The sequence below is a fragment of the Hirundo rustica genome, chromosome 1, assembly GCF_015227805.2.
Source record: "Hirundo rustica isolate bHirRus1 chromosome 1, bHirRus1.pri.v3, whole genome shotgun sequence".
Taxonomy (NCBI): Eukaryota; Metazoa; Chordata; class Aves; order Passeriformes; family Hirundinidae; genus Hirundo; species Hirundo rustica.
Window position 1 is genome coordinate 116,928,502 of NC_053450.1, and position 505,485 is coordinate 117,433,986.

At 39.8% G+C, this 505,485-nt stretch overlaps 2 protein-coding genes and 1 long non-coding RNA gene across 13 annotated transcripts; 2 read left to right on the forward strand and 1 right to left on the reverse strand.

Annotated features, from left to right (window-relative positions):
- Nucleotides 1-4,216: 4,216 nt before the first annotated feature.
- Nucleotides 4,217-12,955, forward strand: LOC120757023 (uncharacterized). The gene is made up of 3 exons (XR_005702331.2): nt 4,217-4,350; nt 9,204-9,611; nt 12,394-12,955. It is a non-coding gene; the product is annotated as an uncharacterized LOC120757023 (long non-coding RNA).
- A 3,850-nt stretch (nt 12,956-16,805) lies between these two features.
- On the forward strand, nt 16,806-77,388 carry TOP2B (DNA topoisomerase II beta). 2 transcript variants are annotated; one of them, XM_040073896.2, is made up of 36 exons: nt 16,806-16,994; nt 34,302-34,475; nt 35,128-35,218; nt 37,175-37,238; nt 38,466-38,611; nt 39,007-39,104; nt 40,521-40,733; nt 40,813-40,986; nt 45,489-45,590; nt 45,672-45,809; nt 47,393-47,531; nt 50,124-50,281; nt 50,969-51,094; nt 51,769-51,879; nt 51,961-52,066; nt 52,258-52,367; nt 56,827-56,919; nt 57,014-57,128; nt 59,899-60,020; nt 60,791-60,939; nt 61,519-61,750; nt 63,122-63,256; nt 63,711-63,911; nt 65,554-65,749; nt 65,904-65,995; nt 67,154-67,309; nt 67,439-67,522; nt 68,441-68,638; nt 68,978-69,122; nt 70,386-70,544; nt 71,332-71,539; nt 72,038-72,120; nt 72,435-72,545; nt 75,703-75,819; nt 76,599-76,696; nt 76,901-77,388. In XM_040073896.2, exons 1-36 carry the CDS (start codon nt 16,926-16,928, stop codon nt 77,060-77,062), a joined length of 4,875 nt encoding a protein of 1,624 aa, XP_039929830.1. In that variant the 5' UTR covers nt 16,806-16,925; the 3' UTR covers nt 77,063-77,388. The 2 variants fall into 2 exon arrangements, with proteins under 2 accessions (XP_039929830.1, XP_039929840.1); XM_040073906.2 differs by having other exon boundaries at nt 72,041-72,120.
- A 52-nt stretch (nt 77,389-77,440) lies between these two features.
- RARB (retinoic acid receptor beta) lies at nt 77,441-399,103 on the reverse strand. Of its 10 annotated transcripts, XM_040073930.2 has the most exons (11): nt 398,759-399,103; nt 389,722-389,820; nt 269,221-269,721; nt 144,099-144,247; nt 122,958-123,099; nt 97,654-97,814; nt 91,688-91,849; nt 90,775-90,951; nt 83,280-83,484; nt 81,845-82,003; nt 77,441-78,872 (listed from the first exon to the last, which is right to left on the reverse strand). In XM_040073930.2, the coding sequence occupies exons 3-11, from the start codon at nt 269,396-269,398 to the stop codon at nt 78,676-78,678; spliced, it is 1,530 nt and encodes a 509-aa protein (XP_039929864.1). In that variant the 5' UTR covers nt 269,399-269,721; nt 389,722-389,820; nt 398,759-399,103; the 3' UTR covers nt 77,441-78,675. The 10 variants fall into 10 exon arrangements, with proteins under 10 accessions (XP_039929864.1, XP_039929901.1, XP_039929892.1 ...); XM_040073967.2 differs by lacking the exon at nt 91,688-91,849 and having other exon boundaries at nt 398,759-399,089; XM_040073958.2 differs by lacking the exons at nt 269,221-269,721; nt 389,722-389,820; nt 398,759-399,103 and adding exons at nt 168,039-168,167; nt 168,395-168,776.
- Nucleotides 399,104-505,485: the final 106,382 nt, after the last annotated feature.

Consider the following 505,485-nt stretch of genomic DNA (forward strand, 5'->3'; position numbering starts at 1 on the left):
TTCAAGATCAGTGTTTTTAAAGATTTTCTTCCTTTTTCTGACCTTTCCAACCTCTGTATTGATTTGAAGTGTTTGTCAAAAATAATTTATGTTGAAATAAATGTTTGCTCACCTTTCAACAAATCTAAGCAAATACAAAACTATTCAGAATTTATTAGAAAACTGCATACGCACATTGAACACAGGCATCTTAAGAACTAGTAGATTATGGCAGCTCAGAAGTGACAGAACAATGTGTGATGAATTAACTACTTTACTTCAGAATGTAAATGGACAGTTTATGAGGGGAGTTAGAAGAGTCTCTCCCCTGTAATACAGAATAACAGTGACAGAGTACTGTACCGTACATACTGGTAAGAGTGCTCCATTTAAAACTGTTTCTGTATTTGGTTTCAGTTAAGCGCTTTTTCTGAGATTTTGAGTGGGAACCCAACAGAAAAGTATTTTAGGCTAATATAGGTACTACATTGGAAGAAAAAAAGGAAAAGGAAGATGACTCGGGTGCCACCAATCAACAAAAATGTTTCCACTTAATATTTTGCTAGCTGAAAAAGTTACTGCTTTAAGGCAGAAATTGTTTTTGCAGTGTCTTGTTTAGAGGACCTTGAGGAGTTGCAGAATTCCTTAACTACGTCTGATAATTTGAAATCAGACGGCAAAATAAATTTAAAAGTAGTAAAGTAATTTTATCATAATTTTGATCAGAATCTCTAGGGGAAGAGTAATAACTGCAGATAACTTAAAACAATAAAGTAATTGAAGTCCATTTTTTAAAAGTTTGAATTAATTAAAAAGATGGGAAAATGCCTTGCCAGTCTAATTAATCAAGAAGTACTTGTGGATGTATAAGATCACATGCAATGAGTAGAAGTGCTTATTTTAGGAAAAAATTAATAAGTAAAACACTCAGGCTGAATAGACCTAATATGAAAAATTTTAATGGAGCTCCTTCAGTTGTCTTTTGGAGTACCCTATAAACAGTGAACACTTTGGATCTCTTCATACATCATAAGCTGTTTTAAAGGCATGAATTTCCTCTGTTGACCTCCATTTCAGCCCAACTCTTAATACTTTTTATTTTTGTTTAACCAGGGGTAATTCCTCATCCACAGTTGTTTAATGTTAACTTACACTATCCTGAATTCGCAGTATTACGTGGTGGAAAGATCTGTGCTGCAATCTGCTCTAGAAGTATGGTTATGGTGCAGTGGAAATGGTGCAATACTGGGTGAGTGGCAGGTGTAGATAGAAGTCATTGCTTATTCAACTTTTTAGAAGTTCGAGGAGGTGGAGATTAAATGGGGAAATTAAAAATACTGTTGCCTAGAAATGAATGGCTTAATACAGGTAAAATCAGCAATGTTTTCTAGAACTCAGCTTAGTCAGGTACATTTTAAAGAATGACTGACTGTCCAGTGTGCCATCCGTGGGTGCCTTCCAAGGTTGCACTGAGGTGTAACAGTGAAATCTTTTCCATTAAAGTTTACATAAATGCTACCCAGTTAATGTTTGCAAACTGATTTTGGGTTGCATGGTTTCCAACAGAACTATGTGGGAGGGAGCCTGTGCACAGAATTCCTCCTTTCAAACAAGTATTTGTTGTACTGTTGTCTGTCTGGAGTTGGTCATCCAGCTGTTGATTTCTTCATGATCCTATTTTGACACTTAAAGCTTACTATTTCCTACACCCCAGGAAGTTGCTGGTAAGATGTATCCTTTAAATATATGAAGAAAGCTCCTTCTAGGCAGTTTAGGAAGAAAGAAGAGGTACAAAGCACAATTATTGCAGGAATCAAACAAACTTCAGTGTAAATTATATAACTTATGGTGAGAAGTAAGTAGTGAAAATTTTCTTGTCTGATCCTGTATGAAAATCTGTTTCCTTATCTCATCTGTTATCCTTGGAAGATTTTTCCCATATAGTGGGTTAGATTTAAGATATAATCCTTATTATGTGCAACATCAGGAAACATAGAACACTAAAAATAAAGTGTGTTTGTCTCCATAGTGCGATGGAATGAAAACAGATGGCAGGCAGCACATATGGCTGCCAGAAGCTGGGAACACCCATTTGCAGAGTTCTTGCAGCTCTAAACAAAACAAGCCAAAACAAAGGAGCTCCAAGAGGGGCAGAGATTGTTCCAGGCAGCCATCAGGATAACTGTCCTCTTCTCCTCGCGCACACTCCTCATTTCTTTACCTTTGGTTGTTCAAGCTAGAAATGGAAGTATACTACTAGTTAAGAATTTAATGGACCTCCTTAGTATTTGTCAAAACTTAGCATTTCTTAAGTATAGGCATTATTTAAAATAAATCTCTAATTTCCATTTTAAGTTCAAACTTCTGAGTTTGGACAAAATGAAGTTTTCCAGAGTTGTCCAAGAAGTTCAACAGCATTCAAAAATGTGTCAATGTTGAAGGGACTTCTGTATCTCAGCTTCATATCATATGGATGGTTGAGAAGGAAATTGCAGACAGGTGCCTTTTTTAAACAGAGTTGCTGGAATAGACTTAGATCCCTTCTATACTTTGAATATTTTGGGGGAACTTATTTAACATTATTGGCAGTAGTTCAGCTTACGTGGTGCTGGTTCTGAAGGTTCTTTATGGGCTACTGCTGTTGCAAGCAATGCTGAATGCCTTGTGCCTTATGGCCTCTCTTAACAGTAGCCAGTGATGCAATATTTATTTTGTGTACTTCTGTGATCGCTGGTCATATGGTTGTCAACATGAGCAGAAGGGAAGAGTAGTAGCAGTAATACCTGGGACAGTTTGGGGGGTTTTATGCTAACCTTGGATATTTAATCCAAGCAGGACAGTAGAGTAAAAAAAAGAAAATCTTTAGTAGATTGAAAACAGTTCCTTCTTTACCAAAGTTTTTAATTTCAAGGAGCAGAATTTTGAGACCTCCCTATATTATGGAACTTTGGAATGACCAATTAACAAGCCAAGGTCAAGTATATGTATTTTAAGTGTATAGGTATTATGAAATGTGTAAAGGTTTAAATGTGACTGTGAATAAGACAACAATTATTTTCTCCGTTGTTAAGATTTTTGTTCTTACTCTTGGGCTTGGGGGGACTTTTTTTATGGTAATCTTTGTAATTAGGCTTTAGCTTTGTTTTTGATTAGCTTGCTTCAGTTTCTGCAGCTTTATTTTTTTCATGTCTAATTTAAAATACATTTTAATTTGCTTTTATTTATGTACACAATTGCAGCCCTATAGTAAATCACTATGACAAAAAAAAAAAAAAAAAAAAAAAAAAAAAGTTGGTTTATTTGGTAAAAGGAGATGAAAGGGATAGATTTAAAAATATTCAAACTCAGCAGAAAGAAAAAAAGAATAGTAATTAAAATTGATGATACCCAGAAACCGACAAAGTTACCAGGACTTAATGCAAACTTATGGTGAAAGAAAATGTAATGGACTGCATAAACTGGTGCTGGCAAAAGTAGCTTCCAATGACTGACCCTGGTTTTAAAACATTTTAGTGTGTATTTATTTATATTTAGGTCCCTGAAGGTTTTCAGTAGAAGAAAATTGCTGAGACTAGTGAACAGCTTTTTTTTGAAAAGTGTCTGAGATTAAAGGAATATCTGGGTTTAAATATTTTCTATTTTTACTAGTTTAAGATAGAGAAATAATTTTAAAATTAAGATCAGCATCCCACTTGTTACAGATAATTCCTTCCTTTGTTCCAGAGAATAATCTGGATCTTTGATTTTTGAAAAAGTGTGTTTAGTGACATGTTGTAACCAAGAACTTTAGGTCCAATTAGCTGTAAGGATGTGAGATTTCAGTGTGGCCCTGAGCACCTGCTTAGACTTGAAGGACAGTCTCCCATTAGAGGTCTTATAAACTGAGGGAAAGATGATTTCACTAATGATTTTGATGGTGATGTTTCGGTGTATGCTCTGTTATGTTTCGGTGTATGCTCTGTTAACTTGATCCTTTTATTACATAACACTGAGCTATTTTATATTCTTGGAGCTTCAGTAATATAGGGTATTATCCCTGAAGTCCCAGGGGAACATATTTTTCCCACTGAAAATCATCAACTAGCAGCTTATCTCTGTTGCAATCAAGAGGAAATGCTGGACTTTAGACAAGCAGTTTGGATAACAATATACAGATTCCCCTGTGGAACAGTCATAAGGAAACCGGCTGACGTAAGAGAATGAAGACATCCCAGAGCACTGTTTAAGCAAACTCGAACTAAAGTAGGTGGAACAGTTGGTCACAGTCTCTTAGAGCAAATGGAAACAGCGAAGTACAAAGCAGGAGGAGAGAGCCTCGTTTCTCACCTCTGCATTATTACCACTGAAAAGAAGGATGGAAACCAGTGGAAGGTATGTGTGTCCATGCTTGAGTTACATCAGAAGTGAAAATAACATAGTTAGGCTGCAGCAGCTTTCACTTTTAGCCCAAGTGCCAGGGAAATGTATGGCATATTAAAAAGCAAAGTTCACTGCTGGCAAGCAGGATGTAAAACTTTACTGGCAAAAAAGGAAGGTGTCTGGTTTTGGACTGCCTTAAGAATTGTGGCGCTGGTCTGGTTTGGTTTTGTATGAAGCATGCCCAAAGCTGTTTCTGATTTGTGTTTTCTTTTGTTAGGTACAGTAGGTTAGAATTTCTGCCTGAGTATGCTAACTGATTTCCATGATGTTGGCAATAGTGGTTTGAAAGAAAATAGACCCGTTTCCCCATCCCCCCTCCCCCCAAAAACTAAAATAAAACATTTAGAGTGAAAAATACCCCCCCCCCCACCACTAAGGATATAGAAACACAAACCGGAAGTGTTAGAGGCTGCAGTTCAATTTTAACACTAGAGGATGGAAAAAAGTTAAGATCAATGCTAATTAATGAATGTCAAATTGGGAGGTTGTTTAGAAAAGCAAAAGGAATTTGTATCATCATGGAGCCTTTCAAAACAGAACTTTAGGAAGTTCTTGCCCAAGTGTCAGTACTATACTTGATTTGCCTTTATAACTTGTCTCAGCCCCTGACAACATTATTAGTCATGTCAATTCTTCCTCAGCACTTCAAAGTCTGTCTTTGATGATGGTATTTTAAAAATATAAATACTTTTTTTTTTTTTTAAATAAGGGTGAAACCCCAGAGTTCATATTCAGTAGAACCAACATTGAGATTTTTTTTGACTTTGCACTCTTAACTATATACTCTGCAACTTCATTTTGTAGTTTTATTTCACATTTTAAGGCTTGCTAGTAATTCATATTTGTACACCAGCTTATTGATGGAAAAAAAAAAGAAGTCACAGAAATATACGAAGAAATGGGCTTTCAACCAGACACAACGTAACTTTCTGGAGACACAGAGACTTACACGCATTTCTGGCCCACAGAAACAAAATCTGTGATAGGAAACAGACTAAGAAACACTTGCCAGAATACATTCACCTTTTCTACTTTTGATTTTATTTATTTCACATACAGAACTGATTGCCAATCATGAGGAAATTCAACCTTTTGTACATATTCAGTGGAAAATACAAAGTCCATCTGTGAAAGGAGCATGGAGGCAATATATATGCCAGTGAAAGAGTGGCTGTAAGATTTTGTTTGTGGAAAAAATAATGTAATTCATTTCCAATGATCATGAGATTTACTGGCTTGTGATCACCAATTCAGTGGAAATCAACTAGAACCTATTCTGTTCCAAGGATTGAATGTTAAATCCATAACTGGTGCATATTTTATTGAAAAAGTTGTATGGAAGGGACACTCCATCATGTAGTGTTACTTGTGAGTGGAGCAGGAGTAATTACAAGCAGAACTGGTCAGTGGATTTTGTGTTTAACACATTAGAATGAGAAAACCAGGACTAGCACTACAAATTGGCATTACTTATATTAGTGGTGAGATGGAGGATTCTACAGTGAAGCATAAGCAGCTGTTTTGTTCATCTTCTGGAAGATTCCTTTGTTTAACGTGTGATACAAGGTGTCTCCTGGGTTAGCCCTCACTGTTGTCTTCAGTCTTAAAAGCCCTTCCAAATTTCCCTCTTTCTAATCTAGTGGATTTCATCCTTTAAAGCAGTGTCTACAGTGGTGGTCAAGGCAACTTCCCAGTGACTCCTAGGTAAGAGCTGGAGGCTTCTGCACCATCCCTGGGTTCTGTCCTTTTCTCTCTTCCCTGGTGTATCACAGGCCGGTACCCCAACCCCATACAGCTTCCATGTTTATGACAACTGCTATTTCCTCTCTGGTGGGCAGTGGGAGGAGCCATGAGGATGACAGTAACATGGTGTGCTGAGGGAGTTCCTTGAATGTGGTCTTCTAAATATACCAGTGTTCATTGTTGGAAGATTTTGTTCATCTCTTGTAATTTTATTTCCTACCTGCTTTTTGTGTTGTGTCATTGTGTCATGTGTCACCCCACTCCCCATGGCATATTCATAGGACACCTGAAGCCTCAGCCCCTATCATTCCAGTAATGTGTACCTCACTGGTATCCTCCCATGTTCCCAGTATCGTTCTGGTTCAGAGCAAGTCTACTGACCACCAAGAGCAGCCTGCTGACATACGCCTTTCCTCATCATTTTGAAACCCAATTACATCCAGGAACCTGAGACATGATGGAGGTGTTGTAGGGCCAGCAAAGCAGGGGAAAGTGAAGCAGCAGCCATTTTAAGGGAAGGGGTTTAGGTTCAACATTACAACCTAATGTTTTGGGATGTTTGTGCATATAGTTCAAAAGGGCAATGAGGCTCCTGACCAAACTAAATAAGCAGATTTTACTTCATGGGAAAATTTTTCTCCACACCTCATAGAGACATTACAGAAGGACAACTGAAGGAATTACCATGGAAATTCAAAGAACTGAATGAATGACTATACATTAAGTTTGCATGCTGTGCTACAGGTATCTGTTGTAAGGTTATGAATGCTGTTATGTATTCAATTTAACTCCAGAGAATAACCCAAACAGATGCTGAATTGAGGACAATATTTTTATTTCATGTCATTTTGAAAGATTAACTATTGCTTTTTATAAATATGCAAAGACCGGTAGGAGTGGAAATGCAAAACACGGCATTCACCCTATTAACATGCTAATTCATTTGGAGGGAATTGAAAAAGTAGTTTCACCTCTTTTATTTGCATGTCTCTGCTAGTCTGTTACAGAACCTGTTAAGCTGCCATGCCTGTGGTGTAGTTAACAACTCTGGAGGAGCATCAGCCTTAGGGATCATGGGATGTCCTACCATGTACAGCATGGAAGTAGCATAGGTCAAGGGTGGGATGACAGGCACTGCAATCTTCCTGTTTGTGAAACACAGACAAGTGATCATAATGAGCAGGGTAGATTTAAGCTTTAAGCAGGTGATGGAGGGAGGTGTGGGAGTGCTGTGTTCTTCATGTACACTCTGTTGGGAGAATGTCTGTTGTGCTGGGCAGCTTGGGGGTGCTTTGTGCTGTGCCTGAGATGTTTGGCTTTGTGGCTAAAAGCAGTCATGCTGGTTTGGTGAAGCAAGTCCGAGCTGAAGCATGTGCCATGGATTATGTGTGAGTGCTGCAGCTTGTGCTATGTTCCCATGGGTTGGTTAATGTGCCTGCCTCTATGGTCTGTGACTGTGCTCTGTCTTTACTGTAATCAAAGAGCTGGTGTGGCTCTGGCTTTGCTGTACTTCAACAAAAACTATCAGGAAAGAAAGCATTGTTTGTTATGAATTCTCTTCAATTCTGCACAGCAACTCAAAGTTAGTACCTTTAATTGTTTGGGAGAATTAATTGTTTGATTAGAAAGCTGAGTAAAGATTTATGATTTGAGAATTAAATGTTGCAAAGAATCATAGATATGCAATTGATCTCTTAAACTTTAGCTATTCTATGACTTCAAGTAATTTCATTGTGTTTTCAGCCTTTATGCCAGTGTGCTCTTTCATCATCATTACTCATGTCCCAGAGAACGGAGTCCAACATATTTTTTGAGAAATTATAGAAAATAATGAGCAATTGAAAAAAAAACCAGGTTAGCAAACCAGTGAAATTCTCATGCATGAGAACTAAGAAGTGACTTTTCAATAAGCTAACGGTAAGATGTAAAGTAAAAAAGGAGCTTCCATGCTTCTTATCATGAGTCACAAGAGAAATGAACCCAGCAGAAAAATGCCAGGTTTCAGTAGCGTGTCCAACATGTCTCAAAGGGTGCAGGAACATAAAAGAATCTGTAATAATATATCTGTCTTTTCCCAAAGAACTAACATTAGTACTGGTTCCAAAGTAAATGGAATTCTGACATGGTTAGTGTCAAATAGTTTCAAAACCTGTTAGAAAATACATTGATACATATACCCCATTTTCTAAGACACATTAGAGGAAGGAAAATGTTGAATGGGATGGAATGTGGTACTACGTTGAAATTTCTGGGTAATGTGTATGGCCTTTTCATGAAAACCCAATGAATTATTGGGTTTTCATGCACTTATTACCTGGAAATAGAAGAATGTGAGCAGCAGTAAAAACCAAGGTAAAAGGAACCACACCACTTTGAGATAAATTTCAAGAGCTTCAGAGCTTCCCGCTCTTCAAAGGCTTTCTGCAATAAAAACTTCCAGCAGAAGAGCATATGTGGAATAACAAAGCTCAGTAAAAACCAACTAAATAAAAAGGAAGGTGAGTTGTTATTGCAGTTCTATAGCATGATGGTAAAAACTTTGGCATGAGCTTACTATGAGACACAGTACAGGAAATGTATTCTCTCCAGCTGTTATCTAGGAATGCGGGGTATCACTAAGTTGTTAATTGCAAAATCATTTTTAAAAATGGGGAATGTGATTATATTAGAACAGTTAACAGATTTGTTTCAAAAATAGATACTCTGCCTTTTTTGACACTTAAGTCTGTCAGTAATATGAAACGTACAGTACATTTTCTTCATAGTTTGCAAGAAATGAAGAAATATTGTAAAAGAACTGCACTGATGAAAAACATTTTTCTTTACTGTTCTTCAAGTTAAATCCACGGTAGATTTCAAAAAGAAATGTATAAAATAATGAGGACTACAGTGTCCATATTGTTTAGGTTAAAACCCGCCACAGGTATATGTGTATCAAAGCAAGTTACTTTTAACACATCCTCTAGATGAAAACCTTTTTTCTAGAACATTAAATTGAATTCACAAATTCCTAAAGTACATATATTCAAAATCATTCAAAAGACTGTTTTCCTTCTTCACAGGTGACAGCCAGGAATCCTAAATCAAAGAAAGAAGTGCTGTGATCAAGATGCAGCTTTCTGAGGCTCTTACAAATGGAAAGATACTTTTGGAAACCATACTGGACTGAGGACCTAGACTGAGACTCCCAGATTCTAATAAAAATATGGCACAGTGAAGTACCGGCTAAATCATGCCTAAGTCGTCAAACACATTGTCCTGGCCAGTACTGAAAGCTGTTGCTACTGCGAATTCTGCTACCTCTACCAGCAATGGCTAGAGTCATAGTGAGCTAGAGGCAATAAGAACCACTGATCCGGATGATTTTACTTCTTCTGAAAACTGGTAATGCGTTCTTACATTTCTCTAAGAAAAACAGGAGTGCACTAAAGAGCATGAAAAATCTACAGAGTTGATTGGAGCAATGTAAGGTACATAGTGGAAAGAGAACATACGCAGTGTTAGTTGGGTAAAAATAGAACAAGAGACCATAACCTAAACATAAAATCGTATTTAACATGTTACATTTGGTGCTTTATTTATCCATTCTCCTAATAAATACAGCAAGACTAAAATGCTAAGCAGAAACACCACTATTGAAAAAAAACATGGAGGATAGCTGCCTGGTATCTGAGAGAGAAACATTCAAGAACCAGAAATTCAAATGCATTAAAGTATCTAAAGGGATAACAAAGGATTTTTTAAAAAATTTCTGACCATCTTTGCTTAATAATAAAAATATCTGAGGAAAATAGAAAAGTGTGTGAAGCAGCTAGCAGTGACTGTTTTAGAATACTGCTTGCTCAATCACCCAAGATGTTGAATTACACAACTCCTATTGAAATAAATAGGAACTGCTGCTGCCAAGCCTTCTTATAAATGAGGCCACCTGAGAAATTGTTGAATAGCTGATCTATAACAAGTAACTGTTAAGGAGTTAGATAATGTTTATACGTAAGTGGATGGCTGAGTCTTGTGTACAGTTTACCTGTTTAGCTATACCCTTTGGTTTTTTTTAGTTGAAGTATGCATCTTTTTTTTGTAAATGCTTTCTCAAAGACTTCTGAAAAAATAATTCTCAAAAGCCTGTCAGTCTGCTGACATAGGTAATTTGAAACAATGCATTTAAGCAAAGAGAATTATTAGTAAAATGGTTACAGGAAAGAAAAACAACTTAAGCTCGCTAGAAAAGAATACTCCCAAAACAGTATTGTATAAACTTCCTTTTCTCAACTGCCTTATAGTTGTCAGAAGAGCATGGTGAGCATATTCCTTGTGCTGTGGGCTACAAAAGAGTAATTCAAATTTTAGGCCATCTAATACCAAATCAAAACCACCATGGTCTAGTAATGCAAAGCACTAAGTCAGTTTAAGCTTAAGGAGCCAGTACAAATTTACTCTAAGGGTTTCTCCATTAATTTGTTGGATAGGTATGTGCAAACTCTCTGTCTGTGGTTCTGATATTCTGTGCCTGACTGGGCCCTTCATATTAACCCTGAGTTTTCTTTTTGTTAATTATTACTTCTTGTCTTCCCTACTTTCTGTGCTCAGGTGTATTGTTAGCTGATGTCCTCATGTGCTCCTGCCCTAGTCCTCTTTCAGAAGGATGTTCACAGGTCTTTCTCCCGACTCTGTTGTTGCTCTTTGCCTCAAATATTTATTTGTTCAAGTATTCCAAAATTTGTGGCCTCCTTTTCTTTTTGTCTTTGACCTCAGCATAAACATTGTGGGTGCACTGGCCACACTTTAATGACATGCTCCATTCTGGTGGAGGTTGAGCCATCTGCCTCTCTTGGGTCTTTCCTGAGACTTTTCTTTTCTTGGGTTACCACAAGAACCACACAATTCCCTTCTGAGAAGGGGAATGAAAATGCTCACCCTGACCTAGTCATCATTGATTCCAGTCAAAACTGGTGATACAATGAAGCTGTGCAGAAAAACTTGCCCTTTCTATTTCCTCCTTGTAATAACTGACAACATAATGTGTCAGAGGTGATTGAATTTTAGCTCAAGAGAGCAAAGTACCATCTCTTTAGTCATTTCCCAGAATAGTGGGCTTCTCTGCTGTCTTACATCAGTCATCAGTTTTCCTCACAGATTCAACATATCCACACGTGCTTTGTATTGAAACAACTCCTTCACCTTGCTGTCATTCCAGGAATGAGTAGACATGACCTTCTGCTATTAGGAAACAGTCTTAATACTCACTTGAAATCTGTCATGGATTTCTGTCTGGGAGACTGGGGAAATACTCTGGTAATGGTACCTTCAATGAGCAAGGAAAGTCTTGCTGGGTAAAAATGAATTGCCACTCACATTTTCTTGCCCAAACAGACTTGGGCGAACTACTAGGATAAAAACCTGCGTGTTTTAGTCAAAAAGAAATTCCACTTTGGAAAGAGAAAGGGGCTGGGATAGAGGGACAGTAAGAAAGGGATATATTACTAATATCAGAAAAGCTTCTCAAGGAAAACCTAGCATGCTTTGCAGTGTTCATCACCCTGAGCTTGAGGGAGTACCTTTCTGAATGACATGACATGCCCAAACCTTGCTGGCTGTTTACGTTCTCTACACTGATTAACAATACCATAATGCAGCTGGTGATTCCCAGCCTCAAATCACAGCAATCTCCTCTCAGCTTAGTATAACTGCTGAGATGCCCACTGATATCTCATGTGCATCCAGCACAGACCTCAGAATACATCACCTTCTCCATTCTGTGTTTTTTTCCATTGTTTTTGTCCCTCCAGGCATTTGCATCTTTTCCGACTCAGATGCACCATCAACTCTTCTAGAAGACTCAGATGTTAGTAGCATGGATAGTAATTCTATTCATTTTGAGAATTCCTCCCAGTATGGGCAGCTCAGCTTCCCCTGCTTTACCTCTGCATGCAACTTCTCTTGCCGTGCGTGGTCACTGCACAAGGGAGTTTGTCCTATACAAGGAATTTTGATACAAATATATTTAATTTCTATGACCAGCCTCTGCCATAGCAACAACTTTGTTTATGTTGCTCAGTGAAAGTGTTGCAATTTAAAACTGAGCTGACAGTGAGGGTGGGCGTGGATACTAAAGCACTTCTAGTCACAGATAAATATTTAAAGTTTACAAGTGACACAGTTTTTCTGTTCTGTGTGAGAGATTGTGCAGTTTGGGCTAGAGGCCAAGCAAGTCACTGTGATGGTCTCTAACACAACCTGCCTCTCCTGCAGGATGGTGCCATCCAGGAGGAAGTCAGGTGGGTCAGAGCAGCAGTCCCAGCCATGTGATGGGCAGTCCAGGATGGAGCCCAGGGGACCCTGTAGCTAGCCCTGAGGATTCTGCTGGCTCTCTTCCTCAGCAACAAACTGGCAGTAGCACCCTGCTCCACTTCGGTTTTCCACACCTCTGCCAAGAGCACAGCACTTAACAGGTTAGTCACCGGGGAGGAATTGGAGGGTAAACAGGGTTTAAGCTGTCCAAACCCTCTGTCAAATTGTCACAAGTGGTACATTGTTCCTGGAGGATTAAGATGGAAATAACCTGGTGTTTTTCAAGAGACTGGTTGTGGAAAAGTCGGGCCCCAGGAACAGCTACTGACGAAAGTGCTGTGGATACATCAGGTATGTAAGTCCTGGGCACAGTTCAGCTGAGAGTGTCAGGCAGTGCATTGACAGTGCACACCCACAGAAAACCACTGCTGTGGCCTCTTGCTAATTCAATAAAGGTGTTTGAGATATAATTGTGTAAGAACACATGACCTGTCTAAATTTATATCATTAGGTGATCCATCCATTGGTAGGCTTCTCTTAAAATCTTTGGAACCGTGGCCTGAAGGTCACTCACAATCAATGCAGTACAAGTATGTTGTCACTCTCATATTGTACTGCGACAATTCTAGTCAATAATTTGATCAATTATTTCAAAATTATGTTAATGAATTACAATGAATTTTTAAAATGCAGTAGAATATGAAAATGGTTGCATGTTTAAATATTTAATATGAAAATATGCAATGTTTGTTTATGTCTCATTACAACTTCATACAATGTGGAATGTATAATGTAATGACGTCAACTTAATTTCATAAATATTTTAGCACAAAATTACACTTTTTCCCATGTAGTTTGCAGAAGAATGAGAGCTGTGATTGGTCATTCAAGTAAGTGGTTGTATCTTAGTATGTTCATGGAGCAGATAACCGTACATAGTTCCACAAATAGTCAAATTTTAGGCCCTTTAAATCTGAGTCCAGAAAAGCCACATAGAAAGAAAAGGTTTTATTAGATAGTAAGAAAACTAGAAGCAGCGAATAACTTAGAATAGTGGGAAGTTTGTACATACCAAGTATAGAAATACTTAAAGATCATACACACAAATGTCTTACTGCTAAAATGATTGAATACAAAGTAGTATTACAGTAAATATTTTGCTCACTAAAAGCAGTAGTGAAACTGGTTTAAATAAATCATTGTTTTGAAAGCCTGTAGGGTACTTCTGTTTATATTATGGTCTACAACTATAAGGACAAGTAAATCTCCAATGAATTGAAATAGGACTTTGTTTGTACTGTCTCAAGGGGTTTATTAATTTAAAATGTCACACAATAAGTGTGAAGTATTTGACATGAACGGGTAGTGCATTATTTGGGCAGGTTGCATCTAGTAAAGTAATTCCACTCCTATCAAAATGTTATGGCACTTGAATTTGATTCATGCTCAAATCTACTCCTATGTTTGTTTTTACAGGGATCTCTTTAAATGTGATGAGCAATCTCATTTCACTGCTTCACCTCTGCAGTCCACAGAAGCAGCTGCTTTAGGTCTGGTGAGAACTTTGTCCCACAATCCTACATGACTAACAAGGCAACCACTCAGCATACACATACAAACATTAGGGATAAACCCAACATCAACAGTAAGCCAGTAACATGCCATGCAGCTAGTGTAGTATAGGATGAGAATTAAATAAAATCCAACTTGGACAAAGTAATTTCAAAGACTAAAGAAAATGCTTAGGGGGATCATCAGCATTTCCTTATAAATCTGCTCCAGCGTGACACAGACTGAACATGTCTGACCATGCACGTTCCAAGATAAGTAACTGCCAAGAAGAAACTCCCTCTGTCTCTCTAATATATATGGAACTGGCTGCCTTCAAGTTAGATTGTTATCTTCTACTTGGCTCATGTTGCAAAAGGCATACTTCCCACACTAAGGACAGCCTATTTATTAAACAGCTAGAGCTGATGAGAACATACTACACTAATGTTTGGGACTTGCTCTGTTTCTGTTGAATAAGGCAATGGTCCTCTACCAATGAAAAACCTTTGAACAGATGCACTTCTGTTTCCTCTGAGCCTCACAATATTCATTGTAGTAGTTCACTGTACATTCACTTTAAGGGGTCCTGCATATAAATATGAGATTTTGAAAAAAAGAAAAAAAAAAAAAAAAAAAAAAAATTGACACAGTCCTAATCAGCAAGCCCAAAATTCTGAAGCACTAGGTATAACCCTGAAAGTGTTACCATCTGTTTCTGCAAGAAACACTCTTTATCTTGCTGAAAGTAGAAGAGAAAACAGCCTACAGCTCAGAGGTACATGCAGCTGCAGGAAAACTAGGCTGGAACACATAATTTACTGTCCCTTCTAGGTAGATGCCATAATTTTCCATAATCTTTGTGCAGCACTTAGATATTCATTTAATAGGTTCTTTAGAAACTGGCAGAGTAAAATTATGCTAAATAGGCAATATTTACTAGAAATTCTTCTGATCCTTTCCTTGAGGCATAATTGAATGTTACAATTGACTCCTCCAAAGTGGCTGTTCCGTTTCCAATCCCTTTACTCCTTAGGAAAAGCATTTTGCAAAAGGAAAAACCTTTAAGTTATTGCTCTTCCATTAAAATTATTCTCTGATTTGTCTGCTAGCTCAGATGCAGTGCTCCAACTATTCCCACCTTTTGTGACATTACATTCTTAATAATTCAAGGGGTGGAACAGGCTGGACTAGGTAGGTCCTTTGCATTTCACACAGCAGAATGAAAATTACTGATTGAGAAGCTGCATATGCTGCAGCATTTTTCTATGCTTGTCAAAAAAGCTGTTCATAATATTTACGGTTATATATATAAGTATATGTAACTTTTGGTGCAAAGTATCTAAAACTACACATTTTTTTGTGCTGACCCCTAAAATTGCATGGATTTGGGGCTTTGTGCACATGCCGATTAGACCTAGGAAGTAGATACTAAGTTCTTTGGCCACAGCATTTTTTTCAAAACGGTGAATAGGGTTGTAGTACACAGGGCTGAGTCCTGTGTACAGAGCGGGGTGCTGCGCTGTGTGATCCTGTATAAAGACTTCACGCGGTGATGCTCAAATGCAGGATGAAGATCTCTGAGCTGCCCGAGCTAAAGAATTCTTCGGGCCGATTCCCAGAGCCCAGAAGAGGGCAGTGAATTGGAAACACTCTTCTGCCTGGAGCCCCGGGACTTCCAACCTGCTAGTACCGCCGCAGGTCGCAGCCGTGGCGGAAAGGGGGCAGCTGCCCTCCGTACCTTCGGACACCTGTCCCACGGACCGCATCACCTCTACTCCGGCCGCGCATCGCAGCATCATCCACCTGGAACACCAGGGAAACGGGACAGCCGCGCTCTGCCGGTCCCCAAATCAATTCCCCTGCGCGATCACGGGAAAGCGAGGCGTCTCCCTGCCCTCCGTCGCAGAGTGCGAAGGTGGGCAGAGGAAGCCCGTCGCTGACCTGGCTTCGCCGCGATCCCTATCCCGGTCCCTATCCCGATCCCCATCCCGATCCAACCGCTCCGCCTCCCTTCGCTCCGCCCCGCGCGCGCGCGGCAGCGCCCCCATGCGGGCCGTTTCCGCCCTGTTGCCACCCTCGGCGACGTCACACGCGTCCGCTCCTTCTGGCTTCTCGGGTTGGCCGGCGCCCCCCTCAGCCTTCCCGCCTCCAGCGCGCGATTGGCGGGCCGGCCCGTGATTGGCGGGCAGACGGCGCGGGGGGAGAAGAGGCCCGGGCCGGCTGCGTGGGGAGAAGCGGCCGCGGCGCGGACGCCGAGCGGGGCCGGCGCGGTTATTTATTGTCTACGCGCGGTGTCCGGCGGCGGCAGCGGTTCGGGGGCTGTGCGCAGAGAGGAAGGGGAGGAGGCGACGGCGGGGGAGCTGCACCGGGACGCAGGGTGGAAAGAGGAGGGGAAGAAGGAGGGGGCCGGGCTAGCACCGGGTGTGCGTGTGTGCGGGGGGCGCGGAGCCGGTGCTGCGCGGGAACGCGCGCGCGCGCGAGGGGCGGGAAAGGAGGGAGGGAGGGGACGAGGGAGGAGGGAGGGAGGGAGGGGGAGATTTTTTTATTATTAATCTGTTTTCCGGGCCTTTGTGGCTGCGGGGGGGACGGCCCGGGGGTGAGGAGGAGGGCGGGAGGCAGCAGCGCTACCGCGGCGATAGCGGTGGCTGTTGTTGCCGCCGCTAGGCGAAGGGACCGGCCCGTCGTCCCTTTAAACTAGCGAAAGCCGCAGGCCCGGCCGGGCCCTCCCTCTCGCTGCCTCCCCCCCCTCTCGCTGCCTCCCCGCCGGCGGAAGGGGCGCTTTGTGCGGGCCCCTCGGCCGCCCTTCCTCGGTGCCGGGGCGCCGGTGAGGGCGGGAGAGGCGCGAAGGGCGGGCGCGGAGCGGCCCCAGGCGCGGTGTCGGTGCCGGCCCTCCCGGCCGCCTCCGAGCGCCCTCGCCTCGGCTGAGGAGAGACGGGCAGAAAATGGCAAAGTCTGGAGGAGGAGGAGGAGGAGGCGGCGGCGGCGGCGGCAGCGGGGGACTGACTTGGGTGGTAAGTTGTGGGGCTGCCTGTTGTTTGTGGGTTTTGCTACTCGTGTTTCGTTATTATCAATATTTCTGTTTGCGTCCCTTGCGTGTGTGTGAAGAGCGTGGGTTGGCTTTGAAAGGAGGGAAGAAGCTGAGGGCTGGCGTGGAAAGCGAAGCGCTGAAGAGCCGCCGCTCGGTGGAGGGCTCTGGGGTAGGAGGAGGAAGCCTGAGCTTGGAATTGGTGTTACGGGAGGGGAGCTTTTATCCCTGTGGGGGTCTTCTCGGGGTGCTGGGAGCCGTAGGGAAGACGTCATTCTGAGGGCAAACAGGTGGGAAGCTCCTGGGGGGAGCGAGTGGGCCATCAGGGCTGTCTTGAAGTCGCTGTCCTCCAAAGCGAGATACGGTCTGTCAGTCGTCCCGCTAGAGTTGTAGGTACTGCCCCTTGTTCCTAGAGCAAAGCCTTTGCGGGCTAGCAGAGGGTCTCTGTGTTGATCCCGTTTTCTTTTCCAACTGTGTGAAAGGACAATACTTGAAGTTCCCAAGTTTCTGAGACAGGAAGCAGGAGCTGTGTGCTCGCTATTCCATCTTGGCACTCGGCTTCTTCATCTTCCAAAAGTTGCAACTCTGCAACAGACCCAGGAAGGGGGTGTTTTACTGCCTTTCATGGATTGGTCGGAAGTGTTAAGATTGGAGAGGGTGCTGGTGATAACTGACTCAAGAATTGGGGAATCCTTTTGAGCCTCCTTATAGTCCTTTGAGAGTACATGCCCTGGCTCGCAGTGCAGAGGTGCTCCCCTCGTCAGTAGAAAGAGTGCATGCTCTCAGGTTTTGGTGAGACCTGAGGGGAAGGAGGAGCAAAGGTGACCTGAAGGGGTCTGGTTCAGCCAATCAGTAAGTCCCCTGCCTTTCTCTTGCTCTGCACAGAGCGGTAACTTCATCAGTGTTTAAGCAGAAGACACTGCATCTTGGTGGATCCGTGGTGAGGTATCTTTAATCAGACACGTGCTTTACCGCGGTGGGAACTTTGAACAAGTCTTGTGAAACAGAATAATAACAAACTTGTTCTTGTGTCCCTCTACATCTCGGAGGCGTTGAAAAAGAAGTATTATTGGAATGAACAAATCCTGTGTGGTGGACTATTTCCATGGCTCTAATTACTGCATTTTATGTTGATAATTCTCTTTAATTTTGAAAAGCTGGCAGCATGGAAAGGTGTGTGTGTGTATGTATATATATAAAATAAAAAAAAAGTGCAAAAAAATTGCTGGGTGTGGCACTTGAAATCAGACGGTTTAGACATGTGAACTTGTATAAGTTGAGAAGCTAAAATTGTTCTCCTTTCTTTCCACAATACTTTGCAATCTTTATCAGCTGTGGTCTTTGGATGGCTCTTGAGAATCAGGATTTTACCATCTAGGTTCGACCAAGTAATTGAAAGTTTTACAGCTCATACAGAAAACTGCAGAATGAAGTGTGAAAATTACTGAATAGGCATTTTTATTGAAACATGTTCTTAAATGTAATGGGGTTGAAATTATGGCGAGTCAAGAGTTTCCTACAACTGGAAATGATCAAACTTTTCATTCTCTAAAAGCAGTAAAAGTTAAAAGTGTTTTTGTCAACTCAGAGTAGTTTTAGGGAAATAATTGGATTTTAGTTAAAACTGTGTTCATTTATTTTTTCAGAAAACAGTGGGACATTCTTTCTTTCTCTTGTGTGCATTTTAAATGGTGAAGGTAGAATTTCTGAGCCAGCTCCTAAAACCAGACCTGTTCCGTATCAGCTGTAGAATACTGGCATGCAAAAGAACAATATTGTTGTAGCTCTGAATTGGATGGGGCCATGGCCAGTGTGCCAGGCTGAAAAAAAAATATTGGTTTAGGTTCATTTGTAGATGATCATATGCTGCCCTTGAGAAGGGCAAGAGGTACAGAGGTAAGGACAGAATAGTTCCAGCTGTCTGGCTTTAATCTGCTTGCCGTGTATCTGCTGCATATGCAACCACTTGCAGTTTAGTTATAGTTCATTTTGAAAACACCTTGATTCCTTTAGGATTCTTGCTAGTGCATTGAAACCACTAGGATGCTTCTCTGTCTGAGCAAGGTATTCTCTGTAGTTTGTGGTTTCTTAATAAGACCACGAGTTAAACAGTTGAAGGGTAACAGTTGAAGTTGGCCCTAAAGATGAGGAAACATTGAAAACTTTGTGGGGTGTTAATTTTGTTTCAAACTAGCAGATCCAGTGTACATGACCTAGTTGCTCACATTTTAGTGAAGAGTTGTGTGTGTAACTTCAGCTTTGGGTGTGATTCAAAGAGCATGCTTGTAGGTGGGGAAGAATTTCATGCAGTTGTGAAAAAGGAAAGGTACTTTCTAAAATAGAGAAATCACCCTAGAATGAATTTCATTATGAGGCAACATACAAACATCAGCTGATACCTAGTTTTGCTTTTAAAAGCAAGAGGAATTAAATGTTTATGGAAACAAACAGCAAGTCATCTGTGTTTTCAGCTGTAATGGGGCTTTAAGAAATATAACTAGTTAGGCACAATTACCAGTCATGGGAACACATGAAAGTATAATAACTGAAAATGTTTATTGGGAAAACAGTTTAGCATTATTTAACTGAACACAAACCAAGATAACCTCTGACTTATAAAATGTACTTGCTTGGTTTCTTAATAGTTTTTTTTTTTTTTTTTTTTCTTGGTCTGGTCGATGATTTTCTGAACTTGCAGCCCTGCACTCTAATAGTTGGTAAAAGGTGGAGTTTTGAGAGAGTGATATAAATTACTTTTGGTGCGGGATCTCCAAGTGTCACTCGCAAAAGTTGTATTAAGAGTTAGTTACAAAAGCCTGGATTTGTAACTAGAAGAGTTTTCATTGGTGGAACGTAATGGCATTTATTTTTCAGGCTCTGTGTGTGTTTAGGAACTATAGAAAATGAATTGTAATGGCACAGTAATAACACTTTTTTTTTTTAATAGATATGCCTTTTATAGCGAAGGCAAAGTCATTGCAGGTAACACTTTGAAGTGCATTGATTCCGATACAGTAGTAATGACCAGAAAACGGAGTATTTCAAACAAGCAGCATTTAATCACTTACTTCTGTCCGTGTTTTCAAGACTTTCTCCTGGATGCTAAGAGCTATAGTATATGAGCCTGATAAATGGAAGTTGAGAGTGCTGATAATCATTTAGGACTTTGAACACTACTTCCACTTTCCTGTCCTTGGTGAAAGGGACAGGTTTTGGCTCTAGGAAATGCTGGCTTAAAGTGAATATATACTGATGTGACTTCTGTTTTAAAAAATATCATTAATATCTGCTCCTTAGATGGAGTGGAATGGAAATAATGTATATTATTAGTGGATGGAAGTACTGCATCTATTTGGGTAATACTTGTTTGAATAAATACTGTAGCTGGATATTGGCAGGTGAAAAGAACCAGCCTTTCAGATAATCTAAATTCAGATATAAGCATCTTTCAGAAGATTCAGAATTTACCTTAAAAATAACTTTTAACTTAATACTGTAATTTTTTAAAAATATGAAGAGTGTATGTAATTGATAAGACAGTAGGCTCAATATGTTTTTTTTTTAAAGCCCACCCTAGTCCTATTAAGGGGACCTTGTCTTTCTTATATTGTTTTGTTAGAAATCAAAAACTTTTAACTTTCATAAAGGGATTACTTTCAGTTTCATTTGACTTTTAATATGTTCTGAGAGGATTAAAACAATTGTTCCTGTTGAATAATGTCCAATAACTTCTAGTGCTGTGCCATAGTTCACTTGTTATGGCTTCTGCACTGGGTGGTTTCTAACTTGGTGGGTAGGTATTTTGCATCTGAAATCTGAACTGGATCTCTGCTGCCCCAAGGATCTGCCTATCACTGAGCTTTGACCATTCCTCTGATTTGGGAGCAGGAGCTTTTGGATGGGAGCAACCCAGGCATTCACTTCTTCTGCCAATATCGCACTGGAGGGAGGGTGTTAGGCTATGACAGGGTACCCAGGGGTTGCACTGTTACTGCACTATCATGGGTCTGTTTCTATAAGCTATCAGGGTTCTGCCTGCCTGAATATGGTCAGTAATATGAACAAATCCTAATGAAGTCTTCTGTTTTTGGAAATAAGCACACTGTCCTAGAGGTAAACCAAGGGTAAATAGTCCTTTATCCTTTTTATTGCTGCTCATTACTATGCTGTTCATTTCAAAGGAGGAATAGGTGGTCAGAGTTCCTGCTCCTGAGTCCTTAAACCTCTTTCGTTGTCTCTCCAGACGCAGGTTAAAGCTCAGAATTAGCTTTCTGTTCTTTCCAATTCTTTATCTGGATCAGGCCTTCTGGTTCTCCCTTGGCTGCAGCTGGGCTAGGACGCAGTTGTCACATATGTAACACTTGTTACATGTGCTGTTAGTTTGTCTTATCTTTTCTCTGCTACACTGGGGTGTCTGCAGAGCAGGTGGAACTGGCGGGGCGTGGGGAAAAGTCTTGTGGTGTTGCCAAGCCTTGTTTTCAGGACTCTTTTCTTGCTTTATAGGAGTGTCTGTCTTTTGCTATTGTGGTGACCAGAGAACTGGGAAGGTTTTTCTCCTGCGTCCTTACCCTCCTTCCCCCTCCCTTTTCACAATTATACAAGGAAAAGAAGGTCAGACCTGAAACACTTGCCCCAATGTATTAATATTAATATTTACTTTTACTAAACAGAATGTGTTTTGTAGGCTTTGAGCTATATAGTTATATCCAACAGTTGAAGCAGCATTCCCTCCTGGTCTTGTATTTCTGATTCTGCTGCCCTTAAGGAAGCAGTGCCGTAAAGAGATGTCATGACTCTCCTGGATATTCTAGCACCAGAGGGAAGTATTTGTGGCTCAGTTGGGTGAGTCAGACACAATAGTTCTGAAGAGGGATTCCTCAGATGTTTTGGTTTGCCTGCTTAAAAAAAAAAAAAAAAAAAAAAAAGAAGTAGTTGCTTCTTATTCTCTACCCTCCACACCGCCATTCATTTAAATACGTTTGTTGTCCAGTCTTCTCCTTGCCGGAGTGCTGAATAATGCAGGATCAAAGAAGTGAGAGAGATGATATCAAGTGGAGGCTTGGTACTGGAACAGGATCGGGGCCACGTCTTTGACAGCAGCTGAGCCAGTCCCACAGCTCAGTGGGACCCATCTGCACCCTCTGTATTCTGGGCTGGGAGGAAATCTTGGTCTGGCATGGGTGAAAGAGTGATGAATGCATAGGAGTGGGCGCCTAAATTGTAACCAAGTCTAGGAAGGAATTCATGTCTCAGGGTTTGGGGAGGAATTGATTTGAGAAGCTTTGTGGGTGATTACTTTAGGCATTCGGTGAGGAAAGATGTACATTTGGGCATGTGCCCTCTGTTAATGTTTGACCTGTGAGATTTGTGTGTGTGGTACATTTAATTTCGAAGATGCCTGTGCTGTATTAAAGATGTAAGTAAGGAATTGCTTTATTTGGACAGATAAAGTAACCTTTCCAAATTAAGAGAACATATAAGTAGTCTAAGATAGACAGCTTAGGTCTGAAAAAATACTAATTAAATTTAGTATTTCATTTGCATTGACTTTATTTTTCTAGAAGTAGGTTTCTACTTGCATCTAAACTGTCTTGAGTGTCTATGTGCAAAGGCAGTCTGCAAATGCATGTTTATGTTTCAATTAATGAAAAGCAGCACATGTGATTCATAGCTGATGAATGGGAGCGATACCACCCCTGGGAGTGATATATATATTATAGATTATGTATAGAAAACTTAAGAATGAAAGCTGTTAGAGAAAACTTAATTTTCCTCATTTGAAACAGTAAATTTCTTGCAAGCCACCCACAGTGAAAATATTATTCTGCATTCAGTAGGTGCTTTGAATGTTTTCAAATGCAGATTGAGCAAAAAAATACATAGTTCAAAATGCGTATAACTGTGTGAAGACATCTCTTGAAAACTGCATGTTTGGAAATGTAGTGGTGTCTTCTCAAGTACTTTTACTGGAACACAGGTATTTTGGAAGAATGTATTTTAAGGCTAGTATTCCAAATTTGAAGTAAATTCTAAATCAAGGCATATAAAATACTAAAATTTGAAGTATGTTTTAAGTTCTAGCAATAAAAACAAGATGTGAAGATCAAACACCAAATATCTTGCAAATATAGAAGAAAACTGTTCCTCGTAAGTGAAGTGATAGACCAGCTCTTAGTAATTTTCATTCAAAAATGTTTCTTACCAGTTTTCTTCAGGTATAATAAGTACTCAAAAATTTGATGTGAAAAGCAGGAAAATATTCCTCCCCTCCTTGACAAATGAGCATTGGGTCTGTTTTTAAAACTTCATCGTGATTGTAAATGCTTTTCCTCTTATGACCTAAGTCCTTTTAAGTTGTGTTTTGAAGTGAGTTGTTAACTTATTCTATGATACCAGCTCATCTAGTTTCATTTAATAAAGCTATTTTAATATCCTGTCTGTGTCTCAATGCAATTCCAATTTACATAGAAATACAGTTTGCCACTGAAATTAAAGAACTAGTTCTATTTTTTTTTATTTTGTGACAGTGATAATTCTGTGTATTTGCTGCAGTTTTAGTAGTTTTTTTTCAGCAAGTAAGAAAAAAGTGTTAGCCAAGTTAGTGTAAAATCTACTTGAGCTAGAACATGTTTGAAAGGTTCAGATCTAAACATCAGATCTATATTTTCCTTTGGATGTAATTTTAAAAGCTACCATAAAAGAAAAAAAAAGTAAAAAAAAGATTAAAATGTTTAATCTACTATTTTCTGATTTGTGAATTAGAATTACAGTTGAGATATTAAACAGTCCTCCTGTCATGAACACGTCTTTATTTCTTTTGCTCTTTTTTAGTGAATGAGTGGGCCTAGTTAGTCTTGGGCTTCCTGTTCCTTCTTCAGTCATTAGAAACTTCTGAGAAGAGCAAATGTATGAAAAACTGGGCAAATGTCTACCTTAGTGAGGTGCCAGAAACTCAGACATCTTTCTCAATCTCTGAAGGAACCTTTAAGGAGAGAGTAAGAAATAATATTTTTACATCATGACAAGATACAGGAGCCATAAGATAACACGGAGGAGTTATTTACCTATAAATCCAAAGAAGCTGAGATAAATTAGGAGAAAAAAATAATTTTTAAAAAAAGCTCTTTCAGTCTGATAACTTGATATGTAATGTTCTCATAAGAGCAGTTAGAATTCTGGGGTTGTCCCCTAAGTAGGGCATCTTTACTGTTGAGACATGGATAGCGTGAGCTTCACTGGTTATTTCCAGCTGTGTAATCCATGGTAGCTCTGGGCTATTTGGAGTTTTTAGGGATGATAGTGTAGTAGTCTGTGAGCATTTCAGTCCTGTGTTTATTCCCCAGTTGTGTGCCATGATATAAAGGTACAAGAATGGCGAGGTGTCTGGGGAAGAATAACTTTCTGTATCAGCTGGACTGAGACAAAGTTCTGCTACCTGAAGTCATTCAGGCTGTTACTCCATGCATCAGCACAGAGCTTTTTGTTGGCTGAGGTAGTGTTTTTTTGCCAGACTATGTTTAGTGATCCTGACTTAGTGTTTTCCACCACTGTTGTGTTACAGCATCATCATGGAAACTTTGAGGTGTCTTGTCATAATCTCGGAGTAAAAGGGAGGCAATTTGCTTGAAGGAGAGCAGTTGCAAGAAGCGAGGCAGTTATTCTTTTTTGGTATTAGGTAGATCCAGAAGAGGATTTTTTCTTAAAGTCTCAAATAGGAGACTGTAAAAGCATATGAGGAATTGGCTGGGGGCAGAGGGAGAAGTTCCATACTGGTTTGCTGGTGAAGATGGAAGCAGATGGTCCAGAGGGAAAACAACCTAAGTTATATCATGTTAACCTGTCCTTCCTGATATCAGTTAAGTCTTTCAGAATATGCCATGTAGACTTTCTTCTTTGCCAGCTGAGTGATAAACATACATGCCAGGGAACAGAAAGGTGATGAAAATGCAGAACAATTAAAAAATTATTCTCAAAATGTATTTGAAGTTATTTTATGAGTCTTTTATATGGTGCCTTTTATCAAGAGGTTGATTCTTCAGCCTGCCAAGGCACAATTCTTAAATAGCAAATTAAAGGGTAGAGTTTTGATGGTCTTCAAGATTGTCAGCACTTTTAATGAACAGTCCTGAAAGGCTTTTCTGAATGACTTCTGTAGGAATGTTGCTGTGGGAGGTTGAGTGGCTGAGGAAGAGGGGAGTTTTGGAACAGTGTTAAGGCTTTGTTTGACTCATTGATGCATCTGTTTTCCTCCTCAGTTGCTGTCAATGTCTGGAACACCAACCCTCTGTTCCTTTCTCATGCAATTTACTACAGGATTGAGACTAGAATTTGTAGTATATTTATGAGGTTTATAAGACGTTTCAATGCTTGTAAAGTCTCCAGAGGAGGAGTAGATGTTGCATAGTAGGAGCTGAGCAATTAGACTCAAGTAACTTTTTTTTAAGGAACACTGGAATAATATTTATTTTAATATGGCAGGGAAAAAAAGATTTTTAAACTAGAGAATACCAGAAAATGTGACTATGTGACCGTAGGTGCTTCTAATTATTAAAAAGTTGTTTTTAGTGTGGAGCAAATGTAGCTTGGGGTATGAATGTGTAGAGTTTGTTCAATGTTTGGGGCAGTTTTTTTAAAGGAAAAGAGCTGATTCATTTTCATTTACGTATTGCCTTGTGTTAGGTAAATTGCTTGTTGCAATTAAAAATATTGCTATTGCTTTTCTGTGGGAGGTTCCAGGGAGCAAGACTTCCAGTAGTTTCTAATGATCATGTTGCATTCCTTTTTAGGGCACCATAAGTACGAAAACCCCATGTGTCACAGTCAAGGTGTCTTAGTATTTCAATGCAAGGTAGACAGGCAAATAACATAAAGGTATGTTATTATAAACAAACTTTAATATACTGATAGCTGTTATATTTGTGAGAGTTTAAGAATTTGCTTCTGTAATTCAGCAGAAAATTGCTTCCCTCTGAAGAGTGCAGTTGGATAAGTAACCTCTGAATGATATTTTAATGTCTGAATGATATTTGGGCTCTCCTCTATTACTAATGTAGTGTGGCTACTTAGTAGTAATTAGTAGTCCTGAACCTGACCAGGAAAGTCTGGGTTTGGGGTGCTCTGTAGAATAAAATCTTCATGTGTGCCAGTTACCACGAGCCAAAAACTACCCTGCTGGGTTTGTTCCCTCCATGTGCTGTCTGGCAGCATGAACGCCTTGAATGTTGCTTTAGTCCTGCTCAATGTTTTTTCTAAAGTTTCTTTGTTAATAATGAAGATAGGTCAGCAGTGAAAAAATACCCTACCTGATATGGGTTCAAGCTGGCCACAGAACTCAGAGTATCTGAAAGAAAATATCACTGTGCTGATGTGATACTTGACATACGGCCTGTATGGGTTTCAAAGATTCTGTTTTGCAGAAACAAATATATATCAGATTGTGGCAAGTAATCCTTGCAGTTGGGAAATGGAAATGTGCTGGGAGTCTAGAATACTTTCACAGTACTCAAACTAGTGATGCAACAAATCATCAGAAAAAGGTCAGGGATATGGGAAACAAAGAGATGCAGCCACATACTGCTAATCTGAAGTTCAGTTGTCAGAACCTCTAACTTTATGATTTCTTGGCTAGTATGTGAGCTGGCTGTTGAAACAGTGGACCAAACAGATTTGGTCATTCTATCATCAAACATCTTCAGCCAGTGGTTCCAAAGACCACTGTTACCAGAATCTGTAAGAAAACAGTCATAAGCTGTCTTAAAGTGTAACATGAATAAATTCCTCTTTATTTTAGGGTATTTTTTCCCTTGTTTGTTTCTGAATTTTAGCTGGAAATAAGAGATTCTTAGATTAATCTCTTGCCAGGTCATCCATGGATATACTTTTTGATGCTGTGTGAGCAGTAAAAAATTTAGTATTAGAATAGAACTTGTCAGTGGATAGACAACTAAAAAATTCCAGACCAACAGAGGAATTTAGCAATAAAATTCAGTTTAATTGTCATCATGCAAGGGCAGATGTTAGGCACCTATTCTTAAAGGACATAGTAAAGATCAGGATCTCAATGTGTTGCTGGTTGTTTACAAGCCTGTGCCAAATTAAGTGTTAACTGTTGCTGTACTAACTTAATATGACTGAAAGTGAATTAATATTAAAAAAATATACATAATTTTCTCATCAGAAGTAATTACTGTGAGTATACATATTTGCACAAAGGTGTTATTCTTCAATAAGAATGGAGAAAGCAAATCCCTATGGAGAAAGCAAATCCCTAAATTTTTATTTAAATCTGGTGTGCCTCTATGTTCTGTATTAATAATTCCAAAATAAAAATGATGCTACTTTTATGGTGTTTAGGTATTTACTAGAAAGATAAAGCTCTGTAATTCCAAGGGTGTTATTCCATCATGCAGCTAAGCAATCTAGCAATATCTGTTGAAAAGTGTGGGTTTTTTTTTTAACCATATTCTCCTAGCTGTATGTTTCTACTCTCCCTTGTACCACTAAGTTGTCTGATTCTTCAAGCTTGTTCAGAAAAGTGAGCTAGTGGACAACTGATTGCTTCTGGTAGATGAAGAATGGGGAAAAGATGTGTTTGCTCCCTGAACCAGATTGTTGTGAGGTGGACTTGATACCACTATAAGGAACAGAGGATGGAAGAAAGAAGGAATTTTGCCCTTTTGGCAACATTTAATAGTTTTGGTTTTCTTAAACAGGGAAATCTGACCCATTCTGAAGTTATTCCATAACTGGATCATCATCACTAAACTCTATGTAATGTGGTGCTTTCAGAGTCCAGAGCAAAGTGTCAGAATCAGAGGATTAAAAAAAAAAAAAAAAAAATTAGGAATTTAAAATGAACAGAAGGATTAGTCTTACTGGTGAGACTAGTTCTGGGTGAATTTTCCATTAACTCCTTTCCATGATCAGTTTTGGGAAGGATGTGATGGAGAGATTTAGTTCATGTCACTGATGGTATGTGACAGTCTATGGAAATTTGCTGTGGTAAAAGGGAACTGTTACTTTTGTGTGTTTTCATCTTGGCAGGAGAGCCCAACCATTTGTTAAACACAGCAGGAGAGTGGTTTATTTTGAAACTCCCTCCAGTTTTGTTTTCGTGGTGGGAGGTATTCTCAGCCAGAGTTGTCTTTGGAAAAATTGCAAAACGTTTAGGTAAAATTTTATTCCTTGTCTATTTTTCTAGGGCAAGAAGAGGCCATTATGATCTGACACACTACAGTCAGATGCATGTTATCTACAGAGTTCCCTAGAAATTATCATATGGCACCTATACACTTTTTCTTTTCGGAGGTATAGCATATCTCCCTCAGAAGAGGTAGTTTTGTTTTGAACTGTAATCTCTGGATTTCATTGCTTAATTAACCTCCCAAGGTTTTACAGCTTAATTACATTCAAAATTTACTGTTTTGTCCCACTAAATGTGCTTATCCTACACTTTATTTAAGGAAATGTAGGACACATGGCAGGTACTTTTCTAAGTTATGTCCCAGGGCTGCATTTGCCTATTCAGGAGTATATATCAGGAGTATTCATTATATGGAGTAGTTTTATGAGTTTAAGGCAGAAAAGACAAAGCCGAAGGGAAGGAAACTTCTTGTTCACCTACATATTCTTTTCTAGGCTCATTTATGCTTGTCTGGCAATGTAGGAAATGAGCTCTTTTCTTGCCATCTGATAAGGGTGAGAAGGAATGGGCAGAGGAAAGAAAAATGGTTTGTTAGTGTTGTTGTATGGAGATATTTTGCAGTGGAGGAGAATATGACAGTGATCAATACAGAATTAAGTTTGTGTAAGTGGGGAGAGACATTAATATTAACATTTTCCAGGTTTTTCAACTTTCTATTGTGTGGAATTCATCTACTTTAAGTAAAGTAAATTTACTTTAAGTAAAAGTAAAGCCTTCACTTAGAGTCAAGGAGTCAAACCAAGGATGTATATTCCAGCTATGGCAAGATTGAAACTGATGATGAAACTTGCCTTCTCTGTTGTAGCTTTACACCTTATTGTGTCTTTAGATAGGAATAGCTTTTCTCTGGTGCTGCCAAACTCTCTAGATCAAGTGTGTATCAAGATTTAGCTGTATTAAGTACAGCCATTTGCAGCATGAGTAACCAAACTCGTCACAGTGGCTCAAAAGGCAAAGAAAGATGACCTGACCCAGTTTTCATTACAAAAAGGCAATAAAAATCTCTAACTTAATATGGATCTCATACATGCCTTGTTGTACACAGAAATGTCAATGGATGAGAACACAGCATGAAAAAAAAGGCAAAATGTGAAGAAAGAGGATGCCAAAGTGAAATATGTGAGTTCACGGATAGAAGTTAGACAGTAAAAGCCTTGTTGCCAAACTGTTGTCTGTCAGCAGCTACTTGGGTTCTGGCTCTGGAGATCACCAAAGGAAAGAATGACTGCAGGTCTCACACAGTACTAGATAAATTCATGGCAAAAACAACTTCAGAAGGGAAGCTCTGCAGACATTGCAGTCGTCCTGGGGAAAGCAGTTGCCGTGATAAGACCTGGTTGTGACAGCATGCACAATAGTCGTGGTGTGGTAACCTGTGCAGCAATTGCTGTCAGCTGAGAACTGGGGTTTTTCTATCCAGTTGTCACTATGCTGTGTTTAAGATCAGGAAGGAAGGAAGCTGGCACCATCAGAGGTCACTGGATGAAGTATGACTGCATGTCTTTGAAGAAGGATGAAGAGTGCAATAGGTTGTAGCTTTCCAAACTACTTAAGCGTGGTTGTGGTGCTGACTTACCCGTATGTGTGCATTTGTCATCAGTCTGGAGGGTTAGAAAGTCCACAAGATTAGTAAGAATTTGTGAAGTCTTGAATGTCACAAGAGCATTGGGAAAGTCATACACTGTGTCTAAAAAGAAGAATAAAAAAGTAAAAAATTGGCAGCATTAAAATTGCAAAGCAGACCTTGAACATTGGGTAACCTGTAAACAAACAAGCAAAAAGCAGTCTTACTGTGAAGAAGAAGACTTCAGCCCTTTGTGACACTTGGTTAATTCTCTTTAGGGGTTTTCTCATGCAGCAACAGCTGGTGCTGTTTTGAGAAGTGTTATTGGAGCTTTAACAATATGAAGATCTTTCATACAGGACAGAATACAAAGGGCATTCTTGAGACAATTCCAAAATATACAGCAGAGTTTGTCAGTTAAACAGCACTGTGGTTAAGTGCTTGCCCAGTTAAAAAAAAAAAAAAAAGGGGGGGGGGGGGGGAGGACTTTCCTGTTGCATTTATTTGTATTTTAAGTAGTAGAAAATTCAGAAGTTGAAAACACTTAAATTTTATTTTGTTTTTTTTATCAAGGAACACAAAATGTGAAGACTCTGGAGGATGTTTGTGTCCATAGATCTCTATCCTGTGCTTAGTGATGAAAATTTTCTCTTTTTTGGAATGAGTTCTAAGCGTCATTTGAACTCTAAAAATACCCATTTGAGATGGAGATAAAGAGATTCAGAATTGGTTTTCTGGGTACAGCACAGCCTAAAATGCTTGGCCTGGGAAAGTACAGTTCTGTGGATTTCTGATCCTTGCATACCTGCATAATTACATTCATTTGTATATTTGAATATTTTTGGGCTTGTGTTTCAATAGCATGTTAAATAAGCTCTGAATTTTTATAACACAAAGGTTTTTTACATGCAGAATATGTATGATTCTTGAAGTATTGTATGAATAAAATCATACATCATGAATAAAATCTGTCCTTTATGGCAGTGAAATGAACATTTAAGTTTGGCATACTTTGTGATCTCTTAATAAAACTATAGCATTAAAGTAAATACATTATGATTGTTTATTTTTCTCTCTTCTTAAATCATACATTGTGTTCCAATGAATATGTTATAAACAATAATGTACATAGGTGTCCCAGGGAGTACGGTGGCAGAAATCCTTACTAAAACTGGCCTACAGCACACCTTAAGTGTCCTCAAGAAGGGACACTTCTGCAGGGCTAACTATAGTTAGGCAGCAGAGTTTGTTTATGTGTGACCTCCCTTGTCTGTCAGTGTGCTGACAATTTGAAAGCAGCACCTCAACAGAAGATAGAGTTTTGATACTCTACATTTATTACTGATAAATTGGATGGAAAATATAAACTCCTATAAGCTGTCAGTAAGACTTTCACTGGAAAGCAGAAATGCATTTCGTAGCATTGCATTAAAAGCAATAGCATGTAGAAATCCATCCCAATATTCTGTTCTCTAATACTTTTTCCCAACCTAGAGTTACTAGGTCACGATAAAATGGACTTTTGCTAATCTTCTGACTCTTACTCCACTTGTCCCACAGCATTTTTGGTATTGGAAGTAGTAAAATTGTAGCCTAAATTTTTAGGGTAAGGTTTAAGTTCTCACTTAGTGTTAATGTGTTTGCTGAGTTGTGATGTGTGGTTAGATCCCAGTCTTCACACACTGGATGAGTAGAAGCATTTTGGAGAGCTGTCTCAGGGCATTCCTGAGAATATAATACTGATATACATGTCAGCTGAAGAACTATCATTGTAACTACCTATCACAAACTTCCCTGACTGTATAAACTTCTAAAAACCTAAGAATTGGGAACAAATGAAACAATTCTGTTTGAACAAGATTTTGATGGTCTTTGCACCTGGAATTCTTTTGCATTCTATATCAATTGCTTACCCTCTTTTCCATCTTTTCCAACACTTACTTAATCTGAGAAGTATTATATTATTTTCCTGCTAGTCACTGGTCCCTTCAGAACAAGTGAACATAGTAAAACAGTGTTAACAGAGCTGTGGGACCAGTAACTGAGCTAAGGGTAATTCCTATGAGACATGATGTCAAAGATGGTAATAAAATAAAAAATATTTATATACATGTACAGTGAAACTCATTGGAAGCCTGCACATCATTCTCAGAACTACTTCAATGAAAAAAAAATACGTTGCAACTATTGGCAATGCTTCTTTAGTAACAATTGGTATTCCTCCTCTTCCATGTATCAGTTTAATGCATCTGTTTGCAAAGTTCTGTTCATTTTCTGCTTGCTTAGTTGATCCATAGCTAGTATTTTTAGGGTGATGGTGACAGGGTTATCACAGTTTAAAACCAAATAACTATGGGGGCTAAATAAACTTGGATACCAAAGCCCTCTAATCACCCATGTGATTTTGCAGCTTCTCTGTTTGGCAGAAAATGAGGTAGACTCCAGAAGAATAGTCATGAGAGCTAGTGTTGTGGTTCCAACTCTGCTGTGTGTAATCCTGACGCCTGGCTTCTTTCCCCTTTTCCTCTGGATGCTGTCAGATATAGGAGTAGGTAATAGAGAATTTTATTCTCATTTGGCATCTTCAGGTTTACTCGTGGCCAAATAATTGGCAGTTGTCATCACTGGGGCACACAATCTGCCTCTCTCAAAGTTCTGGAAATGTGTTTCCTAGAATTTCCATAAATAAACTAGAAATATGTGATCTCTAAATCTGGAGGAGAAAGGTAATTTCCCGTGTTATCAATAGAATTAAATGCTTTATTGCTGTGTCAGCTGGGCTGGGCAGGGGGTCTAGAGTCATCAAAGCCTGAGTGCTAGAAGCTGGAGAAGATAAATGAGATTAATATGTGGAGAATTGTGTGCTATTATGTTGGTGTTTGGCCTTTTTGATTCTGCTGAAGTTGTTTGTGTGAGTTCAGTATCCTCTGCTCCTTTTTTCCTATGTATTTATGTGCTTTCTCGCCCTTTGCTTTCAGTGCTATCTGAGGCTGCAACAAAAGCTACGTCTAAGGAGAAGTGATTACACTTCCTTTCAGCCACAAAATTTGCATGATGACTGGTTAATTGAGGGTTGGAGTTTAGTCTGTATTTACTTTATATAGACACATACTGGAAACAGCTAAATGAGAGAGAAAAAATTTGCATGAGTGGCAAGTGGGTTTTGTCCTAATTATTTGTCTGGCGGTGGTTTCTACTTGTCACGTAACACCTGCTTCAGAGTTGATAAAACCCCTCCGAGAGAAGGAGGCTGTTTCAGGTTCTAAGTGGGTGGGGGCAGAATTTCTTATGTCTTCTAGCCAGGCAAATAAATCATGTGAGTTAAAGTTACATTTATTGGCATTTTTAAGGCAATTTAGATAATACCAATTTATAGATAAGAATGGATACTGTAAAATGTCATTACTAGTCTCTTTGGATATGCTTTTGCTGTCTCAGAATCAGGCTAGTCTATTTTTGGTTGTTCTGAGATTAACCTTTTTTTAGTGTGGTTTTCATTCAATGGCAAGGAGGTATCTATCAAGAAAAAAATTGCTGAAAGTGCACCAAATCTCTGTATCCCACCTCCCTCCCCATCCCCAAGTGGGTTAGTTTACCATGAAACTGTTTTTCAAGGTATTTTTTATAAAATCCAGACATATTAGGCTTAAATTCTGTTTAAATTCCAACATTAGCCTATGTGACTGTCTCTTCTTGCAGTCCTTGGCTTATTTCATACAATCACAGAATGACCTGGGTTGGAAGGGGCCTTAAAGATCATTGAGTTCCAACCCCTCTGCCGTGGGCAGGGATGCCTTCCACTGGACCAGGTTGCTCAAAGTTCCATCCAACCTGGCCTTGGACACTCCCAGTGTTGGGGCATCCACAATCCCTGTGGGCAGTCTGTTCCAGTGCCTCACCAGCCTCACAGTAAAGAGTTTCTTCTAATACATAATCTAAACCTACTCTTTCAGTTTGAAGCCATTTCCCCTTGTCATTCCTCTATATGCTCTTGAAAATAGTGTCTCTCCTTTCATCATAAATAATTCTGGGACTGTATCAGGTTTGATCACTTCAATAGAGAATGTAAATTATAATAATCGAGAAGCCAATAGGAGAGGTGTTAAAGTGTTTCTTAAGTCCTGCTGAATGAATTGTCCAGACTATAATGTGAAAGTGTAGTATTGCTGTTACCATTTAGGACAGTATTCAGTGGTTTGGATTTAAATGCTTATGTACAAAATGGATGTTATAAATACTTGACCTGAAGAGTTGTGTGCCTTTTGTGCTGTTGTTTCCTTATTTTGGTTTATTGTGCTTAGTAAATTGCTAAAGTCTGAATATGCAACAATTTGTTATAGATCTGTCATGTAATCTGTTGATCTTTCTCTGTTGCAAGGATAGCTTTATCTTAATACATCTGAAAACGTAACATTTAAATTACATGACGAGTTTTGATTGTAATTTAAATCTTTGTCAGATTTTGTTTATATCTCAAGAGTGACAGATTGAATGAGGTTGATTGTTGGTTTGGTTTGCTTTTTTAGACATTATTTGATAATCAGATGAATGCCTCAAAAAAGGAAGACTCAGAAAGCATTAATAAAAATGACACTTCAAAGAAGATGTCTGTTGAGAGAGTTTATCAGAAAAAGACTCAGCTTGAGCACATCCTCCTCCGTCCAGATACCTACATTGGGTCAGTTGAACCCTTAACTCAGGTAAGTGTCACTAAATTTACAGTCTTGATGGCTTTTGTTGTTTTAATGAGGAACTGTCTAGATGCATCTGTTTTTCTCAGTATTCCAAATTAGAAAGTTAAAAAGAGTGGTCTTGTTTATGTACGCGTGTGTAGGAAAGGGATGAGGTAAGACTTGCTTTAAGGCATTGAGTGCTTGGTTCATCTGAAAAGATAGGATCAAAAATTGTTGAAATCCAGTCAAAACACAAACGCTCACCTATGTGAGAGCAAACAGACAGCTAGGTGTGTATAGGTCTGTGCCTTTGCGCACACACATATGTATGTGTGTTTATAAGGTCCAAAAATGCTTTGGTCTGTTTGTTTAGGTAGAGAACAGAGAATTTAAGCCTCCTGTGGGCACTTTCTTCAGTTGTTTTTGTGAAGTTGCAAATTGCTTTGAACTTCACTGTCTGTACTGTTGGGAGTTCCCCGCCAAGCAGAAAAAAAATGGGTTTTCATTATGGAACTCTTTGTGGATACAGCTATAACTTTTCTAGACTTCTGCTTTTGTCTTGTATGGCTGCAGTAATCAGACTGTAAGAGGAAGGTTCCTGAAGGAAGTAGATCTTAGAGAATCATAGACTGGCTTACCAAGACAGTAAATACTTTTATTTTATTTTGTTTCCATATAGTTAATGTGGGTTTATGATGAAGATGTAGGAATGAATTGCAGAGAAGTTACCTTTGTTCCAGGCTTGTACAAGATCTTTGATGAAATTCTTGGTAAGTATTTTTGACAATAATACTGCCTTAGCATTATGGGGTACACACTTTTCCGAGTGCTCTCAAAGTACATCAAGTTGTATCTAAATTTAAATCCCAGACTTGAGTCCTGCTAAACTATAGGGCATAAAAATTTAGTGCATTTTAGAACTATACAACAGTTTAAAAGGGAAGAGTTTTCAGCTGTACTTGTAAGGAAATGTAAATATTTGTTATTGAATGTCCAAACTAGATCATTCTTTATTGTCAATATTGTTACAATATTTTTAATCTGTGAAATATTATTAGGGATACAATTTAAGGTGACATTTGAAGGAAGATTATACCTCTGAAAGAATGCAACTTCTAAGTTGTCTGAGTGTTCACTTAGATCATCCTTTCATCAATCATTAAAACTTCCTCCTACTGTACAGAGAGATAGTGGTGGTAGTTTTCAGGATCATTTCTAGAGTTCAGACAGTTTTAAAATAAATAAGTATCATACTGCCATTAAAAAGCTCTATGGCTGAGGGACAAAAAATTATTTTTAGAAAATTTTGTCAAAATTCTCTGAGTTACTGTGACTTACTGGTTGATGATGTTCTGTTGGTGACAGGCACACACTAATCACCAGTAGAGATGTGGAATATCTGAATACTGTGCTGTCTGCTAAACTGATATTTTGGCCTAATTGACATGAAATCTTGGACTTGCCAGCTTTTATGAAGTTCCCTTTAAAGGATTGGTAGGATTACCTCATAAATTAAATTATGGTCTACTGAGGTCAGTTTTCTTGTGACCTTCATTAAGTTCACAACTTTTCTAAAATTGCTTTATAGCTTTGCTGTCTTTGAGGCAATAAGGAGTATATATTTACCAGATGGTAAAGAATGCTTAATTTTTTAAAAATTATTTTTAACTAATAACCTAATTTGATAAACATGGGAATGAAGACCTTTAAACACTTCTGTTTTGAGTGCTGCCTCATAGATCTAAGTTTTTTGGCTTTTCATGGTAGGGAGACCACCTCCATATTGTCCCATTCAGAAGGAAGATCAGTATTCTGTCATTACTGGAGTACTTCACGGCTTATTGCTGCTTTATGAAGCACTGATAAGTGCACCAGAGAGTGGTTTGAGAGCCAGGGGACAGTGCAATAATAATATGAAAATGGGACGTTTTAGCTCTGTGTGCTTTTGAATGAAACTGCACTTCACGATTTTAGCAAAAGCACCTTGAAATATCTGATCCTATACTGGGGTCCCTGTCAGCTGTTAAGATATTGTACTTTGGTGTTTTGGGGTTTTACCTTCATCTGTTTCATGGATGATGAGACAGGTGCTGCAAATGGCTGTAATATGTTTTCATGTTTAGTGGCCACATTTTTGCTTCCTGTAATTCATCTACATGGCAGTGCAATTTAATGAAATTCTGATCGAATGTTAGCTTCTAGTTATCCTTGTTTTGATCCTAAACCGAGTAGACTGTTAGTAACAAGCCTTAAAGGCACTTTAGAGAGAACTTTTGCTGCAGTCAAAACACTCCTTAATGGATGTGACTTTTTTGGTGGGTTTCAATGTGTAAACTGGTCTGGTGATGCATATAAGTTTATAGGGTTTTTCTCGTGCATGCTGCAATAAATATCCAAACAAAAAAAACAAGAGAAGAATGAAGTTCTCAGTAGTTTAAAAACAGTTATGAGCTCACAAAATACACTTCTGTGTTTATTTCTGAGAGAGTCTAACTGCTAGAAATAGAATCAGTAATTATAAGAAGGTTGAAAAATATCTTCTTGTAGATAATTGGTTATATTTATGGACTCCAGTGCTAAGACACATAATGTATACAAAGAGATGCTAGATTAAGAAATACCTTGACTATTGTAACTGGTGGTGGAATATGTATAAAATCAGTTTTGCAGACCAAGAGATTAATAATTGCCTATGAAGTGTTAATTTGTGCTACTTTGTTTCATAGTAAATGCTGCTGACAATAAGCAGAGGGACAAGAATATGACTTGTATTAAAATATCCATTGATCCGTAAGTAAAAGCATGTTTTCATTTGCTTGCCCTGCCAGTTCTCTTGCAGTTTAGATTTGTACAAATGATTTTACTAATGAAATTGGATTTCTTGAAAACAGAGCATTTTTGGAATTATTTCCATTAGCTTCATATTTTAAGATGAAGAAGTGAATTAAAAGGGGTTAACTGTAAGTGCTACCATTCTGAATTTATAATAATTGCTTTCCTAAACCATTTATTAATGTTTGAATGAAACTTAAAACCAGAAGTTCATAAAATCCATGATAAATTGAAAGCTTGGCAGTGCATAACTATAGCCAGCCAGGTTCTTTACAAATCTTAAATACCAGCTTTGAGATTTTGTAACACAATTTTGCCCCTCTTGAACTTCTGTGTTAACTCCTTTAGGATTAGGATAAGACTGTTTGGATTAATCATCTATATCATGCTGAAACTTCATATTGCAAATACATCATTATCATGGTTTTTGAAACTGAATACTTGAAGAGGTAATTTCTGGTGAGAAGTACTTTATTGAAATAGATGCTGATTGGGTTCCTTTAGTAGAATCTTTTCAGTGACATTTAAATGAATAATAAATTATTTAGAAAGCTAGTTTTCAGACCTAATCTTTAGGATAAATATGCTGAGAAGTGATTTTTCTACTTTCATCATGGAGTGGGAGGGAAATGGTAAATTGTGTAAATTTGCCTGACCTGTCCTGATTGTGAGCTCTCTGATACTCAAAAATGAAAATTCTGTGTAAGAGCTAGCAATAATAATGATGCCAGATATTGATGGGGTTTTGGCACTGATACTTAAAATAAGTCACAATGTTTATCATAACTCAGAAATAACAGTTTTAAGCAGATGATAACTTGTCTGGATGGTCTTCAATGAAAGCTTAAAAGCTACATCTCTAACTTGAGTGTAATTGTGTCACTAAGCATGAGGATCCTGTTGCGGTTCATGTTGACAGTGAAAACTCTTCAAACAGATTTTTGGGGGTATTTTTGTTGTATGAAATACTGTCATGTATGGACAATTAAGCTTCTTCTTCCAAGACATCTAATAAGCAGAAACAAGTGGAACTTTTTGTAATTAAAATTGTTAGAGCTATGTCGTAAGAATATGGTCTTCCTCAATATTTTTATGTAGCTATTTTATTTACTTTGTTTAAACAGGTATGCAGAAATCTGTTTTCAAGATTGCATTCATTTGCTTGATGTCTTCACTATTTTCTAGGGAATCGAACATTATCAGCATATGGAATAATGGAAAAGGGATACCAGTTGTGGAACACAAAGTAGAAAAAGTATATGTACCTGCTTTAATCTTTGGGCAGCTACTAACGTCCAGCAACTATGATGATGATGAGAAAAAAGTCACAGGCAAGGCTATTTAATGTGCTTTGTTTTATTCAGTTAAGCCGTTGTGTGCCTCTGCAGTGTGCTTCCCCTTCTTAATTTTTCTCTTTCTTATCTGTTTCATAACAGGTGATTACTCAGTCACCATTACTATAGCTCTTTATCAGAGTAAAAAGACTTAAAGGAAATATCTTACTTTTCCTTTTTATTACCAGTATTCACAGAGAATTTTACGCTTACATCTCTAACATCAGTACTCATTATTGAGTAACAAACAACAGACTTTAATATTTTAACTGTAATGTATATGAGTATTTACTGATATGAAATGCAGGAAAAAATAAAATTGATAAATTAGGATATGAATTATTGTTTTAAATTTAAACTGACCCTAGTTTACTATATGTTGTTTTTTTCAGGTGGACGCAATGGCTATGGTGCAAAACTTTGTAACATATTTAGTACAAAGTTTACTGTTGAAACTGCTTGCAAGGAGTACAAACACAGCTTTAAACAGGTATAGAAATGTTCAAAACTTCTTTCCTTTTTTTTTTTTTCCTGTAGCTACAGGTTTAAAATCTTAACATGTATTTAAGAAAATGGATAATTTCTCATTCAAAGGGATATGTAGAAGTTTGCAGACTAGGTTAGTTCAGTCTGTAAAAATTGGTATTTCTATGCGTTACACTTTTTTGGGTAAAATAATACTTTCTTTGGAGTGTTAGGTGATTAAAAAAACCCCAAATTTCCATTAAAAATAAAGTATATTCAGGAACATGTGAAAAGGAATATATTCAACTGAGACATTTTGAAATTGCTGTTGTATAATTTGTCGAAAAAGTCTTGTTACTTAGCTATGCAAACATGGAAACAATTATCTGTGTGATTTTGTATGGTATTAAGAAACAGACTTTTCAGTGTTTATGTCATGAATTTAACTAGCCCCACGTGGACTTGAGTGCAAACCCCCCGACTTGAACCCATTGCTCATTGTTAGCATAGAGAACAAGTGCTGAACGTAATCAGGTCTACGGTATATAGCTTTGGGATGGCCACCTCTCTAAAAGTTTAAAGTACTTTGGTGGAGTATTAGATACCAAAGTTCTTTGGCTTTACAGTCTTTCCCAGCTGGAGGCTTTCTTTTCTTACTTTCTGGACAATTAATTAATTTCTGGTCATGCTGTCAAATCACTACCTAAATAATACGCTTTATCTTGTTATGCCTGTCTCTTAAAAAATGTAATATTTTATACTGACTGCCAAAGGGCAAATTAAAATGGGTTTGAGTGCACTTTTTGAAAATGACTAAAATGCTTTATGACTTAAAGTGCTACATTTTCCAGTATTTTCAAAATCTGTGAAAATTTATTAGAGCTGAACTTTGATATATGCTGTGAGCAGACGTTCTGCTTGATATCATGCAGATGCTCCCACGCTCTTAAATAGGGAACAGTACAAGACTCCTGAGTCAAGTCTGAACCCCTTGAGGGCTTTTTTTTTTGGCACACTTCACAGCCACCAAGATGCTGTCTTGGAGACTACTAAGTCTCTGCACAGGGACTGAAAAGCCTCTCTGTAGAGGTGTGTAGTAGATTGAAAGCGTTAAATGGAGGGGTAGCAAGAACTGTAATCGCAGCTCCCTTGTATCTAATTTAGTGAGTTCTGTGGGAGGCCCCATTTGCATTAGAATCATGTCCATCAATGTAATAACACTTGCATGTTTACAGAAACCGAAAATGTGCTGCCACCTATGCTTGTGCTTACCTTTGGAAATCAGTTAACTCTGTGTAGTGTTTTACCAGAGGAAACTTCTAAAGGAAGTTTGTGAGCTTTTTGCTGTGTAACTGTTGCAATCCTATCACAGCTGAAAAAGGGAAAAAAGGAGGAGGATAATGTGTTGTAAACTAACGTCTAAAATGTTTTGTTTCCAAAGACTTGGATGAACAACATGATGAAGACCTCTGAGCCCAAGATTAAGCATTTTGAAGGTGATGACTACACATGCATTACATTCCAGCCAGATCTGTCTAAATTTAAAATGGAAAAGCTTGATAAGGATATTGTGGCCCTCATGACAAGACGAGCATATGATTTGGCTGGGTCGTGCAAAGGAGTGAAAGTCATGTTGAATGGGAAGAAGCTACCTGTAAGAACATCACTTGTTATATCTTGAGTGTACTGAGTATTTGGTGCAGAGAGTAGTGACTGTTACCTGTTACTTGTAGGTAAATGGATTTCGCAGCTACGTAGATCTTTACGTTAAGGACAAGCTGGATGAAACCGGAGTCGCGCTCAAAGTCATCCACGAAGTCGTGAATGAACGGTGGGATGTGTGCCTCACTCTGAGTGAAAAAGGGTTCCAGCAGATCAGCTTTGTAAATAGTATAGCTACCACAAAGGTGAGTGGTTAGATCAAATGGTACAAAATGGAAATGATAAAATGCATGCTGAGGCTATGCCTGGTCAGGTGTTTGATAAAAAAGTGAATCTGGGTTGGTATAAATAGAAAGGTGAGGTAATCCTCTGCATGAGAGGAACTGGCAGAGCAATTGAATGCAATCAAAATACATTCATAGCAGTATTTCTACATAAACACTAGTTTTGAAAACATTAGTAATCATTATTGGTGATACTGATGTCTTATGTGAGCATACATGGTGTTGAAGAAAATGGAACTAATTAATTTCTTCCTTTTTAACACATTAGAATAAGATAATTCTGAAAGTAAGGTAAAAGAGTATACAAATGCCTTTAAAGCTACCGGTAGCAAGTTTTGGAGGGCAAAAATGCCTTTTGGTGTCCTTGAGAAATGGCTGTCCATTTATTGCTTTATGATGTAAAACATTGGCCTGAAGTGTTGAGTTTAATATTCTTTTATTTGTGTATCGTCATAAGGATTTATTGGTTTTCTTTGCAACTATAGTAGTAGTGATAAAATGATATGTAATGATAGACAAAGAAAGATCTTAAGTTATGCTAAAGCAGCAGTGTGCTCAGCATACTAACTGAAGTACAGCTCAGTGCTTCTCAGCTTGTGGGGGTGGTAAGGCACAAAGGGAATCACCTGAAATCAACCTGCATAACTCTTATTTATGCTCTTTTGGCATGAACAGGGTTTAGGGATCTGTGGTCCACCACGGAGAAAAAAAAGTCTTTGTCACTTCTGCTCTTCACAAATTTCACTGGATGAGTGACCTAACAAGTAGGCAGTTAGGTTGTTAGACCTAATGAGTTATTAGAGGTAGCAGATATAACAAGCTAGATTTAACAAGACTAGAACAAGCAATCCTAGTAATTGGTGACACTGTTTCTAGAGAATCTTAACTGCGAGCTTTCCAAAAGATAAGAAAGATAAGAATTAGTAATCAGATACTTTGAAGCCTCTCCTTGCTCAGATCTCTGTTGAAAGAGTCAGAAGAAAATTCTAATGGTAGCACAAATGGTTCATAAGCACCAGTGGTTACACTTAGGCTAGCAGGTGCCCAGGAATGTCAGTGTTAATCTTTGGTGCTAGGTGATGTGTAGCCAGAGTTTGGTGGGACATAATTTTTATTACATAACTTCTTTCCAGTCACTCTCAGTGCAGCTGAATGAACGTTCTGTGGTAACAGGACAAGTTTATTTCATTGTAGAATATTTACTTTATAAGTGTGTGTTGCAATTAAAAACTGTCAAAACTAGGGATGACAAATTGGGTGTTGAAGGGTTATTTACAACTTTGTTTTAGTTCAGGTTTCTTTGCAAAACATTAAGAGCAATAACATGACCTTAAAGATGTGTACAATACTTTTATGAAGAAACTAGCTATGTTAAGAAACTTCATTATGCTTGATAACAGGCTAAAAAAAAAAAAAAGAAAAAACCTGAATACTTCCTGACTCCTAAGTAAAATAAATGGCTTACACTTACTCCAGAGATGTTGAATTTTACTCTTCTGGATCAATTTTCACCGTCATGCAGTTACACATACATTGTTATTATATATTCTTTTGGAATATGCTTAGGAAAAAGTTCTGTGTATTCTTTAGAAGTAAGTGTTGTAATTTCTAGCTTTCCCCACTCTCTCAATCCATGCCATATGTGTGTTACCGGGTGTGGGGTGTTCAGGCGGTGAACCCCCTCACCAGCAATTGTTGAGCAGCTACCCACTGATGGGACATAATGGGTAGTAATTAACTGCATCAGCTGCATGCCCCCTTATCTGCTAACAGGTGAGGAGCTCATTCTAGCTGTTAATTTTCAGTTTGCTGACAGCTTTTTCTTTCTGCATCTGGGTAAATTTCACCCAGCCATAACTTTCCCATACCTTTTTTAAACTTGCTATAAATTCTAAGTAGGTTTTTTTTTTAGATTGCTTAAGTGTTTTTTGGGGGGTTGTTTTTTTTTGGTTTTTTTTTTTTGAGGGGTGTTTGAGAGGTCAGGCAGTATGTTGAGGTGCAACTCCTTTGTTTAGTTGTAAATTTGTTACCTTTTTCAGTTCCCCATTTAATCAAAAATTTTCCATAGTAGACCACCATGAAATTTGACTTCAGGCTCTGATACATCATTTGAAAGAATGTTTGTAGCTATTAACAGTTAAAGATAACCTTCAGTGAGACTTGAAAACTGATTGAACATGGTTGTCTTAATTTCTGAATTTCAAAAGGTAGCTATGGTAGAAATTGTAGTAGAAACATCAGCTAGTAACATAGCAATCTAATGATAATTTTAATATGGTGACAATGCTAACTATAATACTACCAATCATTTTAGCAGAAATGTTCAGTCAATACCTTTGCAATGTCAGAAGTAGAGTTGCATAGAGAGAGAGACCCAACATGTTAAAATTTGCTGGAGTTCAGGAAGAAATTCAGGATTATTCTAGATTTCAGATTTATTTTCATAAAATAAATATAATTTTTAAAAATGCAAAAGAAAATGGGATTGACATGAAAACTTCAAATTTATTGTTAGCTTCTGATTTTTTCTGCCACGTGAACCATTCATCTGACCATGGAGTTTAAATGTAGCTTACCTCCAAATTGATGGAAACTGTTGGCTATGAGAAGAATAGAAGGTATACAGGAGGCAGTCAAAGCTTCATTTTTCAGATTTTTGCTACCACTTAATTAGATACCTTTGCATCCTGAGTTTTGCAAGACATGGATTCCATCATTACCTTCTGGAAAAAGAAGGTTATGCAGTTCTAGCTCTCTTTCCCCATAATTTGAAAGTTGTAGTAATCTTTGGCAGCCCTCTAGATTCAGAGGGTATTTTTGCCTTTGTTTCTTGTATGGAATTGTTCTGACAGCTGGGGCAGTTCCAGGCTGTTCTGGTCCCATAGTGGGTACATTTGTCACCTGCTGGTGAGATGGTTGAGATGGTCCCAACTGTGAGCTCTGAACATCCCTCTCTCACAGCTGCACACTTAAGAATGGACTCAGGAATGGGGAACTGCTGTAATAACCAGTATCTCCTAAGAACAGGAACTGCTATAATAACTAGTATCTCCTAAGAACAAGAATTACTGGTAAATTGCTGCTTTGCTTGATATATCAAATGCTACTTTTAGCAAAATTTAAAAATTCCTAAAGTTTAAAATGCACAAATATACTGAGATGTTCCCATAAGCATGAGTTTTCAGTAATGTGATGAGTAAAAGAAATGCATTTCAAGATTGCCATTCAAGTGTGGAATAATTTTGAAATGTGTAATTTGATATTTTCCTGTAATACCTTTTCTTTATCGTTTAGAAATGGATTTATTTTTCTTTAAAGTGGCAGGATATTGATAGATAGCTTTCAATTGAACTCTCCATCTGCTGAAACTCTGTCATCCATATGTGGATAAAAACAGTTGTGTTTTAATTTTGGAAGCTTTTGGGGTTTGGATGTGGGTTCTTTGGTTGGTTGCTTTTTTAGAATAAATGCCCTGAGAAAATACTTTGTATGGTGCTTCTAATGGTTTGTGTTGCTGTTTTAGTAGATGACTCTAGAAACTGAGAAAAACCATAAATGGTTTCTTTGAAGTGCAAGTACTGGTTTGGTTATGACTAATAATATTTACTAGTTTAACCATTTTGGTTTTATCTACTCTCTTTTTTCTTTTTTTAAATTTAAATCTGCTTTCTGCATGAAGCTGAGAACACAGCTGCTATACCATCAATTCAATTTCTCTACATCTTCAGTCTTTTCACGTGCATATTCTGCCTTAAAAAGTAGAATCCTAACTTTAGGGGTTTGATTGCTAGTTGTTTTCCTCTTTTTGGGTGCTATTTATTCTTGATTTTGTTTTTTCTTACTTATTTTTTACCTATCCTATACATCCTCACACCTGTCGAGCTTTTTTTCCTCCTCAGTTCTGTTTTAAATACAGCTTTAAAGAGTGAGGGTTTTTCTGTTTGTTACTTTGTGATAAACTTAGATATGTGTTCTTTATTTTGTCTGCCCTAATGTAGATTGGTCTGAACAGGAGCCAGTATTTAGTCTGTATTTTTGTAAGGTGCTAACTGATCTAAACAAAGGTGATCTGTGTAAAATGTGGAAAGTTGAGTTAGGTATGTTTTCATTTGATGGGATATGCCTGCATCACTCCACTTTTCATTAAAAGATTTTAGTCAAAGTGTTACAAATGTCCTATGACAGCCACTAGAATTTAACATTTTATTAATATTTTGGCATTTTTGTTTACGATATTAAAAGAAGGTGTTTGAGTAATCAATCGTTTAACTGCTGTCATCCTCATTTGAATGAAGACTGAATGACCTGAAAAAACCAGATTTTTCTATTTTATGCTGCAACTCAGTGTGCAGGATTTCTGTTCGAAAGTATGACTACAAGAATTTTGTTAATGCAGTTAAAAGCTATTCAGTGGTTATTTTGTTTATTATTTGTTTTTTTTTTTTCCCTCTTCTCTCATTCAGGGTGGTAGGCATGTTGATTATGTGGTGGATCAGGTTGTGGGCAAACTGATAGAAGTGGTGAAAAAGAAGAATAAAGCTGGAGTTTCAGTCAAACCATTTCAGGCAAGTAACGTAATGCAAAAATTTTGAAAAAGATGAATGTGAGAATTTTGTTGAGTAAATTGGTTTCTATGTTTTAAACAGGTGAAGAACCATATATGGGTTTTTGTTAATTGCTTGATTGAAAACCCATCATTTGATTCCCAGACAAAGGAAAACATGACATTGCAGCCTAAAAGTTTTGGGTCCAAGTGCCAGCTATCTGAGAAATTTTTTAAAGCAGTAAGTAAAGCTTTTTTGCATTTTTTTTCTCTGTGAATTGGAAATTGACACACCGGACCAAGTGTATGTATGTCCTGTAGCAGAAGGTTAGTTATAGTTCATTATGGTACTGCAGTGACATTTGCATACTCTGGGAGTGGGATGAAGGAATGTCTGTTCATTCTCTGGTCTTAATAATGGATGCAGTGACTGTGTTTTGATTGTTGCCCAGGATTTAAAAGTGAGCTTCATCTGATCAACTTGTTTGTTGGAGATTCTGGCATTTACATTGGTGAAATGAGTTCAACTCTTAAAATCTAAATGAGGTCCTTGATCAATGTTTTTTGTGTTAAAATATTTTTCTGAAGTTGAGAATATTGTCTACCTTACTCTTTGGTATCAGTCCTATTGTGTTTCACTGGAGTGAAAAGAGAGGGAGGGGATATTTCACATTTACTTGTTCGTCCAGTAATCAAGGAAATGTAAAAAAGTGCCTATAGTGTTCAAAGTGATCAAGTGATCATTATTGTCAGGCAGTAAGTTTAATTTTTTTTTCTGTAGATGGGCTAGGAATTGCTGTTCTAAATGAATGTATTTGTAGAAATACATCAGAGAGGTTTTTCCTCTACTACATTTTCATACAATGAAGAAAAAGTAGAATTCTGTTAGCCAGAACTCATTATGCTAAGTCCTATTTCATGCCAGTAACCTAAAATGAAACTCCAGTAGTGAAGATTGCTAATGCTCCTGGCATCAAAACTTTACTGATTGTATAGTGGTTTATTCTTCTAATTCTGTATTATGGGTGACATTCCTGTAGAATTTAGAGGGGGAACAAAGCCTCACAATAGTCTTGTATAATGAAAGCTGAGGAATGAATACATGTTGTGTTGCCACCAGCAGGTTTGATTTATAGTGTTTCTAATATTCCCAGAAGTAAACATTGATTTCCAGATGCATTAAATGTGCAGCACAATCTCAACAATGAATGCTGTATTATGGGGGATAATTAAAAGCCAAAGCTTATAGTACTTTGCTCCATCTGTGTTTTCTTTTGATGTGAAAGAAAACCTAAAGCAGTTTTAGTTCAGAAAATATACTATATGCTATTTTTGCTGCAGATGTGTTTCTAAAATTGGTATCAGATTCTCAAGTGGTTGGTAGAAAGCTGATTCTCAAATAGTTTTGATTGTCTTTCAGCCATATTCAGTCATTTCCAAAGAAACTTTAAATGGTCATAAATATCACATAAGGCTGCTTTTTGCTGTCAAAATCCAGGAAACAAGTGCTTAGTACCTAAAACGTCTCAGCACATCAACTACTCAGTGTAAGACAACCTCTTGTTAGGTCTCAGACCTCCTTTGCTCTTTCCATCTGTTATAGAAGTGGTGGAAAAGGAAGCTCCTTTTGTGTTGTGTTTTAGTTGGATGTGCAAAAAGTGCTAAACAGTAAGGTGTGTATTAATTCTTTGACCTTTCATATGTTGCAATTTTTAAAATTTAGAGGACCTCAGAAACAGTGTTTATGATTTAAAACTGAGATGTAAGAATCTGCTATCCAAAGCTTTGTTTTTCTCATCCACAATTCTGATTTGTTGCTTGTAGGCCTCTAACTGTGGCATCATAGAGAGTATTTTGAATTGGGTCAAATTTAAGGCACAAACTCAACTGAACAAAAAATGTTCATCAGTGAAACACAGTAAAATCAAGGGCATTCCGAAACTGGATGATGCTAATGATGCTGGTAAGAGCACTTGCTTTTAAGTTCTTTACTGTTTCATAAATTCTTCACAGACATGCTAATTTGAAGCCTGACTTTTATTTCTTGTCCTTATGTGTTTTTTAATAAAAATCTTACTGGTTTTCTAAATTTTCTAGAGCTAGAATTCAAACGTGATGGTGAGTTTGGTATCACACTCGGAAGAGTGTGTATCTTCTAAATACTGTAATATAGAAGATACACACTCTTCCAAATTCCAGTAATTTGAAGAGTCTGTATCTTCTAATTTTGGTTTCCTGCTAAATGGTGTTACCAATATTCCATTTTGGTAACATTTGGAGGTGACTGGTCTTCTTGACCTTTCTAATGTAGAGAGATCAGAATCTTTATAGGGTCAGAAGGTATAGGAAGTCAATCACGTAGTGTGCATGCCTGAGGGAATGGTTCAAGAGACTTTTTTCATTAGACTTTAAATGCCATTAGGTTCCTGTCTGGGAATATAGGGCAAGCTGGCAATCTCTGCTGGCTTGCTTCCTTAGCACAGATAAGGGATCAAGATCAGCTGGCAGTCTTTCTGCCAATAGCAATGGGATGGAAGTTGTTGTTGAACGATTTGAGGGGCACACGTGGCAAAAGAGCTGAAAATGTTGCCAATCTGTGTTAATGTTATTGTTGGTTTTTAATAACATCCTTACATTAAGGAAAGGTAGAGAAATTGCAGTGTAGTAAGTGAGTGGGCTGAGTAGGTAAAAGCATGTAAGTCTGAGAATGAGGGTTGGTTTTGGTTGGGTTTTTTGTTTGGTTGGTTTGGGGGTTTTTTGTGCTTCAACGATCAAGCCAAAGATGACTTGATGGTTCTGTTTAATTTTCTTCCCTTTCTTTTTGGTTCCTTGGTTATTAGTTTCTTAAACTGAGTTTTCTTCAGTGCTTAATTACTTTTTCGTTTATTCAGATGTCATATTTTGCCTCAAAAGTTGATAACCGCATCTACTCTAGTATTTTGCCTGTGGAATTTTCACTCCTCACTCAGATATCAGTTCCTAATACTTTTCTCGCCAAGAAGATTGTGTGCTTGAAGAAATTATATATTTTCATGGATATCAAGCCTAGTGCTCCTAACTCATATAATGAATGATTAATTAACTGTTATTAATGAATGCTGCAGATTTCCTCTCCCTCCTGTAAAGAAAGGGTCCTATGCCTGGTCATTCTTGCTTTCTTGTGATCTTGAACTACTGTGCGTAGTTCTGTGGCTTGTTGGAGGAGAACAGGTAGAAATCAAAGCAAAAATTAAGATTATAGGATTGTAAGGGAGCAGCTAGATTACTAAATCAGGTGAAGCATAAAAGCATTTTTTGAACGATTCGTTCATGTAGTTTTGTCTTTGAGTTCTTTAGAGCTGTGCTCAGGAAAATACCTGGTTTACTGTATTTCTGTGAAATTAATTGCTACTGTTTGCATCTGTTCCAGAAGAAAATGAACCTGGATGATATTAACATGTGTTTTCTGCAGTTCATTTATGAAAAATGTTGGCTTTTATAAATTCTAAAACAGCAGAGACCAGTGTTTTTCTAGCTATTTGGAGTCTACCTTGGTGCTAGGTAGTCACTGCCAGTGTGAATAACTGCCTTAGATTATATTAAGTCACACATCTTCACTCAGAAAACCAAAGGTACTGAATATAAGTTCTGTGTAGTAGGAACTATGGGGTGGTTTTTATCAGATGAAGGCAAATTACAGCACACATTTTAAATACCAGTGTATTCAAAACTACATTATTAGCAGGAGGTGAGACTCAACCAGTTTGAAGGTTTTTTTGGAGTCTTTCCTACCATAGGCCTTGATAAAATAGCAAAGCTACTTAATGAGCATTTGCACTGTTGCAGAAGGATGGGTTCTTTTTTTCAGACTGCTTGTTATTTAGAACATCTATTCTACTGGTACAGTTGCAGTAGGCAGAACATGAATGTGATTCCAGTTTTGAGCACACAGGCACTGAAATGCTGTGTGTCTTGTAGAATCAAAATTACACTGTTAGTAAAGATTTATTTTTCTGTTTGAGAAATTGGTGAGGTATAAGAAATGTGAATGTTCTCATTGTTTGAGCTTTTCTGACAAATTTTTCATACAGTTGTCTGGTTTTACCTGATAGACAATAAAAAGGGAAAACCACAGAGATGTGATTTAACAAATAACTTTTTAAAATTTACTGTGAGGAAAGTGAAAAAGCAGAATGGGGGAAAACTCCTGTATGTAGCTCAGACATGCATAAAGTATGTGTGTAAGAAATTTGCAGCTAGCAAAATGAACTGGTGAAAGTAGAGAAGCGACCTGTCTTTTTGTGCAGATGTGTGGGAACCATTATATAAGATGTGCCACTATTGCATCCCGTTTTGCCTATTTTGCTCCTTGTCCATAGCAAACCATAGTGTACTGCTAAGGGAAAGTAGCAGTATTCATTGCTGTATTCATTCTCTAAGAAGAGAAATTCAGCCTGCTTAAATTAACTGATGAGAGGAAATTACCTGTAGAGTAGAAATAATTCAACTGCATGTCTTTTATTTGACTTACGTTTTCTGGTTTTTTGCCTTCCCTCTACTTCTTCCTGGCCTGCAGGTGGCAAACATTCCTTGGACTGCACGTTGATATTAACAGAAGGAGACTCAGCCAAATCTTTAGCTGTCTCTGGCCTAGGTGTTATTGGTAGAGACAGATACGGCGTCTTCCCACTCAGGGGCAAAATTCTCAATGTCCGAGAAGCTTCTCACAAGCAGGTGTGTAGTTTTGTCCTTTGCTTTTTGCTGACAAATGGATGTCCTAGATTTGCATCTTCATATTTTAATTTTTTTTTTTTTCATGGAAATTTTGTGACTGAGATTTCATAAAGTACCAGCTATTTTGAAGCCTGGGATAAGCCTGTAAATATTATCTGTAGCAGTGCAGTACTGGGATGATGGAGTTCATTTCTTCACAAGTGAAAGGGAATCTTGCCATGACTCGTATTCGTGTTTCACATGAGTACTTAAAGCCCCTAAAGCTTTGTATTCTTTCCATTAGCATGTTATTTCATGAACTCAAAACATAAGTCAGCAGCCACCAGCATTACCCCATCATGTTGCTCCTGCTGCCATTCATAATTTGTTTGTAATAAGAGGTGTGCTGCAAATGCCCATAAAAACAGCGGAAAAGGAAGGCAGCTTTGTGAGATGACTTTTTGTTACACTTGTAGCTTTCTCCCAACTTTCCTCATCCAAAGTGTAGAGGAGAAAGAGAGTGGTGCAGTCTTGAGAATTTGCATATACAGAAGGTATTGTTACAAGTGCAAAGGCTTCAAGGGGTGGGAATAAAAAGCTTATGAAGTTGAGGTCAGGATGACTTGAAAAAATAGCTGTAAAGCAAGATTGGGATGTTTCTGAATCTCTGCTCTTTACACTGGCTGCAAAAATAACTTTCTTGTACAGATTATGGAAAATGCAGAAATCAACAACATCATCAAAATAGTTGGATTACAGTACAAAAAAAGCTATGAAGATCCAGAATCTCTGAAAAGTTTGAGATATGGAAAAATTATGATCATGACAGATCAGGTAAGTCTGAAATTCAGTTTTTAATTTACAGAGCCTCTTACAATGTGTTTTACTGCAGTTTCACAGGTTATGAGGTTTCTTTAAGGAGTAATTTATCTATATATATGGTTTTGGTTTCTCTAAAAGGAATGCTGAACTTAGCTGCACAAAATAGTCAGAAACCAAAATAATAATAAAAATATGCTATTGATAATTCAAAAATATGTTGAAAGTAAGGACAAGAGTAGACAATATATGAGGTGGTATTGCTAGTAAGTCAGGTAGAGACAAGAATGTAGGCAATTATTTTTGGATCATCTCATGATCGAGCTGTCAAGCATTTTGCCACCAATGAGAACTGTGGCTGGGTTTGGCTTTTTTCCACAAAAAATTCAACTCTGGGTGTCAGAGAACTGTCTGCCTCTCAGCAGAAACATGCCACAGGCAGAGAAACTTTGAACAGCAACCATGCACTTTGGCTTGGAAGAGCTTTTCAATAGCTCAGGGACAGTGACCTTCACAGGTGGTTATTTCATACCCAGATCCAGTTTGGAATCCAAATTAAAACCAACTGTTAGTTTCTGTGCTTTCTGTCATCAGACATTGTGTTGATGTATTCAGTGCAGTGAGCAGGTATTTTGGTGGCTTGGGGAATCTGATACAAGACTGCTTCTTGTTTTCATGTTCTGATTCAGGATCAGGATGGATCTCACATAAAGGGCTTGTTGATCAATTTTATACATCACAATTGGCCATCACTGTTGAAACATGGTTTTCTCGAGGAATTCATCACCCCTATTGTGAAGGTATGGGTTCTGTTATTGAGATTTTATGGATTACTCACACCACAACAGAAATGTTGATTTTGTTTGTTTGTTTTTTCAAAGGCAAGCAAAAATAAGCAAGAACTTTCATTCTATAGTATTCCTGAATTTGATGAGTGGAAAAAGCATATGGAAAATCATAAAGCATGGAAGATAAAATACTACAAAGGTTTGTTTAAAAACAAATATGTGAACCTTATGAATAAATAATAACAAATGGGTACTATGATGTTTTATTATAGCTGTTTTCATTATAGTATCTTACATAATTATTTTATAAAATTCCCAGGAAAATAAAAGGGATAAAATAATAAAACTCAGATTTTGAATATTGAGTAACCGTTTATTTTTATTGTACAGGATTGGGTACCAGCACTGCTAAAGAAGCAAAAGAATATTTTGCTGACATGGAAAGACATCGGATCTTGTTTCGATATGCTGGGCCTGAGGATGATGCTGCCATTACACTGGTAAGAACTCACAAAGATGCTTCTATATGATATGTTTTAGTTTACATTGTGTGCTGAAAATGACATGTGAGGAAGTCCTGACAGGGCTTGTTTTGTTTGGTTTTGTTTTGTTTTGAGTACCAGAAATACTTTGGGCAGAGAAAGAATCTTTTGGAAAATGTTTTAAATTTTGGAATAAGCTTAATCCACGCCACAAAACGAGCTGTACCTTCTGCTTTTAGCTTTGATAATTTTGTGTGGTGTGAATATCAAGAAATGCTACAGTCAGAATTTCTTTTAAAGACAAAACATAGAAAAAGTAGTCTGAGGGGTTTTTATTTGTTTGGGCAATAGAAGCCAAACAAATTACGTTTCACATCTACTTAGGAGTCTGTATTTTGTTTCTGAGCAAATAAGATCAGATAAATACTGTTTATTCATTGAAGATCTGCCAGTGTGTCATACATGTATTCACGCACGTGCTCTACATATTTGAATTTGAAGTTTTGTAAATGGTTGTGTGCAGGAAAATACTTATGTTTCAAAGAAAGCATGTTGAAGTGTCTGGAATGAAGCTGTTTTCTCAAGAAATATTTCAACTTTTATCTACTTTAATTTGCTATTTTAATTGCAGGTGACATTTGTGAGAAAAAAGGCATAGTGGTTTCACGTCCACTAAATTCTCGTTGCCAAATTTAGTGTAGTGGTCTTAATTTTTATTCTTTTTCTGTGGGAGAGAGATTAGGAGAAAAGTAAAGCAGGTTTAAGCTTAAAAATGAAGAAATAGTTTTATTAATACACACTAAAAGAATAGAAAAAGAAAGTTGGTGAAAAAACTAAAACAAACCAGAATGAAATTACAAAACCACTCTTCCCTCTCCTTACAGACTGTTAATTTTCTTACAAAACAACATAAAGAGACAAAACTCGTGATTTTCAGTCAATTTCACCATTTGAAAATAGTCTTTCACCAATCTTTTGGAGAGGAGTCTCTTTTAGAGTCATGGATCCCACTGACAACTTAGAACAGTTCTCTTGTGGGTTTTAAACTGTCACAAAAACAACCGCCCGGAGAAACCTGCCTTTGTGACCCTCCCAGGAGCAGGTCCCCAAGCTGCTTATGGGTCATGGGTCTTAGACTTTTCCATACTGGGGTGTCACCTTTTAAAGATGAATAACTCTAAAGGCAAAGGGTTCTTCATCTCAACGCACAGAGATATCTTCTCACTTCTTCACTGTCACAGAGGGCTTCTCATCTCTCTCTGTTCAAGCATCTTATAGGATTAGTATCACTTAGTCCATCACAAACACCTTTTCTCAAATCCACACACAAATCTAAACAATCATCTCCCCAAATGCATATCTTTGCCATGATTTAAAGGGATAATCTACATATAAAGTTCATTTCTATGGCTCAATAAGGATGGAATGACAAACTCCTCAACCCCCTGTCCCAATAGTCTTTTCACTCTCTCTCCACTGACTTAATGGTGTTAAGATTTTCAAGGCTGTGCTGGTGAGGGGGGGAAGAACTCACGCAGAAAGATCAGAGATCAGAGGACAAGGCAGACCGGAATCAAAAAACAGGCAGGATCACAAATACCTTTTTTGCTCACCCCTCAGTTTAAATCGGGGCAGGCCTAGGCCCAGCCAGGCCCGTAGCTGGTATCAGGGGCCCGGCCGGCAGAGCCCGCCCGTTCCCCTTGCCGGCAGAGCCCGCCCGTTCCCCCTTGCCGGCAGAGCCTGCCCGTTCCCCCTTGCCGGCAGAGCCTGCCCGTTCCCCCTTGCCGGCAGAGCCCGCCCGTTCCCCCTTGCCCGCAGAGCCCGCCCGTTCCCCCTTGCCGGCAGAGCCCGCCCGTTCCCCTTGCCGGCAGAGCCCGCCCGTTCCCCTTGCCGGCAGAGCCCGCCCGTTCCCCTTGCCGGCAGGGCCCGCCCGTTCCCCCTTGCCCGCAGGGCCCGCCCGTTCCCCCTTGCCGGCAGAGCCTGCCCGTTCCCCCTTGCCGGCAGAGCCTGCCCGTTCCCCCTTGCCGGCAGAGCCTGCCCGTTCCCCCTTGCCGGCAGAGCCTGCCCGTTCCCCCTTGCCGGCAGAGCCTGCCCGTTCCCCCTTGCCGGCAGAGCCCGCCCGTTCCCCCTTGCCCGCAGAGCCCGCCCGTTCCCCCTTGCCGGCAGAGCCCGCCCGTTCCCCTTGCCGGCAGAGCCCGCCCGTTCCCCTTGCCGGCAGAGCCCGCCCGTTCCCCTTGCCGGCAGGGCCCGCCCGTTCCCCCTTGCCCGCAGGGCCCGCCCGTTCCCCCTTGCCGGCAGAGCCCGCCCGTTTTCCCTTGCCGGCAGCAGCGGGGCCCGGAGGCACAGCCCGGCCAGGGCCGCTCCTCTGGGCCCGGCTCAGTCCAGCCCCGGCCGCCCAGCTGACCCTCGGCTACTGTATGATGTTACCTCTCTCTCTGACCAAAGGGAAAAGGGCTGACCTGCAGGAAATCAAGGGGTTTTTATATGGGTACTTCCCAAAGTCTCAACTGACATTTTTAGAGGTCAAAATAGATGCCAATATTCTAACTAACCCTCTGATAGGTCCCTGTCCTTTCTAAAGCAATTCCCACGTCCTGACCTGGAAATGCATTCTACATTTCTCCATAACTAGAAACAAAAATGTGCCAACCCATGACAAAAGGGTAGGAGAGAAAAAAAAAAGGGAAAATGGAAAAATAACTATCTTAGACAAAACTACTTTTTTCTTATCCTGTGGATACAGTAAAATATGTGGGTTTACTAACAGAATTCTGATCTCTATTTCTGCAAAGAGACCTCCATATACGGGCTGGTGTATCAGGCCATGTAACCAGTTATGGCTGATCCTCACTATTACTAAAATAGTATTCTGTCAGTCTGGGAGGAAGCTGTTCACCTCTGTTATACCTCAGCATCTCCCAGCTGGTGCTGGAGCTGTGTGCAGAAGCTTCACTTCCACCTGTATTTCCTCTGCTGGTCACTGGAATCCTGGCTCCAAGTTTAGCTCTGGGCGGTGTGTGATTACAGACCCCTCCAGACCTCATGGTAGCTGAAATCTAGGAAAGCAAAAAATACTTCACAAAGCAAATTCTTCAGCATTCTGAAGAACTCTTTTGCTAGTAAATGAAGTATTAGAATAGCAGTTTTAAGTGAAGGAAAAAAAACCCCACTCTTCTTATTCTATTGAGAGATAAATATTTGAGAACAGCTCTGAATTCCATTAAATTTGTTTTTATTCGATTGAAATAATTTTTATGCTGATCCAGCTCTTGCTTATTTGTCACTTCAGTGATCTACAGAAGGTATAGATAAACTGAAAGAAGCCAGAAGAAAATTGTAAAAATTTAGTCCTATTTTTTACAAAAGCTTAATCTTAAATTTTCAGATGTCTGGCACTGTGAATGATCAAGCTTTGTTCACGAGGGAAGACAGTCTGATGCAAAACAGGGTGATATGGCTTAGTCCCTTTCTCAAAAAATAAATTGCATTTAATATTTATTATGTAGCATTGTGGTCTCCAAGGAGTTGAAACTACTCATTGAGCTCTTTTGGAGTGCTCCAGTTGGAATCCTTTGAAAAAGGTAGTGCTGATCACTGTGTTCTTACGCAGGAGAGTGGTTGAAATCAGGACATGATGAAGTTTCTATTTGTTACTTCCTGAGGAAAAAAAAAAAGGCAATACCTTAGCAGCTCACAAAGTAGTCAAAATCTTGTTTAAACCACATATTCAGTTTTTATGTATTTTTGGCGGGGGTGAAAAAGAAACTCACTGGAGGGGAACTCTCTTTCTGTAACCCCATGAAGTCAGAACATTCCTGCATCCTTTTGTAGTGATAAGTGGTTGCTGGGAAGTGATGCCTTGTCATCACGAAGGCCAAGGCCGTCAGTCAGCTGGCCCAAACTCTGGCTTAGGCTTTTTCTGCAGTGTCAGTTTTGTCAGGTTGTCAATTTTCGTAAGAGGACTAGGCATGGCCAGTCAGGAACAGCTACAAGTTATTGACAGAGCAAAGAAGGCGTGGAAATGACAAGACTGGGATTTTTTTTTTCTAATTCCATCAATTGATTTTCTTGATGAGAGCTGGTTATAGCTCAGTCTGAATGATGAACCCAACCTTAAAGATGTGTAGCGAAAGACCTTCAAACCTGTGTGTCAAAGCACAACTCTGATGTGAAGAGGGGAAGAAGAATGATAAGATTTGTCTAAATGTGTGCAGATTTCGGGAAAGCAATATAAATTTGAATTGCAAACAGTGAGAGATCTGTCATTTCAAAATACCTCGTGCAAAAATGTCTGAAAAGTCATGTACTGGTACTGCTTCTTAAATGTAAATTTTAGTTATATGGATTAGCTTGTCCAAATAAGCCTTACTGAATAATTGATCAGAAAGTGCAATATACTTAAAATTCGGACTGAAGTAACATATATTTGCACAAACATATATATGCTGATACTTTAGTGTACTTGGAATCTTTCCAGGCCTTCAGTAAGAAGAAGATTGATGACCGGAAAGAATGGTTAACAAATTTCATGGAAGACAGGCGACAGCGTCGACTACACGGCCTTCCCGAGGTGAGTCCTAAATAATAGCAATAAATCTGCCAGCTGGGATTTAAATGTGATGTAGTTTTTGTATTGAATGAATAATGTATGTGGTTTTTTTCAGCAATTTTTATATGGTACAGCAACAAAACATTTGACTTACAATGATTTCATTAACAAGGAGTTGATCCTTTTCTCAAATTCAGACAACGAGAGATCTATCCCTTCCCTTGTTGATGGTAAGCTTATAATTCATTATGATTTTTTTGAATATTCCTGTTTATTGATGATTGTGGAGCTGTGATTTGCGTTGGAATCAATGCATTCAAGTCGAGAATATAAGCTTCCATGCGTGTGTTTGTTATCATTTTCTGTCACTGACATCCTGGGTGCATTGGGAAGAGCAGTGCCACAGGGTCGAGGGAGGTGATCCTCAGCCCTGGTGAGGCCACATCGGCTGTGTCCAGTTCTGGGCTCCTCAGTACTAGAGAGGCTTGGAGCTCCTGGAGAAGGTTGTGAAGGTGAATAAGGGACTGAAGCATCTCTCTCCTGAGGAAAGGCTGAGGGGGCTGGGCCTGTTCAGTCTAGAGATGATTGAAAGGGAACCTCATCAATGTGTATAAGTATATAAAGGGGAGGTGTTGACAGGATGGAGCCAGGCTCTTCTCAGTGGTGCCAAGCAATAGCACAAGAGGTGGTGGACAGGCACCGATGCAGCAGAAGTTCCACCCAGACATGAGGAAGAACTTCTTCAGTGCAGTGGCCACACACTGGAACAAATTGCCCAGAGAGGGTGTGGAGTGTCCCTCAGTGGAGATATTAGAGAGGGAGACCATGTCCTGTGCAATGTGCTCTAGGATGATCCTGCCTGGGGAGGTTGAACTGGATGAACTGCTGTGGTCCCTTCCAACCTGAACAGTTTCATGATTTATGTGCTAAGGATTTATGTGTTTCTTCTGTGAGGAAATTTAATCTGGTGTTGTGCAGGCTTTTTACTTACTCAGAGCTATTCCCTAGGCCCTACAAGCGCTTTGTTTCTGCTCATAACATCAGAGAAAGCAAGTCTCTTAAGTGCTTATAATAATTAACATTCAAGTCAGCAGCTGAGTGCAGATGAAGATGCAAATGTTTTCTCCCCTCAGTCTTGCACCACAGGCTGTGCTCTAGTGTTTACTGACCTGTAATCTTGCTAGGCTTCTGTCAGTCAGATTTACTAACCCTTCCCTTGCAAATAGCATGTACATTAAAAGGAGCAGTTTTTACTACACTGCTCATTTACTCATTTGTAAAACTGTCTGCAGACAGCGTGAACAGGAATTTCCACCCATGTCATTATCTGTGTGCATGAGCTTACTGTGATCAGAAAAAGTGCCTTGAGATTTCTGGGATGGGGGTAGTGCATTCCTCTCCAGTTGCCAGTACATTTTATAGTGGAGGTGGTCAGCTTTCTTGACACGACAGACTTACACCAAAATATTCATGCATCAAGAGCATTTTGTGCTTTGGATGAGAGAGAGGGATCGTTCAAGGGGTGGGGGCAGTAGCTTCCTGGTAGGATGGATCTCCAGCTTTGATGCAGAATGAAATTGAGTTAGGTGTGCAGATACACACCTAGGGAATGAAAGGATGTCAGTCTCTGGTTCAACTTCTCCAGACTTACTTCCTCCCCTACCCTTACTTACTGGGTACTTACACAGCTGTATTTCAAGAGTACTGTACCCAGACTGCCTTCTCAGAAACAGCAGAATGATTTTGCTGAAACTTAAAATAAAGAATGAACTGTTTCTACAGAAATGTAATAAAATAAGAAGGGAACATAGCTGTTCATGTATTTGTGTGTGTCTATGAATATATGTAACATAATGTAGGTGTATATATAATACTACAAATATTAAATATAATTCATATGAGTGTTTCTGCCAACTTTGGCTGTAATTCTGCATTCTGGGCATGGATATGTGAATTGTGCAGCAGGTGTAGTGCTCCAGCAATAGTTTTTGTCCTTTAGCATCATCAGGTGATATATGACAGGCTAGCCTGGTGGCAAATCTCAGAAAAAATAATGAAGAGGAAGAAAATTTTGACTATCCGTTCACAGCTGGTAGTTACAATTCTTACTACTAGGTGATTCTCCTTTGTGAAGGTAATCCTTTAAGTCTGTTGTATTCCATAGATTGCTCGTAGAAAAAAATTATGCAGATGTGTTGTAAAAAAAAATGGATATTACATATTTAAAATGGAAATTGAAGTCAGTCTTCTTCTTTCCCCCCCCCCCCCCCGCCCTTCCTTTTGCTCTTATGTTTGACCCACTGTAGTAATGGTAACATTTAACAATATTTTAGTGCATTTTAGAAATGTATGTGAATTAAAACACTGAATAGCTCAATAAACATGATCTAGAACTGGTTATCAAGTTCTGGATAACATGCAGGAAATAAGATGCAATCCCCTCTACACAGATATTGTTCCTAAAGCATGCCTAAGCAATGAAAATAAACCAGAAGATCAGAGACTGGCTTCTTTCTTAAAACTTTGAAAGATCTCAAGAGGATAATATTCTTGTTGCTGAATTTTAATGCTTATTTGAGAATTTCACACAAAAAGTAAAATTTCGGACTGCTGTGAAATACGTGTAAGCTACAGTTACAGCTGACATTTGTGCTGATATTATTAGGAAAAAGATTTTGCTGAATAGAATGGAAAGAATTCTTGGCTTGTGGAAGTTGCGCATTTAGGATCAAGGTGCAGTTTATTAGAATGATGTATTGGATGCTGTATAATTGGCTGAAAAGGTTGTTGTCCCACTTTTTTGGTAATTTTTTGAGTTGGTAAAATACTTCTAATTACTTTAAAAAAAAGATATATTTATTACTTTGTTACAGTGTGAATTTGCTTCTATTTAATGTTTATACTTCTTTTGAGAGATTAGAAATGATAATAAGGCAAAACAAGTTTGTCACTTGAAAACATTTTCTTGTGTATGTGTTGAAAATGGGATGTTCTTAACAGGTCTGAAACCAGGGCAACGCAAGGTTCTGTTCACTTGCTTTAAGAGAAACGATAAACGTGAAGTAAAGGTTGCTCAGCTGGCTGGTTCTGTGGCTGAAATGTCAGCTTATCACCATGGGGAGGTGAGTATGCAGGATGGTGAAGTTGTTAGGACCTTTAGCCTATGTAAAATATTAGGTAGATGTTTCTGCTGTTAAAATTGCAAACTATTGACTATAATTCTACTAATCACAGATGTACTTTTAAAGAAAATGAACCAAACTTGCAGCATATTAAGACAGCATATTTCCTTTCTTTCCAAGTGTTGGTGCACAGTGTTATCCCAAATACATTGTGGGTTTTGGCAAAATAGTAGATAACTAATTACCTAGACAGCTTCTAGATTCTGAAATCATAGAAATATAGGAACTATGTACCAGGACAATTTTTGTCTGAAACAAGAAATACAGTATTTTAAGGGAAGAAGCAGAGACTCTCTTCTTCAAAAACTTATTACAGTGTCAGAACAAAGATTATTTCTAGCTCCTCTTTTGTTTATATTTATCTGAAATATTAGCAAGAGTGGCCATGTTAACAACCCATCCATTCCTTCTCTTCTCCCTTTTGAAGCCATGAGTTGTTGTTTATGCATGCAGTGTTGTCAGTTCATGTCCCTTTAATTCCCCCAGAGAAGTGCTTTAGAAGAAATTGAGAACCTCAGGGGTTTTCATAAGCATAGACTATGTATTCCCAGCAACCCGTGTGATAGGTTACAACAGTCCTTTCTCAGGGAGACTGCTTTCTTAAAAACTTAATTCAAGTTAGTCACACAATTTTGGGCCATTAAAAATATATTTTACTGGCTGATTAGGATAGACTGTCTCATTACTATGAATGTGTATTTTTTTTGCAGCAAGCATTAATGATGACTATTGTCAACTTGGCTCAGAACTTTGTTGGAAGTAACAATGTGAATCTGCTGCAGCCTATTGGTCAGTTTGGCACCAGGCTGCATGGTGGAAAGGATGCTGCCAGCCCTCGTTACATTTTCACCATGTTAAGGTAAACTTAATGTCAAGCTAAATGCATACTTTTAAATAGCCTTGTTATGAAACTCATCCTTTCACAACACTCCTTTTTTTGGAGGGGTGGGGGAGAGAAATGGAGAGAGATTGAAATATTTTAGTAGAAGTTCATATTTTTCTTTGGATCTCTGTGGTTTTGAACATCCATAACATTTTTCTGCTCCTACAGTTAAGCAAGGAAATTTTGCAACTATTTGGATGCTGTGTTGCTTTATTACTGGGTGCCCCAGTGTCACACTGAGCTGTGTGTTCTGAAAGCTCCAAAGAATGGTATTTTTTCGATTCTAAATGTCAGCAGTTGCTAATGTACCAGATACGTGTGTTGCTGTGAAGGAAACAAACATCATCTATTGTGAACACACACTTCCATTGGGAAGAACTTTGTTATCTCAGGAGATGTGTACATTGGATTTTCAGCTTCAGAATGGCAAAGAGAAGGGAAGACGTGAGAAAAATCTGCAAACAGATCATATCTGGGCCCAAGGGCTGTTAAAGCAAAATGTTCTTTACTTACTGGACTGGAGGTTAAATGGTTTTGTATTTTTTCTTTTTAAAGCCCTTTAGCAAGGCTACTTTTTCCATCAGTGGATGACAACTTGCTTAAATTCCTGTATGATGACAACCAGCGTGTAGAGCCTGAATGGTACATTCCAATCATTCCCATGGTCTTAGTAAATGGAGCTGAAGGAATTGGTACTGGCTGGGCGTGCAAACTTCCAAACTATGATACCAGAGAGATTGTAAACAATGTCAGACGAATGCTGGATGGCCTAGATCCCCACCCAATGGTAAAATAATAGCATATATTGGTATTTTATAAGTGTGTACTTACAAAATGAATTCCTGTCTCTCTCGAACTTCTTAATTATTGGAGCATCAGAATTGGTTTGTCCCAGTAATTTTATGTAGAAGCTTTGCTTGACTGTTGGGATGAGGCTAGGGAAGTTCACCTTGAGGCAAAAACATTGCTATTTGTATTTTTAGCAATTATTTTAGAGGATTTTTTGTTTAGTTTGCTGGCTGTTACAAGTCTTACAGGGTAGTTGTGACATGACGGTAGAGTAAAACGCTGTATTACTCTCTCTTTTTGAAGGTGCTACTGAAGTATCTTAAGCCAAAGTTAACATTTCCTTTCTCTTGTCTGAATTGTTCTGTCTTTTATATATCTGTAGGCAGAGGAGAAGATATTGCTGCTGTTCAAGAAAATCAGCAGCTTCTGAACTGCATTTGGCTTCTGTTTATTCAAAATTTTAAAAGTCCCAGAAGTGGTGTGAAAAAATTGGGCAGGAAGAATACCTATGTGAACCTATAATATCTGTGACCAGGAGATGAAACACAGCTGATGTAACCTTAATTTTCCAACTGATCAATATTGCTGCTTGGCTGTGTTTACTAGGCCATAGAAACAGAAACATCTTTTCTTCTCTATTTAGATCGCAGCACACTGAGTGTGCAATATCAGTTTTCAAGACATAGTGGCTTTCCTTTTCCAAATTCTTGGGAACAATGAGATTTAAAAAAAAAAAAAAGTAACGCAATCCATTGCCCTTCCTTTAGGACTCCTAGGCTTTCTGTGTAGTCTCACAGTCAACTGAAGCTCACTGTGGTTGAAAGAGGCAGTTCTGCCTCCACCTAGCTCCTTTGTGTATGCTGGTATGCGTTTATGTCAAGCTGGATAAGGATAAAAAAAAATCCTCAGCCTGTTAGTTACAATTTAACCTGGATGGGTTCTGCTATCTTTGCCAAATAGCACAAAAATGAAAAAATGGTGAGGGCAGGTAGCACCACTTCTGTAAAGTTATTGTGGGGTGTTAATCTGCTTTCTGTCATGCCTTATTTGTGCTTAGAGTTTTCTTTAAGAAAGATGAAGAAAAAATCAAAACAAAACCCTACCACCTCACTGGGTTTAGCTGCATCTTCTTAACAATTTTTCTACTCTGTGGACAGTAGGATAATTGGTCCTGTCATTTGCATGTGTGTATTCTGGGTTTTTTTTCTGCAGTATTTTTCTTATGACTTCAGATTTTCACAGGCTTGAGAGGTTTGTTGACGGGTTAGTGCAATACACAGTGATAACTGTATGGAGTATGGAAAAGAAATACTTTTCTGATATTTTATTATAAAGATTATTGACACTTTGCTGGTTTTTCCAATTTCAGCTCCCAAACTACAAAAACTTCAAAGGAACCATTCAGGAACTTGGTCAAAATCAGTATGTAGTGAGTGGTGAGATATTTGTGGTGGACAGGAATACAGTAGAGATTACAGAGCTTCCTGTAAGGACATGGACCCAGGTAAGTAGTAGTGAAATACATTTTAATATAAACAAAAAACTGAAGAATTCCTCATTAAATTATTTAATCTTATGTCTGTATGTACTTCTTACATAATTTCTTACACAACTTCTTACATAATTATACATACACAGAAGGGAACGTGGTTTCATTCTCCTGTGTGCTTTTGTAGAAGATGGTTCTGTTTGTGCTGTCGGCTGTCCACACTGCAGAGAACTCCTGCTTCTCCTGCTGAATTCATAGAATCCACTTTACAGTAGCCTTTTCTTTCCTGGTTTCTGCCTTTTATGTTTGTGCTACTCTTGGCCTGCGTTTCGCAGGTTATGCTGGTTCTGTAAGTTATAACTGGTATCGGATATAATGGCACAGAGCTTTGAACGTTTATGTTGTTCATTTGGCTTGCAGTTTAAAGGATTTCAAGTGGTTCTGGTTTTTGCTGCCCTATTTTCGACAGGTGTATAAAGAACAGGTTCTAGAACCTATGTTGAATGGGACTGAAAAAACTCCAGCATTAATTTCTGACTACAAGGAATACCACACTGATACAACTGTGAAATTTGTTGTGAAGATGACCGAAGAAAAGCTTGCACAGGCAGAAGCTGCTGGATTGCACAAAGTCTTTAAGCTTCAAACAAGTCTTACTTGTAATTCTATGGTAACTTTTTCATGTTTGGCTATCAGAATCCCTACTGTTGCTTGCTGTAAAATCAAATGTTTTTGTAGTATACTTTGGTTCTTGGTACTGAACATTGCATTGTATATTTGAAATTGTTTCTATAGTAGAAAACTGTAATGATGACCAATACTAAGTCAATATGAATAAGCAAATCCATTTTAGTCCTGATGAGTTTTTCAGATAAGACAGGCCTGGGGTGATTCCTTCCTGTAATTGAAAATTTCCTGTGCAGTGAACCAAAAGTGGTTAATGTAAAGTAGATCATACAAATAACTTTCTGCCATATTATAATTAGATTTGAGTTTTAAACTTGAGACAAATTACATTTTCAGAACTGCACTTTCTGCAGGACGGTTACTCCTCTAATAGGAGTTAAATGATCCAGTGTTTCCACCGGCATAAATCCAAATTTAGGTGGTAAGGTATAGCAAACCCTGTTCTTCAGCTGCTGAAGACATAATATTGCTGTAAATTACTAAGAATATGAATAAATATAGATGTCTGTCTATTCTGAGAGGGATTTGAATGTAAGTTAATTTCTGCAAAGATTTCCAAACATCCTGTCTTTACAGATACTAAAAAAACAGTTCTATTTTTTTATGGTAGGTCCTACTTCAGATATTATCACAATCCACAAATATCATTATTGCTGCTATTGCTGTGTACATCAAAAGCTATGTGAAAATAGGTTAAAAATAAATTCAAGACCGGAGAACTGGAAAAGGAAACAGGCCTTGCTCAACTAAATTTGTAGATTGTACTTGAAAAGCAAATCTACCAAATCAGGGTGATGGTATTTCTCACATATTTAAACAACTGTGGGAACTACTCTGAGAATCTGTTGTCAGTTTTACATTTCACTGATTACAAAACAGCTTGCAGCCGAATTCCTGCATTCTCTGCCTGCCAAAATAAATAATAAATTGTAAGGACTGCTTTCTGTACCTGTGTAGGAATTAATCTGCCCTCGTGTAAGGACCTTAAAAAGTTATGTGAGCTTGGCTTTTGTCCCCCAGCTCCCAAACAGCTATTTTGGATAGATGAATTACCCCCTGGAGGGGTTTATTTCTTTCAGTTGACTATGGAGGGCACCAAGGGTGACTAGTTCACCTATAAATGTCTAAACTGGAGATGTCAGAAGCCAGGCAGGATTGATTCCACCTATCAAGTAAAAGTGATTTCTTACTTTGTGCTTGAACTTGAAGGATGGTAGCTTTCACAGCTGAAAAGTGACAGATTTCACAGCTGAATTGAAAGATTATTAAGGATTATTAAGCTTTTCAACTGTTACATTAAATAGTTGTGAATCATCAGTTGCTACTGAACTTGCGATTTAATACGTAGATAAAATTAGTCATTCAAGTGAATTCAGACATATTTCTATACATAGCCGTCTTTTTGTTTGATTGTGCTACCATAAATCTCATCCTTAAACTTGTGAATAAAAATAGTCCATCCAGCTCTGTGCCGTGTAGCTCCACGGTGAGGTTTGAGTTCACACTCCTTGTAATACCACTTTTTGCACAGTGCTTTTATATGTGCAGTAGAACTGAACATTTACACAAGGGCTAGCAGAATTCAAATCACACAGCCTCTCTCAAGCCTATCATGTATTTTCTAGGTGCTGTTTGATCACATGGGGTGCTTAAAGAAGTACGAAACTGTGCAGGACATCCTGAAGGAGTTCTTTGATCTCCGGTTGCATTATTACAGCCTGCGCAAGGAGTGGCTGGTGGGAATGCTGGGTGCAGAGTCCACCAAGCTGAACAACCAAGCTCGTTTCATCCTGGAGAAGATACAAGGGAAAATTACCATTGGTGAGTAAACAGAAGCTGGAGTTGTTAACAGTGAGGGGAGATCTGGAAATTATTTAAGTATCCTAGGAAATACCTGCACACAAGATTTTCAAGACACTGACTTGCTTTCTTTTTTTTTCCCTCCCCTCCTCTTGTGTTTGGGTGTGTCTTGTAGAGAACAGATCAAAAAGAGATTTGATTCAGATGTTGGTCCAGAGAGGTTATGAATCTGATCCAGTAAAAGCCTGGAAAGAAGCACAGGAAAAGGTAATAATCTAAATACAGTTGATGATGTTACTGTTTTAAATGATATTGCTTGTTTTCTAGTAGTCTGACTTAATTTATAACACACACATAGCACTTTAAAAACATTATTCACTACTCCTATTGGCTTCTATTAAAAAAAAGAACAACCCAAAACATTAAACTTACACAAAAATAATGTCACGTAGTATTGGTATCATATATGGATAATGCTTAGAAGAAAACTAGGTTGTACAAGTCTGAAAAATTAGATTGCAGAGGACTGATTTCTTAATGTACCCAAATCAAAACTGGCAACTTGATTTCTGACTGGCTGATACAGAAACTGCTGCATCAGTTCCCCCTAGTAATGTAATCATTTGTATATAACTTATTAATTGTTTTTCTCTAAGGAAACATAGATATTATAAAGCTATAACTTATGTATTGTAGTAAATTTGACCTGTATTTGTTTGTGCTTTTTTTAAAACCAATCAGTTTTTATTGCTCCAAAAGAGAGATGTGACGAGTTTAAATTCAAAGTTACATCCCCATTACTATGGTCTGATAGAACTGCTTTGGATTTCTGTCAGCAGCTCCTTTTTCTGTGTCTTTGCCACTGTTTTAGCCATTTGTTTTCATTTCATGTTTGTTTTGTGTTTTTAATTTTATTTTGTATTTCTGTATTTTTTTTTGGTATGTTTTTAATTTTATTTTGTATTATTTTTAATATGTATTTTAACTCTGTGGAATGATTTCTATTTTATAACAAAACAGTTATTTAGAGAAATTTTGATCTACTTTCAAACCTCAGTTTGAACATTTGGGGCTTTGATACCAGCTCTTATCCAAAGGACTGTGCTCATTTTCTAAAGAAAGAGATATCCAGGAATACCCAGAGGGCAAAGGTCTCAGCCTTGAGAGATGGGTGGCACCAGTATCTGCAGCCAGAAGCATACAAGGCTCTAGCACAAGTTCAATTTGTTTTCTTAAATCAAATTATTAAATAGTCAGCTTTGGAAGGTCACAGGAACACGGCCTTTTGAAAGGTCCAGAAAATGTTCAGGTTATTGAATCTGTGGGGGCACACCTTGCTACCCTGTCATGGCGCTTTGAAGCAGCGTGAGTTCATGCACAGAGCCGAGATCACTAATACTGGTAATTGTGAATGTTTCGCCTCAGGCAGCAGAAGAGGAGGACTCTCAGAATGCAAATGATGATGCTTCCTCTGCTTCTGGTGCAACCTCTGGCCCTGACTTCAACTACATTTTGAACATGTCCCTGTGGTCACTCACAAAAGAGAAGGTGGAAGAGTTGATTAAGCATAGAGATTCCAAGGTTGGTACACCTGGGAGGCTTGCTCTGAAATGACACAGTAATTGCTGATGTGCCTGTTGGGAATGTTCAGTCTTCAGTGGCATTTGCTTTAATTGTACTTACATTCTCTATACTGCTTTCATGTTTTAGGAGAGAGAACTAAATGATCTTAAAAGGAAATCTCCTTCAGATCTCTGGAAAGAAGATCTAGCAGCCTTTGTTGAAGAGCTTGAAGTAGGTTTTACCTTATATATATTTCTAAAACATGAAATTCACATTAATTTAATTAAAAACACTAACTAATAACAATTACTAAAATTTAAGAAAAATAATTTAAAAATACTATCTTTTGAATCAAAAGTAGATGCATTTCACAATATAGTCGCTACTGGGAATTCAATATTGGATATCTGTGTTCCTGGTAGTGTTTCTCAGGGATTGTTTCTTGCAGCTTTCCAGTTTAATGTTTTTTCCAAGTCAGTGATGTTAAAAGAACAATAACCAGGAGAAAGTTAGTTTTCAGATGACACAAAAACCTGTGAGTAGTAACTGATAATGGTAGTAATTACAGTAGTTCTACACGATTTAATTTGTGTGAGGCAGTAAGTATGACCATATTCAAAACTGCACATTCAGGAATGAAGTGTGTAGACTATAAATACTATATGAGGGGTCCTTAGTTTGCCTCATCAGTAATTCTGGAAAAAAACATAAAGTCCCTTTGGGGAATAACCTGCTGAACCTCAGTTTTCCATGTTGTCTGAAAAGGGCTGGTGCAATCTTTTGAAGTGACACACTTCAAAACTAAATGTTTAAGTTAAATGCTGAAATAATGGAAATTTGCAACAGTACCAGACACATACTTGCAGAATAGAAACTTGATAGAAGAAAGGTTTTTCAGTCTAACAGCGTCCAAAAGTTTGTATTTATCCTTGAGTAAAAGTGTAGCTTTTAACTCTACAGAGTGATGAATTTACCAAGATTAAGTGGTCACTGTTCCAGAACTGAAAATTGTGTTCCAATTCAATGAGAATTAAGGGGAGCCTTATGCTCCATGTAAAAAGGAGCTGAATCTTAAATAATCATCACATTCCACTTTGTCCTCATTAAAATATAATGTGTTTCCCCCTCCTGCCTCCCCTTGTTTGTTAGAAAGTAGAAGCACAGGAAAGAGAAGATGTTCTGGCTGGCATGGTTGGCAAACCAATAAAAGGCAAAGTTGGTAAACCTAAGATGAAGAAACTCCAGCTGGAAGAGACCATGCCATCGCCATTTGGCAGAAGAATAGTTCCACAGATTACATCTGCCATGAAAGCTGATGCCAGCAGGAAATTGCTGAAAAAGAAAAAGGTAAACCAAAAAGACTGCTGCAGTTAAATTATCTATTATTTAACTGGTGTATTTTTCTACTCAGGTGTAGCATAAATCCAAATCACCAGATCGTCACTGGTGCTGTATTTGTACTGTTTTGCTGACCTAATGCATAAGAAATTTGTACTGGATTTCTTTTACATTTGCAAATCTCTTTGGACTGCTTATTCTTCAGGTGTTTTTATTGGGATAACTCCTTTCCAAGACTATTCAACAATTGCCAGTATACTAGTCTACATTCTTTTATTAGCATCTGCAAAACTCTTCCAGTTCAATCTTGAAATATAAAGGTGCAAATTATTTATTTTGTAATTCTAGGGTGAAACTGATTCTCTAGCAATAAAAATGGAATTTGATGAAGAGTTTGGTGGTGTGCCAGCTGAGGGTGGTGGGGATGACTCACTGAATGCATCAGCTGCAGCAGCTAAAACCCCTAAACCCAAGAAAGAGAAGAAGGAGCCTGGTAAGACCCTGGCACAACCATAGTTAACCTTAGCTGTGTATTTACTGGGCGTGAAATGCATTTTTAACACAGCATGAGAAGAGAAATACAGCACAATAATCACTATTTCATGGTTTTCTTCCCTAAAATGAAATATCTGCTGAAATTTCTTCATGTAAGCTACTTTCCTGGGGGGTGATGGATCTTACATTTTGTACATCTGATCTTTTTTTTTTTTTTGGGGGGGGGGGGGGGGGGGGGTCGAGGGGGGTGTCTAAATCTTCAAATTTGTATATAGAAAAATAGATTATTTTTACATAATGAGGCTAATTCTTTGCAAACCAAAATGTATGGTTTGTGTGCTCTTTGATACTGAAGGACAGGGCAGTCACCTTCAGCCCCTCAGTCTGAGTAATGCTATAAGATTGTAGAACTTGATTAAATAAATGTATTTTTATATTGATATATTCAGTCAATCTGACTTTCAGAAAGTTATGGGTGCTATGGCTTGGCAGATGACCAACATTCACTTCCCCATTTCCTCTGCTAGTGGGAATTTATTATTGCTGTTTGAGAAATACACAGTAACAGGGAGGCAACAACAAAAAAAAAAAGCTGGGGAGAGAAGAGAAGGTTGAAGTATGAGGAGGGTATTTTTTCAGAAGAAAAGGAAAAGAAAGAAAAAATGTGATTGCACAAATAATTATTCTGAGATAAGATCTGGTTTTCATTATTCAGGGGATTATCCAAACTGAGTAGATTCACTGACTACAGTTATGACTGACTTGTCTATGTGCAGCTCAAATCTCTCACAGCCAGTGTTGAGCCAGGGCAAATTAGCCCAGCTTGACCTGAGCTTGCCCTGCAATTGACTGACCACATTTTTACCCCCCCTGTAAATGGGATACCCTCTGCTTCCCAGGTTTGTTGTATTTCTCCAATAACAGCTTCTGATCATGTCCCTGAATAATGGAAAAGTGCACATTCTTTTCCTGGAAAACTCTAGCAACCTTTTAAGAAACACAAGTTTGATGGCAAAGGAGATAAAACTTAAAATTAGAGCCTTTATGTTTTTCAGTCATAAAACAAATTTCTTTGCCAGCATCTGGTCAGGTTCTGTTTGAAATAATTTTGTGTTAAATCTTTCTTCGGGGAGAAGAAGAAAATTTACAATGTTTAAAGGAGAACTTTTTAAGATGAAAATTTATGCTAAATTAGTAAATAATTAGAAAAGATGAAAATATTTTTTAACCTGACTGTAGAAAATGCTTTCACTTTTGGCAGGTGCCAGGGTAAGAAGGACACCATCATCTACCAAATCCAGTGCAAAAAAAGTGAAGAAACGAAACCCATGGTCAGATGATGAATCCAAGTCTGAAAGTGATTTAGAAGAAAATGAGCCTGTGATTATTCCAAGAGACTCTCTGCTTAGGAGAGCTGCAGGTACCCAAGATTTTGTGAATTGTTGCTGAAAGCTTCAACTACAACCCCACACTTTCCTTTGACCATAACCTTCCTTTAGGACTTTATTTTCTACACATAGCTTGCATTACATTTTCTTCACTATGTGGAGAATACTATTAATGTCATGATTGGGAATTTGTTATGAAAGATTTTGTAACTTGGATCAGAAATGTTGTTCCCCTATTCTAAACACTAGAATAGAAATTACTCACAAAACAAGTGAATTATACAAGAAACAGACAAGACAATATTCTTACCAAAAAACCCCCAACTCTAATACAATTGTACTGCCAAATAAGGCCTAAAAGGCAAGTAAAACATTATCAAAACCTTCTGAACACTCCATGAAAAACAAGACTGAAAGTTTGGAAAATCTATAAGTATTTGATGATTTAAAAAACCCTCCCAAAGTTTTTTGAAAATTAGGAAGAATATTCAAATGGTGGGTTCAAGAAAAGTTCAATTGTAAGTGAAGGATTCTCATTCCTTGAAAGTACTGATGCACAATGTCTCCATAATGCCCTTAGCTGAAGGTGTCTGAGCAAGCCACAAGAGGTGGTGGATATTTGCTAACATCTAAATTATTCTTTACTCTTTTCAGCCCTTTATTCTTCCAGGCTGAAACAAATTTATTATCCACCACTATTTTGTCTTGTGTACTCTGAGGCAGGGATTCTTCCCTGACTTCTACTTTGATTTGTGTGTGTATCTGTGTTATATAACATAAACTACTCTTCTGAATTGTGTACACGTGTGATTTTCTCAGCTGAGAGGCCCAAGTACACTTTTGACTTCTCAGAAGAAGAAGACGATGCTGACGATGATGAGGATGCCAACAATAACAACGATTTGGATGAGCTCAAAGTAAAAGCCTCTCCAGTTACAAATGACAGAGAGGATGAGTTTGTTCCCTCAGACAGTTTAGAAAAAGATGAGTATGACTTCTCCCCAGCCAAATCAAAGCCATCTCCAGAGTAAGTGCTATAACTCAGCAGGATTTCTTTATTAATAATTTCTTTCAATGCAGAAGTGTCTGAACAAAACTGGGAAACATCAGCATGTTATTGCTCTACATGCACCATGAAAAACAAAATGTGGAGGAATTCCAAGTGTTTGTTATCTCAGCCTTGCAACTGACCTAAGCAGGGGTGACTCATGATTTAGAAGAATATATAAAAATAGTTATGATACACGGTGTGTAATATCTGTTAAACTATGTTTTTAAAGATTCTCTATTTTCTGTCTTGTGCCAGTCTGGTGTAGAGAACTGTTGAAAAAAATGTAATTCTGTTAATTTGAAATGCCTGGAGTTCTTGTCTGGTTGTCAGTTTGAGGTGTTTGCTGCAAGCAGATAGAAAAATGCCGGAAATGTTAAAACAGGATTTAAATTATACATGGATATTATGATGTTCATGTACTTCAAGATGTGCTTCATGTAATTCCTTTTTTTTTTTTTTTTTTTTGCTTTTAAGTAGAAAAACATCTCAAGCCAAGAAAAATCAAGATTTTGGGAACATCTTCTCTTTTCCATCTTACTCTCAGAAGACAGATGATGGTGAGCTCATTTTCACAATTCTGTTTAATTTTTCTAGCAACTATTAATGGGGCGTTTTGGGGAGTGGTACACATAAACTTCACACATTAGTTACAGGAGAAGGATGTCCACATCCTCTCCCTTTATAAAGTGGAAAAGTGAAGGAAGTTCTGATCTTTGGAGGAACAAAGCTTTTGTCATAGGTAAGGAAGTCACAGTGCATTCATAGCTGTAGCATCACAAACACTTGAGATTCACCTTTATGGTAATTAATATTGATGTAATTAATATATACTGTGAATGAATCTTATTCTAAACTTACTCTGTCATTGTAGATACAACAAAATTGGACAGTGATGATGAGGATTCTGCTCCTGTTTTCTCATCGTCTTTTGCCCCAAAACAAGCAGAGAAAATTCCAAGTAAAACAGTAGCTGCTAAAAAGGGTACGTATAGAATTGGCCTGGAAGCCAATTCTTTTATCTGAAAGACATCACCTTCACCTTTGGATTGTCTCTTCAGTCTGCGGGGTGGGAACTGCTTTCATTTTTTCTGAACTCGGTGAAATTCAGCAATAGGGTATGAGCTTTCTCCAACTCCTTAATAATATTCATTTGTTTCTTTCCACTGGTAACTTTGTAGTGTCAGAACTCGATATCTTCTAGGTCCAGAGGGGGTGTTCAGCCTTCAATTAGTTTAACTAATGGGAGGTTTTTAGCTTCAGGGGATAAGAAAAGTGGAGCATGACACCAGGAGGTGTGGAATATCCCTTGGGTCAGTGGGAGGTAGCTGTCCCCGCACAGCTCCTTGTGCACCCCCAGCGCCTTGCTGGCATGATGGTGTGAGAAGCAGAAAAGGCCTTGACTCTGTGTCAGCAGCAACAAAATATCCCTGCACTGTCAACATCATCTCCAGCCCAAATACAAAACATAGTCCCAATACCAGCTACGAGAAGCATAGAAGGCTGTCACTTTTTCCTCTTGAAATGGAGGATGAGAGACTCTCCTCAGACTTCAGAGATATAAATTCTTTCAGTTATTAGTCAGCTTTTAGAACTGTCGCCTTGCAGCATTTTTTTCCCTGTGATGCTGTGGCCTTTGTTTTTTAGAACTTTTGACCAACTTGCAGCTAAACTTAATACATTAATTCTTCTACAAAAAAAAAAAAAGGTACCTCAAGGAGATTGACAAGAAAGCAGCCAGTTACAGTAGTTAACTTACTCTCTTAAAAACAAGGAAAAAAATCTTGTTTTCTATATTAGGCACCAATAAACCGCAGCATCTTTTCACCTTTTCCCCCATTACCTCCCTATTTCTAATCTATTTCCTGGTGCATTGTGTCCACTCTAATGTGTTAATGCTTCAAATCAGTGAATGCTTTAATACTTCTCAAACACTTCCAGTTGTTGGTAGAGTTCTGTAGTACAGTAAATAAAGATTGTATACAGAAATAGCTGATCTCTAATAGAGTAATCTTTTACATTGAATTTCTGTACTGCAGCAAATGCAAGAGAAAACTCTGTATGCAGTAGCCAGGCATGGATGCAATTTAACATTCAATCTTTCTCCCTCTCTGTTTTTTGAGAGTCTGGATGTGGTGAGTTGTCATTAGTCTAACTAGAAACCTTTAAATAGAGCTGTTACCTGTTTCTGAGTTTCTGATTAACCTGTGCACACCAAAAAAATAGGTATAAACAGGCTCTCTTTCAAGCAAGAGTTAAATTTTTGCCTTCAGAGTAGCCTGAGGGGCACTCTGCTTCTCAGTGCATGGCAACATGAGAGGTTGCTTTCACCAGTTTTCATCTCTTCTCTTTTGCCCAGATCAGACATGACCACACTTTCATGATCACAACTTATCACTGGACAGTCCAGTGATAACCCAGCAGGTTTAGTTCATTGCTCATCTGGTACCTTTTCGTAGTCTCTTTGATTTGGAGTCCATCTTCATGGACTTGGCAGCAGCCTCCTCAGAACCCACTTTCTGGTGAAGTAATATTCCACCCACTCACCCTCACACTGGGAGTGCTTATTCTGTGTGGCTGAAACGATTGTTCCAGAGTTTGATTTTCTGTAACTTCAGACTCCGATCAGTTTGGGATGAAATCGCTTGACCTCTGCTGTTCACTACAGAGGCTCAAGAGACAGCTGAACTTTTCCATGACTATTTGAGCTGTCTGTGGTTTTAGGGCTTTATAGTAAAGCCTAAGGGAAGTTTGTAAAGCAGGCTTACTCTTGATAGGCAGCTGCTGAGCTTGAACAGCCTTGAGATTCTAGCAGTGAGATGGACTCTTTACATCACCTGTGGGACTGATACCATACCTGGAATTCCTGTCAAAGTCCTGGGTTTCTTGAGAGCCTGTGTACATTGATTGTGCTGCACACTCTGTTTCTTGTCATGCTACCTAGCAGAGAGCTTGGCTGAGCTGAAGAGAGCCTTCACAGTTGTGCAGCCATTAGGGGTGTAAATTAAAGTAGGGGATGAGAATCCCCCTGTATTTAGTACAGAGGGAAGTCTATTCTGGACACTATTCCTTTAGAGCACCAGATAACAGCTAAGAGGTTTGCTCTCCCTTGGACAGACTTCACAGGAGTTACCCAGTGTTAGCAGGCTCTGTTTCCAGGGAAGAACAAATCCAGTGTCTGTTGGCAGCGTGTCGTACCTCTCTTTCTACAGTTCAAGGCATCATAACCAAAACACTTGTGGAGACACTCTCTTGTTCTCCAAACACATTCCCCCTGTGATCCCATAAATGAAATTTGAGTTCTCACAAACATCCACATCCCTGGCCTCTGGAGTGTTTGCACATGTCTGAGCCATTTGTGGCTGATAGAGGGTAGGTCAGGTGTGTATCTGAGGTATCTGCAAGCATATAGAACACAGGATCTGGTGATCTTAAGGGTCTTTTCTGACCTAAAAGGTTCCATCATTCTATCCCTTGATACCTGCTGTGGAAACATTCCAATGACCATCTTTTAAAGACAGCCAGATTAGTTGTGTACCACTGATGGAAATTCTCCAGGAAATGCAGAATATTCCTTTCCTCTCCTTTCTGCATTTTCTGAAGTTCCTTTTCACTGAGATTGACAGAAGGCAATGTCACAGAGGCACTGCCTCCCAAACTCCTGCAGTACTCCTGGGGAAAGCTGTCCTGCCGTCATACCACCCTGAAGGCAACAATGTCACAAGGAGCTGCATTAGTAAGCACTGTAATGTATCCAGACACTGTCAAAGTATCCAACCTGGAGGCTGATGTAGCTACTTTTTGTTGCTGCTTTAGCTACTAGTAACCTGTTTTGTACTCAAGAAGATGAAACAGTATTCAGCCAAGGACACTGGAATTTACTGGCTGCACCAATCCTTCTCAGAGCACGACACGGGAAACCTCCTGTTTATTCCACACAGTTCTAGCATAAAAGCTGAAGTTTGTTTTCCCCAGATGCAGAATTCACTCCTTGTTTTAATGTTTGCCATTTGTGGAAATCAGAGTATCCAATACATTTAATTGGAGTACATTTATCTAGTACATATAATTGGAGTATCTAGTACAATTTAATATGTCCAACCAATACGTGAATTTATTTGGTATCTTTTAACTTCCAACAGCAAAACTAGATGCGCCCCCTAAGCCTAAAAGAGCTCCCAAGGCCAAGAAGGTGGAAACTGTGAACTCTGATTCCGATTCAGAATTTGGCATTCCAAAGAAGACGGCAGCACCCAAAGGTAGGAGTCACACCTGGGCTCTCTGGAGCACAGGGCTCACATTTATTGTCAGAACCAAGCTGAGTTATGAGTACATTGATCACTGGTAGATTACTCAGCCTTTCCTGTGACAAATACAGCGTCTTGACCTCTTGCTAAACAATGTGTGGACTTTTTATCTGACCTTCACTGTTGGGAATGCTGCACCCCCCACAAAGCCTCTTCCATTCTACTGGATACTACTCATTTTTTTCCATCCCAACTCTTTCCAAGCCAGTAAAATTGTGGTAGTAATTGCAGTAAGTAGCACTTTCTGGGTTTTTAAATCCATTTTTTGGTATCCCAGTTCTCTGAGTCCTCACAACGCAGCAGAGCAAGCAAGTGTAATTGGAGAAGTCTGTAAAGGATGCACCAGTGTTGATGGTTGAGGTTAAAAGCAAATTTACTAAATAGTAATGGTGAATTAATGTTGTGTAATCAGTGCAGAAGGTGACGAAGAACTTGTAGGTCTTCAGCAGTGTAGAAGTTATCTGATCTCATGAAGTTTGTCCTTGTCTTGAACTGACAGCTTGAGCTGTCAGGGTGAACAGTGACTGTGGAAGAAGCAGAAAAGATTTAAAACTGAGAAAATAAAAAATACTGCATCATACTGCTGTTGTGAAGAAGCTTGAGTAGTAAAATGGGATTGAATGTAACATGTAGCCATGCTAAAGTAACTTCACTAGGGGGATTTGATGAAGTCTGGAGTTTATTAAAAAAAACCAAAAACCAACAAAGTTAACTCATAATCTCTGACCTAGGGAAAGGCAGAGGGGCAAAGAAAAGGAAAGCATCTGGTTCAGAAAATGAAGGCGAATACAACCCTGGGAAGAAAACGCCCAAGTCCACACCAAGCAAGGTCAGTTCCATCTATGCTCTCTTCTTGTAAAAAGAACTTCTTGGAATACTTTACCTAAAAGTTCTTATTATAAGTTGCTGATATGGTAATGGGGGATGAGGTGTCATTAGCAATTGGAAGCTACAGAGGTTTTTTTTCAATTCTGAATATTAAAATGGAAAATGTACGTAGCAGCACAACTGATTTGTCTTTTCTCTTCTAAAGAAATCCAAGAAGGCTGCTTTTGACCAGGATTCTGATGTGGAAATCTTCCAGTCAGGCTTTGCCTCTGAAACTGCCCCAAAGCCACGGACGGGCCGGGCTAGAAAAGAAGTGAAATATTTTGCAGAGTCTGATGAAGATGATGATTTTGATATGTTTAATTAAGTGCCCAAAGAGCACAAAAATGTTTTCCAACAAGTATCTTGTGTTGTCCTTTTGTCCCCTCTGTCGCAAACTTTTGTACATTTGACTTATTTTATGTGATAATGTAATTGATGGTTTTTATTATTGTGTGTAGGCATTTTAACATTTTGTTCTTACACCTACAGTTTTATGCTCTTTTTTACTCATTGAAATGTCATGTATTTGTCTGACTGGCTTGTAGAGATGTTCTAGACAGCTGTGCTAAAGCACATTTTAATTGTCATGGTTGCAAACAGCAAACCTGCTTTTTGAAATGAAGTTTAAACATTAAAAAATGGAAAACTACCGTGTGTGTGTGTGTGTAAAATGTGGGCTAGAGGGACTACTACACAATTTTTAAAATAAATATATTTTATTCTTTGCCAGGAGACTCCATGGAAAAAGGTAAACAGTATATGAACATAGAAAGCATTGTTAAACAATCTCAATGTACAAACAGAGCCAGTGAAAGTACATCACAGACTTGCTAGAATATATAAAAAAAAAAAAAAAAAAAAATTCCACTAGTGCTTTAAATGAAACCTAAGAAACTGACACTTTAAATCTGTTAACCATTCTACCACAGTTTCCACTCTGCTTCATGGTGATTTAACAAGGCCAAGAAGGCAGATTCTCTCCTTGTGTTTCTGGAAGTCCTAGCTGTACTTCCTTAGCACCTGGAACGCTGGAAAGCCCAGCTGATTCCTGGCAGTTGATTCTTAAGGAAATACCCTGGACTCAGCTATTCAAAAGTTGTGAGTCTGCTGGTTATCATCCCATGAAGTTTCCCTAATGGCTTGTGAACAAGTAAACAAAAACATGGTAACACTGGAAAGTGTTTCTGCCTTGGCGGCTATAGCATTGCTGTCGAAATGGAGCAGGTAATTGTGGAGCTAGGTCACCAGCCAGCTAAGAAACCACTTCTTTAAACTTTAAAGTGACATTAACAGTGGAACAAATGACATCTGAATAACTGATCTGGCAGTTAATGCTGATACCAATACCTCTTCTGCTGGGGCAGTGACAGTTTGTATACTTTTTACAGGGAAGGAAATGCAAACTGAGGGCAGCAAGGACAAGTTTTCGTATTTCAACTAAATCAGATGGTCCTTTCCACTTCCTTCTCTGGATGTGTACAGTAGTCCATGTCCTGTGGTTGGTATCTTGATTGTTTTAGGTATGAGAGACAAAAGGAAAGCACCAAACATCCAGTATGGAGAGTACAGCCATACATTTGTATGTACAAAGTCATCAGAAATGCAACCAGAATTTGAAGACTGCGATCTGTCTTGTCACCATGCAATATTGAGTGTTCAGGGAAGAAAACAGAAGCTTAACTATTTTTTTTTTTTTTGCATAAAATGGCTGATTTAGAGTTTCAAAAGTTTGCATTTTCTAGTTTTAAGAGTTTAAACAGCAAGGAGTATATATCGATACATATGAAAATTTCTTGGTCCTTTTTGAGTTTATCTATATATATATACATATATAGATATACATTAAGTCCAGAAACTAAGCAGCAGTAAAAATGTTTTTCTTGCTTTTCATCCCTGTACATAAGGTATTAGGAATGTCTGAAGTAGCTGGAAAATGTCTTATTCCACCATAGGGGATTGACTGACACTGCTGTTATCCACTGAACTCGGCGAGATACTGGGACTGTGTTCTGCAGTATTTCCATTTGAGGTTGGTGTCAGTGGTTCATGTCCTTCAGAGTTCTCCAACATTTCCTGAATAAGAGGTGGCATGGATCCAGGAATTTCCATTTTCAATGTAATGACACGTTCTGCACCTTTAAAAAGAAAACACAAAATCCTTCCCATGAGCACGATTCATACAATTTCCTTTCTGTCAGTATTACAGAAGTAATTTCAGGGTGTATTTTATTAATAGATTTGGTGTCTCCTTCTAGACTTCTTGCACACAAAGGTGTGTGAGTGAACTGCTTCATGCAGTTCAAGAAGAAGGACTTAGGTGAGTGCTCCTTAACCAATTAATAATTCAAACCTATGACATAGCAACTGATATTTCAATACAGGTAAATTGGATGAGCTGCCTGTTTTTAAAGAAGGACCCAAAATAGCATTAAACTATACTGAAAAATTAAATTAGGCTATGATCATGTAGATGTCTTTATAAACTGGAATAATATTTAGTCTTTATTCTGTACTGGATCTGCAAAGAATGACAAAAATTCTGTCTATGTTAAGTAGGTGAGGTGAATCCTGCAAGAAAACGGCAGTGATCTAAGTCAGAATTCAACAAAATTACTGCATCGACCCTGACCACTCAGACTGGGAGCCGACAACAACTGGTTTAGGGAGGAAAAAAAATCCCAACACAAAGTCTTGGTGTGTGGGCAGCAGGCAGGGACAGAGCACAGCATGGACACAGCTGCCAAGGCCCTGCCAGACACTGGGCAGGCAGTGCTGAGAGAATTGCATCAAGCAATTTATAGCCATAAACCACAGCATTCCTGTTGGTCAGGACTCCTGATCATCCTAAAATTGGAGTCCAGTGGAAGAGGAACCTGTGTTTTTTAAACAAGAAGAACAATAATAACAACAACAACAACAACAACAAAAAAAAAAAAAAAAAAAAAAAAAAAAAAAAAAAAAACAAAAAAAAAAAAAAACAAAAAAAAACCCAAAAACACAACACCCTCAAAAAACCCCACCAAACCCCCAAAAAACAAACCCAAAAAACCAGAGAAAATAGTTTGGCTATTGAAGAACCATTCCAGAAGAGTGATCCTTTGGAAGGGCTCTGCTTATCCATGCTGCTGCAGTGGACATGCTGGAGAAAGCACCACTCACTCCAGGCTGGAAGGGAGCATTTAAGTGTTTATGTCTTACATGAGGAGCATCAAAAAAATTACCTACAAAGGCAATGATTGACTGTCCAAGTGAATGCTGATTTAAAAGTCTCTTAAATAACTAATGGGAGAAATATTAATACAGAATGATGATGAGAGCTTCTCTGAAACCCAGCTGTTGTCAGAACTGTGCTGATGAACTCAATTTGGCCATGTTAAAACACCTGCTTTCCACTGTAATGTCTGGTTCAGTGAAGTGTTTGTGTGGTCATTCAGTACAGAGCCTGAGAAATTTTTCAGGTTTTGCAAACTTCCAATTTAATCAGGGGATAAGAGAACTCCGAAGATGAGAAGAACTCAGAACTGTCTTGCTTCAGTCCCACAAACACTTCACCCTTTAGTCACAATACCTCTAATGCCAAAGGAGACACTCAGTGTTTCAGAGTCACGCTTTCTTTGGTGTTTGCTTTCAGAGATCAGGTACCAGCCAAAGTCATTATCGTCTAATGTACATCTTCTCAAATGAAACTCAAGACATCCCCACCCCTCCAGAACATCACCATCCTTTGGTATGATTTAGTTCTACTGTGAAACATTAATGATATAATTGAAGTTAAATACTTATGTCGGAATGGAAAGAAGCCTTTCTCGTGAATTGAATAAGAGGAGCTGTGTTCTTGAGGAGCAGAAGGCTCTGGTAAAGAAGGAGGGAAGTGCAAATGGATTTCCCACAAGTGCAAACAGTGGAACAAAAGGGCTCCCCTAAATGCTTTTATAGCTCAATGCTGCTCCAAGTTTATTTTATAGATTCAGTTGGATGGAGCTTGTTTTACTTGAGGGTAAACTGCAAGCTTTAGATTACCTGGTAAGTGGTTGCTTTTTAGGATTCTTTTGCTTCCAGCTCTGGTGTTTCCCTTCCAAGTTACTTCTTTTGGTTCTAATCAATCCAATTAAATTGCTCACTTCTTTTTACAAAGATAGCTATAATTTAATCTTTTAATTTGGATTTATATTGTTTGAAGTGAAGCATTTAAGGTTTAAATTTAAAACAAAGGTATTAGTTGAGTGAATTAACTACTGGGGTATTTTCCCCGAGTCTTTCCCCAAACTATGTCAAATTAAGTCAGCAATGTTCCTAAAAGCACAGATCCAACCTACACCAGTACCTGTACACACAAGCTCGTGTGCCTGCTTATCTATCAAGGGTACCAAATCTGTTGCTGAGTAAGAAGAGTAAGAAGGTGGAACTGCATCAGCCACTGTAAGAATAAGAATTGTTGCACTTTAGACTATTTTCAGACTGGTACATCAGAGAACCTGCTCTGATCAAATGAAAGCATTCAGCTGTGCCTGTGCTATAGAGAATGTGTGACACTGCTTAGACTATGAATTGCACAGGATCAATCCAGCACATACAAGACTGCATAAAAGACCGTTAAAATTGATCTGCGTTTAGGTATGGTTAGTTTGAATTAGAGGGGCTGAATCTCCAAAATGCTGGATCAAATTATTTTAAAATCTCCAATACCTCCAACCACAGTTTAGGGGAATTTTGGTTGCACTAGTGTTTTCTGCAATCTGTAACCAGACTGTTTTTCAAAAGCCATTGGTGATACAAAGCACATGTTTATCTGAACCCCCTTGTAAACATTAACAAAGGTTTTATCTTGTCCTAAAACGACTAACAAAGACTTCATGCTAATGATTTGCTAAGCCACTTGCACCTACAACATCTTTTTCACTATCAGCTGCATGGAGAATAGAGCACCATGCATGTTTAAAGCAAAACCAATTTCAATTTCAAGGCAGGAATTACGTGAAGAAGTTGGGAAGAATATAGTCACAAGGACCTTTCTTAGATGTCTTAAAAAAATAACAACCCAGGTGTCCAGGCCAGTTCCTCTGAAATGCAACTCTGCCACTCCTGCTGTTAGCAGGAGAAACTGTACCTTTTGCACTGATGCTACGAAGATCCGTGATTTTCATTAAGATCTTTGGGAACATATGAGGCTTGTTGGGTCGTCTCTTTCGGATATAAATTTTCAGCGCTTCAAGCAAGGGTTCCTGAAGCTTATCCACTTTCATTGGTTCTTCAAGGTCCTGGCGATCTGTAGAAAAGTATCATATCACTCATATGATTTTAAATATTTATTTTTTTAAATAAGCTCCAAAATGCAGAATCTCCTCCGTGTTCTTGATTAGAACACCATGAATTTCGTTCTCTGCTAAACAATGCACACTCTGTAGTGAGCGTTCCATAGAAGAGGATAAACAGCAGCTTTCTGAAACTTGGATTAATTTTTTTCCCTTGGTGACTGGAAAGGTTTGTCATGTGGGTGGTCAAGAATTACCGGTTTGCTCTTGTGCCTCCCTCTCCAAGGGGAAAACACCTTGCTGCAAACACCATTTGGGAATTAATTTTATATGTGTCACTGATAAGCTACCCATGTACATGGAGGTTACAGCTATTTTTTGTTACCACTACCACAGCCAAGTGAGTTACCATCAGGAATCAGCAGATGGCAGTGCTGGCTTGAGTGACAACAAATGCCACCCCTCTGCGCCAGGACACGCCAGGCATTCCAGTGACATCTAGGAGCCCATCAATGCTTTTAAAGTCTTAGGGTTAGAGACACATAAAATCGGAATGATTTTGTACTAAAGGGCCACTGCCAACAAAGACTGACTGTTGTGTTTTAAACGCTCACTGGTAGCATCCAGTTTGATAAACAAGGTATGTTTCTATTGCTAATCCAGATTTTGCCAAGGAAGAGACCAAGTGATTAAACCTACAGAAATTTACAGATGATTTTGGAAATTCTCTGAGACTTCGCTTTTTGTATTTTAAGCCTATGATTTTAATTGACAATCACCCTTTTGAGTTCCCTTCAGCCCCAGTTTGGAAGTATAACACATTTTTTTGCTAAAGAAAGTTATCACCAATCGTCCCATGTGCCTGAAACCAATGCAGATGCACACAATAATATCTGTGAGTAAAAGCTGTGTAATTGGGCATCTTGCTGTAAGAAAGCTCATTCATGCAGGCACCCATACACTGCTTAGCAAAAACACAGCAGAACCTGATCTCCAGAGGTCCCTTCCAACTCCAGGCGTTCTGTGAGGAATCTCAATGCCCTTTGTCAGGCAAACAATAGGACTGGTTGCTCGACAGAATGATTCCAGTGAGGTTATTTCAAATTATCAATAATAAAACCAGAAACTATCACCATTGGAAAACAAACCTTTGGCATTAAGTAGCTTATATAATACATATATTAATGTTACAAATAAATATAGATTTAAGTGAAGGAAAGCAAAGCAATAAATGAAGACATTATCGTGTCTGTCCTTTAGAAATACATTAGAGTTCATGCTGTACGATACCTCCACAGATTAGGCAGATGGCACTAAGGAGACCTGTTTCTGTATCATCCATTTCCAAAGGCAGGAGCTGGTTGGCAAATGTGAACACGAGATCAGTCAGCGGGCCAAATCCGGCGTTGTGCATCTGAGTTCGGTTTAGGGTAAGGCCATCTGAAAAGGTCATGGTGTCTTGTTCGGGTGTGTATCTTGTGCAAATTCTAAGGATCTGTGGAAAAAAAAGAAAAATGGAATCTGAAGAATTTATTCAATTTGTTGCATTTTCTTGGTGCAGCGAATGACTCCGTGGAACTTCAGTACTTGGCCACGTCAGAACAATCTGGAAGCAAACTCCAGTTTGTGCAGTTCTAGCAGCACAGAAACTTTCAGGTACAAAAATAAATATACCCTGTTGACTCTGAGTATTCCTTGTAACACAAACCTAAGAACAGAAATTTCCCCCTAGTTATGAAATAATCAAAGCTTTGGAGCAACTCTCACCACTCAGGTCACCAACATTACTGCCATATCCACAAAAACAGGTCTTTCATTAGTCTGCCACCTGCACCTAACTATAAAATGTGACTGATCTGATCCAACAAGACCCTGGAAGCATCTCACCTCTTCGATCAAAGGCACACCTCGCTGATTTTGGGCATCACTTTTGCACGGCAGCACTTCCCTGGGTTGTGTCTTTGACAAGGGCAATGTTGGTCTGCAGAGCCTTGCAGGAGTGAGTGTGGACAGCTGTGAGCTGCTGAAGAGACAGAATTTTGGGTTGCCTTCTCCTCTTCTGCGAGAACAGACAGGCAAACACTGCTATGGGGACAAAGTCCTCCATCTCCCCAGCAGCTGCAGGTAGGGTCTCCTTGGAGCACTGCTCGCTTTGCCAGCCTGGGAGTTCGCACCTATGGAATACCAAACTTTGCACCTCCAAACGGCAGCACACAAGACTACTGGCAGCCTGGCCAGTGGTCTGAGGAGTCGGCCCAGCTTTCCTTCTTTAATGGAGATCCTGTGTGCTGAAACACCAAACCTCCTCACCAGCCTGTTGGCTCCCAGCCTTGCTGCGGGCTCTGGCGCTTCCCCCTGCGGGGCCCCAGCGGCGGCAGACCCTGCCTGCCTGGTGCAAAGCTGCTGACAGTGCCGCCCATTCCTGTGCACGCCCAGGCAGCGTCGGCTTTGGCGAGTTCACCTCTCTGCCGACAGCCACCCAGTGCTGACCCCAGATGAAAGAGCCTTCGAGGGGAGGATGGAGGATGGGGATTCACACCTCTAACTGGACACAGAGGATTGCAAAACACATGAATAAAACACCGAGGACGCTCTGCATTTTGTTAGTAAATGCCTCTGGGGTAAGGGCAGCGTTAAGAGCGCTGTCACAGCGGAGGTGGCAGCACGGCCAGAGAGGGAGCGTGTGCGTGAACACCTCTTGGAGCACACCCAGGATGTGTCCCATGATAGACTCTCTGTGGCACATGATCATTTGCACAGCTGCAATTAATGAACATGGCCTTAAGGACCAAATAAAAGAGACGTCCACCATGTTGACTATTTCTGTTACATGTATCAATGCTTAATGTTTAAAATAATCAGAGGTGGGAGAGGGCTTATGCCTAAACTAAACTGAACTAAAACCCTGCTGAAGCCAGGCTGATTAGCTGAACTAAGACTACAGCTGTGTTTTTTCAGGGTTTGACTGTATTTACTTCCCATCCTACTTGGTTTTAAAGATACAACAAAAAAGATTTCCATGAATGTAAGAGCACATTGGGAGAATTTAATTACTCCTATAGCTGCTGAGGCTCCGAGTCAGAGGTCCCAGCACATGGCAGCTGACCAGTCTGGGCCTGGTTCTCCCACCTTCATCCCTGCCTGGAGCACTGCTCCAAACAAGCAGGGAGGAGAATGAGGAGAACACGGTCTGCAAGACATCTATAGGGAAGCTTTTATTTCTCCTCTTCAGTTCCTTGGTAAGAGAACAGGGTGTATTTCTGCAGATGGATCTTCAACTATTTTCTATCTCAGCAATAATCTTCTCTCACATTCTGGGTATACACTAAAGCACTGAAACTGTGTGGTTGGACAGGCATGTTTGACATCATTGCCTTACCCCCAAATTAAAGTTCTTGAAATTACTTAAATCAATGACTAAGAGAGGCACAAATACAAACACACAGCACACTAATTCCTCAGTGACTACAAATTCCCCATAATACATTTTAAAAGGCTGCTGGTTGCTAGGTTTTAGGTATTGTTCAGGATCATTACAAAAAATTAACATTATAAAGCACAGCAACCTGTCAGTAATGGGCAGCATCTTGGAACTGCCAGTAACCACTGGCCGTGCTCTCCCCTGAAGTTCAGAGGCTTGCTCTTTTAAATCATTAAAAGACTGTATAGAAAGGAGAAGAAACATGAAGAATATCTGGCATTCAAGAAAACAAAGTTTCGAAAGCTACATATCTACTTGTGACACCCAAGAGCTGCTTAGTTCACTTCCCTGATGGAATGCAAGAGGAACTGGAGTGCAGCTCTCCCCACCTGAGGCCTGCACAGACAGTAGCTGCCTTCCAATAAAGGTGCATGGCTGAAGAAGATCAGGTATCTGACTTTGGAAGGAACAAGGCTCCGAACTTCTTACCTGGTACTGCTTTTCCCTTAGCTCGGCCAGGGAGAAAGGCAGCCCCTTTGACTCCAGTGCTATTTCAACTGGAAAGCCTTAGCAAGGAGAGCTCCTCCATCCACAGCCTCAGGATTCCCTTCCCAACAAATGAGCAGAGCACGACTGGGAGCTTAATTGGGCAATGCCATGGCAGCTTCCCTGGCAGCTGCCCAAGCAGGGCTGGCAGATATGGATCTGCCAGATCCTCCCTCAGAGGCTAGGCCTGGGCACTGGCTGCCACTGAGATCCCTGCCCAGAGGGACTGGGGTGCCCTGGAGTGATCTTCCCCAAGGTGTGTGTGTGTTCAGTCCCGAGGCTGAACACACACACACCTGCCACCATACCCCAGGCTGCTGGCTGCCTCACAACAAAGCTCCCTGTGCTTGTTCCCCGGTGCCTCAAGCCCTGCTGTGTTTGGGGGTGCATGCTAGGAGTGCTCAGCAAGAGACCCCCGGGGCTAACCAGAGGAAGAACTTCCAGGCTTGGATCCTCATCGGGAACAAATTTGGGGTGAGGTTATTCAGCTTCAAGCCAGCCCCTGTGTGCATGCACAGAAAGAGACCTGCAGGGGGCCTGCAGAATTTATAATTAAAACGTGAAGAAGGATTTAGCTACTTCCAGGCTTAGGCAGCAAGTAGGACAGGTTTTTGTTAAAGGCAGCCTGCAGGCCTTTGTACCCCAGGTGCTGCAGCAGCCATCAGCTGGAGGAGCCTGCAGCGGCTCCGCTGCGCACTGGCACAGCTGAAGATCAACTATGTGTTTTCAGCAATGCACTTAGCTTGACTGCAGCAATCAGGTCTCAGGTTTCCTCTGCATTCCTTTGACATTATCCCACAACACGCTGTTATTAAACTCCAAGACAGATCATTTGAAATGGTGTTTTTATTTTTCTTTTCTTTTTTCTATTTTTTTCTTTCTTTTTAATTTCTGTCCTTCATCAAGATCTGTGAAACGCCATGGATATTGCTGATTGTTGCTAAACTGTTCTTGGGCAAATTTCCAGTGTCAAAGTAAAGCTGATTTCAACCTCATATTCACTGAAGAACATATGGGAAACATCAGCACTTCAAAATAAGAAATCATGGTATCTTTCTCCATTTTAAACTGAACTCCAAATGTCCTCAGCGTTGTTTAGATTTTGCAACCAAGCCAAGTACTTTACTTGTCACCCTGCTCTTAAATGCCACTTGCAGCCATAAATACGTTTTTTTCCCTCATTATTAAAGGGGCCTTTTGTTTTAAGGAGTATTTATACATAAAAGCATTAGGAATTCTTATGAGCCCGTCATAAAGTGCAAAGCAAAAACCCTACCAGAAGCACAAAACCAAAGTCAGCCAGAAAGCTGCGTTTATAACATTGTTGCTCCCCCAGAATTGTTAGTCATTTCCAACAGATTAGGCAGGGCAAGCTGGGCCTATTTTTTAAGAAATCCTGTTGTTAGACACTATCTGCCTCAGCTGGCTGGGACAGTTCCTTGAGAGGAGAAAGCCAGGCAGGTGACTCTGAAGCAATGATGCCCACGGCGCTGCCAAACCCCGTCAGCACAGGGTGCTCTGCACGCACAAATTCCTGCCTGGCATTAACGCACAGGGGCTTACAAGAGAAAGCAAAAATTACATCATTAAGGATTAGCATTCAAGGACTTCTCAGGTTTTTATCCACTGGATTTAAGACAGACTGGGCTTTGGATTCTTTCCACACTTGTCTTGCCAGAGCTCAGCAAGGCTGCTGCTGGGCCAGTGTACCAGCAGACAGAAGCACTCACTTTTACAAGAGTTATTGACTGAATTTTAGTAATAATTATCCCTAAAACTTTTGGCTCCAGACAAGATATAAATTCCACAATCCTCAGCTGGTGCCTCGAGCTGCCTCAGGAAACTAGATGTTTTTTCCCTTCCAGAGTTAGTGTTTGTTTGTATATAAAACAATTCTTTGGCCCGTACCCATTGGAGTTTACTGAGCTCCTGGCACCATTTCCTTTATCAGCCTGTTTAAGAGGGGCTTAAGCATCCACAGCCACAGGAACCAGTTGAGCAGAGACCTTGGCAGGGTCTATAAATGCTTAAGACTCTCCACAGCTGGTGCTGAAGGGCAGGCAGGCAGTGAAGCCGGGGTCCTGCTGGCAGGGAAGCCTGGCCACCCTACCTGGGAGCCCCACTCTGCTCCTCCCGCGTGCTGCGGCTCTGGGAACATGTCCAGGGCATGGCAGAGCAGCAGGATCATGAGGGCACACTGCTGAGGCTCATGGCCCTGCTCAGCAGAGCTCACACAGCAGCCACTGGGTGCTTGGTGCAGCAGGAGAGACAACAGGGCAACTCTGCATCTCAAGGCACAACAAAACGTTTGAAACACTCATAACTAGGACAACTGCCTTGTTGGAGATGGAGGAGAATACGTGCTATTAAAACTGCTCCAGTACTGATGTTCATCTTAAATAAAGATAGAGAGCGGCACTGCAATTCCGATTATGTGCAGGTGATGCGGGTTTAATGGATACAGCGTTTCACAGGTGGCGCGCACACCACGCATTACCGTGTCACGGTAATTATCCCATTTTCTTTTTAAGCAGCACATAAAATAGTCACATAAAGTTTGTGCAAATGTCACACAGGAAAGTTAGGACTATTTGCCATGCTGTATCTGTTCCTGGGTTTGGAAAAAACTCAGCTCCTCCCAGCTGTGGGCTCCTGTGCCCTGCTCACTTGGATGTGTTACCTTCTCTGGCTTTGTGAAAAATAAAAACCAGAGTGAGCAGGTGATCTGAAATGACAGGCCTCAATAAAGCTTATAATTAGAGCTTGAAGGTTGCCAATGGCCACAAAGAAAAAGTGTGAATCGTATTAAAGAATCAACTTTTCTATCCATTAATTAGTAGAAATAAAGTCACCATTTACCACCTGCTTCATTCTCTTTTTCTAATCTGGCAACTAGGCTTTTATTTAATTACTTTGATCAAAGTGCCATTATCAAGGCATTTCAGATAAAACCCCTATCAAAAAGGGTCCCCTCAATTTTTGAGCCAGTGTTGGCAATGGGTGACAAAAGCTGCTGCAGGGACCCTGTGCAACAGAGGCTGTGCACATTCCCAGGGCAAGCTCCCACTGCCCACCCTAACAAAGATCACCAGGAGCTCGCAGGATTACAGAATCAGGGTATTTGTTATCCAGCAGCTATGGAGCCAGGGCACGGCACAAACAAACAGGGTGGCAGCTTAAGGGCTGAAGTTTTAGGGGTAAAGAGTTTGGATGTGCAGATTCTTGCCATATCCTGGCTCCTCCCCACCTTTTTTGTGTAGTTTCGGTATTAACTATTTTTGTTACGAGTTACAGCAGCACAGCACAAAGCAGTTCCCATCCCCTACTGCTGGCAGAACACACTCGAGGCAACGCTGCAGTTTTTTGATCACCATCTGCCTCTCGTGTAAGGGGAACTTAACAGAATCTGATCAGGACAGAGCTGGTGATGACAGGCGTGCAATCGGTAACGAATGGCCCTGCCCCACGGAGGGACACCCTCAGTAACAATGAGATGGCTGAGTCTGAATGAGTGCCTGGATTAAGGGAACAACAAGAGGTGACTCTCAAGCACGGCAGGGCAACCTCAACCTTCCCTTTTTCTATAGGCTAAAGAATGATACCCCTTCCCCTCTCCTACCCCTCTTCCTCCTTCATCAATGTCCTCTTGATGCGATTCTTCCAAACAGCTTTTGACAAAACAAGAGGAAAAGGTCACAGCAGTTAACATCCTCACCAACATGATCCTGTTTGAAGCAATGCACTTTTAGAAATTCTGAGATTAATTACTTCAACTTCAGCTTCCCTAGTTTAAACTCCTGCGTCACGACAAAAAATATTATCTACAGTAGCATCCTACAATGCCCTTCTACACTGGCCATGCTTGGCTCAATGAGTACCTGAAGGTTTGTGCTCAGAATGAAACATTTAAAATATGTTTACATTGAAAATACTGTTTTACTGCAAGTTATTGCTACAACCAATAACACGAAGCATATTTGCCACTAAAAGCCTGAAGACCTCTAAGGTCTCGATAAAGAAATGCTGAGATTCCCCAAGGGCTCCTCTGAAGGTCAGCGTGACAGAAACAACCAGAGACACAGGGAGGGAAGACAGCTTGCCTTGACTTAGTGGCAAAGCAAGGTCTGGAGAAAAACTCCCAGCCCACCTGCACAGTTCCCTCCTGCAGGTTGTATGTTTGCCTATTTAAAATTAAATTACATTTAACTAAAATCTGTACTGAGTCCATTAGATCAGCCACTTCCACAGATACCGGCAGTACTGGAGAAAGCAGGGAGATATGGGTGCCAGAGGCTTGCATCTGACAGGCTCCAAACACCCCAGCTTCCCCTCTGAAACCTAAAAAACTCTAAATCTGAAGACTTGTGTCTTGTTCCTTAAATTCCATCATGACCACAGGTACAGCACGTTCCTAAACCGTTATACAGTGGACTATGTATTTCCAGGTATCCTTTATGCACAGGACTATGCAGAGGGAGGAGGATGGATGAAGGAGGAAGGAAGGAGAAACAGGTCTCTCTTCAGTGTTAACAGTAAAGAAAACTTTCCAAAGTTACACATGCCACAATACCAAAATGAGCCCTGTTTACTGAAACCCACAAAGAGTAAGGACTTCTTTTGAGAAGTATGCTCATCCCCCAAAACACACCTCTGTAGGTGTGCTGGAGTCATCTTCTGACCTCACCAGACTAGCCAGTAAGTTCAATTTTAAAACAATAAGGTCAGGGCCATATTTCACCCCCCTCTTCCTGTCAATTGCAGTAAAAAGAAGAATAGAAAATGCATTAGTAGGAGAACAATGATGTTAAAAATACATACCAGTATATCCAGGCAGGCTGCTTTGAGTAGAGTTATTTGGTCTGCAATGGTCAAACTTGTAAAGCCTGGCAATCGCTTTGCAAATTCCACTATTTTAATAATGCACTTCGTTGCAAGTTCACTGAATTTGTCCCAAAGCCCAAGGTCCAGTCGAACCCGATGATCTGCGCTGGAGTTCTAGAAAGACAGACAGAAGGCACCATAAATCAACAACGTCCCTTTCAGTAAACGGTTTTCAAGGGAAGGAAACAACAACCACGTTTTCCTTCCAGAAGTAGTTTCTATTAACATTCCAGGCATTTTCTGCAGCTTGCTGTTGGGATGATGCTGGTTTTAAACTTGGATTAATCGCCTGAAAATTCCTCGGATACTTCTCTGTTACTTATGATTGCAGAGGCCATCTGTACAAGGAATACAAATGAATTTAAACATTTCCAAATGCCACCCTCATTATTCTTTCTTGCCATTATATAATAAGTGCATTGAGAAAGACAATTTACAGTTGTACCCCCGAAAATATGAACAGTGGAACAAGAGTATTGGGTCCTCCTCTGGAAAAAAGCAGCACAATATTTGGAATGTTGTTTCACATACTTAAGGTCTTAGAAAATTAGTTCTGCTTAATTTCTCTGCTCTGTGGCTCTGCCACAGCTTTCCGAAGCTACAGTCTCCCATGACTTATGGAGCATTTATTTACATGATGTTAAGGAAAATCCCATGTGCCTTGATGAATGCTATGTGCTCATTTGATGAGTACATCCATCCATATACCCCCACTGCGGGAAGTGTAACAAGGACATTCTGGTGGCATCTTTCAGGGACTGTTTACAATGCATTCACCTGTCTCAATCCAAGTGTTCATCATTTTCTAGAGTGCATAGGAAACTCGTGTCAAGTCTGTGGTCAAACTCACATTTTCATACATTTGGAACAACCACTTAAACCTTAAAAAAGCTGAACATGTCAGCCAAGAACCATCTGATTCGAAATCTGCTGTGACACATTTGATGCCAGCCCACCAACACTGGGTGTCATGAGAAGACCTGGTGAGTCCATTCCAATCCACCCAGGATTCCTGCAGAGTGACAAGAAAAGAGTAATAACAGAGCTCTGAAATACTCAAGTCTCCTCTCCTTCTGCCCTCACATGCAGTGTATTGCCAGCATTTAATCCAATGCTATTTAGGATGCAGCCAGTGTGATGGTGTCCCCCAACCCCCTGTCTCATAAGCCACCAAGTTTAGTGTGCATTGCAGCTGCCTTCAGCATCTGGGGGATCTCCTCTTCAATGCAGGAGGAATTTTATCTATAAAAATATGCTCAGGCAGCGGTTTTCTCCCAGCTGTAGAGGAAGCCCATGTGATCAGCTGCCTCAGTCTCAGCTGGTTAAAGTTAAAATGTTAAATTAACTTTAAAATTAAAGTTAAATGAGCAAAGTCTCAACCTAAAAGTCTAACAGACACGGCAGATTAAATAGCCATCAAAAAGCATTCAAATTACACTGACCACACTTGGAGGAAACATTTCCAGTGAGCCTGCCACCACCACTGCTGATGGTGAGGACATCCACCTCCTAGAAAGCCAGTGAAGCCATTATCTTGTCAGCTTTCCTTGTTTCACAGGAAGGACACAGGGCTGGAAGAGGTTGGTGAGGGAATGTGGAGTGAACTCAGCTTGGCTGTGATGCTCTGGGCCCCATCCCAGTGCTGCCTTCACAAGGAACAACCATCACCATCAGTCACGAAGGAGAAAGTCCTGACGGGTCCCCAGGGCGCCGCCAGCCTGACATTCACCCTCACTTGGAACAGCATGGAGATTTGAGCCAGGAATATTTACATTAGGGCTCTAATTGCAGAAAAACAAATGCTAACCATGCTGAGCAGTTTGAAGGAGCATGCATGCTCTTTCCTGCTGCCCCTCTCTTTAGGGGATAATTAATTCATTTCATCATTTCTATTTGAATTTTTATTCTGGGAACTCCCTCTATTTTTTTTTTTTTTTTTTTTTTTAAATGACAGAAGAAAGATAGAAGAAAATGTCTTTATAATGCTAAACCTAAAGAATTGCCTTCAAAATGGTCCAAAACTAATGAGTTAACAGTCATTGTAATGCCCTTTGAAACATTTCTTTTGGCTACTGGAGTATGCATCCTTCAGATTTATTTTATTTCATCCTCAAGGACCTTGGTGAAATACAGTACATTGGAGGAAAAATAAGATCAAGATGTGCAGTCATTCAGGCTGTAATTAAATTTAATAGGCAGTTTATCCAGTTCATAGAAAGATGGCATAGCAGAGAGCTACACAAAGCAGAGCCTAAAGCAGGAAATCATTTTACAATAGGGTATCCATCTGGAATAAAAGACGTTGCGTGAAACCAGCAAGTGTGAACGAAATCTTCATCAGTATCATATGAGGTTACTTTATCATGCTGCAGTGCCAGCAATGGAAAGTTTGACGTGTCTTCTATCAGGAGTAATGCACGGCCGTTGTAACAAATGTAAATCTAACTCTCTATTATGCAAACTGAAGAGAAGGAGCAGTTAATAAAACACAAAATAACCAGGTGTTTTATTATGCCAGGCACCAGATCTCTCAGCATTGGAGCTAATGTAGCTTCGAGATGCTACATTCTATCAGTTTTAACATTCTATCTGTTAATGGATGTAAACACAAGTGCCGCAGGAAAAAGAGCTGGATTTTTAGCAGCATTTCTCAGTATTTAAAAACCAAAACTGACTCGATATCAATGTATAGGTTGAACAACAAAACATGGTGTTAAAACAATGTACAACAGAAACAAAAACTCTGATTAAATTTGCCTGGAGATCTCCTCTATCCATGCTGTGAAAAAGATGCAGACGCTCTGACTTTTCCTGAATATTTTAATGAAGAGGGTTTTTGGGTGTCTTTTCCAGGAGCAGCCTCACTTGTTTTTCAGGCCTATGCACCAGTGCACATATGGTGGAACAATACCGTAATACACCCTAGTGGCATCTTTATCAGTGGAAAAGCCCAACCTTGCGATGAAATCCAATTAAACAGCCATTTTTGCCACATAAATTGATCCCATTTTTTCCATCATTTTTGTTTTTTCATTGCAGGCTGTTCTGCCTCCACATTAACAATACGGGATGAGGTACTCATAGAAACATACACAGCAGCAGAATCCCTACTGTCTTTAAAATCCACTTTACAAAGGAAACAAGGCTCACAGGGGCACTCTGCCCTAATCAGGAACACTCCTGATGCCTCTTTAGTGAAAGCAGCAATGCACTCCAGCTCCAGCGAGTTCACTGAGGACCACAGCACACGTCCCTGCTCAGTCCCACTATCAGGAGATACACACATATTGTATATATACATATATATGTGTGTGTGTGTGTGTATTCCTCTGCAATGGCACAGAACAATAGCTGCGTAACTTCTAAGCCCAGCGTTTACAAAGAACAAAATGCTGCCAAGATGTGGAACCTCTTCACTTCTAGCTAGCCAAGAGCAACCCAGGAGAATCTGCAGCAAGGGTCTGCAAAGCCAAAATTATTTTCTGTTTTATCCTCCCTTTATCACAAGGCTGGATGCAACACAGCTGTAGACTTACAAATAATACCACTCTCAAGGGACAGGCAGTATAGTTACACTCAATTATACTATAAAGTATGACGTCTCCAGAGAAATTACTCAGGCACTCTCTCTTACCTGGATGACAGTAATAAAACAGATCTGTTTATGATGGACTTTTGGAATCCATTACATTTAAACAGCTGGCTGATTCCCATCATTGGTAGAACCGTACTTGTCACTGCCCACCAAATGTAACTGTTAAGTCAAATGACCCAGGGAATTTAATGCAAGTGCTATTCTCCCATTATTTTAAGCAGACTTCTATTAACTATGCAAAGTATGGGGCCACTTTTTAAAGAGCAAATGGATATAAAAGAAGGTAATAAAAAATGCTTCTCCAAAGCAGTTTTTAACAGGTGAAAACACACAATGGGGGCGGGTGGGGTGGGAAATCACCATGTAACGTTTCCCTCTGGGACATGCAGGCTGCAGTACTCAAGAGTGAGAGGAGCCAGATACACAAGCCAAATGCCTGAAGCAATTCATTTGTTTTTACTATATATCTGTAAGGTCTTTTTTACATTACACTCTTATACTTAAAATTCTTTGCTCTTTTTAGCAAGCAAAAAAAATCTTCCTTTAAAACACTCTGAATGGTCATGTAACCGAAGGAACTCAGGGGCTGTTCTGACAGAAGTCTTTTCTCTCCACCACCCCTGTCAGTACACAAGTGTAAGGCACACAAAATTCAAGGAAATCCACATTGGTTAAAAACACTCACTTCTCACCTCTCACTTAGAGAATTAAATCAAAAACTCTAAGGTTATAAAAGCAATCTGTGTGCTCCGTAGTCTGAGCACACCATGCTTCATGACTGACAGCACGCAGAACCAAGCATAAAAGCAGGACTGGGGGCAATCTTCTACCTGTACTAGATTGCTGCTATCAAGAAAAACAGAGTAGCATAGGCTTCTAGCTCCCCTTGGACACAGCACTTAGTAAAAGGGCTTTGTGCTCCTTTGTTTTTTGGTTCATACTTCAAGTGTCTCAGATTGTTGTTGGAGTCCTGCTGTTTGATCAGCAGCTGGTGACGGTGTCCAGGCACCAGAGCTGTGCTCCTGTGACCAGCACACACAGCTTTCACATCCCAGATCCTCCTGTATCCTCAGTGCTGCAGAAAGGATTCTCCCCCGCCCCTGGGCTGACAGGCAGCTTCAGGGTCAGATGACCCTTACTCCAGCCCCAGCACTACTCAGTCCTTCCCACATGAGCCCTTAACACTGAAGTCCTACATAAAATGCTGGAGTGGCTGCCAGACCTTACCTAGATGAGAGATTTAAACACTGCATTTCACACACAGACTCTGAGAATGCCGTAAGAAGACAGTATTTAGCACTGCTGCTATTAGTTCCAATGCAGCATTTGAAGGAAGCTGCACCACTCTCAAAGATTCAAGGCAAGCCAAAAGTACTCTTTCAGTATTATTTTGTTATTGCAACTAGTACAGTGACAAAGCAGGAGGGAGCTGAGCCCCATGCAGCAGTTCACTGCATTGGAGTTCCAACAGAACAATGCTAAAAACAAGAAATCTGCCCCAGGCTGTCCCATCACGCTTGAGATACGAACAATCAATATCCAGCCCTACAAAGAGTGTGGTCAAGTCGTGGCTACTCGTGTTTCATAGGCAGACCAGATTCATCTGCTCATTACTGAGGTCCAGGTGCTCTCAATAAGGGCTCTGAAATTCCAACAGCGACATAAACTCGCCATGGGGTTCAGACGGAACCTAAGGACGAAGGCATCAGCAGTGGGTGTGCTATGCAACAAGACCCTCTCCAATTTCATCCACTTGTATCATTTCAGGAGCTAAAAGATTAATGCTACTTCAGCATCCAATATCTAATGCAAGTGTAGAGGTGCCAAGGTTTATCTTTCAGCCCTTGAGGATCTTTGGCAATTACCAGGATATAGTACAGTACCATCCTCACCAGCTGCAGTGCACTCTGCTAACTTCAAGGTTTTTTTCAAAAATCACCAAAAACCATACGTGCTCACTTTTCTTGCACCAAGTCTTACACTTAGACCTCAGTTTTGAGCCTTGCACTTTGTTTTGTAACCAGATTAATGTGCCATAAAAGAGCACCCTGATCACTAAAACAGTGAATATTGATGGCACAAAGGGATTTGCCAACATCACTCTGAGAAATTTAATGTTTGTTTCAATAGCAGAAAATTTACTCAAGACAGAGATCAATCCAGCGATAGAAGTATTTCACCTGGCCTCTGGGGATTGATCCCAGATCTTCAGCTGAGGCTGGAGGGCAAGAACCATGGAGGCAGCTGTCTCCTTGCCCAAGCCATGTCACTCCTGAACTCCTGCTCTCAGCAATGAGAGCACATGCTTGACTACCTCAGGATGTTTTGCTCATCCCTCTGAAATAGCCAGTGCTGCTGCAAGCTCAGACCCAGCACCCATTTCTCTACTGATAAGGCTCTAAACATTACCTAATAGATATTTTTATCATCTCTTTTATTATTAGATTTGCAAACTTGACACTGAATTTTCTTTAATCAATTCCTATCACTGACTTTCCCTGCATTTAGCAACAAATATATGTATAGAAGAAAAATTATTTCCCTGACTCATCTCTGAAGAAATTCCCACAAGTACTGAGCTTCTTGATGGGGGGGCTGATTTTTCCTTTCTAAAAGCAGCAGAAGTTTTTGCTGTTATGGGATATTTTGGTAGACTGAGAAAGCATGTGTAATTTTTGGGGTTGTCATGTGCAGAGCCAGGAGTTGAACTCAACAATCCTTGTGGGTCCCTTCCAACTCAGGATATTCTATAATTCTAGGAATAAACTGCAAACGAGCATTTTGGAAACTGTTTTACTTAAACATTTCATATTTTCCTTGACCTTGGTAGCTTTGGGACTATCACCAGTAATCCAGCAGCATTTAAGAACTCCCTACACCTGCAAAGTTGTAATCCGCTGATGCACAAGCAGAGATCACGTCTTTGGAAGCCAACAAATTTCTGATGAATGATGGAATGTAACTGACTCATGGTCTCAGAGCTGGTCATTTGGCTGGATTAATCCTCCAGGAGTCTCTTGTGATACCGCTAAGTAGCGCTCACATCTAAGTGCAATTTCTCTCCCCAGCAGGCAGAGTTTGCACACACACCTCTGTATTTTCCTGGCTAAGGAGGTGTAAGGAGTGAATCTACTGTTCCATCTATTTAAAATGCCCAGAGCCTCCAAAACTCACATCATCCAGGCATATCCCGAACGCCCTGTGCCTCAAACCATACTCACCGTAGTGTATTTTCCCAGCTGGCAGAGTGAGGGGAAGGTTTCCTGGTGAGCTTTTCGGATCTTTTCAGTGAGATCATCTAATTCTGCTGTCATTTCGTAGTTTTCTGTGGACTCCTGCTTTGAAGGTTCCTTCTTCTTTTTGTTCCTATCATTTCTGACAGCTGTAAGAAAAGCAGAGATACAGATCACATGGGGTTACTCAGATCAACCTATGCTGCTCTTGCTGCTCTATTTCAAATCACTGTAAAATGCTGTTATTTTAAACACACATTATTTTAAGTGAATATAAAAATGTTATATGCACAGAGAACACTAATTCCAGCTTACTCATTTAAAAATAATTTAAGAACTAAATGTAGTGAGCAGTAACGAAACTAAATTTCCACAGGGGTTTGTTGCGGGTGTGCCATCACAATCCCATAATATCTACCTTCCAGAGAAGTCTATTGCACCTTCAGATGCACAGTGTCTTAGTAACTCTGTGAGCTGGGATTTTTTCACTGTAGAACTACAGCTGTGCATGGTGGATGGTGAAGTCCTCTGCAGTGACACAGTCGCTATTTTATGGGATGCGAACAACACTAAAAAAAGACAGCAAGTGTCTTTCTTCTTAAGTACCTCTGCACGGAAGAAAACAAAGCCCCATACTAATTCAAACTCCACCAAACAGAAGTTATTTAAAGGGAAAGTTAAATGTGAAAACAGTAAACTAAAGAAGATGAAACACGTTAAACTCAAGTTCCGAAGATCAAAGGAGAAGCACAAAGACTTGAAAGAGAAAAAATGGCACTGAAGCTATCTAAAGTTGCTTGCCATCTGCTTCTGCACTCAGATCAGCCTTCTACCTTCCCCCGGCCGTGGGGGATTACTGGAAATATGCATTGTGCGCACTCGTGCTGTAATTGATTTCCCACATATTTGTGTTTTGTAATAAAATATGACAGCTGCTCCATCACCATGCTGCTCTTTGTTCTTTTAATGAAAATAGCTTAATTTTACAAAACGTGCCCAGGAGATAAGTCCATGTCCGCAGTATTGCCAGTAATTGTGAATTTTATCAAGAGTCTTGCTGTTAGCTACAGCTAACGTCTTAAGTGTAACCAGATGCATCAGGCTTTACAACAAAGCCAAGCAAAATCAATCCCTCTCCCCAAAGACTCCATGCCAATATTAAACACCCTGAAGACTAAATCTTACTGGATAAATAAAACCAATCTTAACATTTTTAGTACTCAAAACCTCACAATATTTTTAAAAAAGCCCTAAACTCGGAGGGTGCAGCTGGTGGGTTTGTCACGTGTGAGCGTGGCCAGGGATTTTGGATGGCCAAAGATCTGCTGATTCTTATTTGTACTGTCCTGCCCAAGAAAGTGCATCTATGCGTGCTGTCGGGAGGGAAGCACAAAGCCACCCTGTGCCAGCTCTTTTTCCCTGTGGGTTCCCCAGGCCCATCTCCACATCTTCTGTGGTCGCTTCCTACATGCCAGTGAACCACAAATAATCATAAAGAGCAGAAAAAATAGTGGGCTGGGAAAGCATCAGAGTGAGAGGCATCTACAGAAATAACATGCTGTGTGTAATAGAAAACAAGGAGTAGAGATATGGGGAACATTGTTTCTCCTTCACAAGGCCATTAGGCACATACTCCAAGAAATGAATGGCTCTGGTTTTCTCACTGAAGGTCTGACTTTGCAACTGAGAGAATTCTGATGCCAAACATTCACATTTTAAGCATGAACTTGACTTAACTGTGTGACAGACCTGCACTGAAGTCAGTCATGTGCTTGGCTGGATCAGGGCTGGGTTGCTGAGCACCCCACTGGATTAAAGCCTAACCTTGAACACCATAAATTTTGGTGTTGGGAGAAGAGAGACCAGCAAGAGTGGACCAAAAATGTTATTCCTTGCAAAGGTACAATGTTACCAGCGTAGTCAGGTTTAGGGGGATGGACTGACTCCTCCCCGCTTCCTTTAACAGGTTTTCCCTTCAAGCAAATGCTCTGGTTTGTTTGCCAGACCCCAGAGCAGAGCACAAGCATCATGTTTTGCACTGAAAAAACACTCAGGAGCCAGAGGTACGTCTCGAGTGCTGCAAACTGCCACTGCACTTCAGAAACAAATCCTAATCACTGCTGTACTTGGGAGATAAAAGAGTTCCTTAGAAAATTCTGTAACCTCCTACACAACCACAAAGAGCAATAAACCTTTGTCACAAAGCCCCACTTACTTATAGCTCCACAAGCTGACTGACAAATTTGCCAAGCAGGAGGCCTCAACAGCTACTTCCCCTCATCTCCCACAAGGAGCTTTGAACTCCCCCTGGAAGATGAACACATTACTCAGGCCAGGCTTCGAAGCAGGTGCCAAGGGCTCCCAGCTACCAGGAAGTAACTCTGGCAGGAACCCTGCCATGCTCCTTTGCTACCCCAGCACTGCTCCTTCTGCAGCTGCACCTGAAGTCCCCTTCCCTCCAAAGGCCACCAGAGGGATAGTTGCTGATCAATCCTCATCACCAAACTGGCCCAGCTCTGTCATCTTTCTTTTTTTGGTGCAAATCAGAGGGTAGAAAGGGAAGAAGTAACACAGCCTGAAAACTAAGAACGTTTTTGTTCCTCATTAACTTCCTTATATGATTCTGATAGCTTTTATAATAATGACAAAATCAGAATAATATATATCTTCTTGCTTTTGTCAGTGTTTCTATATTCCCTTGCAAGATAATGGATTAAAGTGCTGACATATAACACCCAAGCTCCAAAAATATAAAGCATTTCAATAACACTGAACTATTAGGTGGATTTAACTACAGCTATAATTCGACGTGACAAAAAAAAAAAAAAAAAAAAAAAAAAAAAAAAAAAAAGAGAGAGAGAGAGAGAGAGAGAGAGAGAGAGAGAGAAAGACCTTAAGACAACACTATGTTTAAAAGAGTTAAATAAAAACATATAAACACACACACATATTTACACAGTAAATTTAAAAACCATCACTGCTCTGGGAACAGGAACTGTCACACTGCATGTGGGAAGGGTTTTGGATTACAGCTTATGCTTTTATTACATAAATCACACCTTTTGGTATCTTGATCTTTACACGCATATGATCACATCAATCCCCGATGCAATTCCACTGCCTTTTAATGATGATACGGCCAGTGATGAATCTGTGTCACGGTTAATGCTGCCGTAGAAAACTCAGGTTATGAATTTCATTACTTGTGCACTAAATTCTGACTTGATGGCTGCATTAATTAGGAGCTCCCAACAGGGGACAGTATGGAAGCTCTCTTGCCCTGGGAGAACTCTCGGAAGCTAAAGAAAAATAGATACGGTGGTAGTGTGGGGAAAGAGAATGTAAAAGGCGTATCTTGATACGCAGGCCTTGGTGCGTCTCAGAAGGCTGTGACACACGCCCACACCTGTGCACGTCTGCTCCAATCCATCTTCCTGTGACAGCTCCCCCGTCCCCTTGACATGCACGCCAGGACTTGCACTTCCCCACCCAGAAACCTCCAGGCAGCCACAGCAGGGTTCGCAAGCCGGCAAAGGTACTTTTCCCTTAAGAACTAGCCCCTATCTTCAGATGTTCAGCCTCCTGCCTGATGGTAGAGGGGTAGAACATCACCTCTTGTCCTGTTCAGCCTGTTCTCCTCACCCCAGGCTTGCCATTGCTTTTTTCTTAGCCTCAGATACACTTTCCCTCTTCTGCTCAAAGCGATGGACAGGGCACAAAAGTTGCATGAGGGTCAGATGTATTCTTCAAGGAATGCAGGGTCTGCTGTAGATGGATCTAAGTATAGAGAAGACACAAACAGCTTTTCTTTGGAGAACCCCGGTGCTCTCATTAGTAACCATGCAGCAATTCTCCTGCCTGAGTGGGGTCATTTCAAGCATGTCCTAACGCAGGGAATCATCCAGTCTTAAATGCGAGCCCCTCAGGTCCACCAAACCTAGCCACTGCCTAAGAATTGTTGGGGATCCAGCCCATGAGATTCAGACAGTTTCTAGACAATCAGGTAAAATCACGGAATAGTGAGTATTTGTACATCCATTTTTCAAAGGTGGCACAAATGTGTCCAAGGGAGAAGAACTTGCTGCTTGCAATGCAATTTTTCCTGTTACTTGCACAACCAGTGCTTTTCCAGATATCCAGAAAATACACAGACAGCTTATTTCAAGTATTATAATGATTAATCAGCTATAAACTCATGATTTGAAATGCTATCACTGCAGTTTTGCCTCTTGGAGATCCCCATGACCTTTGAAGAGCTCTGTGTACTAGTTAGCTAGTTTTGTTCCTGTAGCAACAACTACTAGTGCTTCCAGTCAGATTGCATTCCTGTAAAACCACACTTCTCTTGTCCCCAAATATTTTGGAAGTTACTTGTTAAGCTAACAAACCTCAAAAGCACCATAAAGCACACAGAGCAAGTCAGTAATTGCACAGTGCTGGGCACAAGGTCGGTCTGCAAAAAGACTCCTTTTGTTTGTAAAGTCCAATGAGAAGAGAAGCGGGAGGTGAACTGAGGTAGGAACACTGCAGACCTGCCAGTTCTCCTTTTGGGCAGAGGCTCACTGTCCCGCCTGTCCTCCTGCTCCTCGGGAAGCCACCTGTCCCTGTCTGGATGCCAGGCAGCCTGGGCAGGCCGATGGAGCCACATGCGGCCGTGGGGCTGATGCTCAGCACTGCAGCCAGGAAATCCAGGAGCACCAAGCTGTTTGTTAAGGTGGAAACTCACAAACCTTGCACAGCTCCTCCAACTCCAGAGACAGCTGCTAAAAAAATTCTAATTCTGGCAGAAGTTAGCTGCTGCGGCCAATTTCAGTCAAATATTTCAGTCAAATAAGCAAAACGCTTACCTACTGCCAATGCCAAGCGTGCTCCACCAGGTTTAAATGCCCTACATATACCACACCTTACTCTTCAACAAACTGTGCTAAATGGTATGGAAAGGCAGTCCATAAGGGTGTCTTTCCCAACAGTCACCTTGGAAAACCTCAAACCAGGGGAGCCTTAGCAGCCCTGCTGCTGCCGCTGAACCAGGCTCTCCCACCCTATGATGAGCAACACACAGATGCATATCCCAGGCAACTTGCAGGCCTGAGAATTGGTGGAAGAAAGAACAAAGATGAGGGAACTGAAGGTGTTTGAGCTTCCCATCTCCAACAAAAGTAAAGGAACAAAACAATAATCTCAAAAGCAGCAAAATCATGACAGACAAACTGACGAGCCATCAGTTTGGGACCGTAGGACTCCTGTTCACATTAACAGCAGTGCAATTGCAAGCCAGACATACTAAAATATGCAGAACACCAGGTAGTTATAAATAGATTGGTTTCCTAGGTTGTGATTTCCAGATGAAATGTTTTCTTTTAGGCAAAACAGCTCAGTCTTAAAAAAAGCCAGGAAACTATTTTAAAACTAATTTCCATGCCAAAACTTGGCTTTGACATATGGAGAATGATTGGAGACAAAGCCCATTTCAAACACAAAACTCTCATTTCTAATGGACAGAGCCAATAACAAGTACACAGTTGTGTAAGGGGCTTACAAAACCAAAACACATTGAAACCTGCATATTTTGTAGCTGATTCTGAGAAATCAACCATGTCAGCTGCTGGATAACAATCGCCAGAAGAAAACATCTCAAATTAAATGAGATAGTATCTCTCTACAGACACATATCAAAATTAACAGGGAGCACAGAGAAACAATCATGGAAGACATTTCATAAGCACCTGGCACGCTATCATTTTTCCCCAGGCACAGAGCAAGCACATACATAACAGAATTCGAGCCCGCCCAGGGTTTCCTATTGAGAAATAACATTCAGCTATGGCAAAGCCGCCCCAGCCAACGCGCCAGGAGCCTCAGTTCAACCACAGGGGAACACACCACAGATCCAGAAGACATCGTCCTGTTGCCTGCTTTCATGTACACTGGCCCTTCCAGCCACTTGTGGTATTTTTTTTATTTTTTCTTTTTTTGAGGAAGGTAAATTTGAACTCTGCCTTGCAGCTTTGTATTATTCACTTCAAAATTGCTATGTTTTATTAGAAATATGATCTATTATAACCTTGAATATGGTAACTTAAATGACATTGAAAATTAGATTATTCTGATTATTAGAGAAGTGAGAAAGGTACTAAACATTTGTAAGGCTGATAATCAATCAGTGTATCCATGTGAGTGCAATAAAAATCAATCAGGAGCTAGTGCATTTAAATCTAATTTTTTAAGCATGACATTTTCTTCTGAGTTTCTTTTTTAAATGTCACCCTCTTCTACAACAGTGATTGATTCTATCCCCAGGGATAGTTAACTCCAACTGTTTTATTCATTGCGCTGAGCTCTTGTATCCACAGTCTTTTCTAAATATCAGATTAATGACAACAATAATAATATTTTTATCAAAATGTGAAATTCAGCAATAGGCATTAATGGAATCAAAACAGCAAGAAGTGGGGCATTACATTTAAACTGCTTCAAATACCAGGGACCTATTAACTAGTGAGCACTCTACCTTATTTAACACAGAAAATGGTGGAATTTTGTGTCCCTCCCATTTTCTTTTTCCTCCCATAAAAGAGAAGGTCAAGGATTTGCTTGTTTAAAACATAATTCATTTAGAAATGTTTCAGTAGTGAACAATGAATCACTGGCTATAGGGAGTCTGTGAGTAATTACCTATGCCTTCAAAATAACCTTATTAGGCTATTGTAAGTATAGGGGAGACCTTTGATACCTATAGCCTAAGGGTCTCTATTTTTCCATTCATGCACAGGGGATTTATATGGTTATATCCTGACGAAAGAAACACATCTCCCATTTATGTGCGAGGATAACTGCAGGGTTAATATATCAAGAGCTAAGTTATAAGAACAGGTTTCATTACATGAATGAATGATAAAAATGGATGCTCTACAGCTTTATTTAACTAGCCTGAAACTTCACCTGTGGTTTCAAGGATTCGCATCAGTCTAAACAATTTTATTTTTGACATGAAATTTGGCACCTACTATTGTCACATCCCTGAAATATTAGTAAGTGGAATGAGCAAAATAAAAGGAGTTTGAAGTCCTTTGAAAAAAAAAATAGTATCTGAAATCAGATGTAGGACCAAAACTGAAAAGCCAATGCAAAACAACAGGCTGAGAAAAATAGCCCCTGAAATTAGCTGAAAACTATGCCTTTGGCATTCTTTTTTATTATTTATATTATTTCACTCTCTTTTTTTAAATTACTGGGGTTTTTTTCTCTTCTTTTCTTTCTTTTTTTTTTTTTTTTTTTTAAGACATCCAGAACCAAAATCAGCAGCTATCATACTTGGAATACTTAGAACTGCCACTCCAAGGCGCAAAACTACTGCTGAAGGAAAACAAATGCTACTACAGGCACATTTGTCTTGAATGTTGCAGGACAGGACAAAAAAACCCAAACCAACCAACCAACCAAAATCCCCTAAACCCCTACCCCCCGCGAAAAAAAAAGTCAAACCCACCAAAATTCCATAAGCTGTTTCCAAGTGTATGAATTTACCAACTTATGCCTACTTTTATATTACTATAGTATTTTGGGAGTAGTTCAAGTTCTGCAGAACATGAGAAATAGAGTACCAACTCTACTTAATACAGTATTTTAAAGAATATAAATTTTAAAGAATTTTAAAGTATTTTAAAGTATTTTAAAGAATAAAAATCAAGACTCCAGAAATGCAAATGGAATACTACCCACACTCCCCAAACAGGAGCTAAGAACAAATGAGAAATGAAGAATTTGCAAAAATAGAGAGACAGTAAACAAGTGGGAAAAAACAAAACAAAATAAAACACCAAACCAACCAACCAACCAGAACAAAAACAACAAAAAACCCGAACAATCAAATAAAAAAAAACACAAAAAAACCCAGAAGAAAATGTTTTACAGCATGTGGGTGTGGGCAGGTAGAGGATGAGGAGCAGCTGAGTTAGAGGCAGGACAGACAGGGCACAGCACCTATACCAGGGACTGAACTGAATGCAGACTCCTTGGTCTCCCTCACCATCTCCCTATATACTGCAATCAAAGTAGGTGGAGAGATGGGATTATACATCAAATGATAAACTGTTTAAATAGCATTTGCCCTGTGATTTTCATTTTCAAAGTGCTTTAATATCATCAACTAATTGCCAGTGTGAAATAGGATAATCCACACACTCTAAGCAGCCGATGCTTAAAGAGCTATTGAAGGTTGTTAGCATTAACAATTGCAGGCAGAATAAATCACTAATATTTCCCATGAAGACTCACCAACATATCTGGAATGGAAATAGCCTAGCCATACTCATTGGCTCAGACAAAATTTACTCACTGGTAAGTTCCCATCTGTATTTTACATAGGCATCACCTCAAATTATTTAATATAGCCAGAAATTCCCATATGTGAGATGGAGTATCTCCACATGCAGGTCTTACAATGTTCCTGTGCATCTTGTGCAGCTGTTAAATTAAACTATACGTGTCATTCCCTCCTCACTCAGGTCATGCCCCATCTCTCCCAGTATTCTGCATGAAATCTGTCACTTCCTTACTCTCAACACAAAACCTATGATTTTTATTAAGATCTACCATGCCACTTGCAACAGGTTTGCAAGTAATTGCATCACCCAGTGGGTATTGCCAGTTTTTTCCCTTCTCTGCACGGTGCAGGAATGGGAAGGGGCTTTGGGAATCAATCACTCCATCTGGGGAGATTTCCTAAATTTACAGGGCTTCTGCAGGTAACCCTGGCACTGAGAAGTATCAGACTGTGGCAGAATCCCCATGAAACTACTAAAACCCTCAGGGAAGCTTAGTGTCGTGCTTACTATCTACTGTTTCGGCTGCCAAGATCCCAGTGGATCTGCTAGTAACTTCTGTGGCAGTCTAGATAAAATTCTGCATGCAGCTGGTTAGACCAAAATACTCTGGGGAAATGGAGAACTGCTTTTCTGGAATTGCAGTGTCTTAACACATTAGCTAAAAATACACAAGACCACAAACACAAAGTGATTATTCTTTCTCATCCTTACAGCTGAAGTGACCAAATGTATACCCAGCAGTTGAAAAACTCTTCTAAATACTCAGCCTGAAAATTAATTTTTATTAGGCTATAGTGCATTTCTTTTACCATAGGCTGGGTTAAGAAATCCCTAAATTTCAAACTCTGAACTTTCAGTCAGAAATCACTGAGAGGCCATTAAATCTGTCTCATCTGATTTCAGCTGTTGAGGTGCCCTTTCAAGCTACCTTCTTAAAGCAGCTGCCCTTTCAAGCTACAGTCTTGAAGGCTGGTACACTAACTCTTTATGGATAACCGATTATGAGCCAAAATGTCCTGAATTTGACCTTTTTCTCCAGGGTCATCAAAAGGTAAATCAGTCTACTTATCTACAGATATTACAATAATTTCTCTTAGGAGACAGTCATGGTAGTACGATGCCTTGCAACTGAGAGATGTTGGGGTTATCCAAAGTCCTCATTTCAATTTGCTGGCATTATCCAGGACCAGTGATGGCCAAGGAAGAGCATGGCTGTAAGCTAAGACCAGACACTGCACCCTATGCCTGCCCACTGCCTGCCTGTAGCACTTCACACCTCAACCTGTCGCAACAGTTTTATTTCTTATCCTAACATACACTGAGGAAAAGAACATGACTTGCTTTTTACTTAACTAGCAAGCTACCTACCATGACAAATTGCAAACTCTTTCCTGACTCTTTCCACAAAACAACTTTCCATAATAAGCACATTTATTCAATGTAATGAGTGAGTCCAAGCTACAGGACAAAATCTGATCAAGCATGATAAAACTGACTTTATGGGACAACAAATGGAAAGGCTACCAAAAAAAGGAGGTGGGCTGGAAGACTCCTTCCCTTTGCTTGCACACGGACATTAGGACTCAGGGCAATGGCTCCCCAGAAGGGAGAGCAGAAGTTCAGGAGCAATACCAAGACAGCGTGTCACTGCATTTCTCCCTTTTATTATGGCTGGTTTCACGCAGTGAACACAGCCTGGCTTTCCCCAAACAGGGTTCACTCCTACATTATTTACCAGAATTAAAAATAACAGCCCAAACTTATCCCCACTGCTGTTTTTGTCTTGCAGTGGTGCTACTCCATGGATCGCAGCAGAGTCCTATTAGTGCAAAACTACAGTAGCGTAGTGGGAGATCAGATCTAATATCTGTATCTGCAGATGGATAACACGCATTCATACCTAAGTTTCATTTCTTTGTTTTGCCCCCAAGGCTGAATTTCACATTTGTACCTCCTGGTGGCTTGTGCAATTGTGTAAAGGTGCATCTAGCGAGAGAGCTGCCAACTGACAACACGTCTGAAGAGGCTTTGCGTGCGCGGGTGCTTCATCAGGCGCAGGGAACACATCGCCTCCCGCAACCGTAAATTGAGCTCATGAAGGCGCAGGAACAGTTGTTCCCGGCATGTTTTAAGAAAGAGAGCTGCAGTCTTGAATCGCAGCGCTACAGCCTCGGCAGCTTGCAGCCCTGGCCTCCCGCTAGGCCAGGGACAATAAAAGCAAAGAAATAGCTCAGAATCTATTTACCTATTCCTCCGAAGCAAATGTGGAAAACACGCCATTATGAACTTACACACATTCCTTCCTAAATGCAAAAGCTTGTTCATACTCTTACTACTAAAACAAAATAAAATAGAATTGCAATTGGGAGGTTATTTCCATCTCTCAAGATGCCAGGACTGGCACACAAGGTGGAAGGGCAGGGGGGACAGAATGCGCAATCCGCAACCACGCTCAGCCTCCCTGCTCAGGCTTACTCTCCTGGCTAGCTGAAGCAGCAGAAGAAGGGAAGAACAGTATCATTTATCCAGGTGGACTAGAAGCACTGCTAGATCAGACAGAAAAAATTGCCGGTTTAAGCCTCGCGTTGATGCACAGTCCAACACAGCTGGTCGGGACACATCTGCGCTGGCCAGGGGGCTTGGACGGCAGGTGGGTCTGATATTTTTAAAGAACGGTCTGTGTGGTTAAAACTGTTTTGCCATAATGGTACCAAAAAAAAGCTTCATCAAACAGGAAAATAACATGCCCAAACAATACTGTTGCATCTCACTGCATTTTAGTGTGTTGTTTACATCCTTTCCCTTCCCAAAAGCTGAGCAGTTGGAATAAACAATCTGCAGATTTGTTGTTGGGGCGGGGCATTTTTTTGAAGATTACATAGTCCTGTTTTCACCAACTGTAAACCAAGGAGAAAGCAAGGAGTGAGGTCAGGGGACATCTTTTTTCTTTCCATCTCAGGATTTCAAGAAAGCCATGCCAAGCCAGCCAGCAGGCTCCGAGAAAGCCCTGCTGAAGCTGGCTGCTGCCACAGGTAAACAAGTTTATTCACTTTCAGTGTCTCCCTGCCCACCCTGAAGCACTACACCCGCCAGCTGAGGCACTTAAAAGGCCTTTGCCTCCCAGGCTTTTCTTTGGATCCCTTTCTGCCCATGCATGGCATAACTCAGCTCTGAGCTCCAGCCAGGCTTAACAGGCAGCAGCTGAAGCCCCAGCTCTCTTCTGGGAACTCTGTGCCTGGGACAGCAGCAGGCTTTAATGCGACTCTTCAAAGCAAAAGGTGCCAGGGAGACAAAGGCTCTTGTTTTTGCCTTTAATAAATACTGCTCCACCCATAATTCACATGCAGAAATACTGCTTCTCATCTAATAACGCAGGCTCTCTGGACATCTGTACTCCTGCTTTATGTAGAGGCAAAAGCATCACGGCATTATGGGGTTGAATTCCCTTAACACACCTGCAGCAACCTCAGCTGTTTCAGCAGTCACGTTATGACATGAATCACTCCAGAAGCCTGCACCTAATTATCAGACTGTCTATTTTGATATATTTTATCTTTTATGTACAATGCCAAAGAAGTTCTTTAAAAATACATTCCAAATATTCTTTCATAAAAAAAAAAAAAAAAAAAAAGCGCTTGCTTGCCTAGGACTGAAGTTCTGAAAAAGCAGGAGTAAGTGGACCAGATTATTTTAGAAAGAAGGCATGCTAGTAACTACAGGACTGGCTTAAAGAGCTTAATTCTGTCAGTCAGGGTCAAGCAGAATCAAATCCCGATTTCTCCCAAAGATCTTTTAAATATCCCCAGTAAAGCCAGCACATAACCTTTTTATATTAAGTGCTTTCACAGCACACCAGACCAGCCTGATTTAGTGGTCACACAAGAAGCAAAGCAGACAGATGCTTGTTTCCAGGAAATAGAAAGATAGTAAGAAAAGCAGCCTTTTTATTTCTGATTTGAAATCAAAGTAATTACCGAGGGCTCTGCAACTTCCAGAGCAAGATTTAGTGCACACAAGGGAGTTCATTTTGAGAAGGCAAACAGGCAGCAGGTCAACACAGAGTTAACTCAATAAAATAATAATTTCTACTTGGATAAACTGACCTAGTTTTCCCAGAGTTCTCCATGAAAACAAAGGATGCAACTTGGACATGAGATGACGTCTGAAAGGGAAGCCAAAGGCTGGGCAAGGAGACTGAATTCAACACACAGCTGGTCCTTAACTAAATGAGGGTGGTGGTCCCCAGCTGGCACTAGAAGTGACTACCTAGCAAGGGTCATCTGGCATTACAGGTGGCTGCTAACCCCATCTTATCTCATTGATGCTGATGACAAATTGTTCATGTCTGTCACCAGTGTAGGATTGGGCCCTCAACTCATTGTACTGAGGTTGGGTGCCTGGTTCCAGCTAGGATGGTCTTCTCCAAGACTGTGGCAAGTGCAAGATAAAAGATGCACTAACAGAAGGGTTTCTATTGAGGTCCCCAGGATATTGTTCTAGGGCAACAACCCGCATGGGAAGCATGGCCAAATCCTCAAGATTTCCAAAAGCAGAGGTTTACTCAGATCTTAAAAGAGTTGATGAGCATCCACCTGCCCAGCCAGCTGCAAAACTACCCAGAGCACTAGGCTGCATGGCAGACACAGTGCAGCCAAGTCCCCCAGGGCCTGGGATGTACAACATGGAGGACAGGAACAGACAATGCTCCTTCCCCGCCCCCCTTGTAACTCATCCCAAGATTCGGCAAATCTGGACACAATAGACAACTCTTCATTTTGGGATTCAACCCAATGTTATTTTCAGCAAAGCTCTGTTGTGTTGGAACACCTCCAACCAGCTCAAGTTAAACAATTTGCCCAGAGAAAATGTTCAATGAAGGGGAAACATAAAAGTATGCACAGAAAGAGGCCTGAGTCCCCCTCTTTTCTAATCCATCACCCAGCATTAGGGATTAAATACTCATTAAATACATATATAATAAACTGTTAAGACAGGGTATCTAGTGATTCCTCTTAATTGCCTCATTTTTTCCCACACCCTGGTTTCTACAGAATATTTTTAAATATTCCTCCTCCATTAGTACAAGGCCCCTTTACCAGAGGGACCTCACTCCCCCAGCCAAGAAAGAAGACCCCAAACCTCATGGGTTTATACTACACACCCAATGAATGGCATCTGATATGTCTGTGCAGTTTATGTATGTTCACACCTTACAATGCCTAAATTCTAGTAGGAAGAATGTTCCTAATAAACATGTGAAATAGCTCTAGCTGACTCAGAAAACAACAGGAAAAGTTGCCAAGAAAAGGCTTTGACTTTCTTTTGAGGACAAACAGGATTTAAGCCTTCTTCAGAATTAAAGGAATAAAATATTTATACTTATTCTCCTCTAGCTCTGTTTACTTTTCCCGGTGTTATGAGAGAGGTTTGAACATAATAGGGTTTCTTTTTCTTAGTAACTATTCTCTTGCTTTTATTTATTGTCTTTTTATTATTTTCATTCCTTTTCCATTTAAAATTACTTTCTGGATGTTCTGGTTTAATAGCAGTGTTCACCCAAAGAGGCACGCAAAAAAGGGGCAGGGGGAAAAATATGCATTGAGCTTCTCTTCCAAATTACTTAAAGAGCAAATCAAACTTGTAAAAAAGTGCTGTCAAAAGGCTCTTATGAACTAATGGTCACTTGTTCCAAGGATCTGGATGACTTGGGTTTGATCCTGGAGCTACATGATGGGATGGCCAGATGGTGCAGCACAGTACAATGTGGACTAGAAGACCCAACACACACTGAGCTCTGGACTTCTTCACCAATCTTCACAAGACTCCTAATTGGAAACATGAGAGCTCCCTGCCCAAAAAAGGCAGCCTGATACTCTCAGAGAGCAACTCAAGCTCCCCTAAACCTAATGCTTCATCTTTCAGCATCAATAACTTTCCTATATCAGAAAAAAAAAACTCCTTTGATGAAATTTCAAATGTGACTCTTTTTTTGAGTGTCTTTTCCCAGTTACGTCTCCACTAGAATCAAAACATACCATGTCACAGGTCACTGAGAGGAAGTGCTACGGCAAGAAAAACATGGGAAAGAAAGCCCTTGAATGAAGCACAGCTATGGTGCAGTGAGGGATGCCGAACATGTGAGGTGCAGCAGTTCAGCAAATAAGGTTATTCACTTACTGCTGATTTGTCCTTCTGGGCTGATGTCTTCTCTACTGTGTCTCCAGATTACAAAATGGCTAAGACCTGTGCAATGCCACTATCAGCCTTCTTGAGATACAGAAAAAACTCTCATGCATTAGCCAACATCTTAGACTTAATTTTTAGAACTATAAAAAGTAGATCTCAATCTTTGCCATTGGAACATTCTCTAGAAGTACACAGTATACATAATTGCTGTACTTCCTAAGAGTATATGCAGCTTGTGGATTCTTTGAAATGTAAAACTCCCCATAAACTTCAGGACTCCCTGACAATTTCCATTTTTTCTGCCACTCTCTGCCAATGTATTGTCTCACTGTTTCCATGATGCAAACTGTAATCAGCTTGTTGGGAGTTAAAAACAAGGAGAGATGGGAGGAAGCAAAGGATTTACAGCAGCACCCATTGCACCAGGGCTGAGTGACAGGAGAAAACCTGTTAATGATGGAAACAGGAGGAGACAGAGCAGGTGAAAACAGTGTCCCTGGGTTGACCAGTGTGTCAAGGAATGATGTCCTCTCCTGCTCCTTCAGCCATGCAGTGATGTCTTCACCAAATCCACTGGCGAAGCGAATAGAGCTCAGCTCCCTGCCAGGGACCTGGCACCCCTCAGCCATCTGTCAAACTGCCTGTGTGCCCGCTGCTGAAGGAGTGAAGTTGTCTACAGCATTTCTAATACTTTCCTTTATCACCCAGTATCATTCAATTTAGTATCTCTGTGTTTTAATCCATCCTCTCTGCTAAGTTCTCCTATTTAATTTAAGGCTTTTTTTTCCCCCCCGCAAGCTCTCAAGTTTTACTGTAAAGAGTTTCCCAGGTTCAAATACATCAAGTTCTGCCTCCAAGAAAATACTGACAGTGGAGCATCAACCTCCTTAATACAGGAAAAAAAAAAAAAAAAAAAAGAAAAAAAGAAAAAAAGAAAGAAAAAAAAAAGCAAAGCAAAAAGCAGCTAAATGGCAAAATGCACAGTACTGCCAGTAATCCTTCTTCCCCTAAGTTTAAAGACAGAAAATGTTTAAAAATATAATGCATTGAAAATTATACAAATGTAATATGCTTTGTTAGTCTGTTATTTTCAATGGTTTGTAAAGTCCTCCCTCAGAGGATTAGACTTAAATCATTCATAAACTTGAAGCTGATGGCTTTGTCCTGCAAAGGGGGAAGAACATGGATTTCTCAGATGTAACCCAATTTCCTAACAGAAACAAAAACAACGTGATGAAATTCACTTACCAAAACAATCTATCATACCCTAAACAAAAGTGTAAATAAATTAAACTACAAAATGAGCTCCTTTACCAAAGTCTAACTTTATGGAGAGTTTTAAAATTATCATTTCATGCGCTTCAAGGTTTGAAGAAAGAAGAGAGGGATGGAGGGAGGAAGGGAGGGAGGAAGGGAGGAAGGAAGGGAGGGAGGAAGGAAAGAAGGAAGGAGAGAGAGAGAGAAAAGTAGGTCAGCATGTTTCTCCAGCATGTCTTTCTGACTCCATTAAAACTGTCTGTCAGATGACTAACCATGCCTGTAATCCAACTAAAAGCATGTTTGCTTTCTGTTGCACTTTTTGCCAGGGGAGAGGAAGAATTCCACTTAGCTTTAACTCTGAAATTCAGGTAAATGTCTCCAAAGTCAGACAATTTCCTCACATTTACTTACCAAATCTGTTTATATCAACAACAAGCAACTGGTTATGGATGCATGGCACTGAGAAATGATCCCACAGCTCATTAAATGCCAATCAGCCACAGGCACCGCCTGTAGGGCTTTAAGCTACAACTTGTAGAAGTTAGGTTTCAGAGCTGCTGTCTGATTGACAGACTTTTCATGAGACCTAGATTTAAATGTTTAAGAGTTTTCCAAAACAGACAAGCATGCAAACAAGTACTGGAGGAAAATAAGATGGGGCAAAACCACTTCTGTTCATTTTGGGCTAGAGAACATTAAAAATTCTAACGCCGTATGATCTTTCTTTTTCCTTTTATAGAACTGGCAGCTGAGTGTTATTTAAGTTTGGATAGAAAGGGTGTTATTTCTACTCTTGGTACACCATCTACTTTAAAAAATCCTTTACACTTTCCACATGAGCCCTGAAGAACTGGAAATTAACTGTTCTGATGTATTTTAAAATGAGCATGTGATACAAAGTCAAACTAAAAACAAATTGAGGCTATTTTTAGAGCGCAGTCCTAGGGCCAGCATCCCAGCAGGAGGAGCTGCAACGTGTCAGCCGGCTTATCACAGGCACGGCAATGGAAAACTCCCTCTGCTCTAACAATTCATCCAGCGGATGAAAGCAAGCCGTGAGAGCCCTGACAGCAGCAGAGGGAAATCCATGGCCTCATCTACTTATGGAGAGATCTTCCTAAAGCGTCTTTGAGTGCTTACAGGTTTCCGAGTGCCTGCTTTCCATCTTCCACACCATCAGCACGGGAGCTGCTCTCCGCAGAGACGCCAGCAAGACAGGAGCTTTGCTTCTTTGCCTTTTGCAGAGGCACCTATCTCATGCAAGACCATCTCCAGTAAAGTGATCACCAGGAAAACAGAAGATTGAACCAGCAGGAAGACATACACATTCTCACATTTGTTTCTTCTGAGGGGAAGAACCAAGTAAGCCTCTCCTTTGATAGAGAGTCCTTCAGGAACACTCGGGTTGCTGCAGTTCAGACTTCCCAGAACTCTTGGGAACAATTTATTGCATTTCTCATGAACCTTGGCTACTGTAGATAACATTTTCAGGTTGGCCTGACAACCAAATAAGCCATGTTTAGCTTCAAGGCCCAGAACACTGGCAATTTGCTCGTTCCCAGACTGATATTTATCTCATTGACATTTCTCCATCCTTTGGATTCAACATCCCAAAATAAAAAAAAACAGGGAAAAAAAAAATAAAAGAGCATTCAAAGGGAGAAAAGACACCAGAGAAACCACAAGGGCCAGTATAGAAAAGCACAAGCCACCTGGCACAATGGCAATTAGAAAGAGAGATGCAAAGATGCCCCACATCCCCAAACAACAAAACGATCCGAATGAGGCATAGGAAGCAGTGAACTGAGTGCATAAAGGAAGAATGGAAGCTCTGAAACAAAGCTTTTGAGGTCATGGGATTGGGGTCTCAGCAGTTATGTCCGCATGACAAAGCAAATGTGGCCTCAGCACCATTCTTAGGAGTGCAAAGACTGGGTAGAGACTGGCTACCTCCAGATTTCCCATCTGCTCTTACAGCAGCATTGCCTGGCACAGGACAAGGCAGAAAGGATAACCCAGGTATTTCCTTGCCATGAAATCAGCTGGGATACTAAACTGAAGAAGAGGCAAAGGTGACTTGCAGTGGCAACACTGCAAATGCACAGAGTCAGTATCTTTACATGTACAGTTTGGAATAATGCTAGAAAACAAAGTGGAGGATGAGAAATAACAGAAAAAGGCCAAGAAAAGAGCAAGATCTACGTTGAGAAGTGATTTTGTAAGAGATGACTGCCCAAAATGCCTTTTACTGGGAAACTGACAAAGAAGAAAGCATCTGGCAATTCCTGAAACACCCCGAAGGTGTAAAATGAAAAAATATGAAAAAAGATATGTGTCAATGCCAATTGTTCTCAAGAAAAAGCCCAATCTCCAGAGAAGGATCTCCACAGAAGGTGGCACATGGTAAGACTGCCACAGAAACCTGAGCTGCAAGCACCAACAGACACACCATGGGCTCCTTTGAAATAAGGATGGGTTCAGCAAGGTCTGAGGACTTTGTCAGAGTGCTGAACAGTAACAAGCACTTTGCTGGAGTGTGCTGCAGGTCTAAGCAGAAATTAGGCTGTGTGTGCATTATGCTTTTCCCTGGCTCTAATTATCTTAAGTTTTACCTCTAATGAAAGAAAAGTTGTACTTGTACAAAGACCCTGACACTCAGTTGAATATCTTCCACAGGACAAGACTGAGATCCATTGAGATTGAGAAAGTCCTTTGCTAAAGAACATCTCTTTTAGAGCATGGTTGGGTACTGCAGTACAAATGATAAGTGTAATAACTTTAGAAGTGCCACAAATTTAATAAAACACCTTGTTAAGCAAAAACATAAGAAAGGCACACATTTACAGTCGTCGAGGACTAGGATTGATGGATGCAGACAAAGGCTGCAGAGAGCACACGAGCCCTGGTAACTTCTGCCAGGATCTGTGTTGTCATAGAGACAGCAGAGAGCGTTGAAAAGTTCACCACGGTAGCTATACCTTAGTGAATAAGTCTTAATGTAACTTCCAGCTGAGGACATGTAATCAATCTCTGTATGAGCTTATTGAAGGAATTCCCTTTATGCTTACTAAGTCCTCAAGAGCCCCAAATGAGGGAAAATATTTTAAAATATATATTTTACTACTTTTGAAGACAAGCCAAGCGCTTCTTTTGGACTGGGAGAGTAGAGATGGTAGTGGCAGGAAGATAACTGTTTCTTTTGAAAAAGAAATGATGTAAAACATGACATATTTGATAAAGAAATTTAATTTAAAAAATCCCAAAACACTAGCAGCAACCAAAAGAAAAAGCATGGAAATAGTAATTCTAGAGGAGCCTGGCAAGTTTAGCCACATGCAGCAGTTTCTCCCTCTTTCCTCCCACACTTTCCCTGCAAAGGTGGTTGCAGCCCTGGCATCTCACTGCTGCTCTTCTCCTGTTGGGTTCAATCACTTCATCCCCATTTACACTGCAGAACACAGGACTTTCCCTGTTCTCTCTTCCCCCTCCATGCCTTTCTCCTGGCATTTCCCTCTGCAGTGGCATTTGACCCCTGGTTTACCTTCCTCAGGGCAGCAGCACCCCGTGACCTTTCTCGGGTCCCTGCTTCAGGCTCTGTCCCACCACTTGGGAGGTATGGGACACTGCAGCCCACAACAAGCAGTGCAGAAACGGTGCCAGGGGTTGTTTATTGGCTGAGGTCTTCAATTCTTAGCTTACACAGTTATGGGGTTTCTATGCAAGGAAGGGGGAGAAAAAAATTTTGCAGCACTAGCATGCCGCAGTTTAAAGTTATAGCTATTTGCATAATGCCTGAAAGGCAAGGAATAGAAGAAAAAGAGAACATTAGGATGCTATTCTTACTTTTCCCTAACATTTTAGGATATAAAGATCAGACTAATTACCAGACAGTCTTGAGTTGAGCAGGGTTCACTAATCACACTCTGCTTGAGGAATTAGGAGAGAATTTACTTAGCCGCATCATGAAAGGTGCCAATAAATTGTTCAGCTGGAGAGTTAACATAATAAAAAAAATCATTTTTTACGTTATTTTCTTTAGCAGTTTATTAATTGCTGCCTGAAATACTTTTCTGAAACACAACGAGCTGCAAATGAATTCATGGGCTATTAATCTGCTGTACATGGCACTGGAGGGAAAGCTCATTAGGTGAGTTGATGCAATTACTGCTATTACATAACCATCTTCACAGAACATAGAGTAAATTATGGATAATAACATTCAATCTAAGTTGCTCCTTTAAACATTAAAGCTGGCAAGTGAAAGCTATGCAAAATCAGGGGTAAAGGCTAAAACACAGAAGAGGCAGACCCCAACAGGAAAAAGGAAAAGCAGATCTGCTTCTTTGAAGACAAAAAAACTATGTGAAAAGCAAGAGATGTTTGTTTAACCATGATAAACAATGCACAAGTAGAACCCCGTTCTCTACAAGAGAATTTTAATTGTATGTAGATAATTTTCAGCCCCCCAGCATAACAAAGTGTGCATTATCCCTGGCAGAGCACAGGCTGACACTAGAGCATTGTGGTTTTTGTTGCAGGAAAATGCTTCCCTATTAGCTTTGCTTTCATCTTAAAAAAAAATCTCCCCATCAGTGATATTGAGAGTTTGGCATTAACTTTTAAAAGTTCCCAATTTGTCAGCCTGAAAAAAAAAAAAACAACCAAAAAACCCCCATGATCTTTCCTATCTGATCAGCAACTGAGAAAAATCTCCAAAACAATCCGTCCTTAAAAAAAGAAAAAAAAAAAAAGAAAAAGATGTGATCTCTATGGCTTGGGCATAGCTTCCCCACTATCTATATTCTCCAATTCTTAATTTAATTGGTATTTTCACAGTTTACATCTTTCTACTTTCAAAGCACTTACAATACAAGGCCTCCCAACCCCTGTGAAAAGACGTCATTTTCACATCTCAAGATAGGAAAGACAGACTAATCAGCTTGTAGGGTTTAGAGAGAGAAATTAGTCCCAGAGCAGAATTCAGGGGTTTGTGATTTCCACTCTGATATTTAGCTCCTGCCTCTCGAGAAAGCAAGTTAACAGGCACGGCAACTACTCTGGAATTTCTGAAAAACCCCCCAGCCACTGTGTGGTATTTAAGCATCCAGTTGAAAATCTAGCCTGTAGCAAAGCAGAAACAATTCTTAAATCCGGTGCTTCCTGCTGGCTAAAAAGAATAAAATAACCCCAGTTCAGTTCTGACTAACATCTAAATAAAGATTGCATGCATTCTAATTAATTCACTTTAAAATGACATCAGTGAAATCTGCATGAGCTTCTCAAATGAAACTATGCAGACTAGCCCTCCACTTAGCCAGTCACTGTGGGTGGAATCATGCTTCATTAAGGAGTCTGAACAAAATTAAAGAGAAATAAAAAATACAAACATGACAGTTCCTCAAGCTGATGTTTCCTGCTTTGCCAATTTCAACCAGAATGAAAATAAGTAAATCCATTCATTCTATTGTTCAGTAGCAGAATGTGATGCTACTTTCCAAGAAGCATGAACATTTAAATATTATAAGACTCAAGTCTGTGACAAAGAGTAACAGACATTTCTGGGCAACTTAAAAAAAACAAAAACAAAAAACAAACAAACCAAAAGCAACAAATACAGAGTATAGAAACCAGATTCTGTCCATGATAATTTCCCTGCATTCCCTCCCTCCCTCCAGAGAGGTTAATTGTAAGCAGATTTGCAAATCTGAACATTGCTTCAGTGCACTGAAGTAATCTGGAACAATTCTGTGCCTTTATAAACATAATTTCGCTCTATTAGAGCTCTCTGCAGACAAGGTTTATGCCAGTATAAAGAAGGCTTCTCTGCATTACACCCCGGTACGTGGGCTGGGTTGTGTCTGAGGGGACCCCAAAGATCATCAAGTACAGTGACATTCCCTGCAGCCTGCACAGTTTATGAAAAAGGATGGAAGTTGCAGTACCGCTGGGCTAAGGTGGGCAGTTGTGGCAGAAGGGAGCTCCATTTTCTTCCCCCTTATACCCTACGAAAAAATCCAGTTTAGGTTCTCTTAACGAGCAGGCTTCACCTTATGACTGTTGCAGCATCCTGCTCGAAAGAGTCCTTTCTGGCCGGGGAGCTCTGCCCCGGCTGCTGCGTGCTCCCTTGACTGCGGGAGGCAGAGCCGTGGGTGTGAGCCCCCGGCAGCACCGCGGGCCCGCAGCCGGGCGACAGCCAGCGGGCACCTGGGGGCACGCGCTCGCTCCAGCGGCAGCGTGGAGATCTCCTAATACAAGGGCAAAGGTTAGTTTCCTAAGGCTCTCCAGCACATAATGAGCCACTGTCAGCTTTAAGTAGCCTTCCTATTTTAGCAGCAGCAAAAAAAAAAAAAAAAAAAAAAAAAAATCCTGTGTGATCACCGTTTGTCTCTAGGTGGTAATTTAAAACAAACAAACAAAAACAAAACAGACTGAGAGGCTACGAAGGACAGGAGTCACTTGGAGTGGGGTCCAGAGCCTCGGCTGCACCTACACTGCCCTAAGCACTGCTACACGAGCTGAGGTGGGACAGCCATGTAACAATCCCCAAACCTGCTGCGGCGCTGGTAGAGGGACTGGCGCCAGGCCCTGAACCAGGAGCTGCAGCTCAACTTTCGGGGACAAAGCTCTGGACTTTCTGAAGGAAGGGTATCTGATTAAAGACAGCAGGGTTTTATTTCAAGCTGTGTTTTGTCCTGTTATAGGATGATAATGCAGTCATCACTAAGTCGTTTCCCCTCACACTCTCTGTCTTGACTATCTGGAGCAACAAACCTTTTGCAACAGGGACTACACAATGAAAGAAGGTCCCTACACTAGTGGGATCCAGTTTCAGCAGGACTTGTAGATATTATCACAAGGCAAATAGCTCCACTCCTGCCCTGGAGGTAGTGTAGTTATTGACCTCTCTTGATCAGATCTGGGGAGTAAAATGGGGTCCAAGATAGCTTTTTTCCCCACTACACAAACAAAACAACCTATAAAGAAATGCAAATTTGGTGAATGCCTTCATCATCTCACTTCATTCTCTGAAACAAGATAAAAGCACACAAGAAATGCTCAGTATCTCCTCTTTCAAACACTGTACCCTCATTCTTAAACCCCTACTTATCACACTGGCTTATGCACCCAGTTCCCATCTCCTCTGATGTTTGTGAGGAACACTCATTAAGCACAAAGGGAGCTGCATATGCAGGTACTTTTGCATGCCCTTTAAAGACAGAACAAACAAACACGGGACTGTAGCTTTTAAGCACAGATTACTCTGTATACTGAAAACCAGCATCTACTCCTCCTTAGCTCCTGGGAACAGACCTTGGGGTTCCTATTTGCAGGTGCCATCATGATTACTTTCCCCATTTGGGACTGGTTTCAGCATTCTAGGCTTGTTTCCTTGTGAGATTTCTCTGATACTTTTTTCTGTCCTTTGTTCATGGCTTTCACATTACAAGATAACAGAATTGTAAGAAGCCAAAAAAAAAAAAAAAAGTGAATAATGCACTGGGAGAAAAAGAAAAACCTCTATCTGGTAAGAAAAAGCCAAATTGACAGATGTGCCTTTGTTTACATAAACTTCTAAAGAAATGGAGTTGAAACCTAGAGATATGTATGAAAGAAGGTCAGATAAGAAAATAGTTTCTCAAATCTCTTAAGAGATAAAAAGCTCTTGTTTATGAAGGGATAATACAGAATCACTTCAGACTTAGTTCTTAAACCCAGAAGACAAGACACACTGCATTCAAACTGATGACATTTAAAATAATTTCTCTGTTCCCTTGCAAATGCTTTCTACAGAAATGCAGCCAGAGGACATCCCTCACTTTTCTCCAGGATCCTCTGTTCCCCCTCCAACCTGTTATCCCCCTTTCGGTGCCTGTAGAATTTTGAGATAAAGGCAACTGCCAAAGGGCAATTTCACTCAGTTCACCCCAGGAAATAGGCAGAGCAAAACCTTAATTCCTGCTGGCAAAGCTCCAGCTACCCTATGGGAGAAAACAATCCATCATCTAAAAGGCAGTAAGTCTTTATGCAAAGTAACTTTGGTTAACATGTTAGAAATAGCGCTCATAGCTCCAAAACCTACTCCGATGTGATGTTACAGCATTTAATAAGATTATTATTTCACGTCAGCAATAAAGTCCTTAGGAACTCAAGACCAACAAGCCCTCTGGTGAGGAAAGTGCTTTTTCTTCTCTTCCAAATGGCCTCATACTGTTTTCACATCAAAGGAAAAAAACTTCATGTGCACAGGTGCATATGCAGTGAAATAGCTATCAATAAAATTCTCCTCAATCTTAGATCTTCACATTTAGCCTACCTCCTCCTTTACTCCCATCATGGTCTCCACTCCAACAGATCTATACCTAAGCATAGATAAGTGCACTTCAGGCACACAAGAAAACCAGAAAACTTGACACACAGAGTGAAATTATGAAAATCCTATGACCTTCTCCCTCACTAGCTTGAAATTTTCCAATAATCACAACTTTACATTTCCATTAAAAGGAACAGGAAATGCAGCACGATGGTCCTAAGGATGTATCTGGTTCTTTCTCTACTTCTCAACACTCTTTCTCTGAGAGGAAAGAGAAGGTGAGAGAGAGAAATGGGATGCAGTGAGGCAGGACAAATGTAACTTTAGGACCTCTAGCTTCTGACCAAGTACAGAGAAGGGAACTACTGGGATGTCCCACACAATTCAGGGATGCAAAATTCTGAAGATGAGAACCGGTTTAAATCACAGTTCATAAATGCTTTATCATTGTCAGTTTTTCTTTTCCTGCGATCTTAAACTCTCTCCAAGAAATTCTTGTGGGTGTATTAAAGTTAAGAACTGGTGTTGGGCAATTTTCCCTCCTCTCTTATGCACACACTGCAAATTTCTGTAGTGGTTATTACTGGAATTGACCTACTGACACCAGGAACATCGCTGATAGAGGTAAAAACCCTCAACAATTGAACAGATCACTACACCAGAGACTTTTTTCCTACTGCAATCAATCCAATCAAAAGTGAGAAAGTTTAGGAAGCATTAACCCATGGGATGTGAGAAAGACTTTTTAAGCTATATTTTCAGTCTTGATGGGGATATCAATAAACTGGAAAAACATATTTCTACATAAATATTTAAAAATGTTAATTTAAAGGGCAAACCAGAGATTTCTAAAGAAGAAGGGAGAGGAAAATCCTTTGGGCTTTTGGTTATCCTTGGGGTTACTGGCTTTGCAGGTTTAGAGAAGAGCATTTGCCAGCTTGTTTCACCTTTCAGAGAGGGTCCAGGCAGTAAGTGCACACAGCTTTTAGGCTGCAGAATTAAGGACTCAGATGATTGTAAATGCAGGTCTAAAGTTGTGTACCTGTAAATACAGGTCTAAAGCTGTGTACACAAGCTGTGTACCTTCCCCTCCACATGAACGCAGATACTGGCTTCAATCGCATAATTGCATAATAATTTTTTTTCCTTAGGACTGCCACATATATGTAGGATATGACAAACAATAAATTGTTTCTGAGACAACTTACATTCTTTGGACATTCCCACTTCAAAGCACTTCTGTAGTCTGCAGTACTGGCAGCGATTTCTGGTAACTTTATTGATAACACAATTTTTATCTCTGTGACATGTGTAAACCATGTTCTTCTGGATACTCCTGCGGAAAAAGCCCTGGAATCAAGAAAAAAAGAAATCAAGTAAACTTCTGAGCTTTCCATAAACCTAAGAGACAAGCACAAATGTTGCTTTGAAATAACAAAATAAATTCAAAGTTATGGCTGGAGTATGGCATCTTTAAAGACTCAGTCTTACCATAATTTAGTACTGTTTGTTGCAACATAAGACTCATCTCTTAAATAAAAACTAATTATCTAATGCAACCTAAGGCCAAAATAAACAAAGCTAGAACTAATAAGAGCATTCAGGAAATGAAGTCCTAGATTTTACAAAAAAGCTCAACTAAAAATGGTTTGAGCTTATGAATGTAAGTAATGAGTTGGGTAAACAACAGCCTTCCTAACAGATCCACTTGGAAGTCAGACACTCATCCAATAACAAACAGACTCTCTCAGCCTGAAGGTGCCATCTATTTTTGTCACTGCAGAGATTCTCTAGTTTGAGGGCTGCACCTCAAAAGAGAAATAATTTGAAACCTAGGTCTCCTAACTGCTGAGACTCCTACAGCAATTAATAAGGCTTCTGCAGGTGGAAGAGTTCCAGTATCAGGTTTATTGAGTTGTGAACTTGTAAAAGTTGCCAATTACAGCACTTTTTTTTTCTTACTGAGATACAGCTGTGAAAATAATCAAGTAATTACAATGATCTTGAACAGAAATTTTAAAACCTAGAGGTCTGGCTTGTACTTAAGGAACACCATTTGACTGAACTCCTCCTTTGACATGTAAAAAAGAGAAAAATAGCCATACATGGTAAGACTAGGTGGCAGAGAAAAAAGGCAAAACCCAAGCTTATTTCTTTATCTGCACTAAACCCCAAGCTTTAGATAATATCATGTAATAATGAAGAAAAAAAAGAGGATTACTTTAAGCATTTTAGAGCTCAATCCACAGATATTCAGAGAAAGTATTTCTGCAACAGACATTTGGAAATTTGACAGCACTATTTAACCTTCTCACTCAGATTTTGAAAATCGTTTCAGCAAGCACCAGGGTCAAATTTCAGTCAACATCACAGCATTATGGAAGAATAGTTAGCAATTTAATATTTGTTGGAGGGCTTGAGAGGTTAAAACTCTTCAACCAGCCGCATGTTTACACCCTACAGGGAAGCTGTAAGCCTGATGCCGCAGACGATAGCTCTGTGCCCACAATGCATTTGTCTAAAGATACAATCACAGTAAGCTATAAACCTGGCTCTCCTCGAAGCGCTCACCGAGATACGTGAGCAGTTCAAAAGACAAAACTCCCGTCGTTCAGAGTGGACTGAGAGACTTTCTGGCTATATGATCAGGGAGTGGTAGGGCAGGCAGTAAGGGCTGGTCATAAATTCCTTGCACAACCAACGTGCTATAGATGCTAATGTTATGAAAATACCTCAGATTCACTCAGAACTGAAAAATGCCTCCTTCATCACGTAACCCCTGGCAAAAGTTTTCTGCAGTTCCTGCACAGGCAAGCCTCATCCTGAGGTTAGCTCCTCTGATATAGGAGATATTTAATACTACCATCAAACAGGTAAATAAAAACTCTCCACATCTTTTCCTTAAGCTACTGGACACAGAAGAATAATTTAAAGTTATTTGTCTGGGTAATTTAAACCTTTCAAGTTATCAATAAACACTGCTATTTTATATTCTACACTTCTGATCACTGCTTGAATTGTTGCAATTGCAAGTATGGCAAGTATATGTACATTTGTTTACTTGCCAGATAGAAAATTTATGGCAATATTCACTCCTTTCTTGCTTTGATGCCCGCCTCTGGGGTAATTGCTGATGTGGCTAACAACAACAGCGAAGCATCTATGGCACCTATTTTGGTTTAATTCAGGTATAAAATGCGAGCTCTACTGTTTCAAGGGTCTCTCTACAGCTTATTTGGTCATCATTTTCTAGCTGGAAAGATGCGAGACAAGCCAAAACTGGTAACTTCTGTGGCAGCCATGCCAGCCTAATCCAGTGCTGCTGCAGGTGATTTAACACCCACAGCCACCATTGACTTTATTCTCCTACCACCAGCCTGATAGGGCAAGAAACAAAATGGCCCACATGTACAAGTCATCCAATACCGGGAAAAGAAGAAACAGTCTTCTCCAAATATATCTGTACTTCACCAAAATATAACCAGTAGCTAATGGCACCTACTGGTCAGTTGTTCTGATACATAGCTGCAGGGTGTGCATCCTTATAAGCCAGGGTTTAATTACAGCCCATCAGGAAGTAAAGCAGAGGAGGCCACCTCAGTCCTTACCAGACAAAGCTGACCACACAACGCAACTGAAAAACGTGATCCGTCTACAGACAGCAAGTATAAAGCATTCATGAACTCATTACTAATAAAAAGGCTTAAGAAGAACAAATTTGGAAAAAGCAGATCTCCAGGTCAAAATGAAGACAGTTTCCTCATCAGCCTAACCTCCCCAGGCAATGTCCTCCACAGAGTGAAAGACAGAGGAGGATACTAACTGTGGAAGCTTTGACTGCTATTCGACAAATTACTTTTTTACACCTGTATTTTATTTTCTTCCAGGATTTACTCATGGAACATAAATAAAAATTAACTTGTTTACACAAAATATTCAGGTGAAAAAAAGGTGTAACGTGGTCCTGGTCAAAGCTAAGGACATGGTTCTTAACAGTGTTTTAGCGCCCACTCACAAGTATTCTTCAAGTCAGCATTGGGATACCATTCCTTGTAAGATTTGTGACAAACGCATTTTAAAAGCTCAGCAATATATCATCAAAAGATTTGATTTTTAAATTTTCCTCTGGACAGGCACAAAGATTATAATTATATTTGCACCCAAACCCCAAACCAAGCCATCCTAGGGGGAGGGACAGGAGTTTATACACTGGCAGGTGAAGTGCATCATTTGGTGGGCACTGGGGGCTGTTTCCCCACCTGCCTCAAGAAGCCTGGTGCTGTGCAGCCACAAGTTATGGATGGCACTGCAAGCAGGATCATGCTCAGAGATATTTCCTGAATCTAGGCTGAAAAAACAGTATCCTGTCTTTACCTCTGCAGGGGTTTGAACCCCAGCTGCAGCTCTGCAGTAAAAGAAAGCCGTGCAGGACGTGGAGATGGCAGTGTAGGTGCTTGTTGACCAGTTAAACAGAAAAGCACATTTAAACCCTTTCAAGGCTGGGTTCCAAATAGCACAGGTATAATAACAGTGACCTTTTCACTAAAACTACTGAAGTTAGAAGCAAGCCTAAGTTTTCCACCAAGTGATTGCTGTCAAATGACTCCCATCTGATATCACAGCTCCAACAGTTTCTTCAAAAACCAAGAAAATCCAAATGTGACCTGATGTTAAGAAGTTGTCAGAAACTTCAGAGACTGAAAATCACCACTGATTATAAGTTAATCAACTTCTAGTGCCTATTGGCTCTTGGAAAAATGTATTACCTACCATAATACAGTCACCTTGAAAGGAATCTGTTTGGCTGAATATTTACATGAGCCATTTTTTATGCAAATATTTTAGCATCCCATCCAAATTAACACCCTGTGATGGGAGATGAGACACTCCAGTGCCGAAAACAATCACAAACGATTCTTTCTTTGTAATTTAAAAAGCCTTATGAATATAAAAAAATCCCATTCTGCGAGACATAAAGCATTACTGTCATACATAATTGTTTTTGATAGCACCTACAAAGTACTTGAATTTAAAGTAGAGGAAGCTACTGAAGGCCTATCAGGAACAGTGATTTCCTCCGATATTCCTTTTATCCAACAACTTTTGAAAGGAACATGGATCTTGTGTTTTTATTTTAGAGAGGACAAAGCTTTGTGGAAATAACACTTATGAATTAATTCTGTTTTTCTGAGCTGCTTTTATCAGCATCCTTTACACAGAACATTTTGGACAAACATTTCAATTTTTAATCTCATCTTTTCTGTGTATCATGCCACGCTCCTCCCAGGCCCACCAATCTTGTTATCTTAATGGATGACAGATAGAGTATCACTCTGACCATGCCACATTAGGCATCCTCATTTACCGAGTGCAAGGAAAAAATGCTGAGTATAAATTATTCAGAAATCTATTGTATCAGCGTGTGTTCCCTGAGCATCCACCAGTGGCAGAGCAGACAGATTATTTTTCACTTTTAATTGTGTTGATATCTTATCTGCTGCACTGAAAGCAGAGAGTGATATGTGAAACCGTACATATCAAGCAGCAAACAAACGTGGCTTCTTAGCTCTATTGCATAGAAGTAAATAATCTATTTAGTCAATCCAGCCTCAACACAATGCCGAAGAAACCACCTCATCCCATTCATCACTTACTCTTGCGGCAGTTGCCTGTGAATGAGTTAAACTTTGAGAGTTTAGTACAGAGCAGAGTGTCCACCGAGAATATTAACTATTTCAGTAATATTTTGAATGTCGTTATACCACCGGCTATCTGAATACAAAGGACCTCACGAAGGAGAAGCCTTCCACATAGGGTTAACTTTTGAAGTCTTATGGATTTGTTAGCATGAACTGCTACCCTTACATATTTGATAGGGAATCTGTACAACTCCCTCTCCCTCACTGTCCAGTTGATTTTGGCAAGGCAGATGATTTAGACCTCAAGTTATGCACATGCATGAAGAGATGGATCATTTGATCACAACGTCTTAAAAATATTTTGCCAGCACAGGGCATGCCAAGTCTTATTTGTAGGCATAGTGGGCTTACAAGCTGAAAACTTGCACTGCAAGCCAGGGACAGGGTAATCAGTGGAGAAGGGCTATTGCAAGCTCAATCTGTTTGAACAGCGTGCTCGGTTCATCTGGTTCAGCTTTGATTACCCCCAAATACAGGCAGCCACCTATGACTCCTGCAGATTTTTGGAGCCATTCTTTGGTAAATTTGCAAAATAAGCTTCTGAGTGAATCATATTGCTACTTTATCGTAAAAGAAACAAAGGAGTAGGAAGGACTTTTCCATGATACAGTTTATCAGTAATTTATAAACTCTGACTGAGCTCTAAGAAGAAAGATAAGTCCTAGTAACAACTGAAAAGAAAATCCAGCCTACCACACACCTGAAATCTCCGCCCTTAGCTTAATTCTGAAACAGGGGCTGGGCAAGGATGTGCACTTTTTGCAAAAGAAATGTTCGTGGTGCATGGCCTCTTTTCAATCTCTTTATTTCAATCATTTAAGTTACCCTCTATCCTTGCTAACCCTGTAAGTTGTGTTTAGAGAAGGTAAAGCTCCCATTCCTGCTCTCTCTGGAGCATCAACAGATATTTAAGGTATCTCTCAGTGATGGGATCTGCACAAAACTGCTTTGTTCTGTGACCAGGAAAATGCCCAGATACTTGCATGAACTAAATGTAGTTTGCAGTATTTTTAATAACTAGTGGCAGCAGTCAGAGAAAAAAAACCCAAAAAAACAACCTGCCTCACCAAATCCTGGTAGGCTCAACAGTCAAGCCAGGGCAAGGACACACAACTTTTAGTTGTTAACCAGGAATATTTACTCTGGGAGGCCTTGGTAACATGCAAACCTGCAACTGGAGTTGCATAGAAAGGTTTACAAAAGGCCTACAGCCCAGTATATGCTGTTTGGTGATACCATACAGACAACACACACTGCGAAATGGATTCAGCCAGAACAGGAGACCCCACAAGTAATGAAAGCTACCAAAGCAGCTATCTAAAAGGAAGCTCAAATGAGCTTATTCCCAGCTGCACAGCACTTTTCCAGGATGTCTGCACTGTCTATCACACTTTGGAAGTCACGGCTTGCAGAATAAACAAATTAATCGTCTGACATCGTGGCTGGAAACCACCACTGGCACAAAATGGAAGCAGCTACAACAATAAGTAAAGGAAGGCTCACTGCCAGAAAGCAGGGAAATTGTGCTGATAATGTCAGGGCAGGACAGGAAGATCTTTGCAAAAACCAATTTTAAGAGCTGGTAGAGAGGCACCTAGAAATGCCAGCCAACTGGTGGTGGAGGAGGTCAGCACCAGCCCGCTCTGGGAAGGGCTCTGGCTTTGTCTGCCATTGCTGGTATTTCCAGCTTGCCATCCATACTTCTGCTTGTTAAGATTCTATGGCCAAAGAAGCCCAAATTTGCTCTTGAAAATGTGTGGCAGTGATTTTCCCTCTTTTTAATCAACATTACTCAAAATGCAATAAAAATAAGCAGCTGTCATCCCACATCTTGCATATGGAAATACAGACCTGTGGATTTAAAAGCAACCCACTATGGGGAAAAAAGGTCTATTATCTTTTCATTGTTGTTACACAAATGGAAAAGTTTGAAATATCTCAGGGTTTTCTCATTTCTTAAAAAGAGAAAAGGGCCCAAATGACACGGGTGAGCAGATGAGGAATATGTCACTCCTCTCTAAGCTACCACAGTGGGGATACCCATCTGCAACAAAAAACACAACAACACACCAGCAAAGACAGAGCAAGCCATGTTTGATAAACCTAATTGTTTCTAAGGTGAAAAAGGTCTTATGGGCTTCATAGTACAAAACCAAAAAATTCTGATGACAGAGCTTGAAGAAAATTGTTCATGGGACTAGCAATGCCAATTAGCCATTAGCCCCCGCTGAGGCTGGAAAAAAAACACCACTTTTTTTATTGTGCCCCTTGCCAAAACATCTTCTGATTCTACAAACCTCGGCCTAATGTAAAAAGATATTCTATAAAACATCAAAACCTTGACTACTTTTTTTCTGGGGAGCTTAAAACATTTCTGCTGGCCAGCTGGCAGGGAGGCAGCTACCAACAAAACAGGGGAGATGTGTTCCATCAGCTGCAACTCTGCAACAATCAGATTCTTCCAGCGAGGGTACCACGGCATCCCTAGGTCTACGCACGTATTTTTCCACAATTTTGATTTTCACTGAACTCCTGACCTTTTTAGCAAACATGTCAAAGTCTCCAGACAGAACAGTCATCACCTTGAAACAATATGTGCGGGGAAAGAACGGCTGAGATTTTCTGCTTCTCCACTTCAGTGATTTAAACAGAGAGGAAGGCACTGGTATGCACTTCCATCTGCTTTTTTCAGATTCAGAAAAAAAAGGAGATGGAATGTATATAATTAAAAAGTTACAGTTAACTTCCTTTTAGTCATGTCTGTAGGATGATATTTGGCCTGCTATGAAACTCCAGATGGGAAGAGTAATGAATATAATTTAATACAAATAACAGGAGATCAAAGAAGCGCTTTTCTGAGTTATTTCACACAGTTTAATGGAGAACCCAGGAATGAATTATTGCATTTTGCTGTTGTTTTCTATTTTTGTTTATGCAAATCAATTCCCTTTAACCTAATTTGTGAAGGATCAGACCTATAACCCAACAAAACCATAAAATGCCACTAGAATGGTTGTACAACTGGCTAGCACTTATCCAAAAGGCTGTATGTTGCTAACCACTCATCGGTTTTTTCCTCTCTTCCCCTCCAGTGCCTCAGGATTTATACCACCAATTAAGACAATAATGAGTGCCCCAGGTTGACCTCCCAGGAGCGAGAATTAATTAAGCGCAGTATTTCTTCGTAAAGAATGACACTTTTCCAAACCATTTATGTAGCTTCCCTCCTGCATGGAAGCACAGTATCACAGAAAACTTTCCAAATTGTTATCCCTCAGTTGTATCACTGATTTTGGTTTACGGTCATAATTCGTGTCTTTGTTTTTATCCACTGGGTTTTCGGATGGCTGGAGTAGGTGGAGCATCTTCCATGGACAATGTCACAATTTTACTGTGGGGGTTTTTTTTGTTTGCTTGTTTTTTTTTGCACTGAGCTACAGTGGAAAGACTCTAAACAACAGCTACTCTAACAAAGTAGTGGACCTCCTAGTAAAAACAAACAAAAAATATCTACCAAGCTATGCCCCTGCAGTGACATGCAGATTCATGCAGCAGGCAGGACAAGGAAAAGACTCACGTTAGCTATGCAATTACTGTGCTGCAATTACTTGTAGCAGTCTTTCAAATTAACCTCTCCATTTAGTTGCTTGGCAGGGATGGAAACATGTGAAGAGGAAAGGGCAAGCTCAAACACAAACCTACATGGGAGAAGGAAGGTGTGTGTGTGCTCCAAGGAAACTCCCCACTCAGGCAGGCTTCGTGTCCTCCTCCTTTTTCCCTCCCAGCCTTCCCCACAATGGCTTGTAGAGTTCCCGCACATATTTGGCAGCAGAGTTATTTATCAAAAGAGGCACAGGGACTTTATTTAATTGTCAGCCAGTACAAAAATCCCTGCATTTCTGCACCATCTGAAATTTATAGCGCCACTAGCTTCTTTCCCGCTATCAGCAACCGAATGTTTAGAGCTCAGCTGAAATAATAATGCAAACTATGCCACAAATATTTATATATGCCTGCAAGCTGGCTGAGGCACAATTCCCCTCACGCTAGCAGAGAGATCTGCAGTTTGCGTGCACAGCCAGCTGTTCCTTGCTCTTGCCCCAGCTGACATGGAGCCAATGCAGCAGCCCAGTCTGAGCCTGGCTGGCTGGGTGGGTGCCTGTGGGTGCTGGGAAAGAGCTGGCTTTGGCCATGCCACAGCATGATCCCTGCTTACCTTCAACACCCAGCATGTTTCTATTCTCTTTGTCTGACCTGGGAGGAGTTTTAAAACATGCCTGATCCACAGCAAAGAAATTTCTGAGGAGGGTTGAAGTGACGTATGAAAGCAATGCAGAAAGCAACTTAAAAATACTCAGAAGAAATAACATGGACATAAACATGCCAAAATAAACCAGATGTCTTGAGCATTATGCTTCCTGGTACAGTTTTCAGGCATCTATCTGAATGACTCATCAACACACGTTCACTATCTCCCCATAAATTTTTTTTTTGCTCTTAGTTTTGACAGTTGACATCTAAACAAATATGTTGTACCAGACCTCTTGAAATCTGGCAAGTAATATCTTGTACTTACTGCTTTATGCTTCACTCTTATTCCCCTGTGTTCGGCAGCAAAGAAACTCTGCTAATATAGAACTATCCACTAAAACCCTTTAAAGCCTAGAGTTTAGTGAAATTTGGATACCTGGAGACTAGAAAACAGAGTTCAAGTAAACACCCAGAAATATGCAAGTCTGGCTCTCTAGTACTGGCAGTAGTGAAGGAAAATTACCTTTCCACACTGCAGCTGAAACTCATTATCAAAGGCGACAGCAGAGGGATGAGTTGGAGCTGGACCAGCTTGGAAAACCCACCATGTTAAGAGTGAGATGGTGACCGTATCCCCCTGCCCAGTTTCTGCACACAGCCAGAGCACCCACAACCAAAACGGTCTGGACAACATGGGAAAGCAGGCTGAGAAAGTGGATGAAATGCAGTCTGTGCCAGTGCAAGGGATTAGCAGCTGCAGAAACAGAGCCAGAGGAATCAACTGACTAGTTCCTCCAAGCAATAAAGACTTTTAAGGGTAACACTAATCAGAGAGATGCATCTTCTTGCAAACTCCAACACAAATCACACTGAGATGCTGAAAAAGCATCACAGCTTTCAGGACAAATGCAGTGCAGCGTCCACCTTTACCCGGTGGATCATTCAGCCAAGCTGTATGGGAAGCAAGAGAGAGTCTCAGACTGGACAACTTTGACGACGAGAAAACATGACCTTTCAGAGATGAGTGAATGAACTGGAGCTGATTAATCTAACACCGGAAAATCTTAGCAAGATGTTTTCCCTTTTTCTCCCTCCCCTGCCAGACTTCAATCAATGGCCAGATTCAAGCACAGAGCTCATATAATCACAAGACGATCATTCTTTCAGTTTACGAAAATCACATGGACTTAGAGTAAGATGAAAGGTCTTTTTAGTTAGTTCATCCATTTGGTTCCTGGATACTGTGCTTGGATTTCTTCTGTTCACCTAACATTCCCTTTTCTTGCCTTTAAAAAAAAATGTAGTGTTCACTTTTGTTTCTGTACATGTAACAACCACTGTGCATTAATATCGACTAATGTGGATGGGGCAAGACCATTAGCAGCAGCATCTGAGAAATGCCTTGATCCCCTGATCCAAAAATACTCATAAAAAATGGTTGTGCTCATTCATTTAAAAAATGATGGGTTGCAGAGCTCTCTCTCCTACATGCTCTGCCTAAATATTGCTAAATCTGGAGCACTGCCACCCTTTTGGACCACCAGAAAGCATGTAAGGATCACAGCGCACACTGAACCGGGGACCTAATAATTTGTATAGATATTCATCAGAGGTGCACAGGGCTCCAAGCAAGGCAAGCACTCCAGAGACAGGGGAGACGTCTCTCCTGTTTGGAAGATTCATCTGGAGAGCAGCCAGCGAGGACATTCGCAGGAGGAGTGAACAGTAGCCCACTGGAGTGGTTACACCACAGCTATAAATCTCTGCTTTCCCTATTAAGCGCCTGGGAGGAGGGAAAAGGAACTGGCCACAGTTGACAGTAATGGGTCCCATTAAATTGTCGCTTTTAAAGAGACTCTAAAACAAGAACAAACTTGCTTCATAAGCATTTGATCAGTTTGCCTGACACCAGGCAATGGCAGACCCTGCTCACGTACAGTGGCTGGGGGTGCTGGCTCTCCCCTCCAGCACTGGGTTCTGAATAGCTGCATTGAAGTCACTGACTGCATTTACAGCCAAGCAAATCTACATTTTTGGCACTACTTGCAACTGTGTCTCACCTTATAATTCATGTATCCATTATTCTAGACAGGGGATCCAGAAACAATACATTTTTTCCCTCTAAAATATAAGTATTATGATCCAGTTTTTATTGCATAGTAACTTTTCCCACTGAAATATATTAAATGAGAAATTTTAAGCATGGCCACATGAAATCATAAGGGACTTTATATATATAACTGTTTTTCTACTTCTCAGCTGTCTCCTGAGTTGAGCTGTGGAAACCGTGGGGGCTCCTGCTTATTATCAAAAGGAAGAACAATTTATGAGTAGGGACTCTGAATATTTGGCAAACCAGCTGCAGCAGCACACCACTTAAACAGTTTCCATGCCAACACACCAAAAGTACCAATTACAGAATTGGGTGCATAATTTCTTTAACACTACAAGTTTTCATAACTGGAGTACTGAGATACAGAGGTGTCACATCTTGAGGTGTCCCCTGTCTATGGGAAGTTCCACTGAAATAATAAGAATAAAAAGAAGCAGGAAGAAGGACGCAACATGCATGTAATTTACCTGATTCTCAGGAGACAAGGTATCCAACAGTACAATCTAGATACAAAGAGGGAAAGATAGGCCCATGACTGGGGCCTCAATTTTGTCATTTTTCTGCTCTTTTGAATGGGTAATTCTTTCAAAAGTGAAAGATTTTTTTTTTAGTAAGGCATTTGTTTTGTTTTACAGGGTGAAGAAAAAGAAGAATGTATATAATAAAAACATTGGATAAAGAATCTCTAAAGCTGACCTCATTGGAAATATTGAATCTTGGAAAATTATATCCAGTTGTCCTTTCTGCTACAGCACAGACAAAGACCAGCTCCACAAATCTGAACAGCTCTGGGATCCATGGTGCAAATTCAATTGCACTCCATTTCCAGAAGAATCTAAAGCAAATACCCCTCTAGGAAATTTTCTCAAAGGAACACTTCATTCGGCATTATAAAGAACCTCTGTTTCCATTATCAGGTCAGTCGGTATGTGCAGATGGCAATGGAAGGCTACTTTCCAAGGCCTAAGTATTGGGAAGCTGACCATTTACAACTGGGTGAAGGTTTACAATAACCAGAAATGATAGATAGGTGTACTGGAGCAAATGAAGAACACCTGAATATCTACTTAATACATAAGTGTGAACAGAATTAGATAATGATTAATTTAATTTTCTCCCATTATGAAACCCCTTAATTTTGGATTTACTTCTCTAAGATGTGCCAATCAGAAAGTCTTTAAGTACTTGCTGAGAAAAACTCAAATTGCAATTTGAAAAGATGCCTAAAGCAAGTACAGCAGTGACTTCAACCATCTCACCAGCACCAAAATCACACGCAGCCAGAACTACTCTTGGCAAACTATTCTAATTTTTTTTTTCCAACAGGAAAAACAGTGCACTTTCTTATGGGGTGCAGCAAGCTATCCTAAATCTAAATTCAACAAATCAGTTATATATCCTTCTCTGTCAACTTCTCATTAACCAGACTTTTTTTTTTTTTTTAAGTTCCAGAATTAGAAAATGAAAGCTAGTTCATTGTAATTTTATGCATTTTTAATTGTGTAAATATGGCACAGTAAAAAAAAATAGGCTCATACTGTTATCAGAAAATCTCAGAGTATTTAATTTCTGAGATGTTTGCTCTAATATTCTTCTTTCCTTATTTGCTGGATTACATCTACAAACAGCACTTTTAACGATCATATTAAAAAATCTTGTGTTAAATATGGTGGAAAGCTGCATTTTTTCCAACACTTGTACAATTTGCAGAGTGTGCACAGAACAGCCTGTACTCTACAATTATAATTAAAGGCCACATGTGGTCCTTACACTAACAGAGAGGTATGAAATAGATTGACAAGATGAGACCGAAATAAAAGGTTTTTCCCTCTTTCTAGTGAAGAAAATTGAAGAAGTAAAACCCATCAGAACCTAGTGACAGGAAAATATAAACACGGTCCACATTCCCCGCATGCAAACCAGGGGACTTCTCAGCAGGCAAGTGTGCCAGCCTGAATTGCAGCACACCTGCTGCTGGCATCTCTGGTCTCTACCTCACGGCGTGATTTGCATAGACAGCACTTTTACACGTGGATATAATTTACTTAATTCCGCTGAAGGTGTTGTAATCCACACACACTTTACTGATCCAGTGTGAGCCTGAGCTCTCTCAGCCATTTGCTAATAAGCCACAACAGCTACGGGCACGTGAAAGCTAGATAGAAATGTGACAAATACATCTACAAGGACTCTTTATCATCCACTGTGGTGTGAGAAACCATGATTCAACTCCAGCAACAACATGTACAAACACATATAAATTTGAAGTTTCTTCTTTCTACAGTGCATATTCCCAGACAGGGAAAGCCATAGACACTGCCAAAAGAGTAAGACTCAACAATTTTAGTTTATTAATAATAACAACAACGAAAAATCTGTAATTGTTACGGACTGGTTAGTTGCCAAAGACCCTGAAAAGATATGCAAGGTCAGCAGGCATGAAAGCCACATTTATATTAGGAAATGCTCTTGCAAACAGTCATAGGCGCTGTGGCTCGCTGGCATACAATGGGATAACTCCTACCAGCCTCTGAAACAGGACAATTGTACCTGAACTGTCCACAGGAGATGCCTGCCTGCAAGAGGATCACCACTTCCTACCAGAAACCTTCCAGGTACACAGCACAGCAAAGCTGTACCCCAAAACTTAGCTGGTCACCAACACACCAGAGTTCAAGAGGCAGACATTGCTGTTCTTTTTTGAGAAAGCCTTCACTGATGGTATCAGGAACTTTACGAGAGAAGGGAGTGCAGGATTTAAGCCAAACAATTATACATTGTTATTTGACAGTTCATGGAAAATAAGAGAGTACTTTCCAGTTCCTGTTTTCACAGGACATTAGACCCAATGCTCACAAGTAAGAGGAGCAGTGGGGTTAGTACAGTTAGAAAGTTAATTTGGGATAATGTCTGTGCTTTTATAGCACCAGCATGGTTGCAAAAAAAAATCACAGCAATTAGTAAAAAACAACTATTCTCACAACTTAAGATGAACCCCTGGTCTATGACAAGGCAACAGGCAGGGCAAGAGGAAAATGCAGGGGAGCAGCTGAGCTATAACCCACAACCTGGGTCCAAAGCATAATTGGCACACAACATGATTTACATTTTTGCTATCTGTTACGGTGAGCAAGTAATTTTATTTCTTCATTTATGGCATTTACACAATGGAGAGAGATTTTTATAAACCTGGCAAGAAAAAAATTTTATTCCTGATCCCACCTATTTAATCATGTTTGCTTGCTCTCAGAGTGCTTCCAACTAATATATGACTCCCCATCTTACAATTTTTTAAACAAATTCAGGATCTGTCAGAAGTTTTATTTTCCAAATAAACAAACAAAAAGCATTAAGAACTTACTGAAATAGATACCACCTTTTTCACGGGGCACCTGACCTTCCTGGGCTTGTTATTTGAAAAGCTAAAATTGCAAGGATGGCAATAAGACAATCAGGTCTCCTTTGACAGCACAAAAGGAATAAAATTTCCAGGTTTTCAGTACTACATTTAAAGCAGTTGCAACTCATTTAGTGTCTTTCTGCATATGGCACTGCTTTCTGCAAATGAATGGCTTAGAATGTTGCTGCGCTGCAAAGTTTACAGTTTAAGATCAGATTATATTAACTGTATGCAGAAATGTATTTCGAAATACATTTTTCACCTTCTAAAAAGTATTGTTGATTTAACTGAAACTAGAAGCAATTTTCTGTGATTTGAGGAATTTTTCCTAGCTGTGCACGGATGACAGCATGCATCTCTACTGCTGGCACTCTCACTAATATAGCCTAAATGGAGACGAATACAGCTTGGTCATTCAAGCTGATCTATATTTTCCTTTGAACCCACAGAAGCTTTTCCCACTGCACTGCTGCAAACAATGTTACTTCTTGCCCTTTGTATGATACAAATCATACCGTGCACATATTTCCAAGTTTACATTTCTCACTTTCTGTTTCTGTTGAAGGTGATTAAAACATGCCGAGAAAACAAAGCCAAACAAATACATGGAATGTTAGTTGGCTATCTTTATGAAGTGTGCTTTTATTTTTTACTGCTAAATAGCTGAGAAAATTCTATGTCTGGATCCTTAATTCCCCATAAAGGGGCATAAATATAGGCTTAAACATAATTGCATTATAGCTAGAAGCTAACATGTGCAAGTGTGGTGTTTTCAAAAAGAACTGCTGCTTAAGATCCCTCCACAATCTCAGAACTGCCTAAGAAAATGCAAATCTGTTCTCACATGATGTAAGAGACATTATTAAAAGGAAAAGGCATTTGTCCCAAAGGACATTGTTCCATAAAGGGAACTTTTTTATAACAATTCATAAAATAGTTTAGGTCTCTCAGCAACATTTCTCGCAGACCAAAGCATAATATCATAGAGTCATGATATAATTTAGGGTGGAAATAACATTCTTGCCATCAAATTTCAAACAAACAAAATGAAAGCCAGTTCCTCTGTCTCTCTTCTCTGTCTCTCTCTCTGTGTAGCATTTTGTAAACTAGTTGTTGTACCAGTGCTGGTCAGGGATTCATGGCTTGCAACAGGGAAAGCCCAAGCCCCTCAGCATCCAGAGCAACATAATCATAGGAAACATCACACCAGAGAACATTAACACAGTTGTGCTTGGGCACCTAACCCAAAGGTTCACGGGGACAGGCTGGTCTAGAGCAGACCCGGAGCAGATCTGGTTTAAATGCTTTGAATCAGCAATCAGAAGAGCTTCTCTCTCCCATAACAGACTGCAGAAAGCCCAGTCTTCGAACTTAGGCAAGTGATTTTGGGCTTCAAATTGAGTGGGGGACTGCCTCATGCCGCATCTGTCAGTGATTAATTTAAAAGTGTAACAAAATGACAGATTTTCTCCTCAGCTTAACCTCTTAAGCTTAACAACAAATTTGAATGAAGAAAAAATGGTTTCATTTTGTCAGTTTTTTTCCCTGTGTGTATTTAATCTTTTCTGGGGAGTCAGTATAACAGTCTTACAAAATTACAGACCTAAATGTCAAGGTTTATATCAATGCCTATTTTTTCATCCTGCTTCAAGTCTTTTCCGTAATAAAAATATATATTTGAGTCAGGAATATGTCAAACAGATAGACATCTTTTCATAGCTGAAGACCCTTGAAAATGTATTAAACATGGCTACCCTTTTAATTTAATGATCCCACATTAGATGTGATTCTATATGAAAACTCTGATGGAAGGAAAGCTATCCTTATTTTATGATAAAAGCCAACTGGGGCTCATTCAGTACTGGAGCAGATTTATCTACATTTTTGTCTGTTAGCATCAATAACAGGCAGAGAGGCATCTTCATCATTCAGACAAAACTGCTGGACCGTAAACCTACCCTCTTATATGCTGCAATGTCTTCTCCCATGAAAGTGCTCTAGGCAACTAGGCCTACCGAATACAAGCCAGTAATCTGGGCAGGACTGTCAGCAGAGGAATGCTGTCTTTTAAATGCCCAGAACAAGAGACAAGGCTTTCAGAGACAGCTGAAGCTGCCAGAACACCAGCTTCTCCTCCTCACCCACACAATGATGGCATTGTGCGGGGAATCCAGACCACTGCTCTCAGTCCCCCCTTTCTGCAAAGCCAGCTACAACAACGACTCAAGTCGGGACCAAAGAGCTGAGCATTTGGTGAGTCAGCCCTATAACCACTTGCACCGGCTGGATAAATCCAAATTGCCCATTTTCGGTGGAATTTGTTTGCGTGCTATCTAGCAACACCCAGAGACTGGGGGGAGGAAAGAGAAATATCTCAGAAGTCGGTAACTGAGGTCATGAAACAACACAAGTAGATTTCAAAACCCACCTCTGAAATGCCATGCAGTTTACAAAATGGAAAAGTTGTAAAAAAGCTGAATATTGTTAATGTACTGTTTTACACATAAAAAGATGGACCATCTATGTAATTTTTCTTACAAAATACAAGTACACTGTGAAGATAGTTCGATTTTGAAACTCTTAATACATACAGAAAGCCAACGACCAGCTATGAGGCACATACATTTTTGTGTTTTGTGTAACATCCAGAAATAAACACAGAAGCACATTTTTGGGGTTTTGTTTTAACCACTTTGAAACTCTCACTGTGGTTCACAAGTGCCTATTATGAAATGCTCCATCCTCTAAAAACCTTAAATGATTAGTATATCAACACAGGCCACAGAAGAGTCTTCCTACTACAGCACAGTACTAAAGACTCCAGTAATGAAAAAGACAGCAAGGTCATTAAGTATGGCAAAGGAGGTTAGGAGGTTGTTCCCAGGTTATTTGAAAAAATAAGAACCAAGGACGACAGTGAGTGAGAAAAGAGGAAGGGAGGAGGAAAGGAGAAGGCACCGATCCCATGTGAGAAGACCACAGCGATGGTTTGGCAACAAAGGCAGTTGAAGCCAGATTCTCATATTCTGGAGGAAAAATGACAACAAATAGGGTAAAATAGAATACTGCAGATCAAGAATGATGTTATTATGACAGGATGTCTGAAAGAACTGACATAGTTGGTGATGACACAAAGAGAGGGTGGAAAGTTCTGTCTTCATGAACTCTGTGTCCAAGGTAGCAGTGAGGTGAGGAAGATGACACACCAGGGAAAGATGGGAGGGGAAAAGTCAGATAGGAGCACTTTGGAAAACATCCATGGGTTGGTGGCAGATGAGGGAAGATAAAATTTACAGTGCAGTGTTTCCCAAATTGAACATCACAAGGTCATAGTCACCATCCACAGCTCTCCAAGGGCTCCTGGCAGGAAGGGTCTCAATTAAAAATACACCTGTTATAAGCAGAATAGTGCCGTGACACCCCCCATAAAAAGAGGTCAGTAAACAATGCTTTTTTAAATAGAAAACCAACTGAACCTTGGGGAATGGCATCAGGAAGTGGATAAAGAGTGATTTTAGGAGAAATTGAAAAATCAGCAAGGAAAGAGTCCTGAAAGCCAGGAAAAAGAAAGCCTGATAAATCAAAGGCAGCCATCAACCCAAAACCTGGAGGAGAGAAAACTGTTCCTTGCATTAGATGATGACTAATAATGATCACTGTGGCAGCAGTGGAGATTCACTGGAGCTCAAAGGAGAAGGGCAAAAAAGAAGGAAACAGAGAGAAAACTAGAAGAAGACCAATGGAAAGCCAGCACAGAGGAAAAAAAAAAAAAAAAGATCAGTGTCCTAATTAGCTAAATATGATGTGAGCAGAGTTTTCCATTTGTGTTTCCCTTGGGAAACAATACTGCCAGGAGTTCAAAGTGAAAGGTAAATGAAGTCAGAAGGGAAAAAAAGACAAAACTTGAGAAAAGGACCTCAGAACTGAGGAAGGTGGAAATGCAGGAGAGAAAATGAGTGAATTTAAGATTTAACATCACATAATGGAGACTGCAAATTTGATGAAGAAAGAAGAGAAAACAGAAGTAAAAAAGGAGAAAACTGCAACACGGTCAGATGGAAAAAGAGAGGGATTGGCTGATATTTTAGTCTAGCTTCTTATGGAATGAGATTGCCTCTCCCCATCCCAACAGCTTCTAAATATACTGGTCAGCTTCAGTGACATATCTTGAAGAAAACGGAGCACTTTGAAATTGCATGGAAATGTGTCTTCAAGGTAAAGGGATAATGAATTTGAGTTTCCCAACTCCACAAGAGGCTGTAACATGAGTTCTTCCCTAATATTATTGTTCCTTTGAGTTACCAGAGAATCAGCATGAAGCTGCAGCTCCATACCAAGCAGAAGCAGAAGCAGAAGCCAAGCGAAACACAGGCTCTCTAATAAACTTAGGTTAATCAACTGAAAGGCAGAGATCCACAGGAGAGGATATTTCCTCGAGTAGCAGTGCTCCGTTCTCAGTATTTATTGAAACTTGCAAAGCAACTGGCCAATTTTTGTATGAAGACTGGAAGGAAAAGAGGTGCATGAAGAACTGATATTGAGAAGAGAGGGTGAAAGTAGACTTGAGAACAGGCAGAAGCCTGTATGGGTACAAATCAGAAGTTCAAGGTGGTATTTTTCTTGAGGTACAGGACCAACAGCTCATGACAGTATGAAAGCAAGTATAAAGATGAAGGAAAAGAAAAATAAACCCCACGAAAAAGGGCTCAGGAGAAAAGGGTAACATTCTCCAGAGAAAGAGTTGAAACTGGCAACACAGGTTTCTGAGGCGGCCTCTGGTGTTACAGTCTGCTGTCTGCTCTCTGCTGACATCCAGCTCACCATTTCTGTTGACCTGAAAGCTCAGACAACTTTTAACAGCAAATGCAGCACCTGACTGTCCACCAAAGGGAGCGGTGGTTGATTCAGCAGCCACATCGTGTTCTTGCAATTTTCTAGCATTTGCTAAGGAATTTGATTCAATCCATGGAAGAGATTCCATAAAACCTTAGTCCAACCTGTTACAGAGCTAGCATCAACAAACCCAAGTATTACTAGTCTCAAGCAGCCAAGTTACTACTTTGGAATCTTGCTATTTCTCACAGACTGACAGGTTTTGTGTGCAACTAAATCTCTTTTTATTCTTCTTTTAACATTGTTATGCACTGAATTACCCCATCTTGCAAATTAGTAAATAAGTGAAGATAAAGTATTTTTGTTCTTGTTTAGTAATAGCTAACACATTACAAGATGGATTTCCTCATGTATTTTGACAAGTGAGATCTCACTTTAATTATTTATGAAAATGCTTTGCAGTAGGCCAGTGAAAGTCGTACAGTTTATTTTTGCATATTTTTCAAAAAGAATGAACTCTTAGGGACACATGACCTTTCTGCCATGGTCTGCAATTATGTCTGCGCTTAGAGGTAAGGTGGGTGAGCAAGTTACACTACTAGCATTTGCATGTTAGCATCTGAGTATGATGAGATTTCCTGTCAGGGGCTTTCCCCATTTTTCAGGTGGTTTCAGGGTCCTTTGCTCCCCTGCACAGCTCTGAGCCCTGGACTCCAACAATTTCCTACTTAAGGAAATCAGCTACAGCATATTCTTTACATAGTTCTTAACAAACAGTTAAAATTTGTTAGTTTTGTGATATCTAAAAGGAAAAAGTACAGACAGGACATCCAAGAAAAACCTTAACACCAGAAAGAGGTTCTAAAACTGAGGTGAGATTAAGAAGTTACTTTCACTAATTCAGTGTCTACAGTTATAAAATAGGGGGGAAACCAAATTTCAATCCTTTAGTGTTTTGTCTAATGACACAAACCCAGGACTATAATATTTTATGTAAGTACAAAAGGCCACTAGCATGGAAGAAGTTGAAGTTTCAAAGGATAAAGTAAAAATGGCTAACTATCTGAAAAATAAATCATTTCACAAAAATAAACCAGCAAAATTCCTTTTGTTAATTTATTCTAAGAACTTTATTTATATGGCTATAGCACCTGTCACATTTTCAGCATGCATTAGTACTGCACTAAACACCACACATCTATTTTAAGCTAAAGGATGAAAATCATAGGTCTTTTCTTTAACAGTTAAGAAAGATCATAGCACGAGGGTATGCTAACAAATTTATCTATGACAGCACCTGCCCTGTGATATTTTTACCATTTTTCACTCTACCTTCTTCCTTGCATGCATGAAAGTGCGCACTGTGTGCACACCCTCAATTATTTCCACACAAACATGGTGTAGCTGGCGTTGCTTCTCTGCTGGGTGTCCTCAGACATTCTCTACTTTTGAGTGGTATGTTTTATTGCTGCATCCTATGGACAGTCATCAATTCATGCTCTGACAATCACAGCACTGGCAGCTGGCAGACGTGCCAGCAATGAAGTCTGACAGATTAAATTTTGCAAATACAAACCTGCTAATCTTCAAATTCCCAAATTGAGATTAGTTACATAGCTAGAGACTACACCAAAAATTTCCAGATGATCAGATCCTGGTCCCAAATTCCACCCCCTGAGTACAGAGAGGTAGAAGTACTCAGAAAAAGGGCAAGAGCAGCCATATGAGATCTCAGGGAATATCTGACCTACAGTGAAGAGTCTCAAAAAGTTTTCCATTTATTCTTTGATTATGTCTACATCTATGACCACATTCTCAAGCGAGTCAGTACTTAAGGAAGTCCCTGAAAGACATATTTGGCAGAAGTTATGAAAGGAATTAATTCCAAGACTGATAGTAATTTACTCGTCTTTAGTCATGTATCAGAAATAATTCACGCAAGAAAGTTACAGATGTCTTTGAAGACAATCAAGTCACATCAAACTGTATTGCTTTATCCCTCTCCTAAGATGAGTGCAGCCCTATAAAAGGAAAGGGAGATGATGGCACTCACCTTACATCCCTCACAAGCACTGACACCATAGTGATATCCGGATGACTTGTCTTGACAAACGAAACAGGGCTTGTAAACACGAGGGGGTGGAAGTGGTGAAGGAGGGCTTGGAACAAGTTCCTCAGAACTGGTGCTCTGAGTTTCAACTGCTGCAAAAGAAAAAAATAAATTGAGTGATTCATCATAATTTTAAATAAATTACTATATATAACCATATTGTAAGTATCAGACTGGCCCATACCTTTCTTTCCATAAAAAACATTAATTTGTCTTTCCTAGTAAAAATTAAAGGGAGCTAAGCAAGGCAGATAAGGGCAGGACTACATCCTACAGCCTCAAAACTGTATTTTAACGTACCCAATAATTTAGACGTAGGACATGAATCTTACCAGGCTCCCAAAAAGGACAACTTTGGGCTCATGTTCTGGTTTTAGCCTATTGATTTGTATAGCATCCATGTGTGCAGGTTGGCTATCAGCCTTTAAAGGGAAACTGTGATGAGTACCTAATCTTCAGAGAGTTTTTTATTCTCTTGCCTTTTTCTACAAAATGTAACATCTCCAGTATGCCATTCTGACCTAGCAGAATAGCAGCACATAGCAGGATATATGTAAAGAGTGTGAGACCTGAAGTGAAAATTACCTAAACATGTTGTCCTTTTTTTTTTTTTTTAAATCTGTAAAATTAGCACAACCCAGCAACATTTCATTATCTACCTTAGGACCTGTAACATCAGGAAACCTTGCTGAGAAAAAGCTACTTATATATTATGACCCCCACATCCCTTTATTGCCTTAATATTTCTAGATGGTCATTTGTTCTGAGCCTGTTGAAAAGCCAGTAACCCCTTTCAGGGAAAGGACGTGAAAGCTCTACGGTGCAAGATAAGACATGTGAACTACATCTTTCCAAAACATCTGCATTAGTTTTCTGTGATATGCTGTCATCATTCCTCACATTTATTATGGATGTGCAATACATTTTCATGTCTCACCTAGTCATCTGCTGCTTCTCAGATAAATCCCTCTAACTTTTCAACAGATATACAGGAATGACAGGATCTGTGAACTCAGATCTATCCAGAAATATTAGGCACTATCAGCAGAGCTATATCTCCAGAGTACTAACAGCAGGCCCTAAAGAATATTACTCAATGGAAAAATCTTAGACAAGATTTACTGTACATGATATTTTTCAGATTACAACGATGATACATCTGTATTAAACTCATGATTCATTGTCAATCCATGTGTTGCTGAATTTACAGTGGGCATCACAGAACATGAGGCAACCTCTGATTACTCGTGAGAGAAGGGCCCCTTTCCTGCCATTTTTCCTTGGCTTAAGCTAGTATCAACTTCAAGGACAGACACTTCTTGAGAAGAAAATAAATGCTAGAGTAAAGTATTAAAGGCTCTGATCTAAGCAAAGAAGTACCTTTGCAATTTATTTATATATCTAACAGTAAGGGGGCTGTGAAAAAACAGAAAACTAAAATAAGTAAAATAGCATGGCTCCATAAATTGTGACATTAAGACAACATCCAGAACTATACTCATCTTTTTCAGTATTAAATAAACTGAACTTGGCAAACATCTATGTGTTCTTACTGCACAAGAAAACTTTAATGGAGCTTTTTTTTTTAATGAATACTCGTATGAAAATGACCATTTCTTTTCAACAATAATTTTTGGTATTTAAGAGAGATAGAGAGTGCTCTGTTATTGATCTCTGCACAGCCACCCTGCTTGAATCAATAATCTATTAGTACTTCTAAATTGAAGTTAGATTCATCAAATGCCCCTGAGAAGCCCCAAACATTTCTTGCCTTATTTCATGCTTGTACATGAATTATGGTGGCTTCCAATGAGTCTAAGGAATGATAAAATTTTAGCTTTAAAACTCCAATACCAGCAGACAATGTGTTTTGTATTAGCTCATTCAACTCTCCCGGTCCACCTAAAAGGCAGTTTTTAATCTTCCCATGGGAAAACAAGGTTGTGTCATCCAATAAAACAACTGTGCTCCTGCAATCCTTCTGAGATTTCAGTTTGGGGAAAGCAGCCTTTCAGGAATAATACTGATACATTTCTGTTTATTCATCAATTCATCCTAAACAAGCACCAGCATCCAACAGTAGTGTTCCAAACAAACAGTACTGTACACCAGAGAGGTCTGTCAAGCACTGTAGAAACAATGGGAACTTGTGATACCCAGAAGAGATTATGCAAGCAACTCAGTTGATAAATAAATAAATACACAACAGAGTCATCAAGTGAAATGTTGAAGGTACTGCTAGAGAATATTTTTCAGGAGAATTTGAAAAGGTATACAATAAGGAAGGAGCCAATGGAAATCAGAAGATCCTCCCTAAAACACCCATATACATGTGCCACTAAAAGGACTTAAATCTACCAAAACCAATACTTGCATTAGCTGAACAACTTTCTAGAGAGTTTGGGGTTTTGGTTGTGGGGGTTTTCTTGTTTGGTTTTTTTTGGTTGGGAGGTTTGGGGGGTTTTATCTGTTTTGTTGTTGTTTGTTTGTTTGGTGGGTTTTTGTTTTATTTTGTTTTGCTTTGTTGCGGGGGGAGTGTTGCTGTTTTTTTCTGGAGAAGGTTTGAACCCAGGTTCAAGCCGTGCTTGACTTTTCAGTTTCTTACTAGTCTTCCTTGGATTTAGTTTTTGTAACTCTTTATTTGAAAAAGTATGCAGTGCCTGTGCAGAAGTCCTGTGCAAGCATCTGTAGCAACTCATGCTCAGCAGGTATAAAGTGTTATTTTTGCAGCATGTTGACAGCTAATGGATACATGACAGCAGAAACTGCTTTCTTTATGCACGTCCACACAAGCAACAAGAAAAAAACCAGATAGGATGGGGGGTGAACAGTTGACTTTTCCAGAAGCATTTTTAAAGCAGTCCTACAATTTTACGAATAATTCAAGAGGGGGAAAAAGAGAATTAAAAAAATGCAACTTCTTTCCACGCCCTGCTTTCTTGTCCTGTGGGATGTGACACTTCAGGATCCCTACTCACCTGAGACAACAGATCCTCGGCGCTGTCACCCAACACCTGAATGCTGCTTAAGCACACAGGGACTCTCAAACAATCGGTCACTTCACAATTCCTAAGATGTCTGAAATTTTTCTAAAGGTTAGATAAAGTAGCAGATAAGATCTTTAAAAGCACAGCGTGCTTTCTGAGAGCTAATTTACTGCCAGCTAAACCGTGTTGACAGATGGAGAAGGTATTTTATTTTGAGACCAACTAGAAGCAGGCAGGCACTGCAAAATGCTTCATGTTCTCCTAGAAGCTTAGATTATTAAGCTTGCATGTTAATGCACACTTTGGACAGTTGAGTTTTAAAAGAATAAGAAGTTGTAAAGCAAATGGCATTTCCTGGATAGCCTCAAGGGAATTTTGAATACTGAGCTCAGGGTCCCTGGTGGGAAGCAGCAATTTCAGCTAATTAGGGTGAATAGCAAAGTGTTGCATTTGGTCAAAACATTCTGTTAACCCTCATTTTTGTTGGCACCAACAAGAGTCTGGATTTTTTGCCTTTTTTTTTTTTTTTTTTTTATTTATTTTTTTTTTTTTTTTTTTTTTTTTTTTGTGAATTCACTGCAGGAGTGCAAGACACTCAGCTCACATACATTAGGCAGAAAGTCAAAGGAAACGCCAAAGTTCAACTAAAGTACAAGTAATTAGAACCAGATTCTCTGCTGCTTGTATGTGTGCATTTGATTGTAGAAGTTATTTATAAGCCTCCAAACATTTGAAAAAATAACTATATACTGTAGATCATTTAATTTTTATGTCTCGTCTGGAAAAAAAAGTCTGCTTTTAATCATCTTCCAGGAAAGAGCCAGGAACTGGGAAAGTGGGTCTCAATTGTTTCAATACAAATTTCTCTCTTTCATGTGCCACATAAAACCATACTATAAAATTAAATCCAAAATATCATTGACTTTGCCTCTCTCCCCCTCCAATTTTTTTTTTAATAAAAAACTTCTTTGAATTTGTCATGCTTAAATAGTTTGCATTGTTATGAGGGTTTGGGGGTTTTTTTAACTCTTGTTTGGAAGACAGACAAGGAGAGAAGGAAAAAAAAAAGAGTGAGAGAGAAAGAAAACATTATCGTGGAGACTTGCCAGCCTTGACTTAGTAACCTGGCCATGACCCTCCAGCGAGTGTGTGTTTGACCCGGTCACACATGACTCTAGCTGCGTACTGTTGCTGGGTTATAAGTCCCAGATATTTTTACCATATATACAACAGGTGGGGATCACAGACAACAGAAACAGGAAAACAAACTCTCCCCTTGTGGGAAGACTCCCATTTTCTCCCTTGCAAAGAAAAAAGCACAAAGCAAAGAAGTTGCGCTACTGCTTCAGTACTGGCACTTGCTGTGCTGGATCGTTGTTTTTCCCGGGGGGTGCACGCACAGAGATGGTGTGGGCTGAGGGCAGGAGGACTGAGGAAAAGCTGAGGGGAAGCCATATGCAAACGTTAATCAACAAAGAACAAATTACCACCGTCAAAAATCTTTCCTTGTAGAGCTGGGTATGTATCGAAGTTCAGGAAGGAAAGCTTTTTATTACAAGTGAACACAACGTACCTGTATTCAAACCTACAAAAACTTTAGACTGAGATATCACCAGGATTTTCAGAAGTACCTAAGAAAGTTTGTTTTCCACACTTGAGAGATACTTTTTTATTTCTGTCTTCATAGCTGCGCACATCGGCCTTAAAGCTATGATGTTAAATATATTTATTATATATTAATTCTTGGTTACAATTTCTCCAGCATTAATTTTAATGAAGTCATGAAGTCATGAATCTCTACCAGACTATCCTTAAAAAAAAGGGTAGTACTCTGGATGAAAGTCAAAGAAGCCCTCTAACGCCTACTGGTTTGCATTAAGTCTGAAAAGGGGCATTCTACATTCAACAGGGACATCAGAAGATGAAACTCCATTACCTTGTTTCTTTTTGAGGGTTCCCAATCAAAAATGAACCTTTTCTGTTATTTTAAAAGCTAATATAGTATCTAACAGGTTTCCACTATGTGCTGCCCAGGATTCATACAGTATGTTTAAAATAACAACAGAACTAGAAAGAGGCAAAGGTTACAGAGCTTAGAAGCCCAGTCTGCAAGGACTAGACTAATGGACAAAACTGCACGCAAGGTCACCTAAAAAGAGTCTCAGATCCAGGGCACTTTAAGGGCCATGCAAAGGGCACAGGCTGCTGCTGCCAAAACTATCTCAGACAAGGTGCAATTCCCGATAGGCGCAGCTGAGTTGGCAGGAGTTCTCTAAAGCTGAAGTACTTTTGCTGCTACAACTCTCGTCAGCTAAAGAGTGATAGGGACAGCTGGCTTCTGTCCTGAAGCATCTGGGAGAAGAGGGGTCCTGCTGAACTCTGCCCTCCGTCTCAGAGTACAAGAAACAGTGAAGCACACTCGTTGCTCCGATATCCTCACCCTAATGAAGTTCCAAGTACAAATTTGGCCATTGCTCCACTGCAGCCAGACATACCATCAGGGCAGTATTTTCTTCCCCCACCCTTCTGCATCTCATGCATTTAGACAGTGCACTATTTTGGGCAGGGCCTCAGAATGTGCTGTACAGTAACTGGCGCTGCAGGACCTTCCAGTGATACTCCAATTCAAATAATGGTAATAATCATGATCCTGCCAAGTTAAAAGATATTTGAAAGAATGAACCCTGAAAAGCCTCCACAGCCTTGAGGGAAGACATTACTTGCAAAGCAGGTCCTTAGAGTGCTTTCATTTTACCTATTGTAGCATTTCAGTGCTAAAACACAGACTAAATTTAAGGTATGATTTTAAAAAAAATTAAAAAAAAATTTTCAACAAATGTCTTTCCTGTGTATACACCAAGTTGTATTTGTCAACTGACAGAAAAAAGTGTTTACACTTGTCTGTTGCATCATGCCCGGTTTAGAACTGGGAGAGAGAGAGCTGCATCATATTCTTTCATGCCTTTCATCAATAAAATTGCCAAGTTTCAATTGCAAATCTGTAACATTAACCAGCAGAGTCATGTAACATAAGTCAGCGGAGTCAGCGGATACTGATCTTGGCCATACAACAGGAGTATAGCTCTTTGAAACCTGTATTCATAACAGGTGATTAGGGCCAAGAAATAGTTTAGTATCCTACTATCAGCATAGCAAAGCTATCCAGATTTTTTTGCTCTAAGTCAGATGACAACAGCATCTATCTTCTGGTTATTTTTCTATTCTACTCACATAATATATTTTCTGTTACTTAGCAGCTAACTTCTTCACGGATTTTATTATTCCCCCAAATAATCTCTATCCGCTGCCCACTGAAGAGTAGAGATTCTCTTGTAACATACTTTTCTCTTATGACACAATTTAGTATCTTTATCAATCCACTAGTTAAACATGGCTATTTGGTCACCTGACTTTATGCTGGCATTTAATAAGGCACTCCAGGAGCCCCACCTGCCAGCACATCTTCTGGAGTGACATTCCTGCGCAGATTCGCTGAGTGACTCTCCTCAGGCCCTGCTGTCCCTGGCCACACAGCAACACCAGCACCACTTGGTTCTGCCATATTTAGCAGTGTGAAAGTTCTCTTCTGCTTATCTGATCTACAAGCACAGTCCCTGCCATTCCACTATGAGAATAACCCATGAGCATTCATATTTTTACCTCTGTAGCACCTAAGTGAGATAAGGGAAGAGCTATTCTTACTTTACAGATAGGAAACAGAAGTACTGACAGTGAAAGAGCTTTATTTGCTTGCATCGTAAATTCCTAGAAAAATGCAAGCAGTACCCAGCTGGGATTTTCAACAGCAACTGAGAACCTAGCTGTCTACAGCACTAAGCAGTGCCCTCAAAATACAGCCTTACATGTCTTATCCTAGGTTTCACAAGGGATACATGACAAAGCAGGGAACTGTGTTAAGTCTGTGCTCAGTCCCCCTCTGCAGGGGCTCTGAAGCACCCCTATACCTCTGCATGTGCACCCCACTCACCTGCCCACTGTGAGACAGGACAGGGCTCCTGCCTCCAAGAGCCACTGCTGCTGCCAGCAGGGAACTCGGGAGAGATGATGAAACCTCACCTTCATTTTCTGGTCTCCGCAGCCAGCTGAGAATCAGCTTTCTATAAGACTACCATCATATATACAATTACACAGGAATGCCCTGGCAGGAAACTGACTTGCCTGAGAGAAATCCAGAGTCCTCTCCTGAAGGCAGCACAGCAGCAACTGGGCATGTGGACCGCTGTGTATCACATAGGCATAAACAACAATAGAAACTGCTACAAAATCCTCCGCTCTTGACTGTACTGTCCAAGACTCACATACCACCAAGATGTTAAGTCTGAATCTAGCAGGCTAGTCTTATAAATTCAGTACGTATGACCTGAAAATCACCAACGCACAATCAGGTATTTCTGAAAGAAAACACCCTGAAAAACCTTTCTCTGAAACTGCTGCATCTTTTTGTTGTGCCCCACAGGTACACAGAGGGACCTGTCTCTGCAACCACTTTTGGTGCTTCTCCCAGCAGAGCCACAACTTTTGGCAAGTACATTCTCTTTTACGAGTGCACGTATTTACTACAGTTAGCAGTAAAGGACAACGAGGAAGCTGCAGCTGCTCTGTAGGTTTGCGATTTCTGGTTCTCAAGCACCAGCTCCACTAAACCCTGAGGTAGTATGTATAACTAACATCACCTTTTCAAAGAAAATTATACTGCTTTTCAGGCTGATTTTTTTTTTTTTTTTTTTTAACAGTTATGTCAGCAAAGCAGTTCTACATTTGGGTTTATGTGTCCATATAGCCAGAGAGATGTATTTACACCTGAGCAAACGTGGAAAGCAGAAAGCTTGTCAGGATTAATTATATCAGGGCCAAGAACTGCATCTGGTTATACCTGTGTTACTCTCAAGACAGCAAGACTTAATGACGTGCTAGTAACTGAGAACAGGAGCGTCTTTCACTAAATAAATGGCCAGGCAGACACCATGAGTGAGCCAGGGTAAAAGTAAGAGTAGAGACATGATGGCCGCAGGGTTTGGCAGGCAGAGTTTACAGGGCAGCAGCTCATCACTTTGTATTAGGAGCCTACCTTCGAAATGAAAAAGAAAACATGCTAAATGAAAAAAATAAATCGTATGGAAAACTGAAGAAAAACATCCGAAAGATGCTAGCTCTGTAGTTTTTTCAGGTCGGTGATTTTCTGCCTGTCCGTTACCATGAAAAACCACATCAGTCTCAAGTGAAAATTCTGCATTACTGCAAAACTGAAAAATAGGATCTTCCTTAAAAAAAATACAAAATTGTGCCACCATCTGCATGAAGTTAGATTTTCCTTTGAAAATGAAATTTTCTTACGATTCAGGCCCTGACTGCTTAACCTGTGAATTCCTATGGTCACATCCTTATGTGGAATAAAGTGGCATAGGCAAAAAAGAGACACAAACATAGAGAGGATGAGAAGTCTGACCCCTTTATTCTTTATTTGTGAAAAAGAAGCCTATTTCTGTGGCCTATTGATACAAATGTGGTGTAACAAATTCAGTGCTTTCCCTACACGATCAAAAATTTTAAGAAAAGGCCCACAGTAAAGAAAGAAACACCTAAAAATAAAAGGGGTCTGATTCTTTTTTTCAGTTATATTGTATGGTGTTGCTACTCCATTTATTTCAAAAAAAGGCTCTTGTAAACATAAATGGGAGAAAACCCAGATCCAGAATCATCAGTAAGAAATGAAAATTGCAAGGGCAGTGAAATAGTTGCTATAATCTCTACGAACATCCAGATACTTTACTAAATCATAAAATCTCCATTTATAGTTATTAAATGTTTTATAGTGTTTTGAGGACTTTTATTTTTATGTCTTTTCAAGCATTGAAACAGAATAATTCAGAGTATTATTTTAAAGGAATTATTTTATTCTTCGAAACTCACCTCCTATCCAAGTTGGTATTAGTTTTTGGTATTACTATGTCTGCCAAATATTTTTTTTTCTATATATTCAACATATGACACTGTATCATGACTTCTTAGCTGTGCCTTGAATCTAGCAAGAAAAGGAGTATTTTAATATCTTTAATCATGTAATACTATTACACAGTTGTTTAGTACCACATGGACAAAATAAAACTATTGTGCTCTCTTTGGAAATGCCATAAAACTGACTTGCAGTGTAATATTTTACATATCATTTCATTTCTCAAATTTTAGGACCATTAGTTCAGAACATTTTGATCTTTAAGTGTTTTCAAACCTTAAAATTAATAGAGTGACTCAACAAGAGCCAATTCAGTGATCAAAACTACTTCAAGTTAGTAGAGCGGCAGTTAAAATGCTTATCATTACAATTAATTTGTATTACAGCCACACTGCTGGATATCACTAATTGATTTATATACTCTCCTTTCTATACCCATTTACAAGAGCAATTATGAACTCCATCACATATGTTTAAATGGGTTACATTAGAACATTATCTAGAAACTAGACTGCTGAGCTTAAAATCCTTAAGAACAGGTAAATTCTTCATTAATGGGTATGTTATCAACTCGCTACAAATGGCCTATAACCTTTTAAGGCAGCACACGGTGCTAATATTTTACTTTTCATGGGTAGTCAGAGGTTGCTCCAATGATGAGCTCCACCGCTATCTTTAATTGTTTTTAAAATTGCATATTATAGGCAGCAATAAACACAAATTAGTATTATACCATCCACAGCTTTCTGCAAGGCATGGTTTCTATAAACAAGTTAAAACGCATACATCTGTAAATAATAAGTGTAAGTATGCTGAATTTAATGAATAAGGGCACTAAAAGAAATTGAACAGTAGGGGTTCAGCAATTAGAGTAACTGCCCATTTTATTAAAAATGTATTGTTTCCAGCTTTCACTTTAGAAGGCTTTTATTGCTTTGCTAATTCTAAGTTTTGATTTCCTTTGAAAAGGATGTCTAATTCCTTATTTTTCTTTGACAGCCGTGTCACACAGCACTTGCTTTTTTTACAAGGCAGTGGACAACTGTGAAGCTTTCTATCTGCCTGCTCAGGAGCTCACTCTCGGGCCCTGGCTGCAGACCTTTGTTTAGCATTATGCCACCCAGAGGTATGATTCTTTATCAAGTAAGTTTTCATGCCACAGCAAAGCTGGGATGAAACCTGCTGAACCAGCACACCCCAGGCAGCCACCCTTCGGCTCTTTCCCAGAGATTACCAACACTGGCAGAGCGGGGAGGGAGCCGCATACTTTCAGCTTCCCAGCCATGCCCCTGCAACCCAGGGCCATTTGCTGAAGCTGGCAAGGCTTGGGCCATAAAATGGAGGAGTTTCCTGCTGCTGCAAGAGGACAGGGCAGTGTGTAGACTGGGAGAAGCAAAGGTAGCTTCTCAAAGCAGGTAGATTTCCCAGTAGACATCTCCCACGCTCCTGGGCTATCCTTGCTTGTATGTGTATGTTTTACATCCATGTAGCTCACCTTCCAAGTAAGTGTTAAGATTGTTCCTTATACTAGCCTAATTGCACCCACGTCGCTGCTCTGTGGGGGTTGTAATTAAAACAATCCATTATTTCCATTTAGACATGACACAATAACAGGAAAAATATGGATGGCTTTCATCACTTGAGCTTATCTGCAAATAGAAGGATAGTCAGACCAAAACTTGACCTAACATCCTATAGCACATGTACATTTGCAACATCTGAGACCAAAATAGGGACATACCCTCTCCTCCTTCATACCCTCAGCCTGCCAGACTAGGACAGTGGAGTACTAAGAGCAGCTCACCCCAACATTTCTGATGCTAAGGTAATTCCAGTTTATGGCAAATTTAAGAACTTTGTCACTATCTTTTGACAAATGAAATATAGAGTTTACCAAGCTGTAATGCTCACCTGAGTGGAATTTCAGTATTTTTTAATTGAATACCTGCCAGACTAAAAATGGTAACACAGTGGGGAAGGTAACATGAAAATTAAGACACTAACAATTTTCTTTTCCTTGTAATTCACAGCACCTTGACATTGAGTTTATAAAATATTTTGTTTCTTTCTTTCCTTACAACTTTCCATCAGTGCAGTTAACATGGCAAACAGCCCTCTGCCCCTCTCACAGTAAGTCCAGCAAAAGCTGAAATCTGGGAAGGAGCGTGGTGTCCCAGAGCCACTTGGTAGCAGTTCTCTGGACTGTGGCTCAGAGCACACTTGCACACTGCCTAGAAGATCTAAGATCAATAAAATAAGACATTCACGAGAGCCTGGAGATGAGTACTGTGACTGGAGGGCACATTTCCCAATATTCTGTTTCCCTATTCTCTACCTGCAGTAGATCTTCCTATTAAACCATTGGAATGAGGAATGCTAATAATTTTACCTGTATGGTGTCTGTCACTACCATTCTCACTCAGAAGTGAAAAAATACGCACAAACCGTACTTCAGGAAAACACATATACGCTAACAGTATTTCTTAGTCACCTGGTCTTTCTTATTCAATACCTATCTTCAGCAGTGATTTTTTTTTTCCCCCCAGATAAGCTACTCACAACTGACTGCAATATCCCTGCCTTGCAAACAGGAAAAACGTCATCCATACTTTATATAGAATATGACAAAAGGAAAGTAACCTGTTTCCAAAGAACTGAAAAAGCAACATTCAGTCCTGGTAGCTGATGTACCAAAAATCTGCAGGCAAAACATACTCTGAAAAGTTACATTTCCCCTATGGGGTTAGAATTCAGAAGATCTCTGGTTACTGCGCTCTAATAATTTTAAAATGTCTATATTATGAATATGCCCTATTACACTAAGCTTATAATTATGTTTCATAAAACAAAACTTCTTTTTTTTTTTTTCAGTGGGGAAAAAACCTTTTCCTGCTATGTTTGAGAGATTTGGGCCATTGTTTTCTGAGGAATTAGGCTAATATTTATAAATACTTGTCCAGTTGTTGCAGTTCATTCAATGCAATCTTCCCAAACTTTCTGAAGGACTGCTTTAGTGCCTCTGCCAATACCCAAAGGATTCCGAAGACATAGCAAAGTATTATTGTCAACACACAAAGGCTATTAAAAAATGTAGATAGCTGTGAAACTACCCATTTCACTTGAAGGTCCAGAAAACCTTCAACCTGTGGCACTACTGTTTCACTGAGTCACTGTGACCAGGCAGAGCAGCCATCTTATGGAATTAGTAAAATCAGCAGCGGAGGGTTGCCGATTAGAAATCATTGTTTTTAATTTCTTAGTACTTGCACAAGTTTGACAACTGCACAACTGCACAGAGTTGCCCCAAACTGTAACATAAACTAGGCAGGCTTTCCACAGAGTAAGTTCAATATGCTTTCCATTATTTCCTATTCTAAGGTCTGATCCTGTTTTGTTTTCATTACATGGACTTGTCATAAATTTTGGAGAATCTTCTTAGTTCTTTTCCCACACTTTACCCACCAGACACAAGTTTGTCATCCAAAGATGACAACCTTTAAAAACAGTAATTTAAAAAAAAAGTGTAACCTGTGAGCTTAAGGGATGCTCTCCGAGATAACTCACCTCTGACCACCCTGCCCTGGGACCAGACAATCCCAGTGGGATGGGGGCACATTTTGGAAAGATCTCATACCACCCAGGAACAGGGAGACCCTGCTGTTTCATGGCACCCCAGGCACTTGCAAACCAGTTTGCCTGATCACTGCCTTCTATTGTTTCCTGAGATAAGCAGGGCCCCAGTGAACAATTAGAGCTTTCAATAAATAATCTGTAAGCACATTCATTTGATTTACTGTTATTTGATACAGCAGTTAGTTTCAATGGGGCAGTTACTATTGATCACTTAAAGTACTACAGACAAACATGAAACACTTCCAGAACTCCATGGATTATTACTCTTTATCTGCCACTCATCTGGGTTACTTGTAATGGTTGTGAAATTTAAAATCAATAACAACAATTAGCGTTTGTTATACTCTGAGGAATGAATCATGTGAAATATGTTTTGTTACTAAAATTAAATGCTGGAGAGCTTGCAAATGGGGAAGACTCTTGTAAATAGCAAAACTCTAAAATAATTTCTCTTGGTATTAGAGTGTCCAATAAAGGGAGTAAAGAAAATTAAATACAGGTATTTTAAATGCACACAAAAGTATACACAGAATTATAAAAAGGTATCGGTAGGATTTTCAAAGGAATAAAACTTCTAACTAAACTGGTGAGAAACATGCACCCAAATTTTCCTTAAAAAAATCCACTTCAAGTCCTACAATTTCATACTGCTTGACTTCTACAGGAGTTTTGGTTCGTTAATCATGGTAGGATTTGCTCCCATGCAGATATAGGAAAAGCTCTGACTCCTCTTCCAACTAGCTTTTACTAGAGATTATCACCAAAACCAAAAAAGTATCTAAGAAATGAATTCAAAATGAAATTAATGAAAGCTGGAAACTGATTTTCAGGTATATATGTTGAAAACACCTTCTCTCTTCAGATTCATATAAATAAGTCGTGAATCTAATTAAATGGATGGAAATAACAGTATTTTGATATCTCTGATAAAGTAGTAATGCTACATAATTAAAATGCAAAACAATAAGAGAAATATTTTATCATTAAACAGTAACCAGAGCTGTGTGAAATCATCCATTCAGAAGACTTGTTTTTCATCAATTATTTGTTATTTATCTGATGTAAATATAAGAAGGCCTAATTAAAATGTATGACTCCTTATGCAGTTTCTCGTCATTAAGACCAATGAAAGCATTCTGAAGACCATAATGAAATAATTATGTTTGCCTTTAAGAATCCTCTTCAACGACACATGGTAGTACCACACTAAATTAAAACATCAGGAACTAAATTTCTCTTGCATCCATTTCCATTTTCACTAATTATACCCTCAAGCTTTCCAATAGACCAGGCCCTAAAATTCTTTTGAAGCAGAAACAGCCTAAGGAACAGCAACCTTTTCATAGTAATGGACTTTGAAGAAGAAACAAAGGTAACACAGCCCTGGAAGGATTAATATTTCAAATAGAGTTATCATGTGAAAATATGTGTTTATTTGAAAAATGGGGAAAAGATTGTTGATAAAAAGCCAAATATGTGTTCCAAGGAAACCAATACTCTGATTTAATCTCATTTAATTGCGTCATTCCTTCCTAACCTCTTTTTGTCAGGGTATTTTCTTGGTCTACACAAAAATTTGTTAGCAAAAGTATAACAAACACAGTACTGCTGGGCAGTGCCAGTGTACCATGCTGAAACTGAGCTCTACTTTCATGTTTTGGTGAAGGTGAAAACAGCCCCTGTGAACAGTTGCAGTGTTTATAATGGACTCCATTTCAGGGAGAAGGGAACAGCTATTTACCCAAACTGCCTCCAGACATGCAGTGCATCCTAACACACAGCTCATGCTTTAACCACAGAAGTCTTGCAGGATCTCACCAAAACAGAGAAAGGAAAGGATTCAGATAAGGAAGAGAAAAAAATCCAAAAAACACAGAAGGATATGAGTCAGCTCTGACTTCTTGCAGGCAGCTAAAGGCTTCTTTTCAAAACTTCAGGGAGATAATGGATCCTTCTTGGTGTGGTGTCAGTGAAGTGAATGGGGCAATACACACAAAGCATAGAAAGATGAGCAGTTCACATACCTAACTTACATAGCCTGTGACTACGTGTGCAACTAGAAAAACACAGCTGGAATGTGCTCTCCAAACGGAGAGAGGAAGGCAGAAGTTCACTAGGGGATGAAGACTTGGGAAAAGTAGCTTGCCCTGTTAGCCCCTCTGATCAAAGACACTGAAAGACCTAGGTGATTTGCCATTTGTTCTGCACTTTACACCTTATCATTCAAAGTGTGGAGTGAAATCAGAAAGATCTTTAGAAAGTCCAAGACTTTCCAGCTAATCTCTAAGGAGGATTTGACATATACTCTCACCCAGTAACTAATAAAATCTCTTTCCCAGCTGAATAAAAAGAGGAAACTCAAACAACAAAGCAATGTTAAGGATTACTCTGCAAGATGAGGGGTAAAAGGAAAAATCTCCTCAGACCAAAGTTGAAAGGCAGTAGTATGAACAATGGCTTAAAACCAAAGAAAGAACCCCTAAGCTCAGGACCCGATCTTAATAATAAAAAAGTTCACCCAGGCATGGAATTTTAGCCAGTCCTTTCACTTGTGCCCCAAGCCAAAACCCAAAGGCTGGTGGATCAGCAAGGGTAGATCGCTATGAAGGAGGGAATGTTTGTAGAGAAGTAAGGATCTTTGACTAGAGCAACCCAGAGAGGAGTACAAAATCCCAAGAGAGCATCAAGCTTGGGGGGGGGCACAGGCGTTTCCTGAGCCTAAACCAAGGTCCTGAGGGAAGCATCTGTCTTGCAGATCCATAGCCCTTGCCCAAGGGGAGGTCTGGGTCTCAGGTATCGCCAGATGGCACTGTGACACAGATTTCTAACTCCTTTTTCTTCGTGTGCAAGTGAATGTTCAGTCTTGGAAAGACAGGCAACCCTGGTCTTGTGAGCTTTTGAGTAGAAGATGAGGAATTAAAGTGGCAGAGGAGCCTGTTTCCGCCCCGGGCTCTGCCCACAGCCAGTCCCTGAGCAAAACTGCTGGAGGCTCTGAAACCCCCAAAAGACAGGACACAGCTGTGCCATGCCTGAACACCTCTGTCCCAAACTGGTATTTGTGAACAAGTGAAATACTTAAACCAACTCAGATGCTGTTACATTCACTTATCATGGAAGAACCTAGAAATCTTCTAGGTATAAGTCACCAGCTGGCAGAGGAGTGATTCTGCTACGGGACTGGAAGACAAAGGAACTCTCATAGGAGATAAGATACACGCCTCCACATGATGTGCTGCTGTGTCATCAGCCAGCCTGACAGAGAAGGCCAGCAGAGTTGGTTTAATGGTCACTTCAGGAATTACCTCAAGCTCCATTCAAGATCAAAAATAAAAATAATGCAAGATTCAAGAGACTTTTTGTCTTCTTTAACTGTTTTTGTGGGGTGGATTTTTTTCTGGTTTTTTTTTTTTTTTTTTTTTTTTTTTTTTTTTGTGTGTGTGTGTGTGTGTGTGTGTGTGTGCGGGGTTTTTGTGTTTTGGTTTGGGGGAAGCAGTAATTGAACCATTACTTCCACTGTTTCTATCTTACAGGCACAAATGGCTTTCTCTAATCAAAGCACTCACTGAAGGAAATCTGTGTGACATCAAACTGTGTTTTTTTGTCTCCAGCTTGTGCAACACTGGTCAACCTGTTTAATTGCTCCACACCTCTGCTACGCATCTTTAAAAGAAGAATGATCCTTCTTTCTTTTTAAGAAGAGATGCTGGATGTTCATTGTACTGAACATCCAGCACAGTGACGTGAATTTTTACTGGTATTTCCTAAAAGTACCAGTACATAAATACACCAAAGGCTCACTCATACAACCACTCTGTCTCTGAAACTCTTATTAAAATTGAGGGTGGAGGGTTGAGTGCATTTAAGTACTTCACTAGATAAGGCTGTAAAAGACAAAGACATCCTTAGCTTGTCATTTTATTGTTCAAAGATCCTAGCTAAAAATACAATGTGAGCCTAGAGAAAAATATTATGCTTCAATGAAAAGAGATCCTCCAAACCATTAAAAGAAACTAAGCGGTGCTAAAAAAATCTCTTTGTTGTGAGACATTTCTCTGCTTTTTTTCTTAGGGGATGCACTTAGAGGGTAAAATGTAAGTCACTGAAAGTGCATAAAACGGAAATCCTTCCAAACTATGGATGGACTCTAACATCATGTCCTTAGCGGTGAAGATCCAGAGCACTCTGAGAATTTATAAATACCCATTCAAGCTTTAACCTATTAAACCTATACAACTGTCACCCACATGTGTATATTTAACTTCCACAGTTTTATAATATTCAGTTTATATATGGTATAAGCAGGGGAAAGAAAAATCACCTTGTCCAAGGGGAACAGAAGGTATATTATATACTTTGTGTCTAGGATTCTTTAACACAGACTTGCTGGATTATATTTCCATCTCTCTTAACAAAAGTATTTGAAGAAGCTGCAAGGCTCAAACAGAACACTAAAAGAAAGTGGGGTCAGTTGTATAAGGGCGAGCACTAGTTCATTAAAAGTTTTTTCCTACCCACTCCCAAATAAAGGGACAAAGAAGTGAACATTGTGGGAATGTGTTTCTAAACCACATGATATCCTTATCAGATTGTCATGTACAAGGGAGGTTCTCACACAGGGACCCCATGCTGGTGAGCTGCCCTGTCACATGATGCAAGTTCTACGCTCCTATTCAGATTACTAAAATGAGCTGAAGAAAGCTAGATTTCCCCTCCTCCCTCCCCCCGCAAATAAGCAAAATGCACAGTGACCAAAGTCATATTAATTCGCTGCCACTGGGAAAGCAATCCTGAGCAGCTGCAAATGATAAGTGAGTATATGAAGGAGATAATCTAGCTATTAAAATCTATACTGCAATTAATATCTGCTGAGCAGACTTTATTGCAGAGAAGCAAACAGAATCAGAAAAACCTGTGAGTCAGACAAAATTCAAGGAAAAAGACTCAGTTGATTTGTAAATTTAGGGAAAGAGAGTAATATATTTTTATAAGCAAGTCCTACTTTCTCATATAAGTGTCTCTATTTTCACTGTTGATGTTGTGAACACTGTCATTGAATTACTTTTTCATGTAGTTTGGGGAAAATGGAACAGTCCTGTAAACATTTTTAATATTAAATGAAGGTTTTAAATAGTATTTGATCATTTAAATATATGGCCTGTTTTTAAAAGTGCTGAGGGAGCTCCTAGATGCTCGGCATATTTGGAAATGAAGCCATGAAATGTGGATTTAGGATGCTAACTTTAGGCTACCGTTCCTGACATTCTTAACTTTTGAAACACGTTTGCTCGTGCAACGACAAATTAATAAAATCTCAGACCTTTGATTATTTTTAAAAAGACACTTTAAAATGCTTGGTTTTGGATGCAAGTTGTTACAGATTACAAATAGGAGAAACAGCTAGGATTACTGTGACTAAAAAACGGCACAGAATATTTCCACATGATATCAGTTTGTCTCTTTCATACCTGGAATATGGTTCTCATAAAAAGGTGGCAGCAGTAAGACATTACTCCGGGTTTGCCTGCTAGAAAATCCAGTTTTGTTACCCTCCTGTCTATACTTTTCCTGAAGCATAGAGAAAATGATTATTCTGTTACTTTAGAATAGTTTTGTGCATTTTGCGGCTTGTATTTTCTTGGTTCCATTTGGTTTGAAAGGGCTTGGATTTCAGCAAGAAGTGGCATGGGTCACAGTGCATGGGGACAGACTTCATGCACATGAGCAAAGGTCAAAATCAATCATAGCTTTGTATTTCCAGGCCTATTACTTTTGGCAGTTTACCCTGCCAGAAGGGGCTAAAATATTTGCCTCCCAAAAGGAGTAAACATCAATAGGGGGCAGGAATATAATCAGCTTCTCAACCAAATATAATCAGCTTCTCAACCACTCAGCAATGAGAAATGAGGGTAAAGGATCCCCTCCTCGCTTGCAGCCACTAAGCCATCTAAACGTTAGATGCAACATTTTCAGCAAAAAGTTGAAAGATTTCACAGCACAGTGACTTGAAAAGGACAATAGGCCTATTTAGTCAATTATATTATGCAGGCTTTGTTATTAGGCAGCCCTGCTCAGCCCCAGAAAGTCTGGATAATCAAAAGTGTCCAAGTACAGGAAGGGGAAAAGTACAACCCCACCCTCCTGCACAGCCGCTGCCAGGACCTCTGGATTTGAAGGGTAAAGTCTATTTACCGAAGTTCCTTGGCCATTTTATACATCAACTGATATCCTTCCTCATGGGGCTGCGTGCTACAGCCTAGCAAAGTTCTGGACAGCCCTCTGAAACCACAACTAATTTGGCCCCGGCCGCCCGCCCCTGTAAATCCACTGCTCAGAAGCTGCTGCCAGCCCCCCAGGCAGAAACTGTGAGGGGAGAGGGATGTTCCCCCCCGGCTCGCACGCATACCAGGGCCGGTCCCCACGGCCAAACAGATCTGGAAACTCATCACAGCTGTGCTCTGCTTTTGAGGTCTCAATAGGACGGCGCATAGCGTGGCCGACCGCGGCAGACAGCAGTCCTTCGGAGCACAATGTCCCTTTCACTACCCCGCTCCCAAATCTAAAAGCTGGCTGTGTAACACAGCCGCACTTCATCGGCTGCGTAAAGGGCGGTATATAAATTAGACCTGAGCAAAACCAGTCACTTGGCGTGTTTCGGGGAGGTGGGACCGTAATCCGCCGGGCAGGGCGCCTCGCTCCCCCGAGCAAAGCCCCTCGGCTTGGCCGCGCTGCGGGGCTGGCGTGACGCACGCACGGCTAACAAAAACCGCTCAGCAGTAAGTAGGGATTTAACTGGATGTGAGGATGACTAACTTCGCTGTCAGAAACACTATCTCCCTCTTTCAACTCCTTAACTTCACCGTAACCCTCTTCAAGGCATCGCCTCAGAAGCCTGGCTTTGTTCTGACAAGTTGCACCTTTGCTGCACAGACTCATTAGGCAAGCAGGGAGTCACCCAAAGATACATTGCTTTTCCTCCAAGCTTATCCCACCCTGACTTCATCAGCAAAAGCCTCTCATCATTTTTGTCTGCAGGAGTTTTTGACAGTGGTGCGTGTCCATTAGAGTTTTCCTGCGCCAGCAGCCAAATCAGACTAACTCCATCACAGTCTACATAGAGAGCAGTTTTCCCCTTTCAGTTATTTTGGAAGAAAAATATCCCCACACAATTTTTTTTTTAATGAAGTGGATCAGAAACAAACATTTTTTTCATCGCATATTTCAGAGCATTAAGCTAGACGTATAAAAATTTAAACAAAGACTCTATCCCTAAGCAAATCAGTCCTAGCCATTTAGCTGTAAAGTTTATAGATGAACTTCAAAGAAAATAACCTGGTTCAAACAGATCTTGCCTTCTGGGCACTAGCAAACACACCTGCAGCAATTTGATACTTGGGAATGCAGATTACAAGTCCTTCACTTCAAAATGTTTGTTTTTTAATACAGAAAGATGAAAGAAAATAAAGTAGTGAGCCTTTTTCTTTTTTCTTTCTTTCTTTTTTTTTTTCTTTTTCTTTTTTTGTGGAACACAGATGTTTCCAGTGCTGGCAGGGAATGGGAACCTGACCCAAACATCGCCATAATCCAGAATTTTGAAGGAAAACGCATGCTTTCGGGAGTTCCATCTGCATGAACTTTCTGGAAGTTAATACCCGCTAGCTCCTCTCTAGGCAAGCACTTCCTACCAAACTGAAATAAGAACTGGATACTATGCAAGCCTCAACATCCCAGTGTGTTCTGCTGCCATGTCCATAACTTTTGACTTCATCAAATTTTTTATGCTTCAAACTCTCTAAGGAAATGCAGTAGGCAGTAGTCATCTATTTGATATAATTAGCTGAAACACTACATAACGCCAAACAAACTTACTCTTGTTTTGGGCCTGCTCATTTGTTTTTTGCCTGTTTAATTAATGAGGACTAATGAAGACTTTTTTGTAATAGGCATTTCCAAGGTCAGATCTCCATTCTTTGCAGCTCCTCTCCCAGGACCTGTCCTGTTCCCGCTTCCGCAGTATTTAGTCAGCTCGTGTTTCACCAAAAGTTACTGTATACTCAAATACTCAGTATTTGTTGCCACTGCACCGAGAGGGAGCAGAATATTCTAACTTACTTAAGAAACTATAAATTACTCATTCTTGCAATCTTAACTCTTTTGTTCTCTTAAGAAATATCCTTGTCTAATTTAATTATGACAACCTGATTTTTATCTTACGACAAAAGGTGTGAGAGCAAATTACGATTAGAAGTAGAGTTGGTTCTAGTCCCATTTCTGAGTCCAGAATTTTATTTGCAAACAAATCTCATTTTAAATCTACAACAAAATAACTAGAATCACATAAAACATAAACTGAGTGCAAAACCAGGGGTTTTGGGGGGTTCTTGTAACACACTGTGCAATATGCAGTGGCCAACAGTTGCGTTGCAAACCCAGGGCAGGTTTTTCCTCCCACATGAGAGAGGAAAAAAATACCAAACAAGTTAAGGTCATGTTTGGGTTGCATCTTATCCTCTATTTTTACTTTGCAGACCCTCATGGACTAGAAAACTCATGATGCTTCAGGAGTGCACTAGCTCAGTGAATTGTAACAGGATTAACGTATGGAAGATGTGCTGAAGTTGAAGACCTACAGCATTCTATCCTAAACCCTGCAATGGTCAATTTTGAAAGCATTTCAGTTGAAACCCTGATACTGTCTGGGATTGTTACTGGCCTGCTCTGAGTTTGCACTATCCATGTACTATTCCCTCAACAACCATTTACCTTTTACTCTACAATCACATCCCTAGCAAAGCGATATTTCTAAGGCCTAAGGCAATGGCTGCAGGTGTACTGCTTTTTTTTTTTTTTTTTTTTGCAGAGCAAAAAATTGAACAACAAATTAGACCAAAAAACCCTATCACACTTCTAACAATTACAAAATTTGATTTGATTATTATCACATTGCATCAAATCACTGAGGTCTTCTTAAAACTGGAGAATCAGAAAATGCTAGAGTTAGAATTAAACATTTCTATCCTTGTATTTATAAGCACTAGAGCAACCTTTAAACTGTTATAAGCTTTCTGGATCACATAAATTCTAGTTCTGTCATATTTTCACGAGATGTAAGATAAAAATCTTTGAAAGAATTTTAGTATTTCGTAATCCGTTTATATATTTATTCATGCACAAACTGCTTATGCTGTCTTCAAAACTGAAACAAAATTTGCTCTAAGATTTCAAACAGAAATCTTAATTTGGACTCTAAGTAAATTCTTTTTCCACATTTCTATACCATTAACTTTCACAGTTCAAATTACAGCCACTGTATGATTCAGGTTTCGGCCTGATTTTAAATTCCCATGCAGTGAAGATTAATCCTACTGCTTACAAAGTTACAAGATTGGATTCCTGAACGAATTTTCCCTGTATTTTTTATTTACTCTTGTTAATATGAGTTTCTTTGATTAGCTAAACTTTCCTGTTATCAACACTTGTCTCTTATCACAGGCTCTAGGCAAATGACATATTTACCACTCATTCCATTCTGATAAGGGTAATCCTGTGTTTAACTTGCCCAAGAACAAACATCATATATTTTGTTTTTAAGAATCCTGCTCCTAGGTATTAACAATATACAAGAGAAAGAGCTGGGCATTTTAAAGCCAGGAGGTATTTAAAGAATATTTTGCAAGCGTAAGCTTTTAACGACAGTATATATACCTCCTGCTCCAGGAAAGTTTATTTAATTTCAAGTTTCCGCAATATCTCCACTGAAGTTATACTAAAGTTTAAACCATGAAAGGACAAAAACGCATTTTTAGTAAAACATCTGGTTTGGATTTCTGTTTTTGCTAGCTGAAGTTCTCCCATAGCTAGTAACACTATTTTGAAGTAAAAGCTTTGTTTCATATTTTGTTTGAAGCATTTTGAAAACAGCGCGAAGAAATATCCCATGCTGAACTTCACAGACTCCTTTTAATTGTAAAGACATCAAAACATTTGCAGTGTTGTAGGCTGCTAGTCACTGATTTTTACAATTCTGTTTTCATTACTCAACCCACACAAATGTCATATGGTGTCTGAAAACTCCTGAGCCGAGTGAAACACTATTTCACCAAACACTCTTAAATTTATTTTTCAATTACTTACTCCACCCCTTTGAAATGTTGAAGGGAGAACTCTTCTAATTCCTAGTTAACTTTTTAACGTACCGCCAAACAGAAATTTCCAACAGCATTATACAGTTAATGGTGTATTGAAGTGTCCGAGAGCGTGCTAAAAACATTTTGATAGATGGCCAAGTCATTTATCTAAATCACCGTCAGAGCAGTGAAGCATCCTGCAAGCTTTTAAGCATAGTATAAGGTGATGTTTTCTGGCACTTTTTGTCATTTCTCAAACTTTAAACTGGAGTATTAAAATACTGCTGTTGTTTATCATCTATATATTTCAACAACAAATCAAGACCCTATAACATAGTAACACATTTTCAGAAGTGTCCTACCACTAACTCTCACTTCTCTGTTAACAGTGCATCGCTGTCTGAATTTCAAGGTATGGAAATAATTGATGGTTAAACTCAAAGGGTGTTCACAGTAAGTAGTTTTCTAGCAAAACAGCAACTTCTTAGAGCAACAAAGTGAAGAAGAAAGGTGGCAGCAAGGTCAGTACAAAGAAATATTGCCTTTTCTTCGGAAACTTACAACTACTGTCTGATTTTTGGAATGGCACCTACCCACTGCAATTTCACATCTTTACAAGAACTGTAGAGATCAACATTTTAATTACCTGGCTGCTCTGCTAAAATGCACTTCAAGACAACATGCATCCTGATTAGCAAATGTGCTACAAAATTAGATTAAGCAAGGGGGGGGGGGGGTGGGGGGGTGGGAGGTGGGAAGCTACCACAGAGATGTTATGTAAATTTGTCTTTCACTGGTCGGAGTTTTGCAAGTATTTGCTGTATTACATTACAATTTTATGTGTTCCTGTTTGGCTCCACAACTGTTGTTAGGATCAATATGCCACATGAGAAGGGATAAACAGAAAGAAGTCCGGTGCTTCTTTCCTTTTTCCTTTCTTGCCAAAAAAAAAAAAAAAAAAAAAAAAAAAAAAAAAAAAAAAAAAGCTTGCAAACCACATTTTGCACAAAAACTCACCCCACCCCTCATTACCTCAGCGCTTAATTACCAGTCTTTCTTTTTTAAATACATGCAAGTAAATAAATAAAATAAATAACAACAGCAACAACAATTATAATAATAATAGTAATTGCTTTAAAGTGGAAAAATAACAGTTGGGACCTACATTGAGCACTGTGCCGGTGTTGCCACTCTGTTTGTGCCAATCCACTGAAGCATGCTTTGAGAGCCTTCTCCTGGAGCATGCAGGAAGACGGACTCGCAGTGTAGAAATCCAGCATCTGAGCAGGGCTCACTGCTAGAACGTCCATACAGTCAAACATGATTCCCCCTGCACAGAATGCCTGCAAAAGTGCTTTCCTCTAGGTGTGGAGGAAAATGGCACATAAAAGTACACCCAACTCCATCAAACTCTGCCCCTTTTTTGGCACGTAGGCTGTTGGTCTTTTTCCCAGACCAGAATCATGAATTATGACAGACAACACGGCTAAAAGCCTGTAATTGATCCAAATGATCATTTACCATTTTCCAGGCTGCCCAGCCAATCCAGCAAGATGGGGGGATGCGAGCCACATTCCAAGTTTTAGCTACCATCAATTTCCCCCAAAAATTTCTTGAGAGTCAGTCCAGGTCCTGGGGCGATCGCCGGGTGTGTGCCGCGTCCCACGCCGTGCCAATCGCCCACCTCCCCGGGATAAAACAGCTCCGGTGGAGGCTCGGGATCCCCCTCGGCCGTGAATAGATGCTTCTGCCTCTGAACAGCTCACTTCCTACTACTTGTGTCACAGGGAATGAAAGATTGAATTGCCTAATATATGCGAGTGAACTTTCCGTGAACCCTTCCCAGGCTGCTAACCTTCAAATGACCCAAGCGGTCTGACATCACCAGCTCCCAGGATTCTCACACGCCTTCACAACTCCCAGCAGCCCTGCAAAAAAGCCAGGCAGGCGGGCGGGCAGGCAAAGGCGAGCCCCAGCCCTGCCGGAGTCGTCCTGCGGCCGCCGAGCGGGCGGGTGCGGACGGCGAGCGCAACTTACAAAAAGAACCAAAATAATAAAGTGACTAAAAAAAAAAAAAAAAAAAAAAAAAAAAAAAAAAAAAAAAAAAAAAAAGGGCCAAACACAACAACGAGGAGGAGGAGGGGAAGGGGGTGGGAAGTAAAACAGCGGTTGCAGGGAACGGAGAATTTGAAAATTCCAGCTCAATTTGCTGAAAGTTCCGTGCCCCCCTCCCTCCCTCACACACACACACATTCCTTTCCTCCCCGGAGAGGCCACGAGAGAGGCGCAGGCGCTGCCGCTGTTCCACAGTCAGGGACACGGGCTTCGCCCCAGCTGCTGGGCTGCCGGGCTGCGCTTGGGAGCAGCCTCATCCCGGCGCTGGTCCGGCACACACCAGCGGGGACCCCGCTCAATGCCACCCGCGGGGACCCCGCTCAATACCACTCGCAGAGACTGTGGCCGGTGCCAGCCCCACTCCCAGCGGGGAATCGCAGGAGCCCGTCCCTCCTGGCCGGGCGGGGGGGGCCCGGTCGGGCCCCATCTCTCCGCGCCATCCATCCCTCGCCCCGGCTCCTAAGTCACCCAGCGCTCCCTGGCTTCCCCGATGGGTGAGATTTGGCACTGCCCGGGAGGATCTGTCCCCATCACTGAGCCCAGGGCAGGAAGCAGCCACGCATCTCCTCTTCTCCCTCCGCAGCCCCGCCGCCGCCGGGTCCTGCCTGTCTCTGATTAGCGGAGAGGGGCTGGGGCCGCTCGGTGCGGCCCCGGAGGGGCTGTATCAGCTTTCAGAGGGCTAATGAGCCCCAGCTCCCCGGGAGGGGAGAAAGGCCACGAGCTAATCCATGGGGAGCAGGGCCCAGCCCACGGTGCTGAGCGCGGAGACCTCCCGGGGGCAGGCGGCCCGGGCCAAGCTCCCACAGCCACTCTGAAGGCAAGGGGCTGCTCCCACCCACTAAGGTCTGCGCTAAACCACACTGCCGACAGCCCTCTCTCACGGCCGGTCTAGATGCCAAAGGCTTCCCAAGTCTGTGGCCACGACGCCACAGCCAGCCCTGTGCAGGCCCACCACTTGCATGAAGCCAGCGGAGAGCTCGATGATTTTTAGGTGGGTAACCACCTTCTCCAAAATCTTGCTCACCAAGAAAGACTGCACGGAGGCTTCCACTCCATAGAGGCTTTAAATTGTCCATGGGAATAAGAACTTCACCAGTTCTTATTCCCATGGACAATTTAAAAATTAAAAACAACAACCTGGAAACACTCCCTCTGCCCTGGTGGGAAGGACATGAGCTCAATAACCACATACATGCTTTAATTTTAAATAAATAAGCCAAGCCACCTCAGCCCCAGCAGCGAGCGTCATCCAGGAGAAAGGCACACAGGAGCCTTGCTTCCCTGCTCCAAGGCAAGCTCAGGTGCAGAAACTAGAAAAGGGAACACTTGATGATTGCCATTTCTTGCAAAGCCCAAGATAGGAGTCGGGCAGAGAGAGGCACACTCTCATGCAGCAGGCATGGCACACCACTGCGACCGTAAAGAAATGCTGGAGAGAGACTCACCCTGGGACCTGCGCAGCCACTTTAATGGATGTGGTGTCCCCTCTCCACAAAAAGTCCTTTGATGAACCGAAAGCTCTCTGACAATGCCTGCAGATTGTATTAACAAAACTTTTCACACAGATTCAAGAATTAAAAAAAAAAAAAAAAAAAAACCAAAAAAAAACCACCAAAAAAACCCCCCCAAAAAAAATAAAACACACAGCCCACGCAGTTGTTCCCTGAAACTGATATACCCACATTGAAAATCAGCGGCCAGCAAAAAGACCTGCTGCAATCTGGAAGCGAATCCTTTTGAAGAGATTAAAACAAAAGCTTTTCTTAGCCTCCTTCCCCCCTCAATGGGAGAGCTGTAGTTGTCCCTGCAGCAGGCAGCCTCTCTTTCCCTCTGCCCTTCAGGCAGAGAGTTACAAATGCTGGAGTTTAACAGCGTCTTTTAAAAGGACTTTTTAAGGACTTTCTCAGCCCTTTGGGGTGTCCTCCCCCAGCCCGAACTCCTGCAGTTGAAGAAGCCCCTGACACTCTCTAATCTAAAATTTATGCACAGCGTACACACACTAAAAAAGCCATCCTTCAGGGAAGGCTTGTTTAAACTATTTCAGCGCAGCAAAACTGTTTGTTGCATTAAAATAGCCAAATGGAAAAGTGGCTAAACTTTTTTTTTTTTTTTTTTTTTTTTTTTTTTTTTTTTTTTTTAAATCTTGGCTGGCTACATTGCTACAGTTTTGTTTGGAATAGTAAAGCTAAATTAACAGACAGTTATTTTCTAACCAGACAACACAGGATGCACAAGAAATTTGGAATACGTAATATATCACCACAAAAATAACTGGAAAGGATGACACAAAACACAGTATGGTTTTTTTCAGTCTCCAATTTAGGGAGAAAACAGCTTTTTGTGGGGACCAGGGTTCTTGGAACAGTTCAAGCATATGCCAAGAAAAACATGTTGCCTATGTGAGTTAAAAGTAAACAGAATCAGACAAACAGAAATGCAGTTATGTTTATCCCATTAGCAGTCTTATAATACCATATTCAAAAATAATACCTGTCAGTTGTACCTCAAAATGTAGAGTGGCGACTTCTGAAAGTAAATGTCGGGAAATGACACTTAAGTGTATATAAACTGGAAAAAATACTGCTTTTTCTCACTGTATCAAAATGAGCCAGGTAGCTCATCATGCTTTGTTACAAAGAATAGTTGCACTAATATATTTATTACTAAATGCACATGTAATTTAAAAATCCCTCAAATAGCTCAATGGTTTGCTCACACACTATTTCTACAATACAGTAACTTATGCATCTCTTATTTCACTTTGAAATAGCACAATACTTGGGTTTTTTTCAACAGAGTATCAGGAAAAACTACATTCATAAAATGGGGAGTATTTTCTAATTTGGATCAGGACTAACTGTAATTATTGTGCTAAGTATCAGTCCTCTAGTTCAAATGTAATGAAACCTTAAGTTACTGCCACATATTTTAAATGCCTACCCAGCACCCACAGAGGTGCGAGGAGGCAACAACACTCCAATATCTTTAACTTTGTCCATGCAAAGAAATTGTGGTTTCACATCAGTGCTTTGATCTGTTTTCTCTCAGACTGTGATAGCAGAAACTTTACAATAAACATATTCTTAGCTATAAGTGAAATAAAAAGCACAAGTTCAAGTCAGAAATCTATTTCCTCTGGTGTTACTGTATATTTGTCAGTGTGACATAGCACATTTGAAACCCATAATCATAAAACAAAAATTTACAGCCAAGGTTTAGGGTCTACATCTGTTTCTCTGGTTTTTGTACTGCAATTACCCACTGGACAATTCAGAAAGCAGCACTATGAATCATGTACTGCACACATGGTTGTGCTGGTCACTTTTTTGTTAGTACAAGAGGCTGAGGATGCCATAATGTGCTTCACTGAGAGAGAGAGAGCATTAACTAGAATTAGGATGAGTGCACCAGGCTCTCTAATAAAAATGACTTTACTAGAAGCAGCAGAGCACTTCTGGAACATTACAGGCATATTTATAGGATGGAAAAATTAAGAAGTGCATGCAGAAATTCTCCCCAACTAAGTACCTCAGGGGAAGCAGCCTTTTTTTTTTTTTCCTTTTGCATGCATTTTACTATTAATCAAATGTAGCACTCTCTTGAAACAGTTTTGACAGCAGAGTAAATGGTTACTAGTGAATGATGTGTGTGTTTAAGCAGTGAAAGCAGAGACAAAGTGATGTTTTCTTCTACTCCCTAGGCAAGAGCTGACACTAAGCTTGCTGCCTCAGCTTTGATACTCACAGATTCCTTTGTGTCAGTTGCTGGGAGAATCACTGGCAGTTCACTAACCCTGCCTCACACACAGGGGCTTTGATTTTTACCTCTTCATTGACAATAGATGTTAATATGAAGCAGTACTTGCCTGCCTTGGCAATGTTTTTTTTCCCTCCCTCCAACTGGTGATACAAATCTGAAAAATCTGAAAACCTGAATTCCCCCTTCACTACATGCAGTTTTTAGTGTTGAAGGGTGCTTTCTTCATGTCTCAAGCACATGAATGATGTCAAAAGATTATGTGGAAGAAAATCACTAGGTCACGAGAGAATGGCTGAATATTTAAAACTCTAAGGAAGTCCAAGGAAATGCGTATCAATTCTGAGCAAGAATTGCCCTGAAGAAAGTAAAACAGTAAAATTACTGGCATGGAATGGCACAAATGAAGTGGAAAAAACCCATGAAATACAGTGAAATTAAGTAAAAAAGGGCTTTCTTCAGTCTACTGTACAAGACTATGCACAGCTTGCAATGACCAAAAACAGGAATTTACACTAACAGGAAGAATTATCTCAGGCCTGAAATATAACAACAACTGGCAAAAGACAATTCATTGCAGAGCAGTATTTTATTTTAGATGGGAAAAGCAGAGTTAGTCATCTCCAGACCCAGAACTCAGGCATGCAACCAGTCTGCGAATCACTTACTGATAAAGGCTTTGTCTGTTTTAATCAGTGGATATGTATTTGTAAAAATACCTTTAAAGCTGATTGCTTAACTTACAGGGTATAAAAATAATTCATCTCCACAAACTTGAGCATACAAACATGCTTCTTAGAATCCATGCAATCCTTCGGCCTGGAGCCAGGGGAAGAGAACTGCCCTATATGATAAAACTGGAAGTGTATCTGGCTCAGCAATCCATTTCTAAAAGTGACTGCTACTAGATCTTTCTCAGGAAAATACAGGAATCCCTAGTGATTGGCGAAGTGTAACTCACCCATAGGTCCCCTAATACCCTATCCTCTCAACAGCAAATCACTTAAGCATTAAAGCATAAGAATTAAAATCGCTTCCAATTTTTTTTTTTTTTTTTTTTGTAATGGCCCTTATATTCTAGATAGTCATATATAGCCAATGTCTTTTTGGGTTTGTAGCTCTGTGACACATAAGTAGACCAAACTGCAGCTTTTTGAGGCCCCAAAGGCTGATGGCTGCAGGCTCCTGAAAGGTTGGCAAAGAGGCCATTGACATCATATGCATGAAGAGAGGATGACATGCATTTTTGAAAGATACAAAAATTAAAGAACATTATTAGATTTAACACTGGCTACATACTGAATCCACACTTGCTGTTTATTAGGATCCTGCAGTGCAAACACCACTGCTAAATGGGTGCCAGAAAAAAATAGAAGTAAGGGGAAAAAAAGGTTTGTTTCATTTTGTTTTCTTTTAAAATGACTAGAAACTGCTGTTTCAAGGTTTAGCCAAGAAAGAGAATTTTACTGCTAGCCTATAAATCCCTCAAAACATAGAATTATAATGGAAATGCTGAGGTAACTGGTGTGCCATGCATGGCACTGACACATCGCATTATATAATCCAGGGAGAATGAAGGTTGGGAGATCTATAAAACCTAAGTAGAATCAAGATGCACGAAAGAGCAGAAGAGCAAGTAGAAATGTTGAATATTAAACTGTGGAGAATACTACTACTACTAACAATAAAGTTTCCTATCTGCAGAATAAGCTTATGGTTGGCTGAAGGTGAAAGAGCACAGAGCTCCATTAAAACAAAAACAGAGATTCAAAAGGCTGATCAAGTAACTACTTTGTTTCTGCCTTTTTTAAGGAGGTAGAAAAAAGAAAGTTACCTAATAAAAAGATAGTATTTCCTGATGTTATGATATCCCGAAAGGTGTCTCAGAATGTGTAAATAAATAATCCAAGAACATGCAGAATACATGGGAGTTCCAAACATAGGCATCTTACCACCATAGCTGTAATCAGAATCAGAATTTGGACAACTGTACTTCTTCTACAGGTTCACTAATTGCAGCTTAAACTCTTGATGAAAAGTTAGTCCTGATGGCTTTCTTCCAGAAAAAGGCCAAAGTTACCAAGCAGTGACTGGAATGCCAGTTCAATACATACACATATCCTAACAAAGAATAAACCTTACCCAAGCCCTATTTCAGCAGGATTCAAGGCTTGTGCTCCTGCACTGCTGACCGATATAGAGGGATGGCAGAGGCCTGAGATGGCTGAAACACACTTGACCAGAGCTATGGTCACATAAAGCCCAACGCAGATTGGACTGGATTATGCCATGAATGTAAACTACAATAGATCCATGCTCAGCAGCTTGGCATACATATTCGTGACAATCCAGTTCCCACTTAGCTAGTTCCCAAACCTACATCAAACACGGAAAGAACAGCCCAGCATCCTATCTCCAGGTATTTTAGAAAGAAGAATGAAGGGATGACTGGAAAATGTGTTGGCATAGTTACCTGGCTAGCAGGGGTAATCACGGCAATGACAATGTGGTGACATTGCCTGAAATCTGCTGGTAATGATGGTCATCATGCCAACACCTCCACTCTGCCTGTTGCCCTAACACACTGTGCTTTTCACACCTTTGTTTCTGTCATGCAGATGTGATTTCTTTTTGGGAACAGCCTGTGTAAATTTTTGTAAATGAGGTAGAATTACCCAGAAACTGAGGGTAAAATAGATGTCTGGTTTCTTTGTTCAGAACATGTGTCATCAATAATGTGTGAATTAATTGAGGGCACATGTCCTCTGAGGGACACTGTTATCACTGTAACTTTATTGATGTAGCCTGAAAAGTAAACCTTACTAACCGGGGTCAGTTTTACAAGCATACAGGTTATCATAGTGTAACTACTGTTGAGCAAGTAAGGGATTCTGCATATTCCCTTTTTACTACAGTAACTGGGCTGTGACATGTAATACTCTTTCAAAAAGGGATAACTGCTTTCTCACCCTACATTATTATACCAATGTAACATTCAAACATAGATGAGATCTCAGGAAAAGTCAGGCTGGGCTGCACCTCACTTGCATTCAGAACGAGCAATGGCACCATCAATGACGTCCAGTCTGAAATGTTCACAAGATGTTTCCTGGTTTTCAAACTCTCTACCAGAGTATACTTATCAAATTGTTCTTTGGTGCATTCCTAAAATTCTACCTGACTTGTGCAATTTAAGCCAACAAAGAAAAATTTGCATGGTCCCAAGCTGCTTCAATAAGCTATGCTCACAGGATTAAATAGACCTGCAAATTCCCATACCCTTAGATTGCAAGACTCCCATATTGGACCACAGAAGGGATTGAATGTCCATACATATTATATCCATGTTCAGGGAATCACAACTGACACAAATGCTTTAATAAAAGACAACTTGCAGAGTTGCAGTGTAGTTAAATATTGTGGTGGTGAACATCATACTCCCCGGGGCTTTGTGCAGTATCATGGATTTTTTTCCCTTTTGGGGCTTTTAGTCCAAATATAGTGGTGGACATGCAAGGTGGTCTCTAAGCATGTGGTGGTCCCCCAGCATATCAGGCTTGACAGATCTATAAAACTATCAAACTGGTTTTGCATAAACTAGATCAAAACCTCTTCATTTGGGTATCTTGACCCTTCTGGCTGAACAGTTAATTCTGCACAGACCTGTAATCACACTGAAAAAAACCAAACCCATTTCTTTCAATCCAATCACAGTTTTGAGCAAGCATGCTCAAGGACAGGCTTCTCATTGATAGGACACTGATCTTCCATGTATTGTTATCAGACTATTAGAAAAACAGGCTTACTCGACTTCATATGTGGGAAGAAGAATGTGTGTTCTGTCCTTTGTCAAATGGCTTTGAGATCTCACCCCTACTGCATCCATTCATCCATTCTATCTTTGGCATGAAATATGCCAAAGGGGACACCAAAGACAGGGCTGTGGCCAAGCTCTTTCAAGGAATTACTAAGATTGTTGGATGGGTAAAGTAAGCCTGAATCTATAGGAGCTTTAGTTACAAGAAAACACATGTGCACATTCCCAATCCTGAGAAATGTGTTGTAATTCTCCTTAAGAAGTACAGCAAGTTCTTATCCCCAGTCAGATCTTAAATGACAAGTTGGTGCATATATGCTAATTAAAACCTTTAAAAAGTTAAAGGTCCACCTGTTGTATTCTTAAATTTGTCTAAAAATTGTCAGGGTGGTGTTTTGGGGTGTGTTTGTTTGTTTTAACAGATTTACTAAGAGCAGAAGAGCACACCACTGATACTGAAACTTATTCTGTTAGATGAACAATGCAGGAACATTATGTCACTCGGAGGTAGAACTTCACAAACATGCAAGAAAGACTAAGAGCTTTGCCGACACAAATTATCAGACAGAACCTCACTGGAAAAAATGAGACACAAAGATCTAAGTGAAGTGTAAAACTTACTGAGACTTGAATGACATGTTGACAGATACCACTCCACTCTCTTGCTTTCTATCAGAACCCAACAGCCAAAGCAGAGATTCCTAAGCAGTGTTTTTACAGGCTAGGCTTAGTCTCTCCCTCATCTTATCAGTAGCCTTCAAAGGGAGTGTGTGTGGATCTCCTCCAGGGAAAAAAAAAAAAAAAACAACAAAAAAACCCAACCAAAAAACCCCCAACCACCAAAAAACAAAAATAACAAACCAACAACAACAAAAACCCTCAGAAGTGCCACCTCTTCCATACAAATATATTGGCACAACCACAGAGGCTTTGCTTGAGCTGAGAAAACACACCTGGCTCTTCTAAATGAGAAATTAAAGAATTTGTGCTTCAGCTCTCAAGCCTTGAGTGGCCTTAGAGAAGAGGAATAGCTAAGGAGAGTCTAATCAGGTTGCAGGGAAAATCAATACTCGCTTCTTGATACGCCTTAGGCAGGAAGGAACAGTTTAAGGTTCAGACATTTTTCTGCTCTTTCTGCACAAGAAAATGTGCTGAAGACTGAGTGCACAGGTGAGAACACAAAGGCGGGAGAAGGCTTTCAGGAAGACTAAAAGCAATCCAAACCATGTTATACCCTAAAATTCTTTGGGAAATCTTATCTTCTAAAAGTTTCCTAGTTTTGCTGCATGAGAGATCTTTCTATACACCACTCAAAGTTGTCCAAGGTAACATTTTCAGGGATAAAAGCACACCATTGTACTGTTATTTTCTGACTTTGGTGTGGAATACAATTATTTAAAACTCAGTGGGAGAGTATGAAAGGAGCAGGAGTATAATTCCAGTTCAGGAAAAACTCCAATAACTGACAACAAGTAAGAAACACAAGATAGATGCATTGTATTGTAGGGGTGAGTCCCATTGGCTGGAAACCCTGACTCTCCCAGCAGGACTCAGTTACATAGCAACTTCTGAAGGCAGATTAACCCTTTCCCAGTTAACATATCTGGAATGATTTAAGAGACCTTTTCCCTCTCCTGCTACAGAATAATTTCATAGGATCCCAAAAATGGTTTGAAAAAAAAAAAGAGTTGAATGCTACCAGGGTAAAAGCAAAGCTATCTGACTCACCCCAGGATACTGATGGTACAATGAACAGAGAATGCAGGGAGTTCACATTGGTCTAAATGATATTTTATATCATCAGGTTTTGTGACATATGCAAAACGCAAAATGTATTTCTCATCGAATAGTTCATGCTTAGTCTGTAGGGACCCTATGCAGACAACACTTATCAAGTGCCAATGGTCTTTCTCACCCAGATTCTGCCCACTCATTGACTTCTGTCTAGATAATTACTTAAGAATTAAAGAGTCCTCAGCTGGCATAGATAGCATTTAATTAATCTAAAAGAGAATTTTTTCACCATCAGAGCATGTGTTGCTTTCATTCAGAATGATACAGGTTGATTATTGTAAACTCTGAAATAACTCCTGCAAATCTTATAATACTAGTTGCTTTTCTTCTAATAGTCCTTTCTAATTACTGACATCAAGTAATTTGATGAATTTGGGAATCTCTATTTCATCACAGCATTTTCCCTACTTTGTTTTTAGAATTGCATTACACTTTGTGTAATATGTATCAAATATAAGCATAAATACTTAGCATTGCACTATTCATGCTCTGGTTATCAGAAAAAATGAAGTTTGAATCTAAAAAATAAAAATCTAAGACAAAGATTCCTAAAGCTCTCTATTTTTAAAAGGTTTGAATTTAGCTACATTAGTTTCCACCCTTGCAAGAGAGCTAGACAATCCCTGGGGGCCAGGAAGGGCACATGCCCTCGCTCAGGGCACCCCTGGTGTGGTCACACTTCACTGCTTTGAGCCACAGCTGCACACTGTTAGGAAAAAGGAGCTACTACGTTTCCAGTGGGGAAAAAAAAGAGATCAGGCTGATCTGATATTACACTTACTTTTGGCTGTCTTCTGGTCACAGTAAGTGAGCTCAATTTCCTCTTTTCTTTCTTTTTACAGGCAGTATTGGACTCATGGTAGAACAATGCTTGGAACATTAAACAATGCTTGGAAAGGCAGGCACCAGTGACACTGGCTTGATTCAGACAAGCAGGTAAGACTATATCTTTCCTTTACTCTGGAAGACCCAAGGACACTCTTACCTGAAGGTTAGAGGAGAAAACCTTGAACGAGGTCATCTGCTCCCCTTCCCCCACCCACCATTCTCACACATGGACACAGCAGGTCCTGTAACACACATCTCCCACCAACACCTCTTCATGGAGTAAAATCACTGCTCAGCGGCAGCTCCTCTGTTCCCATTCAGACCAGTCAGAAGAAACCACAGTCCTGTTAAAGTTTCTTTTTTGTTTAGTTGCTTTAAAAAACATGTAACCTTTGTGTGTTACTGAAAAGACTATCTACGTGGTTAAGATATGCCTTGCTTTTCTAAACATTTCACATTCTAAAAGTCCATCTGCATTTTCTTTCTATGGCTATCATACATCACTTGCAAATCCAGATGGGATAGAAAGATACAATTTAAAATTCTATTTATTATTTAATTTGGCTTCTTGTATTATATATTGAAAACCCATCTTGAGTTACTTAGCTGCTGACTTTCATAAAACTAGGAGTACCAGTATAGTGGGTTGGAGATTAGTACAAACAGAGCTACTTCAGAAATATTTTGTGATCTGAAAATTGATTAGGAAGGATCAATTTAATTTTGTATTATGGAGGTTTTTTAAAAGTGTTGCTATTTTTAGCAAATGGTTTTTTTTAAATATTTTACTATCATTATTCACCTAAAACTATCACTGACACCACTGGAAAGATAGCCCTTAAAAGGGCAAAACCTAAAGGACCAAGTTCAACATGGTTATGGTCTGTTGAAAGTACCTTTTCATATAAATGCTAACACAGACCTATCAAATAATGTTCTTCATTAAACTAATGCCTCCCTGCACCATAAACAAGATGGTGCAAAATATAGGTGTATTCCCATGTCCTCCTACTGAGGTAGGCGATATCAAAATAAATTTGCAACCATATCATTATATCAATCTCCAGTATTACTGCATCACTCCTATAACCATAATTAACTAGCTGCAGGTCAAATTTCTAATAAATCTTTAGAAATTAAATGTATAATTTGTCAAAACCACATGTCCTCATAAATTGATTATTCAGAATTTAGAAGCTTTTTAATTAGGAAGAAATTTATGCAATACCATGTGTAATAAGTACGAATCAGCTCTTCTGTGATATTTTTGTACATCAGCAAAAATTAAAACATTGGAAAACATTACCAGGTCATTGCAGTATTTCAATGTCAAAAGAAACACATAGTTTAAATGTAGAGGTTAAAGATATTTTCCCGTATCTTTTACATCTTATATAGCTTTATGATCTCAGAACTGGAATCATTAACCAAATACAAAATCAATGAGAAAAAGATCTAATCTGACCGTTTTCAAGTGCAGAGTCACTAAAAATGATTTATGCCACTGAAACACTTTTTTTCCATGGTTCTATAGTTTTACTAAACAGCACATATTCTAAATCAAACTTCCATTTTATGCTACACTAAACAATATTTTGCCTCTCTCATCCCTTCCAGCTAAAATTCTGAAAGAGTTTAAAACTTTAAAAACATCACCTTTGTAACAAGCGTCAAGATGAGGGGTACGACTCTGGCTGCCAAATAGTAAACTAGAGAAAAAGAACAGTTAAGTGAAATTCGTTCACGGCACACAAGGAGCAAAAATTGTACCCCAGTTACCCTGCTCTCCCCTCCCATGCTTTCACCACGGGCCTATTCAAACTCTGCACCCCCACAAGGGCTCTGGGTACTTCTATCAACATTTCATAGGAGAAGATTTTTTTTGACAGAGAACACAAAAGCTGCTTTGTGTGAAGTCTGGACACTTTTTTTCTACCTAATAAAAACATGAATAGAAGTAGGACCTCAGCAAGCATATGGCAGAAAGTCTGGACCAACTGAAAAAAGGGGGCCTAGAAGAGTTTGCTCTCTGTCATTCCCCACCGTGTTTACTGGTGAATGTATATGGTGTAAATAAGGAGTGTGCAGAGGGGCCCATAATGGAACATTGTTTATGTGCACATCCTGGCAAATGCATATACAGCATGGAGACTATTTCCAAGCAGAACATCAACACAAAAGGGGAGTGATGACAAACAAGTATTCCAAGGCAAGAAAAATGTTATTCCATATACAAACCAAACAAACTAAAGTGGTTTCTCCCCTGCTAGGATCCAACTGGCAGATCTCAGCTGCACACACTATGTAGCTGTTAAAGAAATGAGAGACATTCCAGGCTTACTGGTTGGCTTTCTTTTTCTTAAGAGACCTTATTATGCTCCCGATATTAAAAAGAAAAACACAGTTAATATTTTATTTTACTCTCTTGCAAAAACACAACAAAACAAAACAGCCCTTTCTTTCAGCCTGAATAAGAGCTGGGGAGATAGAGCTGATGCCAAGAAAACACCGTAAGGAATTGAGTCACAGCTTTTCTATTTCAAGTTCCCACTGAAAGACAGAGATGGTTCTTTCTTCTGCAGGTCTCTCTCACAAACCTATTACACGGCTTTAACAAGTGACACCAGTGTGACAATAACTTAGAGGTTTTATGCTCCTGGCAGAATTTTTTCTTTTAATCATTACTCATATAAAAGACAAGGATTTAGAAAACCCAAGTCCCTGCAATTTCAAGATAACAAACCAGGGGGATGAACCTTCTTTTTTTGTGTGTGCTTACTTCTGGAGAACAGAGTATCATGCTTTGACAACTCTATGTAAATAAATGGGTGTAATTTTATTCCTTTAAAACTAATTTCAAACACCCAACTAAAGGAGGAAGAAAAGATGACCAGTAGGAGAACAGACAGTAGAGTGACAACACGAACCACAAAAAGTCAACTGACAATGCAGAGTTTTTTAAATAATTAAAGGGCTTTTTTAGGATATTAGACACTAGAAGCTAGCAGCTTTAGTAGGAGATCATAGGATGTCCAGAACAAAAATACTTTGTGATGTCCTACACAAAAACGCAGAGCCAGCCTGTGATTTCAGCCTATTTTAAGATACTCAGAAGGTGCCTCACTTTCTCCAAAGCTCTAGACATAGACCCAACAAAATTGAAATGCAAGTGCAGAACTAGGGTCTGCACTTATAAGTAAGATTTCTGCTAGTCTGTCAAAATATGGATGCAAATGTCCGATGCTCAGCCTTTATGAGCTCTTGGAACTTGGGTGCATCACTCATTGGGAAGTGATAGAGCCTACACTGGGAATATTGATAGTACCTTTACAATATATAGACAGTCCTTTATGAAATCACATTATGTTTTGATTTTCCTTTTTTCATGTATCACTTCCATTATACAAGACCAAAAGAACCCTCACAAAGCCTCTTGGTGGCGACTGGTTTAACATTAATACTTTTCAATTAAAATCACACTTTAGAATCCAAAGGAGGCTTATTTAATTTTTATTTTTAATTACTCCTGAATGCACACCTACGTCATGCCAGCATGACCTTAGGCCCATGGCCTACTGCTTGGGTTTCTCTTCAGCTGCTTGCAGACTTGTACAGAGCCTTCACTGTGCTTCACAAAACAACACATTTCTCGTAATTACTCTTGGCTGCATGGACCACTTACAGCACAGTGACAGGGAGGGTGCACACCAATGCCAAGTACAAGCTCCCATGCTCTTTCCTCATTACAGAAGGTATTTCTGGTGGCTGAATACCTTCTGCATATTAGAGATGCTGGCTGTAAGAAGGGAAGTTTTTTGTGATGTGTGCTACACTGGGCAACCGTAAGGCGAAGAGGAGGATCTGTGATGGCTCTTGCAAAGCCAAGTCACAGCGTGTGCTCTAAAGATTTTAAATAAAAAGGGGTTTAGTAAGACTCCACATCTTACCACTTAGTTCTTAAAGAAAGCTACTAAACTATGGGAAGAATCTTTAAAAAATTGCCAAATGTATAAAATTCATTGTGAGATTTAAAGAATCTTTTTATTCTCCTCTCTTAAGTTTCACCAGTCAAGAAATCCACTCAAGTGTTCATCTGAGAAATTTTCAGCCTTAAGGACTCAGAAGAATGGCCTACAAACCTGACCAGACTGGCATGTTGAAAAGCTAGGAAACAGAGGGATAAGGAAGAAGTACTCTAAATTACTAGCATTAAGCCTTTTAATTTGTATGCCAGCATTAAGATTTATTTTACATTTGAGGCTGACAACACTGAGTAATTCAGACATGCTAAAGTGAATTCAGGATCTGCAAAAGAGGCAACAAAGGTACTGGAAAGGTACTGTGAAAACACTCTGAGACCAGCTTTGTATTCCTTACTAACTGTTGTCCAAGCTGTGCTATCTTATACATTGTTGTTTACTAGACAACTACATAAAAACGACTATTCTTGATATACTACTCCCATCCCCCTTTTAAATTAAAATTGACTTGTTATTTTAACCCTACTCAAGTATGTAGTACAGTGATGATTGTAAATCTTTATGATCACAAAATCCCTTTGATTTATCCCTCAGTTTACTAGCTTTAACAAACATAATCCTAAAAACAATACAGAGGAAGATCTTACAGACCTTCAAATGATGGAGAGAGAGGCAGGGAATGACTGTATAAGTAAAGCTACAGCTTCAGGGCTCAAGACTTTCCTGTTGGGAGGCTTTCTGAATGCTGCTAATAAGGTCCTGCCAGTGGAACCAGAAGAGTGTCTTCATAAAAAAAAAGGCCTTCAGTGTGGGAAGATACACTTTTCTAGAATTTTTTTAATAAAAAGCTAATAGATGTGGGACCTGAATCTAACAATAGACATAAGTATGTCTAAATACGTAGGAAAACATTAATATTATTAAAGGTGGCAAGTCCAAGCTTCCTACCCCCCACCTCCAGATCTGTAGTCACGAACATGAGGATGTTCAAAGCTTTTGTGAAGATACCAGACCCAGCTCTCTACTATTACTGACCATATGGAAACAGCCAGTTAAACACACAAAAAGAATTATCTCCTTTTCTGCTTCGTATTTCATGCTGTGACAGCCAGAAGAAAATGCATGGAAATTTATGTCAGCAAAGCAAAGTATACCTGCCTTGTCTATCAGCCTTGGCCTTAGATGTCTATCATCTTGGCCCTAGCCAAGATGCAGTCACCACCCTGCATCACAACTGACCCTCTGAACATTTTGAGAATCTGTATTAAACCAACATTTTAGCACTAACTCTCCCATACGAATTCCAGACGGTCTATGTAGAGGCATGGCAATTCCTTTTGACTGTACCTACATAAATACAATGGGCCAGAGCTCAGTTCCAGGCCTGAGGCTCAGCCTGCATTCAAAGCATCTCCCGCTCCATTACAACATTGACTTGGGAATAACTACAGAGACAGGTCATCTCTCAGCTGCCCCTGATCCACGCCTGGCATTGCTGGGGAGAGGAGGCCTGCGTGCTACCTGTCAGTATGGACAGCTCACAGGCCATGACCTCAGCCCATTCCCTGAGCCTGATTGTTTTTCTCATAGCCTTTGAACCCCTTCAATTCACTCTATCCACCAATATAGGTAGGAACTAAGCAAGTCTAAGAGTTTCCTATGGCTTTTGCTGTCTCTCAGTACAGTTCACCACACTAGTGGAGAAAGAGCCCATATGAGTCCATGTGAGACTTCAAGCCCACAAGAAGCTCCTGAAAACAAAAACTGCAACAGCCACTGTCTTTTCAAGCATCACTGCTAGCAGAGGGCTGGAGTCCTTCCATGAGTGCTCTTTGCTGTCTCTGGAGCTGCGTGGTTTGGGGAAGAGCTGCCTCCACTTGGCTAGCAATACTTAAGCAACATTTTTATATGCTCACTGGATCCACACAAGAAATCTGATCAAATACCTTCAGGAACCATCCAAAAACTTTGGAAGCTTCCAGCTGGCTCACTTGTTTGCCTGTCTTGGGTAGGCACATATCTTATATAACATTCCCTTATTAAAAAACACAGACTTTTTATGGGTTTTTTACTGCCTAATATTTATGTACATATAAAATAAGTCAGTGCCTTCAGTGACATCACCCTCCTCTTGATCTGAGATATGGAGAGGTATCTGATGAAAGAGTGAAAAGGGTTTTTTTTTAATTTTTCTCTCCTGCATGCATCTCCCAAATGGGCTTGGATTAGGTAGGAGTGATGTAATGCCTCTTTTTAAGGCATTCTTAGAGGGTCAGAAAGTAGGAAAATATCCCTTGAACACAGCAAGAGGACAGTTTATCACATTCTGGATATCTGGGAATTCTGGTCACCTATTTGGAGTTTAACTGCAACCACAACACATCACTTAGTGCTGGCACTGGCGCATGAAACTGGAGGTGAGCTTGCTGGTCACTTAGATTTCATTAGTGCAATGAAGCTTTTACTGGTTTCTTATTAGTGAGAAGAAAAATGCCACTCTGGTTAGTAAAAATTACCATGCTTCCCATGAGTGTAAAATTTGGTATTGAGATAACCCAGGTGCCTAACCTTATCACACCCCCAACAAATACCCTTCTGGGAGGAACCTACCCTATCTTCTCTCACTAGCTTGGTCCCAATTCTGTCTATTTATTAGCTAGTCATCATAGCCATCATACCCTTGCCCCTGTCTCTCTAAAAGAACTTTGGCCAAAAAGGCAATAATTTAATGTGTCTAGTAAGCTCTCCATGCCAACCCAGGATATCCACTGTCAATATGGAGACAGGACTGGTTCCAGCATGATGGTGTTGGTCACCTCGATGCCAGGAGGGAAGGGATACACTCCTTAGCAGCTATCATGAAGGCAAATCTCCCAGCCAAGGAGCCAAGACCAGCCAGTCTTTGCTCTGTAACCCCCAGGGACAAGGCAGGCTGCAGCGCCACACAATGGACTGGGGTAGAGCTGAACGCTGTGGCCAAGGAACAGAAAACCTTTCAGTGACCCCTCCCAAAAGCAGGAACCACTGGAAAGCCACTTGCAGTGCACACCTGCTAGTCAGAGAGGAAGAAGCTGGCACGAGACATGACTGTGTAGCTTTCTGTGAAGGGCACTTCTAACAGCAAAATCTCTAGACCTTAATCTGTCAGAAGCAGTGCAGCTTCCTTATCTTCGACAGGGTTTGTTCATGTTCAGCACATTAGAATGAGACCACTTCTTAGTGAACAGGGCCGACGGCAAATACCTTATCGCTAAACAGAACCATTTAAAATCAGGCAGTAGTGGAGGTTGACAGTCTAGGCCTAAACACCCTCCTGAGCTGCTCCTAGGGCAAAAACTATGAAAGAAATATGACGCTTAAGCACAAAATTGACGTATTTTGCAGACGAATAAAATGGAGTTATTGAGCAGAACATTTTTTTAAGCATTTCTGTGAACTCAATTCTGATCTCAAAATATATAATTTGTTGGGTTTACATAACGTTTCCATTGCTGATAAACTATGTTTAAATATATCAGGCAGAGGACGGCCTACTTACTTAAAATTCTAATTGTCAATTTTAATAGATGGCTAGTAATAAAATTTGCAACCCTGTGTTAGGGGAAGAGTCTAGACAGAATTATATGAGCAAAAAGAAAAAGAAAAAAAAAAAAAAAGTAAAGCATTTCCCATAACTTTTTATGTTTTAAATTCATGCCTTCAAAGCCAAGTGCATGCTGCTGAAGTGAGGGATTTAACAGTTGTGGGGTTCTGTTGTTGTTTTTAAGAATTAGGGATACTGAGACTGCTTAGTTTATAGAGAAGTCAGTGTAGTTGGAAAAGTGGGTGAACAAACATCTTTACTGCCACAGCAAACAAAACCTGATACTGATTTTTATTATCCATACCACAAAACGCCACAAAAAGCTACATAGCTGTAAATCCACTGGAAATAATAGTTACTCCGCATTGTTGCTGGTCCAATATAGCAGAATTTGACCTGACATGAAGGCAGAAGAACAACTCTGCAACTGCACTTATGCAAGAAAATAGTAACATAATATATTCTTTACTTAAGAACCCTACGAAATATTTAAACACTGACATAAACTAGTTTTCCTATTAAAAATTCATTGCTGGATTTTTCAGGGCTACAGTAGTCTTTCAGATAGTAGGATGTAGCATTAATATGAATTTGGGCCAGCATTTTCAAACCAAACATTTAAAGCTAAGATAAATATCTTTTTATGCGCTAAGTATTTATGGTTCACAGACACACTGATTATGACTGAGTCGGGCAGGACAGATCCACTCCAGCAGTGAATTTTAGGGATGCAGCCCCTGCTTGCATCAAATTAAGGTAACTATGCTGCTGATCCACAATCACAACACAAAAAGCCAAAGGTCACTAAAAATACTCAGTCTCATATGGGTGGAAACAGAGTAGCAAAGTTTGGTCAGTAACTTGGGGGCTACTCTGATCCTATCATTAGCACAGTTTTTTTAATGAGACCTTAACTATTAAAAAAAGCCCTATCAACTCACGAAATACACGTCAGCCTTAGATGTTAAGAAAAAGGGCATAAATCACATTTGAGCCAGAGGAAAGTACATAAGTACCATGAAAAGTAGCACTTTTTGTTGTTTTAGTTTTTGTTTTTGGACTGCTTTATTTATACACAGGATGAAAAAACACTGCAGAAAGTTTTAGGTCAAGCAGGTTTTTAAGGTGATCTCTATCTACTACAAAAGTAATTTACATTTCCATTATCAGTCTTAAATCTTTCCTGAGAGTCTGAAAGCCAAAGCAAGTTCCTAATCTCGGCCACTGTCTACATGACCCATTCAAAAAGGAACCTCAAAGCTCAGGCTCCTTAAATCAACTCCATTTGGTGCAAGGCTGGGTTTCCTGCTTGTTTGCTTTTGGCCTTCCTGCATATTGGTTCAGGACTTAGGGCCGAGCTCAGCTGCAGAGATAATGCAAAACCAGAACGATTCTTTTCCTCTGGCTGCCGAGGAAATCCCTGCTTTAGATTAGAAAATAACTAATGATTGTGTGTCCCTGTATGCTTTGGAGTAGGGCCCCTTATTTTATCTACATGGCAGCTACCTGTCAACGTGTGGTGCTTGGAGTAGCGCACTGGGAGTTCATACACACCAAGACTATCTAAACAGACCATTAAGTGCTAGTAAAGTAACACATGTGAACGACAGGTCAATAAATTTTAAACAACTTATGTTCACTGCAAAGACCTGGCTGTTTAAGAACAAGCTGTGTTTACATAAAATCAATTTTTACAAGCATCTAAATAATTAGGGAATATATTGCAATAATAATTATATTCTAAATTCAATATAATAGTTCCAAACAAATTCAATGTATCACTTGCTTGTTTACACAATTCCTCCCCCTTCCCTTTCCAGGTCTTGCTTCTTAAATAACTCCTCCTCTTTACAGAGGATGTTCAAATTCCAACTTGTGTCCAAATGAGAAGGAGCTGTTACTCTTTATACAAATGTTTCCTGATGCTCATCCAACTGCATATGTATGTGCAAAATGACTGAGAGGTGAGTAAATCACAATTCTGACCTACGTTGTTATTTTACCCCTTCTAACAATATTTGCCAATATTTATTTAAAATCAGATTATTTACCCAGAGCAATCTATGCATTAACAGAAAATTAGAATTATTCGGATTCAATTTTGGATCAAAAAATTCAAAAGCTTTGGATTAAATGACGGTTGAAATCTCAACTTCCTGTTCTTTAGTATTGGTATATTAACTTAAAAGCTGCATATGCATACTCAAATAAACATACACACATGCAACATGCGCTTACACCCAACTGCAAGTAGATGGCAAATAAAAGAGCCCAAATTTCACAATAGAGACTAAAATAAATGCTATCCCTAGCTACAATGGCGAAGACACTGGCAAACTGATTTACAGGGCTGAGTTTCCACCTCATTTTTGTTGCTTTTCAGCTACAGGCAAAAGAATTTAACATGTTGTGAGCGCTATAAATTCACATTTGCCACAAGAACCCATGATGCCATCTGTTCCCCGGAGCGTTTACATAAAGTATGCCAATGCAAACCATCTGCAAACTGTTCTTGCATGCGAATTCTTGTGATAATGCAATGTGGTACATTTGCAATTTCAAGCAAAGACCACTTGAGCTTCTTTGTAATTGCCATGCTTAACTCAGATTTCTATAGAAACCTCTTTAGAGCAGGATTGTGGGCTATTTTGTCGGTGGTTTTGCTGAAGTCCTTGATGTTAACTCTTTACCATTGTTTTCAGGTTTCATTACTGCAAGATAATGGTGCACCTTAAGGTATGGGTGAAAGGAGGAAACAGAGAAGTGGGGCATCCTCCATTCCCTTGAGCTAAGGACTTTTAAACAAACTTTCAGCCTTCTGGAAACAAGAGCAAGACCTTTGCTACTAACACTGGATTGTATGAACTGTGGGCTTGCAAAGCACTGCAGTTCTTTCTATCCACTGAAGAATTATATCTCAGTTTCTCTTTTTCACAACTCACATTTTTTTTTTTCTTGCTATTTTAAAAAATTGATGGGAAACAAAATGCTTATGAATGACATGCTAATATTCACTGATATTGTGAACAGCAGTGGAAATTTTCTGAAATTGTAAGGGTGGAAAAGGTACACACTCTACACTCCCCCCAACAGCAGAAATCCCTGCAGATCCCTCAGCAGTTGGGGCCCTGCTTAACTCTTTGCTAAACGGATTAATTTCTCAGCCTCTAAACAATTTTCTAGGTTTTCTCCAGGTGATATTTAAATTTTAAATAATCATTTCTTTCACCACACAGTGAATTCAAGTGCAGAATTCCCTATCTTGGATCAGACAACTACTATGAGTAATCTGTGTGCATGTGTGTTCTGTTTCCTTCTCTGATTTGCCATAAAAAGGAGTGGCCAGTATCACCACTTAGTCATACTCCTTTAGGTAGCACAATTTCACACTTCTGCTCCTACCATATATAACTTCGCTCTTCCCTACTACTCAAACATGCCTTTAGTAAAAGCCACTGAGGAAAACAAAGATCTGGCGGAGCGCTTGGGTGACACCCCTCAATTAGCCAGCCTGACACATGTGACACACCCGTGCTGCCGCCACTCTCCAGCTAAGAGCCCAGCTGACTGCTCCGCATTAGCTGATGGTGGAAGAGTGTATCAAAGACTGACTGTAGAAACGATTAGCAATACTTAAAAGATTCAATCAGCTTGTAATTTGGCTCAGTATGCACTTGTGCTCTAGGAAAATGAGAGTCCTGAATATTCCCCACTCTGTGAGTGTTACTACTGGGAAGTTTCTCTTGACAGCTATCCCCATACACCAGCCTTAAACTAAATCCTAGTAAAACTTAGTTCTGAGATTTTAATTTCCATCACTCATTCACTCCAGACAATGTTAAAAATTGTGAAGGGTGACATATATAATATGAAACTTTGACAGAGAGTTTTTATTTGTTTACATGCAGAGGCTTTATTTTCCATTATCTTGTTTTTAGTAAAGGAAGAAGCAAGCAAGCACTGACATATATGGTGCACATCACATCCCTCCCAACATTTCTACAGCCAGTGAATGCCAATTTTTAGTGCCAAATCTGCCTTTCTTCAGCAAACCTGATTCCTAGCTCCCTTCTGAGCCTCTGGGACTAGTACTCACCCCAGGCTGTTTTCCAGAGTGGGTTATGTCATGCTTTGTTGGGAGTTTTCAGCACACTCAAAATTTATGCAAAAGAAAAAAAGAGATGATCAAAGTAGCAGGAATACCTGAGCTTCTCTGCCTGTGGTAGCTCACTTTCACTGAGCAAGCCCCAACAGCATCTGTCACTAAAGCAATGGATTGTTTTGCTCAGACATCTGTGGGTCACATTATTTCACAAGGCTGCAGCAAGAGGGGAAAGTAAAACTGAGGCAGGTTATTAATCACTTACCGTTTCCTGTACGACATAGAGGAAATAATCAAGCAGTATAGTGGGTTATAAAGGGAGATTCCTGAGAAACAAAAATATGCACTTCATTTAAGGCATTGCAGGAGGCCGTGTGATAGAGGCGGATTCAGTTTGTGGAAATTTGGCTTTATTTTATTTATGAGATTAAGTAACTGACAACAGCTGCCACATCTAAATGAGGGTATGATGGCATTCACCCAGCAACTGAGAAGAGCAGCGCTTCGGATTTACAAGTCCTCTCCATTCATATCCAAAAAGCACAGGGCTTGCAGGGTGGAACAAGCCCAAACTACTCTCAGTCATGATATTACACGGCCAGATCTGGAGGGAGCTTGCCCCATATAAATTAATGCCAGCCTTAACAAGACTAACTTTGATTCATCGATATATGCAGCTGTGTCCTCACTAGGGAGTTTTCTGGCTACATAGGATTTTATACATCTGTCAGCTTTAAATCAGGGATCCAAATATAGACTGCAGCATGCCAGAACACTCCATCAATTTGTCCCTTTCCCTTGGGCCTATAAAGCACTAAATGGGCAGAGACTCATCAGTGAGAGATCAAGTCCTGATCCTACTCACACCCCACAGTCCTGTTAAGCTCAGCAGTGCAAAATGGGAGGCAAAGGAAGTGAAGCTGCACCCAATTTTTAAATATCTCCTCCCCTCCCAAATTTTCAATGCACAGTAGATTGATTTTTTTTTTCATTTTTCCTCCTGCCATGCAAATGTGCAGGCAGTTTCCAGCAGCTAGCAGTGTGAAAAGTCAAAGGGTACACAGCATCAGCAACGATGAACACCAAACAGAATTAGACCATCTTCTGAATCATCATTTCTGTGATGAATAAGGGAGATAAAACTTCCTTTGAAGAATTTTTCAAAGCTGCACTGAAGCAATCACCCAAAACACAACAGAAGTAGCTCACACAGAAGGAAGGATATGGGGGCAGTGTTCTGTGGTTTTGTGTGAATTTTAGCTAGATTCAGAGCAGAAGACTTAGGGCTGCTGCCTTTGGTAATTTATACAAGGCATTTCTAATACCTATTCTTCTGTTACGCTTGCAGGTCAACAAAGTCTGGTCCCTGTTTCTGCTTTTCCCATGAATTTCCAAAGGAAAAAGACAGTATTCAAAATCAGGACTGCCCATGCTGGCAGATGGAGATGATGCTATGGCAGCTTGGTAGTTCAATGCCAAGTGAGTTAAATAAAAATAAAATTAAAATTTAGCCCATTTAAGCAGTATCAACAGTGATATTCACAGTAAAAAAAGCCTCACATTTCACTAATATTATTGTAATTAGTGTTGATGGACCAAACTTCTAGTAAATGCAAAAATCTCTAACACGGAACACTGGAACACTGGAACACTGCAATGCACAGTAAGCAACCCCCACACCATTGGTTGTGGGTGGGTGGTGTGTTTTGGTTTTTTTTTTTTTTGTTGTTTTTTTTTTTTTATTTTTATTTTTTATTTTATTTTTTAAATTTTATTATTATTACTAAGCTTTATATTTCAGTCTTTAGAAATAGCTCAGTCATCAAAGACTGTGACCCCCATGAGGTCACTAATTGAGGAGTGGATAGAGTTTCCCAGAGACTAACAGCTCAGAATAGTGAGGCTGTGCTGCCCTGCCACGGCACTGCTGCGGGGAATACATATGTGACAAGACCTTTGGTCAGTAACTGTGATGGATACCAAGTTGCTACAGCAAATATTGCCCTGGATGACTGCCAAGGATTAATCTTTTGACAATTAGGAACTTGTTTCATTTTGCAGCATAAGTGAGGGTATGCCTTCGCTAACCTAATCTCAGTTTGAGAGATGTCAAGCATATTCTTCAATATGAAATTAAAAGACAGGCTGTTTTATCTTCAAAAGAAGTGACTGGAACATAGAAAATCACTCTTAAATCTATCACTGGACATAGGATTAGAAGAAGACTCACTGTGTTTCACTGATACATACAGCTTTCATTACCCTCTTAAAAATCACAGTTCTAAAAAAAAAAAATCAAATGACAGAATTTGGTAGGAATTGTATTACTTTGTAGTGATCAAATTCTGTCCTTAGATGTACATGCATGGGGCTTCAATTTGACAGCAAGCCTGCAAAACCAGAAAGCCTTCATCTGAGCACAGAATCTGACCCACAGATGCAGGAAAACATCTATGTTTGATGTAGCAGATTTCTATCCTTTTAGAAGAGTAGCATCTGGACCTGAAAGTATTTTAACACACTGAGGCCGATGCATTTGACATATTGTATCTTGCTGAGTTCCTTCCTTTATTTGGAGATGATGAACTTGATAGCAGTCCGCATTACCAAGTGATTAATCAGTCACTTTTGTAAAGGTTATCTGTTAAAAATACATCTGATTAATTTGGTCCAATGACAGAAGAGGAGCTATAGATCCCTTACGGCTGACCCAGAGGCCACCACTGTATAATAATGGACAGGTTTCATTTATAACATGGTGAACACACATGGAAATCTGCTTGTAATTAGAAAGTGATAATGAATCCATCTATCAAAAGGAACCTGGTTTGTCAGCAGTTCTGGATGCAAACCCTGATATTTACTGTAAATCCCTCCAGCCTTCCCTGGGGAGTCTAATTGTAAATATAAGTCTTCAGTGCCTCAAATAAAAGTCTTTTCAGGTCCTGGTTTTAAGAAGGAGATTTTTCTTTTTGTTCAATTCATGTTCTTGTTTTAACAGTGAATAAAAGTGGCAAGTGATGAGTTACAGACATCAATCTTTTTCTTCAAACATTATTGTGTCTGTTTCAGCGGAGGAGAAAGATGCTTAGAGACTCTGATGATCTGAAAGACAAATGAGATCTGTACAAACAGAAAATGCTTGAGTGAAGCAGAAGTACGACTGCCTGCAGGTAACAGAGGATAATTCAAGAGAGTTGTGTACCTAGTGTAAGATCCTGACAAAGGGTACAGGTCATTCAATACTTATAAAGATTACTGGGGTGATACTAAGGCTGTTTCACAAATAATCTGATTAACACGAGCTTCTGAAGAAGGCTCAGACTGAAAAAGGACTTTGAGATTATGAGCTTTGGAAACTGGAAAAAGAGAATTACCATCAAAGGAAATTATCAGGAAGGATGAAAGGGAATGGAAGGCACTTGGAAGAGGCCTGACAACAGCTGCTATCCTTTTTATATCAGCATTCAGGTGGAAATATCTGCAGACATCAGAACTCCAGTTCCAAACAGCAACAGTAACAGGAACAGAGCCATTACTCAAGGTACCTGAACACCTCCATCACCCTGGGCAACTGATAATCAAATGTAAGCAACGTCCCTGAAGAAAAGCCACAGTAAAAGAGTTCAATACATTTCTGAATATCGATTCCTTCCAGAAACCAGAGCAATCCAGATAGGACTAAAAGAAAACGGGACATCAGTCTTTAGTGTAAAATCAGTTACAATCCAATTAAGCATCTACCAGAAAGCCAACATAAACACTCACATGCAGCAAGAAAAAGAAAAATCAAGTTGTAATAGTCCTCTAAAATCTAACACCAGAAGATGAAGAGACCTGGCCTGTTTCACAGCCACAGACAGATGATTAAAACATAAAACACACATGTCAGAATAAAACTGTTAAATAAATCATTTTACAAGGAGGAATTCTAAGGTTTATTTCCACTATTTTCTTGGCAACTAGCTAATTACCTGCTTATATCTTCTTAAGATAAGGAGGAAGCTGAAAAGAGGCCATTAATAAATCAGATGTTCCCCAGCAGACCCAAGCCTTTAAACACAGTGGACAGCAGTTTTTACTATGGGAGAGTATAGCCAAGCTCATAACAACATTACTCAAAAAGTCCAAACAGCCCTTCAGCCGCCAGTCTTCTCAAGTGTTTGTGGGGAAAAAGTCCATTAAGAAAACTCTAGAATATACACACATGGAAGAAAGTGAAGAAATAAAGCACAGCAGAGCACAAAGACTAATGTCAGGAAACCACAGCAGGGATTCTGCAGCAGAGGCACAGCATCAGAGCAGCAGGACCATCCAAAATAGTTCATGATTGCAGAGAGAAAGAAAGTGTTCCCTATGGCCTCATGGATACCACTGAGAATTCCTAGGGGCACGATCACAGCTTTGCCATGAGCAGTGAATACCTACAGGATACAGCCAGGCTGGGGTGGGTGGAGTCAAAGCATTTTGAGATCTTCCCAGGAACCTTCCCATGGCTGGACACAGTAACATGGAGAAAGACTAGCATAGCAAGGAGAGGAAATGACCAAGAACACTCTTCAAACAATACTCTAAAATATGAAACTCATGACCTCACCGGACAGAATCACCTGGTCAAAGCAAAAAGATCTAAAGTAAAAATTTAGCTTTCAACCATAATATCTAATTGAAATTTAAATAACATGAAGAAAAAAATCCAGACACAAGCACAGCACTTCCACAAACGTAATGGGAATGAGCAAGAACCTTCATTAACATCAAATCCAGAAAGAATGTGGAGTGTCACTCTGCCATAGGTAAATGAACCAGTTCAGAAAATTTGATTAATTTTAATGCCATTGATAAATGTTCAGGAGAGTATTTCCAGAAAACCATGACCAGAGAAAAGAAAGTGGCTGAACAAACACACTGCCTCCTCCAGCCAAGGCAGGGGACAATCACCACCACACCCTTCTCAGCACTCCAGAGAAATTATCCAGAACATCTGTGGCTGGAAGGAGAGACAAGTGCCCTAACAGCCATCTCATGACTCATATGCCCACAGCCCTTGGGATACCACCAGCAAGGTTTCAAAAGGGGTTTATTTATGGGAGACAACCATTCAGACCATAAGCTCTCATACAGCTGCAGTCCCAACAGGGCCAGGCAGAAGCAGAGCATTACAAGACACTGCTTGTCCTCTGTAATTCTAGCTGTTACTATGGAAAGAGAAGGAATTTTTCTGGAACTTGCCAAATGCAACCGAGAGCTGTTGCAGCTATAGTGACCTAAGGTGGACAGACCCAACCACCTGTGCCAGTGGAGCTGTTACTGGGAGGGAAGAGACCCTGGAAAAATAAGACTACTGAAGGCATTGCAGCAGGAAAGATCAGGCAACAGAAAGGCTCAAATGCGTAGAAGGATCACAGAGTGGAGAAGCATGGAGAAGGGCAGTGGAAACCATGAGAGGAGAAGAGATCAAAGAGAAGGATGATGCAAGAAGAGGCACAGCACATGTCACTGAAAAAGGTCCAGAATTCCATGACTGTCACAGAAAATGCTACCCAACCAGTAACACCAGTGCCTCCCAGCACACCATCCAGCAACCTGCAGAAGGCAGCCTTCATCTTAGTGCTTTGGTGCCAAGGAGTTGAGTGCAACACAGTTACTTGGCAAGCACTGAGCCTTCAAATTCTACATGATTGAATGTGTTTCCCCTAATAAAACAGATTTATTAATACACTTCTATTTTTAAATGTGATTTTTAGAAAATGTGTCATCCAAGAGGTACATTGCAGGGTGGAAGGATGGAGAGGCAGAGAGGGGGAATAGATGCATTCTGAGTCTTGCTCACTGAGACGAAGTTATTGGGAAAGCAGCACTAGGAGAACAGCAGATATGGAGCAGACACCAAAATTGTGAGTGGTGATGTCAGTGAGGATGCTGGTAACACAGGCATGTGCAACAGGGACACATGGTTCTATTAGATACCCAGAGGTTCTGAAACACAGCTGAATCGAGCCTGAGTTATGTGCCAGGTGAAGGCAAAAGCCAACATTAAAATTCCTGCAAAGCTGGGCATGGTCAGTGTTAACATTTGTGAAGTGCCACAGAAGCTCTACATTTTTCAGACACCTAATGATACTGAGGCACAGAAAGAAAGCTAAACAAAGAGCTTCATTCACTCCAGCTCCATTAAAAACACAGAGAACAAAATCAGTTCCAGACATGTGGGAAAGAACCAACAATTGCTAGCAAAAACACTAATACCAGCATTAGTGTTCCAAGAGAAAGAAAAAAAACCCACGATGGAATAAAAAATATAATCACATGAATCACAGAGGATGTTTTCAACAATCTGAGTACAATTTAAAAATAATTACTAAAAAAAAAATCAAAACTAGCTTACAGAATTCAAAATGTACATGTCTGAAAGATTAACACCGCTTCAAAGATATTCTTGTATAAATGGTCAGTAATAACAGCCTATATAATGAGTACATGGTAATTAAGAAATATAGATAGCAATAACTTAATGTGGACATCATATTTTCCCCTGAGGAAGGACATGAGCACTGATACATCCATCTGTTCTCTTCATGCCTAGAGTCTTGTCCTGGTGGCACAGTCCTCACGTACTTCAGCCCGTACTATTTTGTGAAAAGCATTGGCCAATGCAGTAAATGTCCTTACACTTTTTTGTTGGCTTACAAATAATAAAAGAGTAGCTCACTGATGTTTGATCTAGTAAAAAGAGGTTTGTACCTAGCTATACTACTTATTTCATCCTTGTCTGGCAAAGCTGAGAATCTCTACTGTTAAGTGATCTTACTGCCCTGTCAAACTGCTCACTCCCCACTCTCCCCCACACTCGGGAAAAGTCTTGCTCATAGCCAGAAAAAGCAGTAATAATCCATCATCATAAACACAGAGCAGCTCCTCAATTCCCTATTTTCTTTTCTTTTGCCTTCTCAACAACCACTCACTTTTCCTTCTCAGAGAAACCTGTCTCTCATTACTCTTGCTGAAGTGGCACCCCTAAACTTGAACACAGCTGCCTATACTGCCAATGTTTTTGTTTGTTTGTTTGTTTTTGTGTTTTTTGTTTTGTTGTTGTTGTTGTTTTTTGTTGTTTTGTTTTGTTTTGTTTTGTTTTGTTTTACTCTGGCATCTCCTAAAGCGACCGGGGCTTTTGAGGGCACAGCACTTCCCAAGACAGCCTCTTGAACAGATTAAATGGATCAAGTATGCCCAGTATTTGTTCCTGTCAAATGTATCATACAAATACTGCTCTGACAGTGTTTTTATGAGTAGCACAGGAACATATTTGGAAACAAACAAATCTTATCCTTGAGACCAGAGACAAGGATATTAAGGAAAGAACATTTTGGTGTATGTGAGTTTATGTTTTCCTACTTACTGCCCAGTAGGGAGGAAGGTGAATTGCTACTTACATTCACAGACTGTGGTAAGATTTCCGATTCACCCTGCCAGGCTCAGACAGTATTATCGCCTGCATCAATTAAGGCACCTTAGCAAGGGGTTTTGCAAAAAAATTACAGTAACAGCTTTATCAAAGCGTGAAAACATAAATGTGCCTTCATTTATGAAGATGAAACAAATGATTAGAGTATGAATGCATCATTTAGGGTAATTTGCAAAATAGGAGGATGTGCTGTAGGCACTTTTGCTGGTAGGTAAAAAATAGTCTCGAGAGAAAAAAAAATGTCCCACTGAATTTCATCCCTACTGACCATTGTCCTCCTTCTTGTTTCTTATTTGGCATTTAACTGATACTTTTTTTTTTTTCCCCAATAAAAATCTGGACACTATTTCTATGAACCTTTGTATAAGGTTCCTTATAGCAGCTGCAATGTCAATCTGCGTTCTCCCAGCCTGCCCTCTAAATCACTTCAAACCAGCTCCACAAAGACTGTCACCAAAGTCTCTCAAGCAAGCACAACTGCAACAAGGATTTTCTTGATAAGAGCAGCCCTTTCCCTAGGTATCTCTCTCTGTGGTGGTGCAGTTTTGCCCATGAGCCACCCAGCTGAATGCCAGAGTCAGGACAATACAACCTCCATAAATACACCTGGTCGGTCTGCCTTTTCCTGCTAATAGAGAAATAATAAGTTGCATACTTTTGTAATGGTCTTTTTAAGTTTTTCACCCGTTTCTACTTTTCCAGGTGTCTTAGGCCAACCATCCTCTGCAACTTCTACCCCTGGCCTTTATTCTTCATTACTGGAGACCTTAAAAACCCACACTGTCCTCTCCAACTGCAAAGCAAAGGGAGCAAAATCTGACTGAGTTTCTAGCCAAGGATACTGCTTGATAGGGACCATGTCCTCAGAAAGCAAGACATAGAGACTGTGTTAGAGGCTATTTTCAGGGAATAGTATACAAAGTGGTTTCAGAGGGAGGTAGGATACTACAGAATGTAGTTCCATGCCCTGTAGGAGAGATACCATGCACTAGTCAAGCCTCTTCAGAATGGAAAAACACTGAGAAGCAGAAGCTTCACTACAAACTGAGTCTGACCACCAAAGTCTTCACTGAAAGTAATTTTTGACAAGGTTTCAGGAAAATGACTGGTTATAATATAAGTGGATACACTGACCACGGTGATTGTCCATTTGGTTTGATGTCAAAGTAAACCTCATCCCAGAGGAGAAAGTAAGGAATTCTGTAATAATTCCTGCCTACAGAATCAAGGTCTCACAGAGTTCACATGGCGCAGAATCATAAACTCACAGAATGGTTTTGGGTTGAAAGGGATTGTAAAGGTCATCTGCTTCCAACTCTTCTGTCATGGGCAGAGAACCTTCCACTAGACCAGAGCCTCATCAAGCCCAGTCTTGAATGAGAATTGTAAAACTGTTTCAAATCATTTACTGGTGGTTCTCATGCTGAAAATAATTCATAGTTCAAAGAGAATTGAAAGAAATCTTTAGCATCATACCCTTTGTACAAAGGATTTGCATAGTTCTTGATTTTTCTACTTTCAGTTGTCCAAGTGAAGAACTAGGTGGATAGGGGAAGTGTTTATGGTAGACACTTGTTTCCTGCAGCATGTGAATGTCTTCACCTCTGGAAGAAGGACCACAGTGGCATCCACTGTGGGTGACTCCTGTGTTGCTCAGTCAACCTGACAAAACTTGGCAGTGAAAATTAAACTCTGTGGAAGTTCAAGGGTTTCTCAGTTGCATCATTAACAGGTCTCAGAGGCAACAGAGAAAACGTGATATATGAAGAGCATAAATGAGAGCAGACAACTTCCAGCAATAGGTTTAAAGCATAATGCTTTAAACCTAAATGCTTTCAGCAGTGAGGTTGGACTGCTACTGGGAAGCACCTGGTTCTGTCCAGGTCTCTTCTCTCAAGACAAGCACCAATGCCAATAGTCACTGGAAGTGTTTAAGCCAGAAGAGTGTGACACAGTCTATTTGCAGGTCTTTGTGACTGACGCATGGAAACTATCAAGCTGTTTTCTTAATATATGCCTGAGCCTCACTAGAACCTTTACAGGAAGACTTATTTTGTGCTAAGATTGTTTCAGGAGTCACGTTCCTGTTTCTTTACTTTGCACATGGAAAGACATTAAGAAATTATTTCCATTTTGGTACCCCCTAATTGACAGTCCCAAAAAACTGCTGAGTATCTAACTGGGATTTTCTGAAGCAGAGGAGACATACACTCTTTTTGCCCTTTTTGGGGCAGTTACCACACGGCAGGATGAGTGGGGCTTGAAACAGAGTATTTTGTGTGCCCATTTCATAAGGGTGCTTTGCCAGTCTGTCCAGCAGTTTGTTACTTCACAGTTATTGGCGTTCAAAACAGAGGTGAGGACTGTAAATTAACCTATGTATTGTACAGTCCTTGAAGATTTCAAAGGAGTTCAGCGTGAGCTAAAAGCTGGCAAGTTGGAAACCATTTAGACATCTTACTGCGATGGTCAGTAAGAGGAAACCGAGTTTCAGACTACCTCCTGCCTTAAGTAAACAAGATACATGTGTAGTCCTGTCAGAATCAACTAGTCAAGAACAAGGTTCAAGCACATTTAAAACTGAATCTATGTTGACCCTGACTTAAAAGAGAAGCATATTGTTGGTAAGCATATATAAAATTCATTTCTCATTTACAGAAAGGAAAAAGAAAGACCAATTCTGATACAAGCTTGCGGGTCATCTCAGTACTTGAGCTTTCTAGATGTAGAAGAGGGTTTGCTAAGAAAGAAAAACATGCTGGGGATTTGATCTATATTTCAAGAGGTCTTTGCAGTCATATAAAATGACCCAGACTTATTACAATTTCAAAAGACACACATAGTTAATACTGATTTTATCAAATATCATAACGCTATACAGGCTAGCATTGCTTTTGAAAGTATTTGCATAATGAATAACATATCAAGCTGTGTAAACCTTCACATTTTTGTTTTCTCATCTAGATAGCTTTTAAACAAGGTCAGAAGCAATGTTACATGTTTATTTGGCCTTTTTTGTTTGTTTGTTTGTTTGTTTTACTTTTAAGCAGAAATAAGATTTGCTATTTTTCAAGTATTTGTTGTCCCTCCTTCATTTTGAGCAAGGAGAAATGGTCCTGACATATTACATATGACATATGACATAATGGATTTTTGGAGGAATCTTTTGCTGATTAACCATGCAGTGAAATGAAATGCTTAATAGAAAACACTTGGCACAAGCTCCCTGATCAAAATGTCACCTTGGAAATGGCTCATAAGTCATTTGTCACTGTAGATTTTACCCACATTGCACAATACTGGCATCCCATACTAACGCACTGCAACTGTGAGTAGACAGCCTGGGGTGATAAGGAAATTACAGGTATTACCTTTCTGGTTATCCACAGATAATTAGCAGCTCCCATAGGTTGCAATGATCTAGGAAATACCATGTCAAAGGCAATCCTTGTGCAAGTACTGACTCTGACAGAGCTTTACTATCTTTGGCCAAGGTTAAATTTGGGTCACCGTACATGTGAATGTATGGAATCACGCATATGATGCCAAACAGGCTTCATCCAGTGTTTGACCTTTACAGAGAATGTTTTTCTTGTAGTATCTAGAAATTATTTGTAAAAACTGGCATCTAAAGTGTGAATATGGTTGCGAAGTTACAAACAGAAGTAGGTATTTTCATTTGCTCTGCTGCTATAAAGTTGCCTGGGCCCTGATATTTTAGACAGAACCGGCTTCAGCTGAGAAATGACATCAACATTAGTCCACACAGTGCCCCTTCTGATTGCAGGCAAAATGAAGATTCCTCAGACAGGCGACCCAATGCTCTTGTAAAGGGTAAAAGTCAAATTCTGCCCTTTTGAAGAAAAATGTTGGTAGCTGTCTGCCTGCTTTGAAAATTGCCATACACTCTCTGCAGATATGGCTGAGAACAAATATGGCTAGTCTTTCACCCCTACAGATCTTTGCTTATTATTTTTATACTTTTCAGATTATCTCAGAATCACCGTGCATTTGGGAACCTCTTTATTTCCCCTGCTTTTTATGAAATAATGTAAATAACTGGTACTCAAGAAACATTTGGGTAGAAATGTCACAGTCTCATTTTTAATCCAGTATTTGTGGCATATGCAATTGATAACAATCCATCACAATGCTCCCTAATTCCTGTATTTTCATCCCATATGCAGTAAAAGCAGCCCCCATCATAAAACAGTGCCCTGCAAGTGGCATGGTACCTGGCATGTTGTATCCTTCCTGTGCTGCAGAATTTCACACCTCCTTTCATTCTGCCTGTGCTCTTTGTAGTCCATCTCTAGATGTCCACCTTATGTCTTTATGATGTAGCTTCAGTTGACTCTAAAAACTCAGTGTTATTTGTCCAGTCAAGGGAACAGAGACAATTCTTAGCCCATGGTGACACAGTCAAATGTTACGCAGCACTTTCTGATGACAGAAATGTGCACCGAGCCCAGGATTCACTGTAGCCTGAACAGTACACCACATTGCACCACTGAAGGATCCCTGGACAGTTTCTAGTAGTAAAAATAAAGCTCTTATTTCTATTTGTATGAATGGCCTAGTTCCCTAACCAAAAATACTGAACATACCTTTTATTTTTCAAAGTGAGATTTTTATCCCTAAAAACTGAGAACCTCTATCGCTACCACATCTGTCAAAATGCTTCTTTACTCTTCCATTCATACCCACATTTGCAGTTTTAGGCAGACCATTTGGATGTTACTTACGGTGCTTTCCTCTGTCTGCAGCCCTGGGAACACTACAACACACAGGGGTGACACATGCTAACACCAGGTCTATGAGTGATTTAATAAGGCCTGAGTGTTTTTTTCTCTCTCCCTGAACAGGCTGTAGTACAGAAGGGAAAAAACAAAATACTTCCATCATCACAGCACTAACATTAACCTTTAGGTAACGAATACCATAATTCAGGCCATTCAGTTTAGTTCAGAAAAATGACATGGAAACATGAAGAAAAAGATATTAATGAGTAAGCCTGGATGTATCTACATGTCCCTGGAAAACACGGGCACGTTGTGGTGGACCAGTCATACCTTCATGAAGGGCACTTGTGCTACACAAATGGTTAGGAGAATCCTTCAGTCTTACCAGCCTTCTGTGTTGTGTGTAGCCCACCAAAGAACAAGCCAATCCCAAGCCATGAAGGGGCACAGTCTCCCAGAAGAAACATGGCAGCAACAGGAAATGTCCATCACTGGCACATAAATGTGGATATGACACACAGGTGCCCCCACCTACGCTGCCTTGTTAGTGGCAGTGAGCAGAAGGCACCTCCCCCCACCATCTGTGCCTCCTCCTCCTCCTATTTGTGGAGGAAAGACTAGCATATTCCTCAAAAATAGTACATATCAATGACTTTGCTTCTTTCAGTGAACTTTAAGTCTTAACTGAAAAAAACTTACACGTTTGCGTGTGCCATAATCAAGTGAATCTTCAAAGGACTCACGGATTTGCAGGAAGGTAAGAGAACATGCCAGATTATAGGCTCCAATCAGCATCTCTCCCCAAAACTGTGTCATTGAAGTTCATTCACGAAACACAAGGGACATCACCTTATGTCCCTACAGATGATTTCAGCATGCTGCTCTGGAACCTCCCTCCTCTGCTGGCCAGCAAAGCCTCCTTTCCTCTACAAACTGCATTCATTTTCAGACCTGTGCATTCCCAGAATACTCTTGTGCACACTGTCCTCTAGGTGTAACTAATCACCTTCTCCTGTAGCAGCCTTCCTCTCTGGGTACTCAGCATACACCCTGTCACTGCCCAGCCTGCACTCTGCTAGACTAAACACACAGGGCTCTTTCAGCCTCCCCTCTCCATGTCTTCTTCCAGCTGACACTCGTTCTCCTGTTGCACAACATGTTTCCAGTCCTCTACTGCATAAAATTTCAATTGTTCCAGTTTTAACGTGTGGGAAGTGCTGAGCCCACTTCTTGGTTTTGCTTTAAAAAAAAAAAAAAAAAATCACTACCTCTAGACAGTGCATTTACGAAACAGGCTGTTATCAAGTTATGCATATAAAATAACCTAACCTTCTGAAAATACAGCATATTAAAAAAAATAGCTTCTATGGATCATTTGATTCTATGATGAAATGTAAAGCATTTGCTACTCTGGAATAGAAGCTAATATTCACCATAAGCTTTTTGATTAAAGTTTCTGATTAGGACCGTGTTTTAATGCCTAATATAACAAAATCCAATGTTCATATTATGTTGCCTCTGTAGGCCAAAGCTTGTCTCCCAAAACCTGTGCAATTCATTAATTTTATTTTTTTTGTATCTAGGATAGGTCATGTCACATTCTGGATGTAAAACCTAAAAAAAAAGACAGGGGGTAGCTTACAACTCCACTTTTTCTGCCATTGCCTTGAAATACATATTAGGTTTAATGTGGAAGAGATGATGATGCAGAATATATCTCACTTTTTCTGTCAATGTAAGCAGTATATTGGTCTGGTTAAAAAGACAGCACAGGAAATCCTTCACTGCAGCACAGCAGTGAAATACACAGGATAATGCCACATGTGATACACAAATCCCTAAAAAAGGACTTCCTGAATTCCTTTTAAAGTTTATTTAAGCTTATTTCCTTTAAAATTTTTTCCCCTTTCAGAAGAAGTCAAGACAGCTTTCTTGTACTTCTCCCTGAGCAGAAAAGGAGATGTAACATCTACAAAGTGCCTGTATTGCTTAGATAAGCTCAAAAACTTGTTCTGTGGCCCAGAGCTGTTGTCACCTTTGCTAACCCTGGCAGAGGACAGCACACCATTTCTTACACAAGTTCAGAGTAGGCCCTGGCTCCCACGTGTTGCTGCTGTTTCTTTGTCCTGTCCTACTCTTCTTATCTCCCAGTAGTCTGGCAACCATGCCTGAAAGGAGAAAGTCCTCCTGTGGGTGATCCAAGGCAGCTGAACTGGAGCTGGTGCCACTAACTGGTTTCCAGCTTCTTAGACCAAGGGAATTGAAGTCTTTCTGAGCGACCACTCATCCCCAAGACATCAGTGTAATCATGTATTAGATTAATAACATTTCTGAGGATGTGTCAACCCAAACAGAATTTCAGCATAACCACATGAACCTTTTAACTGAGACAAAAGGCTATTTCTTATCAGCTGCTTTTTGGCATCCATCTGTGTGTACCCTGTCGTAGAGATGAGGCTGATTAATTCCTCTGTGAAAGATGCTGTGAGATAAGGCCAGTCCCCACAGCTCAAGTGAGGGACCTCATAGGAGCATGTCTGTGTGTGGAAACTCCAAAGCTGTAAGTGATTTCTGCCCGTGGATGACCATACAAACCTCCCACTGAGACCCACAGGGAGCCTAGAGAACTTGTCTAAGGGCAAAACTCAATCCTACCCTTATAGCTCAAATTAAAAGATAATAAAAATTCCTTTCACACATAGTCACATGACATGCAGCTAATGTTGCATGATGGAATAGTACAACTCCCTCTGTTTCCTTGGCCTTCCTGCCAGAAAAGCAACAAGATTAATATTTAGCTTCATGCAGTGCTTCTTGTCCTGTTTCTAAACCCAAAGTAAACCCTGCTTAGAAAAAGCATTTCAGGAACCTCGGTGACACAGGATCTCTTCACTGGCAGAGTGTCAGTAATAGGCTTGTTTGGTCAGAGATGTGCCCCATGCAGCATCATCGTGCCCCACGCCCCAGGAAACACCGATAGGAAATGCCTGGAAGCAACCAATGCACAGCACAACTGTGTGAGCTTACCACAGCTTACTCTGCACAGAGAAATGAGGAGAAAATACTGCAACAGGTTTCTTCCTGTCCCTCCTCAATAGCACATGGACTTTTTTATCCAAATTTTCACAATCAAGCCTTAATAACAATACCATTAGTTACTACAGTAGATATTTTCCTAGCATATCATCTCCCCTTTAAAAAAACAAGCAAACAAAAAGAAACTGTCCAAGGAGTTCATCCTGAAAAAATAAACTCCTGTAATTCACACAGAGCAAATTCCACTGTGAAAACATTCTTGTTCTCTTCAGGAATGCGAAACTGTTTAACTCCATCTACAAACTGGGCTCCACAGCCTGGAAAAGACCCGGCTGCATTTTCTATTTGTAAACCAAGTTGAACGTTCTACCAACCTCAAATAAAGCCATATAGAAGAGAAAAGCACTGTGGAGAGATGAAGCTCTCCTCTGCCCTCTGAACCTGTGAGGGATTTTTAACCATGCATGCTGCATTATGCAGGTTTTACTTGCCTGGTCTGAGCATTGCGGGAAATGAGCGGTTCTAAAAAGAAACCTCCGCAAATGCAAAGGCAAAACGTGCAGCAAATACTGAGTGGGAGAATCTGGGAAATTGCTGTGTGTAACTTTACAGAATCCAGTTGATATTGTGAAGTTGTCATTTAAATAATTAAAAAACAAGCCAGTGCCTCCACTGATAGCAGAAAACAGGGTGGGCAAGCTGAGCTCAGACCAACAACACTCCCTGCCACTCTCTCCCTCCGTGGCCGACGTGTGCTGGAGCAGGAGCACTGCCAGGTCAAGGTACAAGAAAAGGTGTGACCCCTTTTCACAGAAATTAGAGAGGCAAGGTAGGTCTTGTCAGCATGTGGCCAGTGCAGTCCCCACTCAGTGACAATATTTCATGTCACAAAAAAGAGCTGGTTCCTACATGTTGAGAGGAACAAAACTGGAAATAAAACAAAGAATTCACCTTTCTATATGCTGTGCACACACAGACAGATAGGTGTGGACATGTGTGTGTGTGTGTGTATGTGTGTATACACAAATATATACACGTGGTTTTAAATAATAAAGAACGCTTAACTTACACATATCATTGCACATACGCACACAAACCATGCAAGTATGTGAAGAAAAACCTGAGCACTTGGCAGGAATATTCTATATCATCAGAGACAGTCAAATGCATGTTTTGTAACAAAAAGTTTCTGTAAAACACCATAGAAATCCATGCATAAATCTTACTCAGTTTCAAAAAGGCTAGGTGTACACACCACAAAAATTATCTCATGTTTAATGCAAACAATAAGTCACTAAATTTATTTTAATTTTTTACACTGATTCTATAGGGTATAAAAGTCTTTCCGCTACGAGAAATCCTTCATCTAGGTACTGTATCCATGTGCAGATAGAGGAGAATGTTCCTCATCCTTTGACAAACCTTTGGGTGCTAAAGTTTCTCCTGCATCAGAAAATGTCTATTTTATTTCTTTATGTCTATTTTTTTTTTGTACTCATTCAGAAGAATAAATGTAGAATGCATTCAGCAAATCATGTTAACAGGAAAATTTTCGTACAAAAATATAAAGACATGGGGCTTTTTATAGATAGATAGATAGATAGATCTGCATATATAAGTATCTGGAGACATATGTGTTTAGCCTGTCACTGATCTTCACTAAACAGGGACTTAACAAAATTTTCCTACGGCAGGACCTTGTTACTATTTTAAAATAATGTCTCGTTCTCAGTTAGTTATTCAAGGGTCTTTCTACATTTAGTAGGTATTTTTAAGCATACCTCAGTATCATACTGTCTAGACAGTCACTCTGGAAGTGCTTGTTCACTGCCTGTAAGGGGGCTTACAGTAATGAGTTAGTGGATAAGTTTTGGAGATGTCTAAAACTGGGTGAGATAAATCCAGACATTCACATATGCCTTTTGCAGAGGTGCAGGAAAGCCTCTTTTTAACCCACAAGAACTCCCTGCCATGCCTGAGGGCCACCGCCACCTTCCTGCGATGTGATGCCCACAGCTCCGGGGCCATCGCTTGGCCCATCTCCTGCTCCTGAAATGCTACAGCCAAGGCCTGAATGCACATCAGATGTGCACCATTAGCAATGATGTTTCCTGCATTTGCGGCGCATAAACTTGTTCCTATAACAGTTCTCGCTATTTTCCACCATTTGGCTGGCGCTCAGTGATGTAACCCAGTGTGAATGAAAGAACCCCCTTTTTCTCCAGTCTCAACAATGTGCCTATTTGTGAGCAAAGCCACTGCTTTCCCCCACGGATCTGGTTAGTAGCGATATTTTATTTAAAATTCTTGTGGAAGCTTATGGGCTGAAGTAACTGTGATGTGAAAACCAGATGTCCATGGCAAAGGAAAGACTCAAAGGGGTTTCAGAAACAGGGAGAGTCAAAATTCGACTTCAGAGATGGAGTTATTCTTCTCCATGATGGGTCCTGGTGATGGGCACGGGGTTGCATGCAGGGATAGGTGATAAAACACATCTGCACTCTCACTGTGGGATGGGCTTGTGCTCAAACACAGGGGGAAATGGGGTGAGCTGGGGCCCTACTCTCCCTCAACAGCCATATCTCAGTAGTGCCACCTCACTCACCTCCCAGGAATATATAGGGTCACAGCCAGCATGGCAGCAGCTCTGGGCATCATCCTGCATCAGCTTGTGTGGCCTTAGTCACCACGTTGCAGATGTTCCTGTGTGGTGACAGCAGCAGTAGCAGGTCACAAGGCCAGCAAGAGGCTTCATCACCCCACTGGGTATGTGTACCGCGACACAACCACGCACGAGAAGCAGCGGGATGCTGCTGCAACCTGCTTAGTCTTAGGAGCTCTTCAGGAACTTTTCTCAAGCCTACCCAGGCCACTAAAACAGAGGCTCACACGCTATCATACTGCAATTATACTGAGAAGAAACTTGAGCTTGGAGTCAACGAAGAGCCAACATGTTCTCCAACTACTTTCCTCATTCAAAACATTACCATCTGGAAGTTTAAGGCAGCAGGGAAATTTTGATGGCAGGCTTCACCAAAGTAGTATCATTAACTTCTTACCACCAAAACTATATATGTGTGTGTGTGTGTGCGTGTGTATATATATGTATATATGTAGAATAATTAAGACTAGAAGAAGCCTGATCAGCCCACCATAGCTATCGGTGCAATTTGTGTCTGCATTAGAAGCACAGCTGCAGCTAGTTTAGGATTTTCTGAGTGTGCCTGATGACTGATCTACTTAAAACACTAAGATGTAAGAAATTAAAAACTTGAAATGGCTCAAGTATAAAACAAGATCCAATTACATGTCAAAGCCAGCCTGAATGGGTTTGGATGCATGAAAATTTTGAAGATGTGTTTTTGCAACTGTAGGTGCTTTGGTTTTTGCCAAAATGATTTTGAATAATTTTAAAACTCTCCATTCATGTCTGCCAAAGGATGTGCTCACTGACAAGAAAAGCTAGTAATAGATGACAAAGCAGCAACAAAATCCTTCCCACTCAAAATGCTGGTGAGGTCTTGTTTAAACGGGGAGATGTCTGCAAGTGCTCTAACAAAACTACTGTACTTTGATCATGTTTATTTTAAAATTTAAGCTGTAATTATATCAAGAGGAGTTCTTTATTCATTTTTACAATGGGTATAATGAATGCAAATATGCTTTTTTAATAGTTTGCATCTTTCAGCTTTATCCAAGCTCTATTAAGAAAATGGATGTGGAGTTATTCCAAGGTAACATCCCAAAACATATTATTTTTTTCTCTCTCTATTACATAACAAAATGTGACTTTTACTACAAATTATTATAGGCACACTCCTGGAAGCGAGTCTTTTACAACCAGATATCCTATTCTGATTGTAGGAAAATGTGAAAATACACAATCATCTACATTCCTCTAACAGTTACCTTTGAATATGTATTTTAAAACAACATCTCTGTTCTCTGTATTTTTTCATAAATTTAGCTTTGTTTCCTTATTTTTAAAGACATGCTTTAATAGATAAAATTTCAAGTATTCTGTCTGTGTTATGACTCCTATTAATTTTCCCTCCTACTAATAAAAAACTTCTTCCTTTTTGAGGTCAAAGAGTGAAAGACTTGTAGCTAAACCCCAGGAAGTCAAGGGTTTAAGTTGGGACATTGCTGGCTGTGATTGTCCAAAAGCAAGCATTGCTGGTGGCACAGAGGCAAGCTGTCCCAGCAATAGTCCCAGTGGTATTGCCTTTTGTGACATTTATCAATTTCCTGACATTTAGTAGGAGACAATACTGCCAAAGCTCGATGTAAACAGAAGTAAGGTGCCTGCAAAGGTGTAATTTCTACTGGCCTTCAAGTGAGAGAAAAAAAATGAAAAGCTGAAAAATGCAACTTTATAGGTACAACCTGCAAACATGCACCTCAGCATCAGCCCATGCAAACCAGAGCCTACTGTCATCGCTTTCCGCCTTTAAAAGCATCTTATAACTCTCACCCCAAACCTGAAATTTTTAAATTCAACAACACTAAAGACTGCTTTAACCACTCTAACAAAATCAGAAACATACAGACACACAACACAGCTTCCCACAGGCAGGGAAGTGCTCTGTATTACCCTGTAAGGAGGGCACTTCTTTAATAAGAGCTTCATCCGATCACTGTCATTGTTCTGGATAATGGATTACCTACACATACATTTTCAAGTGTAATGACACTCTTGCTTATTAAAGACCTCTCAGCTGAAGGGCCAGAATATTATGAACTGGCCAATCCATTCATTTCGTTGAATATGTTATTCAGTATTTTATGCTAAACCAGCAATACACCATCCATTTTAGTACAATGATCCTTATGTTCAATAAAACTGAAGTGCTGGATCATAAATCATTATAGTCATTTATTTTACATTAGACACATTAGCCACTATATTCCATAATCTATTACAATAAGGTGGATTTAAATGTACCCCAAGGAACTACAATAATAACTTGAGAACCAAATATAGCAATTATGGATAAAATATGCTTAACCTAAAACTGCACTAGCTGCATAGACTGCTGTGAACTTTAAATAAAATTTAGGGAGGATGATAACTGTCCTGGAATAAACAAGGTAACAGAGGAAAATCAGAACCTCTTCTCCATACTTCAGAGAGTTTAACATGCCCTATCTATGGAGAAGGGGATATTATGCTTATAAACCAGTGTCTACTATAACATTATTATTCCATTATTACTGATTATGTTATCTTTCCATCATGTGAATATTTTCCTGCTGTCTTACATTCTACTAAGCTTTTTAAATAGTGCTCTTCCTTTCCAGCTCTCTAACTAATCTGTTTGGATTCCTTTTATGTTCTTCAGACTCCCTCCAACCATTTTTAACAGTTTTGGTAAAATTTCCATAACATGTCCAGACCTTACTAGTGCTTTCAGCTTTGGGTTGAGTGACAACAAAGGGCAAAGTCTGTTTGTCTCCTCCAGACGCAATGTCTCTGTGCAGTCCCACAAAAGGGGCCATTGGCAACTTTCTGGCCCCAGACCAGGAAGCAAACTCAAATGCTTGTGAACACAGTTTAGCATTTTTCAGAATTACTGCTCTGCCAAGTATTAAAAACAACTACATGCTAAAGAAAGCGATTGTTTTTTTACAGGAAGGTTCCACACTTCAGATCACTGGGATTCCCAAAGATGCCTGCCACCAGCCTGGTGCAGAGGAGAAAGAAGATTGAGGGCTGTCAGGCATCATCTGTACAAAGAACCAATGTATGTCATGCTCAAATTTCACATGTGCTGCTTTGGATTTCTAAAACCATATTGCTTTCTGCATAAATTCCATTATCCTTTTTCTGTGTTTATTGACAGGATTTTTTTCTTCCTAGGAACAGAAATTACATTTAAGAACTCAATGCTCACTGCTACCAGAGTAGCTAATCTTATCTATTACTATTAGTTCTCTATTATTTTCTGTGATTTTTCCAAAATAACTACTATTAACTTAATCATTTCCTAAGGGGCTTATTAGCTAGGTATGCAAACATGTACACTGGAAATTCCCTTTTCCAGTTGTTCTAGAGCTTTTTGTAGAGGCCTATTTACATCACTTTACTTACTTGTTTGTTGGTGGTTTTGTTTGTTTGTTTGGGGTGGGTTATTTTTTTGTTTCCCCCCCCCCCCCCCCCCCCCCCCCCAATCCACCATGGAGGCCAAATATTAAGACAGGATATTGAGTGTAGCTCTTTGTGTAGTTTCTAGAAGTAATCAAGTAAGTCCAGCTGGAGGCTCATAGGTAAACCACTGCTGCCCTAGGTGCACTTCTACTGCTTGCCCTGCACCTACACAGACTTCAGTCTTTAGTTGCCATGCCAACATGAGACTTCACATAAGTAAGAGAAAATGTACACATTATTCACTAAAAATTCAAAATAAAATTTTGCTTTGGCTCCAAATCATTAAATATATTCAGGCAAATAAGGACATCCTAGCCAAGGTAAGGCAGAAGCTTGCTTTTCCAACCCTGTGTTCATATTTTACTTCAGAGCACAAGAGCTGTGGTAGTGAAAGGTGTGCTGAATGCATGAAATCTCAGCTCTGGTTTAAATGTTCTTCCTGATTCCTACTGATTGTGAGCTGACCTATTTGTTTTTATTCCACAGTTTCTAACTGAGGGGAGCTGCTGTGGTGCCACTAAGAAGGGAACAATGCACCCACCTCTGTGTGTTTTGGGAGAGAAAGTAAATATTTTGTACAACATCCATTGTTGAATAAATAGCTTTCTTTCTGATAAACAAGCTCCAAAAATCTGTATATATCATGAGAAGAATTCAAACCTCTGTGATAACCTTACACCACAGGCATCCAGCAGAGCTCTGTAACAAGCAGCTGAGAAAAGCAGTACTTTCCCATCCCATTTTGGCCTCGCACTGCTCCCTACGACTCTCACGTTCACCTACACATGTGATACGGGAACAGAAAGGAGACATGAGGAGTGTGTATCTAACTAAGTTACTGTAAAATTTTTTCTGAAGCAGGACACGGCCTCAGAGGCAAGATGCAGATAAACCTCAAGTCCTGCTTGCTTTAGGTCCTGGGCTGTGCTCTGCCCCTCCGCCAGCGCTACATCCAGTAAGCTACCTCTATCTGACATCTCCAAAGGGGAAACTATTTTCCAAAGTACAATGCCAAAATAGAAAGTGGTGCACAGCAAGGACATCTGATAACTCAAGAGTTATGGAAGCCACTGGAGTCCTCCCAAGGAAAACCTTGCTGTGTTACTGGGTGTATGCAAAGAGCATAAACTGATCAAGTGGAACTCTCCTTCCTTCTTGGTCCTCCCCAAGAGAACAAATGGAAGAGGGAGATGAAAGCAACAGTGACAAAGCCAGGTAGCATGGCACACTTTGACTGAAGGCAGAGAAAGCATGGGCTGTACTCAGGGCTGAGGGCTGCCCATGCGGACTGGGGCTAGGACAGCTCAGAGACCTGGTGGCCGCCACGGCTTTCTAGATCAGAATGTGCCACCCAGTAGAGGCCAGTCCCACGTCCCGCCAGCCACACCTCATGCCAGGCAGGCGCCGTCCCGCTGCTGCCATGGAACTTCAGCACAATGCTGTTGGCAAACAGGAGAGGAGCCTGCCCACAGTGAGGCGTGCCAAGGCAGCCACGCTCTCCCTGAGGCAGGATGGCACAGGCGGTACCAGGAAAGAGCTCACAGTTTCAACTACATCAAGACAGTTACGTATGTTTAGTGACACAGAGTGCTCGCAAAGGGCCACATACTGATCTTGCCTAGGCATAAGACGTATATTTTAAAAGAGAGGCAGAAGCCCTTAAGGTATTAAGTTCTTTCCAAATTCAGCCCTGGAATTTGTGGCGCCCAAAGAGCCCTGCCCACTCCCAGGGCACTGGGTGGTGCCCCTTCCCTGCACAGGGATAAAGTCTCCCTGCTAGAGTGAGGGACCCACAGCCAAGAGGCCGGTTTCCCGGTCCCCAGCAGGGCCCTCTCTCCACAGGCTGCGCTGGAGGCTGGAGCGAGGCGTCTCTCCCAGAGGACATCCCTGCCAGGGCCTGGGGCGCCGAGGCCCTTCCCCTGCCTCCCCAGCAAAGCAGCTGGCCGCCTGAATTCCAACAGCCGCTTCCTGCCAGCGCCGCTGGCAAACAAACCTGTGGAAAAGTAAATACATTTATCACGCAGATTTCCTCTGCCCCTTTTTAAATAAGGAAGGGCTTGATTGCTTTCCTGAGTCAGACCCATGCCACGCTGAAGCCATATCATCTATAAATATGCGCTCCCATGCTTATTCCAATGACTACAGCCACGGGTGATATGGGGTTGTGTCATTTTAGGATAAAATGCAAAAGAGTCCCTCTGTGAAGGCACATTCCCACCCAGTAGCCAGCATTAAGTACAATGTGGACCAGCCTGCATGAGCCAAAATGCCAGGGCAGCATGGTGAGATGAACGTGTCCCTCACCCACTCGTGCTGAAGCCAGCAGATTTGCAGCAGCTTCCTAATGCAATGCCTTCTCTTCACAAATAGGAAGGCCTCTTGAAAGAAATTGTAAGTGAAATTCAGCCCTGTTAACAGCAGGAAATAGCCAGCAGTTTGAAATCACCTGGGCCAGGGATTTGGCCTTAAATTTTCCAATCTGACGCTAGCAAGGCATCAGTACCTTTAAAGTCTCTATTAAGAAGGGGTAAAAACAGTTGGAGAAGTCAGGGTCATCTCTGGGAATTTATACGAGAAATGTTTGCTGTACTGCAGATCAAAATAGCATTTTGACTCATTGATCCCCTGAATGCCATAAAATCTGAAGCAAGATCCTAGTGCTTAACAGTGGGAAAAAATGAGTTTCTTTGGCCTCCTATCATAATATAAAGAATGAGCAAAATAAAGGAAAACAAAGGTAAAGAAATGAGATATAAAGCTCAAGATGAGGGCAAAGACAAGCAAGCAATTAAAAAAGACATATGGACTTCAATTTACAAAAAAACACCCTAACCTCCGCCTAAGTAGCATGTTTAGCTCTTAATCAAGTCTTATTACAATCGCATGCAAATGCCGGGATGGCAGGACATTCCTTCAAACTATGTTTTCATTAAAGATTCTGCTTTTTCCAGAATAATAGTAAATGACACGTGAACTTCATATGAACTATAGGTCATGAAAGGATTTAGTATTGGCATTTTTAATCTAAAAAGTCTGTGCCAGAAAATCAATATGTTTCAGTCGCAGCATTCGAATGCAATTTTCTTCACGTAACAGGGTTCTTTCTTTCACTCCTCCTTCCTCTCCCTCTCTCTTTTTCTCTCCCTCTTCTTTAAAAATAATGAATAATTCCCAGTTTTTCTATGAAACAAGCAGGCACATTAGAAGGCAACGACATCAATAACGCGTTACATGTAAACAGAAAATGAACAAAAAAATCATTCAAGGCCCCTTTCAAACTGGCGTGCTTTTCATCAGCACTATTACAGGTTCCATTCACATTATCGGATTGAACCACGCTGCATAACCAAGGTGCTGACAAGCCTTGATTACCCAATAACTCCTGTATTCCTTTCAGGCAGGTTCACCGAGAGGACAGGAATGCGCGGCCTTCCTGTGGGGCAGGCTGCTTTCCAGCCAGACCAAGTCAATGAAACCCAACGCCCTCTCGCTCCTGCGCGCCGAAACAGCCCCTGCATTTCCTGAGAGGCAATTATGACTTTTCCCTTCTTTATTCTCAATTGTTTCGGATAACAATTTATTGTACATCGGAGGGGCCAATATAAACATTTTAAACTCTTTTCATAACACTTAGAGGGGGCTGCTAAGTCATCTCTGTAGTAAATCTGTTGTCGGCTCTTTCCCATGCTGCAGAGTCAACAAATCTGTCTCTCACCCAGGGCAGGGCCAGCCCAGCGCTGCAAAAACAGGGGAAAATGAACACAGCGTCGTGTCTCTACTTGCTCTGACTTTCCCTGCACGCTTGTTAGCCACCCACCTCTTGGTTTTCCCTTTGCACAACACACCTCTCGAAAGACAGATTGCTCAAAAAAGGAAGAAGAGGAAAAAAAAAAAGCAGTTTCAGGCCATAAACGTTTTTCACGTTTGGATTAAACCCTGCTCCGTCCCGAGGAGAGGCAGAGGATGCATTACACACTCGCTCTTTCTAGTGACTTAGGCTGGAGCACTAATGAAAAGCAGGAGATGGAGTTGGCAGCCAGATGTGGGGCGAGGGCTTCTACCAAGAGGGAGCTGGAGCCATTAGGGCTGGGATTTAACAGAGGCTAATTCCCTCACTATGTCACTTGCCTAATTCCTTGCAGACAACTCCTTCTCCATTCCCTAAAAAGTATGCATCTATCAAAGGCAATCAAGCAAAATAAACATTTGTAATAAATTTATTTTTGGTAGCAATTTATATTGAACTTACTGTTATTTCTCCCTAACTAAGCAGTTCTTAGTCCTCGTCTATGTGTCCCCTGAGTGAAGCAGCTGCTTTAGTAGCATTTCGCATCCAGAGCTGTGGGTGTAATATTACTCACATTTCTCTAATTAACTTCTAATGACATGAGTTATCTGCATGTTTTTCTTATTATTTTTTACTGTTTTCAAGTCGAGCAGAATTCAGCCTTTACCTGGTGCTTGCTGCACATGCAGCAAGACTTGTAGTGCTGTGTACAAAGCTCCTGTCCGGCTCACCTACCAGCTATAGGGCCACTGGGATCTCCTGCTCCCTGGCTGCTTCAGCTCTCTTACCAATGCCTGTGGGATCAAAGGAAGGACTGTGTGTGTTCCTCCCACCTTTGCCCAATGCACCAAGGACGTTCCCTCCTCCCAACAGGGACTTCAGGGAGAGAAGAAGGAAGATTCGGTTTTTGCAAGCCCTGGAGATTCTCGAGCAGTGGGCGAAGGAGGGGAAAGCTGTGGGATAGGATCAGGGGAGCAAATTATTGCTGCTGGTGCAAGGCTTGACCAAGTCAGCTCCCGGCACAGACCTCTGACAAGGCACTGCCACACAGGCCACACACATTATATTCTTCTTTCACACACATATTATGTTCTTCTTTAAGGCCTCAGTATTCTGTTCCCAGAATGGTAAGACAATGGTAAATGCAAAAGCATGGGTGCATGGAGCCCACAAATTCAGCATTTGTGTCTCAATACAGGGTCTCTGAAGCGGCTGTCGCTGAAACCATCTTGCACAGGCATGCGGAAACGTACACAAAAGTCTGCAAATACACGCAAGGATATTTCCCTGCTGCAAATATGCACTGCCTAGTTCTCAGCTTCTTAATTTTGTCTGTTTTTCCATTCTCCACACATGGCTGTTACACTCAGCTCATCACTATGGTCTATCTGTTGTCACAGGCCTTTTAAATGGCAAATATTTTGAGCTATCTGTGGTTCTGTCAGTTTACTTTTCAACGCAGCAAACTAAGGGCTTTTTACTTGGTATCTCCTAGAGCTGGAACAAAAAGCAATTTCCTACGAAAGTACAAACAAAAAAAAGCTAGACCATTTTCCTTCCAAGCAGTGGAGTTAGTCTTGCCCAAAGAACTGTGCTTGGTATCTTTCAGCAACAAACACACTGCACTGGGGATTTTCTCACACACAATATCAAGCTTTAAACTTTTCTGCATCCACCATCAAGGAAACAGCATCAGACAGGATGAATTAAAAAACCACAAATCTGACCTCAGCTTTTACCTTGGCTGACCATGGCTCTAACAGTGCAACCTCTAGAAATACCAAAGTATTTTTAAAGCCAGTATTAGAGTAACATAGATTATAGAAACACATTAAAATAGGATGAACAGGATGGATACAATAACCTTCAAAGAAAATTCTTATAAGGTATTTTCCAAGATACCGCATTTACAAAATGGTTTCTATTTTACCTGTATCTACAAGAATTTGCTACATTAAAAGAAAAAGAAAGGGAATTAACTGAATTCCAGGAAACCATAATAGCAATGGCAATGGATTACTTGACTACTGAGTACAAAATAGACTTGAAATCTGCGTTATAGATTTTCTGATATTTGGCTGAATGAATAACCTATAGGAATCTTACAACAAAAATACAGAAGTCATTGCTTCCTTATTAATTTAATAATGAATTTTTTATTTTATTTACTCCTAGTTTATATGAAGAAATCAAATTTTCACCTTGTATTTCTCTGGTACCTCTCTCCCAGCTTAAGGACAACTGTTAGCCAGCAAACGCTCCAAGGAATATTTGCTAAACATGCCTCTAAAGTGCAGCCTGTCTCCAAATAAAATCACAGCTGTGAACTGCAGCTTTACAAAATCTCAACATATGACAAAAAGACCAAAGACCAAAACTGGACTGCTGGATTTTTGCAGTTTAGTCTCAGTTTTCTTAGGCTGGGACATAAATACCATGTCTTCGACTCACATACATTTTAGGATCTTCCCTTCAAAATTATCTGCATTCTTCAGCTTTTATTCCAATGCCTACCAGAATGGAGACACCATATAGAAATTTGGTTCAATAAATCTAAAAGAAAAGACATGTCATCATCCCTCTCCATCCATTGCATTGTTTGTTGCATGTTAAATTGTGACTGCTGTGGCCTTACAGGATTTTTTTTTTTTTTAATTTTCTGAGAAAGCTTCTTCCTTAATCGTGCTGAACAAATCATAATGATGTTTTTAATAGATGCTTGGGGACAGTTCATAAAAACTCTATGCACCATTCAAATAAAGGTTTTATAGAGCTTAACCAGATAAAGGTGAAATTAATCTATTTTCAAGAAACTATTATTCTATACACTGAGATATCCTTTCTGCAGTCTGGCTAACCATCCCTAATCTGTTATATCACCTCCTGGGACAATAAATCACAGGAAAAGGAGAAAAAGCAGGCTGGAGTGTGAAGACAGTGCTGTACCACATAAGCATAAATCATCATCAACCCATATTTAAACTTCAGAATAAAGTCCATGAACACTGCAATCCCAGGAACTTTAATGGGACAGGTTGTGGTGCTGACTTTGTTTTCCAATTTATGTGTTATTTTTATTGTCACTGTATGATAATAAGTCCTTTCATTGGGAAAGTCTTTAATCAGATGATTTTATTATGAAGTTTTGCTGCTCTGTTAGATCTTGAGTGGCCTTTCAGTCAATGCAATGCCTTTATCACTCTCTGCTATACAAGCAATACATGTAACATGAGCCAACCGCCTCTCTTCTCAGTAAATATTGTATTATATTATAATATAATAAATAAAATACAAATAAATAAATAAATAGAAATATCAGACATCAGTGATACCAATCACTGGATGGCACAACATCCCTCTGAATCCCAGGTCATAATGCAACACCCTGAAAAAGCTGTTCTGACACATGAGCTCAAGCCCATTGAATCCCTGTTACTCAAAAAACCCAACCCCAAACCATCAAACCGTATGCAGTAACCCACCCCAAAACAAATTTTGGAGGAAAAAGTTCAGAATCAGCCCAAGATAGAAAGAACTGCTTTGGTCTGAGCCACCAAAAAGACTCCACATTAAGTTAACATCTGGCAACTCTTGCCAACGTGGCAGGTGACAGCTCTCTCTCACCTCTCTCCCATCCATCCATCCATCTGGATTCAGATCAGTTTTGCTATGGAACTGTTTCTAAATCTGTATCTCTTTCTCAAGTGCCACTGCAGGTTCAGTGAGCCACACTACCAGCTAGACAGGCAGCCTGTCCCCAAATGCAAGCAGCAGCCATCAGGCCAACACTGCTTTCTGAAGTAACAGCGATGTGTACAACACAGCTGTCTGCAGGACCAAAAAGGGCTGCAAAAGGAGCTTTTTTCATAAATTAGTCCCTTAGGAAAGCGTTTGCCCCAAAGTAAACTGCTGGCAGCAGGAGATGGATGAAACCTATAATATTCTCCATGCAACAGCACATGGAGGGCAGCAACACTGGAACTGTGTGCTGAAATTCTTTGTCATTGCACAGCAAACTTTTCCTTTTAAACACAGGAATAAAAGATTTAGTAGACTGTGTGACAAACAAAATCAAGTGACTGTTTACATAGGAAAACCAGCCCTCTTGTAGCTGCACAAATAAATAATATTCTTTTTTCTTTGAAGAAAGAGCATATGCTCAACATTCCTTTGTCCTGTATCACAATAGAAAAACCCTTTGCACTGGAATATCTGAATCACTTCTTGGCAGTCCCTCAAGGTAAACAGAGTAAATTAAAAATGAATGTTTATTGTAGACGCACACATACACACACACACTGCAAAGTGGAGTGCTGTATTTGCCTATCAAACATAAGAAGCGATTGAGTCCATCAGTCATTCAAACAAGCAACTGAAAAGTGGAAATAATGGGATGACAACATCAGAAAACAACCTCCCAGAAAGAGATGACTTTCCTCATAGCCATTTGTCTTGTCTAATTAATCCCACATGTGGGACTAGGCTGGAACATTAAAAAAAATTAGGTACAAAATATTACTTTCAGTGGAAGCTTCAGAAGTACAAAAGAAAAAGAAATGCTTTATGGTCACACTTTGCTTTCAAACCCCCTTTTTCATATTATCTTCTTAATGTGGCTAAGATGAGACTAAGATAGTGTTAACAGCACAGAAGAAAGCAGTTGGAAAAGCTGGGGAAAATTATGTCGTTGCCACTAATAAAACAACTTGTCAGTTCCTAATAGATTTAAAACCTGTGTATTAGGTTGCAGACTATTCCTGGGCACCCATGGAGCGGTCATGCCCAAGAGCACTTCCCTCTGCTCAAGACCGGTGAAAAGGGCATGACCTATTCCCTTCCACGCAAACCTTGTCACAGTTTATCCGTATTTTTGTCAACTTGGAATTGGACTGCTGTAACACACTCTCCACAGGGCAAAACAAAATGCAGAAACAAATGCAGAATGTGTCAACTGCTGACTTAATGGAGTTTCATGCCAGAAGCTTGTTGCCCTGATTTGCGCGGGTCTGTGATATCTGTCCTCAAAAGAGAGCGTGTAGGTAGAGCGAGGTGGTGGGTTTCATCTGTAAGCCCAAGAACTTTTCAAAGGTATTTCTGATCCTGAGTATGGAGACAGACACACCTGCCAAGGTTCTGAAAATTGTGGCCACTTCTGAAAGATGTGTTGGGGTTTTGTTTTGTTTGTTCTTTTTTTGTTTGCTTTGGGTGTTTGTTAGTTTTGTGGGGTTTTGCAGGGTTTTTAAAGTATACAGCAGACACCTCCTCCACCACCATGTGTATCAGGCAGGCTACCAGAGCTGAAATGAAAGCAGAACAGAACTGAAAGCCCCCTCAATGTGCCAAGAAACACCCTTCATATGCCTACTGCTCTGAAGAAGTCTACCTATCTCTCCATTATGAATGTGAAATAATGGGAGCAGTGTTAACCTATTTCCACAGGCTTTTGGAAGGAGAAGGTTGCAGCATTTCACCCACTGCAGTCTGAGGGGTGACAAATATCTAACAAATATTTGCTACAATATTACTGATGCAGTAAATAACATCAGGACATAAACGGTATACCACAGTTTATGTCCTGATGGAGAGATGGGTACAGAAGAATGGTCTGAAATTCAACAATGGCAAATGCATGGTCTTGCCCTGAGGGAAGAATAACCCCACGCACCAGTACAGGCTGGGGGCTGACCTCCTGGAAAGCAGCTCTGCAAAGATGGACCTGGGGCTCCTGGTGTACAAAAAGCTGTCCATGAGCCAACCGTGTGTCCTGGGGGCCAAGGAGGCCAACGGTGTCCTAGGGCACGTTACGAAGAGTATTGCCAGCAGAGCAAGGGAGGTGATCCTGCCCCTCTGCTCAGCCTTGGTGAGGCCTCCTCTGGAGTGCTGTGTCCAGTTCTGGGCTCCCCAGACAAAGGGGACATGGAGCTCCTGGAGAAGGTCCAACAGAAGGCTACAAAGAGCAACAGGGGACGGGAGCATCTCTCTTATCAGGAAAGGCTGAAGGAGCTGGACATTTTCAGCCACAAGATGAAACAAAATTATAAGGAACTTCATCAATTTCTACAAGTATCTGCACGGAAGGTGTCAAGAAGAAGGAGCCAGGCTCTTCTCAGTTGTGCCAAACAATAGGATAAGAGGCAATGGGAAGAAACTGATGCACAGGAAGTTCCACTTGAATACGAGGAAGAACTTTACTGTGTGAGTGACAATGTGCTGGAACAGGTTGCCCAGAAAGGGTGTGGAATCTCTATCACTGGAGATACTCCAGAAACACCTGGACACAAATCTGTTCCATGTGCTCTAGCATGGCCCTGCTTGAGCAGGGAGGTTGGACCAGATGACCCACTGTGGTCTCTTCCAAACTGACCCATCCTGTAATTCTGTGATTTTTTTAATGCAATGAAGAAACATATACTAACTAGCCTTTTGCACATGAACAAAAGGGGGGAAAACTCCTCTGGTACTTGGCATGGTGATGACACTGTGCCTGCTGGCACCATTTGCCAAAGAATCCCCCCAGGTAACATCCCACATTAACACCAAAAGCGAAAGCGGCAGAGAATGAAGCACTAACAAGGTAACATCTTCATACACAACTTTGCACACTTTGGCAATTTTTTAACAGAAAAGTAAAATGAGGATTCAAATGATGTGCTGTGCCTCCATCTGAAGCAGGCAGCAGGGAGCCTACTTGAGGCACACAAACACTAATGTGTGCTGTGCGTGTGCATACCCATCTGTATCTGTACATGCATATGTATGTACACAGATCTCCTGGCACCCATATGTGGATCACTGGAACACTTCCGAGGCAAAGAATATTTTTACATCTTTTTGTTTCTCAGGAGAACCATAAGGGGTATTTTCATGATTTGGCTAAAGACAGTCCCTAGTTTGCTCTTGCAGAGAACTTCTTTCCCCTCACCCCACCTCCCAAACTCTCTTCAGTTTGCTTTCAGAGTAAGGTGGTGCCAGTTAATCCCTCCCACTCTGGCCAGGAATAAGGTGCCTGAAGTGCTCTGTTCCATTCCTCTCTCTGCCTCCGTTCAGGGAAGATGCCCCCCATGCTCAGAGACATGCAATAGCCCATGCCATGTTAAATACATTTAATTTATCGGCTCCCTGAAAACCACTTCTCCCATGTTTCCTGCCTTAGTTGAAAGTAAGTGGTTTAATTCCTATTGCAATATATTTGAACCAGATGTACTTTTATTTTTCCCCCACAGCCAGAAAGAAATGGGGAATTGCAAAGTTTTCCTTCTCTTTTGAAGGAAAATCTACAATCTGGTTATTGAGTCAGCTCCAGATCTCACTTAAAAACACCTTGGCATCCAATTCCTCCTCTACTGTATTACACTTGCGTGTTTTCCTTTGGCATCTATGGGGGCCTGAACACAATATATCTGTTAGAAATATTCCCAGTGCATAACTCTCTAAATAAAGTAGGAAGAAGATTACACCCTGGTTAGCACACCAGAATCTTACGTCAGGAACACTAGTAGCCAAAATGCCTGCCTTTGCCATTGGAAACCTCTTCAGGAGAAGAGTCAGCTCACACTACTAGTGGAAAAGTCTGAGCAATGTATCAATACACATCAAGATTTAGGAAAAACAAGAGCAGAGAGATCTGTTCTGCTAGCACTGCTAATAAATAAGGTATTAAATCGTTAAGATTTCAATTACAAGGGAAGAATGTGGCTAACCAAATAAAAGCAGGAGGAATGGAAATAAGAAGTAGGTTAAAGATTAATATTCTGGGTTCAGAACAAAAGGATGCTCTTTTGTGGCACTGTGCTTATGCCTCTGAATGTAAACATTGTTCCGAGAACCATTTTTTCTTTGCCCAATCTTTAAAGGGTAATAAATTAGACCTTGGACAGCCATACAAGCTGCTACTAGATGTGAATGTGAATGTGTCTGTAGAAAAGGCTGACTTTCAATCAAAGTCTATTGAAAGAATAGTTGGATTTTCTAAAGAAGCATGTTGTGCCTATTAACCAACTTACAAAAGGGGCCATTTTCTTGATTTATGTTTGGTTGCTATAGAGATCTTGCAGTACAGACTGGCAGGTGAAGCTCCCATTTAACAATCTCACAGGTTTTTCTTAGCTTTACTCAGAGGACACAGAGCTACAGTAGGTAAAAACTGCCACACAAATATAGCATATCTGTCAAACTTAAAGATCAGATTTAAGGCTTTTCAAGAATTTATCAGGAATACAGTAGAGTTATAACACAGCCTTTGCCCACAAATGGTTTACAGTCTGAAAAATCTTATTGCAGCAAGCTGCTTCAGCTCTGTTGGGTTTTGTCACTGATCCGCGTCTTATTCAGCAGGTAATTACAGGTGAGCAGGATTCCAGCACATGGCAGGATTGTCACTTATTTGTGGGGCTTTTTGCAAAACATACAACACATTCACAAGGAAGAACCTTTGCTGTACAAAAACTGATGCCAATGTGTGCAGGGAGGTGTCAACTAAAATGGCAATAATAATAATAATAATAATAATAATAATAATAGTAATAATCCCCTTGTCATGAAACTCAAAACACCCAGAGAACTTGCTACTGAGAAACAACATATCATGTTGAAGTCACATGAAATACTTCTGTGTGTCAATAGGTCACAGGCAATTCAAGACCTGGACTTTAAAATGTTAGTTTATAAGACCAGGTCTTCTGCCTAAATTTTGACAATAGGTAGCTATGCAGAAGCGAGTCCTGGAAGAGGAAATTATCAACGTATGCAATGCTCTAAACAGCAATCCCAGAGGAAAAATTGCAATTCTGCATGGCAGTATATGTTTCAAGTCAAAACCAAAAAAACCCAATGAAATGAATATTTAGGATGACAGTCTTTCCTTAGTTGCATCTTGGCATTGACAGATACAGTATCAAAAGTACAGAACCGAAAAAAATTTTTTTGGGGGGGAAAGAAAGTTAGAAATATTATTCTTACTGTGTTTAACACAAGAAAAAAAATTCCATAACAATTATTTCTATGTGACTCTTTGATTCAACAAGGAATTTCCATTGGCCGTCCTTATCAAAAAGGAATCCGTAATTCATAAACCAGTGATTTAATCAAATTAACAAATTTTTTAAAAGGCAGTGCCTCAAAGCTTCCTTACTTATCAGTACCCTACTATTTAATAGTACCCTACTATTAAATTTTTTAAAGAAATAGAGAGGAACAATGAAAATTAGAAATTAAATCATTATGGCTCCCCATAATTTTACGGAAGTAGTACGAGCATCTGATAGGGGTGCTTTGGCAGAGCCGAAGTCCCACAGTTCTCCTTACCATGATCTCTCTAGTAACAGCCCACACTCCTTAACTGGCAACTCCCATCTCTTGCCAGGATAACCAACCAGTTTTGCTTCTCTACCCTGCACAAACCCATCATGTTCACTAGGCTCACCGAGACAGAATCAAACTGCATTCATCACCAATAAAAAAATACCAAAACCACCCTGTTTTTTAGTTATTGCTAGAAGTTGCTCCGGAGGAGGCCTGATTTCAGTTCCTGAGGTGTTTTTAGTGTCTGCAGAACAAGGATGATATTGGGGGGCACCAATAGCTCAGAAGGCAGAAGCAGCCCAGCATGGGATGGATGTAGGTGGAGTAACTTCCATGTGCAAAGGCAGCTTAATCCAAAGCTGATCAACACAGAGAGGAGAGAGTCATAGATGGCACTAAAAGATGTAAAAGAATAAATGGTTACCTCTTGCTAAGGCCAATACAAATGTCTCTCCAGAGGCAGATGCCTTGGGGGTTGAGGCTGGTCTGACCTCGTACAGCTGAAGTTAATGAAAAGGAGCTTTGCCACCAAGTTCAAGAGGGCAGGATGGAGGCATGGTCAGGAGGAGTTCTGACGTCAGGCACCCAGAATTCAGCCTCCCCAGAAATGAATTTCCCTTTCTAACCCCCTGTCAGAGCAGAAAGCTGCAAAAGCTTGCTTACAGTTAAAAGGGGCAGGGGAGGATAATTGCGGTAATCTTCAAAGGATTTGTTTTAATTTTTGCTGAAAGGACGGCAAGTCTTTCGTTGTTTGAACATATGGCTTTTGGGAAGAGGGCTCAGAGTTATTTCATTACTGCTCTTTTGAAATTTTGCTGATTATCAGGAACAAATATGGCCTTAACACCAGAGCTGTGATAAAGAGAGATGACTTCCTTGTAAACCTCCTCGTTGTTTGCATCCTAGTAATTATTCAGCAAATATATTCCACCTGCTGTACTTCACACAACACATACAGATGGGACTGAAATATATCCTGGATTTATATTTTATTTGTACTAACAAAGCCAGGATTTGAATTCAAGGAGCAGTGAAGGAACTAAGAATGTTCTGCATCAGAGACTTGGAAAAAGAAATACAGGGCTTTGGCTGTGGCCCTTCTGCTCAGATTATCTCCAAACACTTCACACAGTGACTCCTCCTAAGGAAAGCAGGAGTGATCAAATCCATTACACTCTGCTGCTGAACCCTCAGGTCTCCTTCTTGACACATTTCTTAAACTTCCTGTAATTTATTTTTACATTAAAATCACTGGCAATATTTTGACCATCTCCTGCTTTAACTCCAAACCATGAGGAAGGCACATTTGACTGCTAAAACAGTATTACACAATATCTGTCATCCAGATTGGACAGGAACTTATTAGACCCTGGTTTATTGAGAGTCTGCATGTCGGCATTTTGTTTTTATACCTTGCATGTGTTTTTAGTGTTGAACTTGGCTTTTCCCGAATCTTATAAACATAAAAAGCACAAAGACTGAAATCCAGTCCCTGCTGAAGTAATAGGATTTTTGTCACTGATGTCCACAGGGTAGGATTTCAACACAGATTACAAACAGATTTGGGTTTTTAACAAAAATTTCAATTTGTGTCTCTACAATGTACACCTTTTGACTGGAGAGGTCGATAGGGAGGAAAAAAAAAATCGGAAAGAAATACTACTATTAAAATCACAGTCTAGACAACATCCCTGTGCATGTGCGTGCACACCCACATCTGGAATAGGGCATATGGAGTCACACAAGGTCTGACACCCCAACTAAGAGAGCAGCAGTTTTAGACCTGGGATCTCCAAATCCCTGAGGATACATCCAATATTTTAGAGGTCCTAAACAGTGCAGACAAAGAATACTTAATGTTGATCCCCTAACCATATTACAAAAAAAATACATTTGCTACCTTCTGTCACTCTACAAGATACAGCATTCTACGTTTTGGTCTTCAATATACATATGCAAGGTATATACAAGCAAACATATGAGGGAGGCAATACCCATGTGGAAAGGTGCTGCATCATATAGTAAATTAATTTACTGAACACATCCCTTCCCTTTTGCCTGGTAACTTTTAGTCCTTTTCAGTTTCAATGCAGTTAATGTCCTTTCTAAAGCTGTGCATGGTAATTCCATGAAGAGCAATGAGGGTAGGGAAAGAGGCCGTCTTTTCCCTGCTCTATGCAGGAAGGAACAACTCTGGGAATCTAGCTTCTTTGTTGTTGTGAAAGTTTAACAACGACCTTCAGCTCCACCAGTGAGCACTAAAGGTTTGGTGTGCCCACCAGTTAAAACTTGAAGGTTGTAACATCAACCCTCATAAGAGAAAAGTTCTTAGGTCATTTTTAAAGGTGTTTTGCTGTTTAATAAGCATACCTCCTCACTCTGCAGGAGCAAGATTTTAGAAAAAAATTCACAATAAAACTTAAAGCCCTCCATAAGATTCTTAAATAGCTTTTCTATAACCCATATGGCATATAAATGAATATAAGATAGTGTTGTGTAACAAGTTTATTGGCATACAGTTGGTATGGCCAGATTACTTGCCCTTTTAGCGTGTAACCTTAGACTGCAACCATCTTAAATGCTCGCTGATAAATCTTAAATGTACCAGTCCACGGTGTGTCATTTGTTCTTCATACATACACTTCTCTAGGAGTATGTAAGTAGATATTTACATATAAAATTCTGATGGGGCACAAAGGATTCGATTAATGCATTCCTGTGTAAACCCACCAAACCCACTATGTTTTCTATCACTGATAAAACCTCTAAGCTTTTAAACTCACAAATGTATTTTAACAATTGTTAAGCTGCTGTTATGGCCTGTGAAAGTTCCTGGTCTGGTAACAATGGAAACTGGAGTCTTATGTTTATCTTCAGGCCAGGACGGATGGAGGCAGCAACAGTATATGCTTTCCTAAACTGACCTGCTAATGACCTGAATCCTGCCCTGAGGGGTTAGTATCCCTTGGAGTAAGAGGATATTTAGCTCTGATGCCTGTTCAACCTACTCATTTAAAAGAAATTGCCTCATCCAAGCTAAGGGGTTTAGAACCTCTTCTCCAAAATTAATCATTCATGCATGTTATTTCAGAAACGTAGATGTTTGTTATGAAAAATATATCATTAAAACCTGAGCAGTCTTGTACCGCAAAAATTAATGTGGCCAGTGCCAAATGTTGAAGAAAACTTCAGTACCACAAAGACTTGATAAAAGGGTTTGACTGCTTATTCCTTTCAATAGTCCAACTTCAGTGTGTCTGTTTTTTACATTAGTCATTCTTGTGTCTCTGCTGAACCAAGTCCATCCAGGGATACCTGTAAGTTCTTCACTGACTACCTTCCTCCCTTAGAACAAGGGAGCAAGCAGTTTGGATTAAACAGAGTGACTTCATTCTCTCTTTGGATAAAGCTGATCAGTCCTGAAGTCATAATAAATACAACTACACTAAATAACTATTTTGCTTTATCATATGCATGTGCATTTTACATGTTTCTGATCAAGATCAGAGACAGAAAAGGGAACAGTATGGCTATTTCCATTATATCCTCTCACACATCTGGAGATTACTGACACAGCATTCCAGAACAATTGTATAATTTGGGAAACCCCAAGATGTTTTGAGCACTTACTCACAAACACAAACACGCAGCCTCACCAAGCACTACCAAAATACCACACTCCCTAATTTTCTTCATTATCACAGAGTAATGATATGACCAGGAATCCTACTTCCTGGAGTCCATGCTCTATTCTTTATCTCTGTGTACATCTGCCACTCAGTGTTGTCCAAATTAAGAGCAGTACTTGCTATTATTCTATTACTGTCTTCCTTGAATGCTAATCCCCTGGGAATCTGGCATCCCAGTTCAGAGCAAATCCTGTTCATGCACACGCTCAAAACAAGAACCCAGTTTACCATTTTGCAAAAACATCAACAACAAGAATTAAAGTTACAATAAAATTGTATGTTTATTTAAGTTTTTCGGCATAATTCCCATCCAGATAAAATCGCCAAATCACCAAAAAAAGTTTGCTGAAATTTTGCAGCTAAATAATTTCAATGTCTTGGAAAAAAATTATCCCTCTCCAATTCCCTTTCCACTCCCTCAAACCCCTCCAATGGAAGAAAATAGGTTTGTATTTTAAACGTTAACTTTCAGGTAAATTCTGCTCTCCAGGTCTAATTATTACTTCCTTGGGATATTCCACACCTCCAGAGGCAACATTTGCATTCTTCAGCACGTAGCAAACTTTAAAAAAGTAGTACCACACACATGCTTATGTGTAAATCTACCTGCCACCACATTCATCATATATATAAGTATAGAAAACTATTTAGCAGTAAAGACTTTCTTGAAGATTTTACAGCAATTTCCCTGCTCCTAGACAACTTTTCAAACTTACAGTCTCAACCGCCTCTAAAACCAAATTCAGTGACTCCTAGCAAGTTCATTTAAAGCAATGATTTGCTACTGCACACAAAAAGCACGATACCTACCTAACTGCTCTATGCCTGTATGGACAAGTACTAATAAATCATGGTATTTGAGGAGATCAAAGCTTGTTCTTTACCACTTTGCTCACTTGAACTTTTACCAGTCATGGAGCTAGGTTACCCCAACAGCTGGGATGAGGGTCAAACCAGAGCACCTGAGGCTTTCCAGCAGGAAGTACCTAATGCTCCTGGCACCAGTGGGGGAAGCAACCTCCTCATCTCCTAACAGATAGACAATGTTTCTGCCTTGCTCACTTCTACCAGCCACCACCTACTCCTACCTCTCTACTCCAGTCCTATCTGCTCTGACTGATCCAGAAACGGGCGCAGCTTGGGCCCACCAGCGCTGCTTAGAGCCATGACCTGGAGCCTGGGGTGCTGAGCAGAAATGGGAACATACCTGGGCACCCCTACAGCACTGCAGACAACAAAAACTGGCTAGCTGTTGCTCAAAGCCCCCACTAGGCAAAGGCCTGCAGGCGGCACTTCTGGAAATACGCCCAGGCAGGCTGCCTGCACCTCTTGGAGGCTGGAGATCCCAAGGCAGTCAGTGACCTTTCTCCTGGCAGCTCCAGCCCAGGGATGTTGCAGGGCATGATTGGTGCCGGCATGTACCCACCTCTGGATCCAGGTGCACTGCTACCAAAACTGTCTTTCCCACAGAGCCTGCAGAACAATACATTTTATATTCTAATGAAGTAATTATTAAAATAGGTAATTATTGAAATAACCGCATCAACTCCCAGTCATTAAAATCCTCCTAAACAGAACTGCATGATGGCTTAGGCTATTAGAAAGCTTGGCAGCCACCCAACGCCTACAATAGCTTCTAATTAATTGATCTCACCTCTAATCTGCTATTGTTAGCCTAGTGCTGATCATTTGTTTGGCCTACAGATCCTATTGCCCCTTTCATTTGATTGTATTTGTTACTGTACCCTCTCTATCTCTTTCAATTAAGCACAGGTTAAGTGGTTCAACCGCAAGAGAATAGGAGATAATGGCACCAATCAAAGTAATCTCTTTAATTTGCTAAATGGATTACAGGGAAACCCCAGCCAAAGTGAAGTCATAGCTGGTGGCCTTCACTTGAACTATACACAAAGAGTATCTAATTATTAACCCACCACATGCCAAACTTTACAGATATCCAATAAAACAACACAGCGGTCCCGTGCTAGTGGGGTTGCTCTCATTACAGGGTTTTCCACTGTAAAATTACTTTGTCTGCAAAATCCTTGTTTCAGTGTCTTTCCAAGCACACATATGCTGCACTTTCAAGTGCAACATACCTAGATATAACAATCAAAACAGTGCACTGCATACCAGTCAAGGGAGTGGATTTATAATCTCTTTGAGGACATGCTCCTGGTAGAGTTAATTTTTCATATTTGTACTATAAATGCAAATGCAGCTTTGCAGCTAGTATTGCTTCTGCTGACTAGAGAAGTTTTAATAGTAAATAAGCTTTGTCCTTAAACTGGCAAGTGGGTTTCTTCTCTCTCTCCTCTTTCCTCTGAAGTGTTTTTGATCAAGCTCTCCGGCAACAGAGATTCACACCCAGTACTTTGGCTGTGCGTGTCCTTGGCTAATCAGTCAGGCAGTGAATTCAAGAATGTGAGCTGCATGAGGCAGAGGGTCATTTCCTTGCAATGACAAGGAGACTGGGGCATCAAAAAGAAAAAAATGTAGGAGGGGACAACAAGATTTCATGCCGAAGGAAACTCAGCTTGTTGGAGAAGCAGAATTTCTTAGGAGCAGTTGTACCTCTGCCTTTCCGTAATAAAATGTTTTTAATAGTGACAAAACAGAGATTACCAAGTACAAATCTACTGCTCCTGGCAGAATTCAACTTGCATCAGATGATGGGCCAGTGAAACAGAATATGGTATCATTTTGCACTCCCATTTTGCCTGTGGTTGGTTGCTTTCAAATAGAATGATTATGTTAGCCTCAAGTAGAACGTCTAAGTGTAATCTCCATATTAACTTAAAGGTAAGTGAGCTATATGGAGAAATAATAACCTATATTCCAGGCTGGATGACTTCAGCTCCTACAAAAAGTCCATTAAAGGAACAGAACTTGTACTTTCCAAACCTGACACCTGGCCCACGAGAGAGCACTTATTTCTGACATTCACTGCAGTTGTCTTGTAAAGTCAAGCGCTGCAGTTTTGATTTCTGACTTAGCTTTTCGCATCCTCACTTGTTTGGGCACCACAGCTTCTGTACTGGGACCGTCAACTTCACACAGTGGTTCCAGGTCGTTTCCATGCAATACAGGCACGGACAAAGAAATTATATATGTACCTCTCCAAATTTCCAGCAACACTCCCAACACAGCATGCCTCTGTTCCAACGAGATGTCATATTTCATAACATGTTTTTGTTTGCATGGTAACTAGCCAGTAACTTGGCATTCCTCTGCCGTTCTGTGTTTCGACACCAGTTCAAGCACTAACTGCTTAAAGCTGAGCACATACTTCCTGCATTATTGAATTAGCAACCACATACACACGCTATAAACTTCAGCAAAGTCCTTGCAGCACTGCTTGTATAGCAGGTATGGCTCCACAGGACTTCAGGTTTGTCACCCACAGTCACCTAAAGTTACGCACACAAGGAACCTGCTTGCTCTGAACATGTTGAGCATTTTCAAAAAAAGAAGTTCTTTCTGAACAAAAAGAAGTTTGGGGAACAGGGTGAGATGCTCTTCTTTTTCCACTCGCCAGACCTTAGCCTCACTGTACACTGCCCTACTTACTACGTCCTGGCCTGAGGCACTCAGGACATCTCCAAAGGCTGACTCCACTCATCCAGCCAGCAAAATCAGGGGCTGTTCTCCATAGGATGTGGGACCTGGGACTCCTTGGCTCACTGGAGAAGCACTGCAGCACCAGCAGCTGCAACTAGCAGGGACTGAGAATCAGCCTGGGGGACAGGATGCCTCAGCCACCCTGTAATCTGCCAGATTACACTTCTCCTCCTCCTTTTACAAGCAGCATGCAAACAGATCAAAAAGATCTGGAGCATGACTTGCAGCTCATTTCCATTTTTACCTCTAACAAGTCCTTATGGAGATACACTTTCTGCCCACAGTGATCCATTGTGCCTGCATATGCACACCTGACCTAAAAATACATGGCTGACACCTTCAAGCATGAAGGAAATCAAATGCCTAAATTTCCAAATGCCTTTGCCATCTGAGAGCACGCATAAGGCTATATTCTGCTTTCCAGCTGTCGCAGCTCAAACAACCTTAATGGATTTAACAGCAGAGATAAAAACAGCCTTCCAGACTTTACCCAAGAAAGAATATTTTGCTATTTTAAATTATCCTATTTTTCAGGTAATTCATAAAGATTAAACTGGGCAAAAGGGAAGGTGGAAGCTTACCCAGTAGTATTGTTGGGTTGGATGATATTCAGAAAGCTCAAGCTTTAGGGATCTGTGGTGCTGATTCAGCCCATTCACAGAGCCAGGGGTCAACCCACAGCTCTGCTTCTCTGGAATGCAGAAATATTTATCCACATCTGGAAACAGCCCATCTGCACTGGAAACTTTTCTAGCATTTTCTCCTCTATTATGATACAAAAGGTACCTAGCAATCTTTTTTTTTTTTTTTTTTTAATTTATTTTTTATTTTTTATTGTTCTATTTATCCAGCAGTCTTCCCTTCCATTTATATACCTACATTAAATAAGCAAGTCATGCCTGTTAGGAAGTAAATCAAAATGCTTTGAAATCTGCCAGAGTGGGTACCAATAACACAAATTGGTACATAAATATTGAGGGCCTAGTAATCCTCCCTCAACAAGTGAGCCAAATAAGAAACCAGGTGAAGCCCTCCCTTTTTAATTCCGCTGAACTCCTGCTAATAGCACGGAGGCACCCCAGCGCACAAAAGTCCCTGGCTCGAGTGACGGTTTTCAACACCACCTTAATTAAACCTGCCCCAAGCAAATTTAATCAGCATGGTGAACAAAATGGCTTCTGAAAGCAGGGAGCGCTTTACATCAGGGTTTGCAGCACAACTGTCAACAGTGCTGCGAAAACATTTTACTAAGCATCGGTGGCAACTTCTGGTTACAAAGAAAATAATTCCTACTGCGACTCTTTGAGCAAACCACTTTAGCAAGATCCTGAGGAAAGTGAACACAGTGAAGACACTTTCCCACCTGCATCCCATCCCCTTCAGTTTCAAGAGGAACTTCTCTGAGCGTCTGAAATCGGCCCCTATGTTTAATGTCAGTGGTAATATTCCAGGACTTAAATTCAGATCACAGACAAATCTATTCCTCTTTTTCCTGTTCTTTCTTAAGTGTCTGCTTACGGTCAGGGCAGAAGACAGACTGCTGGGCCAGACAGACTCTGGGTCTGAGCCGGCACAGCCTTTCTTACACTCATTGCAGTATGTTTCCTACACTATCCTGTCACAGGCAGTGCAGAAACTATTTGCTCTTTCTTTCTTCTGGCTATTATTTAGGTAATTAGACTAGGAACTGTACCAAGCAAATGGTTTCCTCCCCTATTGATGCAAGACAAGTCTCAAGACTGACGATAATTCCATTACCTTGCTATGCAAATAACATAAATCTCACAGATGGATATTTTGCATGATCTCTGATTGAAAACAGCCTTGAAGAAATACAACTGTCTTTAAGTCCTTTCTTCCCTAAACCCAAACTACTGTGGAAGCAAACAAAAAGCAACTCTTTTGTTGAGCAAACTACAACATAACTGTTAAGCGAAGCCCCAAGGTAGATATTTCTATTAATTTCTGTACCCAGCAGCACAGGCAGATCTACTGAAGAGCTGCCTTCCCTCCCCCATGCCGCCAGCCAAAGGTGTGCTGGGCAAAAGGCACAGGACTCCCCTTGAATGCCATTTGCTGCAAAAAATAGCTGGTATTGGCAACGAGGGCAGGCAAATAAAGAGAAGAGGTAAGGCAGTGCTACAAACTCTGATCTCCTACTCCCAGGGACCATAAGGAGAATGGGGACAGCAACCTCTGGCAGGGCTGGGGTCAAAGCCCTCTCTTCCTGCAATTGCTGGAGCCAATTGACATTCCCATGGTTTTGCTGCTGTGTACCCCATTAAAATGGATGTTCTTGGGGACTAGAGCCCTGTTGCCTCGCCCCAGAAGGGACACGTCTTCTGCGCTGGCTACAGACACAGATTCCTAAACACACAGTGTTAGAGATAACATCTAAAGGCACAGTTTACATCCAGACAATAAAGTTTTATCTCAAAAAGTTTTGGTTAAATGCAAAGATGAATGTTACAAAGATGAACATACACACAGTTTATCAAAAGAAAGGCCCTTTGCAAGGACTGCTTTTAGCAGCCAAGTGTAAAACCCAAGAAATTTGCAAAAAAAGCCACCAAACAACCAAACTGGTTCAAACAAAAAGTAGTTTAAAAAAAAAAAAAAAAAAAGTTGTCTTTAAATTACTATTGATAAGTCAAATACCCACTTCTCTGTCAATAAGTGTAGACTTCTTTACAGGTCCTATACAAATTCCTATGCTTTTCAGGCAACGAATACGTAAAAAATTTAATACTACTTCAGTAGGAGTTAAACACAAATGAAAATACCTTATGTCTAGAGCACTCTGCCAGAAACCATCTGCTAAAAATCTCCAATTTAAACTTAGGCTTATGACATGCCTGGTTACTACTGCAACCGCAAAGTAATGGGAAACGCAGGAGAAAATGCAAGCTTTGGTGCCTTTCCTACTAAACCTCAAAAAAATCTGTGAAAAATATCTTCTTCTTGAGGGGTGTAGCCTTCCCTCCCAATATTCAGTTTTAATCTGGAGAAGAAAAATGCTTTCTTAGCTCAGGACCACCAGATTTTTTTTTCTTTCCCTGAGTAAAAGTGTTCTCTAAATAAGGCCCAAATTATCAGGTAAAATTTTGCTTCAACCTAAACTGAATTGTTTCAACGAATCAACCCTTTGTAATTTGCAGTCATTTTAATGCCACCACGCTGTCCGAAGGAGCCGGTTTGCATGTATTTTTTACACAGTAGCAAATACAATGCAGTCAGAATCTGCTCAGAGTTTTTATACTGAGGATACACAGAAAAGCTGCACAGTCCCACAGGGCTCTCCAGGCTGCCTGGTTTGGCTGGAAGTGAAGCAGCATCTAGTGCTGGCCAAGGAAATACAATCACTCAAAGACACCGAAATAGCCACAGAAAGAAGACACCATGCAACAACGCAGCACTCCTATACCTCTACTGTAGAAAAGTACCTCTCTTTAAAACTCTTACAGAAAAATCAGAATTGCTCAGTAAAATATTTTGGGTTACTAATCAGACTGGAAAATAAACAAAAACCAAACCTTTTACAATGTCAGCAGAGCGTGTAATATAACTTAAAAAAAAAAAAAAAAAAAAAAAAAAAGCTAAGCACTTTCAATCCTCAGGCTTTAAATACACTATTCATATGATTTCCTAAACAAAATTTAAATCCACCAGTATTTCAACAGGTCCCTAAATTAATAAGCTATACTATTTTATAAAAACCTGTTCAAACAATAGAAAAACAGAAAGTGAATGGTGTCAATTAGACATTAGCTGAAAGTCCTGATGTTTATTAAAATCTAAGACATATCTAGAAGTTAAGACTTTAGAAAAATATTAATATGAAATACTTATGAGTACAATCTTTGAGGAAAAATAATGTGTTAAGCCAAGTACATATGGAAGCATCTAAAATTACAAGCTCTTATTCCAACTCCTGGTTATTCAGTAGCTAATATGCACTGGAAGAAGGTAACTAAATACAAATGAATTGTTAAGAAAAACACCCAGTATTTGCTTGAATATTTAACAGCTGGAACAGCTGGACTGGATTACTGAACAATGAAATTCAGTGTGCAGTCAGGTAGCGAGGCAAGAAAGCTCCCTGAACAAAGCCACAGCAGAAGGAAATAAAATAATAAGCATTTATAACAATCATTTTTTTCTTCTTCTTCTTAACCAGCTATTGAATCTCACACTGAATATCCTCTTTCATAAATACATGTGAATCAAATCAACATATCTAGAAGCCAGTTTTAAAGGTTTTTAAAGGCTTCTTAATTTCATTTTATAGTGACAAGATAAAATGAGATTTCTTTTTTCTTTAATTGAACATGTTGGATCCCAGGGCTGGAAAGACGCTACATTTCAGCTATTATTTATTTATTTATTTATTTGAAAGTGTACAAAATCTCTGGAAATTTTTCAATCACCCCTTATCTACACTGGCTGGCATTGCTGAAAGCGAGAGGCTTATCTCAGATATTGACCCAGCACAGTTTTATTGAAATTGTGTGAACTTGCTCTGATGCTCTCTGAAATATATGAAAGTGCAGTATAAGCACGGAGGCCTGGAACAATTCTCGAGGGATGTGGGACTGCAATATGCAAAGGTGTCTCTGGATGAGGAGTTGTAGCTCAGTCATGGAGAGCAGTGGGGATAAACGAAACCACTTTTCATCTTTCCGGTTCTGGTCCCCACAAGCTCAAGGATCATCTCCTCATCAGATGACAGCAAATGAGATCCACTCCACCTAATTCAGATGGACTCTCTTGTATATTACACGCAAGTACTATTCTTTAAATCTTGCTTAAATGCTAGCTGTCTAATGGCAATTCCATTTACAAACTTTCAAAAGCATCTTTTTCCTTCCAGCTCAAGGAAGCTGAAAGCTTGAAAGATTTTACAAGGACTGCAGTCCTGGTATCTAAAACCTGTATTCTCTTTTGATCTGCAGTGCTGTTTTGATTTGAACCTTCTTCTCCCAGGCGATGGACTCAATGATCCTTGCACTGCCAACTTCTGCCTCCAGCTGCCTCATTTTCCCAATTCAGTGAAACATCTGCTGTCAAGTGGCCCTTCTGGTATCGATATCACCGCAATAGTCAGGCAGTCCAACACCAGGGCCATGAGTACAGGGTAGATATCCCAACAGACTGATCACCAATCAAACAATACCAGTGACCAAGTTCGATCTTGACAAACTTTTCTTTAGAGGGAGCCAACACTTCATAAGGATGACCAAAGCCTCGGAAAACACAGCAGTATGGAAGACACGGTCAAGTTCAGGCAGTTGATGCTGTGCCAAAAGGCCCATCAGAGCTGCTTCAGATCCTCAAGTGGAATTCCTTTATGTTCAGGCACTGACTTGTCTTGCCAAATATTTCTAATGCGATTTGCATACCTCAGAAAAGATCCCAAACTTTGCAAGTTAAGCCAAAACACAAGCCCAGCCAAAGCCTCCACCTGCGCAAAATGTTTATTTTTAGCAGCTGCAGACTTAGGGGAGCCTGGCAATAAATGTGACCTGCAGCTGCTCATCATGCCAACGCTGTGTCAACAAATGGCAAGCTGGCAACCAACACATTAAGCACAGCACTAACCGATTTATTCAGTGCATTCCTAATCAGAGGGGAGACAAATGCTGGTACATGCAGGAGACCCAGATTTAGAGGAGGCTCCTGTTAATCCATTTGAGAAAGCCCTGGCTTGAACGGCCTTATTTTCTTGTTGGCCAGTTCCATCCATGCCCATTCATGGATTATTTGTTTACTATTTTGCAAAGGAAGCAGGTGCTTAACAACAGATGTTTGATCACGAATTTTTCATTGGACTTCACTGTGAGCAGGGGAAAATGAAGCAAAACACTGCAAAAGTGTAGATGCAGCTCACATCCACAGACCTCTCCCCTTACTCCAGTCTCTGTGGGAGGGAATTACCCTGGGTGCACTGGTGGGATGCTGCATCCAGGCAGCATGTGCAGCTGAACAGCTGTGCAATGCCTTCTGCTCCCACCAGAAATGGCCAAGCACGTTGGGGAACTGAGAAGCCTACAGCATTCCTCTGTGCCTTCCTTGGTCATGCAATGGCCTGGAAAGGGACTGGGAGGGCTCTGGTGCAGTGGGACAAAGCAGGAGGGAGAGGACAGTGTTTCTCAGCGGGAATGTAGCAGTGACAAGCAAGGAGGGAAAAGACAGGGAGTAGGACAGTCTTCGTGCTCAGGTCTGGGGCAAAGGGAAGACAAAAGCCCGTGGCTGTGATCCATTCAGTTTCTGTACAGCTGAGACACCCTGAGGCAGCACCACTTTTGCCTTTTCTCAGGCCAAAGGGAAACACAAATACATGTGGAAACAAGACCTCGGGTCAGGCCTATCACGTATGCAGGACCTGGCAGTGCCCACTGGCTAACCCTCACAGCTTCACTGACACTGCCCAAACCCCAGCAGGGTCTGGAGAGCACCACTGATCCCACGGGCTGAGTCAGCCAGCGCCGCACTGCCCAAAGGAAGGCTCAGGGACCGTCATCTCCTGTTCCCAAGAGCGAGAGTGTGAGGGAGAGGTGAAATATTCGATTGCAGGTAATGGAGAGTTGTCAGCTGCTCTCTTTTTTTCCCCAACGTCCTTGCCAGATAATTCACAGCTAAATTTAAATGCAGAACAGTTTCACAGGTGAAACAAATACAAGGCCAGGCTGCTGCCTTGGCTAAGTGAGGCAGTTTTTTAAATTCTGCTGTGCTAAGTGATGATCAATGTGCAGCCCTGGCAGAGTTTGACTGGTGGGGAGGCACCACTCATGGCACCTCTGTTGGGCACGGGCTTGCCCAAAGGCCAAGGGGACTTGTGGTCTGAGGGTTAAATGCCAGCTTTTCTCCCAGCTGAGAAAAACTTCCCTGCACAGACAGCAGGAATGACAGACAACCTTCACATAATCTGACCCCTCTGGGCACATACCTTCAACAGACAGCTAAAAAAAAATAATAATTTTAAAGCTCTTTATATGATAGACAAGTTATTATTATACCGAAGGAAGAGAAATATCAGAGACAAAATCCCGAACAGTGCTGACTACCCACAAATCCCATTAAATGAATTTTAAAAAAAGGCCAAGACAACAATGAAACTCTTCACCCTTAATCCTGGATTTATACATGTGTTGTAATTAAATATAAATTGAATTTCAAAGCCATTTCAAATAAAAGGGCAGCTCAAGAAGGAGAGCAATAGAGAGATCTATATATAAACATCAGTTATATGAATACCTACTCAATGCCAACATAACCACCAACAGCTGAATAGCCTGTTATATAACACTGGACAAGTTTTTGTAAATTTGGTGATGAAATGGTACTTCAGAGTAAACATAAAAAAACAATGGCCTGGCAGTGGGGAAGCACATTCATATTACAACTGTTAACTCAAAAAAAGAAATTGGGAAGAGCTGTCTCTCTTTGAAATCTACTGTTGTGTTCTGTTTTCCAAATACCCGCTGAAGGTGTTTTCGGCCCCCAGACCACAGGTTTGGTTTTGGCCATCCACTGTTAGCCAGTGAAATAATTGGTATGTTTTATCATCCTTTCCTTGCAAATGAGAGGAGGGGAAAGTGGCAAGAAGAGATGCCTCTGGCTGAACACAAGGGAGGATACTTTCCACAAGAAGCCACCAGGTCTCCAGACGGAGGCTAAGCAGACCATCCCCCAGTCAGATCCAAACTGGAAAAAGCTGGGAGTGGGCTGAGCTAATCTCAGAGCTGGCCCTCCTTCCAGCAAAGAACCTAATTGGAGCTCTCATAGGGTTCTGTCCCACCTGAGATATAGGAGATGCCACATCCTCCATGGGGTTGGCAGCCTCAGACCAGAGCCCGGAACACCCAGGTTCAATTCCCAGCTCTGCCACAAATTCCACATGTTACCCTGGGCAGAGAAACCTAATCCTCATGCTTCCCTTCTCCATTACCTCAGCTATTCCTATTTGTCCGTCTCCTCCGATTAAATGTTGAACTCTAAAAGCAGGGGCTGTGTGTTCATATGGTGTTTCAAGCTGTGTGGCTTGATAGGATTTGGCACATTCATGTGCAGTGAAATGAATCAATCAATAGTCAGAAGAGTTGCATTACAGCATAGCATGGGCATAGACGTCTACTATAGGGTCTACCTTTAGTTTCTTGATTTGTTTCCAAGAATCTTAAGGATAATTTTGTTTAAGTATGTAATGAAAGATTAGGGCTAAATCTGTAATACACATGAAAATGGAGTTATGCCATGCAATGAATAGTTATTGTCCTCCTCCTAGTAAAAGTTTATTACACGCAAAATCATTCTGGAGGCATGGGTAGCTATTAAAATGCCTGCACATCTAATTCTGCTTTCATGGCTGCACAAAGCAGTGACTTCCTGCATCCCTCTGCAAGATCCCAAAAATAAATGGCAGTCACCTTCTTAAAAAAAAAAAACCAAAAAACACAAAACAAAAAACAACCACAACTGTACAGCAAGAATGAACTGTGCCTGCTGCCTCTTCCAGCTATCAGTGGCTCACCAACACCACACTGCCTGCCTGCCTGCTGCCCAACCCGACCTCTTGGGTCCATCTAAGTAACCACTGGCATCGTTTTAGTGCAAACCCTCTGCCACCCCATTGGCAGAGGACACCTGCATGGTAGGAAACCTGCTGGAAATGACAGTGACAAATGTTCCAGCACTGAGCAGCATAGCCATAGACGCTCTTAAACCAGCCGTTACAGAGCCTATATTTTAATTTTAATGGCGAATCTTACGGAACAGACACGTTGGAAGAGCAATAAATAATAAGTTATTGTACCCGGTCTTTCATTTTTGAATAGTTAAGGAGATTAATGTACTTGTCTGCATTACTACTCTGAGCTATTCTGAAACGAAACCCCAGGCGGAGCAACTTCTCCACGGCCATGGACGTACCAAAACTTGGGCAGGTTTTGCCTCCACATCTTGTTTGGATTGTCTTCTCTAAATAAAAGGTGGATCAATAAATAAATTTAATTAGCACATTAGAATAGCCATTATTTGTTCTGACACATAATGACAGAAATGAAACGACTTCAAAAGAGATTTGCTCAATTAACACAAGACTTTATAATGGCACAAGAATAAGATCTTATCGCGGATCTAAATAGCCTGGATTGCAATTTCTCTCTGACACATACTGGCATGCTCCTGTCAGTCATACTATCATTAGAGGGATCTGTCTGCATTTCCATGATATCTGTAATCCCCTGGTTTGAATATTTAATAACTACAGCAAATGGAAATCAGCACACCATACTTGAGAGAAAATTCCCATAAGAAGGACGGAGGTCTGTATTGTTGCAGCCTGTTCTTCTTGTTGTTCCCACTCAAACTTCTCAGTATTTCCCTGTTGAAAAGTCAAAAGACCTGGCTTTGTTGTGGGTAGATCTGGCACTGTCATGCAGGTATCCATAGCTGCAGACCCTGAAATGCAATTCATCAACACAGAGCAAACATAATGCTGGATTATGCAGTTCTTCTTCGTGCCTACAGCTGACTCAGCAGCCCTGTTTGGCCACATGGTGCATACAGGTACAGCATGGAGAACAACTCTAAAATTAAGTAAACTTAGCACAAAAAAGATTAATCTCTTCAGTATATTTTTGTCGCTGTTAAAATCTGTAGTAGAATATTTTACAAGGGAAAATCACAAAAGTTGTTCTTCAAAGCAGTCACCTCCACTGGGTCTCAAACCAAATTGCAGAATAATTTTTCAATGAAACCATGAACCAGCATTATTACTTCAGGCAAAAGCACTGAGATTTTCCTTAAAAGACAAGCAAAATTACATACATACGATCAAGATGCTGCAAGCATTTTTTGTTAGGATACTAGCTGAAAAGCAGTCAATAAAGATTTCTCACATCTTCAATTTGTCTTGTCTCTTTTCTTTTAAGAAAGAAAACCTTCCTTGCAAAAAGGAGGAAATATCCCTCATAATAACATTTTCCCAGGCTTGCAAAAAAGTATAATTCTAAAACAGCTGGGTTAAAAAAAAAATAAAAAAATCTTTATGGCAGCACCTATGACCTCACCCATAGGCAACAGCAGAAGGCTGCAAAGACAGCAATTCTGTGCAACACAGGTTCTTCTTTTAATGTACAAATCAAATGGCTCATGCCAGTGCTCATTAGGGGCTGTGTTCAGCAAAATTCCCAGGCAGCTCTACTAGCTGCCACTTTTCAACATCCATAGATAACTATGAAAAAAATGGTGTAACTGCAAGAAAAGCAACAGGCATCTTTCATCTTAACTTACTGTTAATTAACCCGCTCTTATAATTTATTTCTTGGTAATTTTACAAAGAACCTAAGCAACTGTGAACTCAGTTCAAAAGTGGAAAAAAAAAACCCCTTTCTTTGAAGGTTTCTGTGAAATTCTACTGCATGTGCAAGGAAAAAATAACCTTGTCAGTTACAAAATGCCTTAAAGGAATCTCCCATCAAAACCCCAGCGAGGATGTAGACTCTTGACTGAAAAGAAGAGATCAGTGCAGTCTCTGGAGACAGTATCAAAGGCAGAGATGCTAAGCAACAGCAGATTTAGCAGATCTCTCACTTCCAGCTCTTCACTCCGGGATGCCAGCCACCTCAAGAGACAAGCTCACATCAAACAGAGAAAACGATCAGCTGTAGGCTCGAAATTAAGCTTACATGGTTTCACAAAAGACTTGAGTGTTTCTGAAAGATAAATACACAGCTGAATTTCGAACAAGGAGCATGCTGACCGCTGATGGCATCCTGCTCATCTCCATCAGCAGCTCTGATGGGAGCCATGGCAGAATTCCATGTGTGCAGTACTGAGGGTGCTCCTGGCATTGACAGACTCCCACTCACACAAACACCCCTGCCTTCTAATTCCCCAGGTAAATATGCAAGCCACAAGGGTTTGACATTATTTATATACAGAATGGTTAAAACAAAAGTTCAGGAGACACTGCTGAGAAAACCCTGGATGGCTGGACAGAAAACACTACGTTTGGCACAGCGAAGGAAGAGATACCAAGAGATCATATAAATGTTAAAATAGGTAGCTGTAGTTCGTTACAAGTACGGATCATGCCATAACAGCAACACATAACATTTGATAACATTAAAGAAAATATCCTGCTTCTAAAAGCCAGCCTACATGCCATCACTTGGCAGACGTTTAAACTGAAAATCTTTACAGTTACAAATTAGTGGGTTTAAACACTTACTCAAAATACCCTTGTTTTAAGGCAAAATCTGCTCTGACACAACACAGAGGTAATGGTGCTCCAGCAACTGAAAATCTGTTGCATTTTAGGATTCTGTTTGGGTTTCTTTTTTGGTAGGACAAGCAGCCTTGTCCTAGCTCTGGGTCACAACCAGCACTACATATTTTCTAAGATAAAAAAGCTAGCTTTCCTCTTCCATGCTTGCATGATGCAGACTAATTAAACATTTGTCCTCTAAAACTGGAAATGTTGTTTCACATCAGGAAATCATAGAGGTTTTCATTTGTTTTGGCTTTCATTTGCAGTTTGCGTCTCTGAAAAATGATACAGGAAGTACCAAAACATACTGTACTTGCACTCTACATAAAGATAAGGTCTATCAAAAATCTCTTCACTTGTGATGGATAACTTTTGCAGGAACAAATACATAAATAGCTATACTCTGAAACTGCCTTCTATTCACGTATTCAAATCATTGCAAATTAGACATGCTTATGATGTCTGGAACAGCACAGAATGAAAATGGCAACAGATCCCACCCCAATCTCCCTGGGAAATTCTGTGTCAGCTGCTGGAGAAGTGTCCTGTACCATGGGGCAGTGGTTGGCAATGTTTCCTCCCACACAGGAGCGCTAGCTTATCAGCTGGCAGGTGGAGCAATTATCAGCTGGGGGGTGGAGCAAGAAGAGAAAAAGAAAGCAAGAAGAGGGGGGAAAAAAAGGAGAGAGTCTATTTCTTCACAAGACTTTAAATCTCGAAATTGTTGGCAGACCCTCATGAAGCTCCCAACTTCTCTCCTGGTGAGAAATCCCACACAAGCAGGAATGACTTCCAAATGCAACTTGAATGGCAAAGTTTCTAAAATATAAGCTTCTCCATGCCTCAGTTACCCAGCTGTAACACGAACACAATTATATGCCTTGCCACACTGAAGTTTTCTGAAAATAATAACATCTGTATTCGAGGCAACCAGACAAGATATGGTAGAATTGATTGCCCCACAAAGGTCTCAAAAAAATTAGTATTATCTCAGAGAAAATTTTCAATTACATGCAATAAATACTCTCCAGCCATGACACAGTGAGTTAATTGCTAATTATCCGCTGTGCTTGGATATATTTTTTATCACTTCTTTGATTCCTAGCTTTTCAAATATGCCTTTTTTCTCAGTCATTTCCTCCAGGCAAAAATACTCCCCAGGTAAAGTGAAAACATGACATCAAATAGAAACCAAAATAGCAGGGAATGCTGGTGTACAGAGTGGTTATTGTGCTAGCTGTAATAGCCTCATGCAAGAGCCGCACAAAAGTCCTGTGATAATACAAATATAAAATCCTTCCACAGACAAAGATACATGCCGAGGCATGAAATAAATGAATGTCTACTACTGAGTTACATCAAGGCTGAATTTTCCCCTGGAGTCCGTGATTGATTAATTCCTGTAACTTTGGTACCTGAAAGACAGGAGATTTTTCTTGGTAGTAAAGAGCCTTATAAGATATACTTAAACGGATTATGTTGATACCTTTCATGATGTAACCCTAATGATAATTTAATTGAAAAAGTGCTTTAAACCATAATAGCAGAGAAGACAGGATTTCCTTTTTTCACTTTGACAATTATGGGCCAGTTCAGAACTGCTCTCAAAACAGGGAGGAAGACAAATTTCCAATCAACTTAAAAGAATGCGTAAAAATTCTGCAATGGTTTTCCTCAAGCCAAATACAGAAGAGTACTGGCATCAAAGCCCAAAGGATTTTCTCATCACTAGTCCAGATCTTTCCTCTTCCACCATGGAAATCACTCTATTTTTATCCATGTGGAAGTGTGCTCATTACCGTACCACCTTGTACATACATAGCATTTTTGCTATCTGCTCCTCAGCGAAGAGCTGCCCACTGATTGAGGAGCCAGTGAGCAAGGCCACCCAACTTCTTCCTGTTGTCCTCCTGTATACTATCTTAAATCTTACATCTTTCAGTGCTTTATATGCATTGGTTTATAAGACTGAGAGCATCAAGCCACGCATGAGTGTATGATCATTATCATCACATGCATTGTTAACACCACCTCACAGACATACGGATAGTAGAGACAGAGTAAAATATTTTCTTTTATTTTTATATAATTATTTTCCTTTCCATAGGTTACTGCTGATTTATATATGTCTTGCAGCCAGCCTGTGGGGTGCACAGGAACCAGGACTCATGCTGAAACTTCGTTCACAGGACAGTGCAGCAGGACATGGGAGGCGTTTGTCCATGATCCCATCTCCTAGGCTAGTGGAGAGATGTTGCAGCCAGCTGAAAAAGCCGAATTTCTGCCAGTATTTTAAGAGGGCAATCAGGATGAGCTAGGTATTTACAGATCAGCTAACCTGGTATTGATTTCACGCAAAATAACATAAGAGCTGTTACAAATGCAATCAGCAAAGAATTAAGGGTTGGTAGGATAACTAATGAAAATCAACAAAGTATTATGGAAAGGCAGTCTTATTGCATAAGCTTGGTATCATCACACATATAGTTGGAAATACTGTTGGAGAAATAACACCCTAAAAACTACCGTCAGGCATCTGGATTAGTTTTACATGACATTCCAATTAAAAATTATCAGTGGACGTAATCAATAGAGAAGAAAATAGATTAAAAAGCTGTCTGAGCTGTCCTAAAATGTAATTGTAGATGGGAAGCTATCAGCAATTACAGATATTTCTATGGAAATTTTACATGGATTTGGTCTCAATTCAATGTTGTTCAAATTCTGTCAGTAACTGGGCGATAAAGTGAGTAATAGTAACAATATCCCTGACAAAGGTTTTTGGAAGAACAGTACTAGGTAAGAGAACATCAGATCAGTTTCAGAAAGTGAAGCACAGTAATTGATAGAGGAGACTCAGCCTCAAATAACCAGCTTCCCAGTATTGTCTCATTTCAAGTTCACATATGTGCAAATAAAAAATATATTCTGCCCACAAAGAGCACAGGCTGCACTTGAAAAGCTGTGACAAAGGCATTTATCACCACTGTGGCTGACCAGTTAAATACACAATTACCACACAAAGCAGTCACAGAGAAAACCATCTCTTACATATGGAAAATGGAGAAGGAAGTCAGTATTTGCAACTGTAAACAATGCTAATAAAGCATTTATGGCACACCAAAACTTCTGGCACCCACTTTTCCGTAAGGAGGCTGGCAAACTGAAAATTACTCAGAAAAGGGCAAACAAAAAGGCAAGTCCTCTGGGTACTTTGCCATATTCTGAAAACAGGAAACAAAAAAGAAAACACACACATACAGCCAACCGAAAGAACAAAAGAAAAAAAGGCCTGAGACTCAAGTCCAGGTCTCAATTTGTCAAGGAGAAGGAGAAATTGGAAACACTTCGCATCATCTGTAGAAAGAATCCCAGATGTGCACAGCAATAAAAACTAGAGTGGATGAACTCACAATGAAGGAAAAGGAAACACAAATAGATAAACTGTACTTCTCACCCCTGCTCCTCTAATATCAGCCTTATTATCCAGCTACACTCCATGGCCCAGAACCTGAAAGAAAGAAGGAATAAAGAGGAGGAGGCAGCAGCATTGAGAAGTACAAAGCAATGTGCACTAAGATATGAAGCAGCTAACCAGGCATAAGTGCTGATGCTACAAACAGCAGGGCATTGACGGTGTCCCTCCAATAAGTGGGAAAGCTTGCTTTCCCAGCTATTCAGCAATCCTCTGCCTAAGGCATAAACATACTCTTCAGCCGTAGAATTCCATCCCTATCTATAATGAAGACAAGAACTATGTATGCACGTGCACTGACTGGTGAGGAAGCTCAGAGCAGCTTCTACCCTCAGCTTGTTTTTCCAGAAAATTTATTTGTATCATTGAGCAATCATTTTGATGAAAACCTTGCAATTTATTTTGCCTTCCAAAGCAGTGACATCAGCACTCCCTAGGCAGGAAGAATCCAGAGATTCAGAAGAGTTATCACCTAGCCACTGACACAGTCAGGTTTTGGTCACCCAGTGGGCTTTTCACACCTGATTCAACCAAAAGGACCCTGGCCATCTTTCATGATGTTGCTCAAATCTATATCTAATCTCTTACTACCCTCAACCACCACAGTAGTAGCGCTTCTCCTGTCATTTCACAAATTTTCTGAGAAACAAAATACATAGCAAAAATAAGACAAAATATTATTTAGATAGCTCCGAAAGACATCCAAAAGGATAGATATCCTTTTTGTCTAAACGTTAATGGGTACCATTGACTTGCTTAGATAACTGTTCAGTTTTTCTTTGTGGTGTTGCAGGTGTTCTACTTTTGGTTTTGTGAGATGAAGGAGGAAAGGATTAGCTAAGCCCAAGAGAGTCAGAACTGGCATTACAAAGCCATAATATGAATGGGCTGGCCCAGTTTCAGCTTTTCAAACAGCCCTGCCTTCCTAGGGACATCCTAAGGTCGTGAGCATTATACAAGACTTCTGTTTGTTGTAGACACGCAGAACAGTTTCATATGGCAGGAATTTAATGCTTGCATTCTCAGGCATTTCCATTCACTGGTGCTTCATGCATCCCTCCTATATTTTATCACTTTTCATTGCTGCACATCCCCTTCGTGGATATGAACCACTCTTCCACAAATATGTAAAAACAAGTTATTTCATCTCTAACATACTGCTGATCTGCTTATCACCCACACTTCTGACAGGGAAATCATGGAGGCACAGAAATCAGCATAAAGACTAGCACATTAAGGGATGAAAGAAGCATTTAGAAAAACTTAACACAAGAAAAGGGGACAGAAAAAGACAAGGTTAGATCTAGACATGATGTGAACAGAATGAATATGCCCACAGGGCACAGAGGATGCAAGCAGTAGGTGGTCTTTAAAGCTCTCATCTTCATTCCCTATAAACTCGAGGTGGCAGCTGGAGAATGCAGAAAGCCCACGGATAACCTCACCACCATTACCTTCACTGTTAGCGTGTCCCACCATCATACTCTGGAATTCAGCTTGCACATCTACTGGCCATTTACTACTGAACAGCCTGTCCCACCTTCCTCCTCCTTGAGCTCACAGCTACGAGATCCCAATGCCTTCGTGCCAGCCTCGGTGTTCATGTGACCTGGACCATTGATACGGCAATTTAGGGATTTAAAGTTCCCTGAACTGGCTCCCCAAGGATGAGAGGGGCACTCAAGAAAAGGAGGCTGCAGCCACCATGGTGCAGGAGGCTGGAGCAGCACCAGCATTCCCAGCAGCCACCAGCCTGGCCACGAGCTCAGCACGAAACTGCACCCTTGCTTAGCACGAGATCCTGTTTTCTAACAGTATCACATTCATTACCTTAGAGAGCACCTTCTGAATGAGGATACGCTACATTTTTGAGTGATCAGTCAAACCCAAACAATCAATTACACCTTTTGTCAAAACTGTTTACGCTTTCACACTGTGCTGGAGTAATTAAGAACGAACACTGAGCAGGACTGGTTATTTATCCTCCTCCTCTTGCCCTGAAAGGGAATTAATCTTAAACTTTCCATTTAATGATCTCAATACAGGCTCACTGTAAATGACAGCAGGCTGCACTGAGAAATATTTAAAAACAGAAGGGCCTCTGAATGACAGAGTTTAGCAACACACAACTGTTCCTCCACATGCACGCCAAGGGAAGCCAAACCTCTGTGGAAGGCGAGGTTAAAAATGTGCTGCGTGCCACTCCAGTGTTACAGAAAACATGCTGTAATTAGCAACCTCTAGAGATTTATTCAAGCTGAGAAAGATAAAAGTGAAAGGAGTGATTCAAAAGCAATTCTTAAAACTGTCGGCTGATCCACTTAACATTCTCTCAGCGTCTACACAGAAAATGCAATTCTTCTGTCAAAGAAAAGTAATTAACAAACCTGCCCTACCCATCCATCGCCCCTCTATGGGTTCTGGCCACCAGCATGCTCCAGCCCGCACAGCGAGGTGGGTGACAGCCCCACATGGGTGTTAGTCACACACAGCACCCTCACCTCAAAAATGCTTCAGCAGAGCAACTCAGACTTATTGTTATATGTGGTCCAGGGTGGGACACATCCCTTGGCTTGGCCTGGCTGTGGTCCTCAGCAAATCCCTCCCTCCCACTGCCCTGTACCACCGCGACCTTTCCATATCCACCAAACCACCAATACGTGTTGTCAGAGCTGAGTAAACCAACATGTTTCAAATTCTGGTCTGGGTGATTCTCACCGATGTGCAGGGGGGACATGGGGCTGCATCACATGGCGATCTCCTCCCCACTGCCATATTTAGCAGACTTAATCTCCGATGCTTGTCTAGGTGGGGTGTTTATCTTATTCCCTTCCCCTCTAGAGGAAAAAGAGAGTCTGCTTTTACATATTTTAAGAATTTTTAAATCCAATTATAAAAATTATTTCATTTTTATCATTAGTTTCCCATCATTCTCACTGCTCCCCTCCATGGATCGCCTTCCACCCGAGCAAAGCTGACAATTCCCCACAGCAGCAAGCCACATTGGCAGCCATCATCTCATTCATATGCACACTCAGAGAACTATAAATCTGCTCAAATATCATTCCTCCCCCGGGGCAATGTTTTTTTTTCCCCAGAATATCTACATTGCTAGCTGCAGAAATTTCTCCTTCTAATTAACTTACATGTTCCAAATATCACCAGCTGGAACCACAGCACAAAGCCTGGGCACTGAGCACAGGGGAACCCAGCTGAAGCATAAGGGTCTTCGCTTTCCTTTCTTTGCTTAGGTGCTTTTTTTTTTTCTGTTTCCCCTTTCATTTAAGAGCCAGCAAGTTGAAAACTACTGAACCCTTTATCAACACATGAATGGACAACGAATAACCCATGAAGTGAATGAATTGAAACTATCCACAGAACCCTTAACTGATATTTTTGTTGGCCGTGTCAGACCACGTTATATTTCTGACGTGTCACGTTTATGCCTGAGTCATGGTGCAGTCTGATGGAAGAACAAAGCACAGTACAATGCAACAGGACGTACTGGTGAGGTCAAAAGCCCCATCTGACTGCTGATTGACTGCCCACCGCTAATTTGGATTTAGTTAATTCCTTCTAAAAGACAAGAACAAAAGTTCAGAGAAGGTTAAAGGGCACATGCAGAGTTTAATAATCTATTAACACAATAACCTGCCATATATGACTATGCAATAAGCTGAGGGAATCTGCCAGAAACACTTCACTCTGAAAACATCATTTACAGCAAATCTTGATGCATTACACTTTCTATATACACAGAGAAGGGCAGTTTTTCTCTAACAAGAAGGCTCCAAGACATGAGCTGAGTGGTTATAAAGTAAAAAACAAACCCTAAGCAGCAGCCAAATCAGAAAATTAAGTTCATCATATTTTTAATTTTTGTTGATGAAAACTTTTTACTGTTGGGGCTGAATTCAGGCAGGCTGGGAAAGAAAACCTGACTTCAAACAACAGCAGAAACAAAGAAGCCATTCTAATCTTAAAACCTTAAAACCATAAAGATCAACTCATTAATTGATCTCTGCCTTTCAACTCCTGCTTTTTTCAATGGACAGTTTTTACTTTTATTGGATTTTCTTTATTTAATGTAGCCAACAAGCCTGATCTCCATTTTTATTTAAAACCAAAGGCAGTTATCAGACGTGGTGCTGGCCCTGAGAAGAGAGTCCCGAGAATTCAACTCTTCTGCCTATGCCTGATGTACCAAAAAAGGTTTATTCCTTCCACTGCATCTGTATCACCACAAAAGAGTTTTGCTGCACTGGCAGCTCCACCATCCTCCTGGAGAGGAACTGGGACATCTGGGTTTCTGAACCAGTCTCAAGCAGGAGCTTGAAAAGCACAGGTTTGCATTCCTTACAGCAGTGAGGGAGATTCTGATGCTAAGGGCTGTGTGATTTGTGATGATGATCTTAACCTACCACCACTTCAAGAAATAAACTAGTTACTGTCTTTTAAGACCATTCATACTTTGCCCAAATAAGGCTTCAAGAAAGTTACAACTGAAGTTTTTTTGGCTTGGAATACTGCTTTTGCTATCCGAATAAGCCCACAGAACACTTATCCAGTAAAAGAAAGACCAGTAAAGTTCTCCTTGTGTTATACCAATATATGCATACTTTGGACCAGGACAGCAACATCATGACGGAATGAAACAAGGTACAGCATTAAAAAAAATCCCCATTTTCCTACAGTAACAGAAAGCTCAGAAGGTACTCCTGCAAAAACAGTCATGCTGTCATAATCTTACTGACTGGAGTATGCAGAGAGAAGCAGTTGGCAAAGAGCTTATGGAAGCATGACAGGAAAAAAAAGGGGGTGACTGACAAATCCCAAGAAAGCCACAGTCATGCTCCTCAGACCAATTATATGATAATACAAGAAAATCAGAAGCAAAGGGAAACCAAATTTTGCTCAATCTACTCTAGAACCACCCCTTGGGTTTGATGAAATTTTTCTGTGACTGGGAAGATTTTTTTAAAAAACAACCTGTGTGCAGCATTTCAGTATCAAAAATACACAATGCAGCCTCAAAAGCACACTAAAGTCCAGAATCCCTTTAGGTTTCCTTTTCTTGCACCCATTATCCTGATGCATCCAAAAATCATTCTAGAAAACATTGGCTGTGTATAAAAGCACATTCCAGAACTGTCTATTTTGTAGTTAACATTCCCTTCAGTCGTACTACAGATTTTTCATCTGGAGTAGTGCAATCCCTGTATAATATTAGGTGGACCACTGGCAACTGTGTTCCTCCATCTGGCAGTCCCTGGGACTGCTGCAATCCCATGGAGCACATCACAGCATCACAAGCGTGACTCAAAAACATGAAGCAAAACCACCTGATTGCCTCTCCTCCTGAACTACAACTTGCCCTTGAGACAACTCCCATGGGAAGGATTGCTTTGCTGTAGGATCTTTCAGACCAAAGAAAATCAGTGGGTTGACACATGAAATTGAGGGGTTTAATTTTTTCGAGACGCGCTTTTTAAATGTATTTACTTTAGTCCATGTGACTGAAACAGGAAGACTTGTCAGGGTGACACTAGAAAAATCCTTAAAACTGCAAATTTTGGCACCAAGTTTCCATAAACCTTCTCCCCATCCTCAGGAACTATATAACAGGCACTCGGGCAGAAGATTTACAGCTTCCTATTGAAGCCCTTCAGTCATCCATCTAAAGAATCAATTCCTGCTCCTTCCAAAGAGCAATGCAACAAAGACAGCTCAAACACACCTCTTTGAAAACACAATCACAAACTCACAGCATACAGAAGGTACCTCCACCATTAGCATAGTTATGAAATTGGGAAGCGGCATCAGTCTTAAGCAGCATTATTTTGCCCTCCATTCATGCTGTTCTGAAACAACACAAGGACTGTGAGATGATTTTCTTACTGAGTAGCACCATACTTGGAGTAATACATTACTGGTGGGACTCCCCTGATGATGTATTACACTAATGCATCATTAGGATGATGTTTCACACTGATGATATATTGCAGTGCAGCATAATGAGAGCAATAGCTCACTGGGTGCATAATCCTGCCAGGAGCTGTGTGCCTGCAGCTCTCTGACTTCATTTGTAGTTCAGGGTGTCCAGAAGCTTAGATGAATTAGATCTCAGATACACACATCTTAAAGGATGGCAAGAGTCAGAAAAATGCCAGCATACAGGTGGGTGCAGTTAATTACAGGCTTCAATGTACAGTATGCTAATATCAAGATGTACTTTGGCATCGCATTTTAACACCTGCGCAAAACATCTTCTTCAAACGAAGAAGTGGCTGTAACAGAGCTGCTGCAGCTCCTTATTCTTTTGCTTCCCTGCAGTAGCCATTATAGCAGACCCTGGGTGCTTACCGCCTTGATAAAAATACCTTGCTTACATTTTCCATGTCAGATGTCTGTTAGGAGGAGGAGGAAGGCTGGGGAAAGGGGGTGGCTGCTTGTTTTTAATCAATAAATTCAGTGGAAGCAGTTCTGTTCAGCTATTTTTATGACCCAGACTAAGAAAAAATATAGATAGTTTTGCCAACAATGAAAGATTCTGGTGACCTTTTTTCTGACATTTTTAAACAAACAGAGCTATTTGATCTGTATGAAATTCTAAAAAGACCTTTGCAGTATGATCAGTGTCACTGACAAGAAGGCAACATTTTAAGATTTGTGAACTCTTAACCATGAAATCATATATAATATTCAAAAAGAGGGCAAACTGGTAAATAAACAAGGAAAGAACAAGCCAATTTGAATTATAATAGAACTTCTTCAGTCTCTCACTGAAACATTAACATTTACAATTGAACAACTTCATTTTTTATTTAGTTTTTGCTTCAATACCTTTGGGGTTCTCAAATAAGTCTAAATGAGCATGCAGACACACATTCACAAATACAACATGGATCCTGTATGCAATTTCCATCTTTTTGTATCTATTTAGTTCTGAAAAACTTAACAGTATTTTAAACAACCAACTAATGTGCTCTGCATCTTTATCTTCAGGTTCTCCAAAATGAACAGACCAGACTCCTCTCCAGGGAACAGAAGGCTCTCTGGTCACAGATTTAAAAAACGTAGCTTTCATACCTTTGTTCTGACATCTGTAATTGAGAAACCACAGGGTAACTCATGAACTGGAAAAGAGTATAGACACCTCAGCTAGCTAAATGATGAGTTAGTAACTCCTCCTTTCTCTTTTTTTACCCTCTCGTGTAGAATTTCAGATTGCCTGAGGTATAGGTCTCCGCCTTGTAGATGCTATCTCCAGCCAGTAGAGCACAGGTTGGAAATACACAATAAAGAGCTAATCTTTCCAAGATATGTGAGCACCAGAAAAAAGGAAAAAAAAAATCAACAAAAAACCCACAAACAAAAAATACCAAACACCCCAAAACACTCAAACAAAAACCAAACAAAGCAACCCTCTTAAGCCCCCCTCACTTTTAGAGGATCACTTCTGATCAGCCCTCCAGCATATCCTGCAATGAATTCTAAGAAGACAGTGCCAGCTGAGCATCACTCTGACCTACAGCAGCCTGAATCCACCTGTCAGCATACTGCGTGTTTTCCGCACAGGGCTGCTCCCTCCCTGGGAAACAGGGAGAGAACAAAGTCCAAAGCACAGAGAAGAGGACGGCACAAGACCCACCTTGTAGTTTGCAGCATGCTGTCCCCAGGATTGGGGATGGCAGTGAAAACTCACCTCCTCTTTAACAGGCTACAAGATAACAAAAAAAACCCAAACAAACAAACAAACAACAAAAAAACCAAAACACCCCCAAAAACCCCACCCCCTCCCCCTTTCCCTCCCTCAAACAGAATTACTCCGTGTATTTCCCCCACCAGTCACCCATGCAAGGGCCAACCAAGTCCCGGTCATAAATCCTCTGGCACAAGAGCATTATACCAAAGGAAAGGAATGCCTTTCCATCTGTGTATTCCCCCTCAGGCACTCACTTGATAATGAAACCAGTTAAGGTCTTTGGGTTCACAATGTTATTATAGTTGGATAATATTTTGTTTGCAGCCAAGCCTGAAGAACTCCTAAGTAGTGAAGTACAGGCACCATACACCTGTTAAGTCACAGCATTTCTTCTCTAAGTGGACAAATCTGTTTTAGCCATCTCCTGAGATTTTTTCCTCACAGTTAATTACAAAGCGATGACTGTACTCATTTCCTGATCTTAGAGGGAATCTATAACAAATGTCTGCCACGGGTGAAGGCTGTTCCCTCTGTCCCTCAGAAACACCAGCAATCCTTCTAGCAGCCCTGGCTGCCCTCCTTCAACCTTTTCTCCCAGTCGTCCCAAACCTTCTGCTGCAATGCAAACACTGCACAGAAAATAATAACCTTTCACTAGGAAAGAAACAACATGGGCTAACTGAGACTAACATTTTCTAAAATAATTGAACAGTGCACCTCCGGAACACAAAATCACTGGCCCAGGCATCCAGACCAAGGTCATTCTGCAAAGACCTACACTGAGATGGACAGACACAACCTGTCAGCGATGTTCATGCAAAGAGCCACCCAGTAAGGCAGCAGGATTTTATCCACCTCCTGCACAGGCATGCATGACTACAGAGGTGAACATGTGATTCCCAACGACTTGGGGAGCAATTTTGTTTAAAGTGATTAACAGGCTCACAAAGAAATTTGCCCCTTGTTGGATCTGAGATTCATTGGAGCCACTCTCACCCTGTGACATCTATTCTAGTACACAATTTTGATCTAAAGTATTGTTGTGTCTTGTAAAATACAAGATATTCTGAAACCAGGTCAGGCACAATAAACATTCTGGGAAAAGAAATAAGGGGAAAGTAGTCCATCCTAAGAAGAAGTGATACTTCATTGTGACAGCAACCTTTCTTCATGCTGCTCCTAGCAGGTAGATGTCTGATCCTGGGCACAAATCAGTCTCCATGACCTTAGAGACATACGTTAGGTCAATGGTTCCCAACTTTCCAGACCAATAGCCAATTGAAAAGGTTCAGCATTTTTTGCAAATTGTCACACACGCTTACCATCAACCTCGCGACTGGAAGCTCAAAGGTGATGTGACTCAGCAGCATGGCTCCAACACCTTTTTCATTACCCCTGTGGGATGACCAGTGCTCAGCAGACACAGGTGAAGAGCATCCCTGGCTGGAGACATCTCAGAGAAACTTTGAATTTGTTCACTGGCTCACATGTTTCCCCATGTTGTTTCACATCATATCCCAGGAGCTCCTGTGTTATCACACCCAGGCATGAACCCTGTCACAGACTGTGCTCCCCCTTTTCTTGGCTACCAAGAATCAGCCTAACCTTCTAAAAAACCTCTTCTGAATCCATCTCACTATTGTGTGCAAACACAACATCTCACTGAAGATCCCACCCTTCCACTTTGAGGATAAATACAAAGCACTTCCTGCAGCAAGGAAGGAGGGAGCAGAAACATTTTCTGTAATTAAATGTATGGAATTAAAAGCACAGAAGCACACAAACACCACATAAATCAATAAAATAAAGCCAGACACATTCGGACAACTTGCAGAGACAAGAAAGTAAAGAAAAAGGTTAAAAGGAGAGCTCCTGGGTGATGAGGAGATGTGACTTGAAGCTCAGGTAAGGAAAGGGACTTCGGGCATTGGATTCCTTCTGTGATATAGTTCCACTTTGCCAGCCTCAAGCAACAGATCTGACCCCAAAACTACTCTTTTCTTCCAATGACAAGAAATCTGCTAGAACCAAAATATGCTCAGTACCTCTGATGACAAAGGAGAGTGTCCTGGCAGCTGTTAGAGAGCAGCTTTAAAAATTTAATTAGCAACCTCTGAAACATTTTTTTTTCCCCCTCAAAAAGAGACACAGATTCTCAAACAGGGCCACATATTCCTTATCATTTCATTGCTTTCTTATTAGAACTATCATTGTGGAGTCTTCTGGGCAGTCAAAGAAGTTTCGTGGGTTCAGAACTGATTAAAAAAAACAGATTACCAAACAGTATCTCAGGAGAAAAAAATTGCACATATCTCACTCTAGGTTTAGTGTTAATGCTCTTCCTTTGCACATTTCATTAGGCTTTTAAATTCCAGGCTGTCCATTGTATAAAATCTCAGCACTATTAGAAACCCCTGGCACTCACACAGAGTGCTTCAGAACAATGACAAAGGTTTGGCAGAAACCCCATTTGAACTGCCCACGTCAGTGACTCTCCATATCCTTGCACTAGTGTTGGACTGCCTCAGTTAGGCTTTGCTTTGGCTATGAAAGGTTCCAGCTTCATCTTGGACAACAAGGTAAAAAATCCTTCGATTATTAAAAAAAATTAAATTGGGAATTTATCTGAAACAATATTTTGATACTCACAGAATAAAACTGGGCATTTTCTGTGACTTGTGCTATATGCTTTAATTCACTTTCTCAAATAATTTATAACAATTCTTATTTTTTACTACAAGTAAATACCATTACCTATTTAAAAAACAGAGTTATTGCAACATGTTTTCATCAAGTTTTTGTGAGTAATTACATATTAAAATGGCAAACATCCCTTCCAATAACACCCTGGCAGAGTTCGCTTCTTCTGCAAGTAATAAAAGTGAAAGAGAGCAAACTGTGCTTCAAGATATTTGGCTGCTGCGCCATGAGGCAGCTGATGCATTCCAAATGTCTGTCAGGTCACTTTACAACACCAACCACTGCTAATCAATAGTGAAATCTTTCTCTCTGTGGCTTAAATATATTTCTGGTTCCGTTAAACAGAAGAAAATTGCAAATTAGTTGGACTCTTGACGGACCACACAGCTTGGAGAAACACGCTGTCATCCTGACTGGGTAAGAGTTAAGACGATGCAGTTAAATTACGATATTTAATCGACTGTCGACCATGCACACGGGTTTTGTGAAATGCACCGCAGTATCTTAATGCTGGTCTTCACAAGAGGTGGGTCAGTCTCCACAGGCTGTTTTGCCTCTAAGCATCCGAGCATTTTTCTTAAAGCCCCAAACTCAGCTTCCCCTTTCTAGGATGAGCCTTTCTTCACCCCCTTTACTCGGCCCAGAAGTCATGTCCTATTTTCTTACTCTTCATATATCTTCCTTTTCTTGATTCCAAGCTACTTGGAACAGAGATCATATCCGTCTTTGTTTGAAGACTCTATAGCAGTCTGCATGTTGCAGTGGTATCATAAATAAAAAGTAATAAAAATGTTAGGAAAGCCTTTTGAAAAGTCCGTGTTATTTTTACTATTACTCATGCTGTCGCTATTTAAGAAACAATGCCAGGAAGATCTAGGACTTGAAGGGGACTTACAACAGTTTTTGTAAGAATACACTATTGAAACTATGATGTTACTGACAGCAAAGCGTTTTGCAAGGTGTACAGGTTCTCCTGCTGCTTTTTTGACTGCTTCTAACAGATGTTCAGTTTCAAGTGGTCTGCAGATACCAATAGGCTGATGCTTCTGCAGGAATCGGAGCAGCAGATGTGCCCTGCATTATGTTTTGCTATTCCCTTTATGAATCTGCATGTCACCCTGTGGGTTTATAGCCAGTCAATTTTGTAATGACATCACTATTTCTGTACTTTTAATGATTCTCGCAGGATTTAATTTCTCAACTAACAGAACTCTTGATCCTGGAATGGCTGTGCAAAAGTAGTATATAATAAACAGATTTCTTTACTTGATACAGTTCCACTTCCCATCAAATGCCTTTGCTGATAGCTTTAAGGCAGTGCTGGTATGCACGTGGATTCTCCCAAAGACTGCAGATTTACAACGTGGCCTCGTTTCAGGGCTCGAAATGAACGTCTGTGCATCTCTCTCCAGGATCATTACCCTCGAACAAGTATCACTCGGTGGCTGGAAGGGATGAGGATAGGAAGGGAATAAGGACAGAAAGAACAGGGATTTCCACTGGCTCTGCAGTAGAAGGGGAGGTATTGACCCCGTCAGATGCTGCATTCCACAGTGGCCATGGTACCCAGCTGAAATCAGAGCGAACAGGAAATTGCGCCGCACTTTCCACTGACAGGGACCTGATTGTGAGGACAGGACTCCGGCTGTTGGCTTGGATGCTTTCAATCTTAAAAGGGAGCCAAGTTTTTTCTCCCTGAAATACAGTTGCAGAGTTTGTTAGAGCTCAGAGGTTTTTGGGCAGAACCTCTGGTAACAGCTGCAGGCTGCACAGAGCAGCCATAGGACACCACCTTTCTTCCCTGGAGTATTCAGTACTTATGAAGAATGTCTTTCTTCTTATTTTTACATACAGAGAGGAAAAAGTGATGCTACTACAGCTGTATTTAAAGGACTTTTGGCATTTCCTTCATTTAAACTAACTATTAGGTATTTAAAAAATTGACCGGGAAAAACATCACGGGTTGTAAAAGATCCTAGTTAGGTATGTTGTGTTATGAAGCCTTGAAATACACCTGAAAACTTTTAACTTTGAGGAATGACAACTGCATAAGTCCACATTTTGCCAACCTCCCCATTATCTCAGTAATTATATTCCCCACATTACTGAAAATATCAAAATACATTTTTAGTAAAAGCCAGGTTTTGAAAAGCATCTTAGGTCTTAAATTTAAGAAGTGAATGCTACCCGCTCTTACTGATCTAGCTGAGAGATCAAGATTATTTTTTTAGAACCAATTTAATTTCTAAGAACCAACTACATGATTTCTACACACATACAGTAAAAAATTATCTCCAGTTGTGACCACAGGCAGAGTCTTCACAGCACTTGCAGGAGTTATGTGGTCATGCTGGGGTCTGAATCCACCCATAGAAAGGATGAGGAAATCCATCCTAAAAGGATTTTTTCTGAGTTTTCCACAATATTTCTGGGTTTTTTTTTCTGCCCATCTTAGTTTCTTGCAGGTCACATTTCTTAAAAAAAAAGTTATCAGCCTTAGTACAAGTGTTGGATTGAAACATATGAAAGTCAGGAAAGATAATACTGAAGTTAAATCAAATTTGACTGGCCTTCGGCAACTGAAAAATATCAAAGACAAAACTCTACCTGGAAGTCCACACCTATTAAATGCATGAATTACCTGACTTCCATCTTTAACTGAAGCTGTAAGCGTGTTATCTAACGGCACGCCGAGCCCATGGATATCTCAGAGTATTCCAAAAGCAGAAGCTCATTCCACAGAGACATGGCACATCACAAGCCTCCAGCCTAGGCTCCTGCTCTAGCCTCCCAAGAAATGCTGAACCAAATTGTTCCATCACCTGAACTCAGCATTTGTGCCCCAGATGGTCCCAGCTGCCAGTCGTGACTTTCAGCCCCTCTCCCAAACACCTTGAACTACGGGATGAAATTCATGCTCAAAAACCTTTTGCTCCTCTGGCATAACTGAAGTACTTCTGCCTGTGAAGTTTGTTTTTGCAGGCACCTAAGCACCCTTGTGGGCTTTCCTGAAAAGTAAAGACCACCATAAAATTGTGGAGCTAAGCCAAGGGCGCATTGTCTCTGTCCAGCCTTTCCCAGTACGGAGGCATGGCCACACAGGGACTTCCAGTGCCTCTCCAGCACTTACCCTCCTTCAAAACACGAACTCCCGGCCAAAACACACACCTTGCTACCAACACACTTTTCCTGACTCAGACCATGAAGAATCAAACACCCAGGGAAGATGCTGGGCATGCTGCTCACTGCACAACCTCAGGGTACTCAGATACAGCCATCAGGGGCTCAGCAGCCCGACCCCGGTGAGTCCCACTATATTTAGGGTATGACTGCTTTCTAAAAATGCATTATCTAGACAAAACAGTTGAGTATCTTAGGGATGCAGGTTCTGGTTTTCTGAATATTTCTGGTATTTACTCTGACATTTCCTCTGAGTGTGCATGGTATTTGGAAAGGAAAAGAGTTTTCTGTTGCTTAAGGCCAGTCCTTCCTGTTTGTTAGTTTATACCAAACCTAAGTTTTGACATGAGTGAAATTGTTGCTTTAAGTCTGATTTCAAACATGTGGTAAAGGCAAATCTAACAATTTTATGAGATATAGTTACTTTTGTAGAGGGTGAGCCTGCCCTGGGGAATTTTCCCTGACTAGATTTATCACAAGTTTTTTGAACCAGATAATTTTGTTTGATAGCACATCTGGCAGCATCATAAAATCTTGACGTCCCAAGCTATTACACAGGAATTACTTTTGTAAATCATTTATGAATATTACTGATGTAGGCCTATTCTGGGCAGTAAGAAAGGAAACGGAGCGCTGAAGGACAAAGGAAGGGAAAAAGGATTCCCTGCCCTTTCAGGGCTCATCAGATAGGGTGAGTATTTATCATTTTAAATGGGAAACATGTTGTCATTGATACAGCTGAAAAGTCCACACAACACAATTTGTTCCCCATAATCCCTAAATAGACAAAAGGGGAAGATGCGCAACCTGAGGAAAACCATAAATTGGTCTCTCCTGAAGAAAAATTTGTCCCTGACCGAATCTTAAATAAGACTTCCCAATTAAACACTGCATATTGCTAAAAACACAGTAAACACAAACTCACAATTCAGTTAAACTAAAGGAGGAAAGTCTTACCAAGGCCAGCACCGAGGCAAAATAAAAGGCCCATTTTAGCTCACAGCTAAAAAAAAAAGGTATTTACAAAATCCACTCCCAATCCACACAGTGACCTGCCTTTCGAACACGGCGACATGACTGAATGGAAACTCTCCACATAGCTAAAATGAGATGATTAGCTGCTAAACATACACCTTCAGACAGAAAGCTGGCAAATCAAAAGCTTATGTTGACTTTTATTATCATGAGCTATCACACTATTAGCAATTTCAGAAGATTGCACCTATCGCTTAGGATTTGGAAATACATCAGACATTTAAATAACTCTGGGTGCTGCCACCTTGCCAAGACCAAAGCCTGGCATTACATTCCTTTTGAACATGTAGTGGGATGGAGGAACTGACCCCAAACACACCATCGCTGGGTGGAGGTACAGCAGAGGAGTCACCCCAATTGAACCAACAATGGGGGACTACATCAAGCCCTTCACTCTTCATTCCTGATGTCCCCAATACTGGGAGATAAAAGGGGTTATTCTTGTTGAGCCAGAGCAGAGGAGGTCATTTGCAATACTCCACAGAAACATACTTCCAGCCTTAGGTAAGAAGGCATTTTGCTGGGGAATTTCCCTGCTTTGGGGCCCATAAGGAGGGAAGGAGCAATTCTCTGTCAGCTCCTATTTGACTTCCAAATGCCAGGCTCCTTCAGACCATGGCACGTCTATGAGGGATGCAGAGAGCCAATATGGAGCACATGCCAGTATTCCACCACACGCTTTCCCTGCCAGAGCAGAGAATTTCTAATTCTGGTTCCCCCCAGGAAGCAAATTCCAGTCCATACACACCCAGATTGATTTCTCACAGATAAGCACGCTGTCCACTAAAATCTGAAGTGGGCTGCATCCACAGGGTGCTGAGGACCCACCCCAGCAGGGCAGTGGTGTGGCAGGAGTCATCAGCTGCCCAGAAGTAGAGAGGAGCTCCTGGTTTATTTGAGAGTGGCAATACTTAAAAAGAATCTCTAACATGAAAAAGCAAGTTTAAATTTTTCATCATTTCAGACCAACTAAAATCCAAAAATGACAATGTAACATAGTTTAATAATCAAAGCATGGATGTTTTCAAGCTGCACAAAGAGCTCCACCAGGAAAAGAATCCACAGCATGACATAAAGGAGAAACTGATAAGAAATGGTGGTTTCCAGGGTCATGAGTGGTATCTGCAGGGTATCATATGGACATTGCTCCTCAGACTTGACAGCATGAGGCAACGTTGGCTGTGGCTAAGAAATCTGAGCTTCATGTTCTGTTTACCGCCCTCTCTCTGAATACAAACACATGTTCTGTCTTTTCAATAAAGATGGACAACACATGCACTGAGTAGGTACACTGAAAGTAATATGTTAATTGCAGATACATGTAAATGACCACACAGCAAGCTTTCCCAGGGAGACAGGACTGGAAAAAAAGGAGAGAGCTACACTAAGATTGGATGCTGTGAAAAAACTCAAACAACATAATCAAACAAGGTTGATTCATGTATTTTTTTCGTAATTCAATATAATTGTTATAATAATACTTTAGATCATTCCAGAATGCCAAAGAGCGATGAGGAGTCTTTTTTTTTTCATCCATTACAGATAGCACTTGCCTCAGTAACTACGCCAATGGAAGAAAATTCATCATGTACTAACCATACTCCAATCTCCAACAAGAATATTCCCCATTTTGCGAAGTAAAGTGAGATGTGGGAGTCCTTGACCTTCTGAGTAATTAAGGGAAACAGAGACATTCTTGTTTTTATTAGAGACACACTAAACTATTTGAAAATAATTTGAATAGCTGGAGAATTAGTGTATTTGCCTGCTCATGAGTAGTGCAGATAGTTTAGAGTTCTCTTGGGGGCAACACATCGTAATGAATATCTGCTATTCATATTTAATGCAATCTGCCAAACAGTGCTTTTGGGAGGACTTTCTGTGTCAATATAATGATTAACAACAGGACTGGAAAAGTAAATGAATTCCTGCAACGGGTGGGGCTGGCAAAAATATCTTGCAGTACTATACCAGTTACCCTGGATTTAACTGTACTTTTTTAATGACACCAGTGGAAAATCTATTTCCCAGGGAGGGGGGAAAAGAAAAAAAGAAACAGATCTTTAAGATGAAGTTCAAGTAGTAAATAATTGCGTTAATGGAAGGAAAAACAATTCCAGCAGAAAACAATGCCCAAAACAACAATCTGCCTGTCCTGAGCATGTCTGAAAAGCCTGATATGCAATACTGACTACTAAATAAAATCATTAGCATTTACACAGTACAACCCAGAAATAATGTTGTAGGTACTTCCTTGTCTACCTCTTCCTCAGCTTACCTTACATTTTCTCATATTTTGAAGACTTACGTAAAGTCCTTTATTCTTTACAATAGCCTTTTAAAACACCCCAGACAGAAAAGAATGGAAAAGCTTGGCTAAAATACAGTGAGTGACCTTAATATGTAATTTTCTCCATGGCATCCCAACAGTCCTCTAAATAACACATTCAGATTACTTTTTTCCAAGCTATCTGGATGATGCAACCTTACTAAGTTTATATAAATTCCGGGACATTCTTGTATCAGACTGACTGCTCTTCCCTGCCCCTCTTCAAGTTACTCCTATTCCTCCCTTGCAATAAATGGAAGGGGGGATATCAAGGATTTGAAGGCTCACGTTGGCAGCCCGAGGACCAAAATGTGGGGCAGGGGTCAGAGGTAGAATATGGGGGTGCTCCCACCAAATGCCATGGACTACAAAAATCACCTCGTTCAAGCAGATGCTCAATCGAAGCAGAAAGGGAACAACTGCCAAACAAAGTGTTTTATTATTTAGTGGCTCCCACTGTGGTTATTGTCCAGACCCTTTTTTAATTTGATCTAAGATACACTCAGGGATTCCTTTCATCACAGCATTAGCCCAGATTAAGCTTTTTCCTCCAGCTCACACCAACTGGCTTAGTTATGTAGTGGTATCTAGTCATGTTAAACTAATGCTGTAAAACTCATTCTGGTGAAGTTATGTAACAGGAACCAGTCTTGCAAAGATACTCTACAAACAATCAGGGCTAATGAAGCAGGGCTTCATCTTCCTCATTCTGATATTTGCTTGTGAAACTGCAGCGTTGCTGTGCCTTGCAGTTCCATCAGCCATAACATAAAGGCAGCACTTTTTTCACCAGTTTTCAACTCCATGGATATACTGCAATGATCTGTGTAGATCTCTTACATACCTTCCTTCTCAAATTTCAGTGATTCTCCTGCTTAGCGGTGTTTTCTTGGAGTTTGGGGGTTTTTGTATGACTAATTTTTATAAATAATCTTTTTCCAGAAATCAAAATGTGCTGTTACAGCCACAAAACAAATGTTATATAAAGAAGGTAAACTCTTCTAAAGCCAGTATCCTCACATTGTGTCAGTGGCCTTAGTGACCCCTGGCAGCAGCGTTAGGTCTCATGATGGCTGGATGGGCCCTGACCCTTCTCCCAGGACTGATGGAGAGTGATGCAACTCAGATACAAGAATTGTCTGTGTGACTGCTACTCACCTGAGCCTAAGTTTTTTTTTACTTTAATAAAATGTCAACTAACAATATTTGCCCCTATTTATTTATTCCTCCCCAAAATATTTCACAAATCTTCTATGACTTTCCTACTGCAAATGAGTCAGGCTCTGCAGGACTTTTGCCCATTTCCCATAGCTGCTCCCAGTCTGGCAAAGAACTAAAACCTCTTGGGCTACAGCAGGCTGGTGTGTGACCCAAAAAGCACAGGATTGCCCCCAGTTCTGCTTTCTCTCACCATTTCTAAATGAGCTAAACAATAACCTCCTGAAACTATCTGTGCCGTGTAGAAGAAACTCCTCATTCATTAATGTGGCCAGGGAAGCCTGCATGCCAGCTGATGTCAGGAGTGAAGATGTCTGCTCTGCGCTCCACAGGGTAACACAGTGGTAGGTAAATCAATTGGACTTCACAGAAGTAATGATCTTCTTGACCGTGGGCCTGTTCGGTGCTAATGCATCGCTCACGTACCCGTAAAAGTGAGTTTTTTCATCCTCTGACCTCTCTAGCACTGCGACCAGACCTCCAATTATTAAGTATTTTGCACTATGTATCTCAGTACAAAAACAGAAGCTGAGTCACAGGTCACAGAGGTAGCAGCATTATTAACATCAATGAAACTAAATCACTCCATCCTGAGCATTTATGGCAAGCCCCGTGTGCTCACACAATTCACGTGTCTATGATGTACTGCTGTCTGTTTAATGGGACTGGAGATACCTGCCCCAGCTGTAGATTAAGATAACTTAATGCAGCTTGATAAAAGGTTATTCTGCCATCATTAAAAGTCTAAAATCAAGACAGAACAAAATAAAAGACACTAATGTGAAAGGTCAAGTGGCGCTAATTTTGAACAAAAGCTGTTGAACCGCATTGTTTTAAAAAGATTAAACAGAGCTTTATAACATTCCTGCTACGTAAAATAATTTCTATTGGATTTTATATGAATGAAAAGAATCTGGAAGATACATAGCACAATAGCTTCAAGCATGTGAAGAGCACTGGTTGGGCCAATCTTTATTTTTTCAGGTCTTTGTAAGAACATTCCCTATTAGTCCACCACACAGTATAAATTCTAACTTTAATGGACACCATCAATCATAGTGAGTTTGACCTATGGGTGACTTCATTGGGAAAACAAACAAATAAAAAAACAAAATCTACAGTGGACAACAGAACCCTGACATACAACCCAAAGCTCAACCTGCATGCTTCCAAGAACTTGTCTCTGTAAATCCAGTGGTATAAACCTCAAGCTCCAGAATCAGAAGTCTACAGAGTGTTGACACTTCAGATATGAAAACAGACCGGTACAAACCAGAAGAATCATCCTGCAGTCCACTGTGTCTCAAAAAAAATTCTCATTCAAGTCATCCTCCTTCCTATCTTGCCAATTTTAGCTGATATTTGCAAACACAATTGCCTTCAGCTATGCACAGCAGCTGCCATGCTTATGTGCTCAGTTACAGAGAGAAAGTGCTGCAAAGCACCTCCACAAAAATACTGACCTGAAAATTCTGGGACCAGGACATAAAGATACAAACCCTGAGATTCAGAAGTAGGCACTTATTTTGTACATTGATAGAAATTCATACTAAGCACTACTATTCTGAGAGGCTGAGCACTGACTGGTTTATTAGTTGTTAATAATGCATCAGCAACACAGTCTTAATTCCACAGGAATAATTCACAGAAAACAAAAGCTCTACATTGCTGATCATGTATTTTTTGTATTCACCAATCTATGCCTCATAAAAAGCTCCTATTTGCTAATAAAGCTATTTCTTCAACAGGTGAGTATTCCTGAAGCAGTGAAGGATAAATTCAGGATGGTAATCTGATAATCAATCAGGATATTTTCTGATAGGATTGAAAAATTGAAGTTACTTGTAGACCTTCTGGATGTTTTATTTTTCATCTCCAATAAAGACAAACACACTGCAATAGAACAGGGCAAATAAAAATCTGAGCCAATGATGCTTCTTTGTATATGTGACAGGATGAAAACTGTCCACTCAAATGGAAACAAAACAAAACAACAACAACAAAAAAGCCAAACAAAAAAACTCCCCACTAATTTACTTCAAGATTGCCCAGCATTCCAGTATGTGTATGTGAGATGTGAAGCCAGAATTAGTATCAAGCAGCACAAACCCTACAACCTTACTCTTCAGAAGTACTGTCTTCACTGTGATTTCCCATTTAAGTTTGGAGCTGAAACTTTGCGAGATTTCTGTAAAGAGCTCTCTGAAAGATGTACCAGGGACACTGCCATAACAAGTCTCCTTTTCCTTTAATAGAAAGTGGACTGCTCTGCACATGTGCTGTTGAGTCAAGACTTCTCATATCCAGCAGTTGCAGTAATGTGTTTAGACAAGCACCTCCAACAACAAACTGATTTGCAAAGCTGTATACATCTGGATTTCTTGGGTAATAAATAGGTCAGTCACCCACTGCAAAGGCCTCCAGAGCTGTATCTTGTCTAAGTGATACTACTTAAAAAGTTTATACCTGGGACAGCTTTGTTTGGAGCCACTTAACGACACATAAAACTAAAACCAAGCAGAAAGTATGCTTGTCATAAGGCAAAGAAAAAGCCTTGCCCAGCTGATACACTCAGCAGGGCTGAACGTTGAATTGTCCTGGTTTTGGCTGGGAGAGTTGATTTCCTTCCTAGAAACAGGTAGAGTGCTGTGGTTTTGGGACTGAGTATGAGAATAATGTTGATAGCAACAACTAAAGCGTCACTGAGTTAAGTAGTGTTTACTTTAAGTCAAGGGCTTTTCAGTTTTCCACGCTCTTACAGTGAGGAGGTGCACAATGAGCTGGGAGGGAGCACAGCCAGGACAGCTGACCCAAAGAGGCTCAAGGGATATTCCATGAGATAAAATCCCATCCCCACTATATAAAGTGGGGGGAGTTAGCCAGGAGTTGCCAATGGCTGGACATCTGTCAGGAGGTGGTGAGCCACTGTAGTGGACATCTCTTGTCTCTCCTGGGTTTCACTCCTCTCTCTCTTTTTGTTGCCCCTCTTTTGATTACAACTATTCTTATATCTTATCTCAATATTAACTTGTTCTTATCTCAGACTGTGGGGTTTACCTTTTTTGCCCTTGATACTCTTCCTCACTCCACTATGGGGGAAAGGAGATATGAGACAGCAGCTGTGCAATAGCTGGTTGCTATCTGGGATATAACCACAACAGAAATTCAACCACAGACTCAAAGGCTGATTCTGCAGCCACAGGCAGCTCACAGCTACCAGCTGTCCACTGGGCTGCTCTTCAGAAGCTGCTTATGAAGAAAACAGTTACTTAAGGAAGAAAACTAAAGCAGTTTTAACAACTGTGCAACTTCAGAGAATTCTATACTGAGGAATCACTACCATTCATTATTACAAAAAGGTCAATTTTTCTTTAAAAGCAACACTGGATTCTGCAGCTAATATAATAATGCAGGATATACCAAAATGCATAGCAAGTTTTGTCATTCTTGGCTTCCATAGCTTTGGCAGGCCATACAGTTGCCTGTTTATTTTTATAAAAACAAGAGGAAGTGAAAATGGTATTTCAAAACAAATGCATACTCTATGCCAAAGTAAAATACATCATAGATAAACAACTGCAATCACTCTTGATATAATTTCAGAATGAACGCAATCAGTCTTTATTAGACGAGAGCTGGTCTATAAAAAGTATTAATACCAAGCACTTACTTGCAGGTGATGGGGTGCTGCATCCACTAGTTGGTGGGTGACTCCGGAGTCCATGGAGGGAAGGCAGTGACAGTCCACCAATGACTGGAGGAAAAAGTAAGGGATATGGTGCTGCTGGATAGTGAGTCATATGTCCATTCACGGCCGGTACTGGACATGTGCGGCTACTGGTTGTCATGTTAACACCTCACAGTGGACAAATAATATGTTGCATCACTCCAGGCCAGCAAATTAGATACCCCAAATTATGAATGATGAGGGCTGTCAAGCCTGAAGGTACAGTTTAAGCTGGATTGCGTGGTGATGAAAAGGTATTTCACTAGATCAGGTCCATCCTGTATTTTATCACTGCTTCCTACTGTTCTCTCTTCTAGGACATCCTTGCTCTGCAGATGGTGGATAGAAAGTCTTCTCACTCTTGTATCAGGGTGCAGTTCAGTTGCTTACGCAAACGTTTCTCTGGGAGCACAGTTGCTCTCTACAGATGCATACTGACACAATCTGCGGGAAGAAAACAATATATTAATTAAAACGTACATATTTTTAAAATACACACATAGAAGAACTTTTTTCTCTCATTGTTATTTTGTTAAGCTACAATTGATTTATCAGTATCCCATGAGGTCAGCTTGATATTTACCTAGAGGTAAAACTCTCAGCCCATTACTGAAGCTAACAGCAGAACACTTATTAAGTGGATTTCCGTGCACGACGTGGAGCACCAAAAGCTATTTCTGGTGTGACGCAGTCTTGCGAAAACTGCCAGATTTAAAACCAAGGCATCAATTATTACCTGAAATATTGATGCAGTGGGAGAAAAAATTTCTGAAAATTTTCCCCTGTGAATGAAAGCTTTCAGGGTCCCCCTAAAAGCTACAGAAGGACTGGCATTGGGAGGCTCTCAGCTCCCTTCAGTGCCATGGCTCAGGCAGGGCACTGAGGCATGAGTCTGAGGGTGATTTTGGATTGGGCTGCTATAGCAGTAATTGCTTTAATAATGGCTTTTTTCACAAAGAGCGGTTAGTTTATTATCCCTTAGGAGGCACCTCACAAATGTTTTGTTTGGTTGGTTGTTTTTTGTTTTGTTTGTTTGTTTTTTTGAGGGGTAGGGGGAGCTGCCCAAACAAACAAGCAACCATTATTTCATAATCTGGATGAGTGAGTGATGTGAGTCAATACACTACAACACACTGCTCCTGTGTTCTGCTAGGGAACTTGCTTGCTCTCATGACCACCATCTTCAAAGTCATCCAGAGGTCCACACACCTTCCTCAGTATTTTACCCAAACGGCTGCCACCATTCAAGGAGTCCTCCTTTTTTCAGGTTCTGCCTCATGATGAGAACAAGACACTTGTGATATTCCCATGAAATTTGTTCCCACCATAGCAGTTCAAGTCTATGTACAGCAAATGGCTGGTGGTCTCTGAATCAGCCTGCTGGTGCATCACCAGTAAGTGCTACTGGTGTCCTGAGAAATACAGTACTGGGAAGGCTGCAACCACAAACACTGCTCCTGTAGCTACCCATGCAGTGCTCCAGCCAAAAACCAGTGAGTGCTGTGGCCAGGTCCTGAGCTCACCCTGCACGAGGAGTTTACTCATCTCCTCCACACATATTGTAGAAGGAAGACAGTAGGAGCCACAGAGCAAACTCAGCCACCCAAAAGTAAGGCAGTCCATGGCTGCCTAAAGCTTTTTTTCCTGAGACAGTGACAGGAAAGATGTAAGACTATACTCTTGCATCTTCCACAGTCAGTGATCAGTAACCACATCCACCACTATATAGCACTTTTATCTGTAATTCTTTGAAATTATAGCCTGAAACCAAAGGCAAGAGGATTTTGGGGTGGGAAAATAAAGGAGCGGTGAAACGATGTGTCAAGGTCACAAAGCAAAACTGACGCCAGAGGAGGAAAACTGTGACAACGCAATACTGATTATCACTACTGCTACTCAGCGCACCAGTTGTCGGTAAGAATTCAAATGAGCAAGGAGAAAAAAGAAAAAAACCCAACTCGGACGCATATGTTTGCCTGTCAGAGAGCAGCAGAGTGTTTCTGCTCTGTGTAGAATACCAGCAAAGGTTACCAGCTGTGCATGTTGTCAGACAGCAGCTTCTGCTGAGAGCAGCCTGCTTGGGGATAACTGAAATGTAGCTTGTAAGTATTTGATAACTGTGTAAATTATGCACAAAACGCCTTTAATGCTAATGGAGGCAAACGTATGCAGAGATGAGGCTGTAAGAAGGGGATACAGCAAGCGAAGGCACAGCTGCTGGCCAAGCTGAGCTCGAGGACCAAACGCCTGGAGAGCAGTGAAACCAGGCAGATCTTTTGAGGGAGCCCCAGCAGCTAAAATACATTGACTCACTAACAACACAAAAATGAGATGAACCATCGCTGGTGCCTGTTTCACCTAGCTAAGGCTTTATAAAGCTTAAGAGACAAGGGAAGTCAAGTATCAAAGGAACACACAAAGTTTTATAAAGCAATTCCACAAAAGCCGGCAAAAATACCACACTTCTAAGTGTTTGCAAAAGAATGAACAGGAGAGGGATGCTGATGAATACCAGCCCTAAAAATGTGTGTGGTAAATTAAACACAGAACAAGGTCATCTATTTTTAAAAGATGTAAGGCTTTGGGAAAAAAATTCATCTTATAAAACTATCTAATACCTTCAATTATATTTCTATTAGCCAGAGAAATGCAAAGCTCATCATAACCTAAAAACGTTCCCAGAAGCACATCAGATATATTTGCATATTTAAGTGAAAAGCATTCAGAAAAAAGCAACTGCTTCAGGACCGAGGGGAAAAAAGGGACTCAGTAAAACCCTTTGGTTACTTCTTTATTACTGAAGGAACACAATCTGTGATGGAGCTAGTGATGACAGAACACACCAGTGTTATATGTCCTCAGTATACAAAGACATATTTAACAGTATCAAAACTAGGTTATAATCCTATAGTTTCGTGTGCTTATAATTTTACATGAGATAGAATAAACTGAAATTACTACATGAAAGTATGTTTTTCTTGTCTTACTCAAAAATCACCTTCCTTTCACCACTCATGGCCAGAAATTTCCTGCAGATAGCTGCGCTGGAGCTAAGTCTTCAGAACTTGTTCCTCTTCAGAGTTCTTCAGAAATTTACCTTCCATAGGCAGAGACAGAAGACAGTGAAAAAGTCATGATACTCTAAAGAGTGCCTCAGTTGACTCCAAGCTGTGTTCCTTGGGAGTACCCTTTAGTTCACATGGCTAAACACATCTAAACACATATGTGATAGTCAAGGAGCAAATTCCAGGCAGATAGCTACATATCAGCAGTTCCAGAAGCGAATGCCACTCGTGTTCTGTGGTTACCAAGGAACTTCAATTCACCAGCTCTACTAACAGAGATTACAGACCCATCACCTTCATCACTGGACAGCAGAGGACATCCCAAAGTAGAAACGGCTGCAGAGCAGGAAACTCAACAATCAGTTTTCCCATTCACACCAGTTCCATGGCACAACTCCCATGACACATTTCACTAATGTATCGCCAGACAGACACATTCACATCCCTGAACTCACTGATGAGGGCCTAGCACTGGACATCAGCCACAGATGTCTAGGCTGCATGTGATTCCAAGGCAAAAACACATCTTTAGCCTAACTAAACCTGTATCATAGCTCAAAACACTGTACAGGTGTCAGCTTTGTGAAGGAGATTTTCCTTTGGTGCCACTTGCTATAGTAAATACCCCACAGCTGATGAGCTTACCCTAAATGGGTCAGGAGGAGCCAGCTACCACAGCTGAGGACTAACTAAGAAGGAGCAAGCCAAACTGATTGCAGAGTCACCTTGATGGTGGATGACCACGGTTCATGTGATGCAACAGCATGGATTTCTGCTCTGCAGGCAGAAGACAAAATTTTCAGAAAATGACTGTCACCAAGGCACTTCAGAGGATCTCCTCAGCATACAATGAAAATCCTCTTCTATACACTTCTCCTTAGTGACTGTTCGTGAGTACAAGGCCCTTAGTAAAAGCAGTATGGAAAAGGATCATACAGAAAAGTTCCTTTGAAGGTTCACCATGAGATGATCACAGTGTGCACTACTATGCATTGAACAGTGGCCAATGACTCCTCATTGACAGAAGATATGCCTCCCCCTTTTTGGTTTTTACAGGTCTTTTATTGACTTGACTTCAGTGATAAAGCAGATGGCCACAGGGGAAGGAGGCTACAGTAGCTCTAGTGCAGAGCAAAGTATTTATCAGCTGCAGTTAATGCAGCAGGTGTAACAGTCTCTTCCACATTTCTTCTCAGTGTTTGTGCAGCTGAGCAGAAATTTAAAACTACAAATTTTCACATTTAAGCTTCAAATTTTACTCCATAAACAGTAACCCAACTTTTCTTATTGTCTCTTAATTTCCCATGCTACAGAAAACAGCTTTGCTCTTCAGATATCTGTCAGTTCTCCTAAAACACATTAAATGTATTGAGCCTCATTCATTATATTGTTATTTAGCTTCCATTTGGTAACAATATTTGGTATTACTGTAACGTAACTCATCCTTCTGAATTTTTCACTTGTGTAAGATTTATTTGAATTCCTAAAATCCCTTTGCTGTTACAGGTGACTTTGATGCACATCAACAGCTGGACAGGCAAGAAGCCAAGGCAGGAGGCTTGGCCAATTGTTCTGTGTCAGTAAGAAGGTTACAGTCTGTCCTCCCTTTTGCCAACAACACCCCAATTCCACATTCCTCTTCCTCCCCTTTCACTAGCCATAGCAGGGAATTAAGTTGTCAGCATTGCAAGTAAAGCGGGATTTTTGCCTTTTTTCCCTTCCCTTCTGAAAAGGTCAGTGGGGAGTTCTGCCCTACCTACAGTAATGTTTGAAATTCAGCAGTCATTTTAAGATATCCAGGGTGTAGCATCCAGAAAACTTTCAAGCTAAATCTGTCATCCCTATACCCTTCTGCCATAGCAAATTGCTGTTTGCTTTTCCTTTACAACTGGGGGACAAAACCAGGAATGCAGAAGAGGCACCCCAACACAAGGACGTGTTCTGCACAGAGCCGGGTGCTTGGGAATTTGTTTCTCCAAGCCCTCAGTCTGCAGCATTGCTGTCCCAGAAGTTTCCAGGGTCACAGAGGAAGTCTCTTCTAAGTTCATTTCCCATTTTCCTGCCAACGCCAAACCCCTCACCCCTCCCTTAAATCTTAGGCTAAAACAGGAACCTCTGGACTGGGAGGGCAGCCTGGGTAGTAAGACAGGAGAGGCAAGTTGCTCTTCTCAGAGCAACAAAACAATTTCAGAGAAATTTTGCATATAAAACCTTTCAACAATATATTACCTGTTTTTCCCAAGGGACAGAGTTGGTGGAATTCTTATTTATTAGCAGGTTTCAAGACATATTCTAAAGCTGCTTTCAAAACAAGTCAAGTTTTGAGAACGCTTACTGTATTTAATGTATAGTTTGTATTGAAATCCCTGATTATGCATATGCTTTCTATTATGCTGGCTGATGGTGTTGCATTCAGCAGTACTGAATAATTCAGCAGATTTAGCATGACTCAAGTGTAAATCAGTCAGATCCAGTAACACAATAACCACACTGCCTTTAAACTCTTAAAAATGCATGGAAACTTTTATTTCATAAAGAGGCTGTACTCTGTTCTGCACCAGTTCTCACTGACTGTGAGATGTTGCATTTTTGTTTTCATGGCTATCCAACGAGATTTAATTAAACAATAAACTAGTTACCGTGGCAGAAGTAAAAAAAAAAAAAAAAAAAAAAAAAAAAAGGCAGCCTTTGGAGTGTTATGTTTCCTTTATTAGCATAGTGATGTGAAACTAAACAGAAAAAGCAATCTAATAACAAACATTCCTTTGAGAAGGGCTCTGGGAGCAAAAGGACATCCACTTATTGTTCAGCCCATCCCATTGGTCCATATACGGCAATAAAGGTACAATAGAAGGAAACAGGAAACAGACTGGCACATCTGCATTATCTTATTAGAGGCTAATGGATATCTGAGAGGAACATGCATCTGATGCTGAATAGTCTGTACCAATCTCCGAAGCAATTACTCTTAATTAGTGGATTCTGTTTATAGATGGAACTTAGTGTACCCTTTTGTATCAAAGAGATGCAGGCATCTGGAGAGAGATATGGTTTTCTTAAAGGGAAAGCACTGCAGCACAATGTGAGGGTTGGGCTGGTTTTTGGTTGGGGTTTTTTGTTGGTTTTTGGGGTTTTTTTTGGGGGGGGGGATGTTTTTTCTTTGCAAATAAAAGCTCTTTGAAGCATAACATATTCTACTGCATTATTAATCAAAAGAGCATGCTGGTTTAAAAAAAGTAAAGGGGAAAAAAAGGACCATGCTCTTAATCTCAAACTCTGAAAGTAAACACAGAAAGCTAATACTCATATATGAATTATATGACAAAAACCACTTTGATGATAAGCAAATAAACAACTGAACCTAAAATTTCCAACTGCTGGCCAAAAAGCTTAAAATAGCAGCTTAAGTCAGAAGAACAACATCTGCATTTTGTATCTGCCAAGTCTGCAGCCAAAAAAAGTAAACCACTCTATATGACCAGATGCATGAATAAAAAAGAAAACGCAAGAAACAGAACTTCAAAGTCAGTTTACTGAAAAGCAGATCTGTAGCTCTTACATCCCATAACCACAATTGTCACATATTTTCAAATATAGGTGCGAGACTTATGGAAAGAGGGAAGATAAATTGTTGTAACAGAATTGAGACACTCTTACTATGACACTTTTCCTGCATCTTGGTATGCAAGATAGCTGTCTGCTGGGGGACTGTGAATTCCTTTTTGTCATAAAGCTGACACTTGCAAAATGGGTTTCTGTTTTATTTGGGGTTTTTTCCCCCGACATTGTTAAGAGATAATTAATATAATTAATGCAATTGCTGTTTATTTTATAATCCTATTGGGAAGTATAAAAAGGAGGGGGAAAAGCTGCTTTCTCCCCAAGCAGTTATGCTTCGAATTGCCTGCATTGCAAACACACACTGATGTATGCCTGCAAAAGAGCAAATCTAAATCTGAAAGGGGAAAAGGGGAAAAAGAAGTGAGACACAATGACACCCATTTATTTACACACCATACAACAGTACCCTGCTGTGCCAACTATTGATTTTAGAGGAACTGAGAGTCCATGTTGGAGAGCAGCAGCTGTGAGTACATAGCTTGAATCCTCATATGGGAACAATACTCCATAAGCAGAATAACCTATTTCAGCCAACCTTCATGTATAACAACTAACATTAAAAACACACAGAGCTTACATTTCAAACCCTGAAAGGCATCATGGTTATTTGTTCTTCAAAGGTTCAGGGGAGTTATTAATTTATTTGCGCTAGCACAACCAAGAGGTGTGAAGGATTGAAAATCCATGCTTCACATGTCTGTTATTCTGTAGAGATGCTAATTCTGTTCTATACTAACCCTATTTAAGATCCTGCCACTGTATCAGGCAATTTCGCATCTTGTCCTGTTGTTTCCTGCTTTAAAGAGCTGTTTGAAACTGAGGTGTGGGGTGGCTGGGCTTCTGGTTTTTTGTTTTTATTTTTTTTAATGGGGGTGGGCAGGGGGTTGATTGTTGCGCCTTTTTTTTGTTGGTTTGGTTTTTTTTTTCCCCTACAGCTATGCATTCCATGTTTTTTTCTTCCATTACTCAGCAGTTGCCAAAACTATACTGAGAAGTAAAGATAAATGGTTAGGTCAGGTGATGGGGTTAAAAATTTACTGTGTGTACTGCTCCAAGAGCCAGAAATAGTAGAATTGGCTCATGTTTATGTACAGGATGAGAAGTTGATTTCCTGCGCAGCGGCTTTCAATCACCTCTGTAAGGGACTCTCTTGCAGTTTTCTGAAGAGGATTCAAAGGGCTCTGAATACATTTTTTACTGGTACATAGGACATTCTGCTTTGTAACTAAATGCATTCCTTACTTATGCTGTCACATTCAAAAAATCCTGCAGGACAGTCAAGGAAAAACGTTCTCTTTCATCTATGGAAACCAAAGGAAAGGTACCTGGGCTTCCTGCTCCCCGAGTTTAAGTGAACTTGTACACTCATTATGCTCCCCAAATTTAAAACCTATTTCTTAATTCTTAAAATTGCTCTTTCAATGGAATCAACACTTCTGTTCTTGCATAGTCATCTCTGTTGTTCCTTATTAGCGTTTCTAAGGATGTAAAACAGTAGCTCCATACTGAGAACACCCTTCATGATAGACTGTCCCATGTGCTACAGAGGTTTAGGAAATCAGAGATTTGCCAGACCAAAGCTGCAGGGCTTTTCTGCGGACCAAATCTGTTTCCTTGTTTCTGCCCATTCACGAAATTCAAAAGGAAAAACAAATCCCTTCCCTCAAATACAATTCAGATGAGCCACAATTTAAACAACACAGGGTAGTTAGCTCTTAAAAAACAGGTTGGTCCCTCAAGTTACACAGAACCAGAAACTCCAGTACAAAGCTTTTCCTGCTCAAGGTGCTGTGCATATTGCTTTAGTTCTCTGACCACATTTTTTCAGCAGGTGTGTTGTGTTCCTGGATAGTTTCTCCCCACAGCTTAGAAAAACAAGACTGGATTTAGCAGTGTAAATTATTCTTTACTGTCCTATGTGTCCAATCAGATTGTTTTGTTTGTAGCTGCTCCTGTGTGAGACGGCAACCACGAAGATGAGATATGATCACCGACAGGGCTAATGAACCTATCCTTTGGGCTCCCCCCTCATCATCCAGTCAAAGAAGGGAAAAAGAATCACAGGTAACAAAGGTAAGCTGCAAGCAGCACCAACACGCTTCTAGGATTTGGGAAGATTTACACAGGCCAAAAGGCAGTACCTTCAACTGACAGCAGACTCAATTATCTGTGATCCTTATCCATGAAGGAAAGGAAGCATCTCTGATTGAGTTCAGAATGGAATGTGCTCCCTGTCCAGCAAAAACAACAACAACAACAAAAACATAAAAACAACCTTCCACAAAAGTCTTCTCCTCAACTGGCAATTAATTGGTCTTTACCCTTGTCTACCAGGCACCACAGGATAGCATCACACGGATTCCCAGCCAAAGCGAGCTTTTGTGAGAAGAGCTCTTGGAAAGAGACTGGAGGCCAAGGGAAGGGAGTCTGAGTAAGCAAGAAAAACCACATCCTGCTGCCTATGTTCAGTAATGTCATCCAATATTATGGGATGTGCAGACATTTACAAGTATGCCAATCGCTTCCCAAGTGGCGTTACAGCGAGGAGTGAGGAATCTATCTGAAGCCTCCCCAGCAAGCTCTCAGAATGCTCATCTTTAAGCTTCTAGCCGAAGAGAAACATGTCATGGTGACCAACAGCAAATACAGCACTTGCCGTCACTGCATCTACTAAAAAGGTCTTATACTGGCTGTTTATAACTTTTAAGAGGCCTCCGAGATCAGTAAGAGGGGGTCAAGTGATGTTATTGTTTTGGTGACAGACGGAAGATCCCTAGTAAATGATCCCAGTGGCCTGGGAGTTATTAAAAGAATGGAGTACTTCATGGCTCAGAAGCTGAAGAGGAAAGCAGCTTTGGAGGGCGGTTCCTTGACAGAGGACTGCATTTCTTCGGGAGGCCAACACTCTACAGTCACAACATGCACTGCAGAAACAGGATGACAAGAGATACTTCCTTAAAGGAGAGCACAAAGATGCAACACCAGTGACACCCTTTACTGGTACTGGTCTCAAAACGCCAGTCAATGAAGCCAGGAGTCAAGGAAATTATTAATCAAATGCTCTGTGAGTGGTGGGTGCAGAAAACATTAGTTTTGATGGCTATGCTTTATCTGAACATCCACATAGGTGATGTTGATTTATCCACAGCCCTATGTTGGGAAAGATCAGGGCAATTTAGACCTGAAGCCTTTGCTGCTAGTTTTTTGAATTGCTGGAGATGACTGTCCCAGCACAGTCTCATCTCTCTGTTCAGCCTTAGAGATATATTCCTGAGAAGTTCTAGTCCTAGCAGAACCACCACAATAAAGCAAAACACCACATCCTCTCCCTGCCTGAGGTCATTTGGGTAGTTTTCCTCAGCATGGGCAGGATATCTTTAGTGCCACTAAGGATGGAACTAAGCAGTCAGATTCATCCTGCCTGGATGTCTAGCCACAACTGCAAATATTGTCATTATACTTACTTTCACCACCAAATTAAGGCAGAAAATGCTCTACATCTTTAATTTCTACTTTGTTCAGTATCTGGACAACCAGTAAATACCAGTAGATCCTTTTGTGCCCCACTATGACACAAATGTGCTGCCCGGAAATGGACTGATGGGTCAGTGCAGTGTGTGATTTTCACACACTGTGAGAAGAAGAAAACAAACTTCAACAGTCACGGAGATAAAAAAAGATGAGAATAAAATTTTGTTTAATTTGAAAAACATGCACTACAGCAGAAGGTTCTGCCTCAGCTCACCACACTTCACTTTATAAGCCATACAAAGAAGGATCCTGCAAGAGTCCACTTAACTGTAAAGAAAAATTTTGCTATCTGGAGTAATCTAAACTCGTTGTTAGGATAAGCATGTGGATTCACTCAAAAAATGGATAATGTTTATTTGGGAGGCTCTCTGAGAAACCTGAAAGAGGATTTTGTAGAGGTTGCGCCTGAATTGTGAAATAGCATAGAGTTCCCAGTCCCCAAGAGATCTCCCCACCCCAGGGACGCACAGCATTATGCTCAGAAGGTAGGCTCAATCTGTTAGCAGTCCAGTTTTTTGCACTACAAGGCTGGAAGTTCTACTTGCTCGGAGCTAGAGGAGTTTGCATCCCTGCTGCACCCATTTATCACGTGAGGATGGTGATCCAAGTGGAACAGGGGGAAAAAGAGGGTTCAAGCACTGGTTGTGAACTTTCTTTCTGAAGACCAGTCTGTTGGACTAGAGGTGCATCTATCATCTTAATACCGTGGAGGTGTGGACGCTGTGCTAACACAAAATAACTTAACACACATAATTTATCACCTTTTGTTATACACATCAAGTCTAGTAGTCTGTTTGCTGAAAGATTCTGCAATTCCTCTGAGTTATTAGAGTCTTCTGTCCTACTTTACCCAGAAGACGACATTTTTGCTGTCTACGTCAGGCTCCTGAACCTTCACTTATTAGATATCACAAGTTTCAATATATTCCCAGTAAGACTCCCTGAGGGTCAGCAGAATATGCCAGAGGGCTGGTGGAGATTATGAACATCTATTTTAAAACCTCTGTTCTCTGTAGCCCCCTGTCACAGGAACAATAGGGTAGCAAAATTAGGAACAAGCACAGCCATTAACTAGGAGGGGACAAAGCCATAGCCTGGATCACAGAACAGAAATAGCATTTTTATTGTCAATATTTTGCTTAACAGGGAGCCAATAAAGCAATTGTAAAATGCTAATAATGCTGAGATAACAGTGCACATGTAAGCAGCCTCAGAGCCATCCTCTGAATCATCTGAAAATGTTGCAAAAACCTTATCAGTCAGGTCATAAGGACAGAGATGCAATAATCAATCACGGTAGCCAGAAACCCAGCACATCTTTTCCACATTCTAACATTCAGAAGATCTATATCCCAGAATTGTCTGCTAGAGGCACTGGACAGATGGATTACATTGTCAGAAAGACTAACATGAACTATGACCTTACATTTCATGTCCAAAATCAAGTAAGAGGAGCCTAAGAACTGACAAAATTCAAGGAGACTTTTGTCATGCCCACCAGTCTGCAAAGGAGGACTTTTGATACAACACAAAGGTATTCTTGCAGAGTAAGCAAGTGTGTGAATTAACTGCACAGCAATCATTCCCAACGAGCCCCTTTCTGAATGGGTCTTTCCACTGGTAAATGCAAGAGAACTTTCCCACTTCTCTGAGCAGAGAAACCAGCCTGAATAACTTCATGTTCATGGTGCAGAAAGAAGTTGCATGCAGACTCTTAGGAATGGGGACAGGTAATACACCACCATGCAGCACTTAGACCTGCCCAAACCTGCCACCATATTTAAGCATTTCAGCCATAACCCAGATGAAACACTTATCAAAGCAGCATTCATCTTCTGAAGGCATTGGGATTACTAATCTTCCAGCTTCGCTGGCAAAGTAATGTATTAAAATAATGAGTTTTGAAAAGATTCAAGGAAGCAACAGTAAGCATATTCATAATTAGCTCATGAGACATGGGTTAAGAGCAAAGCTCTCAAGAACATTTGTGATCCCTCAGGAGATGCTAAACTTGGCTAACATTGCCAAAGATGACTCTTCCTATGGAAAGACAGTGCGGTTCAGGCAGGGCTTCTTCCAACAAGCCTCCAACCAACTCTGAACTACCACAAGAGGTAAAAGAGCAAGGATACTCAGCCTTGGCAACAAGATGCTTATTTCTGCAACCTCTGACCCACACACATCAATAAATGTAAGCCAGTAAAAGAATCAATGCTCTCAAAGCTCCCAGCAGCACCTTTACACCAATGAAAACAGTCAAGCCCAATGTGCTGCTGACTATAATCCAGCACAGACCCATCTCCTGGTACCGACAGCACCATCTCTGCTGCAGAAACCTATCCTTCATCTCTGCTTACCAGGCTGTGCTGAGTAACTTTGACAGGTTCTCTGCATTTACTGTCTAAAAAAAAAAAATTCTAGTCATACAGCTGGGCAGGTATGTGTTCCATACCACCTGTTATGTGTCTGGTAAATGCTCTTCCCCACTGTAAGAATGATCTTACCCAGGCTCCTCTTGCATGATTTTCAGGATGGTAGAACTTCACAAGTGCAGGATCCATCAGACCAATGCACTACAAAGAACACAGAGGAGCGAGAGGCCTGAAAGCCCAGCTGGATGCCCAAGGCTGATAATCTGATTTAACCATGCAAATACCATCAGCCAAGGGGAGCATATCTTGGAACTGAGAACGTCAAACCAGACATGTCACTACAGAGAGCACGTTTCTAACAGCACCTGAAGCTCCTTCAACAGATGCACATTAGGTGAGCAAATTAATTAACCCACAGAAAAAAAACAAGGGAAAAAATCCTGAAACACAACAATGGTCTAGTAACTGAGATAAAGCAATTCAAAATCCACTCCTGTCTTTTGTGATTATAATCAGGTCAAAAAAATCTCTTAAGTGGAGTAGTCCACTCAGAGATGGCTGAAAGATACATGTGTTCAAGCACATCACTCAGTATCACCCCAACTGCATCCTCTTCCCAGCTAATGGTGTCTATGACAACGGAGGGTCAGACACCTGCCCATTATATGGGGTCTCACAGAGCATATGCTAAAGCAAATCCAAAGTAAGCAGAAAAAAACCCCAATTTGTTTCCTCAAAATGATGCATAAGCAAGAGAATGCAATAGAGATTCAGCTAATGGAAATAATCTCTCAAAATAAGTGACATCTCTAAAGGCTGCCGCTTCCTTTATGTAAGCCACAGCTCTTGAAGGTATTCCACCCATACAGCTCTCCAGTTCCCAATGTGGAGTCCAGCACTGTGAAATGAAGGGAATCATGTTGCTCCACACTGCATATCCAAGTTTATGAGGGAGAGGGGAAAGAGCCAGAAATGGAAAGAAAAGTGACCATGTTGGGTACAGTCACTGCTGCTTAATTTGATGACAGATGTGAAGAACCTTCTTTCAAGAATGCCAAGCCTGTGTGCACTGTCAGAGTTCCACAGCAACAACAGGCTGGAAAAAAACCCCCTCAGCCTATACAAATGATTATTTAAAGTGAAAAGTGACTAAATTGTGTGGGATACTTAGATATTCAAGGACATATTACAAGCAACATACCTGACGGAATGACACACGAAAGAATACACCAAGCAAAATAATGCAGAGTTCTAATACAGCAAGAGATGGAAGAGATACTGCAGATCATCAAGAAAAAACACCCTGTGGACCATTACTTTGTATAAGCAGCTGCATTTACAACGTGGGCCAGGTCTCTTATTCACATAACCACTCTGCCCCTGTTTTTGCCAGACAAAAACATGTCAGGATTTTTTAATAATATACATCAGAAATCAGGAGATACACTCCACAGTAATAATGGACGTTCAGGTGTTAAAGCAAACCATAAGATCTCCTCCCCCCTAACACACTCTGTAATCACAGTAATACACCTAGACCACAGTTTTACCATGTGTGAGCTATGACAACTTTTTCCTGCATGTGTTTGAAGAATAATAACGGGTCTTAATAATAATAGAAAAAGAATCATGTGTATTGTCTTTATTATGAGAGTATAAGGGGTTTGAAATATCTATTCTCTTGCACAAGGAGGAATGTAAAAATGTAGCTTCTGCATGTGAGATCTAAGCATCAAAGACTAAATACTTAGAAGTAGAATAATATGAACATTTGAGAAATGCTATAGTGAGAACATAAATTCCACCCTAGCATTTGATTTAGTGATAATCCTCCAAAACCAGTTCTGCATCTGATAAATACAGGTTTAAGATCCAGTTGTTGACACATGGTAAGGAAATGAAACACATTCTCCCTATATGAAGTTCACATTTTTCTGGGTGAAACAAAGCACAGTTGTAGCTCATGTCTCCAAGGCACGTTTTAAAGCAATAAGGAGAACTGAAAGGCATCTACATGAAGCAGTTTTATCTGACGTGCTAAAAGGACCTGAGTTAAACAGCCTGACTGTCACATCCACTCTTAAGCCTTTGAAAAATAAGGAAATCCAATTTAAGATTTACGTAACAAACCCAAGGCGCACAGTTCCTTGGCATTACAATTCTGCTTCATGTACCTCACCGCAGAGGTAGGTTGGTTGCTCACTGAACCCCTTCAGCTCAAGCAAAATAAAAAGACCTTCAACAAAAATGAGTGAAATTTTGCTTTACTAGAACATCACCAACTCTGATTAATAACAACCACAATAATACCATATACTCCTTTAAGAAATTCTCCACTTTTAAAGAATAAACAGAAACATTAACAGGTCTGGCCAGTGGCAGTAAAGACACCCAGCTCATATTCTTCTGAATAGAACCCATCATTTAGCCTTGTACCAGCCAACCAAGACTTTGTCCCTCAATTTTTAAAAGCACATAATTCTAAATAATTACATTGCTCAATGGTCCTGAGTACTACTGAACAGAAAATGCATCAAATGGGAAGCTAAATTTTATCATTTAAAACATTCATACACATAAAAGGGGTGAGGGAGAAAAAAAAAAAAAAAAAAAAAAAAAGACACAGTTTTTCGAAACAACATACAAAATTACATAGCAACAGTGTAAAAGCTTCTGAACAATTTCCTTTCCCCTGCCTCCAATGGAGGGTTTATTCCAGAGGGACAACCCTCAGCACACAAAGCCTGCTTTTAAACATAGAAACACAGGAATTGCTATACTGGGTCAGATTAATAGTACATTTAGTTCAGTAACCTCTTATTTGACAGCAGCCAGAATCAGATGCTTTAGGGAAAGGATGAAGAAATCTCTAGGAGAGCAATTACAGAAAAAAACTTTCCCATAAAATTTCTTTCCAACTCACATCATCTACTGGATGGCTTATGCCCTGTAATAGGAGATTTTCTTCTCGTCTTTTTGTTTGTTTTTGCTAGCCTGAATAATACAAATAGCACTAAATAGTACCCCAAGCACTGTGGATATCTTCTCTATCTATGGCCCATATGTTTTTAATCCTCACAATTGTTGGCCCAAGCAGAACTGAGAGTCACAGAGTTTCAACATCACCAGTTTGTTGTTTAAAATAATATTCTGCTCTGCTTTTAAATAACTCTCACATTTTGCCTGGATGATCCGGTGTATCTATACCACAGTAAAAGAAAAGTTAAGTGGATCTAACTCACCTTCTTCAAGAGTCCCTTCTGCTCTGCTTTCCCCAACACAGTTTACTGCAGTGACTCTGAAGAAAGCAGCCTGAAGGAGCCAGAAATGCCTCCAAAATTCCTTCCCCCCCACACCAAATGTTTCAGGTTTCCTTCAGGACAAATATTAGTTCCTTTGTCAAATTTACTTGTTCACCTTAATTGCTAGTGTACACTCCTTCAAATGTCACCCCTCCTAGTTAACAACTTCCTTAGATTTCAGGGCAAACACTTTTCAGGGCAGGGAAAAAAAATCAATTATTGAATAAGTCAAGACTAGCAAGTAGTTTTTCTAATTAAGGCATTGACTTTCTACTCAGATTGTACTAGAATTATCTGTAGAGTCACTTCCATGTTAAAACTCTATGTAAATATTAGTAAAGAAACAATTACATCAATTAATAGTAGCAGCTGACAGATGAACGCTACCAAGGGGACTCCACTCTATACTGAGGCAAACACAATGCCAGATTCCAAAAGAAAGCAGAAGGGGAATAACACGGACCCAAGCTGTCCAAAACCTTTATTTGCATCTGCAAGTAAACACTTAAACTCTGTAAACACCAAGCCATTACCAGCCTGCTTGCCATGCTCTCAACTGGGCCACAGCAACCAGCTGATGTGGAAGCTCCAGAGGAGCAGGGACACTCTGGCTCTTTGCCCCATCCACTGACCTCGGCTGGCTTTAGGGTCGCTTGGGATTCGGCCACGCTGGCTGAAGTCTGCCAGCTGTCTCCAGGATTTCTGGAGAAGGTTGAACATTTGCAATTTTTCCTAATATATTCACATTGTCCATGTCCATATGTCTTCATCTGCAAGTCAGCTCAAGCATGGAAATGATCAGAGCATGAGCAAGTATTAGACTAAATTGTTTCAGCAATCACATTACTGTCGGTAGGCTGCTTTTTGCCAAAGCATCTGCAGCTCAGAAATGTAACTTCTAAATTTAAAAACTTTGCAAAAAAGTGCATCACTTCACACAGATCTGGACAGAGACAACCTTCCAAAAGTTACTGCTGTGAATAACACTACTATAAGCAAATCAGCCCTCTGAAATCAGTTCTGACAGAATACCTGCACAAGGAAAGGCTACATGGGGTTATTTTTCTTAATTTTCATTTCTGAACAAGTTTTTAAACATTCATTTCAATAAAAATGAAAAGAAACAAAACATTCATAAGCAAAAATTCACACACCGTGTGAGTATCATACTTCAAGGCTACTCAGCCTCATTTAAAATTACATTCTCCTGTTCAGTTCCACCTATCTCTAGTCAAAGGACACAGCAGAAACAATAAGAGTCTGGTCACTGCTTGAGACTCGGGCTGAAAGAGGAATTGAATGCACAGAAACAGCCACAGAAACAGATGGAGAGCTGGGAAGTCTCTCAGCCGTATCCCCCCCACCTCTTACTGCAGACCTTCCAAACAAATTCACTGAAATGAAGCCATTGCATGGGCAGATAAAAAACGGAATCAGATTTGTATCCAGGGACCAGCTCATACTCTCATGTGATCTGCCCCTCACAACTCCTCATGGGTGTAAAAAACATACCATCACCTATCAGATAGAACAGGGGGAAAAATGCTCCTGATCTCAACACAGCCGCTCAAAGTGCCTTAAATACGAAGCAAGACGGAATAACATGGGTAAGCAAGATGGAATAACATGGGCGCACCCAGGATTTTACAACTGCCAGTGTAATGTTTCTCTTTACCATTCACCAGGCTTAGAGATGCTTACCTACCATCAAGGAGAGTCAGGGGCTCAAAATAACAGTCTTGCACTATCATCAAAGTACAAAAAAGAAACTGTGTATCAACCAGCTTAACGGGTACGTCTCTAAAAGGGACAACATGTAAGAAGTAAGTTCAAAAATATTAGAAACCACTTCTGAGCACTGTCAAGCTGACTGAAATCTTAAGAGTTTGGGGGGGGCGGGGAGGGGGGAAAGGAAAGTGTTGTGACAAGTAATCTAAACAAATGTTAAAAGTGAAGTTTGACAAAGATGAAATATCTGCCAAACACCCAAAACATAAATGAAACTGCCATTCAGCCAGGGCCAAATAAAACAAGACGTAGCCAGGCAATTTCTGACAGAACAGTAAGGGCATTGTTAGGTCTTCTTATAGACCTCCTTTCTTTATGCAAAAAAAAAAAAAAAAAAAAAATCACACCACTATGTGGCAAAGTGTGCCTCCACTTCAGTGCACACCTCAGACTCTCTGTTTATCAGTGAAAGAAAGGGGATGGGGGGTTCTGCTGAGCACCGAGGTGCTGCACATGCTGGAGGTTTCCAAGGACCAGAGCAGGAGGAGATGTTGAAAGACAACAGGGAAAATCCAGCAGGAGGAAGGACAGAGTCTGGGGGAGTGGTAAACTCATCTGAAACATTTAGCAGGATTTTATGCCTATTTAGTTTCAAAGGCTAATTAGCATTTTGAATAAAGGGCCTCTTCACTAAACGTGTAAACACCTCACCCTTACAGTGACTGCCAAATATCAAAGGTTACCAAATGAACATATATAAGGTCTTTAAACTTTTAACGAACAATAAAACTATTTTCCCTATAAATTTCCAAATAAAGAAGCGTAATACAGCACAGAGATTACAATGCCAAAAAACCCAAACTCAGAAAAACCCCACTCATAAACTCTTCAGGTTTTCTGAACAGTATTTTGATCTTTCCAGAAAGGAACAGTAAAAGCAGAGTATTCCCCACTACAAGCTTCACTTTAGGATCAAAAGGATAGCGAAGTTTATACACTCAATTAGCAGGGAGAATACAAAAGCCCATTAATGGAAAACAAAACACATTCTGGAAACAAAAATACACTATAAATGTTACAGACAGACACTGGTGTGCATTCCTCTGCATGGCAACCGTTCAGGAGGGGTAACTTCTGAAAGCAGCGCACTGACTTCCAGCTCACGGCTTTTCAGGATATTCACCCTTCTGTGACTGCTTAACATGATCTCCTCTATTTATAGTGACTTTTTTTGCAACTGTTATCATATGGTTATTAAAATGAACAGGCAGAGTCACAGAAACACCGCAGCAACCAACGCCAGCGACTGAATAAAAGACACTGCTTCAGCACACGCTTTTGCTCGTAACTTGGGCAGCTTTGAGATTCTTGCTGGCAGCATCCACTGTGCAGGTCAGGAGAGCCCAGGAGCTATGGTGGAAGTGTGGGCTGTGGCTGACCCAGGGCTGTAAGACATAGTATGACCCCTGCATAAAGCAGCAGAGGTGATGGTGCAGAGCACACACATCTGGCTCCCTGACCACCCAAACCAGCGCAGTCACAGCATGGTGAGGGCTCACACCAACCCAGGGCTGCTCCTGGGAACAATGGCAATTGTGCCCTAGTCCAGCTGCAGCCCTCAAGCAGCAGGGTCCCTGGGATACACTGGAGCCTCCCTCCCCTAAAGCACCCACCCAGTCTGCTGAGAAGCAGATCTCTCGTGGCCACCTCCTGTGCGAGCAGCCCTGCGAACCCATTCCGACTGGCCACACTAACTACAGCCGAGACACAGCACCCAGACTTCCAAGATTATCTCTGAATGCACTTATACACACAGTCATGCTGTTTTGTGAGAGGGTTTATGTCCTCAGACACGAAGAATTCATCACTTAACCTCAGCCTGCGCTATAGCTATTCCCTCACAAGTGTCCCACGTGTTTCTATTGGGCTGGTTGTAGTTTCAATACATTTGAATTAATTGTATACATTAGAACTGGATTTTATACAAATTCATTTTTGCCGTTTCCAGTTCAGAACAGCCTTTAGATGAAGTTCAGCTCTCTCCTATTATAAATACAGGTCACAATAAACTGAGGAAAGCCGAAGTGTTTTCTGCTTTGTTTGCAGGAAGGAAATCCTTTTTACATTTCATTATGATAAAGATAATTTTACGTAAGAAAGATTATTTATTTTTAAATTTGTTGATTTAAGCTTTATTTTAAACCTTCTAACAAAAAAAAAAAAAAAAAAAAAAAACCAAAAAAAAAACCACCCACCACCAGAAAAACCAACTTTATTTGACTTCATTAATTACAAAATTAACCTTTAAAACCATCATATATCATCTATCACTAGTTTTACTACTTCTAAAACATGAATACATTGGGACTGCCAAGGTCTGGTGTTTCAGACAGGAGGGGATGGCCAGTGGGGTGAGCATATGTTCCTGCTGCTGCCAACCCGTTCTGGTCCCAGGCAGCTGGTATGAAGCTGGTATGAGCCAAGGCTGTAAACATCAAGTGAAGTAAGCCCTGCAATGGCAGCTTCTAAAAGCCCAAGAAAGGAATCCCAAGAAAAACTGAAATAAAAAAACTGTGTGTACACTTCCCAATTGTATGTACACTTGGGTTTTCCCCACCTCTCCCCACTGAGACCAGATGATTACCTATATTCCACTTGCATCTCTCAGCATCCAAGGTTCAAGGGACAGAAATCCCAGCTGCAGAGACAATGACATTTTTCACGCAGCTCTTTTCTTACCCTTGTAGCCAGAAAATGCCAACCACAAGAGGTTCACACAGGGCTGGAAGCAAGCTTCCCTAGGCACTGAGGCACCATCCAGAGGGAGAGACCTGCATGCAACAAGACCACCACAGCTCATGGGGTCAGTCACATGGAAATCCACAGAGAGAGAAATGGGAAGGTCACAAACCATAACTCCTTCAGGAAAGAACATTTCAGAAGCACTAGAAAACAACTCTAGGGTTTTTTGGTTTTTTCAGGTGTTAGTGAGGAAGGAGATGAGTATACCACCTAAGGGGTCCCCAAACAGCATCTCACCTCAATGAGACTTGAAAGGAAATGCTGGTAAGCCAACAAACTTCAAGGCTTACTATTCCCATTAGGATTTAAGGGCTTCCCGAGGGAGGAATTCCCACCTAGGGTTAGGCAAACATATGCCTCTCAGTATCTTAAAGCTGAGACTGGGTTACATCCATCTCAGAGAAGAAGCAGCTCAAAGGTCCAGATAAAAAGGTGCAAGTATACCTTTTTTGTTCTGCAATCTCAGCTTATTGCTTCTAGTCTACATGGGAAAAATAAATCCAGAGACCATATTGCCTGTTTTGTATTTTAATTAAGTAAGTGCCTGGAAATAAGTTATAGGTTTTTTTCCACTGCTTTCTCTTGCTAGCTGCCCAAACACAAGCTTTTCCATAACCTTGTCATGGATCAAGTTATTAATAAAATACAAACAAAAACCGTACTGGCACATAAGCTAATTAAAATGTCTCTACCAATTTCACCTTTGCCTCTCTTCTCAGAAACAAATACATCCTCCTCTGACACAAGCCCCCGGATTCTGTAATCCCATGTCTCTCCAGTTATCCGTGGTTATTTTGCTGTTACAGCATATGGTGTTTCAGAGATGCTTTGACAGTGCCATTTCCTTACCCCACTCCCAAAGATGCACAGACTGAGTTCCATTCATTGTGGGAAAGTTTTTCATGTCCAATTTGTCCAGATGATGCTCTCTGCAACAATTTCTTGTTATGAATGGCTATTGTTAGCCTGCTGCTGTTCACTCCTTAGAAAAGGGGGTTTGGGGGGTTTTGTTTTTTGTTGGTTGGTTTTTCTGGCTTTTTTTTTTCAATAGTCTGCCAAAGTAAAATACTTTTTCAACCCTTCAGTGTTGTAAATCCATGTTTAGTTGCTGTATTGGTCTTGCTGGCATATCAGTCCATACAGTTGAATCTTTGGCTATCAGAGTTTGTTTATCAGAGTTGATAACCCACTGATGTTCTTGTTATTGCTGAGAGCAATAACAAGAGGGTTTACACAACAGCAAGACCTCCTCTTGTGCCCACTCTGCCCTGCACCATCCCACCCCAGTGTATAGGCTGGAAGAGAGCATGGGGCTGGGAGGGGACACAGCTGGGACAGCCGACCTGCACTCACCAAAGGGATACTTCAGACCACACCATGTTGTGCTCGGCAGTGGATGCTCAAGGAATAGAGGAGAAATAGGGAATGTTCATGGTCATGGTGTTTGCCTTCCCAAGCAACTGCCATGTGTGCTGAGGCCATGCTTCCCAGGAAGCAGCTGGATGTCTGCCTGCTGATTTGAAGTAGTGAATGAATTACTCTTTTTGCTTTGCTTCCGTGTACAGCTCTTGCTGTCATGATTAAAATGTTATTATCTTGAGCCACAAATCTTCTCACTTTCCTTCTATTTTCTCTGCATCTCATGGGAGAAGGCAGGAGTGAGCAGCCGTGTGGGTAACTGGCTGTCAGCCAAGGCTAACCCAACATGAGGCTACAACTGCCAATAATTTTCTTCTTGACCTCCTTCTTCATTTCTAGTTATCTTCTGTTTAATTAATCTAATTAAACCATATTAATTTAGCAGATCAAAGAAATTCTTGACAAAACAGCTGACTCAGTTAGCATCACCGCATACTTGGAATCACAACAGATTTACACAAAGTCACTGGCTGAAGTTGATGTCCTCCTTAGGCCAGCCTCACTCTCTAATCCACAAAATAAAAGTAATGTTTCAATTTCTAATAATTATTTCAGGCAGTCATAAGGACATGACAACAAAAAGAATACCAGAACTGCAAGATCCCAATTGATCCAGGTGGTAGTAACTCAATCAAGTTGTGTTGGATGTGTGTGATGGACAGGGAGGTCACTGGCAGATGCCAGAGGAATGACCCTGAAAAGCTGTAAATTGCTCATATCTTTGTCAAATGAGCATAAGGGCATTAATGAACCAAAATTACTTACTCAGGCACTTCAGAGTTGTACGTAACCACATAGGGCACAGGGGAGAGGGCAGCTGGATTGTATCTCCAGATCTGACAGTGATTTGCTAGTGACTTCAAGAAAGTCATTTGAACTCCATTTGACTCAATTTTTCCATTTGTGGAATGGAAATCAACATGCACTTCCATTTTAAGATAAGTGAAATACTCAAGGCTGGCAACATCATTAACTCTAAGTAACTAATAGCTATTAGTACCTGGCATACACAATTGCCCCTCGAAGCGGCTTTCCTGGGAGTACGGGGGAACATGACTTACAGCTCAGCACAGATAACAACTTCATTTCAATAGCCATTCTGAAAAGGGCAATGTACATGCTCCTAAATGAATTCCACACCCCAAATCAATTCAGTGCCTAAGAAGAAAAAAAGTATCCACTGGAAAATAAGACAACATATTCCAAGAAGGCCGTTTTATCTATCTGATATGTTTCCTGCATCTTGTGGTGATTTACCGTAATAGGTAATAACTAGTGTACATTATATCTAGTTTTTAATAACCATACTTCCATTATATTTCATTTCCCAAAGGGACTATTTGTGTTTTTTCATATCTTTTAACTGTAAAACTGTAAACTGCTGTAATCAAGTGCTGCTTTCTCTTGTATTCTGGACATCCTCAGTTGATTATAATCACTGCCTGCTGAACTTACCTTCAAAATGTTAATCGGGAATTGAAATAAAAACTGATATTATTACATTATGTACCGCCACATTTATTCACTCTTCTTAACACAGAAAACCCAGAATACGAAGAAATATAAAACAAAAAAGGAAAAAAAGCCCAGAAAAGTTAAAAAATAAAACCAAAACAAACAAAAAAGTATGAAAAAGGCAGAGGGAAAAAAAGAAAAAAGAAACCCAACTCCAAAAGCTGGCTTTACAGAAGATGGGAATTAGAGAAGACCATTAAAAAAAGTGGAAATCTATGCTGTTGAACCTGTAAAAGAGTGATAAAAACCTGATAAAAATCTATGCAGATGTCTGTAAAAGAGACGTAGGCTCTGAAAGTATGTTTTGAAGGACTTGTACAACATCCCCTGTAACTCTGGATATAATACATTAAAAACTAATTTTAAAGTATATTTTAAAATAGCACTTCTGTATATGGTACGCTATTTTTTTGGGAACTAGTGACTTGGTCCCACAACCAACTACCAGCAAGACCACATGAGGAGAATGTATTTCAGAAGGTGTCAACAAAACCAAGCATGTAAGTGTGTAAATGAAGCTGTAAAGTCAGCTGGATTTTCCAAAATGAATCCACATTTAGGGGAACTGATAGGTTCAGAAGGTTGCCATGACTGAAAGGGTCACTGGGTACTACCTGATAATATCCACAGTGACAATTTCAGCAGCCTCATATGCAGCATGTCAGAGATTTCCAGGCTTCCAGCACCAAAAAAAAGCTGGGTTGGGAAGATCTAAAATCCTTGGTTTAACTTAGACCCAGCACAAAGGATGCATGCTTGCACACTCACAGCCACGGTGTTTGCGTTTTCTCTGCTCTAACAAACAAACCTAATACTAAAAACTAACAAAACAAACTCCAGTGTGCTCCATTACTTCATCTTGATCAGTACAACCTAAAGGCTGGCTGTAACTCTATCCAGAAGAGCAAGACACAAGCATGGCCTTCATGAAAGTAAAGACTTCCTGAGGAAAGAGTTTTAGTGGAACATGCAAAACTTAACTCTCTCAAAAAGCTCTCTTTCCTTTAACTGGACACTGTCACCAGAAGTAACCAACATTTCTTAGCTTCCTTCCGAAGAAGAAAGGGATGAGCATTTGCAAGTAAGGTCTGGGAAAACTATACAAATGGAAAGTTGGACAGATAAATTCAGCCAGCTGGAAAATAAAATCAATGAGCTAAAAGCATTATTAATTGAGACAAGTGAATATGGGCAGAGTCAAAGCTACTGACAGAGCACAGGAGATAAAGCAGACCAACCATTATCACCAAAAGTAAATAACATTGAATCAACCAGATATGATCAAAGGAGCATGTTCATAAGTATTGGTGATATTACTTCTGAATTTGATTTATTTTATCTTAAGTCACAGTGTGTATCACTCAAGCAAGCCAGTTCCTTCCAGGTATCTTGCTAATATCCCTTAACAGAAACAAGACCAAGTCTGGATACCCAGACAGTAACAGATTCAATGAAAACGCAACCCCCTCCCCTAACTAGATAGAAAGGCATTATTAACTCAGTACAGCTAACAAATCTCCTATATACAGAAAAGGAAGAAGTCAATATCATCATATAATCTGGCCAATCACAAACACAGGGCATGTATTTACCACCAAAACATGGATTAGGGCCATTCCCTACTTATATAAAAGAAAATACTTCAAATGTGGCACATTCCTCACTCTCCCTTTAAACTCTCTTCTCGTGTCCTCTCCCATTTATGGTTACAGCATCCTTACTGAAGGAACAGCTGTAGGACTGATGCCCATGGAGCAGGGACCAGCCCCCAGGAAGTGCCTGCCGGTGTAGCAGCATGGACTTTCTCCTGGTCTGATGTGTCCAATACACCTGGTTTAGATGCCTCCTTCAAAAAGAGGGGTCTGTATGAAAATTTTATCTATTGGAAACAACAATGTGGTGTGTAGTATTCCTCACTTTAAGTAAGTATTAATCCAGATACCTCTGAGAAGTATCCACCGTTCTGATTCCAGGCTGAATTCCCAAAAGCTGTTGAGGATTTATACTCAATACTATTTATCATCTGCAAATGGGTTATCATACACAACACTCCCAATCTGCACACTTGCATAATACTCTTGGGTTACCACTGTATTATAAAGTCAGTTGTGACACTTTTACCAAAGCTGACCAAAAGTGACTGCAAGAAACTCATTCACTGTCATCTTAATAGTTCTGAACAACCTACAAGACCAATGTCAGTGTGCTCCCCACGTGGGAGGCAGAAGCACTCTACTGTAATGCGATCATTCATCTTTTATTTCTATGATTATTTATATATATATATATATATATATTTAGAACTCCCCATAAAGTACCCTACAGAAGCAAAGGCACTGATAAAAAGGTATTTATTGAATATGGTCAATTATCTCATTTTATTTTTACTACTCAATAATGTTTTCAGGGAAATTAGAAAGACTACGAATTTCTATAAGGCCTGAAATGATTTGTAAAAAGGAACAATATTCCACTAACATTTTGGAAAGTCCGAGACTACAGCTGGAAAACAACCTGCCCTGGCTTTGTGACTTTCCTAACAAAAAAAGACCATTAAAAAATGAGTGCTGCGAACTTCATAACTATGTTGTGTTTCTTGTCATGCTGGGATTAGTAATAGCAGTGCTATCAAATATTACTGTGCAATAAAACCTGTGGTTTGCATTTAGATTACATTTGATTTCTTCATGTGGAAAATGCATGCTCTAATTTTCCTCTTACAGTAAAATTGATAATACATAGAATACAACATCACAGCAGATGACACAGTGTACAAGGTAGGCATGACTTGTTTTATAGTCATAAAGCTTGTACGTCTGGCTGTGATTTTATGAGCCAGGCATACAAAAAAAAGAGCACAAAAAAGATATTTATAAATAAAGGCATACAACAGTAAATAGGAAAGGGGGCAAAGTTACAGAACAGATTGAACTGGATATAATCAGAACCAAACAGCTTTCAAAAACTGCAAACTTAGCACTTGGATACCTCACCAGTCAATAACATAGGTACAGCAGCCTCCTATAACAAAAGAAAGCAATTCTAGGCAGGAAGAAAAGGAATGCAAATAGGACAGGCAGCATCCTCACCAGGCCAAAAGAAAAAATTCTTTGAATATATTCTTTTAAAGTTAACAATATCATAAATTAGCCCTTTACCTCCTCCCAGCTCCCACAAAGTTGTTATCATCTATCACTATTTTCTTTGTAATAAGTAATCTTTCAAAATATTAATTTCAGTAGTATCTTTCACAGTATATTTCAGAGAAGCTTCTATACGCATCCAAGAACTTATTAGATAAAAAAAAGGGAGGTGTACGCTGCACACGGTCTCCATGGGGACATTGCACATGGCAGAAGCTGTGAACAGAGCACTTCCATCACAGAAAGGCAACGGGGAAGAATTATACAATAACGAACAGAGAGCTCATTAGCATGTAAAAGCCATAGCCCTATATCTACTGCCATATTTTTGTACGTCACCGCATTAACAAATTGCTGTTTATTAGCTATGATTTACTGAGTCGAGCACAACAGAACTGGGCACTAGCTGAGGCAAAGCAGCTGGATGCAAAACTAATGCAAACAGCTAGGAGGAGAGTGATGTCTCAACTGCTTCTCTGCATAGCTTGATCCACCAGCCAACAGATGAACGGATTACACACTGCAGCAAAAATTTCACCTTTTGCTACAGTGTAATAATTCCTGAAATAAATACAAAACATGGTCAATCTCGACACACTGAAATATGAAGAGCTGCAAAATGATTCCTCACCTCCACCGAAGATGGTGCTGTCAGTATTTAGAGAAATTACCTTTTTACAATGCATTAGTGTTCTTGTATTCAGACCAACCATGAAAAATCACCATCTGCAAACATATTCTTTTTAAAATGTTTGCACCCCCTACAAAGTATACATTTTTCTTACTACTACCACCACGCTCTCACCGCATTTACCTTACTCTTCTGAACTCACAGCCCTTTCCACTGCAGTCTCACTGTGGATGCACACATCAATACAAAGAAACAAAATCCAGACTGAACAAAGCCAATGATAACACCATGCTCAAATCTCAGGAATTCAGCAGAAGCATAAATTCCCAACAGAGACCATCACCAGTTAGTCTCCCCATGGTGCTCAAGCCCAGACTCGCATCCCCTTGCTTGTTTAGGCTTTGCATCCGGCTTTAGAAGTGCCAGTACCAGTACACTTTAACTACATGTCATAAAAAACATGTTTTAATGGCTTATGGACTGTGACACTTCTTTGTTTTTTTCCTTTTTATATTAAAGAGATTTTTCTCAGGGAGAAAAGAAAAAGAGGAATCAAAGCTTTGGACTAATTTTTTTTTTTTCTTGGAAGAACCAAAACCCCCACAAATCTACAGAAGAAACGTGTAAAATGCAGCAGTTCATAGAGACAGCAGCAGGTTAAATTTCTTTGCTGTTTTAGTAAGTTCTGAGCCCCTAAATATCAAGTTCACATCAACCAAAATTAAAACTCACTGCAGATTATCAAGTTTCATGTATTTTTTTCACTACCCTTATGCAAAATTTACTTTGGCACAGTACAGGAGTGCATTATTAATCAGCATAGGTTTGTTTGAAAAAGCAGAGTCTGTTTATTCAGAGGTAGGACTGACTCCAAATCCAAGCTTTCTTTTCCACATGGAATGCAAGTGTATCAGATTTGGTATTTGATTTTTCAGCTCAGCTGTGAGGGACGAGCTGAACTTTGGAAAAAACCAGAAGTACAGTCCACATGGTAACAGAAAAAGAAACGACAGTATTTTACTTTTTTTTTTTTTTTTTGGGGGGGGGGGGCGGGGGGTGGTTTCAGGTATCAAAGTGAAAATGTCAAATGTCTCTCACCACACCCATGACAGCAAAATCTCAGACCAGTTTAAGACAATGACGCTTTGCTATTGGCATTAAATGAATCCAGTCTCACCCACCCATGACCAAAAAAGACACAGCGTCATTTCAAAATCACAGTCACTTTCCTATCAACTTTTTGCAGTGTTTTCAGATTCATACATCCTCTTCTTATTCTCATATTGCAGTCAATTAGCAGCTATAACTAAGCAGATCTGTGCAGTTTTAGCATGAATTCTTTAAAATCTTTACAAGCTACTTGGATGAAAAGAGAATATTTACCAGCAACTATTAAGCACGAAGTTTGAGGAAACAGAAGAAGCTTGTAGGAGGATTTGCTAATGTGGTTTATTGCTGTTACTTTTCATATCTGAAAAGATACTGCCTCTGAAGTCTCTGACGAAAACGCAAATAGATATTCTTGGGAGACAGTACAAGCCAAATGCAAGTTACAAAATCAGATAACTCTGTCTTAAGGATTTCATCGCATAAATCCACTGATATCTCAACAGTGTCACACTAATATACATGTAAAACCAGAATCTAAGCATCCGGTGCTGCTGAGAAAAGAGATGGTGGCGACACACAAGGATTTTCTCCACAGAAGTCTTCCCCACAAACGTGTGCAGGAAACCTAGAGACGAAATCCCCCACAAGAAGACACAGTACTACCTACCAGGCAGTGATAATCTCTCAGTGGTCACAATAGGCATGTTGTTGAAACAACTTGATGGAAAAAAAAGGCATCCGTGCTTGAGTGATTCTGCAGAGCAATGTGCCTACACCTAACACAATGGAAAAACTATTCAAGAATAGCTAATCTTGTGAGACTACAACTGTAGAATGCTGTTAGAAGCGGTGAAAACTGAAAATCCTCTGAATTAAGTGTTCACTGAGCAAATTAAAGCTTTAGGTAGGTATTTCTCAACCCATCCACCCGCAAACCTGAGGGTGGCATCCATGTGATAAATTGCATTTACCATGCACCTGCACTCTATCTAGTAATCCATCCTCACCTTGGCTACTTCTAGCATTACAAATCTCCAAGGTATTTTGAACAACTGCCTTCTGCAAGGAAGAGCTGCCCTGCAAAAGTGTATTGTCAAGAAGCCGGGAAAGATTTAGGTACAAGTATATTGGTGTTTAACGTGAATAGAAACATGATCTTTAAATTCTTCGGAAGCAAGGTTTCTATGGGTTTTCAGGACCATTGCTATTTCTAGGAGATAGAAACACAGGATTTCTAGAAGGAAAACTCATAGTTCGGTCACTAAGCGGTAATCAGCTTGGAGATGCATATCCACAGCTGAGGATGGGGTCAAGTGGTGAAGCCCTCTAGATACTGACAGAGGAATAACATGCACAGCTACTCTTGGATCACCTGCAGGCAAATCCATCATTCCCTAAGCCAGACAGACCCATCACACTCCTGCTTCCCTGAGAGCTGAGTCCGTACAATGCCAAACGGAGGCCTCGATGAGGGGAACAGATTCTTCCATTGTTGAACTTCAAGAAAATCTACAGTGTTTTGACGGTGCAAATTAAATTAAATGCATTGGGGCAATGCTCAGTTTTTCCTCAAAATAGTGCAGTCACTCTCATGGCATGGCAATTTAGGGAGAAGCAAATACTCACTTCTTGTCTCCAAACTGTGTGCCCTGTAGCAGCTTGAAGGTGTGCCTGGAGTGGTACCAGAGGTCCACAGAAACATCTGTCCATGACCACAGAATTAAGAGTGCACCTCCTTCAGCAAACAGGAGAAATCTCTGCCTCAAGATGAGAGAAAGAAGGATGGAAGTGCAAAGGCCAGTTTATTATTATTTCAAAACTGGATGGGCACCAGGACTGCACCCTAAATAAATTACGCCAGGATATATGCTCAGAGTTAGCTTCCCTTGCAGTTCTGCACAAACAGAAATCAGCAGGAGTCCAGCATGTAGAACGGCTCCCGAATCGGGTCATTAATCTGTACAAGCAGAAAAACCTACCCAAAAAACACATTAGCAGCCACTGCACTCCAGGTTACAAGGCTGAACTATCATGCAAATTGATACGCATCTCTTGACTCCTCGAGCCACAGAGGAGGGCACAAGCAACCTACAGGGGAGAGAGCACAGAAATCTACAGATGTGCACTCCTGGTGAGGAGCAATGGAACAGGACAGATTTATTCAGTGATTATGACATTTTTTTCTGCAACAGCAATGCAAATTATTCAAAGATGGTCACATCCTGAAATGGCTTGTCTCTAGAAATGCATTTATTGCCACGAAAATCTTGCCAACTTAAGAGAGCCCACAAAACCACAAGGGCAGAAGACAATTTCAAGGTTTAAAGTAGATAGAGGCACGCAGATTAGTCACAAACATTTTTTTCCATCTATTTGTTTGATGATTTATCAATAAGCTAAGCAATCTCCACCGGCTGTCCAGTCAATAGCTGATTAGTTAGACGATTCCCTCCAAGTCCTTCAGGAGGACAGAGTCTTGAGGTCTGGCTTTCAAGGACAGACCTGTAGTTTTTTTATCATTTTACAGCATGCTATTCCTTAATAACAATGTAAATAAAGCAGAGTGAAGAGATCTTTCCATTTCAAAACTACTGTAAAATGTAGAAGGGACTTTACGTTGGGCTCAAACCAAAATTCTTTTTTTTTCTTCTTCTTTTTCTGTAAATACCTATAATATTTAAACGCACAAGAAGAGTTCACTCTTCTAGTCCCTAGACAAACCGTAACACTCACTCTCTTTAATATAACAGCAAGCAGGATTAAGTGGGACAGAAAGGCATATCTCTCAGACACTGTTTCTATCACAAAAACACCCATTATTTACATTAGCCCAGGAAAGAACCACATATGAGGCAAGTCATGAAACAAGAACAGAGTTAATCATCTAAATTCATGACTGTATAACCCACAAACAACATCTGAGTTCACACTGGCTGGTAGCTCTTCAGGAGGCTGCAGGAAGCAATAGGGATTAAGGAAAGTTAGAGGAAAAAAGGGCTGGATGAGCAATGCACCTGCTCCCTTGCTTCCCCTTCCCATTTTGCACAGAAAAATTTGCACAGTTACAACTCTTAAGTGCACATTAAACTTATGCCCTTTTACATTGACATGACTGTGAAGACATTATGGTGAGTGTAAAATACTACACTACTATTCAGAAGCATTTCTGCACTACCAGCTGGTGTAAAAGAGCCATTGTGCAGTTAGGAATTTTTGTTTTCCTATGTATGATAAAAACACAACGATGAGTCTTGTTCAGAAAGCATGTTTAAGTAAAGAGAAAAACACCTACTAACTTCTGTCTATATGTACATAAAAAATACACAAATTACATAATCTTATAAATGCACATACTTGTAAATATATGTGGATACACATATAATTGGTACACACAGAGATATAAACAGTATATATGGATAGATAGATAGATAGATAGATAGATAGATAGATAGATAGATAGATAGATAGAAAAAAACCCTCTTGAGAACACATTTGCCAAGCATGTGAAACAAGACAACTCCTCTCGTACTCTCAACAGAACCCCAGAATCAATTCTTGAAGTAATAGCAGCATAAGTTCTGCTTCACAACAGAGAAGAGTCAGTGAACAAAAGTTTGAACTGTTTCAAGTGAGCCTGAAAGATGCTTATTCACCAGAGTTTGAATCTGTTGCAAACGGCTCATTTAATTCAACCTCAGAGGCATTTGCTCTCCACTTTTCAACCTCAGAAAGCAGTAACCTAGCTAAGGAGGTTAGATGCAGTATCACCAGTTCAGATCAAAAAGATGCCAATGAACAGCTGAGACTTAAATTTATATCCAGCACGGTTACGTGGACATGGAAACGAACAGTAGATGTAATCGGTTTCAGCTATATCATGCATTTTTGCCTGTTCTTAAAGAATTTCAGGATGAAAAATATTAAAACAAAATCCTGAAGTTAAAATTAACCAGGGAAAAATTAGTCTTGCTGTAAGAAGAACTTACTAAGGCTCCATGACAAGCACAGATACATATTCAAAATTAACTTTAAAAAAGCTTCTAAACTAAACTAATGCGCTATAAAATGACAAACACACGTATTATATGAACCAATTATAAAACATTGCAGCAAGCATTAAATACATGCACAGATCTTATGAGCACCCTAGGAGCAGGACAGTGGACTAAATAAAGTCAAGCAATCTTGAAATCCACAGACTTTACATTTTCCCTGTATCAAAAGGGTGAGAGAAGTGTTCAGAAGGTTCTGACTTTCAGTTCTGAATGAGAGAGGAGAAAATACAGCAGATAACTGGAGTATCTGAAGATTTAGTCTAGATGCAGAATATTTACCTGAACAATAACACTACTGAAATCCTGCAATATCTGCTTTTATCAGAGACTCACCTATTTCCAGAAAGATGACAACCATTTATAAATCCATTTCTGCAGAAAAACTATAAAAATCCCTTGGATATGCAATGTTCAGTATTCAGTATTTGCCACCAGCAGACACTGCTGTTAAACAAAATGGGAAGCAGCCCTCAAAGCATCCAGATAGAAAAGCGAATCGTAGCCTCCCTGTAAATCCTGCAAAAATATATCTCATTCACTTGTGTGGATCTCTTTATTGCAGTTGACATGGGCTTGCCCAGGGGACTAACTTGTTGTTCCATAAAGATCCTTAAATAGGCACTACTGATGAAACATTTAATCCAAGCCCTGGTATCAAATGGCTGCTATTGCCAGTGACAGTGATAGAAAAATCTATTTGCCAATTAAATAACTGCATGCAAAGCTATGACTGTTTATTATACCTTTTAACATAGTTCAGCTGGTTTGGATCATATCCAGTGAGCTTCATATTTTACAAAAACTGCATTCCGTATAACTCATAAGTAACATGCTTTAAGCCTTCGTTTTTTAAATACACCCTTTCACTCATGTTGTTATGAAGTGTTTACTTGGGCAAGGGAATACATTTTACACAGAAATGCCACTTATATCATTCAACTATACACATATATTGCCTTGGACTTCTCTCTGTTGATAATGAAATTATGATTTATGCTTAGAATAGATGACCATATTTTAGTTGTTGGAAAAAAAAGAGCACTTTAAAAACTCCCTGTGTTTACTTTAAATGCTAAGAATGTACAAAAGCTATTCTTTTTTTGTAAAACTAAGGGAATACATTTTGATCCCATGAGTCTAATAAAGCTCTACATAAACATAACAATAGAGAAAGCTAAGATGAATAGTTGAGATGAACACTTAAGCCTGGACTTCATTCCGGTTGGACTTCCACTGTGCCAGGAAACAAGAAAACAAGTGAAGGGGCAGTAATTAAAAGGGATTTAAGATTAGTGGCAGCGTTACACCCACGTGGGGAGCACCACTAAAATAGGACACGGCACTCAGTTTGACAAGGCTGTAATTTAATGAAGTACATAAGGGTGCAACTTGCTACTCAGAGAAGTCACCTTTGCTGAGAGCAGCTTAAGCATTTGCTTAACTTGAAATAACCAGAGCTTAACATGTGCTTTGTGTCAAGCACGAATATACATCCTTGGGACATAAACTGCATTGTCATTTCAACTTAGTATGAGAAAAAAGAAATTAAGTCATGCTAATGTATAAAGCAGTATTGAAAAAAAATGGGACACAAATACTGGAAATGGCAAAACATATATCTGAAATGAATCCCTCTCCACAAACAGGAAAAACGACAGACTAAGGTGAGTTTTTATTTCTCTTAGTCCCAGGAACGTTCGATTTTTTTTTCCTTGATCTTAAAAAAAATTACCAGATGTAAGTTAGGATCTTACTCCTATTCCCCAATACCATAAATTTAGTATAAACTAAGAAAAAAATACTTAGTGCTTCAGGATGAACACTGTTTCTTCCACATATTGTATTAAGATTTAATTTACTGCTTGATATGCCATTTTTAACTTTGTACTATTTTGTCAGGAACAGTTGTAGCTTTTAATGAACCATTTCTGGAGAAAATGTTTCCACCTTACTTTATCAGATTATTGAAACAATGTATTATAATTTTTGGAAAGCACTATTTCCATTTTTACATTTAAGCCTTATTCAAGGAAATAGTTTCTGAATGTTAGTAACTCTTTAAAAGTACATAGGCTGAAATTGTTAGGCATCAGTAGGAAGGTTCATTGAAGACTTCTGTGAGGTAAATAAACTGATTTAAGTGTGCTGCTCAACCACAGCTTCATGAGAACACAAACTGTTGCATTATCTTTGACTGCATCAAATTTAGCCTCTAAAGTAAAAAAAAACCCAACTGTTTATCTAGTAAATATAGCCAATGTTGTTCTGTCATATTACAAAGGCTCTCTTCCTATAGTTTATGGCTATTTATGTGGGGAAAGGTCCAGACTGTCAGTGCTTAAAAACTGGATTTGAGCCTCTTTACTTCCTTGATTTCTCCCTGCTGGGCAGAAATTTTTAATCACAAAAATACCTCCTGTAACTCCATCTCATATCCAACTTGGATATATTCAAGTTCAAGCACAATCACTCTGTTGTACAAATATCTTTGGAGAAGCCACAACTGGAACCCATTAGGTCTGCATCTGAGCAGCACATCTTTGTCAATGCTACAAGAAGACAGCAGGACCTGCAGAAGCACTGAGACCTCAGTCCTGATGACGTGGGGGTTTGGGCTTCACAGAGTGCAGGTGAGTGCCACCTCTGAGAGCTTGCAGTTGCTCTCAGGTGCTTCTTCACCTGCACTGGACCACAGCCAGAATGCACAAGTTGCAGGAAAAATAAAAAATATTCCTAAAAAACTGTAACTTTTTTTTTTTTTTTTTTTTTTTAGTTATGAACAAGACATTTTTGAGACAAATATTCATCAAAATATCACCTGACATTTTAGACTTTTTAGTACATTTCTTTTACCAGCTCAGATTTGACGCACATTCAGCAAATGTTTTGGGCGTTTCTTATCTGCTGCTTTCAAAGTTTCTCTCAGATCCACAGTAGCAATCATCAAAACTTTTATTTCATTTTCCTAGTTATTAATGCATAAAAATCTTTAAATATGCCAAATCTATCTGAATAAATATACTTCAAAGCGTAAACTATTATCTTTCTTTTTTTTTTTTTTTTTTTTTTTTTTTTTTTTTTTTTTTTTAATGTATCACAATGAATACATTGGCTTTAACATCTATTCTCTTGATCAGTCATTTTGAGGTGGTCCACTTTTGTTTTCCTGACTTTCACAAACATGCTTGCAGCCAGTAAGAGACTCTTCACTATGATTAATGGCCTCCCATTGGGTATACACAGAATTTCCCAGCCTGGTTCCCTTGAGAATGCTCCACTACATGGATTTCTACGCAAAGCTAGATTAAAAGAGGAGGAGCAACAGCTATAGTCCACCTACCCCACAGCCATCAATTATATACAGTTATAAATCAAAGTTTTCAGCCAGAACAAAGCCTAGTGTGGCAAACAAACAAGGGCGTTCACAGCAAATTGTTTTGAAGCAGAATAAAACTCTTGATAGAAACAATGGGGCAAGCAAAGCCACTGTCAATATCACTATAAAGTTCCGTTGATTTATTAAGAATTAGACACAGTGTATCCAATTACTGCTGAATTAACTTAAACAGAAAGTAGCAAGTGGAAAAATAAGCAAGGAGATGGATTTCTCTTTTGAAAGGAAAAAAATCGCGCAATTCTATATCATAGTTAATTGAAGACAGTAACGTGAATCATAAAGTATCTGTACTTCAACTCCCTGTATTTGTGTTTCTTGGCTTTTGGTTTTAAGCTCTCTCTTTCATGAAACACTGGTATGTCTATCTCATCCATATTTCATCTCCGGTCTGTTTGTTTTCCCGGCTATTTCTGCCTCCATGCCATAGATGATTTTGATCAGTTTGGATATTTTTAAATACCCTTCACGCACAATCTGCTTTCAAACAAGACAGTAGAAAAAAACACTAGGGGACGTGGAGACAAAAGGCTGTTAGCATCGCTCCTCACATGTCTCTTCCTTTCTGGACAACGTGAATTATCTGCAGGGGGTTGGGCCCCTCTTTTTTCAGACATTTAAAATTCCATTTTTTGATATGCAGCAGCTTTAGGAAAGCCAAAGAATATAGTCAAAGCCAGTCAAAATGAAAGCAATCTCCAGCCAAAAAAGTTGATTAATATTTGCTATTGCACCTAGTCCTCACTGCAGAACACTTTTCACATAGACCTTGTCTCTCTCTGAAGAAACAGAGGCTTGTAAAGAGTTCTCAGTAATTTTCAGCAAGCGAAAAATTAATTTTTTACAACTCTGACTAAAGCTGTGCAGCCACGTGCAGGAACTTTAGGATAACTTCACGTGCCTCAGTGAGACAAACCTTGTCTGTCCCACACCACATTTTCCCCAGTCCTTCCTTGCACTACAGTCCTCCAGCTTGCAGCAGGCATCAGCACCCCAATTTTGGAGTAAGATGGAGTTTTTGCACCTCTGATGGGGTAGGGTCACACATGAAATACAGACTCATAAAAAGGACTCATGTAGGTTGGCAAAGACCTTTAATATCATGGGGTCCAGCACTGCCCAGCACTGCCAAGCCCGCCACTAAAATTACGTCTCCAAATGCCACTAATGCACAAGGTGTCCAGATCTACATTAATTCACACACAAGCTCCTGCCTTCTCTGCAAAGATCTCTTCAAAGAGTCCCCACGCATCCAGAGTGTACAGCCACCATCCACTTCCTGCCCAAGTAAAGTTATAATGAGGAACGTGGACCATTACCTCAAGGGCTGGTGAGAAATTCCCAGGAAAAATCCAGAACAGTCGAGTGTGTTTAGCATCTTGCAATAACATACATATCAAGAGTATTGGTTATTGACTAATTTTGTCTTTTTTTTTCTTTTCTTTCTTTTTTTTTTTTCCCCCTTCTTCTTTAAGGAGATAAATGACTGGTAAATAGAGTGCAGAATTGACATGATGTCTGGAGTTCTAACCCCAGCTCTTCTGCTAGCTCTATATCACCTAATTCAAAACGCCTAATAATGAAAGTCTTCATATTCAGCAACCAAATAAAACTGCAGAAGATCAGTTTCTACAAAAACAGGACCAATTAGTGCATACTTGAATTTCTTTTTCTGTCTCCTAAGGGTGTTTGTTCTGGATAGACCACCTCAGTTTTCTTATCTGACCATACTTTTTCTGTCAGATTCCCATGTTTGCAGCCAAGCACTGCTTAGCACTTGTGAGCTTAACGCTTGTAAAAAAACCCCAACTTTCATCCTTAGATTTTCTTCCAAATTTCTGAATCTGCAGAAGGGGAAAAAGATGCTCATACAAGATATTTTTTTAAAGGTACTCTTCTAGTGTTAACATGAATTGTCCTTCTGGAACTGTCCTACATTATTTACCTGACAAGATTATCTTCAAGTAAGAATAACAAAATTTGGTATTCACAGGTTCATGATCTCTCTTCCTATGTATTTCCACGCTAATAAAAGAGACATTTGCAAAAATACATAAAAGCACACAAGAATTCCATTAAGGAATTCCACAATCAAGAGTCTCAGTCACTCACAAAAAACCCCTACAATGACAACTAAAGAGGTGCACAAGTACATATTCCATTTAGGTTAAAAATGTCCAGTAAGCAGTTTTCAAATTTTCAAGGAATTGTGAGATAGAAAGTGAAAAATACGAACAAAAATCCTAATGTATCAACTTTTAAGATGATATGCTATGCATACACAACTCCCTTTAAATCAATTTTATGCCTGAATTACACAAAGCTGTTGGTAGAGGAAAAATCTGTTTTGAGGAAGACATCAGTAACAGGTATGTTTTAACACACTTAAAAAGAAGCTTAAGAACTACATGTACTACTGCTGAATTTCTCCCTTTCTCCCAATTTTCTCTATCCCTGTATCATCTGACACACACACACACACACTTATTATATCTTGTACATTGGAAAATACGTTCCTTAAGGGCAGTATGGAATTTTGCATGTAGAGAATCTAGTCCAACCCAGACCAGGTCCAAGCTGGCAGAAGCTTGTAGCTGCTTCTGATATGTGCTGAATACTAAGAATAGAAATCAACACAGCGTTCACAGCTCCGTGATGGCATTTGTGTGTCTAAAATTAAACACGAGGTCTATTGATCCACAGCTAGTTTTCAGGGTTGGGAAAATTCAAAGGAGAAAGAAGAGAATGATGACCTTGACACTAACATCGATTGGAAAAACTGGGTGGGAGGAAAATTTGTGTTTTTCAAAAAAGCTGAATGTGTAATCCTCCAAACAGACTTGTGGCTAGGTGCAAGAACATCAGCTGAAGTGTGACATCAGCCAAATCCCTTGTTTCTTTAACATTCATCCTACAGTCCCTCCAATAGGAGGGAAACCCTTCAACATCCTGGTTAGATGTTCAGTGCAGGAGCTCCAAGAAGGAGCCTGATACAGCAGATACAGAAAGCTTAAGTTCACTCCTTTCATTGAGTAGATACAAGAACAGGATTTGACTTGTAAGGACAGCAAGTGGACAGACACACATAATTTGTTACTGACAATTACAGTCATATTTTGATTACTTTTATTTGCAAATTATTCTGGAAAAGAAACTAAAGCACATACCTAATTTGAATAACAACAGGCTCAAGGTCATGCAGAAGAATATAATTATCTTCATAAAAAATGGGGGCAATATTAAAGACACAGTTCTCTGTATGAACTTTGTGAATGGATGAGTACATCTTAAAACAGCAGATAGAGAGAAACCTTCCTTTCACTCACTATATGATGTTATGCCTGAACCATATAATATTAAGGTGAACACTATTTGTAGATGCAAAATTACTTTTTGAAGGGGTCACAAATTCAAACACAGCACCTCAGCCTAGCCCAAAAGCATTCCCTTTTTTATTACTCCTTTTTAAATGTTTATTTCATACACATTTACCACAGCTCATTTCAGCTGAACAGAACCCCCATGTTTGTGATTTTTGCCTACAAGAATATTAAATTTCTGCACATCTGTCTTCTCTCTAGGGGTTTCTCTAGGGAATATAATAGTCTATTTGCTTTTCTATTGATCTTGTATCTAAATACTGTTTTCTCCTTTCAGAAAAAAAGAGAGCTGCCAAAGAATCAGTAGTGTCACTGTGAAAATGTTTTTCTTAGCTGGATGAAATGATGGCAGAGCAAGATTGGGAAAAAATATTTTTCAAATCTGTTTTAATAAGCGTACTTCCAGATAGGGATATGCTAGATATTGGTCTAGGCATGCCCCAGGCCTATGATCCATCTTTCATCCTTTTTACCAATTTCAGACTGACAGCTAAATTAGCTCATGGAAAAGGCTCCCGTAGGCAGTAACCAATAACCTGCCATCCAAGGTAAGCTGCGACAGTGAGAAGCATAGGAAAAAAAATGGACATAGAAAGCTGAATTTACATCAGTCAATAAGAAAAAAAAATGAGGATACAAAAAGGATCAAATTCTTAAAAAAAAAAAAATAAAAAATTAAATAAATCATGCTGGAAAGAGAATTAAAAATTGTGATTTTATGTTATGTTAAGCAATAGGCATAGACTGACCTCTTAAGACAAGACTAGCCAGTCTTTGAGTTTCTCTAGTTAGTAAAACGAGTAAGTTTACAAATATACAACTGCAAATGGAAGGCTTTCTCTTCCTATAATATTTAGGTTTACCACCACCTAGTTACTGAGACGTGTTCATCGGGTGACAATAGCTGGCCATAAAAGGCAAGACATCAACAACCTTTGGAAAGACAAAGCTCATTTTCTTCTCAGGCAAAATAAAATCCTCAGCATGGGAGAGTTCACATTACAGTGCTAATAGTGCACATGTGTTGAATTATTTAAAAAATAATAAAGATAGGAGGAATGACACATCCGCCGGTTCACTGACAAAGCAGGCAGTTTAATATTTGCACAGTATCTGTCTGACCAAGTAACTTGAGCTTATTGAAGCTGACGCTTAACATAGATTTCAGCATGAAAAATAACTGCTGCAAACACTTAGAATAAACTCTTTCTGAAATGGGCTTAGTTATACCTGAACTTGCATTTTTGTCATCTTTTTCCACTAGACTCTATGATAGGCAAATCACAGTTTAAAAACCAATGACTTCGGTACGTTTAGTGGTTTTCTTTATGGTAGCAATTTCCCCTAACGTTATTTATGCTACAATACAACATTAGAAATTATAATTAAAATTATGGTTTCAAAATAGGGTACAGTACTCCGTTAAGCACTGTTAACAAAGTTTCTTCTGTTTCATTCATATAGATAGATAGATAGATTAGAATTTCAACAGACAATCCCAAATTGTTAACATAGATACTGGCAAAAAAATCCCTTTTTCTTTAGTGGGATGCCACAAAACATGACAAACCTATTTTGTTGCTCACTGCAGCTGTGTGTCTGCATTTGAAAAGCATGCTTAAATTAAAGATACAAAGAAATGCCTGGGGTTTCATTGCATTGCAAATGTAAAGAAAGACTGATTTTCTTCAAAGGAGGTTGATAATAACCTACAAACAGCAGGTATTTTCTGCTACCAGCATGTAGCTGGCATGTCATGGCTAGTACATCTTTAATCATAATAATGAGTTCTGTGGTAATAGTGATAAAATATGTTTTAACTGACAATGTTTTTACCTGCCATTGCTACCTTCTACTGAGAATTAGCCAGCTTCTTTTCTTTTTGAGTTTCTCTAGCTTTAGCAGCACATCTCATTGAGGCAGCAGTACCATTAACTGGGTTACTACTCTAAAAGGTCTGTTAGTTGTCAACATTTAACTCTTAAATATCAGTTTAAATACTGCGAAATTCAACTGACTGCTCAGAACAAGGAATACACATAAAAATAGCGGAATGGTCTGGAAAAATATGGAAAATTGACATTTCTTTTCCTGCAACAGTCAAGCAGGTTTTTAAACTTCTTTCTCTAAGCAATTTTTTTTTTTTTTTCCTGCCACAGTTAATTCAACGAATCATGTAATGATCAGGATTGGAAGGGACCTTAAGGACCATCTATTTCCAGTAGCCCTGCCACAGGCAGGGACACCTTCACTAGACCAAGCTGCTCAAAGTCCCATCCAACCTGGCCTTGGACACTTCCAGGCAACCACAGCTTTTCTGGGCAACCTGTTCCAGAGCCTCACGACCCTCACAGTATATAATTTCTTCCTAATATCTAATTTAAACCTTTTCAGTTTCAAGTCACTGCTCTTTGTCTTGTCACCACATGTCCTTGTAAAAAATCCCTCGCCAGATCTCTTGTAGTTCCTTTTAAATACTGAAAGGTAACAAGGTCATCCCAGAAATTCTCCTGTAAGTTCCCATTTTCTCTTATGTGAATTTTCTCTAAGGTGTTTCCCATTTAAAACTAGCATATTTCTCTTGTCTGTTGGGAAAAAAAAATAATAATCAGACCCATAGGAAGACTCTCTCTTGTCCTAGACCATCAATACCAAAAAAGGGCCATCCCTCCAGCAAGCATCCCATCCCTCTCAACCCAGTTATTGAGAGCACTCAAATTTTGCAGCTCCTAATCGTAGGTAGGAACACAGCAGTTTACTATGAGGGGACACTAGCTTCCAGCCTACTCCAGAAAACTGGATTCTCCTTGAAATGTTGTGGATGCCCTATCCCTTCCAGGCAAGGTTGGATTAGGCCCTGAGCAACCTGATTTAGTGAGTGAAATCCCTACCCATGGGGGGGTTGGAACTAGATCATCTTTAAGGTTCCTTCCAACCCAACGATTCTATGAAGTATCACCTTCTTCTTTTAAGACAAAAATGAACACATTAAAGAAACCTTCTGCCTTTTTTAATTAAAGAAAAAATTAATAGCATAATTAGACAAGCATCACTGAAATTCCACAAAAAAATACAGAAGGGAAGCCAGAGAGAAGTGATTAAACCTTTTTTTAAAGCACAACAAAAGCTGCCCAGTGAAACATCCTGAACAGCAGAACATCCAGCGTTAAAAGCTAAAACCAAAAATAAACTTAATGTCTAATAAGTCTAATAAACTTCTCGCTGGTCCACAATAAACAAACAAACAGGTGGCTATGAATAAATGCAACATCTTCCAGGAGGCTTGTAGAGGATTATTCGGAAGGGAAATCAGTAGAGCTCTTACGTGAAAACCTAAAATGGCTTTGAGTGCTGGGGATGAACCCAGCATGGGCACTGAGCCTCATGCAGCACAAATATCTGCTCCACAGCCTGTTTCAAAAGCCTGTGCCAGACCTCAGGTACTGGCTTTGGCCAGGACGGAGTAAATTTTCTGGGACAGAGTTAATTTTTTAAACCACAACAGATCATCACAGAAGAGCCCCCGATGTGTGGTTTCATTTTTCCTTCTGCCACTGTTCTCACAGTGGTGCCAGCAAGACTGATCCTACCACTGTCCAAAAAAAATTTATCTGACAGCTGCACCTTGGTCACAGCACTTCCAGGGATCTGGGCTTCCATCCCAAACCTTTTCGTAGATGGGAACCAACTCAGGCAGTAATGGTGAAAGATGAGGTGGGAGCAGACTATCAGAGGTTGTAGCTCGGGCTGAGTCTCCTCCATCATCAGTCAGCCCTTTACCTGAGCTTTCACAAGCTGCAGTGTGCTGCACAACATTAAAAAAACTTTCCACTGCACAGTGGCAATATGATCAGGGCTAGAGACAACACTCTCGAGTTATTCAGATATGGTGGGAGCACAGCTTTATTCAATACCTTCGGTATTTATTTTGCACAATGCAGGAAATATAAATGCATCATAGCAGCTAAGACTTCTGCAGGAAAAAAAGTACTTAAAGACTGAACTATGAAGAAATAAGCATTCTAAATGAGCGCCCATTTCAAAAGCATTTTTCTTTCGCCACTTATTAAGGTTTGCAGAAACCTGCTGAAAGGATGTTTCTCTGTTACAACCTTTAACTCCGAGTTCTTAACCATACCATAGATCATAATATTGTCATTCTTCACTGTCACCACTGCGTCAGCAGCTGTTTTTGGTCTCACAAAAAAAGGATTTGACCTTTGAAATGGACAGGAAGCTGAAGGAGCAACTTTCTGAAAAAATAGCCTCCTGTTTACATTTGCCTTGTTTAGCGAACAATTATCTTGGGAGACATAAGTAATAAGCATGTAAGTTTACATAAGCAGAAGTGTCATTTTGATAGCACTAAATATGAATGCATGTCAAGCTGTCGGTAACGGTTCTAACTGTAAAATGCTGATCTGTATTTTACCAATAAAACCCAGGAACATGCAAATGACAAGACCAACAGCGCAGTCTGTCAGATTCTAACCCCCATCTATCACAATGAGGCTCATCGGTAACCACAGAGAGAACAGCAGCTGCCATTATTTTATGACACAATTTTTAGTGGTATTTGTTTACAATTGTATCTTTAATGCTGGTAAATTCAGACCACCTATTCTATTATTCTATGATCTATGTCAAAAGCACCTGCAAGCCTCAAACTATTCCTTATATATGTCCTAAATAGTCTCAAGTACGTTAGTTCTACTATAGTCAGCATTAAGTTTTCTATATATATTTGTGTGCTGAAAATAAATGTTTCATATGAATATGAGAAGCAGTAGGGTGAATTATATACAGTATAACATCTTATGGGTGTTAAGTGTTATGTTACAGATTACTCATAATGACAGAGACAAAGCAATTCGGTTCTTTAAAATCTTGTATTCTGCTAAAGTTATAATGCTGCTTAAGGATATTGCAAGTATTTACATTCATTGTCTAGATAATCTTAGTTTTAATGAAGCATCACTTCATTTTCTGAAGTTTGAAAATATGCAAAAATCAAACATAAAGTAAAATCGTTTTTTCCAACTTTCTATTTTACACTGTCTTCAAAAAGATATTTGCTTTAAATATTTTAAAGGGTTGTAAAGGTGGAATGTACAATATCCAATCAGGAAACCAACCTCAAGAGCACCCCTGAGAGTGAACTTTAATAGTACAACAGAATACCATTTTATCTGCTTGGAAGAAAATACTACTGTTCAGAGTCCTTATATTCACAGTTTTATATGAGATCTAGAGAAAAACTACATACATTACAGAACAGATTTACTGCTATATGCGTGCATACCTCTTACATTTGCATGTATTTAATATTCAGCAGGTTCTGTAGACCACCTCTACGCTGCGACTCAGTTCACTACAGGATAGTAATGACACTGACAACAAATTCATCCCCTGAGAGTACTCAGGCAACTTTTCTCAGTTACAGTAAAAGTCTCTTGAAATACCATCCTAGCTCAAGGGGAAATTTAGCTTTTTATTTACTTAAATTTTAACAAACAGCTGGAACAAAGAGCACAATGCCAAATACCCATGACTGTCACCACAGCTCAGTGTGTTCTCCTCTATGTCATCTCTTAACATTACCAAATGTAAGTGAAAGAAAACACCCAAATCCTCACTGGATTATTTCATGATCCTGAAATGCAAGAAGAACAATTCTTGGCTTGCCGTCTAAGGTGGGGAGAATGCCTCATCAACCAACACACCCAAGGTGCTACGGAGCAAGATCATATGCAATGTTCAGAAGTACCACAATGAGAAAAGTACACACACCTACCTGCTTTTAAACAGCTACTAATGACTCAAATTACAGAAAGCTGTCAGAAGATAGACATGCAAGTCATCTGCCATAGCTCAGCAAAGTCATCTGCCATAGCTCAGCAAAATCCAGTGTGCAGACTCTGTGGTCAGCTTTTTTTTTTTATTCATTTCCAGAAAAAGATGGATTATGAAACATAACCCCTACATTTAAAAGTCCAATGGGATACCTGTGATAACACTACCTGTCTTACTGCTTAACACCGACCATTGTGTTCTGGTTTCCCCTGCCTGGGCTTCTTTTTGCAGCACCGATGTCAGGAATATTTCTATTTAATATTTGGCACACCTTTTTTCACTGAGGAAAATTAAAGACCTCCACAGAGTTAACCAATGTACGCTTTCTTACTTAGAGAACTTGACTTCAACTTTCCATCTGTCTCAAGTTCATCCCCAATCGGTGTGCTGAGACAGCAAAAGACTATGGATTAACCATCCGTCTGAAGAAAGCTGAGATAATGTGCCGTCCTGCACTTGGGAGAGGATAAAGATCCAGCATGACAATCAATGCAGATGTACTCTCGTAATGGATTTCACTTACTGGGATGACTTTTGTTTAAGCACTAGCCTTAGCGATCACTAAATCATTACTTAAAAGTAAAAAGTTGTACCTTGCCTTCAGTGAAGCACCCCACTGATCCTGACACCAGCACAGCGTGAGATCTAACAGTCCATCTCCACACCACTTCTACTCAAGACTTAAGTCAACTCTCTTTTTCTTTTCCTTCTGCTCCCCAGTGGCCCTCAAGACCATCTCCTCTGAACTCAGTTTTGTCCTCTTGTCATATAACTGACTCTCTTTCATCACAAAATGGACAAAACCCCTCCCAAACAAGCAAAGCAATAAATAACCCTGTTCCTGGCAAGGTACTTGCTGCCATCCTGTGTTTATTTGATCTGAGCTCCTTCTCCCCATGCAGGCCTTGTCTACTGACACCACAGTCCCTTTGAGCACAAGGACTATTTGCTGTGGGGTATTTGCACACTGCCTAGCACAGAAAGGTCTTCCAGTAACAGTATGATTTCCTCACTCCAAAGAGCCAGTGTCAGGACACTATTTTTAATGCAGTTCATCCAAGGGGAACCTACTTTTTTTTCTTTTTTTTTTTTTTTAATATGCTTTCTAAACAACAAAACAAATTGTTGTAACTGTTTGTAGGCACAACTGAGCCTGCAAGGACATATAACATCCACAGAACTGTTGGACACGGGGAGTATTATTTAGCACATCAACAGGCTAGTGGAGTGGAGGCATCTTGTACCATTCCCAACATCATTCCAAGACAGGTGAAGTGGAAAGACAGCTTGTGTTTTCAGCCTTAGGTAACAGACATCCAAGACATTTAACTGCCAATCACAAGTCTGTTTGTCTGATCCTACAAAAATACAAGCCCAATTTATTCCAGATGGGTGCATACCCAGGTGCCCAAATTTACATATGCAAGCACACAAACAACCTCCTGCACAGACCCACGCTGCCCACCCAGCGAGAAGCAAAGCACACCCTTAAAGTATCTTTTCCACTTCTATCCCACACCACACACCATTGAAAACTGTAACCTAATTTTAATTCATTGCATATTGTTCTGCAGAATAGTTCGTGGCAAATGACAACTGCTAGATAAAAGCATTTCTCCTGCATTACTTTTCAACAGGTTCCCATTTGTATTCATCTCCTCTGTCCAGATGAAGTGACACTGCAAGTCAGCCACACCTGTTTGACAAGAAGTGAGGTCATCTGGGACACAAATTTGTCTTCTTACTCAAGAAAAGGCCTAGTAACAGAATAAATAAGAAAATAAAAATAATAATACACATCCACAAAGCAGTATGATAGTAGAATTTTGCAAGAGTGGTGGTTACTTGTCCCCTATAGAAAATACAGTATAGTCAATGTTTCAAGAAAATATTTTAAAAATATAATTTTAAAAAGTAAAAAAAAAAGTAAAAGCTTGAACTGCAAAGCTGCCGGGAGACTGACAGATGAAGGAAAGAAAACATCCTGGCCACTATGACACCAGCCTCAACATCTGCAGTTGGTGAGGAACAGAATTTATTAAGGCAAAGTGACTCCTCAGGGTGAAAACAAGTTTGAAACGTACTTCAACCTAAAGCAAACAGGATGCTTCTCAAGCAAGGAAAGCAGTTTATACTTCAGAGAACAAAAACAACTGTATTATTCATTTGCCTTAGTTGGCAAGTGTCATAAATTGAGCCCCTCCAACTTTAATTATCAGTTAAAAATATTCACTTTTAAATAGTTTTATCTCTACTTAATTAATTGTCACCCTTTGTTTTCTCCCTTATGAACCTGAAAAAAGCACCAGTATGTTCCTCTTTGCTTAACAGAGTGTAAGGAGAAATAGATGCTCAGAGGGTAGGTGTTTCCCCATCCTCTCAGGCTTCTTATTCAGACACACTGAAAAGAATTTTCTGCTATGGCTGAGCCCTTGGCTTAAAAGACCTGTACTGTCACATCTTTAAAAAATACATGTACTGTAACTATCAAGTTAGCAGAAAAGTCATGGTAGTACTTCTAACAGGCACACACCATGTGCATCTGAGACTGGCTGAAGACAGATTTGGACCAAGACAGAGTCAAATATTGGCTGGGGAGAAGAATCTCTCTAGCACCACCACTCTGCAGCCGCTTTGTACATGACTAGAACATTCAGGTGGGATGTCACTTCTCCAGTGTGTGCAAGAAGCACCTCCACCACATTTTTAACGTGCGACCATCTCTGCAATGCCCTTTCCCACGTAAACGCTGCTGGGGCTGTTCCTCACCAACAAGGTGCCAGATTGCTGCAACACACCTGCACAGAGACAGCAGCCTCAAGAGCAGATGGCTTCTGCTTGCAGAGTGGGTGGCTTTGGCAAACTCCAGCGGTGCTGATGATCAAGCTCTGCTGGCTGCCAGAGAATTTCCAAACAAAATGTCACACTTTTGGTCTACCTTGCCTGGTGCTCAACATCTGCAGCACTATTTCTCTTTATTTCCTTTTCTTCTTTTCCCCTTCACAGTCTTACCACCTCTCCTGCCCTCCCCTGCAATCAATCAGTAGTCCCAACCTGGAAACTCCTTCTTGTGAATTGGATGGAGATGTTGGCGGGATGTGATTCCATCTAGAGTCTCAGCTTTGTGATTCCTTGGATGCTTTGACTACTAAATTCTCCATTTGTGACCACTCAAAACATGCTGCAAAGCTAGTTTCACATTCTGCCCTGAAGACTGGGGATGTTTCAAGCTCATTTTGTTGCCAGTGAGTATCTGTCATGGAGATGAGCAATCCTTTCTATTTCACTGTTCTCTGTACTATGTATTAATTACAAGAAGGGCATCCAGAACATAGCTTAGGTCCCCTTAATGGCTTTGAAAAATCTAAACACATGAAAACAAACATTGGATTTTGTTCTGTACATAATCCTTACCAGCTGTGACTGAGCTCTATATAAACCAGGCTATTTGATAGACTTCCTTAATGAGAATTGCCTTGTATTGTAAATCATCTGAGGAAATAGGACAAAAAGCAAATTTTACTCAGCCCGGTGCTGTAGTGTCATCACTTAGAAAAGGAATCAACACAGCAATTAATTATTTTTACACACACACTCTCATCTGAAGGACTTACATGATCTAGTACCAGACAGGTAACAGTACAAGTCTGGTAATTCACAGATGTGCAGCATATTTATGGAAACAATCCAAAGACATTTGGCTTGGGGGAGGTGGGAGAGGGAAGACCACCAAAACACTTTGGTCTTCTTTCTGAAGATTTGCTATGTGCCCACCAGACCACATGTTAAAGCAGCATTTCCTTAATGAGAACAGAATCTTAACCCTGGAAAATTACAAGATTTGATACAGAAAGCGTCAGCTACAGAAGTTGCAGCTGTGGACACAAAAAGCAAACTATAAATCAAAAGTAAAACACTCGTTATGCCAGGAAACAAGCTATCTGTGTGAGATGTACAAAGACTAAAAGGCAGATGCTTTCTCATTAATATCAAAGCTGCATTTACCACATCCTGATCCAACTCCAAAAGCAAACACGAGATGCCACACTCTGGACACACACCGGAGTTCCATTCTCCAAACATGAAGAGTATCACCCATATCACTTCACTGACAAAGTCAGGAATGTTCTCCTGACTGAGTGGGTGGCAAGAGGTGCGGGCCATGGACAGTGTACATTGACTGGAGCACTATCTGCTCCCTGAGCAAGGAAGAACATGGCTCTACCTTCAGCCACTTCAGGGTGGATATTATCGATGTCACATGTGAGACTGAGCAAGCCTCCAGAGGGTTGGATCTGGAAGCAATGGTGGCTGGATGGAAGCACAGTGAGAGAAATACAGAGTTGTACCAGACAAAACGACCAGCAAACCAGGGGGCAGTGTTGACTTTGAATGAGGAGTGATGGAGCTTCATTTCCTTAACTCTGTCTAGAGGAAAAAACAAAACAAAACAAAACAAAAAACAAACAAACAAACAAAAAAAACCCCCACACTTTCCATATAGCTTCCAGTCATAAAAAGCCAGGAGAAAAGGAAGTTGATTTTAGTTTCTTTTAGAAAATTCAGATATCTCTTTTCATGATAACCAAATGTGGAATAGTAGAAACCTTGGAAGATAATTTGGTTCTCTCACCTACAGTTCTACTAGTGGAAGATGGCAGGGGGGTTGGAATTAGATCTTCTTTAAGGTCCCTTTCAAACCAAACCTATGGTTCTATGATTCTATTTGACAAAGAAACAGGTGTTTTTAAAGTTATATTTTACTTTAACTTATTTAAAACAGGGATCTAGAATCCCCAAATTAAAAGAAATCACTTTACTAGCAGTAGCATCAGGTGACTCCTTCTTCCATTACTAATGCCAACTACAACATGGAGGGCAAAAATGGCCAAGCTGTGAAAAACAGCTTATTTTTCCAGCCTACCAATGGCTTTTGTGCCTTTTTCGACAGTACAGAGACTTGAACAGACAAGACTCATTCTCAAAGTCCTTCTCAGCCATGTTACAGATGAAAAAAGATTTTCCAGTATGTTATTTAATCCATGGCCCACCTATAATTACTCATGCACAGGAAGAGAAATTTCTAGTTTCAGACTTCTGAAAGCAGATTAATGAAAGTGCCTTTGTTTGTGGGGGAAGAGGGAGCAGGGTAGCTTGCTTAAAATGGTACATTTTTGCCATATGTAGGTAGAAAATAAACCCATCCATCAAGGATATATTAAAAATAGATGAAAACTGGCTCCAGACATAAGATTACTTGGTGAAAATGCCAGAATAATGGACACGGAATTTTTATTCTATCAACTCTGAACAACAAGGGTGATTAGTTTATGCAAACTCCTCAGAACAAGGCTTTATTTCAGAAAGTAATCCTTCAATTTAGCCAAGATTTTGTTTGCCCAGAGATACAACGGAACAGAAAAAAAAAAAAAAAAAAGCAATATCTGGTATACAGAAATACAATGCTGTGTACTGCACTTAGAAACAATTAAAGATGTGCTTTGCACCAGAGTAAAGCTTTTAACTATTGGAATAGGCAGAGCCAAATCTCCTATTTTGTGCATACAGTTTAAACTGCCAAACAGGGTTTATAGACCGATTAGCGGAGATTATGTAGAGGGGTACAGCCATTTTTAAAAAATACAATATTATTACAAAGAACCCCCAGAGGTTCATATGAAGATGGTCTCTATTTCATAGACAGTAAAATCACTGAGGCATATCATCACTGCAATGACTTACTACTCCTGAAGGAGCCAAGGGAGTCAAGCTCAGGGCTGTTAATGCAGCCCTCCCCTGCAACTGAACATGCAAAAACCAGTTTACAGCTCATACCAGGTTTTTACTGGACTTTGACCGAGTCTTAACATGTCTGCATTGCCTGTCAGCTTCACCCAGGTTTTCTAAGGAATTAGGACAAATTAAAGACACCTAAAATATTCAATTTAGGAAGTCTCTATATCTTGTCACTCTATTAACACCACCAGTGGATGTAAATCTTCACCAGGCTTTTGGGAAAAGTCATTTTCACAAACCTACCATGTGTATGGGACAATATTACACACAGGATCATGCCGTTCTGACATTCAAGCTGGGATGTCTCAGACCTTACTTCAGCATTCTGATCAATGTGAGGCTATTTATCTTCACTACAAACACAAATACTAACATTACTTAACAGCTCTAAAAATGTTTCTTTGGATAATCTTAGTTTTGTAAAACACATTTAACATGATTAAAAGTCAACAGCAGCACACGAGCACTAGAATATAAATAGAAATAGAAATAGAAATGGATTTTAGCAGTACTTCCAAAGTGAATAACACAGCGTGCCCACGAGAAAACAAACACATTTTTCAGTAACAACCCTTCTCTACCAGACTGGAAAACGGAGGTGTTTATTGTGGACATCAACAGCAATACCAGCGTTACCCATTACTTTGCCAAATACCGTCATACTTGGATGTTACCTGGATCATGTCCCACTTCCCCTAAACCAGGCAGTCCACTGCTGTGTGTACTCTAAGTGTCCTTGGTACATCACTCTGTGCAGTATAGAAGCACAGGTACTAGCAATGACCGTGTGCTGTGCGTGCAGCATACTCAACATTGCCATGTTCTCTCCCATCCCTCCATGCACTCCAGGAATATCCTGCTCTCCTGCTTCTCACATCATCTTACCACCATCCACTAACCACCCAGGCAAATCTGCAAGGGAAGCAAGACCAAACTGCATTTTATGAAAATATGCACCGAAGGCAGCTGCCCATCACCACTTCATACCTACTTTTGGGTGCAAACACAGAGGGCATCTTGGCCCCCAAGAATTGATACCCTCAGCTTAGCACAGAAGATGCAGGTAAGGCTTGCATTTGGCACAACAGCTTAACTACACTATGTTTAAGTATGTACAAAACATACCTGTGTCTCTGAGTTCTACCCCTAAGCTGAAGAAGACATTTTTCTTCAAGGAAAGCACATGGTTTATGTAGCTGATGGTACAATGTACACCAAAGTCTTCAGGAACATTATCAAGGCAAGCACCTTCTTTGACCAGGAGACTGCACAGCTTACAAATTAAAAACACAACTGCAGTTCTACCATTGCTCCTACCACCTTGCTCCCAAAGCAGAAAAGAAAAGGTTCTTTTGGGGAGTGTACAACATGCTGACAGGACAAATCTAGACCTCTGGATCATCCCATAGAGGACCATCGATAGATTGAAGAAATTTCTCTGGACTACTGACTGAGAAAGCCTCCTTGAGTGAAGCCGCCCTGGGGGAAAAAACACCCCTGAGCTAAGGGACAACAGGGAGAAGTGAAAGATGCAACAAGCCTACAATAAAGATAAAACTAAGAAATGTTTCCCACTTATCACTCTTTTTTTTAGAGCTGCAAAGAAAAGTGGCCCAAGCCAACCACACTGTCTTGGAAGAGATCTCTTTCCAGCCTATGTAACAAGCTGTAACACAATTTTCAGTAACTCCTTATCTCCTTGGTGCATCCAAAGGAGGACTAACAGGAAAATGTGCTTTTTGTTTTGACCTCTCTTCTTCTCCAGATTATTAATATTATTCTTTGCTAGAGACTTTACATCACTTTCAAAGAGAAAAATTCAATTATGTCTATCACTCTTGTGACAGGAAAATACCGTGCTGAGGTTGCCAAGAAATAAAGCGTATGGTAAAATCATCCTGAAGATAAACAAATGCTTAAGCCCTGCCCTGTCCCAGAAGGAACAAGCAGGACACCTCTGGAGAGCTGCTGTCACCTTCCCTCTCCTGGCTGGCACGGCCACTGTCCAGGTGCCTGCAGCACTTTGTACCAAGAAAGCTGACCCTCCTCTAGCCACAAACAGCTCAAGATGCAGAAATCATTTCAAGCAAGATTTTCGCTACTCACAATTTTAGAAAAGCGATTCCCAAATCTGAAGGAGTTCTCCATTTGAAACACACCTTTAGGTCCATACTTTTTCAATAATAATGAGTTCAAAGAGAATTAGAGCTCAAGCAACAAAACACTGGAGCACTTTAGGCAGCGGAAAACAAAGAAAAATAGACATCACACAAAATAAACTGCTGGGCTCTGTGTTGTAGTGGACTACAAGTCAAGGGAGAGAAATGCTGTCAAACTTGAAAGGAAAAGGGCATCAGGCAGGTAATAGCAGTATTTACTGAAAAACTCCATTTATGGTGATGCAAAAAAAGGGAGCGAGTGCCTAAAACAAACAGTCCTTTATTGGCCCAAAGAAAAGCACACTCACATCAACGTCAGCCACCAAACAACCTGCAAGGACTTTGTGTCAGGGCAATTGAAGGCTCCAGCATAGAAGAAACAAGGAAAGGGGTTGCTCTTCCACTTCAGCTGAAGTCTTTTCTCTCATCATAGCAACACCCAGTTTTATCCAGTCTGCAGATCAAATGTTTGCTAAATAAAGTTAATTGGAAAACTAAAATATACAAATATATAGCCTGAAAAACTTATGGGACAAATACTGGGGTAATTGAACACACGAATAACAAATTTCCATAAAAACACATGAAGAACAGAAGATTCAGTTTTAAATTTCCAGGAGTTCTTGATATGTGTATAAGAAAGTGCACAGACAATAAAATGTAAATATTTTATGTATGACTGGCACTACAACTGCTTAGCTTCTTATCCTGCAAAATATCTGAAATATTGCTTACTATCAAGTCACTGACCTTTGAAAATATCAGAAGAAAGAAAAGGCATTGTTTTCAACTACAATTCAGAATTTGGATAATGAAATTAGGAACAGGCAATATGCCTTTTAAAAGTGAATTATATGGACTTATAGCTATTTCATAAGCCTGTTCAGAATTCTTCAAGTTTGTCTCCTAGTGCTTCTCTTCCTTGATGCTGAAATAAACTTTTTTTTTTTTTCCTTTCTATTCTGATTTCCAGCAATTGCATCTGCTTCACACATCAATGTTAGCATTCCTGTGAACATTTTTCCTGACTGACAAACCTGCTATAGGTAAAAACAGTGATCAGAAAAATCCAGATTTCCCGCTGAGTAAAAAAGTTTCAGGGCAACATTCCCATAAATGATGATAAATTATAGTGAAACATTGTGTGTGAATGCTGGGATGAATATGAAATGAGATCAGCTTTGTTAAAGTCACCACAATAAGTATAAGATAAATCAATGAATATCAGGCAATTACTGCTGTGTCTTTTAAAGCTGTCCTACCTCAAAAGCACTGCAGGCACTAGAAAGACACCCAGACTTGCTATAGCTGCAAACACTGCAAACAGGCAGTGCCAATACTGACTGTAGAGAAAAATGCTCCACAAATCACAACTTGGAAAGGGAAACCAGTGGTGGCCACAAAAATGCTTAGGATAATGAAAACACAGCCACCACTCTATCACAGCAGTCATCCATGCAGGCAGTGGAAATGACATGGAGCTCGATCTCCTCAAAATGGGAACTTGAAGACAATTTACTACTGAACTTATTGCTTAGGCTTGAGCCTATGCACAGGTTAAAACCAGAGAGACTGAGCCCTGGAGAGCACACTCATCACTAAAAAGAACATAAACCATGATTAACCATGAAACTATGAACCATCTTTCTTGAAGCTCAACCATGGAGGGAACCACCTTTCCTGCTCTCACCCCAAGAGCGTACCCTGCTCTGTTCAACATTTTGGTACGGCCAAAATGGGTTTCCTTTACGCCCAAACACCCCTCTTGCCATGTAAGTAGCTCACCACATTTGACTCTGCAAAGAAGTTTTTCAGGTGATCATGATCCCCTTAAAACTGTGCAGCGGAGCAATTCAGTGCCATACTACAGCACGTGAGGCTGTAGTTCATTCTGCTGAAACTACTGCTGTAAGATGACAACCAGGCAGCAACAGAGAATAGCAAAATACCTAAGCAATAGTAGGCTGCTAGCAGAAAGAGAAAGGGAAAAAAAAAAAAAAAAGGGCTGTGTAAAACCAGATGAAAATCAATACAGCTTGAAAATAAACCAGCTTTCCACCCGCCAGCAGCAGCAGCGTACTTGCAAGTCACCGAGATCTCACTAAGGCTGAAGATTTGTTCCTTGCGGTGCTATGACCCATCATCCCATAGTTCACCGAGGAACCAAGGAGCTGGGTCATGCGATGGGCAGATGCACGTGGGAGAGAAACCCTCCGGCTGCCGGAGCTGCTCTGGCTCCCGGAGTCCCCTCTGTGACCAGTGAAGCACATCAGCTCTCCCGCCCCGAGCTCCTGCAGCCCGGGGAGCAGGGACAGGCTGAATTGAAACCTGGGCTTCTAACCTCGTTTGGATGGATACTTGACACACTGAAAAAGTCAGGTTCTCCTTCTTCTTTAAAAAAAAAAAACAACAACAAAACCACCCCTTTAAAATGTTACATTTACATGCACGCCACACAAGAAATGCAGAGAGACAGAACAACATTCTTCCTTCTTTCAAACTAAACATCACATAACTTGTTTTCTTAAAGCCGTGCCCTAATTTGATAAATGTGGAAACTGACTCCCTCTGTCCTGTAAAAAAAAAAAAAAGAAAAAGACAAAAAAGAAAAAGAAATTAATACTAATAATCCAGAGGATTAGGGCTCAGAGGTCAGTGCATAACCTTTTAATGAGCGAGGTATTTAAAGACTGATGACACAGTATATTTTTATTCTTCAGTAATTCAGTACAGAAGTTTACATTGATTGCTTAAAAAGCCATTCGATTTTATTTCCCATATTTAATTGTTCTTAGTGCCCAATAAATGGGTGACTGAAGAAAGTAAAGGATCATTTTATTCTTCTTGTATCATTAAAAATACTGTCAGCCCAACTCACCCATTCACACGCCCTCTACATGCCCTTCATGTTTGCACAAAACCATGCGGATTATCTGTTTTTCATTACCACCAAACCTGAAACCCCCACAGTGCTCAGGCTCTCTAACCTGTATTAAACCTCTCACAGGTGCATGAACAAAAAAGGAGGTATTTTACCATTCCGAAGCAGAACTTTATTAATATGACAAAGAAAAACCATAAGGCTTGCACAATGGAATTTTGTTTTACCTTAGAGTTTATATCTTCAATGGAAAAGGGCTGCCTGCGAAGTCCCTATGTCTTATCATAGCTTGGACCTCTTTAGATCCTGCCTGTTGAGCAAGAGTTGCAGGTTCTCAGACCAGGAAAACATGCATTTAAACACATGGCTTAGTTACATGCCTAAAGTTCAGCATGTGCTTAAATTAGCTCATCATCTGCTCACCTTTCTCCTTGTCAACAGGGAACAAACGTGAAAGACATAGGAAGGATTCTCTCGCCTATCCAGTATTTGTTGTATCTCACAACACAGTTAAACTATGCCGCTCGATGAAAATCATGACAACTTCCTAGGTACAAAGTTATTTTTGTGCTTTCCATGAGTTATGGATTTATCTGGATGATACACACAATTTCTAGGTTGCTATTTACGCAACACCCAGACATTGTGGGTACTTGTTCAATCCACCTACATACTTGCACAATTCCAACTCACAAGACCCGCCCCCTGCCCCCCTCCAAAAAAACACCCCACAACCACCTGTCTTTTTTTAGTTTCTCTCTTTGGCATTTCTATGATGTAAGAAATTATTATCACCATTTTCCATCCAGGCAGCTGAGGTACAAAGAAATATGGTTTGGATTTGTAGGAGGTTCTGAGGAAGTTTAAAGCCCAGATCACCTTATCTTAATTCCTAACATGTTAGCCTTACTTTCAGCAAACTCAGAAGGTGAAACTGTTAATGCCATTGAACTCAACAGGATATTTTACAATGATTTCAACAGTGTCAGGATTTTATTTTCTAATACCAGAATGATTTTTATCTAAATAAAATCTGTGACTTTTTCTTTATAGCAATTCACAATATTTTACCACACATCACTGAATTATCAAAAAGTTAACTTGATTCACTACTGCATTTAAAGCAAATCTCCCTCAGTGGAAAATACAGAGTCCTAACAAAAAAAAAAGAAGTACATAACATAAAACAAGTTTCACCAAAATACATACATGGATATAAAAGCCAATTTTTAAAACTCATCTTCATGTACCATTCAATATCGATAATCTCAATCACAGTAGAAAGGAATATTAAAACAAACAAAAAAAGAAGTGGTGCAAAATATCTTTTGAAAGATAACCATGTAGAGTTTTTGAAATGAAATCACATAGTTGAACTAGTACAATTTATATTGGATCTGTAATCTACTTAAGTATTTATTGATTGACACCCATGACAAAATAACTGTTGCCCTAATAAGATTCACATCCAACATTTTTTAGGTTTTCCAAATAGTTCACATAGTACATTTACATATAAATCAATTCATATTGACTGATTGTTCAATATACGCACAGTATGAAAAAGAGTTTTGGCGGCTTTATGTTCTTTGCAGAGCAGCTTTACCTACTGATGATTAATTTTAATTTACTTTAAAGGATTCTATTGCACTGAAACTTTAATTAAAAACGAAATGAGAAAGTCCATAAAGTCTGCATAGCATCAATTACCTAGACTTGATATCCTGCACTTCGCCTACCCTCTGTACATATGGTTTCTGTTAAAATAATTGGAAAGCACTTCTGAACAATGTCACCCACACATCTATTCTAAGAGTGAGAGAATATATTACCATTAAATGTCACTAATATTAATAAAGAAACAATTAATTCTTCATTATCCATTTCTAAAATACACCATCAGACTCCTTCAGTTCAAACACAAATAAAATGTTACACATGCCTGTCAGTGAAATGGGTAATCATCATCGTTGTTGTAATTTATACTGCTTTATGTTGTAAGTCTAATGCCTCATTTATTTATAAAGCTTTTTGGCTGACATTATAAATAGCCTCTTTGAAATATTAAAAGAAAAAAAATCTAGCTCTTATTAAGCGAACTCCTGTCAACTCTCTCCTTGTAAAATGTTGATTTTAATTTACATTACACCTTTTTTGGTGAACAGGCAACATTCATGTTTATAAATGTTACTGTTTCATTAAAACACACAAAATAATACTTTCCATTGATTCATGTACGTATACAAAAAATATGTGTTTAGCAGATGAATCTCAATCCCAAACTAAGAAAATCCCTACAAAAAATTATTTGAAAACTGCTGGTGAGCTTACACAAGGAGTAAGTCCACTCAGCAGCTAGTCTGATTTAAAGATGAACCCTACCAACGCTGTTTTGGATCAGGGACAAGAACTGTTCAGTGTTTTAATTATTAAAAAAGCATGGAATTGTCACATTCCTACTCTACTGCAGCCAGCATCAGGTTTCAAGCATCCATGGTGTCCCTGGCACACTGCCTGGACTATTTACTGCTATTTGTAAATTAGACACTTGTGTAGGAATGTCAGTTTTAAATTTCTTTGTTTAAATGAGCCTGATAAGAGATGACCAGATATACATTTTATGTGACCACTAAATAATTGCATCACACGCAGGCATTGTGAATTGTGAATTTTAAAGGACAGCTAATAACTACCTACAAGGTAGCTTGTGAATTCAACATTAAAAAGAATAAAGACATCAAAAACAATAAAAAGCATACTCTATAAAGCTGTAACAACACAACCACCATACAAGTCAACTACCATCCATAACAAGAGTAATCTCGGAGCTCTCCATTTCTGAGAGTAATGGAGAGCCTAAGGTGCCCCTATCAATCCTGCTAAAACAGCACCAGCAATTATTTTCCATACTCTACATCAGTAAGTTAAAATATGTTTCCAATGCCTAACACAGCAGTCATTAAAGTTTCCCCTGGTTCAATCAGCATAACTAATGAGGGTACATAACAGAATGCAATCTCTAGTGAAAAGCCCAACAAAGTCTCCCTGCTACAATACTGCTCATGATTTAGTATTCACAACTTGTCCATCCTCCATCTTTTACTCTGTGGATATTATCACCACTCAGAAAATTACATTTCAATGAACTTGTCAGGAAATAAGTAATAAATTAATCAGGCAGCATAAACCAATTACACTCATTTTCTGTGTGTTTTCTTCCAAGGCCCACGCACGAATGCAGTACTGGCTGCACTGGTTACTCCTGCTGACTGCTCAGAAAGGCTCCAGGCTGTGGGCAGGAACGCTGCTGGAAGGAGGGGGAAAGGCATCTTTGCTCTGCTGAAGCCCTCACAAGTACTAAAGTACTGTCGATGCCAGAGAACATCCAGCACCAAAACACTGCTATTTTTTAATTTCTCTCTCTCTCTCTCCTTTTTTAAAAATTTTTTTAAGTATATCGAAATCTCTATACAAAACAGAACCAGTTCAGGAACTCTGAAAAGCATCACAAAATACCCAATGTGAAAACTTTGGTATTTACACTCAGCAGGTTTGCAAGCGTAGCCCTGTCTATTTCCAGTTGTCAGTAGTGACAAAGAAGGGTGCCTACAAGATTTAAGTTGTTGTTATGAGTATTTCAGTGTCACAATTTGGAGTACCCAAAGCAATTTATGCCAATGGCTATCACTTAACTGAGGGAACTGAGAAAGTATTCAATGGATCCCAACACTGTTTACGCAGCACCCAGCTGTAAGGCAATTCCACTCCTTCCTCCAACTGGTAGAAAACCCTTTAATATTGATGATGTTACTTCTAAACATGAGAAATGGGCAACAGTACCATGTGAAGCAGCAGTCAAGAGCTCCCATGCTAACAGGGACTGAACGATTCAAATTGGATGCCTCTTGCTCCAGGCTGTGTGAAAATTCAGGAAGAGCAGCGTGCTGGATTAGCACCTCTTGTTTAAGGCATGATGTCCATCTTCACAAGCAAGGGAACCAGAAAGATTTTTTTTTTTTTTAACAAATAAAGCTCAGATGTTGAAGCACACTCTGTCATGGTACAAAATTTCACAGCAAATTATTCAGATGCAAAATCTGAACAACACAGACTTCTGGTCCTATAAAAGTGAACCAAGATGACACAAAACGGCACAGAAACTCCTTGCTTAACAAGGAATGCCAGTCCACACACTTACTGCCTTCAAAAGGATTTAGCCAGACTCAAAATAGATGTACTTTCAAATAAAAACTTTCTACCGACTGCTTTTGTTGATATATAATGAAGATTTTATGCATGCAAACACACTCTTTCCACGTATGAAGTATTTCAATGAACTCTTAAACTTAGTCCTCCAAGAGTAATTATACAATCATCATGCACTGCCAGACTCTAGAACCTCATTGAGCACCGACATCCTTTCTGTGAATATTGCCTGTGTTCTGTCTTGGCTGGGAAAAGATCCAAGTGGGTTAAGCTCCAGGAGGCTCATTGTCATTGCCACTCCTTGAAGGCTGAATATTGTTTAACCTTTCCCCTGCAGTCTGCATAAAATTCCTAGAGGGCAGTTTGAGACTCATAAGGACAAATTAAAAGTGGGATTTATTAAGGCTAGGATAAAATAAATTGAAATAAAATAAAATATGTCATGATACATGTAACCTCAAATTTGGCATGAGGTAGGCCAGAAGCGCAGTTAAAAATTAAGTTACAGTATTTTAAAAAAAATTATCTACCAAGCACTTTTGCCACCAAGCTAGCTGCCAAAGTAATATCCCCCCTTCATGACTTGTACAATTCTTTTCTTTTCTTCATTTATCCTCCCAGCAGACAGCTCCTACCAAGAAGCCATGTGCTCTCATACTCTTCCCTATATTAATTTCAAAGTGCATTTATCTACCTTAATAGTTTCAGATCCTATTTTTTTTTCTTGATTGCCTATTTTATGTTATCATCCTAAACACTTTTTTAAAGTTAGAACCAAAGACGCTCATAATTTCACAGCATTGGTCAAGGACATGAGAAACTGAACCAGATGTTGTACTTTTCACCTCCACTTCCAACAACACGGAATAATGCTTCAAAACAGGATTATTTGAGCTTGTTCAGGTACTGATAGCAGTAAAAATGGAGCAACACAGTCACTGGCTGGCTTGGAGATAGGCTGGCATGTGTATGCCCAAGGCACACTTTCTCCGTGGCTCAGGCAAACCAAACAAGCTAAAGGCTGTCCTTTGCCCACTTTTGTTGAAGCCACGTCTCTGACCACAGTACAGGTACCTCTGCAGACAGCACATTTGACATGTGTATTGTGCTGCCAGAAAAACACCATGAAAAAAATGGAACAGGTAGTCCCCTTCTGCTAAATAGAAACAAAAATTGATCAACAACACCCACACATCCCTACAAAGCCTGCAAGAGACAACCTCAACAGTCAAACCCAATGCACTGTGGTGACAGTGGCATGGGCAGCATTTTCAGCTTTTTGCTGCTTTGCAGTAGGTTTTTCCCAACATGTTCCAACAGCAGCCAGCCCCAGAGCCCCAGCAGGATTTAGAGAAACTGTGCAGCCCAAACCTTTAACCCAGTTCGCTGCAACCACAAGCAGGGAAGATTTAGCAAGCCAATGGGTCTATGGCAGAGATAAAAAGCGCTCACAAACCACTACACTCTGCAACACAAGTTCATTTTGCTATCCCTGGTTCATCTCCATGCCACAGTGCAACAGCTCTTTTAAGTGAACTCCTTCTCCAGCCAGCTTCCATTTTCATGTGTTTAATTTCCTCATATTATCCCAACTACATTCACAGGGTGTCATGCTAAATGATTTCTCTTTTTCTTTTTTTGGCTCTGTACATTTTCATATGCTTTAAAAAGAGTGAGGTGGTTCTTGTGCCCCAATCCTTTTAGCCTCCATTTAGCAAACATTTAAGTCTTTCAAATTTGTGCTTTGAGTCCATACTCCCAGCACCTGAAGTTTGTTTAGTTCACCGGTGTTCTGAGTGTAAGCATCCTGGTGTCAAATGCTGTATCTTACCTTGCAAAGGAGAACATAACTCCAATTACACTCACTTCAGGGTTTTTCTATTCTGGGAAACAAAACAAAACAAATAAAAACAAACAAATGCACCATTTTCCCCAGTTGCCCTTAATTTGACTTCACTATGGTCCACATTAACAGAAACAGCAGCTAAACAGTCTTTGAAACTTTATTCACCATAGCCAGAAAAAAAGAAGGAAAAAAGACTGATGAAATGCCTTTAAAACATGCTTTAATCTAGCTGGAATGCCATAAATTGCTTCCAGATGTGCTCCATACAAAAGTCAATCATAGCTATTTATACTGACACTCTACAGTCCAAACAATCTGAATCCAAATGCCATGTCTCTGCTACAATAAAGCTATAAATGTCAGTCTTGTTGAATCTGGAGAGGTGTTGAAGAGTTCATGCTAGTTTGCTTTCTGGGATATTTGTTAGCCAGCAATTATTTAAAAAAAAAAAAAAAAAAAAAAAAGCGGGGTAAAAAAAAAAAAAAAAAAGGAAACAAAAAGAAACTTTTAAAATAGGTCCTTTCCTTGCTGAGCTGTTCTTAAAGCACACCTGACACCTTCCAATCATGACCTTGAAAGTGCCACAGGTTACAAGTTGAAATTCATTTCATAAGTTAGAAAAATGTAGTGCTTAGGCTCTGAGCCAAGAATAACTGAAGGGCTTGGCAAGGCTCCCATGCCCTCCCCTAGAACGAACACACACGTAGTACACCTGGGACTAAATGAACTGAAGTACAGTAAAATGACACACTGACTGCAATAATACTTCTATTCAAAAATCTTCCAGGGTATTGGGGGAAAAAAAAATAATTCCTGCTGTAGGGGGAAAAAAAAAAGTTTGGAAACTGTACCCTTATCTGTTGTTTTGCATGCAACACACAGCCATTGGAATCAAAGTAGTCTTCACCTGGGAAAGCTGAATAACCAACATTTAGATGAAGAGATGACCTATGGAGTTATTCCACATTGTTTCAGGAAAATATATTATTTTTGTGTAGTCTCCACAGAATTTTCTTGTTCATTTTTATAGACTTCATTAAGGTCCTTTCCCCTTCCCTGCAAAAGCGCACCTGCAGTTCAATTTATGTATAAATGTTCAGAGTTTTAATTCTGGATTTTTGAAAGTTAAAGACAACAGGGAATTTTCTTATCACTGCTTGCAGTTTGGGGAATTAAAGCATTTCAGAAAATCACAACATGTAATGATTTTAGTCTTCAGTTCCCTGCCTTTTTATTTCCCTTGATGTTTGCCTCCTACTCCAAAGATTTCCTCTGCTTTCCCTCTGTTCCTTATCTTTTTCCAAGTCCAGAAGACAATCCCTAAAAATGGAGCTGAAGAACTTTCCTTCATCCCAGCTTAAGCTGCAGCATAGACTGTCATTTTTAACCACACAAGTTGAGAGAAGGAGGCAGAAAATGCACATTGAAATGATTAAATTTTGGTCTAAAACTTTCAGAGAAGGGAAGTGAATTGTACAAGACACAGTATTTCAAGATTCAAACTATATTTATATATATATATAATTTAATACTTTAGAACAAGATTTGTGCTCTTAGTTCAACTTACTGGAAAACTTCAGTCTTTAATAAATCTCTTCAGTCAGAGGTTATACAGATGACTACAGAAGCAGCAAACATAATACCTGTATTTAAGAATGGGGGAGGAACCTGTCTTGTGAACTACTGAGCCATAAGTCTGGCCCAAACATTAAGCAAGGTTTTGTAACCTATTTTGAAGGAATGTAATTTCTGTGTAATTGCGGGGGGTTGGAGGAGAGATAAGCAACAGAGAGGCAAAGAAGCTATTCAAGTTAAAAGACAATTTTGGCATTAGAAGGAATGATTAAGACTTGGCCGAGAATCCACTAAGAATGGAATTCACAAGCACGTGCCTAACCATGAGGAGGGTTGAGATGCTCCAGCTACTGTCCCGCCGGAATGAGATGGAGGAAAACCCTACGGCACGGGACGCTGAGAAATGTACATGACTTCAGTATTCTGCAAGAGCAAGGGATAAAACTCAGTGACGCACAAGCTGCCTTCCTCTCCTGTATCAGCCTACATTCGTGCATCTATCTTTATTCCTAGCTCCTATCAGACAGTGAGGAGTTTTCATCGCATTGGTTCTCTAGATAATGACATTTAAGTCTTCCAAGAAAAGCTTGGGGGCTGCTAAGGCCATAAATAGAGAGCACCAACACCATTTTTCAGTGACATCTCTCTATTTCTTCCACCCCAGAGGTGATACCAACCTTCAAAAACCTCCCTCCATGAACTTTACTATGCAAGACACCAGGTTATTGTACATTTCATACTATCAAAATTCATATAGAAAGCCCTTCTCACATCCTACCTCACTGTAAAGGCCTGCCACACTGCCTCTGAACACACCACAGCCTCCCTGAAAAGCCTGTCCACACGTTTTTAACATTTAAAGACAAATGCACACCCAAAGGAAACAACTAATTTACTCTGTGTCCTTAATCCTCACCGTATTCTCTCCACCAAAGCACAGTGCTCTCCCCTCAAATGTGCATTAAGCTTTCCATTTAGATGCGGAACGACCTGAATCCAGGACTTAGAGTCTTCTCATGGTGCACCAGCCCCACTCTGGGATACAACAAAGTAAAGAAACTATGAAAATGATAATAACTAACACTAATCACTACCACTGGTTTTAAACTCTATCAATCTGTTCTGCTTTTTCAGCTGTGCTGTTTCTTCTGAGGCACCAGTGGTGCTGCCAGCAGCCTAAATGTTAGTATTAATTCAACCCATCCTCCCCATCCAACAAAAAGTACCATATCTCCAGATCTGCATAGCTTCTGCATTTGTGATGGCTGACCCCCAAAAAGAGATAGAAGGAGAACAAAAGTCACTAAAGTTACCAAAATATACAATATAGCTACTGTTTCAAACAAACAGGTTTGCAGCCAATATCATTTCTAAGAATATCATCCAATGTGTTTTATTTGCTTTAAATTTGTCAACTTTTATTGGAAACAATAAGCATTCCAAAACAAAACAAAACAAAACAAAACAAAAAAAAAGTGAGAAAAAATCCCTCACTTAGTGTTTAAAATTATTTACTATAGCTTTAAAAGTAACAAATGAAGCACTTGAGTCTCAGATGTGTAACCAGTAGGGAGTTGGCTCGATGCATCAGTTTTTACACCTCTCGCAGTTAAATCAGAGATCCAAATGCAAAATCTAGCACTCAGTGGTGAACTTATAACACTCCCTGGAGGAGTGTGTCCATAAACCATTCACTGGATTACACTCATCCATACAATACTTTATTTTATAAATCCACTCCCCACCAAAAAAAAAGTAAAAAGGGAAAAAAGAAAAAAGAAAAAAAAAAAAAACCAACCAGCTTAACTAAGGTGAAGTTAAGGTTGCATAAACTATAGATCATTTTTGTCATCACATGTCTAAATCTCTGCTTTCCTTTTTGAGATTTCATTAGTACAACTTTCCGGTGTTTTTATCTCAAATGGATTTGTTTCTCTAAATTTGTGTCTTAGCCAGAAAGGGGATCCAAAAACACCCGATGACATATGTGGCATAGCCATGCGTGGTGCAGGAGCACTCCCAGGCCTTTGGAGTATGCTCAGCAGAGCTCAAACACTTTCAAAAACTGCTGCGCTGACTTTTCTGTGGAATGTCCTTAGTGACAGTTTTTTGGGAGTTTCACATTACGCCTCATGTTCTTATGAGTCTTCCAGACATTAAGCCTTTCGCAATGTATTTCATAGAGTCATGGAATCCTGAAGGTTGGAAAAGACCTTTAAGATCATCAAGTCCAACTATTAACCCAGCACTGCCAAGCCCACCACTAAATCGTGTCCCTTAGTGCCATATCCAGGCATCTCTTAAATACTTCCATGCTTGGTGATTCAGCCAGCACACTAGGCAGCTTGTTCCAATGTTTGACAACCCTTTCTGTAAGGAAGGGTTAATATCCAATCTAAACCTCCCCTGGTGCAAATTGAGGCCATTTCCTGTTGTCCTATTGCTTGTTACTTGGGTGAACAGACCAACCCCTACCTGGTTACAACCTCCTTTTTCAGGTAGTTATAGAGAATGGTAAGGTCTCTCCTGAGCTGCCTCTTCTCCAGGCAAAACAACCCCGGTGCTCTTTCAGCTGCTCCTCATAGGACTTATGCTCTAGAGCCTTCATCAGCTTCCTTCTCTTCTCTCAACATGGTCCAGCTCCTGGAGCATGTATGTAAACATGTGCACACACTGTGTATGCATGCTCCCATGAATTTATCAAGCTCCAGGAAAACTTCCTGATTCTCTACCAGTTGTACACCACAGTCTAAAAGCAATCTTAAACACGTTCTCAAAACGTGCGTTAAGTTCTTGGGAATTTTTTCTAGTTGTCTTATAAAGTAATATTATTGAAAGAAATATTTCAAACTCCCAAATTTTGAAAACTTGCCATAATGCTCACCTCCCCCAATTCAACTCAAACATAAAATGGAGTTCCTCTTCCACTGGTTCAAGTTCATGAAAAATTAAAAAAAACAAACAACTCAGTTCCTCTATGGGTTCATTAAACTTTGATCAAGGCAGAGATCATTTTTCACACTATTATCTAACACTGCACTCGCAGTTTACCCTCAAGCCCCTTGCCTGCAGCCATGAAGATACACACTTAGAACACACTGGATTTGCCATTGGAATGTTCAGCTATGACAGATCCATTTCTTGATGCAATGGGAATGGGACCAGCAGCAAGACCAGCTCACCTGCAGTTTCGACTTCTGCTCCAGCCTTGGCCAACTCCTGACAGTATGATCAAACCAACAGCACCGTCAATGTCAAGTTGATCCATTGCACGACCCCACACCAAGGAAAGATGTGCTCTGAGAATATGCAAAACTAGCTAACTACTCAGTTAGTCACTACATGTAATTATGCCCTCAGGCGTTAAGAAACTGAAAAGATTTTTTGGTTATATAATACATCGAGAATCTTAATGCGATGGTCAGTAAGACCAGGGAGTATTACTTATGCTGTGTTTTATCTAGTCCTTGAATGCAGCTCCCCCCATTCCTGATGTAAGATTTTCATTAGCCATTATATAGCTGAACGTGAAAACCAAGCCAGAGAACGAAACCCACTCAAAAACAGCCACGTTAATAAGTTGACAGCACATGCTATAAAACGCAACTGTGGGCCTCTTACGTGAGTCACAATCAATAACTCTTACAGCAGGACAGTCAATAAAGAATAACCACCATCCCAAAAAATTAAGAGTGTCTTGGTGAGCAATAACAGGTAATGGTTTGTTCGTCTATTTACCGGCCAAACTCTAGAGAATAATCTTCTCCAATTACACCCTTCTCATGCATCGTGCCATACTTCAGTGACCACATCTCCATGTCAATGTTTTTTAATTCTTTTATCTCCCCTAATCTTCTGCTTTAAAGAGCTACCCTAAGTTTTTGCTGAATTTCCATTACCACGGAAAAACATCTGCCCCGATAATTTTTTCAGTGCATTTTGTGGTATGTTTTTGCTTTTTTTAAAATCAACTAATAAAATCATATCAGAGTTTTTTGGTGCAGCCTAAGCAAACACTGGCGTGTGAGTACAATGAGGTATAGTACAGCATGCAAGAGAAGTCAGAGGCTGAGATGAGAATACAATTTCCCATGAGAGAGTTCTACGTTCGAACCATTTAACTTTAAAACTAGTTCAATATTTGAACAAGACACTATTTTATTCCCATTCAAAGTTTAAACACAGATCACTTCGAAATCAATCATAAATTCAAACCTCTTTATTTTAGAAACTGTTTCAATATTTAAAAGCTTTTTTTCTCTCTTTAATGTAACTGCACCTTCAAGGCTGCAGAAGCAGAACTGACTTTGAGATCCTTAAGAGCAATGCTATTTTCCTGCCAATACATACAAAAGGCAGTTCTAGGAAAAAGAAAAAACCCACAAAGGCGAGGCTGTGCTTTGCTTCAGAGTTTAAGAACAAAGTCTGGACAAAGAACACACAGCTTAGTCTTCAGCCCAAACTAAAGTAAATGAACTTGGTGTGGGTGCTTTTCAGGGCACACCACCATAATTCCTGGTTACTGCACTGCTTTTGTCCTCACCTGGGCGTAAGGAAAAACCAGATGGGTGGGATCAGCATAGACAAAAAACAACCCTCCTTTAGGATAGTACAGAGTGAGAAATCTGCAATTAAGAAGGAGGATGCAGAGCCTATTCCTGGCCCACACGTACTTGTGTCCTGGCCCCTCCCAGCACAGTGGTGCTTGTCCTGCTGCCTCAGAAGCCTCACAGCCCTGCTGCCTCAGAAGCCTCACAGCCCTGCTGACGGTGCAGAAACGGACGGCTCCAGCTCTGCGACACAGAAAAAATATTTCAGCCTGGTGAAATAGCAACATTTCACACCCATATATCATTTCAATGTGATGATCTTAAGAGTTCTAGGGAATGGATGTTACATTTGCTTGTTCTGAAACCTTAAAACTCATTCTTCAGATGGGCAACTTTTCACAGAGAGTCAGTGATGGAGAGGTGAAACCAGGCGAGCTGTGTCAGTGCCAGCTCTTTGGCACATGCCACTCTCATCCAACTCATTTCAGTACCAATTTGTTTCTAAAAATTATCTTTTGTGCCCTCATCTTTGTACAAAGCTCTTTTTCACAAGTCCAGAGCATGCATAGAGCTCAACGCAAATGTAACACTACAAAAATACTCACATCAAGTAGAAAAGACAAACTGATTGTTCTAAAGCAAACAGTCTTATTAACCTCAGGGCTGCCCTGTTCTGGTTTCTGGTCAACTCCAGTCTTCACAATCAAGTTAAAAGATCCCCTTAAATAGGATTAAGCATCTGTACTATTAAGAGACCACAGAATAGGAGCAAGAATTAGGCTGTGTCTCTGTGGTATCAATGCACTTAACCACCTATGGCTTCGTATGAACCCAGGAAGTATTATTTGGCTCTCTACATAGGAACATGATAAACCTGGCTGCATGGGTAGCCATGCTTCTGCACTAGAATTTGAATGTCACCTTTCCCAAGGGAGGGCAGCTGTCATTCATAACCATCTCTCTCCTTAATAGAAAAATGAGGAGTCCCTATTTCCAGGAAGCCATAGGCCAAGAGCATTAAGCAATAAATGAGCTTTACTTCTTACGTACCTCCAAATAAAAAGAAATCAGTTGTAATCAACACAGCATTAACATACTGTCTTGTAATATTTCACATAAAACATGTCACTGAAAACTCAGTATTGAGCAGGAAGGAATTTGATGAATCAAGTAGATGAAGCCAAGATGTAGTTATTAGATGCATTACATCTTTAGCACATCATCTGTAAAAATGTCCAGGGTAAACTAACGCTCCAGGGGAAACCTGACCTTTAAGAGGCTCCCTAATACTACATCTAAATTAATGTCAGTGACAGGCACTTCAATCTAAAATAGCAGGGTTCTTTCGTTCTATCTACACTATCTATTCATCCATTTATTTGTGTGTAAATGTGTGTGTGCATAAATGGATTTGTGTCATTCTGGCACTGGGGGGAGTGGGTGGGGGACAAAAAGACCTCATAGATTTTTGCTGGTTTTGTTTTGGCTTATTTTTTTAATTTGTATTCCTTACTACTCCTATGCATATTGTTAGTTTTGCAGGATTCATTCAGAATACCTTTAGCACAAAAAAAGGGTCGGAAAATTATTTTTTATGTAAGTAAATATATAATTATTTTTAGTAACTAAATATACCTTTCCAAGGAGGTATCAACCTTGCAAAATAAACATGCTTGAACTAGAATAGGATGGAACTCTCGCAGAAATCAATATAACAAGAAATTCTGATTTTTTTTTAAAGAGCTGGGCTGGACTCTGACATAACTGGTGGTCAAGATAAAATTGTAACTGAGATCAGTTTTGCTGTTTCAAAACAAAACACTGAAAAGAAATTCAGTAGAAGATGCATTTCTGCCTTGGAGGAAATGAAACAAATGAACAATACACTAAAAAATACTGATCATAGAATAATTTCATGGCTGTTAGTCAAGTCAGTGCTAACTGTGGTGGCCAAACCTTCCTTCACTTCTGTTTTTCATTCCATTTTGGAGGTTTTATGATCAAGGGATGAGGCCACTGCAAAACAGCCACCCTGATGACTTTCTTTCAGGCTTCTTACGGTGCTCTTCCTCCCTTGCCATCACCTCAGAGAAGACCAAATTCACCTAGACTTGTGGTCCTCTGTCCTTCCACTTTTCAGAGACAACTGCATAATGGTGTTTTCAAGAGACATGTCTTCATGCAATAGAACTTGAAATCTGTTCCTTGATGCAAAGGATTTACATCTTGCTCTGAAATGAGGACAATCCCATTAGCTAAATCCTAGTGAAGTAAAATTGTTAAGTCCTTTCACATTTTGTTGATCAAGAAACCTTTTATTGAACATTTTTCTTTTCAAGCCTCAGTTCAGTAATAAACTATCCTCTAATTGGTCTTTATGCTATGAAGAGCTACCTTGCATTTTAGTTGCTTTATGTGTGGTTATATTTTCTTACAAAGACACAATTGATCAGGAATTACCATAATCCCACACAGAAAAGTACTCCTAGGAGCACTGAGTGCATAAAACATTAATGTCAGTAATGCAGACATGACAAGTTTCAACTCTCTTTTCAGCTAAACAATCTGCCTCTTTCATACTAACATCACCGTTCAGCCATGGGCTACATAAACAATGTCAAACCTGGTTTCAATATAAAGTGAGCACATGAATGTTCCCACTAATATACATTTCCCAGTAACCACTCCATTAGATTGCTTAGTTCAAACTGCATGACATAGCCCGTAACATATCAGCCAGTTCAGATTCACAAGCTCAGAATATACAGATATTCTAAGTATTAAAAAAAAAAAAAAAATCTTGTGTGTGTACTTAAGAGCCCTGCTAACACAAAAACTCCCATGAGGCCCTCAAGAAAACATGCCTGTGTGGAACACAGCTCTCCTCTGTTCAGTGAGAGCTTTCTTTTTGTTTTTGTTTTTTTTTTTAATTTTTGGATGATGGTCTTTCATTTACTTCCTCACAGAGTAAATGGACACAAAAATAGAGAGGTGCTGTTCAGAGCAGATAATCCTTTGTGCAATCTCAGATAATGTATCTAAGACCAGTGGATCCAGTGAAGTCTCTCTTTAACCTATCCCAAAAGCAGCCCAGTTGAGTGGATAAAAAGATTAATGCACATGATGTAAAAATCCCCTAATTTAAGTTCACTACAGATCCTCTGATTATAAAGCAAGACCCTATTCCAGACACGTGAACTTTGTCTTTTCCTTCACACTCAGTAACAGCACAGCAGCATCAGTGTCAGGGTAGATGGACATGAGAAGCCCCCCCACCACAAGGTGACCTCATGTGAGCCCCCTAAACAAGCCCATGGTCCCACAAAGCACAGTGCATGTGCTGTACAAGCAGCGTGCTACGGACAACACCACTGTGGCCTCCCATGCCACTCCGGGTTATAGGGTGGTTTATTATGGGCTGGGGACCAATATCCTAGGAGCTCACACTTCCAATTTTCACATTCAGCAGCTGGAAAGGCAAATATCCTCAGCCAGAAAGTTCATTAACCCACAGATTTTCCATGGCCAGACATCTTTAGTATTGCAGTAAGATGCAATTTTACATTTGGGTTATGGTGTTTTGAAATATTTAATGTAGCTGGAAGCCAACAAATACCTTATCCCTGAGCTTGATAGTGTGTTGTGCAAAATATAGCCACTTTGAAATAACATGACTTTAAAACTGTTTATGCTTAACACGGTGAAATTAAACACACTGAGTCAGACATGCTAACTTTTCTATGTTGTTGAGTAACACTTAATACCTTAAAGAAGTGAGAAACAGGAAAGAGACTCAGGGATTTAGAGAGCAGCAGGGAATTTCCATAAAGCCATCTGATTTCTCAGAAGGAAAAGAATGAAAGTTTAAAGTGAAATTGAATTAATCCCAGAAATAGGTAACGCATGCCCCCCACTAATCAGACTATGGGGAGCACTCAGCATAGATAGAGAAAGTCCAATCAATCTTTAAATGAAACAACACCCACTCTGAAGTCCTCTGACTCTTCCAGGTTCACTAAACTTGCCCCAGAGTGCGTAAGTCTGGACTGGCACTGATCTCATAGGCCACATCCTCAGAAGGTGTAAATCTGAGCAACTCCACTGACTTCAAAAGTCTGCTGAGTCTCTAGCTCCAGATGTCTGTGGGCTGTCAAGAATTCCTGATTTCAGAATTCTTTAACACACCAAAAAGGACAGCAAAGGCTAAAGTTTTTGCACTTGTTGTTAAGTAAACAATTACTTAATAAGTTAAAATTAATAGCTGAAAACATTCTACATATTCTGATCAGCAGTTGAGATTTACTCCAGACATTCAGGTTCAAAGCAATTTTGCTTTGGGCTTCAAAGCTCACTTTTAACTTCAGCCAGCTTCCACTGCTGAGTTTCCAGGATAAAGTTCAATAAGGTTTACTTTCTAGTAAGAGTTAAGCCATTAACCTATACCAAACACTTTTTCATGCACAGTGTGTCTACTGTATTATGTCAGTCAAAAGAAGGTCTGGCACAAAAACCCCAGTCAAGGCTATTTCAACCATTCAACAGTCCAATTACTTATACTATGTTAGACCTTTCATCTCCATGAATGTAAAGCTGTTTACACTCAGGCAGTCAGAGTTGCACTGATAGGGTTGTACATCGTGAATTATTTTGTCAAAATACAGTGTTTCAAATATAATTGCCAGAAGAGATGTAACATGTACGCTTGCAGCCTCACGTGCAATTTCCTGGCAACTACAATGGTGCAGGCTTATGGATTAACACATGAGCAATTCCAATTAAAAGTGATGCAAGTCCATTAAGAATAGGTCTGAGTAATATCCCCTCATACACAGGATTCCCTGAAACTGGAAATAGAATAAATTAACATGGAATAAATTCACTTGCAACTTTTAGCATACAAGTGAAGATGCTACCAATTAGCTGCCAGTGTAACTCACTTTGGAAGATGGTATCTACTTTTTATTTCCTTCTAAGATAAGATAAATGAGCATGTCCTGCAAGGCCTTCTAAATATGCTGGAAAAGTATATATTCTAAAAGATACCCAGAAATAGAATTCAAAGGTCCTTACCATGCTCCAACTCTCTTTCTGCAGAGTTATGAAAAGAGAACACTAATCCAAAAGAGAGGTTTTAGGAATTGTTCTTCCTACAAATTCCTCCATCTCAAAAGAAGCAGCAATTTAGGTGTTTTCTGCCTGTACAATGAAGAATGAATTTTCCATTGCCACCATCAATTGATTTTTCTGACATATGGGTTCAATTCACCTTGCATCACACACTCCTATCCTTTCAAGAATTACAGCAGCATCCTATGATAAAAATACAGAAAGAATTACAAATGCATGCCCAAACAACAGCCCAGCATATCTTATGTTCTAGCTGGTGACTCACACCAGGTTCTCACATAATCACCTCCAAGGTTGCGGCTCTCCCACCAACCACGCGCACAGTAAGCTGGTAGGGCTTCCAATCATCATAGACTTTGATGAAAAGACAAAGCCAGGTGCTGGATATACTACTATTCTCAAAGTCAGGAAATAAGATTTGTGCAAGAGGAGGAAAAATAAGATACTACATCTTGACACATCGCTGAGTGGGACACAGGTTCAAATGCTGGGGAAGATGGGAGGTCTTGACAAAGAACTGTGTGAATCAGGAATCTGATTCTCCCAGAAAGGTACAGAAAGAAACTGAAATGCGCAAGTGTAAACAGGTATAAGGATTCAAAACCTGCTCCTTAGCTGTGATCCACTAACGACTGAGCAATGCTACGGCCTTACTCTTGATATTTTATTGAAGACCATTTCCTTGAAATGGCATGTTTACAGCACAGCAATTCATTATTTCAACAGCCGATTTTTAAAAGACACCTACTGTCATCATCTTTTCTCTGGTTTTGGCCATTTAAATCTAGCATTGTGGGCTTCCCTCCCACACATACCATTCTAAGCAGCATCATACAATCTTTTTTCTGCCACACCGCTTGGAGATTTAGGGGATCCACAGGAAGGAATAATCTGGTTTACCTAATCCATAGTGCAATTGATTCCACTTGGGTGGCTGACAGAGAGCTCACTTTCAATTTGCATGATTTCTTCCCTGCCAAAATGCCACTGCTGAGGTGCCACCGGCAGCGCGTGTTGTGTAATCGGGACCACCATGCTCGGGGCAGGCTGAAAACTGAAGGCTCCTCTGTGCCATGCAGACATGCCTACACCTGGAGAGGCAAAGCTGACTGTAAGCCGCTTGAGCCCCTTCCCTGTGAATTATTTTTACTTCTGCGGCTTGACTTCTTAATTTCCTCTCCCTCTCTTTTCAAGTTGATGCTGTAATACGGTCACACTGTAGAAATCTCAGTCGGTGCAATATTCTGTGGAGCCGCACAGCCCTCCAATATTTAGGAGACTGCTCCTGATTCATCAAGGCTTCCTCGATGCCTTACAATGTCTTGGCGAGGTCACAGGGTGCAGGCTGCAATTTCCTTCGCTTTTTTATTTGTATTAATCAGGAGTTTGGGGACCGTGTATCCCTGAGTTTCCTGGCTGGCTCCAGGCATCACTGCATCACAGCGGCACCTGGTGGGACAGGGCAGGGCTGGAACACGCCGCTGCCCACCCTGCAGCCCCGGCAGCGCCCAGACATCCACAACAAAACCAAAATTAGCCTTGTTTTGCTCTGGCACGTCTTTCTAACATCTGTTGCTGTGAAAAGTTCAAAATTAATATCACTGAACCATACCCTAGTACTTGCTAAAGAGATGCAAAATGCTGGATGGGGAACAGACTGAACCGTAAGCCACATCTTAGAAAGAGCCTGCAACCCGAGGGATCCGGGAGATGCTGCACACAGCACCAAAAGGAAAAAATAATCTGATAAATAACTCATCTCCAAGGCCTCGCAGCTTTTGATTCATTAGCCGTCATTAAAAATTTATAAAAGTATATTAGAAGTAAAGCTCGGTTCAACTACCCACATGTATTCTAGCAACAGTGTGACACATTGAGCCCTTTTCTTTTGATTACTGCCTTCAATCTCATCATTTTTATTTTATGGGACGCAAAGCATCAAATTCAGCTTCAGAAATACAATGTTCAAAATATAGTGGCCAATAAATGTTTCATCTTTTTCACAAACTAGACCTTAAAGAGCTTCAGTTATTTATTTTTATAGCAGCAGCATACATAAGTGTATGACACAGTAAAGGATACTGATCTCTCAAGACCTCTGATTATCTTAAACTCCAGAAAATCAATATCAAATCCTGTGTTTACGGTACTTTTCATTATTTATTTTAGAGCCTAAGGAAGTGGACAGTGGAGACTGCCAGTTTTGTAGCAAAAGAACCTAGCAAAGTTGCAGCCAGATTTATAGGTCAAACACTACATTACGATAGAAACCATTTACTCCCAAGAGCTGAAATCACTGCTGTTCACCATAAGCAGAACACTTTTATCGAAAGTCTGCAGACTGTTGCTACACCTCCATCTGATTTACTTCAGCCCTTACACCCTGGCCAACACAGAGCCTGTGCAAGGTGTGTAAGGGCTCCCACACAGGTAGAGCTGCCTTTGAGAAGCACTGGAATTTGCAGAGTGCAGCTGGAGCTGAGGGAGTTGCAGCCATCTCCAGATGCTCACACACCTCAGCATTGATGCAAATGAACACCAGGCATGTCAGACTGTGCCCACTGCTTTCAAGACTACCAGTTGTTGATCAGCTTTTCAAAAGTGCAAGTCCATGACACATATGAGAAGGGAGGGGGTGGGGGGCGGGGGGGGGAAGGAAGGAAAAGGAATGAAAAAGGAAGTTTAGGTTAATCCTTAAAAACACTTGGATGGAGGGAACATCCAAAGACAGAAATAGGGATTTTTATCTCTTAAAAAAATCCACTCTTTATTGTTGCTAAGCTAAATGAAGAAGAAAGCTACTAAGTTAGATCTACATTAAGTATAACTTTAAATCCCAAATTAACGTAAGTAGGTTGATTAAGAACAAGAACAAATAAAGTCTTAAGGAGTGCACAAATTAACCCACAGAAGTGCGGGTTTAAAATGCAAAAAAAGCTGTTAAAGTGAAAGGGGTTCTTACTATCTCTGACTGTGCTCAACATACACTTAAAACAAATCTCTCACTGCTGTAATGATTCTAACACCATTCTCCTCTATCTGAAATAAAAAATGTAAGAGATAATTCTGATTGTAAGCATCTCTCTTTTCCTCTTGATTCTTCATACCAACATCAAAATGTTACAGAAAAAATAGTGTTGCTACTATATAAAATAGCTGCATACTCTTTACATTAAATACTGTGATCTGTTCTTGTGATAAGCAGAAGGTATAGATATGAAGAATTGTTAGAATAATTACAGGCACTGGAAGAGTTCTGCAGGGTAGGGACTAGAAACACTGACGGGAATCCTTTTAGCTTCAAGATGAGATAACTAATAGAAGGCATGTTTGAGGTTTACATGAGATATTAGACATTCCTATTTACAACATACAATTAATTTGGGGAATGCACTGCTACCACAGCACACTGACATCAAAAGCACAGCAAAATTCAGATAAGGTTTAGATAGATAACATGAAAATGAAGTGTTACACCAGAGCAGATTTAGGAAACATGAAGGATTTAAGCCTTTTTGCTACACAGCACGAAACAAAATCTACTGACAGGATTTTTTTAAAAACCGACAACATAATGTGAAAGACATTCAAAAGTTTATTGTAGGGTTTTATACACTTTTGTCTGAAATACCCAGCTCCAGCCTGCCTCAAGAGAAAGGACAGCTTCTTAGATGGACCACTGGTTTGATCTGGTATAGCAAGTCCTAAATTCCTATGTTCCTACCAGATAATCTGCAGTAATTTGAGTGACAATGGATGGGTACCCATACTAGGGAAAAAAAAATTTCTATCATTCTATTTCTCAGTGCACTGAACTGAATTATGTTAGGTTAAGTGTTGTCACACTGAATAATCTCAGGCTCTATCACATGTCCAAAGACACAACTCAGTGTAATGTGTAGGACAGAGCACTCAAATTTGCTACAGATGTGAACTGAGGGGGAGGGAGAGGGAAATATAAGCTTGAAGTCTAGTGAAACTTATTGCTCCTACAACAGTAGTAAAAACCATGTTAAAATATTTTAATTCAAAATGTTGTCCAACTCTAAAAAGAGAAATTGCTTGAAGATATAAAACACTTGTCTTTCCTCTTTCCACCTCTCCTCAGCCTAACTTCATATAATCACAAACTGTGTTTAATGTCAAAGAAATTCAAAGGCATCTCTCATTAAAACAGTTGAAAGAGTACAAGTAAACTGAAGACAGCTTCTAGGAAAAACATGATCATAATAGGTCAATGTTACAAATTCATTACACTGAATAAAAGCATTTTATTTTATCTATTAAACACAAGAAGAAGCTCCCAAAAGAATCAGGAGTGAGAGTCTCAAGATTTCTCCATTCCTTGGAAGCTTAGGCTAGATTTCTCTAACTTGGTTCTTTCCACAGAAAAGATGGGACAATCAGCCTCATCCGTTTCTGAGATTACCATAAGTTTTCATTGAATACAAAACAGCTAGGAAAAGAGAAGACCCATGTGCCTACAACCCACATCACGATGTTCAAATATTCACTCTTCTGCATGAATGATCGTTTGCTATTCTTGCTCCTTCTTGTTGCTTATGGCTACTAATTACAATTTTGCATAATTTTGTAAAGCACCTTTATGCAGAACAGTCACCTCTGCAGATCTTTCAATTTAAGGCAAAAATCCTCCACCAAGACCCCCCCAAAGCCCTATCCTCCATTTAGACAATGTAACATGTTTAGATGAGCTCTTTCATGCCTAACCACCCAAAGCCCTTGGATATCCTTAGTGGTTTTAATTGCACATATTTCCAAACATAAGCAGAGCAGGAGATGAGCAGAGGACACCTCTTGAAAACTACCAAACACAGACATCCCAGGCACTGTCCCCCAGACAGGAAAGCCCACAACAGGCTGTCCCCAACATGATGAGTAAGTGGCCATGGAGGCCAGAGAGGAGAAGCACTGTGTAAGCCACAGCCTGTCTTCCACCTCCCTGGTTCCAGGGGATTATGTGCAGACAGCTACTCACATCTGGGAGCTTGCAGACCTCAGACCCAGGTCTGTATTCTAGTGTTTGCCTTTCAAATCATGCATTTGAAACAAGAATTTGAGGACTCCATAAAATAAAGGCTTTTTGCCAGTTCCTACAGTCCCATAGCTACCAAGTCTCAGCAATGAAATTTCTCATTTGGCTTTTCACATGTTTACACAGAGATTCTCCAAAAAACATCTTGAGATTTGATGTCTCACAACTCCACTTACTTTGAGAATCCTCATATCATGCACAAGAGGGTTTGATTTTAAAATAAGAGTTCCTTATTATTATCGCATTCTGGAAGATTTTATTGAAGAATTAATGGTGTTTCTGCAGCTCTTTCATTACCTTCTAAGAACAGCAGGTCAATGCTACTTCATACAGGGAATGACAGGAATTCCTTTCAAGGTGTAATTCAGCAGCCACCACGGCCCATCCCATTTTCTGCCATGGCAGTACTGCCATTTTGACCAGCTCTACATTGCCTTTGCTCTGCAATGCTCCGTGTAGTTCACAAACAAACAACAAAATGTTGCTGGCACCATCTGCTCCTTGGAAACCTGCCAACCAGCAGCCAAACCACGGAGAGGAGCTTCTGTTGGGATTTACTTTCTATCTATCCTTTCTGGAGGTTTGGCTTTCGCTGCTGTTCCCAGTAGTCCTACCAGCAGCTAAAGAGAGAGCTTTGATCCATTTATGGGGAAAAAATCTGCAATAAAGTAACAATTTCCATCATACTCAGTGAGATGACCTTGTCTCCTCAGTTTATAGCACATGTACATCGCTGGGTCTGCAATGACCCAAAGCCATGGAACATTTTGTCCTCAGTATTTTTAGCTACCCTGAACATGGTGAAGACAAGGAATAGATATAAAAGGTGTATTTTGCCAGTAACTGAAATTCAGCCACTTTTGAAAAGGGCAGAGTGGATCTGAAACACACAGCACCCTTCATTAATGTTTCAGAGATGAAGTGGGTGCTACGGTATATGACTTTCATAGCTGAGGGTAAATAGACAGGAAGCTCACAAAGGACAATGTCACCAAATTTGGTCCACGCCCTAAAGGTAACAAACCTCCTTATAAAAATGTTACAGGATTCACATATTAAGTTATCTCAATATTGGAGGGGTGGAAAAAAAAGAAGGTAAAGAAAAATGCGGCAGTGTGCCATAATGCTACTAGGAAAGAAAATCCTACATAAATTCCATAGAGACATTGCTAACATTTACCTGAAATGCAGTTTATTAATTCATCATAATCAATAATAACTGGTTTATGATATCACAAATGCACAGTTCTCCTCATTTCTACTTGTTGGTAATTTATGCACACAAAGCATCATTTTTTTCTACTATTTTTCATACTACAGCTTGTTTGGGTTTTTTTACTACAACTGATATTGCATTGCTAATGCTTCTGTGAGTCTCTATTTACTGTAGCTCTTGGCTGCCTGTGTACAATGGCAGCAGGCACTGGCTTCAGTGCTGTGACATATCTATTTAATTAACCCAGCTGTTCTCTCTACGGTGTGAAGTACCAAGCAACAGTGCCATACTGGAAAGCAGGACCCATAAAACCAAAAAAAATTACAGTGCCACTTGGAAAATGAAACACAAATAAAGTCTGCTTGGAAAAAAAAAAATACAGATAAACTCATCCCTGTCTGCCTTGACAGACCTCTGCTATTCAGTTAGATACTGCACACTATTGCTGAAAACATTTAGAAGTTCCATTTATTTTAAGTCCACCTCCTTCGCCTTGAATAAAACTAGCAATTTATCTGCATGTGAACAAAAATGGACCATTTTCTTAAAATAAAAAAAATCAACAGCAGGCCTTTCCTGGTGGCAGTGTTCTTTTACCAATGCCTCTACAGTGTCCATTCTGAAAAGTGCTTCTACATAAGATATAAAATAGGAACATCTCCCAATGCAGGCTGATACTGCCTTTTCCTTGAAAGCTCATAATATCAAAATCAAACAAATTAGACTGTTTATCAAGCTGTCACTTTGAAGCACGCTGAAGGGAAGGAGGAAAAATAAAGCATTCACTGAAGCTGAAGATTATGCAGCCATTGCCCATGAACACTACAATAAATATAATCTCGAAAACATCTCCTGTCTATCATGAGCTGGGCCTCAAAATGAGTCAGTTGTGCCAATAAAAAAAAAAAAATACTAAAAGAACTGCACCATACCCAGTTTCTTTGAGATGTGCTGTCTACACAGGCACGCTGAATGTGAAAATTAGTTAATTGCTTTGGAAGAACAGCATCCACTGGAGCTATATCCATATTCAAGGATGCCTCCTGACCATGGCAGCTGGGACAAATGAGACACGGCAGCTTCAGCCGGTCTCTCCAGTCCTTCAGCAACCTAGAGAACCTCAGCTCATACCCAGATGGAAATTAACTCAGTTACATCAAGTGAGAGACTGCTTGCTCTCCTTAAGTGCTGTCAGACCCCTTCTGCATTTCCAGCTGAGAACTGAGGACGCTGTCAGTGGTTCCTGGAATGAGGGCATTTGTGTCATCTGTGCCAAGGTGTTCAGCACACACCATGCAGGATTTTCTTCACCCCAGTGCTGAGGAGTGCAGAGAACAGCCCTTTTTAGGAATGTGCCTATTTTGCGGGCACAGCACTATCATGGGATGAAACCTGGACGGTTCATTTCAAAAGTACTTCTAGTACTTCTGATTCAGGGTAAAGCTACTATGAAAAAAATTTCCAAATGCTCTAAAATACAACCAAATGAAACAGATACGGGTACATTAATACAGCCTGAATATAATTTATTGAAGTTTTAAAAAAATATATATTTTCTTTGTTGATGAAAATATCTGAACCTTACAGAGGTGCTGTTCTCACAGCAATGACCAGTAATGAGAAGAAAAAGCTCTCACATCATCTCATACTCTTGGCTGTTGCAGCTACAAGAGTTCCCAGGATTGTAAGTACAGCCCTGGTGTCTCCTATCCTTAAAGATATGTAATACAAGTATATATCTAGTGTAGTGCTATGGCAAATTTCTACCTATCACGCAATCTTGTTTCACCTGCTAAAATCAGGATCCAGGTGAAGAAGTCCTATGCTAGTATTTTATTTTCAGAAGTATCTGAACAACAAAAGTTTCTTAAAATACTTCACCCAGGGTACCTATCCAGAAACCTGCAAATTAAGAGAGATGCACCTAAATCTATTTCTGGTGTAAGGTGGAACACGAACCTGGAAGCTAATTAACTGAAAGGAAAAACATTTCGATTGATGTCGACATTCAAGGCACTCAAGGGACTGCATTCCCTGCAAGTTGAGAGCAGAGAGAAAGAAACAAGCAGAATTCTCTATTAGAGGACCATCCTGCAAATGTAGACCTAGAAATGTACTGACCTTTCCTGTGACCCTTTTAGAAAAGTGATTTTTGTGAAGTCTTTGGTTTTGTAAGCACAGCATTTTATTGCATTTCCCAAACCCACAGGACACTTAGTAGCTCTTCCCTGAAACAAACCAAATTACACAAATATTACAAGCTTATTTTTTAAATTCTCACAGTTGTTCATCACTACAGTTCACCTTTAGCAGTACCTTCTTGTAAGATAATGCTGCATGTCCTGATGTCCCTCTCAACTTCTTTGGGTCTACCACCACACAAGTCAGTCCACTAAATAATGCAATTCTGAATCTGCAGGAAAAGGCATATACAACTTTTCTTTTAACCAGACTGATCAACTGGAGCAAAATCTCACTCAGCTATTCAGATTGGCACAGCTGCTAACAATGGATTTCCCAACTGTTAAGTCCTCAAGCTGATCCAGCAGGAAAAATTCTACTTCACCGGTGGGTTGAAGTAGGATCATGCTCAACAACACTACTAATTGGTTGACGTATTCCTACTGTTTTGTGGGAGGATATAATGGTGAAACCCCAAACCAAGAAACCGGGCAAAGAACAGCTCCTCAGAGCTTTCTCCTTTGCCTCTACCAACTATTGTTTACCATGTTTCAGGACTTGAGAACTTTCTCTTCACAATGGCAAAAATAGTACTTCGCCCAAGAATCCCACCTGGCTGCAAATAATTAGTTTAGATAAAGAAACTGGAACGCTCAATTTATGTCAGCAACCAAAACCTACAGTTAAACCAAACCTCTGATTTGTGTCTCCAATATCTGTCTGCCATTGCAGGGCTGAAAAAAAAAAACTGAAAAAACTTTGAGAAATTACATAACAATAGATTCTATACAGGAGAGCTTGTGACACATACTTCAGCATGAATCATGAGAAACAAAGAGGAAAACAAAAATGAAAGCCAGGTTAACAAAACATTTTCATTATTATGACTAAAAATCTGAATCACTACTTATTTTTTTCCTAAAGAAGTTCACCTACTTTAGCTGAAAATGGAAGAATCGAAAGGGAGAAAAAAAAAACCCAACAAAAAAAACAAACAACAACAAAAAAAAACCACAACAAAACACCTACTGCTGTAAATGCCAGAAAAAAATTAATGGAGAAAATATTCAAAAGCAAATAAATCAGAAAAGGAATACTGAAGATTCTTGCATGCATTCAGATATCTGCAAGGACAAGCAAAACACTAGCACTGAACTAAAGTACTCTAACTTTTTCATTAAGGCATCCTTGACAGGGTGGCAACTAGTTAAAGATCAGTTGTTCATTCAAGATAAGCAACAACACTGTCTCCAACTTAATTTCAGGTTTTCATCTCACCATTTCCTTGCCTAGGTATTTCAAACATGTTTACCTTCTGCAGCGTTGCAGGGAGGTAAAGCTTCCCTTTCTGGTTATTTTTTTTAGTTGTCCTATTTAGCTGCAAACCAAGCAAACTCGTGTTACTATTAGCTCCCTGACCCCCCATTCAAGCTGAGCCTACAGGAGTATCCTGAATTTTTCTGCTGATGGAAGATTTCATCAGTGAAGAGCCAGGCACCATAGACCATCACTCTTCCTCATGTGCTCCATATTTCAGCACCCTGATGGAATCAGTAGCAAAAGGGAACTACCAGTGATCACAGTAATTCCTAAGTAGGTCATAGCCGCATTTCAGAGGCGAGAGCAGTTTTACGGAACATAACTCCTTTGCATTCTGTAGTGGTAGCAAAACGTACTTCCCTGAGCCCCAAGCCGGGCCAACTGGTTCATCCCATAATTACCGTATTGTTATGCAATAACCTACCCCAATTTCACTAGGGTGCCATAAATCAGGCCTCACATTCAGGGAGGCTGTAAAACCATCAGTGGCGGATAGCCTGTGTCCAGCTATGGTCTAGTGAGAGTGGTCAGAAAAAACTGACAGTAGGAAACTTTACCGCTGTCATCTGCTGCACAAGGCGAGCACAATGTTTGTGATACAAGGGGCTGATGTCTACCAGACACCCAGGAGGAAGCTGAGGTGCAACCTTTTGCTGCAGAGGTCTCTCTCGGCATTCACTTTTATCAGCTCCAGCACAATATTTTCAAAAGCTCCCCAAGGGTGATGTCCTTCAAGCCTTTTCTAGGTATCCAGTCTCAAATTTGATTTTCCTTCTTTTATTCTCCCGATTCTTCAAAGATCATTCCAGAAACCTGATTTGATTAGAAGTCTCTTTTAACGTAAGCAATTCATCCTCACACACGCGGAGCTGTTGATTCACCTTTTCTTTAATTTCATTTTGCCTGACTTTCATTTGAGCTATCTCAATTTTAACCTCTGTAAAAGCTCCATCTACCTTGTTTACTGTTTCTTTGATTTGAAAGATCTCCTCCATTAAGTCCTTAAGCGACAACTCCGTGGCCATTTTTGGCTCCAGCTGTTTGTCAGGAGAGGTCAGCCACTGCCTCGGTCTTTTATTTGTCTGGAGCAACATTCAAATTGTTTTCAGAGCAATTGTTTCCTTCTCATTTCCTGCCATCTCTGTTTGAAAATAATAACGAATTGCCTCAATTCTAAGGAAGGTTTCATCCCCTTTACTTCATTATCAAGAGCAGGGAGAAAGACTGTTTCAGAGGCTGGCACCCTGCACAAATTTCCTCAAGTCTTGCTTGAGGAATAACAGTGCAGGAGCAGTTAAAAGTTATCTTGTACACGTATACAGGATCCTGCAAGAAAGCACTTGAGGCTGTAGAAAATTCACCTTCTTAAAATCCTTAAAAGGCAGAGAAGCATTAGATTTTCTGAACAGGAGGGCCAGTAGCAAAAATATTTCATTTTAAACTTGCATACTAAAACAAAGTTCCTGGGGGGTTTCCTTTTTTTTTTTTTTTTTTTTTTTTTTTTTTTTTTTCCCAGCTCTGGTTAGCAGGATCAGTTCCTTAGCCTGACAGGAAGCCTGGGGCAGCTCTGGAAATAGGTTTCCTGCCTCGATACAGAGTTGCCAGACTATCTTTTCTCCTCTAAACACATACAAAATGTGTTCAAAGGAACGCATCCAACACACAGAACTGGTGAAAGAGTAGCTTTAGATCAGAAAATGGCCTTTCTCAAACAAACCTTTATACTTTGGTCTATTATTTCATGTCAATAACGAAGATACAGACACTTAAGATGTGTATTTAAGGGAGGGGGTTGTTTGTTTTTACAAGTATCTTTACTTTAAATCATATCCCAGCTGTTACTAAGCCCATCTGAGAATTAGCATGCTGTAGATTAATATTTTGCCTTAAAAATCTAGATTTTTTTCATTTTGAGCACATTGTTCCTTTCCCCCTCACGTACACAAAAAAATGTCACACTGAGATTCATGCACTGCCCTAAAGACACAAAAACATATTTTTTGCATTCCCTCCCGGAAGAAACATATCCCACATCAACTGGACACTTCTCTTTAAATGATATGATTCCTTATCTATAGGAACCTGTCCCTTCCATGACTGAGCTGAAAGGCTGGATAACTAGCTTATATGTGATGCCCTACTCTTTAAGGTGGCTAATCTGAAGTGAAAAATGAATCTCACACCTGCATACTTTTTTCCCAGGTGCATCCATTTCTAGTTTTAACATTAAATTTCAGCTCCATCAAGGAGTGAAGCTGTGCTTTTATTAGAAGCTGGTTTTTTAAGCACTACAGAATCTTTACCGTATCAAAGAAATGTTTCAGTATTACCTATAAATTATTTCTGCAATAATTTTATTACCGTAGTGTGACTTACACAGGTTTGTAAACCTGTGTTTCTTACAAAACAGAAATGCAAAGTTAGATTCTTAACCTACTAAAGAACACAGACTTAAAAATACTTAGGTGATTTACAAAACTCCACAGAATTAACCTGACAGGCAGTTCAGATTTTTTGACCTCTGACTTAATGGAGGCAAACATTTGCAGAGAGAAGATGGGTTATCAGATTGTTGCATATGCAAACTCAGGCCAGTTTCTTTATAAGAATGAAACTCCAAATTTGTCTTTTTCCATCCCAAATGAGCATTTTAACACCTCCTACCAGAAAGAGTACCTTGATGTAAAGTCTTAATACATACTCTTAACCAGAATACCATAAAATTTTTCAATAGTAATTACAAATCTCTAGAGCGAGAATGGAGTGGGAGGGAAAAAAAGGAACAACAGCGTACATAAAGAAGACTCACCACTTTTGCCTTAATCTATAACTAAAGAAACAAACAAGGACATTTCAATACTTTCTTCTTGCATTAAAGAATGAACACACAAATGTTCTCTCTCCTGGTGCAATCTATTTGGTATGTCATAAAACAGAAGACAAGCCAGCTGGGTCTTGAGCCCCATTCTCACTGGGGCCCCTTTTCATTGCCAGAGCAGTGTGAAGCAGCCCGTGTGTCAAAGAAACGGAGCCCAGACGAGTGCACGGCCGAGCACTCCGACTCTGTAGCTGTGGCTATTAGGAGAAATCCAGAACAGGATGTAGGAAAACTGTACAAGCTGAGTCTAAGGAGACAGAGGCCACATCTGGATAAAAGATTAAATGTAAGTGTGTTATACACATAGAGGACAGAAAAATAAAATTACTGGGACCTAAACTGAGACACATTACAGTGATGACACAAAGGATAAACAGCACCACTATGAGCTATGTTTGCTTACCAAGCAAGGAATGAAACTTCATGAAAAATGATCATTTTAAATGATCATAATACTGGGATACAAAACCAGCACATTTGCAGACTGATATTTCTAATCTTTACTTAATGTCCATAGTGGCGATTGTATGAAATAAACCACTAAAAATTCCTAGCCAAGCAAAAAGCCTGATAATTTAACTTCCTGGCTTGGCTTCCAAAGACTAATGCAAAGTTTAGTAGCTGCACAGTCAAATAAATCTTTCAACTACAGCTTTTTTTTTTTTTTTTTTTTTTTTTTTTTTTTTTTAGAAAATGGTAAATATGGTATTTTCCATATTATATACCAGAACTACAGTCACAACCCAAGAATGTAGATCTTTCAACCATTCATTACAGAAAATATTGCTTGAGGGAAACTGCTTTAAACTGATTTATGTGGTAGACACCCCAGTCAAATTGGACAATGTGGCAGATGGTAATGGATTTATGCATATTTATGTAGCATGTATTTACTTGTCGACTTTGTTATCCATCTTTTGCCCCTTCCAAAAGTAGATAGCAATTTATAACTGTGATGCTGTGACTGGCTGACACTCCCCTTGCAGCCCTTTCCTCTGGACAGGCTAAAATGCAGCATCCTTTGTGCAGCTATTTTAATTGTTTTACAGTTTTATTACAAAACATCCTGTCTGTTACACTTGCTTCCTGAGGCTATCATAACAATGTTAGTTGCCACTGCTTAAATCTGCCTCAGGGTATCTGTTTTTACAGTTACAATTAAAGTCAGTAAGTAGTTCACCAACATGTTAACATTAATTTGTCTTTTAATTTATTTGACCTTTTAAACTAAGCAAGTAACTCTCTGAGGTAAGGGATGCACAAAGTCTAGCTGCCATTTTTGCAATAAGATGGTTTTAGGTTCTTTTCCACCTAAACATTCAAGTGTTCAGTTGCAAGTGATTTTATTTATTCTAAATCTCTTCAGAAAAGGCAAAATATATCCACATTGCATTTAATATGCATGTGGTTTACATAACACTAATGCATATATCATCAGTATAATCTTTAAAATTCATAACAGAGCAACTGAGAAGAGTTTCTAAAACCTTGATGCACTAAAACTGCTACAACTCTTACAAATCCTTATATTACCAAGGATTGTTTACAGAACACATCAGAACTGATGCCAAAACAAAGAACACAAGGAACCAAATTATCAGAAAGGAACAAGCTGCTTTGGTTTTGGAACCATTTTCTCCTGTGGACATGGCAAATGTAAAAAAAAAAAAAAATATATATATATATATATATATATATATATATATATGCTATCAGTAACTTCTGATGCCCTTTGCTCTCATTGAAAAATGCAGCCCTGTATCTGCATGGCTTATACTAGTCCCTAGAATTTGATGCAAAAACACCCAGGGACACATTTCAATATTAAGATAACTCGTATATGCAAACACCTTGTAAAAAAGTTGTTATAAATAAATGCAGTTTTAGCTATAGTTCAATAGATCACCTACTAATCTAAAGTATATTTAAGTAAGTCTCTCAAGTGGCAGGAAGAACTCCCAGACAAAATTTCAGGACCACTTTAAGCGAAGTCTAAGCTATGCTGGCACAGCTTCCCCACGTTTTTGGTAACGTGCCCTTTGCCTATGGGCATCATTGTGAGCTGCTGAGTCTATCTAAAACCCTGATAAGATGAGAGGGGTACCACCCACATCAAGAGCACTCCCTGGTAAATTAGATATGGGGGGATGGTGAGGAAAGACTCATCAAATGGTCATTTAGTGTCAGAACCATTCAAGCTCAAGCAAGAGGCAGTAGAGGGGAAGGGAAGCTTGGAGGAAAAAAAAAAAAAAAAAAGCTAAAAAGGGGAAAAGACCAAATGAAAAGAGCCACTACCATCTAATAAAAAATTAATCCTCATAAAAAATATGAGAATTCATTCACTCCCTGCCGGTTGATTGAAGCATTTGACTCCTTTTCTCACAAACCTCCCCCATGACAACCAAAGCTTTAAACTGTTATTGCCATCTTCCTCCTAAGTTCCCAAACGCCTCTCAGCTGTAAAAGACCTTACTCAGCTGTGCTCCTGAGCATCTACAACCTCCAGCCTCCATTTTTTCTGCAGCCCAGGCATCACCAATTAACACAAACATTTGCACCAAAATGACAACAACAACAACAACCAAACACAACAATAACAACAACAAAGGTTTTATTGCATGAGGGGGGGGGAAAAGGATGTATTAAAATACAAGGGAATTTAAGAATATTTAATTTTGGCATCAACAAGAGAAATCCATTTTGCATCTATTTGATTCAATTTTAGCATCTGAATAGGGCATACAATTCTTAGAGGTGCACAATGCAACTAAAACAAGAGCCCAAATTTAAAAAACAGCCAACCAACCAAACCAACCTGGGCCAGTTATACATCTTTCTGCTTCCCCTGTGCTGCTGCCAGCAGAAGCACCAAGCTGACATGGGATTTAGTGCAGCGAGCTGTGGAAATAAGAAATCAGGCTGTGCCTCACCTCAGCACTGAGGCCACACAATATGAAGAAAAATGCTATGGCTGGAAGTGGTTGTCGGTCAATTACTCACCCTTTAAAATCCTATTATCTCCCAATTCTGCCGAGGAAAAAAAGGCACTGCTGAACACAGAAAGGCAGAACAAACACTATCTTTTTAACCAAATGTGTCCAAAAGAGTTTGTCTCTCCATATGCTGCCAGTCACCCAGCTGAAAATCTTAGTTCTGACTGGGTGGCTCACAGCACCAAGCAAAGTTAATGGCATTGTAAGAAGAGAGGTGTATGTGGCAATATTTGACTTAAGGCTGTTTAGCACACCGTGGAGTAAGCAACAGAGATGAGTTCTAGATAAAGCAGATAAAAGGAATGCAAAACCTAGCCAAAAGAAAGAATAATGCCTCCCAGGTAAAACGCACAACTATGTGTCAAGAAGAATATTCAGTAATGAGGCAGCAAGACAGATTCAAAATGTATTTCTAGCAGCGTGGAGGATCAGCACTCCTGCCATTACAGAAACCCGCCTGAGTGCCCCCACATGGGTGTACCCCTATCACACTGCTAAAGGCATAAATTACAATACAGTGAGATCTATCAGATGCCATTCTCTGCCGGACAAAAAGAATAAAGCTTTGCTCTGGTTTAAAGAATAAAGCTTTGATCTGACTTAAAATGTGATAGGCTCTTCTATAAACTGACCGCCAACAGGAAATTTATCCCACAGTCTGAACTCCAAAAATCTTCATAGCGTCCCTCTCCATCTTCATACTTGTATCTCAACAACAAAAACATTTAACATAATTAAAATGGGGCCACTGCAGAGGGACTGAGTTTTCCCCTGCTCTATGGAGATGAGACCGCATCGCGCACAACCCGAAGGGAGGCAAAGGAGACTACAGGATCCTGCACAGCTCTCCACAGCTGGCTGGTCCACAGGACCACGAGAGAAGGAAAACCACCGTGGAAAAGTGGGAGCTTAAAGCTCCTCTTCCCTGGCAATAACGGCGTGAGGGATTATTTCCCAGGGACAGAAGCCCTCTGCTGGTCAACGCTTTTTGTAAGATGATTTACAGCAACTAAATGCACGCAGGTTTTAATTGATCCCTGGTTTTCCTACAAAAGTAGAGCCGTGAATTAGAAACATAGATTTCACTTTCCTTTTGAGGAAAAATTGACTAACCAGAGTTCAGCAATCAAATCTTTTTTTATTCTTATTAACTGGGTAACTTCTGTTTTGTTATTTCAAAAAATGCTGTTCACCCCATAGTTAAATGTGTAATCAGTTTCAAAAAGTCATCACGACTTAAGCAGTGCTGACGTCACATACACACTCAACACCTCTTTCACTGTTCACACGAAAATGACAAGAACTATTCAAATAAAACATGTTACTGATTTAAGTACTCAGCCCTGCAATTTGTTCTGCAGCACATGTATTTAATATTTAAATATATTAAATTTTTCAAAATTTTAAATATTTAATATTGCTATTACACATCTGAATTGTGCTTTAGGTTTTCAAAATTATGTATAAGCATAAAAAAAGGCATTACCTCACCTTCCCATGAAACAAGAACTCCGGTCCTTAAAGTAAATCAAATCTAGTTTTGGTTTTAACTGTGAGCAGGCCTCCTAGCCAGTATTGAAATTGGTTAATTTTAATTTTAGGGCTAAGTGTACTTTTGGTACCTGTTCAAAAGTGGAATTATTTCCCTGGGTGGGATAGGTAAGTAATGTTTTTAGATGGAGCCCTCAAAATTCAAGAGAAAGAATTAATTCTTGATTTCTTCAAAATATCAAAGGCTTGTTCCAGCCAAAAAAAGAACCTCTCTAGACAAGTCAGTCTCCGAATACACAGATTTTGTCATGCAAACAAACACACAAACTCACACAGGACTCCTTGTCTCAACACCATTCTACAGCTCTTATTATTTATTTATTGTTATTACTGATTCAGTCAAGAATCAGACTTTACAGTCTAGTGCTTTACTCATCCACCAAGAGCAAAGGTTGATCCTAAACCTGAACCATTTTCATTCTAAGTTCAACACCTAGCATGTAACAAAACTCTGAAAAAAAAAAAAAAAATTAATTATCAACTTCATATTCCTTAGTCCAAAGCTATTAGTCCACAATTTTGCAGTTCAGTGCATTTATGCTTGACAACTTTAAATCTATCCAGAATAAAGAAATCAAGGAAAATAAAATACCTCAAATCAGATGCAGTCCTACAGATGCAAATTTCATTATGTGGTTGAAGCAGTATATTTCTAAGTCTATACCAACAACCAAACAGTAAATCAAAGCAATGCAGATCATCTACAAAGAGACGCCTGCTACTAAGAGATCCTTAAAAATTATTTTAAAATCCAGTACAGCAGGATTCTTAAAAATTAAGCTAATGCCATTATAAACTAATTACAGAAGAATCCTTCTGTCAAAAAAGGTAGTGACCAGCATGGCACGGCGCACCGCTTCTGCACTTGTGTAACCCTAATCAGGTTGGTCAATACCAGACAAATCACTGCTTGGCTGCCAATGTATACTTTGTATGTCACTCAAAAACTCACATTTATCTACTGTGAGTCAGCAAAATGGAATGTTTATCCAACCAGCTCAAAAATTCTGGCTCACAGGTACCGAAAGTTGCCCATGTATCCAAGTTTAGCTAGCAGCTGTATCCTTTTTCCACAGAAAAAAGAGGTGAATGAAAACACAACAGGCTTCTCCTAGAGATGCAGTAGTCTGCCCTCAAGGTCTGAATGACCTACAATAAAACACCCAGTTCATCACTCTTGTTAACAAATTATTATAGCTGGAGCCAACAGTCTCATTCACGTGCACTGAATTCAAGTTGCTGATACCTTAAATCTGTTATTTTCTTATTTCTTAGCATCTAACTCTATAACCCCAGGCAACAATGCTCTCCCCTATGTGTTTCCGGAGTGATTTTCTAGAATTTTTTTTCAATGACAGAGAGAATTTCTATTAAATTATATTATACTGACAACTACTCACGTCAAGAGGAGGGCTGATTCTTCAGGCTCTCAACACCCAGCCCTCTTTGAGGTGATCACAGGGGGCAACCAGAATGCTGCTGTCCTCCAGACCTCAACCAGATAAGAAGGAAAATGCTCTGTCTCCTCGCAAGACAGGAACAGAAGTTATGGGCGCCAGCCGAAGATCCAGGCAGGAATTTGCTCCAGTAGACACAAATTCTTTCTGCCTGTTCAGTCCGAGCTTCCCGCTCCTCCTTTCCCTCAATGCCCCTGGGTGCTCCTGTCCTCCACGTTCCAGAGAAGGAAATGGACAAAAAAGGCCTGTTAAATAAAAGCATCACACCCACACAGGGTGTGGCTTTTACAGAAAAAGACATTCTCAGACAGTCTGCAAAAGGACATCATTTCAAAACATCATTTTTGAAGAGAAAAAAAATAATAATCATAGGACAAAGCATGTCCTGTGGAAAGCAACTTGTACCACGTCATATTCTCTCAAGAATACTCTACATAGCTAACAAAGGAGCTTAAAACTGTAACTGCCATTACAACAGCATGTTAATACTTAAAACTCTTAACATAGGTCATCATTTGATATTTCTGACAAAGTACTTTCTGGATGTATTACAAACATCTTGTGCTGGCTTACAAAAAGCCTTATCTCAAAGATTCAAGTTTATGAAAACCAGCAGATAACATTTATACTTAATTTTGAAGATTTAAGACAAGACTGATGTTTCCACTTACATTAAAACCACTGTTATGGGAACAAAAATGTAGATTTTAAAGCCTGGAGAAGACTGGACATCAGTAAGCCAAGCTCTTGGCAGGGCAGTTACAAAGGGTGGAAGCTATTAAAAATAAATTGCTGTAAGCCTTAGTCCTAAATGCATTATGAAGCAAGTGTACAGTTTAACCCATATTACAGCAAAGCAAGTGTCCCTGAACAACGGAAGCTGAGAGCAGCATGTCAAACCTACAGCATTAAGCCAGCCAACCTAGGGGAGGTTCTTCAGCCCAACTTGCTCCTCATGAAGTTGCATTACCTTCAGGAAGACTTTTAAAGGAGTGAGATGTCCTTAAAGCCAGTATGAGTGGCACAATCTGTCCTTGCAAAGCACCGACCAAGAGCCCCGTGGTGTTAAAGGATGTGTGATGTATTAACAGTGTTAAATTGTTATGGTATTAACATTTAATTATGTTTAAGCACTAGATGTCAAAGGGAATGCATCAGTGCTGTGGAAGCTGGAGCAAGGCGTGATTTGTGGTGACCCTGTAGAGCTGCAGTGAGAGCTCTAAACCACAGGCAGCAGGAGCAACCTCAGTGAGCTTCACAACAGGCACTGAGGGTAAGGCCAAGGAAAGCTGACACATTTACAGACACAGAAGGAAATAAAAGATTTCACTAAGTGGAGTGACTCACATTGAACAGATTAAATACAGAAGGACAAATTATGTCTAGATCCATTCTGAAACACTCAATTGAACAGAACACTATCCTCCATAATGTAGAATACGTGCCACCTGAATAAAACAAAGTATAAATACTTGTTAATAAAAAAAGAAGTTCAGTCAAAAAGAAAATCATGCCAAGTACCAGAAACAAATCAGTGCAATTGACAGCATAAGACAGTACCTCTAATTGCAGTAAATCATAATTGTGGGAGCCCAGGTAGACCACAGCACCTGTGGCACAGGTCAGGCAGGGTGTCCCACTAGGGGCTGTGCCAAAACACAGCTGAGCTTTGTCCTGCACACCGGCACCAACGCCACCCTTTGAGAGGTGGGCACCTCTCAAACAGACCTCGGGTTCAGGTTACTACTGCTCCTAGCTCATTCATGCTGCCAAGAAATATATAGAGTCCTCATGTCTAACAGGAATAAAATTCACAACTATTAATGAGGCTAGCAGGGCTTAACAGTGCCACAGCAACATAGGTTTCCTACTGTTCCTCCAAAATCATTAAGTAATGAGAATTTCTGATAACTTTAAGGCTCCCTTATATCGGATAGAATATTATACAGTCTGAGAGTACCTTGAAATCCACACTACTGCACCCAGAGTAACTGAAGGGCAAGTCACATGGATCAAAAAAGAGAAACTAACTGCAATTCTAAAATTAACAAATGATACCTTGGAGATACCTTGTATCTCCAATGCAGCACTGGGAAATTGTGTTTTTATTTGTAGCAAAACTAATGAAAAAAACCCACGTGAACACTGATAATATTGAAATACGCATTTTTTTGAGCTACAACTTAGCAATGTGCTGCTCTGTATTTATCCCTCTGGAGTCTGCCTCTGTCCCTACAAATTTCAGTTTCGCTCAGGTGGCAAAGGTTGATGTTTGCTTGTGACAATATTTCAAAGCCTGACATTGATTCCACGGGAACGGTGAAGAGGTTTTTTTAAAAAGTTGAAGTAAGGATCCTGTGTGGCAACCCAATTATCATACATCAGGTTTCTCTATTTTCACACAGATATTTGATGCAGGTAAAAAAAAGGAGGCATGCTCTTTTGAGGCTCCAGTGATGCTTTAACTTAGCATCAACTTGAAAGATAGCAATGAAATAATTAAATCTATGTGAGCACATCTCCTTAGTAACTTAAGTAGATGCATATAAGTGAGTCGACTTGAAGCTGCTGAGTCTTCTCTGAGCTGCACCACACAGTCCTCTGTCACGGTCTCACTCTAGCAAACTGTTTCCAGCACAGGTGAAGGGAGAAGAGGGGAAAAGGAGAAGGAAAAAAGTGAAGACAAGCAGGCCAGTGTTAAGAGAGCAATATGTTTAGGTACCCGATTTGACAGTTCACAACTCATTTTGCTTTGTATTCTTATAATTCTCCTTTCTTTGTTTCCTTCAATCTTCTTTAAATCACATGAATTCATTTTCTCCCCCTACTTCCTCAATTCCTTTGCCTGCATATTCATCAATATCTCTTTTACTTCTCCACTTAGGTTTCTCTCCTATTCCCTCTCCCTTTGTGAATTTTTCCAAGTCAGTAGCCTTTTTAAATTTTTCTTTTAAAAATTAGAACCATGGTTGCTCTCTCCACTCCCCCCCAAAAACACCCCATCAGAATATGTTCACTATTTGCTAAATCAAATATTTCCTTCATGCAAGAAACAGCTTTGAGGGAGACAGGACAGCAGTATCACAGCACAGCTAATTAAGTACCTTTTCCTTCAAATTCCATATGGCCTCTGCTTTTGCCATGATTAAGTAAGACTCATCATGGCAATTATCTTCCGGGCTATGAACAATATTGAAGAATAGCACATAATATTTATATAAAAGCACATTACAAATTGATCCTGAGGGCGGGTGCAGTCATTTTGCTGTCTACACAAACTATCTTTAAGTGCAGTTAAGAAATCATTTCACAGGCTCAAACTATATAATAAGATGAAGGTAATAAGCATGACTGAGACACAGAGGGAAGAAATTATCTTCTGGCAATATATCCTACAATTGTGACTGGATAAAACTGTTAATCTGCAGCTGAGCAGAAAATGTATAATCTGAAGGGATTTCTTCATTTAAAATAAAACAATCTGCTGTCCTTTGATAAAACAGTAAGAACTTTCAGTATTACACAGGTTACAGTAAGCAGCACAATAGGACACATAGCCAAGAGAAAAAGAAGTTTAAAAAGTTACTCAGTATCTCCAGCATTAAAAAGTTCCTTCAGTTGACTAGAGAATACAAGCTAATAAACATCTGGTATCATGAAGATTCCTCCTCTGCTCACACATACCTTTCTGCTGATTCTGACAATCCAGAGCTTTTTTCCTATTGCTCCCTCCTGTCTTACTTGTACTAACCATCTGAGCTGTTACATTGAATTAATGTAAAACCAAAAAAAAATTTCATATGAAACAGCTACTCAAATTCACTTACAAACCATGGGTGCTTTTCCATACGAAATTAAATGATACTCATCTTTCACAGACAAAGCATCAGAGATTTTACTATGCAGAGTAATTTCAACACAATTATTACTAATTGCTTCTTGTGATTCCATTTTCCAAACATGTTCCGACAAGAAGTACGTAAAGTAGTGTAGGTGAGGTCTTAAAAGTGAAAGCCAAAAGTAATATTACAATTTAAAAACCAATTCAAGACATTAAATTAGGAAAACCTTTCTGTACTTAAGCAGACAAGCAACATAAAACAATTTAGATCATGCTGAAGAAAGTCTCTACACACAAGAGGAAAACTGAGTATATTATTCCAGCCTAGAAACTACAGACACAGCTATTAAAACTGTAAATTTCTCCATTTGCAGTCCCACAGGGAAGCCCTCCACAGCAACACCCCTCTAAGAGCAGAGGGGAGTTTTTGCTTTTCCCCCGGACTACATCAACCTGCTGCTCGCAGATGCGGACACTGCACTTCGCAAGCAGAAGTACAAACATCAAACAGGGCTGCTGCACGCTTCAGGAGCTGACTTCAGTGGAAGACAGCCACATCTTGCTGTGGGGAAAACAGGCCAAGCAATTAAATATGCATCAACATTAAAGCTAAATATACAGAAATAGCTTACAGACATAATTCTGGCTTACCAGCTCGGCATGCGTAACCTGCATACATATTTCATTTTTAACTATGAAGACAAAACTTTTGCACAGTATACTTTCTGTGACACTATCTTTACCATTCTGTGCATCACTGAGACTTGGAACAATAACAAATAATATGACAGCATTAGTAGAAACTAGTTGTTTGGGGGTTTTTACTAGAAACTTATTCAAGGTATAATTGACTTTAGAGAAAATATCTGTTCAATTAACATTAATAACAAGTATCTCATAAAATTCTTTCCTTGGTGCTCAAGCCTCCAATGTACAGCTCTGACCTTCCAACTTTTTCTTTTTTTCCTTCACAGTTAATTCCCAATAATATAATCCATAATAACATGAATTCATAATAAAAGGCAGGCCTGTGAGCCATTCTGCCTCAGAGCAACATTCACAGCCCAGGAAAAAAAAAAAAAAAAAAGAAAAGAAAAAAAGCAGAAACATTCAGCCACAGCCACACATTTAGTGCTTACTTCCAACAGTAAAATGAGACTATCTGCATCCCACATTCCATATATACTTAATATATAATGAATCTCTGGCACATCCATAGGTACAAAAAGGAAATTCTTTCTTTCCTGCACTGTGGCAGCTCAGAATAGCCTGCCAAACCCTTCAAAGCGTCAGCAACCTCTTATAGAGAGATAAAGACAATGGATAGCCCTACCAAGCTGCTAACATCTGCTCAAAACCTGCAGCTTCTCTTTTCTTCTTCCAGCGCTTACCCAAGCTAGCACGCACTTGCATAAGTCTTTAAAGCACTGAACATTTAAGCATGTCACAATTCTATGATGTCTCATTTATATAATTAGTTCTAACATATGGCCCACAATCAGTGTGGGAAATCTAAAATATTCTTTGGAAGCTGTCAAACCTAAAGGGATATATTTTTCACTAAGTGAAAAGAATTAAATATGCAAATTCAGCTTACAATAGGGATAGGGAGGAAATAGAAATCTAGCCCAAAAGGCATGCTTGCTCATTGCATCAAACACGGGTTATTGTGCTCTGTACCTGTCAGTGCCAGTTCAAATCAGAATATACAGTGACAGGCAGAGAAGCTCTGCAGCCACCAGGATTTTAGCAGGGCTGTGGAAAACCGTACAGTAGATAAAAGCAAACCCCACTGAAAATGCCAGCTATAATTAACACACTGGGCTGAATATGGATCCAAGGCAGATTGTATTAATCCATATCCTTTTCAGAGCTATTGGTCCTTATTACCCCTGGTGGGGGCACCTCTGTAACATCTGTAGCAAGTAACACACCATGTGCCAGCAGGGACCACTTTCATGCAGGCTCACCCCAAATCCCCCTTCAGAGACAAAAGCCCAACAACTCTAAAAACCTTGGGACTAACTCCTTCATGTGTTTCTGGCTAGGAAAGCTGCATCTGTTTCAACTGTGGCACCACCGTGAGCGGGGGCTGTAGGCATCCCCCTCTCACCACTGGGAATGACCAACTTGGAGAGAATCAAAGCCAGCATCCACGTCCTGGCAATAAGTTATCTCACTTCCCTGAGATCCCTTCAGGATCAACAGTTGCACCTGTTATTTGTCAATGAACTGTTAATTAAGCAGTTGTACAGATTTAGGTGCAACACTCCTGGAAATGCATAGAAGAACTCCCAGTGTCAACAACAGAGCACCAGCAGAGTATCCACAGGATCCAACTTCTCTGGGTAGTTTAACTGGCTTTCCCACAAATCAAAGGAAGTGGAATAAACTTAAGTGAAAACACACAGCCTATATGTGCAATTAATAACTTTGGTCTCCAGTACAGCATTATTTAGCATGGAAAAATAAAAATCCAAAATCATCAATGATCCCACAGTAAGGAAATAACACGCTCCAAAATAATCCCATCATTCACTTTCAGAATAAGCACTGAAATATGGAACCAGCTATACATTTCTCAAAACAGTTGGTAGGAAAGTCAAATCTCTTCAGTAAAATGGTTTCCTAAAGGCAACTTGAGCAATGTAAAAGCTCAGTAATTTGTCTGAATAAAATCCTGCACCCTGTGGTTAAGAACCTGCCAAGCAAGCCAAATACACTAAAGAAGCAGAGCTGGCATTTGACATGTCTCTTAAGAGTGAGCTGTGACAAGTTACTAATGATCTCAGTTAGAAGGCAGCTAATAGTGTGCTGTTAAAGGTATAAAGACATGCAGAAACCTGGTAATAAGGACCAAATGCTGACTTGAGATAAACAGCTGAAACCATTTTCAGCAAATGACACTGCTCAATTCAGCTCCAAACCCCTCCCTCCGAACGTTCTGCACCTTTTCTTGTTAGGTGGATTCATCATCCCTAACAACACTGTAGGCCTAAAATGTGCTGTATATGTGTGAACAGCAGTATGTTGACATAAAATTTGTTTTACATCTTAGAGTAAGCCCCAAACGTGCCACATTTGCCTACAGTAAGAGGTTCACAAAGCTGGAAAACTGGCAGTTGTGAAAAGGAATTAGAAGTGTTAACTGTAGAAGTGTTAACTGGTACAGAAGAAAAAACTTACACCATTGCGCTCCATGTAATGCCAAAAAAAAACCCAAAACCAAAACAAAACAAAAAAGCCTGTGAGAAGGGAGATCACCAAGAGAGGAACCACTTGGACTAGAGACAAATTTGTAAAGTCATCATTAGTGAGTTTCATTAGTGAGTGGAGGCGTTTCCACTGTCTGGAGGAAAAAAAACCCAACCCAAACAAACAGAAAGAAGCCATCTAGAGATGAGGAAAAAAAGACCCATGCAATGTAAGAAAGCATATGAGGCCTTCCTTATTATTTTAACTGTATTCAAGTTACTATCTTGATTTGAATTTTACTTGCAACGCATTGAAATTGCTGTCTGAACCATCTCTCCCAGTTTTCATAGGTGGAAGGAGAAATGTACTAAGCTGATGCCTTGTTCAGATAACTCAGTTTTTCTAAAATTACTACCACTTTTAGTTATCTAAGCGATACACAACAACCAAAGCTGGAAGCTGGTTTGTTGTGACAGGAAATGAAACCGACCCAAAGTGTTCGTATTTGCACTCAATTACTGAATGAGAGCAATGCACAATAAGGTGATGCAACTTGACACAGTACTTTCAACCTTGCATTATCCTGGTGTGTGTCTGTCAAAAAGGCTTCTTTTCCTTTCCTTCCCAGTCCCTTCCCTCTCCCCAGTTTCAGTTCTTGACTTATATGTCTTAGGTTGCTTGGCATTAATTAGCATTATTAAAAGGAAGAGTACATAAGGAGCCAAAGATATAAGGTATCATATTTTTGATACCTATTTCAGTTCTTTCAGGCATTATTCCCAGTATCCGTGCAGCACGGATTGCCTCTGCTAGAAGATGAGAGTTAATGGACAATCAGGAAGGCATGGCGAACAAGGTCACAGAATTAAATATTATTTAAGAGCACAATATGCAGTGACACAAATTACATTTTTTGCAGGGAAGCAGCAATATTAGCCTCAGAGCAAATGAATGATGTTCATCCTTCCTACTGTTAAACTGTTCTTTAATAGAGACAAAGCATGAAAAAGGATGCAAATACTTTTAAACACAAAGGAGATTACAACCTAAAACCTTAAGCCAAAACTTTACTTGTATTTATAAGGCTGCTTTACATCACTGCAGTAAAAGAAAGGGATCCTTAAGACCTTTACACTGTCAAGGTATCAAGAGTAGAAAAAAATACCTTTAATATAAATGAGACAATCTGACCTAGAAAGATTCAAATCTAGGGAAGATAACATACATTGTTTACACAGTACTATATCACATATTACTATATTATACATGTTATGGATATTTTATTTAGAAGTAGGGAACTCAGGTAATTATTCTATTTGTTCCTCCCCTAACACATAAAGAGGAAATATTTTTTTCAGATATGTCTTAAAACTTGAAGGTCAGAACTATCAGTAGTCAGGGATTCTGATGCCTTAAGCTATTTAAGAGAAACACAAAATTAAGTTCCTGTGCTTCCAAATATAGCACTAAAAGCTAAAGGAACTTGTTCAGCTGAGTTTGGTTGCTCCTTCCAATGTTAGCAGCCTTTCAATTCCTTGTATTGATCATTTTTTTTCCGCCTGAATACTATTCACATATTTGACAGGCAAGTTTCAAGTTGTTTTGGCATGGCCCAGATAATACTTAGTACACAGATAATACTTAATCGGCTGTGTTACTGCTTATTTCAAAATGCACGAGGTAACTCCTCCAATCACATAAATCATTGCGCAAATTCTTCCCTTTTAGAGAAGCACAAACCATCCCCAAAAAGGTCTTAAGATTTCACTTAAAGAAACTGCAGTAATTATCACAAAAATGTGTTTTCATTAATAGTTACAAAGGAATACTGAAGATAAATGTAGTGAGATTATGATAATTCAAAGATACCAGTCAGTGTAATAAAAGCATAGTTTTAATATTAGCAACTGCAACAAAAGAAGAAACAAGCATTTTTCAATGACAAACATTAACGTTGACATTCTCAGGAAACTTGGGGTATTTTTGTAACTGAAAATCATTTTGGACCCCCATTTCCAGAAGTTTACTTCACTCCTACAGCATTACAAAGGCCTACAAAACTTCATCTTACATTGATGACTTCTGATATCTGGACAAGAAACTAAAACCAGCTGAAAATGTGCCTGAAAATAACCAAATGGCTTTGTGGCCAAAGTCTAATTACTTTTTGTAAGGTCTGCCATTTTCAGTCAGGTATGTCGTTACTAACAAGAAAGAAAGAAAATTCCACGTACATTTTATGCAACACAAAATTTGCAAGGAGTGGAAGCACATCTTCAAGCATAATGTCAGTAAAATAATATGAAACTTAAATATTCATGGGCTGTCGCCCCCCAAAAAAACCCAACCCAAAAAAACAACACAAAAAAACCCCCAAACCTCCTACAGCTATCACTTTTTCTTCAGAGGGGCACTTTCCTCCTCTTCTTCATGCTTCCATTGTGCTCTAGTCAAAGAAGTTGTATTGAGGAGGCTTTTTAGTCTTGGAGTACTCTATCACGAAAAATCACTTTAATATGGCCAGAACCAGTAGAACACTTAAACAGTCTTAGCTAAATCCTTGATTACTTCTGTTAAAACCAATGAGGAACGCATGAGCTTCAAATTAGTTTCCTGTGTAAATGCTCTGGAACACAGTTGCAATTTCATTTCTTTCCAGTTTATCAGGCAATTCCTGTTTCTGGCATAAGATATCCGATACCTTCACCAAACAGTGTAAGTAGTAATGTCTTTTACTACAAATTCCTCAAAAAAGAGGGAAAAACTGCTCTCCCCCACATCCTCAGTAATTTTATCTTTGAGAAAAATTTAAATTGTTGAAGGGGGAATTCTCAGCAATTTGACTGACTTTGTTTTAAAAAATTATGCGCCGATAAAATTTATTAAATTTAAATGGTTTATTAAAATTTAAAATTAATTATTGTCTAGTCACAGAAGGAAGTACTTTCAAAGAACATTAAATACCTGGAGCTTTTTTAAACAGTTTTGTAGAAAAAAATAAAATCTCATTAAAATTCAAAGATAAGACAGAATCTTACAGATCTGCCACAGCACTTTCAGTAAATGCACAGTATGCAAAAGTGATTATAATCCTCACATATAGTCTGAAGATAAGGAATTACAGCACTTATCAGGGAAGATGTATCAATTACTTCTTCATGTCCTGCTCTATTTGCAATACCTCTGAAGCCCAACCCTTGCTACTCTTCCAATTTGGCAGATGGAAGGGCAGGTCAGAGTAACATACACTGGAGAACTACCCAGCTAGACCATCCAATGCTTGAGCCTATAAAGAACCAGCCCAGCACATCTTCTTTCCCAGAATTACTGGCCCATCTAATCAAACCCAGCTGAATTTCACAAGTCTCACTGAATGCAGCGCTACAAAACAGTATCCCTTGGAAATATAATGATCAAAGAAGATTATTTATCATTGTACTTTACAAAGGGAAGTTTTTTGGGAAGCAGCAGGAGGCTTTCTATATTAAAAAACTCTTTCTTGATTGGCTCTTTGATATTAACAAAGGACTCTATTTCATCCTCAGCGTGAGCACATAGCTTCCCGTTAAGCCAAGAGAAGTTACACATGCACACGGGAGAATTTACAGCATCACCTCTTGCAATAGCCTCCTTCAGTTTTCACAGCACTCCACCTATGGTCACATTCTGAAGGGAAAAACACCTGACATTTTGAAGTTAAAGGCAGACACTGGATCTGAGGGATGGAAAATCATGAAGCTGCTAAAACTGATCAGCCCCAGAGCCTAGGTCTAGCCAAACCCTCTCTGCAGTAAGGTACATTCTCTATTTATTCGTAAGCACGTGCAAAGGAAACAGAAGCTTGTAACCGGAGTCAGACTTTGATTTCATACATGAGCTGAAAACCCAGTCCTTGTGCTGAATAAGCAGAGCTGTTCAGTATCAGCTAATTTCTACTGATTTTCAAGATGAAAACAGTACGTGTGTTTAATCAGGGCTGGCCGTGCAGCAAGAGTTTCACCTTGTACAAATGTGAGATCCTCCAACACTAAAAAAGCTACAACCATGCTACAGTGATAAAAAAGCTACTAAGGAATCATGGGGAACATTATGCTCAGGGAAGCCATACACCTCCACTTCCATCCTGCACAAATTTCCAAACCAGTTTTAATATAATAATGTGCTTGTGACTCCACTGCTTTTCCCTCACAAAAAAAAAGAAAAAAAAAAATCACATGTTTCTGTACTAGGATTGCATTTTCCAGATAAAGTCAGTTGTGGCTGAAATGCTGATTACCCAGAAGAAATCCTAACAAAAGCAAATGTCATAAACTATAACTATATACTACAAAATATATGCAGTTTCTCTGCAAATGCAGCACTGGCCACGAAAACAGGAATGTCTTTGGAGTCCCATTACATATAGGAAGAATAAGATATTTATGAATGGGCAGTAGCTGCTTGTGCTCACCGTCCTAAGAGAAGCATATATATTCATAACAGCTAGTGGACTCGAATAAGTTCCACATATTTACTTTTTTCCAGAAGGCTACATAAGCTACAACACAATCCAGGATTTAAGGCTCATCCAAACCACTGTCAGTTTTCATGCGAAGGAAAAAAATAGTCCACAGTCGGTTAATACGTAAAAGTACACGCTCCATCCTGGAACACACTTTTCACAACCGTGAAGTGAATCCTTGATTGAACATACTATTTGGTATGACTCAAAATTTGTTTTTCTTGAGGGCACTTCCATGAATACACTCTCAATTACATAAATAATGTATCACTAGATATTTGAGAGACTTGTTATTCAGAAATAAGTCTTCTTCTGTGAATAAGCACTTCAAAAAAATATTTTTTTTTCCACTTCTTCCCTGCTGAATTACTAGAAGCTTGAGACTTCAGTATTCACAGAAGAGTTACATACTTTCTCGGCACTGCAGTTGCTAAAAACTAAGAATTCTAAAAAAGAAAGAAAGAAAGAAAGGAAAAAACAACTGAAAACAATCAAAATAGAAAGTCAAGACACAGGAGAGCTGTGGTCTATCAACAAAACCTTTGGCCCTAACAGTGCCTACAGGACCAAAGAAAAGAAGGGTATAGTATAAGGCACAAGTGGAGAATAACTTGCCCATAGTACATTTGAGCTTTTTTTCCATATAAGTATGCCTTAAGCCACTGTGGTGGAATATTCACTCTAACTTCTGTTACTGTATCTATTCTAATTATCCATGTAAATGTCAGTTTTCCCTTTTGAATTTATGCATTTAGACCAACATATCTAGTTTGGCACAACTTCCCAAAATTATTTATGCATTGTATAAAAAATGCCCACCCCGTTTAAATCTGTTATCTCCATTTACTGTCTTTCAATGTAGTTCTTTGTTCTTGCACTAAGTTCAAGTGCATGATTTATTTATACACCCACCCCACACTGACTGCTCATCCTCTAACTTAACTACACTGGTTTTATTTCTTTTAGTACCTTGACACAAGAAATTCCTTCCAGTGCCACAAAGCACTTCTGCCCATCCTGCAGTCCTTCTCTATTTTTATTATATTTTCTTAAGAATGATTCATAACAAAACAAGTAATTCCTGTCATAAAGCAACATAATATAAACAAGCAGTGACCACTAACTAGAAAATATTGTCTTCCTTTTTTTTTTTTTGTCAATTTCGCTTTCTTTTTGTTTGTTTTTTTTTTCTAGAGAGGCAAAAGCCCAACTTGCCAGCTTTCCAGTTGCAGCAAATGTAGTTAATTTAATATTCAGCAACATGCAATTAGGTCAAATTATGTATTCAGAAGATTTTACTTGGATTTGTTAGCTGCAAAATTTCATCGGCCACCACAGTGCCTGTTCCCTAAGATCTGCTAGATATCCCCTAGTGTTTCTCAGCCTTCTTCCAACTAATTTTCTACCACTCACAAATTATAGCATCACTTTATTAGTTTTTTGAATTGCTACATAAAAGTAACATTAGTAACATTCACCCTACTACTTATATTTCTACATCTTCCCACTAACCTTCTATGATGTCCAAGTGTCCATGTGGCTCTGAGCATGGCACACACCCTAGAAGAAAGTAAAACTTCTGAATTGCACTGTGCCCACAACTCCTGCAGAAGGAAGACTTCCATTAAGTCTGCCTCATGCTTCTCCATTCCATATTCTGTAATGCTTCTTACAGGAGAGCAGTTTTGGGTGAGAAATTTTTCAAAGTGTAGAGGAAAGAAAAAAATTTATAACCTTTAATGTCTTCTAACACAAAACAGTAGTCTGGGTTAGCTTCAGCTGTACCTGTACCTACTTATTAGACCAATTTGCAGAAACACTCATAACAATCTATTATATTCTATCATGTTACGTACCTTTCTTTGCCACTCTTCCCAGGAGAATCCTACTCTGAACTGAGAAAAGGGTCACAAATATCCTGTGATCCAACAAACCCTTTCAATAGGCAACAATACAGCCAAGGAGAGGAGAGGTTACGCTTTGATATGCAACATCAAATTCTTATAGTATCTCACTAAGCCTGTCTGGATGCTGCTTCCACCACCAACTGATACATCTTCTTTCTTCTCAGACCTTAGTTGGGCAATCCAAAAGTGGGGCAACAAGACAGCTTGAAATACTACATACAAATGAAGTTCACTCCTTTTGTTGAAAAGCCATTTGTCCCAAAAGGCACTCTTCTAACCTCAAAAGCCTGCAAACAGAAATGCTTCTGAGAGCTCACACACATCCTGCACAAACACATATCCGTTTAAATGTCAGCTCACAAGTGCACCTAAGATGTATAAAGAAAGCACTTCCACTCCCAGGATTTCAGCAGGTTCTTCAGGACAACTTCAGCTAAGTTGTAGTCAGCCTACAGTCTGATATTGCTCCACAATTTTATAGCAGCAAGCGCTACATTTAGACTCCACTCTCATTGCTTTTCTTTGTCTCTTTTCGAGGAGGGAACTTCTTCCATGTTTTCACAAAGAGCTTGCCCTTGGTTATTTTAGCTACTGTGTTTCCATCTAAAATCATCATAATCAATGATTCAGAAATACTCCATAGGAATCTTTTTCTTCTAAAAGCACAGTATCATTCATTCATTTCTTACAGCCTTCTAAATCTAAAATAGCTTTAAGCTGTAAGGCCAGCACCTGAATACATCCAAGGAAGTAATACATTTCACATTTCTAGTACTTATTATCAGCAAGAGCTTTAAAGCATCACAAGTGTAGGTAGCAAACCACAAACATTACTGAAACTTGGAAGCAGAGCCATCCAGTAACTTAAAATTGCAGACTGTGCAATCATAAAATGCTTAAGAGAAGCAATCCTGAATTGAATATTTTAGAAAAAGAATGGTACATTATTTCATTTCTAGAGCGGATCAATATAGCAAAAACTGGATGTAAAAGTCAGACTGGCTGCAAATATGTAGCTTCCTTTCTTCCTTGACATGTCACTCTGCAAGCATAGATCGGTCCTTCAGAATTCATCTAGTGAAATGCCAACTCCCTGCCAACTTCAGTCTACAGTTTTTATTGTGCTGCTACAACTTAACACTCATCCTTAAATATTAAGTTTCTCATCCCTGTGACTGCAAAGTAAAAATCTTAAAATGCATGACCCTTATGAACTAATAAAAATCGGAAAACAAATAACAGAACAAATAGAGCCTTTTAATTTAATCTCAACTTAAAAGTACTTGGAGACCAAAAGAACTGAATTTTTAATACTCTGGAGAGAATAAGGAAGTCTTTGTGCATTTGATTCTTGAACATCTTCATTAGAATTTCTACAGAAAAAAAAATGGTTCCCTTCTCCCGATATCTGCTGAATACAACATGTGAATTACCTAAGCACATGTGAATCTTCTGAATGATAGACCTGAACCAAAAGTCTCCCCAAGTCTTCTTAGTAACACTTAATAACAAACTGCACACAGGGATGTGGATCAGGCTTTCCAGCTGCCCTCCCAGGAAGCTGTCATATCACGGGTTTGTCACATTGCCCAGGACAGAGATACTGACTCCTCACAGTCTGTTTTCTGAGAACCTACTGCAATATTCTTCTGATCAGACTGAGACAAGAAAACAGTTCCCTTTCCTTCAGCAGTAACAGAGGTTTAAAACTTATCCCCAAATTCTCTGAAGAGCATAGTGTTGAACAGATCATTTCATTCTTACTACTCAGAGGCATTTCAGTAGGAACCCGTTCCTACTCATGGAAGGCTTCAACTAAATACACATTCAGTCCCACTGACATGAGCTGAGACTTGGATCTCATCACCAACAACACACTTTAAGTTCCCCCACTGAACATATGCTTTCTGAATGGGGCTTCAGTCAATTCATACATAAAGATGTATGGAAACAAAAGGGCACAGTTGCTACAGGAATGATGAGATAATGAAGATGCTGAAGCATTACAAAATTACCATAAGCAGAGTTTATGTCCTGGAGCAGGTGATGGTCAGTGTCCCAGCACAGGTTCTGCTGCACACTTCCCTTATGACTCCTCCAGGTAAATCCACTTTCTGTAAGACCAAGCTCTTGGCTGGGTAGAAGTCTTACTTCTCTGCAATCAATACTAACTACAGAATAATAATTTATACTGCCAGTAAACTATATTGAAAAATAGTGATCAAGTTTTCAACCATCCAGACCACAATTTCCCAGATAATAAAAATGGCAACTTCTTAGCATAAGTTTTCTTCTTACACTTAAAAGACAAAACACTCCCACCACCTCCAATTTTCACCTAAAGCCTAATATTACAGACAAACTTCCTATCACAGTGAAACATCCTGACCTCTTACTACAGGATCCTTTAATGAAACAAACAACAACAAAAGGACATAGTGTTGCAAGTTTTCCATTAAAAAAGGGAAAAGCTCATTTCTCCTGCAGGGATTCAGCTACACTAATTCAAAGTACCTAATAACTAACTAGGTCCACAGTCCTACATATCAGGTTTAAGGAAAAGAGACCATTTAAGGAAAAGGGACTTTTTAAGTGAAAAAGCAACCACTGAATTGTTTGCAAAAAAATTTGGATCATGCCACTCAGGAACATCAGTTTCACCAAAAGTGAAAGATGATTTGAAAATGACAGTTTTTGTTAACTTAGAAGGAAAAAACACTTTTGCATATGTAATACACAAATTTTTAATACGCCTAGTGGGATCCAAAACTTAAGGGTTTCCTCTGTATAATGTTTTATAAAATTAAGGTTAGTTTTACTTATTTCTTGTCTCTGGTGCAGAGCAACAGCTCACAACCAAAACAGGTCTGTTGGTCGAGGCCATTTTCACACCTTAGGACAATGACTTTGGTCTAATCAAAAGGAAATGCCACTTCCTAACATGATGATTTTTTTTTTTTTTGACATAACAGACAGGACTGTTGCTTCTCTCTGAGTTCAATCTTTATTTCATTGTCACTTTTATCAGATCAGTGCTGGCGGCGATACATCAAATGCTTAGAATTTCAATGAAATTGTCATTACAAAGGCTTTCAGGGGGCTGCAAATGTTCTCTGGGTGCAGAGCGATACTGGTCCATGCAGCAATCTGTCCCACATTCCCTGCTCTCCTGATTTGCCAGTGGTGATCAGAGCAGGCTCTATGCTTGCCATCTCATCCTGGGTACCACCCAGGGTATTTGGTGACTGTCACCCAGTGGGTGGCTTCATATCTTGTAGCAACTTGGAAAGGTTGACAGCCAGTTAGCAGCTATGAGTTGATAACAAAACTATACATACACACATAGATGTTTCAACAACCTATGGAGTGTTTCCATGTTACTCATGGTTATATATAATACACATTAGTTAGTTATATAAACACATTTATACTAAAAGTACATCCAAAAATACACATAAAGATGCACAAACAAAGCACACAATATAATTAAGAGTATTTTCTTACTATGTGTAATCACATCAATACTCAAAAGAGGACTAAAATTGAAAAGTCACATACCAGGTGTTCGATCCTTTAAAAATTACATCTTGATGGTGCCTCCAGTAATTCTCTACATCACTTTATACAGTTTTCTTCTTCTCAAAAAGCCCTTCCTCCCTTCCTTTAACATATTTTAGTTTGTCCAATTTCAGTGTCTGGTACCAGCGAGCTGGCTTTGCAGGAGTACCTTACTGATAGCTCATCTCTTACACATATGCACTGTTCTGCAAAGAAATAGAGCCAGAGGATACTGAACCAGTTTTCTGAAGCTATCGTTTTAGAAACACTACGAACAACTAAGAAAAATATGGCTGCATAATTTTAAACAAAACAATATGGAACCTGATCCGGTGCATTAACGGTCCATAATGTTATTGAACAAGACTACAAGAGAGACACTTTGCTTGCAGTTGCTTGTCAGACAATTACTCTCTGCTACTGTAATACTTCATGTGCATACTTCCAAGGAAGACTCATGAACGCACAGGTTCATTAAGGGAATGAGAGAATCGATTGTAAAATGGAAAAGGCCGAGTGAGGTCATATTTCAAAGAGATGAATATGGTACACTCCATTATGTTGTAATCAGCCTCTCTCTTTCATCCTAAGAACTGTAATAGTCTATCCTAATTTTCAAGGAAAAAAAAAAAATTCTCACTGCCTGCATCATACCTTCATCCCAAATACAGTGAAGAATTCAAATGTGCTGCAGGCAGTTTCCATTTACCATGGTCTTTGGAGCAGACGGTATTGATGTTGCTGACCATTTTTCTCCTTAATAAGAAAAACATTCAAATGCTACTAATATTGCTGCCTTGGCAAACCACATTTTATAGATGGGACTTGCCCTGTACATGACACGTAGAACATCAATCTAGGCTGAATTTTATTTCAATTTATTATGGTTGCTGTCTAAATGAAAAAATGCTTATATCGTTAAAATGTCTTACAATATAAATGTGCAAATGATGTAATCACCCATTTTGTGAGAAAATTCTGATTTTGATTAAAAATATCTACAGTTGAACTCCTAAATATTTAATAAATGTGAAACAAAAAGAACACAAGCACATTAAGAAACCACAGTAATTGGTATCTGGTGTAACATCATGGTTTTATGCTTGATAGCTTTTATCTTTTAGAAGATGAGTTTATAAGGTATTCTTTTAAAATGGTAAGAGTTGCCTTTTTGTTCAAATCATCGAGAATAAATTACTTCAGTCTTGACTTCATTCAAGACCTCACGTGTGTGGTTTTTTCAAGACATCTTTTATCACTGTTCTTTGCTTGCTATAGCCAGCTGTCTCCAGACTGAGTCTGGTGGCCTGCAGAAGCCCTGCAAGCCTTCCCAAACACACAACTACGGGCACCACACAATTACCAAGGGGCAGAAAGCAGCACCTTATAAGAAAAGAGAGAATACTCAATTTTGTAGTTGACTGGAATTCACAAACCTGCCCCAGCTATTGAGACAGAATTTAACGCTTGGCAGAGTCCCACTGCCACGCACCACATCCAATGTCCCAGGAGCTGGCTTGGGATGCTGGCTCTCCCAGCTGCTGCCTCCAGCATGGCACAAAGCAACACATCATGTCCCTGCTGCAGAGAGCACTGCAGACCATCAGGTCAACCCAATGGCACTGAAAACGCATTAAACTCTAATATCCTCTCTGTATCATTAGCAGTGGTTATCATATAAATACAATACTTCCCCACTCATGAACAGTCAGCTCTTTCTACTGTGTTTATCTGACAATACTCTCAAGTCCAGAGACTAGACACGCTGCAACGCATCAAAGAATGATAAATTGTTACAGAAATTCACAAGCACAGAGCAGACCAGAAACAAAATCCAGTTTCTACTAGAAAATGAGAATTAGCATAGATTGGCAGTCAACTGACTACTCTGACCCCGCCGGGAGTACTGTGGGCAGCTCCAGGGGCCCCAACAGAAGGAGGAGGATAAGAGGGCTGGAGCACCTCTCCTGTAATGACAGGCTGAGACAGCGGAGGTTGTTCAGCCTGCAGAAGGTGAAGCTCCACAGAGACCTTCGAGCACCTTCCAGTACATAAAGGTGGCCTATAAGACAGATGGAGAGGAACTCTTTACAGAGACATGTGGTGACAGGACAAAGAGTGGTGACTTTAAACTGAAAGAAGGCAGATTTAGATTAGAGGAAGAAATTCTTTACTGTGAGGGTGATAAGGCACTGGACAAGGTCGCCCAGAGAGGCTGTGGGTGCCCCAGCCCTGGCAGTGTTCAAGGCCAGGCTGGACAGGGCTTTGAGCAGTGTGATCTAGTGGAAGGCACCTCTGCCCTTGGCAGGGGAGCTGGGAACAAATGATCTTCTGGGTCCCCTCTAATCCAAACCATTCTATGAGTCCATGTTTTCCTAACTTGCACAAAAAGCATCTAAACCCGAGTTTGGGTCCAACGAGCAAAAGACTGAGCTGCAAAAGCGGTGGTTTAGCACGTAGTGAAGATGTGGTGAACAAATGGGTAATACAGCTACACCCCGCTGCCCTTTGTCTGGTAACCACTGCTCATGCACAAGTCCCAGCATCTTCCACAAGAGGGAAACTTCTAGAAGGTTTTTGCTGTGCACTGACTTTTGCCATGGCCAAGAACTGAGGAGCAATTTCAACTTGGCCTTTAAAGTAAAAAAAAAAAAAAAAAAAAAGAATAAATAACTGTAAATGAAGGAAGTGTATGATAGCTACATGACAGATAAGTGGACTTTTATAACATTGCATATTGTAAAGTTTGCCAGAATGTATTGAAAGAAGAGTCAGTATCCTGGTTAAATCACATCCTGCCACAGCTGTCCAACTTTATAGCTAAAATACTCATATTAATTCCATTAAACACTTACAGAAGGAAATCCAAAATATTATTAAAAGTATTTTGGCTTTGTGCTATCTTTTTTTCAGATTTAGTAGTAGATAAAATAGTCTCAACTTCAAAGAGTGATTCTTTTTGTATGTATTCACACCCTGGAGGCCACAAAGCAGTTGTCCTATGGAAATCCTACAAAACCCTAAACTTTACTATACATTTCTGACAGACATTTTAGACAAGAAAGGAAGGATATTTTAGCATTTATGGAGCTGGCCTGACATTTAGGGGAATCTCAATTTAATTTCCTTGTCTGCCAGACTTCCTTCATAATCCCAGACAAAGTAAATAATTTTCTTTTCCCTAGTTTCTCATCTTCAGAATGAAGAAGACCATTAAAGTACTTGAATCATGCAAGTTTTGAAAGACAAAAAAAGATACCTTTTTCTCCTCCCTTTTTATTTTTCTCATGGTCAGAAATTTACCTGAAAGCTCAATCTTGCAAAGGCTTCAACTGTATGCTGTTTTGTTCTCAAAATCAGCAAAACACACTATTTATAAGTAGCAGACTTTGTTGCAGACCTTTGTCACTGGAGAGCCTTCCATTTTAAAATGCCTGCTCTGTGATAAGAAAAGATGTTGAAGAATGAGCACAGGGAAAGTTAATAAACAAAATGTATTCATGGCCCATTACTTCAAATAACTTTACCATATAAATAGTCCACTCATCAAATAATGGCCTCAATTAACATTTAATTCTCAGACAAGGCATTTGTAATGTACTGCAGGGATTAAAAGTTCTGCATGAATATCACTATCCTGGAAGTGCCACTACTTACAAGAGAAGTACTGCCATATTTTCCACTTGATTAAAAACAGTTCCTAGTCTTTCCTCACCCCCCTTCTCTCCTAGGCCTCCTTGTCCTAGAAGGATCAAAAGAAAAGATATACTCTACGCAGGCTGGCTGATGATGACCTTGCTTTTAAAATCCATAAGCAGACAAGTGCAGCATTACTACAGAGGATAAAACAAAGCAGTCCCTGTGATTTTGTTAAGAAAGCAAGTGATGAGAATTCCCTCATGCAAGTGCATGCTTCAATCCTTTTTACAACAAGGTAGAACTAAGCAGGTTTTTCACAGAATACTCTCTGTTGGAAGGGACCCACAAGGATCATGGACTCCATGTCAAGGTTCTGACTCTGCGCAGGACAGCCCAAGCATCACACCATGTGCCTGAGAGCATTGTCCAAACACTTCTTGAACTCTGTCAGGCTTGGTGCTGTGACCTGGGGAGCCTGTTCCAGTGCCCAACCACCCACTCAGCAAAAAATCTTTTTCTAATATCCAACCTAAACCTCCCCTGATACAACCCCAGGACATTCCCACAGGTCCAGTCACTGATCACCACAGAGAAGAGATCAGCCTCAACCTGGCACACATAAGAAAATACACCACAACCAAAAATCAAAAACAAAAACCAAAAACAGTTGGCACTGCCAGGAGCAAACACGAGGATAAGACCAAGGCCTGACATTATGTGGACACTGCAACAGTGACAAGCACTACAAGAATTGCTGAGATGCTTGGATGCTTGCTACTTGGTATATCTAAATGTGAAAGACCTCTCCTCACTCAGCCATTTTGCTGCTAATAGTGAAAGGGGGTATATTCTAATATGTGGTTGCTTTTATCCTGCAACATAATGACTGAGTATTGATGAGATGATAACTGAGTCAATTACTCAAACACCAACAAAACACATTCTAACAATGACCACTCCATTCATGGTGTCATTTTAGAAACTGGCTCCAGTACATTCAGATTTTTTTTTGTCTTTGTGTCCCGTGGGTTTGACCTGAATCTTAATGAAATTAACTGTTAGAAGAAACTAAGCCAGTAAAAGCTACCAGATTTTAAGGCATGATGCAATATCCACTGAAAAGTCAACAGATGCTTCTCCTAGAAGCCAGAAAGGAGGAAGGCCAGAAAGCTCCTGGAAATCTAAAATGGACCTCATGCTTTGATGGTGAAGTGACAGAATAAATTAAAAAAAATTAAGAGTTAACCTATGACAGAGATCTAAATATAAAATCCTGCCAAGACCCATTATTCTCAAAACATGTTATAAGTCATGTTAGGACTTCTACCTGTGGGTTCCTATAAGGCATGAAAAAAAAAAAAAATACAATTCAGTGAAAATTAAATATTAAAAAAAAAAAAAAAAAAAAGCTTCTCAGCCATTATTTTCCTCACAAGTACCATCTTATTTTAAATTTATTGCTAATACAGTATGTTAGCAGTTGTCCTTAATAAGCTCTGTATACATCCAAGAAAAGTGCATACACTGACAAAGACGCTTCTAGTTTTGCACAACACATGGCTTTTTTTTATACGGTATGTTCTTGAAAACTACTCCTTCACAAAATGAAAATTCAGCAGAAACTCTAATAGCTTTCATATTTCAGTCTAATAGGTAGCAAGGCATTGCACTGCCACCCACCTTTGCTACAATATTGCACAGCACATTTAACAGACTTCCTTCACTCAGTCCTTACGTGCAGCTTCTGCAGGACCTAAGTATTAACATTTAACAGAGTCTATGAGCATAAAGCACATTTATGAACACCTGCTAGAACATTTTATTTGCCTTAAGAGTTTTATTATAACTGTTAAATTTTCTTGCTATGCTTTATGGGCCAAATCCTGGTCCAGTTTTAGCTTCAACTCCCGTTGACTTCAATAGCAAGAAGATTTGATTGTATGTGGGTTTCCATACCAATTCAATACAGCTTTAAAGAAAATGGGATCACTGGTAAGCACAATACTGGATAGAAAAAGCCAGCACTTAGCATCTCTAAATATTCACTGAACACAGTCTTCAAATGCAACTAAAACCAATAAACAAATAAACCCCACATTCAAGAGGCTGTAACCTCCACACTGCATTACAAAACCCAACCAGCCCGGAGGCTAGAAGGATAAGGTATGCAGGTATCCCATCCACAAACGGCTGGTGGGAAGGATGTACTACCACCAACTACTCCCTCTCAGATCACTCACTGAGGCTCCTGTCACCAAAATTTGGTTCTCTGTATTAAAGCCACCAAAGGCCAGAATCCAGCCACGTCAGCGTTGGTCACCTCCTCTGACACATCCAGTCACTGCCCTCTTCAACAACACAAGACGGGCTGGAACAATCCATGCAGAGCCAGAAGCTGGAGCTGATGAACAAGAGTCTGAGGAAGATGTTGCAGAAGAAACCATGCCAGAAGTCTGACTGTTCCAAAGATGCTCTCTACAGTTGTTCTTCTCTGACAGAGTTTTACCATCTTATTGTAGATGTTCGTAACACCTCTGTGAGACTGAACGTGACTATACAGAAGCAGCACAGCTCCTCAGAGCTTGGAGAAAGAGAATAACAGAGGACTCCAGGAAGTCCACATGGAACTCCTCTAAGAAAATTTAACCTCATTTGAAATTACATAAGAGTTTACTTTGTCTATTGCTATTAAAAGACCAAAAATAGAAAGACAGCTAACAAAGAGTAGACAATATGGCAATGCCACATGTTTCACAAAAGCTTGACAGTAAATGCTTGATTCAAAGCACACTATTAAGCCCCCCAAAATTCAAGCAATTATAAAAATGAAATTATAGACACAATGATGAATGACGACAAATGAAATGTTAATAGATCTAGCACCATACAAAAAAAATATTGATTTTCTCTGATTATTACTTAGGTGATCAGAGTGTATGAGGTCCTAGTTGCCTGCTTGCTCTAGATTTTATTAATGCTCCAATATCAGACACCCAATTTGGAAATCAATGCTTACTTCATCATTTTTCTCTGAAGGATCCTATTATTCACAATTGATTTAACAGAAATGAAAGGCTTACCATTAACAAGATCCAGCTGCTGACACTTCTTAGATGAATTATTGAACTTCTAAGAGTGAATTAACTTAACCATCACCAAGACTTATCGTCTGATGTTTCTCATACCAATGTTTCTCATTCTCAGTGTATTTATAATTACAGAACCAAGTAGTAGAAAGTAACTCCTTTGCTGCCTCCTCCAACACCATATACACCAAAAAAATTAAGTTTTGTAAAGATAAAAATATGAGTTCTGCACCAAATTCAGTCAACTGGAGCTTAGTCTCTGCTTTTTGACACCCTGAATCTTCATTTATTTCTAAAACTCCTAGGTCATTTCAAGGTTCAGAAAGAGGAAATCCAATTTATGGCAAGTTACATCTTCTGTCAATGAGATTACTACAGTTGAAGATCCCTAGGGCTAACCATGCTCTGCCAGAAAGCCTACAGAAGATTATTAATTCCCTTTAGGTACAAAATGAAGAACTACCTTATGAATTGAGATAAAAGTAACAAATATTATGCTACTGCAAGTAGAAGAAGTACTACCAGTCCATCGCAAAAGCAGTGTAAATGTAAAAAGCCAAAGGCCTGTGTTTAAAACTTGCCATCTGAGCCAAGGGGATATCTCTGCTCAGAATGTAAATTCATCATGCCCATTTTCCAGTCTAAGAAGGACTATGCATCACCCAAGGTGAATTCAGTTCCTCAAATAAGAGCTCTGGCTCTGCAGAATGAAAAGTTCAGTACCAAAAAAAAGCAGCTTTGGAAGGGCAGATGATCACACCAGCCTCTATTGTAATCCTATCAATGACTATGTAATCCTAAGCAATTCCCAAGCAGGTACACCGCTAATAATGCTCTTCATGAGTCGTCCTTGAGAAGTGGCAGTAAAAACCCCGAGTGCCAGTACACTGCCCAGCTGCCCTGATCTACAAGCACATTTGTGTCAAGAGCACAGAGCTGCGCTAGGCAATAAGCTATCCTTCAGCCACAGACAGCAGGACCACAGCCGCCTGGTGACGTAGCCAGAACAACTGCTCAGCTGTCAAAACCGGTGAACGTTTCAAGTCTTAGTAGACTTTTGGCCAAACTGTACTACCCAGCTGAATATGCCTTCAAACTGCTAGAATGGCAACTGCTTTCTCCTTTAGCATTCATCGTACTTGCAGAGGTCATCCTGGTTACACTTACCTCTGCAACTGCTCTGAAGGCTTCAGCACGAGACCAAGTTCAGGCTCCAGATGCAACACATTCGGGAAGTCTTCTGGATTAATAACACAATTTTTTGCTTCCTTTTTATTCCACAGAATGGTGAGATAACAGACCTGTTCTATCCTTTTCACACAAGCTGAAAGTCAACAACTGTCCAAAATCACTAGGGCCTCTTTTCAAAGTCCTCAATGGATTTGAGTGCTTTCACACTGCTGGAGGCAAAACACCTGGGCCTTTTTTACCAGGGTTAGCATCTGAGGAAGAGACACTTGGAGCAAACCAATCATTTTTTGAATACTGTATTTCCCTTTCCCAACCCCCTCCATCTGTTTTAACTCCTATCTTACTGAAAGTAACCTTAAAATTCTGCTTTGGACATTGGACAAACATTTTAAAAACTAAGAAATATAGGAAGGAAGCCTGACAGAGCCTCCAAGCTCATAGGTCTAACTACATTAGGAAAACAGGCCAAAATAATGAAATTATCATTAATTTTAAAATATTTAAGTATCAAAATTTTTCAATCTGCCTCTTCTCTACAGAACAACACTTCTGAAATGGAGCGTGGCTGGCCGTAACTGAAATCTACTTTAATTTGATATCTGCATAAAACACATCTCAGCAAGTAGGTTGTAACAACTTTTTAAAAAAAGACATGGACCTTGGCAGATTTCCTGCTTTTCTTACACTCATTTCTTCCAGTACTTCCCACATTGCGAAATAACTCTTAATGCTATAAAGACAGTGCAGACTGCAAAAATTGGTTCCAATGGGAGTAATGTGGTCAGAATTTGGCATTCAGCGAAGTTTCCATTTCTACATAGGTTTCATTTATTTTTCAGTTTAAAAATAAGACCATATTTTGGCATGTAACTAGAGCTGCTCCTGCAACTCAAAAGAAATAACACTGCTGGCAAGCCTCAAATCTGTTCCAAGACAAAAAACTGTGTTGGCAGAACTTTTTCTAAAAGTTCTTTTTGACTAGAGGCAGAATTCAACACCAGCATAAATGGGGAAACTTCAGTGAAAACAGTTATGTTACACATTACGTTTATATAATGCAAATATATTTAGCTGACATAGAATTTAAATTCTGTTGAACCAATTCTGCTTATCTTCCACATGTACATAATAACTAAGCACCAAATTCTATAATCATTCTTCTGTGAATACTCTTTTCCCTCCTACATAAATGGTACTGTGCTATTTACGAAGTCCCACAACCATGCCACACGGTTTTTTAACGTAAGAGTTATCCAATCAGGATGTGGTGAAATTAAAGCTGCAAGATCTATATTCCTGCATCAATTACAGGCACAGAAGAAAATAACATAAATCTGACATTTCACAACTGCTGAGGGTTTGATTTTGCAACCTACTTTCTAAAATACCTTTTTTGCACGTCATACCCAAGGGTTTTTTTAGTGCATGAATACAGTTAACCAATGTGCAGAGGTGCTTCATCAACACAGATCACAGCAAAATCTGACTCCCAACTCCACTATGGCACAGACAACAATGAAAGCATTCAAGTACATAGGCAAAGATGCCCATACCCCTCGGAAATTCAAGGTAGAGGTGGTCGATGGATGGGACAAAGTACTTACAAGGAAACCTGTACTATTTTAGATTAACTGTTGAAAAAAATGGAATTGAGTCCTTCTTGCCAGAGAGAGGGAGAAAGTTACGTGACAGTGGTATCAGGATGCTTCAATCCTCTTGAAGGAAAAACAATACAAAGCGTAAATATATACGTGTTTCTAAAGCCAAGTTCTAAGCACAACTTGCATGCTTTACCCTAAATACAGTTGACTTAACACTAAATACAGTTGTTTGAGTATGGCATTGAACATCTTTGGTGTTATGCTTTTTTGTCAAGCTATGCTTTTTTTTTACATTTTGTTGTACTGTCACTGAAGAAAAAAAATGACAAAGAAATGTAGACTAAATTTATTTGTCTTCAGATTCTTAAGAATTTGTATCCAATGCACCACAACTCATGAACTGCTTCAAATAATTCAACTAAGCACATGGAGTAGAGGACCTTTAAAAGTTCCCTTCCAACCCAAACTATCGTATGATTTGCAATACTGGATTTTAAAAGTCAGTCTGCCTACATGTAAGGTATCTTTTCAATAAAATATACCACTTTAGATGTTCACTGACTTAATTCAATAAATAAAAAGAAAGGTAAGAGGTGAAGCTTATGTTCAGACCACAAATTATAATGCAGTTAATTTGACTGCCAATATAATTAATACAATGACCAGATAAGTACAGTTAGAACTCCAAATAAACTTAATATGCTTTATACATAATTAAAAACTAAGCAGAATATGAACTAAACTTTAGGTCTGATATTCCAACTCATTGAGAATAGCAGTATCATTGAGAATAAATTACACAAAATTTTCAGTGTAGTATACTTAAGAATTGATGTCACAAAAATCATCAAATCTTCAGAAATTTAAGGCAAATTTGCCAGCAAGTATAGGAAAACACATGAATCATCTTTTTATTTTCACTGTAAAAATAATATACTACAGGTGTTTTAGAAAGACTTTGATTTTCAAAAATAGGTGGTCTCTTTTTTTCCATACATTACCAAGTCTAACAGAGGCACATTTTTATTTAGGCTAAATCGTGCCTTATGGGACACACTTAGGAGGAGGAAAGAGGGACATGAAACTGGCATTTGAGACATATTGCTAGTGTAAAGCTGCCAAAAGCACACAGCAGGGAGCATGTTTTGGCTATCCATGAGCAGAATAAGCATGCACTTCTTACCCACTGCCAGCTGGCATTTGTTTCCCAATACAGAATGCTCACTAGGCAGTTTGGAGACTGGACATACTCCTAACCTTAACTATGCTCCCATAAAAGCGTGATGCTGAGATACCTCATTAACCATGCCTGTCTCTTTGCTGACTGCCAAATGACAAAGACTGAATGACAAACACAAAGGATACGTTTCTCCTTATGCATCAAGAAGTACTTAAAGTATATCCTAACATACTCTAGTGCTTACAGCAAAAGAGAGATTTTAAGAGTGTTGGAAGACAATTCTGCCAGAATCTCAAAAAGCAGAAACACTGCTACTCTCTATTGTACATAGGTAGAAAAAGTGAAATCCAGAGACACAGGGTACCAAGAAAACACAGCAATGTATAGGAAGACTGGCTGGCACCATGATTATAAACGGTACTATCATGCTTAATACAACCTCTAGCCCTCCTCACAACAGACGCTCCCTGCTTTATGTGCTGGGGCAGATTTGTGGGTAGAAGATTGATGTCCCCCTCCATCTGTTAATGACTATATAGGTCCCCTGGGCTTCGCACCAAGGGTACTTTGCCCTTAGGATGGAAAAAGAAATGGGAATTTGTGTTTGTTACAACATGCGCTTACTATTCCCAGCAACACTGGCAATTGCTAGATGTGTATTATTTCAACTCTATCTACCAAAAACATATTTTATCACTGTAGTTCAACTGTGATTCCAAATAGCTTTTCAAAGAGATCAGTTAAAGGAGAACAAACCAACAGGGGGGCACTTTTCACTTTCAGAGTGCTTTCCTGACACACACAACCTGCATTGGTATTTGCCCTGTAAGTGCTCTATTCATTAACTTTTCACTAGAGTTCCACAGCGACTCCACTTTTCGGATTTCTTTTTCTCTGTCACTGATAGCCTGCTGTCATGGACCAAGCAACCCAGAAGGAAGAAATGTACCAGAGACTGCCATACAAAGGGAGAGGGCACTAATTAAAGTCTTCATTTCCTTCAGGGGGTTCTGTGAGTGGATTTTAACTTACCCTTGTTAACTGTACCTTTGCTCCTGAGACCTGGAGGCAAGTCAGAAGAAGGAGCTTGACACCATCATAGTCTTCAAGGACCTAAGCCAGTTAGATATCCTGGAAGAACATAGGGAAAGAACAGTTACAAAATGAAGTTCTGAAGGAATGAGGCAAACATAGTCACCACCAGAACAATGGTACTCAGAGCAAAACCAGAGAAGATCTGAATATCCACAAATGAGAAATCAAAACCAGAGCATTGTTTCACTAAATTCTCCGAATGTGGTGTCTCAGGTTTGTTTCATGCTCCCTTTCTTCCTTTTCCCACCCCTATCAATTGCAACACTGACCTCAATTCCATCTCAAGGAAGAAACAGTTCTCCCTGCCAAAATTCCCTGTGAGCACCAAAGGGAATTCCAAGAGCAGTCAACCATGTTTACACTGACACCACGCATATTTAATTAACTTCTCCCAGTTCACTCTGCTTAACTTTGGAAAAAGCTGGAACACCTTTACAGCTGAACCATCAAAATGAGAAAAAATCTACCCTCTTTTTAAAAAAGGGAAATGTGATTTCAGTATATGACCTCTACCAGTCCTTTTGATCCAATGGGGCTCTGTTTCCCCCAAACGATTCCCACCCATCAAGAAAAGCAGGATGAGACCGTAGTCAAGAGGAGAAAAGAAAGAAAAATTGAAAAGGAATTGCTCTGTACTGTCCTTCATCTTCAGCAGGGAATTTCCTGGTCTCAAATGCTACCAGAGTGAAGAAACTGCAACCACAAAAGACAATTTTTTCTCTCTATATCAGCAGCACCACGAAGCAATGAGTGTCAAACTAACAAAGTGCTCTGCCTGTCTAGGCCATAATACTCATAATATTACTCTGAAAACACTTCTCTACTGGCTTTCAAAATCAGGAAATACACAAAATCAAAGATACGCACCTAACGTTGTTAAAATTAATTGTAAAACACAACCAAGAGCTGCTCCCAGATTTCTCATCTGCAGCCAGTGATATTTGGCCTTTTTCTTATGCTTCCTCAGCAAGGCATGCATTTCACCTTTCATTTGAAAATTAAAGGAATAGTCTTTTCCTTTAATCTGTGTACAAGAAAACACATTCTGAGTATGATTTAAATACACAGAGCAGGTAAAAGGGATTCAGCACTAATATTTCTTGATCAAGTCATTCTCAGGTACTTTTGGAAGTCTAACTTAGAGCTGAAAAGCTTGAAACTCAAGAGCTGCAGTTTACCTTCCCTGTAGGGAGTACAAGATAGCGTATCTCCTGACTGATACTCCTTTGAGCAACAGCTCGCTTTCCTTAACGTGCCTCCTCAGTTGCCATCCTGTGGCCTGCACAGGTAGGCAGCCCCTGGAGAGGAAAGCCACTGAAGTCTGTGCATCCTACAGAGCACTGACAGCAATCATTCAAGCTTTTATACAAGCCCCTTGTACCTCTGCAGAAAGGCTGCTCTCAGTCTGGCCTCCAGAGAAAATACCGCAGCCTAGACTGATAACATCTACTTGCACTGCTGCTGATTAGACATAGACTGTCATCTGTCAGCAACAGTCTTTCTGAAAAGCTGATCAGGAGTCCTAGGCCTGAGCCACAGCCAAGTACTGGTAAAACACATTTAATGTCAATTGCAAAAAAACCCAAACATATCTGTTTGGGGGAAGAGCAGGGGAGTTACTGTTGCTCATTTGTGGAGAAGGGAAGATTGTACCATGTCTGCACACATACATAGACAGATGTATGTCTCACCCATGGGATAACAAATACAACTTGTTCTCCAATATAGAATTTTCCACTTTGAACATATAGACATGAATATATAAAGTTCATGTTATTTCAGTGACGTACCTTTCGAATGAGTAACACTGGCAAGATTACAATTCACACAACACAGATTATTTGGTCATCACTAACTAAGGGACAAATTGAAGTCTGAAGGCCAAATCTACAGGGATTTCTGGTGACATCACTAAGACCTCACACAGATCCCCGAGACAAATTAGTGCTGGTATTTTGTCCACCTTCATACCACGTTAGTTATGAGAAATGGCTCAAAAAACAGTCGAATATGATGCCACAACTAACAACAGTGAGCGACTCCATCAACGAAGAGTACTCTCATCACATCAGGAACAAAGGATATGTGAACAATCAATCTTAGAGAGCTTCAATAGCCATTCTGTCAGGGAAAAGGAAAAAAAACACCCAACATTTTTTTTATCAAAGTGTAAGAGTCATTTCAAATTTGGTACGTTATATACCTTCCCAGGCTTATGAAGAGCTCACCAACAGTAGCCACAGCCAAGCCCAGCAAAGACTACCACTTAACATGTGTCACGTTTATTTGTCAGAGCTATTCCCAACACACAGCAGCAAGACTGTGGCTAGTCAAGGCAGCAGCAGCACTTTGCCAGACAGTTTAAACTTGTTCCTTTGCACGTGCTCTTTATCTACTTTTATTCTAAATTACCTTGGCCATGAGTACTACACAAAGGGCTCTTCTGATCCCACAGACAAACAGCTCTTTAATCTTAAGAATGTAATTTAAAAGACTACTTAGCATAACTTTTACAATACTTATTTTCTCTGCAGGAAATCTTCTTACACAATCAGAATAATTTAGGCTGAAAAGGACCTCTAGAGGCCACATCCTCCAATTCCCAGTCAAAGCTGATTTCAAAGTTAGAACAAGTTGTTCAGAGTCTTGTCCAGTCACGTTTCTGAATCTCCAAGGGCAAATCCTGCAACCTCCATAGACCTCAGGTCAGAGTTTAACCATTCTGATTGTTAATTCTTTTTTCCTTATGCCCAGGCATAATTGCTCCATTTCTATGTGTGACAACTGCAACTTATCCTTGCTCTGTACACCTCAGAGAAGAGCACTGCACTCTGTTCTGAACAGCCTATTGGGAAATGGAAGGCAGCATTTCACCTTCATCTTCTAATCTCCAGGCTGGGCAAACCTAACATCAGGATCTCTCTGTATGCCATGTACTCCAGACATCAACTGAAACAAGGTGGTTGCTCCATGTTAAAACTCTTGAAATTATTTATAAAAATGTAACAGAGTTATTCACATACCTCACCTTGATCATGCAACAGTACTTTACAGGTCCCCTGACACAGACAGGACCATTGGTACCTTACTTTCTGATCCCAAAGAAAGTTCTGAGGACAGCCTCAGTGGAGCAGCAAGCATAAAGGATTTAACAAGATGGTGCACAGAGTGGCATCTCAGATCACCTAACACTCTGGAACAGCACTTTTTTAAGGGTACAAAGAAAAAAAAAAAATCAACATTTAAAAAAGTTTAATGTGGTTTAGAATGTAGCTATACAGCTTCCTGCAGTTGACCCCAGAAAAATAAAAGACACGTGATGCGTAACTTCCTTTGACTTTTCTTTGAACACTAGATAGAAGCTCCCACTTTAAAGAGCAGGAATGTTTTTGTTAATTACTCCTACAATTTTTGTTAATATTTCTAAATAGTACCTAATGCTAAAATATTTGCATGTACCAAGCCCATGGGTTAGAACACCCTCTCAAAGAAGAACAGTTTCTAATCATTATTTTGAGATAGGGTGCATTGCATAACTTTGATGAAATGAACACTATCCACTTCTCACTTGACTGTGTTAATTCCACAGTATTTGTAGAGAATCTAGACATAGGTCAAAACATATACAAGAAGAAGGATGTGCAAGAAAAAGACCTGTTAACCTTCACTGAGCTACTGAGAGCACGCTTCCTTGCATGGCAGCACAAAGCACGCCCTCAGAGGGCATGAATCAGCTGACCCAAGGAAGTCAGCTTTCTTTACAACTTCATAGGATGTTCCCCATGTGCAAGAATGGGCTTAAAAAAGATTTTATTTATTATTTATTTAAAGCTTGTCTTTGCTACATATTGCTGCCGCAGGGAGAAGGTTTTCATATCTGCCTAGATAAGACCTAAAACCCCAGGAATCATGACTGCCAAATACGCCAACAATCAGCATCCCCAGACCTCAAGATTAAGCCGTGCAAGTTCAAAACCTGTCCACTTAGCAGACACAGCAGTTCCACCCAAAACCACAAAATGTATTAACACTGAAAATTAGGCATGGAACTACTTATACCCACAAACACACCTGTATACTCATTTGTGCATACTGTTGGCAGAATTGTGCGTGTTACACACGTAGCCCATACTACACACATAACCTTCAACAATTTAAGAACAGTAGCAAACACCAGCATCTGCAATGTTCTGCCTTCATGAGAGAAGAGCCATGGCAAACGCTCCAGAGCTGTCGCATGGTAATGGCACCTCAGTAGTGAGCCTGCTGCAACTCTGGAACAGCATGAGCACCCAGCCCCACAGTGCCCTCCTCCAGCTCCCCACAGCAGCCTAGACACAGGGGACAAGCTGTAGCACTGCAGGAGAAGTAAAAGAGAAACTAGTGCCCCTCCAGAGAGAGCCCCCTCTCTTGCACCCAGCACAAACACACACATCAGCACAGGACTCAACTCGGCTCTGAAGTTTTACACATGACTTGGAAAGGTTTTGCCATCACTTGTCTAACAAAAAGAACAAAACCCACTCTATGTGCAAAGCTTTTTAATGCCTCCAAAACTGGCACTTTCACATCTCCAGGTTGAGGTTTTTTCCCTATTCATCCTATCCTCTCCATTTAGCTTACACAGAGACCACTTCCATAGTGCCATGCTAATTAGCAACAGCTTGTACTCTGTATTAAAACTAAAAATAACCCAAAAAAAATCTAGTGAAAAGAAAAACTGAATGAGCTCATATGCATTTCATCATTTCAGTAATATTGGTATACTTTAATTATACATAAATAATTTTAATTCTGATCTGAGCAGCAGACTAACTATAATTGCTGAAAAATAAAGTTATAAATTAGACGTGAGATATGGTAGAGTCTATTGCCTTATGGACTTGCTATAAAGTGCTACAAAAATATATATGGCTGGAATCAAAATTAACAATAAGCTCACTGTGTGGGGATAAAATAAAGAAGTGAACAGTAATGTTCAGCTGGTGTAGCAAATAAACCCAAAACCTACAAGGCATAACTTCAACAAACTAAACAAATATTTAATAAAATTTGGTTCCTTTCACTTTCACTGACATGAGTAACTCCTAAAAATAAGAAAAAACACATTCCTTACAGGCAAATGTCTATTATATAACTTTTCTATATTTCTTGTACTTCATTTGGCTTTTTCACAATGGGCCTTATTCTGTTTCCTTATGTCTATACTTCCTATATGTTCAGTATTCACCAATCTACCTACCTTGAATACAGACTAAGCTACAGATTACAGAAAATGAGAAGTTCAATGACTCTTCCAGGCTTAAAGATTTCCCAGTATTGTAGCAAACAGAATACTACACATTGCTTTGTGGGAGAGAAATATGATTTTACTGACATTTCATCAGCGTCTTGGGAGTCAAAGACCATCTCCTATAATATTGAATATTTAATTTGAACACAGCCTACAAATAAGGAAATATTGGACATAATTTTTCTCCAGTATCTTGCCTAAGCTGTAACAATAGTTTGCACTTGCAATATTCACCGCAGTAGACTCCATTATTGTAATTAAGATCAGCTAAGCTGTTTTAGGGAATTTCAATAGCTACTGTCTCCACCTAATAGATAAACAAGAGAGAGTCAATGATATTGAAAGCAACAGATTCAATGCAGATAACTTACAGAGTTCAATACCACAAAATATTACTGAAACAACAGGTTATTAAACCAGGCAAGATATTAAAGCTTTGTGCATAAAGTAACTGCTAGCTGAGAAGGGTTAGAGAAACTGCCACCACAACAAAAAGCACTCTCTAACTGCTCATAACAGCTGGATGACAATGGCTGGACTTGGTACTGTGTCCCACTGAGGAGTGGCAGCTTTTTAAATCATTGTTTGTATCATCTACCAGGAGAATCCCACCCTGGGGTGCAAAGCAATGGAAAATTAATATTTGACTTGAAAATACCTGTACTTCTTGCGTGAAACGCCAGTATTTGCACAGATCTGCTTGAACCTGCTAGCAACTCTAATTTTACATGCGTAAATCCACACAAGTCAACAGGAACTTAGTTTATGCTACCTACCCACCATATCCATACAGACAGAAGTGTGAAAATGGATGATCCCTTTCAGGCACACCTGGCTCAAACTCCTACTGTACACACCTACAGACACTCATAGTTAAGAATTTGCTGCAATAATTCATTTATTTCTACAGAAATGCGGATATGTGAGAACACTGAGCCTTCTACACCTCGCCCACACTAGAGACCCGCTACCCCCAAAACAAGCTCTATCAATAAATCCCTTTTACTACTGACAGAGACAAAATTACCTCAGCAGAAAATGAAAAAGCAGTCCTTGGTGGTGCCATTCTTTCCACCTAGAGAGAACCCAATTTTCATGTGTAACAGAGATAGTTTACACTTTGCTATTAGGATGAAATAGCCTGAAAACGCAAGAGGACTACAAGACCTCTGTAAGAGGGTGCAAAAGAGATGTAAAGTACACCAAAGTGCAACCATCTGCAGTGGAGCCACTTTGCATTCTTCTCAAGCAGACTTAGTCACAACATAATGACAACCCAGGTTGAGACACTCTCATTTACTAACACTGTGACACTACTATACATGGACAAATCCTGCAACCCTTCATCTAGCAAAGTATGTTTCGCTGGAAGCTGACCCACATAAAAAGCTGAGGATCAACCTTCTCTGATCATTAAAACAGACAGATGCTGACACAACAAGCTCTTACCCAGAGCTTGGTTCATAAAGGAAAGATTTAATTAATATTTTAAATCAAAACAAACCTTCTTGGTTAAAAAACAAAGCACACGCTAACTCCTGATGCTCTTATTTTAAGAGCAATGGGTTTTTATTCAGTTTTGCTTCCAACTCTTCCCAAATGACATAACCAGAACTACAAACAAGGATGTCCACATAGCAACTTCTACCACAATGACACAACTGATCTAAATTTACACTGACACCACTTTACCTTAAATCAGTGTCTCCCACATGTACAGGCTTTTTCACTAGGTATCCAATTCCTTCAGCCAGCCTTAGCATAATATATAATAAACCTATGCTTGCTAAACTTCCTCATGAGAACTCTTCCAAGAGAAAGGGATGAAGAGCAGTCTCAGTGAATTTTCTTTCCTTGGACTGTTGCTGTACTGTCCTGATGGGCATCTTTCGGATCTATCAGTCCTTGGACAATAATATTTTGTGTTGCTTCATTAACTAGGTTGTTTTCCGAATCCATGCTATTGTTCCCCCCTCTCTTCAAAGCATAAAGTTAGACCGCGTTTATTACCAGTAATTTAGCCGTTCATATTTTGTTACAAGCAGCTTGCTTAAATGCTATTAAAAGCACGTCTCAGCCAAAGGCAAAATATCAACACTATCCAACCCAGCAAAATTCTGCCACAGATTCAAACGACCAAACTGTCACTCTACGTACAAACAACAGCGCGCCACTAGAAAACACCAGAAATGTATAAAGAGCATCCCCATTACCTCCTTGCATCAACGCCTGTGACACGCACACGCACTGGCAAGTCTTCTGTGTTTTCTAACCATGGATCACTCCCTGGCGGGCAGCAGAAGGGATCCAGCAGACCCCCACACCGCCAGCCTCACTCACCCAGAAGTAATCCCTGCTCCGGCCGCACAGCCACCGCGTCCCAACAATATCCTCCGGCGAGGAGAGGAGCCGCAAAACTGAACTTTCACTCCCAAAAGGCGCAGGAGAGCCGCCCTGCACGCCTGCCCGGCCGCTGCCCGAGTCACCGGGACACAGAACTAGCGGGAGGTGAAGCGCGCAGCCGGCTGAAGGACGGGCACCGCGGCTCTCCCTGCGCAGGAACCTCACTCACAAGGCGCGCATCGCTGGGGCTCTGCTCTCGCACACCGAGCCACTCGGCACTGCAAGCACTGCCGAGACCCATTGCCTTGTTTTAACCATATCTGTAATCATCAAGTTTTTGGGGGGGTTGGGTGGTTTCGTTGTTTTTTTGGTTGGGTTTTGTTGGTGGGTTTTTTTTGTTTTTTTTTTTTTCGCCGAAACAGCCGTTCATTCAGGCCAATGCCGCCTAGCAGGACAGCAGCCGCAGCGGCGGAAGGGGTGCCGGGCTGACAGGGTCCCGAGCACAGCCCGGCGCTCCGTGCTTCCAAACCAGCCCCCGACGCGCCTCGGACGCGCTTTTGTCTGCGGAAGAGAAGGCACGGAGCGCCCGGGCGCTGCCGCCACATCATCGCGCTCACGGGCTGCAGCCCAAAATAGCGCCCGCGCCGCCGCGCGCCCCGCATCCCGCCGGGCAGCGGGAGGACGCGCCCGGTGCCCCGCGCTGACCCGAGCCGAGCCGGAGCGGGGGCGGCGCGGACACGCGCGGAAGGCGCCGCGGGGAGAAGCGCCGCGCCGGCCGGGACCGCGAGGGCACGGCCGGCAGAGCGCCCCGCTCCCCTCCCCGTCTCTCCCCGCGCCGGACGCGGCGCGGCAGGCAAGGAACCGACCCCCCCGCCCCCTCCGGCCGCCGGCAGCCCCGCTTTACCTCGGCAGCCTCCCGCTCCCGCCGCCGCCCCGCCAGTGCCGCCGACAGCGGCGGCGGCAAGCCCCGGACCCCCCGCCCCGCCCCGCCCCCTGGCGGGGCCGCGGGGGCTCGCGCGCCCCCTTGCCGCGCGCGGGGCCCGGGGGGCGCGGGGCGCTTCCCGCCCGCGCGCCGGGAGAGGCGAGAGGGGAGCGGGCGGCCCTCGGGCGCGCTTCCCGCCGCGGAGCTCCGCCGCGGCTCTGCGGCGCGGGGCAGGTGCGGGACGGGGCACGGAGGAGCCCCAGGGCTCGCCCCCCCGGTCTCCGGACGCTGACAGGCGCTTCCCGCATGGAGCGCGGTCCCGCCCGGTCGGAGCTGTAGTACGCCCGTCCCTCCTTCCGCCCAGCGCAAGGGAGCGGGGCGCGGGACGGGCTTACCCCCTCCCGCCGACCTCTCACCTCAGGAGTGCTCTGCGTTTTGACTGCTCTGCCCGCAGCCTCTGGATATAGTTTTTCTTCCATCAGACTCTCAGCGCGGCCCCCTCTTGTCGCGCCTTCAGTGCCGATGTGCCTCCTCTTGCCTTGACGGCCGCAGCGACTCTCCATGCCTTCTGCAGGTGGGTGTGTCCGACGGGGAGTGGAGTATGCCGTGAGAAATCTTAAGAATTCCTGCTAGGGAAGAAATCCCGAAAGAGAGAGAAAAGGTGTGATGGTGCTCAGGTGAGCAACGGGCTCCAAGCCTTCCATGCCAGCAGTACCGGAACTGCCAGGGCCTTTGGCATCCTCTCAGCTGCTATTCATCTCAGCTTAGAGACTGCAAAGTCTTCAAGAGTTAAAACAGGCAAAAACACCCTCTCTTCGGATTTTTGACAGCTGTAATGAACGCAAGGAAGAATTATGTAAACATTATTAAGTGTTAATAAACACATGTCAGCATTAGGCGCTCTTGTGTAGAAATGTTGATAAAAGCCACTGTGAAAGCTTTATTCATAATGTCTTTTTAACTTTATGTAGCTGGTGTAATAGGCCCCGTGCATTGCTGTTGCCTCGACGGAAAATCATTAGCCAGTAATGGATGAGCCAGTTCGGAAGGAGTGCCACTGGGATACTGCACACTTTCATTCAAAGATGCTATGTATTAGAGGAAGTAGCAGGAGACCTGCCAACTTTCCCAATTTAATTATTAAACTGTCAGTTCCTGACTCCTTGCTTCAACTTCCTGAGGCAACATCTGGCTGTAATAACGAAAATAAATAAATAAAATAAAATTTGATCATTCACTCAGCAGCATTCTCTTTGCAATGTCCTTTTTACAGCAACTTTTATGAAAAGCTCAATATGGGGGATCCAGACCCGGCATCTCTCTGAACTACTCGAAAGCGAAGACAAGAACAGTTTCAGCTGTGATCCTCAAGGCAAAGATGTGGAGAAGGCTATATCATATACTTGAGCCTTTTTTCAATGAGTCTGGTGGTGTGCATTTTAATCTTCCTAATCCTTCTTTTATTCATAAGAACATCAGCGGGTTTTTTTCGCTGCATGAATCTGCATGATATGACTTCAGGAGATAAAAAAAAAATCTTTTGCTAGCCAAGAATTTTTGCATTTTCATCAAACATTTCTTCAAAAGGGTGAAGCTGATTTCAAGGAAAAAAAAAACAAAACATAAAGGATATCAGATTTAAATGCTACCAAATGTGAGCAAAATACTGAAGAGAAGTTTTAAAATATCTGAGGCTGTGTCTTCACTTGTTCTCTGGATCTGTTTCATATGATGTGACAGCTTCAGCTCGTGATTCGTTATTGCAGTGGCTTTTGGAACTGAATGCCTCTTTTTTTTTCATATCCTCACTCAAACACACGCACACGCTTACAAAAATATGTATCTATATATGTACACATGCACATGGAGAGACAAATACAGAGTGACTCAGCTCTGCATTCTACTTGCTTAATCAGTTTCAAATCTTCAGTACTGTTCCCTTGCCTTATTTAAAATGCCTAAGGCCACCTTTCCCACATTGCTTATTTCAGTGCTGGGGTACAGAGCCTTTGACAAAGCTGGGGCATCTACGCTGCCTTCTGCGGGTCACCCTCTCCTAAAAGCCTTTCTGCAGGTCAGGAGGTCAGCCCTTCCATTAATCACACGGCAGCTTGGGATTCAGCACTCACCCTGCACACGAGTCCTAGGGAATCCTCAGAGACCTTTCTCCTGGTGGTCGCTTGGAGGGAAGGAGGGAAATCAAGGTCTGGAGGCAGAGGTTGTGCAAGCCCAAACCACAGAGAGATGGTATCAGGAGTGCTGTGGGGTGACCAACATCATCCACACATTGCATGGTGATTTGGTCTGCCCCATGCTGTGAACAGATAGGAATTGTAGCAACTCTGCTGGTGAGTGCTAGTCAGGCAAGTACGGCAGCAGTGCCTAATTCAGTGTCTCCAAGTATAACTCTTTTCCAAGTGCTCCCAGAGAAAGCACTTCTGATTTTCTCCCTTCCATCAAGAAGTCAGGTAGACAGATGAGAAGAGTCTGAAGTCAATGTTGCTGTCTTCTGAGCTCCTGTCAGATATTTAACACGTGGTCCTTGATTTTCTTCCTCAGAAGTTTCCTTCTTCTCATAGCTTGGAGGTACTTCTGGAATATTTTATGGATTTCTTAGCTGCTCTCCACTGGAATTCCTCATAATTCCTTTCTTCCTAAGGCTTCCTTGGGTACTTTTTCTTTTGTATCCCCCAGCACAAGCAGCAGAAAATTTAACTATCCTGTTAAGTAGGGCAGGCTTTCTTAAATTGTTGAAAAAATTCTGGATAATCCTTTCATACCTGTCTCCCATCTTCAAATGAAATGACTACACCTCTTAAGTTGTCATAGGATGGAATTGAATACTTTATATAAATTCTATCCAAGATTCTCCCATTTTCCCTACAGTTCATGACAGATCAGTCAGACTCTTCCTTTAGACTGTAAAGAAGAAAGAAAATAGAAAGGGGAGAGTGTTCAAAGTGGATTTTGTGATCAAATTCTATTGAACATTTTTTCTATTATTTGTAAATTCCCAGGTCTATGGCTCAGAATTATTTTTACAAAAACCACCTGGGTTAAAAAAAAAAAAAAAATCCTCAAAACAAAACATTTCAAAATTCTCTGGACCAATGAAACATTCCCAAGACAGCAAAGACTATCCCATGACCAGATGCAGCTTTGAAAACTTCCATAGGAAGTAGAATTTGTACTATAGGAAGGAAAATTTGTACCTCTGTACATTAAGGAGTCTATCATCCATTTCCCTAGGTTTTGCTCAGGAGACCCTGTGACAACTTCTGTACTGAATATTAATTCAGAAGTAAAGAGGAAACTGCAAAAAAATGAGCGAACCCTTCATGAAACAAAGGTCAAAGAACAGTTTAACACAGACAATTTCACAATCTGTTGGAGAAGGTCAATAGCATGATGGATAAGACTACAGCAGATGTATTTGTATATTTACAAATGTGAAAGCAGAAATTAGCGTCTTATTAAAAGTAGCAGCTGTTAATTGCCAGCCTCACATATAGACACATGCTTGGAGAGACTGTTAATTAACCGAGTGAAAAACTAGAGGAGTTTCAGCTGAGTTACTGCCATGGCCTTAAGAAGTTTGGCAAGAGACTCTGATTCCCAGGTGGATCCCAAGCTGGATAATATTTGTTGGCTATATGGAGGCAGTGATGTCTATTTGAAACAGAATTGCCTTTGCATAAGGATGTGCTGATCCACTAGGGTCAGCATCAGCAACTATTAAAACAAGCTGACATAAAGAGCCTCCCAGATATCTGTTTTCATATAATCTGGAAACATCATCTCATATAAAACTGCAAAATACTTGAGACTCAGAATCTAAAATTGCTTTCCTTAATGAAAAGCTTCCTTTACTGAAAGGAAGAAAAAATATCCTACAGGATTTGAAACATTAGCCAGCAGACAAGAAATCCAAAATCCTACTAAGCTTGGGGCACACTTACATGAACATTTGTTGCAACAGCCAGCACTTACCTAAGGACATGATAAAAGTCCCAATGTGTTAATAATAGTAACAACTCGGTCCCTAGCAATATTCATAGGTTGTCAGTTGTTTTGGGTTTTTTTCCGCAAGATGCTGGCAGGAAGGAACATGGAGTCTGTGCACAGAATTTAGGACATTAATTTTGTGTCTGCCATGCTTACTAGGTAACAGAGATGATACTTTACCTTTAGAGATGAAAAATAAAGCTGTGGTGCACTCAGACCGTCATGCAATAATAACTGATGGTGGCAGCTGAGATTATAGGAGCATCTGCAGCTACAAATACTCAGCTGGGACTCCTTTAGGCTTCTGTGTATCATCTGGTCTTCTATTATTTCCTTGGGAATTAAACTAAGCAACACATGGGTGCCATGATTTCTGAACGCTTGATAAAAGAAGTAAAAAATAAAGCTAATGAAAAATCCAACCAGTATAACTGATACTGTAAAACCTCCTTTACTGAGCTCGGTAATGACTTAACAAGGGCATGCATAAAAGACAAAGAGCAAAGGCGTTGGAACAGCTAACCCATTTGTTACCTGAGAGTTCTCTTCAATGGTAATGAGAAGGTTGGGAGAGATAATTTGGTGCATTGTGTTTAAAGAACAGCTCTTCCAGGTTGTCCTAGAGATGGATTGGCAGGGAGTATCAGGTTGCAAGTGTACTGATAAAACAATATGAAGAACATGGGAGGAGCATTTGGTGGGAGTTAAAAAAAGGTTGTAAAGGTCTCTAAGGAATTAGGTTGTGAAGTTGCAGAAAGCAATGCCAATTTGTAAGAAATCGTGTCGCCTTGGCATATAATCTGTGACAATAAACTGGAACCCTGATTACAGGGAAAAAGAATAGGGCAGAAAAAATGTTACAAATATGGAGGTAAATAAAGAGATCTGGCTAAGGTACTTAGTGGACTTAGCTGATAAGGAGAAACTCAACTTGGATGGAGAAAGAACAAAAATGTAAGTTATGGAAAGGCAGAGATCTAACTCAAGCTGTGTTTATATTTCTGGATTTGTCCTATACATTTATGATAATGTGTAATCCCTCCAAGATTTCTGCCAGATTTTCTCTTGAGGGAAATTATGCGTATAGTAGCAGATCAGTGTTATCTGAGGGTCTGAAATTAACAGTGAACCCAAGCATTGGACTGTAGAAGTGAAGTATTTCAGTCTTGCAAAGATGCTTACGACTTATCACTGTTGGTACAGAATTCACAGAAGACATGGATTACTCTGCCTGTTACTTTACAAAGCACCGTTAGAAAGATGTTACCAGAAATAATGAGTAGAAATGAGTCTTGCTGCTAGTTTGTAAGAGCATAGTGAACTTCAGGAGAGGATTTGGAACCCAGCCACCAAGGGACGAAGGAGCAGGGACAGTTGCACGTCTGCTGGTGAAACATCGCATCGCAGTTTGGTCCTGCAGGCTGCACGTTCCGGCAGAGGAATCCGAATGGCTGCTATAAGTCAAACCTTTGGACATCTTCAGACAAGTATGAGCTAGTGTCTGTCCTGCAAGTAATGGAGGGGATGTGCTCTGTAAATCACATCAGTGATCCAAGCTTAGAGTTCTGATCAGAGAAGAACAACAAATCTGTGTTACAAAGCTCCCTGTGTCACCTTTTTAAGTAATATCACTCAGCCCTCAACAATCCAATACTGCTCTGATAAAATTATTTTTGGATCCATGCTTCCTGAGGTACTTTCCTATTTATCAAAAACTAGCAAAGATTTCTGCACAGGTGCCAGATGCAAAAGACTTTTATGTCAGGGACCTGGGGTAATATTTCAAAAAACAGAGCAATATACGAGGCAAATGCATTCATGCCAAGCACAGGATTAGGAAAAAAAAAAAAAAAAAAAAAAAAGAAGAAGACAATAGTAATAGTTACAATGCTGCAACCAAATAGTGGAAGACTAAATCTAGAGGAGAACTTTAAAAATTGTAGTTTTCAGCATAACACATGCCCAACTACTGGGCCTACTGGGCCTGGCCCATAAGTTACATACTCTCTATTGCTCTATAATTGTAGTCAATCTACACTGAGAATAACTACAACATTCATAATCTTGGTAGACAATAGGCTTCCTGGTCTTCTAGGAGTTTTTACAATATTTAAGTTTGTGTTGCTGGCTAGAATTCTTGTAAAATTCAAGAGATAAAAAGCTGTAATAATCACTGCAAGAAGTCACAGGGAGATATGTGTGTCGATAAATATGTAATTTTAAAATTAGTATATATATATGTGTGTTATAATAATAATAATATTTAATTCTATCAGCACATATAGAAGTTTTGTTTGCAGCGTCTTCACATACTTCTCCCTGGCTTTACTTTTTGAATTCAGCCTCTAGGGCAGATGTTCAGTCCTACAATTACTTCTGAAATGATATTTCTATAGTCTAAGTCCTAAGTAAATAGTGTGGAGTACATATAGAAGGGTAGTTTTAGGTGACTTATTCTAGCAGTTGCTTCTTACAGTCTTTCACAAATTGGTTGCTTCTTGGATGCATATATTCCACCTACCTTGCCCAGGACCTTACATGTCAGCAACAAATATCTCATGTAAGAGGGAATCAAGAGTGGCAATTGAACCCACATTCTATTGTTCTCCAATGTTATCTTGGACGTGTTGCAAGTGGCTAGCACGGCTGAAGGAAAAGATTAACAGGTACTCGACTGGTAAAGATACCGCAGGTCCATTGCTGCTGTAAGCTTTTGGTTCATTACAGGATCTGCTCCGGGTTTGTAAGGAGTCCTGCAGACACTACTGAGCCACGGAGAGGTGTCTGAGGATTAGGAAAGATACCCTAGGGCATCTCATATTGTCACTCAACACCTACATCACAGTGAGCCTGTAGAGTCTCCAACTTGGAGTCAATTTTTACACAAAATATCTAAATGCATTTTCGCCTTTTTTTTTTTTTTTTTTTTTTTTTTCCCAGAGGGTCACATTGAATCTTAAGGATTTCATTCTTTTCTGCTTATCTGGAAATAATTATCTCCAAAACAATACAAACAACTTAGCAAACAAACAAGATGATCACTAGGGTGTTTGTAATTGAGACCTTAGGCATAATTGTTTATCTGTGGAGGATAAACCGCAGCTATTTATCTATGTTAACCTTTGACTACTTTCTTAGTCACATGGAACAGCTTATTAAACAAGAAAGGGTGATGTATGGAGGTAACAGCTACTCTGAGGAGGTTTGCAAAATCACGCTGTCACTGTTTCATTCAGCCCGATGAGGTCAGAGCCTTCTAATTAAATTCAGTGAGTTCAGCTTTCAGTCTGCACTCTCAGTTGTCATAAACACGGTTGATAATTGTTATTGTTTATGCTGTAGTACTTTTCCCAGAGTGTTTGGGTTTTGTGAATATACAGGAAGAAACAGACTTATTGCTATGGGGATAATATGTGCTTTCCTAACTCCGGAAAATATCCCTCTGACCAGTAGACTTGGTAAGTGCTACTGAGTTTCATCCATTGCTCGTATCTGACTGTAATTTGCTGTGGAACGTTCCGCTATAGCTTTCTATAAGGACCAATATGAAAATTGCATTGAATCATATTCAGAAATGAAAATAAAGGGGGAAGGAATGGGCACCACCAGCCCCACAGGCTCAGCTGGAGGAAGCAGCCCACCTCTGCCGGTGGCAGGGCCAGTGCAGTGAGAGCTCCCTCTTCCGTTGTAGATAATCTTCATCATCGGGAGTGCTGTCATTTTAACCCCAACATCTGGTTACCTGCTAGATTTTGTCATTGCCCTACCAACTTACATTTCCATTTTTGATTAACATTACTCTGTTCTGCTCTTTTACTGCTTGTTATTATTTGCCTCTGCGCAGTTGCTTGGGCTTTTCGTTGACTAACACAAAAATCAAAATCGCTTCTACAGAAGAAAAGTCTGAATAAATTGAGTACAATAATGCAATCATCAGGGCACTCTTTTAAGTAAAAACGAAACAAAACAAAATAGGAATGTACAGCATACTCCTTCTCTATGGCCAGTTGCAAGAAGGCATCTTTGGCATTTCTGGTTTTGGTGAAAGTTAGTTTAAAATGTCATCAGTTTTTGTAAGTATGGAATATACTTCTTGGAATAATTAATAATACACAAGATTGTTTTTTAGTTAAGGGATTTATTTACTTCTTTCATCTTGATATGCTTACAAAGTGGGTGTGAAACTTGTTAATCTGACAAGGTCCATGCACAAGAATGAATTTTTAGCACTTGGCTATCAAATGCAATAAAAAATAATTTCAATAAGAACAATTTATGTTGGACATTGTGTTACTATCTCCCAATAATCTGACTCCTTCTGTGGTGTTATGTTATTCTCCTTTTCCCCCAGCTGACTGGAACATCAACTCAAGTCTTTAGGGAAAGAAGAGTTATTTGCTAAATGTTTTCACAGCCCATAGCACAGAAGGGTCCTGACCCGACTGGTCTTCGGCCTTAGAATATCTTACAGGAATTTGTTACTTATTATTCTTGTTTATAATATATCATGGAAGATTTCCATTGTTCTTCTCTTGAAGGTTATTTTTATTCCAGTTATGTCTTGGTTGCTCTCAGAATGCTGGGTTTATAATATGTCAGTTTCTGCCATACAATCGTGACATAGATTACACAGTTGGATGGTTGTGTTGCAGTAAAATGTGAGGAAATAGTGCAATACCTTAAAGTGCAATACCTTATAGTCTTACCGTGGCAGCACAAATGACACACCATGATTTTGCTTTTGTTTGGACTCTGCTGGGCAGCAAATGTCTGAAACAAAAATCCTGGGCTTGTCTACAGGCAGTTACTGTACTACCATCAGTGCATGCTCCTGTGTGTTTGCCTTCCTTCAACTCTGACCAGGGATGAGTGAGCACCATTTTGAATACAAAGGCACTTCAATTTTCATGCTTATTCAATCCCGGGCCTCTGCTGAGATTATGCTAGTAAAAATGCCACATATAAAAATGGTTTTATGATACATGTTTGTCCTCAAAAAGTCCAGCTGCAATAGTAACCGATGCAGCTGATCATAGAGCATACTTGTGTGTGAGAGTGAGAAAGTGTATGTATTTTCAGGGAGATTCAAACAAAATAATGAGGACAGACACATTATTTGAATATTTGTCCTTTTACATTTGAACATTCTGGACTGTGCAACCAGCAATTTCTCTGTCTTGCCACCATGAGTTTTAAGTCTAACTAGCCACAAAATTCTCCGACCACTCAGATGACCAAATTGCTTCCTGAATGTAGGAGTTCAAGCCAGCTCCACTGTCTTGTATTTTTAAATCCACAAATTAATGAAAAAGCTGCATTTTTCTTATAATAGTCTTTTTTTCTCCATTTAGTTTTGTTCTACACCAGTGAAAATGTCTTTGGAATTTCTTACATGTGATATGCTGAGAAAAACAATGGTAAGATTTCAGAAGTTTATATCCTAAATTTCCAGGCAGGGGGGCAGGCAGTAAAGTAGTCAAGAGTCTTTCAGGAAAGAGATCTTAACCACACTGGATATTTAAGATTTCATTGCATCTAAAAAACTAAAGAACTAAAAAAAACAACCCTCCTCCTTTTCAAGTTTCGCATTTCAATTTACAACTATTAAAGTCAAATTTAGTTCCGTTTTCTCCACATGTAAAGCGGCATGGCAGCATTATCTTTTTTTGCCAGTTTTCCTGCCGTATTAACTTTGTAATCCAGTGGCTATCTTCAGTTAAATTTGTGAAAAGTCTCTAAGATTTAAAGTTGCTACAAGTTCTGTGAATTTCATGACTAGATGGAGAACAGAGACTTGGCTGTTGGCGCTGCTGAGCGAAGGAAGGTTGATGTGGGATTTGGTGTTTGGTTAGCACATGGACCCGCCACCTGACTAACCCCTTAGCAACCGCCAGTCAGTCCTTGCAGACTTTTCTTCACCTGGAGGCAAAAATAAAGTATAGAAGGGTGACACAGGAGGGAGCTGATGGTCTGGTGGTTACATCAGGGAGGTTTTGCAGGAGGCGAGTTAATGATCTGAAAAGAATGAGAGCAGTAAGATAAGGGAGAGGCAACTACGGATACAACAGCAGAGGGATTTATGAAAGAGGAAAGCCAGCCAGCAGAGGTGATTTTGGAGAAGATGTAGGACACCAGTTTATAGAAAACAAAGCTGTCTTAGTACTGTTGTTAGAACCTGCTCGCTGTAAATGTAATAGCTTGTAGACAATAGAAGACAATAATTGTAAATTACAAAATGTAGTGCATAAACTGTAATTTATATATAATATGAGACAATATCCTCCCTGTTAACAGGCTTGGAGTTTAATGTCTTACTAGATTATCATGCCAATAATGAAGTTTTGTTATTTAAAAGAGATACATTATGGGAAAAACAATCATAGCAGCAGTACTCAAGTACTTATCCACTCTGCAGTTTTCCCATGTTTCCAAGCTGTTAGTTGTTTTAAAAGGAACTATAATTACATTAAATACTTTATTGTGCTCAAAAACTGAAATTGCTTGGCTTTCCATAAGATTATTAACCTGCAGTAAACATGAGTGAGGTGTTCAGTGTAAACACCATTGAAAAAGAATACAGCCTAGTCAACACTATCTCATTAAAATGATGCACAGCACAAAATACTGAAACATATTTCTCTGTTATATAAACTGTTGAGGAATATTCATTTACCCATAGCTCGACACCAATGGTATAAATTTAGAGTACCTTGATTTTCCTTTCTCTAGCTCAAGATAAATACTTTGTCTCCTCAAAACAAACTAATTTTACAAATGGGACTAGATCCCTTTACCAGTAACGTGCTGGCAGCTCTAAGTAGCATTACATTCAGACCTAAGGGACCCTTGTATACCTACAGTGTTGTCACAGAAAAATATCTGACTCTCAGTTCCCTCCACCCCATCTTGCTTGTTGTTTTTATATCTAAGCAACATCATATTTAAGCTAAATATTAGAAAAAGGTTCTTGATCTGGAGGGTGGTTGGGCACTGGAACAGGCTCCACAGGGAAGGGGTCACAGTACCAAGCCTGACAGAGTTCAAGAAATGTTTGGACAACACTCTTGGGCTTGTGGGGTGACCCTTGGGGGTGTCCTGTGCAGGGCCAGGACTTGGACTTCGATGGTCCTTGTGGGTGGGTCCCTTCTAACTCAGGATATTCTGTGATTCTGTGATATTTGCTAAAGGAACCCAGAAGAAGAACGTATCCTTAAATGTAGGAGAGCTATGGTCAACAGCAACTAAATTTAACATCCACTGGAAATCCAGGAAGCACAGGTCCTGAATAAAATGATGAACTTCCATTCCAATGTAATTTCCAAAACAATATGGTCCAGCCAATGCTGGTCATTTACCAGAATTTTAGGTAGAAAGGTTAGATAGGTGGGTGAGCACCTGATAAGGAGTCTAGATACACGACAGTTTTCCCCATCAACAGGGATCCAAGAAGTTACAATAAAGCAGGCAATTTTTTTCTTATTCAGAAGACAGTGGTGAATATTCAGGGATATTCTTGCTGAATGCCAGCCCACAGACTCCCTCTGGAAACCAGCAGCTGTAAGAAAATAAAGGTATTAATAAAAATAACTAAGGAGAGAACAGGAAGTCGAGCAGCTGATGGGCAGTTAATCTCAACAACAGACAGAAACAGAAATAAATCTCATGGAGGAACAGAAAATACTTTTCTTCCCTGAACAATGGCGCTAGCAATAGAAAAGTTATGCGAATGAATAATATATGTAAGACAGTGGAAAAACCAAAGATATTTGAGAGAAAGAAACACCTCCTCAAACCTTGTGCTAATTTTTTTCTTACGAATTTTTAATATGAGAACAATAAAAATTACATTGCCCAGAAAATGCAGGTAACATTTTCCTAGAATACAGCAGTGTAGAATTTGTGTTCATATCTGTATAGGTCATTACAAATCTTTCTTTCTTCTGTCTTAAAGAAACACTGCTTTAAGTTAAGGAACTTGCTGTATAATAAAGAAATTTACCTTATGGTTGACAGAAAATACATTTTGTATGGGGACGTCTTATACTATGTATATGATTTTGGTTCTCAGAATAAAGTCTGGCACTGGACCCCATGCAAAAGAATATACTCAGAGCATTTTCTAGTCACCACAATAAGGATGTATTTAAAATGTAAGTACAATTCATACATTTTGATGTGTGTCTGTGGAGCCAAAGTGAGGTAGGCTTACAGAAATGTTCAGCTAAGCTCACTTTAAATGCCCCTTTTTATCAGTGACCTTTCCTTTAGAATTTCTGTGATAACCCTTGGGGATATCACATTAAGTTTCTTAGTATAAAATTGAACACCGAACAGACTTTTAGAAAGATTGTGGTGCTAGAGGGATATTTAATGGTGAAATCACTTACTGTAGTACTCATTTCTGAGAGCAAAGGTCTGAAGTGAAATGAATTTGGTGATCTTGATTAGTCCGCTTTGGGCAGAGGTCCATGTCTGAAGTCAGCTATGTGTATAATTAGGTATAATTTTTACATCTGTTCAATAGAGGTTAATTGAACTATCATAATAATTGAATTCCAGTACTTCTGATTTTTTCTGTTCCAAGTGTTTCTGTGAGATCAAAGCCACGTATTCATCATCCGACACATTTGTAGGAAATTCCTGTTGCATTCAGTATTTGGTTTGTGGGTTAATGCAGGGCATTGGCATTTTTCAAACGTCTAACCACAAATACAGATTCAAGCTTCCAAAATGAACAAGCAAAAGAAAGAACAAAATGCACACTAAGCATATATTGATTCTATACTGAAAATTCCTCATAACTTAAAGAAACAGTCAAAAATAGATAGGTTAACAACTGACAAATCTGGAAAGATCTAATAATCCTACCTGTGTATTTTGCAAGACTTTAACTCTTCTTGGTGTGGTATTTTAGATTCAGTTTGTATCACACATATTCAGTAAGTAAACACTTTGCATTAACATTGAGCCTGAAATAACACAGCTTTATTTTTTTCTTAGTCACAGGTGTGCAAACACATGACAAAAGCATATGCATGAATGCCGTGTGTGTTTACTTTTCTGTGTATGCCAGCAGTTACACGCATTTACAAGGCTGCTGTTCACTCATTCAGAAAACTAACAGAGTGGTTTTTTACCGCTTTCTTATGACAAAAAAAAAATAGTGATGAACAGCATCCAATTATACATTCATCTGGGATCCAATATTATTGGATTATTTTTGGCTCGCTACACTTGTCAGACCTACGCTTTAATCGTTTACAGAAACATTTTCTTTTCATTTACTGACTTTAGCATTTCTGAAGAATACAGACTCTTGATATTGAAATTCTTTGACCATTCAAATAGGGAAGATGCTGAATAAGTTTTCTTTCACAGAACAGGAAGGAAAGGTATTGTCCATACTCATTTAACTATAGGCTTCTCAGAGAGGACTGTCCATGGAGGTGTCAGAGACAGTCCATAGATGGTCAAGGAGTGCAATTTCACCAGAACTACTTCAGAAATTTAGACAGCTTATGAAAAATCATAAAATTTAAAAATATTCCATCTGAAAGTAATTTTTTTAAAAACTGGAAATACTGCCATATTTTCTCAAGGGCTTTATGAACATTAAGGTTGAATGACCGTGATCTGTCAGCTCACTGGACTACTTCTCTCACGGTACACAGGTTTGATATTAGCAGTGTCTCACTTTGACGTAGCATGGGAGTTATGGGAGTTACTGTCTCTCTGGGGAGTCCAGCTATAGTGGAAAAGAGAGATGAAGCACAAACATACCAGAGTTACTAAATTAAAAATTAAATTTTTATTTCATCAATCCTCTCAAACTATTGAACTTTTTGATGGTAAATTATTTCTTTTTTAACTAAAAAGATAAGTTTCTGAAGGAGGTTTGGCTATCAGTCCATTTTACTTTTAACTACCAAATAATTTTCTGAAGAAAGTTTCAATAATGACCTATTAGACAAAGGACTGGTGTTACTACACGAATTAATCCGAGTCTGTAAGTAATTGTCTTGCAAACCTTTAGACTCAGGCTGGTGGGCTGATTGCAGTGGCTTTTCTCTTTGAACAACTGGAGTCAAGAACAGTGCAGAGTTGCAATGGTGCAGAGAATGCAGAACTGATCCCTACGAAAACACTTAACCTTTTTTGCAACTAAATCCCATAAAACAACTTTAGTGGTGCAATGAAGTTCATTGTCTGCTAAGTCATTGTGAATCATAAAGTCCCCATTTGTGTGGTATAAATCAACATAACTATTCAACAATTAAATCTACAATGAATATATTTTTTTAAATTGCCAAGCATTATGTTTCATTTTACAAGCTTGCACATGCATTCTTTACAGCCTACTGTCGTGTAATGCTTTATAAATGATACTTGATAAACAACAGCTGTATAATCTTAGAAATATTCATCAAGAGGCACATATATCCATGGTAAATCACTTTTGACTTGTACAATGCTGGTGGCTGGCATATATTCTCCTAACTGCTTGCATGTGGAACATAATATGACATGGCACTATGCTTCTGTGAGACAAAAATACATTCAGAAAACGTACTAGGGTACCAATTGCAAGCAAGAATGAAAAATGATTGTCAAGTGCACAGTTGCAAAGTGTAAATCTCAGATGCTATATTTATGCAACACCACTACGCATGTTTTGCATAATAATGCAAAATAATGTTTATTTTTAAATTGAACTCCATTGCACTAATTTTCACAGTTTATTGGCACTGAAAAATAAAGCTTAGAGAAGATTTGGTATCAGGGATTGGCTTTGCTCTCCCATAAATTAAATCAAGTTGCAGCGGGTGTATTTCTCTCAGCTGTTAGAGTTCTACTAATTACCTGGATTATGTCATAGTTTATTTTCTATCTGTTATACACATTTCAACTTTCAGAAAAGTCCTTGTGAGGCAGAATATAAAATAAAAGGGTTCAGGTATTCTTTCAGGTGCTTTTCTGTGACTTCTGCATAGCCAGATATAACAGTTCATATGTCACAGTGAGTTTTGGGGGGAAAGAGATAAGGACAGCAGAACATCATTCACATTCTGATGGCAACTGGGTACTGATGCTGTTACATAGCAGGGGGACTAAAAATTGAAGTGCACTGTGATTGCTACCTTTGGGCTCTGTGCTGAATTGAATTGCTCGTTACAGCAGCCTCTAGCTCTATTGAGACTGTGCAGTTTCTATTTAACATTTACACTATAAGGTTACAAGTATTGTTCAAGAAGCACCATTTATCTTTTGTTTAGTATCTTCTGAGGAAGCCAAAGTCTGAGATACAAACTGCATCTACTCCTCTCACACAGCAATTTCCATGATACAAGTTACGCTTGATTTTTAAAAATCATGGATAGGATTCTCCTCACCTAATCAAGCAAAACACACCCAATGTAAACCCCTCAGCTAGGCTTCCTCTAACACCCAATGGAGAAAACCAGACCAATTAATCCCATCCTAAATACTACCTGAGAAAAGAGGCTGAACCTCCCTGTGGAGGATGCGTAGACTCCAGAGGCAGCCTAAAAGGCTTCCTTAGAGTAGAAATACTTTTTTTTTATAGGGTAGCGTGAAGTGAGATGAGTGCAGCCAGCTGTGCCCCTTTTAGTCTCTGTGCAGCAGCCATCCTCGCTGCACAGCTGCCCTTACAGAGCACATGGGGGTTGTGTGCATGTGGCACAATTTACCCCAGCTGTGCAAGAGAGATTCCATTCAGGGAAGTAGCTTAGTTTACCTGAACTGCTGTGTCTGCCTAAAATTAAGAACTTGATCCATGAGTATATAAATAGCTTTCATATGAGTAACTTGAAGTGGTAGAAAACCTTTTTTTCCAGCATAACCCTACAGGATATGGAGCTATTTGTGGAAGATGTTGCTTGAACAGGCTTTCTACTGATTGTTTGTATCCATGATACACTCCTAGAGGAATTTGCTGTGTCTGCAGTTGTGCATTTGGGTCTGTGTTACACCAAAACATCTCAGGTTTTTGACAGAAGTTAATAGATTCTCTTTACATCCTCTTATCTCCACTATGGATAGAGAAAAAAACTGAAGCATATCTTTTATTCACTTATAGAGGTAGAACTTAGGCAGGAGCTCTCAAGAAATGAGGTGCTGCACAGGAGGTCTCTTGGCAGTCTAATTAAAAGGTGAGTTTTGGGCTGAGTGGAAAATTGCATACTTCTGAGACAAATGGTGGAAAACAAAGGGATTTTTCTCATTTCTCAAGACTGAATTTGGAAATATGATTCACATAAGACAACAAATCTCTCAGCTTCATTTTTTGCTCATTAGAAGTTCTTATTAGGAACTGTAGAAGGTATATTTTCTTTGCCCTTTTTTTTCGGACTTGAGAAAATCCAACAAATTAATTGGCACTTTTATCTGTTGTGTTGGCATCTCTGTTTTTTTCTGTGCATTGTGTCTATGTCTGTTTGTGAACAGATATAGGTCCTGCCACGCATTTACTCCTCCAACCTGTTTTAGGGCTTTCTAAACATTTTTAAACAATGTACTCATCAATAGTTTTTCTTCTTTTAAAAATTTCTGTGGAAACAAAGACCAGATCTACTAAACCAAATCCAACAGCAGAAGAGATCTTACTGGTTTACATTTCTGCATAAATGACAGCAAGTAGTAAAAGTTAAAAAAAAAAAATAGTTTAAAAGTTTCTTCAGTTAGGCACAGGCTAAATTTACATTTTGTGTTTCAGCTCACTATTAAGGTCACCCTGCTAACAACATTGGACAAAAAAGCTTTACAGTGTATACTACTAATGATTAATTCTTAACTATAGAAGACCTTGCCTTCCTGGTGACATGAAGGTTCCCAAAAGAAGGCAAAGACAGATACTTAAGAAACAAAGCAGGTAGAGACATCTTTTCCCCTTCTATTCTATTCCAGTTTTTGTTCATTATTTGGATTTCCTGAAACAGAGGCAACATCTGTAGAATTGTGTTTAAATTCATTAATGAACCTCTTCTCCAGGGACTCATCTAATGCTTTTCTTGATTCATTTTAATTTTGGTCTCCACCCTGAAGCAACGAGTTTCACAGTTATATGATGCATTTTCTTTTGTTTGCTATAAAACTGCTGTGATCTGAATGCACTCCATTTCTTAACACGATGAAAAACAGTGAATAACAATTTACTACCTACACTCTTGAAATAATTTTTTGCTTTATAAATGTCTGTCATATTTTTAACCTAATATGTGCTGTAGGGTTTTGGTTTGTTTTTTTTTTGCCAAGATTAGTGACATCTTTACCTCCATTTAGTTCTGCTGGAAGGTTTTTGAAACAGGGTAACTGGAGCTGTATGCAGCATTGAATGTGTTACACATATGAGTTTCCTTAAGTTGTTTTCTGTTTTGCTCACAGTTTTGCTCTCAGTTCCTTTCCTGAGAAATCTTAACACCGTAGTTGATACCACTTATGCCAGCAGCTTGCAGATTATCTTATAGAACGAAACCCACTAACCCTGGATTCTCTGTCCAGGATAGAAATAGTTCATTCTGAGCCCATTCTTTTAGTAATCAAGACCGATTTACTGTAAATTCATTATCCTGCCCTTACTGATGATGAGCTTTATTTGCCATTTCACTTCACTGTCCTTTCCAGGGAGCTCTGGAAGTCCCTGCTGTCTTACATCTCAGAACGTCCCTCTGCCAGGTAGCACAGGAGAGTGATGAACCATACAGATCCAACTACAGATATTTAGGGAACTTGTTGGTTGAGAAAGTTGACCACTTACAGCTATTCTTTGTCATCTGCGTGTGTCACTATTAATCTATTGTAACAGCTTCCCGTTAGTCCCGTGGAAATTTATTTTGTAGAAAACTTTAATGAAGAAACATATCAAAATCCTTTTAAAAATCCACATATTCTATAGCATTAGGATCACCATAATCCACAGGTTTGCTGAGAGTTTTAAAAAATTCAAATACACTTGTAAGAAATATCTTCCCTCACTAGAAGAGCATATTATGCAATGTACTTTTTTGTCCAGATGTCTATTAATCTCATCCTATATTACAGTTTTACCATTTGCCTGTACAGAAAGCAGACTTGCAGTCTATGGATCCAAGATCTCTCTGGAGTCCTTCATAAAGATTGGTGTCACATTTCCCGCCTTCTGTTCCTCTGGCAATAGGTTAGACACCACTGTTAGTTGTTTAGCGATTTTATATTTGGGCTCTGTTATAAATCTTCAGTGAATACCATCTGTTCCTGGAGATTTCTTACTGCTCAGTGTGTCAATTTGCTCTAAAGCCTTTTCTATTGACACTTGAATTTGAGCCAGTTCCTCAGCCTTATCTCCCATAAGGAATGACTGATATCAGGAGCTCATTCTCTCCTGCAATGAACACTGATGCAATAAATTAATAGAGCTTTCCAGCAATAGCCTCATCTTCCTTGAATGTTCCTTTCATACCTTGATTGCCTATTGGTCCCATCTGAATCTCTGTCAGGCTTTCTGGTAATGGTATGTTTGAAAAAAGTTTTATTAATAGGTTACCTATCCTTACTGTTACTCCTTCAGATCCCTTCTGGCCTGTCATACGGCATCTCTGTATTCAGCTTTCTGCCATTTATACTCCTTTCTCTTCTGTTTGTTTGGATGCAGCTCCCAGTCTTCAATTCTGACAGCTTTCTTGGTTTTAGTATTTAACATAGGCCAGGTGATCTTTTGTTTCTAATTTAAATCATTAATGATTGCATTTTCTTTTCTGTATCTCTAATATAGAACCTCTCATAAATTGTTTTCCTGAAAGGGTTTTACTCCACTGATGTCTGCTTTTCATTTTTATTTCACTGTCTCACCATTTTATATTGTTTCTACTTTTAAATATTTTGGTATTGTGGCACATTTGGGACTTTCCCCTTCCCGATAATGAGGATAATTAATGTGGTCACTATTAGGGGACTCTGTATCTCTGTATGGGCAGATATCAATTCCCTGGGTAGCTGCTCCATAAATCAGTCATCTCTGATAACTAATAATGTTCTCTCAGAAACAAGCATGCCTAGAAATAACATTTTTTTAGAAAAATTAATTTATTTTCAGAAAGTCTACTTTCATTTACAGTGGAAAAACTGTCACTGGGGGGGGAAAAAAGAAGCTACCTAGATTTAGACCTTCTCTACCTAAAACTGCAATAAATTTATATGATGTGGATCGTACTATCTGCTATGTAAGTATAACATTTCAATTCTTAGCCTGATTTTACTCTGCAAATTTTTCTTTTTCCTTAACCCAAAATAAGTCTAATCATTTCAGTGGATCTACTTTACTGATTTATACTGAAGTAGAAGTAAGACCAGGTCTTAAATCTGCAGACACACCTAAAAGGGATACTATAATTTGTAATAGTTGTAGACATACACACAGTGTGGTCATTTTCAATCAAGATTTTATTCCACCTGCTTGCTTTCATCATAATTGTTTTAAATGTGTGGCTTACTTGACGTATTTTCCAGTGAAATTACCAGTGAGATTCTACAAATCTTCTGACTAACTTTCACCTTCCCTGCTAATCTGTGTACTTATGAAGGAATTTAGCCATAAATCAGCAATAACACAGCTCTTTTAGCAAAACCTAGTGTCATCCATTCATTTGACTTTCGGTCCCAACACAGCCAAAATGCCACAGGGTGATCAGGAGACAAGTGTAAGTGCTACACAACAGTGCATTTAGTTTTTCCATTTGTCATATCATGTCAACTCATACTCTTCAACTTCTTGCCACTTAAGATGTAAGCAGGAATAGCTGTCAATATAATCTTCAGGACATCTATAAACAAATTTAATCAGCTGAACACAAGGGTGACTAATGAATTCCAAAGAGAATCAAAAGTCTTCTCTGAAAGCAGAGACCTCAGCGCTTTGCTTTGGAGTTTATCTGTGTCACTGCCCTGCAGTCTTGTACTAAGTGCTTTCTTCTGATATTTTGCACCAGTGGACATGAACGTCCACCTGCGTGTTTTACCAGGAATCCCATTCAGTCATAACAGGTATCACAGCACTATGAATTCTGCACAAGTAAAGTTTTGAACCTTATGGAATTACCAGAGAAATTTCAAATTAAAACTGTTTTAAGGACTGCTTATAAATAATAATAAGAAATAATAATAATAATAAAAAAATAGATTCTGTGGAGTAAAAAGTTGTGAATGGTAGTGACAAATGGAACTTTTCTCCAAATTAAATGTATATTTAATTCTGGTACTGTCCCTGTAATTTAGTTTTTTTGTGTAATGTGAAAGTGATTTTCTTATAGAGCTAAGAATACTTAGTTAGCTGATATCTAAAAACCAAAGAAGAGATTGCTGTGGAACCTCCTTCCTGAACTAGAATTGATATTGTTCAGAGTCATGGGGGCAGCTCTTATGTTTCTGTGCCAAGTCAGCTTCTCTCTTTACACCAGTCTTAAATGTTCGGGAGTTGGAAGGCAAGAAGATGCTTTTCTTACTGAATATTTTGTTGCAGTAGAGAGAAATTCTTTCTGATCTGTGACAGGTATTGGCACAAAGTTCTGGCAACCCAAAGCTGATAAAAGCCAGCCCTGATTATGCCTGTTTCCTGCCATCAAATGTTGGGTGCTTCTGTCCTTCCAAGTAAATCCATTCAACTCGTGAATCATAATCTATCAGAGGTTGCTTTTATCTTTCAGATTCCACTGATATCTGTTCTGTACTTCTGGTTTCTGCTCTTACACCTAGTATAAATCTTATGTGCAGTTATTACTTAACTGTTCAACTAATGTTGCTGAAATTTTATTTTCACTTCTGTAAAGAGGAATTAATTACTTTGTTATCTCTACCAAAAGTTTGGTCCAATGTCAGAAAAACTATAACTATTTTTACTTCTTTCTTGAATGAGGGTGTATTTTTTGTACTTTATTGTGTCTTTTTTTTTTTTTTTCCCTTGTTTTTGTAATGAAGAGGGGGTTTGTGTTCAATTTAGATCATTACATGACATTGTGTTAGTGTAATTTAGCCCTGGCAGCTGCTAAAATAAGACAAAGAAAAGACAAAAATACTGTATTCATTCTTTTTAATCTTCCATAGACCCTATTACTTCTGTTTCTCTTTTCAAGAGGGGAATTGAAGACTTTGGCTCCATTTAGTCCTTATTCATTTGTTTATGCAACTTATCAAGAAGAGCTGTTTCAAAGTGTGACATCTTTGCTTTATGGATGCTATTGACAAGAAATTGTTGAATTTCATATCTTCATTACAGCCATCCTCTCCTTGAGCCCCTAGGAGTGACAGTTTCTTTCCAGTGATGCAGTTTCCTCTAGATCTAAAATCTTAGGTTTGTGCACAGCAGTTTTGACAATATGTACAAGTATTATGACTACTGTATTTTATCAGAGGTAGGATATTATGAGAGGAAGGGACTGCTTGTAAAAGAAATTGTAGTGCAAAGTGTTTTGGCTCTATATCCTGTAGGTGAACTGACTGATATTTTAATTTCCTTGGACTCTTTTGAAAGCTCTCTAAATGAAGGTTCTGAAGAAAACGCATAACTTTGGTTATCATATTTTATGGTTATTACTGTGTACACATTAAATGTGAATTAATGCAATAAAACAGTACATTTCACATAAAAAATACTATGAATTTCACTGCTGTTGCTGACATAGCACATGTATCAATGTAATTATGAGTTACAAATCGTTGGTAAGAGAGGCAGTGTTACAGTTTTTGAAATTTCCCCATTATGTGAACTCAGAAAAAATGCTGCAGCTTGTATTTAACTTATCATTTCTGGTAGGCATTTCAAAAAAGCAGTATTGATGTCGGATTTATCTTTAGTTTGATGACAGTCAGAGTAAATAAGCATGTGGAACGTACCGGTGCCAATGAAAATGTTGGGGCTTGCTCCTCCCTGGATTAGTTTGATGGTGTGAAACCATCACAGACAAGTGAATAGAAGAGCTCTGAGACTTTTTGCCTCTGCAGGGCACTTACAGGCCTGACACATCAGGGAGCTCTGTGCTTAGGATTCATTACATTTGCTTTATCTCCATGTATTTGTCTGGGGATGTCCAGACTATGTTTGCTTTTTAATAAATCATTAATCAAAAATGTGTCTTTTTAAGCATTTATGTAGAACAGTGAATCTGCAAACTCTCCTATTCTGAAGACAGCAAATAGCAAAATTTGCTGTGCCCATACCTGTGTATCTAAGAACTTGGATGAAAACTGATTTGTGATGGCTTAAACCACTGCCAAATACCCATACCAGAAGCCTCTCCTGAGCCTGCTGAAAATCTCTAGCAGAAGTTGAAGCCTGCACATTTCCTGTCATGCTTCCCATAAGTGAAAACTTTGTGGATAGTCAGTTACCATGGCTCAACTGAGATATAATATCTCAAAGAGCAGGGAAAATTCAGCTGTACATCTGAGTCTGTGAACAGGATATTTATTTTATTACCATATTATTTGTGTCATTCATTCATTGCCAGTTGAGAATCAATATAGTTTTCCTACCTTTATGCTTCACAGATCTGTCTAAATACCAGTTTTATACTCTTTTACATCATCCACAATCATATTTTATTTGTCTTGCTGATACATATCAGTGTGGAATTTCCTTCCAGTTCTGATCCTCTGATCTTTCAAATCCTTCCTTCAGTATCGAGTCTTCCAAAAAGCTTACTTATGTTAATCCGTTAAAATAAGAAATGTCATCATGACCCCAGTGTTCAGAAAAATACCAGCACCCTAGTACCTGAGGAGTACTCTAGATGAGGAGGTCAGTAAATTTATTGGATGTGCCACTAGTTTCCAATAAATGAAGAGCAGCTCCTTACACATCGGTGCTAGAGGTGAGTTACGGCACAGCAACAATAAAAATCCTGATCAAGCAGATGGGTGGGTGGCTGAAAGGGACTCTGGGAAAGGAGCAAGACTGGAAGGGAAGGAAACACGAGTTAGTAGATCTAAAAGAAGTAAACTGGACTGAAACTGTTAAAACTGTGGGGAGTTCAGTTTAGACCTCAGGTATCTCATTCCTTTGAATCATAGGACCATTTTGATTGAAACAGTCCTTTAAAATTATCAGCTCCAACCATTAAATTAGCTCTGCCAAAACCAGCACTAAACCATGTCCTTAGGTGCCAAGTCTGCGTGTCTTTTAAATACCTCCAGGCAGGAATGGTAACTCAACTACTTCCCTGAGCAGCCTTTTCCAATGCTTGGCAACCCTATCACTCAAGAAATTTTTCCTTATATCCAAACTAAATCGCCCCCGGTACAACTGGAGGCCACTCTGCCTTGTCCTATCACTTGTTACCTGAGAGAAGAGACCAACCCAAGAGACCATCTTGCCACAACCCCAGCTCCTTCAGCCACTCCTCATCAGACTTGTGCTCCAGACTGTTCACCAGCTTCATTGCCCTCCCCTGGACATGCTCTGGCACCTCAGTGCCTTTATTTTAGTGAAGGGCCTGGAACTTTACAGGATTCAGGCTGGGTACAGGAAGATGATCATGCCCTAGTCATACAAATCTCAGTGTCCCATTTATTAATACAGCTATTATTTGTTGCCTCTTTGTAAGAATAAATTATTAGAAAGCATCCAAACTTTTAAACAATTAGGTATTATAACAATATATGTTATGAGTGTTTCCTTTCCAGCTTTGAGTCCCTTGTCAACACTTTCAGTATCCACCAAAGACACAAGATGCAGATGGTCAGCACCTGCTCGCTTCAGGCATTGGTTTGGCTGTATGCAGTCCTAAGTGCACTGTCAGTGCTTAACAGAGATCATAAATAATTACTGTAATTAATACTGAAGCTACTTCTTTGGGCTACTCATGCTTTTTGTGTCAATTCTGCTGCATGTAATAGTGTTAATCTTTTAGGCTAAGTAGCTATTAAATTCTTTGTGTTTGGTGAGTTGTTTCCAGCAGCAGAAAAAATTAAATATCATTAGAAATTTGCCTCATATTTCTATTTATACTCAGAAAATTTGTCATCAGTTCTTGCTTGTGTGAACACATTAGGAATCAGTCAAAAGGAGACCGCTCATAATCCCTAACTACCATTTCAAATTTGTATACCCACTACCTAGTCCTGAAACACTGTCCCTTAGCCACGCTTCCACGATTCCTTTGCTATTTTCTGAGCTTTCCTGCTGCTTTTGTGGTGGCATCTGACTCAAATATGTTTACAAACAGGTCAGAACAACACTCAGTCTGTGTATTTCCATGCAGACGCCAGGGAAAACTCAAAAGTAGGAGTTCTACAGACATTTTCTCCAGCAACAAATACAATTTTAAAAGATCCTTCCATTATCTGCACTTTTTAACTTGTTTCTATCCTGCTTTAGCCCCTCTACACTGCATTAAGTCCTCTCTGAATTACCAGTGCAAATGTTTATGGGATTATAGTGTATGCTTGATCACTGACATGCTCAAGGATAATAATTCCTTTTCTTATATTTGTAAACCTTTAAAAAAATTTAGAAGTACCACAAGTGGATTTTTTCTTGGATTTGCTTTAGCACAGAAACTTACTGCCCAGCTTGGGATGGTAGGATATGAGCAAGAGCAGAAACAAGCAGGAGCAAAGGGTTATTTTGCCTGCTGCTGGGGAAAACAAAAAACAACAGAACAAAACAAAGCAAACTAACAAACAAAAAACCCAAACAAACAAAAAAAAACACACCAAAAAACAATACCAAAACACACCCACAGCCCTCATAGTTCAGTGTTTATCCCAACCTCGTGTGTTAGTTTGTGATTGGGACACAGTCTGATCTTGTTCCAAAATAAAGAGGAATGTGACTGTTACCTGATTTAACCTGACTTGAAACCAGCAATCATATTTACAGGTTCCACAAGGCTTGTGATGGCCAAAAGATCACAGATGTTCTCTGGGAACCAGCCTACCTCTAACAGAGCTGCATCTCTCTGCATTGGACTGTGTTTCAGTTTTCGCTTGCACCTAAAACTAGTTGTTATCAATTAGCTATCTGTCTTTCTTCTCAATTTCTATGGGAAATCTGAAAATATAATGGCAGAGGCTCAAGAAATGAAAGGGGACAAATGACTTTGATGATATGCTACGTATTTCGTTACTTTCAGAACTCTTCTTTGCTGGCACACAGCCTTAGGGATGTTTTGTTATTATCACTGTTGTCAGTTCTCAACACTAAAATTTAGTGTATTTGATGTTAAAATCTCAACTCAAGGTTGTAATATCTGTAAAAAAATATTGCTATAAAGATTAAACTCTGGAGGGGTTGTTCACATCCATGAGCAGACAGTAGAATAAATACTGAAAATCTTATCTTTTTCTATTTCTCTGAGAAGCAGGAAACAATATGAAAAACATTTATTCTTATTTGAGAGAAAATACTTTTAACAATACATAATCATAATCAGTCAATACTCAGATGTTGATAGAAGTTGTTTGGAAGATGTTTTTCATGATGACCTTTAAATGCCACAGTCCTAAGTGATGATGTACAAAGAATATTCCTTCATTTCAATATCTACCAGGAAAAAATTAAATTGTTTTTGAGTATAAGCAATATGTATGATAGCGGGGTGTATCCATACATTGGCTCACCCTGCACAGTGAGAAATGAACAAGATAACATTCTGAATTTGAAATTACCACCTTTGGGCATGGCATCTCTTGCTGCAAACAACCCTCAATTCATTACTCTTTAAGTACAATGTCAATGTTTTTCTGTGATCCATCTCACTTTATTCTCACTAGTATATCAAACATACTATACAAAAATATTTTCCCAAATGCAGTCCTAACATGTTAGTGTTTGTCTAGTTGTCAGCAGCAAGATTTTGCACAAATTTTATCCAGCTATGCCACTAATAGAATTATTTAGAATCATGTAAAATATATTTTCTCAAATTTGGAGCTGCAAAATTCTTATGTTGTGTCACATTATTCAACAGAAGAAGCTGAGGGGAAATTTTTTGTATGGGAAAGGTATTCAGTAATTGCCTTTTTAGAGTTTTTTACATCTCCTTTTGAATTATTTCAAATTACATGATCAATATTTGATGCTGGCCATAATTCATTGAAGAGAATACTGTGGGATCAATAAATTTTACTACTGTTGAGAGTATCCTGTGTGTATTAGCCAAATCTTGTATGCAAGTGCTGATTTTTTTCATTCAAGTATCTAGGAAATAATTGCTGTAATTGATTAATTTTAAAATAAAGAGCAAATGTGAACTTAGGCAAATACAAGCTGCATATTTAGTCTTGTTGAGGTATTTAGGGTTGTTGAAATACAGTATTTCAGCAGCAGAAATACTGCTTATAGAGCAGATAATTACTCTTACAAATCAGATGATCTTCAGAATAAAATGACATATTCACAAAAGAGATGAGTGTCCCCAAACTCTGGCTGCTTACCAAAAGAAAAAGAAATATCTATAATATTTTATGTTGCAGAATGAAGCACGTGAGGAGTGGGAAAAACTAATTTTGTGACAGTGGGTGGAATTGACACAGCTTTCTCTTTCTTTTTTCCTTTACTTTCAAATCTCTCCTTTGCATTTAACTTCTCTTTTATTTGCCTTTACACCCAGTAATCTCCAAGTTCTTTTAAATCATTAATGAATGAACCAGGCTGAACCAGGCTGAACCAAGCCTCCCACTGATTTTATAAAGCAGGAACATATAATTAGGCTAATTTACAGGAGAAAGAGCTGATGTACTGGAAGGGTGAGTGACAAATCCAAGATCCCAAAGGACGCCCAAACCAAAATAAGTTATAAAACCTACGCCTTTTAACAGCAAATCTATTTTTTTTCACCCAATCGGCTTTGGCAGTAGTTGTACAGGAATGGGTGCTAATGTAAAATACCATCTCCTCCTACAAAGTGAGTTGTGTTCAAACACTGGCCAACTAAAAGCACTTGTCAAATTAATCAAGTTTATACCCTCATCCCTCACCATAAGTTCAGGCATGCAGGATCCAGGCCTCAGGTCCGGGCCCACAGCTGGCAGAGGGAGATGTCCCAGTGCCTCTGCAAATCCAGCCCTGCTTAGTAAGAGGACAAAAAACAAAAAAACAAAAACCAAACCAAACCAAACCAAACTAAACCAAACCAAACCCCAAAAAAAAAAAAAACCCAAAAAACCCACAAACCAAAAACAACAACAAAAAAAATTGCTGCCAGGACTTAAAAAAAAAAAAAAATTACTTAATGGACATCGAGGAAAAAGAAACAAACTAACCTAAGTACAACTTAACACTCATCTTTAAGCTCACTGTGAAGCCTGCATTGAAGCAATAAAGTGGTCTCTGTGATTCAGTAAAGGCCTCAGTTTTCATCACTCCTTTATTTAAAGCTCTGCTGACCTAACCACATAAAGGAAAATAATCTTCAACCTATTTTTGAGCGATGATTAAGTCTGCGTGAGCTCCAAAAGCAGCCACGACTGACAGTGGAGAAGAGGGTCCTGGGATATTCGGCTGTGAAACGTTGCTTCTGTGAAGGTCATCTCTTCTTTCAATCACTGTGAATGATTGACTCAACATGAAGTTCATATTGCACGACGTACTTTCAGAAATGATTCATTTTAATGGTGTATCTCAAGGGATTGATGTTCAACAGAAGCTACGTCTCAAGCTTAAAAAATGATTTAGCAATATGAAAGCCTACAAACCAAAGCTCACGTAACGACATTTGATGGTAAACATCAGAGAATAAATGCAACTAAGAGTCATAAAATTGGATAGACCATAAATCTGACTGTTTAAGACCTTTTGGGGCTCAAATCATAGAATCCAACATCACTTACACAGCCGTTCCTTGATTCAGCTGTGCGTCTTCCTGAGATGAAAACAGAAGACATTTTCAGCATTCTGATAGGTTGGAGCTGCTCAATGAGGTAGCTATGTCAAAAAAGATAACAAAGTTCCATTCTGAGGAAATGCAACTCCCTCAACACTACCCTCTCTCCCCACCTCAGTGTTCATGGGACACACCTTCAGCAGAGCAGCATTAGAAACTTACCTGGATTTGGAAGGGTGGCAATGCCACACTTAGGCTCTGGCTGGGAGGAGAGGTGACACACTGTGCCTTTTTCCCCAGGAGCCACCGCTCCTCTGCCTCCGCCAAGGCCAACACTCCCTTGCTTTCACATACATGGAAGCGTTTCTTCGTTGATGTTGGGCACGTGACACCCCATTATAGGAAAGACCAGATTATGCCAAGGTTTCTTCATCACTGTTTCTCTCTGACCCAGCTCCAAGTTTTAGGAGGAGACCTGGTGGCTGGCAGCCTGCTGGAACTATTGGTGAGTGCTTAAGGGGGAGGTTATGAGGTTGGAAGTCATGAAAATATCTACTCATGTCAAGACAGGGTTCTGCCGGTGTGGTTTTTTATTATTCCAAAGCATTTTTTTGTATTTTGTCAAATGTTCACATTGAAGGGGAAAAGGGATTTTCCTTGAACAAATATAAATATAGAAAACATGAAGTCAGAAAAGAAAACATTATGTGTCTTAGTTTTCAAATGAACTGACATTTGAGAGGGATTTCTGCAGAGGAAAGGTGGTGTTCTGTTTGAGATTGTCTGAGTTTAGATAGACATAAGCAAATAAGTGGATTTTTAAATATCAGGTCAGTAATTTTGAAGATTATCTTAGTTTATATTTGTTGTCTTTATTAAGATGTTATGGTAGGACTACAAATATTTTTTCTCTCTTGGGCTCAGAGATGTAAGTTATCTTCAACTTCTGCTGCCCAAATAGCACACCTAGCATCCTGAGCTTCAGATGAAGTTATATAAACCTCACAGCCAGTGAGTACTACATAATAGCTATTTACTATTTTTAAAAATCATTACTTATGATAGTTCTAGATAGTCTTGATATCTATATGATTGTCCAGTTCCTTTTTTATCTTACTGAATTCTTAGTCTCAATAATTTCTAATGGTAGTGAATTTCACACCTGAAATACTGAAAAAGAGTTGAGCTTTCTGCTGCCTGCTGGCACCAAATGGCTCTGTTTTACAAACAATCTCAAGCTATGGGTCCCTGAATGCCTGCTCCAGAGCACATAGTACTGCACAGACTCATGTAGAGTAAGCAACCTCTATCATCTCTAGGGAGATTCTTTTCCTTCCCCCTCAGCGTCCACAGGGAGTCTGGGTGACACAGACGGCGTTATGTCTCTGTTCCTGTAGTGCCACTCCACTGCCCTCCACTCTCGTGATCGCCACAAGCCTTTGCACAGTGCCATAGCAGATTTGCTTTTTCAACTGCAGTTGCACGTTGATGTTTGTACAGTGAAGTCCCAGGTCTCCTTTGGATGATATAATCAGTTTAGAACTTTCCAGGTTGAACAGATTATTTTTCTTTGCAGCTGGATTTTGATGCTCTTTGTTATCACTCTGACTTTTCACCTATCTTATTTAAGTTTCTTTAATGTTCTCTACAGTCACCTGTACAAGTATACAGCTCCTGTACAGGTATACAGCTCCTCAACAGGCTTTGTTGAAATGTTATCCTTTCACCTTTCCAAGTCATTAATAAACTCATTAAATATCATGGCACCTCATAAGGAACACCTGGGGCAATTAATCCACCACTGTGATGAGATCTGGTCATTTAATCTTACTTGTTTTTCATCTCTAATCAGGTCTAGACTGCAGCAATCTTAAAATCTTGTATTTAAAAAGTTCAAACTGTGTCCTGACCTATCTGTTAATGTACATTTATTTCATATTTATAATTAATTCCCCTAGGACTAAGTATAATTGAAAGCCAACATTCAAAAATCTGTCTAAAATTCTAAGGCCCACTTTGAAAAAAACCTTACCAAATGGTCAGCCTGCTGTGTTATTACCTGGTTAAGCCTTGTACACTGGTGCTGTAGGAATTGTACAAAAAATATTTTCTGCTGCTTAAAATATTCCTTTAAAAGATGTAGGGTTTTATGCTGCCTTGTCCATCTACTGTTCTAATTTCTGCATTTTTTTTAATACCTTAGCATTTCATTTGTTCTAACTAACTAAATGGAATGCTTCAAATCTGCCATAGAACTGAAAGGTGGATAGCATGAGAACATAAATAATTTGTGGAGCAGAGAGAGAAATCCAGGATTCTCCTATCTCAAGAGATCAACAACACCTATATCTCTTGATTAATGATCAGAGGAACAAGAAATTTATCATAATTCCCCAGTGATCTCTGCCCTGATGTTTATCTGTCATTTTCTAATTACTTTCTTCATGTGAATATACCCAGTTCTATGAGAGCAATCTCATATTTCTAAAACTCTTATCTATAGTCAGTTTGTCTTGTACTGTAATTTTTCAAACAATTTTCCCATCTAATTTTTTTGTTGTTTTACATTATAGGATACAAATGTGAAACTGCCGTTTTTGCCGACTTTGTGAACAACGGCATTTCTGATTTTCTATTTTTTTAAATGCAAGCTGATACAAAATTTTCAATAATGGGCTGACAAAAGGCAAAACAGCATCTGAGCATGAATGCATATTCTAGTTTTTCTCCTACCTCCTGAGAAACTGCCCTGAGGGACAAGGGAAGACAGGCTGAAGGAGCTGAGGTTGTTCAGCCTGGAGAAGAGAAGGCTCCAGGCAGACCTCATTGCAGCCTTTCACTACCTAAAAGGGGCCTATGAGAAAGGTGGGTGCAAAACTTCTTATGGGGGCATGTTGCAATAGAACAAGGGGAAATGGTTTTGAACTAAAAGAGGGTGTGTTTAGGTGGGGTATAAGGAAGGAGGTTTTTACAAAGATTGTGGTAAAACACTGGAACAAGTTGCTCAGTGAGGTGTGGAAACCATCAGGGCTTGGTTGAATGAGCATCCTGATCTAGTTGAGGATGATCCTGCTCATTGGAGGAGGGCTGGACTAGATGACCTTTGAAAGATCCCTTCCAATCCAAACTGTTCTATGATTCTATGAATATCAGAAAATGAATCAATAAAAAAAGGAAAGAAGGAAAAGTAAAATAAAAATCTTGACAATACTTTCTTTTAATCAGTTCTTCATCAGAATTCTTTAAATTCTCTAGCTTATTGCTAACATGAAGATTTACTTTTTTCCTAACTTGTCCACAAAAAGCCCCTGCTTGGCCTCTGTGAAACCAGAAACTTTACTTCATCTACTAGAACCTGCTTTTTAGCAAGGAATAATGTGATTTTAGTTGTATCAATCACTTCTGCTAAGCTTCAGTAGCTCTAGCAAGGTTAGCAAATGTGTAGATGTAACGGGGCTTCAAAACATTCCAATTTTTGAGACTTGGTGATTATTTTTCTTTTTCTGCTGAATTAACCAAGTAGTGATTAATGTTGGCCTGATAAGCCTTACATAAAAGTGAGGCATTAATTTTATCTTTATCATCATAAGGTTGCCTAATGCTGTGAATGGCTGCAAGAGGTCTGAAAATATTAAATATTTTTGAGAGAAGGCTAACCTTTCTGAGCTAAAAAAAGGAAAAAAAATCAGGACTATTTTAATTATTTCCTCTTCTTCTAGCAGATATATGAACTGCAGCTGAAATTTATGTAGTTTACATTTTTTTCTGAGTTGCAATGGCCCAAAGGGGGATGCTTTTCTTCTTGAATAGTTAAAGCATAGCTTTCATCAATATTTTTCTCTTTCTGCCATTCCAGGGGACCTCTGCATGTTCTCCAATTTACAGATTTCAAGGTGGAGCAGGGAAAATATGTACCAAGAAACCCCTTGCTTTGAGAATATTCCTGAAATACCATTTGTGCCCCACTGTTTAACTGAGCAGCCTAAGAACACCCCAAGATCACAGCCTCTCTTAGACAGAGACACTTTCTTTGGGTGAATGTTTTATAAACACTGTAATACCCACATCCTGCTACTAGTTAATTCAATAGAAGAGTGACCCCATATTTCAAATATTATTCACAGGCATCCATTCAAACTCACAGTGGGAATCTTCAAAAGCACAAATAGAGGGTAGGTCTCAAATTATTTTTTACTTCCAGCAGGACTAAGACTCCTTGTGGCTCAGAACATCTCCTATAACCAGTAAAACGCCAAACTAAAAACATTGCACTGCAGTGAGGTTGACTTATACTGAAGACAGGACAATATCTCTGAGTTTATTGAAGCTATTGTTTTGGGTAGTTTTATAGCATAACCTTCAGTAAGTGTTATGAACGCCATATCCTTTAAGATTACTGGGAGAAGAAATTTATCTAAAAGATAAAATGCCTGATAAGTAATGAAAAGAAAATGCTGGTTTTGTACCAAGTTCAAGATTTAATGCTCACAAATGTGGACTGCCTTGATATGCTTATTATAGTTTCTGCATTAAGACATGTTCCCAGAGGAGAGGGTGCAAAAGCAGAGGAGGTTTCCCCATGAGCAATGCCCTGTGAGGTACCTGACCCAGGCACATGGTGGGGGTCTAGCTGTGCAGTTCCCCCTGTTTCTAAGTACACTGAAGCTGCAGCCAGTCTTAGTATCCTTTCATACATCCTTAATCGCAGTATTTCAGTTTATTGTACACTAATTAGATAGACCTGTTGGTTGAAGGAGAAGAATCAACACCCCGTAATTACTTCACTGTAAAATGTAATGAGCTTTGGAACCTGACTTACTGTAAAAATTGCAGCATAATAAATAGAACACAGTTTTCCAACTATAAACCAGCAGTGAATTCTGTTAGTGTATTTCTTCATGAAACATGTTTATGTGATAGTCTTCCAATTTTATGGCTGAAGTTTATCACCATAAGGTGCATTTCATGACAGCCAAATAACTACATTCAGTTAGACTTGTCACCATGTGCCTTCAGTATCAAGACACATGCTGATTGTATCAAACAGTGTTGACTGTCTTTGGCTGCAAATAGAAAAGATGATTACACTGTTCTCTTTAGATGTGATGTAATATTATTCACCTCACTAAAAACTGAAGGTCAAGGTTGTCTAACAACATGAGAAAGATCATCAATTGAGAGCTTCATAATGTGATGATAATGCATAAGAGAGACAGTAGTATTTTTACATTAATATTTCTGTGATTTTTTATGCACAAGACACTACACAGCCTACAAACTAAGTAAGTGACTACTGGTACATTTATACAGAAAACAGAACGACTCTAGGAATTCTGATGCTTCCATATTTTGCAGTCACTTATTTATTTCACAAAGGTCAGTAAAAACAGTTTACACTCTTGTGTGAAATTCCAGCAAAGGATTAATACATTATCATTGTATTTATGCCAGAATGTCATTATCATCTCCCTGAGCCTGTGAGAAAGCTTGAGTAAAATAAGGGATAGTGATGGAATCTAGTGAAGTAGTTTTAAGTAAAAAGAGTTTGCTCGGCATAATAGCCAAACCTTGCAAAACCATTGGCAACACAATTTGTATTGAATGTGGGTGACAGAAATGTTTGAACCTCATTCCAGGAGTAAACACCGAACATATTGCGCACCATGGTACACGTTGTGGAATTGGAATGGAAGCAGAAGACTCACAGTAGCTTTAAGGGGACGCTGATTCCTGGCAGTTGTACCTCAAGCGAGCAGCGCATCACTGGATTAGAGGCAAGTGGAAGGCAGCGAGTGTGGAATCGTGTGTGCCCTTCACCCGAGCCTGGGGTGGGGATGGCTCTGGCTGCCATGGCAACCACGAGAAGAGCTCCGGCTCTTTGCCCTCAGCTGGAGACACTTGGTCCCCTGCTGCCTTGTCGCCTGTGGCCCTGTGACAGCCAGACATTCACCTCACCTATCCAAAAAGAGCGGAGATCCAGGAGAGAGAAACTGATCGGTGGTGGGTTTTCAGCTCCCTCCACTAGCATGTGAGAATAGGAAAAGACAGAAGATAAACCCAGTTTCTATATTGACATAAAAATCATAAAGAATTAGAGCATAATCTGCTTGGAAAAGACAGTTTAGTCTAATTTAGGACTGCATACAAAAGTATTTTTATGGTAGATATTGAATGGCACTGTGAAAGCCAAGGACAGCCATTTTCATCCTTAAAATGTGTCATTGTAATCCTTAACCTTAATTTCTCACATTTAGGACTCCCAGTACAAGGATGACACATAATCTACCTAAATAATCTTAATCTAATAATACAGATCTATATTCTTAACATCAACCACACCATATTGTATTTTATTTGGGAAAACGCATAGAGCCTGGAACAATGATAAAAGTTGAAATGATTTTATCTAGAATATGTTGTATTCAGGGATTAATTTTAATGAATTTTTAATATACATTTCATTGCTTTAGTTTTAATTTTTTTGTTTTGTTAAAATGAGAGTTGTCCCCTTAAGAACACATTTAGAAAGAGAAACAAATCATCTCACTAAATAATTTTGATAAAATGTCACCCATGACAGTGCTGAAATTTTAGTAGATGTTTCAAAAGATCAAATAATATACTGGCATGATCATCCCAGGTTTTCCTTTCAATAAGCAAGTATAAGGAGATATCATAGAAGTTTTAAAAGATGGAGAGGGAAAGAGAGATAGAGAGAAATCAAATGATACAGCAAGAAAAGTGAAATTTAAGTAATTGAGAGAAGGGAAGCAAGAAGTAGAGGGGCTGCTAAATGAGTAATGTGCTAGAGCCACAAAGACATGGCTGGATGGCTTGCAGCTAGCAGCTGTTGACGCTGCTTGGAGAACCTCTTGTCCCATCCCCATGTCAGGAAATCTCTGCTGAGTGCCTGGTGTTTCTCACCCTTAAATTCTTAACCAAGAGGTATTCAGAAAGAGATCCCTTCTCCAGATCAGCCAACACCAAGGTCTGCACACTGACATCAGTTTTCCTGGCATAGTGGTTTTAGAAATGTGAGCTCATGCAACTGCAGCTGAAGTCAGTGACTGCTGCAGGTGCTCAGCTGTCTCAGCTCCTACCCTTTTCCTTTCCCCTGCACATGCCCCTGCAAGGTGCTCTGAGAGTTCAGTCTGAGGGAAAGAAAAGAGAACTGGAAAGCTCCAAACACATTGTGGCTTCCATATGTCCTGTCCTGCTGCGTTCCTGTGCCTGGAATGGTGTTTGTCCTGTGTGTGATGAGGAGATTGTGCAGTACCTGTCTCTGTCTGGGCACCAGGACGTAGTCAGGGACTTATTCTGTCCCTTAAGAGAGTGGCAAGCTGGATTACTCATGTGGATAGAGTGACAATATCAGTCCTTTAAACAGTTACATGGAGGAGCTTGAGCTTCTCCTATATGTTAACCATTATATTTAGATGTAAGACATATCTTTTCCTTATAGCAGAAGTGTTCCATGCAGGCTTTGGTTGTTCCCACAAAGGGGCCAGAGTTCAATTTTGTGTAAAAATATCTAGTGATCAGATAGTGTTTGTTTTGTCTTTTTTAACTGAAAACAAAAGAAGACTGCAAGGAAATGTAAAAAAACACCCACCCAAACACTATTATTAAGTTTTATTGCTAATAAACCTATGCATAATAATCAGTATTTTGTCCTCTTGACTGTCTTCTTTTATCATTCAGTTTTCAAATGGTCTAGGTCAAACTATGCAGTCCTTATTACTGAATATGCATAATGTTGTCTTCTAAATTCCCTGTAACTATTCAAATAGCAGCTCGAAAAGACGCATTGTCTATCACTCCAAAGTCTTAAAACAAAACAAAAGGCACCACATTGCCACTTTAGGGACACATTTGTTGCCTGCTGTTGCTATTATATGTGTCATTTCAGTCCTGCAGTTAGCCATAAACTACATCTTTTCTTTTTCCAGAGAGAAATAAAAGATGCCTGAAGGGAAGCAAGAATGGAAAGCATCCTTAAAATGACTGATTTACAATTGGTAAGGAGATACAATATGAAAATTATAGCTTTCTGAGGGTGTCACATGCCAAGTTTGCACAAAGCTCTTGCTTTAAAAGCTGCCCCACAGGCCAGTGTGATGGCTCAGAGGACAGCAGGGCACATGTGGGAGAGACCCCAGGTCATGGTCCCAGGACAGGCAAAAAGCTCCTCTCTGGGGATGAGCTCATGGGACACCTCTGCTGCAGAGACTGCTGCAGACAATCCCCTGCACAAAAAAAGAGTATTGCAGCAACCTACCTTTCTGCAGTACATCTGAGAGTGGACTGGAAACAATAGCGAAAGCCCCAAAAAACATCAACTGGGAGGAAAAAAGAAAAGCCCCTGAGATTCAAGCCAGAGGCTGTTTCAGGAAATAAGCAGCCTCTTAGCATAAAATCCTACCCAAGTCCTAGTGAATAAATGAAAACCAATGCTTGTGACTGTTTTATGTGTTTTATGTGACTGTGAAAAGCAAACGTACAGAATGTTATTTTTAGGCTCCTAGGATTTAGGAGTCTGATGTGAGTTAATCTGCTTTAGCTCCTATGCAGCTTGGCCCCTAACTTAGGATGTTAAATAGGGTCTGTTGCTGCAGCCTCTACATTGCAGGGTGGTGTTCTAGAGCACCTGCCTTTACTTTATCTGCAAGTTATAAGAGGAATATGGGCATTTTTGGGTGTAGGAGGTGCATGGCTTTCTTTGCCTTTTTACATGCTAAGGCAATAACGACTAGGAGAAGTGCTGATTCATTTTGCATTTTAAGCAAAAACATGCCCATTGTGTAATTTTGAGGAGAATTTGGCCCAGGCTCAGGGTAAGTATGGTGCCTGGCTCAAACACCTTCAGCAAAGTAGAGATGGATGAATTGAGTCTATATCTGAAGCTTACTCAGTTTATTTCATAATCTAGCATTTCATAAAAATCCTACTATTTTCTACAAGCATAAACAATTCAGGATTGTGTTGGACCATCACATCTATTATTTACTAAAGTGCTTATCCTCTATAATTTCAAAAACTCCTCCTCAACACAATTTGTATTTTTGCTGTCTGGATTTTACTGTAGCATGGGATTCCATGTCTTTCTTTCATCCTTTGTGAAAAAGCACTTCACTTTGTTTTTTTGTTTTTAACCTAATAATTTCATTCTGTGCCTGCTTGTTCTGATCTTATCAGAAACAGAAATGATTCTTTGGCAGTGCTGTTCTCCAGTCACCCAGGACTGCAAAACCTTTCCTATAACTTTCATGCTCACCTTTAGGATTAGCTACTTTGAATAAAGCAGAATCAGCTGCACATTTATTCATTCCAGATTTACAATGGTTTGCAAATAATTTATTTGTAGTACAGATCTCACATGTAGACTTCTTCCACTGGGCACCTGTAATTTATTCCCGGTATTTTTTAGATATTAATATTTAATTTGACATTAATCCATGAGAATATCTTCCCTCTTACCAAGTAATAAACTCTACTTCTCCAAATATATATAGATTTTCTTTATTTAAAAATCTGTTATTCTATAGGGAGTTCCTGAAGTATGGAGCTAGTTGCACCAGTGTCTTCAAGAAGCAAATTTGGTTTATTATATCTATAAGTGAGCTACTCCACAGAGCTTTACTAATAAGTTGCACAGTGATTATCACTCTGGTGTTCTTATTTCCCCATCACATGCTGGGATGGTTGTTTAAAAGTCTTGTGAGCTTGTTTTGGAAAATTATCCTTGATGCAGTAACCCGAGAATATAAAACAGGGTGACATTACAGTTTGTGCATCTCCGGCTTTAATTTGTATTTAATAACCTAGTTTTTGTTAAGTATATTAAATTTAGTTGACTTTTAGAAGATCACCCACTGAGTTTTATGCACATGCAAATTGTATGTCTGTTTGCTATAGAATTAAACCCTCAATTATAATGACAACAATGATGTAGTTATAGTTCTAATAATCAATTATCAAATAAGTATCTTGATTAGTACTTGAGATTAAGTTACTGATTAAATATTCCCTTATATGGGAACTTTGGGAATTGGTTTTCTTAAGTTGATCCTCAAGCCCAAAGAAAGAACACAGAATGGATGCAGATTTATACTTGAAAAAACAGGTAAAGGAATTCGCCCTGCTATTTGCACCTGTTGCCACAGTAGAAAATTGCAAGTCTATGTCCTGCACATATTCCTATCTGTATCAATGATACTTTCATCTGCACCTGGTAGTCAACTGTAAATGGGGATTCAGTGTTACTTTCTGAACTGTTTGTGAGCAGTTCTACTGTTTGAAACAAATATCTCCAATTTCTCCATGGGCAAAGTGGAAATAACAGACAGGTACTACCTACTGTAAAAAAAGCTCGAAGGCATGAAATTTGGAAGAGGTAAACACAAAATACCACTGGGCTGAGGCGTAACTGTGATTGAACAAAAAGCTTGGGGGATAGGAAATTAAAATAGGTAAACTATTTTTCTGGCCTTATTGCTAATTGGCTGGTGATCTTGGGTAGGGTCAGGTAGGAATTGCATATGAGACCTTCTTATTCTTAACAGGGTTTTAATAATAATAGGTATTCTTAATAAACTGCACACCTCAGTGCTCTCTACTCTTCTCATCCAGTATCTAAGCGTGTTTTAGTGAAGTGCTTGAAAGTGAAGTTTGTTCACCATTTGACATTTTGAGCTAGTTTATTTTCAGTACGTTGTCAGAATTAAACCTCCAATGTTTTCTCTTTTTTGTGTGCTGTTCAGAGCATCAATGTTTGCCTTGTTGTTTTCCCCCTAGGAAGATTGCCTTGTCTACTAATTTGAATGTTTTAGCTTTTTAATCTACATGGATTTTAATGAAAACTCTTTTGACTGTTAGTTCACAGATTTTCCTTGCATTAAAAAGAGCCTGAGGTTTTTTCCATTGAAGTAATTTTCCTAATATGGTGAGAAAATGCCAGCGTCTAGAAGTAGCGACTTAAAAGGAATGAATTAGTATTTGAATGAAAATGGGACAGGATACTAATTCTGACTTTACAGAACTTTTTTAAACAGTAGTGCAAAACCTAGCAAATCTAAGAAGTCACATCGAATCTTAGACTATAGATTATATAGAAATCAAGAATACATGTAGAAATTTCAGATTACTGGAGACAGCAGTAATTTAAAGGGCAAACCCTAGCATCTGGATTTGGGAGAGCAATGGTTTGGAAGTGGGAAGATGGAGTTACTGATTTTGGAGAGCAACAGCAGGAAGCAGAAAACAAGCATTTCTTGTAGGTTCCTCTCATTTCTGAAATGTCTTATCTGGTGGAGAGAACTTGCCTTGCCTCTATTCTGGAGCCTTCAGTTTAACAGGTTCTTCCAAACCTTGCACATCTTGGTGCATAATTTAAATTGTACTGTCCAAAGGGGTCCCTAAAAATTCTTTGTTTCTCCCCACTAGTATTTTGTTACCCTTCTCTGAATATAATAGTGTATGAAACACTTATATTGAGAAATTAATAGGTTAAAAAATATTAGAAGTGGACAGTGTCACTTCCCAGAAAGGCACGGACTTACTCATTCAAGCATTTGAATCTCTGCAAGAAAAACCTCACAGGTCTTAAGATATTTCCAAAGGACTTACTTGTGGTTCCTCTTCTCCTCCTGATAGCACTTAGCAAGAATCATATTTTCCAAAGCCTTCTGACCTGCCCATGGCCCTTTGTTTTACTGAAAGCTCTTGCCAGTATACAGGACATACTCAAGTGAACAGGGACATCACTAATTACCGTAGCTTCACTTCAAGTTTCACAGATACTGATGCCCAAGAACTTCTGCCCCACTGCTGACTCAGACTTGTCCAGACAAAGGAAACTTGTCCTACTTTGCTATAAAGACTTCTGTCAAAATTTAAGGATATCCTGGGTATTTGGAAAAAAATGGGTGCTAAGGTGGGAATGTTTTCATGAAGATCCACAATCACCACCAGCCTGTGGGGACAATTCAGAAGGAGGCAGAGAGAAAGATCCATTCTAGACAATTCCCCAGTTCTTTTGTGTGTCTGAGAGATAAAACAAATAGTGCCCAGGTTTCTGACACTTTTTTATAATTTCCATCTCTTTTTGTCACTATGGTTGCTATGAAGCAATAAATGTTTCAAAATGCCACAGAGAGGGGGAAAACTAAAGAATTTTTTTTAACCTAAAGAATGGGCAGCAAGAGAAAAAAAGAAGAAAAGGCAAAATCTTAATATTTCAGAATTCAAAGTTTCAGTTTTAGATAAACAGCCTGCTTTACCTAAGAAGGCAAAATATTCCTACTGAAGTTTTTGGTATTGAGAACAAACGCATCATTTCAATCTGTGGGAAAGAGGATGCAAACGTAAAATTTGAAGTGGAACTCTGTCAATTCTGAATAATCATGTGTTAGAGGAAAAGATAGTTCTTACTGTGCAAAAAAAGAGTGGAGGTTTTTTCCTTGTGCTTGTATTTAAAACTGAGGCTACATTCTGTTCTCATTGAAGTAAGTAAGTGTCATGATATAACAAATATATCTTCCACTGTCTACACCCTGGAACACAGAGTGGCTGAAATCTATTATGTATCTGCCTTTTTCTAGAGCAGCCTGTACATCTTTGTTTTTTTGGCAGCATCAAATATGTATAGCAGATGCCATCTCCTGGCAATATAATTTTTGGATAGTAGTACTAATCTTACACAACTTACATGCAGGAATGGATTTTTAACTATTTTTGAAATATATTTAATGTGAAAGAAAGCTGTTATGCCCTTGGAGTTTCATAGAAAGCTGTAACAGTTCAGAGACATTAGTTGAATGTCCTCATTTTCACTTGTCAGTTCCTGATAGTCTTGTAGGAAAGAACTCTGTTAAAAGTTTAAACACATATAATATACCTTTAAATCCATAATTTTAGAATTCTAACTATAATAGTTTGCAGGTAGGGGTTGTTTTTTTTTCTTGGAGTACTTGGTACAGTTGGAAAGAACAAGAAATGGTTTGTAAACTTATCTTCAACTTCTTGTCTAATTTTATACAGAAGAAACAGGAATTAAAGTGTAATGATTTTCAAGAGACACATGCCTTGACTAGCAAAGAAATCTACTACAGTAACATGGAAAAAAATAACAGAATTCAAGTGGATAAAATGCAAACCAGTTTGATTTGACTTGGACGTATTTAGAATATTTTATTTCATTTAATGAATAATTATTGAATTTCAGAAGCATCTCTAAGTGGCAAGCAAGCACGATAAGGCCGCACATCAAGCTCATGGAAATGAGGTTCTGGCATGCAGTGATCTGCTTTATTACACCAACAGATTGCTTGGCGCTCTGCAGAGCATCTCCATGGGGTCTGTGGCCCTGCTGCTTTCATAAAGCTGAAGCAAAAACAATAGTGGTGAATCTTCCAGCTAACTGTAATCTGTGTTCATTTTGTATTTGCAAGTCCTTTTGGACTTACTGATGTTCAAGTAAGGAACTAAGAGTAGGTGTTTCTTTGCTCTCTCTCTCTCAAAATAGTATATTTGTACTATCCTGTGTTTTGTGATTTCTAATACAGACAGATTCACACAAGACACCAAACTGGTGAAAGTAAGGAGATCAGAAATAAGCTGCAAAGTGGTCTAAAGATGTCAGAGCCACTGGGGCTCGAGGAAAAAAAAAGGAACTGGTAGAAAAAAGCTGACTTTTTGCACCAGATCAACATTACTACAGTTTAGACAAGGAGAAAAAAGCCATACACATTTTAGGACAGTGAGTTTAACCTTGCTGAAGCTTCTCCTGTGTATTTGATGCAACACATTGCCATTGTTTCTTCTATTAAAGGATAAGAAAGTAGGTGATTAAAAAATGTTGATTCTCAAAGAGTATCCTATATAATTTGCAGCCAATGACTTCCACGGCCATGAAAATTAGCATTTTGCTGTTGTCAAACATGGAAGTTGCAGTCAAACTGAAGCAGTAGTGGTTAAAGGGCTGCCCTTTTATTACACCCAGGAGTAGGGTGCCTTTCTGGGTAGCAAAACTGGATGGGAAAACAAAAACCCTCTGACAGCTGGGCACTCCTACCCCTACATGTGCTTTGTTAGAGGGCAGCATAAAACCCTGGTGATCCATACTTGAAGCAGGGTGAGTCTCTCCCTTGGGGAATTGTAGTAACAATCACATCTAGCCCAAATCACGGCGTGAAAACGTTTGGGGTCTTTGGAGCAGACCCATCCATTTGTAATATCATATTTATGTAGAGTAAATATATGTGTGAGGTACTTCTAGACCCAGGTAATCCTGTGCATGCCTGTTTATGACAAGCAGAAAACCATGTCTCGGCTGCTGCAGCTGGAATGTCTTATACTATGTTTTAGTAATAAAGCCAACAAAGTGCTGCTTACCAAAATCATATCCTTTGCAGTGGTTTTAGAAATTCTCAAAAACTTAGTGTTTTTTTTAATAGGGTTTTGTTTTGCTTGATTTTTATATCATTCTTCTCAGATATTTTTTGGCAATATTTTACTGATGTAGCTGTATAGGGAGCAGAGTGTCAGTGAGGAGCTGGTTTTGCCATTGTCGCCTATCTGGGAGCTGAGAGCCCGTCTCTCTGGAACATCCCAGCTCAGCTGAGTGCTTCCCACCTCTCACTGAGCTTGTGATCTTGGTAGGGCACAGACTGTTTCCATAGCCCTAATTGCTCCCTTTGCAAGGCTCCTTGTTACAAGTGTTTTTGCGCTTACTGAGGCATGTGAATCAAACTTGTCTGTGTTTGCTTCAGCCCCATAAACAGTGCTTGTTACAATATGGGCTGTTTGCCTGATTATTCAGAAGTCTAATCATTGTAGGCTTCATTCTTGCAGCACTCACACTGAGCTTGTTTTGCAAAGCCCTCTCACGACTTCCATTATTGTTTTAGTACTATGCAATTCTTTCACATCATACTGTTTTCAGAAAAGGAGCGGAGGAAAAAAAAAAAACCCAACAGAACAAGCCGACCCCACAGAAACAGCTTCTTTGCACAGTACAGTACAGTACTGTTTTCCAAGTCATGCCCAGAGCTACTACTACTTATTTTGCTCTATGGGAATAAAGGACTGTTTCCCTTTGGTAATTCTCTTCTGCCCAGTCCTAAACCTCATTATAATCTCTTTTTCCTGGCTTAAGTAATTATTCCCTGGCTCTTAATTCCAAAAGTAGAATCTAATAATAAAACCTGGAAATTGCTGTCACTGATGTAGGGAAAATACAAACCAGCCGTGTTTTCCTCCTGGAGGTTTTAACTTGAAAAACTGGAGCGTAACTGTTGTCATTGTCTGAAACTTCTGTGGCGGCTGGTAATTTACATTAATTAAGTATGCAAATAGATGACATAAACAACAAATTGGCCTCAGCTTTAACAGTTTTCCTCACAGATTTTGAGACAAGCAAAGTGGTATAATGGTATGGAAGGGATCTAATTCATCCTAATTCTGATCTTCCTCTGGGAGCAGAAGGAATCCAGCTGGGCTGCTGCTGCTGGTGTTAGTAATTTTGACACATGGAAGATTTTGGTTTTGTTTTAATGCAATTTCCGATAAAGACTGTTTGCCTTTTTTTTTTTTTTTTTTTTTTTTTTTTTTTTTTTTTTTTTTTAATGCAACATTTACAGCAAAACAAAATGTGATGAGAATTAGGGAACTGCTGGTCAATCACATTATCTTAAACATGCAGAATTCCTGTTTTGTACGTGGAAACAGAACTTCATCATTTTTAGGAGGCATCAAATTAGTGCAAATTATTTCTAGATAGTGTTTAAGAATTTTGGTAGCAGTTTTTACTGCTCTGAAGGGACTGTCTTGTTGCAGCTCCGGAAATTAGTTACTTAAGGTTATTGATCCATTTTTTCTCTGGCCGTGGTAGAGAATGTGTGTCAGAAAAAATTTATAACAACAATACTCATTTATCTTTAGACATACTCTTCTTTTTCAGCTAAACAAAATGCATAAAGAATGCATTCATATTCAGATATCTATGTACATTCCCCACAGTTCCCCTGTAGATCACTCCTTGCTTTATGTTTCATCCATTTTTCCCTCCCAGAAGGAGGGATGCCACAACCTGCCTCAGCCCCGAAGTCCTGGCTTACTTCCCCAGCTGCCCCATGTTGTCCCACAGGCCATTTGTTCTGGTCTCACACGTTGCTCATCTTTCAGTCATGTCATGCATGCTGTTTGCTAATTGCATGGTGGCTAACTAATCTGGGTCTCTCACTCATTTTGGGTGGGGGGGGCCACTTCTGCTCTGCTCACAGGCTTCTGCAACATCCCTGGCAGTGTGACTGTGGGTAAAGGACTGAGCTGTGCTTCATTGGAAGTTTAGCTTTTTTGACTAAATGCATTTTTTTTTGCAGATCTATTTCTACAACTGTGCAATGCTGAACATTGTTCGTCTTCATACCCATACACTTTTGCTGCATATAAATCAATGGTTGTAGAGCAGAACCATGCACTGGTGCTCCCGTTGCTTCCTCATCTGCAGATCATTGCAAGTTTTACATATTTGAAAAGAGATTTGCTTATTTTGACTGGCAGCATTTCATGTGCTTTTGTATTGTCTCTTCTAAGTTGAAGTGAGACACAAATGCAAATTCTACATTCCGAGATAAAAATGCTCTTCTGTGCTTTGCCAGTAACTTTGTTCATCAGGGCACTGGCAGAAGCCAGTAGAAAACAAACCCAGATAAAAGCATATTCAGTAGTTAAAAAATCATCTCAGGTGTTAGCTTGGCTCCATTCACAGCCTTTTAACTTCAAATATAAGACAGAAACATCTCATATTTAGTATAGAATGCAAAACAAAAATAAACACAGCTGTACTCCACAGTCTTTATTTGACCAAGTTATTTACAGTTGCAAATATCCTAAGCCTTTTATTATTAAACTTTGCTATTTTGGAGGCTGATAATTTTCCTTACATAGCTTTCTGCTCAGCAAAAGCACAATAGAATTATTTGATCCCATATGTTATCAGGGCTAAATAAGGACTTCTCCAACAATAATTTAAGATTGTTCTTCAGAGTTTTCAGGTTTCAAGATATGAAGACAAACGCAAGTAAGTTATTTTAATGCTGCTTAATTTTGTGTAATTTTAGTAAGTTACATATGAGCTTTACAGACTCCAACAATCCTGACACAGATTAGGGCTTTTAAAGATCAGTCCTAGACAATTTCTGTGTGTCCATTGCACAAAAAAAAAGTACTCTTAGATAATCAGCTATGTTGTAATTTCATGTCAAAACTGCAGACACGGTGAATTTGCTATGATTGCACTGCAGCAGGAACTACCAGAAGAGTCAGGCAGCAGCCTGGATTTCAAGAAATTAAATTTAAGCAGAATATCGTACTCGCATTTTCTCGTTCTAATCTAGGTCTGTTTGAAGTGATGACATCTGGAGAGAAAGGCCTTGACTTCTGATACTGAAGAAAAATCAGTGTCAGTGAAGTGCAGACTCAAGTGATGGGGCAGGCATGAGCTTCTTCAGAGAGGAAAGAGCCAAGGAGTGCCTGCCATTTGGGACAGGCAATTTCTAAGGTTTGCAGGCTGAGCTATTTGTGGTTATCTAGTAGTGTATAGGGGCAGCTAAGCTCTGTGAAAGATGGAAGGAACATGGCCATGGACTGATGTAGTGGTGCAAGGGTTGTTTTATTAAGTTATTAAGTTATTTTTGTAAGATTTATAAGTTATTTTTGTAATGGTTTAGTCCACTGTACCCCCCTGTGTTCTGTAATAGTTTTCCCCCTTATGAGTTAGTTATATAACCAGACGTTTTCTGTCAGTCATTCCTTCCCTGCACCCGTCCTTGTCAATCCCCCTCTCTCCTCGTGGTCGCCCTGTCTGTCACTTTGAGACCCTTCCCTGGATTCTGGAAAGATCCAGGAGAGGTGTCGAGTGATTGGCTGGTGCCCGGGGAATCCCCTCCTACCCTCCTGTGATTTGTTAAAGGTTCAAAGGTTGACACCCCTGTTACCACCCCCGTGTTCCCTGGTTGGCTGACCCGTTGTCAGCCCTCCCCCGGTTATGAGTGGCCGCCAGGCTTTGATCTCGGCTCTCTCTGGGCAGCAGTGGTCTGAGGCGGAGCTCTTTGCCGGACTCCCCTTAATAAACTACCTTCTACCCTGCCTAAAGAGAGACGACTCTTTTTCCATCGCCGCAGTCACAACTCCATCAGGTCCACTTGCTGTTGTGGAGAACCAAGAACACACCAGGAGGAGGTTACTCGCCCTACCTGTAACCCCGACCGATCCTCGTAGTAGCAGTGCAGAACTGAGCTAGCCTGCGCGCCTGCCAGGCGTGAGGGGACACTGCATAGACTTACTTTTACTTTGCTTAGATTAGGAAAATAGCTGTGCATAAATCCAAAAGGCTCTATATTCATAGAGAGGCCATTTCTGCTTAACCTCAGACTCCCACTGCCCGGCTCTTAGTTAATTGTATCGTGGTCTATTTGGATCATCTCTCTAGGCAGTGTCCACGGGGAGCACTGCTGGAACATATATTATTGTCTGTACAGAAGGTACCGAAATACAAGTTTTGATCCGAAGTCATCTGGCCGAAATCCTACCTCTTCCGTATTCTGTGTGGTGGTGACCACAGGGTTTTGAATTATCTGGTTCTTCTAAAGGGAAACTGGCTCTGTGCACAGTGAACAACAATGACCTCCTAAATAAGCAATGCAGTAGAAAAATCAGTGCTGAACTGTACCATGCACACTGGCCTTGCAGGCTTTACACCATGCCAGGCCACTTATATAAAATAATAGATTGTCTTTAAAAAGAAGAATTGGCATGCATGTACATTGACAGCCATCTTCTCAGGAAGTATTTAATCTCTGTATTTAAAAAAAAAAAAAAAGTCTTTAAAGACATCTTATGCTTTAACCCTTCTTGGCCTTGTGAAATCTTTGAGTCTGTAGTGGAGTATCTGAAGTCTTTGGTGAGGTGTAATGAAATCTTTATGCTGAGGTAACTTTCTTCCTTAATAGCATGGTGGGAGAGAATCCATTACATTTTAAATCTGTCTTTGTCTCTGTGGAGACATTTATTTTAAAGTAACATTTTAATCATGGTTTCAGCCTGCAGGGAAAAAAGAAGATACCCAGAGCTGAATAATGCATGTCCAACTACCAAAGGGGATGCTCTATTAACTCTGATTTACATATGACCGATTGCTTAAATTTGTAATATCACCATTCAGATGGCATTTTGGAAAGGTGAAGACCTGGTTTAGGGCAATCATAATTCAAGGAGTAAATGAACATAGTTTAATAAACATTATTTGAAAGCATACATTGTCAAAATAAGGCTGACCCCCACCACAATCACTTTTATAATAAATGAGCTTCCAGGGTCCTCTTCCTACCCCTTGGTCTTAGAAATTATTTGCCTGGGTGTTCTTTACAGTGCCTATTTTTATGGACCCTTGGCAGTTTTAGGGTCAGAAATAACATATACCAGCAGAGAATGTGAATTTAACAAATGTCATTATAGACACCCATTCCTCATACCCATTTTCCTTCCACAATCAAATAGTTCTGCTCAGCTCAGTTTGGCCACTTGCGTTCAGTTAACGGGTCTATGAAAAGCATTCCTTGAGTTATTTTTCAGGGTCTCTCCTGGCTTTTTTGGGGTTGTGTGCATAGGGGGAGACACTTTGCCATTCTGGCAGCATTTGTATCAGTAGTGGGGTGTACTGCAGGTGAAGAACACCTGTTTAAAGGCTTCCCGCTCATGGGACTGCCACCACCGTCAGTGACAGTCCTCCAGCTCCTGCCTTTGAGAGTAACTGTGCCATCCAGTGCCACCTGTGCTGGGCAGAGGCACTAACAGTGCCACAGACACACATAACCTAATATCTTATTCAGAATGCCTGCACAGTAATCTCGATGAGAATACTTTCAGGATTTTTTTTTTTTTTTTTTTATGAGCTAGAAGCAGTGAACACTGTTATAAATGCTAGCATATAACACTCTGAGAGGAATAATTGCAGCGCATAGTTACTTATGTTAATACTATCACATTATCTTGTGATAGCTGTGCAATTAAATGAGTCACCACTACGCCAAAATCTCATTTGTCTCCAAGCACTCCACAAATATGCTGCATTCACTGTCTGTGCTTCGGTCTGATAGCTTTTTAGTCACTGCATTCTCTTTGTGTTTGGAGAACAACAGAGCTGTGGAGCCTTTGAAAAGATGGAGCATACTGTTTGAAATGTAGTAATAGAAGGATATTAATCTAATGAATGGTTTTCCCAAAAAGTATTTAAGAAGGTACTTTTCTGAGTGATATTTATACAGCAATGTCTGAAACTCAAAAGAGTGTTTTAAGAACAAAAACAATGCTGGGACGCAACAGTCTGCGTCCTATTTACCCTCCACTCTGACTACAGCCTGTGTACTCCATATTTCACTGAAGCAAATCCCATTGTCACTGTTTCTAATTTTCAGATATTCCTAATAATAGATGCAGAACTTTTGAGCTGAGCAATACTGGAACATCCCAAAAGTGAGTGAATATTCCACTTGAAAAGTGGTCAGGTCTTGGTTTCTGATAGGAAGAGAAAAGGAACCTAGCCAACAGATAGGAAAAAGCTCACTGATGTTTGGGGAAGAACATTTTAGACAATAAATATGATTTATACCTTTTGTGTTACAGTGTTGCTGGTTTTTGCTGAAGAAATTACATCATGAATGGGGAAGAAAACTGATAGAGAAACATTCCTTTCCCACACACAGAGTCTCTTCTGTTTCTTTTCCTTATTAAAAGCTGCAGTCTGATTTTTGTGTACTTGAAGATGCCTCTCTGGCCTGAAACACAGCTAGGTCTAAATGTGGGTTGAAATTACTCAGCTTCCACCTAAATCGTTGTGGAACTAGAACACTGCCTCAATGCAAGAAAAATCTAAGCACAGGCACAACAGCACCTCTCCTGGCTGCTGTAGCAGTTCAGAAACGAGCAGAGGAAAAACAAAGAAAAACAGAGTTAAGCGGCGCTTGAGAAAATGTTCCCTGCGGCCTCAGGACCCCGTTCTGTTATGGTCAGATGCTGTTAAGGTTTAAGAAAACAGAAATCGGGAGTGGTACATTTATACCCCAGAGTTTAATTGTGACCTTTTGTATTTAGGCAATATCTTTTCCCAGCTCGGGAATAAAATATAGTACAGAGAGACACTCCTCAATGTGACATCAAGTATCGTTCTTCCCCTGAAGAAATAAATGTGAATGATGAGAGCAGGAATGTGGAAATAAAAGTGTTACTTCCACACTTATAATGCCAGCTAGCACTTGTTACCAAACTTGTGAAAATAACACGATTTACTGTAATAGTTTACACTTGACTAGTGGGGTATAAAATATCTTTATCTTATGGCCATATAAACTATGGTTAAATTAGGCTGAAGAGACACACAGAGCAGTGCCCACAAAAGGATTAGGAGTACAAAAGCATTGCAAATATAAGAAGCAGAACATCCTGTTCAAAATACATGTTGAATGGAATTGAAATGAAAGGAATTAAACTAAAAAGAGGATGAAGCAGGTCACCTCTTGGGTAATTCTTAATCTGAAAGAGAAGTTGATTTAGGCTGAGGCTATACAAACCCCTTACTTCCCTGCAGCATTTTGAATGGTAATAAAACAGGGATTCTAAATGTGAGAATGGCAAGAGATAATTTGATTAGTCTGATCACTCAGGTTTTCACCACCACAACAAAAGCTTTGATTTAAGTAGTATCATTGTATTTGTATGCTCTCACCTATCTAATTATTTACATTGAATAGCAGAAATTTTCAAGGCTTGTTTTGCTTTATTATCACATCAGGATTACTCAGAAATCTGAGGAGGGAGTATTCTCTATTCTTGTGTTTGAGGGAGATAGAGATATCAAACTTTCTTTTCCAGGTATGGGAATTAGCGGTTCAAAAATAAAAGTAACAAACCAAACAGCTGAAAACAGCCTGAGCTGAAAAAACATCTCAACTGAATTACACTTTTCCCATTTCCCTGATGTGATAAACCTTACACTCTTAAAAGATCTGTCTTTTAAAAGGAATATCAAATGGAAAACCTCAGCGCTCTGGGTTTTTTTATACATCATGAAATATTGAACAAAAAAGAGGTCATAAGCCATTTTGTTGACTTTATAGGTCTCGTGAGATTTTTCAGGCTCTCTTCTTGTTTGCTGCTGTACGTCTGGAGTGAGAGTCATGCAGAGACAAGATGGCAGGTGTAAGTTGCTCTTGGAGATGTAATACATTTTCCTCCACAGCATGCAAGACAAACACTTCCTTTCCTGTTTCCGCCAGAAGGATAAAAAAAACTTTGGCCCGTGCTCTTGCCCCCAAAAACCAGGGTATTTTCTTCCAGAAGTTCCAGCACGACTGGGATTTCCTCCTATAAATTGAAATATGCGGCTTCCTTTCATTGGATTAAAAAAAAAAAAAAAAAAAAGGAAAAAAAAAAAGGAAAAAAAAAAAAAAGGTTAGTTACTACGGCGGGAAAAAAAAAAATGTTTCAAATATTCTCCTAAAATAATAATTTTATGTCGTAAGCGAGCGTCTAAAGAAAGACTAAGCCATGGGAAAATGAACGTAAGTAAGCCTAAGCGTGCACTAAAATTAAAGACGTCTACGTCCATAGCAACAGCAACCAAATTACTCAGGAAAGGCGGCGCGGTGAGCTTGGGAGAGGCCGAGGGAAGTTATAATCCTGCGTGAGGTGCGAGCGTCTCACACCGCCTGGCCAGCCCCGGCTCTTCCCGAATCGTGCCACCGGGTGCCGCTGCAGGAGAGAAAAAGGAAATGTTTTCCGGGCCCTTGGCCAAGGACGAGAAACATTAATTTTCACGATTCCGCACCCGCGCCTCGCTGAAATAGTGTTTTCCCTCCTAGTACACATGCAGCCTTCTTGTATTAAACTTCTATATCATGAGGTATTAATTTTGCTGCTCTTGAAAGTTATTGGGGAGAGAAAATAATGTCGTGAAATCTGTGTGGGACGCACATTCAGCAGAAGGGCAGTGCAGGAGTTGACGGACTGAAATTATTTCACTTTGCTCAGAAAACCCCCAAGATTTCACTGTGCAATTCTGTCACAGATAAATCCCTGGGGTCAGTTCTGATTTGCCATTCTTTTAATTTGTTTTCAAAAGAAACCTCTCTAAATCACAGCTGTCGTCACTGCTGATTCTCCTAAAATTTTTACATTTTTGCAAATATTCACCAAATACTTTTCAGCTAAAATCCAGGAGGGGAGCCCATCAGTCCTAGCACAGCTGACCTAGAGTGACAGTAGCATTCAGGAGAGAGATTCACTCACTCTGTGCCGTCTTACCTGAGGCCTGATTGATTCTCATTGCGTTGACAAGCTGGTCAAATTCCCCGAGGAAAAAAAAAAAAGCAAGATTCTGGCAGAAACTAGCAATGCACAGACGTTATTATAAATTGTAATTAAAAAGAAATTCCTTTCTTATGAGGATTTGCCTAGGAACCAAAAGGTAGTATCAAAGCATATGTCTCTGCTGTATATTATTAGACTACTATGTATTATTGAAATATGCAAATCATGGCTATTAAGGAGAAATTCGAAGAAGCAGCCAAATGAGTAGAAAGTTTGCAGGTGGCATGCCAATTGTTTAAAGATGCTGCACCAGAGAATAAAAGCAAACATTTACCGCTTATCAAAAAAGACTTTAAAAGGACCACACGCACACAGAAAGCTGGCATGACAAAACAGAATTGTGAGAGTAGTTGTTAGAAGTAACAGTCAGTCTTCAAAAAGTGGAAATTGTGTTGAAATGAGGAAAACCGAAAAGAACATAAACTCTTATGTGTTTAATACAAAGTCTTTATAAAGTGGGCCAAAAATATTTTGAGGAATAACTTGTGATAAGCACAAGAGTGAATAATAAAACTTGCTCTAAACACATCAGAAGCATGATTTGTGCCAGACAGTTTATAGGCATTCTATAATGTTTGGGCTATAAAAGAAGTATTTAAAGGAGATAAGCCCAGAGCTGAAATGCTAAATGAATTTTTCACATTAATGGACAAGCTTCAGCTGGTTTCAACAGCAAAACCTCTTTTTGGGTCCAAGTCAAAGAAATTATCTCAATTTGAAGTGTCAGAGAAGAAATTTTAGATTAGACAGAACCAAATGGTAACAAATCAAGTAGATTATATCAGGTTTTCAAAACACTTCTAAAGGGAGTCTGATATATGTGACAAATTATTAATGCGATGTAACTCGACGTGTAGATTGGCCTCTTTTCCAAAGGAATGGAATGTGGCAAATGTAATGTTCATTTTGTTCTTAAATTCAGTGGGACCTCAGGAATTACAGCCCTAAAAGCCTGATCTCCTGTAGCAAGTTGATAAAGCTTTTTCAAAAGAAGGGTATAAGGCACAAATTATGAGAGTTTATTGAAGCATGCAAGAGAATGAGGGTGATTTGGATGATACATTATGAATGACGCAACATAGATTGGCTTTCTAAACATTTGAGAAAAGATCCTTCATTAAAGCATGCTGAAGAAAGCAAGCATGAGATAAAGTAGGTTTTCTCAGGTGCCCATGCACAATTGAAAGAAAATCTTCAGAAATCAGGATCGGGAATGAATGGGTAACTTTCCATTTTCACAGTGGCAGGGGTTTACTTGTAGATGTTCTCCAAGATGTGGTGCTCACTCCTGGGCTACTTTATATTTTGAATGTTTTAGATAATAAGTAAATAGTGAGGTCATAAGACCAGCAGATGATGCAGACCAAGAGAGGCTTGTGATGTCCTCTCAAGACAGAGCAATTTGGCAATAAATGGTGGAAGAAATTCACTGTTAAATACAGAATAATACCCATGGGGAGAAAAAAACCTCCTTATGCTCATGCAAATGCAGCTTTAAATAGATTATAAAAACTGCAGAAGAAAGTGTCTGAGTTCTTCGGAAGATAGTGTATGCAAATGTTAGATTAATATTCAGTAATGGCAAACAAACAAAACACCAAAGTATTAGCAGAAGGAAATGGTGAATAAAACAGAAATTGGGATACAATTATAAGCATGATACAATTTGCAGATCCAGAGTTATAAATCTGACCCATATTTTGAAGACTGTGTATTTTTGTATTTGGGGTTATTTTTAAAAAAATAAATAAATTGTAGAACTAAAAAATATAGTAATGATGGCAATAATCCTGACCAAGGACAAGGTGTGGCTACCACAAAAGATGGAACTTAATAGAGTAAGCATACTTTAACTTGGATGAGAAACATCTACTTGGGATATGAAATAACAGGTTACGAAATCGTTAGTGGCATGGAAAAAATGAATAGGGAGGGATTCTCCTCTTTCTGTCACAGTGTAAGATCTGGGGTTTGTGAAATGCCTTTTGCAGATAGTAGGTTCGAAATCAAAAGAAGGAGGGTTGTTGGTTTTGGGGTTTTTTTTTTTAGTTGCCATGGAACAGTAGCCTCTGTCTCAGCAGCAACTCCTACTCTACAGAGATTTGAAAAAGCCCACAGAGATAAAAGAACATTAGATAAAGAGCTTAACTGTACCTCAGTCAAGTATAAGCAGATGTGGTTGTCAAGTGTTTATGAGAGATAGACACTAGCTCAGGGAGCTGTGTTGTGAGAGGGAACTGAAATCTGTAGGCTTGAGGAAATGGTGTGTTGGGTTCATCTAAGAAAAGAGTCTATTGGTTGTCCTGTTCAGATGTACCCCTCTCATTTATGGTAGTCAAAAGTTATGGCTATTCTAAGAAAAGACGGAGAACTTTCACTAACATCTTGACCATTACTTCTGAATGGGATACGTTCCAGATAGGTTTTGTGATTTGTAAGTCAGTGCATCTGGCCTAAGGTAGCTTCATTACCCAGCAGACAGAACAACGTGCTTTCTACATGCAAGAGGCACAAATAGGCCCTGCCACAGGATTTCTCCCATCCTGAACTACAAGCCAGACGTGTGACTTATCAACTTCCAATGGTACTGTCTCCTTGCGTAAGAGTCTCATGAGAGACAGGGAGCATTCAGGTCTTTTCAACACTACAGTCCTGTTTGCTACAGAGCTTACTTGAGTTAAAGTGATATGTCTGTGTATTTTATATGCAGATGCTTTTGTTCAAGACAACATGAAAGGAGTTAATGTAGATTACAGTTTAACTCTTCCGTGAAAACAGCTCCTACAACCTAAGTATCAGTGTTTTCCCTATGTGTATTTCTGCATAGTATTTCCTCTTTTGCAGAGCAAACCTCTACTGTGGACAAAAGAAATGCTAGGCAGCATGAAGTACAGGTTGCAATGACTAATAAAGGTAAATGTGTGCACAATCAGTACAGGTGACCATGAAGTTCCAGGCAATCCAGAAGCGATTTTAGATCCAGTAGTTCAGAACTACGTCCAAGCTAAGTCCAGGAAGTTACTTATATTTTTACATATTTTTTGGCAATTTGTGAGGATTAGTAAGCTATTGCTGAGACTTCTAGTTAATTAAGTACTTAGTTATGATAGCAGAGTAAGAGTAGGATGGGATATGAAATGGCTTACCTCTGACACAGAGAGGTCATCTGGTTTTGTTAATGACACAGTAAAGCCATAAACCTTATTACATATGAACCTGTTAAACTATCGTGTGTGTAGAATGGGAAATAGAAGTGCAATATCATCAAAATCTCTGAAAAGACTTTTATAAGGTCATGATATGCCGACACCAAGCATTTTAATTTAAGGTTAACATCTTCTAATAATACATTTGATAGCTATAATGAGACTTTCAATGGAAAAATTATTTAACTGTGATATTTAACTTTAAAAATTATAAACCCCAAATGTATTGTGGCATATATTACCACTATAAATTAAAATTAATGTATACATTACAGAGTTACAGGAGAAAAAGAGGTATCCTTTGATTAATGGAATGGTAGTAGTTCTGTCTCCTTTCACTTGTTTCTGCAGAGTGAAAGATGCTATGAATATGAAAGAGAAACAAATCATTAAGAGGTTTAGCTTCTTAACTTCTCCTTTACTTCTGTCATGCAAGCATAATATATTCTGTACTAGTTTCCTGGGAACTTTAGAAAGATGAACATGAAAAAGAAAAAGAAAGCCTGTCTTGCTAAGCAGCCTTTGTCTAGAAACCAACATTCATATTAAAGGCTGAACAGTGTTATTTCAAGCTTTAGGATATATACCTCACCAAATAAGGGACCAGCCAACTTATGTAAAAGAATAACCTGCCTCTGAGCAGAACTTATTAGCTTGGGCATGGTTCCACAACAGCATGTCCAAACAGCTTTTGGATTGAATGTATCTTCCATTTTGCACCTTAGAAAATGAGGTAAGCTATTCCACAACTGTCTCCACCTGACTACAGAGACATGCCCTCATAATACAGCTTGGACCAAGGCTCTTCCCCAGCTTGCTGACACAAGCTGGCTGTCAACTGCTCTTACTTCTCAGCTGATGTGAGGCAGTTGCAGAACGATGAGTTCAATATCTATATTTACAGGGAGGTCATTAGATGGGCATTAAATGAGCACTCAAGAACACATGGCTTAGTTAGAATTTTGTATGTTCCTTAAAGAGTGTTGTGTGAAAGCTCTCTCTGCTTCCTTACTGCCTTAAAACAATTGCAGTTAAAACTGAAGACAGAAAAGAGGCAGAAGTTCCTGTCATTAGCCCTACAGGATCAGTCGATCTCCAGTAAAACATAAACTGTGCCTGAATAAAAATTAGGAACTCCTCCCTGATAAACACGTCTTTATCTGAGGAGCACCTATAGTTCAGAGAAGGACCATCTGGCAGGAGCTCTGCTCTGGTGAGTAGCTGTGTTGCACTCAGTAAGTATTGTGCTACTGGAAGGCATTGTGTGGAATGCCATACTGGAAGGGAATGTGCATCTTCCCAAATCCCCAGTTCCTGAGTGCATACACTTCAGTCTGTTCTGCCCTTCCCCATCTCTATTCTCAAAACCCAGCACAATTTGGACTTGACATCTGGCGTGTATGTAACAATTTCAGCATTATGGAAACATTGGATAACTATGTGATTGCATGCTACAGAGGAACTTGATGAAAACCCAAAGCACAGAAGGCCACATAAACAAAATATTAGAATGAAAAGTAAAGATAGGGTTCAGCGGCCAGGAAAAAAAAAACAAAACCAAACCTACGCCCTCAAAAACATATGAAAAGAGAAGGGGCAAGGAGGAGAAAGAAACAATAAATAGTTTAAATATGACATTGATTACAAAATTGCTTCATTGTTCATGTTTGGCAGTGGAAGAGGAAGGGGAAAATAGCTTTTTGGAATGCTGCATGAATATTAGTATTGATGGACTCATAAAAGTAAATTTGGGGTCCCCAAGGGAGAAGAGTGCAGACACTCCTTTGCCATTTAAAGCTGAAGTTCATGTGGAGGAGAGTCACAAAAGTCTTCAGTCTGTGTACCACGAGTATTCAATAGACCAAGTACTTTTGGCAAGGTGCCTGCTTAGAAGAGTGTGTTAGTGCTGCCTGCTGGGTTATGTAAGGAGGGATACTGCAGCAGAGACAGTGAAGCAGGAAGCCTGAAATGTTCCAGAAGACCAACTGGGACTTCCCCCTGCTGCTATTGTCACAGCAGAGCCACTATTTTTAATTTAACTAGTAAAAATCAATTTATTTGTCTTATTCTAAACTTAGTCTGCTACCAAAATAAATAAATAAATAAATAAATAAATAAATCATGCAATGCAAGTGGGATTTTAAACATGCTAGAGTTTAAACACTAATTTCCTGACTCGGGGGGAGAAAGCTGGACGACCAAGCAGCACAGACACACTGTGTCTGCCTCATGCAGTACTGTGATGCTTGTGATGGGGGGAAAGACTTGGCGGTGGTGCAAAGGTGGTGATAGAAAGCCAAGTGAAGCTGGCAACTCTGCTAACATAAACCAGAAAATAGCCAAAAGTCTTGAGGGGATGCATCGTAAAAAAAAAAAAAAAAAAAAAAAAAAGAGGGAAATGTGATGTAATTAGTTATTAAAGCAGAGGGATGGGAACCAGAACTTTGATTTCCAGTGTTGTCCAAGTTACACACTGAGAACATAGTCCTGCCAGGTACTAAATGTCTTCTCACTTAGGCTCTTGTCTATTCAGGATATTGTTGTGTAGCTTTTCCATATTCACCTTCTTTAGCCAAACATTTGGACGACAAATACAGTTCAAAATGCTTCTCTCTTGCAAGCTAGAGGCAGACACTTTGCTATGTCTTTGTTTCTAGGATAAAAGCATTATGTACACAGACAAAATGTTTTATTTGAGAATCTGGTTTCAATAAGATGCGTTGTCTTTTTTGATATTGCCTTTTTTTGAGCAGTAATATATGCTGCAGTAACATAAATCCTGTGACACATCTTTGCAGGGTGTATTTGCACATGATAAATATACAAAACAATATTAGCTCTACCATGCCTGAGTTGCTGATGAAAAAACACAGTAACAAAAACAGTGAAGTGTGAAAAGTCATGCATTAGTCACACACGAAGCTGGAACTAACAGTTCCTGGACCCTGACCCAGTGTACTTTTCCTTTGGCCAAAGGGTAAATCTGAGTGTAAAAGAGAAATAAAAATTTTAAACATTGGTTACTTGAATTTCAGAGTTGAATACATGACCTATGAGAGACGTGACTTCAGAGATGGACAGGAATGTAGGAGAATGTGATGAGTATTGATACATTCTGAAAAATTAAGAAGTTACTAACAAGTACTGCAATGCACTTACAAACAATTGCTTTCCAGATGTTTATAATCTGTTCAGTGATTTCCATGGCACATCCCATCACAATCCCTGTCTCCAGTCCTGATATCCCCACTAAGTTCCTTGTCTAGTCATTCTGTCTTCCTTCTCTCCTCCCTGACCTCTAAATCCTGCAGTTTATCAATTATAAATTCTTAACCCAGTTTTTCTCTCTTTCCACAAGCTTACTGTTTCTTTTTCTATGATGTTTTCTCATCAGTTACCTTATGCTTTAACTTCACACCCATTCGTACCTTACACTTCTGTCAGGCAGCTTTGTCCTCTATCAGTAACAAAGAGGGGAAAAGAAAAGAAAAGAAAAGGAAAGAAAAAAGAAAAGAAAAGAAAAGAAAAGAAAAGAAAAGAAAAGAAAAGAAAAGAAAAGAAAAGAAAAGAAAAGAAAAGAAAAGAAAAGAAAAGAAAAGAAAAGAAAAGAAAAGAAAAGAAAAGAAAAGAAAAGAAAAGAAAAGAAAAGAAAAGAAAAGAAAAGAAAAGAAAAAGATTATAAAGCTCCAGGTAAAACAATATCTTGGTTGGATAGGTAAAATCCCAAAGCATCAACTGTAGCTAGGAAAAGCTGAGGATATTGTTGCACCCTTTGGAATTTCAGGTGAAAAATGCAAGTGAGCCCCTTCTGAGCACTGATGAAGAGATTTTCCAAAGATTTGGACCCTGGTCAAACTTGGTGTGCTTTTCACTGAACATGGGAATGGACATATTCATTTCACAGAAATTGCCCCCTTATAAATTTCACATTTTCCAAGATGTGAAGTGCTGTAGCTGTTCAGAGAAAAGGTTGTGAACAGACACGAACCCGCAGTAATGGTAAAAGAGCAAACTTAAAGCACTGTGAAGTTATAGCAAGACAATATAGGGTATTATCCCAGAAAGTGCCAGACAAACTTACTCATAGCTGATGCTATCAGCACCACCTCTTACTGCAATTCACACATAGTAAACTCATACTTTTTCTGTCATAGTTAGATTTTATGTTTCTGAAACACATCATACGGTGATATTTTTCTTGAATGCTTATGGCCAAAAAAAATCTGCTGTTGATTCTTGTGATTTACGTATCAGTTTACCATTTTAAAATAAGTGCTGTGCAAACAACACAGGGATTGATATAATACCGTGGGAAATCCTAACCCATTCATGTGCCAAGGTATCATCAGATGGCCAAAGGCAGGAGCTTCAGCTACGTCTTTAAAATAATTGACACTTCTTTCTCTGTATCCCTGAGTCTGCAAAGTATCAATTGCCTTATATGAAGCCCCCAAATCTGTCAAAACATTTTGGATCAGGTTTTCAGCTCCTGGAACACTGAACTTCAATATACCAATTTTATCTGGATGCTGTGTTTAATGTCTTAAAACTCCTGTCTTCTGTCATTACAATTTACACTCTTGTGTATTCAGCTTGCAGACACCATTTCTGTTAATCACCTAAAACTTGGCATGCCTCCGAATAAAACATGCAGCATTTTGTACTGCGTACTAGATGTGGATTACTAAATGATGCTTGTGTTCCTAGAAATCAAAATCCAAATATATACTTGTGCTTAATCATTAAATATCTATTTAATCAACCATCAAACCATTAAACTACGAGATGTATTTAATCAACTGTTTTCCAGACCAGAGAAACATGTTTTTTTATATGGTAAATCAGTCTATGTGAGATATCTGTATTTTTCAGATTTCCAGAGGTTCTTATTTTAAATGGCTTAAGGTTTTTCTTTTTTTACTTTCACCTGGAGTGTCACAAAGTGCTAGACAAACTATAGCATTGAGCAGTTGAACGTTTCTGTGAGGAAATATGGCAAATAGTGACAAAGAGGAAATCTGTGTGCCATCTAAAGACAGATCTAAAAAACAACAAAAATCCACCATACTCCTAACCAGGATCAAGTTGAAAGTGGCTATCTCCCTGGGTGGGAATCTTTGACCCACCTTGTACCATTTTAATATTTTAACTGAAGAATTAAGTTTGATTACAAAAAGGACAGGTTTGCATTGGGAGTCCCGGTTCCGTACAAGCTCTGCTTGTGCCCCTTGTTCCTGACTTTATTTATGGTAGAGGCTGCTAGGTAAGCTCAGTTCTGGGTTGTTTTGCAATGTGCACAATCACCCTGCAAAAATCAGAATTATTATTCCCTCTGATTAATAATTATTATTGGTTTAAAGGATCTTTACAAAATACAAATTGAAATGCATTCATTTCCATGCAGGCTCTAAAATCAAGTGGATCTAACTGTGATGAATACAGAGCTTGTCCCTTTATGGGCCTGTCACCCATCTGCTTTGAGGAAGGTTTGCAGGGAGGAAAGAGTGGTGCTGTGGACAAGACACTGGAATGGCTCCTAACACAGCAGTGCAGCAGGTCTATCACATTTCTGGTGGCACCAGGCAGTTTTGCTGCAGACAACTTTGTGCATACCTCTGCTTCTGAACTAAGAGCCTGTGGAGGTGAGCATCCAGGAGACAATCTCCTGGAATTAATATGCTGATGCCAATATCTTTGATTCTTGACCAAAACTCTTAGGCTTCCCATTCCTTCTGGATCTCACTGCCAAAGCCTGAAAATACTACAACTCCCTTTGTTCCTTTTTTCCAAATGTTTTTACACCTAGCTTCCAGTTTTCCACTGGAAAACCTCCCATTCCTTTTTGCTTCCCAATGCTCATCCTGCAGCCCTGAAACAATCAGAGGACCCCCAGTGAGGAGAATCCTGTTCTGTCTAGCCTTTGACCTGTCCCTTGCTAACCCCTGCCGGAACTCCTGCCTTAGCCTGCCACTCCTCCTGCTCTGCCCATCCAGCTGATGCTAGTCCCCCACCTCCTACACTCCCTAACCCTCTTCTCGACTGCCACGGCTACCTAAGGGTGGTGCCTATCTCTGCCATGCCCACTTATTCCCTCCTTCCTGCTCACCAAGCAAGGCTTAGCCCTTCTTCTGACAGCATTTCACAAGAGCAGGTTCCAGATGTGCTTCCTGGGTGTCCTCACAGAAAGCAGTATTAGAAGATGTGTTCTGGAAAATAAATGGGCATATGGGTAATCCCACTGCAACACTAAAGAAGGCAGGAGGAATTGTGAAAAAGAACAGGGCAGAAGGAAAAACAACCCCAAACCAAAACAAAGAACATGGGTCTAGTCAGCATGGGAAGGGGAGAGATGGACCTTCAGGACCTGAGAGAAGATAGTGTTGGTATCGAAGACTGAGAATTCAGGTGATTTTGATGAGGGCAGAGTTGAAAGTAAGGAATGGAGGGAAGGAAGCAAAATTGCTAATGCACATCAGGAAGGTTGTTTCCTTCTTGTAATTGTGGAAAACTGTGAGGAAAGAGTAGTAGGAGTCATGTTTGGTTTTTTTTTTCACCAAAAATAAACCAAATGGCATTATCCTGTGCTGGGAGGGGAATGCTCAGCCAAGGACAAAAACTGCAGGCTGTGGCATCCTGCAGATCTTGTGTCAGATACCATCATAGGATGTGGATGTGATGCCACTGCCTTTCAAACAAAAAAACCATTTTCTTTTCAAAATTGTCGTTGAGAGCCACTGGCATGCCTGGGTGAAGAGGTTTGAAGAGGTTTGACAGTCACTTTTGGGGCGTCACGGCCGCTCGTGCTTGGCCGCAGCACGCCCGCGTTGTGACGCGGCTGCACAAATGCTGGAAGGCACGTCCCTGCGGCCTGGCTGGGGACAGATGATCATCGCCTGCTGATCCACACCAACAGCTGACCCTGGGTTCTTTGTTGTGCATCGTGCTATCGCATGACTGCACTGGCTGCACCCATTGTCAGTACCCTGGCTGTTTCTGTAACCCTCGGCCCGTGCGGTGAGATTTCGGATGCTCTGTACGCTGTGACTCGCCTTTTTCGCTCATGGCTTCCATTGTCATGACACTAGAGGGTGACAAAGATTCAAACGAGAGCCACGATGAAACGATTAAAACTGGAAACTTGAAATTCAGATGAATTTTTAAAAACTGACAAGCCTTCCACTGGAACAGGCACGAAGATTCAGTGCTGCTAATGGCATTTTAATGGAAGCTGGTGCCACTTAACAGAAGCTTGTTTGATTTGGATCAACCCTGAAACAGATTGTTTAAAGTTAAGAAAGCGATAACAAGATTTTTTTTTCTGGGACGTTCCCGAACAGAGTTGAAAAAAATGGAGCATTTTTGGGGGGCTTTTTGGAGTGGTCCAAAACATGGTGCAAAATAAAGTGAATTTGAAGAATTGATGGGAAAGCTGTGTTTGTGGAAAGTGTGAATAAACAGAAGACAAAAAGCACATAATCAAATTTAGGCACAAGGAAGTACTGTTGCTAATATGAAAAGCAGTTTTCAGTTATAGAAATATATAGAAAAAGAAGATTTTCTGTATGTCATAGTGTTTCCAAATCTGAATACATAAGAAGTGAAGAAGGTCCAGTTGCTTTACAATACTGAGGAAACCGACTTTGTTTTTTGAACCCGTCTCATGATTTGGTACTGCATTTTTATGGGTACACAATTTATGTTTCACATGAAAACAGGGTTTGGATATGTATTAGCCACTTGATAACACACACATAACAAGTGATTCAGGATCAAATCAAATGTTTTCACTTTCAGACAGTGTAGCAATCATGTTAAGCCTTGCAACACTTACAACATGGTCTATTATGTATGTAAAATATTTAAATTATTTAAAAATAGTAAGAAATGCTCTGCTGAGTTAACTACCTTAGCTTTATTTGCCAACTTCAAGTAATTTTTTGAGTGAAATTTGCATGATGTTACCAGCTCCCAGGGTCTTATCATGATATTTGGTAGAAACTGCAACGTACTGGCACAGAGAAGGGTGTAAATCTCAGCTTTCATGTCTACAAAATATTTCCAGGCTGTAAGACAGTGGAAAAGGAGTGGAAAAGAAATGAATCTAAATTTCCAGCGTCTGAACTGCAATGAAAAGATCTTCCCTTTGTTATTTTAAAATCCTATTTTAAATTTTATTGTTATTTTAAAAATTCTTAGGCAGTTTTGTGATGTTTGGGCTCTTATTCATCGCTCTCAGGGCTTGCTGTTGGCAATACAGCATGCAAACGGCACCAGTCAGCGGGATCGCTGACTGCAGTGAGGAATTTACCCCACCCTTTGAAGTGAAGTGGTCAGAATAAGACACAAACTGTAGTATCTGCTGCTGCCAGAACTAAGCCAGCCTGTCACCTAACAGACCAAAAGTGCCTTTGCCCTCCTCTATCCCTCTGCTCAGGTGCCCTTCTGGATGATGCAGCAGATAGGTTGGGTTGCCATTTTTGTGGCATCTGTGCACAAGACAAAGTAAAGGTCAAAGAGAAGGTGCATTTTTCCCAAAGGAGGATGAAAGCCCCACACAGACTCTAATGTGTGTGTTCTCCACTTTGGATAACCCCCTGGGAGAGGGAAGGTCCCCTCCTTTGGGGCTCCATGTGCTTCTTGGGTGAAGCAGAGAGCAGGACACTGGTGTAGTTCAGCAGACTGGGAGAGAGACCCTTCACATGCTTTAATAGTCCACCTTTTGCTCCAGCTTTCTCCCTAGAATCATATTCCTATTATAAAAACTTCTGTAATGTGTTTTGAGATCTCCACGGTCCAACAGAAACTCTGGTAAAACCTCGAGATGAAGTAGTTGCTGTCGTAGACAGGTACAGGCTGGGCAACGAGGCCTGAAGTCATCCAGTCTAACTGCAGGTGCTCAGCTACCGTGGGCGCATTGGGGCTGTAGCTGCCTTTGGGCCCCAGTGAAACAGTGACTGGAGAGTTACTGGACTTTTTGGGCTTGAACTGGCCCTTCTGCCCAAGCCTGTAATTTGCCTTAGTGCTGTGTTTTCTGCTTAAAGGGACACCGGAAAGCATTCCAAAGAAAATATGTTTTATAACAGTTGCTTTATGCAATCTTTTCAGTGTTCCAGCAGCCCTGAATCCTCAGTGGTAGAAAATGAGGGTTGTAGCCACCCAGCAGTTAGCTGGTCTAAGAGGAAGAGAGGGAGTTGCTTTCACACAATGCAAGGACTCAGCCCCAGCAAAAGCATGCAATGGCAATTAGATCACCACATAGATGGTTCACATAGCCACTGGTGGTTTTGAAAGAAGAGGAATAACACTAATGCACTCAAGATGCTGTCCAGAAAGAAAAATCTACACTGGTGCCTCAAAGACTGTGTCCAAGAGAAGGTAAGTGGAAGGCAATGAAAAGAGAAGTAACCCAAAGCATAGGACAGGTGGAGAGCATCTGATTTTGCTGTGGGATCTGGGGCTCTACTTGCATATATATGCAGGACACCTCAGAGAACTGTAGGTGGGAGATACCAAAAGCCCTCATGATTAAAATAATGCTGTTGAGTATAAGAGAAAGGCATTTGTGTTCGTTTCGCTTTCAATTTTTTTTTTTTTTTTCTTTTTCTTTTTTTTAAACCCAGTTGTTTGTTTTATTAAGCCAGTCAGGCTATGGGCAGTATGTGGACAGTCCCGCAGTGTCTGAGGTATCTGTTTGGCAGCCCTGAAGGCTGGGAAGTGATGCCTGTGGGGCTGCAATGCCCACTGCTGATGGAAGGAGCACAGAGTCCTCCCTCACAGATGGCAGAGGAACCTCCACAGGAGCTGGCCAGGGCCCAGATCACCACCCTCATGCAGAAGCTGCTGTCCGCTGCTCTAGTCGATGTAATGAAGCAGATCACCAGATTTTTCAAGATGTGCTGTGGAAATCTGTTTGTACTCACACAAATGGTCCCTGGAAAAGGGCCTCCAGTGGAAAGCATGAACACAACATCTTGCCAGTTTGTTTTATTCAACAAGTTGATTTACCATTTAAAGGAAAATGCCTCCTTCCTCTCAGACGCTTCTTGTCTGTGGCTATTCCATTTTTCAAGAGAAAGATGGAGGGCTTTCCCCCCTTTTTTTCCAGACATTTGCATTTTTCTTTCTCTCCCCTAATTCTTCAGTGCTTTCCTGCCAAAAAGTAACTGCTGGCATATTTTTTCTGTAAACACTCTTTGTGGGAGATTAAAAATAATTATCTGTATCTTGGAAAGAAGAAGTCTAGACTATTCTGTACCTTTGTCTAAGTGACGTTATGCTTTGGCATGTATTAGAAATTGTTTATAGCATTATTAATGTCAGTACTTAAAAAGTTTACCTAATCATGTGCTTTGCACAGAAACTATGCAGACGCAGCATATTCCTCCAGAAACATATGGTTCTGAAGACATTTAATAAAGATATAAAAAATATATAATACAGAAAATCAATAAGTACCTTGTAAATTCTAACTAATCTGCATTTTAGAATCTAAAGTTATACACTTATTGGTTTTGATTTCTACAATTATTTTAAGGTTCCATCTATTTTTTAAATTATCTGAATAAGTGTTGTGCTAAACTACACATAATCTCAGCATTATAAATTTCTTAAATTCATCATTGTCATCCAGTCCTGTGCTACTAGCTTGAAAACTGTGATGTTGAGCTTGTAAGCCAGCAATAAAGTCACTAAGAAGAAGTTGCTTCATAAATACCTCGTGAATTGATGGTTGGAGTCATGATTCTTTGCTGATATTTACCATTTGTCATCACTGTAGCCTTTGTGAACTGGATTTTCTGTGATTCAGATTACATTACTTCAGAAGTAGAGCTCATAATGCAATGGTCATGGGGACTTCACTGGTTTTCAGAGAGATCCATTAAGGAAGAGAGCAGCTTAATGGGTTTGTGGCATCTCTTCTAGCTCCTTGCTTTGGGCAAAGATTAGGCTGGAACATTACTGGGCTCTTTATATGCTTTGGCTGCATGAGAGGTCTGCAGTCAAAATACACTGGGAGTCTGCAACAGTTCTGGCTTTGGGGAGAGAGCCTTCCACAGGATTAGAGGAAAAAGAAAAGGAATAAAGTTGCTGCACATCTGTCTTCTCTGTTCTCTTCTGCATAAGCATTAAGCATGGGTTGTTAAGAGTGGAGGGTACTTTCCACAAAGTTGTCTGTTGATGCTTTGCATGATTCTTAACTTCACAATACTACTAGATCTAGGGGTAAAGCTTATTACAGATCCTTCTCTCAAGTAAAGCCAAAGGAGCAAGCAAATTCTAATAGGCTAGAAGAAACCAATTGTGGAGATCTCATGGACTGATGGAAACATTTGGGGAAGTTTCAGAAAGTGGATGACAAGTAATGTACAAAATTCCATGAGCCAAATCCTCATCTGGTTAATATAACTCTTTTCCTATGAAACTGAAACCTCTAGATTCATTAACACCAGATGAAGATCTGGTCCTTGTCTGAATTTTTTCCAGGCAGACAGCTATTACTTTTGCCCTCAAATACTAGCCCTATTCCTTCAATAAAACTGAGCAGCCAAAAATTCAAAAATTAGGGGGAGGGATATAGGAGGAATTTCAAGTTCAAGCCAATAATAAAATGTTTCTTCAATCTAGTCTGGAGTAATAACTTGTGCTTCTCCATAATGGACGCATTGAGATGGTAAATTAATTCAATAGTGAGTGTAGTTGATAGCAATCAATATGATTGACTGCTGTCAATACACAAGTTTTGTTCAATGTCTCATGTTTTAAAAAGAATATAAAGTCTTCCTTATGGATATACAAAATAGTTGATAATAATAAGAAAATACAATTTCTTGTTTGCCCCTTGTCTGAAAGCAAGGAAAAAATCCTGCTGGTTTTCCAAAAATAACCCAACTGAATTCTGAGAAATATCATTAGGGTCTAAAAAGTCTTTTTTTCATGAAAACAAAACAAAACAAAAAGGCAACAACAATAACAACAAAAACACAAAAATGGGGAAAAAAACATTTTTTCCCCCTTTTTTTTTACTATGCTGAGACTCTCTGAGCAAAACTGTTACTGTGGTAACTGTACAAGCTGCAGGACACCATTCTCCAGAAAATTACATTCTTATCATTCAATGGACATTTCTAATGCATATATGCTAACATCTTCTTTTTGTAACGTATACCTTGTGGCTTTTAAAATGGATCTTTTGTGATTGTTCTTAATGCAGATCTAACCCCATGTTTTTCCTCTAGTTCATATAAGCATGACACTGTTACACAGACTCTTTCCTTTGTCTGGGTGTCTGTGTGAGAAATATTGTCTATATTGAATTTTATCACTAAATGACACCCACTGTATTTCCTGTGTTATGTGCTAACACGTGTTCATCAGTATTTACTTTTGTTTAGATTAATATACATATTTACAAGTGGATGACAAACTTCTTTAAAATAATGGGTTCCTTCAGAATGTCCAAGTACTCTTAGGGATGTGGACTGAATAGGTAAGACCCTATAACTCAGAGTCAGAATAGAAGCTTTGATCCCTGGATCATCTGAATGTACAGAAATGTGTGAGAAACCAAGTATCTCATGAGTCTTCACTGTAACATGTAAAGCCAACTAAGGTCACAATTTTTTTCTCTCAACTTCAGTGATACCAAGTAAAAGAGATGACAGACAGAATCCTTGTATTTTATAGCCCTGGAATTACCCAAGCTTCTCAGTAAAAGTTTAACAGTTGAATGTCATCAGACACATTAAGTCATGTTCTTATCTCAAGCCCACAATATATACAACTTTGTCAGATACCAGTTTTTCATAATTATTTTAAAATAATCAAATAGAGGGACTTTGTCTGGGATTTTGAGTCTGTTAGCAGACAGTCTTAGAGCACAGCAGCTGCTTGGAGGGGTTTCCTGAAAGTCTTTGTTCAAAGAGAATTACAGCCAAACAAAACATTACTAAGATGGAATTAGTACTAGCTACAAAAGAGGATGTTAAAAAACCCACACATACATATCAGACACATGAGAGCTGATCATGGGCAAGATAAAAGACATGCAAAAGCAGCCAGCTTGTGTGAAATACTCTTACCCTCCCTGCCTGCCTGCTTTCCCAGGGTAATATTGCCCAGGCTACCCATGTTATGGAGCAATATGAGTCGCAGTGGTGAGTAATGGTATCCCTCTGGGCAGAACCACTCTTTTGGTCACCTCTCATCCAAGCGTCCGTTTCTTCCTTCAAAGACCAGCAGGAGTAGAAACTCTGACTGGACTCTCTCACACTTAATTCTTTGCCTTTCTTTGATGTGCATAGAAAATAAATTAATCAACAAGAATTATTTTATTTCTGGGGGTATTTTTTTGTTTGTTTGGTTGGGTTTTTTTTTCCTCTGATTTCTGTGCCAAAAAGCCTGAGTGTGGTTTCAGTGTTGTCCTCTTAAAATAAGTGCAGTTCTTAGGCCATAACAGCAAAACAGATGAAATGCCATCTGATACCCCAATCTGTTTTTTTTCTCCATCAGAGAAATCAATGTTCATATCAAAACAAAACCCCAATAAATTGTCATGAGGCTGCATAAAGAACTTAAATATAATTCCATAACTAATAAGAAACATACACTAACAAAAAGCCCTTTGAATATATTTAGTTGGTAATTTGTTGTTAGCAAATGGTAAGACATCAATAGCATCTAGTAAGACATCAATAGCTTCTCAAGGCCAGCTTAGGAGTAGAATCTAATAACTAAGCATGAAAAATAAGGGGTCTTTCTGGCCTTAAAGTATCAACAGCTCAGAAGTAAAACTTTAAAACAAACAAACAAAAAACCAAGACCAGAGTCTTCCAATTTAATGAGGCCTTCTGCGACTTCTGCAAGTGAACTGTGACATCACTTTTGCTTTCTGCTGCTGCAGTTATTTCCATTGTGCTCAATGAAGATGTTTTTACTAAGAAGCAACCTTATTTCTAAATCAGTAAAAACCAGTTAAGGTACATTGATTGAAGTGATAAATGGGATGTAGTAATTCCCAAACAGAGTTCCTTTGGCTTTGTTTCAAGCAGTGAACTCTTGCTATTGTCAGGGAATATTAATTGGGGGAAAAAAAAAAAAAGAAAAAAAAGAAAAAAAGAGGCTGCAAGTAAAAGTATATGTCAGGTTCTTTTGGAACATTATGTATAGATTTAGGAATTTCTAGCATGTTGCTTACAAATAATATCTGCATATGATTAATATTTGTTATTGTATTTCACTGTTGCTACAGATCTCTCTAGAACCCACTCAAAAGTGCCTCCAGATGGACTACATAATTAATGGCACCACAAAATCTTATTCACTAATATCAGAAAATTATTTATTACCACAGATATATGCATTCATTCAGAAAAAAAAAATTCACTGGATGCAGACTGTATTGGATGAAGTAGTATGGCAAAATTATCCTTGCAACTCTTCATATTTATCTGAGAACTCTAATGAAACTTACATGAAATCCCCTTTCAGTGCAGTTGCTTTTTTATATCATTTTTATAATGGGGACAATAAATGCAAAGAAAAGAAAACTGAAAATGCATAAAACTTGCAAAATTGCTGTCCATTTAAAGAAAGCTGTGTCTAGTCTTTAAAAGACTTCAACTGATAATCAAATATATAGGCCAGTTACACTTCCAATTTTGTAATAATGGAAAAATACTGTAATATGTCCATTGCATTCTGTGTTTTTCCCGAAACTACTTAATAATTTATCATTACCAATAGTTTCAATGTGGAAACAGATATATTTCTCCATGTCCCTATAGTATGTTTGAGTTCCCCATGAAGGAAAATCCCTAGCAGAAGACAAGTAGTTCTACATGGCAGTTCTGCAAAGCAATGAAAGTTCACTTTGCCTTTTCTTATTAAAAAAGTAACCAAAAAGAAGAATCTTGATTTTTAAGTCTGTCTCAGTTTCTTCTCAAAAAGAAAGTTCAGGTCTCTGAATATCATGTGCAATAATTGGTGCTGGAGTTTAAAATAGTTCAGACATAGTTACAAAATGTCATGTACTTACTGTCTGAAAACATGAAATATCAGCCTACTACTTTTTGTATTATTCCCTTTTCTAAAATTCACTGAAGTAAGTGGAAATGTTTCCACTGATTACATGAGTTTTGGAACAGATTGTGTTCAAGCCAGTTAAGGTTCTGCCTAAGGAAAGATTACAGGAATATGATTCTATTCTGAGAATTTAAGAAAATGCCTATTTTAAGAGATTTCCATTCAACATTTTTTTGCCGGACAACCGAGTACTTAAACAAAACTGAAAAAAAAAAAAAATGGAGCTAAAGGAAGAGTAATCTGCTTACTGGATGGCAATCTCTTCTGCTCTATCTTCTTAATATTTTATTCTAAATGACAGTTTTCTTCATAAATATTTAACATCTAAAAATATTCAAATTTCAAGGAAGAAAACTGATGGAATTATTTGACTAATATTTCAATATTGTTGATATTTTGCAAATTATTAATTTAATTAAAGATACTCAGGAAAGTTTAATTAAGTATAAGTAAATTCCGGCATTTGCATTGCAAGATTTAATTGACTTCTTTGACTAATAAATACTTCCCTTTTCTCACACACAGTAGATTGGAAAACTGCTGGAGGTAAACTTTTGAAGTATGGAGAATTGTCTGTGCTTCATGATATCAATTATAGACTAATTATTCTCAGCTGTTTAATTTCTGTTGGTTCCCCCAGTATTACAATGTCCACGTTTTGAAGTTATATCAATGAATACACCAATGCTAAAGCATTAGATTTATGGCTGGTCCCTTCCAATGAAATAGATATAAATGAAATAAACATCTTCATGTCTTATGACTAGTAAGATATTATATAAAATGAATTTTTTCATTAGAAAATGACACATTTTTCTGGTGTAATGTAAATAGCAAGGTTACAATACAGAAATTCCACATATGGAGAGCAATCTGTCAGCATGATCTTTTTCACTAATGAGTACATATGGTTTATCCTCATGTTTTCTCTGAACACTTGTACCTAACCCACAGTATTCCAGAGCAATCAGATATTGTGGCAACAAGCCCACACACAAAAAATAGAACTTTGCTTATGCAGGGAAACCAAAACTTTGCTGTCATATGTATATATATATCTCTATGAAGGGTTTTTTTCCTAGGACAAAAAGAGGCAAAGATGTCAAACTATTTTCAACAATGAAGACTGACTGGCTCTGCCAAATGTAGTTGCCTGTGATAAGAGAGAACTGGACTAGGTGACTAGTATTCCTGTTTAGGACAAATCTGATTTGGTCTAAAGAAAATATTGTAGGAAATCTCTAGGAGGCAGCTAAAAAGTAATTGAATAAAGGTAACTATATTTTACTCATTACCTATACGTAGGCAGAAACTAGTATGTTTGGCATATGTTACGACTTGTATTTCGTTTCTTCTCTTCTCATGAATCTCAATAAAGTATGGCTTTATAGTTACTTATGCATGAGTTATCAAGTCCTGAACCTCCTAAAGAGGAAGGGTTATTTATTTATTTATTTATTTATTTTAATTCTAATGCAAACTGTGTTGTGTGAATGGAATCCTGGTTTTGGCACTATTGCTTTGGCTGCTTCCACAGCCGTGACATTTCTTCGACACTTGGTGATGCCACCAGCAAACATAGTACCAAGGTGTGCTTCAGAGATCAGCTCTGTGCTACAGAGCTCACCTCCTGGTGAGGTTGAGTAGGCATGAAGAAAATCTCCCTGGGCTTACCTGAACCTAGGGTCCCAATCAACTGGACTGACTCTACTCTTCCTGGTAACACAGGAGGAGTTTGTGAAGGCCTGCTGCATTTCAGCCCCTTTCTTCAGGGTTACCAAGGAACCTAAAACTGAGTGAAACCCAAAAAGGAACAGTTTTTCTTCCAGTCAGGAAGATTATGGGTAGCCCATTTGCACTGATCCATCAGCTGCCTGTGCTTTGGTAGTAGACATCTGTAGTGACTTATACCGAAGGTCTAGGATGAAAGGAAAGGGATGAAAGAGGACGTTAGCAATCTTGCTGAAATGTTAACTGGAACATTGAGGTGGTTTCAGGGTCCTTTGCTCCCCTGCACATCTCCGAGCCGAGCCGAAGGAAGAGACGGAGTTCTCAGGTTTAGATTTTTCAAGGTTGCATACTTCGTTTATTGTTTCTTATCTTACAATTTTCTCGGAGTCCGACAAGATGTTCACAGCTGCATGGATTCCTCACGTCTCCCCCCGAGCTGGGCTGTCCTTATCTTTTATACTAATTGCTACATATTTCTTATTTACTATTTCTTACCAATGTCCATCACTATTGCTAAAAAGGTCATCTTTACTTTGAGCCAATCCTCACTAACTACTTTGTGCCACGTCAATGCAGCAATGGAGTGAGGGAAGAAGAAGGAGAAGAAGAAGGAGACAACGCCCCAGATTCTCCATCTTTTCCCCATTCACTTCAATGCTAGGAACCTGAAACTATTATTTTCTCATTCTGTGATAAGCTAAACTACTATTTCTCACATTCTTGTGGCCTGTAAACCTTCTCTCAGTGTAGGAAGTTTTTCCCATGGACTGAAATCAAAGCCAGTGTCTCTCTGAGCTCTGGGCTGGGGTCCCAGACCCCCCTGCCCAGGTCCCTGACCCTCCAGGGCAACCAAAGGAATGCCCTGGACTCCAACATCGAGAGATCTGGGACACGGATGAGAATTGCTGTGTCAGTGGACATACTTCTGGGTAGCACCTGGAAAATATATTGCTCAGCTCTGAAGATGAGCTCAGGTAAGGAAAAGAAAACGTGGCATGGCTTCCATACTCAGGTCCCTGCATCATGCAGGGAGATGATCTGGAGGAAATATACTGTCACCATTAGGGGAGAGAAATGATAATGTACCTGTATTGCTTTATTTCCTGTTGCTTTCATGTAGCTACAAGATTTTGATAATGTTAAAAACTTTGCATGGAATTTTATTACTCTTTACTCTTTCTTGTGTATTTACATAGCAATACCTAGCACAGTTAAAACCAAGTACTAACAAACATGAGTCCAAACTGAGCACTTTTAAAAGCCATTGCAGACTTTATCTGCCAGATGAAGGGCAAATCAAGGCATAGAGAAGGCTGCTGCTGATTTCAGCTCTGCCTTTTACCAAACGATATCTGATACCTAGTCTATTCTGTGTAAAGCTACCTTGAGTATCTCAACTGAATTCCCCAATCTGCAGGACAGATCATTACAAATCACAGCATTCAGCAGAGCTGAGCTTGGAGCAAGATGTTTTCCAGCCCATTGCTTGAGGTGGCTGTGTCCAAGGCTATTACAGGATGAGTTAAAATCAGAGTGCTGTTTGTGAAACAGGTTCTTTCCAAGTATTTTTATTCCAAACAAGAACTACAACAAAGATTGTTTTTCCCTGGATTGATGAATTTGTGGGGATAAAGGATAGATTTTGCCTTGTTTCCATTTTTTCATGGGTGGCAGTACACATAACAGACCAAGGCGTCCTTTCTCTAAAGTCTGAGTCCTTCTTTACTTTTGCAACACTGCTGGTATGAGGAAAGGGTTCAGATTCCCCACTTACACCACAAACACGTGGACTGGAATGAAACTGCAAGAAAATGCACTGGTTTTCTGGGGTCATTATTGTAATTTTTTCAAAGCTGTGCCAGCACCGTTGTGAAACAGTGACTTCATGAAAAAGTACTTCACAAGTAACTTAGGCAAACTTGACTGTAATAGTAGTCCATACAATTTCAGAGATTAAATAAATGCTGTGAAGATTACATTCAGCTATTATGTCTAATTTGAAGTCATATCTAGAAACTGAATTGAATGTGACACAAGATCAAGAATGTACAGACCACCAAAGCTTTTTCGTCACCAATTTTTATCTGCAAGTTTGGTACAGGGAATCGAGGCTTTAGTCTTGGGTGATAGATGTTTTTATCAGCACTAGGGGAAAAGCCAAAGTGGAAAAAATTGTGAGGCCTGTGTCTGTCACATTTTATGGATTGACATAAGGCTTATTATTGTTTAGCAATATTAGGTTGACATAGAAAGAGAGATTTATTTGAACCGTTCTTATATTGAGATGCTTCTGCAAACACAAAAATAGATTTAAGACCCAAAGGGTATCCAGGCTCATTTCAATGTCATGTACAAGCTTGGCAGACCTCTTTGCTTTGATTTATCTGCTCTGTTGCTGAGTCCATAGTCTCTAAGACTGGCTCCTTGCTGATTATCATAGTATTATGGATTTCACGTGCTGTAAATGGGAGGACTATTTATATAATATTTTAACAAAATATTATTTTATTATTAAATTATATTTTATAGCATAAAATTATAGCAGTAGTTATTAATAATTATTTCCTTTTAAATGTGTATTTTTTAAATTACTTTTTCTAGAGATTTCTTAACTGCATCAGCATCAGAAAACCAAAGCAAAATAATGAAAATACAAATAAATCTCAGCTGACAAAACAATATATAACTTAGGGTATTGTTTTCTCTTCCTGTAAATATAAAACGGATTTCACATACCTTCCCTGTGTTTATCTAGACTTTTCTTCTATAAAACTTACAACTGAAAGGACTTGCAGACCCATGCAAGAATTATTTTTGATCAAAAATTTCACAAACCCCCAGTGATTATTTTGTTAGCTGTGTGGAGACTGTGAAATCAATAGCCATTTTGGAAAATTGTTGCCTGTCAGAGATAATGTTAGTCTAGCATAGTTCTGGTATTTTCTGCTTTTCACTGTTTTCCCACTATCTGGTTTTCACTTCTACTTGAAATATTTTTGAATGTTATCTTCCTACTGTTGTTGTGCATTGTCTTCAATAAAACTGTGCCTAAAGAGAAAATAAACACTCTTCAGCTTCCTGCTCTGGACATTGGGCAGCACCTTCTCACTGGTTTTACTGTCTCAGTATAGAGCCCAGCTTCTATTCCCTTGTACATAGCAGCAAGGTGAAGCAAAACACTTTTAAAAACCTAAATATATGTTTGAAACGGCAAGAATGGAAGGGGAAGCAGGAAGTGTGGGAATGTATACTTGATATATTTAATCTCTGATCTATTGACCCAAGATAGAACATTCCCGTTTCATTACTTGTTTCTTGTGCTGATGATCTAAGTGAATTTATTGTCCGTAAATCCTTCCTTAAAACTCACCTCCGCCCTGATGTATATCCTGACCTTTGCAAGGCGGCTGGGCTGGGTTCTCTTACCTAATTTAGTCATCTAAAAGGCATTTAAGCACTAAATATAAAACAGTTACCTAGGTGCCTACTGCAGTCAATGGACACAACCACATGCAGAAAGTGATTCATCACATCCTAAAATATGTTAGATGAATGGCCCATTTCATGGATCTGTCACTCTCCATGGACTATGGCAACAGCCCAGGTGTCTACGATCGAATGCCTTACTTTTATACAGCTAAAGTTAGGGGAGCTAAATCCCTCTTCTGGTGTTCGCATTGAATTTCCTGTCTTGATTGAAACAGTCCTATGGTCTCTTTGTCTGTCTTGTCTGTGGTAACAATACATAATCTTCTTTATTGTAGACATATGTTCTGGCTTCAGTTGTTTTTTCTCCTACACACAAATTTCAAGCTCCTTAGAGAAGGGACATGAAGAAGTCCCTCCCTCCCCAGTTTCCTGCTCTCCCTCTCCCCCTTAAACAACAATAAGAAATAATTCTGGTGCCAACAAAAAAATCATTTGACACATATACTTTAAACAATCTGTAACTGCTAATTTAGTCAGTAGAATTTATTACATCTGTTCATGAAAAACCACCACAAATAATTTAAAAACTGGTACTGGAAACTCTTACTCTCCCAGTTAGTACTACTGAGGGCAATGGAAAGATTTCTATAAATAAGGGTTTGAAATTAGTGAGAAGACATACAAAAATACGAATCACTTGCATCAGTGAGATTTGCTGAATGCAGCCTCTAATTTACCATCTGCAAATATGGCCCAGTAAAGATGTAGTAAGATTTTCTCTTTTGTAAAAGAGTTACAGCTCCAGATTGTGTTATGTGATAGCCCGTGATTAAATAAATGTATGGTATTTCTGAAGAATTGTGAAGGGATATAGAAAGATTACGTTCTTTACCACTCTTCTAGTGAAATTCCATGTATTTGAACAGTGTATAATTGCAAGCTACATTTATTGCTATTTCCCTTTTTAAATTAAAACTTATAAAGGTGGAAGCCAGAAACAATATCTCTGGGTTCATTATGTGGCATGTAATAGGATTAAACCTACAAATATTAAAAATAAATGTCATTTTCAGGATCATTAAGGCTTTCACAGCTTTTGAAGTTGATTTAAACAATCCACAATGACACTGTCCTACATTAGACTTACTGGATTCTTACAGTTCCCATTCCAGACTGTTAAATTTACACACTTTGTGTCAATTCTTGAGAAGATCCTTCTAATACCATTATATGCAGCTTAGTCTTTTCTCAGGGTTTCTCATTATAATTTAGAATTTCATCATTTCAGTTGGTTGTAGAAAATGCTTTGGACAGCTGGAATAAAAAGAGGCTTTCATAAAATAATTTAGGTAGTTTCACATGTTTGAAAGAGAATTGTGCTGGAAGGAGTTTGAAGTAGACTGAGAAACTGCAGCTCCTTCCATCACATCGCATGTGAAGAAATAACCCAGAGAGAATTCCCTTTGCTGAGCACGAGGCCAGACTTTGTGGAGCACTGAATCATTGCCAACTCTCAGAACTTCTTTGCAGTTACGGCTCATCCTCACCTTTAAACATGTAGCTGCAAGTATAGTTCTGTGGAGTAATTTCCACCAGCTCTTACGAGGGCTAGATATTACCCATAATCAAATAGAAACAATAACCCCCTCGACTATATAAGTAGGAAGTATTTTAAATACCATATTTTTCAGATTTGCAAGAAGAGTTTGTAAATACTGAAGTGATAGGTTGCTGTCTGTGTGATGGAATAATCTACAAATCCATGTGTCTGTGTATTCAAAAATCCCTGAGCCAAACTGGTAATTTCTCACGAGAAAGAGACTTTGCGCTTGCCTCCATAGGAACATCTGAAATTAAATCTCACAAATTTCATGCTGGTGGTGGTTTGAAGCTAGCTTTTACAAAGCTATCTAAGACTACATTATTGGGGAAATTCCTTAGAACAGAATCATAGAATGATAGAATCACTTAGGTTGAAGAAAACCCTTAAGATGATCAAGTCCATATGAGTCCAAAAGCGGACATCAAGTCTGAATTTGTCTGTTTTTCTAGAGTGTCATTTTACTTTTTCTATTATGTGACGAGATGAATCAGGCATTATCATCCATGGAGTATGATTCACAGTAGTAAGTGAATAAAAAAAGAACTTTAGGATCCTCTCCTCTTTGGCTATGTACTGGTTGAAAGTTTTCAGTCTCCCTGGGTCAGGTAGATAAATCCATGACCAGTTTTCAGAAAAATTGCCAATGTGCAGCCACATGGTTCCTGGCCTCAGGGTCCAGGTTTCTGTGGAAAAAGAATGGAGGTTCACCAAATAGAAAAGTGCTACTGTGCTCCTGAGTCCCACCTCTGATTTGGGTGACTGGAGAACCCGAACTCTGGGTTTCAGGCACAGAGTTGTGTGAGAAATGCATCTCTCTCCTTTCCCCAGCTTCTTTAAATTCTCATGCTGCTGCCAAGTCACATTGTATGAAATATGTTCTTTGGTGCTCAAGTACTCCTTGCAGGATTTCTTATGTAATAATTTGATTGCCTTACATTTACTTTTGCATTTATAAATGAACCATCTATTTTTAATTTAGGTAATGATTTCCTTCTACACTGAAACATCTCATTTTATTCATAGGTACACATTTCAGCAGACATCTTAAAATATTCAGAAGATTCTCTAGTTTGTTTTGTTGTTCCTTTTTTTTTTTTTTTCCTAGGCTATGAATCAGTCCCTGATAAAAAGGACCTGATTCTGCTTCTGTTTAAATCAAACAAATAACTTTTAATGCCCCATGGACAAAGATGAGCTCATCATGATACTAAGGAAAGTTTGTTTTACTTTTCTTCTCTAGCAAAGTATGTTTTGCTATCCGTCTGTAAGACCGAAGTACTTGCCAATATTTAAACTTTATTTAGGCAAAGCTCCCATGAATATGGGTGCCAGGATAAGACCTACTGGGTCTTTTAATAAAGGAGGGGAAAAAATCCCTGATATATTTATCTTTTCTATTAGAGAAAAGCAGTAAGCGTTTTTCCTCAGCTCTTCATACCTTAGTGTCCTGGGTTATCCTTCAGGGCAGTAGGATGGGTGTGAAGAGGCTCAAGCTGCTGCCTCTGAGATTTTGGTTAGGGCTGGCTGCAATCCAGAGCATGGGGAAGCTGTGAAGGCTGGTCCCTCTGTAAACAATCCAAGATGCATTTCTGTGTGGGGCAGTCCAAAGAAGGCTATAAACCCCCTGACAAATCCACCATGGTCTTCCTTGGTTAATGCCTTGATTTGAAGTATTTCCTTAAATCTTTTTTTATTTCTTCTCTGTCATGTTAGGATTTAATTTTTAAAGTGGAATAACCAATATACTCCAAATTCAGTGCACAAAGCTTCCCTGCCAAGTCCCACAAACAAAATTACAAGGTCTGGTGAAATCTGATACTTCTTGGTTATTAGCTTTGTCAAATGAATCATGCTTCTGGGGAATCAGACGTTCTTAGGATTTAAACACTCATAGCTGTAAATGCAGAAAAATATCAGAATAAAAGTTTGTTGTTTAATGAATTTCAGCACATGACTTCTGCAACCTGTCCAGTTACAAAATGTAGGAATAACACAAATGTAGCATGACATATATAGTAACTATCAGAGCCCTTGCTAAGTCATTGTATGAGAAATTAAATTTATAATTAATAGTGACCCTTCTCTTGTGGAACGAGGTCCTGTTTTGGAAAGTTTCCAAGTCATTCTCTATGTCCCTAGGCACAGAGTCACTGCAGAGTGTCACAAAAAATTCTTGCTTCAGCAGCATGAAGGATAAAATAATGTTAAAAAAAAAAAAAAGCACTTGAGTTGCCTAATCTTAGGACAGATTAATTTTGTAAAATTCACAGAGGAAAAAAAGCATGTATTGAAATATTTTCTTGTAGTTCTTTTGGTTGTTGGTTCATTCATGGGTTTTCTTTTATCTGCTCTGATGTGTAAAACATAAATAAATATATGCCTGGGCAAATATAAACAGTATAACCAAATTAAAAGAATCGTCAGCAATTACCACTGTACTTATCCTAATCTGCAAACTTAGTACTTGCTCTGAAAAAGACAGAGGCAAATCCTATTTGTACTATTTTTTAGGAGATAAAGCCCACTGCAAGAATCCCTTGTACAGCAAAGCTTCAGATGGAAGTGAGGAACACAGCATGACTCTAATCCAATTTTGACGCCTTCTCCCGTGAATAATTAGGGAGTTCTGGAAGTGTTCAGCCCTTTGGTGGTGCCTAGTGTCTAATTCTACAACCACATTGCAATTCAAGCTTGTGAGAGCTCTCATTTCTTATAGTACTTGTCATACAGAATATGCTGGCCAAGCCTGCCCTAGATTATTGAGGGAAGGGACAAAACTCCATAATCTGCTGCTTTTGCTAAGTTTAAGTGGTATCCTGTTTTAGAACCATCTCCCTGGAGCCAACGCTCTTATGGACATCCCTGCTGGAAGCTGTGTGCCCATACTGTCTCTGTGTAGACCAGACAGGTCTGTGCTCCAAGGATGAGCATGGAACTGCCTACAGTCCTGATGCAATGGCACCATGCCAGTTAATCTGCTAAAGAGATGACATCAAGCTACCAGGGAATCCTTCATCCCTCCCCTGTGCTGTCTGAAACACACAGGAACAGAATTAATAGTTGTCCTGGCTACCAACCTGCTGAAATCTGTACAGGTTATGGCCATTGTGAGCAGCCGTCAGTCCAGCCCCAAACTTTCCAAAGTTTTTGAGGAAAAGAAAGAAACGGCAAAACCCACTAGAAATGAAAAAGTAAAACAATGAAAAGCCCTCCTAAGACATTTAACAGGCAACTGAAGTATTTTTTCCAAGACGCCCAGTACTGGATGCACAACAGCTTTGAAGGAGGACATGCAATACACTGTAGAATTCCATCTCTTTAATCGTATTCCCATTATGGAACAGAAACTGACTTGGATTTTTTGTGGGTTTTTTTTTGAGCTTGACTCTGACTAGTAAACGTCTTTCTGCTACAAAATGTCCTCTGATGTTTCCTATTGTAATAACTAGCCTCACATGGTCTGTTCCTGAGTCTGTTATGTTTTAAAATTCATGAAAAAGAATGACCCTCTTTCTTCACTGTTAAATTCGTTAAACCCAGGAGACTTAATCTCTGTAGGAAATACTAGTTTCAAAGAAATTTACTGTTCTGAAGTTTTAATTAACTTTTTGTTTGTCTTCTATCTGATATCATTCTGATATCTTCTCATTGGAAAACTAGTGTCAGGAGATTTTGATGGTGTAGTTTGTATTTCCATTAATTCATTCTTGCCAGATAAATTATTGCCAGAACTTCTCAGTCACTGTCTTTATTAACTCAGTTAATTTTCTCCTTTGGGTCATTGTCCAGTAGTTTGTCCAGCTCACTGATCTGCTGGCAGACTGAAGTATCCAGTGTCCGGAAGAGCACTCTAGCAAGGAAGATGATGAAATCGTAACAATTTTGGAATTACACTTTTTATTTTCATTGAGAAACAGTTTTATGGAAACCAGCCACAGTGGATCCATTTCCCTCAGAATACAAAGGACAAAACAAGTCTGTTTAGTAAAATAATTTGTTGACTAGTTGGTTTTAAATAGTTTTTCTTTGAGCACAAAGCTTCTATTCACAAGAACAACCATAGCCTGCGCTGTTACTGAGGGGTGGTGCAGCATCCCTCCTGCCCAGCAGGACCCATTGAGAGGCTTAATGTTATCTTCTTATTTGTATTTACTATACAGATAAAAGCTTCCTCCTCTTCTAAATCTTCTCCCACCATGTTCTCACAAGTCTGCATAATGAGATAAATAAATAAAGCTTCAAAAGGTAACCCGATCAACAAGACTCTGTATTCCTCAGCTTTTGGTTGTGGTGAAGCAATCTGATGGCGAACTATGGTGAACTGGCAAGCTCCTGGTGCTCCCAGACTCTACAAAGCACCTTAAATTACAAATCTATTTTCCAAAAAGTGATGCTAGAAAAATGATACAACCAAGTCATATTTTTATATTGTTCTAATTTGTTCCAGGCAAAACATATCAAATTTACTAGTGGAAAGGAAAGTTATCTCCCTTTTCAGACCTAATGTATTAACTTGCCAGTACTTGGCTTTATCAACTTGCTGAGAAGCTGAATGTCATTTTGGATTCTTTCTCTTGTTTTTCCAGTGTGTTGCAATGAGCAGGCCAGTTCCGCCACCAGAAACACTTGGCAATCAGATTGTCTTCAGTAGCTTTGCACACACACAATGGGTTCTGACACTGTACAAGAGAAATAACAGAAACCATTTCACTTCCTCTGGTCTATGCAGAGCTAGCAGGAGTCAAAATAAACTGCCAAGGCCCAGGCAAACAAATAACATGAACACACATGGACCGAGGCTGCAGTAACAATGGCCAAACTTTTGCAGGATCCTATAGGAAGCTGCCCTGCCTAAGAAAGCAATGGGAAGCTCTGCCTAAGGCACAGGCAGTCTCCCACTCACCCCCTTGCAGCTCCTCAAATTGCACTGCTGAATGTCTGGTCCACTCAGGGAGGCTGGAGCAGACTTTTCCTGGAGAACTAGCCCACATTATACATCCATCTTGGCACCCATTCAGCCTGCAATCTTTCTTCCCTGGTTGCCAAAAAGCATGCTAGTAATTCAAATACACTGGTGGGTCTGGGATATGAATAGCTGGCCACTGGGAACAGTATGAAAACTTTATTGTTATCCATAGCCCATCATAAACCAAAAATGATTTGCCACATGTAACTGAGCTGGTTTTGGATTTTAAATCCTAAGACATTAAGCCTTCCAATTTATTTCAATTACTTTTTTTTTTTTTTTCCTTCTTTCCATTGCTCTGGGAGAGAAAGAAAAGAAAAAAAGCTTCACTCCAACACAATAAAAGAATCCAGGAGTTATCAAAAGGCAATTCAGGGATTGTTTGTGGTTTGTCAGGCAAATTTATGCAGTCTTTAAGTATACAGTTGGAAGTAAGTATACACTACTGAAAATGGGTCATTTCTGTATGTCTTTTGGGACAAGGAATTTAGCAGGTTAGTCAGATGGAGAGTTATGCAAACATGGTTTAAAAAGCCATGCTTTCACAGACGGTTTCAAAAAACAGATTCAAAATTTGCAGTTCGTCAAAAGCTGACCAGAGAGAGATGGGGAAATAAGATAACTAAAAATTAAAACATTGGAAGATAGATGGGATTTTCTTCAACAGTGTGATGAAGAACTGACAGTGAGAGTTGACTCTTCATGGATTCTGCTGTATTATGCTCTCAAAGCCATTAAAAGAACTGTTGAAAAATTAACCACTATACGGGAGTTCAAGAAATCTCTCAACCATGTGTTTATTTTCTGTCATGACACAGCTTTATGCATGCAAGAGAAAGTAGCAATCTACCATTTGTTTAAAATAACAGAGTCCCAAGAAGCCCTAGCTCTTATATAATCTAAAACTAGCAATATTAAAAATCTACCTACACAGTTCTCTAACTGGACTTCTTACAGTGTATTTGTGTCTTACAAGTCTGCAGAAGAAGAAGAGGCTGCTCCTCTCATAACTGTCAAACCTGTGGACAGGTTTAGTGATAAAGCCAGTGCTGCAGTGGGCACATACAGCAACATGGGAATCAGCTGAGCTTTGTCATTCTGAGTTTGTCTCAGTCCAGGCCGGAACCCCACTGGTTTCCTTCACCTCACCTTCTTATAGTCTCTCACAGCCTTCAGTACATGCTGGAGTATCCTTCAGCTGTTCCAACTCCTTACAGCTGTTCCAACTCCTTATTCTCTTGACATGTTGGCAGCTAGTAATTGCTAGCTCTGTTAGACACAAACCATAGGTTTAGGTGGAAGAAGGAATAGCTCTTCCAGTCCATCAGAAAATTGCAATGGAAACCTGTGTGGACAAGGTTGGGTGCTGCCCACCCACTCTGCTCTCAGTCAGTGACAACATTTCCTCTGTTCCTCCTTACTTTCCTCTGTTCCTAATTCAGCCATATGTTTGTGTTTTGTACATGTAAGTGAAGCTAGCAGGAGGCTTGCTGCTAACTTCAGTGGGGTTGAAATTTAACCCACTATCTGCATTTCTGCTTGTAATATTAAATGAAGCAACTGAAATTTCAGCAGTGCTTTTACAGACAGGGAGATGCACACTTGGGTTAAGATCACTCGGGTGAAATTCAAGCCTGTTTCAGTCAACATGGGAGCTATTTTTTTCACTACGCCTCTGTTTAGCCCACATTTGAGAAGAAAACACACAGAGACACTGAAGAATTATTTATTTAGAATAAACATCACTTGAGGGAATTGAATGGTGGAAACTGCTAAATTGTTTGTATCCTTCATCACAATCATAAAAGCTCCCTCCAAAACAGCATAGCAAAGAAATTATATTCTTGCTTTGTTTTTTTTCTCTTTTTTTTCCATAGCAGTCTTCTCAGTAACACTCTTAATGGTTTGGAAATGCAGCCGCAGCATATTGTAATATTAATTTGAGTATGGAGGAAAAGCATTTGCCATCAGTATTAAACTTTGCTTATTACTGTGAAAAAAACATGGTAGCATGTCATGCAGATCTAATTTGAGAATTATGTGTTGAAATTATTACATAATTCTTTTGTTTCCACCCTGTTCAGATGTTCTCTGACTGTTTCTGTGTATTTTGTTTTAAAGTGTTTATAAGATTGTTTACAAGGCTTTGTTTGTTTATTGTCAAGTAAGGTAATAGATGCCAGAGCTGACTTTACCTTGGTTCCTCCCCACTATGTAGTTATTATAAGTAGGGTTAACTTCCAAAATTCAATTTGTTTCAACTGTCTTTACTGTGCAAATAATGAGGTGCACTTGGTTGCTCTTTTAATTCACTGATTTATCTGCATATTAGATTCTGGCACCAGACTGAAAATGCACTTAAATTTATCAAATTGGGTTTTGTATGCTGCTTTTACATGGCTTCCCTTTCTTTCTCAGGGAAAACAAGAATAAGTGTGAATTAAAAGCCTGTGCAAGGACACAGAGGAAGCTGGTGGCAGTCCTAGTAATATTACTGCGGTCCCTTGGTGCTCAGTCTCATGCCACTGCCCTTTGTTGCCATTTGGCATCACCTCAAGAGAACTACAGGTACCTCCTGCTGTAAACTGGGCTGGAAGTGATGCAGGCTTGAAGACTTATCTTTCAAGGCAATCTTTCCAGTACACACATGGGAGGATGCTGAACAGTAGATACATAGTTTTGTTTTAACATGCTGGCGGAGGGCAAATACTCTGCCCCACAGTAAATTTCCTACAACATCTATTCATTTCTATTTCTAGAACATTAGGTTCCTCTCAGTATAGAGTTCCACCTGTAAACCATGTAAACTGCTCTGGGAAGAAGATGGAACACATTCGCTTTTCATGAAGAACACAAATATATATATACACACACAGACAGAGGTATATATTTAGTATATTTTAGACAGTTTTACATGATTTTTCAAAGGAATATAAATATATATACATGCATATAAAGACTTAGTCCTAATACTCAGCTCTCAGTAAAGAAACAAACTGGTCTAAGAAGCTAAGCAGCCTGTGCAAACAAATTTAAGGCTCTTCAGCTTTTTGTTGGAAAGATTCAGGTGGGTGCTCGTGACTACAGTGTCTACTGCAGCAGTGTCTAGAAGACGAAATGGCTTCACCAGTTTTGCAACCTTAATAAAAAGTCATTCTATCACATAGAAAAAAAAATCCTATTTTTAAAAAGTGTGGTATGATTCACTGTGTTTAAGTCACTTTAAAGAATAAACAAAATTTGTGTTTTTAGAGCACCAGTCTCTGCCACGTCGCTGCTGGAAGGTACAGCAAACTGCTGTGCTTCCCTGAACAGCAAACACTGGGGCCTATGGAACAAGTATGAACTGATCTTACATAAAGGTTTAACTCACCCATGGCATGGGAGACAAAATAACTCCCCTGCCTGTTTGCAGAGCCTGCTGAATCGTAAAAAATGCAGTAGTTCTGGAAAACACGCCATACCACGAGTTCAGAAATAATTTATGTTTCCCTTCTGAGTATATGCTGAATATTGGCAGGGCAGTCAAGGAGGACTATTTATAATACGTAGTATTTGCAAAAAGTTATTTCTTATTTACATGAAATGAAAAAAAGGAAGCTAAGTTAATAAGATGGTTAGAAAGGTAAGCTGGTAAAGAAACCTTATACTTTTAGACATAAATAGTCAAAAATTTATTAATATGATTGACACTTCAGTCAAAATTCTGAGTTTGGGATGGCTTATTACGATTAAGCAGTCAGAATTTCACTTTGCAGTGAGTGTCAGCAATTTGTCCTTTTCTCCCCCTCACAAAGAGATGCTCTTATCGAGTGACTTTCCTGTGGAAGAGGGATGACCAGGCCTTTTATTTTTGACACTTGTTAAGTAACCTGACATGCTTATCCTTTGTTTATTTGTTTCTGTGGTTCTCATTTCCAAGACATATCCTATGGACTGTACAAGAGCGCTTCAAAAGTGAGAACTAAGTGTATCTGCATAGTGTCTCACTGCATCTTGTCTGTCTGAAATGAATGAATAAATGAAATTACTGACTCTTACACTAATTGAGTCCATCCATAACTCTGCCAGGGTTCACACTCTTAGTTCTCTTTGAAGCTCCAAAATTCAACCCTGTTTTGGAGGGCAGAGGTGGTTTTTTCCACATCCCAGATGTCTGTCCTAGTGGAACTCTGATCTTGGCAGACAAAAATTCTACCTGTGAAGTGTTAGTTTTTCTTGTTGGACCAGTGTCAGCCTTTCTATCCTAGAATATAAACAGTTAGAGGATTTTTTCTGGAACAACTGAGATAATTAAATTTAGAGTTTCACAGTGTCTCTGACCCTAAGATAATTTGCTGATACACTTTTGCCCCCTTATTAGGTTACTTTGTCATGGATTTAATTGGTTCCAGGAGACATCAGGGGCCAGTGAGAACTGGGTGCCCTACAAAGGCAGGGGAGCCTTGACTTTATTCTGGTTGCAGCTTCAATTGAGGAAAGAAGAACATAAGACACTTCCTTCTCTACAGCAGAAAACCCAGTGATTTGCATACACTCTGATCCCATCTCAATGTGGTTTTTAGCATGGCTGCTTAAGATATTAATAGACTGCTTTTAACTTGGACCTCCCTAAATATCCTCACAGCAGTATTGTTACGGTAACAGAGCACACTCCTACATGATCCTCTTTGGTTAGCCTTAAAAATACTTTAAAACCAGAAAGAAAGAATGGAGTCTTTGTCTATGAATGCTAAAATCTGTCTTCATCCATAAGAAGCTGTCGATGATTGCCATGGAAACATTTACTAATTGTCCATGGAGCCTGCAAAAATAGTAACAAAAAAAAGGTAAGATTTGTCAAGAAATAATACTTTGTGGGACATGACCTCAACCAGAAAATTCTGAAAAGACAGAAAGACATGGTGTGATATAACAAGGCCTTTTCTTCTCCTGATCCTGTTTTGCACACAGACCACCTTGGTGTCCTACCTAAAGAGACGACATTCCCATTGAATAAGGGTAGTGTCACCACGTCCCTTGATGTCTACTTACAAGACATCTTTCAAAAAAGAGGGGCTGCCAGACTGTGACGGCAATCAGAGGTCAGGACAGCTATCTATTCTGTATCATAGTTTGAGAGATTTGATAAGTCACATTTCTCATTTGTTTTTTTAATAATTCCCTTTCACTCTGTAAAAATGCCATTTTCCAGGTCTCAGTGTATGTTTCTGGGCTAGGTGTGATGAAAACCCTGTCATAGCTCTCACCCTCTGGAGTCTGCAAAGTAATTTAAAAGCTCACAGCAAATCAGTGCAGTAAGTAGGAGAGGTAGGAAAAAAAAGGAATACACTCATGTATAACTAGTTTGGTCAAAAGCATATCACAAGAAGCCTCAGTAGTTGGTTGTTGATTTTTGTTTCTATTTTTTTAAAAATAATCTCGTAGTGCTACTGCTAAAATCTTGTATTTGCCATCAGCTCTCCATTGGCCAACCCAAGAGGCATTTGGGCACTTAAGAAAACACACTAAGGCTCTCTGGATCTTTAAAGTGTTAATCATCAGGTAGCAAAGGAATTTATCTGTTCTAGGAAGTACTTTTGTGGTGGCAATGGTTTTAAAAGTGTTATGAAATGACAGCACCAATTTTATTCATCACTGGTTCAGACTGGAGCTATCAGTAGTTATTGACCTACCTTGCTTTTGTACTGCTCAATTTAAACAATTCTTTGCTCATTACATGAGTCATTTAACGGGGGAAGAAAATGGAATCAAACACAAGGAGTGGCTGTTCTTTACTTCTGTCTTCCCATTACAGAGGACTCTGTTCCCTACTGGATCCCAGTGTGAATGAACAAATGATGTCTTCTCTTAAGGAAAACAGATTCCTTGCCTCCTAGCAAAAATGGTGGAGCTTAGAATTAGTTCCTGCTGAAAGGTTTTCCTCCTTACTGTTCCTTCAGGGTTTTATGAGAAGAAACATATCTATACATAATTTGCTTAAAAGAGGATGGCATATGGACTTCTGCCATGTGGGCACTCAGAACATGTATGACAGCATATTACTACAGAATTCTTGAATAAAATTTCCATTTCAACCATCATATGCCTAATATTGATTTTAAATCAGTGAGGCCCCCTAACAGAAGGATAGCAATGGAAATTTTCACTGTGCTTTGGATCAGAAAGAAGTAATGAAATTGCTTTATATGTTCCTAATGGAAATGTCACAAACCCACACTTCTTTACTACCTGAAGTCCATATTTTGACACATGAACAGCCGTGCTTTCCTGCAGGTGCAAAAAACAAGATCACTTAAGTCTCTCAATATCACCTCTTGCAGATTTCATTGGGGATCACATGAAGAGAAAGAGGTAACTAGAAAGGTGAGAGGGAGGCTTATTAGGCTGAAGACAAAAGCAGTGGCCAAGGCAGAGCTATGTGAGAACAGGAGCTGTCCAGGCAGCCCACATTTACTGGATGAGAGCCACTGCACAGCTAAGGGCTTTTCACTTTCCAAATTTTTTTCAGCTCTTAAGCCTATGTTCTTTCAGTAACAATACCAGAAAAGTCCATTAAGTGACCTGCACAAAATTTGTCTGCTCCTTTGTTTCTCCTTGGTGGATAAATCTTTTCATATGGTGAGTTGGCTGAGGCAAAGCTCATGGCAGAAACTTTGGTCCAGGTGAACTTTATTACATATTTCCCTCACAGGATCACTGCTGGCTTAAGGATAACTAGTTTACTCCTAGGTCCAGTATACACTGTGTGATGATCTCACCTGTGACTGGTCAGCACATGGCCTTTGCAAGCTGGAGAGCATCTTTTTGTACAGAAACACTGGCTTAATATTTTTGCTAGTGTAGAAAAGGGCACTTGCCCTTGTTCATGCATAATTTTTTCTGTCATGTATAATTTTTCTACTATTTGTTGTTACTTAAACTTTCCAGAGTGTGTGTCAGCACTCTTTAAAAACAATCATCAGAGAAAACTGAATAGCAAAAACTGATATAAACACACACATTTCACAGAAGCGTTTGGTATTTTCTGTTCTGCTATATTTTGTTGTATCTTGATGAAATATTTTTTATCGAGGAAAGAAATTAGTATCAACACAGCTTTATATCCAGGTGAAGCATGCACAGATAGAGCATAAGTGAAATGAGAGAAAATATTCTGCTTGATGATTAACATTGAACAAGGTCGTACTGTACAAAGAGATACCAGAGATTTTTATATGAATGCACATCAACAAAAATGACAGTGCAAAGTCTTAAATGTTTTGGGGTTGCTACTGATTCACTGTCAGAAAAATTTAGGCAGCCAGACAACTAGACATCAAATGGCTCAAGAGCAATATGCTGAAATTTTATTCAACTAGAGATTTAGATCCTCGGTATCCACTCAGACATGTAAAACCACATGGAAAGGTGAGCTTAAAGACTACTGAGCATGACAGCAAACACAGGATTAACAATGATAATACGGGGGAGAAAAATCCAACAAGAAACCTAAAATTCATGCATTGCTTTAGAATGCAAAAGAGTGCAAGAGATGAGTCAGCCTCCATACCTTGCCAATAATATGCAAGCTAGTGGGGATATCCAGAATGAAATCATGTCACAAATTGGCAAGTGTAATGGTTTTAATTCGTAACTGGGCGGAAACACTAATTAATGTAGTGGTTTCCTGTTCATCAAATTCTGTTTGCTAAATTTAGTGTAGTGGTCTTAGTGGTATTTTTTTGTTGTTGTTTTTGGGTTTTTTTCTATGGGAGAAGATTAGGAGAAGCAAAGCAGGCTTAAGCTTAAAAATAACAAATAGTTTTATTAACACACACTAAAAGAATGGAAAAGTTGAAAAAAAACCAAAATAAAAATGAAACTTCAAAACATTCTTCTTTTACACTGTTAACTTTTTACAAATGAGACATGAGAGACATGACCTGTGATTTTCAGTCAGTTTCACTATTTAAACATAATATTTCATTACTTTGAGAGAGGAGTCTCTCTAGAGTCCTATGGAGACATTTGCAACAAGACAAAAACAGTCTTGTGGCTCTCAATGTCACAAATCTGCAACTGCCTGGAATTTTTGCAGATTGTGCTGTTCCACCCATTAGCAGCCTTTCCCCTGGCTACTCATGGGCCTCTCAGTGTATCTGGAGTACTGTTTAAGAATGCTTCTTCTAGTACAAAACAAGGATACTCTTCTTCTACCTCTAAAATTGTCTCTGTCTCAAAAGAAATAGAGACCTCCTTTTACCTCAGGACCCAAGGGCTTCAAATTACTTTTTCTCTTAAATTATCTTCATCTCTGTCATGGGTTAGTACAGTTTGGTTTTTTAGTTATAGAAGAATGTAGAATAATTCTCCAGGTCAAGACCTGGGAATTGCTTTGGAAGAGACAGGAACCTATCAGAGAGTTAGTTGGAATATTGGCATCTGTTTTAACCACTGAGAATTACTAGCTGTGACTTTGGGAAGTACCATATAAAACCCCGTGAATTTCCTGTAGGTGGGTCCTTTTTCTTCTTCCTTTGGCCTGAGAGGGACAGGTAACATCGAGCTGGGCCTGCTGCTCCCCCTTTTTGGTAGGGGAGCTGGCCTGAGGCCTGGCCGGATTCCATCGGCTCCCGGGTGAAGGGGAGGGAAGGAGAGATTGCTGTTTTGCAACAGCTACTTTCTTCAGACTTCTCTGGAGTAAGGAGAGATCTTTGCTGGGCCCCTGATAAGAGCTATGGGCACCATTTGGGCTGAAGCCACCCCAATTTACACCGAGGGGTGGGCTGAGAAAGCATTTATGATCCTGCCTGGTTTTTTTGTGATTCCGGACTGCCTGAGTGCTCCGATCTCTGATGTTTCTGTGAGTTCTTCCTCCCTCACCAGCGTGGCCTTGAACATCTAACACCACAAGCTACAGAGGGAGAGACAAAGACTCGGAGCAGATTTAAGTCTTTCTTAGCAACATGAAGCTTCCAGAGCTTGGCCCTTCTCTGAGAGAGTAAGAAAGGACAGAGTGAACATAAAGAACAACAGCATGAAGTCAGCAGCAAGAGTGAAAAGACTATTGGGACAGAGGGTTGAAGAGTTGGTTATTCCATTCTTACTTGAGCCATGGAAATGAACTCTATATTTAGATCATTCCTTTAAATCATGGGAAAAATATGCATTTGGGGAGATGATTGTTTTAATTTCTGTGTGGATTCGAGCAAAAGTGTTTGTGAAGAACTAAGTAATATCCTATAAGATGCTTGAACAGAGATAAAGATGAGAAGCCCTCTGCACCAGAGAAGAAGCGAGAAGATATCTCTGTACCTTGAGGTGAAGAATCCTTTGCTTTGGAGTTATTCATCTTTAAAAGGTGACACCCCAGTATGCAAAAGTCTAAGACCCATGACCCATAAGCAGCTTGGGGACCTGCTCCTGGGAGGGTCACAAAGGCAGGTTTCTCCGGGCGGTTGTTTTTGTGACAGTTTAAAACCCACAAGAGAACTGTTCTAAGTTGTCAGTGGGATCCATGACTCTAAGAGAGACTCTTCCCCTAAAGAATTTATGAAAGACTATTGCCAGATAGTGAAACTGACTGAAAATTACAAGTTTTGTCTCTTTATGTTGCTTTGTAAGAAAGTGAACAGTTTGTAAGTGGAGGGAAGAGTGTTTTTCAAGTTTCATTCTGTTTTAGGGGTTTATTCCAACTTTCTTTTTTCCTATTCTTTTAGTGTATGTTAATAAAACTATTTGTTCATTTTTAAGGTTGAGCCTGCTTTGTTTTTCTACTAGTCTCTCTCCCACAGAAAGAGTAAGTACTAAGACCAAAATTTAGTAAACGTAAAACCACTACATTAATTGATGTTTCTGCCCGGTTAGAAATTAAAACTATGACAATCTCAAAGGCTGAGATCTCCTTTTACCCCAGGAGTGAGGGGGCTTTGAGATTCTCACTTAAATCTCAATCATAGTAATCCCTAACTTTGATTAAAACTAGCATTCCCCCAAACAACATTAAGATGTTACAAGAAACAGTCCTTTACTCTATAGTTTACCCCAGAGATGTCTGGTTAAAAAATGTCCATACTCTCAATCCCTCTTCTAATAATCTTTATCAGTTCTTTTACTCTTGCTCCACTGACTTCATGCAGTGTCTTTCCTACATCCGCTGTCCCTTTCTTTTCTCACTCAGGGAAGGGTTAGGCCTTGGAAGCTTCATGTTGTCAGGAAAGGGTTAAATCTGCCCAGGTCTGCAGTGGCCATGTGATTTTTGCCCCTGGCAGCAGTGTCTCCTGCTGCTACACCTCAGATTGGTCCAGTTTCTTCCCTCTACTCTTTTCTTTCCCATCTAGGAATCACCAGATGAGGGGAGGGGGGGAGCTCTGCCCACCCCTCGGTGACAATCGGGGTGGCCTCGGCCCAACCAAGCCCATGGCTGTTATCAGGGGCCCGGCCGGCAGAGATCCTTCCTTGCTCCAGGGCTCTCTGGCTCCGTGAGGTTTTTTTCAAAGCAGTCGATGTTAAGCTGCAATCTCTCCCCTCCCCACAGGAGCTGATGGAGCCTGGCCAGGCCTCAGGCCAGCTCCTCTCAAAGCAGGGGGGAGCAGCAGGCCCAGCTCAGTGTTACCTGTTCAGCTGACCAGGAGGAAAAGGGCCTGACCTGAACAAACTAGGATTTATATGGATAATTCCCAAAGTCTCATTTAACATTTTCAGTGGTCAAAGCAGATGCCAATATCCTAAACTAGCTTTCTGATAGGTCTCTGTCCTTTCTGAAACAATTCTAAGAAAAACACTCCACATTCCTCCCTAACTAAAAACCAAACTGTGCCAACCCATGACAACACGGCAGCAGCTGCATTTATCTGCTTAAAGAAGATTCAGTCCTTGAAAATCTACAACTTAAAGAACAAGCTGAATATTCAATTCATGTTATTTTCAACTGAACAGATGGATGGGAAAGCTGGAAATCTACCAGAAGTATAGGCAGTCATCTAAGAAGTCTGATAAAACACTAAGAGAACTTAAACTTAGAAAAATAGTAATTTTTAAAATAAGTTAATTTCTAACAAATTTTCCAAAATTTAACAGTATGTATTACTAGATAATAACAAACAAACAAACAAACAAAACAACCAAAAAACAAAAACAAAACAAAAAACCCCAACCAACCAAACAAAACACACACACACACACACACACACCCCCCACACCCCCCCCGTTGTATCTGTGATATATGTTGGTAATAAACATGAAGAATGCACTGGGTAAAAGTACATAGAGAAGTGTAAGAAAAAAAGGAGAGCTAAAAGGACACCTTCTGCTGAACACTCTGAAGGACTCCCCACCACAAAGATCATAAAAGTTGCCATGTGTAGAGCCCACGTGGCTGCTGCCAGGAGGCTCCTGGTGGCCCCCAGCTCTGGCCAGTCTCTCCTTGCCTCCCTCCCACAGCAAGGGCTCCCAGAGCAGAAGGAAGCCATGGGTGGCTGCTTCCAAACTGAGGAACAACCACCATCTCAGAAAGTAAGTATCTGCATTTTACATGGGCTTCTATGGAATTCAGGTCATGAAAAGTGAGGATGTTCATGAATTCCTTTGAGTTTTTATGACGCAGCAAAGCAGGTGTTACTGTGTGCTGGATGGAAGGGGGAAAGCACTTCAATAGCTCAAATAAACTCAAACAATGCCTGCATGCATTAAGCTTCATCTGGTTGCATTGTCTGCTTGGGAGTTTTTCCAGTAGATTCATCCTACTCAAAATTTTAAGGGCAAAATTTACAGGAGAAGATATTCCTTTTTTGTAAGCAAGTACAGAAAGACAATTCTAGTAATTTTTATTTTTATATTTCAAAAGAGATTCGTCATTATAGAAAGTACTGTGACAGTCTAGTAGGAAGAATGAATAGCAAAATTGCAGACCCTGCTCCAGATGCTGTTTTTCATTACACTGGACTTTGTCTACTCTAACATGCTTCCTAGTTCTTCTCAGCTCCAGCCAGTTGTGTCTTCCTATCTGGTTCTCTAGCAAAGAGAAAAATAAAACTGCATCAATTTTTAAATCCTGTATCATTTAGATCCATTCTTTTGCTGCTGGATGGAACTATAGAGATTCCATATAAAAAACCCCAGGAACTTAAAATGTATCTCAGGAATAGGTCTTGAAGACATTGTTCCTTCCTGATGGTCCCTCCTTGTGCTCCTGTCTACAACACCACTATCAAATATTAAGCTTGCTTCCCTTCACCTGCTATGCTAAGGTGAAGTTTATGTCCTTACTTGCCTTCCCCTTGCTCCTTTGTCTGATTTTTTGATTTTATTGTCACCACTCCCCCCACCTTCTGTGATTAACAAAGCATGGAACAGCATATTTTGTTGGCTTATCACAGCCCTAGCCTACAGATCTCCCTGTATACAGAGCAACTGGACTTATAGGACACCTTATGTATCCTTGCTAGCTGAAAATCTCTAAGTTTGTATAAAAATGAATAAAGGTAATTCAGTTCATCAGCCCTAGATATTTTAAAGTACATTCTATTTTTCTCTCTAGAGTAAGAATACTCCTTCTTTAGGTCTCTAGAGTACATTGAAACTTTTCAGCTGATCATTACAGTAGATTCTGAATTTGATAGAGCCACGAACATGATAGGGGTAGACCCTCTAGCAGTATGCTGCCAGGACTCAGGACCAAATTCATGTTTGCTTAAATACATAGCACGTTTCACCTGGATTATGAAGACTTACATTTTTTTTTTACTAAATACACACTTCTTTAGTGACAACTTGAAGATATATATATCTATACTGAACTGTGTATAGAAGTTATATTTTAATGTAATTCAGTACATTAAAATACTGATAAATTAAATTACTGAAATTAAATAGTTATTCTATTAATTGAAAGGAAAATCCCAACTGGCTTTGTAGGATTGTAATTCACTAGTAACGTCTTCTGCATATAAGCTGAGCAGAAACATGATATGAAAGTACTGAGACACAGTCAGCAATCCCATTTTCAGAGCAGAATCACATTATAGAGTAACTGTGCTCTAGAAGCTTAAATACTAACTGGGATGGAGCTGTGATCCTTTTACTGCCTCTGAACCGCTCTCCTCTCTCAGCTGTGATATTATGAGGCTGTCTAGTCAAATTAATTGCATCCCCTAGTAGGAGTCATGTAAGTGCTTCTCTTATTTCTACATTTCTAATGCAGCAGAACTGTGATACCTAACTACGTCCTTGTGTCTTTTTCTTTCCTTTTATACTATATCACATGTAAATATTGCCGGTGGAGAAGTGAAAAAGAGAAAGAAGCAAGACATTGAAAACCTGTAAGCGAAATGGACGTCTATTTTAGCAGCTCTGCAGGTCAGCCTCCAAACCTGGCCACTGGTGAGCAGTGGTGAGAAGGAAAAATTTTAAAAACAAGTATAAAATAATAATTAAAAAACAAAACCCACAACAAATAAACTTCTTTGCAATCTGTAAGACAGACGGTGCCCAGCGTCCAGAAAGTGTTTGCAAAACCACATCCTACGAGCCTGGGCGCAGCGGCCGCTCTTACGCAACCCGCTGCTGCCCTGCTGGGCGGCTCTGCGGAGCGGGGCCGGGCGGCGAGCGGCGATAGCGCTGAGCGCTGCAGCGGCATTTCGCTGCTAACCACAGCACGGCCCGCACCGCTCCAGCTCACCGGAGTTAACGCAGCTCGTTTGCCGGCAGTTCTGGCGGTGCAGAAAGGGTGCATTCCCGCGGGGCCCCTCTCCGCCGAGCGACGGGGACGCCGCAGGTCCCGTCCCCGGCCGAGCCGGCAGAAGCGCTCAGGAGTGGCGTGAGGAGCTCCGGGACCCCGCGCTGTCCCCGCCGCCGTGTCGGGCACTCCGCGCCATCTCTGCGCGCAGCTCCGCAGCGCTCCCCGCGCCGCTCGGCCCCGGCGCTGCCCGTGCCCGCCGCGCTCCTCTCCTCTCCCGGCCGCCTCCCTCCGCGGGGAGAGCCGCCCGTCCGCCTGCCCGGCCCCCCCGGCCCCCCGTCCCGCAGCCGCCCCCCCGCGGGGTCACCCGGGGACAAGCGCCCGCCTCCCGCCGCAGGAAGCGCCGCGGCCGCCCCGGCGCCTCCCGCTCGGCGCTCGCCTGTGGCAGGTGAGACTCGCCGCGTCCCTCCCCGCTCCCCCGGGGGCCTCCCCGCACGCTTCCCCGCCGGCCGACGGGACGGGGCCGAGGGGAGCTCCCCCGGGCCGGCGTGTGGGGCGGGAAGCCCGAGCGGAGGGTTCGGCAGGCGGGCCGCGCGGGGGTCCGGGCCGCGCTCCGGTGGCCCGGCGCTGGGCTGGGGCGGCCGCGCACCGGCGGGGATGGAGAGGCGCCGGGCCGGAGCGGCGCCGCCGGCCGCCCCCGCAGCCCGGGCCCGGCCTGCCGCCGGGGCGGGGAGGCCCCGGTGTGCCGCCGCCCGGGCAATGCCGCTCCCTCCCCTTTCCAAACCCGCCGGGGCTCCCCGAGCCGGCTCCGGGCTGACCGGGCTGGAGCTGCAAGGGCAGCGTCAGCTGCTGACTGTCCCCCGGCCCGGCGTTTTTACTGGCTACACGGGAAGAAAATAGGCTCCAGGAAGGGCTACGTCGTGTTTGCTCCTTCTGCAGAGTTCAGTCCACCCCTGGGAACTGCTCAGACCTCGCAGGAGGGGCCGGGCCGCTCCGTGTGGAATTCAGGCGCTTTCCCTGCGCGGCGCGTGTGGGAGCGCTGAGCTCCGCTGGGATGGCAGAATGGGAGATGGCTGGGAAACCCTGGGGAGTTCGGGTCACAGATGGCAGCGGCCGTGTGTTATCATTCCAGACTGCGCGCTGCGACCAGCTGACAAATTGAAACAAGTTGTAATAACCTCTCTGCGAATGTAGTAAGGCTGCTTGTTAATCGTACGTGTGACTACAAAGGATCGTGAACCAGTTATATATATTTTTTTTAATGGGTGCTACTGGCCTCGTACTCTAGTGAAGTCAACACCCCTCATGGAAAAAAACCCACAGAGTTGCATAGGGTGTTCTGTGGGATGCTTCTGCGGGAGTGATGTAAACAAACTAACACAGAATAATATGTGGAAAATGAAATATGGAGTAACTTAGGTACTGAAGCAACCGGTGGCGGAGCTGAGGAGAAGAGAGTGCACGTCCTGGCTCTCTGTCTCACATCTCTGTCATAGCACAGTCTTAGTCCATTAGGGGTAGGGCTCTGTCTCACCAAAACACTGGTGAAACACGTGGCGAAGTGAGCGCTGCTGGGTCGTGCAGCGTGGCGAAGTTGTGCCCTGGGGCAATCAGGAGGCAGTGAAAAGCGGAAAGAGCCTCAACAAAAAGCAAGCACTTGCAGAACATCTACGATAATGAGATCACAGTTCTTTCCCACGTTAAAGATTTTTCTTTCCCCACAGAAAACATACCCGAAAGAAAATACTGCCGGATGCTGAGACACTAAACCAGTGGCAAAGGAAAACAGAGATACTGTGTATCATTAAAAAAAAAATAAATTCATAGAATCAATCTAGGCAGACAAAGTTGCCAAAAGGGGTAAGACTTGCTGAAGAATTTAAAGCACAACAGCTTGCTTGGCTACAAAAGTTTAAGGTCTTGGCCTTTCTCATTGAATCAATAAACATAAACTGAAAATAGCAGATTCTAATATAAATTTATACTGAGCAGTTGAGATAAAACTTGAACAGAGTAAATGAGAAGGCACTGTTAGGAAAAAAAAAGGCTTGGGAAATGGTATCAGGATTTATTAGGGAAATTAAGAAAGACATATTGTATCAGATTTAAAAAGGAAATCTCTTTAAAAATGAGGCCTAGCAGAAAGAAAAAAAGGGAACCTGCTAATATAGCAATACTTTGTTTTTATGGAAAAGCAGCAATGAAAATGTTTTGTGAAAAAAAAAAAAAGGGGGGGGGAGCAGGGAAAAAAGTTTAAAAAATGACTTTGATAATGATGGACACATTCTATTAAAAAGAAACTGAAGTGCTCCAGGTAACACAAACATTTTCAGAAAGTAATATTGGAGTAAGTTGACTAGCTTAAGAGAAACAAACAAAAAGGAGATGGGATAGTATTACTCAGAAATAAGCTGAAATGCAGGAGATAAATTACATTAATTTTCATCACACAAATTGTAAGAATCTGGAGATCAACCCAAGTAAGGCACAAAAAGAGAGGTAGCTTGCAGAAAAATTGTAGAAAAGGATTAGGACTAGAGAGTGGGAAACAGAGCATAAGTAGATAGCTGAACAGCTATCGGCATTTCTGGAGACTTTTATATGGGAGGGAGGGAGGGATGCCACACTGCTGTCCTAGAGAATTTTGAGCTAATTTTGCTATGTAGATGGCAGATAAAGCTAGAACCCCAGACCCTGAGACTTTACTGTTTGATTTTCTTGGCACATAAAGATACTCTGGAGAAACCTGAGAAATTCTTGAATGTACTATGGGCTGCACTTCCAGAAAATGTCCTAAGCTGGAAAACAGCTGATATAGGATGATGTATCTGCCATGGGGGGGGGGGGGGGGGGGGGGGGGGCGGGTGTCAGAAGCGAGGCCAAGAAAATTTAAGAGGAAGACCTGAAACTCCCTTATGGGGCATTGGAAACCAAAGATACTTACAGAAAATATCAGATTTTATATACACCTCCAAGAAAGACAAAATTGCTGTTTCCTGGAAGTGATTTCCTGGAAGGTATTACCAACTAGAAGGGGCAACCGTGATAACGGCTGAGGTTCAGCCACTCTTGTAGAGCAGCATGTACACAACTATGAGGTATGTTATGTTACAGGATGTACTGCAGACTAGGAACAGCCTAATAGCTATCCTGTACCAAGCTGGGCTTTCTAGGCCATGACAGGCCAGCATTTTATCTAAAGAAAGGGGGAAACTAAATTCTTCATCTACCCAAAGGAAATGCAGCATTTTTAATGGGGAGTTTGACACTGTAACAGAAGGGAAAAAGAAAAAAAAAAAAAAAAAAAAAAAAAAAAAAAAAAAAAAAAAAAGGAAAGCTTTTGTAGGAGGACCAATGTAACTGTGGTGCAGTTGTGAGAATATAGCCAGCTAAAGAAAAGGCATTACATAAATAAAATCAGAGAAAAAACAGAGTAAAATTCCTGACCTTTCCAGGTCAATGAAGCAATTCAGCCCCATTTGCAGTCAGTCATAATGACAGTCATTCTAACAAAAGATATCTTACATTAGGATACATCCTGACATAAACTTTACACTTAGGTGTGACCTTGGCTTCCTGAATGTGGACCAGTTTGTTTTTACAGTTTTTATGACGTTCTTAATACTCCTGTTACAATTATTCCATTTGCATTTCAAAAAATGTGCTATGGAGGGGAAAACAATATCATTCCTAATCAGTTCTGTCCCTACAAGTTTAGCAAATGTAAGGGAGAACACATGCAACCTACGAAACCTGAGGAACCTATGGAGCTTAGGCTGAAAGACAGACAGAGATATGCAGGATCTTCCAAACATTTTCTGGTTTTTATATTAATGAATTAAAAAAAACCAATAATGGGAGGAAGAAAAGGATCCGCACAAAGATTTCAAGCTATTAGCCATAATGTTGTACTTGTCTGGCATATAATGGCTATAATTCAAATAATATATTGTGGCTGCATTATATAAATGCTGCTATGAGTTCTGTCCTCTTCCTTGGTGAAGTAAGGTTTTAGCCATAGTTACTATATGTGAAGAGGTTTGGTCTAGTTGGTTTTGGAAAACAACAGAACACAAAATCCACATGGTTATTTTCCTTTATTTTTCTAGAGACAGGCGCAAGAGAAGCCTGTGACTCTCCTCTGTACGACTAGGTTCTGGTGGTTAACCTCGATCAAAAAGATGGTAAAGTAAAACTGCAGGAACTTTACCTGTCCTTCTGGTGAAAGTAAGGAGATTTTTGTTAGGAGGTTTGATTCCTGAATGACAGGTGACTGCATCAGGCACGAGTTGAGGGATTGTAATACTGGGTGTCGAGATAAACTGCTGAGATCCTGTTTGTAAACTAGCCAGCTGAAGATCAAATGATAAAGAAAACTGAGTAACTAAAATACATAGGAAGACTTTTAGAGGGTTCTGAGTCTCAACATAGTAATTAAGGAGCATTAGTGTGGAAAATGTTGCAAGTAACTTTTATGACTGGCAAAAATATGTCATATAACACTGCCTTCCTAATTTTATTGGGATAATGACAGGTTAATAAAAGAGTAAAAGGAGACTTTAAGTAAGTTAGTAAATAAATAAATAAATAAATGACTAACTAAATAACTAAGTATGGTAAAGTAGGGACCACAGTGTTATGAAATGGCAGAACAGGTATACATCTGGAACTGGAAACTCAGACTGTACTTACTCTATGTGTGCACATTTTATTCTCCTTTAGTCTGGCCAAGTTATATGGATTTAAGTGCATTTACAGTGATTTTTTAAATTTTATTTTTAATTAAATATTTGATCTTTATAGTAAGGGTGTATTAGTTATTTACTGTTTTGAGTTATTATAGGAGATGTACTTGGGATCTGAGATCTGTCCAGTCCTTTGGGATTTAGATGGATAATCATTAGGTTCAGAATCACTGCAGTAAGTCCAGAAATATACAAATGCTAAGCATAATGCAAAATCTTAATTATTATTTGCAGTTAATTAAAATGCTATTTTTGTTTGGTTTGCCTCCCTCTGGCATCCTCAAGTCCTAATTAATTCTTAACTGTGGGTGGTGGGATTAGGATTGGCAGCAAAACACACCGCAAACAGCCCACCAGCACCATAGGGCTGTACGTGCAGAAGTTCTGCTGAAGCAAAGATCACATTCTTGAGAAGTTAGATAAAGGTCGCTATTGTTCTTGCCGCCAAGATTATTTTTATCACATTGTCAACATAGTTGTTAATGTACAAACATGCAGGTGAGATACCGAACAGATGAAACTCATAAAAAAGGTGGAGATGTTGTATGCACGTGCAATTAGAGCACTGGAGATGAGATGTATGTAAAAATGCTGAAGGGGAGCAAGCGTTCGCTTGGCAGATTAAGGAGCTGGCTGGCACTGTTCCTTGTGGTGAACTGCTTGGTGACATTTATGGCACTAATAAATAAAATTTGTGAGCAAATACCATTAATTGATGTAGTTCAAGGAGTGGATGTTTGGCACATTTCTGTGGAGGTGGTAATTCAGGTGCATAACCAGAGCAACAGTGAGGGGTTTTGGTGGTTTTTTTTTTTTTTTTTTTTTTTTTTTTCTCCCATAATGTTGCAGTTTTTTCAGAGTACAATAAGATTTTTTGGCTTAGAAGTGTGGCTGTATTTGGTTTCTGGGACTTTCTTGATTTGACTTAATTGAACACTGTGAAATGTTGCCAAAGTACGGGGTAGGATTTTGCCAGTTTTCCATCAATGATTAATAAAGCTCATTTGGAGAATCAATTAGAGTTTCAAAAAGAAGATTTTGCCAGAATTGTTATAAAAACAATGAATTCTATTTTATTAATGGATATTTTCAATGTTGATTGATGAAAAACAGTACTTTAGTGAACAGTAAACGCACATTTTTTTTTGAGAGAACTTCCTCCCTTCAGGTTATTATTATGTTATTTCAGGAATTCTATAATCAGGGTGGGGAAGAACTTTAATTCTGGTTTGTAGTGATACTTTTGGCAAAATTCAAATTGTCATTTTTTTAAAAATTACTAGACTATTAAAAACTGTTTAATGAGGGAAGATTTCCTGAAATGCTTATTTGCTTTTCACAGTGCTTGAAGTTTAAGTAGCAGCTTTCTAAAAGTCTTTATAAATAATAAGTAACTGCTCTTGGTGTGTCTGAAGACATGGTGAATTTAAAGAAATGAAGTGATATGTTTGGAGGGAGAAGAAGCTGGTAGTGTATACCATCATCAGTTTCTAATAATCCCAACTCCTCCCCAAGTTCTTGTTTTCATAAAGGTAATTTAAAAACAACATGCAAGTGGTTCAGCCTGTCTCTGTGCATTTATAATTTGTTTATTTCTCTGGTACACAAGTATAGATTTGGTGGATTGTTTTTTTCTGCAGTCAGAGGACTGACTAGGGTGGATAAGTTAACAAACAGGAGGTTCCTGCATGTTGGAATTAGCAACTTATCTGTCTCATCCATTGCTTGTTTGTTCATGTTTTGCTCATTCAGATGTATCTTGAAGAAATGAGATACCCAGCTATTACGGTAGTGCCAGTTTCTAATTTGTTCCGGGAGTTCATAGCCGTGGGTCTGAGCGCATCAGGAAGGACCTGTAGGTGCTTCCATACTACTTCTTATTGTATTTGGGTCATAAGTAAGTTTTTAATCTTAATGTTATTGGGTTTCAGCTGACCGGGTATCTAATAAAAAGTGTAGCACTGCTATGCTATGCTATGCATAGTTACGCCATGAGTTTCTATACTTACTCTTTATAAGTCAAGCAAGAGTTTTACTGAGGCACTTCCCTCTGCAAAGCTTTATGCACACCGGGTAACACTGCCACTCTGCTGCAGTGCTTGAAGGTCACTTGAAAAGCCAGAGTTTTGACTAAAGTAGGACTCTTCCTTCCTTTCTTCTTCTTCCTTTCTACAGAGAGATTTTTCAAGCCGGCCTCCAAAGTACCTTCTGGGATTCCTGATAGATCAGTTTTTCTAAGGGAAGGAACTGCTTCTTTTGCAGACACTATTAGCATAAATATCACAACATGAAGCCCATAATCACACTGAGAGGATGCTCTCCTCTTGTATGTCAGGCAAATTGAGTTTAATTTGGCATTTACTGAAATATGACTGTTAAAAATCTACCAGCACTACATATTACACTGAGTGGGTATATATACTACACTATGTGCTACACTTGGGGCAAAAAACGGCAAACCATTCTTAACTAATAGAATTATAGTGCTATCCATTACAGCATTTCTGCTAGTATTTAGGAGAGAGAATTTAGGAACCAAAATACTTCCATGAAAACTCTCTGCATATCTCCAAAAATCTTCCAGAAATTCAGCTATGAATGGATTCAGGATTAAGATGGTAAAGTGATCCCATTTGTTGCATGTGTTAGGCCTGCTAAAATAAAGCTTAGCAAAATACTGCTAAAGCAAGAGTGGAGGATGAATGAGAAGACTATAGAGCATTATTTTACATGTTTTTACTTACTGAAATGAGTAGATGACCTCATCTTGTCCAGAGTAGAGATAGCAGGCTTCTACTTTCTGTTCTGAACTTAGTAGAAAGGTGGAATCTCAATTCCCAGAATTTGTTATTTTTACTCTAAGGTGGAGGTTGTTTCCCAGCACATCTGTGTTTCTTGCTCTCTTTTCCATAGTAATGATTGGTTATGAAGAACAAGTTGATTTAGAATAGGAAGAGCTGCACAATCCCTCAATTAATGCACCCACCCACCTGGTAGTTGAGCTCCATATGGTCTTGGATTAGGAATGGGAGAACTTGCAAAGCTCTTACTTCTGTCAGGCCTTCAAAATCAAATCTCCCCAGTGTGTTTTAGCTTTGCCTCAGAGTAACCCGGTTAAAATTCTTCCAACTGAAGGAGCCTTTCCAAGCCCTATTCTTTTAACTGAAACTACAGCGGTTTGGGACAAGGGATCTGGTTTCAATAGGACCTCTACACATCTTCCCACTTCACCTTCTCTCCAAGCTGTGTTCACTTTTCATTTGATTCTTCTCAAAAGAGATGTTCCTCGTCCACTGCTGAAAGGGAACTGTGCAGCAAGCCTCTGGTGCTCCTACAACCGCTTCGAAGTAGAGGCTTTTCTGCAGGCCAGTTAAATGCTATTTCTTCTTGTATTGGTAAGAATGGGCTGTACTTACTAGGGTGCTCCTTGACCATCCCATTTGGTATGAAGGAAAAGCTACAGGTCTGAGCTACTGAAGCCTGTCATTTGTCATCTACTTTTTGCATTAGTATTAATTTATTAATATGAAGTTGCTTCTGATATGTAGTTTTGGAAAATCCAAACTAGGTCCACTATCATGAAATTTGCAGCTGTAACTCACTAAAAAAATCAGATGGCACTAGGACAAGAATGGTCTTGATGTTCTGTTTAGAGATTAAGAAGAATGAACTACTGGTTTTGTTTACTCCAGTAGCCCATCTAGCCCAGTTGCCCTTGGCTGATGAGTAGAAGATGCTTGCAGAAAGACTGGAAGAAATAGAACAAGTGTAGGATTTCATAACTTCTGGCAGTCAGAGGATATGGGAATTTCCTAAACCAAAAATTTCACTGGATTGCATCATCATGTTTATTGGCCATTGATGGACTTGTCGACCATAAATTGTCTGATCTGTTTTGAACTTCCTTGATCCTCCACATCATCCTTTGATAACTGTCCAAATAGCCTTTTTTAGTAAAATAGCTTTTGCAATAAAAAGGAGAGCATACACAAATTCCTGTTTAGTCTGGAAGCTGGCTTCTGTCTCGGAGAGCTGAGACCTGTTTTTCCCAATAACTTTCTTGCTGCAATTCAGAAACACATATTTTAAAAATATTTTTTATAAGAATTTAATCTTACTGTTTTCTTTCAGTTCAGATTTTTTGCCCATATTCATTTGGTTTTGTGGACTGAGCACTAATTTCCTGTGTCATGTGCAACCCTGCATAACTTGGAAAAAAACCTCCCTGCTGTGTTTTTTCATGACAGAACAAAAATGGATATGAACTGCACATTGGAGGTTAGAGTGTGCCTCCAGATTTGTTTCCCTCTCTTTTGTTTTCCTTCTTGTTATTTATTTTCCTTTCCTATTTGTCTCAATTTCCATTAATTTCTCTTCAGTTCTCACACATCCACTCTGGTTTCTCTTGAATTCTGGTGGTAGGATGGAATTGGATCTATGTACAAAAGCAAAGTATTATTACATTAGGTTATTTTTATATTCCCCAGAAATCCTGAAACAGACATACATTACATTACATTGCAAAATGGAATATGAAGAGGAAAAGAAACAGTATATAGTACTACTGTTTTATTGGTGGGTTTTTTTTTTTTTTTTTGTTTTGTTTTGTTTTTTTTTTTTGGAGAAGTGGATATTTGCCCCAAACAAAGACTAGAGGATGTTGGCCAAATACCTTCAGTTAACACCAAAATGTTTTGAAGTGTTTCATGGCATTTGGAGAAGATTGGCCTCAGCTAGCATTAATAATAAATGGAAATTAATCTAAAGTGATTGTGGTTACATACTGTCTATCAGTTTTGTTGTGTGTATAAGCACTGCTTATTAAAAGAGGCACTCACACAGGATGCTTTCCTGCTGTGCTGACTCACTTCTGGTAGTCTAAAAGCGAAAAGGGGCATGTATGCTTCTTGATTTTCACATTCCGTTTAACACTTTTGAAACAAAATGTTTTGGATTCACTTTGTCTGCCAAAAGGTGAAGTTTTCATTTAATCAGCAGACTGGAATAATTTTTAAACTTCTGCTTTACCATGATTATTTTCATCTTTAATTACCATGTCCTCATGCACTATAATACTCAGGAAGTAAGAGGTCTGGGAAATTGCAAATAAAACCTGTATGTCTTGTAAAACTCTCCTTCAGAAAGTGATTAGAGGGTCCCCTGTCCACCAGATAATATGTGCTAGGTGGACAAATGATTCAGCTTAGCTCATGTTTAATTGTGCTCTCCGCCTGCTTGTGTATAAATTAAAAATGGAACAGGTGAGGTGCGTAGCACTTCTGAGGAAAACACTAAGTCATTTGTATCAGAACTGATGTGCCAAACAACCACCATAAAATCAAAGATCTGTAGAGCAAAACAAACCAATAAGTAACAAGGAAATCTGGTAGCTGATCTAAGATGCACAGTGTCCATTACCATTAGAAAACTCAAAGAAACTATAGCCCTCCCCTGCCTGGCCAGCCCTGAGGTGTGAAAGCCAGACAAAAATTACTTAGGAGGAAAAGTAAATTGAGAGCAATAAAGGATGAAAAGCTGAAATCCACCAAGGTATCAAGTTCAGTTGTTGCGTTAAAATGCAAAACAAAATACAGTTTCATTGACAAGAGCCTTGTGCCCTGAAAGGTGTACAGGTTCTCTTCCAGCTCATCTCAGAGCTGGATTACATCCTAGGCATTCCTAGTCCAGCTATCAGGAATTTGATGAGGTCAGTGTTAGGTTTTTTGATTAAAGGGAAGTTTCTGACTCCTGCATTTGGGAACAAAGTCATGGGCATAACTGATGCAGCAGGAAATTGTGCCTGTACATGACCTGAACTTCGCTTCTCAGAGAGGAGAAAAATGCTGGTACAAAGTATGTGCCTCCCTCTGCTCCTCCCTCCCTCCCTCCCTCTTTAGTGCCTGCTCCAGGTCAGGCAGCACAGATACTGCAGGGTTTCAGAGGCTCTTTGACATGTCCTGCAGTTGTACTGAGCCCTCATTTCATGGCTGCTAAGGAAAGCATTTATGTGAATGCATGCTAGTCACAGCACATCCCTGAAACTCGAGGAGAACAACAGGACCTTTCTTTTTGCCAAACGGGAGTGGTGTTTCAGGCACTGGGCGGGGGGGGGGGGGGGGGGGGGGGGGGTGTGGAGGGCATTGATAGTGAAAGTTGGAGTGTGCTTAGGGTCTTAGATTTCCCAAATCTGGGGGCTTACAGTCCATATACAAGTATCATCTTCTGTCTAAGCAGATGGGAGGGAAACTGGTCATGTGAGGAGCCAGGAGCGTCTGTCCTCATGCAAAGTAGGTGGCTAGAGAAACACTTTGAGATATTTTGACATATCTATTCCAAAAGATACAGGGAATTGGCATCAGAATATAGGAGGAAGCCATACCTCTCTGATAGCCACAAATACTTGCTGTTGCCATCAGTGAAAGGCATTCTGTGTTGGTTTAATTCGACAGGGATGATGACACATTTTAAGGCTCCCATTCTCACCATCACATGGCTTTGTGTCCCTGCATTTTAGTCATTTCAGAGCAGTGCATCACCACCCCACTGGCTCATGCTGTGCTCTGTGTTTAGCAGCACATATTTATGACATGGGGAGTGAAGAATGAGGTCTAACTCAAGTCCTTAACTAACCCATAAGTGAGGGATTAACTGCCTACTGCAATCTTTTACTAAGTATTAATCACTTAACATTATTTTCATTTTTTCGAAAAGTCTTTCGCTGCCTTAGCATGTCAACATTCAAACTGGGTTTGAAATCATGGTGTTTGAGGGACGGCTGATACATTAGACGGCCATTGCTGTTGTTAGCAAATGTTGTTAGCAAAAACCTGACAAGAGACCTGTTGTATTACTTCCTGGGTGAAGGAAAAAGTACACGTGGATGGGCCACAGCTATCAAGGTTTGCTCTTGCTTTACAAACCTGTCTTCCTGGCTGTGGGAGAGTTAAAAAAATAATTACAAGTTTTTCAAAGGATCACCCACATACACATGGTATGAGAGCTCTTTTCTTTGTTGGTTTCATTTTATTTGTACATGACTCACTCTTGGCAAAATGAGTGAGCCTCATGAGCCTGTAAAAATTCTGTTTGGATTAAATGATTTGCATTAAATGATTTATAACTGCAAGAAGGCTTTAATATTCCTGTAATTCCTTAAGGAAAAACAAACTGATCTTATTCTTTCAAGTACCTATTGCTTTCACACCTTTTACTTCAGACACCATCTTACTCGCTCAAGCTGATAGATGTTAATGAGACTGGGTACTTCTTCTTTGCTTTCCCTGCCTCAAGAATTAGAGATGGCTGGTGGGGATGTACTGTCATCGTTTTCTGAGAACATTCTTCTGAACATGACTGAAGGCCAGGAAACCTACAGCCTCCCAGACCGGCTTGCCTTGCTAAAAGCAAGGAGCAGCATTTGTGCTGGCCTGAGGTGGGGCGATAATGTTTCTGAGACCCAATTTAACTCGGTTTTGTAGCACGGAGT

Excerpts from the sequence above, each read along its gene's own strand:
- TOP2B (XM_040073896.2), top strand. The coding sequence starts at position 16,926 with ATGGCAAAGTCTGGAGGAGGAGGAGGAGGAGGCGGCGGCGGCGGCGGC. Across the intron at positions 50,282-50,968 it reads GAGAAGCTTCTCACAAGCAG|ATTATGGAAAATGCAGAAAT; the intron begins GTGTGTAGTTTT and ends TTTCTTGTACAG. Across the intron at positions 71,540-72,037 it reads AAATCAAAGCCATCTCCAGA|TAGAAAAACATCTCAAGCCA; the intron begins GTAAGTGCTATA and ends TTTGCTTTTAAG.
- RARB (XM_040073930.2), bottom strand. The coding sequence starts at position 269,398 with ATGACAACCAGTAGCCGCACATGTCCAGTACCGGCCGTGAATGGACAT. Across the intron at positions 97,815-122,957 it reads AGTGGGAATGTCCAAAGAAT|CTGTCAGAAATGATAGGAAC; the intron begins GTAAGTTGTCTC and ends CTTTTCTTACAG. Across the intron at positions 90,952-91,687 it reads TGTTCCAAATGTATGAAAAT|AACTCCAGCGCAGATCATCG; the intron begins GTGAGTTTGACC and ends CTGTCTTTCTAG.